Genomic DNA, 576,716 nt, shown 5'->3' with positions numbered 1-576,716 from the left:
GGAATGCCGGCTGAGGAGACAGCTTCCTTTTTTTAGACTGAAGCCTGAGATGGAAAATTGAACGCAGATAATAGAAGGCTCTCAATATATCAATTAAATTTTAGATAGTCTTTCCTCCTCATTTGAAGACTCATGTCTGGGGCCTGAGAGATTAGAATATTAGGAAAGATCTTTCACAGAATGCATCAAGCTGGCTTGTTCTACTGTTAGATATTTATTTGCCAGAAACAGGAAAAAAAAAGTCTCAGCAGGCAAGCAGTCAAAGATAGTGGACATTGCTTTGATCTGAGAAATCTCTGGCTTATTTAGCTTCCTGGATGTAGATAACACAATAGGCTTTGGGGAACACACTCATTTGAGCCCCTCAACCCCACCCTCAGTTGCTGTAGGCGTGAATTACACAATTCTGGATTGATATGTTAAAGTCTCTAGTGATCCCTGACTGTTTTTTGGTGTGTTTTTTTTTCAATATCTGAAACATCATATTTAGGCTTAGGTTGAGATGAGAGTCCCTTGAGAGTCCCTTGGACTGCAAGGAAATCAAACCAGTCAATCCTAAAGGAAATCAGTCCTGAATATTTATTGGAAGGACTGATGCTGAAGCTGAAGCTCCAATACTTGGGCCACCTGATGCAAAGAATTGACTCACTGGAAAAGACCCTGTTGCTGGGAAAGACTGAAGGTAGGATAAGGGGATGACAGGATGAGACAGTTGGATGGCATCACTGACTCGATGGACATGAGTTTGAGCAAGCGCCGGGAGTTGGTGATGGACAGGGAGGCCTGGTGTGCTGCAATCCATGGGGTCGTGGACAGTCAGACATGACTGAGTGACTGAACTGAACTGAGGATGTAAGGAAATATCCTCCTGCTTTTCAATAAAAGCAACAACAACAAAAAAAACTTTTTTAAGTCTGATGAGCATTTGGCCAGGAAAATCATTAGTTGGGTATCTTGAACTGCATATCCTCCACATATAAAATAAGCGCACTAATAGAACATTGTAGTTTTAGTTTCCAAAGTATTTTCATGCCCATTTCCTTATTTGGTCTTTAAGGTAAGGAGGGTAGGAATTATCATTCATTTTTTAATTATGAAACTTATTAGTGTTACATATGGAAAAGAAAACAGAAGTCAAAAAAGCCTAATGGGACTTCTCCATGAGAATTAGCAAAGGAGCAGGAGCAGAAATGGGTGACTTCAGGGACTTCCCTGGTGGTCCAGTGGTTAAGACTCTGAGCTTCCACTGTAGGGGGCGCAGGTTCCATCCCTGGTCATAGAAGATCCCACATGCCGCTGGGCCAAAAATAAATAGAAAACTAAAAGAAAGAAATGAGTGTCTTCAGGTCTCATGCTCTTAACCTGTACAGTTCTTTTCTGAGTGTGAAAGCAGAAATAGAATTCTATTTGTGGCAAAATAAAGGTGTACTAAAGTGAACTTTTCACTTCTTACAAGGCAGTTGTAACTACAAACATTGTTAGCAAGCTTTGGCCCTCATCCCCAGAAATTCAGATTCCGTAAGGCTGGGGTGATGCCCAGGAATCTGCATGTTCGCTCAGCTCCCCCAGGCGGTTCTCAGGCAGGTGTCTCGAATCACATTTGGAGCAAGTTAGATATTAGGCTTATTCTTTCTGGATTATTTCAGGCCAGATCACGAATATTTAGTTTTTCCTTCTATCTCCAGAACAACATGGACACCTCTGAAGCTCAAAGCTTACTCATTCCTGAGACTTTTCCAGCAGTTTGTAGGTAGTGCCTTCCCCCAAGCTCTAGGCAAATCCAGACATTAGCCATGTTGCGTTGTACTGTTGTCCAAGGACAGAGGGAGTAAGAGGCAAAGAGCCAGCCGGGAACATTTACAAACATGCCCTTAAGAATTTCACCCTGAACGACTAAACTTTCAGGCTAGAGGTTGAAATATTGAGACTTTTCACAACCAAATGCCTGCCCTGAATTCTTCTGTACTAGCTACACTGGAAATTCAACTGCCAGATGGCTATTTTCAGCAAGCAATCGTGAACTCTCGAAAGTTTAAGCTGCTGTATGGTATGAGTTACTAATTTACTAGATCAATTACCAAAGGGTTATGGTGGTCAGTCAAGAGAAATATGACAGCTAAATTCCACTCTGACTCAAGCCAGACATTTTTACAGCCATCATTTCTAAAAGCCTGAGAAATTCTGCAGCTCCACTCTCACTGACTCCTAAGTTGTTTCACAATTACCCAGGAAGGATGGTTACTGACCATTAGCCTGCTGTTCCAACTCTGTTTAATAGTTACTTTAAATCATGGTTACTAAATTCTCAGCTGTGGTTTTCATGTACTTAACCGTGGCAGCTACATGCATGAAAATAGGCAGCAATTCACAACCACGGCAAATATTAGAACCACCTATAGAGCTTTTAGAAAAAAACAGATGCTGGAGACCCAACCCAGACCTAGTGACTCAGAATCTCTGGGATGAAGCCTGGGTGTGTTTGTTTATTTGTCCTTACTTTTTTTTTTTAAGCTTCCCAGGAAGTTTTCCCCCACCCCCACCTCCACCCTTAAGAACCTTGATATGTTTTTGTGCTTTTCATAGTAATAAAATCTATCATTTGTGAAGGCCTCTTGTGTGTTGGGAGTTTTGCCTAAAACACATCTAACCATCCCAACAATACTGCAGTCTAGGAATTATTATCTTGCTCTTATAAAAATGAGGCAATCCAGGACAAGCAGAGTTTAAACAAATTATCCTAAGACACTGATGTCTGTTTTTCTCCAAATGCGTGTTCTTTCTACATGAAAATCCATCATGGTTTAAGAGGCTCCGGATTTAGCAAGGCAAACTTCTTTGCCCACTAGAGTAACAGGTACCATTAGTTTTTGTTTTGGATTGTTTCGTTTTCTGAAAAATGTCCCACTTCCCTTCCTCCTTCTTCTTATTCTTTAGGTCTTGGCTAGAACAGCGTTTCCATAGTGGACTTTCTCTTAGTCCCTCTGGCCAGGATTCCCCATCCTGTGTTCTCAATAAGCTCTGCACTGGACCTGACGCTGTGTAGTAATTGTTTATTTCTTTGTTTATATCACTCACAAGACTGTATCCTCCCAGAGGGCAGATGTCTACCCTCACCACTGTATCCTTAGGTCATCACCTAGCTGAATACCTAGCTCATACTCAGAACTCAATAAATAGTTATTGAATAAATGAGTGGATGGACAGATGGATGAACAGAGGGATGGATGGGTAGACAGATGGACGAATAGATGGATGGATGAATGGTTGGATGATGGATGGATGGATGGATGTGCCGATGAATGGATGGATGATTGACCGTGGACAGAATTATTTGGCAATGGCAGCAAGGGAGCAAAAATGAGGACTGACTCATAGGTACAACTAACAAACCTTGGAATTCTTTGAATAGGAGAATCACTTATTTTAAAATCTCTGGAATCCTGTTAGTAAAATGGGTGAAGACTCCGAGCAAACAATTTTTGGTATAAAAATAAATAAGACTTTTCATGTTCCCAAGGGAACATTTAGGTTATAAATGAATGAATGATTTAACTCAAATGCTGTTCTTGGTCAATAGTAACAACAAAACCACCTTGGTTTCCAGACGATCTTTCTTTTCCACCAAAGAGGTTAAATCACTCAGGAAAGGACAGAGTTTGTCACTTCCCATTTCAAAGAACTTCTTCAATGACCTAGTTATTCCAAGTGTCTGAAAAGAAAGGAGGAAGGGAGAATAAAGACCATCTGTATGGCAAAGTAGGAAGCTCCCTCACCCTATTGCTCTATAATGGATCACATAAAGAAAAAGGGTTTTGAAATAATGGCAGGTCTTCAAGAGTAACAAAGAGCATCTTAGAAAGCAAAGCGAAAAACAATAACAGCATAATAGAGCCAGGAAGGCAACATCAATGCAGGGGAAGGAACATAAAGAGCTCTGGATGTTGGAGAAGGAGGCTCCTTGCTCAAGGATTTGGGTAATCTGCATAAAAAAAATCCTCATGATATTGCAGGCAGGTCTTCAAGCACAGTAAGGTAGACTAGGAAGCAAAATTCGAAGCAGTGCATGTATACACACACACGCCCCTACCACAATACAATCTTCATTTCTCTTCCCCTCTTTTTTCTTAATACTGTATAGCAAGGAGTCCGATTTAAGATTAAACCTACTTTGAACATTACAGTCAATGCCAGGCCCCCTCAAGCCAGAACCTTTTTTTCCTCATTATCACCTCATTAAGATGCCCCTAAGGCCCTCACTTTTTATATGACGATATCAGGCGAGGAACAGGTCCCGTATGCCTGCGATGAAGCATGACTGATATTTAAGACCAACAACTCAAGTGCATTTGATCGCTTTTGTGTTTATTCAGAATGGCACTTTTACGCGAGGCCATAAAGTAGTGAATTTCCTATAGAGCTGAGAGTGTGTGAGTTGGGGCAGGTGGTGTGTCGAAGGCTGGGATAGCAAAGGGGCGCCCCGAGACTTCTCTTCCAGTGTGGCCACTGCAGCCAAACAAGAGACTCTGTACAACTTCCCTGTAAATTGCTGTGTTCAGGCTGCCAAACCCCAGAGCCACCTCTGAGAAATGGAGAGAAGGAAGTGATGTCAATGAGGAAAAGCAGATAGATAAAAGCAAATTTTCCTTGACAAATATGAATCATAGACCTTTTAACCAGCTAGTTCTGAGAAAGAGAAACCTTCGTTACTTGCATTTAACCTCTGAGATTCCAAACACCTAGAAGACAGGATTTTACACGGCAGTGGAAAGATTGTCACCCGACATAGATACAGCATTTACATGGTTTCCCCAATTTTGGCCATAACCTCATACTCAGCTGCTATTTTGGCCTTTGGAAGGGAGGACGAACAGTCATGGCTCCAAGTGAGTGTACAACCCAATCTCCATTTGGGGATGTGGGTTGTTGGTATGTAAATGCAGCTTCAACCTTCTATTCGACCAGGTTGTAGATCTTACCTTTTCTTTTTTTAATTTTTATTGAAGACTAGTGGCTTTATGATGTTGTGGTAATTTCTTCTGTACATCAAAGTGACTCAGTTATACCCATATATATTCTTTTTCATATTCTTTTCCATTATGGTTTGTCACAGGATGTTGAATATAGTTCCCTGTGCTGTACAGTAGGACTTTGTTTATCCATCCTTTGTAACAGTTTGCCTCTGCTAATCCCAAACTCTCATTTCTACCCCCCTCCCCTTTTGGCAACCACAAGTCTGTTCTCTATATTTGTGTGTCTGTTTTTGTTTCGTAGATATGTATTATATTTTAGATTATATTTTAGATTCCATATGGCGTTTGTGTCATATGGCATTCGTCTTTCTTTTTCTGACTGACTTCACTTAGTATGATAATCTCTAGATCCATCCATTTCCCTTTTCTTTTTTTGCCCTTTTTAAAATACAACTGTGTTGACATACACAATTCCCTCATTTCAAGTGTACAATTCAATGGTTTTGGGTGCCTTACATTGTTAATTTTTCAAATTGGTCCTTTAGTTTCTTATTAGAAATTTTAGTACTGCCACCGAGGAAGGAAAGAAAATGGAATATGTAGAAGATAGTAGAAATACTGGGCGGAAAGAGAAAATGAGTCAGGGACAGAAAGAAAGGGTACAAGACACTTCCAAAGAAGAGAGGCCAACTGCTTCTGGATTTCCCAGTCTTTAACCAGGATTCAGAATTCAACCCGAGAAGGCAATGGCAACCCACTCCAGTACTCTTACCTGGAAACTCCCATGGATGGAGGAGCCTGGTAGGCTGCGGTCCATGGGGTTGCAAAGAGTCGGACACGACTGAGCGACTTCACTTTTCACTTTCGTGCATTGGAGAAGGAAATGGCAACCCACTCCAGTGTTCTCGCCTGGAGAATCCCAGGGACAGGGAAGCCTGGTGGGCTGCCGTCTATGGGGTCGCACAGAATTAGGCACGACTGAAGCGACTTAGCAGCAGCAGCAGTAGCAGAATTCAACACGGCGGCACAAAGGCAGCGGCAGGAGGTAACAGTGCAGCTGTTAGGTTAACAGTGGAGGCTTATGGAGGAAGCGACCAGAGTGGGCATTGTGGGTTGGAACCCAGAGAGGCAAAGGTCTCTTGGTTGCCACAGGGAATCTCGAACCCTGCCCAGTTACTTCTCTGTCCCTCTCCTGAGCCCTCCCCTGCAAGAGAACCAGGCACACCAGACATCAAGTAACAGCTCAGTGGCTTGAACCAGGTGCCACTTTTCAACTCAGTCCTTTTCTTGATTCTCAAATTGCAGCATTTAATGAGGTAAAACATCAGATTACAGAGAACTTTTGTTTTTTAATGAGGATTCAGGGAAGTTTCTGGGTTAGTTGAGAAGTATGAAAGTATTTAACCTCCGTTCAGTGAACTGCCCTTTATTAACATTTTCTCTTCTACTGTTGCTCGGAAAACTGCTCTTTCTCAAACAAGTTCACCATTTGGTGTTTGGATCTGGCTAGAGCCAGACGATGCATATCACCATTAGAGCATGCAAATCAGCCTGGAGCTTGATTTAAGGACCAGAGGACTCTTCCGGGTAAATGCTATCAGGAAGGAGATGAGCAAAATACTGCTTTCTGAGTGAAAGTGTAACTTCTCAGATGGCAGTGGATGCTGACAGCATGCACCCCTCCTGTTTATAATGATCGCATGGCAGTTGCTTTCATGGAGACACACTCTTTGCAAAGGATGACCCAGAATGTCTTCCATATATCCCACTGCAGTGTGGCTTTTTGACTTTTCACTCTCTGTTTTGCTCTTCTCCCAAGCAGACACATGATGTGATAAAATGGGTGAAATAAGAGGCAAAAAGGAGCCCAAAGAGAACACTGCCCTCTCCTTCACGTACCCTTCTTTGTAAGCTACTGAAGGACAGAAAGCAGAAAAGTTCATTTCCTAAAATCATAGACTTTTAGAACTGGAAGTTCCCTGAGAGTCATCTGGAATATGGGCTTCCCGGGTGACACTAATGGTAAAGAACCCGCCTGACAATACAGAAGATGTAAGAGACACGGGTTTGATTCCTGGGTCTGGAAGATCTCCTGGAGGAGGAAATGGCAACCCACTCCAGTATTCTTGCCTGGAGAATCCCATGGACAGAGGAGCCTGGTGGGCTTTAGAATTGAAAGTCACCTGAGAGCCATCTGGAGGGCACACCTGCTATTCATGCCTCCCCAGAATCCCTGCTCCTTTTGTTTGCTTACAGCACCCTGACTTCCCTTTGGGAAATAACACTCTGGCACCCTTAGACCTTTGGATCTACCCTTGACTCCAAGGGCTGGACATATAATCCAGGTCTGACCAGTGGGCATATTCTAATGATTCCAATTCTAATGATTCATTTAGGATGCACAAGTGACTCACACTAGTTCAATGAGATTTTTTTTTTTTTTTTCACTACTGGGATAAAGAAGTTCTATTTCTGATGGAATTATTGACTGTACGGATAATTTCAGACTGGAGCTCCTGGAGTTACTAGAGTATGCATGACTGAATATGAAACTGTAAGGAAAAAACAAAATCACAGGAGTTTTGTTTGAACCCCTGGATCCAGCTTTACCTGAAGCCAAATTAATCTCTGAACTTTTCAGTTATGTGAATTAATAAATCCAGATTTTGGCTTAAACCTGTTTGAGTTGGTTCTTTTCATCTGCAACCAAAAGAGCCATGGCTAATATACCACCCAGTTCTTTCATTCCACAAACCTAAAATCAAGGAATGGATTACCCAGGTTTTCAGAGCCAGGGCAGAACTCGACTAGCATCTAAGCCCCCTGAGGTCCACTCTTTCTGAAAGCCTTTCACAGTTCATCTTCCTGTTTGAGGCAGCATCGATAGTTATTCTAGACTTGTTGAAATGACAATAACATGAACTAACGATGTTTTATGAGACTTTGGTGGCGAGGACCTCATGATTGGCAGGAACTGGCGCCTGCATATCTGACTGTTCAATTGCAGTAGTTATAATTCCCATACTATTCCAGAGTTTATAGGAGACTCAAACAAACGTGGCTCAAACACACCATCCCCCAGCCCTTCTCTTTTTTTACTGGGTGGAGACAGATTGTTAGGTGAACACCCTGATAAACAGGTCTGAGGTTCACTAACACATATGGATATGACTGTGCTGGCTGTTAAAATATTGAACTCTATCTGTCCTATTTAGCGTACTGCCCTCAGCTCCCCAAAGATCCCCTGCTGCCCCTGTCCCTTACCAAGGACTCCACTCTCCTAGACATCCTGAATATCTTGTCATTTCAGGGTTAGTGCCTAGTTTATGGGAAGGGTGTCTTCAGAACCTGATCCACCACTGGGTCAGGGTCCATTCTGATGGATTGAACCCAACAGATTGCTTCCTATTTTGGATTTTAGCTTCATAAACAGAAGTACACACAGTCCATTCCCAAGAGGGAAATGTGAGACAGAAATATAAAAACCTGGTTCTCCTCACTAAGGGCCAGGGACTCCTACAATAGTTTTTTAAATTTTTTGGATAACTTCTTCTCTGGCCCCATAAAGATATTGGCTCATGGCTTTACAGGGAAATGAGTACTAGACCAGGAAACAGTGCACTGGGGTTCTGATCCCAATCTCTGGGGACCTAACCCAACAACTTTTCTGTGCCTCAGGCATAAGGAATCTGAGGGCAAGGCCTGCCTCGTCTCCCTCCCTGGGGTGCTGTGAGGATTCTGACAGAAGGACCAATGGATGAGTCATCAATATCTTGATCTAAAGGGGCAATTTCAGTTAACACCTACAGAGCACTCACCATGGACGAGCACTGATCGAAGTTCTTGACTTAGTGTAGGAAATTCTCCAACCTCACCTCTCAAGGCAGACACTGCTATGATGACTACTTACAGATGGGGAAACTGAGGCAGAGAGAGGTTCGGTAACTGCAGGCTGGCCTCAGAGAGTTCAGGCTTAGTCAGGACACATCTCTTCATCCAGCACAGTAGGTGTAGTTTGGGCACTGGACTCAGACCTGGTGGCTTAGGTAGTAAATGATATGCCTGCAACGCAGGAGACCTGGGTTTGATCCCTGGGTCCAGAAGACCCCTGGAGAAGGGAATGGCTCCCCTCTCCAGTATTCTTGGTGGAGAATCCTATGAATAGAAGAGCCTGTTGGGCTACAGTCCATGGGGTCGAAAAGAGTCAGACACAATTGAGCAACTAACACACAACATATATTTGCTCTTCCATGCCAACCCTGAGTTGATACCTTGACACTGTTGTTTGTAAGCTTTGTACTCAGCTTCTTCTTCTGTAAAGTGAGACTATTAATTATAGCTATTGAGTACAGTTATTGTGAGGATTAATGGAAATAAGATTAATCAACGAACTCTAGGCTTGCTAGAGTTTGTACACACAAAAAATCAGTATACCAGAGACTTCCCTGGTGGTCCAGTGGTTAAGACTCCCTGCTTCTAATGCAGGGGGCACAGGTTCGATTACTGGTTGGGGAACTGACTCCCACATGGCACACAGCCAAAAAGAAAAAAAAAGTATACCAGTTAAATTTGAATTTCAAACAATGAATGGATTTTTTAAAAAAAGTATAAGTATGTCCCAAACAATATTTGGGACAGACTTATACTGAAAAATGGCTCGTTATTTATGTTCTGGATTTTACCAGGCAGCTACATAGGAAGTGCTTGGCACAGGACCAGGCCCGAAAGGGATGTGGAAATATGAAAGGCGTTCCTGTTCGGAACCGTGTTCTGCATGAAGGGTTGGAGAGGCCAGGGAAGGGAGATGGAAGGAGGATTGGGTTAGATACTCCAAAGGGACCAGGACTGACCATAGACCTCAATGGCCAAGGAGAAGTAGAGTGTAGACAGGCTGGGGGAGAAACAAGAGCCCTTCAGCCTTCATCTTAGTTCTGTTGTATCCCTGGTGCCTTGTCTGTCCCCAGAGCCTCTGGACCTGCCCCAAGGGACTGGGCCAGGCCCACCTGGCATCCCCATCAGCTCCCCTTCATCCTTCGGAGGCCGGTGCTGCCGCCGTGTCAGTGAATGAGACCCGGCTATTGGAGCACGCTGGGGGCTCTCTGACTGCATGTTCCAGGAGCCTCCAACCATAGTCAGATAGTACAGGAGAGAAACAGAAAACAGAAAACCTTAAGACTAGCCCGGACTCATGAAGCTGAACAAGAGGGAAGGAAGAAAGATCAGAAGCAGAGGCCCACTGTGTCACACTGGGTGTAAGAGCCAGGCTAATGGAAAGGACAGAAAGGCCAGCAGCGCCTCGCTAGTGACTGGGGCACACCTGCGTGCCTTGCGGCCGCGATGCCATTCCTCCCGGGCCTCCCTTCCTGCTCCCTGTGGCTCGTCACGGCTCACACTAACGCCCGGGACCTTCCTGGTGGGGACAGGCTGCCTGCCGCTGTGCGGGCAGGCCACCTTCACCTCCTGTGCCCTTGGTTTCTCAGCTCGTTCAGCTGGGAAAACGCCATAGGGCCACCTATCAGGAAACTCACCGCTTTCCCTCCATTTTGTTAAATATTGTGATAGTATGTGCTTGTGAGACAGACAAGTTTGAGCTCTGGCTTTGCCGCTTAACCTGGTGCTTTGGGGCAAGTGTGTTACCCTCCCTACGCCTCCGTTACAAAGGACCTACCTCCACCTCCCTTCTCACGGGGTCCTTGTAGGAACCGGCCAGCAACCTCAAGTCGGCTGCCTTCTGAGTCCCCCGGAGAGGGGCTGCCCCTCTGGAGCTAAGTGTGGTCTCAGCCCTGGCAGGTCTGCACTTGGCAGAGGCTCTTAGGATGTACTGAGCACTCCCAGGGCACCACCGAGCTCCAGAGAAACAGATGCCACTGATGGTGTTTCATGCCCTGGAGGGCTTCACCATTTGATGGGAAGGACAGACTATTAAATCATTAGAGAAAAAGACATGAATAGTTTCCTATCATCAAACTGCAGAGTGTGTGGTTTCAAAGGTAAAGCCCACGGCCCAGGACTCCCATGGAAGGGAAAAGGGTGTATGGACCAACTCGGTGCTGGGGCTCTGGGGGGTGGGGCAAGCCATTGTCTGGGCGACCTTAAAGATGACTGCTTGGCCAGTGACCCAAGGAGAAATTCCCAGTCTATAAAGTAAGTCATTTCTGCTTTGCTCTTTAGACCAGTCTTTGGAGACTCCAAGCAAAGCCACATGCTTCCCCTAATCATTCTTTCTCATCTATCAGAGACATTCCACTTAATCATTCAGAGAGCTGACAGATCTCCCAGCCTCCCCACAGCGGATTGGAAGTACAGAACTTTCTCTGCCCCCGGCCCTGAGCCCAGCTCTTGTGGGTGTCCCCACCCGAAGCCTGGCACTTGCTTCATCTGTTTAGCTGTACTCTGAGGAGTGCTGAGAAGCAGCAGACACTGGTGTGCTGCCAGGCTCCTTCTAGTCCAGCCAGGGGAGATAAAACCTGATTAGAGTTCATCTTGGTTTCCAGTTGATTATCAGGCTGGCCCCGTGTAGGGGTAAATTACCTCTTGTTGAGACTTGAGAGAACAGTCTCACAATCTCCAAATGTGTCTCTGATGATTTGAACAGCCCTGTATAGATGGCAACGCAGCTTCGTTTGTGTGCATCATTTCCTGTGAGTCACTCAACAACCCCGGGAGAAAGGAAAGGAGGTATTACTGGGATCCCCAGTTAGCAGACAGGAAACTGAGGCTGGAGGAGAAGAGTGACCTGGAAACTGAAATTTATCTCTGAAATATAAGTCATCAGGTCTGCTATGTAGCACCTTGAAGGCAGGGCCTGTTTCTAGACAAATCTATCCCCTTCATGTTACTTGCGTTTTATACAATGGTGCCCTGGTAAATATTTAACCACCAGCTCTCTAGGAAAAAGAAAATCCCGGATTTGCAGTATTTGCCAATTTCTGAAGTGTAAATACTCTTCACCACAGCCCATTTCAGGCTACCCATGGGATATCAACGACTCGCAAAATTCCTGAAAATTTAACAATTGTCTCTTACTGCTGCTGTTAAGTCACTTCAGTCATGTCCGACTCTGTGTGACCGCATAAACGGCAGCCCACCAGGCTCCTCTGTCCCTGGGATTCTCCAGGCAAGAACACTGGAGTGGGTTGCCATTTCCTTCTCCAATGTGTGAAAGTGAAAGTGAAGTCGCTCAGTCGTGTCCGACCCTTAGCGACCCCATGGACTGCAGCCTACCAGGCTCCTCCATCCATGGGATTCTCCAGGCAAGAGTACTGGAGTGGCTTGCCATTGCAGCCTCAGCATACCACTGTTTTTACAAAGTACCTTCCATATAAAATGGAACTAAAAGATATTTGATGAATTCAGAGGTAGTAATGCTCCCTCCAAGGCCAAATTTGCCAGTTACTCCAGGTGTTTCTTGACTTCCTACTTTTGCATTCCAGTCCCCTATAATGAAAAGGACATCTTTTTTGGGTGTTAGTTCTAAAAGGTCTTGTAGGTCTTCATAGAACCGATTAACTTCGGCTTCTTCAGCATTACTCGTTGGGGCATAGGCCTGGATTACTGTAATATTGAATGGTTTGCCTTGGAAGCGAACAGAAATCATCCTGTCATTTTTAAGATTGCATCCAAGTACTGCATTTCGGACTCTTTTGTTGACCATGATGGCTACTCCATTTCTTCTAAGGGATTCCTGCCCACAGTAGTAGATATAATGGTCGTCTGAGTTAAATTCACCCATTCCAGTCCATTTTAATTCACTGATTCCAGTTGAGCTATTTCAAGTCTTGAAAGATGATGCTGTGAAAGTGCTACACTCAATATGCCAGCAGATTTGGAAAACTCAGCAGTGGCCACAGGACTGGAAGAGGTCAGTCTTCATTCCAATCCCAAAGAAAGGCAATGCCAAAGAATGCTCAAACTACCGCACAATTGCACTCATCTCACACGCTAGTAAAGTCATGCTCAAAATTCTCCAAGCCAGGCTTCAGCAGTATGTAAACCGTGAACTCCCAGATGTTCAAGCAGGTTTTAGAAAAGGCAGAGGCACCAGAGATCAAATTGCCAACATCCGCTGGATCATGGAGAAAGCAAGAGAGTTTCAGAAAAACATCTATTTCTGCTTTATTGACTATGCCAAAGCCTTTGACTGTGTCGATCACAATAAACTGTGGAACATTCTGAAAGAGATGGGAATCCCAGACCACCTGACCTGCCTCTTGAGAAACCTGTATGCAGGTCAGGAAGCAACTGTTAGAACTGGACATGGAACAACAGACTGGTTCCAAATAGGAAAAGGTGTACGTCAAGGTTGTATATTGTCACCTTGCTTATTTAACTTATATGCAGAGTACATCATGAGGAATGCTGGGCTGGAAGAAGCACAAGCTGGAATCAAGATTGCCGGGAGAAATATCAATAACCTCAGATATGCAGATGACACTACCCTTATGGCAGAAAGTGAAGAGGAACTCAAAAGCCTCTTGATGAAAGTGAAAGAGGAGAGTGAAAAGGTTGGCTTGAAGCTCAACATTCAGAAAACAAAGATCATGGCATCTGGTCCCATCACTTCATGGGAAATAGATGGAAAAACAGTGGAAACAGTGTCAGACTTTGTTTTTTTGGGCTCCAAAATCACTGCAGATGCTGATTGCAGCCATGAAATTAAAAGACGCTTGCTCCTTGGAAGGAAAGTTATGACCAACCTTGATAGTATATTAAAAAGCAGAGACATTACTTTGCCAACCAAGGTCCGTCTAGTCAAGGCAATGGTTTTTCCCGTGGTCATGTATGGATGTGAGAGTTGGACTGTGAAGAAGGCTGACCGCCGAAGAATCGATGCTTTTGAACTGTGGTGTTGGAGAAGACTCTTGAGAGTCCCTTATACTGCAAGGAGATCCAACCAGTCCATTCTAGAGGAGATCAATCCTGGATGTTCATTGGAGGGACTGATGCTAAAGCTGAAACTGCAATACTTTGGCCACCTCATGCGACGAGTTGACTCACTGGAAAAGACTCTGATGCTGGGAAAGGTTGGGGGCGGGAGGAGAAGGGGACGACGGAGAATGAGATGGCTGGATGGCATCACCGACTCTGTGGACATGAGTTTGAGTGAACTTCGGGAGTTGGTGATGGACAGGGAGGCCTGGTGTGCTGTGATTCATGGGGTCGCGGAGAGTCGGACACGACTGAGCGACTGAACTGAACTGAACTGAACTGAATGCTCCCTCATTCATTCAAATTCAAATACCCTTGGGGTGGATAAAGCCTGCCCCCAGCTGACACTGATGGGATCTATAAGGTTTAGGATCTCCTGGATTTGTAATTTCCTGGATGTGTGTGTTAGTTGCTCAGTCATGTCTGACTCTTTGCGACCCCATAGATTGTAGCCCACCAGGCTCCTCTGTCTGTGGGATTCTCCAGGCAAGAATATTGGAGTGGGTTGCCATTTCCTTCTCCAGGGGATCTTCCTGACCCAGGGATCGAACCCGGGTTTCCAGCATTGCAGGCAAACTCTTTACCTTCTGAGCCACCAGAAAAGCCCTGGTTTCCTGGAGGACAAGTGATATTACTGGTTAGAGGCCTCTGATTCTGGCAGGGAAGGCAGATTTAGAGATAAAGGAAAGAAGGAATGTGAGTGAGAAGAAGAGAAAAGGATGGCAAGGACAGAAGCGAGAAAGGAAGGAAGAGGGAAGGGAGGGAGCAAAGGAAGCAAGAGAGGAAGACAGCAGGTTCATAAGCCAAGTGGTGAAGGAGTGGGGCTCTCTTTGCTTTGCTCTAGAGGCTCGGTCTGGTGCCGTGTGCACAGCAGAAGTGCAGTAAACATTGCGTCCCAGGTTCTGGTCCCCCCAGCTCTTCCCCACTTCCTCCCCCCAGCTCTGCTACTCCACTGTCCCATCCCACCTCCCAAAGAAATTCCAAGGTCTTTGACAGCAGACACTCTCTCATTCATTTCTGCATCCGTGATGGACTGGACTCTGGTCTATGGGTGTCCAGATATTATTTATAATCCTCACTATAATTCCACTATGACACTCAGGGAGATCAAGTAAATTGTTCAACTTTTACAGTCACCAAATGAAAGGCCAGGATTCAAACTATCTCTGCTCTTTCATGCTGCTTCTGAAAGGATCGGAAATCTTTCTGACAAATCAATAGTGAATGCCTCTTCTCACCTGAGACCTCCATGTCCCTTCCTTTCTACAGTAGCCAGTTTTCATTTGTCACAGGGCCCCAGTTAGAGTTTCAGGACAAGAGTGTAACATGGATTCTCTAAACTCTAGAGCGTGTACACTGGAAATGAACCCATGATGATGAGGAAAGAGTGAGGCTTCATAAAATACCCACCTTGGTTCTGCAGAGCCTGCAGCAGACTTGCAGGGAGAAAGCCGAAGCTTGTGGATTTTGCCATTGTAAGGATGAAAGTCGCTCAGTCGTGTCTGACTCTTTGCGATCCCATGGACTCTACAGTCCGTGGAATTCTCCAGGCCAGAATACTGGAGTGGATAGCCGTTCCCTTCTCCAGGGGATTTTCCCACACCCAGGTCTCCCGCATTGCAAGCAGTTTCTTTACCAGCTGAGCCACTAGGGAAGTCCAAGAATACTGGAGTGGGTAGCCTATCCCTTCTCCAGCTGATCTTCCTGACCCAGGAATTGAACCAGGGTCTCCTGCCCAGATTCTTTACCAGTTGAGCTACAGGAACCCCCTTCATAAGGATGACAACACATTATTGCTTATTGACAACCCTATAAGGGGACTGTTGCCACCCCATTTAACACTAGGGAAAACGGGCCTCCTGGGGCTTAAATAAGCTGTTGTACTAGTTTGGATCTCACTCTCCAAGGCAGATCCCAAGACAAGGACTTGGGGGCAGCTAGTTTATTTGGGATATGATCCCAGGAAGCATTGGTGAGAAACTGGGGAAGTAAGAGGTATTACAGGCATTGCTATGGACAACTGGGGTTTAATCCTGCTGGGGATTTTGTACCCAGTATCAACCCATCCCCCACAAAGACACAAGGGAACTGAGACGTTTATCTACGAGCCATGGTCCCTCTTTGGGGGGGCGGGTGGTGCTTTCTCTGGAGGGGTTAAATGCAGAGCACTCTGGTTGTCTGGCTCGAGGGCTGGGCAAGCTCCCTTGGTACCAGTGAAAGCCCTCCTGTCACCAAGCAAAGAGAGAGAGCCCTTGAGTGGGGAGATGGTCAGCAGGGGAAGTGGATGGTGAGCCAGGGCAGTGTGGGGCATGCTTGCCCAAGGTCAGAAGGCAAACAGGGATACAAGCTCAGGCCTGTTCCCAAAAGCCCAACTCATTTTCCTTCTGCGACACCAAACACTTAAGACCAGTCAAGGAGACAAGATCTACAGACCTTGGAGGTGGCCTGGCTGAGCTAGTGAGGAAAAATGGGGCTCAAAGATGAGTCCCAGGCTGGTCTGACTTGCTGGATGGGGCTCAGCCATTGGCTGAGAAAGAGGATGAAGTTCCCCAGGGCTCCTGAAACCAGCTGCTTGCAGGTCTAACTTAGCTCTTCAGAGCACCTTCATTCTGGCCTCATTTGTTTCCTTTTACAAATTCAATCTCTTTATTTTACAGCCCATATCTCTCTGTAAGAACAATAAAGCCAACACAAGAAGCAGGGAGGGAGGGGAATGAGCTCAGAATACAGGCCTTCCCAGGGCCACCCAAGTCTCTTTTGAAGCATGCAAAATATCCAAATCCAAAACACAATATCCAAGGATAACACAATATCCAAACAAAGCAAAATGAAACGCAAACACACACACAACTCAAGAAAAGTCAGGGATTGTGTTTCTCAGGGCTCCTTAGCCAGTGATGGTGCTGGCCCCCTCTCAAAGGGTGCTGTTTGTTTAGGGGACGAGCAGGTGCTGTCCTCTGGCTTTCACACCAGAAATAAAGCCCAGTCTTCGCCTAGGCCACCGGAGACGACCCTTAGGAGCACGAGGGTGGAGGGAAAGGAAGGCTGGGCCAACCTTTCAACGTTGAAAGGTTTCATTTTGTTTCCATTTTCTTAAAGTAATTTCTTGTTGGCATAGCCAGAGAAGCAGCTGTGGTGGATCCTGTGACCTGCTTGGCCATCCCAGGAGGCCCGTCTCTCATCTGTGAGGAGAGGCACTTGGCACTTGGAGTTCTGGGCCTGGGGGGCCCATCTTAAAATCTGGAAATGATCTCAGAGATCACCCTACCCAAGGGATCACTCCCCTTGTCTTATTCAAATGAGCACAAAATAGGCCCAAGGAGTCTGGCATTTCCTGAATTCTCAGAAGGAAAGGGACCAGTCAAAAAAACCACTTTGGGCCCCCAGATCCTGATCCCTACCACCAAAGTGGTCTTTTTAGGAGAGCTGGATGAAGGCCTGTCTACATGGTCCTGAAGATGTTATGACTGGCCCTAGACAGAGCCAGCCTGCAATACCTGCTCAGTTCTTTCCTAACTATGTGGCCCGGGGTGAATCGCTTTACCTCTGTGAGTCTGTTTCCTAATCTGTAAACTAGAGATGTTAGTACCTACCTCACAGGATTGTTGAGAGGGATTAAAAAAAAGACAATACTAGTATAGTATCTAGTAGTTGTGGCTCAGTTGCTCCAAGGCCTGTGGAATCTTCCTGAACCTGGGCTCAAACCTGTGTCCTTTGCATTGGCAGGGTCTCAAACCTTGTGATCTCAAGACCCCTTTACACTCTTACAAATTATTTAGATACCCAACAAAGACCTACCTTAGAGCACAGGGAATAATACTCACTATTTTGTAATAACCTAAGGGAAAAGAGAATAAATGGCAACCCACTCCAGTGTTCTTGCCTGGAGAATCCCGGGGACGGGGGAGCCTGGTGGGCTGCCGTCTATGGGGTCACACAGAGTCGGACACGACTAAAGTGACTTAGCAGCAAGGAAAAAGAATCTGAAAAAATATATATACACAAATACATACACAGTATATAAGGACTTCACTGGTGGTCCTGTTGGACACAGGTTTGAGCCCAGGTTCAGGAAGATTACACAGGCCTCGGAGCAACTAAGCCCATGAGCCACAACTACTCAGCCCACGCTCTGGAGTCAACATGCCGCAACAAGGGAAGCCATGGCGATGAGAAAAGACCATACACTACAATTAGAGAGAGCTTACACACAGCAACGAGAGCCAGTACAGCCAAAAAATCAATAATAGATAATTAAAACTTAAGCGAGATTATACATATGTATGAGGAAGGCCTACAAAACCTAGAACTATGAAGACCTACAAGACCTTCTAGAACTAACACCCCAAAGATGTCCTTTTCATTATAGGGGACTGGAATGCAAAAGTAGGAAGTCAAGAAATATCTGGAGTAACAGGCAAATTTGGCCTTGGAGCACGGAATGAAGCAGGGCAAAGGCTAACAGAGCTTTGCCAAGAGAACGTACTGGTCACAGCAAATACTCTCTTCCAACAACACAAGAGAAGACTCTACACATGGACATCACCAGATGGTCAACACCAAAATCAGATTGATTATATTCTTTGCAACCGAAGATGGAGAAGCTCTATACAGTTGGCAAAAACAAGACCGGGAGCCGACTGTGGCTCAAATCATGAACTCCTTATTGCCAAATTCAGACTTAATTTGAAAAAAGAAGGGAAAACCACTAGACCATTCAGGTATGACCTCAATCAAATCCCTTATGATTATACAGTGGAAGTGACAAATAGATTCAAGGGATGAGATCTGAAAGACAGAGTGCCTGAAGAACTATAGACGGAGGTTTGTGACATTGTATAGGAGACAGGGATCAAGACCATCCCCAAGAAAAAGAAATGGAAAAAGACAAAATGGTTGTTTGAGGAGGCCTTACAAATAGCTGTGAAAAGAAGAGAAGCAAAAGGCAAAGGAGAAAAGGAAAGATATACCCATTTGAATGCAGAGTTCCAAAGAATAGCAAGGAGAGATAAGAAAGCCTTCCTCAGTGATCAATGCAAAGAAATAGAGGAAAACAATAGAATAGGAAAGACTAGAGATCACTTCAAGAAAATTATAGATACCACGGGAACATTTCAGGCAAAGATAGGCTTGATAAAGGACAGAAATGGTATGGACCTAAGAGAAGCAGAAGATATTAAGAAGAGGTGGTAAGAATATCTAGAAGAACTGTACAAAAAAGATCTTCATGACCCAGATAATCATGATGGTGTGATCACTCACCTAGAGCCAGACATCCTGGAATGTGAAGTCAAGTGGGCCTTAGGAAGCATCACTATGAACAAAGCTAATGGAGGTGATGGAACTCCAGTTGAGCTATTTCAAATCCTAAAAGATGATTTCATGAAAGTACTGCACTCAATATGCCAGCAAATTTGGAAAACTCAGCAGTGGCCACAGGACTGGAAAAGGTCAGTTTTCATTCCAATCCCAAAGAAAGGCAATGCCAAAGAATGTTCAAATTACCGCACAATTGCACTCATCTCACACGCTAGCAAAGTAATGCTCAAAATTCTCCAAGCCAGGCTTTACCAGTACATGAACCATGAACTTCCAGGTGTTCAAGCTAGATTTAGAAAAGACAGAGGAACCAGAGATCAAATTCCCAGCATCCGCTGGATCATCGAAAAAGCAAGAGAGTTCCAGAAAATCATCTACTTCTGATTTATTGGCTATGCCAAAGCCTTTGACTGTGTGGATCACAACAAACTATGGAAAATTCTTCAAGATATGGGAATGCCAGACTACCTGACCTGCCTCTTGAGAAATCTGTATGCAGGTCAGGAAACCACAGTTAGAACTGGACATGGAACAACAGACTGGTTCCAAATTGGGAAAGGAGTACGTTAAGGCTGCATACTGTCGCCCTGCTTATTTAACTTATAAGCAGAGTACATCATGTGAAATGCCAGGCTAGATGAAGCACAAGCTGGAATCAAGATTGCCGAGGGAAATATCAATAACCTCAGATATGCAGATGACACCACCCTTATGGCAGAAAGCAAAGAACTAAAGAGCCTCTTGATGAAAGTGAAAGAGGAGAGTGAAACTTAACATTCAGAAAACTAAGATCATGGCGTCTGGTCCCATCACTTCATGGCAAATAGATGGGAAGCACTGGAAACAGTGACAAACTTTATATTTTGGGCTCCAAAATCACTGCAGATGGTGACTGCAGCCATGAAATTAAGAGATGCTTGATCCTTGGAAGAAAAGTTATGACCAACCTAGATAATGTGTTAAAAAATAGAGACATTACTTTGCCAACCAAGGTCTGTCTAGTGAAGCTATGGTTTTTCCAGTTGTCATATATGGATGTGAGAGTTGGACTATAAAGAAAGCTGAGCACTGAAGAATTGATGCTTTTGAACTGTGGTGTTGGAGAAGATTCTTGAGAGTCCCCTAGACTGCAAGGAGAGCCAACCAGTCCATCCTAAAGGAAAATAGTCCTGAATATTCTTTGGAAGGACTGATGCTGAAACTGAAACTCAAATACTTTGGCCACCTGATATGAAGGACTGACTCATTTGAAAAGAACCTGATGCTGGGAAAGATTGAAGGTGGGAGAAGGGGACAGCAGAGAATGAGACGGCTGGATGGCATCACGGACTCAATGGACATGAGTTTGAGTAAACTCTGGGAGTTGGTGATGGACAGGAAAGCCTGGAGTGCTGCAGTCCGTGGGGTCAGACAGAGTCTGACAAAATTGAAAGGACTAAGCAGCAGCAGCACATATATATGTATATATATAAATTTAAAATTACAATTAAAAAAAATTATTGACCAGTCCAATGCCTCACTTTAGAAAGTTCTAGAAAACACATCACATTGTCCGACAGATGATGACACCATCACACATCATGGAGCTTCTTGGAAAATTTTGTTGTGTATGTAAGAGAGAATGGGAGTGAAAAAACAAATAATACCTTAGTAATTTTACAAAGATATTGTGAAATAATTTTGACCTTGTAGACATCCTGAAAAGATTTGGGGACTTTGAGAACTGCTGTATTCATGTGTATAAAGTCCTTAACTGGATGCTTGAAACACAGTGGGTGCTTGACACATGGTTCCAAGAACAGTGTTTAGGGTCCATGGATTTGGATCTTGCAGCTAGTATAATTTGGTGGCCATATGGACCATGAAATTAAGACTCTTGGTCCCTGGGAAGAAAGCTTTACCTAGACAGCATATTAAAAAACAGAGAAATCACTTTGCTGACAAAGGTCCTTGTAATCAGAGATATGGTTTTTCCAGTAGTCATGTATGTATGTGAGAATTGGTCCATAAAGAAGGTGGAGCACCAAAGGATTGATGCTTTGGAACTGTGATGCTGGAGAAGGCTCTTGAGAGTGCCTTGGACAGCAAGGAGATCAAACCAGTCAATCCTAAAGGAAATCAACCCTGAATATTCACTGGAAGGACTGATGCTGAAGCTCCAGTACTCTGGCCACCTGATGTGAAGAGCTGACCCACTGGAAAAGAACCTGATGCTGGAAAAATTGAAGGCAGTAGGAGAAGGAGGCAACAGAGGATGAAATGTTTGGATGGCATCATCATGGACTCAATGAACATGAGTTTGAGCAGACTCAAGGAGATGGTGAAGGACAGGGAAGCCTGGAGTGCTGCATGCAGTCCGTGGGGTCACACAGAGTCGGACACGACTCAGCGACCGAACAACAATGGTCCTTTTGAACTTGAAGCGGGTGCGTCAACCCCTGGTGCTCCTGGCAGGAGGCTCTCTCTGGGCTCTTTGCAGTTCTTCCAGGCAGGGCCTGTAGGGCAAGGCCACCAGGAGGTCAAACAGCCCGGGAGCCGCTGGAGGTATTTGTGGGTAGGGCTGGAGAGGCTCCTTTTCAAGTTGCTGGTCTGGGAGAGTGATTCATGCTACCCAGGCCAGTGCACAGACGTCACATAAAGTGAGCTGAGAGGAAGAAAGGCAGCAGACAGGCCTTTGAGGGCTTCCGCCCAGTCCTGTTGCTCAGTCCTGGAGGGCAGAGATTTCATCTCTGCTCACAAGCCTTAGTTTCCTTGGGTGTAAAGTAGAGTCAACGCTGACCAGCAGAGGTGCCTGGAGAATTGAATGAGATGCGTGTTGAGAAGGGCAAATTGTGCCCGGGGAAGGAGGTCTTACCAGCCAAGTGACGCTTGCAGAGAGGGGCTCTGGGTTGGCCAAATTCAACCCTTAGTTGACTGCGTGCGGATGCGCTGAACTCTCACACTGGGTGCTCAGTTCCAGAGGTGGGAGCCAAGTGAACGGCGCTGGCCCTGAAATTGTCCTGCTCCTTCTTTGGGGAGGATCTTCACTGTCCTGCAGTCAAGTTGCTCAGCCTGCTGGGCTCCAGCTGTCGTCTAGAAGAGGGGCTGGGTTCCTTCTGTTCCTCATCCCCAGACAGACACCGGAGTGTTCAGGGTGGAGATCCTGCATCCACTGGTCTGCCTTCTGGACCTCTTCTTCTCTCACCTGCTTCTCTCCTCCCTTTGGAATTTCTTCTTCCTGGGCTCCAGGGTGGCCCTCAGTCAAGTGACTTGATGGCCCCCTCCTGGTCCTCTCAGGGGTGAGGGGTGCTGTCCTTAGCACCTGCTGTGCACCCAGGAACATCAGCAAAGCTCCCCCCCCCATCCCCAGGGTCATCACCAGCACATATCTTGTGTGCAGATATGGGGCTTTGAGTGGGAAATGAGCTCCAGGCTTCCAAAAATGAAAGGCAAAGCCCCAAATGGCTCAGGGTGTCATTAATGAAATTCACCACCACCTCTGGCACTTGTTCAACTTCTATGAAGAACCAGGTACATCCTTTACCTATCCTAGAGGTTGACAACAGTTCTCTGTGAAAGGCTAGAGAGTAAATATTTTAGGCTTTCAGGGCCATACAGTCTCTGCTGCAATTTCTCAGTTCTGCTGTTATAGGACAAAAGCAGCCATTGACAACAAGGAATCATATGGATGTGATAAAACTTTATTTAAAAAACCAAACAGGTGGCAGCTACAGGCTGTAGCTTGCCCACCTCTGACATAACCTGTGTGCAATCCTGGCATTCACTCTATAAAAGCAGTTTGTTGATTCCATTCTATAACTCAGTGAGCTGGCTCAGAGAAGCTCAGTGACTCGTGCAAGGTTACACAGCAGGGAATGACCAACCCAGAATGAAAACCCAGTTTTGGCTCCAAAATGGACGCTTCTGCTGTATTTGAGACCACCCTGATAACACACTTGGCAGTTCTGTGAAGTCCTGTGTAGGGTCAGCACCCAAGATGAGAGGTGTTGGAGTCTTGCCGTCCTGCATCCTGCCTGGGACTTCACCCGCCGTCACCAGCCACCACTGTCTTCCCAGGAGGGATATGGCTGGGGTGACAGCTCATGCATGGCCAGCATGACTCGGCCAAAATCCAGTCTTGGCATCAGCACCCTGGCGCCCAGTTAAACTTTTGACTTTCCAAATTAGAGAACTTGAAAGTTCTGCTGGGCAATTTTTTTTTTTTTTGAGAAAGAGACATTTTTGTTGTTGTTAATAATTTACCAGAATAGGATCTCTCTTTCTTTCTCTCTCTCTTCCTTTCTCCCTCCCTGAACGGTCTTCCCTTCAATCCTGGCCCCCCTCTACTCCACTCCACGATTTAACACTGTGTTAACAGGATTCTGGGTCTCCTCTTCCCAGACAAAGGCAGGGTGAAGTGTGGTGAGGGAGGGAACCAAGGACTCCTGAAAGCCTTTCTCTGGAGAAGTTGCTTCCTATTGGTACAGGCTGGCCACCCCCAACCCTGCATCTGATGTATAATTTAGCAGTCCGTTTCCTCCCACCCAGCCCCATCTGTTATCTACTTGTATTTATCGTTTCTTTCACCCAAGAAACTGCCTGGGATATTGGCAGGGAAGGCTTGCAATCCTATTGTCCGAGAGGTTAAACATTAAAGTTGGGCTCAAAGTTTGCTCCCTACCCCCACCCCCCCCTTAAATTCTGCCCTGAAATTCCCTTTCGGCCACACCTCCTCACCAAGGCAAGAGGTGCTAATGACCTGATTTACATCTGTGTAAATCCAAGCTGCGGACACTAATGAGGCCTGAAATGAATGGAAATGCCGCGGAGGCTGGCTGACCCGGCCAGGGTGTGGAGACACTGTGGAGCGGAAATCCAGCTGTTGCTTGCCCAACACACACCCTGGCAGACACGCAGGACAGAACTCCAGGCCCAAACTCTCGTCACCAGGGAGGAGGCAGCAGGGAAAGGGTTAACCAAAAGGCAAGTGTCCCCCCGGTGCTGCTGCTCCCACTCTCCCATCGCTTTTTCTCTCCTCAATTCCCAGGGCACTGGGCTTAGCACAGCGCCATGCATAATTGATAACATCAGCCAGGCGCCTTCCCCCAAGCTGGCGACGACGGTGAATATTCACCCTGTCACAGGCAAGGGCAGAGCACCTTAGTCTGGGTCACCGAGCATCCAACTTGGTGCAGCATCTGGGGACAAAAGTTAGCACCACAGGAGCTGAGGGTGGAGGAGGTGAAATCATTCCCAGTGCAGAGATGCCCAAGCTGGCTTCAAGGCAAACTGATGGGCACTTGAGTTCACTTGAGGAGTGACCTTGAGAAAGTCACTTTACCTTCCTGAGCTTGATCTGCAAGGTGAAGGTGAGACCACGTCTACCTCTGTCCTAGAGTGCTAGAAAGCTAAGACAGGCAGAGTGCATTTTCGAACAGGAGGTATGTAAGAACTGTATTTATTTATTTCTACGTGGTTGGCTCTGAAGGCAAATAAGGATGGAGGGATGGCAGGGGAAAGACATGGATTTGGAAGAAAAGGGACCCTTCAGGCACATGCCATGCAGAGCTGCCATTGTTAGCTGTTTGATGTGGGGCACACCCTAGGTTTAACCTTGCTGAGCTCAGTTTTCTCATCGGTGAAATGGGAGCATTGGGGTTGCTTGCCCAATGCAAGGTTTGAGGTGAGGTAAAGAGTATGAAAGAGCTTTGGAACCCATAATCTCTTTACAAATGCCAGGAAGTATTAAGGACATCGATCACCATGTGTTCCTGATAATAATGGTGCTGCTTCTGGTAACAGCACAAAGGACAAATTCTCCAAGGTCAAGGGTGACACCTCCTGTGACACCCTCAACCTTTCCCCAGGGCAAGAACGCGTGAGGAGCGCAGGATGGACACATACATTTGGACCAGTTCTGTGGGTGGATCAGCACCACCTATAGGGCTGTTTCATAAGCCACGCAAAGCAGGGGCTGACCTGCACTCCTTTCCCAGGGGCACTCTTCCTTCCTATGACCAGCTGAGGGCCTGGTGGTTTGTGGGTGCTCAGTACATGTTGGATGAATGAGTGGACAAAAGTATATTTGCTGCTACACTCAGTGCCCCCCCAAGAATCCTCTGTTACACATCTTCATGGAATAATGCTCCTTTCCTCTATAGAAGAATTATTCATTCATTTTTGTCATTGCGATGGTTTTTAAAACAACCACCAATACTTTGGTACTCCTTCCATTGGGAGATGGGGCCTTCCTTGTGGATCTGGGCTGAGAAATGACCACTTTGGCCAGAAGCACAGGCTTTACATGGAGGGCACACGCAGTTTCCGGTCCACACAGTCCCAGCTTGCCAGAGCTGTGAGTGACCAAGCTCCAGATGCTTTCTGGCTCTGCCTGTTCTAGCCGTTCCTAAATTGCAGATCTTCAGGCTGAATCTCCAAACACTGTGGAACAGAGACAAACCATCTCCTCCGTGCCTGTCCGAATCCTTGACCACAGACAGACAGCATAATAAAATGGCATGATTTAACGGTACGACTATGGTTGGGGTGATTTGCAATAGTAACTGGGATGTTTTTGGTCACTTGTCTGTCGTCTCTAGGCTGTAAGCTCTCTGAGGACAGAATTCACGTCTAGTTTTGCTCACTACTCTTGTCAGCTCTGGGACTAGGATGAGGGAAAACATTTCCCTGAGACACCGAATTTAAGAAGGAATCAAAATTTCAGGGCCCTGGAATGGCAGGATGAGCACTTTAGAGTGAGTGCTCCTTCATTTCTTTCTGGCTGTGCCCTGAGGCACGCAGGATCTTAGTTTCCCGACTAGGGATTGAACCCCCGACCCCCGCAGTGGAGCCACAAAATTTTAACCACTAGACTGCCAGGGAAATCCCTTTCTTTTTTTTTTTTTAAATTTAGAGCCTTAGGTGCCCTTCTGGGATCACCCAGACCTGGTCTCCTCCGAACCCGAACCCAGGTCTCCTCCTTAGAGACCAGCAGAGAGCCTGGTCCATAGGAAGCACCCAACAAATACCGACTGGATGGATGGATGGATGGGTGGAAGAGTGGATCAAAGAGGCCATGAAATGGTGTCCCCTTAGGGAGGTGGTGGGAAGACAAGCCCTAGACTAGGAATCAGGCGGCCTTAGGTTTGAAGCCCAGCTCTGCCACCTGTTAGCTGTGGAATCTTGAGCAACCAGCTTAGTTTCTCTGAGCCCCTGGGTAACAATGCCTCCCCAGGGGGTTATTGTGAACAGTAAACACTTATGCAAAGTGCCTGGCATACCTGTCCTTGCCCTCTGTGTTTTCCTTTTCCCTCAAGTGTTAGTCTCTCAGTCCTGTCTGACTCTGTGCGACCCCATGGACTCCAGCACACTGCGCTCCTCGGTCCATGGAATTCTCCAGGCAAGAATACTGAAGTGAGTTGCCACTTCCTCCTCCAGGGATCTTTCTTACCCAGGAATCGAACCCAGGTCTCCTACATTGCAGTCAGATTCTTTACTGTCTGAGCCACCAGGGAAGCCCAAATACAAGAAAACTCTATCATTTCACAAAACTACTCCCTGGGTGGATCAGCATCCCAGAGCCAAGAGAGTGGGTATGGTGTTGAAAACACTGATTTTACACCAGCTGGAGGTTTGTTTCCATTTGTTTGTATTACTTAGCCTAGGGACAATATAGCGTATTAGTTAGAATCATAGGGCCTGGTGAGAGCCAGGTTTGAGTTAAAATCCTAGTCCCAATTTTTATGCAACTTGCCTAAAATCACTTAATCTGAACTTCAGTTTCCCAGGTAATAGCTGCAAGTTAGGAACCCTAAAATCTTAATGGTTTAACAGAATAGACATTCATTCAATAATCTATACAATCTAGAATAGGATTATCATTGGCCCTCTGTGTTCCTGGGTTCCACATCTGCAGATTCAGCCAACTGTGGATCAAAAAGATTCCCCCCCTAAAGAATTCCAGAAAGTACCCAAAAGCAAAACTTGAATTTGCCATGCACCAGCAACTATTTACACAGCATTTGCATTGGATTAGGTATGATAGGTAATCCAGGGATGATTTAAAGAGGCTAGGTTACATACAAATACTGTTGTTCAGTCACCAAATCATGTTCGACTCTTTGCAACTCCATTGACTGTATCATGCCAAGTTTTCTGGTCCTTCACTATCTCCTAGAGTTTGCTCAAATTCATGTCCATTGAGTCAGTGATGCCATCCAACCATCTAATCCTCTGTAGCCCCCTTCTCCTTTTGCCTCTAATCTTTCCCAACATCAGGGTCTTTTCCAGAGAGTCGGCCCTTTTTTATTAGGTGGCCAAAGTATTGGAGTTTCAGCTTCAACATCAGTCCTTCCAATGAAGGACTTTCAATCCTTTAGGATTGATTGGTTTGATCTTATAGTCCAAGGAACTCTCAAGAGTCTTCTCCAACATCACAATTCGAAAGTATCAATTCTTTGGCACTCAGCATTCTTTAGGGTCCAGCTCTCACATCTGTACATGGCCATAGCTTTGACTATATGGACCTTTGATGGCAAAGTGATGTCTCTGTTTTTTAACACGCTGTCTAGATTTGTCATAGCTTTCCTTCCAAGGAACAAGCGTCTTTTAATTTCATGGCTGCAGTCACTGTCCGTAGTGATTTTGGAGTTCAAGAAAATATGTTTGAATATACACATAGATATGTATATACAAATACTAGTTTATATACACCATTATGCTACACCATTTTATAAAGGGATTTTGGTCTCCTTGGGGGTCCTGGAACCAAACCAAGGGACAACTGTATTGAGCAGATAGGCTTTAATGTGGAGCAGGGTTTATACACTCAAGCTCTTTTTGTTTTATGCCTCTAGCATCCTTTAGGCTTCAAAGTCATCAGCTGGATTCTCTCTATCTATTGTCAGAAGAGAAGGGGGAGCATTGGAAGGGAGGTTAATACGGGTCTGGCCTGGAAGGACACATGGAATACCACTTCTTGTATTCCCTGTTGTAGAACACAGACATTTGGTTGCACCTGACTGTAAGAGAATCTGGGAAATGCAGCCATACTGGGCACCCAGGAGGAAAGGGAGCATCACGTCTCATGGTTAAACGAGGCCAATGTTAGGGAGGCTGTTAGGAGAGTTTAAGAAGACAATATGTGCAGGGTGCTTGGTGCAGATGCTGCCCTGGGATTAAGTGCTCCATCAGTTCAGTTCAGTCGCTCAGTCGTGTCCGACTCTTCGCGACCCCATGAATCACAGTACGCCAGGCCACCCTGTCCATCACCAACTCCCGGAGTTCACTCAAACTCATGTCCATCGAGTTGGTGATGCCATCCATCCATCTCATTCTCTGTTGTCCCCGTCTCCTCCCGCCCCCAATCCCTCCCAGCATCAGAGTCTTTTCCAGTAAGTCAACTCTTCGCATGAGGTGGCCAAAGTATTGGAGTTTCAGTTTTAGCATCAGTCCTTCCAATGAACACCCTGGATTGATCTCCTCTAGAATGGACTGATCTGATTGGATCTCCTTGCAGTCCAAGGGACTCTCAAGAGTCTTCTCCAGCACCACACAACAGCTATTTGGGTCTTTATTTATGGCTGTGTCACCACCACCCTTTACCAACTGTGGAGTAAAATCGCTCCAGCCTCCTGGAGCTGGGATAAGGTATCTCCTTTCCTTGTCAATAAATATCAGGCATATATGGGCTTCCCTGGTGGCTCAGATGGTAAAGAATCTGCCTGCCATTCAGGAGACCTGAGTTCGATCCCTGGGTTAGAAAGATCTCCTGGAGGAGGAAATGGCAATCCGCTCTAGTATTTTTGCCTGGAGAGTCCCCATGGACAGAGGACCCCAGGCTACAGTCCATGGGGTCACAAAGAGTCCGACACAACTGAGCACACATGCACAAGAGCAAGATAAGACAGGTATCGTATTCACATTTCACAGAAGAAAAAAAAGTGAGACCAAAAACTGTCTAGTCCGATATCACAGTCAGTAAACGATTTCATCTGTAAAGCCAGAAGTGGTATTAGTAAGGTTTTCACTCAGGAGTGCTGCATAACAAATGGCTGTTAAGTCTCGCGGCTTACAACAACAAATGCACGCATTTCTAGCTCATGGTGATATGAGCTGGCCACGGCAGCTCCACTGTAGGCTGTAGGTTGACTGGGTTTGGCTCCAGGTACTGAGTGAGATTTGGGTTTGCCCCATGTGGCCTTTATCCTCCTTGGACCAGTGACTTCATAGGGTAAGTTCTTTTCATGGCATGTGGCAGAAACAAAAGACGGCAAGCCAAAAGCACAAGCACATTTATATCTTACTCATGTCATGTCTGCATTGGCCAAATCAATGACTCAGCCCAATGTTCAGGGGCAGAGAAATAGTATGTTCCCTGTGAAGCTGTAGGGAGGGAATGATAATTCTATAGATAGGAGGGAGGGAAGAACTGGGCATGATAATCTCATTGACCAACACTCCCATTGTTAATGCTCAGTGATTCTAAGTGGGAAGGCCCATCATTCCACCACGCGACTCTGGAGTTGGTGGATATAACAAAGAACGGAGCTGCTCTACATAAGTGGGAGGGTGGGGGCTTTCATTTTTTATCAATGTTCAAATGATAAGGACTGAGCAACACAGAGAGAGCCACTTACATAGTGCCAAGAACTGCGTTTCCCTGGGCGAGCCTGCGCTACCCTGGTCAGAGGCTGCCCGTAGTGTGCGCATCTCACCACACGGACGGTGGGAGCCAGGATTTTGTGCAACATGGCCCTGAAAGCTCAGCTGAAGACACAGCAGCTGTCCCGTCTGGAAGAAGGGAGGAAAAATAGATTGCCCTGGATTTATTGAAATCCAGCACTACCGCGTCCTTTCAGGATGATTTTAAGGATTCTCAGGGTGGTGAAGACCCCTATGGAAGTCTTTCTGGGGTGGTGGGATCTGGGCAGAAGTTGGCAGTTAATCACAAAAAAGGTCTGCTAAAATGGGGAATCTTTACACATGAGAGACTTAAAAAATTAAACCTGATAAATGTACATTTTTTTGCCATTCTTTTGATGTAGAACCAAGGCTTTTCTTGGAGTTTGAGTCTCTGCTTTACAGTCCCAGCTTCTCTTTCTTGGCTAAGCCCACTGCACATCATTGACAGTTTCCAGTTGTGGCTTTCTTAAAATGAAGTGAGGTCCGAAGGGCATTCACAGAACAATCAGAATGAAAGACTCTGAGGATTTTTATGCTTTATGTCTCCCAATTTTTATTTTATTTCACCTGCATCTATTATTTTTCTGATCAATTTTATGGAGGGATAATTTGCATATAACAAATTGAATCTATTACAGTATATAATTTAATAAGTTTTCACAGTTGCATACAGTTCAATACAGCTGTATAAAACCCTGCATTTCCATTACCTTTAAAAGATTTCCTAATTAAAAAAAATTTTTTTGGCTGTGCTGTGAGGTATGCGGGATCTTAGTTCCCTGACCCAGAATCAAAAGAGTGCCCTCTGCATTGGAAGCATGGCGTCTTAACCACTGGACTACAAGGGAAATCCAAGATTTCCTAATTTTAAGGACTTTTTCTTTTTTAGCAATTTGCCTTTATCTTTCCAAAACACTCATTAGCTTTCACAGAAAGCACAGCGCTTTGCTTTTATTTCATCGGTTACCATACTTCTTAATAAAGTCGAATGGTTGCAGTGTAGTGGCGTAAACAAATTTGAGCACAAACCTAGTGGACTCACAAGCATTAAACTCAGCCAGGGGAGCAGGAGTGGGTGGACACCCTGGAGAGGTGCCTCCCTGAGCATTCAAAGGCCCATGGGCACACATGCCCTGGGATGTTGGACAGAAGGCAGGGGGCAGCCGATGGATCAGAGTCAGTTAGGGGACATGGACTGGGGAGTCTTCAGTGGGGAATGCCACACATTCTGCTCAGTTTGTGCATTGCAGTAGGTGTCAGTGAACGGGGCAACTGAGGGTCAAAATCCCACTTAAGCTTCTTGTTCCAAGCCTTGGGCTCTGCTGCAGATTCTTCTGTCCAGTGAAGGCATCCTTTTGTAATGTTTCTACGCAAAGTAGGTGCCCATTTCTAACTTGTTTTAATTTCCCAGTTAAAAGTGAGGCGATGGACACTAGGAGATTCTGTGAGATTTAGTAGCAAAGTTTCCTCATTGCAAAACTGTCGTCCTGAGAAACCTGCTGCACCCCATTGTTTTGTGGTTTATCCTTATTTCCAGCCCCCGAACCCAAATGTCTTCTAACTTTCTCACCTGCATTGTGGAGATGAAAAAAAGAAAAGCCAAACATCTTGCCTTAATCTCTCCTGTTAGCTACAATTTCTGCAGTTAAGTGATAAAAAACCCAACCCATGTTGCCTTAAGCAGAAAAGAGAATTCATGATGGTCTACGGTAATTGGGAGCCCAAGCGTGGTACAGCTGGATCCAGGGGTTCAAGTGATGTCAGCAGGACCCCGTTCTTTGGCTTAATTGTACTGTCCTCTGGACTGCCTATTCTCAGACAGGCTGTTTCTACCTCATGAGAGAGTGACCACCAGCGGTCACAGGCTTGCACCTTTCCTGCTCAAAACCCCAGGGGGAAATTGTGCTATCTTTTCCAATGGCTCTGAAAAATAAATCGTAAGAAGGGCTCTGGTTGGCGAATTTGGGTCATGCGCCTGCCTCTGGGGTAAGGGTAGCATCAGCCCCATCTGAACCCCATGGACGGAATGGATTATAGTGGGGGGGAAGGGTTGTCCCTAAAGGGATGCTGTGTGAGAGAAAAATATAGCCACTGCCCTCAGAATGCATGTGAGTACATTACACACACACACATACACACACACACATACACTCACGCACTCTACTTGATCAAGAGATTTTAAGCTCCTAAACCTGTCCCCATTGTATTTACTGTAACCAAATGTTTCAGCCTGTTCCAGACCTCTGCCCACAGGAAAGACCAGCTCCATCATTTGAAACATCCAACTGTTACGTTTTTTCAGAAATCAAAAGGCGAATTACCTTCTTTTTGTTAATCATCGCTTTTCTTACAAGATTTCACCTTTTGTTTTCCCGCACTTTACAAGGAGAAGGTGTGTTTTTATGCTGTGTGTGGATCTCGGCGGTTAATGGAACCCTTTGATTTTCAAGTAAGAGTGAGTCTTGCGTGTGCAGAGGAGGCTCCAATAGGCTGGGGACGGTACCTTTAGGTTCAGGCCTTCCCCTAGTGCTGGATCCAAAGGGTTGGACTGAAACTTTAAACATTTTGAGCAATACCTAGAATATGTATAATTTATAAGCCACACACCGTTGGCTGTCAAATAGGCGATTGATCTGACTCGGATCTTGTTAATTATCTTCCACATACATTATGCTTTAACAGATCTTCAGTATACTGTGTATCAATATTAATAAGATTATAAAACACTATTGATAATTAGGAACAGAAGAGAGGAGGCCTTTGATTCTAGCTGTTACAAATGCCCCAGCCTCTCTCTTGATTAGAAAGCGGCCACTTTCCATTTCATAATATCAGATCAGAACATTCATGTCCTAAAGTGGGTTATTAAGAGCTCAGAGTTTTGCACCAGGATGCAAGGGACTATCGGAAAATGAGTATGGGAGCATCACTAATGTGTGAGAAATTTATGTCTCTTGTCTACCTAATTGTGGGAGAAGTTTAAGGGGGAGCTGTACCCACTTTGATCAGCCAGATTTTTCATTGTCTTTGTCCAGACAAATCCGATTGATTTGATTGTGCAGGATATTCACCAGAATGCCATTTTTATCTTGATTTCTTCAATTGGATGAAAGAGGCCCAGTTAGGAAGACAGAGAAAAGTGGCTGATGAGATTCAAGGTGGATTTCAAGCCCATCCCATTTTGGATGGTGCTTTATTTTCTATTTTCTCTCCTTGGAAGAGCCTCATCTTTAATGTTTTGGTTGGGCTCACAAACTCATTAACATCAAATAGGCAGACTTGCCACTAACTAGGAGAACACATATAAATAGAAAGTGCTGAAGGTTGGGTGCTAGAGCCAGGGCTCCTTCCCTGGGGGTCTCTCACCTGGCAGAGGAGATGCAGGAGGGGAGGAAGCAAGAGAGACACATGAGGTCTTCCTAATGGCCAGCCTTAGTGTGTATGAGCAGGGATCCGTGATTCCCAGGCTTGGGTGCGGAAGAATCACTGGGGTGTTTATTAAACAGTCTGAACCCCTGGGCATCTGTGTGTTTAATAAACTCCACCAATAATTCTGGAGCTAAATCAGATGTTTAGTCCATCTGGTTTTACCGTTTATGATTCTTTCACTTGCAAATGATAGAAAACTCTACCCAAACTGTTCATTGAAAAAGTGGCAGTTCCCTGGCTCTTGTAACAGTCAGGAAATAATCTGGCTTCTGATGGAGGCAGAGACAGTTCACAGCACATTTCTGTGCCTCGGCTCCAGTTCTCTGGTATAGTCCCCTTCTCAGGAACATGCTTCCCAGGTGGCATCAGTGGTAAAGAACCCGCCTGCCAAGGCAGGAGATGCAAGAGATGTGAGTTCAATCCCTGGGTGGGGAAGATCTCCTGAAGAAGGGAATGGCAACCCACTCCAGTATTCTTGCCTGGAAAATCCTATAGACAGAGGAGCCTAGTGGGCTACAGTCCCTGGGGTCACAAGAGTCAGGCACAAGATTGCAAGATAGCCGCTGTTTCCTGACCTCACACCCTCTCACTCCACCATGGGAGGAAGACAGAGCATCTCTGCCATAAAGTTCCATAGAAGAGAGGGGCTTTTTTCTCTGAGAAGGCTCCAGGAACTGGCTGTCACATCTCCAGCTCTGAGTTTCTTACCTCATATATGAACCTCTCAGTATGACCAGTGGTGGGTTAGGTTCATTGGCTTAAACACCTGAGCTGGGAGTGAATTCAGCTCACCCTAATCACATGGCTGAGTGTGGAGGAGAGAAGCATTTCCAAAGAAACTTTAGATACACTTTCTGCTTTCCACAAGGAGAGAAAATGGATCCTGCAAAGCAATGTGCAGAGGTCTGCCAACCGCATCTTCCAGTCCTGTAATCACCCTTGCATTTTGTCTTCTGGAAGCCTCTGCTTGAACACTTGCAGGGTCAGAGAGCTCACTGCTTGCCCCCCCCCAGCCTCTTTAATCTTCAAGCAGTGCCCTAGAATAAGCCATTTGGATTCTCACCTTAAAGATGCTTGGGGTGTCGGGACTTCCCTGGTGGTCCAGTGGCTGAGACTATGTGCTTCCAATGCAGGAAGCCCAGGTTCAATCCCTGGACAGGGAACTAGATCCCACGTGCCTCAAATAAGAGTTCACTTGCTGCAACTAAGATCCAGAGTAACCAAAATAATAAATAAATATTTTTTAAAAAGATGCATGGGGCATCGCTGAAAATGGCTCCTTCATAAGTTAACTTTGGGCAATTAGCGTTTGTATCTGACTGTCATCGTTTTGTCCTCTGATAACACTATCAGGACACTCTCATTTGTTGTGAGAAGGCGTGTGTTTTGCATATTTGGGGACTTGGTCTACCTGGACAAACCTCAAGGACACTCCCTGGACACTGTTATCAGGAAACACTTCTTTTCAACAAATTGATTTACTTCAAACAAACAAACAAACAAAACCTATCATGTTCTAGTCTCAGAAATGTGTTTATTTATTACTAATTTTCTCCCAAAGGGGGATGTAAGGTGATTTACTAACCAAACTAAAGACCACTCAAAAAGGGTTATCAAAATAAAACACAGATAAAGACGTGGGAGTGAGCCAGAAAGAGCACACTGTAGAAGGGAGGTGGATGTCAGGGGCAGTTTGCACGTTATAAGTGCTGGCAATATTACTAAAGACGGCTTTAAATTTGAATTTCTTCACACCAAGGAAAAAGGTGACTATGCTAAGTTACAAAACTTACCTTGTCAGGAAGAAGAATGTATCAGTTAAGAATTCAGGGAGCCGTAGACTAAATCCTGGTTCTTTTCCATCTTAGTTTTGTGGCTCTGGGTCCCTTATCTAATAGTTCTCAGTCCCACTTTTCTCACCTGAAAAAGAGAAAAGGAAAAATCTTTTATGGTAGAATTCCAGTTCTCAGTGTAGAAGGAAATTGGGAAATAGAGAATCATTATTTGGCAAACATCACAGTAGTAATTGTTTTTAAGCACGCATCATCAAGAGATACTAAAATGAGTGGGCCAAAGTATGGTGAAAACCAGGATATTTATAGAGTCTCAAAGCATTTCCCTACAGGACATTTATTAATTACAAAGGAGAAAATAGTAACTGTAGTGTACCAAGTGACAAAGTTGACAGTCCCAGTAATGAGATATACTGACATCAGGTATCACCTGTTGTGATGCACAGAAAAAGGCATAGCATTGCTTCGGTGGTATTCTTGCCCCAAATGCTGAATCTGATCTTGAGGAAACAACAGATAAATCTAAATGGAGGGATATTCTACAAGTAACAAACTGGCCAACACCCTTGAAAAGGTGTTAAGGCCATAAAAGAAAAAGGAAAAAATGAGGCCCTCTCTCAGATGAAAGGAAATCAGAAACATGGCAACCAAATGCAACCTGAGATCCTGGATTTGGTACTAGAAGAAGTCCAGTAGTGGTATAATTGGTGAAATTTGAAAAAGGTCTGGTTAAAGGTATCGTATCAGTGTTAACTTCCTGGTTTTGACTATTTTATTGTGGTTATGCAAGATGTTAACATTGAGGGGACCGTGTGAAGGATGTAGGAGGATTCTTAATACTAATTTTGCAACTTTTCCTATAAGTGTGAATTTATTTCCAAATGAAAAGTTAAAAGAAAAAATAAGTGTGGGGGGGTAGAAATCAAGGGTCCTGTGTAGTTTTGTAGGGGAGATGACCACAGACAGTGCTTCACTCCATTCTCAGAGCAGGGAGAGCTGAGTCCACATTCGCTCTTATTAATATTATCATCTGTCGGAACTCTGCAGGCACAAGGGTGAATTATTCATGGCTGCACCCTCAAGGAGAGAGTCAGAAAGCCTGGCAGGCATGCAAACAACCAGGGCATAATTATGAGCGCTAACAGAGGTCAGCACAAAACGTTTTAGGTCCCTTTCTTTGGTGCAGGTGGAAAGTGCCCACCATTAGGGCCAAAGCGCTTGCTTCAGGCCAGACGGCAAGAGCTGCCTTCAGATTAGACAACCCTCAGCACTCACCAGTGAGTCCCTGAGACACCCAGCAGCCAGCGCTTTGGGGCAAGTACATTCTTTTATGCCGACAGGTCACCACGATAAGAAAAACTGAAGCGACCAGTAGGGAATATGTTAGCAGCAGGTCACATTTAGGACTCGGATGTGTTCGCCACCACCTGATCGCTGAGTGTGGTTTCCAAGGACTGTGTAGACCAATGGCTGAGAACTGGGACTCCTTGTCCTCAGAATAAAGGCATGAATGAATAACCACATACACCTACCCAATCCTAACCTTTCATCGAAGCCATGACTGGAGATTGGTGTTTGGGGAAGGAGAGCTTGGGAGGGGATCCAGAGAGAAGCAAGGCTAGTGTGAGTGAGTATCCAAAGGGCTAGGAAGCTGTCAGCCCTTTCTTGATCAGTTCCTGAAGTTTGGAAGAGAAAGCTGGGGTTTCCAGAGCTATTGGCAGGAAGAGGGAACTAACTTGATGGGTTGGAAGCCCCTACTTATTGGAACATGATCCCAGTTAAGGAAATACTGATTTATTAGAGCTTGCAAATGATGGCGTGCTTGGGCAGTGTTCCACATAATCTGCAAAGCCAGTTTCATAGGAATCACGAAGCCCTACAAATGCATGCAGAGGGGGGCATTTTTTTTCCTATGGATCCATAGTTTTTAATCTAATTTTTCAAGGCATGTATGACTCCCATCCCAAAAGAGTCAAGGCGAGGTAAACCACCTTAAGGGGAGAAAGCCAAAACCTAACCCAACTGGTCAGCTGTGATGGAAGCTTCTTACACAGTTTACTCTAAATTCTGTTCTTTCTATTGTTAAACCTACAGGATAGCATAGAACTCAAATAGTTAAAAAATTGAGGGTGTGGAATGTTTTGATGGATAGTAGGGGTAACAGTAGGGGCCACAATATCTAAAATATTAGAAATTCAATCTCTCTGTGGTGACAGACAATAGCATTGCCTATGTTCTTCAATGCACAGTCAAAGGTTCATGGCTTCAGGGGATCCTCTGCCCACTCAGAAGCCCAGTAGAAGCCTGCATAGGGTTCTTCCTGCCACTCTGCCCCCCACCACTGAAACTGAACTAGTTCAAAAATGATCTCCATGATGCTAAATCTAGTGGACACTTTTCATTCCTGTCTTGCTTAACATATTAGTACCATCAGGTACTCTCATATTTGTTCCCAACTTTTCAAACTGCTCTTTTGTTGTGTATTGGCTAGAATAACTCCACTGAAAATAACAGAAAGTCCAGCCCAAGCTGACTTTTAAACAATAAAGGGGATTTGGGGGGGCTCATGAATCATTCAAAACACCAGTGGTAAGTGGGCTTCAGGTACAGTTTGATCAGTCCTCTGGCTCTGCAATCCTCTTAGCTCTGCCCTCTATGATGGATTGGCTGTCTCCTCAGTCTGATTTCCCTGATGGTTGTAAGATGGCTTCCAATAATAAATAAAGCTGTTTAGATCATCTCCAAGGAGGAGAAAGAATCTTATCTTCGCTCTAATTGGACCACCTTTAACCAATTACTGTGGGCAGGGGAATGTCATGGGCTATTTGGCTCAAGTCTGGAACATGACAAGGGGCTGAAATTAGCCCAGAAGCTAAGATGAAGGGGATCTCATCCAAAGCACAAGGCTAAGGAGCAGATAGATGCTGGAGACATGGTCATAATACCCCCACATCCTTGACCTTCCTTGTTTTCCTTGATTCTACTCATTGTTAGTCCAACCCTTCCTCTTCTTCGAGAGTGAGTGAGTGAGTGAAGTTGCTCAGTCGTGTCCGACTCTGTGCGACCCCGTGGACCGTAGCCCACCAGGCTCCTCCGTCCATGGGATTCTCCAGGCAAGAACACTGGAGTGGGTTGCCATTTCCTTCTCCAATGCATGAAAGTGAAAAGTGAAAGTGAAGTCGCTCAGTCGTGTCTGACTCTTCGCAACCCCGTGGACTGCAGCCCACCAGGCTCCTCCGTCCATGGGATTCTCCAGGCAAGAATACTGGAGTGGGGTGCCATTTCCTTCTCCAACTCCTAAATGCCTAACCTATGTTGACCCTCCCATTATAAGTTCTTCAGCTCCTCGTACTTCCTCTATCAAATTACTCATCATGTTTTATTATAATTCATTGACTGATAACGCTCTTCCTCATCAGTCTAAAGTCCACGAGGGCATGTGTGGACTGTTCACCCAGTCATGTGTCAGAAGGTCTGCAGCGTCGACCAGGCTCTAAGCGTCTGTGCCAAATAATGACCTGAGTACCTGCTATTCTAAGTGATTTCCTTACTGAAGTTGGTAACATAATCCCCATTTTGTACATGAGGACACTGAGGCTCGAAGGGACCAGAGTGCTTGAGGACTAGAGCTGGAATTTGAACTATCAATCTTGGTCCACAGCTCGCATTCTTTCTGCCACTGCCCTGGCCATAAAGGAGAACAAAGGATCTGTAAAGACTGGGGGTGTGGTATCCCTATTCCTGGTAGAGATTGGCTGCCTTTATGGGAATATGAGGTTTTTATCTACTTGAGATGTCACTTTGTTTTCTTCCAAGCAGCTCTCTCCCAACTCTTACATTGTTCCTGTACCTGTTTGTCACAGCATGGCCTGGCCCCAAAGTCCCTGCCAGGAGAAAGCCAAAGGGCTCAGCTGGAAAGAGAATGTTGGTGTTTTAAGAATTATAACAATAACATTGACTTAGCCCTTTTCATATCTGAGGCATAGCTCATTTAATCACCATGATAATCCAAGAGATAGGAACTATTATTTTTCCCATTTTGCATTTGAAGAAACTGAGGATTAGAAAGACTAAATACCTTTGAATACCTTGTCTAAGGAGGCAGAGTTTGAAGTAGCAAAATGTGGGTTTGAAGCCAGGCCACCTGAGCTCAGAGGACACGGTCTTAATTAAGAAGCCACACCGTCTTAATTCAGAGGAGAAGGAGTAGAGGGTGGGGAAGTAAAATGCAGACTTCTTTCTTGTCCTCTGTATTGCTGGATGAGAGGGGAAAAGTTATTGTGACTTGCTTGGTTTTCATAAAATAAAAATTTCCCCCTTTGAGTTGACTTATTTAGCGTATTTCCCCCTATATTAGCAGTACCCATTTATGAAGCTTTTATTATATACACAAAAAACACTGCACCTGCCATAAGCGGAATAATGAGACATTATTCCTGCCCACAAAGAAATTTACATTTCACATAGCATAAACCAGAATGGCTAAAACAAGGGATGAGTTCAGTTCAGTTCAGTCGCTCAGTCGTGTCCGACTCTTTGCGACCCCATGAATCACAGCACCCAAGACCTCCGTGTCCATCACCAACTCCCGGAGTTCACTCAAACTCGTGTCCATCGAGTCGGTGATGCCATCCAACCATCTCATTCTCTGTCGTCCCCTTCTCCTCCCGCCCCCAATCCCTCCCAGCATCAGAGTCTTTTCCAGTGAGTCAACTCGTCGCATGAGGTGGCCAAAGTATTGGAGTTTCAGCTTTAGCATCAGTCCTTCCAATGAACACCCAGGATTGATCTCCTTTAGAATGGACTGGTTGGATCTCCTTGCAGTCCACGGGACTCTCAAGAGTCTTCTCCAGCACCACAGTTCAAAAGCATCAATTCTTTGGCGATCAGCTTTCTTCACAGTCCAACTCTCACATCCATACATGACCACTGGAAAAACCATAGCCTTGACTAGACGGACCTTTGTTGGCAAAGTAATGTCTCTGCTTTTTTTTTTTTAGGTTGGTCATAACTTTCCTTCCAAGGAGTAAGCGTCTTTTAATTTCATGGCTGCAATCAGCATTGGCAGTGATTTTGGAGCCCCCAAAAATAAAGTCTGACACTGTTTCCACTGTTTCTCCATCTATTTCCCATGAAGTGATGGGACCAGATGCCATGATCTTAGTTTTCTGAATGTTGAGCTTCAAGCCAAACTTTTCACTCTCCTCTTTCACTTTCATAGGCTTAAATACTAGAAAAGTCCAAAGAATAATTCTGACTTCAGGTACAGCCAAATCTACAGGTTCTAACATTGCTATTACTGCTGTTTGGCTCTGTCTTTGACTATCACTCTTTCTTTCCTCTGGACTCCACTCTGAGGAAGACTATTTCCATATGATGGCCTGACAGCTCCAGAATCAAACCTCTGAGTAGGGGAACAGAATATGCTGGTTGGCCTGGGTCATGTATGCTCTTCTGGACTAGAGTGGTACAAGAGAGAATAGAGAGAGGTGTTTCCCTAAAGGAAAATCAGAACATTTATCAGAAGGAGGAGAAGGAGTAGATGCTGGACTTGCAGGAACAATGTATGGCCATCATTGCACTCTAGTTAACAAGAATGTCCATCAACAGATACATGGATAAAGATGATGTAGTATACACACACATTGCAATATTACTTATCCATCAAAAGAGTGAAATAATGCCATTTGTAGCAATCTAGGTGGACCTAAAGATTATTTTGGGCTTCCCTGGTAGCTCAGGGAAAGAATCCTTCTGCCAATGCAGGAATCCTTCCTGGTCCAGGAAGATCCTCTGGAGAAGGAAATGGCAACCCACTCCAGCATTCTTTCCTGGAGAACCCCATGGACAGGAGAACCCCCTGGCAGGCTACAGTCCATTGGGTCATAAAGAGTTAGACATGACTTAGTGACTGAATGACAACAATAGCAAGATTATTTTACCAAAAAAAGTCCATCAGAAAAAGAATGACAAATACATATGATATCACTTATATGTGGAATCTAAAATAATATACAAATCAACATAGCTATGCAACAAAAACAGACTCACAGATATAGAAAATGACTTGTGGTTGCCAAGGGGAAGAGGGGGTAGGGGAGGGAAGGAATGGGAGTTTGGGATCGTACATAGGATGGATAAACTATTACATATAGGATGGATAAACAACAAGGTCATACCCTATAGCACAGGGAATTGTATTCAATATCTTGCAATATCTTGTAATAACCTATAACAGAAAAGAATCTGAGAAAGAATATACATATACGTAAACTGAATCACTTTGCTGTATACCTGAAACTAACACATTGGAAATCAACTATACTCCAGTTTAAAAAAATTAATAAAAAACAAAACAAACAGGAAAAAGCAGGGTAAAAGAAATGTGTCAGGATAAAAAGATGATGTGTCCTCTTCAAAGAGACAGTCCTAAAGAACTTGGGGCTAAGGCAGTTAGAAAGTGCCTTCTAAAGACCACATAGCTGAACTGTATCTTGAAGAGTACTGAATTAGATAAACAGAGAGGAAAGAGGGAGAGGCTTCTAGTTTGGGGGTGAGGTATAATAGAGGTAAAGGATTGGAGGGATTTAGGAAGAGAAAGTGAAAGTGTTAGTCACTAAGTCGTGTCCGACTCTTTGCAACCCCATGGACTGTGTAGCCCACCAGGCTCCTCTGTCCATGGGATTCTCCTGGCAAGAATGTTGGGCTGGTTTGCCATTTCCTTCTCCAGGGGATCTTCTCCACCCAGGGATCGAACCCCGGTCTCCTGCATTGAAGGCAAATTCTTTATCACCTGAGCCACCAGGGAAGCCCTTAGGAACAGAGAGCGGAGCAATGCTGGCTGTGATGAGCGAGAAGACTGGAACAGTGAGGGTGGTTTTCTGGGCCTGAGCTTTTCCAAGAATGAGAGATATGCTGGATCACTTCCAGTTTTGAGGCTGTTTGTAAAATGAAGAAATGCCAAAAGAGTGCTAAAAATTCTTTTCTATTTTAACTCTTTACATTTAACAGCGAAACAGTTTAATACCTCCCCCCCCCCAACATAACCCAGGCAACTGTCCCATTCTCATGACAATTAGAGGATTTATAATGTATATTTTTTTGCATATCACCTGGGCTATGTGGTCCAGCCAAGGCCATAAGGGAAAGATGTAGGATCAGCATCTTCTTTCATCTTGTCACAGAACCACAGTGATTGTATGTGGAGCTGAATTTGAAAAGGACACTGGAGTCTTAGCCGAAAGGTGTTCCTGCTCTACAGTAGCCCTGGTCTAGGCTCATCAGAGGACAGGATGTGGGGGCGGAGGCGGGGGTGGGGGCTGGGCAAGAGGGGGGCGTGACTGGGTGAGCTCGTAGTGCTCTGCACACGATGGGAGACGGGGTTTCCATGTTGCTAGCTCCAAGAAGCACCTCCCATAGCAGAGCCCACGTGGATGCTACCCTTGAGTTGTAAAGACATGGCAAGGTATGTGATTTCTAAAGAACTGGAGGAAAGCCTCCAGTCACAGTAGATATACTTAACCCCCCCACCCCAAGAAAAACATAGCTTACCAGCCACATCTTCGCTAAAATCACAAAACAATAACCCCCTTGGGGGGTTAGTTCTCCTTAGCACCAAGTGTCAGAAAGACGGTTTGGCCAGGATTCTCTGCCAGAGAAAGTCTTCAAGGACATGAAATAATTACTCTAATGGCTAATTCTAGGGTAATTCATCCTCTTCAATGTAGAAAGCATTCTGTCTGTTTAAAAGCATTTCCACAAAGATGGTGTGTACTTTGGAAGGAATTCCTAGAGCCCTTTGGTTTAAGCAAATCCAGTAAGTGAGAAAATTATTTTATACAAAAAGGTTGGTTCAGGGGAATTATTCACTTTACAAAAAATAGTTCCCTGCAGCATTTTCCTCTACACTAAGCCCTTGTTAGCATGTGAATAACATGAGACCATTTTATAAAAATAGTGACGGCTTCATCACTCGTAGGGGACACTCCTGTTGTGGGGATGATGGACATCAGGATTGGGAAATGTTTACAGACCAGGAACAAGACTTCAGCTGTTATAACAAGGACCTCTTCCCTCAATCAGATCTATGCTCCAGCAACTCGAAGTATTACCAGCCGAAACCTCCCGAGGCCCCTGGGAGACAGCTGCTTGGCCAGGATGCCATCTTAGATTTCACAAAAGGGAGGGAAATCCCAGCTCTGAGAGACTGAGGGACTCACCCAAGGTCACCAGCAAGTCAGTGGGCAGGTCTGGGGCCCTCCCCACTTCTGGCAGCCCTGCCCTAGTGTGCTGTGTTTTTAAAGTTCAAATGCTTCTCCCTCCAAAAACTCCATTCTCCTCCCCTTGAGTGCAGGCTCCACTCAAAGGAATAGACAATGGAAAGGGCCATTCAGCAACTTTACAGAGAAGAAACTGCACAAATACCTCATCAAAGTTAACATTGCCAGTAACAAGACAATTGATGTCATGTGTCCCCACACGATGCAATGAGAAAGGCACATTTTCTCTCTAATAGTCTTCCCAAACCCTAGAATCTCAGTTTCATCATGAAAAAACACTAGTCAACCCTAAATTGAGGGATGCTTTACAAAAAAAACACACAAAACATTAAAAACCTGACCATTCTCTTTAAAAGTGTCAAGGTCATGAAAATCAAGGAAACCAAGGAAAAACAGAAATTGTCATAGACGGGAAAGGACTAAGGGGCCACAATGGCTAAATGAATGTGGGGTCCCAGATGGGCTCCTGGAACAGAAGAAAGACATAAGTGGAAAACAGGGGAACTCTGAATGAGTCTGCCGTTTAGTTACTAATGTTTTACTGATTTCAGTGTCTTAGTTTTGATAAAGATACCATGCTTATGCAAGGAGCTGGTGTTGGGGAAGCTGGGGAAATGTGTATGGGAACTCTCTGTATCATCTTTGTAACTTTTTTGTAAATCTAAAATCATTTCCCCTGAAAATTTTTATTTCTCAAACCTGGGGTAATTTAAGTGTGGCTTCCTCTGTGTCTTTCCTCCTGGGGTGATGGGGCAGGACCAGGGCCGGCTGGCACATTTGGCCAGTCTGGGCGGCTTTGGCTTCTTCTGGGGAAAGAGCTGCATCACATTCCCTAAATTCTTCTGGAAGTCAGTCTGCCTGCCCCATCTTCTGAGATGAGCTCAGCTGCCCATCTGAGTGTGAACGTGCTCAGGACATGCCAGGGGGCTCAGTCGGACAGCTGTGCCCGCAGAGCTAGGGAGGGAAATGTACATAGGTTTTACAGACTCAGGGCTCAAGATGCGTTCCACAGTGATTTTCCTTATTTAGGAATCTCATGATTCAAGAATATAAAAGTTCAATAACTGTCTACCAATCAGACCTAACAATATTATGCACACACAATCACCAAAAGGAGAGGAGGAGACCCCAAGAGTTTTGTGGATGTATAGGGGCAAAGATCAGTGTGTCTTGTCCACTCTCATAGTCTCCTAAGATGGTCACCATCAATTTCCTCTCTCCAAGTACATACAGAGAGCTTAGCTCTTAGATGGAATCTCTTTCTCCTGTCTTTGAATCTTTTTGTTGTTGTTGTTTATTTCTTTGGCTGTATCAGGTCTCAGTTGAGTCACGCAGGATCCTTGGCTGCAGCTCAGGGGTTTCTTAGCTGCAGACTCAGTTGTTGAGGCACATGTGCTCGGTTGCCCCATGGCATGTGGGATCTTAGTTCTTCAACCAGGGATCAAACCTACATCCCCTGCACTGCAAGGCAGATTCTTAACTGCTGAAGCACCATGGATGTCCCTGGGTTGGCATTTTGACTTGCTTCAACCAACAAAATGTGGCAGAAGTGATGCTATTCTAATTCTGGATCCAGCCTTTAAGAGACCTGCAACTTCTGCTTTCCTTCTCAGAGCCAGCTTCCAGAAAAGAAGTCCTGGAAACTCTGACACCCTGAGACCACTGTGCTATGAACGGCCCTGAATCTACCATGCACCTGGTCCAGAGGGGAGGAGAATCAGTGAGGTTCCAGGTAGATGAACGACACGGTGGAGCTTCCAGGCCAGTTCAGCTGTATGAGTGACCTCAACTGAAGCCCACAGAAAGCAGAACAGGCCAGCTGATCCCACTCAACCCACAGAATCACGGGAAATAATCATTTCAGTAGAACTTCAGCTCCATGAAAACTGAGATTTTTCTTGTGTTGCTAATACCTGCAATAAATCCAGAACTTAAAACTGTGTGTGGCATGAAGTGGTCATTCATTTAATCTTTACTGAATCAATTCAGTTTAGTTCAATCACTCAGTCGTGTCCGACTCTTTGTGATCCCATGAAGTGCAGCACGCCAGGCCTCCCTGTCTATCACCAACTCCCGGAGTTTACTTAAACTCATGTCCATTGAGTTGGTGATGCCATCCAACCATCTAATCCTCTGTCGTCCCCTTCTCCTCCTGCCCTCAATCTTTCCCAGCATCAGGGTCTTTTCAAATGAGACAGCTCCTCGCATCAGGTGGCCAAAGTATTAGAGTTTCAGCTTCAACACCAGTCCTTCCAATGAACACCCAGGATTGATCTTCAGGATGGACTGATTGGATCTCCTTGCTGTCCAAGGGACTCTCAAGAGTCTTCTTCAACACCACAGTTCAAAAGCATCAATTCTTCGGCACGCAGCTTTCTTTATAGTCCAACTCTCACATCCATATGACTACTGGAAAAACCATAGTCTTGACTAGATGGACCTTTGTTGACAAAGTAATGTCTCTGAATTTTAATAGTCTATCTAGGTTGGTCATAACTTTCCTTCCAAGGAGTAAGCGTCTTTTAATTTCATGGCTGCAATCACCATCTGCAGTCATTTTGTAGCCACCAAAAATAAAGTCAGCTATTGTTTCCACTGTTTCCCCATCTATTTGCCATGAAGTGATGGGACTGGATGCCATGATCTTAGTTTTCTGAATGTTGAGCTTCAAGCCAACTTCTTCACTCTCCTCTTTCACTTTCATCAAGAGTCTCTTTAGTTCTTCTTCGCTTTCTGCCATAAGGGTGCGTCATCTGCATATCTGATTTTATTGAGATTTCTCCTGGCAATCTTGATTCCAGCTTGTGCTTCTTCCATCCAGCGTTTCTCATGATGTACTCTGCATACAAGTTAAATAAGCAGGGTGAGAATATACAGCCTTGACATACTCGTTTTCCTATTTGGAACCAGTCTGTTGTTCCATGTCCAGTTCTAACTGTGGCTTCCTGACCTGCATACAAGTTTCTCAAGAGACAGATCAAATGGTCTGGTATTCCCATCTCTTTCAGAATTTTCCACAGTTTATTGTGATCCACACAGTCAAAGGCTTTGGCATAGTCAATAAAGCAGGAGTAGATGTTTTTCTGGAACTCTCTTGCTCTTTTGATGATCCAGCGGATGCTGGGAATTTGATCTCTGGTTCCTCTGCCTTTTCTAAATCCACTTGAACATCTGGAAGTTCACAGTTCATGTATTGCTGAAGCCTGGCTTGGAGAATTTTGAGCATGACTTTACTAGCGTGTGAGATGAGTGCAATTGTTTGGTACTTTGAGCATTTTTTGGCATTGCCTTTCTTTGGGATTGGAATTAAAAACTGACATTTTCCAGTCCTGTGGCCACTGCTGAGTTTTCCAAATTTGCTGGCATATTGAGTGCAGCACTTTCATGAAATCATCTTTTAGGATTTGAAATAGCTCAACTGGAGTTCCATCACCTCCATTAGCTTTGTTCATAGTGATGCTTCCTAAGGCCCACTTGACTTCACATTCCAGGATGTCTGGCTCTAGGTGAGTGATCACACCATCATGATTATCTGGGTCGTGAAGATCTTTTTTGTACAGTTCTTCTGTGTATTCTTGCCACCTCTTTTTAATATCTTCTGCTTCTGTTAGGTCCATACCATTTCTGTCCTTTATTGAGCCCATCTTTGCCTGAAATGTTCCCTTGGCATCGCTAATTTTCTTGAAGAGATCTCTAGTCTTTCCCATTCTATTGTTTTCCTCTATTTCTTTGCATTGATTGCTGAGGAAGGCTTTCTTATCTCTCCTTGCTATTCTTTGGAACTCTGCATTCAAATGGGTGTATCTTTCTTTTTCTCCTTTGCCTTTTGCTTCTCTTCTTTTCACAGCTATTTGTAAGTCCTCCTCAGACAGCCATTTTGCTTTTTTTGCATTTCTTTTTCTTGGGGATAGTCTTGATCACTTTCTCCTGTACAATGTCATGAACCTCTGTCCATAGTTCTTCAGGTACTCTGTTTATCAGATCTCGTCCCTTAAATCTATTTCTCACTTCCACTGTATAATCATAAAGGGTTTGATTTAGATCATACCTGAATGGCCTAGTGGTTTTCTCCACTTTCTTGAATTTAAGTCTGAATTTGGCAATAAGGAGTTCATGATCTGAGCCACAGTCAGCTCCCAGTCTTGTTTTTGCTGACTGTATAGAGCTTCTCCATCTTTGGCTGCAAAGAATATAATCAATCTGATTTCGATGTTGACCATCTGGTGATGTCCATGTGTAGAGTCTTCTCTTGTGTTGTTGGAAGAGGGTGTTTGCTATGACCAGTGCGTTCTCTTGGCAAAACTCTATTAGCCTTTGCCCTGCTTCATTCTGTACTCCAAGGCCAAATTTGCCGGTTACTCCAGGTATTTCTTAGCTTCCTACTTTTGTATTCCAGTCCCCTATAATGAAAAGGACATCTTTTTTGGGTGTTAGTTCTAAAAGGTCTTGTAGGTCTTCATAGAACCGTTCAACTTCAGCTTCTTCAGCGTTACTAGTCTGGGCATAGACTTGGATTACCGTGATATTGAACGGTTTGCCTTGGAAACAAACAGAGATCATTCTGTCGTTATTGAGATTGCATCCAAGTACTGCATTTCGGACTCTTCTGTTGACCATGATGGCTACTCCATTTCTTCTAAGGGATTCCTGCCCACAGTAGTAGATATAATGGTCATCTGAATTAAATTCACCCATTCCAGTCCATCTTAGTTTGCTGATTCCTAGAATGTCAACATTCACTCTTGCCATCTCCTGTTTGGCCACTTCCAATTTACCTTGATTCATGGACCTAACATTCCAGGTTCCTATGCAATATTGCTCTTTACAGCATCGGACCTTGCTTCTATCACCAGTCAATACATTCTCTAAAACCCAAAACCTCCAATCTGAACGGTTTCAGTCTGGTGTGTGGAGGACAGTGGCCTCTACTGGCAGTGGATGTCATTGCAGTACAGCTCTATTAGACAAGAGTGAATCGTTAAATGGCTGGATGGCATCACTGACTCTGTGGACATGAGTTTGAGTGAACTCCGGGAGTTGGTGATGGACAGGGAGGCCTGGCGTGCTGTGATTCATGGGGTCACAGAGAGTCGGACACGACTGAGCGACTGAACTGAACTGAATCGTTAAAGAGTTGATTGGAGAATCTCAAGCTTACAGACCAGAAATGAATGAACTTTTTCTCTAAAGGGCTGGATAGTAAATATTTTAAGCTGCCTGGGCCATATCATCTCTAATCCAACTACTCAACTCTGTAATTTTAGCATGAAATCAACCATTGGCAATATGTAAGACAACGGATGAGGCTTATGTTCCAAGAGAACTATATTTACAGACTCTGAAATTTGAATTTCATTTAATTGTGCATGCCACAGAATATTATTCTTTTTTGCTTTTTTCCCTAATTATTTAAAGATGTAAAAACCATTGTTGCCTTGCAGATCATATAAAATAAATGTAGTGGACCAGATTTGGCCTCTAGACTGAAGTTTGCTGCCCACTGCTATTAACAATCTCCTAGTGACTCAAAGTATGAGAGAAGAATTCAATTTCCACAGTGAATAGCTGGAAGACGATTCGTTTTTAAAGCAGTATTATTCATAATGACTTCATGAATATTCATAGCGATTTCTGCCTTCTAGGCACTTTTATAGCCAGTATGCCTGGATGAGAAAGCAGCAGACGGTAGCCAAGGGAGAAGAACCAATCCTCAGGCTGGGAATGCCAGATCCACTAACCACTTCCTTCTTCCTCCCTCTGAGAAAGAGCTGGCCCCAAGCAGTGGGGAGCAATGGGAGGTCTTCGCAGACAGGGTGACATAGGAATCAGACTGACAAGGAGTTAGGGAAGGAAAAGCTGTGAGTTTGTTCTTTGCATGGGCCAATTAGCTCTTGGCTGGTGTCTGTACCCTTGGCCCCAGACAGCTAATCTTGTGTAGGCAGAAAAGTAGGCCTTCAGAGGAGGATCATTTCCAACCTAATGCCTTTGTGACTGGAGGATGGACAAGCCATTTTAGTAATCAAAATTTCCGACAGTTGTTAATTTCTCTGGGTGTGATCCTGGCCCATTTTGACCTCTGGAGGTGTATTGTGGGAGGTATGTGCGTGCTAAGTCACTTCAGTTGTGTCTGACTCTTTGCGACCCTATGGACTGTAGCCCACCAGGTTCCTCTGTGCCTAGGGTTCTCCGGGTAAGAATACTGGAGTGGGTTGCCATCCAGGGGATCTTCCCGACCCAAGGATTGAACTCGCATCTCCTGGGGCGCCTGCTTTGCAGTTTGATTCTTTACTGCTGAGTCATGGGGAATAGTGGGAGGGGCAGGGACAAAAGACAATAAGATACTTTGAATGAGAAAGACTATTTAAAAACACACAAAACATTTAGGATGAAAAGGTCCAAACACATACAAAAGCAGAGAACAAAATAGAAAGAACCCTCATGTACCCAGTTATCCAGCTTCAAGGGCTGTCAACTTACAGCCAAAGTTGTTTCATCCACATCCAATCCTAGATGACTTAAGAGTAAATTTCAGATATCAAAGTATTTCATTAGGCAAAAGCTATTTTAACTTCAAAGGAATTAATTATTTAGAATTCCAAAATTACTCAAAATTCGCTTGGCAAAATGAAAAAATAAAGCAAAAGAAGAGCAATAGCAAGGACCTCTATGGGGTCGCACAGAGTCGGACACAACTGAAGTGATTTAGCAGCAGCAGCAGCAGCTTACAACATCTACACATTTTACATGTGGTTGATATGTCTCTTAAGTCTCTCTCTTTTAATCGAAGTGGGAATTCACATAACGTACAATTAACCATTTTAAAGTGTATAATTCTGTAGCATTTAGTGCATTTCCCATGTTGTACAACTGCCACTTCCCTCTAGTTTTAAAACTTTGTCATCACCTCAGAAGAATACCCTGTACTCTTTAAGCAATTACTCCCCATTCCTCCCGAATGCATGGATGTGATGTGTTTTGATTTGATAGAGTTATTATTACTTTTATATTTAATCTCCTTTCCATACCTTTGGCCAGTTCTGGTTGGTCTTATGTCCGTTTGACACAATATAGAAATCTTTGGTGTTTTGCTTTCTGATATAACAAATGTACCACTCTCATTTTGCACCTTAAAAATAGTTAATGTTGATATTGTTATTTTGAAACTATTTCATATATAAGTAATTATGAGCAATCAAGTAAGTAATTATGTTAGTGCTCTTAGGAACGCAGATTTTCACCATGAAAACAATCACTTCAGGGCTGCTTTCTTCCCATGAGATCTGATTAAAACCCACCTGCTAATGCAAAGACATAGAGAGGTAGGTTCAATCCCTGGGTTGGGAAGATCCCCTGGAAGAGGGCATGGCGACCCACTCCAATATTCTTGCCTGGAGAATCCCATGGGCAGAGGAGCTCAGTGGGCTACAGTCCATAGGGTTGCAAAGAGTCGGACGCTACTGAAGTGACTTAGCATTCACACACACACCACACTTGGTCAGAGCTGTGTGACGCACATGGGAGATTGTTTGCCTACTGCTCAGGGAGGACCTCAGAAAAACTCGAGGGCCCTGACCTCATGCAGTGCTCATACTCCGCCATCAGTGGGTCTCTTACTTAGGCTTCTAGACCCAGGCTTCTGGCATCCTAGAGGCAGTAGACACACACTCTCAAGAGCCATTCAGTCACTATCTTAAATAATTCACACTGGCTAGAAGGAGGGTGTTTAATCTGATGGTGGGCTATCTGAGGGATTATAGAATCTGAGGGAGAGGAAGACCAGTGAGTCCAGCCTTTCCTGGATACAGGTAAACCAGACCTGGGGGCTTACCCCAGTGCATACTGCAGAGCCAGGCTAAGGCCCCACATCTCTTGCCTTTGGCTCCAGGCCCACCCATCATCGCTCACAGATTCATTAAGAGATCTGATGGGAGGGTGGGCATTGGCTGCTGGTTAGCAACAAGCTCAGCACGCCTTGAGGACAAGGGAAATGCTGCAATGCATTGGGTAGATGAGTAACAAATCGGTGCATTTTCCAGACCAGAAGAAAACATAAATAGAGAGGCAAGTCCACTCCAAAAGAATCTCCCACATCTTTCATTCAGCCTCAGCCTCACAATCTTGTTCCTACACAGTCACTTCCATGACGGAGATAAGCGGTTGGTATGTGTGTTCAACACTTGGGGACAAAACAGTATGGCAACGAAAGCTAAGGCTCCGAAGTTACACAGACAAGGTTCAAGTTCCAGGGCTGCTGCGTGTTATCTGAGTGATCTGGGACAAGTTCTCAGTTGCCTCATCTGTAAAACAGGGCGTCGTAATAGTGATTCTGCATGCGGCTGGGAATATCACACAGAGGGGCACATGCAGAGAACTGAGCACAAGGCTTGGATATTACATGGGCTCCATAAATGATGGCTTTTGTTATCCATGAACTTCTTCTGAGGACCAGAAAGATGTTATCTACTGAGCAAGTCATGCTGGGGGACAAAGAGATGAGTAACATACAGTCTTACTCTGTGGGAACTCGGTCTGGTAGGGGAGGGATGGGTGATAAAGAAGTGACTCTGCCTAGTTTGACAGAAGTCTCCTCCACCATACAGGAAAACAGGATTCCAACACAGCCATGCTATCCACTACTCTGCAAGCATCCTCAAGGATTAAAGAGACCAAAGGAATAGACAGTGACATTGGCAACATGAGATCTGCAGAGTGCAGACCGACAGAGCCCTTTGAAGCCTCCGTCTCTTGAAGGCCACTTGGGGTCAGGCAAGCTTCCCATGTCACATCCATGTGACTATATTGGCTACTTAGGACACTTCTATTTGGGACCATTCTTGTTTCTTTTCTATCTAGTGGGGCAGTGGGGAGATCCCGTCAATCTTTCATAAGGTTAACCCAAACCATCTCTTCCTCACTGAAAGAAAAGTTGCTCCACGTCATCCCCAAAGTACGAGATCTACCCTCTTCATAAAACGCATTCCTCTTTTTTCTACTTTCAGTTTCAAGATTCTTCTTATTCAAGACGAGACTACCCTTTGCCTGTTGTGCCTATATAGCACATTTAAGTTTAGACTTGGGGAGCTGGTGACTGGCCCTGAGGGTGGTTTTGTGGTCTCCGGGAGATGCTCTCAGGCTCTCAAAGGGGAGACCACAGCCAGGTGTGCCTGGGTGGCCCCCACCCCTCCAGTCCTCACAATGTCACAGATGCCCCTTCAGCACACACAGCTTGGTCTGCCTGCTCTGCGCTTTCTCTGAAAAGCAAGCTCTGGCAGGGACTTTTACCATTGTGCACCCCCATAGGGAAGGCCCAGTTATCTTGTCGACCTCTGTGTGTTAGTCATTCAGGTGTATCCGACTCTTTGTGACCCCATAGTCTGTAGCCCATTAGGCTTCTCATCTGGATTCCCCAGGCAAGAATACTGGAGTGGGTGGCCATTTCCTTCTCCAGGGGATCTTCCCGACCCAGGGATGGAACCCAGATCTCCAGCATTGCAGGCAGACTCTTTAGCATCTGAGCCTTCATAAATCCTTGATAACTTCCCCACTTTCCCACCTTGCTAAGGGTTATCATTACAGGAGTCGCGTTTTTGAAACCCATGATCAAAACTTGAGAGCTGACACCTGGGAAAAGGGAATAATGTGAAACATAGTCATACCTGGGAAAACAGGGACATGTCAGAGCAAATGCCAGAATAAGACAGTGAGCTTTGGGAAAACAGGGAAAGGAGCAATTCTTTCTGAGAAAAGCCAAAAATAGTAAAACAGAAATATGTAATCCCAAAACAGGCTCTCAGGCTCACTTAAAGATAAGTGGGGCAGTCAGGGTTGAAGTTGGGTCCTCAGACTGCCCTGAAGCTCCTGAGGAGCTGCCAAATGTGAGCACTGGTTTTCTAGTAAATTAACCAGATTTTGCACTCCTAACTATATTCACCAGAGAAGGCAATGGCAAGCCACTCCAGTACTCTTGCCTAGAAAATCCCATGGATGGAGGAGCCTGGTGGGCTGCAGTCTGTGGGGTCGCTGGGAGTCGGACACGACTGAGCAACTTCACTTTCACTTTTCACTTTCACACATCGGAGAAGGAAATGGCAACCCACTCCAGTGTTCTTGCCTGGAGAATCCCAGGGACGGGGGAGCCTGGTGGGCTTCCATCTATGGGGTCACACAGAGTCGGACACGACTGAAGTGACTTAGCAGCAGCAACTATATTCACAGTTACAATTATCATGTACTGAGGATTTAGAATGTGTCACATGTTGTGCTAAGTGTTTTATCTTTCCTACGTCATTCAGGTGTTGGTGATGGACAGGGAGGCCTGGTGTGCTGTGATTCATGGGGTCACAAAGAGTCGGACACGACTGAGCGACTGAACTGAACTGAACTGTACATACTAAGGTGTCAAAATGTTTCATCTATCATCAGCCTATCCATCCGCCCATCCATCCATCAGTGTATCCATCCACCCATCCATCCACACCAGTCTATCCATCCACCCACCCATCAGTCTATCTATCTACCCACCCATCAGTCTATCCATCCACCCACTCATCCATCCACCCATCCATCAATCTATCCATCCATCCACCCACCCATCTATCCACTCAGCCATTATCTATCCATCCAGGAAATATTTACTAAGCAAGTACTAGGTCTCCGAGAAGCCACTGATCAGATGCCCACATTCCTGCTCTTACTGCATTGGTGGAAGCCCTCACATAAAGAAATAGCCCAGCACAATGTGACAACATAACACGAGCAGATTTTTCCAAGAAACTTCCGAAGGGCCTTCAGTTCCGGTTCCGGTTCCAGCTGCACCTCCCACCTTGTGAGTTAGAGATTAAAATGCATTCATTAATCCCATCTTAAAGTCCCAAACAGCCCTCTGCTTCAAGTGGTAATAAATATTTCATGCCCAATTGTGCTGAGTTCCTCGCTGTGTTTATTAAATGGTGTTTCTCATAATTCCAGTTATTCATTTTAATAGGTCAGGCCTTGGCTGTGATTTAAACAGACCGCTGAGGAAACAGCCATGGTTAAACATTGTAACAATATGGATTATTAATTTAATTGGCCGGCTATTACTTGTTTGGACTCAGAGCTAACACATTTAGTTCAGTCTCTGGTGGCCCGTAAACCACAAAGGTCGTGACTTTAACATTCAGAAGAATGGGAAAGAGGAAGGAGGTTGAGATTAGGAGGAAAACTTACAAAACAGTGTGGGGAGGACAGTGTGGGGAAGCAGCGGGCTTGCTGAAGGCAGAGCAGGGCAGCGGGGATTCATCTGTCGGCTTCTCATTAGAGCTTCTTCAGCAACCACAGCCTGGGCTGGCGACAGTCAGGAGCATCTTGCTCAGACTCTGAAAGATGTCTTAGCAATGGTGGAGGGAGCACCACAAACCAAATAGGGCTTCACGTCTCTTGTGGGTGCTTGAGCCATTGGGAAAGCTTGTGTGCCATGAGAAAAGCAATTCAGAAGGCGGGGGGTTGGGGGGTAACCAGGATGGTCCATTTCTCAACCTCCTCCAGCTTCCCAAATATCAGAGCTATGAGCTACTGAACTCCTCCTATAGGATAAATCCTGTGAGCTTTCTTGATGCCACCTATGTCTGCAGGGGCCCTGAGATTTAGATGGGATCCTCTTGGACCTGCACTCCAGGACTGATGGAAGGCCACAGTCCTCCCTGAGGGTCCGCACATTTCCCAGGCGAGCCTTATCTCTCTGGACCATGTTCTCACTCCAGCTGAATCTGTTCCATTGATCAATGGATTTGCAATCATCCTGGATTGACCCAAACAGAAGATGCTGCCCCTTGCCTGATTTCCATCGCAAACCACTCAAGGCCTGTATGAGAGTCAGGGAGACTGGGATGAAGATTTTGTTGGCAGCAACCAGGGTCCACATTTCTGCAGGTCAAACAGGACAAGGACTTTCTTGTTCATGAAAGGCCTCCCCCATGCTTCCTGTGATGAGATGATTCTGTGGGCTGCCCTACATTTGGAATTTTCTGATTCTGTGCTGTCTGACTTTTGTCTCTAACTCTCATCTCCTCCCGCTAGAACACTGGTTATTAGTTGGGCGTCCATGAACTTCCAAGGCATTCTGTGGGTCTGTGAACTAGGATGGGAGGAAATGGCATCTGTTTGATAGCCTCCAAATGAATTTTAGTATTTCCTTCTCTTGTGCATGCAGGAGATAAGCCTATAGATATTATAGTACCTGTGACTTTGTCACTGAGAAGTCCAGGTATTTGTATATTGTATTACAGTTACTGAAATATCATTTATGCTCTCCTTTGACACGAGGCCTGCTATTTGCTCCTAGATTTCAGAACATCATGGTGTTTCTCTGTGTAGATCCTTATATGACAAAACTTGTCAGGGCTTCAGTAACACTGGGCTTGGTACTTCAGCCACCAAATGGTGAAGTTGTGTGTTTCCACAACTGGAGTTTAATTCCATAAACTTTAGAGGCTTTGTGTGGTCCTTGTAAAGTCAGTTGTGAAACTTTCAAATACACTTGCAACCCTTTATCTTTGCGAATCAGGATTTTCAACCCTTGGAACTATCAAACTGAAAAACAAAATCGAGTGTCCAACAGGACATGTGCATTCCCCTTTTCAAGCAAACAGGTCATACTGGCCAGGATCAAACCAAGAAACAACAGTCTTCATGTGCCTATATCTTTACAAAATAAAATTCAAGATGAAGTTGCCTGTTTTCAGGGCACTGCCTTATTATTTAAATGTATTTATAAAGTACATGTATTTATAAGTATTTAAATGTGTTTTAAGTATTTGTAAAGTATCAAATGGACATGAACTTGAGCAAACTGCAGGAAACAGTGAAGGACAGGGGAGCCTGGCGTGCTGCAGTCCACGGGATCGCGAAGAGTTGGACATGACTCAGCGACTGAAAACAACATAAAGTAGCCCAAGAATTACTCTACCACAATTTTAAAAAGTTTGATAACATTTTAATATATTTGGCTTCCTTTTCATCCTATATATTTCATTTTATGCATTGTAAATATTAATCTAAGAAGAGGTTTCTAGCTTTCCTGAAGTGGCCAATGGTACAGAAATTGCAAAAGTTTCTCTCACTGTCATGAAGAGCAATTTGGCTTCACTCAGCCCACCTTGACATCACCAAAGTCTGAACCTTTCTCTGGGTAGCTGCCGGTCTGTGGTTGTGGTGGCAACCTCCTCCTCATGCCCGCCCGCCTTCACATGCCCATCTGCTCCCCGAATCCTCACCATCCTCAGTCCCCACGTGCTGCTGAAGAAACCTGAGAAATTGGGAAACTTGGCTTCTCGTATTCAGAAGTGTCAGGCACCAGTCGTGTAGTAAAAGCAAGAAATCATCATGTTCACCAGAATGTGACCAAGATCTAGAAGAGCAGACCTCAAATTTGAAAGCAGTGGTTTGTGGACAAGTAGAATTGTGTCAGCTTCCTAGTTCCCCTCCTGCCTCAAGAGTCGATGGCTTTTATAGTTCCTACATTCATCGTGGGGAGTAAACCTCTGAAGTGTATTGTCCCAAGAGAAGGCTCAGGCTGGAATGTCAGCACACGAGGGAGGGTTTACTTCCCACCTATGAGGTGTGTGGCCAGTACCTGCCACATAGATGCATCCAACGCAGTGTTTGTAGAATTAATGAACCAACAAATGAAGGGAGGATTTATATAAATTACTAAGGGAAGTCAGGGGTAAATCTCTAAGTAGCACTATTCCTAAGAATCCAGGGAGCCAGTCCCATTCCTCAATGTATGTGTGTGTGCACACGCTCGTGCGTGTGTTACAATAAACACAAATATCCTAGAGAGGAAACATCATCAGAGATGTGACGTGCACATTTCTTTTAATCCCAACCGAAACTCTCCAAAGTTCCATGATGCGCTGGCATTTACACCATCTAGCTGTCTGCCCAACAGGAGGCGGCTGGGCACCCTCGCCCCTGCCCCCTCCCTGCTGTCCACACACTCGGCTCAGCTGAAGGGGAGGAGGGGGGCATTTGGGTTCAGGACAGAGACCACCCACCAATGCACTGACTCTCCCTGGGTGGAGGTGGGAGGTAGGGGAGAGAGAGACCTCCTGTCGCAGCAGAGATTGAAGCTGTGGGAAGGGCAGGCAAAATGAAAAGGGGCTTCTATGCATTGGGCTTTCTAGGTGGCTCAGTGGTAAAGAATCCGCCTGCCAATGCAGGAGACAGGGGTTTGATCCCTGGGTCAGGAAGATCCCCTGGAGGAGGAAATGGCTACCCACTCCAGTATTCTTGCCTGGAGAATCCCATGGACAGAGGAGCCTGGAGCACATCACATGCATCTTGGACAGACAAACAAGGTGCAGAGTGGCTTGTCCATGGGCATAGACTCCAAAGCACATTGCATAAAGTTGTGTGAAACATTTTCAGACTCCCTGAAAAAGATGAGGGCCTGCTTTCTTCTCTCTGAGACCCCTACCCCCACCTGGATTAAGGCTCAATGAGACTAGCAGTCTGTGGGAATGCTAAGCTTGGTAGCTGTTTTTCTGGGGCTGAAGGTGAGCACATTTGCCCCTAAGAATCCTCTAGAGTGAAGCTGGAGACAGTGTTTATAGAGGGCAAAGCAGTCCCAAATTCATATGATGGTTCTTCACAATCTTGTTCCAAATTTCTGCAACAGTGTTCACAGGCCTATGTTCACAGAGTCACGGTGGGGATGCCCACAGGCCGAGCCAAGGGTTGCCTAGTTCCTCCGACATGCCAGGCAGAAAGAGAGACACCAACATGCACAAGCAATGCCTTTGCCCTGCACAGGGAGAGCTGAGCACTCAGGACCCAGGCAGTCTCAGCCCCAGTTCTGTCTACAGGTCCTTGAATCGATGTGCCGCCATCTTGTGTGGCCTTGTCATCTGGTGTCTCTAGGAGAGAGACTCCCGTTTCCTGTGGCCTAGACGATCGGCCTGGCCATACCAGTCCCCCAGTCGCAGGCTTCAGAAAGACTGGGTTTGGACATCTCCAGGTGTTTATTTGGTTTTTCCTATTTCTTGGTTTTTAATTGGTTTCAGATGTGAGTACCCAATAGAGGCCCTGAATAAATAAAACAGATCATAAAATATGGCCAAGCAAAATGGGCGTGAGTAATCCCAGAGTGCATGGAAATGCACTTCCAGAAAGGCTCATAAATAATGAGGTGGAAACAGTAGTCTATTTTCCCTTTAATGGAAAGCCAATTAGGAACCCTCTCTGGACTGGAGGGAAAGAGCCAGCTTCCTTTGTTCTGTAATGAGGAGATGGCGGTGGGTGGGTGAGGGGAAGCCGGTCAGCTTGCCAAAACAGGACAGAGAAAATCCTGTGGTCACTGGGTCTGTGGGCAGGGAGAGTGGAGGAAGTTCAAGGCCTGGCCTTCTCATCCCATCTCAAGCTTTTCCAACTCACTTCCAGAGGCTGCAAGAAGATCTCGAAGCCCAAGCGGACTTAAAGAACTGGCAGAACCGTTTGGAGGCCCACTGCACGAAGGCTCTCTGTGATCTCACACAATCCTGTAGTTTCTGATGCGTTTTTGGCCCCTGCTCCTCTCCCAAGGAAGCCTGGAGGAAGCATCCTGCCTGGTGTGGTTGCTGAACATGCCAGCGTGGAGGGGCAGGAGGCAGGAGGGCATGCTGTCTCAGGACCACAGCAGATCTCCAGAGAATCGTTTCCTTCCCGTCTCTTCCTCATCACTGTTCTCCCTTTCCTGCTGCTGTCTCCTTGCTCTCTGCACTTGTCTTCTCCCAGCTGCTAATGCCCATCACGAAGCTGCTGTGCAGAATGTCATAGATAATGCCATTCCACTCGGACAGAGGTGGTACGGTGTCCTCCACCCTACAACGCAGGGGATTGAGAATCTGAGAGGAATTGCGACTTTCCCAAACCACTGAGTCGCCGAGCAGCAGCAGCAGGAAATCAGGTCTATTCACCCTCTGTGGTCTGCAGGTGCTGCTGCTCACCCAGGGACTGTGAATGGGGTCCCAGTGGGCCTCCTCCCAGAAGCACGAGAGATATTGTGTAACACAGCGGTGAAGAGCACAGGCTTTGCGGTCAGGTAGCCCTGGGTGAGGGTCTTCCCCGGTGGCTCAGTGGCAAAGGATGCACTTGCAATGCAGGAGATGTGGGTTTGATCCCTGGGTTGGGAAGATCCCCTCAAGGAGGGAATGGCAACCCACTCCAGTATTCTTTCCTGGAGAATCCCATGGACAGGGGAGCTTGGGGGGCTACAGTCCTTAGGGTCACAAAAAGTCAGACACAACTGAGCAGACACGCATGGAGGCCAGGGTGAGGTTGTTTTTGGCCATGCAGTGTGGTTTGTGGGATCTTAACTCCTTGAGTGAGTGAGTGAAGTCGCTCAGTCGTGTCCGACTCTTTGCGACCCCATGGACTGTAGCCCACCAGGCTCCTCCATCCATGGGATTCTCCAGTCAAGAATACTGGAGTGGGTTGCCATTTCCTTCTCCAGGGGATCTTCGCGACCCAGGGATCGAACCTGGGTCTCCAGCATTGCAGGCAGATACTTTAACCTCTGAGCCACCAGGGAAGCCCCTTAATTCCTTGACCAGGGATCAGACCCGTGCCGCCTGCATTGGGAGTGTGGAGTGGTAACCACTTGGCCACCAGGGAAGTCCCTGGGTAAGATTGTTGACAATCTCTCCATCCCTTAATAGCCCTGTCATCTTGATCAAGTTTCTCAATTGCTTAAGCCTGATACTGCATTTGTAAATTAAAACTAATGAACTTAATTTATACTGATGTGAAGACATAAACAGCAGTGATCCTGCTAGTAGTTATTATTTAAAAAGACTTTGTGGCCAGCCTGTTGGGATAGCCAGTGAGGATTCCCCATGGAGCCCACTGTGGGCTTAGGAACATCACTGTTTAGCATCCACTCTCAGTGAGAATAGGATTTCCCTGGTGGCTCAGACAGTAAAGAATCTGCCTGCAATGCAGGAGACCCAGGTTCAGTCTCTGGGTTGAGAAGATTCCCTGGAGAAGGGAATGGCAACCCATTCCAGTATTCTTGCCGAGAGAATTCCAAGGACAGAGGAGCCTGGCGGGCTACAGTCCATAGAGTTGCAAAGAGTCAGACATGACTGAGCGACTAACACTTCTACTCCTACCTGATGAGAATGGTCCAGTCTGGGGACCAGTTCTGTGGACTCCAGGGACCCAGGAGGCATGTCCAGCCACATTCCCCCATAGGTCCACAGGGCCAAGGGCACTGGGGGATGCTTGCCAAGTCTTCCTGGGGGATTGGAAGACTGTCAGTGCTCAGGAAACGGCAGGCCTCTCAAGGCCGAGTCTGCTCTTGCACAAGCTTCTAAAACAGACCTGGTTGCAGTTTTATGGAGAGAGAAGTCCACCGAACACAGCAGCTCCACCGTGGAGGAGCTCGGGCCAGGGCTTTCGGCAAACGGCCAGAGCTGGAGAATCCGATGCCTTCATTCCTTAGGATGAGGTCTCTAGAAATTTTCCTTCTGCCCCATTGAAATGGGTAAACCACTGCTCACCCTTTGGTGAGATCCCAAGGAGTTCCTTGAAGAGCTGAAAGGTCCTGAAGAGAAACATGTGTTCTCAGGAAACCTGACCATTGACGCTTGCCCCTGGCCAGCTGTGGAACGGGGGCAGGGCCCATCACCTTCTGCAGGTCACTTGTTGAGCAGAGCAGGGAAGGAGGGGTGAAATACTTGTGAAACACTCAGAAAGGGCTAAGTGTATTACCCCTTGCCCCGAGACATGTGTGTTGGCATCTCCATGGAAGAGATGTAGAATCTGGGACCCCAAGAGATTAGGTGACTTGGCCAGGATCAGGCTCTGCATCACTTGGGGGTGATGGCTACAGTAACAGAAACTCATTTTTAAAAATCCAGGGAAAATCTGAGTCTGCAGGCCTTGTAAAGACAAGCATGCAGTCTGCTTTGGGACTTAAGAAATGAGCTCACTGGAGATTGTGGGCAAGATGAATGAGCTCCAACTTGTCACCCTACTCGAAATGGGCCCACTTGAAAGAGAGAATCGTGGGTTTGGCTGGGTCACTTGACCACACCTTGGGCAGGGAGGATGTGGCATTTGAAAGTCAGTCCCATCCAAACTGGATGCATTGGGAGAGGGGTAATCCCCAGAGAAAAGATGGAGTGACCTTACTAACAGCATGGAGAGGAACATTGTGCAGGGGAGCCGGTGGGCGCAAGTGATGTCCATTGGTCACAGCAGGTGAGTGGCAGAGCTGGATTCAAACCAGGTCAGCGACTCAAAGCCTCCAAGGGCCACCATTCATGAGCACTGGCTGGCCCTCCACCTCTGGCAGCCGTCACTTCTCTGTCCAGACTTTCGGCTTCCTCTTTAGTGGGCCCCGTGATGCTGGCACTGCTTGGGAAGGGTTCATGCCCTGCTGCAGAGGAAATCTCTGAAGAGAGCAGTGGAAGAGGAAGTGAAAGAGATACAGTGATAATTTAGGAGTAAGAGAGTGCCATGGAGAAGTGGGAAGGGCCTGTGGCTTTCTTAACGTGGGAAAATGACAAGTCACTAGGAAGTTTTGTGGGGGAAGGGGAACAGACCGGGAGGGAGCAAAAGGGAGGAAGAATCCGAGTGGTATGAACTGTTGGAAGCATCTTAAATGAAAAGGAAACCAAGGTATACTTGATCTGCTATTTCAAAGAATTTGTAGTGTCTTATAAAACATTTAATCAATGAGAGGGTTAAACTAGAAATTGTGGATTTAAAAAAATGTAGGAGGGGAGAGTATATAATTAAAAACTTGCATCTGGGAAGTTTGAATTTAGTTCAGAGCTTCCTGGCAGCTAAGGCCAAAAGGGAAACATGATGGGTTATATAATTTTCATCGTCTAATAAAAGGAAGTGAATCTGCAAGTCAGAAAACACATCTCTCCTAGATTATAAAAAGATACCAACCTGGTGATGCATTACATATCCAAGGGAAAGACTTTTCTCTGTTGTTTCACTGAGCATGGGAAACATTATTTTTAAGGTCATTATCATGTGACTTGTTATGGAAAAGAAAGAATATTCCTAAGAAGTATCTCTCCTGGGGCCGGAAAGTTCCCCAAATATGATCAAGTTCAACTGCCTCTCTCTGCCTGCAATGAAGCATCACTCCTACACCAGCCCTGCATGCAGCCCTGACCTTGCTGGCCCCCAGATCCTACATACTGCTCTATCCCAGAAGGGGCTGGCCCCTGCATCTCTCAGGCTTCCTGCAGGGTGAGGCCATTGGGAAGGACTGGGGTAGAAGGAATGATGGAAGGAGGGACTGCAGAGGACGCCTGCCTGTCCCATTTTGCTGCGGACAGACCCGCTAGCACCTTGTTTCCTCCACAGCTCCACCTCATCTGGACCGATTCTTGTGACAACTCTGCGGGGAGCTCTGGCTCACTCTGGTACATCATACATCCAACCTCCTATCTTTCTGGCCAAGGGTAGCGGTGACCTCCTACACTTTTCATCACTAGGTTGACTCAGCGCCCCCTGTTTGACTTCTCAGCTTTTCCATCTCTGACAAAACAATTCCTCCTCTCAGGCCCCTCTATTTCACTACTTAGGTGGTTTCTATTTCCTGGGTAGACTCTGCCTGGTATGCTCACTAGTCAGTTTTCCAGCCTCAACCCAAACATCCCTGGTCAAGGTGGCCTATGTCACCTTGAGGGCAGGGAACACGTGAGCAAGAGTTTAGCATGTAGATAGGACCTGGATTCAAGAAGGGAAAAGAAGAGCTTTCTGGGTAGGGGGATAATGACAAAGATTTGTCATTTGTAGTGCACAAGGCAAAGTCAGAGAACCATGACTTTGGTTGGAACACAGGCTGCATTTATTCAGTAGACACGTTGTCAGACATACCCCAGCCTTGGATCCCAGGGAACCTAGAAAAGGAGCATATGAAGCCCAGGCCCTCAAGGAGCACCCGAAAATCACTCTGCCCAATCGAGGGTTTGGGGATTGATCCATAGCTTCCCCCAAGTGCCACTCCAGTCCCAGTCCTTGAACATACAATGGATTCTTTGTTCTGTTGTAGTTTGTTTGCATATGGAGTCATTCACCTTAAGGCCATCCTTCTATATGAAAGTGAGAGTGCAATGCATGCACTGTGTTGGAAGCTTTGAAATCTCCTGGGGCTGTGAGCTGGACCGGCTTGACTCACTAGAATGGAAGAAGCTTCTCAGGAAAGGTGGAGATTCATTTGATCCTATTGGCATTTCTCTGGGAAGTTGGAGAAAGGGGCAGATCCAGGTTCTAAAGGCCCTGTAGAAACTAAGACTGTCTTTTGGGTATGCCAGTTGTGCATTCTCAAAGGGCCCCAGGCTTAGAAATGTCCTGGGCTGAGTTTAATGTTCTGTTGCTGCCGTCTTGAAATTCTTAATCATTATGAACAAAGGGCCCAAGTTTTTATTTTGTACTTGGCTGTGCAAATTATGCAGTTGGTTCTACATGAAACATATCTTTGGGGGTCCCTTGTTATCAAAATAGCACAAAATGAAAGAAATAAAATTAGGTACCAAGACTTGGAAGGTATATTGAAGAAACAACATCCGCTAATGTCATAGAATATTTACCTCTGCTTGGGGGATGGGGACACTGTGATTTTCAGAATAGTCTTCCAACCACGAGAAGGAGTGTCAGGTGGACCCATCTTTGTTCCCCTTCACATCGTAGCTTTGGTTTAATCAGAATAGATCCACTTTGTTCTGAATCACAAATTGAGCTTCAGGCTGTTTTCTTTTTTTTTTTTTCAAGGGTCCCATGACTCACACAGTTTGAAAACCACTCGTTAGACAAACCACATCACACCAGGCTTTTTGTTGCAGGGAATTGTCTTATTTCAGAGGGCCCCAGGTGACCCTCTGACCTGGGGTGTCTCCAAAACCAGGTAATAATAGGCCGGGCTCTAATCTAAGGAGACTCTGCTGTATTTGCAGAGAGCTTTGAAATGTTCTGGGAAAAAAAGCTGATCAGATGTGCAAGGTATTATATTCGTGGACAGAAAAACCCTCCCAACTCTTTATAAAATGGATTAAGCCAGTTTCTAAGGGCTGCAGGTTTGTGTGATCTTAATCCGGCTCCTTACTCCTGATCCTCTACCTTCCTCCTTTGTCTCTAGGATGAGCACCTTCCTGGGAGAGAGCCTGGACACCTTCTGGAAGCCCTCCTCCCTCCCCAGCTCCCCCCAGGGAAGAGCTGAGGGATACCCTTGCACCCACCCTACCAGGGTTTTGTTTTTCTGTGGGCACATTTCACATTCACAGGCTCTGATCCGGCGGAGGGAAATCTGAACAAAATATGGTAATTATGCCATTGTTCATTCAGCTACTCAGACAGCAGCAGCAGATGGGAGAATTTGTGGATCACAACCCCATGCAATATTTGACAGAATATCAGTCAAATATAGTTCACCCAGCATCGTGTTTCTGTCGGTCTTTCTCAGCTAAAGTTAATTTAAAGTGACAAGAATGACATCTGCTCTTTTCAAAGGGGGTAATACCTACTTCAGGGCTGCTCCCTCCAACGGATACCCTGACAGAGTACTCTAGAGTCAAGGTGGGTTTTCTAAGGCTGGACCAGTAATAGACCAGAAGACTTGAGTCACCATTCAAGACCACTGTTGGTCAGTGCACTGGAGGATCAATCTGTTTCATTCTGTTGAGTAAGGAATGGGGTGACCACGGGTACCAGCTTTCTACAGAGGACATTTCCACAAATGGGTCTCAGACCTGAGAGCCCTGCCCAAGAGCTCAGGCAGAAAGAGCCAAGGGGTGGGATGAATGCCCACATTGAAGACAATGTAGAAACTTCTCCAGCAGGTGGAGGGGCCCTGAGCCAGCACTGTCACCACTTGGAGTTTCATCGGTCACTGATGAGCAGTTTCAGCCTTCTGTTTTCTATTTGTTCTTCCTTGGTTTCTTCTATGTACAGAAACTTGATGAAAACTACAACCTTCTGACCAGTTGGTGGCACTGGCAGTTGTAACATCTAAGGTTTTTTCATGCCAGGGCCCCAGTGGGTGTTATCTCCAAAGGGGATGATGAACCAGTAGCTTCCTTCCACCCACCATCAAGTCTACATATCTGTTGGAAATAGAATGTGGAACTGGCTTGGTTTCTCTGTCTTTAAGCTAGGTAGACTTGCCCACAAATCACAGGTTGCCAACCATTAAAGATGAATCCCTACCCTTTGCTGTGACAAATAAACTCTTGTTGATCCTTCAAAATCCATATCTCATTGGTCCACCTCCTCCTGGGAGCCCTACTACACACCCCTAGAAATCATCATTCTCTGGGCTCTGTATATACTTCTCTCTTTGCACTAATCACATAGCATCATAATCACATTTTGTTTCCCTGATTTCCCTTCGTAGCTCTGATCAACCAAGCCTTAATAAATGCTGACTAAATTGAATAATTAAATTGCTTATTGAATAAAGGAATAGTCTGGGTGACCTTATTCACAATAAATGTGATTTCCTGTAACTGCCATGAATTACTTCTCCAACTTGTGGTACCAAACATGGTCACGTTTCTTTTGGTTCTCAGTTGGTTCTCATGACACTCCCCACATGCTGAAAGTCTCCCTTGAGGTCTCCTCTTTCTCCAGGGTCTGATCATGATCATTTGCAAAAACTCCCTCTACCTTCACTTTGACTTTTCCAGGGTCCTGGTGACTTTTCCTCTCCTTCCTACCCATGAGTTTACCTGGGACCCTCCAGCCACATAAGAGGGATCCAAGAAACTGTGGCTTTCAAGAGGGAAGAGGTCAGGGTCTAGTTTTTTCTTTTCAAGAGGATCTTTGGTTCTTCTGAAAATTTGCCTACTTCCCCCACTCCCAGAAATCAGCCCTGCATACCAAGAGGTGTGGTATGGGGAGTAGCAGCTTTTGGGGGATATGCAATTTCTGTTTTCCTCCCCGTGGGGCAGTGCTGCCTGCTTGACTTACATAACGTGTCTCAAGAGATTCATCCATGAATAGTCACACCTCAAGAAGGCTGACTGTGTCCATTTATAGTCATACTAGCAGCTGGTGACATTCTTAACTTCCTCCACATCATTCATCCAAAACAAATGAGCTTGATTTCTGCCCTTAAACAGTTGCCACTTTCATGTGGGAGAGATTGGATAAAATGGAAGCATCAGTTCCTTATGCTTTCCCATGCCTCACCCACCCTTTGCAAAGTTGAGGTCTTCTGTTGCTCAGAGTATAAAGGTTATGAAAAGATCCTTTGGCCCATACAGTTCAGAGATGAGTGGCCCTGTCATCATGGCAGCTGTGTCATCAGAGCATCTCCTGTAACTGACAACATGAGGTGGAACTCTGTGTCTGGGATTGCCCTAGAGTCATCCTTGCCCAACCCTTAGTGGTTCCACCACCAAAGTCTCCCCACCAAAGGCACTCCTTGTCTGGGGCTCACAGATGGCTAATTAATTAATTATACCTGGCCACATAAAGAACTGGTTGGGTGGGTGTTCCCAGTACCATTGCCTATTACAACACCATTGGCAGCTGAGAGGTGAAGGATCAGGAGAGCTAGGCCAAAAAGTCAGAAATAGCCAGTTGAAGGAGAAAGACAAGTCCTCCATCTTGTAACGGGGGCTGGATTTGGAAATATTTCAATGCTCTATTGCTATGTAAAAAAACTATTCTAAAACTTAGTTGCCTAAAGCAATAACAGTTTATATTTTTCTTCTGACTCAGCAATTTGGACTGGGCTCATCTGGGTGGTTCTTCTGCTCTACTTTCTATCTGCTGTAACATCCATAATGGTTTCTTTATTCATTCGACCTCAGCTGGGGGATACGTCTCGTCAGCAACTAAGCACAGCATTTGGCACCCAGGAAATTCTAGGGAAATACTCAGTAGTAGAATGAATCAATTAGTACACATAAAAGCCTGGGGTTTATAAGAGAGAATATCTAAGTTATCCCATTTGGAGTTGTGGGTCCCTAGCCAGGTTAGTGGTTGATACTGGACTTGTTGAACAAGATTCCAGGAGAATTAGGAGAGAGAGACCACTGAAGACATTGAGAGAGGACCTGGGACCTGGACCTCTTTCCTGGCAGCAGTGAGGAGCTGCCTGCAGGATGCAGCCTCTGGGGTTTGCTCAGACTATTAGGACAGAAACAGGTGGAGTGTCCAGTGGTTCTTGTTATCACAGGCACCAGAGGAAGACCCTCATTGCTCCTGCTTCCTGATTGAAAATAGGAATTTGATTCTCATTCTTGCTTGAGTTTATGGCTTTCTTATTGAAATTTTGAAGGAGTGGAAGAAAGAGAATGAGAAATTTAGAGATTAAAGGGGTTTTAAGACAAAACCGCTTACTCCTTGGAAGGAAAGTTATGACCAACCTAGATAGCATATTAAAAAGAAGAGACATTACTTTGCCAACCAAAGTCCGTCTAGTCAAGGCTATGGTTTTTCCCGTGGTCATGTATGGATGTGAGAGTTGGATGTAAAGAAAGCTGATTGCTGAAGAATTGATGCTTTTGAACTGTGGTGTTGGAGAAGACCCTTGAGAGTCCCTTGGACTGCAAGGAGATCCAACCAGTCCATTTTAGAGGCGATCAATCCCGGGTGTTCATTGGAAGGACTGATGCTAAAACTGAAACTCCAATACTTTGGCCACCTCATGCGACGAGTTGACTCACTGGAAAAGACTCTGATGCTGGGAGGGATTGCGGGCAGGAGGAGACAGGGACGACAGAGAATGAGATGGCTGGATGGCATCACCAACTCGATGGACATGAGTTTGAGTGAACTCCGGGAGTTGGTGATGGACAGGGAGGCCTGGCGTGCTGTGATTCATGGGGTCGCAAAGAGTCGGACACGACTGAGCAACTGAACTGAACTGAACTGAAGACAAAACCTGGGAAATCTGGTCTGAGAAGCCACCCAAGGCCTCTTGGAAGAAAGCAAAGTGTTTCAGGGGAACTCGCTAGAGTTCCAAGGGAGATAGACAGTGCTCCAGCTACTAAAGGGGGATCCACACAATAGTCAATAACCTACTCCAAGGGAGTAGCGATCCCTCAGCCACAGGAAACAGTAAATCAGAAGAAGCAAAGTAGATCTGAAGGAAATAAATTGTTGCCACCCATTTCTTTCAATTCTGTGCATCCTGGTGACAGCAGCCACCATTCTCTGCAATGGGAAAGGCCTAAGTTTCTGACTTTTGTTATTACAAATTACTACAAACTTAATGGCTTTGTGCAACATAGATTTATTCTCTTATAGTTCTGGAGGTCAGAAGTCTGGAATTAAGGCATCGGCTGTGTTCCCTCTGAAGGTTTCAAGGGAGAATTTGTTTCCTTGCATTGTTTTTCTAGAGCCTGCTAGCATTTCTTGTCAAATGGCCCCTTCCTTGCATCACTCCAACTTCTTGCTTCAATCATCACGTCTCCTACTACCGACCGTGATCCTCCTGTCTCCCTCTTATAAGGACCCTTGTGATGACAATGAGTCCTACCAGGTCAACCAAGATAATTTTTCCATCTCACGATCCTTAACTTACTTATACCTGCAGAATCTCTTTTATCATAAAAGGTTATGTATTCATAGGTTTTGGGGATTTGGAGATAGATATTATTGAAAGGCCATAATTCTGTCCATTCCAGTAACATAAAAGTGGGGTGACTGCTCCAGCCTAGAAAAAGGCAAGAAAGCCACTAGAGAAGATTGTGAGACACCCAGGACCTGTAAAGACTGGGGGTGGGGCTCTAAAATGTAGCCTTAACACTGGTTGGGGACTTAGAACAAGTACCTTTATCATCATCATCTACACATTTCCATGTTCTACTGTGACATGAAGAAACCAGTACTATATTCAGGACCCTGTTATCTAATAGACTCCACTCTTTCTGGTCTGCTAGAATAAGAGTGGGCCATCCCAGAGAAATCAGTGTCACTACGAGACCTTGGACAGTCACTGCCTCTCTCCAGGGGCTCAGCCTGTCATATGAAAGTGTAGGACTATGCTGCAAAGTTTTGTTACCTCTTGCTAAACACAAAACTTTCCTGAAGGTTTGTATTATGCAAAACCAGGGATTTGTTTTTCAAATATAAAATGGTAAGGCAGATGGTTTTGCAAATTATACCTCTCAAGAGAGATCAGTAAGATATATCAGCTGGTAAGAATTTCTAGGGTCTCATTTCAAATTAGATTTTCTGGAACTGCACTGTTCAAAATGGTAGCCACCAGCCAATGTGGTTATTTAAATTTAAGTGAAATATTTGGTTCTCAGTCACACTAGCCACATTTCAAGCTCAATTGCCATACAGTATTACACAGCATGGATTAGTTCTATTTAATATCATCATGGGAAGTTCTTTTGGAGAGTTTTGTTCTAGTATCAATGCTCTGGGCTTGTGCCACCCTCCCTTCCTTCCTGCTTGTGTATATACAGTACTTACCCACTCCCCAGACCAATAAGGTATCTGTTTAAAAGCTACTATAACTCTTCCAAGGAACTGAATTTTAACAGGAGACTCAATTGAACAGGAAAGCTCTGACAATAGGATTCAGTCCCCTGTACTTGGGGAAAGATCCCCCCAACCCAAAGGAAATGGAAAACAAGATGAAAGATTATTTGCTTATGTGAGGGGTAAGTAAGCTCTCCTGCCTTTGAGGTAAATTCCCATCACACTAGACTCTGCCTAGGGCCCTCTTCTCTTGTCCAGAGAAAGGACACCAGGATCCCCACTCCTGTCCTCTGGGGAACAGCTCCACCCTGGGTGAACCTGAGGGAAACAGCTCTGACTTCCCTCCCCCTTGAAAACTGAGGCACCCCCTTATGGTCCCTCCCCCCAGCACGTCCTCGGTGTCCTGAGGATAGCTCTGTCCCCAAAAGTCTCAGAAAGGTGAGGTCATTCCGTGCCCTACGCGGCAGTCATTGTGCCTTCTGGGTTGAGGGGTGCCGAAGCACATCTTAATTCTGACAGCCATTCCCTAGAGCCAGGCATTGGTGATGTTCAGGCACGCTCTCTTCTTCAGTGGGGGAATTTGAGACCCAAAGAACAGGTGAGGCTTTTGCCGACCGGAAGCGCTGCGTTCTCCTGCTACCTTTGCCGAGGAGGACCAGCCAATGGGTGAAAGCCCCACCTCTCAGGCTCCAACCAATCAGCAGACAGGGTGTGCACATGCTCTATCCTGGCGTGGTTGGGCCCTTTTAGTGTAGAGCCAGGACAGAAGGGTCTCAGTGGAGGGTCTGACTTTAGGCTGGTCTTGACCTCACTAGTGCATGGCCTGCCACGTGGCAGGGGCCTCTGCTTGGGTGGGTGTGATTCCAGTCACTTCCTCCTCAAGCCGCACCCCATGGTCCAAGAGGAACCCCGGAGCAAGGGCAGAATGGTGGGCTCTCTGCCCCGCATTCCTCAAACACACCTTTGCCAGCGCGCCCTTCCAATCTGCCCTTTCCCTCCTGCAGGGGATAATGAAAATATTTCCTGAATGGACATATTTTATGGCTGACTCAGACTCTTCTAGAGCTAGTATTAATGGGAACTAAGTGAAACTGCAGCCGGAAGAGGAACAAAAGTGTTCTAATTCCCCAAAATGGAACTCCAAAGTACATTTTGAGCAGAAAAACCTATTTGAATGGTTCCTCCTGCTTTAAAAAAAACACGATGATAAAAACCATACAGTCATTGCGGTATCATTAAAAACAACAACAACTCAAAGCAACATGTTCTCATGTTTGGTAATTTTGCAGTTTTCAGTGAGGTGGGGAAAAGTGAGAGGACTTCTTGACTCCAGGATGTCAAGTTTTAAGTTTTCTATGGTTCAGTGTGTTTTTTAATGATAAAAAGAATTACACCAGATTTTTGGGAAATGGGGGAAATGGCATGTTGATTTTATTGGCCTCTTTTCCTTTGCCTGACCTCACAGCATGTCACAATGACAAGACCCAGCCTTCAAGTTTGGTTCTCAGGTTCAACTCATGTTTGGAAGATAAGAAGGAGACTTGGCGATTCACATCTTTGGAGGAGAGGGGATGGAGAAAGGGGAGAAAGGGAGGAGGAAAGAAAAGAGACTGGTGTTTGCAGAGGTGGGTAAGCCAAGCAGCACTAGGGAATGTTACATCTGAAAGTGTGTGGCTTGTCCAGAGGGTCTCAAGCCTTTAACTTATTTATTTTAAGCAGTAGAATAAGCCCCTCACTTTTCCCCCCAAGTGACATCTTAGTCCAAAGCACAGTATCTAAAATAGATAAAAGTGCTACCTCCCAGAGACCCATGCCTTGGCATTTCTCCAACCCTCCTCTTCCTCTTAAATACCCTACACTCCTCAATCCACCATCAGCAAACCACATATCTAACCCAACTCCTGAATTTGCCCATGAGGGAACCGAGATACAGAGAGAGGAAGTAATTCACTGGAGAAGAGTTGGAAAGTTTCTCCAAGATCATGTGATAAAGGCCTAGCAGAGACAGACCTAGAAACTTGAAGGGGGTAGTGAAGGCGGTGATGAAAGAACTGACCATGAGATGACCTTGAGGAGTGTGATGGTGTGGATTGTGCAGAGCTTGATTCCAGGAGGCTGGAGACCCCACAGGTTCTCCATGTACCTTTCCTCCTCCTTATCAGTTCCAATCTCCCTCTTGAGTTCAAGGCTTCAGTTCAGTTCAGTTCAGTCGCTCAGTCGTGTCCGACTCTTTGCGACCCCATGAATCACAGCACGCCAGGCCTCCCTGTCCATCACCAACTCCCGGAGTTCATTCAAACTCATGTCCATCGAGTCGGTGATGCCATCCAGCCATCTCATTCTCTGTCGTCCCCTTCTCCTTCTGCCCGCAATCCCTCCCAGGATCAGAGTCTTTTCCAGTGAGTCAACTCATCGCGTGAGGTGGCCAAAGTATTGGAGTTCAAGGCTTATGGGGGATGAATTCACATGTGGATGGTTACTAGTTACATACTTGACTTAAGGGAAAAGGTCAGTCACCTTAGGAAGCCTTCCAGTCATTAGTTTAGAGCAAATTTTTGTATCCAATCCCCCACTCTCATTCTATGCCCATCTCAGGCATTGCTAATCCAATGTAGCACCTTTTCCTGGTGACCCTACATACAACCTCAAAGTTGTTTTCAACTCATTACTCCAGGCAGTCATCACCAGTCAATCAATGGCCCTTAGGATGAATTCTCTTTGCTCTTCCTGGTTTGTGGCTGTGAAACCAAACTCATTTTCTTTTGTCCCCTGACATTGTGGCCATGTTCTTTGACACCCTAGACCTCAGAGGAGAAGCCTAGAACTACATTTCCCAGAATCCCTTTCTTTGTAAGCACTGGTTAGTCTTCCAATGAGACACACTCCTGCAAGAACTGGGAGGCGGGGGAGAAGGAAGATGCCATTCTCTGGCAGAAGCTGCAGCTAATGCCTGAGCAAAATTCAGACTCTTGAGAATTGCATGCTCTGTGTGATTCAGGCTGCTGGGGGTGGAGGTGGTGGCCACTGCTGAGATTCCTGGGTCCTTTGCAGCTTCTAGGTGAGCTACTTTTAGGTAGATCATCTGTCTCTGTCAGCTGCTGGCCTGACCTTTCCTCTCAGCCCTTCCAGCAAGTCTCCAGTTCCCTGAATTAGAACCTTTCCAACTTGGCTTCTGTTTTCCTATCCAAGCGCTTCCCTCCCCCTGCCCTCCACTCCCCCAACACCACCCACCCAACACCACCCCCCCGCCCCTCCCCCCCACCCCGCCCCCACCAGCTGCAATAACATTAACACCTTGAAGGCAGGGAACACAACTTGGCATCCTGGACCTGCCCTACCTTGCTAAACATGAAAAATTTGATTCTTGTTGAGTTTAGCCTTCCTGTTTTCTATGCTGTTTCTGTGGGCCACCTACACAGAATGCAGGAGGCAATTGGAATGGTGAGTTCCAAAGAATCAGAATAATGGCATCACAGAATTTGGAGCCTTTGTACAGGAATAAATGGACTTTTTTTTTTTTTTTTCCATGATAGTGATGGGAAAAACTGAGGCCCAGAGAGAGGTTACATCCAGTTCATCCCAGAACTGGGGCTGGAAGCCAAGCCTGCTCACCTGGACTAGTTTTCTTCCTTGGCCCCCGGGGTCTCAAACAAAGGGATTCATATGAACTTGGAAGTAAGGCACAGCCAAGCTGAAATGTCTCCCATAACAGGCTGGCTGCTTTGATGTGAAGTAGTAAACACCTGGCCACAGAGGGAAGCCGAGGTGAGTGCAGTGATGAGATGTGAGTTCCCTTCTCTGCTTAGGGGAGGGGAAAGCAGCGAGGGGCAGGTCTCCTGACAACACAAGAATACGGAAACCATATTACCCTAAAACTCACCCTACCATGGAATCCTTTCCAAGTTTCTGCCCATTCACAGGCAACTCACCTTAAAGAAATCCTGGTTTCTGTATGCAGTTGTTAGAAAACATCAGGGAGTTAAACCTGTGTTAATTGTAATCACCCTTTCGCCTCCACTGACCTTAGGGTTGTGGGCTGCAGCAGGTCAGATTCCTGGTCGCCAGCCACTGATTCAGTAGAAAAAGAATTTTTTGGAGAGCTGTTGGGAAGTGACAGAAACACCAGGAAGGCAGGAGAACTAAGTTTAGAAACTACACCCTAGACAGTGGCTTGGGCTTTGCAGGTGGTGCGAGTGGTAAAGAACCCGCCTGCCAGTACTGGAGATGTAAGAGACACGGGTTTGATCCCTGGGTCGGAAAGATCCCCTGGAGAAGGAAATGGCAACCCACTCCAGTATTCTTGCCTGGAGAATCCCATGGACAGAGGAGCCTCGTGGGCTACAGTCCGTGGGGTCGCAAAGAGTCAGACACGACTGAAGTGACTTAGCACGCACAGACAGCATGCCCCCAGGGATGCTGCCAAGCCCTGGGTGTGTGAGCGCCCTCCGCTGCCTGGTCCACTGAGGTTCCAGCCCCTTTGGGTGGTGACGCCTCTGAAAGTGGTTGTGGTCGCCAGCGTGCTCTCAGGATGAATTCTTCCCCTGGTTGCAGCTGTCAGTTCCAGGGTCATCTCTGCTTGGAGTGTCTGGAGAGGCCAGATGCCCACTCCTCCCTGACCCTTGACAGAGAGAGGGGTCCTCTGATGGGCTCTGATGCTGAGCAGTGATGTGACCAGTGACTGCTGCAGGTTCTCTCTTGGTGATGGGGTGGGGGCTTCAGAGGCCCCTCTTCTCTCAATCTAGCACCCACTTCCTTTAACCCAAATGCCCGAAAGTCCACATTAATGGGGTTTCTCTGGACTTAGGGCTTTGTCACTCAGTTGTGTCTGACTCTTTGTGACCCCAGGAACAGTAGCCCGCCAGGTTCCTCTGTCCATGGGATTCTTCAGGCAAGAATCCTGGAGTGGGTTGCCATTTCCTTCTCCAATTTAGGGCTTTGCCTCCTGTTAAAATACAAAGACCAAATCTTTCCATCATTTTCTCCTGTGAATGAACAGCGGTTGGATTATTTCTGCGGACACCCCAGCCTAGCTCTCTTACATAGGATGCTTCACTAACAATTTTGTGAGCCATGCCTTACGGTGGAATGTCCCACACCCTTGGGAAAACCACCCTTGCTTCCCTTGAGGTGGGGAGAACCTCGTAGGGGTGGGTCCCCGGGTGGGGGCAGGCTGCCTTTGCTTTCCCCAAGAAAGTCCTGGGTGAAGACTGCCCCGCGGAGGAACCACTGAGCTAAGGAGGACGTGCCTACATGCATCCTCCCGCACACAGTTCTCTGAGCCTTTGGCAGCTCAGTCTGGCGGCCGCACATCCTTGTCACCACTCCCACTGGCTGCCAGCTTCTGTTTACATACATTTCGTAGGTGCCAGGCGTTGCGCTAAGCATCTAACCCAAATTAGCTCATTTAATCTTCTCCACTTAACAAAGAAGACAACTGGGGCCTGAGCCGCACAGCCAGCATGGAACTGCGATTTGAACCCAGGCAAAACCCAGTCTTACGCTCTTTCCCTAAAATATAGCTCCCCACTCAACTCCTCCCCGCACTGTACACAGTTCAGCTCAGTTCAGTCGCTCAGTCGTGTCCGACTCTCCGTGACCCCATGAATCACAGCACGCCAGGCCTCCCTGTCCATCACCAACTCCCGGAGTTCACTCAAACTCATGTCCACAGAGTCAGTGATGCCATCCAGCCATCTCATTTTCTGTCGTCCCCTTCTCCTCCCGCCCCCAACCTTTCCCAGCATCAGAGTCTTTTCCAGTGAGTCAACTCGTCGCATGAGGTGGCCAAAGTATTGCAGTTTCAGCTTTAGCATCAGTCCTTCCAATGAACACCCAGGATTGATCTCCCTTAGAATGGACTGGTTGGATCTCCTTGCAGTCCAAGGGACTCTCAAGAGTCTTCTCCAACACCACAGTTTAAAAGCATGAATTCTTCGGCGATCAGCTTTCTTCACAGTCCAACTCTCACATCCATTCCTGACCACGGGAAAAACCATGGCCTTGACTAGACGGACCTTTGTTGGCAAAGTAATGTCTCTGCTTTTTAATATACTATCAAGGTTGGTCATAACTCCTCCCCACATTGTACACAAGAAAATATAAAATCATCTCCTGCTCACTTTCCTCCGGAGGCAGACATACTGAGAACAAGCTAATTCTTAGGGCACCTGGCCTACCTGACCACTCAGGGTTCTGACACTCCTGGTGGACAGGCACTGGGTCAGCTGCCCTGGGTTCTCTCAGAAGATAGGGAGGGATAGACCTCACCGGGTACCCACTGTATGCTAGGGAGGCACTCTGTGCTTGTCTTATGCTGGCCTCCTGGATATAAATGAACCAACCAAGTGAGAAAAGAAAGGTAATTTATTCAGAGCTTGCTATAGCAAGGGAGTCAGCCACCATCACTTGCGTCTTGGCAGAGCCTCAAAGGTGGGCAAGGTTTAGAGTGGAAAGAAAGAAGCTTTGTGTGTGCCCTGGTGGAAAACTGTTGGCCTGGGGAGGCTGGAGGCAGCTAAATAGGAGGGTGGGGGGCAGCCTATCCTATGTGATGGGTGAGGGGTGCATATTTGACTTTTTCCAGTTAATCCTAAATTGGAAGCAGGGACAAAAATTAGGGAAGCCATCAGTTACAAATTGACTTGTGGTCGTCTGGGGTCCATTGTTTCAGAAGTTATTGTTTAGCTTTCTCGATTGTCACTGGAGACAGCAGGCTGGTTTCTGCCAGGCTCACTTACTGCAGGCTGGCTACCAGGTTAGTCAATATGCATAAGGGGTTGCTGTGGGTTATAAGTCAAAGTTCTGCTTGTGTGTGTGGCCCAGCTATTGGCCATGTGTTCTTACAGTCTCTCAGCACTTAATCTCTACAGATGAGGGAACTGAGGCCCAAAGAAATCAAGTAACGTGGCCGAACCCCCCAACTGGGCTGCGTGTGTGAGGCCAGGCCTGCGACATCCCTGATTCCATGTTTGTTGTTGTTCAGACACTCAGTCGTGTCTGACTCTTTGTGACCCCATGGACTGCAGCACATCAGGCTTCCCCATCCTTCACCATCTCCTGGAGTATGCTCAGACTCATGTCCATTGAGTCAATGATGCCGTCCAACCATCTCATCCTCTGTTGTCCCCTTCTCCTCCTGCACTCAATCTTCCCCAGCATCAGGGAAATTTTCTAATGGGTCGGGTCTTCACATCAGGGGGCCAATGTATTGGAGCTTCAGTTTCAGCATCAGCCCTTGCATTGAATATTCAGGGTTGATTTCCTTTAGGAAGGACTGGTTTGATCTCCATGTTTCCATGTTTGTTCCCTTTTTTAATCTATCCCACACACCAGCCAGGGTCCTTAAAGACCTAGCTTAACCCCTCTTCCCCAGTGTTGCTTCGCCTTTCTTTAGAATAAGATCCAGCCTCCATCTGAGACCCACAAGCCTGGAGACTCAGCCCTGCTCACATTTGGGGCCTCAGTTTGGGGGCCCCTGGGCTCCTCGTTTGTCCCAGGACCCAGGGCACCTCCCTGCCAAGCCTCATGAGACTTTGCTTCCTCTCACCAGGGCCTTTCCTCTTGCCCTCCCCTGCCCTGAATGCCTTTCCTGGTCCTCAGCATCTTCAGGGCACACTCAGGTATTACCTCCTCTCACCTAAAGCGGTTACTCCCACAGGCCAGGACCACCGCCTGCTCCTTCCCTCCATGGCATTGCTCACAGCCACACGCTTCTGGCTTTGCATGGTTTATCAATGGTCTGTTTGCCTCCCCTACCAGACCGAGAGCTCCATGAGGACAGGGCTCTTACCTCCCTGGGTCTGCTGTGTTCTCAGTGTCCGGCCCACAGCAGGTGCTCAGTAAATACCTTGTGAGGGAACGAGTGAGTGGGTCTTCGACTCCTTTCTCCATGGCTGCTCTTCATGTTCCTGAGACGGCATGCCAACTTCCTCCCCGGCCCGTGACTGAGGGAGAGGGCGACTCACAGAGCCAGCCTCAGGCTGTGACCCCAGGGGTGCCCGTGGCCCCTCTCTTTGGGGTGAGCTGGGCAGTGACTCAGCAAGCAGCCCTCAGGGGAGAAAGCGGGGTGCTCCCAACAGCAGGTACCCAGAGTAAGCGAGGGCCACAGGCACCATGGACGGGCTTGGTGATTTACTGGATCGTGTCAAATACTGGTGACAACCCTCCAAGTCATCTTTATCATCACCCCCACATCATAGTCATGAAGTGGGGCTCAGGGAGGCCACGGAGGTCATCTGAAGCCCTCAGCTAGTGAGCGGCCAAGTCAGGGTTTAATTCAGATCCGATGGCCTATGGAGCAACGTGCTTCTGTTGGCCAGAGAGCCTCTGCCCTCTGACCCACTGCCCGCACCCCGTGCCCTCATCCTCATCCTTGAAGCCCACCTGGTGGGGTAACAGCAGTTGCTGAGTTCCTCCCCCTCCCGCCACCCCTTTTCCTGTGTGATTATGAGGCGGGGGTCTCTATGTAGTTTCAACAAAACATTGGACACAGATTGGTTGAGGGGAAAAAAAAATCCATGCTATGAGATCATTCCCAGCCCTGATCTCAATAACATACATGACCTGACCTCATTTATAAGCACTTTTTAATTTTTCAGTCACTAAAATGTGCTTCCCTGCAGGTCCCAATGTCCTGGTGTCTGTTGAGCCTGTCTGGGCAGAAGGCTCAGTTCTCTGAGGCCCCCTGGCTCTGGCTCTGACCCCAGGAAGACTCGAGGCCTGTCCCGGGGCCTCCTTGGGGATTGGCTCCCCTCCCGGGGCCTCACTTGGGAGCCCCTGGATGAGCGGGCAGAACGAGCGGGTAAAGGGAGATTCTGGCCTTGGAGGCCTGGTTCCCACTCTCTGGGGTCTGTCCTTGTGCAGGGCAGGGATGGACCAGGCCCCGTGAGCATACCTGAAGGGTTCTGGGCAGGGGGAGAAGCACCCATTGCCCGCGGCTGAGTTGCTTAAGTGCAGGGCTTAGAGTGAGTGACAGGAGGTCAGCCTCTAGCCGTTGGTCCAGGCCTGGAACCAGGCCGAGCACTCCCAGAGCTTCCATCCCCTGGCCCTCTCCCTGTCCTTCCCCACCAGCCGCTCCCAGATGGTTTCCTTTCATGATGACCCTGAGGCAAGCCAAATTCAGATGGTGGATCTAACCCCACTGCTTCAGAGACAAGACCCAAGTCCCCACGAAGTCCCCAAATATATGACTTGAGGAATATCTATGCTGGGAATTATCTACATGTCTCCAGGGACATGGTGACAACAGAGCTGGGTGTTCCGTGACCCCAGGACAATAATTGCTCCGGAGGGACCGTTCTCCTTACAGCCTTCCAGGCCAAGCCCTCCCATTCTGCAGATCAGCAAACTGAGACCCAGGAGGGAAAGTGACTTGCTCAAGGGCACATGGCTGGGGCAGAGCTGGGAGCTGAGCCCAGGGTTCCTGAGGCCTGGGGTGTGCTCACTCCGTGATGACCAGTGGCTCTGGGTTACAAAGAGATGGCAGGGTCCTATTCCCACGCAGTACCTGGAAATCAGGGAGACTATGGGGTTTGTGACCTTCAGGACCCACCTCAGTGAGAAGGGAAATGAGAGAGTGTCTTGTGACATCCTTAACCATTCCTGGCTGAAACTTTCTACCTTCTTCCACCAGTTCTTGATCTCCTTCCATCCCATCTCCTGCAGCCAACTTCTTCTGAGACTGTTTTTTCACTGGGAGGTAGGAATGGCCAATAGCCACCAGAATATGGTGTCTACTCTAATTCGGGGTTAAGAGAGGATGGCGGCATCCCCGGATCAGCCTGAAATCACTGGTCTCCCAGCCTCACTTTGATGTTCCACCCATCCAAAGTTAAGGACATTCTATCTTGTAACTGAAAACTGACTCCCATGTTAGGTCAGCCATGGGAAGAGACATTCAAGTCACGCTACACATGGCCTAATTCCAAACTTGAACTCTTGATGGTTTGTGGTGATGTCACCCAACCCAGCTTTGACATGAAACGACAGAAAGCTGGGGTGGGGGGAGGAACTTGCCATGAGGGTGGAGGACAGGAAAGCTAAAGTTCTGTATTATGATATCTGAGAGGCGAGCACGTGGGGCACGGGACCGGAAATCAGGACATTGTTCTATTCTTGGCTCTGCCATTGGTCTCCTGTGTGCCTTTGGGCAGGCCACTTCCTCTCTCGGAGCCTCAGTTTCCTCATTTTACAAAACCAGGTGGAGGATCTATGAGCGTCCTCCTTTCACTTCTAAAGAGCTCACGGTTCTAGCTCGGTCCCTGGGCACGGGTTGAAGAAATCAGAAGACAGGGTTTCATTTCATAACTTGGGCCCCTGAACACTTCCTAGTTGGGTCTGGGAACAGAAACAGGCGCTCAGTGACCACGCTAATCTGAGTTTCAGGGAAGGCTGCTGGAAACTTCACCCAAGAAGAAGGCAGGGGCGGATGTGGGCTGGACGGGAGCTTAGTCCTGCTGCCCAAGGGTTATGACTGGCGTGGAGGCATCAATGTGGATTCAGACTGGAGCTCAGGTTTTAGAGGCTCAAGTGTCATTAGCGACTGATTTTGATCAATGGGAATCAGTGATAGCAACAAACAATAACATCCATTTGCTGGCAATTTCCATCGTTTGTGGCGTTTAATTAGCATAATTGACCTGGATTGAAACTTTTCCTCCACCTGAATTTCAAAATACATCACTGCTCTCCCACCCTAGTACATCTGAGGAATTTTCTTTTTTTTTTTTATAAATGAGGTTTTAACTAAAGCCCGATATCAAAACACTATATAATACTTTTATCTCATTGAAGACATTTGATGCTTATTAAAATATTATTGCTTTAAGGCTTATTTTGATTTTTTGCCCAAGAGTGTATGCAGAGTCTTGCTACTCAGATAATAGCAAAGAAACCTTAAACATGAAAAAAACACATGAAAGGTAATATGTTCCCCATTAGTCCCAGTATCATTTCCCCAGGATTACTGCTTTCCAAATATAGCATTAGTTTAAAAATAAAAGGCCGTTTACAGTAATGGGACACTTGCTACTACTTTGGAGCATATGGGCCCTCCAAGGGGCTGGCAGAACAGCTTCATGGGGTGGGAACTGCAGAGGAAAAAATCTGGCTTAAACTCCCCTGGTACACCTCCCCCAGGGCCCCCCAAATAGGTCACCTGCTCTGACCCAAGAGCTGTGTCTAATGGGCCTCTTTCAGAACTGCTTTTTTGTGCATTGTTTCTTCCAGAGATGAAAACATTTTGGAAGCTGACAAGTAGTCAGTTGGGCACCACACAGGAAGACAGGTGACATCCTAGATCTCTGCCTTCTGACTTCATGAGTGGAGACATCCATGTGTCTGTCATCCACGGGAAAGGGGTGCTTTTAGATTTGGGGTTGTGGGAGATTCAGGGGTGGCAAACTCTAACTGGGAAGATTGAAATCATTCAGGAAGCCCATGGGTGATATGCAGAAGCTTGGTTTATTTGACTCAAACATGAATTTTATTTTTTTTGCTAAAGAATAGCTGGAGTCCACTTTCAGTTGGATGAGCTAACCTAGTAAAGGGCAGAACAGGGGTGCACACAGCAGGGCGCTCTCCAGTGGCAGCCAGGGCCACTGCAGTTTGCGTCCAGGGGCTGGCCTGTGATGAGCACCCACCGGAAGCCACCAGCCTGCTGAGGGCCCCTCAAGGGACTCATGTTGCACATTTGCTATTTTGGTCCAACAATGCAGGCCCCTTCCGGTTTCAGGAGCCGGTCTCCTGGCACTCATCAAGCGCCCAGCTTCGAGAGGCTTCCGAGAGCCAGGGAGCAAGCTTCCAGCCTGAAGGGAGGGCGATGCGCTCCTGGTTTTAAATCCCCAACTGAATGCCAACCATATCTGGTTGTCAGCAAAGAGGGGAAGATCAAGAGGCAGTGATGGGAGAGAATGGAGAGGTGGTAACAAGAGCTAAAATTTATTGCCCCGAAGCTTGCGTTCTCCTGGGAGGACAGGGCACTGCCCACTGGGCCGAGGGCTCTTCTGTACCTGGCACTGCCTCTGCCATGGGGTGGCGGGGGCGGGGGGTGGTGGCGTCGTTCCTTGCGTGGAGCCAATTACAAGATGGTCTGCGGGTGGGGTGATGTCTTGACTTCCGTTTTGGGACGTATTCCATCTGACGTCAGAATTTGGACCTCACCGTCTGGCCTCCTCTCCTTACTGCTCTGGAGGCTCTAAATTCCTCCTTTAGGCCAAGAATTGCTCATTCCCATTTGCACTCCCAGTCAATTCACTTGAACTGAGATAACAAGCCCGGATGGGTAACAGTCTCAAGAACAGACCAGTGGCCTGGTGGGCGGGGCGGAGCCAATCCTAAAGTCCCGATGGCTGCTTCCCTTCACCAAGCCCTTACTACAGCCTGGGTCCCGAGCCTAGTGCGCCCCAGGGTTCTCTCATTCAATCCGAAGGTCATCTGGCCATGCCTGACTTGCAGGGTGTGGGGAGGTTGATTCACTTGCTTAGGTTCACACAGCTAGTGGATGAGCAACAGCCTGACTCCCGTGTCTGAGCCTGGACCACTGTACTGAATGGAATCGCCTCTGTCTCCCTCACCTCTCATCAGCTTACTGTCATGAGCTCCCAACAGTGTCTCCAAGGCTCCTGGGAGGGTAGAAGATGGAGCCAATCCCCTTGGAACAAGGTTTGACTTGGTGTCACTGCAACTTCCTAGGGACTCTCCTTCCATGGGAGATGACCAGCGTTGCAGGAATTGAACATGCAGCAATAGGTACTGAGTATTTTCCTCCCAGCATTTTGATTCTCCAAGGAGAAATACAGGTGGGCATGAGGGGCTGTTCTTCAGTTGCTAAGCTGTGTCCGACTCTTTGTGACTCCACGGACTGCAGCACGTCAGGCTTCCCTGTCCTTCACTATCTCCCAGAGCTTGCTCAAACCCATGTCCATCGAGTCGGTGATGCCATCCAACCATCTCATCCTCTGTCGTCCCCTTCTCCTCCTGCCTTCAATCTTTCGCAACATCAGGGTCTTTTCTAATGAGTGGGCTCTTCGCATCAGGAGGCCAAAGTATTGGAGCTTTAGCTTCAGCATCAGTCCTTCCAGTGAATATTCAGGATTGATTTCCTTTAGGATTGACTAGTTTGATCTCCTTGCTGTCAAAGGTGTGGGGCGGGGGTGGGGGGGTGGGGAGTTGCAATTCCTGCTATCCAGGAACTCAGATGGGTGGAGAAAGAAAGTAACAAAGGGCTGTACGAAATGGTTCAAAGAGTAAGATGATTGCCAAGGAATTCTGCGTCACAGGATGGAGGAGCTGTGAGCCACCTTCAGATCCTAGGGTCTTAATGATTAATCTACAGATGGGGAAACAGAGGGATAAAGAAGGAAACTGATTTGTCCAGAGTCATTCAGTTATTTTAGAACAAAGCTGGGGCCAGAACTCAGAGGTTTCCACGCACCCAGCCTCTTACTCACTTCTCTGCCTGAGTGTCTAGTGGCCGGCCAAGCAGGCAGTCTGATGGTGGTTGGCAAAACTCTTGGAGGAAAAAGGGACTTGAGTGGGTCCCTGCAGGGGTAGATGCAGGTGGCCAGGGGAAGGCGTGTGGGGATCCCCCAGGGAGAGGAGTGGCATGCACATGATGTGGGCATGGGAATGTGGTGGGCTGGAGGCAAATGGATTGCTTTCACCAAGCTCACCGTCCCTGATGAGTAGAGGCTGCAGGGAATGCCGGGGTCAAGAAGATTCGGAGGATGAAAGACAGCCAGGATCAGTTAGCGCTGTGGGCTGGGAACTTAGGGATGGGGAGGTGGGGTGGGGGACCAGAGGCGCTCGTCATCCCTGGCATCTGCTGTGTTGAAAGACACTAACCTGTGTTAGCTCTTTTGACCCCCGACAGATCCTGATTGAGGGTTGGAGGGAGGGGACTTGCTGCTATTTATTAATTTCTCTTTTGTGGACAGTTTCCTGTTCACTCTGACTCACCTGGCGCTGATGTCAGCAAATTCCCCGCACCTGTGCCATGGGACCAGTCACCTGCCAAAGACGGGCTGCCAGCCTTGCGGGGGAGGCAGTGGGTCCAGCTGTTTTAGGAGGGCCTGGGCAGGGGGAGAAGCAACTACAGCGTTCTACAGGCCCTCGGAAGAGCCAGTTGTGTTCTGCATTTCAAATGGGCTCCAGTGACCACAGATGGGAAATGCCGTATTTCTGCTGAGTCAGAGCCATTCAGACTCCGTTCCCCTGTAATGAGTGAGGTTCTCAGGGAAACATTACCATACTGGATGTGGGGGCTGCCCAGGTAAGGCAAGAGGACAATCTGAAAGCCAGAGGTTGACTTTTGATCCAAGCGTTGGCTATGAAATATTCACAGTTCCCGTGAAACCCACTTGGGTAGGTGCTGTCCTTCATTCTTTTGAGAAAAAGGAAAAGTAAGTTGGAAAAGGAAGTTGGGCCATGCGGGGGCCAGGAGAGTCATGGGGCCCTTTGGCTAAAGGGGACGCAGTGCGGTGAGAGCCTGGACACAGAGGCTAAGGGGGTTCAGGTGGGGTATGAGCCCCCTTGGTCTAAATTCCCCGTGGCCCCTCTTCGGTCAAAGCAAGAGCTCAGGCTGGCCCGCGGGGGAACAAGACTTCCTGGCTTGGTGGTCCTTTTCATGGTTCACGTGTTGTATTTCCCCACCTCGCGAGTGAAATCTGACCTACCAGCGTGGAAGGCTTTGGGGGTTTTGAACTTGCCTTACATCAAATACACCCCCTCCTCAACTTGGGGGGAAACCCAGCCACTCTGCAGCAGACTCTAAGGGCATTTGATTGTCTAGAACACATCAAACAGCCCAAGTCTCCCTTGTAAAAGTTTTACAAGAAAATCATTGAAGACTAGCCGAGCTACGCTTTCCCACTCCTCCTCCTTAAATTCCAAGTCCGAGCCGACGTGCGCGATTCCCACACTTTGGTGTCAGCTGGGCCGGCAGAGCTCGGGGCTGGCGGGCACGCGGTGGTGAGAACCGCAACCCCTGGATCATTACAATTGCAGGCCACGGCTTGTGGGATCTAGTGATTTGGACATATTTTATTTAACCAGCTTAGTAAAAGGTAATATTCAGCAGCTGTGATCTATAGCAGAATTACAATTTTCAGGGTCAAGGAGGGATTTTGATATTAGGAGGTTGGGCAGAATTGCTATGAAATCTCATGAGCTGTCTTTAAAAATAAATGAGAAAATAGGTTATCCAAGAGTCATTGTAAGGGAAAAATCAATAGGCAGTGTCTATTCACTTGGGCTATCAAAATCCTTGAAATTTGAACAAAAGTTTCACGTTTAGTGTACTGTAGGTTTTGAAATATCAGCGCTGGAGGCTCGGTGGGTACAAATTCATTGTGCTGTGCATCCAAACGAGGCAGGTCTTGTCAAGCTGCTCGGCTTCCTCGGAAGACGGGGGAGTGTCTTGGTGACCAGATTAGATGGGGGGAAGGAGGCTCCTCCGAGGCAGGCGGTCCATGCGACCGACACTCAGAAGCACCTGCTGCTCTGGGAGGGGTGTGGCCAGAGGCGCCATGCCCCTTGTCCGCACTACCTCCTGTCCCGGGGGGAGGGTGGATCCACGTGTCTTCCTGCCCACACAATTCACAGTGCCTCTGCTATCGGATAGGAAAAAAATTGATCATTTAATGGGGAACTTCCTGTCGGTGAAATTTTGGCTGAGCAGGTCACCTGGAATGATAGAAGCTGTCTTTCACTCAGTTTGTATCAACAAACATTATTTTTTCTCAGTGTTTCAAACGTGTCTTCAGATTTCCTTCTGAATGCTATACCCTTGGCATTTGAATAGGCTCAAATTAGCCCAACCAAGACTGCCATACCTCTCCAAGGTTTCTCTGTGACTAAATCCTATGGCAGGTAATTGCCAGGAGACTGTCTGGTGGGTCTCCCTCACCAGCCTATGAGCTCTGGGCAAGGCAGAAACTCTCTTCTGCGGTTAGATGCTGTTTTCCAGTCCCTGGTGCCATGCCTGACATTTGGTGTTAAAATATATTTTAAAACGTTTTTTAAAATGAGTATCTTTTAATGAATTTTAAAAATGAATCTCTCTTTTTTTGAATCTAAGGCATGTCTGAAGTATTTTAAGGCCATAATCATAATCTTCATAAGAAATAAAGCAAGTCATTCAAAAGTCCCCCAACCCCAATCGTGTGTCTCTACCGTGATGTCACAGATCAGCTTATTTAATCAAGACGAATGGGGTGGTGATGGTTCATCATACACCTGTGGTGTTTTCCATGGGTTACCTAGTTGAATCTTCATATTGGTCCTTGTGGTGGCTGATCTTTTCCCTACTTTACAGTCAAGGAAATAGGCTCAACAGATCATCCTAATGCACCAACAAGGAAACCAGAACTCACGTCAGGTGATGCCATCTCTTCAAAGCCATCTCTCAGAGCAATTAAAGAAGAAGAACACCTGTGTTCAAAAGCAACCTTGAACTTGGTCCGAGTTTCATCATTAAAAAAAAAATGACAGTGTCTATATTCACAGCCCAGAAATTGTAACAAGAAACTGACTGAAGATTTACAACCTACGTTCAGTTAGAAAGGGAATGGGAGGTAAGATAAATAACCTAAATGCAAAAGATGGGAATAAAAGACTTCGGAAATCAGTGTTTTATTTAACTTATCAAATAATACAAGTTAGTCCAGGAAACAACAATCACTTGTTACTTGTACTAACGGTATGCAGAAGCACATTTCCAAGAAATCTAATGAGAATAAATGCTAGAAATAAATTATTTTGTGGAATACAGCAAATAAATAGATTAAAAAAAATAACCCTGTGAATATTAGAAACAATGTGAGGTTCGGTGGAACAGGAGGATATTGGAACTTGAAACTAATGCCTGCATGAGATGTAAGAAACAGCGACGCATTAATGAAAATTAGAACAGACATTTTAACTCCTTTTCCTCATCTCCTTGGTTTTAGGAGTGATTTCTCCCCAGCCTCGAGACGGGCTTCGAGTATCGCTCCTGACACCCACCGTCTAAGTGATCCAGATAATGTAATCGCAACATCATTAGGAACCATGAAATTGCAATTCCTTAGGGAAGGAGCGCTATCGCTCAGCTACAGAGAAGAGTGATTAATTAGCAGATCTCAGTTTAAAGCAACCATGTACTACACGGGTTCTAATCCCACTCTCGAGCAGCTCACAGGCCTAATGAATTATCTGGAGGAAGCTGAGCTGGAGCCAGAAGACATCACTCAAAATGTGATAATGAGTAAAATAGGACAAAAATCCAAAACTTTAAAATGATAGACATTCTGCTATAGAAGTAAAGCTATAAAAGAAGTCAAAGGAGGGGTGCTTTCTCCTAAAATGATGTTGTTGAGTATGCAATTTAGCTGTTGGACTCCACTGAGGCAAGTGGATCTAAATGGATTCATTCCTTCACTCCATACATATTATTTTTAAGGGACAGGACTTTTGTAGGATATGACAGGCTGCTACTTTGGACCCATTCAACCCTTGGATAGTGAGTCCTCAAGGTAGATTGAACTCTACCTTGTCCACAGGCAAGGTAGATTGAACTCTGGACTTGAACCACCCCCCACACCCATACCCCATGATGGTAGACTTGGAAACAATTCTGAAATGGAGATCTCTTCCCACCCCCACCCCCGCCCCGGCAGTGGAACTGTAATTGAGACTGTTACCATTCTCAAGAAGATGATCCTGAAACCCAAACCTGGTTGGTACCCAGCCTCCCTGGTGCTGATGCTGAGCCTCAAACTAGGCTCTGAAATCCTGGCTCTTGCCAGAAAACAGAATGGATGAGCACAGAGATCGACAGTGGTCTTTGCACACTTTAGGCTCAGCTGTGGGGCCGATTGCCGTCTTTCCACTTCACAACTTGCTTGGATTCCACGTTCAAGCTCTCTGGGCACTTACACCTCCACTCTGTATGTATGGGAGGTGGTTGGTGGTCAGACTGGGCCTTCGGTTCTAGGACACAACACCTGGGGGGAGACTGACTTAATCAACGGTGGTGAAACCCACATGAGTGGGGCTGAACTCCTGCTCTAGAATGAAGGGCTGGCTGTGGCTCCCAGCCTGGGGATTGGCACTACATACCGGTTTCTAAATCTCTTCCAGGGACTTGGTCCAAGTGCACATTCATAATGTGCCTGTGAGCAAGGGCGGGGAAACACACTGCTAATGGTCTGGTTTCCTGATAGGAAAATGGGTGCCTGAGAGGGAAAGTGACTCATCCAGGCGGGACTGGCTCTGTGATTGGTGAGATCCAGAGCAAGGCAAAAATGTGGAGGCCCTGGTTCAAAAAGCAAGAAAAAACGCTGTTTCCTTTCTTCCCTGGTCTCTCTCTCTTTTTCAGTCTCTCATGGTGTTTAAAACTTTCTAATCTTCTACGTTAAATCAAAATTTTAAATTACTAGCACAAATTGTACCATTCACTTTTATATTGTACAGCGCCAGTTTTAAATGCAAATGTTAGCATATTTAACACACGTAGATTCGCCCATTGTACACTGTATTTCGTGGCTCTTAAGAGGGTGCCTAAAACTGGCCAGAAGAGACAAACCAGATTCAGGGAAGCAGGAAGAAGGAGGAGAGGGTTCCCCCAGGCACGGAGCGGGCCAATGGAGATTCTCCCCGGGGAGTGCAGGCCCTCACGGGCCTGAGTCCTGCCTGGTGACTTGGGACCCATACTTGCCCTGGAGCCTGAACATCAGGTTCCTTTCCTCCCCAGTGGCCGGTGGATATGTGTTGCCCCAAGCCTGGGGCAGGAAGTGGGGTCAGGCCTCTCCTTGCACAGGCTCCCTGCCCCAACCTTCAGCAGACGGCAACCCCTAAGATGCACTGGATACGCTAGATTCCGGGAACAGGGGGACCAGATGCTTGTCCCTGCAGAGTACCCCGTGAATGCACCCCGATTCTGCCAGGGTAGGGCAGGGGCTGCAGCCACCATGTCCCACCCCAAGGCAGTGTGGGGTGGGCATACTGACCTCACCCCCTCCGTGCCTGGGCCCAGGTTGGGGGCAGGTGGGCAGTGGTTGCTGAGTGAAGGTGGGGAGGGGGTGGCTGAGTGCAGCTAGGGTTGCAGCGGACAGAAGACGGAGGAGTTGAGAACCAGACCCCAAGAACAGGCAGGTGGTGGGACGCAAGACCACGTGAGTGAAGGCGCAACCCCCCCACTTCCTGGTCCATTGTCCCATAAGACTTCATTTACAAACCACAGCTTTTACCAAGATAAAACTCTTAAGAATCTCAAGACAGTGATACAGAGCTTGAAACCCTAAGCCTGGGGACCCTCTGAGTGCAGACCCCATGACACCAACCCTGCATTCAAGATCTCTCAGAAGCTCAGTAAGCCACATCTCCTGGCCTTCTAGAAGGTTCTACACGCCAAGGCTGCCATCTTAACCCTGGGCCCTTTACCCTCGCTTTGTCAGAAGCATTCCTTTTTCATTGCCATGGATGACCGGAGTCGGCAGAGACTGGCTTTCTGGAGACTTTTCAGCCCGGCTTTCCTGTTTGCTGGGTGAGGAGCCAAAACCAGGAACAGGGTATGACTTGCAAAAGGCACAGCAGGGCCCAGTGCTTGGGACACCAGAGACCCAGCTCACACGGAAGATGCCAGACTTGGGGAGAACACTGGAGCCCTGGGGGGGGTCGCGCTGCCAGGCTGTTCCTGGGTGTGAATACACTGCAGAAAACACTGCAGGAGCATCTCTGGGGCTCCCCCAGATATAGCAGCATCCTCTCAGCACCTGGACCTTCCCTGTGGGCTCAGCATCAGGGTGGGGCTCTAACCATTACTTGTTTCTCACGAAATTCTTTTGTGAATGTGGGCGGCTAGTGATGGTGGAAGGGGGAGGTGAGATTGCAGGAATCTCAACGTTTTCCCCAGGTGATGTTTGTGGCTCAGTTGAGGAGCGAACCAGCGGTGTTCGTTGTTCAGTCACTAAGTCATGTCTGATTCTTTGTGAGCCCATGGGCTGTAGCACGCCAGGCTTCCCTGTCCAGGAAAGAGAACCATGGTGTCCCCTGCCGATCCCTCAGAAGATATGACATTCAGGGGAAAAAAGTGATCATAGCCAACATGGATGGAACTGAGTTTTTCTGTGCACGATGGTTTTAAAAGTTCAACTGAGGAATGTCGGCTCCTGTGGTGTGAAGGTCAACATTATCAAGGAGGCCAATGTCCCCGTGGCCGGGCTGTGGCCTCTAGAACGTGGTGCTCGTTGAAGTTCCTTGTGCAGGAGAGCTTGGCTGGAGGCCGAAGACATGGCCTCCACCCCAGCCGTACCACGGACTTGCTGGGTGATCTTGAACAAGTCTCACTCCCTCTCTGAGCCCCATTTCCCCATCTGAAAACAAGCAGGTAGGGCTAAATGGTCCCGACAGCTCATACAGCTTGAGGGCTCTGTGAATCCAAGCTCATTCATCTGCTTGGCTTTTGCCGCCCAAACTGTTTCAAGGTGGCCAGCCCGGAGTTCAAGGGACACTGATCCACATTTGCTCATTTCAATACCCTGCTCTTGGACTCTGTGTGTTTCATCTGCCCTCACAAAGGAGCTCAGGGAGGCCGGTCCAGAGGCTGGAATGCCCGGGCGTCTCCCAGCCCTGAGTGCCATGCGCCCAGACATCAAAGTGTCTCCAGAGTCTGGGGGTGCTTGCGAGGGAGGGTGAACAGCTCACCCCCATGCCCAAATCTGGATTCTGCTTCTATTTTCCCCTTTCCGTGTGGGGGACAGAGAGGGGAGAAGAAGGGGAAAGAAGCCTTTGAAAAAAAAACGTCTCCTGCTCCATCTGTTCAGCCTGACCCCACTCCCGTGGCGCACCTCTTAGCCGCTCAGCAACTTTTTTCCTTTTATGATATTTTGGGTTTCCGATTGCCTGCTAAGTCAAACCTTTGTCATTTAATAAGCAGGAAAAAAAAATCCTCCAAGTCAATCCTAGTCTAAATGGTCCCTATTCCTGTTCCTGGCCTCTCCGGGGCAGCTCTTGAGGTACACGGGGCCAGTGCTCACGCGGACCTGGCCACTGGCAGCAAAGTGTCTGTCTTAGTACTGTTTAGATAGTGCAACTGCGCAAACGTAGGCGGGGAAATTGCAAGGAGGAACAGATACACAGTGCTGCTGTCTGGAAAGGACTTTGCCAAGTGATTCATGGACGTGCGCCTTAATCTCAGGGTGAGCAGTGGGAGGCGGCAGAGGCGAGGGCATCACCAGGTGATGTCCAGCCCTGAGAGTCACTTGTCTGGGATGAGAGAGCAAGTCAGTTCACTGGGCCTGAAAACAGCTTTCTGACCCCCAGCCCCAGGGCTGGAGAACTATTTTACCTGTTTTCTTATCCATCGTCTTGACCTTGTGTCTTTGGGGCTTGGAACATAGTAGATGCTCAATGAATATTTATTGACTAGATAAACAAATCTGATTATACCCCTCATGTTTCATATGGAGAGACCGGTTATTTAGACAATAATAAGGAGCTCACTGAAGCCACCCAACTCTGCTCTCTCCATGACTTCTTGGGAGGGATGGGCATGGATGAAGAGGAGATGGAAATGAGGCAGAGAGAGGCTCTGAGGGTCACCATGCCCCACTGTGTCAAGACCCCAGGGAGGGGAGGGTGGGGAGGGTCGTCTCAAGGTGTATGTGAGCCGTCTGGGTGCTCCCCCCAAATGTCAAATTGTATATCACAACAGCCTGGGCCTCCCGTCACCCTCAGCAGGACTCGGATGGGAGGCTGGAGCAGTTCTTGGAGGAACGCAGTCTGCTGGACCCCAAGGTCAGCTGTGCTGATGGCACCACATGCTTCCCTGTTCTGTCCTCCTCCACGAGGGCAGTGCTGCGGGAGGTCCTTGACCAGTTACCTCTGCCTGGAAGAGCCCATGTGTTCTCAGAACCCCGTGTCTGTCTGAGCAGCTGTGGGCCCCGGCCAGGTGTGTGTGGACTTTAGGGGCAAGGCTGTGCCCCCAGTAATGCATCTGTTACCAGAAGGGCAGCTGATGCCAAGGGAAACCTTCAGGGAGCTGGTCCCAGGGAACCCAGACCCCCGTCCCTTCTCCTCTTTTTTTCAGAGGCTGCAAACTGCTCCCTCCAGTGGTGGGTCGCTTCTGCCCCATACCCTGTCTCCCTGAGGTCCAACCTTTCAGCCAGGGGGATCGGTGGCCGAGAACGCTGCTTACAGAATCATAAACTGTCCTAGGGTCCAAGGTCAGAACCCAAAGGACTAGAGTTTTCAAAGGTGGGGTTTCAGGTGTCTCCCAGCCCGCAGGCTGTCACCACGAGGGGGCCTGGCTGACCTTACAACTGTACACCCTTCAGAGGGCCCAGGCCTTGCCTTGGCCACTTCCTTTGTCCAGAAGAGAAGCGAACAAGCGAGGGGCGGTGTGGTTGGGGCCTCGGGGAGCGGTCCCACCTCTACCAGCCTCCAGCTGACGCTTCTCCACTGAACTTGGCAACAGCTCCTGTCCTCCAAGGAGGCGATGATTCTGGTCATAGTCTCAGCTCCCCTCCCTCGTAATGGAAGATGGGGAAAATTAAGAGGAGAATGCAGTACAGCCTGCCACCGTGCCGAGCCCTGTGGCGGGCATACAGGAGGCCTGCATGTCAGCAGAGGGCTCCTCTGAGGAGCAGAACTTTCTGGAGAGAAGTTGAAGCCCGAGGTTGTATTTGTTCTCAACTCTGTGGGGTCTTGTCAAGCGAAAAAAAAAAAAAAAAAAAAAAATTCTCTCCAACTCAGGTACTTTCTCTGGCAACATAAGTTAAAAACTAAAAAGTTGAGGCAACAAAGCGCCGCTGAGCTGGAGCAGGGCCTTGGCTCCCCCCGGTCCTGTCCCCTCCTGAGCACACCTCGGGGAGGCCGGGGGAGGCGGGGGTGGGCTGCGCTCAGCGGTGCCCGTCCTGCCCCCAGGAAAAGTCCAGGCAGCTCTCAGCGGAGCAGCGAGCGCGGCCGATCAATACAGGCTTCGGGGCCGCTGAGCTATTATTCACGCCAAAGGGCCTTGTTTGGATGAAGGGGAGGAGGGCTGCACGGGTTCAGACTCACAGGCCGGGCTCTGCTTCTTGGCGCTTCCCCTCTCTCTGTGATGCCTTCGTTATTTATGGAGCGTGAGTAGCAGGTGATTCAGGCTGAGGAAGTGCTTTTTCCACAGCTTGCTGGGAGCCCCGTGAGGAATGGCAACAGGGGTGGTGTGGGATTTGGGTCAGGGTTCTGGGCGATACGCGCCCTGCCTTTCCTCTCCTTTGGCTGTTTGTGAAGGAGGGCGATGATGGGCCCAGGGGGGCAGGAGGTGGGGCCTCCTAGCCTGTGCCCCTCCTTCTTGACTGTTTCCTGGGATGCGCCCCTCTAACCGTCTTCATCCTCAACTTGCACACTGTTCCTTATGTCCTTATACATTCCCCACCTCATACGCTCCCATTCCTGTCCTGCCATCTTGGTTGCTCCGCCATCTTGGTTTGCTCCGCCATCTTGGTTGCTCGGCATCTTGGTTTGCCCCACCAGCTTGGTTTTGTCCTACTTGCCTCTGGTAAGCTGGCTCAGGGACATTTACCTTGTTACTGACCTGAAAGCCTAATGGACATGGGCAGTCTCTCTCAGCACTCAATATGTCTTCTCTCCTCCACAACAGGAGGGGACACTGGCCTTGGCTCCATCACCCATTTCAGGACCCTGTATCCAGCCTTGGCTCCAATCACACACACCATTCTCCTGGGCTATCCTGCCTCTGCCTCGCTGTTCTTGGTTCTCCTTCAAGGTCTCCCTTTTTGGGTGCAGTGCCTATGGCTTGAAGAACTTTCTTCTGTGTACAGAGTCACCTGCCCCATTTAAAAAAGAGCTGTCTAAGAGCCATTCACATTCTAATAGCCATTCTGACTATTCACATAATGTGGGCAGCTTCTAGCAGGTACCATCAGTTTAAGTCTGATGTGCTGCAGGCAGAGAAAAGCCATATAAACAAGAGAGCTTCCTGAGTTTTTGTTTCAGGTTCGTGAGGCAGAGCATAGGGTGAGGCCAAATGTCTGGGCCAGTGTCTCCTCTCAGGTAGTAACTTTGACCAGTGTCTCGGGGAGGCGGACTGGGGATGGCTCACCACAGAGCCTTCCTTCCTTATTTCTGGAAAAAAAACTCTGAGCAAGCCTTTTGCTGTGGTACATGGAGTCCACTCCAAACAAAGATGGCAAGTTGACGTGTGATTAATTTAGAGTGTACTGAAACAGAGGCTTGAAATTCCCCAAACCCTGGGGTGTCTGCCGTTTCTAAGCCCACAGTGATCCATGAGGCTTGAGGCCAGTCCTCACCTGGCTCACACCTGCTGGCCCCTTCTCTGCCATGGCTCCTGGAGGGCCATCTGTCCTTGCATGGGTGATGTTGAGAAGTGCTGGGCAAGAAATGTATACCATCTCTCCCCTTCACATCCATGGAGAAGTTGCCCAAGGGGTCTGGGCTCTCTGGGGCTAGGTAGATGGGAGTAGAAAGAGCCTGGGAGAAAAGTACTCCCCATTCCCTGACATGGACCGGAACACCCTAGCTCTGCCAATGAACCAGGCCTCTGAGAGTGGCCGCATGGTTTTGTGAACTCATTGCATCAAACGGGGTGACCAGATGCAGCCAGCAGTTACAACCTGGAAGATGCCACTGACTTCTGACTTAGGAAAATGATAATGATTTTGGAACATGTTCCCTCAATCTCATAACCCGTGGAAAAGCTGAACACGTCACCAATGGCAAGTTACAGAAAGGAAAAGAGGCGAAAGGTCAGTCCCAGGAAAGCACTGCTTCTGTTGTCTGTGAGAGAACAGAGAGATGGCCCAGACACACCCCATCACACCCCCCCAGCACCAGCTGGCTGGACGAACAAGTGTCCTTCGAGAGGTCCCACTCACTTTCACTCCAGGCCACAGTCCTCCAACCACACACTCAGGTGAAGGCGGGAGACAAGTGGACCAGAGACAGGGGACTCACAGGTTCCTTGGAAACCAGCCCCAGCCACAACCAACCAACAGCCCTTGGCTCTGGATACACCGTTCTCCCAGGAAAGCCGTCTCCAATCCCGAGCACTGGGTGCCCCACTAGGCTAGCAGTTCAGACCAAAGAGATGAGGAAATCATGGCTGGTAGTTAATTCTCATCTACGTAGACAAATGGCTATACATATTTATGATGGGAAATTTCATTATTTAAAAATGCTGCTCTAAATTTCCAGCTAACTCCATGAAGAGTGCCTGCCAAACAGGTTGCAAATTAAGAACAATTATTTTTCTCTTCTGCATTTGAATAGAACTTACAGCTAAAGTCATTTAAAGGGGTTAACATCCACCTTAATTAAATATTAAAGTGTGCCTGTACCTGCTGCTATTGTTGCCCCTTCGAATAAGATATAACCTATTTTTGACAAGTTTTCATCTTTCTCTGTGGAAGACGCTACATGAAACCAAATCAGTGGCAAAGAGGAGAGTAATGAATAATCTATTTCATATTCCACAGTACCCAGAGCTCGGAGTGGAAAAATATTCAGTTGGATGATGGCAAGAGGCTGCTGGGGTACCACATGACACAGCTAATGTTTAAATAATAATAATAAAAAAAAGCGATAAACAAATCATTAGCCCTTAACAGTTGTTTAATGCAATTTGTTAATGAACGTAATGGTGGGGACTAATAATGAAAGAAAATAAAAACGTCTAAACAGGCGCCAAGTTGCTGGCGATGCGCAATTATTTCCTTGTCAAGTTTTTATGATTTAATGAGCCCCTCTGGGACTGACGGCTGTCAGTCAGTCGTGACTTTTTGACACCATTACAACTTCAAATACAGCAGCAGGCAGGCTGTTTTCCTCGGATTTGAAATACTGAAATGATCTGACAGTTTTAAAGAAAAGATGTGCAAAAAAAAAAAAGGTGAGAGAGAGGAAGAGAAAGACAGTTGCTTTCCTTTCTTTCTTTTTTTTTCCCTGCCCCCCTCCCTTCTTCTATGGAGTAGATAATCTCTGGATGCTGTTTGGTAATGAAAATCCAATCACTGAGGTCATTATCTGATGAGGTTTTTGGAACAGGCAGGCTTTTTTCCCCCTCTTTATTTCTTTACTTAATGATAACCCTCAATGGGCTTGCCCCGCATGGGACGGCCAGAGCCGCACAATTTTGTTCACCATTAATTTCAGCCTTTGAAGCTCAGGGCTCAGAAGCAGTAGCAAAGCAAACCCCCCACCAAGCTGGTTCCAAAATAAGACAATCCAGCCTGCCTTAAACAGAATAGCAAATGGCCTCCCAGTCCAGGCCTGGCAGCTGACGTCAGGCCCGCTGCATTTGCCGGCATTCGTCTTCAACATGGAACATTTAAAACTCTTTACAACTTAAGAGACTTTAATTAAATTGCTTTTGATTCTGGAGCAGGGCAGCATCCGCTTTATTTATTCTGTCAGGGAAACTGTTTAGTCTGCATGAATTTTATATGGCAAGGGCTTCCTCCTTCTTCTTCCTCCTCCCCAGCAACCCCCAACCCTTCCGCTGAACACAATTTTTTAACAAAGGCTCCTGACTTTAGAGATATTCATCAGTCAAGGTCTACGTACTAAGTTCCTAGGACCTTTCACAGTTCTATGAATGGCTTTGAATCGGTGGGCTTTCCCCCTTCCCCAGGGAAGCAGGGTGAACAGTGTTCCTCCCCAGGGGCTCCTTTGAGTCTGTCTGCAGCATCTGAGAGGGCCAGCCAGGGATACAGGGGCCTTCGGACCAGCTTCCTACAAAGGGCTCACTATCCTGGTCTAGGAGGTTGTTCTCAAGGTGGACATGATGGGGCTGTTAGGCCAAGGGTTATCTGTTCACCTTCTTCCCACTCTTAAGGTTGAATTGGGGCAAAGTCTCAGGCAAGGGCTGATAAAGAGATAGAACCCCAAAGAAGCTGCCATTGAGAGGTGAGCCGTGGCCTCTTTCTGCACTACCTCTACTTTCAACATGAACATCAGGTGAAATATTCAGAAGCCAGCAAGTTTAGATGATCAGATCGACCTGGCTTGCTAGGTGGCCTCAAGAAGAGTCTAGAGGCGTGAGGTGTGGCTGGGTAACCGATTATACACTTGGCTAAGACCAACTGTTTTGAGGGAAGCCAACAGAAAGGTTGGTAGAATACTTCCCCACCATTAGAGTTTCCAAACGAGAAGGAGATGACTTGTTGCCTTGCTTTTTCATCATTTCTTTGATGTGTTTCACACATACTCATTCCGTTATCAGAATAAAAGATTCTTTCTTGCCAGGATAGAGCCCTGAAGCTGATAGGAAAATTAGTATAGGCTTCCCACTCTTTTGCTGGGCTACTGCACTCTGCCAAAATCCCACACCATCCCCGAGAAGTAAAGGCTGCGGCTTTATTTACACAATACTAAATGATTTATCTGAACACATGCAGGCCCTAGCCTGTTTCAATAAGTGCAATTTCTCGGGTGGATTTTGCCATTGTGAGTTTCCTCTCTAAACCATAATGGTTCTCTTCTGAGTTGGGAGAAGAACAAAAAGAATCAAGTGCTGCATCCAGGTGATCTCAGCCCATGGGCACAGGTGGTTAGCATTTTTTATGAAGGGAACAGGTTTGCTTTTCAAGGATTCAAAGCTCCCAATTATATCCGAAAGATAGAAAGGACCCTGGAAGTGCCTATGAAGTCTTAAGAAAAACACATTTCACGTTATGACTAGGGGGAGAATGACCTCAGCTCAGGCAACTTGGAGCCTGATCATAAATGAACTCATTTTGAACATAATTCCTGGTTCCCTTGGACAGGAAGAAACCAAAGAAAATCACAAAGCATGTTAGAGGTTTGAGTACCTTGTGGATTCAGGAAGGCTGTGCTCACATTTGTTAGTGAAAAACCCCAAGCCATCCTATTGTAACGCACTGCGACCCCTGATTCTTTGAAAGGAGGTTAGCGAACGTTTTCCCATCAAGTTTATTTCCAGTGGATCAGGTATGGAACTATACCATATTGATAATCACATCTGAAATTTCACACTGACGGAATCATGTTCCTGCTCTTCCTGAAATATTCATGTTCTCTTTACATACTGGAATGGATGTGGAGAAAACCTTGACAGACCCTCTGCATGTATGAGGGCTCCTTTTGACAGTACAGATATTAAGATGGAAAGGATACAGAGACGCCTACACAGGTCAGGGGAGAGGAGGTCACCAGGAAGTACCGAGCTGGGGCACTCTCTGCCACCAGATTCTGGGGAGGATGGGATTTTTGGAAGGCAAGGAAATCTTTCTTGCAGCCAGTAATCAAAGTTGTGAAAAGTGGATATTGGGCAGACTCAGCAAAAAATATTCTTGGGTTAAAAAAAAAAAGTACGCATAGAAAACGGGGAAAGTGCTAAGTCAATTTCCTGCACAACTGCTTTTAAATACCCACCTTTACAATGAAAACACTCTGGCAGGTGGACTCTATTCATTACATCTGGGGAGGAACAGGACTGGTTTGCAGGGCCAGTCAGTGGCTCTGGCCCTGGCTGGTCTCTGCATTTTTTATCCTCAGACATCACAGAAGGGCTGATCGGTGACAAGAGGTGTGTGACAGACAGCACAGCCCATCAGAAGCCGCCGTGACCGACTCATCTGTGCTCTGTCCCCAGCCGTGACCCCTGCCACGTCCTCAGGGCGAGCAAGAAGGTCACCCAGGCTATTCTGGTCAGTAGATGAAATTACCAAAAGGCAAATAAACACTCGCCTTCCCCTATAAAGAACCAATCTGGGTGAAGACAAACCTAGAAAAGGAAACCAACCCACATGCAAACAGGAATAGAAAATATTTTTACAGTCTTTGCACTTCAACTGAACAGTGGCGAGAGACAGGGGGAGGGTCATTCAGAGCCTGTCAGCGCAAGAAAATGATTCATGTGACCATTTTGTCTTAATTACTCAGAACGAGCCGTGGTCGCTGTTTATCAAGGAAGAGCAGATACATCAGTGTCCTCTGACAGAAAAAGTGATCGCCGTCAGGATGGTGATAACCAGGACGATGCCCAGGATGACGATAAGGATCCGGTTCTGGATGATTCTAGGAGAGAGCAACGGAGGAAAAACAATTCACACGATAAACAGAGGACAAAGATCATACAAGACCAAGTCGGCTAATCAAAGGGAGGCTTCCTGGGTGGGGGTCGGGAGCCTGGTATGAGGTGTGTAAGTGTGTGTGTGTGTGTGTGTGTGAGAGAGACACCACGCCGCTCTGTGCTGCTACAAACGATCCACCAGCAAATGAACGACTCTACCGCGACTGTCACGCAGCACTGGGAGAAATGCTTACGGCGAAGCTGCAGTGATTCAAATGGCTTTCTGGGTTCCGAGTCCCATGCAGTAATCTTTCAGGGATCAAGGGCCCCATGCGAGCTTCTCTCTTTAATTTAACATGTGAGACAAGCCTCCTTTTTTTTTCCCCCCCTCAGTGTTTCCCGTGAAAGACTAAGGAAACATGTCACAGTAAGGTACTTACCTGTACAGAAATACCCGGGGAAAAGTAAAAGAGAGACTTAGGAAGAAAAGGACAAGATTAAGAAGCAAGTGTCAAGCTTGCAGCTCAGGCTACGAAACCGTCATCTGTCACTGGGGCTCACGCTCTGTGACGCCAGGAGGAAACATTACATGTGCTCCGTGGCAAAAAAAAAAAAGATGGAAATGCGGGTTCATACAAAATATGGCCCAGGTGCCTGGTGTGCTTCGGTTTGGGGGCCTCATCTCTCGAGACTCCCACCCCCTCAGCCCTGGCTCTGCCAAACACAGATGGGGAACTGGGAGCTCGAAGAAGAACTAGAGTGAAGACGTATGCTCCGAGATGCCTGCAGAGGGCTTCTGATGAAGTTGTTTCATAATCTGATACCTCATTCTGAGAAAAGAGGTCAAACATCACAATCCTTGGTTGAGGCTTTCCAAGGGAAGCTGGGTCAAACAGCCTCGCCCACACTCGCTTCCACCAAACCAAGCAGGCAGAAATAAACATGGACTGGTGGGCCCTCCAGGCAGCTGTCTATCCCATCAAGACCTCATAGCAAACCCTATCTGTCCATCCTCCAAATATCAAGAAGAAAAAGGTCTGCTGGGGACTTCCCTGGTAGTCCAGTGGCTAAGACTCCATGCTCTCAATACAGGGGGCCTGGGGTTTAATCCCTGGTCAGGGAGCTTGATTCCACATGCCCCAACTTAAAGAGTTCTCATGTTGCAACTACAGGCCTCCCATGCCACAATTAAAACGGAAGATCCGGCATGTCACCAAAGACACGGCGTAGCCAGATAAATAAATATTAAAAAGAAGAAGAAGTTCTGCTGCCTGTTGAGACACAGAACACTGGATGGGGAGTCCCATAGGAGGAGCTAGGTGGGACCACGCAGACTCCAGTTTAACAGAGACCCCACCCTCCTAACCTCACATCTTTGAGAAGAAATCTTTACAAGGTGTTCACAGTCTTTTCTAGCTCCTGGATGAGTTTCTTTCTCAGAAAGATGACAGCATCCTTGTGGTTTCAGCTGGATTCTCCCTCACCCACCCCCTCCTTCCCCAAGCCTAAATGGATGGACAGAGACAGTCGCATCAGACAAACCCACTCCCTTGTGGCCCCCTTGAAGGACCAGCTCTCTCCTCCTGACAGGTTACAAAATGATCACATTTGCTGACACGTCTTCCGCAAAACTGCTTTAGTGCCTGTGTCCACTTTCCTCGAAGGAGATGAATGATTCGCCCGGTCCTCATTTATCACGTAAGGCTCAGCTAAGATCTGTCTCGTTTGCTTCTTCCCTTCTCCACTAGAAAGGCTGCACCCTGACATTAATTCTTCTGTGATGACAGCTAATTCAGACTTAACAGGCCATATTTACTCAGGAGCCAGGAAGATCCTCTGTCCCCAAAATAAAGAAATAAAAATGGGACTTCACAGCTTGTTAAAAGTGAGGCTAATTATGAACACTGATCAGCCTTGATTTAAAACCTAAATGGACTTTGCCCCCCTTCTTTCGGGAAGGGGCAGAAATCTTCAGAACCGTCCCTACCCATCCCGTTTGCCTGAGTCACTGTTTACCACAGTCACCCGCATCAGACTTGCAAAGGAAATCAGCAAAATTGAAACTCAGCAGTGAAACAGATTAAAAGCATGAAAACTCTTTAAAATTCTGCCTTAAGTAATATACAGTAGTGTGTCTCTTGGTTGACAACCATTTTATTTGTGGGTTGAGGGCCCCAAGGCATCCATGATGCTAATTTATAAAGGATTAACTGTGAGTGTTACTTGTTTAATCTGAGGCATGGTTAGGAAAATGAAGACACAGGGATCCCTAAATCCTCAGCTCTTTCCTGGTCTTCCTAATTGGGTTTCCCTCATCTCTAGGCAAAGAGGAGTGGGTTTCACTCATGATCTTTCCTAATGGGTCGTATCTTCAATTCACTCAGCGCACACACACCTGATCACAAGAAGGGTGCCACAGGCTCACAGAGGTTTAGAAAGACCTTGGTGCATCCTCAGTTCCTGGTGCCATCACCTCTGCACCCAGCACAAGTCATGGCGACTGGCAAGTAGGTCCCCAGGAGATCCATCCAAAGGATGACAATGAAAGAACTGTAATTGTAATCATTCCATTCAAAGGAGAATGGAGAAGAAATCTACGCAAATTTAATTTGCAGGAAAATCTCAGGGAGTCTACACAGAAAAACCTGAAGTTAAAAGCTGAGGTAAATCCTCCAAAGGGCTTCTCTGGTGGCTCAGTGGTAAAGAACCCCCCTGCCAATGCCAAGAGATGTAGGTTTGATCCCTGGGTTGGGAAGACCCCCTGGAGAAGGAAATGGCAACCCTCTCCAGTATTCTTGCCTGGGAAATCCCATGGACAGAGGAGCCTGGCAGGCTACTGTCCATGGGGTCACAAAGAGTTGGACATGACTAAGCAACTAAACGAATAAACAAAAAAGTCCCCCAAAGACGGAACACTGCACACTACTGGGTCCTTTCCCTGAAGCGGGGAGAAGGAATGGTCTTCACGGAACCGGGTGCTGGCAGCAGGAGAGAAGGTTTGCTTTCAACCAAAGGCTGGCAAATATTTGGGATGAATGGTGCAGAGGGGCAAATAAATAAGTAAATAAAGAGAATTGGTGTTCACAGAGTTGGAAGTGAGACTGACCCTGGCCTGGCCACCAACCCAGCTTTGGACCTCAAAGGTGTTGGATGCAGCACCTCTAAGGACCAGAAAAGTGAGCCATTGGGGCCCTTGGGTGAATAAGACCGAGTGGACGGGGAAACATGGGCTGGCATTGGAGGGCCCCATCTGTGAGGAGGCCTGGAGTACAGTCCTGGCCAGGGGCTGCTGGCAGGTATGGCTGCAGGCGAAGCAGAAAGGAATGCAGAGTCCAGAGACAGTCAGAACCACAAGCCAGGAAGCGGGGTTCCCAGCTCGAGAGGCAGAGAAGGAACTTTGGGGGAAGCCCAAAGTAACTACTTTCTAACTTTGGACAGGGTTGGGGATGGGGGGGTGGGGTCTTTATGTTCCACTAGGTCTGCAGCAAGCAGTCTTAATCTCCCTTTTGAAAATGCAAAGTGTGTTTACCCAGTAAATAATTTAAGAAAGAATATACACTTGAAAGAAGACATCCATTGAAACAGCCAGGCTAAATTGCCTCCAGGCAAAAACTTGTGCATTTGCATGCTGCATTCTATTAAGTGAGCACGCTGTGGCTTTAAAAGAATGCAGAGCCAAATTAAAAGGAATGTGGGCCCGAAACATCAAGGATTCTCCAAGTTTACATTATGAATCACAGTGCTGTTGATACAAGATGAATTAACCATTTACTTTGAGGCTGAACTCACAAAGTACTATTGAAAATACTGATCCCTGTGTGGAACCCAGGGAGCGGCTAATCTTTCCATTGCCAGTCTCCTCCCCCTCTGGAAACAAGCTCCAGCGTGTGGCAGCTGGAATCACAGAAGACTGGCTGAAGGGAAGTAGGCAGGCAGGCACCTGGCACAGCTCTCCGCTCTCTCACTGGAGGAACCAAGGAATTCCACCGTCTTAGGCGTCTCCACACTTACCACCATGCACGTCTCTGTTTCTGGGTACAGACACTCACCTGCCCCTTGATGGCAGATGTGACCATGTGACCTATCTTAGTGGAGTGTGAGCAAGAGTCAGGCGTCACTTCTGGGTGGAGGCATTTAACTTCCAGGGTTTGATTCTCCAGCTGGCTCTTCCCTCCTTGTTCTGTTCTAGGAGGGTGTACATTCTGGGAGGGGCTTCCCTACTGGCTCAGATGGTAAAGAATCTGCCTGCAGTGCAGGAGACCTGGGTTTGATCCCTGGGTTGGCAAGATTCCCTGGAAAAGGGAATGGCTACCTACTCCAGTATTCTTGCCTGGAGAAATGGACAGAGGTTACAGTCCATGTGGTTGCAAAGGGACAAACACGATGGAGCGACTGTGGTGCTGGAGAAGACGCTTGAAAGTCCCTTGGACAGCAAGGAGATCAAACCAGTCAATCCTAAAGGAAATTAATCCTGAATATTCACTGGAAGAACTGATGCTGAAGCTCCAATACTTTGACCACCTGATGTGAACAGCCAGGCGACTCATTGGAAAAGACCCGGATGCTGGGAAGATAGAAGGCAGGAAGAAAAGGGGACGACAGAGGACGAGATGGTTGGATGGCATCATTGACTCAATGGACATGAGTTGGAGCAAGCTCTGGGAGATGGTGAAGGACAGGGAAGCCCACCGTGCTGCAGTCCATGGGGTCGCAGAATCAGACATGACTGAGTGACTGAACAACAACAGCATTCCAGGAATGGAGGTTCAGGATGATGGAGACTCACTCCTTCTGCCTGGATTCCTAAGTCACCCCATGGAAGACCACTGCCTTGGGGGCTCAGCATGACCCATGGTGGACCAGTATGAAGCCAGTGAGATTTGGGGGTCACTGAAACTGCAGCATCAGTTATACTGGGTGATGCACGCCTGTCCCAATTCTCCAAGATGGGGTGACTGGCCAAGCCAGATGAGGCTTTGGTTTAAAGCATCACAGATGCCAGGCCATGATGAAGGCTCATATGGGCTTCCCAGGTGGCACTAGTGGTAAACAACCTGCCTGCCAATGTAGGAGATGTAAAAGATGCGGGTTCGATCCCTGGGTCGGGAAGACCCCTGGAAGAGGAAATGGCAACAACCCACCCCAGTATTCTTGCCTGGAAAATCCCGTGGACAGAGGAGGCTGGCAGGCTACAGTCCATGGGGGTCACAAAGAGTCAGACACGACTGAAGTGACGGCATGATACAACTTCTTTCTCTGAAGAACAGGTTTTTTGTCTCTTGGTTTTCAGAAGCTGAGAGCCCCTTTGCTCCCTTCTTGGTTATAAGACTTCATTGAAGACTCAGCTATAACTAGTGCCAGTGTGTGCTGATGAAAGCTTCAGCAAGCTCAGGTGGGCATTCTGCTTCCCATGAGGAGCAGATACATGTTGGCTGCGTTCATTTCTCCAAACATCTGACACTATCCCTAGCTCCAGGGGCAGAGCTGTGACGTACGATAAGAGGTCACTGTGTTCCACGCTCCTGAGCACAGTCACTGCGCCAGAAGCAGGCACGTGAATGAAGCCTGTGCAAATGAGTGAATGGCAGAAGGTTTGCTTAGAATATGAAGTTTCCTGCACCGTGCGGTGTGTGGATGTCAGGTCTGGATCTGCTGCAGCCCTTTTATTTCCATGAGTGAAGCCAGCTTCTAAGAAAGAAGCTGACCCATGGAGGATAGCAGAGTTGAAGGAAAGGCAGAGAAATGGAACCCCAGTCCTGAAGACATGGTGAACCTCTCTATCAAACATCTTTCTTTTGGACTTTCAGTTACAAGAGAAAATAAATTAACTCTATTCCTGAATTCAGTTTAGGCTGCATTTTCTGCTATTTGAAACCAAAAAGTAGTTTTAGGCTGATTCAACCTGATTCCAAAACCAAGTCCTTGATCTCCAGGAGGCATATTTTTCCTCACTTCTTGCAGGAGAATTTCCCAACCACACCCCTTGTTCACTCTCTTGGATTTCCCTGGGCCCCTCTCTCACCACTAACCACACAGTTTTATGAATTTTCTGCTTCTGTTTCCCCGGTTAAAAAAAAGTGACCCTTCAAGGACCTGAATCTCCTTTGTCTCTTGTATTCCCAGTGACCAAAACAGAGCTCGGCACAGACATTCCCAAAAAAAAAAAAAAAAAAAGCTTGCCGAGTGTATGAATGAATGAAGCTCCCCTGGAGGTTGATGTGGTCGTCTTTCTGGTTTTTAAGGGCTGCTTGTCGACACGCACAGCTTTAGGAGTTAGCTCTTAACCACGGCCTCCCCCTCCCCCACAGCCATGAAGCATGCCAGTCCGCGTATAAGCCTCTTTACAAGCCTGAAGTCACTAGCTGGAGACGGCAAGACACGCCACAGGTTTGGGGTCCTGTCCAGCACACGCTGTCCTGCCTGGCCCACCAGGCCTGAATAATGACGCCGCACCTCTGGGGTCTGACAGAAGAGTAACAATTGGCGGGATATTTAGCAACCAGGAGAGCAGTGGGGGAAGGAAGTTTTCAAAAACAAGGGCCAAGGGGAAGTCTCTCCCAGTTCTGCATCCAATTCCACATTTACTTCAGTTCAGTTCAGTTCAGACGCTCAGTCGTGTCCGACTCTCCGCGACCCCATGAATCACAGCACGCCAGGCCTCCCTGTCCATCACCAACTCCCGGAGTTCACTCAAACTCATGTCCATCGAGTCGGTGATGCCATCCAGCCATCTCGTTCTCTGTCATTCCCTTCTTCTCCCGCCCCCAATCCTTCCCAGCACCAGAGTCTTTTCCAGTGAGTCAACTTGTTGCACATTAGTCTCCACCAAAAAGAGATGAAAATAGGAGCAGCAGAAATGGTTCGTTGGGAATCAGCCTCTAACACTAACTTTAACTTTACCTGGCTGCCTCTGAACTAGAGCTGCATGTTTGTTGTGGCCTCTGATAATGTCCACCCAGGGTCTTCCAGGTGCTGTGTCTTCAGGAGGAATCCCCAGCTTTACCCCAGGGATGAGGTGGGACACCCCCCACTCTCTGATTCCACATGTGGACACGTGATCCAGGCAGGCCCAGCTAATTAGTTCTCTGACCCCTGCAGAGCACTTGTTTAGGAATTGGCATACCAACCAATCCAGATGGAGTCCCATGAGGACTTTTCCTATAAAACTCAAGAAAAAGGTACTCTCTTTACTGGGAGTGGCTGGAGAGAGAGGTTGGAGGAAGATACGGGGCGTGGACATGCAGCGCTAGTGGTAAAGACCCACCTGTCAATGCAGGAGACATAAGAGATGCAGGTTCAGTCCCTGGGTTGGGAAGATCCTCTGGGGGAGGAAACGGCAACCCACTGCAGTATTCTTGCCTGGAGAATCTCATGGACAGACTGTCAGGCTACAGTCCAGAGGATCGCAAAGGATTGGACATGACTGTATGGACTGAGCATGCATCAGCATGCATGCATCAACCACACATGGAGGGTGGGAGGTATTCTCATCACCACGCAGGAGGGGAACCTGCCTGAACGATGCCAACACAGAGGAACACAGAGCCAGGAGATGAGAAAAAGATGGATTGTAAGGGCATTATTTGAACCCCTGCTGTGTGCCTGAAGAGTCACGTTTAAACCTCCTAGTTACAGGAGCCTGGAGAAGGCAATGGCACCCCACTCCAGTGCTCTTGCCTGGAAAATCCCATGGACGGAGGAGCCTGATCGGCTGCAGTCCATGGGGTCGCTAAGAGTCGGACACAACTGAGCGACTTCAGTTTCACTTTTCCCTTTCATGCACTGGAGGAGGAAATGGCAACCCACTCCAATGTTCTTGCCTGGAGAATCCCAGGGACAGGGGAGCCTGGTGGGCTGCCGTCTATGGGGTCGCACAGAGTCGGACACAACTGAAGCGACTAAGCATCAGCAGCAGCAGCAGTTATAGGAGCCATATGATTTTCTTGATTAAAGCAAGTTTGGCTGGGGCTTCTCTCACTTTCAACCATACTGTACTGAGTTGAAGAGCCACCCCTGCACCCGTCTCACCCACCCCAAATTCAAGTCCACTTCAGAGACTGATCTCATCTGGAAACAGGGTGTTCTCAGATGTAATCTGTGGAGGATCTTGAGTTCAACTTGGGTGTCGGGTGGGCCCTGATCCAATGACGAGTGTCCTTATGAGAAGAGAGGACACAGACACAGGGCAGAAGGCCTTGTGAAGTCAGGTGCAGACTGGAGAGAGGCTGCCACAAGCCATGGAGTGCGCGTGGCCACTGGAAGCTGCAAGAGGCAGAGAAGAGTTCTTCCCAAGAGATTTCGGAGGGAGCATGGCCCGCATTTCTGTTGTTTTAAGCCACCCAGTTTTTTGTTTTTTTTTTTGGTGCTGTGTTATGGCAGCCCTAAGACATGAATATTCAGAGTTCTCACAGTCACACCAGGATGTGAACCTGACCGTCTGGTCCCAGCCTTCACAATGACCAATCCTTCTCCATTTCTCCACACCCTTGTCCTCCTCTGAGGTCAGGACAGCTCCGGTCTGCTTTGCAGGAAGCTCTGCATACAGCTGTGGGGCTCACAAGCTCCAGGAGCAGTTGGTTCTTTCATCTCAGAATGAGCTTTCCATTCATGAACAGAGTGGGCAGTGGCTCAAAGCCTTGTGAGATGAGGGACCTGAGGGGGCTCCTCCCACAGAGACTCCTGCCTCTGGGATAAGACATTTAAAACAAGAAGAAGGCCAGATGCTATCTCTGGGCCAACTTACTAAGCCATCACCAGTCATTCTGAGTCCGTATTTGCTGACCTGCTTTTAGAAGTGGTCAGCTATCCATGAGTCCTAGGGAAGAGGACACAGGAGGGATAGGTTTTTTAAAAAAATAATTATTTATTTAGGCTGTGATGGGTCTTAGTTGCAGCATGTGGGATCTAGTTCCCCGACCAGGGATCAAAACCATGCCCCCTGCATTGGGAGTTTGGAGTCTTAGCCATTGGACCACCAGGGAAGTCCCAGGAGTGACAGGAACCAGTATGTGGCACACAGAGGCTAGGTCCTGAGTGAGGACGAGTAGCACTCTGTTTTCAAGTTTCTACTTAACAGGGATCCACAAACCTTTTCAGTAAAGGGTCAGATAATAAACATACTAGTTTGCTGGAGCTGCAGTAACAAAGTACCACAGGCTGGGTGGCTGAACTGTGTTGCTTCACTTCCTGGAGACTGGGCATCCTAGATCAAGGTGTTGGCGGGTTGAAGCCTCTTGAGCGCTGGGAGAGTGAATCTGTTCCATGCCTCTCCCCCAGCTCCTGGTGGTTTGCTGGCAATATCTGAAGCTCCTTGGCTTGGAGAAGCATCAGTGAGATCTCCGCTTTCATCTTCACACGGCGTTTTTTCCTGTGTGTATATCTGCATCCAAATTTCCTCTTTCCTAAGGACACCAGTCATATCAGACCAGGGGGCTTACCTTGCTCCAGGAATGTCTCATCTTAAATAATTGTTTTTGCAAAGATCTTATTTCCCAACAGGGTCACATTCTGAGGTATTTCAATATATGGACTTGGGGGAAGGGCATGGGAGGAAGGGGTGAACACAATACAACCCACGACTCTGTGGGTTTCAGGCTCTGTGGGCCATATTGCCTCTGTTGCAACTACTCGACTCTGACTGTGAGGTGCAAAAGAAGACCTCGGCCATGTGTGGACCAGGCAGTATGGTTATGTTCTAATAAAACTTTCTTTACAGACCCTGGGAATTGAATTTCATGTAATTTTCCCATATCGAAAAATATTCTCCTTCTGATTGGTTTCCAGCCATTTCAAAGTGTCAAAACCATTTTTATCCCACGGGCCATCCGAAAGCAGACAGGGGGCTAGGTTTTGCATGCTATCTGTGGTTTGTGCACTCCTGAACTCAAAAAAAAAAAAAGCTATCGAGGGCACGTTCTCCTCCGCTGGAGACTGTGGTCCTTGCACGCTGTGCAGATGGGGACAGCAGGTCTGGCCAAGTCCCTCAGCACAAAAAAGGAAACCCGGAGTCCCTGCCCCGTGGGAGCCGACAGTGTCACAAAGAGCAATCAATTACAGAAGCCTCACAACAAAGGCCGTCATTAGGGGCTGGGGACAATTTGTTGTGCACCCACAATTCTGGGTTGGCCTGAGGTGACCTGGAGCAAGTCACTCCAGTTTCTTCCTGAGCAAAAGCAGCCCGTTCACCAACCACCCCAGGGAGAAGAGGATTAGCTCATTAAAGATTATACAGCACTTTGAAAAGGTAAAGCCTTTATATGCGTGCAGTTCGCAAGTCATTCTCTGAAAGGAAATGTACTTTCAGGAGAGGGGACAGGCAGGAGGAAAGTGGTCAGAAGCTGGAGGAGCTGCCTGTGGAGCCTCCAGGGGCTGGGTGGGGTGGAAGAGGTGGTGCTCACCCCACCCCCACCCCAAGCCCACCAGACTCCTCAATCCCACAGGCTGGTACATCTGGGTCTCACGGTAACACTGTTCCTGGCAGGGCGAGCCTTCCCTCTGAGGTGGCCTCATGAACATCAAAGGCAAAGGGAGGGCATCCCATTGGCTGGCTTGAGGAGACCTTCCCAGCCTGGGAAGGCAGCCAGCAAGTACCTGTCAGAGCCCATTGATAAGTCCGCCAGGGTCTGATCAGTGTTGTGTAGTTACACTGCACTCTGCGGGGCCAAACACACATCACATTTCAGCCCGGGCAGTGCGGCCTGCTGCCATTCTTAAATATGGACTTGATGATGGCAGGGGGCCTGGAGAGCTTTGCTGGCTACCAGGCTTTTAGAGAGGATGAGGGCAGCTTGCTTCAATCAAAGGGCTTGGAAAACAGTTGAAGAAAATGAAATAAGGATGCTGTAGATAGGCAAGTTACACGCAATCTCTCCCAGGTTTGCAGACTACCAGAGCTGGAGAAGGTCTCCACACTCTAGTTTTAGAGTCATGAACCCGGAGGCCTTGAGAGGTGGAGGGACATGCCCAAAGTCAACCCTGTGGGGCACAGCCACGTCTTCAGACCCCCAGGCCCATTCCTGGTTCACTGTGATCCTCATTCTCATGACAGTGGGTGGGGCCACTATGGCAACTGCACATCACGGCGATTCCAAATATGTCTTCTGCCAACAGGGAACATTCAACAAAATCCAGGAACACAGCTCAGAACCTATCAGTCTCTTACTAAGCCCAACCCAGTGCCATGTCTATATATTGGCTTGGCCAAAATGTTCGTTCAGGTTTTCAGTAACATCTTACGGAAAAACTTGAAGCAACTTTATGGACAACCCATTGAAGAGGGGCATGGAAGGATGGATAACAGTGGTTCCCAAACGCCAGGCTGAAGCTGAAGATGAAAAAGAGGAATGACCTAGGAGCCTCCTTTTTTCTTTTTTTTTTTTTTACCACCAGTCTCCTCTGTCCATGGAATTCTCCAGACAAGAATACTAGAATGGGTTGCCAGGGTTCTCTGGGGGATCTTTCTGACCCAGGGCTAGAACCCAGGTCTCCCACTTTGCAGGCAGATTCTTTACCATCTGAGCCACCAGGGAAGCCCTAAAACCTGATTACTTGATTTCAAGGACTGCCCTTTTCTCTGAGATTGTGTCCTTCCTACTGTTTCTGTGTGCAAATGTCCTTTATTTTACGGAGTGACGGTGATAGCAGATTGTACGTTTTTTCCCTCCAATGTCCTTGGTTTGGACATTGGAAATGTGCTCTCTCCTTGGAAACTACTCTCTCTTACTTGGCAAAATCAAAAGTGGACAACCTCCTTCAGTCCTCTGTTTAAAAAGTCCCAAATCCAAGAAATGTCAAAGTTTGCGAACCCCAGAGCTGGAAAATCGCACCCAGCTCTACCCTCTGGAGATTCCTGTTCACACTGTCACAGTGTGGTTGCCACGGTGATGCCAACGGCAACATCAGTGATAGCGACGAGCTGCAGCCATTCCATACCCGCAAGCTCCTCTGAGTGGGATGTGGACTCCTGGCCAGGTGCTGCTCTGGCATTTTCTACACTTTGTTGAATCCTTACCACAATCCCATGAGGTGGAGATTATATCATGCCTCTTTGGACAAAGGAGCTCCCTGAAGCCCCTGCCCAACTCTCCAGTCTTATCTTCCACCCCTGCTGGACACACACATAATAAAGTGGTTATTTACGTAACTGGGGTGTCTCACGTTCTGTCAGACTCGCCTTGGTCGTCTGAGGGCAAGTCTCGGACATCTTCGTCTTTACACTCTTCTCCACACACACAGAAACTGGACACGCGAGTTGACGTTTGCTGCTAGCACAGAACACTAATTACCCGAAGTCAACTCTTCACTTAGTGCTGGCGTAAACGCACTGGGAACTACTAAGCTAATATTCATTTCTATTCAGGAGTATAGATGACCAGCTTTTTTTGGTCACTGGCAGACCGGTTGTGCCCTTTCGGCCCCTCTCTTCTAGGTAAATGCCTGAAGACCCAGTCCCTCAACAGAATCAGGGAAAGAGGAAGGTTTCTCGCGCTCCCGTCTGCATCTCCTGCTGGGTGTCCTAAGGGTTTCCTCACTCTGCTGGGTCCTGCCCTGTACTGTGAAGCAACCTCACTGCCTTCCTGAATGAGCCACGCCCCAACCCCTCCCTGGCAGAGAGTCCCCCGCCTCCCTTACTCTCCAGAAAAGCCGTGAGCTACATTTGGGCAGAAGATAATCAGTCGCTTTCATTTCTGGAGCCAACTGCCTGGATTCGAATCTACCAAACACCAGTAGGGCAAATTACTTCATTACTTCTCCAAGATTATGTCCTTGGCTCTTTTAGTGTGAAATACTCTTTATTTTGTGGAGTGATGGTGATAGTAGATGTCACTGTTTTCTTCCAGGGTCCTGACTTGAACATTGGAAATATACACTCTCTTTGGAAAACTAGTCCCTCTTGGCAAACTAAAAAGTGGAAAATCCTCTATCAGTCCTCTGTTTGAAAAAAAAAAAAAAGATGAAAGTACCAATACAAGGAATCTGAAAGGTCCAAAGAACCAATGCTTCAGCCTCCTCATCAGAAAAATAGGGTTAATAATAGCAGTACCTTGGTCAATTAATTACATGAATAAATAAGTGAGTTAAGTCAACATCAAGTGCTTGGACCAGTGCTTGGCAATAGTAACTACTTAGAACTGAACTATAATAGCTATTATTTTATTGGGGCTTCCCTGGTGGCTCAGATGGTAAAGAATCTGCCCACATTCCCAGGTTGCATCCCTGGGTGGGGAAGATCCCCTGGAGAAGGGAATGGCTACCCATTCTAGTATTCTTGCCTGGAGAATCCCATGGACAGAGGAGCCTGGTGAGCAACAGTCCTTTCACTCCTATTATCTATTGCTCACTCATCTCCCAGCATCAAGTCCTCAAATTCCTCCTTGTTTGGCTGCTCTCTCCCCTCCAGTAGACACGCCCCATCAGGTGCCTTAGCCTGGAAGGCCTTCACATTCCTCTACGGATTCCTGGAGGGCACATCCCATTGCTGGCCTTGATTAGCTCGCCTTGTGGGGTCTAGGCTCAGCCCATCTCCTGGAAGCCTCACCTCCAGCAGCTACTCAGTTACCCAGGAAGTTGGAGGCTGCCCTCTCCAGCTGTCAGTTTCCCTGGAGACGCCCCTTGACAGCCAAGATGCCTCCTCTGGATCAGGGTCAGCTGAGGTCACATGGGTGGAGACATGGCTGCCTTGTCTCTTGTGATGGGCTTTCACAGTATTTCCTGCAAGATCTGACATTAGATACATGTCTCCTAAGAGTCACGATTTACACCTTTTTTTCTTTCCTGATGTTGGGGGAATAAAACATTTTGGCAAAGGTTTATCAGCCACCTGCATCTCTGTCAACTCTCGAGGGATGTGGTTATGTTTTCTAGATCATAACATAAGAACTTCCCTCTTTCGTCCAGATTTGATTCCATGACTGAATGGGATATGTCTTAACTCATATCCCCACTGTGCCAATCCTGGGGCCATGTGTCTTCAGATCCTTTCCTTATCCCTTCACTGCTTTGCTCTATATCATAAAGAGGCTGCCTCCATCACCCCCCCAACCCCTGTGGGCCGGCTGCCCACTGTGTTCAGCCAATGGGAGGCATTGGCAGGACAGTGGGGTGGGAGGGAGCGAGAAGTCGGGTATTTCTGCCTTTCTTTCTCTGCCTTCCCACCAGTTCCATCTCCACAGAGGCTCCTCACAGGCCCTCTCTGCTGCCAGCTCCCATCCGGTGACCTTTGCTCTGGGCTCTGGGCACACCGCTCCTGACCAGGGGGAGGGATTTTCTGCTGACATGAATCCCTGGGCTGCTCTGCGGGAGAGACCCCAGGGTGTGCACTGCCTGCTCAAACCTGTATCTCCTTCACCATCTTTCACTTTAAACTGATTTTTTTTAAAAGTTTTTAAAAAGATTAATTTATTTAAATTGGAAGCTAATTACAATATTGTAGTGGTTTTTGCCGTACATTGACACGAATCAGCCACAGGTGTACATGTGTCCCCCATCCCAAACCCGCCTCCCACCTCCCTCCCCATCCCTCTGGGTTCCCCACAGCAGCATGAATCATTTCTGAGCAGGTGAGCCCCAGGTTAAGAAGACCTCCTCTGAAGGCTTATTTAAGATAAGCACAGTGGCTGACTCACACTCCTCTGGGAGGGAGGAGGCTGGGGCAGGGTGACAACCAGATAGCAGGAGCCCCAGGTTTGCGCAGGCGAAGCCACGTCACCTGCTGGCCTGGGAACATGTGCAATTCTCTTCTCTAACCAAGGAAGGAAGTCTGGCGGGGAGGAGCGGGTATCTCCAGTCTGAGGGCTGCAGGCATCAGGAGAGAGGACCGGAGACCTGGGTGTGCCTGCCCTCTTTCTAAATTGGGGCGCTGCTCCTAGTTGCTCTGGGGATGGAAAGTTGGCTCAGTACAGCTGGATCTTCTTTTCTTGCCAAGAGAAGCCAGAAATTGTGCTCTTTCCGCAAAATCTCTCAAGTTTTAAATATTGGCAACTAAGAAAAAGTTTTCCAAAACACTGGGCAGCCAAACAAAGCACATGTGTCTACGGGTCAGAGTGGTCCTGATCTTTAGTCTGTGACCTCCGGCTAGTTATTAAGGGGTGAGTTAAAAGGAAGAGGGTGGGTCAGGGAGCGTCTCCTTGCCCTACACTGCTGGAGATTCTCACAGAGGCAGGAACAGCCCAGCCTTCCTGACCCTGTAGAAGTCTGAAGTTCAGCCTTGGTGTGAGCATCAATAACCAGGGTCTACACTGAGTGCATCCAACTTGGCCCATAACTGATTCCTAACCGCAGGGTCAAGGGCTAGAAAGAGAGGTCAAAGAAGCCAGAAACCACCTCGTGCGTGCCTTCTGGACCTCTCACGAGGCGATGAAAAGCACAGGCAGAGGTCAGGGCTGGATCACACGTCTGCAGCCCCCTTGATCCTCACAGCCTGGAGAAGGCGCTGGAGAGACTGGCTGGTGACTCTCAAGGAGGAGGGTGTACATCTGATGCGCAACATCTTATAAGCCAGTGCCCTTGACATGGGAAACCAAGTGGCCTCTCTTTGGAGGATAAGTGGCAGAGAGGTTTGCAGGATGGCCCCTACGCTCAATCTGTTGAGTCATCTTGTGAAAAATAATGTGACTCCATTTTCCCTTTCCTAAAATGGTAGTAAATGTATGTGACCCAAGCATCCCTGAGGATGTTCGCTGACAACCACGTCTGTGGACTTGGTAAAAATGAAGGAATTAAACTGCCAAGGAGTAGAGTGGCCTTTGCACTCTTTCTCAGGCTCACTGTTTGGCTGTAATCAATAGAAAAACCAACCAGAAGTCAAGAGTGATCTTTAAAGAAGCTGTGCTAAACAGCAGCCTGAATCTTAGAGAGAAGAAGCCATTCTTTCCTCTGTCGTTCTTTGCAGGTCCTGCCTTCAAGCTCCCTGGCCTTAATCTTCACACGTGGATGGTGAAATCCAGCCCTCTAACTGGCTACTAGACAACAGGAGCACCCTAATTATCAATATAAGGTGGTACCATAGGAGGTTCCTAACGGAACAGGGTACAGCTTCAAACTAGGGACTTCCCTGGTGGTGCAGACGGTAAAGCGTCTGCCTGCAACGTGGGAGACCCAGGTTCAATTCCTGGGTCGGGAAGATCTCTTGGAGAAGGAAACGGCAACCCACTCCAGTATTCTTGCCTGGAAAATCCCATGGACAGAGGAGCCTGGTAGGCTGCAGTCCATGGGGTTGCAGAGTCGGACACGACTGAGCAACTTCACTTTTTTCCAAACTTCAATGCTGAACACTTGTCAGAAGTCCAACTGAGGGAAACAGTGTTGATTGAGGGGCCTAATGAATGGGGTCCACCTCTCCTGGAGGCACAGGAGTCTCCCCTGGAGCAGCGGAGTCCCCGGGAGTCTACCACCTGCTAGGCTTAGGTTTGCGCATGCGCACTTGGCTGTGCTTAGCTCCATACCTCCTGCTTATGCTGAGGGACAGTACAAGACAACCTTGGGATGAAACTTGTATTTCCTGTAGGGATGCTCTTGAACATGTTTACTACTATGTATGGTGTGTGCACCTGCAATGAGGTCCCATGGGAAGGTGTTCTTTCTGGGGCTGTGATTTCATCTCATGGATGTTGACTCATCTAACTGAAGCCATAGGACTTCCCTGGTGGGTCAGTGGTGAAGAATCTGCCGGCAGTGAAGGAGAGATGGGTGCAATCCCTGGTTCGGGAAGATCCCCTGGAGGAAGAAATGGCAACCCACTCCAGTATTCTTGCCTGGGAAATCCCATGGACAGAGAAGTCTGGCAGGCTACAGTCCATGGGGTCATAAAAGAGTCAGACACAACTTAGTGACTAAAAAACAACAGAAACCATCTTCCTCTTCAAGTGGCCTGCCAGATGCCTAGAGATAAATTTGTAGCCCGCTTCTCACAAACTCATGAGCTGTTCCACTGTTTGTGCACTAACCTCCCTCCGGACATCATTTACTATATACAAAATCTACATTTTGGCAAATTGCTATAAATCCTTTTGGGACCAAGACAGGTTTACACACAGGCACTGAAGAACTAAGAAAACAAAAAAAATTCACATTTTTATGGTTGGCTACTTTAATGATTCTGGCTTTGTTTTCTCTCTTATCCCCCAAACAATTCTGTACTATTGTGATACTTGGAAGGCGAGTTTGCACGTTTACTGAAACAATAAGATAATTTCATTTTTTCCCCCTTGAATCTCCTTTCATGGCTAGCATGGGGCGGTTTCCAGAACAAACCCAAACTTGGGACTTGGGGGCCCCTGGGATGCTCTGTAGCCAAATACAGTGGATTGCGGGTTTTCTTTGTTTCGGGGGATTTACTTCAATTGTCTTAATAACACGGACCTCTTTTGTGGAAGCAGAAGGCGTTCCCAGCAAATGTTGGCTGCAGATATATGAGCCAAAATGTTACCGCGGTCACGGCCCTTCCTTGAACAATCTAAAGCATCTTTCTCTCTGTATATATTTGGTTTTTCAGATGCTTTAAAGCCTAGAAAACAATCATAGCTGAGGCCATGTCTGAGATGGCACTAAAAGAACCTACTCAGAGACAGATAAAAATAATGAGAATCTTTCTGTCAGGAAAGATTTAGAAAATATCAGTGGCATTATTAAAATTTAATTTTTTACTCGGCTTTTTGGTTCTCCTTTCCACTGATAATGAGCAGGACTGCACACCTCCGCCTCGCTAGTACTTGTTTTGTGCAATAAATTCAGCCTTCCAGTCTGAAGACATTTCAGACAACAGTTTTGACTGCTATAGGCTTATTTTTCACCCTGTGCTGTGCTTTGAGTCTTCCTATAAAAACCAGTTCATGAGATAATTTTCCACAAGGCCAGTAGAACTAATAAAAATCAATTTTGCCCAACTGGTTCAGAGAAATCTTGGGAATAGCCAAGGCAGAACCATAAAAAAGGAAAAAAGAAAAAAAAGAAGAAGAATCAATGTATTCACTAATGGTTTACTGATAGAGAACTATCAAATTAGCTGACAGGAGATGCTTGGCTGTAGGAATTTTCCTTTCGGCTTGAACAGAATACCTTTTAAGGGCTGGGAGAGGCTTTTCTTCCTAGTGGCTGAAGATATCTAGGTGTAGTAACTCTGAGTTGCCCATGCCCTGGATGATAATGAGGTTCAACTTGGGCATGCCAATGGTGGTGACCTCAGGTGAAGTCCAGTCCCTCTTTCTATGTCAGAGAAGCTGGTTTTGTGAAGGGATAACCTGGGTTTTACACCAGGGGTCCCCAACCCTTGGGTCAGGGACCAGTACTGGTCTGTGGCCTGTTAGGAACCAGGTTGAACAGTAGGAGGTAAGTGGCTGGTGAGCCAGTGAAGCTTCATCCATATTTATAGCCACTCCCCCCACGGCTTGCACTTCCATCTGAGCTGCTTCTACTGTCAGATCAACTGTGGCATTAGATTCTCAGAGAAGCTCGAACCCCACTGCACTCGAATCATCTCCAAACCATCCCCTCTGGCCCTGGTCTGTGGAAAAACTGTCTTCCGCAAAACCTGGTGCCTGATGCCAAAAAGGCTGGGGACCAATATTTTATACAATTTACTCCAAGGCCACAGGACCGCTAGATGAGGGACTCATCAATGCATTTAGAGACCTCATGTTCTGGAAACATCTTCACTGCACTCCTGCTATGACCACCCATCCAACTCCCCATTTTGGTTTTCTGCCAATGGAAGTTGGATTCCAAAGAGACACTTCTGTTTTTTCTCTCTCTTTTGGCTGTCTGAGCTGCATGTCATGTGGGATCTTAGTTTCCCGACTAGGGATCAAACCCATGCCCTCTGCAGTAGAAGCACAGAGTCTTAACCACTGGACCACTAAGGAAGTCCCAGGGATCTCTTTTAAGATCTGGAAGCAAGAACAAGACGTGGGAGCTACAGACCACGGTCTATAAAGCACATACCTTAACTACCACTGATATTCCTTAGTTCAAGACACGAGTTGACATGTCTAAAAATGGCAGGCTTTTGCACAGAAAAAATAAAAAAAGGACGGAAAGGAAATGTAGCCAAGTGGTAACGGTGTTTGTATTTGGGTGGTGAGTACTTTTTGCTTTCTATTTTTATGTATTTCTGCATTTTCTTAAATTGTATATTATTACATAAACATTCAGTTCAGTTCAGTCACTCAGTCGTGTAACATTAATAATTATTAAAGTAATGCTAAGAATTGAGTGAATTGGAAAAGGAAACATAATATTTTATTCACAATGTTATAAGAGAGAATATGGGAGAAAAAAACAGTAAGATTTACTTTTATCTTTTTCGGTCCCTTATACTATCCTGTCTTCCCAGGTGGCGTAGTGGTAAAGAATCTGCCTGCCAATGTAGGAGATGTGGGTTTGATCCCTGGGTGGAGAAGAGCCCCTGGAGAAGGAAATGGCAACCCCCTCCAGTATTCTTGCCTGGAAAATCCCATGGACAGAGGAGCCTGGTGGGCTACAGTCCAGGGGGCCAGAGAGTCGGACACGACTGAGGGACTGAGCACGCACTATCATGCACTTTACACCAATTCTCTTATTTAACCCTTATTAACAAATCCATGACAAAAACATCAATGTTACCACTTTCCAGAGAAGAAAACTGAGGCTTGGAGGGGTGGTGAATTTGCCCAAGATTGCATGGCTAGTCAGTGGCAAAGTTGGTATTGAAAATGAGGTCCAGGGACTTTCCTGGTGGTCCAGTGGCTAAGAGTCTACCCTCCCAATGCACAGGACCTGGGTTCAGTCCCTGGTCAGGGAACTAGATCCCGCATGCCACAACTAAAGATTTCACATGCCGCAATAAAAGACCTAGCACAGCCAAATAAAGTTTTAAAAATTAAAAAAATAAAATGAGTTCCAGTTTCAAAGACCACATGCAGTGCATTGTGGGAAGAATAAGGACTGGCATCATGGTACATCTTACATTGCAGCTCATTTTGCATTTATGAATCAAATCAGGGATAACAACATCTGTTCTTTTTTATGCCTACATTAAAGGTTTTTGTGATAGATTTGATCATGCATGTAAAAACAGAAAAAATGCAAAGTTCTCCTCAAAAACACATAATGATATGATAATATTACCTATAACATTGGTGAGTTGAGAGTTGCTATAAACACTATAATTTTAAAAGAAAAAAATACTGAAATAGGATTAATACTAAAACTACACTGAATAAATTTGTTCTCAATCATTCAGAAGGTTTGAGAGGGTCTTGTTTTATCCTACTTGTCATTAAGATGACAAATTTTCTTGTCCATAATATATTAAGTAAATAGCAAAGATTATACATACTGTGCATATTATGACCCTAATTTTGCAAAAGGGTAAACCTGAGCAAAAGTTTGCCTGTATAAACTTGAAGAAAAATTGGAAAGACATACATTGAAATGAAAGCAATTGTGCCTAGGTATTGAGATCATGGTGATTAAAGAAAAAAAAAACTTCTATGACTCACCGCATTTTCCAAAAATTTCTGTAATGGATATGCACTATGTTTAGCGTCAGAAGAATATGCACTATTTATCAGCTTCCATACAAATATACAGAGCTTCCCTGATGGCTCAGCTGGTAAAGAATCTACCTGCAATGCAGGAGACGCAGGTTGGATTCCTGGGTTGGGAAGATCTCTGGAGGAGGAAAATGGTAACCCACACCAGTATTCTGGCCTGAAAAATCCCATGGACAGAGGAGCCTGGCGGGCTGTAGTCCAAAGGGTCTGACATGACTGAACGACTAAGCACAGACATATACAAAAATGTTACCTTCTTCCTTGGATAAGATTGCAAAATAAATTCTGGGCTTTGCAGTTGTTTGAATTCTGGTGAAATAAAAATTTGTTTGAAATGCATGTCCAATCTTCAAACAAGGGATATAGCTACCCCATTTTCTTTACATAAGTCAGCCTCAGTCTGCAGAGGGCTTCTGCCATGTACAACTTGATGGTAAAACATCAGAGGCTGAGACGCTAGAGACCACACAGGGCACTTGGAGAATGAAAACAGAAGCACACCTGAGACTGCCGTGATGTTGCCAGGATGACAGGTGCCTGGTCTGACTTCTAGAATGACCTGAGCATTTGCCCAGTGGCCTCAGAAGGGGGGACCTGTGCTTCCTGTCAGAGCACACATTCAGTAGCTTAGCAGAAAAGTGCCACCCTGCTTGAAAAAACAGGGTCCAGTTCAGATTTCAAGCAGTGCCACCAAGAAAGCTATTTTTAAGTATCTAATTGCATTTGTAGCATCTGGCATTTTGCACACTCCATTTTTATGACTTCAGCACAATACATGTGCCACAGGACAAACATCCAAAAGAGAGATTAAGAGCGGGATACTGGAGTCATGTCAAATAGTCCCAGTATCGAAATATTATAATATGCCCTAGAGATTATTCCAGGGCCAAAGAAAACATTACCCAATGTATAGAACGTCAGAACGGGGAAGACTTGGCAGCCAGGGAAAACAGGGGTTTATTTCATTTATTAGGCCAGTACACAGCCTCAGATGCTAACATGCCCTGATAGAAAATGCCAACATTTCAACTTAAATGAAGACTCGAGCCCATAATGTCGACACTGTGCCTTTCAGCATAAGATCACAAACAGCACAAATCTGGGTTTCTCGTACTAATTGGGGAGGTTTTCTAATTTGCTTGTGATATCTGCCTCGTGGAGTGCTAATCTTCCTCCGGTTACCTCCTAACGCTGTCTGAAATAATCTGCTTACTCCTGCTCTGTCCACAGCACTTTATATCAAATAACACTCGCTTCCTGAACTCAGCCACAGCAAAAGGCAGCCGCAGCCCCAGTCCTGTGCTTCAGCGTTGCTGGGCGGGCATGCAACAGCTACAGCAGAAGCCAGGCAAGGCACAAGGGTGCAGCCAGGCTTCCAAACGTGTAAGAATGATGAAATGGGTGCTAAACAGCACTAATCAACACTAAGAGCATCATCTGATAACTGTTCTGAAAAGACTGAGACAGATAATTTTGCTTTCTTAGACAGGCAGGCAAAATATTTCAGGGTGATCGCCCAGCCTAGGTAATTATCACTATCAACATCCAAACTCGCTTCATAACTTTTTCTAAAACATCTCCCCCACCAACCTCCCTACCCCCTACCCTCTTGAAAAGGTTTACTTTAACGACACAGCCTGGAGGTTAACTGATATGGGCGGGCAGTGCCATTTCAGTAGCCTTACTGCCGCATCTTGACTCACTTTTAGTGCATTTGATTTTTAAAAAAGAGATTTGGGGAAGGAAATGTTTTAATTTCCATAAAGTAGAAAAGCCTAGAATTCTAACGTTCATAAAACCCACGGCGAGTGCATAGGCCTTAGGGGGTTCCCAGCAAGCAAAAGTGATGTGAGCTGTGTGGCGATGTGGAGGGTAGAGTGTGGTAGTCAGGTGGGAGCCAGGTTCTCCTCCCAGGTGGGCTCGGTTGTGTGACCTTAGGCAGGACACCGTCTTCTTCTGGGCCCCCATTTCCTTGTCTGCAAAGTGCTGGGTGTGTGTGTGGGGGTGGATGCAAGGACTGGAGGATTTCTAAGATTCCTTCTGCCACTAAGAGTCTACAGTCAATTGTTCACTGAAAGGTTCTTTTTAATTTTTTCTTATACATGTGCCTATTCTAAGCAGGCAGACCCAGCATCTCCTTCTCCTTCTAAGCAACACATCATATTTGAAAACATTTTCCTCACATTTTCCGAGGTTACTGAAGGGGAAAAAAGTTATATTGTTTAATCCTACTTTATAGGAGTTTGCTCTTTTATTAAAGAACAGACCCAGAACAGTGATATGTAAGGTATACGTACCCAAAGTGTGGGGGGAGGTAGGAGGGGTAGAGAAAGAGGTTGCCTTCAAGTGCCTTGTGGAAATGTCTAAAACAAGCAGTGAGATAGTCCTTTGCCAAACACTGTCATAAATTTTTTATTTGGCAGCTAACATTCTCACTAGTTTTCTTGGCAGCAATTGGGACCTTTAGCAAGAAAGGTGCAGGAGAAAAATACCTTGTTTAGAGATGTTTTCAACACTTTCTGGGATTTTTCAGAACTTCTGCCTGCAGCACATTTTTACAACTACAGTCTCCAGTCACCTGATGAGTGGGTGGTAGGATTGAACTTTTTTCTTATATATAAAAAAAAAAAGAATATAGGGAGAGAAAGTGAACAAGCAGCGCTACCCCCTCTGGCCTTCCACTGAGCCCATCTCTCTTATTTTTCGTGGTAGGCATTTCTGATATCCAAGTGCTTAGTCTTCTCTGTCTAGACAAAAAACTGAAAATAATATCAGAATGTACCTTTTGTTGAGGCTGATACTATCTATATTGTATTCCCAGATGACAGAGATAAATGAAAGTGAAACAGGCTGATGACGAGGCCATTTTTCTTCAACAGTTCTGCCAGAAACAGGTCCCACCTGTTGCCTTTGGGTCAGTTAATGGGCAAAGAGCTGCCTTGAATTTGAAGCTGATGTAAGCATACGCAGATACAATTTTGACAGTCACATTGCCGATGGGGAAATGAGTGGAGTGAAAGTTTGTGAAGCTGGTCATTACCCGTCTCAGAGAACCTCAGTCTCTGGAAGCTTCTTAAGGAGGAGGGCTGGGAATCCTGGGAAGTCAGGGGCCAAAATCCACAAGGAGTCAAGGATAAGGCCTTTCATTACAACCACATCCTAAATACTTTATACAGACTAGCAAGATTCTTCTGCCAGGGGACTTCCAGCTCTGAGTCAAGAGGTCAACAAATTCACTACCCCCAAAAAACAAGTTTAAAACTGAATGGTCCTTAAAACAATCCTTTCAGGGCTCTGGATAATGACTGAAGGCAAAACACAAACTGAGAAGTGTTTATTCATAGAAAGCTGGCAGAACTTTGGGTAAGAAGATCTCCACCTCACCCCCTAGCTTAGTTGGCTAGAATGGTGGTTTTATCAGGGCGGGGCTGCCGGGGAAGCCTGACTTGATTTGGAGCAGAAGGGAAAACCCAGTAGCATTGCCAATAAAAGTAGCAGGCTGTAGGAAAATGAATGGGGGCAGCGGGGGGTGGTAGGAACAGCACAGTTTTGCCAGCCTGAGGCTGCAGTCCTGGTTGAGATTCAAACCAAAAATGTGATGGGGAGATCTGGAAATGAGAGAGTTATAGATGTGCCAGATAAGCTCTCCATACATCTTGTGTTGATTGGGAAAGTATGGTACATGCTGGGGAGACCTAGAAGACCCCAGGGAAAAGTCAAAGCAGGCCTGAGAACTGCCTGAACTTTGAATGTTCTCTTCAACCCACATACGATTGCTTGGCAGAGGATGGAAGCTTATGGGTTCAAGGTCTTTGAGTACAACCTCTGCTCAATCATTGGCTGGTCACTAAGCTGTGTGCACAAAGGGGCAACTCCTAGGAAGCCAGGTTCATGAAATAAAAATAAGATTAAAAAAACAAAGCGACAACTAAGCGGACTGCAGGGGAGATAGATCCTGTGGACTATTTTTAGGCAAGCTACTTAAAACTATCAGAACCCTGAGCTGTTACAATATATCATCTAAAATATTCAGTTGTCAACAAAAAATTATGACATGACAAAAAAAAATGAAAAAGGATGATCTATATTTAGGGGGAAAAGCAGTCAATACAAACTGCTTCTGAGTGACTCTGATGTTGGATTTAGCAGACAAGGGCCTCAAAGCAGTTAGTGTAACATAGTCAAACAGTTAAAGGAAACTATATTTAAAGAATTAAGAGAAACTATGATGACAGTGCTTCAATAGATACAGAATCTCCATAGAGAAAGAAAATTATAAAAATTTTACAGTTGAAAAGCACAATAAGTTAAATGAACAGGAATCCGTAAACTTGAACATTTGCCAATAGAAATCATCCAATCTGAAGATTAGAAAGACTGAAAACATTGAAGAAAAATGAGCAGAGCCTCAGAGATCTGTGTAACAATAGCAAGCATACTAACACATGTACAAAGAGAGGGAGAGAGAAAGAGAAGGAGAAAGGAGAGGGAAGTCGGCAGAAAAATATATTTGAAGAAGTAATGGCTGCAAGAGAAAATCTTGAAAGCAGCAAGACAAAAGAACTCATTATGTACAAGCAAACAATGTTATGTTTGATAGCTGACTTCTCATCAGACACAATGCAGGGAGAAGACAGATAAACAACATATTCAGAGTGGTAAAAAGGTGAGTGTGGGAGTAAACTGTCTACCAAGAATCTATGTTTATATATATAATTTATATATATAAATCTCTCTATATATTTCTATACCTAGCAATAGCACTAATCATGAATGAAGGCAACATAAAGACATTCCTAGATAAAGAATGCGAGGTTTTTTTAGCCTTATAAGATATACTAAATGAAGTCCTTTAGGCTGAAAGGAAATGACACCAGATGGTAACTCACATCCAGAGAAAGAAATAAAGAACATTGGAAATGGTAAATATGTGGTAAATATAGAAGACTGTATAAATACATACCTTCTCTTTCCTTCCCTTAATTTCTTTAAAGAATGTAAAGATTGCAAAAACAATAATTATACTTACAACAATCAGTATTGTTTGGTTTATAATATATACAGATTTCCCAATCACAGCACAAAGGAAGAGGGGAAAAATGGCCATATTGGAATAAATTTGCTATATTTTATTAGAACTAAGTCAGTAGTAAAATAAAGTAGACAGTGGAAAGGTAGAATATATGTTGTAATTTCTAGGGCAAAGACTAAGGAAATAACAATAAAAATACAGTCAAGAAATCAGCAGATAAATGAAAATGGTATACCAAAAAACATCTATTTTAAAAAAGAAAGCGGAAAAGAGGAGAGAGAGGAACAAAAAAGATATGAGGCATACAGAAAACAAACAACAAAATGGCAGACATAAATCCAACAAGATTAAAAAATCATACAAATATTACTGGACTAAATAATTCAATCAACAGCAGATTGTCAGACTGATAAAAAAGATCCAGCTTTATGCTGTCTATAAGAACATATGCTATCTAAAGAGACACATTTTAGATTCAAAAGCACACACAGGTTGAAAGTTAAAAGAAGGAATGCACCATGTAAATAGGAAAACTAAGAATGTTGGAATGTCTATATTAATATCAGACAAATGGACTTTAGGACAAGAAACATTCCTAGAAACAAAGAGGGATATTTCATAAATATAGTGAGATCAATGCATTAAGAAGATATGGCAATTATAAACGTATGAATACCTAACAACCAAGTCTCAAAATACATGAAGCAAAAGCTGATTGAAGAAAAGAGAAAGAGAGAGTTTAATAATTATACTTGGAGCTTTCAGTACTCTGGTCTAAGAAAACTGGCAGACTAACTAGACAGAAAATCAGTAAAGATACAGAAGACTTCAACAATTTCATGCTAAGTTGACCTAATTAACATTTATAGAACCCCTCACTTTATGACAGTGGAATACACATTCTTTTAAAAATTACATGGAAAATCCCCCAGCAGAGACCACATATATGCCATAAAACAAGCCTCAATGAATTTAAAAGAACTTAAATAATAAAGAGTATGTTATCCAATCACAACAGGACTAAATTAGAAATCCACAAAAAAAGAAAGCAATTTGGGAAATCCCCAAATGTTAGAAAATTAAGTAATACACTTCTAATGAATCCATGAGTCAAACAAGAAATTAAAATGGGAATTATAAAATGCTTCAAAACAAATCAAAATGAAACATTAACAATATTTGTGGGATATAACAAAGCAGAACTTAGTGGAAAATTTATTTGCCTAATTTGGAAAAAAAAGTTTCAAATTAATTATTAATTAAGCTATCACATTAAGAAATTAGGAAAAGAAAAAACAGCCCAATACAAACAGAAAAAAAAGGATCAAGGGTGTGGACAGTGACTGTAGCCATGAAATTAAAAGATGCTTATTCCTTGGAAGGAAAGCTATGACCAATCTATACAACACATTAAAAAGCAGGGACATCACTTTGCTGACAAAGATCTGTACAGTCAAAGCAATGTTTCTTCCAGTAGTCACATATGGATGTAGCAACTCAGCATGCACACAAGTACAGATGTGAGAGTTGGACCATATGAAGGCTGAGTGCCGAAGAATTGATGCTTTTGAATTGTAGTGCTTGAGAGTCCCTTGGACTGCAAGGAGATCAAACCAGTCAATCCTAAAGGAAATCAACCCTGAATGTCCACTGGATGCTAAAGCTGAAGATCCAATACTTTGGCCACCTGATGCGAAGAGCTGACTCACTGGAAAAGACTCTGATGCTGGGAAAGATTGAGGGCAGAAGGAGAAGGGGGTGACGGAGAATGAGATGGCTGGATAGCATCACCGACTCAATGGACATGAGTTTGAGCAAACTCCAGGAGACAGTGAAGGACAGGGAGGCCTGGAGTGCTGCAGTCCATGGGGTCACAAAGAGTAGAACATGACTTAAGGCCTGAACAACAAAAAGCGTTAGAGTAGAAATCAATGAGACAGCAAACAGAAAATAAACGAAACCAAAAGTTGACTCTCTGAAAAGATCAACAAAGTGACAAACTTTTAGCTAGAATGACCAAAAAAAGGAAGAAGACATGATTACCAACATCAAGAATGAAAGAGGAACATCACTACTGATTTAGTAAGAATTAAAAAGTTTATAAGGAAATATTCTGAACAACTTTATGCCAAAAAATTAGACAGTTTAGGTGAAATGGACAAATTCCCAGAAATAAACACATCAGAAAAACTGACTTAAGACACAGAAAATCTGATTAGACCTATGACAAGTAAATAAAGTAGATTAGTAATTTAAAATCTTCTCATGAAGAAAATCCAGTACCACATGACTTAAATAATGAATTCCATCATGTATTTAAAGAAAAAATACTTATCTTACATAAACTCTCTTAAAAAATAAAGGAGTAGAGAACACTTCCCAACTCATCTATGAGGTCAGTGTTAACCTGTTACAAAAGCTATACAAAGAAGAGAAATACCCAGCATGAATATATGACACCAACATCCTTCACAACTACTATCAAAATAAGTCCAGAAACATATTAAAATGATTAAAACCATGACCAAGAGGGATTTATTCCAGTAATGCAAGGTTGGCTTAATGTATGAAAATCAATTAACATAATACACTGCATTAATGGCATAAAGGACAAAAACACGTGATCATCTTATCAGACACAGAAACAAAACTGGGCAAAATCCAATACCTATTCAAGATAGGAACTCTCAATAAACTGGAATAGAAGAGAACTTCAACCTGATAAAGGGCATTCATAACCTATAGCTAACAGCATACTTAATGATGAAAGACTGAATGATTTCCCGTAAGACTGGGAAGGAGGCAAGAAGATCTGTTCTTAATACTCCTATTCAACCTTGTATTGGATGACATGGTTCTATAAGGAGGAAATCCTAAGGGATCTACAAAATAGCTACTGGAACTAACAAATGAGTTTAGCATGTTTGCGACATACAATACGTACATACAAAAATCAACTGTGTTTCTACATACTAACAAGGAACAGTAGGCAAATAAAATTAAGAAAATTTAATTCAAGTAATATCAAAAAGAATACAAAGCTTAAGAGTAACTTTAGTAAGACTGTATACTGAAATCTACCAAAATTGCCGAGAAAAATTAAAGATCTAAATAAATGGAGAGTAAGTCCATGTTCATGAATTGGAAAAATCAATATTGTTTAGATGGCAATAAAGCAATTCATATCAAAATAGTAGTAGGCTTTTTTGGGCAGGAATTGAAAAATGAATCCTTAAATGTATATGTAAATGGGAAGAACTACAGTGGCCAAAACAATTTTGAAAAAGAAAAAATTGGAGGACTTACATTGCCTGATTTCAAACTTACCATAAAGCCACAGTAATCAAGATAGTGCAGTATTTGTAAAAGAATATATAGACCAGTGGGACAAAATACAAATTTCCAAAATTAAACATTTACATTTATGACCAAAGAGCCAAGGTAATTCAATGCTGTTAGGAGAATTATATATCCATATTAAAAAATATAAACTTAGATCATTATCTCGCACTATGTGCAAAAATCCAAAATAGAACATAGACTTGAATATAGAAACTAAAACTATAAAATTTCTGGAAGAAAATCTTTGTGACCTTGGCACAGGCAAAGATTTCTGAGGTAAGACACTAATAGTACAATCCATAAAATAAAAAATGGATAAATTAACTTTACGAAAGTTAAAAGCGTTTACTTTTCAAAAGTCACTATTAAGAAAGTAAAAAGACAAGCCACAACCTGTGGGAAGATATTTGCAAATCATATATCTAATAAGAGGCTATTATTCAAGAGCATAAAAATAAATCTCAAAATTCAACACAGAGAAGACAAATAATCCAATTAAAAAATCATAAAATTAAAAAAGAGCTGAATATACATTTTATCAGACTACACATGACTAATAAGCCTATGAAAAAAATGATCAATCTCATTAGTCATTAGGAAAATGTCAATTAAAATGAGGTAGCACAGCATACCCACTAAATGTCTCTAATCAAAAAGACCAAAAATACCAAGGACATGGAGTCCTCATACATTGCTGGTGGGAATGTAAAATGGTACATCTACTTTGGAAAAAGGTTTGGCAGTTAAAAGGAAAAAAGTCAAACATATACATACCACAGGACTCAACAATTCTATCCCTATGCATCTACTCAAGAGAAATGAAAACATATGCCGATTTAAACTTTTGTGCAAATGTTCACAGCAGCATATTCATAATAGCCCCAAATTAACAATCTAGGGCTTCCCTCTTTGGAGGAGGAAATGGCAACCTACTCCAGTGTTCTTGCCTGGAGAATCCCAGGGACGGGGGAGCCTGGTGGGCTGCCGTCTCTGGGGTCACACAGAGTTGGGCACGACTGAAGCGACAGCAGCAGCAGGGCTTCCCTCATAGCTCAGTCGGTTAAGAAACTGCCTGCAATGCAGGAGACCCGGGTTCGATTCCTGGGTTGGGAAGATCCCCTGGAGGAGGGCATGGCAACCCCCTCCAGTACTCTTGCCTGGAGAATCCCATGGACAGAGGAGCCTGGTGGACTACAGTCCATGGGGTTGCAAGAGTCGGACACGACTTAGCGACTCAACCACCACCACCAGGTGCCCACCAACTGGTGAATGGATAAACAAAACATGGTACAGCCTCACAATGGAATACTTCTCAGTAATAAAAACTAACAATCTACTAGTACATGTGACAGTATGGCTAAACCTCAAAAATATTATGGCAAGGGAAAGAAGCTCAGCGGGAAGAAGTTCAGCTCAGTGCTCTGTGATGACTTAGAGGGGTGGAATGGGGGTGGTGGGAGGGAGACTTGAGAGGGAGAGGCTGTATGTATACACACGGCTGATTCACACTGTTGTACAGCAGAAACTAACACAACACTGTAAAACAATTATATTCCGATTTAAAAACTGAAAAAAATCCCAACCCAGGGATTGAACTAGGTGTCCTGCATCTTCTGTATTACAGGTGGATTCGTTATCACTGAGCCTCCAGGGAAGTCCTACAGGGTTGTAGGAAGGATTAAGTGAGATGAAGCGTCTGAAGTGAATCATATGGCGTATGATTCTAGATGTATGAAATTTCTAGAAATCAGATCAGTGGTTGCTTGGGGCTTGGAAGCAGGAACTGGGATTCAGTTCAGTTCAGTTGCTCAGTTGTGTCCGACTCTTTGTGACCCCATGGACTGCAGCATATTATATACTGGCATATGATAGGTGTCAATAAATATTTGATAAACAGATGAATGATGTAGAGAAAGAAGAGAAATATCTGGGTTTTCATTTAAAAATCAACATATTCCCGTGCCTTGATTATTTGCAAATATCTTTATCATGGACCCTTACTCAGCTCTGTAAATTTTACCTGTCATGTGCCAGGCATCATGTGCTTGATACTAGAGAATGAGATGCAACAGACCTGGTTCATTGTCCTCAAGAAGCTTGCGGTCTAGTGGAAAACAAGACTCAGTATTCTGACATGTAATGAGTATAAGTGGCATGGCGGGGCCTACAAATCTGGAGGAAAGGAACAGAGAACTAAGAGCCTGTGAGTCCAGAAGAACACAGGAGGCAGTGCGGAAAGGTAAGCTGATTTGCAGCCCAGGGTGCCTTCTGCATAAGAACTTGTTCCTCCTTAATTCAGATCAGTGTGCCTTTGTAAACTGTTGTTGTTGTTGCTTAGTTGCTAAGTTGTTATCTGACTCTTTTGCGACCCTATGAATTGCAGCCTGCCAGGCTCCTCTGTCCACGGGATTCTCCAGGCAAGAATACTGGTGTGGGGTTGCTATGACCTCCTCCAGACGACCTTCCCAACCCAGGGATTGAACTAGGTGTCCTGCATCTTCTGTATTACAGGTGGATTCGTTATCACTGAGCCTCCAGGGAAGTCCTACAGGGTTGTAGGAAGGATTAAGTGAGATGAAGCGTCTGAAGTGATAAGCACATAGCCAACAAAAAAGTAAAAGTTCTAAAGTGTCAGTTGCTCTGTCGTGTCGGACTCTTTGCAACCCCATGGGTTGTAGTGCACCCGGCTCCTCTGTCCATGGGATTCTCCAGGCAAGAATACTGGAGTGGGTTGCCATTCCCTTTTCCAGGGGATCTTCTCAACCCAGGGACAGAACTTGGATCTCCGGCACAGAATGTTTTTTTTTTTTTTTTTTACCGACTGAGCCACCAGGGAAGCCCATATAAAAGTAAAGGGCTGGTACTATTATTTTTGTGACCACCCCTTTGTATGGCTAAGCAGGGTCTTAGAAGCTCTGAGGCTGCCTGTGTTGCGGAAGGGCTTCTCCGCCTCGGCCGCCATGGTCATCATGCTGTCAAAGCCCCTCGGGGAAGTGGCAACCCCTTGGGGCACCTGGTGAGCCCTTCATTCCCAGCCCCTGCACTCATGGACCTCTGCCCCCTCTCCCACCACGCCTGGGTCTCGCCTAGCTACATCGCTGGCATCTGTGGGAAAACATTACTGGCCGTGCTTATATTCAGGGGCGCAGAGGTCTTTTTCTGTATAAGTTTACAGTGGAGAACAATGAAAAGACTAAAATCCGAAGCCAACAGGAGCCAAGGGATCTGCCTACATCTTGGGTTTTGCCACGATATGAAAACACATGGCTTCAGAGTGTAACATGAACGGCCCGGTGATCTCTCCAGGGTGGAATCTATGTTTTCAGCTATGCAGAAATACGGACCTTTTAAAAAAAAAACTCAGGGGGCGGGTGTGTTAACTGAAAATCAAGATAGCTTTTCCTAGGCAGACTTTCTCCATGTACTTCAAAATCGTTCCTTTTTGACGAGGGTAAGAGTTGGAAAAATGCCTTGACACAGGGGAAGTGCCTATTTTTCTCCAGCCTCATTGGAGTTGGGCCTGCTAGGGATGAAGCGGAGGTTTGCCATTTGTAGACAAGAATGAAGCCTTTTGTGAACAGGCTAAGTACACCACCGACTTGCTTTAAAAAGTGTCAAAGGCTATTTTTGGAGAACACGTGGATGGCGGTGCCAAATTGAAACACTGACTTATCGCCCGATTTAGCATTAAAACATTAGAACTTACAATTAAGACGACTCTGTTTACTCCAAGTGAGTTTGTCAACATGCTGCAAATATATTTCTGTTATCATAATAAAACCATCAAATGGGCGGGTGCAGTTTCTTGCTTGTTAAAGCCAGGCCGAGGAGCACTTCAGAATGCTGAAATGCGAGCTGCCCTAGCCTATAGGCCAACTTCTTTCCCCCAGAGCGGATGCAGGGTGTAGTTATATTAGTGCATAAGAGGTTTATTCTCATTCACAAAACGGGAATTACTTTTCTGGCTCCAAACTACAACTAGAGTTAAGAAATAAGCTGGAAGATCTTCTACAGATGTGGTCTCTGACACGTACACCCGGGGATTCTGCTATTAATCACATCTTAAGACTTGAACATTATAAAGGACAAGGCAGACGACCATTAGATTCAAGGTCTGAATTGATACAGAGACACAGAAAATGTGCCTGCGTCTGCCGTTGTGTTTAAACTAAGCATGGCTTTAAAGATAGCCAGCATCTTTCTCCGTCTTCACCCCATTTTATGTCAAGGTCGGTCTGCCTTTTGTTTGACTCTTCTCACCCTGACATGGACAACAGTTCTTGGAAAAAGAACTGTCCCGATCATTCGCCGTGTTAGGATAGGAATGTGCTTGTTTGGCATTTGTTCGTGAGATCCTGGACCGCACGAATGCTGGGGACGAGGAGAGTGAGAAGAGCGTGTGGGGACCGGCCCAGTACCTAGGCCCTGTGGGCCTTTGTCACCACCTGCCTCAAGGGTTAAGGTGGCCACGGTAATTATGCCAAGGCCATGCATTACTCTGACAAAGTAATCCATCAAATAATTTCTCACAATTGCAATTCACCCCTCGAATTTTCCTTACCTCCAGAGCCAGCTGGATATTATATTACTGAAGCTGTTGAAAGGGTGGAACACTAGCCATGGAGCCAAAGGCCACAGCAACTATGCAATGCATAAATTTTTATTGTTTGCCTAGTATTGAAATCTCATTAGGGTCCATAATTCATCTGAACACCGTGAACATTTACATCTGTTGATCATGAGAACTTAGAAGGAATGTACACCTTTGGCTAACTTGTTTTTAGAGGCGGCAGAGGGTGTGTGTATGTGTGTGTGTGTGCACGCGCGCACGTTAGCATGCACATATATACTCATATGTTTTTAGCCCTTGAACAGCTGTGCTTTAAATATCCCTTACTCAAACCAATTTCCAACCTGAATTTAAATATCCGAAAGTTGTTTTCATTTGGCAGACAAAGACTCACTTCTCTTCGAGTCCAGCTTAATCAATGTTGGAAAATTCCACTCATTGCCTATTGGCCTTAATGCAGCTCTGCTGTGTTAATTACATCAGAATTATCCCAAAGATTACACGCCTTCCATTCAATGTATACACATTTTTGTCTTCACTTAATTATGGCTTAAAAAAATACTCGAGAGAGAAAACAGAACCATGAGTTTTTCTGGGTCCTAGGGATACCCAGATTTGTTCAGTGTGTGTATATTTAAGCATCTTTCCTACTATGTTCTACCCTTTTGATCCGGCAGTACATCCATTTACAAGGCTCTCAGTAGTTCTGTACACACTATATTTTGAGGGTGACAATCTCTGAACCACAGAATTCGAAATGGAAGGGGACTCCAATAACAATAATAAAAAAACAGTAGGAAAAAAAAAAGAGATGGAAGGGGAAGGGGCCTGAGGGGCCATCTAGCCAGGCCAGTCCCTCTCCCAAACAGGAATCTCACTGACAAAACCCCTTGACAAGTGGTCCTTTAGGAATGCATCCATTTTTGGAATGAACTATGGCAGCAGCTGAAAGGCTCTTAGCAAACACTGCCTAGCAGGTCAGGGCAGAGATGAAGGATATGTGTCTGAGGAGAAGTCCGGAGGGAATTTAGGGAGACCAAATGTAATTACCTGGCCCAGCATCTGGCTAGGGCACCAGCTCTAACAGCCCCACTGTAATTCCTGCTGATGGCAGTGACACCTTCTGATGAGAGTCTTGTCAACTACACGCTGCTCTTTAGCAGGCCTTCACTAACACACTGCGACGGGGAAAATCGGATACAGATGTTTTTACTCAGAAGGCCTTGCAAACACCAAAGTCCTTATCTTCTCCTCAAGGAGAAAGGACACGCACACACTTCCATGAAGGAAGAAAGATGCCAAAGGGCTTTCACACAGAGACTGGCCCAATGCAGGCCGCATCGCTATATCCTTTTCTGGTGAGCTTTCCAAGCCAGCGTCAGGTCTCCCCATCCCAATTCCAGAGCAGCTGTGACAGTCTCAACACTCAGTTGGCTGTGGTCAGTAAAGCCGCCCAGGACACCCAGGGCCCAGCAAGCCCAGAGCAGGGTGATGGAAAGTGATTTGGCTGCAATCCAGAGCACAAGTCTCTCTGGTGGTGGTGGTGGTTTAGTTGCTAAGTCATGTCTGACTTCTTGTGACCCTATGGACTGCAGCCTGCCAGGCTCCTCTGTCCATGGGATTTCTCAGGCAAGAATACAGGAGTGGGTAGCCATTTCCTTCTTCAGGGATCTTCCTAATCCAGGGATCAAACCTGCTTCTCCTGCATCGTCAGGCAGATTCTTTACCACGGAGCTACCAGGGAAGCCCTAAGTCTCTCCACTCTGGGGTAAAAGGCAAGAGACCTGGGGGGTCTAGGGATGCAAAGATGGGCAATCAGACAGGTGCCTCTCCTCATGGAGCTTACAGACGTGAACAATCATGTGCTCACACTATACAGTTTCAAATAGTAAGGACCACAACACTGTGAAGTGCTAGAAAGCAGGCAGGTATGAAAGTAGGAGAGTCTAGAAGAGGGAACTTGTGTAAGTTGGGACTTTCAGGAAAGCAGATGCTAAAACTGAGTTAGGAGTGAAAGAAGTTTAGTGAAGGGTTCCACCTGTGAAAAATACAAAGCGGGGGAGGCAGGACTGGGGAGGGAAAGGCTTCAGGCTGCCACAGGTCTGACATGACAACAAAGTGGGGAGGAGGCAAGAAAGGACAAGGAAAGCCTCAGACCACACTGAAGATGTGACCAAATTGTGGCCAACCTGATAAGTGGCTCTGGGGAGAGAATCATGTATTGGGCAGGAATAGCTTGGCTCTAGGATCCCCACCAGTGAATCCCAAAGGAAATCAATCCTCAATATTCACTGGAAGGACTGATTCTAAAGCTGAAGCTCCAATACTTGGGCCACCTGATGCGAAGAGCTGACTCATTAGAAAAGACCCTGTTGCCGGGAAAGATTGAAGGCAGGAGGAGAAGGGGATGACAGAGGACTAGATGGTTGGATGGCATCACCGACTCAATGGACATGAGTTTGAGCAAGCTCCAGGAGATGGTGCAGGACAAAGAAGCCTGGCACACTGCAGTCCATGGGGTCACAAAGAGTTGGAGATGACTGAGCGACTGAACTGAACTGAACTGAACTGAATCTATAAAATGGTAACAATATATACTTTATATGGTTGACATGAAAATTAACTGAGACTATGTACATGGAGTTCTTCAGCTAATATCTGGGACATGAATGACATGTGGTAAATGTTAGCTATTACAGAAAACCTCAGCTGGGAATAAAGGAGAAATATAGACTTACCTTGACATTGTGTTTCCAAAGGTTTGAATGTTTATTCTGGCATTTGAACAAACTATAGGTGAAATTGCTAAATTCATCTTCCATCAAGATTACGATATTATCCAGATCCTCAATGATTGAAATGCCAGGCATACAAGTAAGTTTCAGTTCAGTTTAGAATCAATTAATATCGGCAATTCAGAGCCAAAAAAGTAATAAATTGCTTGTAACAGAAAAATAGTCCACGAGAAACCTGAAGAACAGAGAAGCCCTTGGCAACATAGTATGCTGTAAGTGGGGAATGTGCCCATAAAAGCCTGACAGCTTCTATATCATAGTCATGTTGAAAATATAGGTATTTTTCTCTTTCCAATCTCACCTGTTAGGTGAGTAACTCTTCAGACACCTATTTTCAGAGTATTCCAAATCATAAAATGCAGGAAACACAAAAACATAAACTGATGCAAAGTGGATGCTGGCTGTAGTTGCTGAAGAAGATTTGATTGTCAAAATATTTTCCTAGATGGTCATTTTTTTAAGTAGGTGAGCACATGTTAACAGACTAAGGGATATTCTTTAAAATCAAGCCCAGCTTATCTGAAATGCCTGAAAATCGGGTCTAACTTGTATGATGGCATATGGGCCAGTCCTATATGATTGGCCTTGTGAGTGTATACGAGTTTGGAATAACCTGCCCCATGAGGCAAAAAGAGAACACTCTCCCTTATGAAGATGTATTCACAATAGGGGCTTCCCTGTGGCTCAGCTGGTAAAGAATCTATCTGCCAATGCAGGAAACTCAAGAAACAAGGGTTCAATCCCTGGGTCAGGAAGATCCCTTTGGAGGAGGAAACGGCAACCCACTCCAGCATTCTTGCCTGGAAAATCCCACGGACAGAGGATATGGTCTGGTGGGCCATAGTCCATGGGATCGCAAAGAGTCGAACACAACTGAGTGAACATACATTTACAACAGACTTGTTTTATTGGTAATAGAAAAATCACTGGTCCTTTCACAAGGGTAGTATTCCTGCCATGCTCGTCTCTGTGTCAAAGTCTGGCCTCCCTTAGAAAGATAAACTCCGCAGCCACAGTTTTATAAGTTGCCACACAACTCCTTTTGACTTCTCAGCATTTAGAAAATATACAAATCTATTACTTTCAGTTGTTTATGAATCTGAGATGATTCTGACTAGCCCTGATACTGAGAAGAGTACATAATACCAAAAATACCAGGCCTCCATCCTTGAAAACCTTGAGATGAGATGTTGGTACAATCATCCAAACCAGCTCAAGTGTGTGTACTCTTCGGTGTGTTCTCTTTTTCCCTTTTCAAGCTGTGATAAGGCAAATGTGCGGTTTCCACAGCCACCCAAACAAAAACATCTTCTTTGAGAATCTGAAACCATTCTAAAAAATAAACTAAGATTGTCATTAGGTTTTTTCCCCTTAGCATATTTCTTTCCTTAGCATATTTGCCAGGGCTCCTCAACTCTTAGGTCATCTTGATTTGTCAAAAAATGCTTGTATCTCAGGACTGAACCTAGGCAGGTTAGACAGAAATTTCTTCATTCGGACCAAAATATGTCCAATGAACAAGTCACTTGGGTCTCCCAGCAAAGAAAGCAAGGGTTCACCTTTGCTCAGAAGTTGTATGTTAATACTGACTAAACTCTCAAAAAATTTTTTTTTCAGAAAGACTGCTACCTGCTGCAATTGCTTCTGCTTCTGAACTTTTTATTAATGTGACTCATCCCTCAGGTAATTTTTAAAGACCCTCCCAAGTTTTAGTTCATGCCGTAGATTTGCCAAGAATTCTTTCAGTAAAATAGGAATGAACAGGAAAACAAACAATCAAACCCTCAGTTCTGTAAAGAACAATGAAATTTGTTAAAAAAAAAACACAAAGATTCTGTGGAAGATCTGTCTTCAGTCTGGATTGGGTCACGCAAGGGTTTGGAGTTATTTGTGGGTCACTGGTTCACACTGGCACATCTGGGCCTCACTCATACCGGATGCCTTCCTCCATCAAACGGATGACTGAGGGTAAGAACTGCTCTTGGCTTCAGCAGAAGAACCTAAACAACTCCTCACAAGTGCCTGTCTTCATGGAGCCCCATGGCTCTTCAATTCAACAACTTGGAAATGATGGCTTTGGTATAGTAGTTAAAAATGAGGTGGTTCTTATCCAAGTACTGGTACTTCCAAGTCATGGATCTCAAAGGTCACTTTCCCAGCATAATGTGAGTAACAAGACTATTATGGGACCAGTTATCATCAATGGGATTCCCTGATAGCTCAGTTGGTAAAGAATCCGCCTGCAATGAAGGAGATCCCAGTTCAATCCCTGGGTCGGGAGATCCCCTAGAGAAGGGATAGGCAACCCACTCCAGTATTTTTGGGCTTCCCTTTTGGCTCAGCTGGTAAAGAATCCGCCTGTAATGTGGGAGACCTGGGTTTGACCCCTGGGTTGGGAAGATACTTCCTATCTGTTTCTATCAGCATTCTTTATGTAAGTTAAATGGCAAAACAGGCAACATCTAACGTAACTTCAGCACTTTCTGGCAAAGGGCCAGAAGACAAATGCCAGAATGTCCAGAAAACTGAGACCTGTGGGGACTGCATGGAAATGCCAGTGTGCTCATGACCTGGGGGCCAGGATGGTCCCTTTCCCCACAGGTGATTTTTGTCTCTAGCGGATGAATATCAGGCATGGAACTGAAATGTGATAGTTCCCAAGGACTACCAGGGAAAGTGTCTGATCATGAAGATTTTCAGAATAAAATCCTTTTGCTGAAATCTTATTTTTTAACCATGTAGCCCCAGAGATGGCCTTTCCCTCCACATTGTTCCATGTCAAAGACTCAAAGGACAGACCTCTGTGTAAGAAAGGGCTGCCCCTCTCATGGGAAGAGAAGGCACTTATTTGTCAGTCATGAATTCAGTGGGATTGTGGGCCAGGGTCCCGGAGCTTTCCCTAGTGGACCTGAGAAATCCACCCCACCTAGTGACTCCCACACCACTGGGACACGGTGGGTCTGGGGGAATGAGAGGCTGGTTAGCACCAGCCACATCTGGGAAGCTGGCTTCTGACTTTCCAGTCCTCTGTGCACAGAAATGGGTTTCTACCATGAGACATGCAAAGGTTTTTCAAAAGGCAGAGGAGAGACCGGTATTGATGTGGATTTTGTTTTCTGTAATTAAAAAAAACCAGTTGTCAGATATGTGAATGTTGGAGTTTTGAACTTCTACCATTGAGGAAAGAAGGGCTTTGAAAGATACGATTGGTCTTAAGCCTTGAGAAAACGGTTCTGAAAATTAAGTCACTGCAACTCAAGATCTGGAAGCGAGAAAATGACAAAAATACAACTTCCTCTGGGGTAATCACAGCTCCTATTTGGATGGTGGATGTTGAACACATTCTGGGTCATGAGAAGCTGGGGCTGGTGCCACTGGCTAGCACCTCATCAGATGGGCGGGCGGCCCGATGGATGGACAGCAGACAGCAGCTGTTTCAGCATCTCTTGGCTCCTAACTATCTTGCTTCTGGGACCCAGCCTAGAACAGAGAGCACTCAGGGCTGAGGCGCTGAGGCCCAGGGCCCGTTCTTGCACTCTCTCGCCCAAGTCCTGCCCCTGGGCTCCCTGAGGTTGCAGCAGATGTTGAAAGCTAAAGTTGAGACCTTTAAGCTGTAATCAAGGCGTTCATGGGGTTCAGAATCCCAGGACCCCACCCTGATTCTCCAGCGATCTCGCTGAAAGCTCTCAAACAGTCCTCGGCTCTAACACGGTGCTCGCGGCGCGTGCTGAACACGCTGATCTGTCCGTGATTACCCTCGGCCGCTGTAAAACAATCTCACTCCTCGAGCGGATGCCGGCTGCAGCAACAATGCTCTTATTGACTTGTTGCTCTGGCTCTATTTAGTTATTACCCTCGGGGCCACAATCAATAGACTTTGCACCAAGTCAGCCTAATAAATCCCAGGCGCTCACTGGAGATTTGCCAGGAACGGCAAGAAAATCTATGGCAGGGAAACACTTAGAGTGCAAAGAAAGAAAAAGCTTCACTGACAGCTGTATAAATTAATTAACAAGGAACTGTTTATTCTTCTGAAAGATCAGATTGCACATTTATCATCGTTGAAGAAGTCACAGATAGACTATCATAAAGTGATCTGGTGATATTAAAAAAAAAACCCCACAAATTTGGATGTACACACAGGAGAGAAACCTACATTCGAGGGTGACTTGCTTCCCTCTTTATTACATTTCCAATTACTTGACTTATAAATTTGCCTTCTAAGCACTGGTTCTGGTCAGTCTATTATTTCCAGCTTATTTGGACTAATGCAGTTGGCCTTGATAATTCTTTAAGCTTGTGGTTGAAACAGTCAACATGGTAAAAATAAAACGTTGATCATTAACATTGTTGTACTCTGGGATTGGTTGAGTTCCCTCCCCCACCCCGGTCCCTGCTGTTAGGAATTTGAATCCTGCTTGTAACGCAACAGTGGAGGGAAGAAATTCTTCAGGTGATAGAAACACTAGGTTGGTCAAAGTGAATGTCAGGTTATTTCAGATCATTGTGAAAGAATTCTAGAGTAGTTCTCTTCACTTGATAAGCAAATAGTGCGAAGGCTCAGTGGAAAAGAATCCTGGATCCTACTGTTCTGAGACACTTTGAACTAAGCTTGGGCCAGCTTAGGGACAAGACAACCTTCTTCCACAGAGTGAAAACAAAGGTAAGAGAGGAACGTGGCTTTTAGAAGCTTATTTGCTACTGTAGTGAGTGATACTTTCTAGCATCCTTATATAGAACCTTCCTTCAATTCTCACTCTGTCCACGCTACATAGAACTTGTAGCTTGATGAGAGAAGAGAGAGGAGAAAAACAACTCTTTCTAAATGTTAAGCAATTTCAGTTTTTAAATTCTAGGATGGGAGTGTTAGAAACCGTCCTTAAACAGAATCACAAGATCCAGCCTCAAATATCACTCAGCAGATTGGCCAACGCTTGGTGAGAGTCTATGAGGCACAAGACACTGAAACAGTCATTGACTGGCTGTGACACAGGCGTCATTGTTCCCAGGCGTGGAAAGCTTATTTCATTGCCCCGGTCTAGCCTGGGATATGTCAGCCCTGCTGCCTGTTAACACACTCCTGTGAACATAAAAGGGCACAGCCATCCCCCCCAACACGTACCCTTTAACTTGACAGGCCCTCAGGAGTGGGGCGCCTACAGGCACACACGTGAAACCCGTTTTATTGTGGGACTGCTAATTGTGTTGTCCCAATAATTTATTGCCTCTTATAAATGGTTTCCAGGTAATAAGAGTTAATTGACTCAAGAGACTTTCATCCATCGCAATTATCTCCTAATATTGTACATTAGGCTGGTGCACTTTCTATTAATCAGGTCAAATGTATCACTTGAATAAGTGCATACAAAAATGGTTGAACTTAAAATCATCACCCCAAACTTATTTCTAAACACGCTCCTGTAAAGTTGTTCATTAATTCACCACCCCGAGCATGACTTGGCCTTAAACATGGAGGTTGTCAGAAGCACAGGCCTCCAGGGTTCACCTACGTTACTCCCATCTCACATGCCATGAGCAGACAGAGGTGCACAGTGGGGAATGGTGGTCCCGGGAAGCACCTCCACCCCCCCGCCATAGTCAGTGGCAGAAGCAGGCCTGGGTCACAGATGTCCCAGCACCTTTTTCTGGCATTTGAAGTTTCAGCTGAAATAGAACACACCTATGGGAAGGACCTTTGTCAAAATGGAGAAGCAGAGAACTTCCAGCTTTTGCACCTCTGCCTCAAAGCCTATTTATGCTTCTGACCCCCTACCACCACTACCATGAAATAGCTCCTGAGCTGCTCCTCTGATGCTCTCAACGCCAGACCTGAACACTAAGCCTTTTTTGAGACACCTCCAACACCCTCCATATCAAAATGTTGGAGTTCCAGGCTCCATGGCTTCAGGATGCAACAGCAGGTACCTAAGTCTGCCACTACAATACACGGCCACACTTCGGTCACGTCACTCTGTGTCTCTGAGGCAGTTGTCCTTTTGAGCCAAGGGAGGGCGTTGGACAGAAGATCTAAGGGCCCTTCCTCTCAGCTCTAACATCCTATGACTTAGGCCAGTGTCTCCTTGTGGGTTACGGCACCTCTTCACGTTGGCATAGCTTTTCTTACTGCTCCCAGAGTCTTCACATCCACTAGCTCTCTGCTGCCCATGCCAGGTAAGATGTGAGATACTGGCCATGATATTGTGCCTTAGCCCAAGGGTAGGGTACCACTAGAAGAAATTTCAGGCCTGGGGAAAAATCTTCAGAATTCACACTCTGAAGATCCCTCTTGGCCCTCTTTTCCAATGCTGCAAGTTTTCTTTCCAATCAGCTGTTTCTTGCTGGGCACCAGGGGTGCTACTCACAACACTAAGATGGGGGTTGAGCCTGAGCACCTTCCAGGTACACCCTCAGCTGACTTGAGGTATGTCCAACTGTCCTCTTTTTCTAAGACTTCCTGGGGTGAGTGTCTTAGAAGAGCATCAGGGGTAGAATGGCATAGTTTGTGGGTAGGTTTGTGCCTCTGGAATTGGCTATTGTATGGGATTCTAGTATTTTGACCTGTATGATCTGGAGTAGCAGACAATGGGCTTCCCTGGTGGCTCAGTGGTAAAGAATATGCCTGCCAACTAGGAGATGTAGGTTCGATCCCTGGTCAGGGAGATCCCCTGGAAAAGGAGATGGCAATCCACGCCAGTATTCTTGCTTGGGAAATCCCATGGACAGAGAAGCCTGGCGGGCTACAGTCATGAGGTCACAAAAGAGTCAGACATGACTTAGTGAATAAAACAGCAATAGCAGACACATAGTTTAACACATGGTAAGATCAATAGTGGAAGAGGGGTTAGACGTATGATGAGAGTGAACACACATGCTTTGTGTGTCACCTGGACAGTAGGTACTATGCTCTTTCCCATATCTGGGAATGTTTTCTTGAACTCATTCAATAACACTGGGAACTTGGTATTAATAGCCCACTGTAGAGATGAGAAAACTAAGGCCAGAGATGTTAATGACTCATCTAAAATCACAAGGGTGACCAAGAATCAGCTTCTAGTCTTTTGACAAAGAGGTCAATTCTGTTTCTATTATACCCTACTTCTGCCCCAAAGGCTCAGAGATGGCAGGTAGGTAAGAGATTAAATCACTGCCCTATCGGTCATTATTTCGTTAACTTAATGGGCACACTTTATGAGCTTTGGAGTTACAGTTCACGGCTTGCAGACTACAGCCTCTAAGTAGCTGAGGTGACTCTCCCATTGTGAAAGTTGATTCTTCCCATCCTGCTCCTATTGGCTAGAGGGCTTCCAAGGTGGACTGGGTTGAGGTATGTCTTAGTGGATGACCACATCACTTCATAGTTCTTTCTCTTCCTCTAAACATGCTTGTATAACTGAATATCCACATGCAAAAAAGGAGAGAGTTGAGTCCTTACCTCACACCGTATATAAGGATTAACTTGAAATGGATCAGAAACCTAAATGCCAGAGCCCAAAGTATAAAATTCTTAGAAGAAAACACAGGAGTTAATCTTTGTGACCTTGGATTTAGAATATGATACTAAAAGCACAAGTAACAAAAGAAAATAGATAAACTGTATATTATCAAAACTAAAAACCTTTGTGCTTCAAAGGACACGATCAAGAAAGTGAAAAGACAATCCACTGAGTGGAAAAAGATGCAAGTTATATAGTTGATAGGAAGCTTGTATCTAGACCTTATAAAGAATCCTTACAACTCTATAAGAAAAAGACAACACAACTGAAAAATGGGCAAAGAATCTGAGCAGACATTTCTCCTAAGACGATATAAGCTAATAAGTACAGAAAAAGACGCTCAACATCATTAGTCATCAGGGAAATGCAAACCAAAACCATAGTGAGATACTGCTTCACACTCATGAGTATGGCTAGAAGCTAAAAGGCAGATAAAAACAAGTGTTGATGAGAATGTGGCGAAATCAAAACCCTTATACACTGCTGGTGGGAACATAACATGGTACAGCTGCTTCGGAAAACAGTCTGACAGTTAAGTTAAACACGGAGTTACCATTTCACTCAATAATTCTGCTCCTAGGTTTATACCCAAGAGAAATGAAAACATATGTCCACACAGAAACTTGAACATGAATGTTCATGGCAGCATGATTCGCTGTAGCTAAAATATGGAAACAACCCAAATGCCCATCAACTGATGCATGGCTAAGTAAAATGTGGTATGCTATTTGTCCATAAAAAGGAATGGAGCTCCGATACGTACTACAAGCTGCATAAACCTCGAGAACATTATGCTAAGTGAAAGAAGCCAGCCACAAAGGCTCACATATTATATGATTCCATTTATACGAAATGTCCAGCATAGGTAAACCTACAGAGAAAGTGGATTAGTGGTGGCCTGGGGCTGAGGGGATGGGAGGATTGGCTACACATTCTGGGGTTTCTTTTTGAGTTGATGATGATGGTCTGAAACCTACTGTGACGATGTTTGCACAAATCTGTGAAGAGTCTAAAAACCATTAAATTACGTACTTTAAATGGGTGAACTGAAGGGCACGTGAATTATATCTATATAAAACTCTACCCAACCCCCCTGAAGCAACCCAAACCACGACTGTTTTAGGAGCTGCTCCGGTGGCGCGGCTGCTTTGCTGTGTGGTGGGCAAACTCTCCCCCACACTCCCATTTCAGCTGCCTCCTTCACAGTCTGCCTCCTCCATCGCAGGAGGAGCAACAGTGATGAGAACTGCGCATGCCCGGCTCCACATTAAGTGCTGGGCAGAATCTCCCCCATTCAGTTCTTTAATGGCTCTCCAAGATAGGGCCCATTCTATATCTTGTCTATATTTAGCCACTAAGTCGTGTCCGACAATTTTGCGACTCCCCCTCCATGAACTGTAGCCCACCAGGCTCCTCTGTCCACAGGGATTCTCCAAGCAAGAATCCTGGAGTAGGTTTCCATTCGCTTCTCCAGGGGATCTTCTCAACCCAGGGATTGAACCTGCATCTCCTGCATCAGCAGGCAGATTCTTTACCACTGAGCCAGCAGGGAAGCCCAGGCACCATTCTTATCTCCAGTGAAACAGGAAGAGGGACTTCCCTGGCGGTCCAAAGGACTCCACCCTACCACTGCAGGGGGCGAGGGTTCCCTCCTTGGTAGGGGAACTAAGATCCCACATGCTGCATAGCACGACCAAAAACAAAGAAACATGAAGAAACAGAAAGTGTTTAGGTAAGTCATCCAAGGCCACACAGCTAGTAAGTGGCAGGTTGTGAATTTCTGAAGTCAAGGTTCTCTGATTCCAGAATCTAGGAACATGTGAGCCTGAGTTATATCAGAATGTGGGACATGGCACTGGAAGATGGGGCCAGTGTGTTCATGGAGGCTCTAGCCCCGACCCCACCCTACCCCACCCCACCCCCTGGGGCCTGGGCAATCTGGAAGGCTTCTCCATTCTCCATTCCAAAGTGTTCCCCGGGAGAGTCAGAAACTATCCTATCCAACCTGCTTATTTCTAAAACAGATAATTTTAAATGGGGTGTGTGTGTGTGCGGGCGTGGGTGGGTAGAGGTTACTTCTTCCCCCCATAGCTGTAGTAGCTGACACTTTGTACCCATCTTTACACCTATTTGTTTCTGAAAACCAGTTTATTTGTGGTTAGGAAGAAACAGTGGATTTTTAAGGAGGTATTTCTATAAACTTGCAACAGAAGTAGGATGTTATGACATTTAACGATGGAATTAATTTTATTAAAAAAAAGTTTGGAATTAATTACTCTTGTTCATGAGGCTGCATCTTTTAGCCAAATTTTTGTTTTTACATCAAACCGGAGCACTTGCTAAACAACTTGAACGCCCTGATGCAATGCTTACCTCTGCCATAAACTGGTGGTGTGACTGCAGGCCCATCACTTGCCCTCTCTGGGTTCAGTACCCTGTTGGCATCCAATAACTGTTTGTGGAATATAATTATTCAATATGTAATAGAGGTGGGCTGGACCAGATCACAGTTGCCAACTGGCAGTCTATGGCCAGATACCACCTGCCAGATGTGTTGGTTTTTTATTTTTCAAAGCAATTTCTTGCCAATATTAATGAACAGGGAGATGTTTAATCCAGAAATCAGGCATTCTGGAAAAGTTGGAAGGGCTGACGTTAGCAGACCCATGCATGCTAAGTTGCTTCAGTCACGTCCGACTCTTTTCAAACCCATGGACTCCTCTATCCATGGAATTCTCTAGGCAAGAATACTGGAGTGGGTTGTGTGCCCTCCTCCAGGGGATCTTCCCGACCCAGAGATCAAACCCACGTCTCTTATGTCTCCTGCATTGGCAGGCAGGTTCTTAACCACCTGAGAAGACCCAGCAGGCCCACACTCCCCCACAAAAGCAATGCAGTGGGTTCTGAGAAGCTTCTGCAATAGGGCGCTCATGCTCCAGTTTTTGCGATCACCACCTGGCTTGTTTTGGGCTTCCCAGGTGGTGCTAGTGGTAAAGAACCCACCTGCCAATGCAGAAGCCATAACGAATATGGGTTTGATCCTGGGGTAGGGAAGATCCCCCGGAGGAGGGCATGGCAACCTACTGCACTATTTTTGCCTGGAGAATCCCATGGACAGAGGAGCCTGGTGGGCTACAGTCCATGAGTTTGCAAAGTCAGACATGACTGAAGTGACTTAGCATGCATTCCGTTCCGTTCAGTCGCTCAGTCGTGTCCGACTCTAGGCGACCCCATGGACTGTAGCCTACCAGGCTTCTCCATCCATGGGATTCTCCAGGCAAGAATACTGGAGTGGGTTACCGTTTCCTTCTCCAGGGGATCTTCCCGACCCAGGGATCGAACCTGGGTCTCCCGCATTGGAGGCAGACGCTTTAACCTCTGAGCCACCAGGGAAGCCCAACATCTGGCTTATTTCACTCAGCTGTGGTATCTACCTGGTCCCATGGGCATCTGAATCTAACACCTTTGAACTGGATTGTTTCCCAGGTTTTCCTACTTGCTCTCACAGGTATGCCCTAAGCTTGGTCATGTTCCAATGGGAAAGTAAAAGAGGGGTGGACCTGGACCTGCCCAGATACCTTTCCAAATGCCATGCAGAGCTACAGGATGGGGAGATGGGTGCCAACGTCACTAGGCAAGAAACCCCCCCCGTGAATACCACCTGGGTTCTCCTACTTGACACCATACCTACACCAGAACCTAAATGAGATACCTGGAGGGCATTTAACCTTTACTACTGCTCTACCTTGCCCAAGATCAACAACTCATGGATGGGGTGTGGGGTACTTCTGGATATAAACTAGGAGGCTATTGTTGGCAAGTCTAGCTTGCTAAAGACTTAAAGATGGAAAAATTCAATGATTTCACCTAACATCCCAAATGAACCTGGACTCCAAGTCAACTGGTTTTCTTCCTTATGAGAATGGGAGACAGACTTTGCAAATTAAATGACAAAGCCTCCCTGACACCATCAGAGGAAGTACAAGTCCTCCCATGCACACGAAGGGTTCACTTCCTGGTTAGTGATCACCTTATAATGAGCACCATCCCCCCCACCAGAGGGCAGCACTTTGTATGGGGCACAGGGAAGGCTTGGGTTCCATGTTCTAAAGTCAGCAGAGCTGCGGTGGTGAGCTGGATTTCTATCTAACCTGTGGATATTAATTGCAAATTTTAGCTCTCCCTAATTCACACAGAAATTTGGACCATGCAATTCTTCTTTTCTTTTCTACTTCTCCCAGTTTTTCTTTTAAGAAATGAGTAATTGTCGGCCCTGACAATTCTGTCGGGCCAGAAATACTTCTTCACGTGACTGGCTTTTTTGTTTTTGACTTATTTGGAAATACTTCCAAACTTAACAGGAGAGTTACAAGAATAATACAGTGAGCCCTTGCAGCCTTTACCTAGATTTACTGGTTGCTATTATTTTGCTCCATGTGTTTTACCATTTTCTTTCTCTCTGCATAAATGCCTATTTCACTGGAAACCATCTGAAAATCAGATGCAAACATGATGCCAGTTTATTACCATAACACATTGACCAAAATCAGAAGTTTAGCAATGATATAACACTAACATCAAATTCACAGTCTGCATGCCAATTCTGCCACTTGTCTTAATAAACTTCTTTACAGAGTCCCCTACCCCACCCCCACCCCGTTCCCAAATTCAGTCAAGGATCACACATGGCATTGTCATCTAGTTGTCTAGTTGTCTTTGGTTTCCTTTAATCTGAAACCCTAAAGGGGCTTCCCTGGTGGCTCAGTAGGTAAAGAATCTGCCTTCAATGCCAGAGACACAGGAGAGACGGGTTCCATCCCTGGGTGAGAAATATCCCCTGCAGGAGGAAATGGAAACCCACCCTGGTATTTTTGCCTTGGACGGAGGAGCCTGGTGAGCTACAGTCCAAAGGTTCACAAAGAGTCAGACACGACTGAGCACAAAAGAAATCTGAAATCCTAATGTGATTTTAAAGATGCTTGCTCGGTGGCACCAGAGAACCTGCAGAGACAGAGGTAGAGGGTGAAAACATGCAAAAAAAAAAAAAAAAAGCAAAAAACCCCCCTCTGAGTGGGTAATATGGGAGCCGGTCAGTGCGTGAATACCAAATGACCCCTCCGGTTTCAGGAGTGGCTCCACGAATTACATCATACGTTTAAAGTTGAGCAGGCAAGACTTGCAAAGTTAAGGGTCTTCTGTTTTGGTCTTTTCTCCCAGAGACAACAACCGCATCCTGCTCTAACCACCCTAAGTCTCTCCAGAAAGAGCTTTGTGGAGCTGTAATTACATTTCCAGGGTGGGAGAACAGATTCCCCCCTTGCCCCGTGTATCACAAAGCATCTAAATCATTCCATTATAGCACAACAATGGAGTCTCACACTCGTCAAGCAATTTGTTTTAATTATGGAAATCACTTCATTCTCTTTTCAAATATCTGCAGGGAGCTGCGAGCCACTGTAGGTCAAAATAGGATGTGGAAGCCCTTAGGTAGGGACAGAGAGATGCTGAGGGAGGCCTGGCTTGTCTTGAAGGTCACCTGTCACATGAGTTTGTGGTGGAGGAGGAGGCTGGGGCACAGAAGTCCCAGGAAAGGGACCAGGATGCAAGGGGGGAAGTGACAGGTGTCATGCTTTTGTGACACAAGGGCCTCAGGGCTCATGGCACAAAGCACAAGCAATTGGGGGGAGCAGCGCACCAAAGATACCACATCCTCATCTACCAGACACTATAGCTGCCCTGTGTGCCACTGCTCTGCTGGATTCAGCCCCAAAGAGAAAGAGCGATCACCGACCGGACACCTCGAGTCACCCTCTCCCCAGGTGCCTGATGACCAGACGGGGCCTGGGAAGGGGCTGGGCACTATCTCACCATGTCTTGTACGGAGTTAGGGTTTAAAACAAGCTGGTTAAATGTCCCATTCATCTTCATTTTTTTTTTTTTTTCATAATTGGGAGGGTACAGAGAAACAGAAAGGAAAGAAGGCAGGAAGAAAGACAGGGAAGCAGGCAGGCCTCCTAAGTTGAATACCCTTAAACAAACTGGGGATTTGAATCCAGATGGTCTGGGCACAGGGTTCCTACTCTTGACCATTGGGCTATCCTGCCTCCCCAAGTCCTAACTTTGACAAACTTTAATTTGAGGGTGGCAAACCCTAACTGCACACTCGATTCCTAAAAGAAAATAAATGCCTCCTCAGTGCTGGTTACAAAGTAAAAGCTGTCAGATTAAAAACACAATAGAGAAACTATTCTAACGTATTGTCCTAGTCCTGAAGACAGAGAGGCATAAACCATAACAGTGTGGATTATGCTGTAACAATGGGAGTGAACACCCTCAAATATTAAATACATTAATGTAATATATACTGGCTTCCCTAGTGGCTCAGTGGCAAAGAATCTGCCTGCCAATGCAGGAGATATAGGTTCAGTCCCTAGGTCAGGAAGATCCCCTGGAGAAAGATGGCAACCCACTCTAGTATTCTTGTCTGCGAATTCCCATGGATGGAAGAGCTACAGTCCATGTGGCTGTAGACGACTTAGCAACTAAACAACAATAACAATACACACGAACGCTGTTAGTAACTGTAATTTCAAAATAATGCAAAAATTCATCAATGGGCACTTGTATCAACCAACTGTAGTACATTCATAATACCAAGTACCATATAACCCATAAAAATGGTGATGCTGATGAATTAACTGATACAGAACAAATCTGCAGGGAAGTTAAAAAAAAATCAATTAAAAATTATCTATATGTGTTTGTAGCAGGAGAAAATCACCAAGGCATATATTTGGCAAAAGGTTACTCATGGTGTGACTTTTAAGCCTCCTATAATTTTCTAACCTTTTCTAATACATTACTCCATATAATGTGAAGAAAGCTGATCGCCGAAGAATTGATGCTTTTGAACTGTGGTGCTGGAGAAGACTCTTGAGAGTCCCTTATACTGCAAGGAGATCCAACCAATCCATTCTAAAGGAGATCAGTCCTGGGTGTTCATTGGAAGGACTGAGGCTAAAGCTGAAACTCCAATACTTTGGCCACCTCATGCGATGAGTTGACTCACTGGAAAAGAGTCTGATGCTGGGAGGGATTGGGGGCGGGAGGAGAAGGGGACGACCGAGAATGAGATGGCTGGATGGCATCACCGACTCGATGGACATGAGTTTGAGTGAACTCCGAGAGTTGGTGATGGACAGGGAGGCCTGGCGTGCTGTGATTCATGGGGTCGCAAAGAGTTGGTCACGACTGAGCGACTGAACTGAACTGACTCCATATAATATAAAAGCTTAGAATATAACATTTTAAACACCAGGTTTAGCTTAAGCAAAGTATAGCTGGGAAGGTAAAGCAGTTTTATTAAAACAAAACCAACGAAAGATAATTCTCGAAACAGGATTCTTTTGCATTGTTCACCGTTTTGGACCAACCATGCCTTAAGTCTTCTCCATTCCCGCAGACGATCAAGAACTGCCTGCAGCTGGCAACGATGACCGACACGTCAAGTTCTACAGTCACTGATTGGGATTAAGTAGCTGGTGACTGATAGCATGCATGCAAACTGCATCCAAGAATTTCTGGCACGGAAGAGAAAAATCTCTAACCTTAACTAAGAATTCCTGTGGGTGCCGTGTGTATTCCCAGTGCTGCAGGTTGGGCACTGGTCTACTGGGAACGAATCAATAACTCCCAGGGATGCTGCAAACATGGTTATTGGTAGGTATAACTGCAGCTTTTAAAAAAAAAACCTTTCCTTCCATCTTTCCCTTCATCTCTCCCTGGAACCGCACACATTCTTAGCATGCTGTTTCCCAGAAAGGGTGCTACGGTGTGTCAGAAGAATAAACCATTGAGGGGAGCGTCAAGACCACTGCACAGGCGTCTGACTGGCATCCAGTTCATGACATGTTCTTGGTGTAATACGGCAGGAGGTATTGAGAGTAAAGGGCTTACCAGGTGGCACCAGTGGTAAAGAACCCATCTGCCAATGCAGGGGATGTGGGAGACGCAGAGGTTCGATTCCTGGGCGGGGAAGATCCCCTGGAGGAAGGCATGGCAACCCACTCCAGTGTTCTTGCCTGGAGAATCCCATGAACAGAAGAGCTTGGAGGACTACAGTCCACAGGGTCACAAAGAGTCGGACGTGACTGAAGCGATTTAGGACGCACAAACGCAGACAGTAAAATTATCAGGCTAGAGGTTAAAAGCAGAAACGTAATGACCTTGTGGCATATTTTCATGAAACAATGCCTGAAAGCTGAAATTGAGATGAGCCTTAAGCCTAAGATAGTTTCTAAACAAAGACAATTTATATCAACATAAGGCACAAAATTCCCAGTCACAGGGCTCTGAAGTTCCATAACTCAGTGAAGCAGTACCCTACCTGCCAGCAGGCCATTCAATTCACTTCTTAGATACAAATCGGGGCAACATGCTCTTAGTATCAATACAAACAGGTGGGAAAGAAGCAAAAACTCAATTCGACCTCATCACTTTGGCACAGGTGGGATGTGTAAAATCATGCTCTGACATGAGGCTTGTAGCAAAGGCCAGTGGTACATTTAAAGTCTACCAGGAGGTCACAAGCTTAGTCATTCACCCTCTAGTAACCAAAGTGGCACCGCTAATGGGTTTTTGAGGCTGGTGCCAAGTGGTAGGGGCTTCTGGGTCTGAGTTTGAGGTGCCCAAGGGTGGGAGGTTACGCAAAATACCTGTGACTCTTTTTAAAAATATTTTTTTAAACTAGGCTTCCCCTTGATTGTTTGGCTGTGATAAGCTGAATCAGTAACATTTAAATATCTTGATCCACTTCATGTGTGTGGCACCTGATTCTGAACTCTAAACGGCCCTGCTCTCCAGGCCCAGCACTCACATCAATCCTGGGAGCAGCCGGGAGAGAAAAGCAGCCACGCTGTCAGTGAAAATGTTCATTTTCAGGCAATGATAGCCTTGTATTCATCAGCTTGATTCCAGGTAGATATTAATGAGAAATTGGTATACTGAGCGCTAATGACTGCATATTCTTTGCATAATTGCAATGACCTGAAGTGCTTTCAAAATGCCAAATTAGCTGATTAAAATTGGTCTGTGGAAGTTATAATATCCCAGTTCAAATCTCCTGCCCAAATACAGTCGCAGAACTATGTTTAAAGATGGATTTAGAGAAGACAAACAGTACTCAATGCCTGATGCAGAGCCAAAGTCATTGCAAACTCACTTTTAAAAGCTTTCACTATGGCTCCTATCCCAATTCGTAGGAATCTTTCTGCTTCCTGTTTCTGGATCGCTATCTGCTGTTTCCGAGAAAAAAAAAAAACAAAACGTTCTCAGCCTAGCTTTGTCTAACTTCATCTCTGGTTTCACTTTTTGGTTTTTTTTTGGCCACCGCCATTACACCTTGCAGCTGGATTGCATCCGGATCACTGACTGTGGCAGGCTAGGCTCTACCGCCCTTGTGTGTGTAACTAGAGAGAACGTGCCTGCGGCCCTTAGAGCCACGTGAAATGAGCCCTGCCGCGTCCACACCAGCAGTGGTGGGCTACCCCTCAGCTGAAATCTCATACCCTGCCCAGCACCCAAACCTTTCCACCCTTTTTCTTTTTAAGAGACTCCAAAGAAAATCTGGTCAGTGAAACTGTGATGCACCGAGGGTAACAACTGTCAAAAGAAAAGCCGTTTAACTTCTTTGGGGAGGAAGACAGGAAAAAGTACAAATACTGTCCAGGCCTGCAGTAAATCAGTTCACTGCAAAACGGTTTATTGAGATCACAGAGTAGATTCCCAGAGAAGGAAGGAAGGTAGTTCCTTGCAGCATGGGTGAAACTGCCACATGTGTAGATACACACTTGCAGAGAACTATATACATGTATATATGGAAGCAGTTTAATCCATATATACATATGGAGAGAGAGCAAGGATGAAGAGGAAGGAGGGAGAAGGGATGAGGCGGGGGAGGAGGAGAGAGAGAGAGAGGGCGGGAGAAGGGAGAGACCGACCAACCATCAGTGGTAATAAATACAGCAACAGAATCAACAGTTTCAAAACTCAACTGTGCAGAATCGAACTTATTTTTCTAGCTTATAGGATTAAAACTGGATTTCAACCTAGAGGTTAACACATTGCACTGACATTAAGAATAATGTCAGGCTGTGTAAATATTTTTCCAAAGAATACGTGGCATTATTAGGGAGAGTAAGACCTAACCGTTATGTTTAAGGAAAGAAAGCCTTTATTTGTTCCCTACACAATCATAACTCAATCAACCAAACAAGGCTGCCCCCCTTCACCCTCGAGCCACCACTATAATGGAAGTTTTGTGTAAGCTCCTTGTTTGTACAAAAGCCTGACAATATAGTCTTGAGGAATAATCCGAAAGCTGTTAGACCAAAATTAAAACAGATCTTACTGGTAGATCTGGGTTTTTAAGACAGCTCTGTTTAAGAGGGCCATGCTGATTGTCCCAGGAGAGAAGCCCCATACCATCAAGGGTGATCACTTCAGCAAACATGGGCATGGCATTATAATTTTCTAGTTCTTACCCACTCCAGTGTTCTTGCCTGGAGAATCCCAGGGACGGGGGAGCCTGATGGGCTGCCGTCTATGGGGTCACACAGAGTCGGACACGACTGAAGTGACTTAGCAGCAGCAGCAGCAGTTCTTACCTAATAGCAGAGCAAAGATCTCACAATCACTTAGTAAAAAAAAGCAGCAGATTCCTCAAGACTTACAGTCCTGGTATACATAAACCTGGGTATGAGGTGGGCTTTATATTTTTTTTAACTTAAAAGTAAGAAAGAAAATTTTACGCTCACAAGTGAAATGGGTTTTTGTTGTTGTTTAGTCACTAAGTCAAGTCCGACTCTTTGTGACCCTGTTAACAGTAGCCCACCTGGCTCTTCTGTTCATTTTACTCTCCAGGCAAGAACACTGGAGTGGGTTGCTCTTTCCTTCTCCAGCGGATTTTCCTGACCCAGGGATCGAACCTGGGTCTCCTTCACTGCAGGTGGACTCTTTACTGCCTGAGCCACCAGGGAAGCCCAATTCAGGATGTGGGTTTACCAGTTATCAAAACAGAGCAGGACTGACAAGGCAGGGTGTTGTGTCCTACTTTTGCATTCTTAAATGGGACCTTAATCAATATCATGGATTGACAAACATCTGGATTGTTCCCAACTGTGTATTTCCTTAAAATCGCATCTCGATCTGTGTCCCAGCACACACTTACTGATAACCAACACGCCACAATCATAATGCATCCTGGTGGTCTTGATATCACGTTTTGAAATTTTAGGATAGAATGATTGAAACTGTCAAATGTCTACGTCTACCTCCTTGAATTCCATGTCTCCCTGAGAACTTCTGTGTATTTTCCTTGTCTATATCTATAGCTTCGTGATTCCCCATTTTTGTTTGTTTCTCTTCAATCCAGGCTTAGAAGACTCCAGTATTCCCTACACTGTTCTCCACGTCCATTTCTCTGTATGGTTAGGTTACAGCACTCACCTTCAATCACCTAGCACCCTGAGAAGAGAGTGCTTCCCTCATAGCTCAGTTGGCAAAGAGTATGCCTGCAATGCAGGAGACCCTGGTTCAATTCCTGGGTCGGGAAGATCTGCTGGAGAAGGGATAGGCTACCCACTCCAGTATTCTTGGGCTTCTCTTGTGGCTCAGCTGGTAAAGAATCCTCCTGCAATGCGGGAGACCTGGGTTCAATCCCTGGGTTGGGAAGATCCTCTGGAGAAGGGAAAGGCTACCCACTCCAGTATTCTGGTCTGGAGAATTCCATCAACTGTATATAGTCCGTGGGGTTGCGAAGAGTCAGACACGACTGAGCAACTTTCACTGAGAAGAGATGGGGTTGCCTGGACCCTGGAAATGCACCCTGACTCTTCCGATCTGGGTGGCCTTGGACTATTGGCACAGTGAGGAAACCTGGGGCCATTCGTGGCAATGAGAATTTAGGGGCAGGGGTGGGAAATGAACAGGTGGTAGCTTCTGTGGGTGTAGAGAAGCATGCAGTTTCTTTGAATCTGCTTCTTGAATCAATAAAACAAAATTCTTTCCTACTTTGTGTAGGTGTTCTGGTTGACTGGGAGGATTCCCTGAATTCAAATGACTCTTTGCAAGCTTGAGACTGGAGAAAAGAAGCCTTTTTGAGACGTGTTTTGCAGCTGAACTGTGTCCGTTGTCTGTTTCCAACAAAAATACTTTCTAACACAGTGTCACTAAGCGTTGGTTCAGCAGTGCATGTGAATGGACTTAATGCACTAGGGGAAATAAGAAATGGATTCTATTAAGTTTATTAGCAGCTAAAAACACGATACTTCAACAGTGGGAGGAAAGTGATCCACCCACACAATTTCAGTGGAATGAACATTTGGCTTTAACTACAGCTAATATGTGAAACCTAAAACCTAGTTTTCCATCTAAAGACCTTTGGGGTCCATTTTTACACTACCTTGATCAAACCAGGAATTAAAGTTCAAGCTGGCTCTCCAGTCCTGAAGGGGGCTGGTGTTTCTCCAGTCACACCTCTCTGCATCAGCATTTCCTTAGGCTTATCTTTCCCTCCCACCTTAGCTTAACTTGGCTTCCAACCAAGGATGCATTTCTACCAATCAGATGCCCCAGCTCCCCTGCCATAGCCAGGAGGCCCAGGGAAGTGGAGTGGGCAACAGCGCTTCCGCGGGAGCCTCTTGCGGGAGGGTCACTGATCTCTGAGGCCACTCTTACAAACAAGGGCTCATTGGTGAGCTCAGCTCCAGCCAAGAAAGACTAAAGGCTAAGCCAGGAGGCCTGTGGACGGCTCAGGTTTTAAAGAGAAAGGATATATATGAAAAATGTGAATGCGTGCGTGATAAGTCACTTCAGTTGTGTCCAATTCTTTGTGACCCCATGGACTCCAGAGCCCACCAGAATCCTCTGTCCATAGGATTCTCCAGGCAAGAATACTGGAATGGGTTGCCATGCCCTCCTCCAGGGGGTCTTCCCGACCCAGGGATTGAACCCATGTCTCTTATGTCTCCTGCATTGGCAGGTGGGTTCTACACCACTAGCGCCACCTGGGAAGCCCACGTATGAAAAATAACAGCTACCAAAAATGTTCATGGGATATTGGCTTTGAGTTGGGGTCTTAAGCACTTCATTTAATCCCCACAACTACTCTTGGAGGGATCTATTACTATCTTCCTTTTACAGAAGAGGGGAAGACTGGCATAGGACACAAAAGTGGTGAAGGCAAGCCCAGGGACTGAGTCCATACATTTCTGACAGGAGCCCTCCCTCTTGACTACTCTGTGGCCAGCATCACGGATGCAGCCAGCACTTCCTCCTGCCTTGTTGGGCCACTAAGCCCCTTGCACTGGAATTATCTTGATGTGCATTTAAAAACTGCAGATTCCCGGACCCCGCTCCACAGGTTTTGATTTGGCAGGTATGGGATGGGGCCCAGGAATTGGTCTTTCCAACCCACACCCTGGGGTGATTCTGAAGCAGAGAAATGTTTGTGGACTCCGGAACTAGGTATGTAGCGGAGACATGGGTGACCAGTCTGCCAGGACTGAGCTGGAGGATAAAAACGGGTGCTCCTTCCAGATGCTCAGAAGAAAGTACAACGGGGGGTTTTGAGACAATCCACAGTATTATAAGACTTTAAAAATGAGACCATCCGGGCTTCAGTGGCTCACTGGGAAAGAATCCGCCTGCCAATGCAAGGGTCACAGGCTCAGTTCCTGGTCTGGGAGGATACCACGTGCTGTGGGACAACTAAGCCCACGCGCCACAGCTATACAACTAGTGCCCTCAAGTCCCAGAGCCACAAGTACTGAGTCCACACGCCACAACTCGGAAGCCCACATGACCTAGAGCCTGTGCTCCGTAACAAGAGAAGCCACTGGGATGAGAAGCCCATGAACAGTAACTGGAGTGTAGTTCCCGCTCACCACAACTAGAAAAAAACCACTGCAGCAACCGAGACGCACACAGCCAAAAATAACTAAATTGATAAAATTGTTAAAAAAAAAAAAGATACCATCCTAGTTCAAGTCACACCTTCTCTATGGGCCTTCCTGCTTGTGCTAATCCCCAGCGAATAACCTGTTTTCCAGATTTACTCAGCTCCAGTGTGGGGCCCACACTCTCTGTTTTGTTTTATACAAGTTTCCTTGATTTTACAGGTGGTTACTGTATAAACACTATTTGAAAATAACTGTTTGGATATGAAATAAATGACAATTGTTATATACAAAGATGCTCAGGGCAGTATTATGTGTAACGGTGAAGAACCGTAGACAAAACATCCAGTAGTATAATATCAGTTAAACTGTGCAGATATTCTAAAACAGTGATTTGAAGCATGGTCAATGATATGGAAAATGCTCACATTATGTCAAGTGAAAAAATAATTCTATTTCTATGATTTTGTAAAAAAGCAAAAATAGAAACAAAAGATTGGAAGAGGATATATCTAAAGGTCAGAAGGGTGTCTCTGGGTGTTCAGATTATGGATAATTTTTAATTTTCTTTTTATACTTCACTGTGTGTGATCTTCATTATAAACCATTTTCATATTAAAAATGCCATTACAAAATGATAGCAGCAAAGAAAGAGAAAAAGTGACTGCAAAAGAGAGACAAACGAGCTCCTCAAGGAGCTTAACATTGGACATGGAAAAAGAGCAAGCTGTGCTCCTACCTGTCCCCCCACTGAACCTTGACCTTCCCCTCCCAGCACTGGTCATGAAGCAATTCTACATCACTGAACTTAGGCCTGACGGACTGACCCTCTGCTGAATGGTGAGGGTGGGGGCTGTGTCCACCTTGGGTCATCCTGGCACCCACAGCACCCAGCGGAGTGCCCACCCAGGGCTGCCTCTCAATATATCTTCTCTGCTTAATGAATGAATGACTTCGGTCTCACCTCTCCAACTAAGCTAGTGGCGCTTGGAGGGCTGGGCTCACATCCTGTATAATATTTCTGAATTTCCCTGACCACCAGTGTTGGGCATACAGCAGGTGCTCATCAAGACTTGCCTGTCTGGTGGGGATCCTATGACAAGGAAGCCTGCTGGCCGAGAGGAGCGGGTCTCATGGATACTTGTCCCGGAGGGCAACCACCACTGCCACGCACATGTACCTGGGGGTGCCTCGGGGAACAGAAGAGCTGATTCTGTTTGCGGAGAGAAGCAGCTAGGTAGTCTGGGATCTTTATCTGCAAAAGCAGTCATGCCTTAACACAGGGCTCCACCTCGCCCCTTTTGGAAAAAGATTGATAAGCATAATGATGATGTTTTAATGAGTTTAATTGCACATTCCTTATGTTTCTGCAGAGTTGCCAACCAGCTACTTCAACATCCAGCAGTTCGCTTGTAATAACTTTTCCCCCTTTCTCTATGCCAGGGAGCATAATTATTCCTGCGGTAACTCCTCTCTCTCTCTCTCCCCCTTCCCTCTTTCTTTTTCTGTTTTTTTCCCCTTTCTTGGAATTACTTTAAATAGATATCTTTGAAAGGAGGGTGGCAGGCTGCTTTTGGTACAGGACTTACCAAGGACCCTTTCATCAAAGAAGCCCTTGTGACCATGCTCTGGACCAGAGCCAATCAGATCGTCTCGCTGTCTGTTTCTGAAAAAACTCTGACCCTGGTATGCAAGTCGAGCCGGAGTCTGCAGACAGGCTGACTGCACTCTTAGGCCAACCTGTCTTAGCTGACTGAAAAAAAACTGCTGAAGGGAAAATTACCTGTTTGGCTCCAGACAGAATTAACAATTTATATATATACACACACACACACACACACACAAGCATGTTTATTACTTTTTGCTTAAAAGCGTTTGCCTATCTAATATATTCATTAATGTTATCTGGTCAGTACTTGAAACATTTTGAAATATGTGCAAATGCAATAAGGCTACAAGGCCTGGAGGCAAAATAAGATGAATTTTCTAATTAAATGACAGAAAACTGTTTTGGGATTAACAAATGGCAGTTCTGTAATCTGTTTACGGGCGCTGCTCTGTGCAGGGACACATGGTCCATGTACAGGCCCTGATGTGTTATGAGACCTGGATACCAACCAGTCTGGCCCCTCCCCTACCCCTCTTCAAACTGCACCTCCTTCGAATCAAATACTGCAGGTGGGTGGGGAGGCCCCAGCCTGGGGAGACCCCCACCCGTCCCTTCTCAAGCAGCCCTAGGCTCAGCTCACCCATTGAGAGTCCACCGCCCCAAGTAGGTATCTTCCTGCCCTGCATGCCAAAGAGATATTACAAAAATTTAAGTAAATGTATCTTCCAAGCGGAGCCCTAGAAACGTCTCACATTCTCATCAACCCTTACACCCCAAATCATTTATGAACACATGTTTGGCATTTCTAAACAATTCCAGAAAAAGGTCATAATTGAGAAATATATTTTATAGTTGCTACTTAAGAAAAAGCACCAACACGTTTCTTTCCTGGACTCATTCTAGAGTCTTCTTACGAAAAATCAGTGTGTCTCCTATATGCTGGGTGCTGGGCCAGTTAGCAGGGCCCTGAGACAGAGAAGATATGACCTTTGCCCTCAAGGGAATGTTCTGGACACCTCCACACCTGCTATCTTCAGGATCACTTTGAATGCTTAAAAAAAAATTTTTTTTTTTTTCAGTGCTGAGGTGTTAACAATGGCACAGTGAACAGATAATAGAATTACTGTGCCTTGTATTTTTATTTTGTACTTCTCAGAATTTCCCAAAATTTCTGTAGTGGGTTTTTACTTTTGTAAGTATAAAATACACTATTAAAAAGAAACTTCTTGGGAGCACTGCACAGGCACATTCCTGAATTACATGGTCAACTGAGGGACAACAGGCCAGGGGACATCCAGTAACGGTGAAAGGGGGTCTGAATTCAAGCGGGGTGGAGGGGGATTTTAATGAGCAGGGCAGCCTGAGAGTCACAGCTGGCTTGGGCTAACTTCCTCAAGTGTTAAATCAAGTAATAACAAAAAATATGACTGTGTTTTACAGATGAGATTTCATAACTTCCTGAGAAGTAAATAGTCCCTCCCCCATTGGTTGCCTCCTAAGGAATGTCTACCTTTTTGCTTTTGGCTCAGCTTTCCCCCTAAGTTTGCTTTATCTACACAGAAGCACAGGGGCCCAAACAGAATGTCAACTGTATTTGCTCTGGTGGTCGGTCCAGTTTGCACATTTATACAGCAACAGGTGTTGGTCATGGTTTAATCATTAAGTGGGGTCCCACTCTTTTTGAACCCATGGACTGTAGCCCACCAGGCTCCTCTGTCTATGAGATTTCCCAGGGAAGAATACCAGAGTGGGTTCCCATTTCCTTCTCCAGGGGATCTTCCCAACCCAGGGATCGAACCCAAATCTCCTGCTTGGCAGGCAGATTCTTGAAGCCCCCATATAATAACAGGGGCTACATCAAGTCCCAGGAAGATGTGCCCCCTCCCCCGGCTCCTAGATTCCTAACTGTGCTGTGTGCAGACTTCTTGTTACAGATTTAGACTAGACCCTAGAAAGGATGGATGAAAATTCTCTGATGATTTAATTCACTCTGACCTACAGGGCTTTTTCCTGGGAGGCTTTTCTCCTACTTTTACAATTCCCATGAGGTCATGGACATAAGCTGAAAATAAGGCGTTCCCATCCATTAAAAAAAAAATCAAATTCTTTTCAAATAATAAATTCACAGAGAACGATCATACTCTGTTCCTGGGTAGGAACATACTTCAACTCTGGGTAGACAGAACACAGATATGGAGGAAAAAGACTGTTTTTGCCTTTGCATAGCCTCTTTTTCCATATCAAGGGAAAAGAGCTTCTTTTCAACACTGAATTGTATTTCTGAATGAGCAATGAAAAAATTCCTTGCAAATAGTGCATGGCATGCTGTAAAACTATTAGATAACAGTAATTACAGGCTACAGTCCATGGGGTCGCATAGAGTCGGACACAACTGAGCGATGGAACGGAACGGAACGGAATTACAGGTTTGGCTTCAACACCACAGTTAATCTGGAAGGAAAATGCTCACATTATAAGCAAAATAAACTCTTTCTAGGATGTGCACACTGTCTACCATTCTGGGAATAGTAACTCTAGGGGAAAAAAAAAAATCTAACCCATTCTCCTTCCACAGTGGAAAAAAGTGGCTTGAAGATGCTAGTTCTTTCTGGTTATAGGACTGAGGGTTGTAATATCAGTATATTTTATATATAATGCTGCCCGGGGTCTTCCCTGCAGTGCATGGGCTTTTCTAATATGTGGTATCTAGGTTTAGTTGTCCCGCGGCATGTGAGGTCTTAGTTTGCTAACAAGCACGTCCTTCACCAAGGATCAAACCTGTGTCCCCTGCATTGGAAGGAAGATTCTTAACCACTGGGCCACCAGGGAAGCCCTATCAATATATTTTGAAAAGTGAAGCTTCTTGGTTATTTCTCTCATAACCTCAGGGAAGGAATAAGCTCAGGGAAGGAATTATTATTATTATTTTTGCAAAAATAAGTTGTAAGGCTAACAGCTGATAATATATTTCACTCGGGTATGTTAGAGGCGACTCTTCACATCTGCATCTTCTTAGGGCAGTGTCTATATTATATAATCTTATAATTTTAAAAGCTGATTTTCCTCCCAATGTATAGCTAATCTGATTTTATTTTAAGAAACTTTCTGTAAAGTATAAATGTACTTTCTGTAAATGTATAAATCAGAAAAAAAAAACTTTTTTTCATGTCACATGTCTTACTGATTTGTAAAATATGGTTTCAGAGTTCACAAACCAGAAATCTGTATCATACCAAAAAAACAAAACAAAACAGTGGAGGTGGGGGGAGAGCAAGTCCACATAAGTGAAATGAAGGACAAACTAAGCCTGTCCTGGACCTGAAGGAGAGACTGCCAAACCACCAGACCCCGCATGACATGAAATTTAAGGAGGTAAATAACAGACATCAACCAGGCACCACAGTTCTTTTTCTCCAATAGACTGATACTGGAGTTGGGTTGGATAGTATGATGCAGAAAACCATCCATGATTTACTGTGTGAAGGAGACATTTAGTCTGAAAGCTGTTCTTCACCTAAAGCAAGGAGGCCTTATAAACCCTGGTTGCCATAGCAGGGAAGGAAATACAGTGTTACTGGGAATTTTCCCAAAGAATATTTCCACTGAGGGAGAGTGATACCTTCAGCATTTTCAGAGATTTCTCAAATGAGCACAAAGGTCAGAAAGTGCTCGAGCAACAGAAATGCAGTGGGTGACATCTGGGCGTGATTCTTTCGGGAACTGAGGCTGGTGAAGTGGAGACTCCTTTGTAATTAGGATATTAACTCTGTCTTAGAGTAATTGACAGTGCAATTCAAAGAGCACAAACCAGGAAGGGATGCAGGGATCAGAGGACAATAGGGAATCAGTGTGACAATGAAAGAGGAGGCTCTGGTTGGAGCCAGACTGGGCTCAGCCCTGGGAGCTTCTGACCACAGGCTTCACCACAGCTCCGTGAGGGGAGGAACTGGTAATTAACACCTGCAAGCTCCTCATCACTGCATGGTTTCTCTATACCTGTTCCCAGTTCTTTATGTGACCTATGCATAGTCATGCCTACACTATAACTGGTTCTCTGCTACCGAAGAGAGACCTGCATTTTCCCTCAATTCTGAGTTAAAGGAATTCTTTAGTTGTAGTTAAGGAGAGTCCCTGGCACCTGATTGGATAAGACCAGGTATATTGTAGCCATTAGAGACCTCTGCCTACTCTACTGTTACTAAAAATCATTGAGCAAAGGAAGCACGAGCTGCCACCTGCAAATACTGAAATACCTCAAAGTGATTGTCTAACCAATGAGGGTAGAGATCAACTCCCTACCTTTGCAGGTACATGGTATCAAATTCGTCCTTTCCGTGGCTTTGTTTTTTGCATCATTCTAAAATACACAGTCTCAGGATTCCCCTGGTGGTTCAGTGGCTAAGACTCTACACCCCCAAAGCAGGGGGTCAGGCTTCAATCCCTGGTCGGGGAATTAGATCAGATACGCTGTGACCAAGAGTTTGCATACTGCAGCGAAAAAGTGAAGAGTCCACGTGCTGCAACTAAGACCCAACACAGCCAAATAAATAAATAAATATAAAATAAAATGCATAGTCTCTAGGAAGCTACTTTGGGGAGTGGGACTCAGACTCGTACTCCAGTTCTTTGTTTAATGGACAGATGGACAATTTTAGTTCTTTCACTGATCCTATTTACAAAAAAGACTACAATTGCCTTTAATGAGACCATACGTTCTAGAAGAAATGAACAACTTGAAATGATGCTTCAAATGCTACGCCATGATGCCTAATGAGTCTGAATCGTTTGTTGTACATCTGTTCCTAGCTATCTCTCAGGATCATGTGAAGACAAGAAAACGCCTCCAACTGCCCCTTCAGTCATTGGGAAGAGACTGCTCTCTACATCCAAAGAATGGTTTGATTTCTATGATTCTCCAAAACATGTATAAGATTCACAGGGATAATTAACATGTGTTTCTCTGCCCCTCACTATATAGCAATATCTCTCTCAAGATGTGCTCAGTATACTCTCGAGGTGCACACCTCACTGCCATGTATGAAACTGCTTAATGCCATTAAAATAGAAAAGAGCTTGGCCCTAATAATTCCAATCACACTATTAAATGCAACTAATGAAATGAATTTAGCCTAGGTGTATCTTGGGCAGAACATCTACAGATACTTAAAGACATGTGTTCCAACGTGAGGGACTTGGGCTAGTAGTTCTTAAAGGAAAAACCTTGTGGCCAAGAGGTTCTGTACTGGAAATATTTATGTACAACCTCAGTCAGTTCAGTTCAGTAGCTCAGTCGTGACCGACTCTTTGTGACCCCATGAATCAGCACGCCAGGCCTCCCTGTCCATCACCAACTCCAGGAGTTCACTCAAACTCATGTCCATCGAGTTGGTGATGCCATCCAGCCATCTCATTCTCTGTCGTCCCCTTCTCCTCCTGCCCCCAATCCTTCCCAGCATCAGAGTCTTTTCCAGTGAGTCAACTCTTCACATGAGGTGGCCAAAGTATTGGAGTTTCAGCTTCAGCACACCAGCCTTTATTGGGAGGTATGATCAATCAGACTCCAGGAGATCACCCCAGGGAGGCAGCAGGCTGGGCAGAAGGCAGTTGTTGACCAGCTGGTGTTTAAAATGATGATTTGAAGGTCACACATGTGCCAGTTTCCCTGGTGACTCAGATGGTAAAGAATCCGCCTGCAAAGAGGGAGACCTGGGTTTGATCCCTGGGTTTGATCCCTGGGTTGGGAAGATCCCCTAGAGAAGGGAATGAAAACCCACTCCAGTATTCTTGCCTGGAGAATTCCATGGACAGAGGAGCCTGGCAAGTTACAGTCCATGTGGTCACAGAGAGTCGGACACAACTGAAGGACTAACACACACACGTGTGTGCTAGCAGACGTGAACACATGGGCTTGTTTCTCTTGCCTTCCATAGACCCTTCCTCTTAAGGTACAGGATATGTTGCTGGGTATTCTCTTTTTCTAAGTTGACCTTGGTGAACATTACAAGTGGATTTCAACCAGATTCCAAAGCAAGAAAAAAGAGAGCATGGTGCTTTCAGAACTGGTCCTGCACAGAGCAGATCTTACAGAGTCTTACTACTGAGGAAAGAGCAATACCCTTGCATAGTTATCTGCTTAATCCTGGCACTTGGTGGAAACTGTTCTTAACCTGTTTGGGACTTGGCTATCTCTCACTGGAAACATCCCTATGCTATTAATAGAATTAGCTTTCCTCAAAGCCTAGGCAGAAATGCAAATTAGGCTGTTTTGTTTGGCTTAGTTGATGTTTGAAAAAACCTGAATGCTTTAAGATCAGCCATGCACACCTTGGTTCACCCCAGGCCTTTCACTTCCTACTGTGTAATGTTCAGCCAGTCCCGCCTGACATTTATATGAGCCACCTGCTCACTCAGGTATCTGACCTCCAGTTTACAAGCGAAAGTGTACCTTGTGGGGGCTTTCCTTAGTAATTATTCAACACTGCTGTCTTCCCTCTGAATGATTAGTTAACCAGGAGGGAGTTAATTATTGAGTACCTACTGTGTGCTTGCAATGCTAGATGCTGGAGTCACAGAAGTTACTCCCTGCCTTCTAGAAGCTTGCTCTGCAGTCCAAGGCCTGGCCTGTCAGCACCCTTTCTGCTAAAACACAGACCACCGTCCCATGAAACCCTTCCTCAATCCACAAAGAAAGTGACCACAATCTTAATTCTTTTCTCCCTTTTCCAAAGATAAGCACTTTACCCTAAACAGCAGCTGAAGCACTGCCATTACTGTATAGGGCTACGAAACCTATAGCATCCGTGTTTACAGTTCAGACCGATCAAGGAGTGGGGGAGAATGACTCACATCTAGGAGACAATAGAAAAAGAAGAGAACAGAACACACATTCATATACTCGCCCTTAAAACCAGGGGAAAACCAATTGGGAAACTTTCATTTTCTTCTTGGATGTCTATTTAAAAAATCCCATGTGATGCGTGTGTATGGAAACCTTCGTTATCTCAAAGATAGTGAGGGACTGAAGGCCGTTGTTGCCATGGAATGAGCAGTATTTGCTTTATATTCTATTGCACAATATCTAATTACAGAGATCTTGATAAAATTATGCATTCCTCAACTCAAATTAAGGCCATTCTACAGGAGCCTTCTTGCACATACATTATTTGTCAAATTTCATTAAAAACAAAGATTAGGAATGACTTTGGGATAAGCAGTCCAACCAGACTCAGCCCCTTCAAGATGGAAATTCTCTTAAACCTGTATTTGGGGCTGCTGGAGTGGCTGAGGTGAAAGGTCACCTCACTTCCTTTGTTCTCCCACAAAAGCCCAAGTTGAAACTCTCGAGCCCCTTTTCCCACTGGACTGATGCACAGGATACATATTTAAAAATCAGTCTATTTCCTCTGGAAATACAATAATCAATTTAAACAGCATGGAAGGCTGAGCTGCTCTTTTGAAAATATAACATGTTACAAAGTTGGTGCACCTTCCCCCGGTTGCTCATGCTTCCGTCCATGTTTTCATTCTATTATTACATATTTATGTATCTATAAACCAGCGTGCTATTTTCTTAACATAATACTCTCTAAGCAGCTATTTGAAAATCATCTTTTGACTCAACATAATAGTTCATAGATGCATAGGTGAGCACATGTGTGTATGATTCATTTATGCAATTTAATTACTGTATTCTGTTGTATTGACTGCCGCCCCCCCACTAATGAATCTGAATTTATGATGCTTCTAAATTTCTGCTATTTCCACGCTGCAATGAACATCCCGATACAAGGCACTTTGTTAGTATCTTTAAAATCTTTAAACTGCAGTATAGGTAAATTTGCGCTTCCCAGGTGGTGCTAGTGGTAAACAAACAGACTGCCAATGCAGGAGACATATGTGATGTGGGTTCGGTCCCTGGGTTGGGAAGATCCCCTGGAGTAGGAAATGGCAACCCATTGCAGTCTTCTTGCCTGGAGAATCCCATGGACAGAGGAGCCTAGCGGGCTACAGTCCGTGGGGCTGCAAAGACTCGTACACGACTGAAGCAACTGATCATGGACTCAGGCAAATTTGAAAGCAGCAAATTCCAGGTCCCCACCTTCCATGTGTCTTATTCGTTGAGGCCAATCTTCTAAGACTATGCCTGCGATCCAACCATCGTTCTAGCATTCTTTCTCCACTGTGTTTCCTCAATTCCTTCTTTCCCCTGTCTCGCCAAGTTCCTTTCAGAGAAGGCAATGGCAAGCCACTCCAGTACTCTTGCCTAGAAAATCCCATGGATGGAGGAGCCTGGTGGGCTGCAGTCCGTGGGGTCGCTAAGGGTCGGACACGACTGAGCGACTTCACTTTCACTTTTCACTTTCACACATTGGAGAAGGCAATGGCAACCCACTCCAGTGTTCTTGCCTGGAGAATCCCAGGACGGGGGAGCCTGGTGGGCTTCTGTCGATGGGGTCACACAGAGTCGGACACGACTGAAGTGACTTAGCAGCAGCAGCCAAGTTCCTTTATCTAGGGTGTAGAAACCTCTACAGTGCTGAGACAAGAGACAGGAAGAGGGACTGCTGTGAGTAGCTGCTCCTTTAATCAAGGACCACTGGTCCAAGCTGGAGCTCTGAATTTCTCCCTGCTTTACATATATATATTCCTGTGAAGGGTGATGACCAGTGCTCAGCGGGTATTAGGATGGTCTGAATTCAGACATATTGTACAGTGGAGTGGTGCGACTTTTGACAGTTTTTGTTCACCGAGAGTGCAGTGACTTCACCTCTTCCATCTCCTAAGTTATATTTCGAGAATCCAGCTTCCCTGAGAGTCCTGTGAGGACAGAGTGTCAGCAGCATCTACTGATGGTGGCAGTGCCTCACGGCCCGCCCTGTGGCAAATTCACGGAGAGGCTTGAAGCTCTCCGCTCTGTACATCCACTTCCCTCCTCAACTTCCCACCTACTTTAGAAGTAAGAGTTCAGAGTGACAGGCTTGTCCCAGGGACGTGTACTAACACATCCGTTTAAATGGAAACAATGAAGTCAGACTTGTTCTATCAGAAAACCAGTCCACTTGGGTTGTTTTGTTGGACAGTGAGACTGGCTTTGCTAACTGGGCTATGCAGGGGACATTTCCATAATTTCAAGGTTTGGAGAAGAATAAAGTGTACAAGGGAGAACTGTTTCCTTCCAAAATGGTCTACTGGCAAAGCTAGATCAATGTGAACAACAGTTTGACTTTCCCCAACTCTTCAAGTATATTTGGTTAAATAAGGCTCCTCAGAAAAGGAAGTGTCATCTGTGTGAAATACTTGTACGTGTGTATAGTCAGGGCCCTTCCTGCTTTTGGAACAAGCAATAATGAACTTGTCGGGCAGTCTCCCTGCACCTCTGCTGAGGAATATGAGTCTGGAGAAAACGTGACTGGCTCAGGTAATATGATAACACATATTACTGTAGACGAGTCACCAACTGTAGGAATAAAAGAGTTTATTTAAATAGCTCTTTTATTGCTATAGACGGAGAATCTAGACATCTGAGAAACAAGGGCATAGCCCCTCTTAGAAGTCGGTCTCCTCAGCATAATAATTCTGAAATGGAACCTCAAAAGGCATCGCTGGATGGCAAAACTGCCACGAAGTACTCAGAACGTCCCTGTGCACGCAGGAGATGCTGCCCTGGGGCAAGTGCCTCAGGAGCCTACGGTGGAAGGCGTGTCTTCAACGGGAGGCCTGGTGTTGGTTCCACCGTGACCAGCAGGGGTCACTTCCTTTCCCTGGGCCTTGGTTTCTCCTGTGAGATGAGCGCCTTGGGAGCACACATTCTCCCGAGGATCCCTCTCATCGTCTTGGCGTTGAATCATCACTTCCTCTCCAGTGTGACCACAAGGCCTGGGCTGGTGCCTCCCCAGGGACCCTTGGTCTGGCACTGAATCAACACTGTACTCTACACTTGGTCCAGGTGGACATGACTGCCCCTCCGGAGAACTTTTCAAAAACTTCCTGGTGGAGTTTTTAGGTACAAATGGGTAAGACACAGGGAACGCAGTTCAGCCCCCAAGGAGAAGCACTGTGACGCTTCACAGGAACCTGAATTTGCCAGAAGGAAGCAGCCACACTCTCCGTAAGCCTTGCTGGGGGCTTCCTTTTACACAGGCTGGGCCTCCAAGCAAGGGTGGAGAAAAACTAAGCATAATATCAAGCCTCTTGCATGTGCAAGCTAAGTCTTTTCAGTCGTGTCTGACTCTGTGCGACCCTACGGACTGTAGCCCACCAGGCTCCTCTGTCCATGGGGATTCTCCAGGCAAGAATAGTGGAGTGGGTTGCCATGCCCTCCTCCAGGGAATCTTCCCGACTCAGGGATCGAACCTGCGTCTCCTATGTCTCCTGGATTGACAGGGGGGTTCTTTACCACTAGCGCCACCTGGGAAGCGCCATCAGGCCTTTCAGTAAATATTTATTTTGCCCTCTTACTAATCTTACATTTTCTTCTAGTCACCGTAAGAGGGGGGAAAAAAAAGCTAATAGGGGTACTTGCAGCAGATAATAAAAATAATCCTTATTTGCTTTATACATGTTTTGAGTAACATTCAGACAGTCCCTCACATTATGGGAACCGTTCAGAGAGGGAGTGTGATCCCAGAGCAGGGGGACAGGAACAGGATATAAAGGGACCCTCCATGTATGACAGAGGATTAAGTGTGCAGGGTCCCAAGACTGGCTGCGTTGGTTCAGCTCTGGCCTCCACTGCCTGCTGGCTGTGTGGCTGAGTTGGGTAAATTATTAAATCTCTCTAAGCCTCATTTTCTTCATCTGTAATTTGAAACAGCCTCAGAGAGTTCTTGTGTGGATCAAATGAAATAAGCAATGTAAACACACTTAGTCCAGGGACTGGGAACATAATAAGGACTCACATATTATTATTATTACTACATTTTTTTGTCATGTCACCCTACAATTCAGACATATTAGAAAGTCACTTCATTGACTTCTTTAGTAGGAAAAAATCTAGCAGATAAGCAGTCAAATCTGTCATTCGTGACAGCAATACGTGCTGACTTTTCTTTCTTCTTTGGGATTTTTTTCCCACTATAAAATGGAAAAGCCAAATCAAATTTGCTCAGCTAATTTTGGCCTGAGAAGTGTACTCAGGACCCCTCAACATTTGCCTTACAGGTCGGGCTTATCAGCTCACACTTGTTAGTGCGAAAAACTCCTTCCCTATCACTGCTTCTGCCACTTCCCTTATCCTGTCTTTCTTCTGAAACAAGTGGACTTGCAAGATACTTCAGTCCCTGATTTGGCAAACACACTTGTTTTGTGAGAGAGAGAGTTCCGCCCAAGTGCACAAACCACGGGTCCAGACATTGGAAGGTTTATCAGGAAAACCTTTTCTTCTGCAGGTGCCAGGCCATTGAGAGCAGGGCCCCTGCTGGCTGTCCCCCTTCTAATGAAGACTGTCCCACCACTTCCGAAACACGGCTCTTAGGGACACCAGAATAAACGTCAGAGGACTGGACTATATTTATCAACCCTTGGGTCAGCCTGAGAAATCTCCCTAAGCTGGACGAACAGCAACATGAATTTTAGAATGTGGGTGGAGGAAGCCAGTGAACTTTAATACAGAGCTATTGGAAATCCTATGTTGTGATAAAATTTGTTTCAAATAGCGGTTGAATTCCAGAATCTTAAAGGAAGTTGGCTCAGGGGCACGCAAGAATATAGCAAACCTGTTTCGAGATTCAAATGTCCATGTTTTGGTGTAGCAGATGTTGACCAATGGTGAAGTGCTGGGTGCTAAGATGGGGTATGAAAGGAAGGCAAAGATTATGTGAACAAAGCGTGAGTTAACATAATTTAGTAGATAAGAGCCTGAACTCCGCAGACTGGGTTCAAATCCTAGCTCTGTCACTTGCTACCCCAGTGATCTCGAGCAACTTTCTAGAAGTGAATGCAACTTCTCGGCTCCCTTCCAGCCTTCAGGGTCAGTCCCTCACCTGTTTGGGCTCCTTCCAAGACCCTGGGAGAGGCCCTAGAAATATGTTCACTTGGTCAAGGACCTTATACAACTCGTAAACATAAGACATATTAACTGCAATCCATTAGGACTTCTGTCTCTTTCTTCTCCGACTTCCCCTTGTGTTGGGCAGCATTTCCTTATTATTCTGTCGCTCAGTCATGTCCAGCTCTTTGTGATCCCACAGACAGCACGCAGCACGCCAGACTTCCTGGTCCTTCACGATCTCCTGGAGTTTGCTCAAATTCATGTCCATTGAGTCAGTGATGCTATCACACCGTCTCATCCTCTGTGGCCCCCTTCTTTTGCCTTCAACCTGTCCCGCACCATTCTTTTACAATGATTTGGTTCTTCGCATCAGGTGGCCAAAGTATTGAAGCTTCAGCTTCAGCGTCACTCCTTCCCAAGCATATTCAGGGTTAATTTCCTTTAAGATTGACCGGTTTGATCTACCATTGGCCATGGGAAAAGTTGAGTTAGGGGTAATTTACTTTGGATGTAGTGGGATATGTTTACATGTTAAACAGTCATTGCCATAGTTGGGTAAGTTATTGCTAGTGCTTTGGGGTGGGAAATAGCCAGCTCATCTCGTACTGGGACATAAAGGGGCAGGGCCAGAGGTCATCCTGTGATACGAATATGCCTTAGAGCACCCAGCACGAGAGGTCTATGGGAGGTTGAGAAAGAATTGTGTGGAGCCAGGAGCAAAGTCTGTTGGAAATATTCCAAATCTCACTGCTTCATATCTGGGGGAAAAAATGACAAGTGTTTCCACTTGATGATGATCTTGGGGCTTCCCTGGTAGGTTAGCTGGTAAAGAATCTGCCTACACTACAGGAGACCTGGGTTCGATCCCTGGGTTGGGAAGATCCCCTGGAGAAGGGAACCCACTTCAGTATTCCTGTCTGGAGAATTCCATGGACAGAGGAACCTGGTAAGCTACAGTTCATGTGATTGCAAAGAGTTGGACGTGACTGAGCAACTAACGCTTTCACTTTCACTTTCTTTGGGTTTCCCTGATGGCTCAGAGGGTAAAGCGTTTGCCTGCAATGTGGGAGACCTGGGTTTGACTCCCCGGTCAGGAAGATTACCCTGGAAATGGCAACCCACTCCAGTACTCTTGCCTGGAAAATGCCACTGACAGAGGAGCCTGGTAAGCTACAGTCCATGGGGTTGTAAAGAGTTGGACACGACTGAGCAACTAATGTTTTCATTTTCACTTTCTTTAAAAACTTAACATATTACTAATATTGAACTATGAAGCAAAAAGAAGTTATAAAAGTACTCTCTATGATTTTTAAAAACAGCTTGCTCAACCATTTTAGAGGAAAGACTGAGCATTTTCTCCATAGAAAATGATATTATGAAAGACGTGTTAGATGAAAGAATATGCAGTCAAAAATGTAGGGGAATAAAGTATTATACATGGATGTCAAGTGGTTAATTAATAAACCTATGTGATTTTTCTGGACTTTGTGGTATCTGAAGTATTTACTTGCCTCTCAAATTGTGTTGCACTTTTTCTTAACCTAAACAGATATTAACTTTCATAACTCATTTTGAATTTAATTTCCTCTCATCAGGGTATCCCAAAACTTGGATCCCACAAAACTTGGGTCAGCCTCTAGAGGTCTCAAAGTTTCCTGTGAGGATAAAATGAGATGAGTAATGTAAAGTGCAGCCTCTGCAAGGTAGCTGGCTTGTAGTAAGAATTCCACTATCTATATAATCAAGACAGTTTTCCTGTCTTGATTCTTAATGTGATTATACATACGCTTGTGGCAAGAGCATGGAAGTTGAATTGGAAGGGGTGGGCTTCCCTGGTGGTTCAGCGGTAAAGAATCCACCTGTAATACAGGAGACACAGGAGATGTGGGTTCGATTCCTGGGTTGGGAAGATCTGGAGGAAGGCATGGCAACCCACTCCACTATTCTTGCCTGGAGAATCCCATGGGCAGAGGAGCCTGGCAGGCTACCGTCCATGGGGTCACAAAGAATCGGACACGGCTGAAGTGACTGAGCATGTACATATGAGAATAAAAGCAAGGAAGCCATTTCTGGGTCCAAGCTAATGATCTAGGCAAGAGAAGATGTGACCTGGATTTTGGTTTCTTCTTGTGATGTACAATGGATATCTGTCTCTCTGCTCTAAGGCTAACCATATAAAACTATCACCTTTGAGGTTTGAAAATAATGGAATATTGGCAATTTCTTATGGTTTAAGTATTTGGAATATAAAAAATTCAAACCAACAAGAGAAGAGTGCATATTTTTTTCCTCCAGAAGCATGTTCTCTCTCTTGCTATCACAGGACAGCTCCCAATATTTCAACTGGGCTTTTCAAGGCACTGCATACTTGGTCTTATAAACTTCTGAGGTGGAACAGGGGCTTCATCTGTATTTGTTAAATATTAATTCTTAAGCTTGTGCTGGCAACAAGGATGCTCATTTATTACAAAGGGTGAGCATTTATTATGTCTTATTTTTCTGTTTATGAAATATTTGAAATAAAATTTGAAATATTTTAAAATGTATTTAACAGAAGCATTTTTCCTTTATCCTTTATTTTTAAAGGATACTCTCTTTTTCTAAGATTTTTTTTGATGTGGAGTATTTCTAAAAGCATTATTGAATTTGTTATAATATTGCTTCTGCTTTTTTTTTTTTCTTAAGTTTTGGCTTTTTGACCAAATTTAAGAAAAAGTTTTGTGGGATTGTAGCTCCCTGACCAGGGATCAAACCTGTACTTCCTGTGTTGGGAGTCAAAGTCCCAACCACTGGATCACCAGGGAAGTCCCTAAAGGATACTCTCTTGAGAGATAAAACTGAGATGCAGCAGAAACTTCTTTGACTCGTCCACTGTGGCGGGAAATTCATGACTCTTGTGTTTGCCATGCAGAGTTGAAAGCCAAACCTCAGGAGATCCTAACTTTCCACAAGCAGAGAGAGCTGAGTGTAGAAAACCTCGTCTTGCCTCATGGGTACATCAACAGGGCACTGGCCAGCTCAGTCGGAAGTGACATGGCTTAGAAACACGCATTGAGGATGCTGTTATTAATAGCTCATGGTTACTGAGTATTGACAGCTTTCAAGGAGAAGCCACGTTGCAGGTTAGACTGGCCCCAGTCCTCTGCACAAGCACACAACCAGCCGGAAGGTGGATGGCAATCCTTTTTACAAATACTTATGGATGACTGGATGAAATAATGAAATAAAAAGATTTCTAAGTTAGTCATCTGTGGCAAGTAGTAAACATTTCAGGCTGGCGAGTTTCATCTTATGTAAGAGTTAATGTGAGGGAAGATGACTTGTAACGGGTCTGCACATTGTTTTAGAGGAACATTCATGGATTTAATGGTGGGATGGTAAATTTAACCTCTGAGTCCTAATAACGTTCTGTTTTCCAGATGAGCTCAAGGCTTGTCATATTCTAGACCTGGAAAGCTTAAATGGTATTATCTTTGTATATTCAAATAAAAATCAATTCATTTTCCAAATGTTTAACTCATTCAGGAAGACACACACACACACACACGCGCGCACACACACACACACAAATAGATTCCAGCTAAATCAACAATGTTAGCAAAGTTCTTTTCCCTTATCAAATCAGGATACATTAAGTTCAATAAAGGTGCTTGACTTATAAATCAACAAATAACCAATTATTTTCCTAAGCAGCAGTTTGATTTCTCATCTGAAGCAACATTTCCTGTTCTCTTATAGTAGCTTTTTCTAACTTTCCCTTTAAGTAGAAAGAAGTAGTATATCTGTAAATAAAAATATCTCAATAAATTATATCCTCTTGACTGTACAAAGACCACATTTTCTTCCTGTGCAAATGACCATAGAACAGAAATGCTGACCAGAAACCTTTTTCTCCATGACATTTTTTGACAAAACACCAGAGGCTGTATTTTCTTACAGACTTGAGATCCTGAAAAGAGACCTGTACAAAACACTAGAGATAAACCTACTGTCATTTACTGCAAACCATTTAGCAGCCTCTGCTCCTGGAATATCTCAAGCCATATGTGGAGTCATCTTATCAAATCCACCAGTCTATTTCAGCATATTAGAAAGAGGAAACTAGTTCTGGGTTTCTCATGCCCTATGAATACAACCATATCTCAAAGCCAAGTTTCAGGCTGCCCCAACTCATGTCCCCTAGCAACTCTGCTAATCTGACCTGGCTATAAAGGCTAGGAAGCTGGGGTTCCCTATCACGGTGTTTACTTAACACATGTCACATCTAAAATAAGGATTGCTTTAGCTGAAAAAGCAAGTCATTTATAAGTGTGCATTTATAAGGGCAAAAGTCAAGGCAACTGCAAACCACTTGTCAACTTATTTAGAGGAAATTGTGTAATCAACTTAACATACCAGTTAGCCTTTACCTGCAAGGTCAAGCTCAGAGTTCCTGTATGTCACCACACTGGCCTATTAATCACTCTGCAGGAAATTCCACATTTTTCTTTAAACTATAGAAAGTGGAGTGCGATCAGAATCTAGAGAGGACTTCCTATTCGTTTCTTTGTCTCCTCACTTGGATGATGTTTCATGATTTAAAAAAAAATTTTGACTTGCTTGCTACAGAATTTAAAATAGGTTCAGAATGATATATTTCAATATGCATTGCTAAAGGGAGTTTTATCTCACAAAGCTAGATCTAGGTATTTGATGGCTGGGTGCCAGCTTACTGCTGTAGATTCCAAGTGCAGATAGAAAGCATTGACACTGCTGAACAAGTAAAAGATCTTTCATTCCAGGGGGGCAAAAAAGGACATAAGCTACTAAATTTAAAACCATTTCCTCTTCTTTTCATACTGCCAAAAAAGTCCAGATATGTGGTTTTTGAAGACATCCTAATTTGAAGCATGATTCACTAAAAAAAAAAAAAAAAAATCCCCTTGAAATACCTTTAAAATTTTTTACTTGAAACTATCTTTACTTTGCCTTCATTTTTAAACAGCATAATTGAGGTATAATTCATATACTGTGCAATTTACCCATTTAAAGCATAAAATTCAATGGTGTTTTAGTATATTTACCACATTGTACAATCATCATCACAATCAATTTTAGAAAATTTTCATCACTCCAAAAAGGAACCCCATACCCATTAGCAGTCACCCTCCATTTCTCTCTAACCTCTCCAGCTCTAGGCAGCCACTAATCTACTTTCTGTCTCTATAGATCTGCCTGTTTTGGACATTTCATACAAATGGATTCATATAATACAGTCTTTTATGTCTGGCTTCTTTCATTGAGCATGTTTTCAATGTTCATCCGGGTTGTATTAGTATTTCATTCCTTTTTATGGCCAAAGACTCTTGAGAGTCCCTTGGACTGCAAGGAGATCCAACCTAAAGGAGTGACAACTTAAAGCAGTGACAACCTAAAGGAGTCCATCCTAAAGGAGATCAGTCCTGGGTGTTCATCGGAAGGACTGATGTTGAAGCTGAAACTCCAATACTTTGGCCCCCTGATGCGAAGAGCTGACTGACTGGAAAAGACCCTGATGCTGGGAAAGACTGAGGGCAGGAGGAGAAGGGGACGACAGAGGATGATATGGTTGGATGGCATCACTGACTCCATGGACACAGGTTCGGGTGGACTCCGGGAGTTGGTGATGGACAGGGAGGCCTGGCGTGCTGCAGTTCATGGGGTTGCAAAGAATCGAACATGACCGAGAGACTGAACTGAATATACTGCATTTTATTTATCCTTTCATCAGTTGATGGACACTGGGTTGTTTCTGCTGTTTGGCTCTTCTGAACAATGCTGCTCTGAACATTTACGTACAGGCTTTTATGTGAACGTGCATTGTCATTCCTGTTGGATACATATACCTAGGAGTGGAAACGTTGGGTGGTATGGCAGCTCCATGTTGAACATTTTAAGGAACTATCCAACTGTTGGACAAAGTGGCTACACTGTTTCACTTTCTCATAAGCAGTGGGTAAGGGTTTTGATGTCTCCACATCTTCAGGGACACTTGCTACTTTCTTTCCTATGTTAGCCTTCCTGTGTGTGAAGTGGTATCTCACTGTGGTTCAGATATTTTAAAGGAAATGTTCACATGGGATTTCTGTCTTGTTTCCCCCTGGCCTGCGGATGCCAGTCTCTTTATGATGTGGTGTCCTCTGCAGCAGACGAGATGGAAGGAAGTGCAGAAACACAGGCAAAGCAGACAAGACATCAGCTCAGAGACTTGGGACAGTCATGGTTTATTTTGAGACTACAACGTTCTGAATTTTGTAGATATGGAGAAACAGAAAATGACTAAACCACTCACAAAGGCTGTTCTAAGCCACAACTTCTTTTGTTGTTGTTTGGCACTTTCTTTGCTGATTTACTTTCGGAGAACAAATTCGGTCTTAACTGCAATGTGTAATTTTAAAAAATGACTAATTTTGCCTCTGAAGAGCCATTTGTCGCTAATGTTCTTTGTGAGTAGCTTCCATGCTTATGTTTCCACTTTCTAGGGGGCTTGGACCCAGCAACCAGAAAGATAATCCTCCTTTGTGGACATTCCCACAGTTAACTCCACACACATCTGGATGGCAGTTCAATAGTCCACTGTTATTCAAACAATTTGTAATCACACATACTGTGTGTCAGCTAACAAGCCAGGGTGTATGGCTTCTCAGTATTCCGTAGAACGCAGCACGCACAATTTACAAATAAAATAAAAATCTACAGCAAAGACAACGGCACATTCTTCATTGAATAACTGAGTAAAAAGAGCGTCTGTTGAAAGACAAGACATCACTTGTTATTCTGACGGTCAATGAAAAGAGGTACAGAAAACCATATTTCATCTTTAGCTCTCTTAACATGGGAAAGTTCCATATCTGTAGCGTGGAAGAATCTGGGGCCATATGTTTCTTTAAGCTAGGCTCGAAGCAGAGATGGCCAGATGACCACTAAGCAGTATGAAATGCAGCTGACAAAATTTCCCGGGCTTATCCCTATAAGTCATGGTAGATGGGGGAGAATGGAAAAGATGGACACCTCACCACGATCAACTGCTTTTCTTATTACTCTCAGCTGGGAGGATGCCAGGAGGGAGAAATTGAGTTCAGCTTCCCAAGTAGCTGAGTAACAGTTTTGGAAACAAGGAGTCTGATAAGGCCAGAGGAAGCGAAGTCGAACTTGTCCTGAGAAAAAAGGACTGGGGACAGGCTCTCCACACTCAGAGCCACTGAGACCCCAGACAAGCCATTGAGATGACAAGGTGGCGGAAACAGCAGACCGATCATTGTGGGATAGGGAGGTGTGGGGAGATGCAACCAGAGGAGTGGCTGTGTGACATTCCACCTGTCCTGCTGGCCTGGCAGCACGGTGACCCCTGACCCTGAAGGGCTGTCTGCACCACTGGGAGTCCAGAGCCTGTTCAGAGCATGTCCAGGTCTTGGGTTACGTTGAGGCCTCACTAGGGGATCACTCAGCTAGGTCACAAGCTCAAGTCCACTAAGTCAAGTCCATAAGACTCAGCGACCGGATTTCTTATCCAGGAGGGTTCCCCACCCCCACTCCCAGGGCTTCCCCACTGGCTTTGTGCCTGTGATACCATAACTTGATTCCCAGGCTCTGCTGAAAGCTTCTTAATAGAGGACAGCCCCAAGTCCAAGGTAAACATAGTCCCATCATCTTGTAAACTCAACAACCTTGTAAGAAAATAGTCAGTGAGGTTCAGGTGACTCAAGAGAGGAAGAAACTGTTGCTGCTTCGTCAGGTGGCGTTGGGGAGGCAAGATGAGTTTCACATTGAACTTCGCAGGTCTTTATTACTCTCCACCCACAAAATATGAATACCTTTAATATTTCAGGTAGCTAGTCATTTCCCCCCCAATATATCAGACATTCATTGAGGATCTATTATGTGCCAGGAAGGGCACTGCACTCTGGATATACAAAAAGAAAAGGAAACACAAAGATCTCGGCCTTAGAGGACAGCCAAGCTGGCACACAATAATTTGTGTCACGAACTGATGAAGGGGAGACGAAGGGCAGTGAGGAGGCCCAGGGGGAAGGACTACTCTGCCTGAGGGCTTGGGAGTGCTCCCCAGAGAAGGTGAGTGAGCCCTACCTTGAGAACATCCTGGATGCTCTGACAGTGACCACTCTGTTTTACACGTGGTCCGACTGAGCCTCCAGTGTAGGACACTGAATCACCCTGGCTATCAACCAAGTGAGAAATCTAAACTCCTCTCCTGTACTCCATTCTCAGTATCCCATGCACCCCAGGAATTGGCAAGGCAAGCAACTGGATGGTGGTGACAAACCCAAACTTCATTAACATTCATAATGTTCAAGAGAACATTCCCCTTGATCTCTGGACATCTGTGGACTTGCAGGAGGGGGCCTCATGGTCCCGCCTAGATCTGCCTACTGAGGCACAGACCTGCATCTTCGGCTCTCTCCCTTACACTCCCTAGAAGGCAACAATGTTACGGATTAGGTATCGAACCAACAATACATAGGACAAGCAAAAGGAACTACAAGAAGAATGACACAGCAACAGAAAATCATCCATTTACGGAAAAAAAAAAAAGTTGTTTTTTTTTTTTTTGTATCTCCAGAAGTATGTTCTGAAAGGTAAGACAGTCACAGCTTTAACTGCCAGATCACTGTAGGTCTCAGTGACCTTGACAGTCATCTTCACATGGATGGAGTGCTCTTGTTCTATTTTGGAGGCACCCCTGCGCTTCACACGTGGAGGCTTTGCCTCAAGATCACAGACCTGGATTAAGACCTTACAGGCCGCCCCTGCCGCCCCCTGAGAATGCAGGCTCCTCGCTCTCAATGTACCGAAAATACTGCATGCCCTGTCCTGGGCAACCCAGGGAACGGAAGATGCTGAGCAGACTTTCAGAATTCAGCCTTATTATTTTGCTAGGAACATTTTCTTTTGGTTCATTTTTAAATCATTTTTAAAGTTATCTCCTTATGAGACAAAATGAAAAATCCAAATCTCACTGGAATTTCTTTTAAAAATTTAATTGTCAACTATTGACCAGGCTTCTCCTTTGATCATTATAGAACCAGAAAGCTTCAGAGTAATAAGAGACCAGACGAGTTGTCCAGAACCACAACACCTCCGATGCCTCTGTGATAAGCTTCCCTACTAACCAGTCAGACACTGTATGTATCAATCCTTTCACCAACATCATCTGACTACTCATTTGCCATTCAGGGCAGCTCTCTCAGTGAGAAAGCTCTCTCATTTTAACCCACAATATACTCCTGGTAGTCTCCACCCACACGTCCTGGATCAAGTTTTTGGGGCCACAATGACAAGTCTAATGATTTTTCTATAGAACGGCCCCTGTGAAAGTTGAAGAGAATCTGTTATGTAGTGTTTCTTACCATCTCTAACCTCTGAATGCACCCCAGTTTGGAAAGAAGTTTCTAAGCCTGGAATTTAGAAGAGGTTTTGATGAAGCTTTTATGTCCTTCCTAGCATTCAGTTTCTGTCGTAACTCTGCTGCTTGTTCCAACCAACATAACTATTCTTTCATTCCCCCTCTGATCTAGCCATCCATCCATCTACCCACCCACCCATGTATCCATTCACCTAAACTCTCTACCCACCCATCCAATACTCATAGTGCGAGGCACTATTCCAGGGACCAAGGTTAGAGCAGTGAACCAGATAAGCAAGGCGTCTGTTTTTGCATAACTTACAATCTAATCGAGACAACTCACAATAATCAAGTAAATAAACGGAGAAAGAGAATAAAGTACAAGATACTAGGTAAGGTGGATAGGGAAAGCCTTTTTGAGGACTGACATTAACCTGAAAAAAAAAAAGAAGGGGCCATCCAAGTGGCTATTTAGAGGAAAAACATTCCGGAACCGCACAGCAAGGGCAGAGATTGCACAAGAGTGAATGTAGGTCAGGTGAGAGAGAAAGAACAGTAGGAGATGGAGTCTGAGGTATGGAAGCATCAGAGAGAGAGAGAGAGAGAGAGAGAGAGAGAGAGAGAGAGTGTGTGTGTGTGTGTGTGTGTGTGTGTGTGTGTGTGTGTGTGTGTGTGTGTGTGTGTGTGTGTGTGTGTGTGTGTGTGTGTATTTAAACCAGGTGAGAGAGAAAGAACAGTAGGAGATGGAGTCTGAGGTATGGAAGCATCAGAGAGTGTGTGTGTGTGTGTGTGTGTGTGTGTGTGTGTGAGGTATGGAAGCATCAGAGAGTGTGTGTGTGTGTGTGTGTGTGTGTGTGTGTGTGTGTGTGTGTGTGTGTGTGTGTGTGTGTGTGTGTGTATTTAAACCAGGTGAGAGAGAAAGAACAGTAGGAGATGGAGTCTGAGGTATGGAAGCATCAGAATGTGTGTGTGTGTGTGTGTGTGTGTGTGTAGAGGGGTGTGTGTGTGTGTGTGTGTGTGTATTTAAACCACCACTCAGAATAGAGTCACTTGTAAATTCAGCTTTACCTGCTTGCAGAAATAGCAATTCAAGTTAGTTGATCCCTGTTTCTCTGTGGCCCATAAATACATTGCTTTTCTCCAGAATGTCAATTAAAAAGGTCTTGTAATGTATCAGTGGAGTGCTATAGGGGACTCAGTGACCAGACTGGCAGAATATTAATTTCAACTGAGTTGCAGGATTCTTGAACAGTCAAGGAAGAACAAGGGTATGTAAACCCAAAGCCAACTCACGTTAACTCAAGAACAGGCTTTGTGTGTTCTAACCAATTATACCTCCTCCGCTAGTTTTTAAAAGCTTTATTTATGAAGCCCATATTGAAAATTAAATGTTTATGACCATTTTTTGAAGGTGAGGTATAGAACTTGGCAACGTATTGATTAATAACTTGTGGATGGCTGGTGTAAGGAAGCCAGTTTTGAACCCAGCTGTAAACAATGCATCAGCAAGGGTTTCAGCTATTTGGGGTTCAGAGCTTGCCAATTTGTAATTAGTTGCAGATTTTCAATTACTTCTCAGCAAACAAAATTGTTTTATTTGCATCATTTACTTGGCATTTAATTTTAAAAGAATCCAATTGATTATTCCTAAAGACAATGAATTTGGAAAGCTGGATAAAAATAAATGGATACATTTTTGAGTAGCCCTACATCTGTATTTTTGTTTTGAGAGATATCAAGGTACAGAACTTGGCCTAAATTCAATCAATTCTATCACACAATCCCAAAATGCATCCTGTGCAATTTGTCAAAAAGAATATTTTTGGCAACTATGTATAAAACTCATGAGATTTGTAATGAAGAACATAATCTGTGGAGGAAAAAAAAAAAGCAAAGTTGCATTTTCTACTAATTGAAACTGGTAAACTACTGTAACTCTGAATTCAATAGAAGATGAAAATAATTTTAAATGTTAGTCCTTGTTAGTTTGCATCAGACTGGTTCTCTCCATGACTCGGGGCTCCTTACAGGCCCATACTTTCTTCTGTGGAGAAGAAAATTCAAATCATTCAATGAAATATTGTTTGCGGACATACACAGTAGTTGGTGCTACTGTTGCTGCTCAGTCGTGTCTGACTCGGAGACCCCCTGGACTGCAGCCTGCCAGGTTCCTCGGTCCGTGGAATTTTCCAGGTAAGAATACTGGAGTGGGCTGTCATTCCCTTCTCCAGGGGATCTTCCCAGCCCAGGGATGGAACCTGGGTCTCCTACATTGCAGGCAGATTCTTTACTGGCTGAACCACAAGGGAAGCCCAGTTGGTTCTACCAAATAAGAGACGACTTCTGCCCTCACAAAGATCAGAGTTTAGTGGAAAAGGACAGAGCTTTAAAAAGAAAGAACCCTTATTAAAGACTGGCTGTGACAAGTATTATGATAAGTAAAAAGCCATGGGATTAGAAAGGAGGAATTCACTCTGGCTCCAAGATCAGGGAAGGTGAGAAGGTAAAATGCAATAAAGCAAGGAGGGATGGATTTCTGCAGTGGGGGTGGGGAGGAAGACATTTTAGGGAGGGAGTCTGGGACACAGAAAGGCGCGGAAGAGGGAGCGTGCACCCTGGTCAGAGACCCGAGGCAGTCTAACGTGGCTGGGTAGATGTGGTGTATCAGGAAGGGGTGGGAATGAGGGCAGAGGGAGTGGAGAACAGATTTCAGACAGCCGGGGACAGACAGCACGGGAAGGAGCTTGAACCCTGTTCTGAGGGTGGGGAGGAGCCCATGAAGAACACTGGGCAGTGACAGGATCAGGAGGATCTGTGCTTGAGAAAGACCAACTGGGGAGTGAATAGTCTGTGAAGAGGGGCAGGAGCAGTGGGAGCATAAAGGACAAGTGATCTGAGGTGTTTCAGAGGTGCGATTGACAGAACCTAAGCAGCATTCCTAAAGACTATGGGAGTGAGAGAAGAGGGTGGGTCCAGGCTGACTCTCAGGTTTCCTTAGAGAAGCCTGAGATCCTCTGATCTCAGATCAGATCTCACCCTCTGATCCAAGACAGAGAACATGTGAAGCATAATTCTGATGGGGTAAGAATGATAAACACACACACTCAGAAAGTGCCACAGTAAAACATGATGGCAAACAAACCTCAAGAACATTATGAGAAATGAAAGAGGTCAGCCATAAAAGGTCACATATTGTATGCTTCTATTTCTATGAGATGTCCAGAGGTGGTAAATCCACAGAGACAGAGGCTAGAGGGAATGGGGAGTGACTACTTAATGGGTACAGGGACTTTGTTTTGATGAAAATGTTCAAGACTAGAAGAGGGAGGGTTGCATAGCGTCCAATGTGCTGAATGACGTTCTTGAAAATGGTTAATTTTATCTTTTGTGAATTCTACTTCAATTGAAAAAAAAAGAAGGAAAAATAAAAACAAAATTCGCCAAACATCATGGCAATCCATGGAACCTTATATTTCAGAGTTGTACATGCCCAGAGCCTCCTCTTAAATCCAAAGAGTAGGAACACAGAGAAGGAGGAAATGCTAGTGCCCATTCATTGAGGGCAATTGTAGCTTTGGTTCCCAGTGGACACCCTCCTTCCCACCTGTGATCATGCACATTTTCTTTTGAGGGCCTGGGCTCCTGACTCTGAGAGTGTTTAATTTGCAAGAACCTTATTCCTTAGGTATATCTTCTACTCGGACCATCTGCCTTTACTATGTCAAACTCTGGCTGACCTGGTAATGTGAGGAGTCAATCTGTCATGTGGGAGACATATTTGGGGGGAGGGGGAGGAAGCAGAGCACACAGAGAGAGGAGCATGTAGGTCAGGAAACAGTAAGGAAAACTTTCTGGCATTCATATTGGTCATCAGTAGCCCCGGGGGAATAAAGGGCTCCCTGGGGCTCAGTGCATCACTGGGAAGATTAATTAACATTTGTAAAGGCCACACACAATGTGAAAGGCCCAGTAATGGATCTCCAAAAGCTGCAGTCCTTGTTTTCCAGAAGGGTCATGAAACCAGGAGTGGAAAATATTCCCTAGAAGACAAGCTGGATGACCTCGGCCATGAAGAACACTGCAAAGAAATGACCGGGCTTGTCTGGGATTCTCTTCATTCTCAAGTTGAATCTGATCTGACAGATGTGGTGAGTAATTAAACCCTTGTCCATTCATCGTCTGAATGCTTGCACTGCTCGGAGAATGGGGCAGGAATAATGAGAGGCACAGCCCCTCTGGGACTATTCAGGAGGGCTCAAATTTGCATGGTCACATGAACCCAAAGGAAGTGGATTATGCTGGCCCCGCCAGGAAGTGGAGACCGCCAGAGCTTTCTGATTTGCATAAATCATAGGGCTGGAAGGCAGAGGGGCTTAAGGGCTCTCAAAGAAAGCCAGGTGTAGCTGCCTTCCCCGAAATTCAGCACATTTTTGTAGCTAGATTCCTGCTCACAAAGGCTGTAGAGGAAATTTCACTTGTGATGTCGTTTGTTCAAAAGTTTCGTCAATACATTCGCTTAAGTTTCCCCCAAACATGATTTTTACAAGCGAAGTTGCTACACAGCCTTTTAATGAATGGGTTCTTTTAATCACCTTGAAAGAAAGGTGATGTGGTAAGGGGTAATGCATTATATTATGATTACCGCTGTCAACCAATTTCTAATTGTGTGACAAGGTGCTTAAGAATTGTTTATGAAAAAAAGTTAATGCCTCTCAAAAAGGATTACATTCTTTTTAAGTTTCAAATGAAGGCTACCAATTAATTAATCCATTTACATAAAAATGTCTTGGATCAGCTACCTGCAAAGATAAAGGATGAAATCTATCCTCTAATTGGAAAAAGAAAAACTGCTATAAATATGTGGTAATAAACATATAGAAGGGCTGTACAAGAAGTAAATAGCAGTCATTAATTAAAAACTGAAATGTTAAAAATTTTATTTTATTCTAAGCAAAATTAAAAGTATTGATGATGTCACATACTTTGTCGTATAACTTCTCTTAAATACAGCTTTCCATCCGTGCCGTTTTACTCAATTTTCTTACTGGAAGCCACACAAAAATTACATAATGGTTTTAGATGGGATGTAAATCTCTCTTCAGTTTTTTCCTCCTAAAGAGCTAACTTCATATTGTCTCTCAGATTCATAGATATCAGTCAACCAAGTTGGGTTAACATTAAAATGTTTGCTCCCATGGGTTCTGAACAAGTCCTGCATTTGATACAAACAGTCATTACAGACCCAGAGTGGAAAAAGAAGGCAGATATTTACTAGTGAAAACCTGAAGTTGCTTAATCACTTTAACATATGTAATCAAATGGAAATTATACATTACCCAGACTAATTACATATAATTTCTTGGCATTTGGTATACATTATTCAGACTGTATCAGGGAAAAAAATTAAAAAAAGATTCTTTTTTATAGCAGAATTTTCATTGTAAAATACATCTCATGTGAAATCCCATCTTCCTAGTATCTCTTCTAAAGTCTTTGATGACTTAAGTTCATTTTCCCTGGTGTTTTCCTAGTTGAGCCGGAGCTGCCATTTTGCAGCTGGAATTGGTCTTTTCATGGTCACTTGCTGGATTTATTGACATAGTGGTTGAGAAAATGCTGAGGCAGAAAGTGGGAAGGGAAAGAAAGAGAAAAGAGGAAAAAGAGGGAAGAGAGAATATGGAGGAAAGAGAGGGAGATGTTTAAGAAAATCCTAAAGGTACAGGGTGTGATCAATGGGAAGGAGAAATGCTTAGCCTAAGAGACTGATAAGAAATGAACTGCCAATGTCAACAGGTCACCTGTCGCAGGGGCTCCACCATGTTGGTGGACTGGCAGGAAGTGACACCCAGGCATGCCGGCTCTGCACCAGCCCTGACTCTAAATGAATTTAAAGGTACCTCTTATAGTTTCTCTTTGGACAGATGGTTCAAGCTGCAAGGTGGCTATCAATTGGCAAGGCCCAATCTCTGTTTTACAAAGGTGTGAGGGAGGAATTCGGAGAAGGCAATGGCAAGCCACTCCAGTACTCTTGCCTAGAAAATTGCATGGACAGAGGAGCCTGGTAGGTTGCAGTCCATGGGGTCGCTACTAGTCGGACACGACTGAGCGACTTCACTTTCACTTTTCACTTTCACACATTGGAGAAGGAAATGTCAACCCACTCCAGTGTTCTTGCCTGGAGAATCCCAGGGACGGCGGAGCCTGGTTGGCTGCCGTCTATGGGGTCGCACAGAGTCGGACACGACTGAAGCGACTTAGCAGCAGCAGCAGCAGCAGAGGGAGGAATTATCAATAAACTCCAAGAGAAGTCTTCTCAGAAGTAGAAATAAAAATCTTAAGTTCTAGTAAAGTCTTTGCAGGGAAACAAGGGTCACAGAATGGGAAAAAAAACCTACGGTTTACCTGCAGCTGTACTCTCTCTCCTGTACCAAGTCCATTTCCACCTGCAAAATAACTGAGCTAGCTCATGGGATCTTTAGAAAAGGAAATGATAACCCGCTCCAGCGTTCTTGCCTGGAGAATTCTATGGACAGAGGACCCTGGTTGGGCTACAATTAATGGGATCACAAAGAGTTGGACATGACTGAGTGCTAACACTTTACTTCTAAGGAGCTCGGTGCCATTTATACAAATGGATAGCGTTATTTTCATGGCCTGTTGCTGAGAACTATGACGATAAGACCCAGGTCCAGAGAAGTTACATAATTCATCCCAGGAAACGCTGCTGGGGAGAGATGTCCAGATGGCAGGGTTCCTGGGTTAGAGGCCGGTGTGCCCAACCTTTGGCCCCTGAAGTTTCTGGGGAATATCAGGTTTGCTACCCACAAATAGGGTTGGAAGAACTCTCCAGAATCATAGCAAGAAATGACCCTTGGCAGAACCTTCACAGCACTGAGAATCTATAAGTCCCCTCTCTAAGTGTTTGAGAGAATACTTTACAGGTTACACCAAGGGTAAGCCCATGATCAGACAATTTTCAAACGGGGTGTGAACTGACTGTGTCTCAACTGCTTAATTGATGGCATCCAAATCAATGACAACCTACCACACCATAGGGGTGCTGTTCCTCGGTTGTATGTGCCTTGTTAGAGGGTATTTTTGTATAGATCCCTTGGAAGTGTGCATCAATTTATGCTGTTTTTCCTGAAATGTCTGTTGCGTATTTTGTGTTTTGTTTGTTTCATTTTGGGCTGTACACTGTAGCTTGCTGGATCTTAGTTCCCCAACCAGGGATCAAACCCTGGACTCTAAGCGATGGGACTCCCAGCAGTGGAAGCTTGGAGTCCTAACCACTGGACTGCCAGGGAATTTCCCTGTTGTGTATTTTGAAAATGCTCCATTTCATGGAGGGAAAGTCTTCCTAAGATTCTATATAGCGATAGAACCTCTTCAGTTGTAAAACTAAGACAATTTCAGTCTTTGAGGATTAAAGATAAGCACATTGCTTGGCATAAAAAAAAAAAGCCCCACAATAAGTGGTAATTATCACAATTATTATCGCAGAAAAAGAAGTGTAAGCAGTTGTTTAAGGCTACGAGAACAGCTTTATTTTCAAATTTTTCTTCCCAGAGATTTAAACTGTGCAGGTCTGTTTGCATTCTTTTTGGTCTGTGCTGATATCAACACATTATTTAAAGACTGTTAGAAAAGTTAATCCAAGAGAAACATACGCTTCAAGTCACTGACCTCTTTAAATGACACCTTTTTCATTAATTATTACCTTTCAGTGATAGTACTGGGGCCAGTTTCTTTTCTCTCTGATGGCTTATGCAAGTTTGAGGATAAAAAGTGGTTTCCAACCCTTCTAGCCAAGGAGCCAAAGAGCCTCTCCTTTTAAACTTTCAAGACAAAAGCAAAAACAAACAAACAAACAAACCTTTAAAGGCCAGTAAAGCTGACAGGTTAGAGCCAGTTCCCAGACTAGCTTGGCCACTTAGGAGAGACATGATCTGAGTAAGCTGCTTCCTTACTCATAAGGTGGCATAATAAAAACACTTATCTCTTAGGGCTATTGTGGAAGGTTTTTAAAAATCCACTAATATAAAGGGCTTAGCCCATGCCTGGTACATAGAAGTGCTCTACAACTGGTTACCATAATCACGCTACTATCAGTAACCATAAAACTCCCACAGAAGAGTCAGGGCATCGGTGCAGGGAATGGTTATTGATAGACACTGATGGAGAACACTAGGGGTAACCAAGGTCCCACTTACCCCTAACTCTCCCTCTCTTTGCACGTACATGACGTGAATCTATTTCTTTTTTTCCATTTCAGGAAATTAATTTGTACTTGAAAATAGTCACTAAGCTGAGCCCTTTGTGAAATATGTGTTTAAAAAATGTGGTGGTGACACCTGGGGTTATCAGTCTTTTTATTTGTGGAGACAAAGGTCACATCAGACTTTAGCAATTGTGTGTTTTCTGGGCCCACATACTATGGAAGGCTCCTTTATCCCTCAGTGCCCCATGCATGGTAAAGAAAGCAATTTATTTTATTTTACTTCAGTCTTTCTTTTCATGAGATGGAACAAACAGCCTGTGTTATTCTGAAAGGATGTTAAAAAGCAAAATTGTTCCCAGAAATTTCTAGTTTACTTAACAGTTGTGGATAAACACAAACTGGGTGTCACCCTGCCACACGGACCCCCTACACCACCTACTGCTGATTTCACCCGCTGTGTGAGGCATGCTCAATATTTCTTCTTCTTTTCCTATTGGTAGATAATATTTCTGATTCTGCTCAATTTAAAACAGACGAAAGAGAGAGGGAGAAAGAAACAAAGAAGGAATGAAGGGAGGGAGGAGAGGGGGGAAGAAAGGCTTAAGCAGGGACTGGCTCCAAGAATCTGAGAAGTTGTCCTGAGTTAAATCCCTTTCTCTGGAAAGTGAGACAACTGGTGACTTGGAGCCACACTGTCCCCTCAGCAGCCCGTTCGCGTTGCAGATGCGCTGCACAGCGTCAGGGCAGCTGCAAGGCATGTTGGGAGTCTGGGGAGGGCTTCACTGGGGCCAGGGGTTGGGGGGTAAGGTGGAAGTAGGGGAGGGCAGGGTCCTATTGAGGTTGGTGGGTCCTCAGGCTTCCAGGAGTCTTGAGAGCTAAAGGTGAGCTTTCAGAAGCCCCCTTTTTAAAACCAAGATTTTGGATTCCTTCAAAAAGTGGACTTTTAATAACCCTGGATGCTCAGGGAAGGTAGAAAGATATGACAGGAGGGTAAAAAAAGATAACACTGTATCATTTTTCCTTTCACTTAATAAAATCTTCTTATGAAGATTAATTTTCTCTCTGCTGTTATTATTATTAAGCTTGAGCCCACTCTACTGCACAGTGGTTTTTCTGCCTTGAGAATGGACAACATCTGCTGCACTGACTTGTTAATTCATACAGTCTATACACTGAAATACAAACCATCCAAAAGCTCATGACTTCCACAATGAGTATCAGCTACGTAAAGCTCCTCTCCTCATCCCATGTTCTAGGAGGTATTCATGAAGAATGGGTGGCTTGCTTCCCTGGTAGCTCAGACGGTAAAGCGTCTGCCTACAATGCAGGAGACCCGGGTTCAATCCCTGGGTCGGGAAGATCCCCTGGAGAAGGAAATGGCAACCCACTCCAGTATTCTTGCCTGAAAAATCCCATGGACTGAGGATCCTGGTAGGCTACAGTCCATGGGGTCGCAAAGAGTCGGACACGACTGAGCGACTTCACTTCACTTCATGAAGCATGACTGCTTATAATTTATTTCCGATCATGTTTTCTTCATGTATACAACTTTGACTCCTTAGGGATCATGAGAATTCTTTTATGCCATTAGAGGAAGAATGCAGCTCTTCTCTTGGAAGAGCAGTTTGGCTCCGCTTTGTCTTCTTTCAGCAACATTTAACGAGGGCCCATTGTGGGCCTTGTTCTACATAAGCTCGATGGAGGCAGACGCTGGAGGAAGATAGGTTCAAACAACACAAGAGAAGGCTGAACAAAGCCATTTTGGGTTTTACTGCTGATGCTTCTCACTATCTTAGATGAAGGACAATTTTTGCTTGGATGTTTCATTTCCAAACTTTTGAGGACAAATAGGTACTTAGTCATTCAGTTGTGTCCGACTCTTTGTGAACCCATGGACTATGGAGCCCACCAGGCTCCTCTGCCCATGGGAATTCTCCAGGCAAGAACACTGGAGTGGGTTGCCGTTTCCTTATGGAGTCCTATTAATATGACAAGCCGCATACAACTTATCTAAAGTGTACTCAACAGCACCCAAAATGGTTTACTCCCTGTTCAATGAGACCAGTTGACCGACCGTGTGTTTGGATGTTGTGGCAAGGGGAAATCACTATATTTTTAAATGCTTAGTCTTAATTTTTACGCTTACAACATCATAGGATAACAGCATACAGTTCATGGACTGGCACCAGGAGTAGCTCTAGACCAAAGAATGAGAAATGTTCAGTGAGGCAACTGAAAGTCTGCACCCTGATTCCTCTTTCGTGCTTCTCTGTCCAGACTCGTGCCCCACCTCCATATCCTGCAGCCTCCAACAAGCCAGTCAAAGCAGGACCGAGTCTGTGAAAATAAATTCAACTCCAAGATAGTCTGAAGTCCTTGAAGATCATGAAACTGTCTATAAAATTTTATGTGTATGTGCATTTTTCTTGCAAGAAGGACTCTAATTTTCATCTTATGTTCGAATGGGTATGTGGACATACACGGTGGTATGCGGAAAAATGCTTCCGATAAACTAACTTCTCAACACTTTTTCATTACCCAGCAACTCTAGTTAAAATTTTCAACATGCACCCACCTGAGATTCCCAGGGAAACACACACACCTGAGGGGTGTTTGTTTTCGTGAAGCCTCCCCTGACCTGAGGACTGGGCTGACCATTTCCACGGTGCTTCAAAGCACTGCTCTCCTGGGTTAAGAAAAAGACTAAATTCGTCTACCAAAGCCTTGGATGGCAACAGGAGGTTAACTTTCTTCACAAATTAAATAAAAATTAGTCTGTGAAAAGGATACAACTATTCTTCGGCAGTAGAAAGGTGTTCTTCACGCTGGCATCTTAGAAGCTCAAAGATGAGTGAAGCATCTGACTTAGAAGGGAAGGATGGGAGGACTGGGAGAGAAGGTCGGGTCTGGGAAGAGGAGAGGAGAACACTGGCTGCTGGAAGTGTGTGGGAGGCAGGGAGTACCCAGATGGAACCAGATGACCACAAGGTGCTGGAGTAAAGAGATATCCAGGAAGATGGGGTTGCCATTCCAACACAAATATAACCATTTGAAGAACAAATCTACCCCTAGTGCCCAGATTGTGGCCTTTACATGCATAGAAAGGCACCAGGATTCCTTGTAGAAACAGTTGATTCCAGATTCAGGCCAGGAGCCTGGGATACCTTATCCTGGCAGAAAATACTAGAGGAATTACATTCAAAGGTGACCTGAGGCAACTAGAAGGGGTTCCCACTGATGAAAGATGGGCTCTTTGAATATCAAAAAGAGTATGACTACAGTGGACTGATGCATACGAAACAGACGAAACCATAAGTGTTTAAATAGTATTCAACAACAAACCTCCCTCCCTCCAAAAGGCCACTTTTGGAGGTTTCTGGAGCAATTCAGTATTCCGAAAACTGATAAACCAATGAAAAGAGGCTTTTATGCCTGCTTCTCTTGTATGAACTGTATTTCAGAGTGAGCCAATAGTTGATAATGGTAAGTTCTAATAATATATAGAATAATGGCTAATACATGCAGAAAGAATGGCAGAATTGAGAATCTCCGTTTGTAACCTCTAATGGATGTTGATAGTGATTATTAAGTAACTAACTGTTAACAGGCAGATAGACAACTTCATAATGGATGAATCAGGCTGGCCATATCTGAACCCACTATCAATCTTGACATCAATAAAAGTTGTTATGTCTCCTGATGTGATACAATTGCACCTGAATTTCATCAAGTCTTCAGAGATAACCACTAATTTACAGGAAGTATAGAGGAGAGAGGAACACATCAAACAGAACAACGAGGATGCAATAGGTCAAATATATAATGTGGACATTTTTACAGTACAACGGTCTGGTTTCTTCAACAAATAAATACTATAAAAACAGGAGCAATATGTGCAATAGATTAAAAGAGGTTTAAGGCTAGGTCGGTCAAATGCAACAGGTGCATTTTGTTTGGATCCTGATTCAAACTGCCCAGTTATTTGTGGACGTTTGTAAAATAATTAGGGAAAACTTAACCTGGCCAGGGCATGCAATCATTAAAGTTGTCAGTTGTGATAAGGGTACTGCAGTGAAGTTTTTGAAAAGTTGTTCTGTGTGTACTAGAGCTGCTGCTGCTGCTAAATCACTTCAGTCGTGTCCGACTCTGTGTGACCCCATAGATGGAAGCCCACCAGGCTCCCCCGTCCCTGGGATTCTCCAGGCAAGAACACTGGAGTGGGTTGCCATTTCCTTCTCCAATGTGTGAAAGTGAAAAGTGAAAGTGAAGTCGCTCAGTCGTGTCTGACCCCTAGCCACCCCATGGACTGCAGCCCACCAGGCTCCTCCATCCATGGGATTTTCCAGGCAAGAGTACTGGAGTGGCTTGCCATTGCCTTGAGCTACATACTATTAATAAAATATGTATAGTTAAAATCAGATTATCTCAAATTTGCTTTAAAATACTCTGGGAAAACAAAAGAAAAAGGGAAGAAAAAGAAAACAAGATTGGCTAAATGTCAGTAATTGTGAAAGATGGTTGTTGGGAGACGGGGGTCTACTACAGTATTCTTTTTTCTGCATGTGTTATATAAATTTCTGTGAGAAAAGGTTGTTTGTTTTTTTTTAAGAGAGAGATGCTCCCAGAAAACAAAGCAAGTTATGACAGGCAAGCTGATGAAAAACACAACCCTTATCTATCGAATCTTTGAATTCATGCCCACCACACTTGCCTGTGCCCTAGGGTCTGAGGAGGCCAAGCACAGGTCACACAAGGGAGTTCAGTCTTCCTGGCCTCTGCAGAACTGGGTAACTAGATGCCTGGGAACTCATGGGGCGGCAGCAATTGCGCTGAGTCCACAATCCCCAAGAGAGGTTGGGGCAGCTGTCTGATTGGTGGGAGGGGATGGAGGCTTTCAGGATCTACTCTGGGAGAAGCAAGGAAGAGAACTCTAGCCATTGCCTAGCATCCTCTTTAACCTCATTCCCAGAGCAAATCCAAAATGAGTACCCACGGAACCGTGCCATCTGGGATTCTATAATGCATCACTGGCAATATGCCATGGCAAGCAACCCTCAGAACTGTAGATGACTGGCATATTTGAGGCCACACACATCTTTTCTCCAGCTCTCTGTCTATCCTCTTGTATGTTATTAATGCATTTAAAGAAGTGTAATAAATTTGGATTTGGAGGGGGTTTAGTTAAAGGTAATAACACCATACTTGATACAAAAACGACCTATTGGGACCTGTAATATCTCCATGCCAGCTTTTTTCAATTAAGTGACCACAACTAGCAAACAACTATTAACATGGGGACTTTGTGGGCTACAAAGATATGCAGTGTCTGCAATGGTGAGCCACAAAATGCTTATAGGAGAAAAGGGAGAAAAAAAACAGTTTCTCACATAAGTTCTCCAGACAAAGATGTTATTCAGCTTTACAATCCTTTGAGCTCCTCCTAGGAATATTCCACCAATCTCCACAATTGCAGCTGGAGGCTGTCTCGATGGAAACTGTGTGCTAGAAAACCTGTAATATCCATGAAATGTCTACACTTGTCCTCAACCCGAGAGAGTCAGGGACTCTTGCTACTTACTGTACCCTCAATGACTAGAGCCACCTTAGTTATTTCTTCAACTGAAAATTAAACAGAAACTAGGCCTAACTGTGCACTTTAATTTTTCTCTGAGGCTGTTCCACACACCCTAATTGTATTTACTTTTTTGCACGATTAGCCACGGATGCTGGAGTTTGGAGCTGCTGCTTCCTACTGAATAGCAACAATGCTTTCTGGACCGTAGGTCCCACGGTTCAGCAGGGTGGCGGTTGGAAACTGGAGATGACCCAGAGGATTCGGGAGGTCAGCCTGCCATACACAGTGCTTTGTGGCCCTCCCAGTTATCCAGCAGGGACCCAGTATCACCCTTCAGCCCAGGCTCCTGGCTGGCAGAGCTCTGGCCTATTCTTCATGCAGAATAAAGAGCTGGAGAGAGCTGTGGGAGGTTGCCTGGCTCAAGCTTCAGCTTCTTGCAAAAAACCTGATACAAAACATTCCACTTCACTGGAAAGTTCTGAATCTGAGGGAGGACACTCTTGCTAGAGTAGCTGAAAAGAGTCTTTAGTTTTCAAGTAAGGTCAGTCCTGTTTGCAGCCTTGTACCGAACAGACTGTTTTCTCAATAGGAGCTTAGCTCCTATGCCAGGAGCATTACTGCTACAGCTACTACTAGTAACAACAGCAAAACAACGATGATGACGACGATTGTAATGTCATAATATGCCAAGCTTTTATTTTCTTTCAGGCCTTTATCTTAGTTTTTATCATATGAGTAGCATTGTAATCTCCACATACAAATTAAGAAACTGAGGTACACAGACATGAAAATAACCTGCCCAAAGTCACAGAACTAGTAAGTGGAAAAAGTCAGGCTTTCTGGCTCTAGAGCAGTGGTGTGAACGACTGTGAGATGCTGCCTCTAGCCACATTAGCCGCGTTGCTGCTGCTGCTGCTGCTGCTGCTGCTAAGTCACTTCAGTCGTGTCCGACTCTGTGTGACCCCATAGACGGAAGCCCACCAGGCTCCCCCGTCCCTGGGATTCTCCAGGCAAGAACACTGGAGTGGGTTGCCATTTCCTTCTCCAATGTGTAAAAGTGGAAAGTGAAAAGTGAAAGTGAAGTCGCTCAGTCGTGTCCGACCCTTAGCGACCCCACGGACTGCAGCCTACCAGGCTCCTCCATCCATGGGATTTTCTAGGCAACAGTACTGGAGTGGCTTGCCATTGCCTTCTCCGATTAGCCGTGTTAGTTTTGACTAATTTAGCCACATTAGCTAAAACTTATGAGCTTTGGTTCTGAATGGATTATCTGAGTTCCAAAGAGGGGCCAAAATGACAAAGAAAATGTCCAGAGTTTGCTGAGTTTATGCTTACAGTGGAGTAGTTCATCTTAACCCTGGTTTCACAGAAGAATCATCTGGACAGCTGTTAAAAAACACTGATGTTGGGAACCCATCCTGAGAGATTTAGATTCATGTGGTCTAGGGTGGAGCCTGGTTATCGGTGTGTTTAAAAAACTCCCCAGGTGATTCTCATGTGCAACCAGGGCTGGGAATCACTGGGTGAGACTGACAAACGTTCTTCTGAACAGCTTTGCCAAAATAAAAAATGCAATAGACACTGCTGCACATGTTCTCTTCCTCTTCGATAGTCAGAAAGGACAATATCATACTAAAGGCTCATATTTAAGCTTATTTGAATACGGGACCTTTGTTGTGCAGAGTGTCTATCAACAGACGGGAAGTGCTGCTTTGTTTGGAAACTAGTAATTCAAGTGATAAATTTGGTTACTCTCTGTTAAACAGAAAACTGCACAGACAGGAGTTTTTGACAGTCTCTTTCTTCAGTAAGGATACAAAGGACTCCTTAAACCCGCTTATTCTCTTAAGTAACAACAAAGACACACAATCTCATAGTTGGAAGGGACCACGAGTGCCTCCTCATTTCTCTTGACAACAATACCACACACACACACACATACACGATGCAGAAATCCCTCTTAGAGCATCCTCCCAGATGGTCAACCAGCTCTAGCTTGAACAGTTCAATGACAAGAGACCTCACTCCTTCACAAGACAACACATTTCATTGTTGGGCAGATCAAGTCTTCTTTATATGGCCTCAAAATTGCCTCCCTATAACTTCTACTTGTTCAGAGCTCTGTTGTTGTCTGGAATAATGGCATAAAGTCTCCTCTTCTTTCAAATGAGTGTCCTTCAGCACATCATTAAGGCGCAGCATGGTACACTGGAGGGAACACAGGCCTACACAGGAGCCAAGAGCCTTGCATCTGATATGCAGCTCTGACGGAGACATTATGACTACAGCAACTAACGCAAATCCTTCAGGCCTTAGTATTATCATAAATATGACAAATCCGTAAAAACAAGGACAGTGAAAAATAAACTACATAAATGTAACATCAAATCAAAAGTATAAGTCAAATGCTTTGTAATTGAATTGTGTGTGTCTGCTCAGTTGCTCAGTTGTGTCTGACTCTTTGTGACCCCATGGACTGTAGCCTGCCAGGTTCCTCTGTCCATGGGATTCCCCAGGCAAGCATGCTGGAGTGGATTTCCTTCTTCAGGGGATCTTCCCATCCTGGAGACTGAACCTGTATCTCCTGCATTGGCAGGTGGATTCTTTACCACCTGGGAGCTCTTTGAAATTGAAAAGAACTCTAGAAATATGTTATTATATTAGTAGATCTTTTAATGTACTATAATATTATATATACATAATATTTTTATATTCAAATAATTCTTCTGTGACTTGAAACTTAGATTTTATTTCCAAAGTTAGGTATATTAGTACTGCTAAATAACTACATTAATGATGGTAAATTATGCTCCATGATGCCACCTATCGGTTACTTGTGTCAGTGATTCAAAATTACTTGTGTCAGTAAAAGGCTTGCAAGATGGCATGGGTAACAATGTGCCAATGCTGTCTTTTTGTAAAGACTGGAGGAAACAAAACTATGAACTCAGAATCTGAAGGTCTGGGTTAGTCTGCCACTTTTTATGTAGGCACCATTCAACAAGTTAGCTAACCTGCTCCTTTACACACAATGGGACAGAAAAATAATATCAATCTTACATGTGCTATGAGGTTAAAATAAAATAGTTTGTGTTAAGTACCCAACCATAAATACTGTGGATTCTAATTGCAGAGCACTTCATCATTTTTTTTAAATTAATCACTGAGAACCCATTTGAAAAATGCATTATTTTCTCTGCATTAAGTAGAGACATTCGGTTCTCTGGATTCCACCTGAATAGAGCTCGTAGTCTATCATGAATTCTGTATGACCCACATATTTCATTTTTTAGGCTCTCAGTTACCTAATTTGTAAAATGAGTTAATTGGACAAACAGATCTTTAAGCCATTTTCTAGGTATGACTCTGGGACCATGAAGATCTGATATATTGCTGCTGCTGCTGCTAAGTCACTTCATTCGTGTCCGACTCTTAGCGACCCCATGGACTGCAGCCTACCAGGCTCCTCTGTCCATGGGATTTTCCAGGCAAGAGTACTGGAGTGGGGTGTCATTGCCTTCTCCAGACATAATGCTAATCAAATTGAAAATAGTTTCAGAAGCAAACTGAAAGCAGTTCAGTTCTTGTATAATCCAAAGATACTACAATTGTAAAAACAATATCTTCAGTTTTAAATGTTTTGAAAATTACTCCCTTTAGAAAGGTGTATTTGTTTCCAACTTATTTCTGCTAGCCACATTCCTAGGGTGAGGTAACAGAATTTTAAAATACTCAATTGAAACAGATATTTCTCCAAAGAATAAATACAAATGGCCAATAAACACATAAAAAAATGTTCAACATCTCAGCCACACCGGGAAATGCAAATCAAAACCACAAAGAGACAGTACCTCACATCCACTGGGATAATTATAATCAAAAAGACAGACAATAACAAGTGTTGGCGAGGATGTGAAGAAATTGGAACCCCGATACATTGCTGGTGGAAATATAAAACAGTCCAGTTACTTTGGAAAACAGTTTGGCGCTTTTTCAAAAGTTAAACATAGAGTTACCATATGACCCAGCAGTTCTACTCCTAAGTATACAGCCAGCAGAAATGAAAACATATGTCCAAACAAAAACTTGATGTGACTGTTTACAGCAGTGTTAGTTATAATAGCCTGAAAAAGTAAAAAAACCTAAATGTTCACCAATTAATAAATGGATAAATAAAATTTGTAATATCCATACAGGAGAATATTAGTAGGCAACAAAAAGATATGAAGTACCAATACAGGCTACAACAGATGAAACTTGAAAACCTTATGCTAAGTGAAAGAAGCCAGGAACAAAAGATCACATATTACATGATTTCATTTATATGAAATGTCCAGAATAGGCAAATTCATAGAGACAGAAAGTTGATTAGTGGTCGTAAGGGGCTAGTGGGAATTGGGGAGTGACTGCTAATGGGTACCAGATTTCGTTTTGGGGTGATGAAAATGTTCTAAAATTGACTGCAGTGATGGCTGCACAATTTGGTAAATATACTAAAAACCATTCAATCGTACACTTTAAATGGGTGAATTGTAGACTATGTAAACTGTATCTTAAAGCTGTTAAAAACTCAATAGAAGCCCATGATCTTTAAATTATAAGGATCAAAGATCAATTCAATTTAAATTAAAGTGCAAAGAACACGTGTGTTTGTATAATAGTATTCCACGTGGATAATTGCTTTATATGTTCAACTGCTTTAAGCCCATTTTTGCATTTGGATCATTTTTCAAGGCAGAGCTGAAATTTAAGGAAGTAAATTGAATAAACAAGGCTCTAGCAGCCTACAAAACGTATTTCTTTTATTTTATGCTACCCAGGACTGACTCAGCGGTGTAAAATGCCATTTAAAAAAAGAATGATGAAATTTGAATGAGAAAATGTATTTCATCGTGGAAGATAAAAGTCTTCCCTTCTCTACAGTGAATACAGGTAATTTCAGAAGCAGCAGCTCCTAATTATTCACTGTTGAAACGCTAAAAAAAGGTTCATATTGAAAACAGTGACCTCCAGTTTGCTCTGTGAATGAAGGCAGACACAAATTCTCATTTTCCTAGAAGCCTGGTTGATAACTGAGTTGGGAAAGCTTGCATTTCTTCATTACAGTGCATTCGACTGTTCATTTAAATAACAATAACCTGCATAAAAGTCACAAAAGCATTATCTAGCAATTCCACTGTGTTGAAATGCATTATTAGTACTAACAATGCCAAACAGAGTAAATAAATGACTGTCTTCTTAATTTTAGCATTATTCCTGATTACTTAGCTTTATGAAAGGCTACCATTATTACTATTGGTGTATTCAACACCTTGGTCAACACTGTTTGCTTGGATAACTCTTTAACTAGAAGGGATTTTAAAATAGAGCTATATTCTTTTCTAGGTTATCCAAGGGTGAAAAATCCCCTCTAACCCAGTGCTCATATATCATATAATTTTTAACAGAAAACATTTGAAGGATTCAACTTCTGTTCACTATGTATGTGTAAAAACTAAAAGTCCTCATTAATATAGGATACTTGAAAAGTACTTATTTAAAAATGTAAAATTTACATCAATAGTTTAAATTTACATCAATAGTTTACATCAGAAGATTTCCTACCAAGAACAGGCTACTGTTACTTCACAAAAAGCTACTGACCAGCCCTGTCATGCGTGCCCTCAGTCCGCCCAGCGAATGGCAAATAAGGAGAGACTGGAAATCACTGACTCCTGAGGCTTTAGTTTGCTATAGTAACATAAAAAGGAGCCTCTCAGAGAAAGATCCGAACAATATTTGGATTTAACTGTCCCTGATTAGAAAGAATGAAATGATGCCATCTGCAGCAACATGGATGGTCCTAGAGATCATCATACTAAGTGAAGTTAAGTCAGAAAGAGAAGACAAATGCCATTTGATATCACTTATATGTGGAATCGGAGAAGGCAATGGCAAGCCACTCCAGTACTCTTGCCTAGAAAATCCCATGGATGGAGGAGCCTGGTAGGCTGCAGTCCGTGGGGTCGCTAAGGGTCAGACACAATTGAGCGACTTCACTTTCACTTTTCACTTTCACACATTGGAGAAGGAGATGGCAACCCACTCCAGTGTTCTTGCCTGGAGAATCCCAGGGACGGGGGAGCCTGGTGGGCTGCCGTCTATGGGGTCACACAGAGTCGGACATGACTGAAGTGACTCAGCAGCAGCAGCAGCATATGTGGAATCTAGAACATGACACAAATGAACTATTTATGAAATAGACACGCAGACACAGAGAACAAACTTGTGGGTGCAAGGTATGTGGGGAGGTGGGGAGGGATGGATTGGGAGTTTGGGATTAGTAGATGCAAACTATTATATATACAGTGGATAAACAACGAGGTCCTACTATATACCACAAGGAACTATATTCAATATCATATAATAAACCACAATGGAAAAGAATATAAAAGATATATATGTATAACTGAATTGCTTCACTGTACCCAAGAAACCAACACAGCACTGTAAATAAACTATATTTCAATAAAAAATAAAAAAAAAAAAAAAAAACAGTGCCCAATTGAAGTATAGTGTCTTTGAAGATGGGGCAACAGGACATATGCTTATAAAGTGTTATCATTTTGAGAGGAATGCCATACACTAGAATGACTGACTCATGTAGGCAATGGAAGTATTTCGGTTCGTGTGTGTGCACTGAAGTCTTCGATCTTGGTGTGGAAAGGGAACAAGAAAGCTTTTGGGCAACAGCATGACAAGCAAATTACTGATAATATTTAAGTAATTTAAAGGATTGCATGAGCAGAGGGAAATGTTTTGAAGGGTGTGTGGCACATTAGATTTTCTAACATTGGCTACAAAACACTTCCATCTCACTGATTTTCCCCAACCACGCCACCCCTGCCTCAAGAGGTGGGGGTCTACGTCCCTTCCCATGGAAACTCGGTGGCCCTTGTGACTGTCTTGGGGAATAAAATGCAGCCGGGGTGACACTGTGTGACTTCCTGAGTGAGTGAATGCCCAATCAGCCAGTCGTGTCCAACTCTTTGAGAACCCATGGACTGTAGCCCGCTAGGCTCCTTTGTCCACGGAATTTTCCAGGCAAAGATACTGGAGTGGGTTGCCATTTCTTCCTCCAGGGGATTTCCCAAACCAGGGATCAAATCCATGTCTCTTGGGTCTCCTGAACTGGCAGGAAGATTCCTTACCATTGAGCCACCTTCCTAGACCAGGGTAATAAAGGTCATGCAGCCTTGCTCTTAAATTCATCTTTGGGGGTCTGAGGTGGCAAGCCTGAGGCTGCCATGCTGTAAAGAAGCCCAGGCGAGCTCACGTAGTCAATCTATGTCGAAAAACCTTCAGATTGATAAAGAGATAACAGGAGAAAGTCCTAGCCAGTCTCTAGCTACTCCTCCATCCTCTGTTTCCAACTATTTCAGCTACAGGCTCCATCTGAAGACAACCTCATGGGAGATGCTGAGCCAGAACAACCAGCCAGGCTGCTCCTCAAATCCTGACCCACAGAAATCTTGAGAGATGATGATTGTTAGTCTAAGCCATTACATTTTGGTTCATTACACAGCAACACAACCAGAAGAGGAGGGCAGGAGACCTGAAAGGAGACTCGTATCACAAACAATACCGAGGGCATAGGGCATTTGGAGCCAAGGATTTCAAATCATAACCTCTTGACAACGCAGATAAAATAATGGAGAAAGATTCCTTCTAACTATAAATCAAGTAATATCCCAATTCACTCATGATTCGGAGCTTAAGCTTCTCCGAAGTAGGTCCGTGAACCCCTTTCATGGAATCTCTGGATTTTCCATACAGAGGTGCTTAGGGCAGCAAGGGGCAGGAGGGAACTTGCTCTGAAGCTGCATTTGTGTGGCAAGGGCTGTCCACTTACTCAGGCAGTGGTGGCAAGTGGCTGGTGAGATGGTAAGAAAGTTCTAGGCCCTTCAAGGTACCCACTGATCCTGCTTTGCCTTTTTCACTATTCAGTAAAACCAGAAAGCTTGTTGTTTCTGAGAACAACGTATCCTTTTGATTCCTCCAAGTCTCGTTTTCTCTTCTTTGGTTAACTTGCACTCACTCTGCAGAATTCAGACAGGGCATCGCCAACTCCAGGAAGCGCAACAGAGCAAAGAACTCCTTGTGTACCTCTACTGTCCTATTTAAATTTATAACTAGATTCCTGTGTAGGTATGCTTTCTTACCATGCTAAGAGACAGATATTAGTAACTTAGGTTTGTGTCTTGTGCTGCCTAAGGCCTGCCTTGTCACAGTAGCTGGTGCTCAATAAATGCTTGTGGAGATGAATGTGTAAAGACAAGTTGGCTTCAAAGAACATTGGTGACAATGTCACCCTGTTTTTGAAACACCCCACACTCTTCCCTAATCTCAACTGGAAATTTCTCTCTGTCCTGTGAACTCCCAGGGAAACACTTCATCCGAATTTCTCTCATGGCCCTTTTCCTCACCTTGGACCTTCAATCTCCCTCATCCTCCTATCTGGCCCCTTACTGTACCTTGGACCACACTTACATGGATTCCTCTAAGATCCCCCACTTCTGGATGGTCTACTCCGTGGAGGCAGGTGCCTGGGCCAATTCCCATCCTGAGTGCTGAGAGCAGCACGTCACATGCTAGAGGCGGGTGGGGTCAAGCAGTGTGTCTTCCCTGTCTCGGGACACTCGCAAAGCCATTATTGACTCTGAAATCTCTTCCCTGGGGTTAGCGACTCTACCTCCAACAAGCCTGCAAACGCACTCGTCTTAGATATGTTCAACAGGTGATATCAAGATGCGCTCAGATGATTTAAGGCCAACCTGCCAAAGTTCTCAGAAGCTTACTGTGCCCTTGAAGCAGGTCATCCTCAGGAGCAGGAGCTTTTCATCTAGCCAGCAGGTGTGTGTCATCAAACAAATATCACAAAGTGTCTTCCAGCCAGGAACAAGTATCTGGCAGGGAAACAGAAGTGCACAGACTCACTGACTACAGGTCTAGGGGTCTAGATGGACAGCATGAGGTATTTTTTTCTTAAAATATGGAAACCAATATTTTTTTATTAATAAGAGGGTTTCAGCCCCACTATCTATGTCCCCCTGTCCAATCACCTACCCCATCCATTAGTCCTAATTTTATAATTTCATTTGCAAAGATTTTCACACAAAAGCTCCCTGAAACCTGGCACCACGAAAACATGGAAAACATTTTCCATAAAATGCTGTGTTTTAAAAAAGAATCATAATGATAGGTAGGCTAATAAATATCTGCCAAGCCCTCCCTGCCCTTTGAGCATTTTAATTAGCCATTAATATATATCGTCTTTCTTTTTGTTGGGAGATTCAAGAGATATTGTGGCTCAGCTGGTAAAAAATCCACCTACAATGTGGGAGACCTGTGTTTGATCCCTGGGTTGGGAAGATCCCCTGGAGAAGGGAAAGGCTACCCACTCTAGTATTCTGGCGCCTGGAGAATTCCATGAACTGTATAGTCCACGGGGTTGCAAAGAGTCGGACAGGACTGGGCGACTTTCACTTTTCACTTTCAAGGGAAATTAAAAATTCAGTAATTTGCAGTTGTTCATTTTTGTAAGATTAGGGAGAACTGCCGACCAAGGTCCGTCTAGTCAAGGCAATGGTTTTTCCCGTGGTCATGTATGGATGTGAGAGTTGGACTGTGAAGAAAGCTGATCGCCGAAGAATCGATGCTTTTGAACTGTGGTGTTGGAGAAGACTCTTGAGAGTCCCCTATACTGCAAGGAGATCCAACCAGTCCATTCTAAAGGAGATCAATCCTGGATGTTCATTGGAGGGACTGATGCTAAAGCTGAAACTCCAATACTTTGGCCACCTCATGAGACGAGTTGACTCACTGGAAAAGACTCTGATGCTGGGAAAGGTTGGGGGCGGGAGGAGAAGGGGACGACGGAGAATGAGATGGCTGGATGGCATCACCGATTCTGTGGACATGAGTTTGAGTGAACTCCGGGAGTTGGTGATGGACAGGGAGGCCTGGCGTGCTGTGATTCATGGGGTCGCGGAGAGTCGGACACGACTGAGCGACTGAACTGAACTGAACTGAACTGAACAATATGGTACAATTTATTCTTGATTATTCTTGATCCTACCCCATCAATACATGCTAAATTACCAGGTATCATTGAACCCAAAAGGTTAAAAAAAATTATTAAAAAAAAATACATGCCTGGGGTTTAATCCTTTAAAATCACAGGTACCTCTTTAAAACTTTAAAGTCATGGGCACATCTTAAAAGAGTAAACATTTAGACTCAAATGTGGATGTGTTTGGGATTTAATTTTATGCACATTACTTATAATTCCCAACATCAAAGATAATTCTAAGAGAATCATGTACACAGTGCACATCATGCGAGGCTGAAAAAGTTCGCTCAAATGAATGGTGTAGATCAATACAATTTTTTACTCACGTGAAGGATATTCACTAATATAATGGTGAATTTTGTTAGATCAGTGTTTCCTGATCTCATAGTGTTTGCCAGACACTCAGATACCATTTTCCTGACTTTACTGCACCTGAGCACCACCTAAGCTAGTATTTACTTAACTGTTTTCTGTATGTCAAGTTGAAATTGGCCTTTTAAAGAAAAAAAATATTATACCTCCTCTCAAGCAATAGTTACAGTAAAATCACAAGTCTGATGGCTACTTAAATTTCTTCTTTTGGACAAAAACTGGGCTAAAAAGTAAAAGCTGCCCTGCTCAGAAGAGGCATGAAAAGTGGCTGATCCTTTCATTTGATAAATATTTATTCAGCAGCTGCTATGTGCCAAACCCTCTTGCAGATGCTAGGGTTACAGCAGCAAGCAAAGCAAAGTTCCTGCTCTCATGGAGCTTACTTTCTACAGATGTAAAGAGATGCTAATAAACCAAGAAGTATATAATGCAATTCCAGAGAGTGATATGTACTATGAAGACATGTGAAGCAGGGGAAAAACATAGAATGACGAGGAATTTGGTCAGAGATCCAACACAGCATGAAAATCAGTGGGCTGTCCGAAGCAGAGGTAAAAGTCCAGAGTAACAGTAATAATATTAACCGTCACTAGTGGTCTAGTGGTTAAAACTCTGTGTTCCCAATGAAGGGGGCATAGGTTTGATCCCTGGTCAGGGATCTGGGAGTCCACATGCCACCCAGTGTGACAAAAAAAAAATTCACAGTATTAACAGTTTCCATTTCTACTCCCATAAAACTTGGTCATGTCCCAAGATGATGTCTTGTGTGATTTCCCTTCCTCAGACTGCTCTTCTAGGAGACTGTCTCTCATGGGCCGTTTTCACTGGGGATTACATTTATGGGACAGACTGAACCAGATGGGGTCACAGTGAGGAGAATCAAACCATCAGAAGTGACCAAAAGTGCTGGGGTGGGAGGAATGGAGGGAAAGAGTTGGGCACCAAGGGACATGGAGAACGCCAAAGACTTTTTCTGCCATTTTGGCCTCTGGTCTTATGGTAGCAACCTCTTGGGAAATCACTTCATATGTCAACTTTGGCATATGAACATGAGTTGTTCAGGACTACTGTAGCATCTTCCCCCCATTTAAGGTGAAAGGAGCTGGTAAATAGGCTTAGATATTTTCTTAAAACTCTTGGCTTATCACTGAAAACATCACTGATAGTCTAAATGAAACATACTAACAGAAGCATAGTCTGATCTGTAAACAGAGGTTTCACTTTGACCACATGTAGTTACTTAGGTCCTTGGAGGCTGACTGCAGGATGAGAACCCAGCTGGTATCAGGTTTCAGACAAGGAGAGCTGAGCTCTTAAGGCTGATGGACGTGACTGGCTACAATCCTGGCTGAGACTTGATAGTTGTATGACTTTGAGCAAGTGACTGAACTTTGCTAAGCCTCAGTTTCTTCATCTGTAAAAGAAAGTAATAATGCCTCCCTTACAGGTTTGTGGTGAGCGTGGAATGAAATGAGATAATGATTACACAGCACCGAACATTTCGGTGCTCTTCACATAAATGGCAATTAGGACGACAGCAGCAGTCATGAAAATAACGAAGAAATCACACGCAAGGTTCCCCAGTTCTGAGGCTGAGGAGGAAAGTCCTGGTTTCTGGATTCCTAAGAGGTGCTGTGATTCATGGGGTTGCGGAGAGTCGGACACGACTGAGCGACTGAACTGAACTGAACTGAAGAGGCTTAAGTAGTGAGTGAGCACTAGTGTTCTACTGGGCTGGCCAGGGCCACTCAGTGGTCAGAGAGAGAAAGGGGCTTGAAAGGAAGGGGTCATCCATGTGGACCAGGAGTCCAGCCTCCAAACCCAGAGGTTCAGAATGGGATGGGCAGTGGGGGCCATTCCAGGTAAAGTCAGGTAGACAGGGAAACATGGAAAGAGGCTCCTGGAGGTAGGACATGGGTCCTGTATCAGGAACAGGAGACAGGCGTTCAATGGGGCTCCTGAGTGGACTCGAAGGTGTATCTCGCAATCTGGGCCTGGTTGTAGAGGCCTCTTCATCTTAGATGCACCTTTTGCTCTACTGAAGTTTACAGGTGCTCAACATCTGTCACTCCAAATTTAAAAACCAAACAGGAGAGCACACCCTGATGGTCTGAATCCATTAAATCTGCATGCAGAACCATGAGATGCTATGTAGTCAGAGTGCTGTGACCCGACACCAGCCTCCGTTAGCAGCAGAAGCAAACTGGTTCATGTTTGGGGTGGCAGAGGGGCAGAAGTGAAATCTGAGTGGAAAACTGGGGTGGGGCAAGTCTGTCCTGATGCCAGGTTTTCTTTACAGGCCAAGTGTTGCCTGAAGCACAGCTTCTTTAGGAGGGGAAGTGCCTCTCTACTCAGTTTCTCCTCTCCCCCCATTTATTCTTTTTCCTTTCTTCCCCTTTGGATTATACCTTTGGTTGGATTTATATAATTTAGTCCACGGATATTGAGTCCTGTTGTGGGTCTAGCAGATAAATTATTAAGAAGAAGAACATTTCCAGGAAGACTTTGATTTTTGTAACTCCACAGTCTGAGAGCTTTTACCAAAGATACATGTTGCTTCAGTATTGGTCCCATCAAAGGAAATATGCAAGAATACATTAAGTTACTGATTGACCAGCTGAATATAACATAACACCCACCACTTTCTGGCTGGTCAAGAACAGAGAAGCAGCTTGAGAACCAGGAGATTTAGGTTTGGTTACTAATTTGGTGACTCATTCAAATGTTGAAGGAGTAGTGAGGGGCTTGTGTTACCTACTCTAGACTTATCTTACTGGGCAACTGGGAGGATTGATTAACCGAGGCTTATAAGTGACTTCTACTTCCATGAAAGTAAGTATCAGAAATATCTTCAGCCAGAGAATGGACATAGAATTGATGAGGATAAAGAGGGACCAGGATTAAAACAGAGAACCACACGGGCGTCTGGATTGTAGGAAGGACTGCAGAGATTGTAGGAGATGACGTCTACCGTGTGGGTTTCTCACAAACTGTAGGCTCGATCTCTACAGAGAATGCATTTTCTGTTGCTGTCCCAGAGGACGGCCTATGAGCCGTGAACAACATGGCAGAGAATAACTGACTTAAACAGTCATCACTTTGCTGGCTTATTCCCCATAGGATATGAGGTGGTTTACACGAACCACACCAGTTACGTGTGGAAGGTCACTGGTCTTGGACTTGGCTTGGCTGTTTACTCACTGTTCACCAAACTGGTGGACAGTGCATGTGGGAGTCATTTACCAAGAAGAATTTGCTCTAGAAATCAGGGGTGATTATTATTTATAGCAGGAAAGATTTTCATTTAATAGGTTAAATAAAACATGGTAAACAAACATAACTATGAGATTAGAAAAGCACAAAGTTTGACCTACACTGACATGGACCCCAAACCTTAACAGTAGGAAGTTTTTCTCACAGTAAGCAAAGCCATAATCTGGTCCTAAAAACAGTACATTTGTTAAACTGAAAATGCTCTAAATTACTCCTTGGTAAGGGCTATTCTGCACAATCTGATGATTTGGGATTTCATCAAATTAATGTCACTAGATATGCCTTATAATTAGGATAAAATATTTGAATAGTTTTAAAAATGAGGTTATTCATTAACTCATTGATTTTTTCCTACAGATTGGGAGCCTGAATTTAAATGATACCCAAAAATATAACAAGGTACACTCAAAGAGAGAAGAACTCGTTGTGAGTCTTTAAATGGAATGCAGTAGTTTAAAATGCTATTACTATTCAGATTCTCTGAGAACATTAAAACTGCCCATTAAATGAAAATCTAATAATTGGCCTTACTGAATTGTGACATTTTGTAACCTGTTCAGGAATGCAGAAAATCGTGGAAGAGTTCTTTTGAGGCAGAATTTGATTTGCAGTGTAATATTATTCCAAAACCAAGGTCCCCGTTTTCATACACACAGAAGAACAACAATGCGGACAGACTAACAAAGCTGAGGAAAGTTCTAGAAACAGAGCTAGGGTGCAGGGCTCAAGACTCTTCAAGGTAAGTTACATTACTGATCTGGAAAAAATAACCAACAGGCAATGGCATGAGCTGAGGGTGAACTTCAACTTGTAACTGACCTCTCTCTTTAGGTATTGCTTAACAACATAACTAAGATAGGTCATTCCATGCTTTTATATAAGCCACCAGTGATTTCCAAACTTACTTCACAATATCACTAAATAAACAAAATTTAAGGATGTTAACTGCGGGAGAATTGGTAGCTTGAAGTCAGGGGTTAAAAATTCTCATAGGCCTATAGTTACCGAGCACTTTCTATGTGTAGGTATCTGTGTCCAGTGTTTTCAAGAGTCATATATGAGATGCATATGGTCTGATCAGGAATGATGGGGGATCCTCTCATCTACCTGCCTGCTCCCCTCCTCCAAGGTTAATTTCAAATAAAACTTACTAGAGAAATTTGAGGGCCAACAAGCCCATGGTTTAGAAACTATGAAAGTGAAAGTGTTACCATTCAGTCATGTCCAACTCTTTGAAACCCCATGGACTATAGCCTGCCAGGCTCCTCTGTCCATGGGATTCTCCAGGCAAGAATACTGGAGTGGGTATTCATTCTGTCCTCCAGGGGATCTTTCTGACCCAGGGATTGAACCTGGGTCTCTTGCATTGCCGGCAGATTTTTTTTTACCATCTGAGCCACCAGGGACACCCTTGGGGACAGCACAAACTTGCTAGCTCTGGATTTCTACCCACAAACTCAGAATTGCTCTTTGCATCTCCATGAGGAACTGTGTAAGAAACATGAAACTGCTAAGTGGGAAAGGCTCCAAAATGAATACATATATACATACACAATTCATACATAATTTTGTATGAATATGAATAGTACTTATTGGTGCATTTGACCATCAAAAACGAGGCCACTGAATAGTGGAAATATTTTAAATATGCCATGTCATGCAAAATTTTCTTTAATTCTTACTTGGAATATTCAGGGACTTCTGGCAAAAGTACTGTGTAATGCTTCAATCAGTATTCAGAATACATCTTTTAGATCTTATCTTATCTCTGGTAAGGAAAATAACCAAAACAAAGAATCCTATCAAAGAGGTAGTTGACATGACATAAAACATTAGAGATGCGTGTTTGCATTTTATCACTTTCAGGAAAATAGTCCTCTCTGTAAGGAATGCACAGGGTCTTACTTGGGAAAAAAATGAGGCATTAACCCAAATACTCTCAAGCTCACATTCACTCTCATAATCAATGTAACTTGTTTACCTAGACCTGTTACTCAACTTATTTAAATACATCCAAGCATAAACTATGGATTTTGCATATCAGAGTATGGCAGAGGCGCAGTCTTTCAAAAAATACAAATGTTTCTTAATTCTTTTGTATGTCGGCAAACCCATAGTAAGACACATACCCTACACACACACTACAAAACTATTTTAATTTGTATGTGAGATTACGTATTTTATAAACCCAGCTTAACACAGTGGAAGGATAGATCTGTTTATACGAGAGAGAACGGCTCTTCATGTTTAACCTCTTGAAGAAAGAATTGTCTTCATTGGCAAGAAAGAAAAAAAAACCAACTTTCTTTGGGGCGAAGAATGTTATCAACCTTTTACCTAAATAAACTTCGCTGGGAACAGAGTAGAAAAATTCCATCATACACTTAATAAAGTGCAGCCAGTACTACAGCAGCTAATTCTGATCTGATGTTTTACAGCTGACAGTAGAAAAAATGAAAAGGCAAAAATGTGAACCAAACACACTTTTATAAGCTAAATCTGAGACAAATAATTCTGGCAGATTTTATATTCTTTATGTTAAAATACAGCATCTACCAAATGAGGATGACAACTTAACATTTTTTATTTGGAGTAACAGTAAACCACAGATGGGTTTCTAAAACTTAAAATGCCAATAATATATTCAATTGTTTGTAGGTAAAATATGTATGAAGGCTTCCCAGGTGGCTCAGTGTAAACAACCTGACTGCTAACGCAAGATACGTGGGTTCGATCCCTGGGTTGGGAAGATTCCCTGGAGAAGGAAATAGCAACCCATTCCAGTATTCCTGCCTGGGAAAATCCCATGGACAGAGGAGCCTGGTGGACTATTGTCCACTGGGTTGCAAAGAGTTGGAAACAACTGAGTGATTAAACAATACCACCAAAAATATGCACGAAAAAGACAGGGAGAATCCATCCTCAAGCGTTAGCAATGGTACAGTAGACAATGAGTTTTATATGTCCTTTCTACCTTTTGGAAGTGTCAGGATATGCAACAATAAATATGAAATTAATATTTTTAATATTTTAAAAATAGGTTCTTCTCTGTTTTTCTATTACAAATATTTCAATAAACTCACCATTTTTTAAATATAAGAAAATATAGGAAAGATAACAAAACCAAAATCTTTTAAAGTCTATTTTAAGCAAGTGGGAACAACAGAGCAAACAGTGCCTTGTGTACAGGATAAAAATTTCTGACACTTTAAAGAAATGCTAGGCAGCTGGTCTACGCTTCTGGGGCAGCAGAGGGGGTTTGGGTATGGATGCTTCATGAAAGCAGAGGTGAACTTAGGCTACTCTGAAAACCCATGAAAGATGGAGGAGCAGTGGCTTGGTATCAAAAGTCCAGGTTTCTTTAGGGCTTATCAGTTGTAAAGGAAACAATTATAGTTCAGAGTGAAAAAAGCTGAATGGATCAGTAGTACGGAGGGGGGGATGTCCTGGAGGGGAAGAGGAGGGAGAAACAATTCCAAGTTTGGGTCTGACATGCACACACTGCTATATTTAAAAGAGATAACCAACAAGAATGTACTGTTAAAAAAAGAAAAAGATGATTTAAAAAATCCCTTCATGAAGGCCAATATATGTGAATAGCTCTGTCTCTCTTCCATTTAAACCAGAGATTGTCTCCCTTCAATTCGAATGACAAAATATTGAAAGTACAGAGACCAAAGTCGGTAAGGCTGACTAAGAGCTCTCTACCGACTAAAACAGGCAGGAATGGCAGAGGATCAACGGTTCTTTAATTAGCACACGTTGATTAATTTAACCCATGGAACCACTGTCTCCTGTTACTGCTAATTTTGTTTTTGAAGTCAATGAGACAAAGTAGCTGAGGAGTAATTAACAGTGTCCAGTCTCTTCATTCCTACGGTTATGCCGACTGAATAGCCCTCCACTGCTGAGGCGTTCTGAGATGTTCTCCGGTGGTGGTGAACTCACATTAAAAACCCTAATATGAATGGGCCTGTGAGCAGCCCTTCTCCTAATGAGACACGGGAGAAAAGAGTATAATTTGTAATTATTTTCAAATATTGTCTAAGAAGGGCTTCCCTGGTGGCTCAGCTGGTAAAGAATCTGCCTGCAATGCGGGAGACCTGGGTTTGATCCCTGGGTTGGGAAGATCCCCTGGAGGAGGGAAAGGCTACCCACTCCAGTATTCTGGCCTGGGGAATTTCATGGACTATATAGACCATGGGGTCACAAAGAGTCGGACACAACTGAGCGGCTTTCAATTTCACTTTCACTGTCTAAGAAAGTGCGGATGGTCTGTTAAATAGAACTGTGATGGAAAGAAATGTTGGCTATATTTGTGACGCCCTGCCTAACAAGAAAAGCAGTCAACAGAAGGCTGAGGCATACAGGCAGACCTCATTTGGGGGCTTCACAGATATTGTCTTTTTTTACAATTTGAAGATTTGTGGCAAAAAAGCCTAGTGGTACCATTTTCCAATAGCACTTACTCACTTCATTCATGTCTTTGTCCCATTTTGGCAATTCCTGTGTTATTTCACACTTTTTCATTATTTTTATATTTGTTAAGGAGAACTGGGATTAGTGATCTTTGTGGTTACTATTATGACTTGCTGAAGGCTCAGATGATGGTTAGCAAGTTTAAGCAATAAAGCATTTTTAAATTAATTATGTACATTTTTTAAAGACATGATACTAGTGTGCACTGAGGAGACTACAGAATAGTGCAAACGTAATTTTTATATGTATTGGGAAACCAAAAAATTCACGCGAGTCTCCTTATTGTGGTGGTCTAGAACCAAACCTACATTATCTCTGAGGTCTGCCTGTATTTGGGGGCAGCAATAGTTTTAAAACTTGGTGGGGGGAAAACTTATTTTTTCAGAGAAAACTTTTTTGAAAGGACTACAGACATCCCCAACAGATGACCAGATTACTGTGGAGCTGCTCCAGATAGGAGTCCTGTCTGGTCTTCTCTTCCTTCTTGGCAACCTTCAGGTACATAAAGTTTTAGGATTCCTTGGAACACAACTGGAGAATCACTATTTCAGAATATGCCTGCGGGGTACTGAGCACTGGCTCATTCCATTCACTTTCGGACCCCTTCTAACAGTTTTCTTTGACTGTGAAGGCTAGAAACCTAAGAACTACATTTTCGAGATTCTCTTGCAATCAGTTTTCAGACATTGCCTAGGTTCTGCAAGGCAGATGCCTGTGCAAGACTTGGCAAGGGGATGTGAGCAATGAGGAACTTGCATGGGAGGTAACAGGCACTTCTCTAAGTGTGCGTGTAGGGGAGGGGCTTGCATTTGGCTTTTCTGGGAAAGTTCTGGAAGGGACTATGGAATCGGGTTCCTGTATGCTGGATGCCACTCAGTGTAAGACTGCAGCAGTGAGCAGTCCCAGGAGAGTCTTATTGGTCTCTTCTGCTGGCCTGTAGCATTCAAAAGAACTTTACCATTTTCCCCAAGGACTCTATACACACTCTAATAAACCTCTTTTCATTTAAATTAGATAGAAGTTCTGTCCTCCTGAATCTAAGAATGATAAACAAGACAGCATCAGAAAAGAGACCTTAATTATCTCATTGACTTATATGAAGTATCTTCCACATCACCCTGGTTTGCATCCCCACTGAACCAGAACTATTTTTATCACACAGATACTGAATAAACATTAGTTAAATTACACCACTATAAGCACAGCATTATGCTGGATTATTTTTAATTATCATTCACCTACTTATTAGATTTCGAGACAAGGTCTAAATAATGTAGGTAGGATACACCTGAATAAGCAAGGAGTTGAACCATTATAATTTTTAACTATGCTCAATTTCTCATCATTTGGAGGGGAACAGAAACAAGTCAAAAGCCGTCTTTTTTAAGATATAACAGAGACAGATAGGAATGTAAAATTATTAAGGTGACTGACAACAAATCTGAATCTGATCACAGTAGAACGACATGCTTAAACTTCTATGTCTTGTCAAAAAACAACAAGAAAAAAGAAAAAGAAAAAATGGGTACTTTAATCTCTAAAAATAACACGTGGTCAGCATGGTATCATACACATACACACACACACATATGTAAGTATTATCTAAGTTTTTGATTACAGAAAGATAGTTTTCTTCATTTTAGAAAAGACTATGTGAAAGGACTTCCCTTTTCTATGTTTTATACACAAACTGTTTCATTTTCTAAAAGTGGTTAGACAAAGGGTCAGATGATAACTTTAAATATTTAAACTGGTCAATGACAGTCAAGTAGTCAAGAACTTGTCTAGTTTATTGTTAAATATGCATTGCCTTAGAGGTAACCTTAAGTACCTGGCACAGCTTCCTAATGAGTTATTAGTTATGAAACTATGAAGTAATTTTGAATTTTAAATAAGACTGGAGAATAAACTTGGGTATAACAAATTAAAACACCATAATTATGCAATATCATGAGATGTTTTAGATAGTCATGCTATGCATATATCAAAAATACATGAATAAACTGAACATATTAATAAAAAGCCAAGTCTGGCCCTTCAAGACCTCAACACTAATTGGAAAGGATTTTGACAGAACATCTTGAATAACATTCATTATATCAGTTTTGGCAAGCTACTTTTCAGTTATCTAAATGATGATTATTTCTACATTCCACAGTGCATCTATCAAAATCCAAGATCTGAAAAATATCATTAGTGAGGATGAGTGAAGTAGTACCTATTCAAATGGTACGACCTGAATTTGCATTTATTAGTGTAAGGCAGGTGATACATGTCGGTGTTTTATTTCTGAAATATTATGTATATACTGTTCACTTAAAATATATCACACATTTACATGTTGTTCATTAATTATATGTGTGTATGTTATGTGCTCAGTTGCTCAGTCGTGTCTGACACTTTGTGACCGCATAGACTGTAGCCTGCCAGGATCCTCTGTCCATGGGATTCTCCAGGTGAGAATACTGGAGTGGGCTGCCATTCTCTCCTCCAGGGGATCTCCCTGACTCAGGAATCGAACCCATGTCTCTTGTGTCTCCTGCACTGGCAGGTGGATTCTCTATCACTAGAGCCACCTGGTAAGTCATATGATTATATAAATTATGCACTATATTCCAAATTCCAGCTCTCTTTTTAAGGTCATGCCTTGGAATCACTCTAAAAATGTTTCTCAAAGCGTGATGATTTAAGTGGATTTAATTATTAAAGAAAACGTTTCATGGCAAGGGCAGATTAACCTCACAATGAAAACACACACACACACACACAAACACACACATCCAGTAGTAGATTCTATTGGTGAAAAGTGCAACAGGTATAATTTTGCCTATAATAATTCACTCCTGTAACCAAGATACAGATTTATCTATCTTTTCTTTGTCATTGGGCTTAAAGTCATTGAAAATACAAAGAACTAGATCACCATCTAGTTTAAAATAAGAAAGGTCGAGCCAATTAGTTAACACCAGATAATGCCAAGTGCCTATTACAGGAATACAGTTTATTAAGATTTAAAAAAAAACACCCAGGCAATTGTGTGATATATGAATGTCTCTATTCTTGATTTTAATACTGAATTTGGTTTCACTAAAGTTCCCCTCTTGAGGTGAACTGTTATATGTTATCTCTTTCATAGATGGCCATTGGTGCCAAGTTTGTTGAAAGATATTATTTTGTAAATAACAAGTCTGGCCACCTGTTGCGAAGAGCTGACTCATTTGAAAAGACCCTGATGCTGGGAAAGATTGAGGGGAGGAGCAAAGGGGACAACAGAGGATGAGATGGTTGGATGGCATCACTGACTCAATGGACATGGGTTTGGGTGGACTCTGGGAGTTGGTGATGGACAGGGAGGCCTGGCGTGCTGTGGTTCATGGGGTCGCAAAGAGTCAGACACGACTGAGTGACTGAACTGAACTGAACTGAGGCTTCTAACTTTCACCCAAATGGAAGCCTTACTCAATAAATAAGCAACCTGATCCAGGTCATGAAGTTAGATATTAATAAAAGGAGGATATTGCAGCCCAAGTTGACTATGGCTCCCCCACCCCCACGCAGATTCCCTTAGACAAGGAGGCCTTTACTTCCTGGTTCTTTTAGCTGGGGTCTTGACTCATGGACTTCCTAGGCTCTCTTCTTTTTCTCACTGAGAAGAAAACTCTCATACAGCATATTCATGATCACGCTGCTATGGTATAAATTAAGCTTATGAATGCTGTCCTTCACTTATTGCCCCTTTCTCTCACACAGTGATATTTGTAACTCACGAGTTGTAGGATTTCCAAAGCTGAGTGATTTGTAATGTAATACTTCTAGAATCTCCAGAGTAATTTCAGCATTAGTTACAAATAAAAGTTGGCTCTCTGCATCTCTTAACCTTGGGAACATGAACCTTTAAGACGAAGAGATCAAATACCAACATTCCCCTAGGACTGCTGTGCACATCTGCATTTCTGGACATACGACTTTTTTTGTTCCTAATCAAGTGTAATCTCACTTCATAACTCCTACTCTTGGCTCAGTGCTACCTAGATTTCCAGGCAAGCAAAGAAAGGAGGATTGAGGATTTTGTGCTTAGAGGTTTGGAAATTTGGCAAATGTTACATTAAAATGCAAGTATTTGATCTTGAACCTCAATAGAATGAGATTCAGTTGAAACACAAAGAAACCAAAGTGAGGCTTTAGATATTCCAAATCTGCACCTGTATTTTGATGTTGCCAGGTATTTGTACTAAGAATTCTATGTACAGGGCAAAAGGGAATGAAGAGTTTCCCATATTTTCCTCTGGGATCTTCCAACCATTCAAAGTAATTACTAATTCTTGCTCACATCTATGAGTCAGGCATCCAAGTGTTATCATTCGTGGCTGGTCTTATTCTGTGTTTAAACAATCTGATCGTTAGTCTCTGCATCTGGGTCCAAACTAGTTTAACATGGAAAGTTAGCTTAAGGATTGACTGCAGTCACCTTTAAGTTATCTTTAAAGTGATACCTTGAGTTTATTAATATATGACTATGAAAACTGCCCTTCCAATTCACCAAACTCAAGGTTGTCAATCCTTATGCCAACACTGACATTCTTTATGCCTAAACACTGACCGTCTAGGATCCATTCACTGGGAGGACTGACACTGAAGCTGAAGCTCCAATTCTTTGGCCCCCTGATGTGAAGAGCTGACTCACTGGAAAAGACCCTGATGCTTGGAAAGATTGAAGGCAAAAGGAGAAGGGGGCGTCAGAGGATAAGATGGTTAGATAGCATCACTGACTCAATGGACATGAATTTGAGCAAACCCTGGGAGATAGTGAAGGACAGGGAAGCCTGGCATGCTGCAGTCCATGGGGCTGGAAACAGTCGGACATGACTTAGCAACTGAACAACAACAAGAATCCAGTCAATGAAGTAGAGTTTATTTTCAAATAATTTACCATCCATTTAAATTCCTTTAGACCTAAAAGCCATAGAATTTAAATGATACTTATGTTCATAAGTATCATAGGTTAGCATAGGTTACCTGTAAAAGGGCTGCCCAGGTTGCACTAGTGGTAAAGAAGCCACCTGCCGATGCGGAAGACATAAAGAGAGGCGGGTTCGATCCCTAGGTCAGGAAAATCCCCTGGAGAAGGAAATGTAACCTATTTCAGTGTTCTTGCCTGGAGAATCCCTTGGACAGAGGAGCCTGGCAGACTACAGTCCATAGGGTCGCAAAGAGCTGGACACAACTAAAGCGAGTTAGCACGCACATATAAAGGAACATTTCCATGAAGATTAGACAGGCAGCCCAACATTTGATAGGCCTGCATTTCATCAAAGTGGGGGGTACAGACTAAATGTGGATTTAATTTACAGATGCTTTCATACAACAGCCATAACTTTTATTTCTTGCTATGTTTATCCATTCTATAATGTTAAAAAAAAGAAACAATCACACAGCAGCGTAATTAGGAATTATTAGGGGAAGAACATACTTCATTCAAAATTGACTTATACTGTAGCTATAATTTGTCTGTGAACTCATTTATTGTTGTTGGTTGAAAGCCAATACGAGTAATGTCTAAAAAGCATTGGTTTTATTTGGAATTAGGCTGTGTTCAAATTCTAGTTCTGTTACTTATTAGTTCTTGACTCTGGGTATGTTCGTTATACTTCTTAGACCTCAGTTTCCTCAGCTGTCATACTGGTTGCTCTAAAGATGAGAGACAATTTACTAAAAAGTACCTAGTACTGGCTGACTCATAACTATTTCTCAATAAATGGAAGTTACTTTTCATTTGTCAGTATCTTTCCTCCTCTGTAAGCTCTGGGATGGGAAGAGATATTTCTGGTAATTCTGTGTACATGTAACGGGATTTGGTTTTGTAACATTGTAGGGAAAACACTGCTTTTAGATGTCAAGGGACTAGCAGTGAACAGCCAAACTTACTACTTGCTGGCTATGCAATTTCTGGCAGAGTTCTTAAGGTATTTGTTCTTAGTTTGCCTCTCTGTGGAATGGGGATATGCTTACATCCATCTCAATAGGGATGTGGAAAGATGCGGATAAAACAGAGTTTATAAGCTGTAGGCAAGGCTTGTTGTTGCTGTTATTGTTTAGTTGCTAAGCTATGTCGGACTTTTTGCAACCCCATTGACTATAGTCTGCCAAGCTCCTCTGTCCACGGAATTTCCAGGCAAGAATACTGCGGTGGTTTGTCATTTCCTTCATCTCAAGGGGATCTTCCTGACCCTGGAATTGAACCCGCTTCTTCTGCATTGGCAGGTGGATTCTTTACCACTGAGCCACCAGGGAAGCTCAGAGCACTGTTTGCTGCTGCTGCTAAGTCACTTCAGTCGTGTCCGACTCTGTGTGACCCCACAGACGGAAGCCCACCAGGCTCCCCCGTCCCTGGGATTCTCCAGGCAAGAACACTGGAGTGGGTTGCCATTTCCTTCTCCAGTGTGTGAAAGTGAAAAGTGAAAGTGAAGTCGCTCAGTCGTGTCTGACCCTTAGCGACCCCACGGACTGCAGCCCACCAGGCTCCTCCATCCATGGGATTTTCTAGGCAAGAGTACTGGAGTGGCTTGCCATTGCCTTCTTCAAGAGCACTGTTTAGACTTAGGTTATTGTTACTTATTTTACTTGAATTAAGAGTAATTAGGAGAAGGGGACGACAGAGAATGAGATGGCTGGATGGCATCACCGACTCTGTGGACATGAGTTTGAGTGAACTCCGGGAGTTAGTGATGGACAGGGAGGCCTGGCGTGCTGTGATTCATGGGATCGCAGAGAGTCGGACACGACTGAACGACTGAACTGAACTGAAATAGTAATTTGGGGGCACTTCCTACATGCTGGACACTGAGTGATTTATAAACACTGTATCATTTAATCCTTACAACAACTCAGTAAAGTAGGTACTGTTATTCCCATTTTTCAGATGTGGAAACAAGCTGATTCGAACTCTAGCAGTCTGGCTTATAAACCCACATTCTAAACAACTGTCAGGCGTAGAATCCTATTCCCTTAGAAGAGTCAACCTTTTGTGAATCCACCAATGGCATCGTCCAGCAGGTCAAAGTGAAGAGGAGGCAGTCACCTTGCCTAAGAGGATGGCAGACGTCACAGAAACAAAAAGAAGAGAGAGGATCCCAGAAATCAGACTCATGTGAGCAAGGTGAGGCCACGCTTCTCCCAATTATATTCAGATTTCTGTAACACAAATACCACACTTCTGTACATATATTTTCAGCTTTGCTGAAGTTGCCAAGTAAGATGTAAAAGAAAACAAAAACAGCTCAATTCTACATTTGGCTCTGAATAAGACTTTAGAGTGTAGTAGTTTGGGAAAAATACAAGTAGACAGGCCAGGGTGGAAACAATACTTTTGAGACATGTCACACACTTGGGTTGAAATACTCGAAAAAGGCCATCACTTGGGGGTGTGGTAGATATGAAGGGCCATAGCCATGGTCTCCTACGGGAGGACTGTCTGCTCCAGACAGACTGAAGGCACACAACAGCAGACGTCATCTTGTAGAAAGAGCTGTGACTTTACTGGACACGCGTCTTTGGCTGAACGCTCCGAACCAATGAAACTTTAGAAAATGCGATCCAAGACAATGCTCCTCCTGTGTTCAGCAGTGAGAGCACAGAGAGTGTCAGAGCGCGCCTTTAAGCATATGCGAACACAGGGCGTAAAGATGTGTGAGACGGGTGTTAAAACACCAGCTCAAACATGTGTCTAACCATGTGTGAGCAAAAGGGTGTTAAGCCATGTGGTGAAGCAAGTGTTAGAGCATATGCGATTACAAATGTTTCTCATTTGGGAGCTTAAATTATTTTCTGCCTAATCCAGTGTTGCTAAGCAATAGTTCTGTGTTGTTCTAACTGAACACAATAAATTATTAAAGTTAAGAAAAAAAAAAACTGAAGTTAGACTTATTTTTTCCCGTCTTGGTTTCATTACGAAGAATCTACTTCTGTAGTTTTCAATAAACTTAGTGGTGTTCTGCTACAGGAAGCAGAAACTGGCCTAACGCTCCCTGTGTAGGAAGGCAACAACCAGACTGGGATGAGACGTGCCTGGTGTGCTGAGACAGTGTTCGGTGTTGGAAGAGTCGCCAGCACATCAGACTAATCTCGAGGCTTGATAAACCACGTGGTCACTGACTTGGGGTGACTACTCCATCTAGGGCACCACGCTATAGCTGGGATTCTGTTTTGATTATTCACTGTTATTAGAGCACAGTCACTTTACAATGCTGTATTAGTTTCTACTGTACAGCAACGTGAGTCAGCTCGGCGTATACGTATATCACCCTTCTCGGGAGTTCCTTCCCATTTAGGGCACCACACAGCGTGCAGTAGGGTTCCCTGTGCTACACAGTAGGTTCGCATTAGTTATCCACTTTACACATAGTATCAGTAGTGGGTCTGTGTCAACTCCAGTTTCCCAGTTCCTCCCACTCACCCTCGCCTTTTGCCCTGGGTTCCACACATTTGTTCTCCACATCTGTGTCTTTACTAGGATTCTGAGTTTTTTTATTTTCAATTTTTAAATATCAAGAACACTGCTCTAGAGGACCGGGACTCAGATACGGACAGTACAATGTGATAGAGACCAGCTTTCAAGTTTCTCTGACATTATTTGCTAAATATATCAGTTTATGTATCTACAGGGCTGCCGGAAGTTTCCTTTCTAAGGTAAATGAATCATCTTATGTTAAAATGGGAATACACAACCCTGAATGTAATTTTAAAAAGAACGAAAGTAGACAAAAATCAGAGTTTGCTATCGATGCTGGCAGGGCAAAGAAAAAGTTTAAAACAGATATATATATATATACTAATACAGAACTGAACTGAATACAGATAAAAAAATTTCAGGTAGCTATTTTATTTTCTTGTTAGGAAACAAAGCGATAAACGAATTAAACCATCAAACCAGTTTAAACTCATTCATTTACCTTTTGGAAGTGGATATATCATCAAATATTCTTCTTTTTTTTTTTTAAGAACAAAAGACAAGCAAAGATCTGCAGGTTTGGGTTTAAATTCCATTTCCTAAGCAGTATTAATTAAAATGACTCTTTCTGATAAACTATAGAATGATTTGTGTGTAAATGCTATTTGATTATGCCTGTGAAAATATTTTTGATCATTCTGAATAAAGAAAAATAGATATAGCCATTAGAATCAAAATACTGCCTTCCCAATCACCTTTTACCTCAAGATCACGGAATGTTTTACTGAAACAAAAACTGGCAAGACAGAAACAAACAATTAAAGCTAGTGTCTTCTGTCAGCCACCCTTGCAGCAGAGGTCAAAGAATTTTTAAATACTTTTCTCTTCCTTTCACTTGTGTCACTTAATGATTTGTTCATGCGGTTCAGTACAAACTCGAGAAAATACAATTCCTCAGCAGAAAAAAGCACTGTCTCTGGGTGCTGTGACCTCTGCTTAAACAAATTCCAGATTGCATACAGACAAAGCAATGATGATTATTTTTCCTTCTTGGAGACTCAGCCCAAATTAAGAAAACTAAGGAAACCGAATCTGACCAAGGAAATAATGGAGGAAGGCTGTACAGAGGCTTTCTTAGTTTATGGTCAATAGTTTTATTTTTATGTTATTTTTAATCTTTTGGCTGTGCCGTGTGGCATGCAAAATCTTAGTTCCCTGACCAGGGATTGAACCCGTACTTCCTGCAGTGGAAGCTCAGACTCTTTAACCACTGGACTGTCAGAGAAGTCCCAATAGTTTTATTTTTGACCAAAACAAATATACTGATGAGCAAATTCATTTCAGCAATCTCACACTTCTTTATTATTATGGTGTCTTATTTTCAATAGTGCAAACTATTTTCTGTCAATACTGAGCATACATTGATATCTGAAGCTATTTCACTGAAGTTAGTCTTCAAATGCTAATAAATCAGGCTCAGGAAAAATGTCTATACTACAGAACTTACAAAACATCCCTAAATCTCATGGGCTGGAGGAAAAGACTATGGAGAGCAGTACTCAGAACCAGCTGGGATTGTTTGGTTTATTTAACTGGAGTTAATTGGAGGCCCCTAGTCTTCAGCCAAATAAGCAAAGAACATACCCCATTTTACAGAAAATAGAAGAAAATAAACAGCCCTGATGGAGATATTGATCCTGAGATCACACTTCTGAATTTCTCTCAATGTGCCCACGTGAACGCACATAATCATTTACCTGAACTTACACTTTTCTCTAGACATGAAATACTCAATAAACAAAACTCATTGGGGGCAAGTAGAAAGAAGAGGCTCTTTCCGAACAAAACAAACAGAGCACTTTGCACAATGTTAGGTGGAGTGACATGGTCCTTAACAAATCTTGCATAACACTTTGTACTTTAATCAAACTTTTTAGAAGGCAGCAAATATGATTAGAAACAGAATTTTGGCCTCTTCTGCTTTCTGAGTGACCATCATTAACCTCAGTGCGATGTGTCACATGTGGAATAAAAGGGCTACTGAAGGAGTAAGTTTCCCCAACTTCACAATCATGGGTGTTCACTTCAGGGCTATGGGTGAGGGGACATGCCTGCCCAGTGGGCCCACAACACACCCTCAACATTCTTTCCCTCTGCTTTGAGCTCTGTGCTTTTCTTGGATAAGCCTGCCAAACACTCTAAACAGTATAGGGAGGAACTGTCCATAACAAATTGGCGCCATACTTGCAAACATCTGTTTAATGTATAGAGAGCATTTGCAGTGTCCCAAATTGAGACTGGGTGATCGAGGCTGCAGCACTTTTCTTTTTTATAAACAAAGCAACCTCACTAGTTGTGGGAAATAAGCAAAACCAATGCAAATAAACCAACAAGATCATTTATTTTTTTCATCTTAAATATTTTAAAAGTATATTTTTAAAGCGCTTAAGAAAATTAGATGCTGTTAATATAAGTACTTATGCCCCTTTTCCTCTACTCAATCTGGATCTAACAAATGTTTAAGGAATTCATCAACCTCCAAATCAGAAATCTTGAACTTTCAAAATACATAATTAAATGCTAATGCTTCAATCTGAAATTATATCAGCAAATACCATGCAGGAAAGTTCAAGGTAGGTACTACGCTAAGATAAATATTTCTCTAAGTCCCAACTTTTCATTTCTGGAAACCAATGGAGAGGCAAACCTCAAAAACATTTCATGTGTTAAATTTCCTATGTAACTGAAATCAGTGGAAGATTAATTTATAACTTATAGTCAACTGATTTATTTTGGAACATTTGTTTTCTGAGATTAAGACTGATTACTTCTTAAGGTTGAATCATCAAACTTTGTTTAAAGGAGGTGAGAAGTAAAAACTTATTCAAAATAATGAGATTAACCCTTATATCTGCAAACATGCTTCCAGACATTAGAAAGTTTTCTCTTAAATGTGTTTCCTTCCAGGTCTTCTGGAGAAGGGAAATGGCAACCCACTCCAGTATTCCTGCCTGGAAAATCCCATGGACAGAGAAGCCTAGTGGGCTACACAGTCCATGGGGTCATAAGGATTCAGACATGACTGAGCAACTAACACTTCCCGATCTTTCTTAAAATGCAAAGAGTTATACGGGCAAAGTTCATTATAAACCAAAATGCTGCAGCTCACCTGTGCTTCGATCGTTTGTTCGTAAATTCATTCGTTCACCCACTCATTCATTCGTTCAAATACTTCTTCAGTGTCCACTCTGTCCAAGGAACTAGTAAGGCACAGGAAGTCTAAAGCAGAAAGAGTCAGTCCTTGCCCTCAAGGAGCATAAATGCTTTAGGGTGCGACAGAATAAAGCGGGCAACTACGACACAGAACTAGTAGGTTGGGACTGGAGAGGCAGGGGATAGCCTACATTAAAATGGATAAAGCATTTTAAGTTTGGAATCAGGGGTTCCCAGTTCCTCAGTGGGGCAGAGACTGCAGAGCACACACGATCCCAAGAGAATGCTGCATGTGTACAGAGCCTTGGCCCACGAGGACCTCCTGCATCTCCAAAGGTGTGACTGAGGAAAGAGCAACAGGGCTTTTGAATTCACTTTTTGTACTTCCTCTGGGAAACTGAGATGATAATTTGATAGATTCTATTTGCTTTTTTCTACTTGGAAACTCTTCAAGTTCTTTTTATTTTCCATGAGCCTCATGTCAGGTAAATTTAAAATCGTTTTATAACCCAACTCCACCCTGTTCCACCTTTAGAATGACATGAAAACAATCATTTTAATAAGTTTTAGGAGGTACAGAAACAGGCATCACTTCACTTCTACATGTTTTGGTGCTTCATTATGTTTTGAGATCACGTCTGAGTGCTTATGGTCTAAGCGGGGAGATTGGAAGGAACCCCACAAATACAGCACAGTGAGGGGTCCCATGGTGCTGTGTGCAGACCACACAGGGAAGGGAGCTGAAGTTAGTCAACACAGAGAGGATCACTTTGAATTTTAAATATTTTTGAACACTCAACATTTTATTTAAAACATTTAATTATGCATTTACTTTAACATGTGAAAAAAATGCATAACTAACACACTTGAACCATTATTCTATGGATAATACTCTGTGGGATAATGTTAAAGAATATATTTAAGTTGAAAAAAGAAGTGTGCCAATTTAAAGAAAAATAGCAGTGGAGATATTAGACAGAAAGACAAAAATAATTGTGATGTACTACTCTGATCACTGAAGTTTGGGAAATAATGCTGTTGAATATAGGTAAGTCAAAAAGGATGATACTTTCTAAAATTTGGAATACTTAATGTATGTTCCCTGGGCTGAAATAAGTTGCCGTGACGCAATTTATGTTCTAGGAGGACACAGGTCAGGGAAGGGCACTAATGGGGCCTGGGGGATTCAGAGGGGTTTCCAGAAAGAGGAGGTTTAAAAATGACAAGTTGTGCTGGAAAGCAGTGTACCTATTAGGACCAATCATTTGCAGAATTATTGAATCTTCTGTTTGGATGGGACATGAAAATTCATGTTATCTGTAATTAACTTTAAGATGTGTTGTTTTAGTCACTAAGTCATGTGCAACTCTGTGCGGCTTCATGGTCTGTAGCCCGCCAGGTTCCTCTGTCCGTAGGATTCTCCCAGGCAAGAATACTGGAGTGGGTTGCCATTTCCTCCTCCAGGTGATCTTTCCAACCAGGGATTGAACCAGCGTTTCCTGCATTAGCAGGCGGATTCCTTGAGCCACCAGGGAAAGCCCAACTTTAAAATATTAAAAGACTTCCATATATGTATAGTGTGACATATATGTGTGCATTGGTTTTAATCCACACTCCGTGGATTTATGACTGAAGTAGCCTAATGGGAATACACTGTTTAGTTCAGCTATGAGACTAATGAAATACCATATTCCAGAAGCAGCTGTTAAAGTGTAGCAGCTATCTTCATCTTATTAATTAGTCACTCTCAATTAGCATAACTAATAATTATTAATGAGGACATTAGAAATGGTATTGAAGTTATGTGGGCTGGTTAGAAACATTGTCATCAGCACGCACAGCCTTAATGGGAAGGGCACCGGCTTCTAGTGACCCCAGTTGCCTATTTCCCTTGGATTGGAGTCCTCCACTCAGGATTCTGACTTAGTCCTGGTCCATCCATTGAAGAGAGCTTCCCAGGTGGCTCAGTGGCAAAGAATCCGCCTGGCAATGCAGGAGACATGGGTTTGATCCCTGGGTTGGAAAGATCCCCTGGAGGAGGAAACGGCCCACTCCAGTATTCTTGCCTGGGAAATCCCACGGACAGAGAAGTTTGGCGGGCTACAGTCCACGGGGTCGCAAAGAGTCGGACATGAGTTAGCGATTAAAAGAAGAACAACATCCACTTAAAGGAGGAGTCTATCACCTGACTTTGACTAGAAGGTTAGCTAACTCCTATTGCTAGAATATTCTCACATCAAACTTGAGGGAACTTTTCCTGCAAGTTGCCGGCTGTCAATGCACCACCCTCCTTATCAGAACAGATGACAGAAGCTTGGTGGACCCACAGGACAGATGGAGGGCCATTTCTGTGCTTGCTTGCTAAAACATGTTTCTAGGTGTGGCAGAGTTCTGTCTGAGATTTGCCTTTGATGTATTACTCCAGAAGCAGGTACAGACCTCCACCACCATCAAACCATCTGTCTCCAACTGCAGCTGTGATCTACCAGGAAGAAACTGTAATTCTTTAAGGCTAAATGTGCTAGTCAGATCTTAGCTAAACTCCTGCAGAGAGGTTCAGTGATTTGCCCAAGATCACACAACTAGTTGGTGGTAGAACAGAGTTTAGAATGCTGTGCTTCTTGTTACTGTCTTCTCAGGCAACCAATGATTGAAGACCAGGTTTACTCAACTTGATTATGTATGGAACTTTTAAACAATGCACAGGCTCAGGTCCAGCCCAGAAGATCGTGATTCTGGAGGAGAGCTGCGGGAGGGACCCAGGTGTCCATGCTTTATAAATTTTGCACAGGAGCCTCTGATACACACACGTACAGTCGAGAATCACTGGACTAGACCATGGTACTAATAAGTATCATCTAGGGACTTGCCTGGTGGTCTAGTGCTTAAGAATTCACCTGCCAATGCAGGGGACATAGGTTCAATCCCTGGTCCGGGAAGATCCCACATGCTTCCAAGCAACTACTGAGCTGGAGCTCTGGAGCCCTCAAGCCACAGCTACTGAGCTGTGAGCCTAGAGCATGTGGTCCACAGCAAGAGAAGCCACTGCAATGAAAAGCCCACATATCGCAAAGAAGAGCAGCCCTGCACAGTGTAACTAGAGAAAGCCCACAGACAGCAATGAAGACACAGTGTAGTAAAAAAAATAAATAACAATTTATTAAAAAAATTAAGTACCATCTACTGAACATTTTCTCTGGTCTTGGCCCTGTACCTGACATGCTCTGTATTATTTCATTTTTACCACAAACCATTAAAAGAGGTATCTGCAACATTTTACAGATGAAGAAACTCATGCAGAGAGAAGTTAAGTAACTTGTTCATAGTTACAAGACAGTTTACAAATGGCCAGACTGAGAATCCAGATTCACCTCCTCTATAGATATGTTCTCAGTCAAGATACCTACCGCATACGATGGGACAGGGTGCTGCTCAGAGTTTCTAAAGCAGGGGTCACAAATCACCAGAGAGAGGTGGATGATGTAAATGATCGAGATGGTCAAACAGGAACCAGAGTGTGCTGGAGACCATGTGTTCCTCTGCTGCTGCTAAGTCACTTCAGTCGTGTCCGACTCTGTGTGACCCCACAGACAGCAGCCCACCAGGCTCCCCCGTCCCTGGGATTCTCCAGGCAAGAACACTTGAGTGGGTTGCCATTTCCTTCTCCAATGTGTGAAAGTGAAAAGTGAAAGTGAAGTCGCTCAGTCATGTGCTCCTCTAAAAGGTTTTAATTGCGGGCAGCTATTTTGAAAGTTTTAAGAGGAACTCGCAGAGCAACTGGAACTCCTATACATTGCCATGGGAATGCAAAAAGGTTCAGCCACTTTGGAACCAGTTTGGCAGGTCCAAATTAAAATCCATTTTAATTTATGAAATTAAAATACATACATAACTTATGAGCTGGCAGTCCCACCCCGAGATATTTACTCAACAAAAATGAAAACTTAGAAAACAATGTGTGCACAAATGTTCAGTTCAGTCGCACAGTCGTGTCCGACTCCTTGAGACCCCATGAATCCAGGGAGGCAGGCATGAATCCAGACAGGCCAGGCCTCCCTGTCCATCACCAACTCCCCGAGTTCACTCAAACTCATGTCCATCGAGTCGGTGATGCCATCCAGCCATCTCATTCTCTGTCGTCCCCTTCTCCTCCCGCCCCCAATCCTTCCCAGCATCAGACTCTCTTCCAGTGAGTCAACTCATCGCATGAGGTGGCCAAAATATTGGAGTTTCAGCTTTAGCATCAGTCCTTCCAATGAACACCCAGGACTGATCTCTTTTAGAATAGACTGGTTGGATCTCCTTGCAGTCCAAGGGGCTCTCAAGAGTCTTCTCCAGCACCACAGTTCAAAAGCATCAATTCTTCGGCGATCAGCTTTCTTCACAGTCCAACTCTCACATCCATACACGATCACGGGAAAAACCATAGCCTTGACTAGACGGACCTTTGTTGGCAAAGTAATGTCTCTGCTTTTTAATATACTATCTAGGTTGGTCATAACTTTCCTTCCAAGGAGTAAGTGTCTTTTAATTTCATGGCTGCAATCAGCATCCGCACAAATGTTCACGGAACTATTATTTATAATAGCTCTGAACTGGAAGCAACCTACAGGTTCATAAACTGGTGAGTAAGAAACATATTGTAGCATATTTCTACCATGGAATATTACTCGGCCATTAAAAGGAATGAAATACTAATACACACAACAATGTGGATTAATTTCTAGATCCCTATGTTGACTGAAAGAAGTCTTACACAAATGATCATGTGCTGTATAATTCCATTTATGTGAAATCTTAGAAAAGGCAAAACTAACAGCAGAGAGCAGACTGGGGTCTGCTTGGGACAGGGATGGAGGAAGTGAACTGAGTGCAAAGGGCCTGAAGGAGACTTTTTAGAGAGAGAACTGGTCTCTGTCCAGATGTACTGTGGTGGTTACCTAACTGCATCCCATGACCAAAATTCATCAAATCTACGCTTAAAATGTGTGAATTTTATTATATGTAGATAATATTTCAATTTTAAAAACAAACCAAAACCGTGCAGAATGGGGAAAAAAAAACAACTCTGCAAGCTGCTTACGGCCCACAGAGTTCCAGTTTTCAACCCCTGGTCTCAGTAGAGAGATTCCGATTTAGCTGCCCCAGCGGAAACACGAAAGATGACAAGTCATCCATCATCCGGGGCTCAGGAAAGATGGGGAAGCTTGTGTTCACCCTCCTTCTTCCATTTCTCCTCCATCAGGTGCAGAATGCTCCCATACTGCCCCCTGGCTGGTCAGCACCTCCTGTCACGGCACCCAGCTCACATCTCATTCTTCTACTAATAAGGTGACTCCAAAACCACCCTTGCTGTCAGCCCTCCTCTCAGCCTCCCGTATTCCAGGCCATCCCTCAGTGCTCTGTGCAAGGCAGAGACAAACTTCACCTGGTTAATACCCCCCTGAGCATGTGCCAGGATCGATGCTGATTAAATTATCAAGCACCAACAGCCGACAAAGACAATGCGTGAGTCCTCAACCCAACTTCAATTCTGCCTTTCAGTCTATAGGGCGGGAAATGGGGCTATTTCTAGAATCCACCATATTTATCTCCTCCACACGGTGACCTGGCTGCTTTGTTTATAGACACGCTTTATCACCAATATTATCACGGAACACCTTAAAATTAATATATGCCAGTGATCTGTGTGGACAGCATAGAACAGCACACACAGATCTCAGCACCCAATTATCAAAGTTCAGGGCTCTTAACCAGTAGGTGGCGGAAGCCTGAGCCACATTAGAGTCAGCCCTTCAATTTTCTGGAAAACTAATGCATGCCAACCATATGCTGCTCGGCTTTCCTGAACCTCTATCAATGCCATAATAACTTGATTAGAAAAGATCAACTACAAAACCAAATTCACTGCGTATAGCAGTGAAAGCTATCATGTTAAGTTAAAGGAAAAGGCAGAACTTAAAATTGTACTAAAGTCACATAAAGAAAAATACCAACGTTTAAATAAAGACAAAAAATAATGAGGAAAAGATCACTGTAGGTGTGTTATGAGTACTTTGTTTTAAAAACTGTTCTCTTTTGCTCTGGCAACAATTTATTTGTGTAATAAATACAAATGGGAAATCGCACAGACAGGGTCCCCAGCCAGGACACTGCGCTTACCTGTCACCCATTGACCAGTTACCATTTGTATTGACTGCTCATACTTCCTTCTCCTTATAGATTTGAAAGGCCATGGGATTTTGCGGTACCCTGCCAGGTACCGGCAAGTATTTCATCAGTGCTTTAGTCATGCTGATGAGGACAGCCACTCCTTCCCAGGCTGTCTGCTAAGCGTTTCCATTTGTAAACGGAAATAGGAAAAGCCAGAGAACTTGATTAACAAGGCAGGTGTGCACCTAGAAAGAACCCCAGTGCTGAGAGGGAACTTTCAATCAAGAAATTTTTAGAAAGTGATGTCTTGACAAGGCACATGGTTAATACACTTTTTTCCCCAAAGCAAAACTGGGTTAAAAATTTCAAGTCCTAATAAAGCAAAATTGTTGCCAGAAAAAAAAAAAAGGGGTGGGGAGTGCTGGTGCTGGAGATGGTAGTAGGCCCAGGCCAGTTTTAGTCAATGTTGTGAAATTTGAATCCAGGCCACCCAGCCTCTCTGATCTGTGGCTTCCTAAAATCCTCCAAGTTCTAGCCCCCCTCTGCCCCCAGACCAACCTATTCTCAGATTATGTCACAGGCAGCAGAGCTGAGACAACAGGTTACAGGAAGCCCGCACAACACTGAAGAGACAGCAAAGCCTAATGATTAAGAGGACAAGCTTAAAGGAACTGTTCTGAGCACTGGCTCTGGATGCTACTTTCGAGGGCACAGTGCCCCAAAAGGAAAATCCCACCTTTTGGTGGAAGTCCATCCTGCCTACACACATAATCACCGACATTTGTAACACCTTTCAGAATGCTTAGAGAAACCCCATGAAACCTGTGATGTTCAAGAGGAAATTAGAACTTGCAGAAATTAAACAGCAATGCGCTACGTAAAAACAATGAAAGAATTTGATCTTTGAAGGCTCCTGCTGCCCAGAGGACACAGTAGGCGCTCAATAAGAGAAGAATAATGAGAACAAGTGGAGTCTGGATTTTCGGGCCTCTTATCAGTCAAGCTGTTATCTCCCAGGGTGTGGTGGGGACAGGGTGGGCTGGGAGGGAGATCTACCAATTGTTAAAACAAGAGCCCCAGAAAATGAAAGGCAAAAATCACAGAATTGACAGCAAAGCTGATCTGCATTGTCTGCCATGTCTGCCTCGCAAGATGCTACTTCTCTCTTTGTTTTCTTAGTCTGGAATCTCTTAACTTTGTGTGGGTAAATCTCACCCCTCCTTCAAGGGCCATTATAAATGCCCTGCCATCCATGAAACTCATCCTAATTCCTCCAAGTTGGCAATGACCTCCACTCAGAACTGCACATGGGGTTTCTGCTCAGCAACCATCTGGAAGTCGTGTATCTTCTACACTCCTCAGCCCTCTCTGGTTAGGATGTGAGTTTTCTGAGGGCAAGAGCCATCCTCCATCCTTACAAACCCAGCAAAGTTCCTTGCAAAGGAATTTGCAAAGTGTGGAGTAAACTGTTGTGTAGTTGCTATGTCATGTCTGACTCTTTGTAACCCCACGGACTGTAGCCCACTGGGCTCCTCTGCTCATGGGATTTCCCAGGCAAGAATACTGGAGTGGGTTGCCATTTCCTTCTCTAGGGGATCTTCCTGATCCAGGGATAGAACCGCTATCTCCTGTATCAGCAAGTGGATCCTTTATTGCTGAGCCAACAGGGAAGCCCATGGAGTGAATTATCATTTTCTTAATAAAAACTTCCAGGATAGGAGCATTAAGAGGGGAAATCAATTCCTAAAAGTAAGTCATTTTTATTGCTGGAGATTAGACTTTTTCCCTGGAGAGAGAGAGAGAAGAGAAACGGGAAGTACAGAATGCTGTAAGGATGCCTGGCCTACAGTAGGTGGGCTTGTATGAGGCTGTCATGATGAAGCACGGGGCAGACATGTCTCTTTTTCCAGATGTATCAGCAGACTCCATCAATGAATACAGATGCCACAGCTGACTCTGCCAGGCAGTATTTGGAATAACCCCCTAAATCCAGCCTCACTATATTACTTAGAGGGACACTTAAACCTCAAAGAAGATTTATCTAAGGAAAATGGCTCATGGGATTTCATTCCCCCTAAGGCTTCCATGCCTTATGTCAGTAAGTCATCAATAATTAAACAGTAACTGTTAAAACAAGACCACCCAAGCATACAGGCCCAAGGGTTGAGCTATAGAAATGGTTTGCATGGTCCTCTTATCTAGGGTGATTTTAAAGATTATCCATGGTTTCTGGTTTAAAATGGCACCTGCTTGATGGCTCTGGATGCTGCACCTATCAAAGTAACCATTAAACTGGAATGAAAAAAAAAAAAGACGATAATTTATGACACCAAAATTGTCACCACAAGTTGCCAGAACCTGCAAGGATTTTCTACTGCTGCAAAAAATGAATTGGGCTGAAAAATGTAAGCAGTAGTCCACCTCCCACGAAGTCTGCTGCTAGATAAAAAATGTGAGTTCTGTTACAACTAGAAACCAAGCATCTGTCTTTCTTATAGTGGATGCTGCCACTTAGGAGACATGTGAACTACTGCAGTCATTCCTCCTTTTCCACACTCCTCACCTTCTTTCTTTTCTACAGCCAATAAGAAACTACAGTTCCTAGGTAAACGATAAATCAACACTGGGTAGTGACAAGCAAGGTATGGTGAACCCTGGGAAGCATGGTCTTCATAAGTGAAGTGTGTTTGCATGCAGTGGTAGAGGGTAAAGATGGGAAGGAGATATAAGGTGTATAGCCAAGGGTTGGACACGTTTCATGCGAGTCAAGGAGTAGGGGAGAGAAGTCCCATTTCATTCCCATGAAGACAGTCTGGAGAAAAAGGGCTCTCTCTCAACAGAGTTGATCACATAACATTGGCATCCATTTGCAGACCCAAGAAGAGGATTTAAAAACTAACGAAACCAAATAAAAATGTGCAACAACAAGAAGACGATGGGAAAAAAGATCCTACAGAACAAGGGAAAGAAAATGACATCTGAAAGTGTCAGAGGGAAAATGTAATTCTGAAAATTGCGTGCTAAAGAAACCTATACATGTTTTTGAAAACTGTTTGGCTTCTTCAATAAAAACAGTAAGAGTATAGCCTTTATAAAATGAAGGGCAGAAAACTGTAAAGTAAAACCTGTGAGGTTTAGTAAAGATAAAAGGGTAAAAGATGAAGCAATGGATGAGGTAAAGAAGAGATTTCATAGAACCAGTAATAGAATTAATATTCACAGAGAAAATTACTGGAATGATCTATGCCAAAACTTTAGTAGTTGATACCTGTCACTATCAACTCAAGAGAGTTCCAGAAAAACATCTATTTCTGCTTCATTGACTATGCCAAAGCCTTTGACTGTGTGGATCACAATAAACTGTGGAACATTCTGAAAAAGATGGGAATACCAGACCACCTGACCTGCCTCTTGAGAAACCTGTATGCAGGTCAGGAAGCAACAGTCAGAACTGGACATGGAACAACAGACTGGTTCCAAATAGGAAAAGGAGTACGTCAAGGCTGTATATTGTCACCCTGCTTATTTAACTTATATGCAGAGTACATCATGAGGAACGCTGGGCTGGAAGAAGCACAAGTTGGAATCAAGATTGCTGGGAGAAATATCAATAACCTCAGATATGCAGATGACACTACCCTTATGGCAGAAAGTGAAGAGGAACTCAAAAGCCTCTTGATGAAAGTGAAAGAGGAGAGTGAAAAGGTTGGTTTGAAGCTCAACATTTAGAAAACAAAGATCATGGCATCTGGTCCCATCACTTCATGGGAAATAGATGGAAAAACAGTGGAAACAGTGTCAGACTTTATTTTTTTGGGCTCCAAAATCACTGCAGATGCTGACTGCTGCCATGAAATTAAAAGACGCTTACTCCTTGGAAGGAAAGTTATGACCAACCTTGATAGTATATTAAAAAGCAGAGACATTACTTTGCCAACCAAGATCCGTCTAGTCAAGGCTATGGTTTTTCCCGTGGTCATGTATGGATGTGAGAGTTGGACTGTGAAGAAAGCTGATCGCCGAAGAATTGATGCTTTTGAACTGTGGTGTTGGAGAAGACTCTTGAGAGTCCCTTGGACTGCAAGGAGATCCAACCAGTCCATTCTAAAGGAGATCAATCCTGGGTGTTCATTGGAAGGACTGATGCTAAAGCTGAAACTCCAATACTGTGGCCACCTCATGCGACGAGTTGACTCACTGGAAAAGACTCTGATGCTGGGAAAGGTTGGGGGCGGGAGGAGAAGGGGATGACAGAGAATGAGATGGCTGGATGGCATCACTGACTCTGTGGACATGAGTTTGAGTGAACTCCGGGAGTTGGTGATAGACAGGGAGGCCTGGCGTGCTGTGATTAATGGGGTCGCGGAGAGTTGGACACGACTGAGCGACTGAACTGAACTGAACTGAACCTGTCACTAGTGTGACTACGGATTACTTTTCCGTGTTTCTTGATACTTATTATTATTAATTTTTTTTATAAAATAAAAGGTTTTTAAACTCTTTCACTAGAAAAAATTTTTAATTAGGAAAAGTGTAATTATGAAGATGTGGTATTTTAGCAACACATTTATGATACAATATTAAGTCAGAGGAGCAATCTAACATCATACATGGATCATGACTGAAAGAAAAAAGGAAACACTTGCATCAACAGAATAGCTTATTTTAAGGAAAAAGGATTAAAACAACTTTTTTTCTTTTAAAACATTTCTTTAATATATCTATTTTATGTTTTATAGTAAAAAATCGACTTAGCATGACCCCTCAAATAAAATGTTAGTCATATCCTCAGTGTGATGGCACTACAGAAAAAGAAATCCTTCTGATGCCAGCACCTACTTTCAGCCCACAGTTTCCCAAAGACTATCAGGTTCACTTTCATGTTCTAACCAATTACTACTACAACAATTTAGGCTAAGTCCCTGGAGGATAGGGCCTTTTGTTTTTGTCTTATAGTCTGCCTAGCACTAAGCTTGGTGTTGAGAAAATCGCAAGAGCTCCTGAAATAATTGGTTAGTGAACAAAGGAATAACAGAAGGAAAGACTATTCCGTCTGAGAGATAGGTACAGCCGTGGGTAAAAAGATTCCTTGCATTCATTCAGTTTTTACAGCATCTCTAATGCTGAAAACTGCAAGGATGCTTTGCTTCTAGAATTCTCATCGTTCATCACAGATTACATGCTCCATGGAAATCCAGTCAGAGCCAAAACCTGGTGCCATATTTTTATTTCTCTTTTTCCATTTCAAAAGAAAAAGCTGTAGTTAATTCTAATTTTCCTGCGGGCAGAGGGAAAGGGAACTTTTCATGTGTGTGAAAGAATGGCACCCTCTCAGCCACCTGAGGACAGTTCCTCCCAGGAACACCTGTTTGCTCCAACTGAAGCTTGTCCAAATTGAGTCCTGGGGATCAGGAGCTTGCTCTTCAAATGTCCCACCATTCTACAATATTTATTCCCCACCTGTCTGATGGCCGTGATAGCTTGGGAACGCTCCAGCCAGGGAAAGCTGTTGCTTGGCCCTGACATGGCAGAGCTAACAGCAGCTAATGTTCACCCAGAATCTGGTCTGAATCCAGTTACTCCGGAGTTCAAAAATACCTCCTTTTCCTTTTCAGTTTATCAGTCTCAGAAAAAATTCTTAAGGAGGGCAGAGGTAAATAATTTTTTATCCTCCTGACCAATATGCTGCAAAAGCAAGTTATACCTTTCACTTTGCCTCTTAAATCTGATTTTTGGGTTTTCCACTCAGAGGCATATTAAATAGCTGCCCATTACTAAAAATGAGGATTGGTAAACTCATTTCTCCAACGTGAGAGCTACTGAAAATCCAGAAGGTAAAAATGCAATAAAACCGATCTTAAACACATAATTTAACATGCAATTCAGGGAAGGAAAAAGATGCCCATGTTAAACTCCAATTATAATGGTGAAATAATGTTTCATTTAAAAAATTCCAGCCATGAGAAAACTATACATTTGAAAAGCTTACATAAAGCCTTATAAAATAAGAGACCTTTTATCTCCTCCAGATCCATGAGCCAGAAAATACTTTATCTATGCAATTTCAAGGCACATAAAAACCCCAGTGAATAAATAAAATGTTCTTGTTTTCTTTATACAGAAGCTTTAAAAATTATCCATATAAATAGCTTGGCCTTGAACAGACAGATTAAAAGACCTAAAGGCTATGGCTTCAGATCACATATACAGAACAGAAAATGAATGCTTTTCTTCATTGGCTGGGCAAGTTTGCTACTAACTAGATTTCTATAAACCCATTTGATGAGAAAGATTTCACGGGAATATATGAAAAAAGTATTCAATGTTTTAAAGTGATATGCTTATCAACTAATTAATGGATCACAATAAAATAATCCATGTACTCTACCAACATTCTTCACATCTATTCATGAATTGCAAGTATAGAAGCTATAGTAAATATGAAGTATAATTCCAAAGACCATAGAATTTTATAAACACATTATTTTAGTCAAGGGTATGAAAGTTCTTAGTATCTTTCTAAAATTGGGATAAATAAAATGTGTGAAAAGATTTTTCATAACTGTTTGCAATTATGAAATTATTTTTTCTATTGAGGTGACTTCAAGCCTTTCTTATTTACTTGAAGAAAATCTTAAACTCTACTGCAATTAAAACAAATTTTCAAGAAGGATTTGGGTCCTATTTATTTTATGAGCAGATGCAGTTACAAGTTGTTAACTTCCTATATACCCTCAACACAACTGTGGACAAATAAGATCTCTCTAACACCATCCTTCCTACCCTTGATGCAATTTCTGCCACTGGAAGTGATTAGTTTGAGGCTGCCATAAAAAGGGAAGCAGTGTACTTAAGAATTAGGCAGCAACTTTTAGGCTGGGTACCTGCCATCTCCCCTATAAAATCTTAACTGACTGTGGGCACCAGGATTTCTTCTTCCTATTGCAGCCTACAGCCTTTATCTCTCACTGACCATGAAGCACAAGTGACTATGCACTGTTGTTTCTTAAAAATATTAAGGTACCTAGGAGTAGAGTTCTGAGTTTGTTGAATCTCTGATGACTACCAGATTCCCTTTGACACAGTAAACACAGTGTAAACATTTGCTGCTGAAGGAGATGCTGCTGTGGCTGTTGTTGCTAAGAACATGGTTTCCGAGGCCTGGTATTGGTCCAACTCTGCCCCATCTTGATGGAATGACTTTGGGCAAGACTCAACTTTTGTAGGGCTCAATTATTTATGACATAAGGATAATAATGATGATGCCAAGTCACAGACCTCCTCTGAAATTTACATTAAATGATAATGTATGCGAATGTGCCTCACAAACTATAAGGCCTTATAGAGATTTTAATTGTTACGATTGTCTTTAAGGACTTAATTTTGATAAATGGTCTGTCTGATTTCCCAAAGGAAGCACCCCTGAAAAGTTTCTTGTTAAACTTTGTGGGAAATTCAAAATAAGTGTTTCTTGTAGACCAGTACGTTTCAAATAAGCCAAAATATCAAAGCCTGTAAGTGTAACAATGTCTCATTTCCCAACTTTTTTGGAGTTGGTGGGGGACTCTTCAGAAAATTTTATGGAAAATTCTCAGCATGATGCACACACACACACACACACACAAATTTTCAGAGTTCCAGTGGTTCAGAGACTCTGTGAAACCCTCCCTAGGATAGGGACCGCTGCTGTACGCCCTGAGATAAAGAGCACGATTTTTCTGAAAGTACTTGGGGACTCTCCTGATTCAGACAATTTTAACTAATTTGAGAATTAAAAAGCTTTTTTTTAAATCATAAAATCATTAAGATATCAGAAGATGGACAATAGAGTGGCTATGAAAGTATAAGAAACTATGCTATTCTTTCATAATTCCAAGCCTGTTTAACCCTCTTTTAAATTTTTTCATAAAATTTACCATTTTTGCATTTTCCCCATTGATTGATAGTCATACTTTAGTTTCAAAGTCCTTCACACAATTTTACAAAAGAAGCCACTAACTTTCTAAGTTAGGCTACTGAGGTTAAAAAAAGAAAATGCCTCCAAAAAATGTTGGAAATAATTTAAAGGAAGAAAAAGGAAACTAACCTCAATTAATACAAGCAAGGTGACCAACTTTTGTAGTTTAAGAAATATTTTAATTACACTTCTGGATATTGAATATCTTTCTTTATAAACAGTGCTTTCTTTCTTTCTTTTTTTCCATGAATGCAAAGAATTCTTTCTTAATACCTAGATGACAAAAAATCTCAAGATGTACACAGTTGTTTCTTATTATGGCTTCCCTGGAAAACATTTCTGGGAAAGCACAATTCCCAGCCACTCACTTTGTTTACAACAGACAAAACTGCTTGTGTGGTATAAATAGGAGTCTGTCCTAAAATGCTGCAGAAAAATAAAATACAACCATGAAAAGGAGCTATTTCCTGCCCCCAAGGTGGCTTAAAAAAAAAATCTTAGCTACTTTAGGAACAGTACCAAAGCATAAATAATAATTACCAATCGCCACACAATAAAAGACTAATTTTACAAAAAGAAAAAAAGGAAAAAGAAAGAAAAAAAAAAAAGAGCTACATATTTTAGAGATGCCCTCGGAATTGTCAGCATTAGAAGATTTTCTTCTCTTACAAGATTCTGAAACCCCTTTTTGTCCTCTTGCATTTGCGATGTATATCTATAACTCATTCTTGTTTGTGCAGATAAGCCTCGCCTTGTCTCCCTAACTGGACTTTCAAAAGAAGATTCACAGTTGTTTGACTTTTGATCTAGGGAGCAGCTAGCTCGACCACCTGCACTGTGCATGGGCTGTTACTGAGCTTGCTTTGTCCCATCTTATAACACAGCGAGCCTTTTAAAATTGATGTGTGAATACACTAATTTACAATGTGAGCGTTCAAACAAAAAAATATGGTGGCGGTGGCAGCGGCAGTGGCGGTGGCAGCAGTGGCAGAAGAGGAAGGGGGAGATGTGTGAAGTGGGAAGCCCGGGCACTCGCTTCAGGAAAGTTCAGATATTGTTCACTGCCTCTGGCGTCTAATGAAACAGATGGCCAAAGGCCTCCCTCAGCTTACAATGGAGCAGACAGTGGTGTAATGTTGTGGGGGCCTGGAATTGGAAAAATGTTGTTTGGTGATGGTATATGTTAATAAATAGCTATTTACAAGGGGGGTGGGGTGCAAGCAGAGGGCTCCATTACTTGTTTACAAGGAAGGCCCAGGGCTCCCTGCTTCCAGTTAACAGCTCAAGGCTGCATTCAAAGAAAGCGCTGATGGTGAAGGTGACATGTGCTCTTCATATTCTACATTGCATTAAAGAATGGCATGCTTCCTGGGGATAAAAGGAAAAAATCATAAAAGAAAGGCAATTCGTGAATTAGGTCAAATTGTGACTCACATCTAAGGAAAATATCAATATAAGATGCTTTTTCACTGTGATTAAATAATGGACAAAAATATTCTGTTATTGTGAAGTTACTTATTTTATCTTTGAAAGAACATGTTTACATGGCAGCCAAAGTGCAATGGATAAAAACCTGTGGGGTTTCAAATAAATGATATCCAAGAACCTAGATGTCAGCTTTGAAACTATTCTTGACCATTCTTCCAAAGACTATTCATTGACCAGGCCTAGGCCACGGGAGCATGGCCCCATGTAAATGCAATGGGGGTCCTGACCACCAGCAGTTTACAGTCTAGACTGAGACCCCTGAAGACAACTGGTCACATAGAAACTCCTCATTCTCCTCCGGGTAGGGATCTGACACAAGAACTGTGGCCCTCCCCTGCCACCCCCCACCTCCCACCGGAAACCAGTCTATCCGGACTTGTCTCAGCAGCCTGGATAGCTATGGTTGATCTCAACCAAAGGCTATTCTCATTTCATCCAACACTGTGGACCCTCTGACTGTTTCTCCTGCTTTGCTTTCAGGTAGGACATTTTCTACCTGTCTGGTATCTATACAGGCATTTGTTGACAGTCCATGCTTTGGGGGTACTAAAGTGATACCTGACTTTGTTTTCTTTTTTTACTTGGATACACTCTGCTATTCATTTCAGCTGGCTGCACAATATCATGGGGAAACGTAAAATCCCTTGGGGGATGAGGGAGGGGATAAAAAAGATCTACAAGAAAATGAAGACATGGTCCTTAATAACTACAACATACACAAAGCAAAGGAGAAGATGTTAGTGCCTTGCTGTTTTTCACTCGCTAAGTTGTGTCTGATTTTGTGACCCCATGAGAGAGGAAAAATACCCTGAAGAGTCAGAGCAGAGATCATTTCTGGCTAGGAGACTGATCAGGGCTTGATGAAGATAGTGGTATTTCACCTGAGATCCAGAGTATAGACAAAAGTTCACCTGAAACATTCTGAAGATGACATCTGTTGTTTCTGCCCATCTAGTATCTGTTATCCTTCTTAGTAAAAGCTCTGGATTTTTCTGAGGGAACTTCTCTCAGTTTGTGTCCCCATCCCCTGCATGAGGTTCCAGGTCTAAAATATCAGATCATAGATTAATGAGATTTTACACAACCAGACCCACCCAGAAACAGTAAGACTCCATGCTGTGACTTTTAGGGGGAACAAAAATAGCTAGATTCAACAGGTGTCACTGAAAGGGCGGCAAAAGCCTTGTCTCCACAAGGAGATGGAACCACATACAAGGGAGCTGAGAGGAGAGACGGAAAGAGCAACACCTGATTGTAATGACCCTTTGATTGCTTGAACCCTTAGATTCCACTGTGTTTGCAGTCACTTCTGCCCTTGAACTATTTAGTTACATGTGACAACTCAGTTCAGTTCAGTCACTCAATTGTGTCCAACTCTTTGCAACCCCATAAACTGCAGCACACCAGGCTTCCCTGTCATCGCCAACTCCCAGAGCCTACTCAAACTCATGTCCATCGAGTCAGTGATGCCATCCAATCATCTCACCCTCTGTGATCCCCTTCTCCTCCTGCCTTCAATCTTTTCCATCATCAGGGTCTTTTCCAATAAGTTAGTTCTTTGCATCAGGTGGCCAAAGTATTGGAGTTTCAGCTTCAGCATCAGTCCCTCCAATGAATATTCAGGACTGATTTCCTTCAGGGTTGAGTGGTTTGATCTCCTTGCATTCCAAGAGACTCTAAAGAGTCTTCTCCAACACTACAGTTCAAAAGCAACAAAATAAAAGCTTTCTTTATGGTCCAACTCTCACATCCATACATGACTACTGGAAAAACCATAGCTTTGACTCAACGGACCTTGGTTGGCAAAGTAATGTCTCTGCTTTTTAATATGCTGTCTAGGCTGGTCATAGCTTTTCTTTCAAGGAGCAAGCATCTTTTAATTTCATGGCTGCAGTCACCATCTGCAGTGATTTTGGAGCCCCCCTCCCCAAATTATGTCCTTCTTTTGTTTATAGGCAGTTAGATCTGGACTTCTCTTGCTTGCATTCAGATCCCTGACTAATACAGGTGACAAAGGGAGAATATGCCAGGTAGAAGTATGAAATGAAATCTAATGAAAATCTAAGGTGGGCTATGGAGATGGGAAATAGTTCATTTTAGTAGGGACAGAAGGTATATCCAGAGGGAGTAGCAGCCAATAAGACTAGAGCACACTCACTGGAAGACCCTGGGGGTAAGCCTGAGGAGGACATGTGTCAGCAGGCAATGGGGAACCTCGGGAGGTTTCTAAGCAGAAAAGAAACAGTACTAGGTTTGCACTTTGGATGAACTGGCCAATACTATCTAGAAGAACATACAAGGGGATGAAGAGTCAGAGACCAACCTGGAGGCTCCCCTCCCTAAACTGTCCAGTGAGAGAGAAGGGTTGAGCTTGAATGGCGCTTCCCCAAGGGCTCAGTGGGTAAAGAATCTGCCTGCAATGCAAGAGACACAGGAGACGTGGGTTCCATCCCTGTGTCAGGAAGATCCCCTGGAGAAGGAAATGGCAACCCACTCGACTGAGCAACTAAGCACACATGTAGGAGCCTGAAGGATCTCTCTGCTCTGGGCAGTACTTGGTTACTGTGGGCAGTTCAAGCAGCACTGCTGAGCAGAGAAGGAGGGTGGTGGTACCAGAACAGGGATATAAGGAGAGTATGAGACTTTATTTTTATTTTTTTGTAGTTAATTTATTTTTTATTGGAGGCAAATTATTTTACAATATTATATTGGTTGGTTTTGCTATACATTGATATGAATTTGCCCCGGGTTTACATAAGAGACTTATGAGACTTTATTTTTATTACTCATTTTAAATTTTCTAAAAATTACTAGGGAAATTTGGGAGTGAAAACAAAAAATGAAAATTTAAAAACATTCATTTAAAATTCATCAACCTCAAGAAATCATTAATTGAAATTTTGATTTTAGTCTTTGCTCCCAGGCTTTAATTTTATTTAAAGCAACAATGATGAACATATTCAGCATTTCAACATTGATGTAAACTTTATTATGTACCAAACACTGTTGTGTGTACTTGGCATGTATGGACTATCGTCATTGCCATTTTACATACAGGGAACCTGAGGTACACAGAGTGAGGTTCTTGCCCAAAATTAACAGTTAGAAAGTGGCAGAGACACTGTTACCGCAGAGCCTACTAAATCATATGCCTATTGAAAAATACATAGAAAGGTCACTGTGAATAATCAAGCAAAACTGTAATTGTTTTCTCCAATGAGAAGGCTCCAGGTGATACAAAATCACACATAAAAATAAAATTTACTAAAACCAAAGGTAAGGAAGATGCTAAGCTCATCCCACACACTTTTGTTGGTTCTGATGAATGTCACACAGTCTAGGCTTAAAAATAGAGTCATTCTAAAGGACTCTGTAAAAATAAGCTCACTGAGGACTTCACTGGTACACAGCAGATTCCGTGTCTACACAGCCCAGACTCAGTACCTTCAGTCTGTACGAAAGAGTGGGATTTAGTAAGGGTTTGTTGATTGTTGTCAAGAACCACCCAGAATGGTTGTCCGGCTCTCTGTGAGGCTACTAATTCTCCATAGAAGGGTTGACAGTCCAGCACGGTAGGAAAAACAGGCTCTGGAGACAGACCACTTCTATAGAGCTGGACAATGTTCAATAAAAGTTCCTTATTTCTTAAAATGGGAGCAATGCCTTACAGAGTTGTCATAAAGATGAAACAAGATAATGTATAGCAAGAGCCTAGAACAGTGACTGCTACCTACAAGCTATCAGTGAGCACATAAGTAGTAGTGGTTTTTGTTATTAAAAGATGCAGTGTGGTGTAGGATATGGGCTCTTAAAATTTTCCAGACCAGTACAGTGTGGGGTGAGAGGGGAAGGTGGGAAAACTGACATATGATTGCTAGGGATTGCCTTTTCCATTTGTTGTACCAATCAACTATTTTAAGGAAATTGTTTACTACCACGGTTATTTTACAGGAGAAATGGAATAATGGCTCAGACAGGAGACAAGAGTAACCACCTGCGTAATGAGAACCAGATTAAGTCTTCATTTCACTTCCCTGGTGGCTCAGACAGTAGAGCGACTGCCTACAATGTGGGAGACCCGGGTTCAATTCCTGGGTCAGGAAGATCTCCTAGAGAAGGAAATGGCAACCCACTCCAGTATTCTTGCCTGGAAAATTCCATAGACTGAGGAGCCTGGTAGGCTACAGTCCATGGGGTCGCAAAGAATCAGACACGACTGAGCGACTTCACTTTCACTTTTCACTTTCACTACTAATTAGTGAAACAACAGACTGGTTCCAAATAGGAAAAGGAGTACGTCAAGGTTGTATATTGTCACCCTGCTCATTTAACTTATATGCAGAGTACATCATGAGGAACACTGGGCTGGAAGAAGCACAAGCTGGAATCAAGACTGCCGGGAGAAATCTCAATAACCTCAGATATGCAGATGACACCACCCTTATGGCAGAAAGTGAAGAGGAACTCAAAAGCCTCTTGATGAAAGTGAAAGAGGAGAGTGAAAAGGTTGGCTTGAAGCTCAACATTCAGAAAACAAAGATCATGGCATCCGGTCCCATCACTTCATGGGAAATGGATGGGGAAACAGTGGAAACAGTGTCAGACTTTATTTTTTTGGGCTCCAAAATCACTGCGGATGTTGATTGCAGCCATGAAATTAAAAGACGCTTACTTCTTGGAAGGAAAGTTATGACCAACCTAGATAGTATATTAAAAAGCAGAGACATTACTTTGCCAACAAATGTCCATCTAGTCAAGGCCATGGTTTTTCCCATGGTCATGTATGGATGTGAGATTTGAACTGTGAAGAAGGCTGATCACTGAAGAATCGATGCTTTTGAACTGTGGTGTTGGAGAAGACTCTTGAGAGTCCCTTGGACTGCAAGGAGATCCAACCAGTCCATTCTAAAGGAGATCAATCCTGGGTGTTCATTGGAAGGACTGATGCTAAAGCTGAAACTCCAATACTTTGGCCACCTCATGCGATGAGTTGACTCACTGGAAAAGACTCTGATGCTGGGAGGGATTGGGGGCAAGAAGAGAAGGGGACGACAGAGGATGAGATGGCTGAATGGCATCACCGACTCGATGGACATGAGTTTGAGTGAACTCCGGGAGTTGGTGATGGACAGGGAGGCCTGGCGTGCTGTGATTCATGGGGTCGCGGAGAGTCGAACACGACTGAGCGACTGAACTGAACTGAAGTGAACTGAACTAATCAGTGAAAACTGGCTCTCAGAACCTTTTGTGTGGTGCATTCAAAGAGACAGAGCTAAGTTCACATTCTCATTCTGTATGCAACTATGGATCGTCTACTTCACTAAGCATTGTTATACTCATCTGTAAAACGGAGATATGATGCTTCCTTCACAGGGTTTTTAAGGATTAAATCTGATTTGTGTAAAGTTTGGTTATGGTCAGACATATACCTAAAGCAGCTGGTACAGTTATCATCGATAGATGCTGTATTCAAATGTCTAACACAGGACCAAAATTCTATGTTTAAAGCTATCGGAGAAGGCAATGGCAAGCCACTCCAGTACTCTTGCCTAGAAAATCCCATGGATGGAGGAGCCTGGTGGGCTGCAGTCTGTGGGGTCGCTAAGGGTCGGACACAACTGAGCAACTTCACTTTCACACATTGGAGAAGGAAATGGCAACCCACTCCAGTGTTCTTGCCTGGAGAATCCCAGGGACAGGGGAGCCTGGTGGGCTTCCATCTATGGGGTCACACAGAGTCAGACACGACTGAAGTGACTTAAAGCTATAAGAATGTTATTAAAGAGAAATACATATATATATATATATACGAAGAAATCTAAAGCTGTTCTTTAGTTTGGTAAAAACACCACCCATGTCAGCCTTGAAGGGGTCAGAGGATGAGAGCAATGAGTTGTGTATGGTAATAAATTTACACACACAAAAAGTGACTAAGATTAAAAAAAAATTTTACCCCTCTTTTGCATCATTATTCTAAGCATGGAACTTAAATCTGTTAAGTTTAAAGAATTTACAGCAATCTGAATCATTTTGTTCTGAAAGAATAAGCACTTGATTAAAAGCTTAAGAATATCTTAGAGGTTAAGATTTTGCTATACTAATTTCAGGTCAGGGCCCACGTTCATCACTACTAAAAATAGGCCAAGAAAGAAATGAAATGACATAAAGAGAGAAAAGCAAAAACCAGAAAAAATGAAAAATACAAATGTAAGGTATTTTTCAATGTATAAAAATTGACAGTAAATTCTCAAGGACATTTTTTTCTCACAAGACTTAAAAACTCTAACTGTTGAATTTTCAGACATTATAATAAGAAAAATTAAAATATAACAAAATGTTTCCTGGGCAAAATGGGGTGTGGGTATGAATTTTTAAAGAAGATTAAAAACATTTTGTCATATTTCTTTAAGAATAAATTTATTTAATAAAAAACTATATTTCTATTGCTTATAGAAACTGTATGGGTGTTTCTGATATATTTACCCTTAGGAATCATTCTGAGAGTACATTTAAGTTTTCCAGATGTTTTTACCTGTCATTCTACCAAAGCAACAAAACCATGTCTAAATGTAAAATGTGGTAACAATGATAGGTGACAATTATTTCCCAGACGGGCTCAGAAGTAGTTCTAACAAAAATACATATATGAAATAATAGGGGATTAAGTTATTCCAGTTATAAAATCAATTAAGTCACATAAATGTAATATATAGCATGGAGAATACAGCCAATAATAAACTAATTTTGTTTGGTAGCAGATGGTAACTATATTTATGGTAATCATTTTATAATGTATAAAATACTGAATCACTATGTAGTACACCTTTAACTAATACAATAAATCAATTATACTGCAATTAAAAATGTATAGTGATAGCTATCTCAACTGCATTTAATCCCATCTGCTTTGTTTAAATAGATTAGTTACAAGATACCTCTCAATACCTACATACTCAAGAAAGTTACTACATACATGATGGAAGGATAAATAGAATTCACTTTTTCAAGGAAGAAAAATTCACTTTTTCTGATGTTGTATATATGTGTGTGTAAATACTAGTAGCAAAGATTGGTAGTGTGCAAGACAGAAAATTATTTGATATTAAGATTTCATACATAAAAAGGTGCTTTACAAAATTTTATATATGTCATTTCCTTTTACAAGCCTTTTACCAGCATATGTGCTTAGTGGCTCAGTCGTGTTCGACTCTTTGTGATGCCACATATATGCAGTCAATGCGCCAACATAAACTTAAAACATATCTTCCTAACTCATGTCAACGATGATCTCAAATTACAACTCTACATTTCTAATGAATCCTGTAGATACTTTCAGAAATAAACATACAATTACTGATAAATTATTCACTATTCAGAGGCAAAAAGAAACAGAATCATGATGTGCTTTGTTTTCTGGCTGAAAATCTGGAAAATGTCTATTTTCATTTTTTCTGACTGCTGGTACTATTTGATCTAATAAGACCTTCCAGTCAAATATATAGGAAAATATATATATATAAAACATGCACACACATGCAAATACATGGAGAACAACATTTAAGCCCCTCAGTGTTCCCTGAAGCACTTTAAGACAGCCAATTATGATAGTCTAATTTTGTGGAAGTCAATGAAAAATTCACTTTTTTTTTGACCCCCGTCACCGCATGAATGGTCATTTGTTTCATGGCCATTTTCACTATTATCTGAACACCACGTTATTTAAAGCTCTGTCTACAGAGTCAGGAAATGAACAGTTTGTCCCCAGGTAGCTCTTCAACTTATGTCAAGACAGAAGAAAAATTACTTTCCAGGAAATCAGTTATATCTGCATTCTGATATCAAGTTTTACTAATACAATTCTGAGTGGACCATTTTTTCCCCTTTGCTTTCTTTCTTTTGGATATAGATAGTTACACAAAGAATATTTATTTAGGTTGAATCAGTTGCTTTTCCACTAGATTTATGTCTCAATGTTTTCTACGTACTTTAGTTTCTTTCAAAATCTATGCTATGATTCCATGAGTCATCTTCTGTTTATTTTTTCAAACTTACTGGTGGTATAGCTATTTAAAACATATTTTCTATTGGTTATTTGTTTTCCTTGCACTCTCTTTAATAACCAGTAAGAATTAATTAAGTTAAAGAATCTTCCATAGCTTCCTTGAGAATCAGTCAATTTTATGAATTCTTACATCTCTTTATATGTACATATTCTCTACTTGACTGAAGTACTCTGAAGGCAAGGATCAAACTGGTTTCATCTGAGGAGCCCCAAGTCCTTGTATTCAGGCATGAAATATTTAGTGAAGAAGTAAATAAAGAGAAAAAAAGAAAGGAAGAGGGAAGGAAGGGAGGGTAGGAGAGAGGGAGGAAATGCATTTTTTTTAAACCTCATTTGAAGTTAATAAAAGATTAAATGGTAGTCGCTGCCACTTACTCATTTTTATTTCCCTATCTACCTTTGTCACTCTTACAGAAAATGAGGTGGATTTATATACAAACTTTGGCATTGATTAAACACTGGTTTCACCTGTCCTCACAAAAGACTAATCAATATTAGCAAAGTGACTCAAATGAGGAACCATGATATGTAATTTCTGTTCATCTGACAAAAAACAAACTTAAAAAAAAATTAAAAACAATCAGCAATCTTTCTTTTAGATAAAAAACTCCTTGGTTTGGTATTTTTGTTGTTCAGTTGCTCAGTCTGTCCGACTCTTCACAACCCCATGGACTGCAGCACGCCAGGCTTCCCTGTCCCTTCAGGATCTCCCAGAGTTTGCTCAGACTTTTGACCATTGAGTTGGCGGTCTGGTATATTGTAGAATGTTACTACATTCTACTGGAAGGTTTTGCCTTCCAGTTTTTAAAATCACTATATATGGTCTGTTTGCAACTTTGATCTTCTATTTTTAAAAAATGTTTGAGAATCACAGCTGTCACAAACTGATTAGATATAAAAGTATACATCAGTTCATTATTTGGGGTGGAAAAATTGCTTAACACTGAGAGTAGAGAGAAGTATTGGCCTTTGGTGATTTGTTTGGAAAAAGTGTTCTGGAAAGTATAAATTGAAAAATAAATATTTTTAAATTATAAAAAAAAAAGAATGTTATATGCAGGGACCTGCCCGGGACAAGGACCTTCATTTCTGGTATACATTTATACATAAGATGAGCACATTGTTCGATATCATAACTTTTCTTAAATCAGAAGCCACTGTTGACACACAATGTAGCTGTGTAGTTTTGGCAAGAGACTGTGACTTCTCTTTCTGAAATAAGACTTCACCAGGGCTGGGAATGAATGCCATGTGAATAGGAGGGATACAACAGAAGAGCAAAATCAGAGAAGCCAACAGAAGATTTCCTATTAGAAACACACAGTCTCATTACACTTCTCTAGAGACTGCTTTTCCAGGGAAATGACAAAAAACAATGAAGTGAAGAAGTTGGTAACCATTTTTGCCCCTTCCCAAGTCCAAAATATATAAGTTGTATATCAAGTGGGATAGTAATTAGAAACTAAACCAAAACTAGTATCTGCATTTAGTTCCTGAGGGCTCAGTTTATGTGTGCGTGCGTAGTCACTCAGTCATGTCCAATTCCTTGCAACCCCGTGGACTGTCGCCCATCAAGCTCCTCTGTGCATGGAATTTTCCAGGCAGGAATACTGGAGCTGGTTGCCATTTCCTACTCCAGGGGATCTTCCTGACCCATGGTTTGAACCCATGTCTCCTACGTCTCCTGCACTGGCAGGCAGTTTCTTTACTATCGAGCCAACTGGGAAGCTCCAGTTAGGCTACAGCGTTGATTAAAAGTATCTGGATGCCTTGGCTGATACTAGGATCCCAGTTGTGCTTAGTGAAAAACACAGTCACCAATGTGCACAGGTGGACTTTAGAGTTTCCTTGGCTCAGACACAGCAAGGTGATGTCCATCTGGGGATTTTTATCTCTGTTCACACTCTAGACAGAGTCCAAAAGGAGAGGAGTCAGTGATTGACTGAGTTTGTGTACAAAGAGAACCCCAAGTAGATTTCAGCAGAGTAATTTTCTTCTGTGGGCTTATGAAGTAACCCTGTTAGTATGATTTTTCTAAAGAAAGCCCAGTCAAAGGTTACAGAAGTTGTTTGTGCTTCACCCTCTCTAAATGACTTGCAAATTTATTCAAACACAATATGAGGAGATGCTTTATTTGTTGAAATAACTGTCTGCAGTGTCCTGCACAAAAGGGTGAGGTACATCAAGCAGAAACGTAGGTAGAAATACATTGGTTTAGAAACCCATAAATCCTGATTTGAATCTGCCAACCTGAAAGCTACGTAGAGCCCGGATAAACTATTTTTCCTAAATGCTACATCTGATTAAGCCACACCATTAAATGACAGCTGAACTTTAACATTAATATGATATTATTTAAATAACCACATGATTTTTTTTTACACTAAAAATGATGAATGATTTCTGGACAGCTCAATTGACATAAAGCGGGAGGACTCTTTAATGAGATTTGACAAAATGGAGACATATGCAGAATATTCGTTACAGCTCACATCGCAGGGGCCCTCCCAGGGAAGCAATAGAGAATTTTTCCCTTTTCTTCCTTTTTTATTGTTTATAGGCATTGAAGCATTCCTTTCAATTGCCACTTCTCTGTGGATTTTGCATTTTTCTAGGTCGTTTACATATCACCTTTAATCAGAGAATTTGGTGGTTTATGGTGAATTAAGACTGTGAGTGGAGGAAAAGGAGGGGTGTATGGAGTTGTGTCAACGGAGGTTAGAAGTGCCCCAGGAACTTAACCGTGTTCCTGATCAGCCTGATAGAGAAACTACATTGACCACACTGGCCAATAGAAGACTAAGCGGACATATCTTTGGTTGATACTTATGCAATTAATCTCTCACTCAGCAAACATACTTTTAGCAGTATGCTTGGACACAACATATTATCTACAGACATGTGATTCGAGAAAACTTTACTTATATTCAAATAGCTGCCACTAAAGGATCAGTGATACACACAAGATTCTCTTCTTTAAAATTCCAAGTGAGCTATTCCAAGGTGATTCTCAACATTCCTCATTTACATCTTTATCCACAGTTCCAAACTGAAGATTATGATAGAAGATACTCTTATTTGGTAGATCCTGAATGTAATAATTTCATGCTGAATACACCTAAGTCAAAAGTGACTCCAATTTTCAGAACAATGAAAACATTTCTCACTCCCTTCCAAAATTATAGAATCTAGACTGCTCCCACATTCATTCACTCATTTTCACATACTCTCCCAAGTATCTTCTATCAGTCAAAGGCTAGTTACACATATAAAATATAAACATTTGTTTGCTTGCACATGAGTAAATTCAGATTATTCTGATATTCTTCAGGCTTCAAAAATCATTTCAAAGTATATATAAAATAGCAATGTTTCCCCAAACAGAGTTGCTTTAAAAAGAAATCTAAATAAGGCAACGGAGGGCAAAGCTAATACTAAGTATGCTCCTGAAACCAAAGGCTATCATTCCATTGACAGCAAGAAGGCTATCAAAATAGAAAATAAAATCAGTCTGTTGCTGCCATGGGGTCTTCCTCAGGTTATGAAAAAATACTTCATGTCCAACCCTAATTTTTTCCATAGCTTGAGGTAACCCCCTGAGCCCAAACCTTCTAATCCAAGTTACTCAGAGTGTGTGTGTCCCTGTCCAAACAAGAGTTAATACCAGTGCTCTGTCATTTCAAAAGGGTCTTGACACAGGTACTAAGAGCAGAAGCTTGAACATCTGGAAAATGCCCAGTTGCAACGAGATGAAAAATATACTGTAAAAAAAGGAAGAGAGAGAAAGGAAGACCCTACCTGACTCTTACCTTCGCAACATCCCTGTCAGAACCCTGGAGCTTTTCCCCAAGTTAGCATCTGTTTCCCGAAGCTAGGAGGAGAAAAGCAGCATTAACACAGAATAAAACGAAACTGAAGGCAATTAGATTATTTTTAAAGTGCACTAGCAAGCAATGGTTTTCCTTCATGATGGAAAATCCAATTCATAAAAAAAAAGGTTAAATACTTTAAAATACATTTTTGATGCCTACACAATCTCAAAAAATTCTTAGATTTAGAAAACTTCATGTAATAGATAATCCCAGGAGCTTTAAACTGGATACCTGAACTGGATATAAAAGCAAATGTCTCACAGGCTGACAAAGTTTAACAGATATCTGGTCATAAATCAGTGTCTCCACCTTAAGAATGCACACTGTCCTAGAGATAAAAACTGAAACAAAATGAACTGAGGCAAGATGAGACTCATGTTTACTTTCACTCTGAAAGACCTGCTGACATACTCCAAAATCTCCATCAACCATCTTAGCTATGTGCACGTGTGCTTAGTTGCTCAGTCATGTCCAACTCTTTGTGACTCTTTGGACTGTAGCCCTAGTCAGGCTCCTCTGCCCATGGGATTTTTCAGGCAAGAAGACTGAAATGGGTTGCCATTTTCTTCCTCCAGGGGATCTTACTGACCTAGGAATTAAACCTGAGTCTCCTGTGTCTTCTGCATTGCAGGAAGATTCTTTACTAGCTGAGCCATCAGGGAGGCCTCTTCTTAGCTATAGCACTAAATAAAATATCCACCGGGGGAATTCCAGTATGGAGGCATACAGTCAGGTTAATCTTTCTGCATCACACACTTCCCCGCCCCCTACCCCAGGCCCTATACCCTCCTTCACCCTAGCCATTTTTTACACATGCCTGAAAGTGAAAGTGGCTCACTGGTATCTACTCTTTGAGACTCCATGGACCGAAGCCAGCTAAGCTCCTCTGTCCATGGAATTCTCCAGGCAAGAATACTGGAGCGGGATGCCAGTACCTTCTCCAGGGGATCTTACATCAATGTAATTGTTATAGTCTATACATCTGCCTTCTCTATATTTTTTTGGCTTATGTTTTTTTCTTTTACTGAATTTGTGAAAAGATTATACCATTTCTACTTACCCTTTCACGTGCTCTCTGTATCTTTTCTCTGTCATGACTGAGGTTTTCCAACATCTCCTGGCCAATTTGTTCTATGGACAAGAAAATCTGAGTTAGGAAAGATGAAAATGAAAAAGGCTGTAAATGGGAAAAACCTTCAGAAGTACCAAAAGGATAACAGGTGCAGAATTTATTGAATGCTCAGGATCAGTTACATACAAAACCAATGACAAGAACCTACTGTCCAGCTCAGGGAACCCTACTGAGTGCTCTGTGGTGACCTAAATGGGAAAGAAATCCAAAAAAGAGGGGCTGTATATATATCTATATATATCTGATTCACTTTGCTATACAGTAGAAACTAACACAACATTGTTAAGCAACTCTACTTCAATAAAAATTAAACACACACACAAAATAAAGCTCAGTGAGTAGTTTCTGTAAAAACAAACAAAAAACAATGAACTATTATGACTCCTGCTGCTGCTGCTGCTAAGTCACTTCAGTCGTGTCCGACTCTGTGCGACCCCATAGACGGCAGCCCACCAGGCTCCCCCGTCCCTGGGATTCTCCAGGCAAGAACACTGGAGTGGGTCGCCATTTCCTTCTCCAATGCGTGAAAGTGAAAAGTGAAAGTGAGGTCGCTCAGTCGTGTCCGACTCTTAGCGACCCCATGGAATGCAGCCTACCAGGCTCCTCCATCCATGGGATTTTCTAGGCAAGAGTACTGGAGTGGCTTGCCATTGCCTTCTCCATTATGACTCCTACATCCTCCTAAAAACTAGGTCTTCCATAATCAACCTGAACTGCAATTTTATTCATTGGGAAAAGTAAATCTGTCCTATTTTTTTCAGAAAATTGTTGTTAAGAGTCAAATGAAATAACCAAAAATCTTTCGAAATTTATATTGTACCACATAAATGTATGTAATTGTATAGTACATGAGAATCAATGCGCTCAATACACTCCGTGCTGGGTACAGATGCTGGGATGTGACCAGTGACCAAGATCAAGCCCTTCAACTCATGAGCTCCTGTGCTAATAGTGATGATTTAGCAGTTAAAGGACAAATGTTACATTAGAGTTCATATTTCAGGGCACATCAAAAAAAGGACTGCATATTCCTTTCATGATAGAAAGCCCAAATAATAAGAATTGCTTAAATATAATAACCTCAATTATATTTTTGACACCTATACAAAACTGAAAATTCTTCACAGGTTACTACATTTCTAGTGTATCGCCTCTCAGATTGATAATAGCTTTTTATTACTGACTTCACACAATGTATCCTTAACCTAAAATTGGATATATGGTCCCAGTGGAGGCATTATAAAAGTGGAAGATGACACCAAAAATGGAGAAGTAGGAAACAACTAGAGTGGCATTTTTCTTTTTTGCAAAATAATTACAATATTCAATTTTGTCATACTATTTGGTATTACTATTGAATTGAATTTTTTTAATCAACATAACAATTTTAATACACTTTTAACTTAAAAATCTCTCATATCTATGAACACCATCAATACTATAATTAGTTCAGCAAAATACTATTTATATAATATTCTCTCATTCAAGAGGATGGTATTGGGACTTCCCTGGCAATCCAGTGGTAAAGAATCTGCACTGCCATTGCAAAGAGCACAAGTTTGGTCTCTGGTGGGGGAACCAAGATCCTGCATGCTGTGTGGTGTGGCAAAAGAAAAAAAAAAAGGTGGGGGGACTTATGGTATATAATCTCAAACAAATATGAAATAATTTATTACTGTTGTGTCTCATCGCCAGGATAATGTTTCCAGCAAAAATTCATGGAAGGAATAAAGCAATGTGAGGATACAATGAAAAACGGATATATGAAAGGTTCGGGGGTTTATTCCTGCTCTCAAAGCACAGCACGTGTGGCACTGGAGAAGGCAACACTGGAACGTAGGTGATAGATCCATGTTTCTATCAGGGTCACTGCAGAAAAGCTCTTCTGAATGGACCTACAGTCTGCTACTGAAGGAATCAATGGAACAAGAGGCGAAGAACGCGTCTTTTGAGATGTTCAAGTCATTCCCTCAGTCTCTTTGCCTCCTGGGAAATATGTCAGTATCCAAAGTACTAACCCCATCTGAGAATAGGTGAGATATTGGCAAAAGTGCATATGTTCTGGTCTTAACAGGCAAATACCATGCATTTGTTAGAAACAGAATTCTTTAATTTCTTACTGGCTAAACCAGTCAATCCTAAAGGAAATCAACCATGAATATTCATTGGAAGGACTGATGCTGAGGCTGAATCTCCAGTACTATGGCAATACAATGGAAAAGGCCCTGATGTTGGGAAAGACTGAAGGCAAGAGGAGAAGGAGGTGGCAGAGAAGAAGATGGTTAGATGGCATCACTGACTCAGTGGACATGAATCTGAGCAAACTTCAGGAGATAGTGAAGGACAGGGGAGTCTGGTGTGCTGCAGTTCGTTGGGTGGCAGAGTCAGATACGACTGAGCGTCTGAACAGCAACAACCTTCCATTTGAATGACCCACTAAAGAAAATTCTAGGCCAAATATATTAGAAATGCTGACACTTATACAATGAAAAAAAAAAGTTCAAGCAAAGTAAGTTATGCATACTTATCTGTTCTCCTAACTCAATCAAAACAAAACAACAAATTAAGAGGGAATTATTTTTAAAATAGACTCTGCTTGCAGAAAATAGACATTGAGGGATTACTTCACTAAAAAAAAATAACATTGTTAGATTTACTTTTCTTGACTAACTTAAAAAAAAGCACTCACATAAAATATCAATAAGAAATACAAGAAAGACTATAAATCAATTCAGATGTGACATACTGAGTCTAGAGCTTTCAGTTCTTTAAACTTTTGCAGTACAGTACCTTTAGAATGGGAATTGCCATACTGCCATTATTGAAAAAATTTGAGAAATCATAAATTTTATACGTACTGTACTTAATGACTGTGAGGATGTTCTGGAGATTAAGAAACAATGGGAAGCATAAAAGAAAATAAAAACTGATGCTATCAATATATGCTGGAACTCTACATGTCAGTATGAACATGATGAATGAATTCCTGGAGAGAAAAGTTTCTTCCTGCACTTCTTCTGTCCTTTTCACAAGAGGGTTGGGAATCATTGTGGGAATATAACATTCAAAATTATAAAGTGAGCTTTTGTTTTCAAAATGACCCAGAATGAATCATCATATCCTTGATCTATGGCCTTTTTTACTGGGTCACAAACTACAAAACAGGTTTTGGCTAACATTTCCTCTCTTTTTCAATACATTTTACAGGGGATGGGGGATAATATCATAGGTATTCAACATTCTGTTGCCCCGTCAAGGAGTGGAGAAGAACCAGAGAACTATAAATCTGGCAAAACATTTCCTGAAGGACTGGACTGGCATCACAAAAGGCAAGACTTATTTTGAGGAGCCTGTACCACTGAATCACTTCCCTCCATTCATAAAATAATAATGTCACCTGAACAATCATGACATGTGAATGAACTTAATTTTTAAAATGCATTGAATTTGTGTTTTGGAGATGAAATATTTTCAATCAGAAGGCAGGACTGATGGAAGTTCACATCACGTTATAATATAAACATGGAATATATTTAATTACATTATTCAGTATAATTCACCAAAAATGTTCTATTTGATAAATATAAAATATTAAAAAAAGATGTTAGCCATTATGCATAAAGTAAATGAAGCAGAAAATAATCATTCCTTTGTACACTTATATATAACTTTCTTTTTGCAAACTTTATTAAGGATATGGTTTCCAACAAAGCTTCCCTCATAGCTCAGTTGGTAAAGAATCCGCCTGCAATGCAGGAGACCCCAGTTCGATCCCTGGGTCGGGAAGATCCCCTGGAGAAGGGATAGGCTACCCACTTCAGTATTCTTGGGCTTTCCTTGTGGCCTGGCTGGTAAAGAATCAGCCTGCAACGCAGGAGACCTGGGTTTGGGCCCTGGGTTGGGAAGATCCCCTGGAGAAGGGAACGGCTGCCCACTCCAGTAATCTGGACCGTATAGTCCACGGGGTTGCAAAGAGTCGGACATGACTGAGAGACTTTCACTTTCACTTTTACTTTCCAACAAAGTATTTAACATTTGAAGACAGCCAGTTAAGTCTTCTTGGAAGAACTCAGAAGGTAAGATGATTTTCTGGCACTCAAAGACTTCATTAGCAATTTTAGCAACAGGTAAAAGGCATTCACAACCATCCAGCTGTTCTTTGTACATGGGGGCTTCTGTGAAGTGTGGAGTGAATAGAAAGACTTAAAAGAGCTATATAAAAAAATTTTTTTTAATGTGGACCATTTTTAAAGTCTTTATTGAGTTTGTTACAACATTGCTTCTGTTTTATGTTTGTTTTTTTGGCCATGAGGCATGTGGGATATTAGCTCTGTAACCAGGGATCAAATCAGCACCCCCTGCACTGGAAGGTGAAGTCCTTAGCCACTGGACCACCAAAGAAGTCCCTAGAAGAGCTATTTCTGAAGCATGTGCTTTCTTATGTATATTGCAGAATGCCAACTGGACAGATGCAAAACACAAAGTAACATTTTCCTAACAATTTGGAGTACTGAATTTTGGACATGGCTCAAGAAATTCTAGCTACTGAGTTTAATAAAACCAAAAACGTATTGCTTTGGGAGAGCAAAGTAGCTGACATACAGCTTTCTCGGGAGGGAGCTCCTCACAGAGTGACTGGATGAACCATCCTTTGGCATTTAGCATATCTGCCTGGACACTGACTCTGGCATCACGCCCTGAATGGGTTATCCTCAGGATCGATGTTACTCAGACATGAAGAGTTTTTTGAATTCTTGATCCCTGGATAGGTGGGGCTGTGGTAAAGGCAGGTCTTTTACCATCTTTCATTATTTCACAATTCAAGGCATATAAAGAACTGCTTCCAATTCAGATGTAGAAAGATAACAAATATTCACTCTCAGAGAAATAAGAAAAATCCAGACAAAATAACTATCATTCTTTCTGGGTGATATCTGGTATATATGAAGTTATGATGAATTCTAGAGAGAAAGAAGTATCTCATTTGTGAGCAAAGGGTTGTGGCAATATTCACACCTACAGTGAGTACCTGGTCTGAGTTCAGGCCTCCCTCTGGGAGGCTTTCAGGAATAAAGGGAAATCAGTCAAACATCCTGTGAAAAATGTAGGCTTACAGAACAGAATGGGATCTGGAAGAGTTCTAAACACAAAAGCAAATTGCTTGGTTTGATAATTCTCACCCAATCTCCAAATCTTGCCATGAAAGAGGCAGTGGAAAAGGGGCTGGTTAGGAAAGCGAAACCTCATATTACCACATATTCTTGTGCTTGCCCTCTGAGAGTCAAGTCCAAACATGCTGGAAAGCATTAAGAAGAAGGAGGATTGAATTTTCATCAGAAACAAAACAAGAGGACAGTGGAACAATATCCCAAAGTGCTAGGGGGATACAAAGTCATCCTGGTACTCCATATCTAGTGAAAAATATCTTAAACATAAAAGTAAAATAATGATAATTTTACATATTGAAAAATGAGAGTATTATCAAGCAAAATTCAGTTACAAGAAATGTAAAGGAAATTCTTCAGGCTGAAGGGAGATGATATTAGATGGAAATTGGCATCCACAAAATTTAGATCCAAGTAAAGCAAAATAATAACAATATATATTGAAATAAAATATAAGAAAACCATAGCACAAAAGATGGAGAGGAAGTAAACAGAAGTATATGGTTGACAGTCTTTTAAATTTTATGAGAAGTAGTAGAATATTTATTCAAGTCAGGGATGAAAATTGCAATTCTAGAGCTTCTCTGTCCAATATGGTACTTGCTGGCCACATAGGACTTTTTAAATTAATTAAAATTATATAAAATTTAAAATTCAGTTTGTTGGTAGAACCAGTCACATTTCAAAGGCTCATTAACCACAAGTGGCTAATGTCACTGCATTACAGAATACAGAAATAACATCTTGGAAGGATCTCAAATTCCCCCGTCTTTAAGATCCACTCAAAAGAAATACAGACATACTTATTTGTAGTTTCACTTAGGTAAAACACTTCCTTCTCTAGGCTTCAGTTTCCTCAAATGTCAAATGACAGTCTTGGAATAGATAATCTTTAGTGCCCTTTCTAGCTTTAAAATATTAGGACCCAATGACTATAAAATCTTAATGCCTCTTTTTCTCTGTGGAGCATTTCAGCAAACTAGAGCACAAGGGACAACTCAGACCCACAAAAGTATTCTACCCATCTGCCCCCTCCCCACAAGACACTGTTGAAAAAATAACAAATAATTCAAATTAAAATGATTTTAAGTGGTGTCATATATTCAGAATGCCCAAGTCTACCACTGTACTGGTTCATGCAGTAGCCTACTTGGCCTCTGAGGACACCTGCATTTACTGTAGTATAAAATATTTACAAGCACTTTGATGATAATATTACTACAGAAATACTTAAATATTTATATAACCTGAAAGTAAACTTATGCATTCTTAGCAGCAAACATAGCAAAAGAATGTGCAGGGCCCCAGCTTTCTTTCATTCGTTTCTTTTTTTCTCTATTTCAGCAATGATGACTTAACTTGGCAGATAAGTATGTATTCTATTTTGTTTTAGGATGATCAAATCTATCATTAAGCAATTTAAAAAATCATCAGCACTACTTTCATCAAAGTCATAGCAGAACCTCCCCTTAGTTACCTGGTTTGCTGCAGATAATTAGCAAATGCTATTCCCAGAGCCCTCAGACATCAGTCAATGAAGCTGTGCCTCCAATAATGATGCTCCGGAATGAGCAGGTACTATGTAAATTGAGGTTGTTAAACAAAAGGAACCATGTTAATTACAGCTCCATTCAGAAATGAGAATGAATCTGTTCTATTCTATGAAATAAGACCAGAGCAGCAGGAAGGACATCCCATTTTCACAATTCAATAAAGAATGTTAAAGCCAGGAGATGAAGCAGCAGAAAATCTGAATGGGCAAAACTGTCAAAACACATTCCAAAGGCTCACTTGTGGAATTTACCAAACATGTATTTACTTAATAGACAAGGGAGCCGGGGTCAGCAGTGTCCAGATCTCTGGGGTGAATGAATGGCTCATTCTTAAAAAAAACAAAAAGGGCTGTAAACTATTGACAAGTGACTAGAAAGTAATTAGAAAGCCTTTCTGAAATCATTATGGGTAGAGTTAATCACTCTCTGTATTCTTCTGTGAGCTATACACATTTCTATCTCTGAATGTATAACATTCTATTGATAATTATCTGCTTATTCAGAAGTCGTTATTGGGAGAACCGCAGGATCTATGTGGCTGGCAAACATGTTTTGCTTTTGTGAAACACTGTTTTAAGCATTTCTGAACTGGTATGCAACAAAAACAACAAAATTTTTTTAAACAAGTGTATTTCATATAAAAATTGGACCTCGAGCTTCTTTTGAAATTTGGAATATAGGGCCAAGCCAATACCAAGTCCCCATTTCCACATGATAAGCACAGGCTCATCATAAGAGCCAGGTCATATGGAGGCTGCCACCTACCTTCCTGACCCTTCCCCCTCATTTATGTTCCTGCTTTGCTGCTATAGGATCTGCTGGTGATTCCTTACTTGTATGTTCTTCCTTCCCTGTAAACTTATTTAGAAGTTTGTAAACTTTTAGTGTTAGTTGCTCAGTTGTGTCCGGCTCTTTGTGATCCCATGGACTGTGGCCTACCAGGCTCCTCTATCCATGGAATTCTCCAGGCAAGAATACTGGAGTGGGTTGCCATGCCCTTCTCCAGGGTATCTTCCCAACCCAGGTATCGAACCTGGGTCTTCCACATTGCAGGCAGATTCTTTACTGTCTAAACCACCAGGAAGCCCAAACTTCTTTTAAGAGGAGGTCATTTGTTATACCTCTCAGTGTATGCAGCATTTTAAGAGGCAATGTATTACATATGCAGGTGCTCAGAAAATTTGTGTTCATAGGAACCACTGAGCTTGAAAACACAGTTGTCTTCTATAAATTTATCATAACAGGAGTCCAGAGTTTTAGAAGAAATTGAGCCTTAAGAGTAATTAATTGCACAGATGAGCAAACAAGGGTGAGGAGTTCGAGGGTGGAGATCATCCAGGTCACACTGCTAATGACTGACAGAACTGCGACCATGAACCAAGTTTCCGAACTCCCGTGTCAGTGATCTTTGCAGTCAAAAAATTTTAATTAAATGAAAGTGTCTTCCAAAATGCATTACAATGTGGGTGATAAAGCACTTTAATACTTTAATATACATTTAAAATGTCAGTGCCCGAAAAAGGCCTTTGTAATTATTTGGGCAAGAGTGGGACAAGAGACGGTCTCCACATTTTCTGGACATTGTTCCCATATAGCAATCCCAGCTGTTAGGAATATGCTGTGATCTCATGGTCTTGACTGGAGTGGCTTTCTGATGTTCACAAATTATGCAAAGAGTAAAAAACGTCCTGGAAGTGTTCTTTTTGGCAAACCTTTGACTTCAGTCTATTTTTGTTCTCAAAAAATAAGAGGCCAATTATCTTGCAGAATGGTAAAATGTCCATCTTACTGACCCTTTTCCCCACTTGCCACAATGGCAAGGAAAGTTGTTACGCTTAACAAATGAATCAGGTGAGGTGGGAAACTTAATATATTTGAATTGACCATTAATGCTGTGAAAAGCAAGTGATGAGGAGCTGACGTTTCATCTTACCCCCATCTCTTCGTCTCTCTTGCATGCACAGAAATGCATGTATGTGGTAAAACCTAATTTCTTGGCTTGAGACCCATGCACAGAGTTTAATAAGATAACACTTTACTCAGAGTTTTGGAATGGAAACCGGGACAGATAAAATCATAAAAATGCAACCGTCACATATAAATACAAGATAATACAGGAATAGTAGGATTATTTTACTTGACATCCCTTTTCTTAGTATTTTTTTTTTTCTTAGTCTTAACTCTATTCTTGGTGTGAATTGAACCTGGAAGGGAAGGATGGCCTGAAGGGTAGAATCACTTCTCTCCTTTTGATGTGGCTATGTGGCAACAGAGTATGTCCATATATAAATGCATGAGGAATAAGACTCACATTGCTTGTAATCTTCAGGTTTAAGTACTAAAACTTACTGAAATCACAGCAAGTTGAAAATATGCACTGGCTTCTTTCACTCAACTCAATGTTTTCAGACTTCACTCATGTTGGGGCAGGTATAGTTCCTTTGTTGTTCAGTTGCTCAGTCGTGTCCGACTCTTTGTGACCCCATGGACTGCAGCACGCCAGGCTTCCCGTCCTTCACTATCTCCCAGAGTTTCCTCAAACTCATGTCCACTGAGTCAATGATGCCATCCAACCATCTCATCCTCTGTCATCCCTTCTCCTCCTGCCCTCAATCTTTCCCAGCATCAGGGTCTTTTCCAATGAGTCGGCTCCTTCACATCAGGTGGTCAAAGTACTGGAGATTTATGGAGTAGAGTTCCCTTATGGAGTATTAAAAATATGTTTTTAATTTAATGCTCCATTATATGGGTACACTACGTTTTGTTTACCCATTCATGCACCGATGGATATTTTGGTTTCTACCCCTTGGCTATTGCAATCAGCGCTTCTATGAACAACCATGTACAAATACTTATTTAAATATCTATTTTCAGTTCTTTTGGGTATGTGCCTAGGAGTGGAATTCCGGGATCATATGGCAATTCTGTGTTTAACCTTTTGAGGAACTGCAAAACTCATTTGACACAGTGGTTATCCATTTTACACTCCCACCAGCAATGCAGGAAGGTTCTCATTTCTCCTCGGCCACCTTGTATTTTCCATTAAAAAAAAAAAAAAATTATAGCCATCCTAGTAGGTGTGAAGTAATATCTTACTGTGGTTTTGATTTACAATTCCCTAATGTCTAATGATGTTGTGCATCTTTCATGTGTCTGTTGGTCATTTGTATATGTTCTTCAGAGAAATGCCTATTCAAGTCTCTTATCCTTTTTAAAATTGGTTTGTCTTTTTGTTGTTGAGTTGTGAGAGTTCTTTATATATTCTGGATGTTAGACCCTTAAGAAGGCATGTTCTGTTCTGTTCTGTTCAGTTGCTCAGTCGTTTCCGACTCTTTGCGACCCCGTGGACTGTAGCCTACCAGGCTTCTCCATCCATGGGATTCTCCAGGCAAGAATACTGGAGTGTACTGTATAAATATATTCTTTCATTTTGCGGGTTGTCTTCTCAGTCTCTTGATAGTGTATTTTGATGTACAAAAGTTTTTAATGTTAATAAGTCCAATATATCTATTTTTTCTTTTGTTGTGTTTTTAAGTGTCACATTTAAAATTCCACTGCCAAATCCAGACCATGAAAATTTATCCTTATTCTTTCTTCTAAGTGTTTTATAGTTTTAGTTCTTACACATAGGTCTTTTTTTTGGCTGTATCCACAGCTTGCAGGATCTTAGTTCCCCAACTAGGGATGGAACCTGTGGTCCCTGTGGGGGAAGTATGGACTTCTAACCACTGGACCACCAGGGAATTTCATATATAGGCCTCTGGCCCATTTTGATTTAATTTTTCTTTATGATGTAAGGAAGGAATATTTTTGACTCACATAAAACATTTAGAATTCCTCTGGAAGGGGTTATCTTCCTATACATCTTATACATGTTAACAACAACAACAACAACAATCTAATTTATACTCTTACTCAAGAGCTTGACCCGTGTTTTCACTGATTTATTAATTAAAATCTTATGTTTTAAGCAGTATTTTTTCATATCTTGACTCTTCTGAGCACACTGAAAGCAGACAGTAGGTTTAAGTAGGAGAAGGAAGCATGGATATATTGAATAAATGGAAAACAGAAAGTTACTGAGTCACTGAGTCTGAAGAAATGCAGGACAATGAGTCTGAGCAGGGAACATTGAATATTAATGCTGCTGAATTTGAGCATTAAGAAACACAAAACTTTGACTTAAAGGGTGATCATCATTTAAGAAATATCAGAGAGCAAAGCACGTTGAAAATTTAGAGGGGAAGATTGAGAAAGTGAGAAGCGGATCCTTAAAGGTAGCTTAGATATTAAAGACATGATAAAAACAAGCTAGTGAATATAACAGAAAAGACAGACTCACAGATATAAACTAGTGATTACCAGTGGGGAGAGGGAAGGGCGAGGGACAAGATAGAGTAAGGGATTAAGAGGTACAAAATAGATATGCTACAAGGATATACTACACAACACAGGGAATATAGTGACTATTTTGTAATAATTACAAATGGAACATAACCTTTAAAAACTATGACTCACGATGTTTTACAATTAAAACTCATATGATTTTGTACATCAACCATATCCCAATAATTTTTAAAAAAGAAATTGTTTAGAAATAAAAATTCAGTGTGATAGAGTAAGTCAGTTTCTTTAATTTTTCAACAAAATGTCACTCTTGCTATTCATATATCTAGTCTGAGAGCAAAGTCAACAAATATATGTGATACTGGCTGCCACTCTTAATCCCAAACACCTGGCAGATGTCATCAATCCATCACATTGCCCTGAACATGCCTTGCAAGTAACCCTCTCCTTGCAACGCTCCAGGCAATTGCTGCAATTGATCAGGCCTGGCACAAGTGAGAAGACCTATCTGCTATTGGGGATCTACAGCAATGGGGTCTTTTTTCAGCTGACAACACAAAACACCCACTTTTCAGCTTTCAGCCAGTGCTCATTCTTGGATTTTCTGCCAACTCTTTCCTTCTAAAGTCCAAGGGAAATGACCAAAATGTGAAGGAGACAGTCAATGGCAAAGGCTCTCATCAGGTGGTGTGCTTCTTTGGTTCTGGACTAGACACATTCATGGCACTTTTAACAAACGGGGTTGTAGAGACCTCATTCTAGGCTGACTAAACTAGAATTCCTGGGAGTGAGGTTTAGGCATGTATGTTCTTAAAATTTTCTAGAAGTCACACTAGAAATTTTTTAGAAATCATAAATAAATTTCTAGTTGGTCTCTTTGTTAAGACCTGGCTTTCATTCTTCAGCACTCTTTAGTACCATATATCTGGCTCTAATACAGAACTTTATGCCTTTAACAGCGGGACTTTGGTACTCAAAAGATTTCTTTAAGAAACTGCAATATAAAGAATATTTCTACACTGTTTCAGTCAAGCTAATTTTAAGAACAGGACTGATCACATTCCTTTGTCTTATTTAAAGACCACCATACACTTCCTCCTCTTCCTGACTAAAAAAAAAAAATTTGTGACAGTTCAGGAAATAATTCATTTTGTACTACTGAACAATGCAAGCTATATAATTCAATGTGTTTTCTTCTTTGAATTGAATCCTAGGAAGCTCTGGGTGAGTTTAATCCTTAGTTATTACAGCATTGCTTCAGGATTTCTTTATACATCAACCCCTACCTCCACCCCCACCCAAATCTTCCTTTTACTTCCTGCTTTCTGGCTTCTGTCCTTGATTAGGTTTTTTACTCATGATATACTTACCTGACCTTTTATTGTAAAGTACTTCTTTTTGTGGAAGTAGATGGGACATAGATCAATCACTGTTGTTTAGTCACTAAGCTGTATCAGACTCTTTTGCAACCCCAGGGACTGTAGTCTCCCCAGACTTTTCTGTCCATGTGATTTTCCAGGGAACAATACTGGAATGGGTTGCCATTTCTTTCTCCATTGGATCTTCCCAACCCAGGGATCAAACCCATGTCTCCTGCTTGGCAGGTGGATTCTTTACCACTGAGACACCTGGGAAGCCCAGATCAATCAATCTGTTGTTCAGTCACTCAGTTGTGTCTGACTCTTTGCAACCTCATGGACTGTAGCAGGCCAGGCTCCCTGTCCTTCACTATCTCCCAGAGTTTGCTCAAACTCATGTCCATTGAGTCAGTGATGCCATCCAACCATTTCATCCTCTGTCACCCCCTTCTCCTCCTGCCCTCAACCTTTTCTAGCATCAATATCTTTTTCAATAAGTTGGCTCTTCACATCAGATGGCTAAAGCGTTCGAGTTTCAACTTCAGCATCAGTCCTTCCAATGAATATTCAGGGTTGATTTCCTTTAGGATTGACTGGTCTGATCTCCTTGTTGTCCAAGGGACTCTCAAGAGTCTTCTTCAGCACCACAGTTCAAAAATATCAATTCTTTGGCACTCAGTTTTATTTACTGTCCAACTCTCACATCCATACATGACTACTGGAAAAACCACAGATTTGACTATATGGATCTTTGTCAGCAAAGTTATTCTCTGCTTTTTAATATGCTATCTAGGTTGGCCACAGCTTTTCTTCCAAAGAGCAAGCATCTTTAATTTCATGGCTACTGTCATTGTCCACAGTGATTTTGGATCAATCAATAAACAAAAATAATTCAGATTGTTTAATACAGATTCCTGGGCCCCACAACCAGAGTTTCTAATTCAGCAGGTCTGGGCTAGGGCCCAAGAAGTTGCATTTCCAACAAGTTCCTGAATGATGCTGTTATTGCTGGTTCCTGGGGACTATGCTTTGAGAACCACTATTCTAGAGTAGGAATGGGCCAACTAGGGCCCTGGTGCCAATACAGCCAGCTTGCGGCTTGTTTCCATAAATAAAGTTTAACTGAAACATACACAAACACACGCAAATTGTACACCAGAGTAATCTATGAAGAACTCTAAAAGCTAAGGGGGAGAATTTATACTATATCATGAAGCAGAGAAAAAGATGGAGACAGTTTACTCCCGAATAAAGCAGAGGGCTCTGTGATTTAGACACTGACATTTTGAGAGGTAGAAATTAATGAAACTCAAACAAGGGAGTTAGTGAACAGGTGGAGAAAAGCATAACAAAAAACGATGGATAGTTTCATTGTATATTCTAGCAGAGTTTTAAGGTGATGTGACCTTAGTATTTTTTTTAACTTGAGATGTACAGGTGACAAAAGATCCAAACTGAGTCCAAATTATTGTTTTCCTAAAATAAATAAATAAAAGGTACGAAGGAGCTAAAGATTTTCTAATATTTAGAAAATGCTGCTCTTCTGACATTAAAGAAAAGGCTAAATAATATGGATTTTGATAATCTAGCTCATCAGATGTCAAGTGCTGGTCAATGTCAGGTGAAGGATAGTAAAGAATTATTCAATTTTGCAAACTGAAATATCAGTCTGATCTTAGAAGGACAGTAGATAATCAAATGTGCACTTAGAGACTTCTTTTAGTAAAACTCTTATAAATGTAGTTTACTACTGTTTGCCTTTCCTAGCAAGCACTATGACATTGGGAGTTTCTAAAATACAGAATAAAACAAAGCTACTATTGTTTCCAATACAACAAAGAATTTACTAGACTTCATCAGTAAGACTGTATATTAAACTTATTAGCATAATTCTAGGAAGAATTTTTAATTACATCTCAATAGGCTCCAATAGGGAACCACTAAAATCGAGTCTTTTACCAAACTTCTGTGTAGAGTATTAACAAGTTGAGATGGGACTTTTTTTGAGGGAAAAGGCATGTAGGCTTAAACCCTTAGCCATTAAAAAAAAAAAAAAAGAAGACTTCATTCATTTAATATATATCCAACAAAAGTTTATTGCTTACAGGCTGTGTATAAAATACTGAAATGAATGTTTCCCTTCAGGAAAGGTTTCTTTTTTATTTTGGGCCATTATTTATTGACTGCTTCATTGTATGCCAGCTACTGTGCTAAGCACTTAACAGATACTGCACTTTATCTTCAAATGAAGCAGACTATTACTAACCCTTCCTAAAGATAATGTGAGGCTCGGAGAAGTTAGGTAATTTGCCCAAGGTTGGCTAGTATTCAAAACCCACATCTGATTGATCCCCAAGCCAACAGTTATGGCCACTGGCATATACTGTGCTTTCACCAGTCCATAAATGGCCAAAATCACAGGCATTCCGGGCAAGCAATTTGGAGCAACACTTTGGATAAACACATAACAAAAAAGGAAGCTACTTTTATGAATTTTCCAACGTCATAAATCAAATACAAGGATGAAGGTATAAGGCAAACTTTAAAAAATTAAAAAATGATTTCTTCCACTTGAAAGAAAAGCAAGATGAGTCTTCTAGGGTCCAAGAGCCTCACATTGTGGGGTCTATTTCCCAGCCATCTGGCCTGTTTGTCCAACTCTTTCTTCTACCCTCAATTCTAGAGTTCCCAGTTCCTCTCCAGGATTTCAGGCATTTTGTTTTTTGTGAGACATGCAGTGACTGCACACTTGCTGAGACAGTGCTGACTGTCAGTGTAAGGACCGCTCATTTCTGAGAACTGAACTATCTCTCTAGTTTGTTTTCACCATCCACCTGTCTAAATTGCCTTGCATCTTTATGGTGTTTCTCACAGGGGTGGCAGGTTTTGATTTCACTGAGGACTTGTCTATTCTGAAGTTCAGGCGTCATTCTAAGTAAACCTTGGCTTGACCACACTACCAATTCCCTTCATATCATCTTTTTTAAAAAAAACTTATTTTAATATTTTCTTGACCATGCCGCACAGCATGTGGGATCCTAGTTTCCTGGCCAGGGTTCAAACCCATGCCCCCTGCATTGGAAGCACAGTCTTAATCACTGGACTGCAGGGGAAGTTCCTTCATATCATCTGTAATTCACAGAACTGGTGGGGTTCTTTCTTACCTGAAGCAAAGAAATTCCCATCACTATAGAATTCTCAATGTTCTACTACACTCCACTGTAAACATCCTATTAGGAAACATGGAATTTCTAAAGGATCAGTAATCAGAGGCCTGTGCTCTTTTTCCATTTCTGGCTGAGGCCAGTGTTGGAAGGAAGCTTCTGGAAATATTCAAAGTAATAGCTCAACTGCTAACAATTTTCATTCGATAGAGTATGAATGGATAGAGTGGGCTTTCCCAACTTTCTATTTCAAACCCTTCCTTCCTCGGAGGGACCATCGTTGGACGTGTGAAGTCCAAAGTCTATTTATTTTCCCCCCTCGATATAACAAAAGCATACTCTCAAACAATTTGAAAAATTACTGTTACTAAATTATTATTTTAATAGGGACATCAGTTTCATCAAAGAGGGACTGGGATCATCAACTAAGAGAGTGGTTATTCCAATAAAAAAATATGATGCCAAGATCTTTTCTACCCAATTTAGACACTGAGATACTACAAGCTATTTTGTCATCATTCTAATCTGCTCTAAAAAACATGCAATAGACCACTTGCATAAAAGAAACTCTGAGGACAGGGTTGGTCCCCGATGGTGACTTCTTAGAGCCAAGGAAGCTATAGTTTCCCAACTACAACTGAACACCACTGATCAGCTGGCTTTGAATGTTACTCCAGCCACAGAGCAGTACTGAAAATTATGTTCCACGTGAAGAAGAAAAACAACCACCTTTTCAAATCACAGAAAAGATTTACAAAGTAAAGACCAGGAAAAAGATTTATTTACTCTATCACGGCAATCAGTCATATGAACAAATGTTTATAGCTGTATTGAATCAACAGAGCCAAGATGTGAAAAGGATCATAAGAAAGCATGCAAAACGTCTTCTAAAAGAGAATGTTTTGTGCATCTATATCCTCCCCTCCATGTCCAGCATGTTGCAGAGCCCACAGTAGGTACTTAATAAATATCACACATGTAATATGATATAATGTAATGAGCCATGTTTCAAATTATAGATATCAGCTCAGTTTTGGGGACTGATAAACCTTGAGAACCCAGATGATGCCAACACATAATGAAACTACTTTTTTCACACAAACAGAAAGCTCGGGAAGCTGGTGAACAGCTCTGCAACCTAGAAACTAGCTGTGCAGAGCACTCTTTGAATACGAATTAGCATTGGGTAATGGCAGCATATTTATGAGGTCTCTTGCCGGGTCCTTTCCTCCTGTGAATGCTGTATAATTCATTGCGTGCGCCCTGACCCCAGTGCGCTCCTGTTCTGACAAATCATACTTGATTAAGACAAATCTTTATTAGTTAGCTAGTCAACTTCCCCATTTATCACTGGCAAATCCCATTCTCCTCTTTAGGTGCAGGAAAAGTGACTGAAACCTTAACAAAAACACGTACCCAAACATCTAAATACAAATAAAAGATGTGTTATACACAGCAAGTAATACCAGAAGCCTCAGAGTTTTAAGAGATGATTAAACAAAGTATTTAATAGGTATACATTATACCCACTGACGAACTCAAACCCACTACACATCTCACCCAGACTGAGGAATGGTTCATTAGGAATTTTTAATCTACTCCTTAACTCCTGTTTGAAAACAAAATGTCATATTTAAAAACTGTATTACTAAGTTGGAGGCTCAAAATACTGAAAGGAAAAAAAGATTGCTGAGTAGAATGTGTAAGGTTCCTACCAAAAGAATAACAACAACAGATCTTCTAAAACGTGAAACAGAATAAGGCAGAATGAATTAAAAATTATTCTTGATTCTTTAGTACCTCAGAAAATGTATCTCTTTTTGGTTGGCAGTATTTTCATGAACTGCAATGTTGTACCTTAAAGATGATTTAATATATTTATAGTGGGTGGTATTCATTGTAGAGTCTGATACACTGAGCCTGGGACCAGAACTGTTCTCAGAAACCTGAAGATGAGGTCGTCAGTAACAAAGAAGCATGCCGTGTCCTGGGTTTGCCACTGACTAGAACAAATAGTATTTTCTGACAATTTAAAAAAATTCTCTAGTTTCATGGAGGTAGAAGTTGGCACGAACTATTAGCTCTCTTTCCTAGTGAGAGTGAGACAGAGAGAGTAAATCAGAATGAGAAAACATGATTTGAGCTGATTTTCATTTCCCACATTTTTACTCTTAAACCTTGATTCCAATGGTGGAGGAAAATCTCTACTTTTTTCATAAGAAGCTAGGACATCAATCTGGTGTATAATTGATAAGTAATTTCCACATAGATTATATCATTGTTCCCTTTAAAAACAAAGCAATGTGTAATATAGGAATTCTGTGACAAAAAGTTTATGTAAGATCCTAAACGTTCTGCACTAATGATAAACAAATCTGTACAGAATGTATGGGGGTGGGGAAATCCACTTTTTGTCTTGACTTTAATGAGATGCCAGTTAACACTACATAGTACACATATCATATTTTACTTTATTGATGTCCTTAAGTGTTAAATGGAAAGTAACATTCAAAAACATTTTGCATGTTGAGGCTGTCTTGTATTTCCCCAAAACTCCCATTTAGAAAATATGGATACATCTTGGGAAATAAGGTCAGAGCTTGGTACAAGAGACTTCAAAAGAACACCTAGTGCAGTGGGAAATAGTGTGTTGATGATTTTATAAGCAGACTGACTCTGATTATATCTATGGATTCAGAAGGGATCACACCTAAACAATTCCTCCCCATGCTACAGGTCTTTCATCATGATCTCAAAGCACTGAACAAATATTCCAAAAGTGAAAATTGCCATCGTCTCTTTGGAGAACCTTTACTTCAGTTGGGGGTGGGATGGAGAGTTAAGTAGTTTACAATAGACCCGCAGAAGTAAAGGAAGTTTTGCAGTCACTTTTACTTGTTCATGGATTTTTCTACCCTTTTTTTTCTTGAAAATCCTGATGAAAATCAACTTTCCCAGAACAATTTGTCCATGAAGACAAATTTTACATCAGAGGTAAAATCAGAATTTAATTCAAGAAACATTATGCAGAGCCAATTATATGGCAGGCACTATAAGAACACAAAGAATAAAGCATGTTCCCTACACATAGCAGCTCATACTGAAATGGGGCAGAATGATGTGAAAATCACCACCACTACAACGAAGCATAACACATTGTACAAGTTCTCAATAGAGAAATGTGCCAAATGTGTTGGATCAACCAGCATACAAACATGATACTCTCCACCGATCTGCTCATCATCTTGCCAGGTCTCCAAGAGTTCACATGCCATGACTTCCACCCCAGGCCTCTGGTCCCCAACTTGATCATCTGCCACACAGTGGGGTGGATACCTTTTGACGTGCTTTAAAAACTGAGTGCCCACTGACAACCTAAGTGTAACAGACACTCTACCGTGCAACTCACATCTCTTTTCAAATCTTAGAAGGTAAATCTGAAGATTTATGGAAACACGATGCTAATTTTATTCATTGTAGCTTTGGAATGGGCAGATTGCTAACCTGAAACTAACTGTAGAGAATAAATATTTAAAACAGTGGGATGATGATCATCAGATAATCTACAAAAAAGGTTTTATTTCTAGCAGTATTTGCAGGTAAAAATGTTGAAAGGTACCTGGTCCAGCTACTCCTTAATGTATTTATAGTGGGTGATATTATAAAGGTATTATCATCCAGTGGCACATAAATCAGACGGGATGATAAGAGGACAGAATTCTCTCCTGTCTAACCAGTCCCCATATCTGGCCTCAGGTAACCAAGAGGCCATCTATTGCATCTTGGTGTTGTTTCTTTCCTTACATAACACCTGGCACATAATAGATCTTTAATAGTAATACTTCCTGGATGGATGGATGGTTGTATAAATGAATGGTGGGAATATCCAGAGGGGGGAAGAAAGAATGTAAAGAAAAGTAAAAGGGAAGAATACGAAAAACAATAAAGACTAAAAGGTAAAAGTGATAAAGAGACTTATTTAGAGAGTTAGACACTGACTGGAAAGGACCCTGATGCTGGGAAGGCAGGAGGAGGAGGCAACAGAGGATGAGATGGTGGGAGAGCATCATCGAATCAATGGATATGAGGTTGAGCAAACTCCCGGAGATGGTGAAGGACAGGAAAGCCTGGCGAGCTGTAGTCCGTGGGGTTGCAGAGTCGGTGTCAACTGAACAAGAAGACCCCGACTGGTAGAACTCTAGAGTTAGCAGAGATGTGGAAGTTATTTATTCCACTCAGGGGCTGGATTAGATCATCTAGAGAAAAGCAATTTTTCTAAAGGGTGCATCACGAAGAGCATGGGTGAGAATCTAGACTTGTTAACTCTTCATTTCATATGCGATGTAACACTAATACACAAGCAGAAAGTTCAAAACCATGAAATCAGTGTAGACTCCTTCTTATTAGAGTCAATGAATGGCCCTAGGGCATGGCTCCTTAAAATAGCCTTATCACTCCTGCAATCCTGGGCGAAATGCTAGGGAGGCAGATTTCCACCAAGGAGAATCCCACACAGCACTGGTCTAACTCATCATTTCAGTGATATTGTCTGAGACTAGTCAGAAATACCAAATATATACCCACCTATACTCTGTAATGAGTAACTGAGTCAAAATGGTGGGCAAACAGGGGAGAGGACTTGCACTTTTCCTTTATACTTGACTTATTCAGACCTTATTTAACTTTGGGAAAATAATTCAAGTAGGTTACACACTCAGCTACTGTAAACTGATCACTCATTCTTCCAACAAATAGTTACTCAGTGCTTACTATATGCACCAGGCATTGGAGTAAAACTCCAAATATGGCATTAGACAATCATAATGAACTATTAGGCAAATAAAGGTTCTTTGAGAGTGGAAGCTAAGAACATTTAATACCATAAAATTCACTTGATGAACAGTTTGAGGTTACTTCCTCATCCACACATTTTAATGGACTACTTTCACATGATGAGTACTTGCAAACACATTCCTAGAAAGCAAAATAAATATCAAGTAATCATACTGCTTTGTTGCTGTGTTTAACTACTACAGAAAGGAAACTCGTCCCCACCCCAGGATAATTTTGCCATTGAGTGTAAGGTTGGTAAGTCAGTATAATCAGATATTCTAATTGCAAACATTTGATGGAGAAACCCAATTCTATAGCAAATTTTCAGAATGTGTTAAAATTGATGTCAATGTCTCAGTAATTTCACAGTTTAAAAAACAGTTAGAAATGTAATGACTACACTACACTTGATTAAAGCATTTACAGCTCTAATCAAAAACTGACAGCAAGATCAAAGATGTTAACTTAAATCTCTCTTCTAATTATGTTTAAAATGCCACACCTCAGGCCTGTCTCTCCTCTTCTTTTTCAAACCAAATTCTGCTTAAGAAAGATCTAACACTTCTTAACAGTTCATTATCCAATAAAACTATTCAAAGCTTAAAAGCAATCTACACAATTAGTCAGGACCTCAGGGAGTCCACCGGTAGTCTTTATTACAGGACTTCATATTAAAACACCTTAATTATATTTGTCAAATGGATTTCATTAAAACCCATCGTCACTTTAATTTTCATATTTTGACAGTGCTGGCATAGGCATTATTACCACCTGCCAGGCTAGGAACTACAACGAAATTGTCAAATTCCTTCAAATCCTAAGCAGTTTCCTTTGTACCTGACTGTTTTCCCTGGATAGGTAATCTATTACACTTAGGAAAATTAAAATACCCCGACTTAAATTCTACTCTGAATATATATGTTTCTTGCAGGTGCAGGAGAAACAAACTACATCCACGCTGGGCTGCCAGGTGCACTTTGCAGAGAGGGTGATGCACATACTTTGCAGTGTATCTGAATAGCAAAGCCGAGACATCAAACAGAATGCACGATGATTCAATCACATCACAACCATCAGGACTTGAAAGCCAGGACTTTTTTCTTTTTTTTTTTACCTCCTATTCATTATGCTGCCATATTTTATAAAATATACGGTGTTTCTGGTCATTCACTTGAGATTCAATTGTATTTTCATTTGCCACTGTGATTTAGATTATTGAAATAGCAAATGGAAAAAAATATATATATATACATGCCTTTCTTTCCAGCTATGCAATGTTCAATGTCAACAGCGATGCGATGTTTATAGCACTTTCCTAATTCAGTTAGTTACGCAACTTCGGGAAAACGGATGCGTGTACACTAATAAGCAAAGCATTTTGGTCTGTTTTTCTCTTGACTTTCTAAGTCTTTGGTAGCATATGCAATAGAGAGACAGAATTCCTCTATGATCCTCCCTTTAGATTGTAACATATAAAATTCTATTTTCCAAGTGTCTAAGATGGAATAGGAATAGCAAAAAGGATAGGTGGTTTTGTTTTTTTTTTTTTCCCTTTTTTAACTTAACAGGCTCATAAGATATAACAAAGGAGAGCAGTTTCTGGCCTATGTCTAACACACTTCAGGGCTTTGTACAATGGTCTCAGGAGTAATAATCACCTTGCTTTATGAATACTTTAAATCACAGTAAATGGTCTTGGATTATTTTGAGTAAAGCTGAACTTTTAAAGAATTACTTACAAAAATCATAAGACATTAAAAAAATTATAAATGATTACTGACTTATATGTCTCAGAATGCAATATAACTAAATAGAAAACATGCTTGGAGAATTACACATAGGGAAAATGCACTTAAATGCAGTTCCCACGTCACTATTGCCTAGAAGCCTTTCATGATCAACTTTGTTGGCAATGTCTCCCCCTCCTCTGACTCAGATCAATTCATTATCTGAACCACAGTGATGGCATGTATCCCAAGGCTGGAGTTTTTGGTCTTCTCTCTATGCCCAGAGTCTGGTAGAGTGCCTGACATGGTGCTCACAATGTATGTCCACTAAGAATAACTGACTATATTCATGCCCATCTCTCCTACCAGATTGCAGGCAACTCCCCTATGGCAGGGAATAAATCTTACTTATTATTCACTTCTCCTCCATACAGGGCCTCATGAATGGCAGTCATCTGGCATATCCATCTCTATGTCTACATATCTATATAGTTATAACAATGACAGAGACAGGCATACAGATAGTATGTTTATGAGTGTGTGTGTATGCTGAATACCAAATTTATAAAAAAGTTCCAAGATTCATATGTCAAAAAATACAAGAATCATCAACTCCTTTTAAGTTTGTACTAAATGTGAATATAATCTTGAACCATGAATCCTTCACATTTGCCCCTCTCTCCCTTGTTGGCCTTCAGTAACTACTTGGACGTGAATTTGAGCAAACTCTGGGAGACAGTGGGGGAAGAGGAGCCTGGCGGCCTACAGTTCATGGGGTTGCAAAGAGTCGGACATGACTTAGTGACTGAACAACAATTCTGCTTGAGAGGCAGATACCTGATGGAACGGAAGAAGTAGAGAGGCCAGAGGAATACAACTTAGACATTTTGCAGTGGGGATCTGAATTCTTTTCCCAAAAGTTCCTCAGTGACTAGAAAATACTTTCCACTGCCACCCGTCAATAATTTATTTAAAGCCATTATTATTAATAATCACAGAACACAAGGATTTTTTTTTTCTCATTAGGAAAAAGAACTGGAACAATCTACTATTTTAGAAATGGTCCTACAGGGACACTTCAAAAATGAGGCCAGATGTGATCTACATTCTGGAGTATTTGAAGTTGATTTGATATAAATAGAGGTCTACAGAAACCCTGCTGACACAAGAATCACAAGGCACATATGAGTTTATGAATACTGCATTTATTATCTTTTAAATGCAACACACATTAACTCGGTACTCAGAGTGCTTTTGCTCACTTGAGAAGTATAGTGTCTCAACACCACACTATCAATTTCCGCTTCTCGGCACCCTATCTCTGTCATTCACAAAGGCCAACATAGTACTTGTCTTTATGTTGTCAGTTTGTGTTCAGAGGGATGCCAGAACAGGAGTTAGCTTACAGACCAACAACTCTATGTGGTTTACACAGTGATTGACATAGGGATGTGTCAAAATGTGGTTTGTAAAAGTGAGCACTTTGGACAGCACACAACATACAGCAGGAAGTCAGGGGAATCAAGGGCTTCCACTGAAAAGGGTCATTAGGAAATGAGGAAGGAACCTCTGGAGGAGACAGGGATACTAGAGGTAACAGATAGAGAAGATCATTTAAGGGAGACCCTCTGCAGGTGCGGTTTTGACACCAAGGTTGGAACCCTTGCCAATTGTAAGGATCAGGAAGTCTGCCTGGGACAGTGTCCACACCACAAGGACTGCCATCTCTACTTCTTGCTAAGGGCATCTCCCCTCTTGAGTCCACATGGTCACGGATATCACTTGCTAGGACCTCTGCAAGTTCTTCCAAATCTCCCAGTTTCTGAGCTCATAAGTCCTGGTGGGAGTCCTCAACCTTTCAGAACTGGCAAGATAAGGAATGTGGCCATTCTGGTTTTTCTCTGATCGACAGCCAGCCAGCCAGCCAGCGTGGTGTGTTGGAGGGATGGGGTAGTAGGGAGGTAACGTGGGACATGGGGGATCACGAGAGACAGCAAGAGGACTAGAAGGAGAGTAGCAAAGACTTTCGAATAGCACTATCAGAGACAGAGCCTGAAGTGCCCAACTGACAGCTCGAAAAGCCTGCTCAGCTACTGCTTTCCGACAGGACAAAATCTGTGATTTTTGCTTCCCACTACCCCCCATCCTTTTAGAATGATTATGTTGAAAACAATGCTTTTTCTGTAATAGTCACAAGACAACAAAGCAATATTTACTATCCTTTTGAAGTTATACAAAAACAGCCAATAAGAATATGCCTGACTATCCACTGTTGGCTAGAAACTGAGACTTGGGTCTTTGTATTGAGGAATTTGGATGCTAAACCACAGCATTCATCAACATCCTTCTGGGGTCCAGATAATAAATGACACCAAGATCTGTTTCCGGACTGAGCCCTGTATTTTGTATTCAGACTACCCTCAGGGCTGCTACTCTCTTACAAACCAAAGAATACTGATTCTCTTTAAAGAAAACAAGGACTGCCTAATTCAACTGTTGCCAAATGATGGGCCAATATTAAAATGCTTTAGCTATATTTTTCTATGGGGACTCAACACTGGAGCCCTTAACACAGCACTCTAATAGAGGCAAACAAATCATTCACGAAATGGAACAATCTGGTCCACTTAAACATTTATCTGTAGAAGCTTCTGTGTGTGTGAGTGTATTCTCAGAGTGCTGAGATCCTCCTTACCCACCTCCAGGCTTTGCAAGGCCTGATCCCCAAAGGAGCTCGTCCACTGGTTCCCCATCAGAGGTGGTAGTGGTGGGGGAGGAGTGGTGTGGCAATAGGAGCAAGCTACAGGCAAAATAAGATTTTAGTCAGACTCAAAGGCTGACTGCTATGATTCCTGATAAACAGGAAAGTTTCTGCTTATTTTTTTTAAACTCCCATGTTTCATTCCTGAAACAGTAGGATTTCATGCTTCATAGGTAGATAATATTTTCATGGCATTGGTAGAAATTGCTTTTTAAAGATATTATAAAATGACATCTTTAGCATCTCCATAATATTTTTACAATATAAACACAAAATAGATTTTTTAATATAATAACTTTTAAATGAGAATTTAAAAATAAAAACTATTTAAAAGATAGTCTCATGTTCCATAAACTTAATTCTTCAGGTAAAAAAGTAATTTCATCTTTCAATTTTAACTGCAAATGGCCCTTTGACTGTTACTCTTCAGAACTGTCAGCTGAAGGTGGAAGGCAATGGTTATTTTTGATTTCCTGGTGGAGAAAATTTGAACCAAGAACTTAAATTACTTTTCTACTGTCCTAAGTGAGGCACACAATCATGAGACGATACTTTGTCTCCTGGTCTATGTTTTAATCTTCAAAGCAGAAAAGAGCATAAACCATTACTGGGAATATGTGCAGATTCTGGAAACTTCTCAGGCTTTGGCCTGAGAGCTGAGAGTCAAAGAGGAGTTCAAATAAACCTTTCTTTTAATAGCAAAAACAAAATATTAAACTAAACTCACCTTTGTTTTTCACAAAAATTCTCATATTTTGTATATCCATTTTCAATGTCAAAAAGTTTCTTATATTCCAATGTCAATTCAGAGGTAAACAGCATTGCCGTCAGGCCTCTGGAGTGTTTTTGGGCTATTCTAGGGATCTCAAGTCTAAAATATCACAGAATGTTAGCTCTTAAACATTTCTCTGAATAAGGCAGTATTTTTTTGCAGTGTATTACTGTTAAACTTCATTAATTAGTTGGTCATGTAGTTTTTAGCTATGACTATGCCAAAATGATGACGTTCATTTATAGAGGGGGCTTCCCTGGTGGCTCAGTAGTAAAGAATCTGCCTGCAATGCAGGAGCGGCAAGAGATGCAGGTTCGATCCCTGGGTTGGGAAGGTCCGTGGAGGAGGCCATGGCAACCCACCCCAGTATTCTTGCCTGAAGAATCCCATGGACAGAGGAACCTAGCAGGCTACATACAGTCCACAGCGTCACAAAGAGTCGGACACGACCAAAATGACTTAGCACGCACAAGTGAGGAGGGAAATACAAACATGTTCAAAGACCTACTCATTTTGAAATTTTAAAAAACATCACTGTTACAGATAACTATCCAATTAGCAATTGTCTATGTGATTCATCAAGAGAATAAGCATCAGAAAATCAAAGTCTCCTATAAGTCCAAAAGCTCAGTACTTAAATAATATTTTGCTTTTTATAATCATGTCAACTTTGATTATGCATTTTTAATTGTCAATGAAATTTAGTAATAAAAAGGGAAAGCCTTAATTGAAATGCTTGTAAAATCCTCTTACTTGGAGAGTTTGTGTGAGTTGATTAATTAAGAGACTTTCACAGTTTTCATATTGATTGCCTTTGTGGTTCTGAACTTCCTGTCTGTTGGTTATGTGCAGGGTAGAAGTAAGAAATCGTGGCTGTAACAAGATGTAGGATTTCTTGACACAGGTTCACACTTTGATAAATTGGGTGGTTCCTCCCTCCTCTTTTGGGGAGTATTTCTCTGTTATCCTATTTTGTAGAAAGAAACAGGATTTTAAACACTGATATTTTCCTTTCCTGTCATAATTCTGCCGAATGTTTTTAGGAGACAAGATCTCCTATATCTAACATAGTTTTTGTTTAACATATTAAACTATTAAAAGCAGAATTGGAGATATACAAATAAGCTAGTTTTGCTAGGACTAAGACAAAAGGAAATGTTTCTATATTTGTTCTAGATCTCTACAGCAGAAAATACTAAAGATATAGGAATTTTCTGCCTACATTTGGGTGTTGGAGTACAACAGCAATAAGATTTTTCAATGGTCCTGAGAAACAGAAAGGTTTAAAATATGGATATCTCAGTCTACTTAACAATATAGTTAAGTATTTCCCTATAGTATCACTGACAGTGACTTGTGGAATTTATGAAAACAGGTTACATTTTGAAATAAAGGAATTAAAATTGTCTTTGGTATACTTGACAAGACAGTTCATCTCCTTCTAAATATTTAGGGAAACTGTTATAAGATAAAATAAATATTTAGGGTGTTGTTATAAGGAAAAATAATTAAATTTTAGGATGTCATTATAAGACAAACTTTAAAATTTTCTAGTTTGTTTGTTTAGGAATTTTCCCTCTATAGCAAGACAAGATACTCCTTTCTTCCTTTGAACATTTCAGCATATTTGTCCAGCATTATTTTTTCATTCTCTTTTATCCCCGGGGCTCTCAATGTTTAAATAGCTCCCTCCCATGTAAAGCTTTGCAACGATATCGATCAGTCTAGGCTGGAAGTTACTATGAGGCATTTTCAATAATCAGCCCAGCTGTTCAGAGAGCTTCTTGAATATAACCCTTAGGTAAACAGCATAATACACTGAGAACTCTCTCTAGCAACCAGTTCTACTTTGCAATCTCAAAGATTGCTATTAATGCTTCACTAAACAAAGAACTTAATTCTGATTTTAACAATGGAGGCTAAAGGGTAATTCAAACAAATCCCATCTTTGATTCAAATATATAGAAACTATAAGGGGTCCCCCCTGCCCACATGCTTGCATATTTGATGAATTCAAAAGCAAGTGTGTTGAGTAAACCATTTTTACAGTGCCAGCCAAAAAGCAACTGTATGCAAGGCAATTTTTTAGTATTACCATTTTACTCCATAATCCTTGCATTCAGATTTAAGTTTATTCACTTAGATCTTTTAGGTTAATTATATTATCTACCTTTATGTAATGTACAGCAAAGCAATAAAAATGCAATTACTTATTTAGAATTTTACATTACTTTTTAATTTCTTCTTTCCTTAAGAGTTAAATGCTAAAGAAAAAGAGACTTTCACACAGCACTCCTAATTATGATTTCCTGCTGACATGCAACAAGGGAACCTTAAAAGAAGCGCCGAAAAAATGGACACTATATATAAAGTATAATGTAAAAATAGCATTAGGTAGCCATTCAGTGAAACCCATAATGTTCACACCCTCCAGTGGGTGAAGAATAAACATCATAAAAGTAAACAGCATTCCAAAATAGATGATACCTATAAACTCTTGATCCCCCAAATTGTTTTGCTTTTAGAAAAAGAAAACAAAACCAAATAAAAGTGAGGTATAAACAATTCTTAATGTTTCTACTGGAACCATTCGAAAGGCTTTCAGGTTGTTATTTAAGTTAAATTAAACGTATTTGTCTGGTTAAAGCTATTCTGAGATGTAGTAAGCAGACAGAGGCTTCTAGGTTCTGGAAGAATAGACCAGTCTTCTGATAAATAAGAAATTTGAAATGTTTCTTTTAGTTTACAACTTACCACAAATACCATATCCATGAAAGTAAATCAGAATGACCTCGGTTTGTTTTTTTTTTATTGTTGTTGTTGTTGATGATCCGTTTAATTTTGTGATGGTTGGTTGTTTTCTCTTTATTTTAAGAGAGAAAAATTGGTCTCCAGCATTTAATTTATACCTACTGTGTCCTGCAGTTATTTGCCAAAGGAAAAAGACATGGTCTCTGCCCGTGATGGAGTTTATAATCTATTGGAAGAGATGGGACTCTCCCCTGACCCCAACACACTGTCCAACGGCAGAAAAAAATTAATGAGTGATTACAATATATACAAATAAGAATATTAAGTAATATTAGGTACAACTGTGTACCCCATACAAAATCCTGATACTGAAAAAGAAATCAAATACACAAATTGGTTAGCTCAAGGTTCTTGGTCTACAAAACACCATCATATAAAGATTTATCATATTTAAAAGTAAGCAAACAGCGAAAGACTCACCTGTGACTTCAACAGTTAACCATCCATGAGTGAGTCTGTGCCATCTGCCTACTGTGAGCTTCTCCTGCCTTCAGGCCTTTCTCCCTTCTAGGGGCTGCTTTCTTATTTTAGCTCATAAGTGTTGGCCGTTCAAGTTCTTATCTCATAAAAGTGAAAGTGAAAGTTGCTCAGTCGTGTCCGACTCTTTGCAACCCCATGGACTATACAGTCCATGGAATTCTCCAGGCCAGAATACTGGAGCGGGTAGCCTTTCCCTTCTCCAAGGGATCTTCCGAACCCAGCGATTGAAACCGGGTCTCCTGCATTGCGGACGGATTCTTCACCAGCTGAGCCACAAGGAAAGCCCAAGAATACTGGAATGGGTAGCCTATCCCTTTTCCAGCAGATATTCCCGACCCAGGAATTGAACTGGGGTCTCCTGAATTGCAGGCAGATTCTTATTTCATATGTCCTCCTTACATTTTCAAATACTCTCCTTTGAGATCCTCATTCATTGCCATAGGATTTTTTATTTTTACCATCCAATTTCTACATTTAATTTGTCTATTAACCTATTTCAACTTTTATTCCCTATTTCCCATTATGCTGCACATTGACCTTGATTGTCTCACCAGCTCCTTAAACTCACTAGGTAGGAAAATCCTAAGTTCTTGCTATGTGGCTCGTCCCATTAGTGAAGGGCAGGCAAATCAAGGCGGCCTCCCAGAACTGACACATAACAATTTATTTGGAATCTTCCTTTACTTGGTTTCTCAATCTGGTCTTTTCAAATCTTCCTTTGAAATATCTCTCATATTTGTTTCTTCTCTTCCTTGTTATCATTATAACCTCTCACACAGACCAGTGCCTCCTCCAAAGTGGTCTCCCTGTCTCCAAGCATCAATGCATCTTGATAGTCTGATCTGCTTAAACCACTAGTCTAGTCAGAAGCCTTTCAGTGCTTACCAAGTAAAAGTCAAGCCTTCAGCTAGCATGCAGAACTTTTCAAAATTGCAGCCTAAATACTCTTTCCTGTTCCCTCTGGCAAAAAAAAAAAAAAAAAGTCTAGGCTCTATTCCAGGGCTTCTCAAACTTGCCATCTACTGACATTTGAACTAGGTAACTCTCTGTTGGACGGGAGGGTTTGTTCTGTGCACTGTGGGATGGTGAGCCACAGGGCTGGTCTCTACTGATGAGATGCCGGGAGCAGCCCTTCTCCCCTTGATGTGATAGTCAAATGTCCCCTGAGGGGCAAAACCAGCCCTGCTCTAGTCAGATAGGACCTAGCACCTGTGAGCTTCCACCCATGTGGGTTCACTGCCTGGGATATGCCCAATCATCTCTAGTGTTTACAGCCCCACACATTGCCCATAGTTGAGCTAACATGCTTTATCTGCCCTGAATCCTTCTGCATTTGCCCCTATAAAAAGAGATCTCTTTCTTCTCAAACTTCTAAGCAGTCTATCTTGCTAAAACTACCCTCTCTACAAGAGTGAGAAAGTAGGATCTGTGTTATCTTTTATTCCCCAAATGATTATCACAGTGCCTGGCTCATACGACGAATGAAGACACCTCCAGCCCCAGCTTTCTAAACCTTGCAGTTAGAAGATAATGACAAGGCAAGAACAACTCTGGTGAATGTCCTTGAGAGCTTCTCTGCTTTCCTATTTCAAAGGGCAAGGAAGACACAGAGAAGATCTGGACCACTCAGTACAGGGTTCACCCCTTTCAGAGAAACAAGCAGTCAGATTGGGAGGGAGGCAATGGGCACGGAGGGCAAGTTGATGGCAAAGATAATGAAAAGCAGACAAAACAGTGGAAGAAGGCTTAAATACCTTTTGGAACATATAGCATATAAAAAAGTCATAAGAGAGTTTACAATAAAGAAAAGAATGTGGAAGATGGAGGGTCAAAAAAGATAATTACATGAAAGGTCTTTAAATAGCTGTCTAATGGAGAAGTTGAGTGATTAATACAATAGCTTGACAAGCTACCTGGTCACAGGAACATAAATCTGAAAAAGCAGGAGATTTTCCAGCTAGGTCAGGCAGATCACATCTAGTTTTTAAAAGACAGAAAACATGAAATTTGTTCATAGTTGTGTGTATGTGTGTGTGTATGTCTGTTTGCGTGTGGAGTTATTGCGAGGGAATGGTACGCTATTGATAAACTTTGGGGAAAGAAAGAAACCATCTGTACTGTCAAGTGACTTAAAACTCGAGGCACAGTCCAGAGCAGGAATTAAACAGCGCAGCGTAGTGTAGTCAACACCATATGAGAGGTGCCTTCAGGGCAACACACACTGCTGCTGGAAACACCGACCAAAAAAATGGACGATCAGGATCTCAAAAGAGATGCGTCACCAGAGGGTCTCTGTAGGACCAGCCTACTTTCTTAGCCTTGAACCAATGTGGTCTTGCCATGGGCAAGGAAAACGTTACACTACTCCAGAAAATCAATTCCGAATGTGTAAGCCACCAAAGAATATTTCTTATAGAATAAAGACTGAGAAGAAAATAAAGGCTGAGTGGTGAAAGTAAAGGTGTAGCTAAAATTTTAATGTAGCCCTTCCTACATATATACTTAGAGTGAAAGGGAAGAAAAACCCACCACTGGCGGGGGGGGGGAGGGGAGGCAAAAAAAGGTATCTGGATATAATACTGATAAAAGGAAGCCTGCAAGAGCGTTTACTTTCTAATTGTGAGCTAATTATGGTTCTTTTTCTCTTTGTTAACTGATGGTATCACTCCCAGGTGGGTCCTGACATTTTAATTTTTATTTTGGCCTAGAACCATCTTGATAATGCTATTCAAACAAATTAGCTGATTGAACTGCTGCTGCTGCTGCTGCTAAGTCGCTTCAGTCGTGTCCGACTCTGTGCGACCCCATAGACGGCAGCCCACCAGGCTCCCCCATCCCTGGGATTCTCCAGGCAAGAACACTGGAGTGGGTTGCCATTTCCTTCTCCAATGTGTGAAAGTGAAAAGTGAAAGTGAAGTCGTTCAGTCGTGTCCGACCCTTAGCGACCCCACGGACTGCAGCCCACCAGGCTCCTCCATCCATGGGATTTTCTAGGCAAGAGTACTGGAGTGGCTTGCCACTGCCTTCTCCGGATTGAACTGCTGCTGCTATGCCCGTGAAATGATAGAAAAAATGGGAGCCACAGAAACGGGGATAAGATAGGAGAGGCATGGGCTAAAGTTTGGCTGAAGAACCAGGGGGACTCTCTCAGTGACACATTTACAGGATCCCGGTCCTCTCTGAAGCGGGGGGATATTACTTTCCGGGGCAACAGCCTTTTTCTTAGGACTGTTTTCCTTCTCTCTGTTCTCTGACTTTCCTCTGGGCCATTCAGGTGTCCTGTTGTGCTGTCCCAACCCTTGTGCTTTGCCTGCTGTCTCTTTACAGTGTTTGAAGAGCAATTACCCTTTCTTAGTAGCTATGTGGGGTCCTACTTTTGACAGGTCACCCACACTGACATGGGGTGAACAGAAAGCCAGGGACCCACAAACTTCCTCATATGCCTAAATGAGGAAAGGAGATCTCGTCTGTAAAAGGAACAACTCAGAGGCACCCTCATAGGCTTCTGGTAGGACTTAAAGCAGGGAATTTACTCACAGCACTTGGCAAAGTTTCTGGCACATAGAGAGAGCACAGTAAATGTTAGCTCACATGCTTCTTAGGGCTTCCCGGGTGGATCAGTGGTAAAGAATCTGCCTGTGATTCAGGAAACATAGGCTTGATTCCCTGAGTTGGGACGATCCCTTGGAGGAGGAAAAGGCAACCCACTCTAGTATTCTTGCCTGGAGAATCCCATGGATAGAGGAGCCTGGCAGGCTACAATCTGTGGGATTGCAAAGAGTCAGACATTACTGAGTGACTGAGCATGACCCCACGAGCATCACATGCGTCTTACTACTATGATGTAAGGCCCTATAATTCTTGACCTACTTTATGCTCTGGATGATCCTGAACACCTAGAAAAGTAGCTCTTATCTCCACCAGACCTCTTTCTCTTTTTTCCCATTTTTTTGCCTGCACCGTGCAGCATGTGAGATCTCAGTTCCCCATCCGGGGATTGAACCTGCTCCCCCTGCACTGAAAGCAGCGAGTTTTAACCACTGGACCACCAGGAGAGTCCCAGACCTCCTTTCCATAACAAATATATTTTCCAACGCCCCTTTCCCATCTTGAAACGAAATTCAGAGCTAATATAATCTATGGACACACATACCAGAAAAAAAAAAAAAGAATATAACACCCTAACTATAATATATAGAAAATGTACAGGAAAGTAACTTATAATAAGATATGTTTCTCCATGTAAATGTGCAGGCATTGCTAAACTAGCAGATGTAGCTAAGTAGGCATATGCTTGTACCTACGTGTAAAATTAACAAAAATGTGACAGCTAGATAGGCAAACCAATACATGAGAATTCTAATGCTGACTCAAAGCTACAAGTGGCATTACCTCGGACACCATATTGCCAAAGTATCCATCGGGTCCTTGTTCCCTAGCCTTCTTGGGTTTAGGGGTGGCTGTGTCCCAGTTCTTGCCACTGTGCTATAATCATAAGGAATGTGCCTCCCTTTTGGGCCATAGCATTGAAGAGCTGGCGTGCAAACCCCATTCACCCCAGCCCGAGGTGGCTGGTGACAACCCCAGTGGTGGAGTCAGATTGGACCTCTGATTAACTGTGAACAGAGCTCCCTGCCAATGCTTGATGGACACTTAGCATAAACAAAAAATAAACCTTTGTTGTATTAAGCCACCAGGACTTCTAGGTTAATTTGTTTCTGTACTATAACTCTACCTGTCCCTCAATGGTGAATGGCTCTTTTAAAATATAGCCAGATTTTACATAACTATTGTATACAGGGAAAAATTAGTGGATGCTAAAACCATGCAAAAAGTATTTTGTGTTTATACAGAAAATTATGTTTAGAGAAATATAGACAGTGTTTGCACCTACATAAATGACCAGCAGGACTTGGAGAGTTTGTGCAGATCAGGATGTTGGTGTTTTGAATGAATGTACAATGCATGGCAGGAGGTTTCTTATCACTGACTCTTATACTGAAACAACCAAATGCCTCAAAAGAGGCTCGAACCTCCCCTGACAGGAAGAATGCCTCTAGGCCAGTAACCTAGAGGCAAGATAAACATGGAATTGACTGGCCAAGTGGCACACTGCAAGGTGGCATCAGTGAGTGGTCCATAGGTTACAGTGTCTCAGAAACTAGATTGGCTTCCACAAGATGTATATATATATAAACAAACACACAGTAAGCAAGATAAAGGGTTCTCTGGTCACAGGTTGGTAACTGCTGGGCTAAAGAGTATAAAGCACGTTCCAGAATCTTTAGGACATGTGCATCATACCCTCCACAAGGAAGAACCAGCATGCACTCTTCCCCACATTTCTTTTGAGCAGGAAGGCCTTTTGTTCCAGAGCTTGTGCAGAACTCATGCTCCATAGGGTATGCCATCTCCATCTTAAGACATGAGCACAATAAGGCTAGAGAAAGGAAGAGGCTTGTGTAAAGTTTTCAGAGAGTTAGTAGCAGAGCAAGACCAGAACCCTCACTCAAACATCGATATTCTCAGCTATAAAACAAAATTGAGAGAGATATATGCTCCAGTGTAGAGGAAACTGAAAAACATACTAAGTGAAAGAAGCCAACCATGAAAGGTTGACATACTATATTCCATTTATATGAAATCTCCAGAAAAAACGAATCCATGAAGAGTGGAAGAAGACGGTTGGTTGCTGGAGGCCAGGTGGAGCACGGGAAGGGAAACGACTGCTTAATAATATGCGGTTTCCTTTTGGGGTGATGAGAACGTTTTGGAACTAGACAGAGGTGGTGGCTGCCTAACACTGTGAATGTACTAAATGCTTCAGATTTCTACACTTTAAAATGGTTAATTACGCTGTGTGAATTTTATCTTTTTAAAAATGAACAACAAGGTGAAAAAACAATGTACTCTTCTCTATATGATGATCTTATGAATTTGAGTTCTCTAATTTACTAGAAAGTAGCACAGCAGTATGATCTTTTCCATATGCTTCCTCACACTGCAGTTACAAACATTTTGATTACTTTTTGTTTTTTGGTTATTGTGTGAGGCAGTGGATGCCATAAACCTACAGTGAATAGAATTTCATAGGGATTGATTATAGGATGAAAAAGATAATTCAGCTACTTTGAATAGGGAGAGTGGTTTTCTATCCATCAGCTACTACAAGCTAGTCTGTGTTCTGCAGAATAGAAATATCAGGGCACTGGAGTCAGAGGAACAGAGGTTCAAATCCTGACTCCATCACTTGATAGCTACACAGTGAGAGCAAGTTATTCAGATTCTCTGAGCTTCAATTTCCTCGTGTGATATGCAGCAGTAATACCTACAATACAGGGTCACTGGGAGAATTAATTGCAATGACGTAGGCAAAATGTCTGGAACAAAACCTGAATCCCTAATAGGAAATCAACCCAACTTCCAGCATCCCCAAGCATACTATTTTCCGAGGCAGCACACCAATGGTGCCTAAAATTTCCCTCAGAGGGCCACAGAGGTGCCTCAATTCATGCTAGGAATTTCCTTTCTGAAGCTGAGGACATATTTGGCTTCAGGAATAAATTTCAGAGTGAAGATGTCCTTTGCTCTCTGACTCCATGGGATGCTCTGGTGTACTGTGTAGATCAGAAAGTGGGAGCACTGGGCAGAATGTACTATGCATATGCATCTGTTTATAAAACAACAAGAGTCTCTAGAAGGGAACCCCTACATAATCAAGGCTGTCAGAAGAAAGACTCTCTGGAACCTTCATCTTTTGATCAATTGGGAGCTCAATGGGCATTTCAAGAAAAAACAAACACCCTTAGGCACAATTAACATGCTCCTTTAATGTGCTGTGGTCCTTTCACCCCACACTCACTTTTAATAGTGTAAGACAGCATTTCAGAAAAAAACATTGACAAAAATTATCTTCATTAAAAAAATTCCAGTGGTCACATAACTGTACATTGTTCTACATAGAAGAACACATGGATTACATATAGTAAGTTTGGGATATTTGGTTCATATGAGGATGGAGCATACTGAATAGCTTTATCTGCATCTAAACCACTAAATTGTTTGGTGAATTAACCAGTTTGATCAAAAAAAAAACACAGCAAAGGTTCTAATTCTAGTCATTTGGAACTCAGCAAGCTTAATTCAATGCTGCTTAAGTCATGCTTGAAAACTAAGGAGCAAACGAAGACATTTTAATCACTAAACTGCTGCTAGAGAGCCTCTAGCAGGGAAAGATTGAAAGCAAAAGAAGAAGAAGGTGGCAGAGGATGAGATGGTTAGATAGCATCACTGACTCAATGGATATGAACTTGAGCAAACTCCAGGAGATAGACGAGGGCAGGGAAGCTTGGCGTGCTGCAGTCCATGGGGTCGCAAAGAGTCAGACATGACTTAAGTGACTGAACAAAAAGACAGCCTCATATTCAGACAACACCTGCATTAAAGAAACATTCATTCCCCTCTTACATTGGTCCATCATGGGCTATAGAGGAGCCCAAAGACAAGATGTTCCTTCTGAAAAGAAGCCTAACTGGTGAGAAGATGAGTTAGCTCTTACTTTTCAGAGATTCTGTTTCTTCTTAATTCCAAGGTGGGGGAGAAAACACATATAAGCCTCCAGTTAAAAGCCAGCTCTCCTCCCCAAAGCTTCAGTTCAGTTCAGTCGCTCAGTTGTGTCCTACTCTTTGCGACCCCATGAACCACAGCACGCCAGGCCTCCCTGTCCATCACCAACTCCCTGAGTTCACTCAAACTCATGTCCATTGAGTCGGTGATGCCATCCAGCCATTTCATTCTCTGTCATCCCCGTCTCCTCCTACCCCCAATCCCTCCCAGCACCAGACTCTTTTCCAGTGAGTCAATTCGTCGCATGAGGTGGCCAAAATATTGGAGTTTCAGTTTTAGCATCAGTCCTTCCAATGAACACCCAGGATTGATCTCCTTTAGAATGGACTGGTTGGATCTCCTTGCAGTCCAAGGGACTCTCAAGAGTCTTCTCCAGCACCACTGTTCAAAAGCATCAATTCTTTGGCGATCAGCTTTCTTCACAGTCCAACTCTCACATCCATGCATGACCACGGGAAAAACCATTGCCTTGACTAGACGGACCTTGGTTGGCAAAGTAATGTCTCTGCTTTTTAATATGCTATCTAGGCTGGTCATAACTTTCCTTCCAAGGAGTAAGCGTCTTTTAATTTCATGGCTGAAATCAGCATCTGCAGTGATTTTGGAGCCCCAAAAAATAAAGTCTGACACTGTTTCCACTGTTTCCCCATCTATTTCCCATGAAGTGATGGGACCAGATGCCATGATCTTCGTTTTCTGAATGTTGAGCTTCAAGCCAACCTTTTCACTCTCCTCTTTCACTTTCATCAAGAGGCCTTTGAGTTCCTCTTCACTTTCTGCCATAAGGGTGGTATCATCTGCATATCTGAGGTTATTGAGATTTCTCCCAGCAATCTTGATTCCAGCTTGTGCTTCTTCCAGCCCAGCATTCCTCATGATGTACTCTGCATATAAGTTAAATAAGCAGGGTGACAATATACAACCTTGACGTACTCCTTTTCCTATTTGGAACCAGTCTGTTGTTCCATGTCCGGTTCTAACTGTTGCTTCCTGACCTGCATACAGGTTTCTCAAGAGGCAGGTCAGGTGGTCTGGGATTCCCATCTCTTTCAGAATTTTCCACAGTTTATTGTGATCCACACAGTCAAAGGCTTTGGCATAGTCAATGAAGCAGAAATAGATGTTTTTCTGGAACTCTCTTGCTTTCTCCATGATCCAGCAGATGTTGGCAATTTGATCTCTGGTGCCTCTGCCTTTTCTAAAACCTGCTTGAACATCTGGAAGTTCACGGTTCACATACTGCTGAAGCCTGGCTTGGAGAATTTTGAGCATGACTTTACTAGCGTGTGAGATGAGTGCAACTGTGCGGTAGTTTGAGCATTCTTTGGCATTGCCTTTCTTTGGGATTGGAATGAAGACTGACGTTTTCCAGGCCTGTGGCCATTGCTGAGTTTTCCAAATTTGCTGGCATATTGAGTGCAGCACTTTCACAGCATCATCTTTCAGGATTTGAAATAGCTCAACTGGAATTCCATCACCTCCACTAGCTTTGTTCGTCGTGATGCTCTCTAAGGCCCACTTGACTTCAGATTCCAAGATGTCTGGTTCCAGGTGAGTGATCACTCCATCGTGATTATCTTCGTTGTGAAGATCTTTTTTGTACAGTTCTTCTGTGTATTCTTGCCACCTCTTCTTAATATCTTCTGCTTCTGTTAGGTCCCTACCATTTCTGTCCTTTATTGTGCCCATCTTTGCATGACATGTTCCCTTGGAATCTCTAATTTTCTTGAAAAGATCTTTTGTTTTCCCTATTCTGTTGTTTTCCTCTATTTCTTTGCATTGATCACTGAGGAAGGCTTTCTTATCTCTCCTTGCTATTCTTTGGAACTCTGCATTCAGATGCTTATATCTTTCCTTTCTGCCTTTCCTTTTCGCTTCTCTTCTCTTCACAGCTATTTGTAAGGCCTCCTCAGACAGCCATTTTGCTTTTTTGCATTTCTTTTCCATGGGGATGGTCTTGGTCCCTGTCTCCTGTACAATGTCACGAACCTCCGTCCAGAGTTCATCAGGCACTCTATCTATCAGATCTAGGCCCTTAAATCTATTTCTTACTTCCACTGTATAATCATAAGGGATTTGATTTAGGTCATATCTGAAAGGTCTAGTGGTTTTCCCTACTTTCTTCAATTTCAGTCTGAATTTGGCAATAAGGAGTTCATGATCTGAGCCACAGTCAATAGGGATGGGAAGAATGAAGGAGATTAAAGAAGTAGTGTGGGAAGAAATCTCTCTCTCTTTTTTTTTTTCCATGAAAATATAAAGCAAGCTCCTTCAGGGCCTGGTAGTGAGAAGGAGGGGCATATGAGAACTTTCTGGCACCCTGTCCTTGAAGAGGGATGTGAATCACGGGTTCCAACGCTCCCACGTCAGGTAGGACTGACATGAAGCTGTGACAACAGTCACCGGGCAAGTATCCAGGGGTTCTGAGTGTTGTGGTGACAACACCTATCAGCCCAGAAGCCATTTACTTCGTAATCAATCTGTGGGGCCTAAGTCTATTCAACTGAAAATGTAGAAAACAATCTTCCTGGTTATTAGCAACAAAGTGGGTAACCAGCATTAGAAAGGTTACAGGAGAGAGTTAATAGGTTTCTTCTCAGTGTGAGTTATGAGATAGTCATGTGTATTAAAGAGAGTTTTGGAATTCAGTAACCCAAAATGAAAATTTGGATCTAAAAAAATATGTGCATTGGGAAAAAAAAAAAAAACCTGAAAGGATATACCTCCAAGTATTAAAGTTATTCCTGGGTGATATAATTTTATCTTTATTTTATAATTAAGAAAAACATTTTAATATGAAAATCTTACATTTAAAAGACAAAATACAGTTTAGACCAAATACAATCAAAAAACAACATAAAGGCAGGAGCACTGAATAATAAATGTATGAACAAGTACTAAGAAAACAGCCACTGTAAAAAGAAACCAATCCAAACGGACCTCAATCCTATGAATGAGAACCAGTTGCCTGGGCAGTTGGCTGAATAACTTTAAAAAATGGCAAGGAGTAAAAAATATGGTCTTTTATGATAAAGACATGATTTAGGATTCTTTGATGGTCCAATTTTAAACTAAAAATGATTAAGTGACTCTTACCTCTACATGTGAAAGGAATATTATGCACTTTTGTATCCCAAGGTCTGGCTCCTTTATCCTAGAATAGTCATTTTGTATTTGACTGATATGATCCGAATACTTAAAATAATCTCACTCTGCAACAGAACTGTAATATTAATCCTTTAATACCTAAATATTAAGATGATGAGCCACAGAATTTCACGCAGTATGGTTTGTAAAGGTAAAATGTAAAGAGAAAATGTCCAACAATACTTGCATGGTTAAAATATGGTACATATGTATTATGGAATAATAAGCAGTCACTAAAAAGAATAATCTAAATTCATAATATAGACACTGGAAATGTGCACATAAATCATTACTGAATGGAAAAAGCAAGGTTCAGGACACTATGAATAATATACTTTGTTAAAAGAAAAAAGTGTGAGTTTATACACACAATCTAGGAAGAACTTCGCCTCCTCTTCTCTAAGGTATGAGCAGAGCTCATTCTTTCACTTCACTCCAGTCTCTGCTTAAAAGTCGTCTCAGAGAGGGTAGTCCTGACCACCAAACTTAAAGAAGAACCACCTGGAATTCTCTATCCCTTTAGCTTACTTTGTTTTTCTTCGTGGCATGCATATTTTATATTACATTTTATATACACTTTTACTGATTTACTGACTGTCTCCCTATTAGAATCTGGGTTCCATTAGAATATGGATTTCACGGGAAAGGGGACTGCATCTGTTGCCTTTTCAGTCTTAGTTCCTAGAACACAACAGATGCTCAAATATCTGTTCAATGCATGAATAAACAAATATAAATGTGTACTGTGCTTAGTTGCTCAGTTGTGTTCGACTCTGAGACCCCGTAGACTGTAGCCTGCCAGGCTCCCCTGTCCATGAGGATTCTTGAGGCAAGAATAATGGAGTAGGTTGCCATGCCCTCCTCCAAGGGATCTTCCTAACCCAGGGATTGAACCTAGGTCTCCCGCATTGCAGGTGTATTCTTTACTGTCTGAGTCACCAGATGAGCTCATGAGTACTGGAGTGGGTAGCCTATCCCTTTGCCAGGATATAAATAAGTATGTATATAGACAGATATGTATTATATGTATATGTATATGTGTGTATATATGTATACACATAAATAAACACTTACATGTAGATAAAACATATACAGTGAAAAAAACTCAAAGAACCTGTACTAACTGTTCGTAATGGTTATTCTTGGGGCGTGGGAGTGGGAAAGATGGATGGCAGGGAGAGAAGGGGGGCCTTTTAAATGTTTACATTATACACTTCGATCTTGCTTGAATAACTTGTAATAATGATGAAATTGCGCTATAATTTAAAAATACCCAAAACAATTGTCTTATAAGGATTAGGGCCTATAGAACTTACATAATCGCTTTAAAAATGTCTGGTGATTACATTCCTACATCTCTAGTTTCTCAATTAGACTGATCAACTTTAGATATTATAACCAATTATGATTTCAATAGCTTAACTTTAGGCAGTGGTTCTCAAACTTCTGTGTGCATAGAATTATCTGCTCAGTTTGTTCAAAATAAAAAATGTCAAGGCCTAACCCCAGAGATTCTGAATAGGGACTAGCTAGCAGGAATTTCTTTAAAAAAAAAAAAAAAAAATCACCCCAGATGACTGACTCAAAGCTTACCATTTGAGAAACTGGCTCAAGATAGAACTGAACAGGAAAGACTGAATCTTTTTAATTGGTCCTCATATATTTAATGAGGACCAATTATCTGCTAGGCAATATTGAGTAATTAACATTGTTGTCAGCCACTTCAGTTATGTCCAACTCTTTGAAACCCAGGGACTGTAGCCCACCTGGCTCCTCTGTCCATGGGATTTTTCAGGCAAGATTACTGGAGTGGATTGTCATGCCCTCCCCTTCAGGGGATCTTCCCGACCCAGGGATGGAGCCCTAATCTCCTGTGTCTCTTACATTTCAGGCAGATTCTTCACTGCTGAGCCACCAGGGAAGCCTGAGTAATTAACATTAGATAATTTTAATTAATTGGTTATTAGTGGATGAGTATTTCAGCTAGCTGCATTTGCAACAATCTGTAAGTGCTTACATACTATCACTTCCCAGGTGGCACTAGTGGTAAAGAACCCACTTGCAAATGCAGAAGAAATAAGAGATGGGGGTTCAATTCCTGAATCGGGAAGACCCCCTGAAGGAAATGGCAACCCACTACAGAATCTCATGGACAGAGGATCCTGGAGGGCTACAGTCCATAGGGTTGCAAAGAATCAAACACAACTGAAACCACTTAGCACTATGCATACACATGCTGTAGCTGTCTGAATAGACAAAATACCTTGGAAAGGAAAAGTTATGATGAAGATTTTATGATTCTACTTGTGTACATTTTCATATATTATTACAGTTAATAATATCATTATTGGGTAGGCCAAAAAACATTATGCCTTCATCTCTTTATATGGGGGTGTTGTTCTTAGTCAGTCAGTCGTGTCTGACTCTTTGCAACTCCATGGACTATAGCCCACCAGGCTCCTCTGTCCATGCGGATTCTCCAGGCAAGAATACTGGAGTGAGTTGCCATATCCCCCTCCAGGGGACCTTCCCAACCCAGGGATGGAACCCAGGTCTCCCACATTGCAGGCGGATTCTTTACTGGTGGCAATGCATGGTACTAAAAACAAAGGCCACAATATATCTCCAAAGTACATTAAAAGTAGTGGACCACCAGCTAGAAAACCTCCTTTTGACTATCACGTGTGTATGTCCCTTCACCAGGACTCAATTTTCTCACTTATATTAATAAGTTGCCAGAGTTGAACCAGATGCCTAGATCTTTTCTGGCTCTATCCATCTATTTTTCTCATACAAACACACACAGGCATTTGTTCTGTATCACACATGATACTTCCACCAATGGAACTTTCCTGTGTAAAGGCAGCTGCTGCTGGCATGCTTTCAACCATCTTTTATATTCACACTTGCACACACACAAATATAGGTGTCTACACCAAAGTTATTCATACACCCAAGTCAAACATATGCATTTAGTCCTTATTTTAGTATAAAATACCCATTACAATAAACAATTTCAAGAGTTTAAGTGAAAAATAACTTTGGGATTATTTGCTGACTCAGAGACTTAAGGCAACAACAGCAAACTGGTGACAAAAGGCTGGGAATGGGGGCTTCCCTGGTGGTCCAGTGGTTAATCGCTTCTGTTACAGAGGGCTAGGGTTCGATCCCTGGTACGGGAACTAAGATCCCACATGCTGCCATGTGCAGTCAAAAAAGCAAAAGCACAAAAGGCTAGAAGACTCTGAGTCACTTTACGTACCCTAAGATTATGTCTGGAATTTTTACCTTTTCTGCTATCATATTCATGCTTCATTACAAAGATTGACCCTAATAAGAACTATTTTATTTCTAAAAATATAAAAAAGAGTAAGTATACTGAAGGAAAAAATAAAAACAAAAAACCCTTCCTAGGAATTGTAACTGTCTCTAGGTAAAACGAATCACCAGCAAATACATCACCACCCATGAAGATTTCAAAATAACATCTTGAGAACAAGGAGACACAATGGCTCATTTCATACATTTTTTTTTTCCCTTCACATTTCATTCTAGACTAATCAGGGGACTCAAACTGCCCTGCTGCCAAAATAATCCATATTCCATTTAGTGTTGCTGATGATGGAGAGGAAGGAAATGAAAGAAATGGGATGCCTCAAGAGGACGACAAAGGAAAAGATCACAAGGACACTGACTGCTAATTAGCAACATATTATAAGTATGGGTAAATGCACTAGTCTTTCAACTCTCGAGCCCCTAAGTTCATATCTGAGATGGAAGTGAAAATGTGTTTGTCAGTACCATGCTGATCTCTTTTCTTGAAAGATGACGGACAGCTGGGAGCCGGGGCTGAAGGCCGGTGCAGAGATCTGGTTGTTGCGATGGGGGCTGCTGCCTGGGAGCAGAGACTGCTTCTGACCAGCGCAGTTCTCTCCTCCCTGAGCAACTTGTTTATAATCGGTTCTTAAAATCTTAAAACAATCTGTTCTTTCAGCAGAAGCAATTTCCCCCCTTTCCCTGAACAGTGCCTAGACTGTTAATCAGAAACAGGGAAACTTCACGAGGCTTCCCCTGAAGCACTGAAGATGCCCCAGTCAGAAGAATCCTGCAGGAGTGGATTATAAGATACCTTTCAGGCTTGGGGACCAATTTCTAGTGCCTTTTGGGAAGCAGGATTCAATGGATAGCTCTGGTGTCTTATTCTAAGACCTACAGGGAAGAACATCCCCTTGGCCACATGGTAGCCAACCCTGTAGCTGTTTCAGATGATGGGATCCAAAGAGAGTTCTTAGCTAGGGGTCTAAGGATAATGCATGGGGCATCAAGCAGTCCAAAGGAAAGAGATGATTCAGGGAGTTCTAGTATAGAAAAAGAATTAGAGAGAGAGAGAGAGAGAGAATGGGAGAGAGAGGGAGGGGGGTAAGAAAAAAGAAAGGGAGGAAGGGAGTTATTTTAAAACTGTTTAGGAGAAAGAAAAATGTATCCACACACACACACACATACACACACACTCTCTCTCTCTCTTTTTCGGACTCCTCTAATAAAATGGGAACATGGTGTTTTTAGACCTCTCTTAAAAGCCTCTAGCCTGTCTCTTTCCTGCTGGATTTACAATGCTAAAAAGCAAAATCCCAGAAACCTATTTCTGTTTACTTAAGAAGGATAAAGTGTTACCCCAAAACAGAGGAGCCTTTTACAGAGATTGGAAAACAAATGGTTTAAGAGCATTAAGATCTACATATCTCTCATGCCAGCACATTTAAAGTCATCAATCAAACATAATCCTGAACATACGAGGTGCAAAAGTGCTAAAAAGGCCCCATTAAAATCCAAGCCTTTTCAGGTGTACCACCCAATCCTAAGAATTATATACAAGGCAGAAATAGCTCTAGTTTATACACACAATACCATTAGGGACAATTTATCATGTCTTTAAAAGTGATATATAGTACATTGTGAAATTGCTTATTAACTCCAGAAATAACAAACCCAGCTTGTGTAAATGCACTTGAATACCCATAATTGGAATTTTGAAAACTTACTTAGAGACTATTCTTATTTATAGTTTAAACTTTCTACTAATCTACCGCCTCACTTGTATTTCAGATTTTTAAATTCATATTTTCCAATTAGCATTAGGAACTAGAGCTATTTTGACCAAAAAATTTTAAGATGATTCAAGTATATTTGCTACACCAAATGCTAAAAAGGACAAAGATTACATGAAGAAATTGACTTTGGATAGAAATCTAAACTATATGAATTTATAATTTTATCATTCAAATCTTATTTGCTTCTAAAATACTGCCAGTCTGCATTTACTTCCTGATTTTCCCTTAATCCATTATAAAGAAATATGTATGTGACTGTGTATAGCCTTGGCTCCTACACCTGACTTCATTATAATTCTTCCTTTTTTTTTAAAAAAAAAAAAAGGTTCTTTTGGTTCTATAAATACAAGATTTCATACATTAAAAACAGCACTCGTCGTCTGCATTAAAATCTACCCAAAGCTAAAAACTGTAGGAGTAAGGAAAAGGCAGAGGAGGCCTGCAGCCAAGGTCAGACCTTGCTTCACTGGGGGTGCTTCATACTTGCTGCTGTTAAAACCTATAGAAACAACTATATTCTGAGGTCCCTTTGGGCAGCACGGGGTCCAGGTTCCAGTTGGGCTTTCAGATAGACTGACTGTGACGACACAGTGTTGGTTCCATTTTGTGCTCACATGTTCACAGGACAACTGTATACTTCTCTACTAGATGACTGACTACCTACATACAGAAAATGCCACCTCGTGTGTTTCTTAGCGAGCTGATGCTGCAGATTGCTGATCTCATCTGACTCATGATCAGAACCACAGTCAGAATGAGCACTGAGGTTCCTCTCTTGACTCCCACACCTGAGAAACGTTCTTCAGGCCCTCAACCAGTTAACAAGCACTGTGCTGTACTACAGGCCAAGCACTGTGCTCAACGCTGGACACACCAAGTGCCCCAAAAACTGAGGAGTGCAGAGTCAGTGATGGAGACAGCAAGCAAAAGAGCATAATGTTGCCAGGAACCCTGGAGTGGTCAGTTCCACCCAGAAGAGTGTGAGTCATGAAAGATTATACACAGTAGATGATTAAGGATTTACGGCTATAAGCCATCACTGAAACAGCCGAGCAGAAAGAAACACATCTTTAACAAAAAGCCCTTAAAGATGGAGCTCAAGCCATTAGGTTAGGGTACACGAATCTAGAGGCTTCACGAGAGGGGATAGTTCCCAGATTAGAAGAATGTAGATTCATATTTTGGCTCTTTTCTTGGTTTGTGAAAATGGAAAAAAAAATACTTAACCTTCAGTTCTCCCTGGAAAAATGGAGACAACAATGGCTATTTCATAAGAATGTTGTGGGGTCTATGAGAAACATAAACACTGTTTATGACAGGTACCTTAACTCAGTATTTCTCCAGTCTTGTTTAGAGAGATGTCAATAAGATGAAGAGGATCTTTGCTATGCAAAGTTAAAAGACATTTTTACTTCTCAGAACCATGCAGATGCTAATGCATAATCTGAATCTTCTATACAGGGGTGGAGAATGCAGCAATGCACACAGACAATTGAGCACAAAACCCTCGTTTAGTGGAATACCTCCTTCCACAGGCAAACACACTTGGAAAATAGTGCCACAAGTCCTCATATATAAGTGTGTATTAAGTGTATGTATCTATTTAGACATTATAAGTGAATTTGGAAGAGATGGCAATTATTGGAAACTGCCAAAACAAGAAGATGGAAAAGAATAGATCATTTTCCAACAAATTTCAGCTTCGTCTAGAAAACAGCAACCAATGGGTCTCTGAATTCTCTGTCCAAAGAATGGGGCAAAACCACAATGCCCTACATGGAATCAAGTTCTGGCCTACAATCAAAGGCTTCTGCCATCGTCCCTGGCCCATTACACTGCACTGCCCGTGTGTGTTGCTAATCTCACTTCCAAGGGACTTCATGTCCAGGACGTGATCTCTTCCTGAGTTAACCTATCAGAATCCTCTTCTTCCTTGAAAGCCTGGTTTAAAACTGACCCCCCACCCAAAAGTTTCCCCCAACTGAATCCATTTCTTTCTCCCCAGAGGCCACCCATCAGTAGTTTGCATCTCTGCTATAGTTGTCAGCCTGGTAAGCAAGCTTTTCCCCGAGCTACTCTTTAAACGGGTCTTCACTAGACTATAAACTCCCCCAGAGCAGGGCTGTGTCTCTCCTCTGTCTGTCTCCACAGCACCTGGTAACAATGTACTGCACATAAGTGAAGAAGAAAATGCTTGTTGGAGCTATGGGCTTCCCAGGTGGTGCTAGTGGCAAAGAATCTGCTTGCCAATGCAAGAGACTCAAGAGATGCAGGTTCAATCCCTGGGTTGGGAAGATCCCCTGGAGTAGTAAATGAAACCCTACTCCAGGATTCTTGACTGAAAAATTCAATAGGTAGAGGAGCCTGGTGGCTGTAGTCCATGGGGCCACAGAAGTTGGACATGACTGAGCACACAGGGCCTGGTACAATGTATTGCACATAAGTGAAAAATAAAATGCTTACTGGATCAAGTGGCTTCAATTCTGAAAGTCATAGTAAGAGCTCAAAGACTAAGATAATATTCCAATAACGAAATACAAATTCTATTCAATTCCAATAATAATAAAGTGAATGGAATAACACACGCTGTTAATATTACATGCAGCTATGTAACAGGCCTAAAAACACAGTGTGCTTGGACTTGTCACAAAGATTTCATACTCTTGCCAGAAATACTTTAGTGGGGAGTCTTAAGAGCCCTGGGAACACTTCCAGGTTGTTGCTGACTGGGTTTAAAACGAACACTACGACCCAGGGTGTCGAGACCTTCCCAAACACCTGGACATCCCTATTCCCGCTGCAGAATGTCCTTTCAACGATGTCCTTCCCCAGGTGGGGTCTCTTCTTTCACTTCTAACTCCCATCCTTCCCACCAGATCCCACCATTCATTAGTTGGCAAACAAACCACTTCTACTGTCAGGAAAAAGGTAAGAATAATTCTTGTACATTTTATCCCAAGTCTTATTCACAAGGAAGGAAGTGAATTAAAATCTCATCTAGCGGACATCCTTCCCCCAGCTGTGTCTAGTCACGAGCAGAATGACGATTATGTGCATCTGAGCAACACATTAAAGAGGAAACCTCTGTAAAAATTAGGTATGGTTTAGAAATAAGACACCAACATGGTCTGCATATTCTAGAGAAACAGCACTAAAACAGCACCAGACTAGCTCTGCAGCTTGGGAACCTCTCAGGTGAAAGCAGAAAATGATTCAAAAAAGAGCTATTGGAGTGTCAGGACAGTTCCTAAAATAAGTCTGTGAGTTCCGTGAGCACAGGGGCCCACGTTTTCTGACACACTGGGAGGCGCCCCCGACTCTCCAAGCTGAAATGTTGAGGTCTCTGGGCTTGTACAGGCACATGGGTTAGAGGAACAACTGTCTTTAGCGTAGCTGCCCTATTTCCACATATTTCCCCTCAGTGAGCCCCCCTCCACTGTTTCTCCCAAAAGAACAATTTTACTCCAGATGCAATGAATTGGCTCAGACTGTGCATAAACGTATCCATCCATTCAATCAGGGGAGTCAGTTAGATTAAAAAAAAACAAAAACAAAATCTGAAATTAGCAACATAACAATTTTCCAAACCCACTGAGCTGTATATATTACTTCTTTAAAAACAAAAAACAAACCCTGATCTTAACTTGCCAGACGTTATTCCAGAGGATGTATTTACCTTTCCTTAGAGATTCTCCCAGACAATTATTTGGTATTTGGCAGCTAATTAATACTGGGGTCAGTATCACAATGGACTGTGCTAACAGAACTCACTTCTGTAATTTTTGCATACTTCCACTAACCTATCTTTCCAGTAAACCTGATCTAGGCCCCATTACCCAAAATGCTTTGCCATCTCTGTGCTGTTCCCCTTGGAGGCCCCAATAATATTCAGTCAAGGCAGACTCAAGAATGTATATATAATGTGCCTTTGGCCCCCATGCCATATCCATGGTAAACATTCTAATTACTCATAATTTTAGGTGCAGCTCAAAAACCATCATCCTCAGAAAGACTCCGAGGACCCAACCTCCTGTCCCTTGGCCAAAACTTATCTCTCTTTCTTAGGAGTTTGTTGATATCACCTTTTGACACTTACAATTTATATATCATATAATGATTATTTGTCTATTACAATAGCATTCTTATTAGACTCTTTGAGTGCTGGGACCATTGCTTCACCATGACTTTTAGCCTGTGAGATGGCTGGATGGCATCACAGCCTCTATGGACATGAGTTTGAGTGAACTCCGGGAGTTGGTGATGGACAGGGAGGCTTGGTGTGCTGTGATTCATTGGGTTGCAAAGAGTCGGACATGACTGAGCGACTGAACTGAACTGAATAATAATGATGGTGATAATGAAAGTGAAAGTCACTCAGTTGTGTCCGACTCTTGTGACCTTATGGACTATACAGCCCATGGAATTCTCCAGGTCAGAATACTTGAGTGGGTAGCCGTTCCCTCCTCCAGGGGACCTTCCCAACCCAGGGATGAAACCCAGGTCTCCTGCATTGCAGGCGGATTCTTTACCAGCTGAGCCACAAGGGATTGTCTAATACTAATTGGGAGTTGCACTGCAAGCTAGGCTCACTGTTAAATGTCAATTTTCATCATTCTACTAAGTAAGTACTGCTGTTACTGTCATATTATAGATAACAAACTGAAGTTCAGAGAAGTTACGTTGCTCAAGATCACAACTAGTATGTAGAAGAGTTAAGTCTTATATATGTTTTGATATATTTATCCTCGGACACATTGTATTTTGTAATTGTAAATGGTATCCTGACTTTTTACTTGTTTTATTCTCTCTCTTTTTTGCTGTTATATAGAAATGCAATTGGTTTTAGTATACTTTTTGGAATCCAGACAATTCTCTTTTGTCTTTCAATGGATATATTTGAAATTTTATCATTTCTATGTAATGAACTCTAAAGGTAATGAGTATTTTTTCATTCCTTTCTTGATAATTACAAGCTCTCAGATAACTTTAATTCTGATCACACCCCTCCTAACTTTCCAAAAGGTAAAATAGCAAGATTTTACTCGTTTTTTTTCTAAATAACCTTTCCCCGTTGATTAAACACTGTTACTATTTTTTAAATTTAAATTATAAGTGTAAATCTTACAAGACTTGTTTAGATTCACACTTAGATTTAATGATTCCTTGTTTTTCCATCTTCAACCTTATATCTTTGTTTTGGAGTCATTTTCCTGCTTTCTGAAAGAACTTTTTTTTATTTTTTTTTAGAAGGATAATCGCTTAACAGAATTTTGTTGTTTTCTGTCAAAACTGAACATGAATCAGCCATAGGTATACATAATATCCCCTCCCTTTTGAACCTCCCTCCCATTCCTTCCCCATCCCACCCCTCTAGGTTGACACAGAGCCCCTGTCTGAGTTTCCTGGCCACACAGCAAATTCGCTTTGGCTATCTATTTTACATATGATAATGTAGGTTTCCATGTTACTCTTCTTATATATCTCACCACTTCCTCCCCTCTCCCCATGTCCATAAGTCTATTCTCTATGTCCCTTTCTCCACTGTTGCCCTGTAAATAAATTCTTTAGCATCATTTTTGTAGATTCCCTATATGTGTGTTAGAATATGATATTTATCTTTCTCCTTCTGATTCACATAAGAGGTTCTAGGTCCATTCACCTCATCAGAACTGACTCAAATGCATTCCTTTTTATGGCTGAGTATTGGAGGGACTGATGCTAAAGCTGAAACTGCAATACTTTGGCCACCTCATGCGACGAGTTGACTCACTGGAAAAGACCCTGATGCTGGGAAAGGTTGGGGGCGGGAGGAGAAGGGGACGACGGAGAATGAGATGGCTGGATGGCATCGCCAACTCTGTGGACATGAGTTTGAGTGTACACCGGGAGTTGGTGATGGACAGGGAGGCCTGGCGTGCTGTAATTCATGGGGTCGCGGAGAGTCGGATACGACTGAGCGACTGATCTGATCTGATCTGATCTGAATATTCCATTGTGTGTATGTACCATGACTTCTTTATCCATTCATCTGTTGATGAACATCTAGGTAGCTTTCATGTTCTAGCTATTGTAAATAGTGCTGCAGTGAACAATGGGATTCATGTGTCTTTTTCAACTTTGTTTCCTCAGGGTATATGCCTAGGAGTGGGATTGCTGGGTCATATGGTGGTTTTATTCCTAGTTTTTTAAGGAATCTCCATACCCTCTTCCATAGTGGCTGTATCAGTTTACATTCCCACTAACAGTGCAAGATCGTTCCCTATTCTCCACATCCTCTCCAGCATTTATCGTGTGTAGACTTTTGGAAGATGGCCATTCTGACCAGTGTGAGGTGATATCCCATTGTGGTTTTGATCTGCATTTTCTCTAATAATGAGTGATGTTGAGCATCTTTTCATGTGGTTGTTAGCCATCTGTATGTCCTCTTTGGAGAAATGTCTGTTTAGGTCTTTTCCCCACTTTTTGATTGGGTTGTTTGTTTTTCTGGCATTGAGTTGTATGAGCTGCTTGTATATTTTGGAAATTAATCCTTTGTCAGTTGTTTCATTTGCTATTATCTTCTCCCATTCTGAGGGTTGTCTTTTCACCTTGCTTATAGTTTCCTTTGCTGACGAAAAGCTTTTAATAATCAGGTTGCACTGTTTCAGTTCAGTTCAGTCACTTAGTCGTGTCCGAATCTTTGTGACCCCATGAACCGCAGCACGCCAAGCCTCCCCGTCCATCACCAACTCCCAGAGTCTACCCAAACCCATGTCCATCGTGTTGGTGATGCCATCCAACCATCTCATCCTCTGTCATCCCCTTCTCCTCCTGCCCTCAATCTTTCCCAGCATCAGGGTCTTTTCAAATGAATCAGCTCTCCACATCAGGTGGCGAAAGTACTGGAGCTTCAGCTTCAACATCAGTCCTTCCAATGAACACTCAGGACTCATTTCCTTTAGGGTGGACTGGTTGGATCTCCTTGCAGTCCAAGGGACTCAAAAGAGTCTTTTCCAACACCACAGTTCAAAAGAATCAATTCTTTGGCACTCAGCCCTCTTTATAGTCCAACTCTCACATCCACACACGACCACTGGAAAAACCATAGCCTTGACTAAATGGACCATGACAAAGTAATGTCTCTGCTTTTTAACATGCTGTCTAGGTTGGTCATAACTTTCCTTCCAAGGAGTAAGTGTCTTTTAATTCATGGCTGCAATCACCATCTGCAGTGATTTTGGAGCCCAGAAAAATAAAGTCAGCCACCGTTTCCCCATCTATTTGCCATGAAGTGATGGGACCACGCTAGTAAAGTCATACTCAAAATTCTCCAAGCCAGGCTTCAGCAATATGTGAACTGTGAACTCCCAGATGTTCAGGCAGGTTTTAGAAAAGGCAGAGGCACCAGAGATCAAATTGCCAACATCCGCTGGATCATGGAGAAAGCAAGAGAGTTCCAGAAAAACATCTATTTCTGCTTCATTGACTATGCCAAAGCCTTTGACTGTGTGGATCACAATAAACTGTGGAAAATTCTGAAAGAGATGGGAATGCCAGACCACCTGACCTGCCTCTTGAGAAACCTGTATGCAGGTCAGGAAGCAACAGTCAGAACTGTACATGGAACAACAGACTGGTTCCAAATAGGAAAAGGAGTGCGTCAAGGCTGTATATTGTCACCTTGCTTATTTAACTTATATGCAGAGTACATCATGAGGAACGCTGGGCTGGAAGAAGCACAGGCTGGAATCAAGATTGCTGGGAGAAATATCAGATATGCAGATGACACTACCCATATGGCAGAAAGTGAAGAGGAACTCAAAAGCTTCTTGATGAAAGTGAAAGAGGAGAGTGAAAAGGTTGGCTTGAAGCTCAACATTCAGAAAACGAAGATCATGGCATCTGGTCCCATCACTTCATGGGAAATAGATGGAAAAACAGTGGAAACAGTGTCAGACTTTGTTTTTTTGGGCTCCAAAATCACTGCAGATGCTGATTGCAGCCATGAAATTAAAAGACGCTTACTCCTTGGAAGGAAAGTTATGATCAACCTTAATAATATATTAAAAAGCAGAGACATTACTTTGCCAACCAAGGTCCATCTAGTCAAGGCAATGGTTTTTCCCGTGGTCATGTATGGATGTGAGAGTTGGAAGAAAGCTGATCACCGAAGAATTGATGCTTTTGAACTGTGGTGTTGGAGAAGACTCTTGGGAGTCCCTCGGACTGCAAGGAGATCCAACCAGTCCATTCTAAGGGAGATCGATCCTGGGTGTTCATTGGAAAGACTGATGCTAAAGCTGAAACTCCAATACTTTGGCCACCTCATGCGACAAGTTGACTCACTGGAAAAGAGTCTGATGCTGGGAAAGGTTGGGGGCGGGAGGAGAAGGGGACAACCGAGAATGAGATGGCTGGATGGCATCACCGACTCAATGGACATGAGTTTGAGTGAACTCCGGAAGTTGGTGATGGACAGGTAGGCCTGGCGTGCTGTAATTCATGGGGTCGTGGAGAGTCAGACACGACTCAGTGACTGAACTGAACTGAACTGAACTGATGGGACCAGATGTCATGATCTTAGTTTTCTGAATGTTAAGCTTTAAGCCAACATCTTCACTCTCCTCTTTCACTTTCATCAAGAGGCTCTTTAGTTCCTCTTCACTTTCTGTCATAAGGGTGGTGTCATCTGCATATCTGAGGTAATTGATATTTCTCCCTGCAATCTTGATTCCAGCTTGTGCTTCCTCCAGCCCAGCATTTCTCATGATGTACTCTGCATATAAGTTAAATAAACAGGGTGACAATATACAGCCTTGACGTACTCCTTTTCCGATTTGGAACCAATCTGTTGTTCCATGTCCAGTTCTAACTTTTGTTTCCTGACCTCCATACAGGTTTCTCAAGAGACAGGTAAGGTGATCTGGTATGCCCATCTCTTTCAGAATTTTCCACAGTTTATTGTGATCCACACAGTCAAAGGCTTTGGCATAGTCAATGAAGCAGAAATAGATGTTTTTCTGGAACTCTCTTGCTTTTTCGATGATCCAGCAGATGTTGGCAATTTGATCTCTGGTTCCTCTGCCTTTTCTAAAACCTGTTTGAACATCTGGAATTTCATGCAACACATATTGCTGAAGCCTGGCTTGGAGAATTTTAAGCATGACTTTACTAGCGAGTGAGATGAGTGCAACTGTGGTAGTTTCAGCATTCTTTGGCACTGCCCTTCTTTGGGATTGGAATGAAAACTGACTTTTTCCAGTCCTGTGGCCACTGCTGAGTTTTCCAAATTTGCTGGCATAATTAGTGTAGCACTTTCACAGCATCATCTTTCAGGCTTTGAAATAGCTCAATTGGAATTCCATCACCTCCATTAGCTTTGTTCGTAGTGATGCTTTCTAAGGTCCACTTGACTTCACATTCCAGGATGTCTGGCTCTAGGTGAGTGATCACACCATTGTGATTATCTGGGTCGTGAAGATCTTTTTTATACAGTTCTTCTGTGTATTCTTGCCACCTCTTCTTAATATCTTCTGCTTCTGTTAGGTCCTTACCATTTCTGTCCTTTATTGAGTCCATCTTTGCATGAAATGTTCCCTTGGTATGTCTAATTCTGAAAAGATCCCTAGTCTTTCCCATTCTATTGTTTTCCTCCACTTCCTTGCATTGCTTGCTGAGGAAGGCCCTCCTACCTCTCCTTGCTATTCTTTGGAACTCTGCATTCAAATGGGTATATCTTTCCTTTTCTCCTTTGCTTTTCGCTTCCCTTCTTTTCACAGCTATTTGTAAGGCCTCTTCAGATAGCCATTTCCCTTCTTTGCATTTCTTTTTCTTGGGGATGATCTTGATTCCTGTCTCCTGTACAATATCACAAACCTCCATCAATAGTTTATCAGGCACTCTATCAGATCTAGTCCCTTAAATCTATTTCTCGCTTCCATTGTATAATCATAAGGGGTTTGATTTAGGTCATACCTGAATGGTCTAGTGGTTTGCCCCACTTTCTTCAATTTCAGTCTGAATTTGGCAGTAAGGAATTCATGATCCAAGCCACAGTCAGCTCCCGGTCTTGTTTTTGCTGACTGTACAGAGCTTCTCCATCTTTGGCTGCAAAGAATACAATCAGTCTGATATCGGTGTCGACCATCTGTTGATGTCCATGTGTATAGTCTTCTCTTGTGTTGTTGGAAAAGGGTGTTTGCTATGACCAGTGCGTTCTCTTGGCAAAACACTATTAGACTTTGCCTTGCTTCATTCTGTACTCCAAGGCCAAATTTGCCTGTTACTCCAAGTATTACTTGACTTCCTACTGTTGCATTCTAGTCCCCTATAATGAAAAGGACATCTTTTTTGGGTGTTAGTTCTAGAAGGTCTTGTAGATCTTCACAGAACTGTTCAACTTCAGCTTCTTCAGCGTTACTGGTTGGGGCAGAGACTTGGATTACCATGATACTGAATGGTTTGCCTTGGAAACAGAGATCATTCCGTCGTTTTTGAGATTGCATCCAAGTACTGCATTTTGGACTCTTGTTGACTATGATGACTACTCCATTTCTTCCTAGGGATTCCTGCCCATAGTAGTAGATATAATGGTCATCTGAGTTAAATTCACCCATTCCAGTCCATCTTAGTTCACTGATTCCCAGAATGTCTATGTTCACTCTGTCATCTCCAGTTTGACTACTCCCAATTTGCCTTGATTCATGGAACCTAACATTCCAGGTTCTTATGCAATATTGCTCTTTACAGCATTGAACCTTGCTTCTATCACCAGTCCCATTCACAAATGGGTGTTGTTTTTGCCTTGGCTCCATCCCTTCATTTTGCCTTGGCTCCATCCCTTCATTCTTTCTGGAGTTATTTCTCCACTGATCTCCAGTAGCATATTGGGCACCTACTCCCATGGGAGTTCATCTTTCAGTGTCCTATCTTTTTGCCTTTTCATACTGTTCATGGGGTTCTCAAGGCAAGAATACCGTTTACTTTTGTTTTTATTTCCATTACTCTAGGAGGTGTGTCATAAAGGATCTTGCTTTGATTTATGTCATCAAGTGTTATACCTATGTTTTCCTCTAAGAGTTTTACAGTTTCTGGTCTTACATTTAGGTCTTTAACCCATTTTGAGTTTATCTTTGTGTATGGTGTTAGGAAGTGTTCTAATTTCATTCTTTTACATGTAGCTGTCCAGTTTTCCCAGCACCATTTATTGACGAGGCTATCTTTGTCCCATGGTATATTCTTGCATCCTTTGTAAAAAATAAGGTATACATAGGTGCATGGGTTTATTTCTGGGCTTTCTACCTTGTTCTATTGGTCTATAGTTCTGTTTTTGTGCCAGTACCATACTGTCTTGATGACTGTAGCTTTGTAATATAATCTGAAGTCAGGAACATTGATTCCTCCAGCTCCATTTTTCTTTCTCAAGACTGCTTTGGCTATTCAGGGTCTTTTGTGTTTCCCTATGAATTGTGAAGTTTTTTGTTCTAGTTCTGTGAAAAATGCCATTGGTAATTTGATAGGGATAGCACTGAATCTGTAGATTGCATTTGGTAGTATAGTCATTTTCACAATATTGATTCTACTTTCAATCTTGTTTATCTTTTGTTTATAGGTGATGTGCCTTTTTATCTATGATGGCTTTTTACTTCTTATTGGCTCTGGTGTTCTGTAGTTTCACTAGAATGTGCCTAAATGTGAAATTCGTCCTATATAATTGGCATATGTTGGGTATTTGTGGATTTAAACCTTTAGGCAGCTTTGAAAATTTTCAGCTATTATCTTTTCAAAGACTGCCCCTCTAATTTCTCCTTCTGGAACTCTGATTCGATGCTTTCTAGATCTCATTAGATCCCACATGTCTCAACATCTCTCCCAATCTCTTTGTCTCATTTTCTTTATGTTAAATTCTCCATAATTTCTTTGGATATTTTTTCCATTTCACTTGTTGTCTCTTTAGCTTTATTTAATCTGCTTTTAAACTCATTTGTCTAGATTTTAATTCCAAAAAGTTCTACATGGTTTTTTAGAGTCATTTTAATAGTTTCATATTCTTTGATCATTCAAATATTCTATTTTTACTTTCTGTAAATACATATATATATACATACACACTCTTATTTTGTATTCTCTGTTGAGAATGTCAATATCTGAAAATGTTGGGAAGTTAAAATGTGCTGTTCGCTTTGACTTTTATTTGTGGAAGTGTCTTTTTTCTTTGTGTGTTTGGTAATTTTGTTTATTATAAGCTCATATTTTGTTAAATTTAATCTGTAGGAACCCAGAGAACCTAATTTAGGGATGCCTTTTTTCCAGGAAAAAAAAATTGTTTACTTTAGTTAGAAGCCAGAAGATATGACTTACTCAGGACTATATTAACCCTTTCAAGTGTCCTGGTTAAACAGAAGAATTTCAGTGTCAGCTCTTCTACTTTGTGTGTTCATGTGTGTGCACACACATGCGTCTGCAAGTGTGTATGGGCACTCCGTTTTAGGTTCCCAATTGTGGTGCTGCTGGCTGCATCTGGCCCCAGACATCTCAGGCTTTCTCATTTACTTTCAGCTCACTGCTCTCTATTCTGGTTTCAACTGTTTCTCTCTTCCCCTCCTTACAGAGATTGCCCTGATTTTCTTTAAAATTCTTCAAATACTATGCTTTAACTAAGCTAATGTCCAGTTTTATCATAGATAGAGAAACTGCCTCTGTCTCAACTAAGGTAGCTTTCATTTTTATGTTGTTTAGCACAGAAGTTCTAAGGTTTGAGCATTCAATAAGACCACTACCATTAGTTTCACTGTTTTCTAGAGGCATGCATTTTACCTTTATTTACAGAATAATAGACTATTACAATTAAAGGCATCCAAGTGACTATTTATCACAATGTTTCTTACTGGAGACACTATGGGTATTTTGGGCAGAATGTTTATTGTGTAAGCCTTTCCCAAATACTCTGGCCACCTGATGTGAACATCCGACTCACTGGAAAAGCCCCTGATGCTGGGAAAGATTGAAGGCAGGAGGAGAAGGGGACAACAGAGGATGAGATGGTTGAATGGCATCATCAACCTAATGGACACGAGTTTGAACAAACTATGGGAGACAGTGAAGGGCAGAGAAGCCTGGCATGTTGCAGCCCATGGGGTCACAAGGAGTCAGACATGACTGAGCGACTGAACAACAACAAGACATTTTACATCCCCAATATCAGGTAGCTGAAGATATGTGACTGGATCTATTAAAAATATGCGTTTCCAATAACCTCCTAGGTTAAGAACTTTGATGTTTAATCCTCTCATTTTACGGATGGAAAGTGTCTTTTTTAAGGTAAAGGGTCAAACTCAGAGATGACCCTGAAGAGGCTAAATGTGATCCAGCTCTCCTCTCTGCCTCCGGGCTCATTTGACCACATTCTACCTCATTCTCTGTGCTTTGGCCAGGTTGTCTCTCAGTTCCTTGGTGTGCTTTATTCCTTCCTGCTAAGGGACCTTTGAGTTTGTTAGTTTCTTCTGTCTCCCACCCTTCTCTACTCCCTCTGCCTTTCCTTACTCATCTTTCAGATTACATTTGAAATGTCACTTATTTAAGAAAATTTTCTCTGACCCTCAGACTAGGATCAATATCTCCAGTTACACGCTTTAACAGTCCTCTGGGTTTCTGTCAACCCATTTAATATGATTTAAAATGGATGTAACAACTATTTCCACCAGTAGGCTGTGGAGTCCATGATGTCTGTTTTGTTCACCACCAGTTCACCTGCTTACCAAATACCTGTCACATGAGAGGGCCTCAAGAATATTTGCTAAATAAAGAAGCAACCTTAAAAGTCACAAATGTGTGACCCATCCAAAGAAGAAGGATGGAAGTTAAAGTGAAGACTCCCTTCACAATATCCATCAGGACCTGGGGTGCAAAAGAATTCCTGAATATTAATTTACAAAGCCTTTCTGCTGCCATCTGTTCTACAAATGGAAATCTCTCAATCTAGAGTATCTCAGAAAAAAAACTTTTCCTTGCTAACCTACTGTGACAGTTGAGTCTTATAAACAATTTTTCATTCAAGATGTTCAATAACTTTGCATTTAATGCTTATATAAATCTTCCAGAAAGCCAATATCATGGGACTGCCACATAGTCTTATTGGAAATTCTTAACCTATTGCCAATATGAATTTTAGATAATTTTAGATGGATTTTTATAAGTTTTTCAGTTAACAATTTTAACAAGGATCCATGTGTCAAATATTTTGGAAATCTGAATTCCACTATCTGTGTACTCCATCTGTTTTCTTGGATTGACCCAGCAACATGATTCCATTTGAAAGCCACTTGCCCATACTGGTCATGTGCCTGTGAAAGAAGAACAACATATTCACATACTTTTTTGGTCTCCATTCCCATCTGAGAAACTGACCTTGCTTTCGACTCACTGTGAACTTCTTCTGATGTCACAGACCACAGGGGATTTTACATTGTTGTGATTTCTTTCACACTGGGCCTCATGACCAACATCTGACAACAACTTCTTGGGTTAACCCTACTTTACAATCTGAACGAGCCCATAAAACCTCCATGAATCCTCACGATGCTCAAGTACCTCAATGTCTATCTGTCCACTAAAGCATACTAAAGCAGCTCTTTTGAGTCCTCTGTAGTTATTCAGAGAAGGAAAAGAAAATTCCCTGCCAAGACTCTTCTTTTATTTTCTGAAAATGTCCTCTTGAAGATAATTTCTCATAAGAGACTAGCTTGGGCAGCCAACTACCCGGCATGATGAAGCCCTGGGTGGTCCTTTGTTTTTCCCATAAACTTATGGTAAACCACAAAATAGTGAACCAAATATAAACTGCTGCTGTCAACATTTTTTTTCCCCTTCAAGTGTAGTAAGGTTTCATTCTACTCTCAAAAAAAGAAAACCACCACCCCCTTAGATGACAAGGACACAAGTAAACGACAGGTTGGAGAAAGAAGAGAAGGACTTTAATATTTGATAAAGCTGCATGCCTAGCGCTCCTGCACTCTTAAAAAATCTAAAGAAAAAACTGCTTCATAGGACTTGAGACCAAGCTTGGCACAGGTACAAAGTGTCAGTATAATTCCCTCCTTTAAACAATATTTTCTTGTTTAAAAAGTTACATGTACTCAGGTATGAACTAAACACATTTCCATGAGTAACATCAACTTACTGGGACCTACAGAGAGGAGTTACTTCTCTAAAAATGATTTCTCTTTGTAAGAAACGGGAAGACTATGAACATACTTTCACCAAATAAAGCATGGGCTTCTAGAGAGAGTTGAAGGGGAATATAAAAGGAAGAAAAAAAATGGAGCAACGTGGGCTTCTAGAGAGAGAGGAAGGCGGTGGAGAAATGAAAGAAGAAAATGAAACAACAACAAAAAAGATGGTTAACAGGAGGCTGTGGCATTTCCCAAGCAAGCAACATGAGCTTAATTGAGGCTGACGCATGACAGACTTGCGTGCACAGTATCGCCCCAGCTCCGACTGAAGCTGCTGACAGAGGGTAAATGGTGCGCGGCAACGGGGCTCGCCCTGGCCTGGTGTGGCATCGTGGTGCACTGAGGCTGTCAGGAGATGGCACGAGGGCTAATGAAGGGCAGCCCTTGTTTTTAAAATTCTTCTCACTTAGTTTTGGATCAGACTCTACACCATGAAGGCTTCTCAACCTTTTAGTGCTCAGTTAAGGATATGTGACACTTATTTAAAAATTAATGCATTCTAATCAATTTCAAGTTAGACAGTGAAGAGTCTGCAAAATAAGGGAGACAAGAAGAGAAAAAGGCAGGAGAAGAGAAAAAAAGAACAAGAGAGAATAAATGCTACCTACAGACACTGAAAAGGTAGGAGGCAGGAGAAATACAGCATAAGAAGTACTTGTGTGTTTTTAGACATCTTTATAAAAAGAATTTTGCAAAGACAGGCACACCAACATAAGAAGTAAGGAGGAAACAGGACACATTCTTTGTGTACTCTCCCAATAAAGTCTAGGAACCAAAGTGTAGAAAAAAACAAAGGCAAAAAGAAACTTAATATTTGTAAAGAAAAAAAGAAAAAAAAAAGGCCAACTTCTTCCCTCAGCCATCACAAGACTACCGTATATCCCACTATTAAAATACTTTCTTCACTGCCCCATTGTGGGAGATCTTCCAAAATGACTGACTGTGTCCTTTAACAGAAAGATACAGTCATGTTTATATGTTCTATTGAATAAATATTAAGAAAAATTATCACCAGTTTTAAATACGACCATTATAGGTAAAACAGAAAAAAGAAAACAAGACATTTCCTATGTCATAGCCACATCTGTGAAATATTCAGGTTAGATGCAAAATAAATGACAAAAAATATGAACTGACTAAGAGCCCAGACATGCAAGCATATGTCTCTATTATCTGTTTTGTTTATCTATTGTTGGTGTAAGAAAATGCTTACTATTTTATTTACATATACTAGGTAACAAAATCACACATATGTAAACCACATTTTATAGGTTATTATCTACAAAATATCTCTCTAAAAAGGCACTTGCTATCTTAGTATAACTAGTGAAAAGGAGGGAAAAACCATTCTGGGTTATAAGATCAAATTTATTTAACGAGGACCACAGTTTAACTTAGACTGAAAACCTATTGTCTCATTTTCTATTAATCCTCGCTAAAATCAAGTGTACCTCTCTAGACTTCTCTAGAAACAAATTTCTATCTAACCAGATCAGGTCCTAGTAACAAAATATGAAAATAGACACATTTAGTGCTCAGTCGCTCAGCTGTCACAAACTCTTTGCAACCCCATAGCCTGTAGCCCTCCAGGCTTCTCTGTCCACGGAATTTTCCAGGCAAGAATACTGGAGTGGGTTGCCATTTCTTGCTCCAGGGGACACATTTAGAATTACATGAAATTCTGATCTCAGTTTTCAAACTTGATAAAATGGCTTTAAACAAAAAAAAAAAAAAAAGGAAATTTGGGAATCCAGAGGTTTGTACTCCTCCTCAAGAAAAACTCTTTAATGATATTTACCTTTTTCTGAAAAGAGACTTAACCAAAGATGACCATTTTGTCAGATTTTAAAATAAGCATAATTCTTTTTTTCTTTGCTTTCTAGATTTGCTTTTTATATTCCAAAGATATCAATTTAGGGTACTGACATTAAAATTCAAATATTTTCTAATGACGTGACCTTGATTGCCTTTAAGTAACTCAAAAATTTTTCCATAGAATCTCACACTCACTTTTTTACAACATGGACTGAGAAAGGTCACATGCATGTAGAATGGATACAAATGACCAAGAAAATTTGCTATTATAATAATTATGAAAAAATATAATTTCCAGGGAATTTACACACTGGAAGCATGGTCAGTCAATCAGAATTGCTAACCCTTTTACAAGTTTGCTTGCTCTATAAGAGCAAACTCAAATAAGTGTTTATTTGCTCTATAAAAGAAAAAGTTAGTCAGTCATGTCTGACTCTTCGTGACCCCAAGGACTGTAACCTACCAGGCTCCTCCGTCCATGGAATTTTCGAGGCAAGAATGCAGGAGTGGGTTGCCATTTCCTCTATAGTATGATAATAAAACAGTGAAGAGCAATGGCAATAGAGAGTGGACTATAAAGCTCAGGTGATACACTTTTTTTTTTCTGTTCTACTTGTGTTGGACAAGAAATTTCTTCTATAAGTCATTCCTTGAACTACTGGACTTTAGCCAAAACAAGTAACACTATTCTAGCATTGTTTCTTATTGAAGGTAAATAGCTGTTAATGTCACCATGCTGGGACAACTTTTATAACAAATGGCTGAGGTTAGAAGCAGTTCTAGATTTCTTTACAGTTGGCATAAGCAAATCTAGGAGGAGGTGAGTCAGTCACATTAAACAGCCAGCCTGACAACACCTCACAGTCTCTTCCAATTCATTTTCCTGATTGGATAGTCCAGACAGCCCACATACATCCTAAACTTTAGAGAGAAAAAATTCTTAAATAGGCATTTTGTATAAGGCTAGGAAAGAAGCTAGCAAAGCAAAGGAAATGTAAACACAAATTTAATGATTCCTTTGAATCAAAATTATTTTGTGCATAGGTTGTAATATTAGAGTCAATTATCTAAGAAATTTGGGTAGAAGATAAAATTGATTGGACAACTGCAAAGATCCTTTCCAAGTCAAAGATGTCAAAGATTCTTTAACTTTGTGTCATGTTTTGCTTGGTGTCTTGGTTGGAAGATGTTTCCAAAAGGAGAATGAGACTGTGAGGATGAAAATATGATTGATTTGGGGCTTTTACCCAGAGCATCAACAGTAATCATTAATCATTGGCCTCTTCGAAGTGCTTAAGGACTCTACTGGGGCTGCCTATGTTTTCCACAGGCTTAGCCACAGAGCAGTCCTAGGAGGATGATCTTGAAAAAACTTGAAAAAAATGTATGCACTTTTTCTGACTCCCCTAGAACACTGGGGATGATTTTTAGCAGAGTAAGACAAGTTAAATGCCCCGCTTTTAAAACTGATGCTACATGTATATAATAAGAATTTGGTCTAGCACCTCCCAAGTCTATATATTTTTATGAATTTAGTATCTGTGTAAAGGGTCTGCTTTTTTCCCCTCCTTTCCTGTGTGTTTAGTATAATTTTTTGGGGGGTGAAAATATTTTATTTAAAAGCTGGAATGGAGTCTTTTAAAATGTCTAGAAATATACTGCCATTATTTTGTGACAATACAGCTAAATTTCTCCATCCTTCATGACTGAGATTCACAGTCCCATTCAGGATGCATTGATTTGCTTAAGAGCTGTCTGGACTTCACAAGCATGCCCCTTTCCATGTGGATCTGGGATCAGTGGTCCGTGAGGCACCACTGAATGTGTCAAACAAAACCAGTACATTTAACTCACCAATGTGATTTTTTTTTCATTGAAAGGTGATGACATGGCAGCAAGGGGTGCACACTAGCTAAACACTTAAAATAATTTTATGATGACAATATACAGAAGGAAGACTTTAAGAATTTGGATATTTCTTAAAATAAGAACATGGCTTCTATGCAGAAATAAAGTCATGTAATTAAATTAGTGGGTCGTGGAGAGTCGGACACGACTGAGCGACTGAACTGAACTGAACTGAACTGAACCATATTATTCCTCTTTCCACCCAATATTTATTGTCTGTCTGCTGCTGCTGCTGCTGCTAAGTCACTTCAGTCGTGTCCGACTCTGTGCGACCCCATAGACGGAAGCCCACCAGGCTCCCCCGTCCCTGGGATTCTCCAGGCAAGAACACTGGAGTGGGTTGCCATTTCTTTCTCCAATGTGTGAAAGAGGAAAGTGAAAAGTGAAAGTGAAGTCACTCAGTCGTGTCCAACCCTTAGCGACCCCACGGACTGCAGCCTACCAGGCTCCTCCATCCTATACACAAAAGTATTAGATTCAAGAAGGGGGCTGTAAAAATTAGTGAGATATGATCCCTGTCCTTACATGTTTATAATCTCAAATTATCTTGGAGTTTTTTTCATCATTACTACAAATGTAATTACTTTTAAAGCTATTTTTAACCACCCCAAAAGATATTTTGTATCTTTCTAATGATTTTACAAAACATAGATCATCTTTATTACTTTAACCATTGAAATGCTTGTTCAATATTACTTGCTTCCTTTTCTTAGAGTAAGTTCTTCCTTTAATGAATCCTCTTTCAAAAAGCAAAATTACACCGATTCACTTAATCCCTCCCCAAATCACGTACCTGGTTTTTCAGTAGCATTAAGAAGCATGGTATAAAAGGAATTTCCTAAAATTTAGACTTATAAACAAAATAAGATCCACTAAATATTTATTGTAATCATATATTCCACCGAATTTTTTTATGAGAATTCTTTCTATAGATTTTTACTTCTAATCCCATTTTTACTCGTTAACCTAGTTAAAATGATTTCAAAAGTCCAAGTATTTGACTGAAGGTATAGTGACTGAAAAATCTGCTAAGTCTCATAATAGCTACACTCACAGAGAAATGCTAATTAAAATGCTAAAGGAGTAAAAATACATCCTGATTACTTAACATCAATTTCGAGCAATATGGAAAGAGTATAATAAGGAACAAGAAGTGTTGAAGACTTTGTTTTTCTGACCAAGAAAGGTCAGATATAGTGCATCAGAATGAGGCATCTTAAGAAAATCATTATTTTAAATGCTGAGATTCCAGTGAATAGAATAGTTTTCAAATATTAAAATCTCTGTGGTCGGCTCTGACCTCAGAATAATAAGAAAATGACAGGCACTTATTTTTCCACATATAAAAATGACACGTATTGTAAGGTCATTATATAAAAGGCCCATTTCCCCTTCATGAAATAAATAATTATACCATTGATTCAATATATTTGCCAGCATGTCTATATGTGGTTTAAGTGGTTATTTCAATGACCTAGATATAGAAAAGAACGAATACCAACAAACTTAAAAACTATGATCCAAGTAGTCCATAGCCGTGTGTATCACTTTTCCTTGGCAAATCATTTACACTGCTTCCTCAAGAACCCTGTAAGTGTTTTATTTATACACATGGTGCTTTACTGATCACATCTGGAGGACTGGGTGTACTTTCTTATAAAAAACTAAACAGTTGGTTAAATAGATATGTAATTGAACAATAAATGATATGAAAGACTTGGCTAATTCTATCGGCAGGATGCCTTTCTTTAAGAAATTCTAACAGGGGTTAAAGTGAAAATGTTCAGAGCATGGTATGGGATGAGTATTTTTGTTACAGAAAGAGTTTACAGTAGAGTGCTGGGGGAGCCAGTCTCCGAGATGGGCCCCAGAGATTTCCCCTCCTTGGCATACACATCCCGCGTAGTCCCTCCCACACTGTATCTGGGTTGCTCAATGAGATCGGCAAACTACTGCAGAAGGGACGATATGTCAATTCCAAGATTAGGTTATAAAAGGCATTAAGGCTTTCGTCTTGGCTGTTCTCACCTTCACTCTCTCTTGGATCACTTGCTCTGGGAAATGCCAGATGCCATGGGGTGAGTACACTTACCAACAGAAAGGCCCAAGGGGTAGAAAAAATTCAGGGGTCTCCAGCCAATAGTCATCTGAGTGAGCTTAGAAGCATATTTTCCAGCACTAGCCAAGTTTTCTGATCACTGAAGCCTCTATGGAGTGGTGCAAGCAGAAAGACTTGGTGAAGGGGGAGAAACTCAAGTTGGTAGGTAAGATTTAGATCAGAGCAGCACACAAGACCTGAAGGCTGTATATGGCCCATGGATAGGTTTTGTTTGACCCACACAGTGTTTTAAAAATTAGGAACTTCCATGAGGACATCTGAATATCTAGCTTTGCTCGAAAAGTTGGAGCATCTAGTAACTTCGGATTCACCCTCCATCCCAGCTACCCCTTTGAGGGACAGGCTATATGCCAGACTCCACCATATGTCCCTTTGTCCTGCGCCTCACTTACTTCACTCCTTTCCCTTACCTGTCAGGCCCTTGTAAGAAAACATTATTGTAGAAGAAAGAATTGGGTGGGACTGCAAACACAGGCTGGACAAAACCAAGTAGGTGTCACTCTCAGTTGCAATGAGATAACCTTGTTTTTACCTCATCTGTCTTTACCCCCTTCTCAATGGCCCCAGATATTTGAGTTAAAGATTCCTAATGTAGAAAGATGGAAGGGCCAGCATCTACTGTCTATAGACTGTCTCTGCGCTCAGATGCTCAGTCATGTCTGATTCTTTGCGACTCCATGGACTGGAGGCCAGGCTCCTCTGTCCATGGGATTTTCCTGGCAAGAACACTGCAGTAAGTTGCCATGTTCTCCTCCAGAGGATCTTCCCAACCCAGGGACTGAAACCATGTCTCTTACATCTCCTGCACTGGCAGGTGGATTCTTTACCACCGAGCCACTGGGGAAGCCCACAGACTGTCTCTGGAGGCAGGCAAATCCTCGCAGCTAAAAGCAGCATGCGTGGCTACTGGCTCAGAAGCAGGTGGTAGTGGAAAAAAGAGTAAGTAAAGCTATGATCTTGTCCTTTTTCTTCTGCCTGGAAAAGTGAAGGAACCAAATCTTCCTTCTTCTTCTACCTCTCAGCTTACTTGTTTACCCTCCTGCATATTTCTTTCCTTTTTCATACAGTTCCTAGTGTACACTATGGCCCAGCCTCCCCTGGATAAATATGTCAGGGGTGAAGGAGGGGAAGGAGACACTGTACAGATTGTTCCATCTCTGTTACCCCCACGAGTGGGGTCTGGGTTTGTCACCCTCCTGGGCAGACTGGGAGGGGTAGAGCAACGACCTTGGAGGGTGGCACCTCAGTGTGGTGGAAAGCCAGCTTGGAAAGGCAGTTGGGCAAATTTGCAGGGGTCAGAAACACAACCGAAATAAAAAATAACCCAGCTCTAGGGGAGAAAAGTTATAACGGACACCAAAAGGAATTTTTGTTGATTTTTGGACCATTATCCTTTGCACAAATTTTCAGAAGAGGCTCATCACAAGGGAGGTATAATATCCAGACAAACTGATGTACACAGTTATATATTTAATAGATTACTTCAACTCCTATATGGTGAACTCACTTTACTTGAGAACAGTGTCCATTTTGACACATTATACTACCCTATTTTAATTGAGAGGAATACCTCATTTACCTAAAAGGGTAAAACTGTACTTGGTGATCACCAATGTATACTAAAAAATGTACCATTAATTAGACAAGGTCATCAGATCATAAATTAAATAGAAAGAATCAGAAATTTGATGTTTTATAATCTCTTTATTCAGTCTAACTTTCAAACAATATTTATTTTCAAGTTCACTCCTTTGTTTTCTAGAAATAGCCTGGCATACAGGAATATGCCCAAATAATTACATAAGAAAGAGGTGACATACAGAACTAGACTGAGTGTAGATGCAAAAATAAACAGCAGTGTCTAGGAGTTTCAAATGATTGGAAAGTTTCAAAGAACTCTCAACAGCATATTCATGGGCTGTGAGCAGGCAAACATACATACACAGCATGCAGCCCTTTTAACCAGAATGTTGAATTTTCTCTCTAATCGAATTTTTCAATTTACCATGTTAATAATCACAAGCAATTCCTACTTGTACAAATACTGCATTTGGTGGAATGCTAGTTTAGCAAGATGCTCTGTAAAGAAAGGACTTGTGAGGAAATAATTCAAGGAATCCTGCCCAAGTCCCATAATTGTTTGAACTTGAGAAACAAATATGAAAGATGATGTTGAAGACGTTGTCCACCACATTCCACAGCATCCCTGCTGTGAGTGCCCATGAGAAGAAAGACATGAAAAACTAGCGGCTAAGGAAACCTGTGTGTTTCCAAACCCATCAGTATGTTTTAATCTTTTGGTTACTTTGACTCTTACAACTGACCAGACTTTCCTCTTTGGTCAATAGGAAGTTCAGAGGTAATTATCAGTTCAGTTCAGTTCAGTTCAGTCGCTCAGTCGTGTCCGACTCTTTGCAACCCCACGAATCACAGCACACCAGTCCTCACTGTCCATCACCAACTCCCGGAGTTCACTCAAACTCATGTCCATCGGAGTCGGTGATGCCATCCAGCCATCTCATTCTCTGTCGTCCCCTTCTCCTCCCGCCCCCAATCCCTCCCAGCATCATAGTCTTTTCCAGTGAGTCAACTCTTCGCATAAGGTGGCCAAGGTATTGGAGTTTCAGCTTTAGCATCAGTCCTTCCAATGAACACCCAGGACTGATCTCCTTTACGATGGACTGGTTGGATCTGCTTGCACTTATAATCATTTCCAATTAGTGAACAGGGCCTACAGTATGCATTTCTGACTAACTTTAAGCTAGTTGTTATTATTTTCTCTGTCCCACTTTTCTTTCATCCTAGTACACCTTAGCGGAGAAGGCAATGGCACCCCACTCCAGTACTCTTGCCTGGAGGATCCCTGGAGGAGCCTGGTGGGCTGCCATCTATGGGGTCGCACAGAGTCGGACATGACTGAAGTGACTTAGCAGCAGCAACAGCAGCAGTACACCTTAGATTCTTTCTAGAAGCATGTTCTATTCTGTTCTGTTCTGTCGCTCAGTCGTGTCCGACTCTTTGCGACCCCGTGGACTGTAGCCTACCAGGCTTCTCCATCCATGGGATTCTCCAGGCAAGAATACTGGAGTGGGTTACCATTTCCTTCTCCAGGGGATCTTCCCGACCCAGGGATCGAACCCGGGTCTCCCGCATTGGAGGCAGACGCGTTAACCTCTGAGCCACCAGGGAAGAGAGAAAGCAAAAATAGAAGGAGAGGAAGATAAAGTAAGGAGAGGGAGAGACAGAATGGGATAGAAAAACAAAGGCTTAATCACAGTTTACTGAAATTGGGTTAGGTGGTGTACTCTTCGCCAGTATTAGTTTTAACCCTTTACATGTACAACTCTTTAGATGTATCTTCTATGAATAAATAACCTATGAAGTTGTTAAGAGCCTCATTTTACAGGTGATGAAAATGAGGCATAAAGAGATTGGATAACTTAGCTAAACAACACAGTTAGTTGGTAGAGGCAATCCTGGAATTCAAACCTAGGCAGTCTGGTCCTAGAGCACCCACTATGCATAAAGAGATGAAAGGGTCTGACCTCCACTCTATACTGGTTTACTCTTATCCTTGAACCCTTGGTTAACTGCCAGACCCCACAAAAAGAGTTTGTTTCTAAAGCATCTTTATCTGGCACCGACAGCCCCCAATCCCAAATGCACAGCACACTGGGGCAACAGGAAATGCTACCAGCAAATGGTGAACCAGAAGGACTTTATTAAATTGTTTATGAAGGAGGATCAGCTCAAGAAGATTTTGCCATTGGTATCGGGTATTGCTAAATGCCAACAATAACTGTTTTTCTCCCTTACAGGTAACTGGAAGCCACAGCTGGGCACGTGGGGGTGGGGTTGGGGGTGGGGGAGGAGGTGGAGGTAGTGTGTGATAGGAAGCTATTCTTCTTTGGTATTTACTGAGCTGGTCTGAACATGTAATGTCCCTTTTGACTGTCTAAGAAATCAGCATTTCATGTAAGAAGAGGGGATTTTGGAAATTCCTAGGATATATTTTGAGATCTAAAGTGTGAAAAAAGTCAGTTCAAGTAAAATAGTATTGAGTTCCTAGGGGGAAAAAATCTGAAAGAGACAAATCTTAAAAGTTAAGAAAAGTACTGTTGCTGTTAAAAAACCAAACCAAACTGAATACAAATCAAAACAAAATAAAATAAGGATTATTTACACTCAGGGGAAAAAAAAGACAATGAATGTTACTGAAAAATTACAGAAGACCCTCCACACCTCTGCTGTACATCAAGGGCAAGAGCAGCCCCATACCGTGAGGATCCCAAGACCTCAGAGAGAAAAGGGTTCCTTCAAAGCCTTTGTGATATTAGGGAAAGGACCCTTAATCTCATTATGTTGTCAACAAGGTCCCAGTTAATCAGTGTCTACATTCATTTGGGTTTAGCCTATTACACTTTTGCTCGCAATTAAATGCCACAAGGTCCAAATCAGCTTAAACAAGTCACTTTTCCCCCTGGTGTGACTGAGTAGCACCACCAGCAAGGGAATGCAACTTGGGCAAAATATATCATAATTAATTACCAGAAGCCTGAAGAGAACCCACTCCATGAGTCTCCACATTTTATTTAACCAATTAAAAATAAAATACTATGAACAATATACACTCCTGACTCATAATAACTATTTGGTTGACATAAAGAATATTTCAGGCATGTAATAGGTTTTTAAAAATTTAAGCAGCATATGTGCTTAGCAGACTATACGGACAATACTGTCAAGCAGATCTATGGGACCAATGATTTTTAAAAATATTGACCCTTGATATAGTTCCATAAAGGTGCTCCTCTAAAGCTTAGTCCATCAGGAAAAAATCACCCAAATAAATGTTTACAAAATTCACATAAACATTGATGTGATCTAGCTTGAACTCTGCGGTTTGACTGTTTGACATCCTGACCACAATATCCAGCACATGTATCCCTCATAAACAGACAGTATAGCTACTTCCTAAAGGCTACCTGATAATAAAGACTCTTAATTTTAAGTCCATCAGAATGTCTTACAAATCCATTAGCCTCAATATTTCTAGATTAAAGATAAAATCAATTAGTTCACATTTATTTCAGGCATTTCAAATTTTGTTATCCAAAGATAGCAAGACTATTTGAGGGTTTAAAAGGTTTCAAAATTAAAGATAAACACTTCCAGATTAAGGATCTATCTGGAAGAAAGCTTTGGTAAGTCTCCATCTTCCTTAATTTTTTTGAACTGCTTTTGAACTGTTATTCTTTAAGTCTTGTGTTACTATAGTGATTCTGCCAAACTTTTGCATATCAGTTGCTCATTTCAGCAGTATTCACGGTATGCCTCTTGCCATTTGTGGACCTGCTTAAAGCAAAAGATTTGAGCAAAAAAAAGTTTCATCCATTCAATGAACATTAAGTCCTGGCACTGGGCAAGGGTGAGGTCGAAGGGTGAATAAGACCTAGTCCCCAATATAATGACTTTTAATTAGGAAAGGAATATGTTAGAGTTAATCATTTAATGTTCACTTTTGACAAGCCATTGCTCATGCTATCTTTATAAATGCTCATATTTAAAAAAATGCAGTCCATGAAGTTGTCTAGTTAGAGTAATTGTCACATGAGAAACTAATGCCTGCATGTTTTAGCTCTTCATGGCCTTTAACTCCAGCAGTCAGAAGAATGTAGTTTAGACCCATCCTTGCGTTTTCTTAAGAATTTATGGAAATGCATTGTTTTTACTTCTATTTCTCTATGTGAATAGATCCAGGCCACCAAAGGGCTCTAGTTATGTTTACTCATGCTCTATCAAAATCTAAATCCAATTTCAAATTTATTTATTTATTCAATTTCCCAAAGCCCTTGAGAAAAATTACTCCTAAGAACACTAAAATGTGGACCATTCTCATTAACTGATAATGATACCTAACAGCACATGCCACTTTTCTCGCCTTTCTGATGATATTTGATACAGAGAATCCTTGTTTCATGATGGAGTAACTGGTGAATTCTACTGCTCATCAGCTGAAAGGTCAAGGGTCACACTAGTCTGTCAAGCTTACGAACACAAACAGGACAGACCTACCTCCTAGGTCAAGGCATGGAACGAGGGCTTCTGCTGCTGCTACTGCTAAGTCACTTCAGTCGTGTCCGACTCTGTGCGACCCCACAGACGGCAGACCACCAGGCTCCCCCGTCTCTGGGATTCTCCAGGCAAGAACACTGGAGTGGGTTGCCATTTCCTTCTCCAGGAACGAGGGCTAAGAATGTTCAAATATCAGAGAAACAAGAAATAAAGAGTGCCAGCAAAGCATGCAGCACCTGATTGGTACCAAATAAATTAGACCAGACACATTTATAAAAGTTTCCCTGTAGAAATAAATATTTAAACATAAAAAACACAGTAAATAGAAACAATCTGCTGTACAGCAGAAATTAACATTTCATTGTAAATCAACTATACTTCAATTTTTTAAAAAAGAAAACTACAGTAAATAATTTTTGACTCAGAATTTTAGTACAGAATGTTCTGAGTATGAGCAAGATTGTTTATGCATAGCAGACATGCCAACTGGTTTTATTGAACATCAATATTTACTGTCATTGGGGTATTATTGACTCTGACTTCTTGTTGGTCAATATTTTCCTTTAGAAAAGCAGCTTGGACTTTTCTGCCTCTGTATCTTTGTTTAAGCAGTTTCCTTCACCCAGAATGCCTTTTTCCAAATAGTACCCACTTCCCAAAAGTGAGGCTAAACTTCACCTCTTCCCCGGGAAGGCTTCCCTGATCCCAGCAACTGGAGATTAATGCTTCCTTCTTTGACACTCCCCAGAACTATCTTTGTGACATGATGAAAGTACTCAGAGTCCTACAAGTTAGACTTGTCAGTCAAATATTTATTGAAATTCATCACCTTTCTTACACTATAAATGCCTTGAGGACAAGTAAAGAACTGCACTTGATTCATGCTTACCTATTCAGAAGACTTAGCCCAAGGAACTGCACACAGCAGCTGTGCATACACATCCCATGCTCTCAAGGAATGACTGCATGTAAGTGTCATAAGGTAATGCACACCCAGTATTCATTTTCAGTTCAGTTCAGTTGCTCAGTCGTGTCCGACTCTTTGCGACCCCATGAATCACAGCATGCCAGGCCTCCCTGTCCATCACCAACTCCCGGAGTTCACTCAAACTCATGTCCATCGAGTCGGTGATGCCATCCAGCCATCTCATTCTCTGTTGTCCCCGTCTCCTCCTGCCCCCATACATAGTAGTAAAGATTCATTCATTCATTCTTGATTGTTTGAACATTCACCTTTGAACCTGATGTAGGAGCTAGGGACACAGCAGAGAACAAAACAGACCTGGTCTCATGAACTTTACCTTCTGATGGCAAAAAAAAAACCCCAAAAAACAAAGAAACACAATAAACAAATAAACACAGTCAGGCAGTGATAAGTGCGAGGGAAGGTGAGAGTGAGAGAGACAGTATTTCGGACAGGGTGATTAGAAAAGAGCTTTCTGGGGATGACACACATGAACAAAGCAAATGTGAGCCACGGGTAAAATCTGGGAGCAGGGCTTCTCGGTAAAAGAAATAGCAAGAACAAAGACTGTGGCAAGAAAATGCTAGACATTTCAGAGGAATGGATAAAGAAGGGTGGTAGGAATTATGGTTGGAGGGATAAGCTGCCAAATAATGGAGGTTGTGTGGACCATATACAACAAAGGGTGGATTTTATGTCAAATGTGCAACAAGTTACTGGATGTTCTGATCAGAGGATGACGTGATCTAAGGTTGCAAAGCATCACTCTGACTGTGAATGATGATAAAGAGATATAGGAAATCATCATTTCTCCCTCTTAATAATACAATTAATTTATCCCCCAACTCCACAATTCCCCAAAGAAAAATTCCCCTCACTTGTTTTCAAGTGAGGCTGTTAATATAATAAGAAAAAAATGAGTGGAAAAATCACCAATTCCAACTGTGACTGGTCAACCCAAAAGATACAATCTGTTTTAAGAAGGAGATAAAAGAGGAAGAAAGGACATGGTCTCAGGTCACCCAGGGGTTGAAGTGCTGCACCAGCCGCCCCACTGGTTTTGTCTTCAATCTGTCTGTTGATTCATTCTGCTATTTCATCGCTCAACGAATCCTCCTTTGGAAGCACTTAGTATTAGCTTCCTATTGCTGCTGTAACAAGTTAGCGCAGACTTAAATGGCTTCCCTGGTAAAGATGGTAAAGAATCTGTCTGCAATGCAGGAGACTCGGGCTTGATCCCTGGGTCAGGAGGATCTCCTGGAGATGAGAATGGATACCTACTCCATTATTCTTGCCTGGAGAATCCAACAGACAGAGGAGCCTGGCAGGCTACAGTCCGTAAGGTCGCAGAGTCAGATATGACTGAGTGACTAACACTGTCTTTTTCACTTTTCAATGGTTTAAAAGGATACAATATTTTTTCTCAGAATTTCGAGGTCAGAAGTCTGAAATGGATCTTACTGTACTGAAATTGGGGTGTTGACAGAGCTGTGCTCCTTCTAGAGCTTCTGGGGGAAAATGTGTTTCCTTGTTTTTTCCAGCTCCTATAGGTGCCAACATTCCTTGGCTTGTGGTCCCTTCCTCCACCCTCAAAGTGAGCAGCATAGTATCTTCAAATCTTTGTTTGACCTTTGCTTCTATCATCACATTTCCTTCTCCAACTCTGACACTCTTGCTCCTCTGAAAAGGACACTAATGATTCCACTGGGACAACCTAGATAATCAAAAATTATCTTCCCATTCAAAATGACTAACCATCATGCCTGCCAAGTTCCTTCTGCCATCACAATAACATATTTGACATCTTGAGAGAGAGAGGGCCATTCATCTCTCTATCACACATTGTTTTCAAAACACTTTCTTTCTCAGAAATGTTCTACAATTGTTGTGGTTAAAAACTAGGGCTCTGAATCAGATAGCCCTGGATTTAAAATCTGCTTCACCATACACCAGCTGTGTGACCTCAGACATGATTCTTAATTTCTCTAAAACTTAATTTTTGATTCTATAAAATGAGGTAATAATAGTATCTACTTCCTGATCATAATGAGATAATGAATGCATAACACACAGCATAATTTATTTTTAAAATACTTATTGAGCTGCCCTCTAGGTACCAGGCCCTGTGCTGGGATGTTACTCTTTTGGAGCATAGACCTAAGTCTCTGATACGGAAAGCCCCCCACAAAGGCTTTCTCCTCCAATGTTTATTGGCTGTCCATTCACTGGCATTCATCATATCCTGCCTTCCCAAATATTTAACTAATATTTATACATATACCCTAGCAGAACTACAAGATCCAAGGGCAGTATCTTCTCTAAGACCCGATTCCATTTTAAGATAAAGCAAGCCAGTCTACTCTGCCACTCCACCCCGTGCCACTGAGACCTACACTCTGGCTGCCTGCTTCTTCTAGCTGAACACGCTCTCAGCCCAGTCAGACCCTTCCTTGGGGTCTGTTTCTCATCTTGCTCCAGCCTCTCTTACCCCTAAAGTCCACCCTACGAGCTGCTTCTTGTTTTAGGCCTTTTCAGGCATTCAAACCTTGGCTTTCCGAAGCGGTCCTAGCCTCTTGCCTTGCTCACTCTGGTTTCTTAAGAAACTTTCTGGAAGAGAGGCTCTTTCCTTAGGTCCAGACCTACAAGTGTCAAAGAGTAACTCATGTGTTTTGAAGAAATGGTAAATGGAGGAGTGAATGAAGGATTGGGCAGAATCTTACTATAATCTGTCTTCTTGTTATGACTAAATCAGATATAATGTAGATTGATTCTCTCCTCTCAAAAATAGTATTTCACAAAAGCAAAGTCTGAGCAAACTGGACGAGCCCAAATCATGTTGGACTATGTAGCGGGTCTTTCTTCACATACCAGCATTATTCAGAGGGTCTATGGTACCTAGAAAGCCAATCATAAGTCCAGATTATTAAAAGAAAGAGATCTTTTCCATCTGACACCTAATGGCAGCAGCAATAATACAAAATAAGTTTTTAGAAATTGTTCTCCATTGTTCTCCATTATTTGGGTCTTTGATGTATCCATCCTTATGAGCTATCAAAGCAAGACAGTACATCCAAGGGAGAGAACACTGCTAATGAAGGAAACGTTAAAAGGTTATGCTTTCCGCCCATTACTTTTGTCTTCTTTGCAGATGGTTTTAAAGGTCATTTTAAAAATAGCCTGCAAGGCTACAGAGGCCTCTAAATATTTAAATAACACAATGCGGTTTATTTTTACATAGTGTTCTAAATGCACATCACAAAATGCTTCACAGAAATGTCAGTCAAAGGCTAAAGAGGATAGAAAGATACATTTGAAGACTAAACAAAAGGAAAACAATGATTAAGAAGAGAAGAGGTCTTCAATAAATAGTACCTACACTAGTTGCACAATGACAATAGGACCATAACACTTTAGATAATTTGAGAAACCTAAGAGAAAGGGGTTAAACTGGAGAGAGTCCCAAATCAAGAGGTCACAACGCACTGGGGGAAAACCGACTGAGTCTTAAATCTTCAAATGCTAGTCTAATGATGTTACCCTGCAGAAAGCAACTAGAGGAAATTGGTGGGGGTTTTTTGTGTGTGTGTTTTTGGTATGTTTTTAGCATTTGCTATGTGCCAAGTGCCAGGCCCTGTGCTTAAAATTTTATATGTCACCTCATTTAGTCCTCATCTGGGTTTTACTTCTAATATTTACAGACAAAGAAACCGACCCACAGAGGTTCAGTCAAATCTCACAGATAACAAACAGTAAGTGGTAGAGTCCAGATCTTCCAAATGACTCATTCTTGAACTTCCAATTCAAGTTAGCTTCAAAGAATGAGAACCAGATAGCAACCCAATAAGTAAAATAAACAAACCATAAAGGAATTATTAACAGAAGGAAAGTATGAGTTTGTTTTTGGTCTTACAGCAGGGAAGGCTTTATTGAACATAAATTCAAACAGAAAAATAAAAAATGATAAATATTACCAAATTTAAAATTTTAGTACTTTAAGAACAGTAGGAAAAAAACCTACTCACAAGCTTGAAAAAAGTGTGCCACAAATAAGACACACACAAAACAGTTACTAGAAGAGCTCTTCTGTAAATCAAGACAAAAAACACAAACATTATCAAGAGAAAAAATTAACTTTCAAAGCAAAACTAAGCAAAAGAATTATAAAGATTAATAAACATAAGAGAAAATGTCGATCATATAATAGTGATAAATAAATGCAACGAAGACCACAAGTGCATTTTTTGTTCAATATAACTGATGGTTTTGGGAAAGGCAAATTATTAACTTATTATGTAGAGTTTATTGGTGAATAATTTGGTATTACATATAAAAAAATCTTGAAAATATTCATGTTCCACTCTTAGGAATTTATCACTAAGAAACAGCCAGAAACTTATGCAAAGAATTATGAACAAGTATACCTATTGAAAATTTTAGAATAGTTAAAAAAATTCAAGACATAGTGTCCAGCAAGAATCTGGATAAATAAATGAATGATATATTCTTAGTATGAAGTAGTAGACAGCCATTAATTTTTTTTCTCAGCAGAGTATTTGATGGTATGGAAAAGTTTTCGTACTGTATTAATTTTTTAAAGGGTTTTATATACATACATACATATATATATATATTTATTTCATGGGCTACAAACTTAATTGCTTACAGAGGATGATAACAATGCATGGTGTGATGTGACCAGGTTTATAAAAGGCTGATCACAGATCCTACATAAACATGTTCACACATATAGTCATTCACCAGACTGTGATTCTTGAATATTTGCCAAAACACATTAGAGTGGCTGGTGGGATTATGAGTTATTTTCATTTTCCTCTGTGTGTTTTTCCATTCTTCTTAAATTTTCTACATGGGTTATCAGTATATACGTATTTGTGTATATGTGTACATGTGTATATGTATCAGTTCAGTTCAGTTCAGTCGCTCAGTCGTGTCCGACTCTCCGCGACCCCATGAATCACAGCACGCCAGGCCTCCCTGTCCATCACCAACTCCCGGAGTACACTCAAACTCATGTCCACAGAGTCGGTGATGCCATCCAGCCATCTCATTCTCCGTCGTCCCCTTCTCCTCCCGCCCCCAACCTTTCCCAGCATCGGAGTCTTTTCCAGTGAGTCAACTCGTCGCATGAGGTGGCCAAAGTATTGCAGTTTCAGCTTTAGCATCAGTCCCTCCAATGAACATCCAGGATTGATCTCCTTCAGAATGGACTGGTTGGATCTCCTTGCAGTATAAGGGACTCTCAAGAGTCTTCTCCAACACCACAGTTCAAAAGCATCGATTCTTCGGCGATCAGCCTTCTTCACAGTCCAACTCTCACAACCATACATGACCACGGGAAAAACCATTGCCTTGACTAGACGGACCTTGGTTGGCAAAGTAATGTCTCTGCTTTTTAATAAAATTTTAATAAGTGTGGATCACAATAAACTGTGGAACATTCTGAAAGAGATGGGCATACCAGACCACCTGACCTGCCTCTTGAGAAACCTGTATGCAGGTCAGGAAGCAACAGTTAGAACTGGACATGGAACAACAGACTGGTTCCAAATAGGAAAAGGTGTACGTCAAGGTTGTATATTGTCACCTTGCTTATTTAACTTATATGCAGAGTACATCATGAGGAACGCTGGGCTGGAAGAAGCACAAGCTGGAGTCAAGATTGCTGGGAGAAATATCAATAACCTCAGGTATGCAGATGACACTACCCTTATGGCAGAAAGTGAAGAGGAACTCAAAAGCCTCTTGATGAAAGTGAAAGAGGAGAGTGAAAAGGTTGGTTTGAAGCTCAACATTCAGAAAACAAAGATCATGGCATCTGGTCCCATCACTTCATGGGAAATAGATGGAAAAACAGTGGAAACAGTGTCAGACTTTGTTTTTTTGGGCTCCAAAATCACTGCAGATGCTGATTGCAGCCATGAAATTAAAAGACGCTTGCTCCTTGGAAGGAAAGTTATGACCAACCTTGATAGTGTATATGTATACATATACACAAATATACACACATAAACACACACATACACACATAGGTATGTGTGTGTATATATACATACATAATATATGTATAAATATATATTGACACCAACCCACCTGGAGGAGGCTTCTCCTATCCTGATTGCAGAACTCTCTCTAAGGAAGGGAATGTCATTGCCTCCACTGCACAACCTATCTTTGACCAGGACATCTGAAAATGCACCAAAAATACTAAACCAGTGATTTTCAGTCCTCACTGGCTTCTGAAGTATCTGAGGAGCTTTAAAAATATTGCTGCTTATCCCCCAGCTTAGAGATTTTGATTCAATTGACCTGGTGGGGGATGGGGGCAAGCATTAGTAATTTTTTATTTTCCCATCAGTAATTTTTAAAGGCTCCTCAGCTGATTGTAATGCTGAACCAGGGTTGAAAACTCCTGGTCTCACCTAAGCTCTTCAGAGGGCAGCTTAATTTCACTTCATATAAGCATCCTTTAAGAACATGAGGAAGGGGATTCCCTGGTGGCTCAGTGGTAAAGAATTCACCTGCCAATGAAGGAGACACAGGTTTGATCTCTGATCTGGGAAGATCTCAACTGCCATGCAACTAAGCCCATGCACCACAACTATCGAGCCTGTGCTCTAGAGCCCAGGAGCTGCAACTACTGAGCCCACGTGCTGCAACGACTGAAGTCCTCAAGCCCTAGAGCCTGTACTCCGCAACAAGAGAAGCCACTGCAATGACAAGCCCATGCACCACAGCTAGAGGGTAGCCCCCGCTCACTGTAACCAGAAAAAGCCCATGCAAAGCCACAAAGACCCAGCACAGCCAAAAATAAATAAATAAATAAAATCTATCTATCTATCAGTTCAGTTCAGTCGCTCAGTCGTGTCCGACTCTTTGCGACCCCATGAACCACAGCACGCCAGGCCTCCCTGTCCGTCACCAACTCCCGGAGTTCACTCAAACTCATGTCCATTGAGTCGGTGATGCCATCCAGCCATCTCATTCTCTGTCGTCCCCGTCTCCTCCTACCCCCAATCCCTCCCAGCATCAGACTCTTTTCCAGTAAGTCAACTCGTCGCATGAGGTGGCCAAAGTATTGGAGTTTCAGCTTTAGCATCAGTCCTTCCAATGAACACCCAGGATTGATCTCCTTTAGAATGGACTGGTTGGATCTCCCTGCAGTCCAAGGGACTCTCAAGAGTCTTCTCTAGCACCACAGTTCAAAAGCATCAATTCTTTGGTGATCAGCTTTCTTCACAGTCCAACTCTCACATCCATACATGACCACTGGAAAAACCATAGCCTTGACTAGACGGACCTTAGTTGGCAAAGTAATGTCTCTGCTTTTTAATATGCTATCTAGGTTGGTCATAACTTTCCTTCCAAGGAGTAAGCGTCTTTTAATTTCCTGGCTACAATCAGCATCTGCAGTGATTTTGGAGCCCCAAAAAATAAAGTCTGACACTGTTTCCACTGTTTCCCCATCTATTTCCCATGAAGTGATGGGACCAGATGCCATGATCTTTGTTTTCTGAATGTTGAGCTTCAAGCCAACCTTTTCACTCTCCTCTTTCACTTTCATCAAGAGGCCTTTGAGTTCCTCTTCACTTTCTGCCATGAGGGTGGTGTCATATGCATATCTGAGGTTATTGATATTTCTCCCGGCAATCTTGATTCCAGCTTGTGCTTCTTCCAGCCCAGCGTTCCTCATGATGTACTCTGCATATAAGTTAAATAAGCAGGGTGACAATATACAACCTTGACATACTCCTTCCCCTATTTGGAACCAATCTGTTGTTCCATGTCCAGTTCTAACTGTTGCTTCCTGATCTGCATACAGTTTTCTCAAGAGGCAGGTCAGGTGGTCTGGGATTCCCATCTCTTTCAGAATTTTCCACAGTTTATTGTGATCCACACAGTCAAAGGCTTTGGCATAGTCAATGAAGCAGAAATAAGATGTTTTTCTGGAACTCTCTTGCTTTCTCCATGATCCGGCGGATGTTGGCAATTTGATCTCTGGTGCCTCTGCCTTTTCTAAAACCTGCTTGAACATCTGGAAGTTCACGGTTCACATATTGCTGAAGCCTGGCTTGGAGAATTTTGAGCATGACTTTACTAGCGTGTGAGATGAGTGCAATTGTGCGGTAGTTTGAGCATTCTTTGTCATTGCCTTTCTTTGGGATTGGAATGAAGACTGACCTTTACAGAAGATGAGAAAGAAGATCATCCTCACTCATAGTATAAGATGCCTGTCTCTATTCTAATCTACATGAAATGACTACGATGGACTTTGTCCTTAAAGCTGAATAGTCTTTCATTTGATAAACACTTGATTATAAAGTCACTGTATCACAGCACTATATCCTTTTACTTCATGGCACTTAACACGAGCTTAATTTTAGCTTTCTTAGAAGGATTGTATCATTAATATCTTCCTTTCCTCCACTGGACTCTAAATTCCATGAAGGTAAGAACAGTGTCTGTTTTTTCCCCCTACATTTTTCTATAATATGCAGATGGAGTACATGAATATGGGCATCATGTATAATCACTTACAGGTTTTCTGAGGATGACATTCAGAATTTATGGAATTGGGTAGCTACTGTGTTTAAAGTATTATGTCAAATAATGAGTGGATATAAACAAAAGCATAGAGAGATTCCAAGGGCTATGATTTAGTAGGAGAGAGATGAATACAAACAGCTCAATGCATCACAAAAGCTTAATGAAGAATTGCCACTGCAAAGGCAGAAACTCAATGGTGGCAACAAATGGAGACGTTTTTCTCACTGAAACTTTCATGGAAGTGTTAATGGAAGAAATGTCATTAGAGTTTAAGCCTTGGAAGATGAGCAGCTGTTGATAATTAGAAAGGATAGAGAAAGTGCATTTGCTGCTGGAACAGATGACCTCAAACTTATGGATTAAAATAACACAAATTATTATGTCACAGTTCTAAAGGTGAGAAGTCCAGGCAGGCATGACTGCTTCCTTGGCTCTGGGTCCTACAAGGTCAAAACCAAGGTGTTGCCAGGGCTGCAGCTATTTCTTTCTGGAGGTTCTGGAGATGGACCCATCTCCAAACTCTTTCAGCCTGTTGACCAAACTCAGTTTCCTGTGGTTGCAGGACTGAGGTCCCTATTATTCTACTGGCTGTCAGACAGAGACCTCTCTGAGCCCCCTTACACCGTCTGTATTCCTCACCACATTGCCCCTTCTGCCTTTAAACCAGTAAAGCTACACTGAGTTCTTACATTGCAAATCTCTCCAACTTCTCCTCTGGCTCAATCTCTTCCGCCTCCAGCCAGAATACATTATTTGCTTAAAAGAGCTCATGTGGTTAGACTGGGCCCACCAAGTTTAGGAAACTCTCCCTATCTTAAGCTCAGTCAGGTCAGTTCAGTTCAGTTGCTCAGTCATGTCTCACTCTTTGCGACCCCATGGACTGCAGCACACCAGGCTTCCCTGTCCATCACCAACTCCCAGAGCTTGCTCAAATTTATGTCCATTGAGTCAGTGATGCCATCCAACCATCTCAACCTCTGTTGTCCCCTTCTCTTCCTGCCTTCAATCTTTCCCAGTATCAGGGTTTTTTTCAATGAGTCAAGTTCTTCACATCAGGTGGCCAAAGTATTTGAGCTTCAGCTTCAGCATCAGTCCTTCCAATGAACATTCAGGATTGATTTCCTTTAGGATTGACTGGTTTGATCTTGCAGTCCAAGTGATCCTCAAGAGTCTTTTCCAACACCACAGTTCCAAAGCATAAATTCTTCAGCACTCTTATATCTTAAGCTATATAACCTCAATTACATCTGCAAAATCTCTTTTACCATGTATTGTAAACTAGTCTCAGGTTCTAGGGATTCAGTCATGGACATCTTTAGGAGTCCATTCTGCCCACCATGCTAAGTAATTTGCAGAATAATCAGATAATCAGTACAATTGGAGCCTAGATGCTGAAAGATATGGCAGAATGAGCTAGAGAGTCTTAAAGACCAGACTGAGATTTCTGGATTTTACCCTGCCAGCAAGAGTTAGTTAAAGCTCCGAGAGGGTACATTTTATATACTAAGAAACATATTGCTTTAGACAATATCTCTTATAACTTAATTCTGAGAACAAACAGGAAGCTGAATGCCTATGCTTTACATGCTCAGCTTCTACCATTATAGCACAGCCCACCAGGCTCCTCCATCCATGGGATTTTCTAGGCAAGAGTACTGGAGTGGCTTGCCATTGCCTTCTCCAAGAGATACCTTGCTGCTGCTGCTGCTGCTAAGTCACCTCAGTCGTGTCCGACTCTTTGTGACCCCATAGACGGAAGCCCACCAGGCTCCCCCGTCCCTGGAATTCTCCAGGCAAGAACACTGGAGTGGGTTGCCATTTCCTTCTCCAATGTGTGAAAGTGAAAAGTGAAAGTGAAGTCGCTCAGTCGTGTCCGACCCTTAGCGACCCCACGGACTGCAGCCTACCAGGCTCCTCCATCCATGGGATTTTCTAGGCAAGAGTACTGGAGTGGCTTGCCATTGCCTTCTCTGGAGAGATACCTTAGATGAAGCTAATTCTTAAAAACAAAACAAAACATTATTTCTTTATATCTGGCTGTGTCAGGTCTTAGTTGTGGCACGTGGGATCTTTAGTCGGGGCATGCAAACTGTTTGTTGTGGCATGTGGGATCTAGTTCCCTGACGAGGGGCTGAATGAGGGCCCCCTGCATTGGGAATGTAGAGTCTGAGTCACTAGGCCACGAGGGAAGTCCTTGAAGATAATTCCTTCTAGAGTTGTGGCTATCTTTCTGCATACTAATTATCCCAGGCATAACTTCTATTCTTATTCCCAATCTAATGAAATAAATAAAAAATAATCTAATGAAATAAATTTTATATACACATATAAAATATGTGTATTTCACATAAACACATACAGAGAGAAATAGATTCCCATTCTATATGTGTGTGTGTGAATGCATGCATCCAATAATCTATTTTCCTCTTTATAACTTTCTCTGACTCACTAAACATACATTTTCATTATCATCCCTGAGTAACAAAGTAAATTACTGATATCAAATCGCCCATGTATAATCTTTTGAGTGGCCACAACTTTCATCTCTTGCTAAATATCAAGAAACAAAGGTAGGACTCAGATACTCCTAATAGAGATTAGGACAAAAACTACTGGGTGGAAAAGTAGGCTATGTTCAGTAACTGAGTTCATATTCTGAGTACAAAAATATTGTGTCATGAAAACTAGAAATCTACACTTAAATAGCACCCTAACATTAAGGTTTGGCCCTTCAATCCCTATACACATTAAATCTATAAAAAGGAAGAAAACTATAAATCAGCATCTTTAAGGAAATAGACATTGCAATTCTCATGAAATAAATTCAGGCTTTCACAACATGCTTTTTTTCCTCTTCTGACTTAATACTTGTGTGTCGTAATAATTTCCTGGTCAAGAATTCAGATTCTTTCCAGATCAAGAATTCTGATGTCAGAATGCTTGTTGAAATCCCCACTCTACTGTTATCCAGCAGCAAACTTTCAGTAGGTTACCTACGTGTGTGCGTGCTCAGTCACGTCTGACTCCTTGAGACCACATGGACTGTAGCCCACCAGGCTCTTCTGTCCATGTGATTTCCCAGGCAAGAATACTGGAGTAGGTTGCCATTTTCTCCTCCAGGGATCTTCCCAACCCAGCAATCAAACTTATGCCTCCTGTAGATCTGGTGGATTCTTTGCTCACTGAGCCACGTGGGAAGCCCAGGTTACCTATAGTCTCTGACTATGCCGTTGCTGCTGCTAAGTCGCTTCAGTCGTGTCCGACGCTGTGCGACCCCATAGACAGCAGCCCACCAGGCTCCACCGTCCCTGGGATTCTCCAGGCAAGAACACTGGAGTGGGTTGCCATTTCCTTCTCCAATGCATGAAAGTAAAAAGTGAAGTTGCCCAGTCGCGTCCAACTCTTCGTGACCCCATGAACTGCAGCCTACCAGGCTCCTCTGTCCATGGGATTTTCCAGGCAAGAGTACTGGAGTGGGCTGCCATTTAACAGGGACAAAAATGAAACCTACTTTAGAGGGTTGTTATGAGGACTTGAGAACATGTAAAGCACTGATACTGGTGTCTACATCTTGTGAGTGCTCGACAAATGTTAGCCAGTCTCTACTATTATTTTCAGATAAGTTGGATGCTATTCTCTGCAATTCATTTCCCCTCCTACCCCGTCCCACTTCTTGAGAAGAAAGAGTTTGTAATTTTATGATGGCAAATCAGTTCTCAGACACAGTTAAGCATATGAAACAGTTTTCTGAGAAGCAGAAATCTTTGACATTTGCCTTTGCAATATAAAACTTTGAAGAAAAGAAAAGATGAGGAAGCAAATAATTGAAATCTACAGGCAAAGTGATTATAGAAAGCTACCTGGATGCTTCTGACTGAAATAAATACCTCCCTCTCTGCCAGAACTGGGTTCTGAGCATGATTGAAGGTGTTAGGGGAGGTAAGAAAGCTGGACAAAGCCCGAAATAAAGGAGCAATGTGATTAAACAAACTCGTTACACAGTGATGACGTGCACGGAAGTTAATGCTGTCAGTTAAGAGGACGTGTTGAATACGTATTACAATGCATTACAGCCCGACACAAATGACAGCCTGTGTGAGGCATACGGACTGGCAGAGCTCATAAAACTTACCATTCGTGCGTTACTACTCACCACTACTTCCTACCTGCAGCTCTAAGACTCAGGAAAGAGCCTGCCTTTAAGATGGATGAAGTTAAGTGAAACGCCACTCCATCCTTCTTTCTGCTTTTAGTTTATAAGAGGGTTTTTTCATTTTTTTCAAAGGAAAACATAAAAGTAGCTCAGAATTTAATAAACAATTATCAAACATGTTACAACATAACATTTTCAGTCTTTCACTGAATGACTTCAAACACTCAACAAGTAGTACTTCCTATGTATACACTAACCTGAAGTGATACTCTGCAGCTTATTACATGTGCTACTTTTAATACAGATTTGCTCAAGAAATTAGTCATTTTTTTTCAAAAGGAAAAAAAAAACTTCATAATGATATAGTCGAAATTACAACTTTTTTAGAGGAGCTGAAGAAACAAGCTATATTTATTGCTTTTTGCTCCAGGCCATATTTCCATATATATATACATATATATGTTTCTGTTGCTTGTCTACTTTTTCTTTACATAAAAATCAGTTCAATGTAGACACACACACACTGAACACACAATCACAGCTTAGTTCACGTTAGAAGATACTGTACAAGCTCCTTTAGAAGTCCCATAACATTTTCTTCACACAATTTTCCTGTCTAAATCCTCCTCATTTTTCTTTCATGACATCAGAGCTACAGTAGTTTTTAATTTAATTTCAGTGGGAAAGACGTGACTTTTAAACCTTATTTTACTAAAACCAACAAAGGGCAATTTAAGGGGAAAAACACACATATACACAACCACCCTGCTAAACAGTGCATTAAGAATGTAAGAAAGCATCAGAGGCACTTAAAACAGTTTAGGAATTTGGAGGGAGGGGAATAAGGCAAATCTGAAAGTCACTTCCCTCCCTGACACTGGGGGAAATATAAGCTTCAAAAAATCCTACTACTTTTTGTAATACACTTTTTAAATTTCAGTTCTACCAGTTGGAATCTAATTCTGAGAATAGCTGTATTTATGTGTTTACTAATTAATCCATCCAAATTATTGGACTAGGCCTAGATAGTGCTCGTTACATTGAGTTCCTTAAGAAGTGTAACTTAATAGTATTAAATTTTCAACATTTTCTGCAGAAGTGTCTTTTGATATCGGATTTCAGAGAATTCCATTTAACATACCACTTGACATGTTCTCCTTCATCAAAGTTTATTAACTTTCTTTCTTCTTCTTCATTAATGTGTAACAAACAGAACTAGGTCCTTTTCCCTTGATACTCTTTCCGATTCCTTTTCCTTAGTCACACTCTTATTCATTCTCTGTGTCAGTCTCCATTTCAGTTTCTAGTCCCACATTGTTTAACCTTTCTCCTATGTTACAGATTCTTGAGAACATATATTATACTCGTCTGAGAAAGTGAAAGAGGAGAGTGGAAAAGTTGGCTTAAAGCTCAACATACAGAAAACTGAGATCATGGCATTCGGTCCCATCAATTCATGGCAAATAGATGGGGAAACAGTGGAAACAGTGGCTGACTTTATTTTTCTGGCCTCCAAAATCACTGCAGATGGTGACTGCAGCCATGAAATTAAAAGATGCTTACTCCTTGGGAGGAAAGCTATGACCAACCTAGACAGCATATTAAAAAGCAGAGACATTACTTTGTCAACAAAGGTCCATCTAGTCAAGGTTATGGTTTTTCCAGTGGTCACGTATGGATGTGAGAGTTGGACTATAAAGAGGGCTGAGGACTGAAGAATTGATGCTTTTGAAATGTGGTGTTAGAGAAGACTCTTGAGAATCCCTTGGACTGCAAGGAGATCCAACCAGTCCATCCTAAAGGAGATCAGTCCTGGGTGTTTATTGGAAGGACCGATGTTGAAGCTGAAGCTCCAGTACTTTGGCGACCTGATGCGAAGAGCTGACCCATTTGAAAAGACCCTGATGCTGGAAAAGATTGAGGGCAGTAGGAGAAGGGGACGAGAGAGGATGAGATGGTTGGATGGCATCAACAACTCGAGGGACATGGGTTTGGGTGAACTCTGGGAGTTGGTGATGGAGAGGGAGGCCTGGCCTGATGCGGTTCATGGGGTCGCAAAGAGTTGGACGCGACTGAGCTACTGAACTGAACTGAGGTTTTCACAAGACTATTGTGATGATAGGTACATGAATTTTTGGGAAAAGAGTATTCACTCAGAACATTTATAGAGCTAAAGTGAAAGTGAAGTTGCTCAGTCGTGTCTGACTCTTTGCAACCCCATGTACTGTAGCCTACCAGGCTCCTCTGTCCACATAATTTTCCAGGCAAGAGTACTGCAGTAGATTGACATTTTCTTCTCCAGAGGATCTGCTCAGGAACTTTGAATATGCTTTTAGAAACACTAGAAACAGAAAAGTAATAATTTCCGACAAATTAGATGTAATTGAAGCATTCTTACAACAATTGATTTTAATATCTATTAAAATGGATATTATCAGTAGGCATAAGGGCCCACTGAAACATATGATATACTATTCAGATCCTAACTCTAATGCTTAAGAAAGTCAGACAAACAAATGGAAATAGGAACCTACATATATAAATGGATGGTGCCAGAACAAGCTAAGTTTATGGATGTGGAATTTCTGAGTTTAAATTTCAAGGTCCATGAAAGAATAAAACATGTTTGCTGCTAAAAACCACTGGCCATTTTTAGACAACTAAATCACCAGTGGTTACCCTAAAACTAAGTGCCATAATAATAGGATGTGCAAAATGGAGATGTTGGAAATGAGAAATTGTGAATTTGTTTACTTTGGTCTTTTTTACCATGGCTATGAGAGTGACTGTTTTGACTTCCGACTCTGCTAACCACAGTTGTTTCTAAGGAGATTGGGAGAGGAGGACTGAGGAGGAGGGATCCAGAGAAAAGAAGCAGAGACAGAGAAAAGAAAAAAAAAAAAATGGAGAAAGGGACAAAGATAAGGAAATGGATGTTAAAAGACTGATAATAAAACTATTACTTGTTTTTGAGATTACAGGTCACAAGCAATCACAAAACTATCTTTTATTTTATGGATGAAGAATTAGTAAGTCTCTGTTGGAAGGAATCTGCTTATCCTGAGCATTGCTAGAAAACCATAAAGAGAAAAGTTATTACTTTTTGCACCTATTATGTTCAATTATTCGTATTCCTTTCTAACTAATCATTTAAAGGCTTCCACTTCCCATCATTGTTAGATGTTTTATCGGCATTATTAACAGGCCTAAGAAAAAAAAGCCAAAGTAGGTGATTTCTCCTTTTAAAATGAAATGGGTTTATGCCGATAACACAAAAGGTCCAGAATAAATAGCAATTTTGGAGGAGTACAGCGCTTCCTTGAATGCTTTTTTGGCTGCGAAAAAGAAGGCTGCCACAAAAATCTGTTTTGCATCATCTAAATGCTTGAAACAAGAACACATAATTTAGAAGGGGAAAAAACAAAACAAAACAAAACAGTGGCGGCCACTTAGCCATAAAGAGCAAAGTCGTGTTAGAAATAGCCTCCCTGTGATATTTTGGTACATTTTTGGGTTTTTTCAGCAATCGACGTAATTATGCGGTTGGAGAGGGCAGTGTTTATCCACATTCCCATTTATACACTGCATACAAACAGAGGACTCGACTCCAATAGTCTGATGAGCACACGGGTTTGCGGCCACATCCTTGACCTCAGCAGCTGAGGAAACCCAGGTGGTTTTATCAGACCTAAGTACAGTCTCCAAACTACAGGATATTGATCTCTGATTCCACTTCTGTCTGTCCAAAACCTTCAAGGCTTTCTCTGCTTGAGATTACAATCGTGGAATACTATTTACATGCACTATGTCAATAAGCTAATACTTTCCATAGTTACTGAATTATGATGCAGAAGCAAGAAAGGTGAGTGACACAGTTCCTCTCCTCCCCAAATCCGTACGTTGTTGCTTCTTTGTGTGACGTGATGCCAGAAATAAGCCTCCTCTATCTTGCCCCCATGGCTCTGCAAACTTGAACGATTTCTAGGAAGTGGAAAAAGGAAACTTCTGTCTTTTAGAATATTCAAGCCTATCAAATCATCGCATATGTTAGGATGACTATAAATGCTAACTTTATTGTACAGGAAGTTCTTTCATGAAAATGACATTCTTTTCCAGCTAAAAATGTTCAGATGTCAAAACTGGTACAAAGAAAAGTAACAAGCTGTAACAGCTGTTCTACGCAGCACAAGTACAAAATCATGTTTTAAATATCATACAACTGCATCTATTCAGTTGGCACCCTCTTCAGTGGCATGCCCGTTTCATCGGGCTGATGGCCAAAGCCCTGCATGAGGCATTCAGAACAGTGGCATACCTCACCCATTCACACATGTCTAGCACTGTCTGCAACACAATTTACACAAGTTAAGAGATGTGACTGGACATTTTGCAGCCTATATTTTCTTCTGTGTGGCCCTTTATTAAAACTGGGCTGGCTCCCAGTAGCATTATATATTCTACAAGTTGATTCACTTTAAATAAAGGACCTAGTTCATATAGCTTGTGCTATTAAAATGATTTGTGAGACAAAACGCTGAAACTTTATTCCTTGATATGATTCTGGAATCTTAGGATTAATTTTTCAAAATTATATTTTCAAAACCCTGTCAAACATCATTACAAATACAACACAGATACTCAGAACTAAGTGTAGTATTTTTCCACATACATCATTCTCCCTCTAGAGAAATATAAAAACACATATAAACGTGGAGACAATGTGAATACATCATCCCAACTCACTGAATAGAAGGAGGTTATGGAACCTGCCGAGGCTCTATTTCCTTATCTGTTGAGTGGGGACAGTAATGCTACCCATACTTCATAGAGCAGTGCAAAGATGAAATGAAGAAATGCTTATAAAGTTTGGTACATTGCCTGACCCATAAAGATAATTCAATATCCAGTCTGAAAAAAAGCTCAGTTTGTTGATAGTCACGATTTGAATATGGACAGTAAACAAGAGACAGGTGGGGAAAATTGCTGTTTCCAAGGCACACTCTTCCTGACATCACGGGTATACCCTCCTGACATCACAGGTATACAAAAATCATCTTTGGTATATTCGGTCCCTTTTATTGTGCTTCCCCTCATTTCTTTCTCAAGTATTTCTCAGTAGAGCCTCAAGAAATGGCTTGACTTCATGAGTTCTTGAGGTAAGGGGAAAAATATGTTTTATAAATTCTTCCTGTTAATTTCTGTAACCCATTCAGATGCCTAAGTTTAGCCTGAATTCACACTGACTGGCAGTATACTAGAATTTACAGATTAGTACCAAAATCACCCATGATATTAAAATAATACTAAGAAGAACAGGAAAATTAACAGAGGAAGAGGATATACAAGTTTGTATCTTTTCTGAATCTGCAGTTATGCACTCTTTTGCAGACTGTAAACAGTTTTCTCAAATATCAGTGCATTTGCCCCGTATGCCAATTTGATCTGAACTTTGACATAGAATGTTTTACACATAAGAGAAGAAAAGGGTATATTACATGTGACTGCCATATGAACAAGGCAACTTGGAGTATTTGGGGAAAAAAAGCTACTTCGGTAGTAGGAGAAAGTGCTGGCAACGTGCACCAACATGACTCGTCTGTCACTTTAAGAGCTGAAATAGGAAAACCTGTACCATTTTTGTACTTTTGTTCATTCTTTACAACTCATTCGAAGTTGCCCCCTGGGAGTTAGCCCTCCACCAAAAGTCTCTTTCAGCACACAACTAGCTCTCTCTATTAAGCGTACCCACCCCTGCTCTGCTATAACACTGCTTCCTTTGTACTTGCCTGGTGAACTGATCAGCCATACAGTACAATGGCCACAATTACTAAATTACACTGCCTGTCACTGCCTTTTGTATCACACCTCTAACAGGTGCCATTACCATGATAGGCAAATTGTAATAATCCATTCACAGCAGCCACCGCCTTAATAATGTATTTTTTTTTTAGTTTACATAATCTGTGTGTGAATACCACAAGGCATTTGAATAGTTAGTAAATACGAGAGGCTGAAAGACCGAACTGCATGGAATGCAGCTACCAACAAAGGCGCTCAGGACAACAGACCTGAATGCAACCACATTCCTGATAAAGCAGACAGACACATAAATACATCCCATACAGAAGTAGCCTCCGGACTCGAGAGTTTTCAAAAAGCAAAATTTAGAGGCCTGAGAGAATGAGTAACAAGACGTAAGCAAACTGAAGTTGTTACCCCTGGTTTAAAACTCCACATGGTGCCCAGGTGAGCATGGCCACATGTATCCTCTCTGTTCTCAGCAGCAACCAGGGTCAAAAAAGCACAAGAGAATCATGAAAGCACCAGCTGAGCCCTGGGAAGCCTGCTCCTGATCATGGCTTACTCTTTTACTGTGCCCCCTTTCCAGCTTTATCTCTATAAGATGCCTACATGTATACAGGACATGAAATGTGACTACTTAAATGATCCGTGAAGTTTACAGAAGTGCTCCAGTGAATACAGGTGTGTATGTCTGAGTACATTCAGCAAAAATGCCTCCCTTCCTGAGTATCATGGTCAGCGATAAAGTTGAGTGAGTCACTGCTGAAGGTTTGAAGACTTTATTTTCCCGGAAGTTCTTACAGATAAGATATACTCACTGATGTCCATCAGTGTCTGGAGCACAATGGTGGCCGCCTGGTGGTTTGCCTCACAGTGGGTTTATATTTCCGAAACAACATCTCCACTTTTGAAAAGTGGCTAAAAACGCTTTCAAATTATGAGGCTCTAATGAACTGAACTGAATCAAGCATGAGCTAGCATTGCTATCATGAATTAATGATTCAGAACACCTAACCAATTCTAAGCACTGCCTGGTTAAGTCCTAATAAGTGAAAGAAGGTAAGAGTTTCAGAGCTGCTCCTCCACCAAAGTCGTTCTGAAACCCAGAGCTTTAAAAACCATTTTTGTGCTACCTAAAAGGCATAGCCATGTATTCAAAAGTTTCAATCAGCCATATAATCAAGAAAACCAAAGAAGGCTCCACCATCAAGAGGACCAGTGATGGCTCCACAATTTCCACACTTAACAGGGATAAGAGGTGTGTCAGTGAGGAAATGGTCAGGGAAATTGCCTTGAAGTTGCACTTGCAGCAAGCACACTATTTTTTACTTAGATTGTATGTTAAAGATATTCCAATTGTAATGGTGAGTATTTTGCCTATTTCTTCTTCCCATCATGTCTGGTTGGTTACAGTCCACAGGATCACAAAAGAGTCCAACGCAACTGGGCTAAACAACAACAACCATCAAATTTAAAATGCCTTTGGGAGGAGGGACTAAGCCACTATTAGATGCCTAGCTTCTCCTTCTCCATCCAATCTGTCTCTTCAATTCTGTCACTGATAGAGATACATCAGAAAATGTGACTTGCTAATATAAACATTCTGTCCCTGATCTATAGATCTCCATAAATCTATACCTGGGTAAATGGAAATTCTAGAGTCTATCCTGCATCATCATCATCATTTATTAAGGGCTTACTATACACCCTGCATTGTGTAAGGATTTTACAGTATCATGTCTAATCCTTCCACTAAACCTATGACGTAGGTTCTATTATTATGTCAATCTTGCAAATTAGAAGAGTGAGGCTGAAAGCCTAAGTAACTTGCCCAAGGTGACTTTATCAGAGCCCCAATAGTAAAACAGACCACATCATCAAATTGGGTAATTTAAGCAATCTTTAATAAAGAGACTATTTAAAAGGTGTGGAAACCCACAAGGCCAGGCACATTAGCCTGGGGCAAGCTAACAGTGAGCAAGTTACCACCGCTAGGCTTGAAGATGGGAGGGCAGGGACTGTGAAAGAAACAGCCTTTCAGACAGATGCAACCAGTTCAGGGTAATCCCACAGGAAGAGAGCTGGGAGAATCCATACTCCAACCTTACTCTCCTCCCTGTGTTCTGTGTCCTGCCAGTGCTTCCCACTGGGTGAACCTAATTGGAACACAGAGGGCAAGGGAGCTCACTGGTGTGGTCCACACAGAGTCTGTCATCCAAGGAACAAAGCAGAGTGGACGTGGGGAAGGAAAATTTATGACTAAGCAGTCACACAGTGAGTGCATAAATGCTAGTTGGGCTTGGATTTAAATAGAAATCTACTGCTATTAAGCACTAGGCTATATACTGCCCTTTAAGAAGACCTATAAATCTATAATTCTGGTGCATAATTATCCCCAAGTCCTGTATTTTTAAAGTCTCTTGAAGTTCTCAAAATCTCCATTCAGCCAACTGGATTCGCACATTCCTCCTCTTGCCTCCTGGTTCTCTGTGTACACTGGGAGTGTCAATCACCCAAGGCCCCCCCTTTCCTTCTGTCCATCACCCTGACTTGGCCTCCCATTGCCTCCCCATCTGGCCTACCTCCCACGGTTAGCCATTTCAACTTTGTACCCGCTACTACCCTACAATCACTACTTTTTGTTCTCCTGTCATTCCTACTCTGCCAGTTCTCAACAGGCATCGACTTTCCACTGTTTGCTTTCTTGGCTCCTACTCCTGGTCTGCCAAGCGATCCTGGGGAGACCTGTGAAACCACACTGGTGAACCTGCTACAAACGCATGCCTCCAGACCTCAGCTGGGTGCTCACAGCAATTCAACTACTTCTGACTCAGCCCGTGGTGAGTCCTCTAGACATTTCCTACAACAACTGTTTAGAGCCTTTTCCACCTCCTTCTAAGCCCTTGACCCTGTCCTTCACCTTCAGGGAGTAATGGGATTCTTGTTTGGAATCATGGCACTCCTTCTGAAGTTCTCTCCTTTCAAAATCAATGTTATTCAAAATCCACTCTACCTCCCTCTTTCTTCATCCCTGCTTCTGAGGAAGCATTGCTGTTTCCTAAGGTTATGTCTTCAATATGTGCTATTGGTTCCATCTCCTTGCACATCTTCCAGGTCCTGAGATAGGCAGTTACTTTGCTTCATGCCGGCATCACTATGACTCTACAAGTTCCTACATCTTGTTCCCAAAACATGCTCAGGGCTCTAGAGAATAACGGGGGGGAAAAATTTAATTCTGATCCTTTACAATCATCACCTTTTTTCCTACTTACTCTTTCTTAAAAAGAGAAGACTAGGATCAACTTTCCACCATTCATGTTCTCTTACTCCTCAAAGCCACCATTTTCTATCTTTTTGAATACTCTCCAGGTTTTCTGAAGCAGTGAATTATTCTAAGTTACTTCTCTTTTGTGAACAACAACAAAAAACTCTCCTCCTCAAGCTTCCATGACACTGCACGGCCTAGAGTCATCCCCTAATCCTCTCTAGTTCCACACCCAGACTCCTCTTTCTCCCATGGAATGCAGACTTTCCTCGGTATTCCAAGGCTCTTTTCTTCTGTAAAAATATTCTCTTGGTGATCTTATGTATCCCCCTGGCTTAAATGTGCTTCTATAAAGCAGTATTTATGAGATGACTTTAAGTGGAACATGAGCTGCCACTTTTTTATTTGGATACTTTGTTTAATCTAACCTTGGACGGCGTCCACTGTAAGATGCGCCATTTAAAATATATGACTTAGAAAATGACCGCCAATGAAATTACAATACAATGCTTTCTTATCCCTTAACATTTTAATCCTAAACTCATCCAAAAGGATCTTTTAGATGTCTCACATGGAGAGATTTTTTTATACATCACTCTTGTGCGCACACTGAGGCAATGGAAGCAGAACAAACAGGTGAAGGTTTTCCCAAAGTTTTCTCACAATCATGTTTAACTCTTCCGAACCACTTTTCAGCTCAGAGGCATGGATGTCCTAGGAGCCATCAGGAGCATGGGGGCTGAGGCATCTCTCATGTGTCTTCAGCAACTTCGACTGGAACTCTCTTCCACAGCGCTGATATCATTCTGCCAGCCTCCACGGTAGTTTGTTATTTGTACCAGAGAGTAAGGTTTTTCAGACAACAGTTAAAACCCATATTCGTTTCTCTAAAGATCTTTAAGTGGTTTGCTGACTGAAATATTGAGGGACTGCAGTTTTCCACTCACGCCACTAGGAATAACCACTGAGCTGATTTATATGCTGACATTGACAAGTATATCCCCACCACTGGCTGGCCAACAGAGATTGTATGATGCCATCAATGGTAAAACGTCCTATTTTCCGAAATGTTAAATTGTGAAAAAATGTGCATCTTATAATCATAAAATATAGTTAATTGTGTGTTTATTTTAATTGGTATTTTAAAAACCTGTATCTATCACATCAAACTCAGAGATTTCATATATTATAAATTAGAATGGACTATGCTTTTAAAAAGTGAGTTAATGATTTTGAGATATTAAGTAAGAGTACAAGTATTGGTCCCAAATAAGGCAAAAAGCTGGACAGGGAGGCCTGGCGTGCTGTGATTCATGGGGTCGCAAAGAGTGAGACACGACTGAGCGACTGAACTGAAAAGGCTAAAAGTTTGAAATACACAGGCTTAAATTATCATCACTTCAAGGGCAATTTATGTCTATATTCTATATATCCAGCTATAACCTCATTATTAAGCTTTAATCTTCAAATTCCAACTGCCTGCTCAACAGTATAAGTGGAGCATCTTGTTGATACCTGACACCCGGGTCTTCCCCCACCTCCCCCCACCAAACCTACTCCTTCTTTCAATGTTGCTTTACTGTGAATGGCACACCTTTTGCTCAGAAGGAAGCCTGGACCCACCCAGGGTCTCTCTCGCCTCCCCTGTCTTCATTCCATGCCCCCCACGGCCTGTCCTTACTGCCCAATGGCTGAGCCTTGGCTGAGTCTTCCTCACTGATGTCTCCTGCATCTGCCCTCTTTTCTTCATTCCTAATTCTACAACTCTAGTTCAAGCTTCATTAAGACTTCGAGGGCCTGCTGCCACAGTGTCCTAAATGCTCTTCCTCACCATTCTTTCTCTTCTGAGTTCTTTGATGTGCCACTGGTCAGACTCATCTCCTAGATCATAATTATTATCAGGTCACCTGTTTGGCTCAAAAAGTTCAAATACAATAAGAAAGCTAATTTACATCTATTTGCATAAGGTTTTCACATGTTTTTCATTTGCCTTTCTCAGCAGGTCTATGAGAAAGGATAGACATTATTCATCCCATTTGAATATAGAAATAGAGAATGAGCAAATGATTTGCTGAAAGTCAAACAGTGAGTGGGTCTGGTGGTGTTTTCTTCCCCGTCTTGTACCCTCCTGCGATTCTTGACTGGCTGGAAGGGTGTTTATTTAATCTAATGAAAGACATAAGATGTATGTCTGATTTAAAAACACAATTTTTTAAATTAAATTATAATTCAAATCAGTCCTTTCTTTTCAGTTTCTTTCCCACACTATTGCTGGGATAATGTTCCCTAAGTATAGGTTTCATTATATTACTCCATTGTTCAAATACCTTTAATAGCTTTTAATTGCCCATGACATTAAGACCCACCTCTTTGGCATTCATGGTCCTATAAGTTCTCACAGCTTTTCCTTCCTTACCTCCTGCAAACCCCCACCTGTGTTCAATGCTTGCAGATAAACTTTCTACTTTGCTGTTCCCCAAACAACTTTTTAGTCACTGTGCATTTGTTCACAGTGCTCTACCACAGCAGATGTTCTCTTCTGTGACCTCTCCCATCTTCAAGGCCCACCCCCAGGTGCCACCCTCTTTGAAAATCCAGACTTAGTTTCCCAAACCCCTGTAACATGCTTTGTTTTTAACTATTTACCAAAGAGTCAGGGTCTGCCGGTGGTACATAAAATCTTTTTTACTTTAGTATTTATACAATTACTTACATATTTAGGTATTAGAAGAAACTGGAGCATCTAACTCATGATTTCACATAAGACAAGGCTATGTAATTAAAAAAATTTCCATCTTAAAGTTGAATGATAGAAAAATGTTAAGTAAATAAAACTGTATGGGGTACACAGATGAGATGAATGTCGTGGCTGCGGTTCATAAATGTTGGATATTCAGGAAATATTATCTTATAGAACTTACATGTTGTATACCTCAATAAGAGTTCTTTGTATACGTGCATTGTTTCTTATTAGAATACACAAGCTGTAAATTAGGACTAAAGAAGATTTATCTGTGTACCCCCATACAAACTGTGGACTGTGACTTTGTAGATGGATTATAAAATCAATTGAAAAATCAAGACTGAAATTTCTATTTTTAAAAAAAATACAAGATTAGAAAATATCAGTGTGCATTGGTGGTGGCTTAGTTGTTACGCTGTGTCCAACTCTTGCCACCCCATAGACTACAGCTCACCAGGCTTCTCTGTCTATACAGAGTGAAAAGCGTACATTCAGTTCAGTTCAGTTCAGTAGCTCAGTCGTGTCTGACTCTTTGCGACCCCATGAATCACATCACGCCAGGCCTCCCTGTCCGTCACCAACTCCTGGAGCTCACTCAAACACATGTCCATCGAGTCGGTGATTCCATCCAGCCATCTCATTCTCTGTCGTCCCCGTCTCCTCCCACCCTCAATCCCTCCCAGCATCAGACTCTTCTCCAGTGAGTCAACTCGTCGCATGAGGTGGCCAAAGTATTGGAGTTTCAGCTTTAGCATCAGTCCTTCCAATGAACACCCAGGATTGATCTCCTTTAGAATGGACTGGTTGGATCTCCTTGCAGACCAAGGGACTCTCAAGAGTCTTCTCCAGCACCACAGTTCAAAAGCATCAATTCTTCAGCAATCAGCTTTCTTCACAGTCAAAAGATAAGCAATTTTTTATGAAATATTCATTTCAGCTATGTATGTGCATAGGTGTGTAATATGCATGGTGATGTGACAAGTATTTCTTACTATGTCATGATCTAAAATATTTGAAAAAAATACCACCCAGATATGTACAGTTTATTCCCTGTACATATTATGCACTAAGATATAGGACAAGAATACACAGAAGAACTATACAAAAAAGATCTTCACAACCCAGATAATCACGATGGTGTGATCACTCACCTAGAGCCAGACATCCTGGAATGTGAAGTCAAGTGGGCCTTAAGAAGCATCACTACGAACAAAGCCAGTAGAGGTGATGGAATTCCAGTTGAGCTATTTCAAATCCTAAAAGATGATGCTGTGAAAGTGCTGCACTCAATATGCCAGCAAATTTGGAAAACTCAGCAGTGGCCACAGGCCACAGGAAAAGGTCACTTTTCATTCCAGTACCAAAGAAAGGCAATGCCAAAGAATGCTCAAACTACCACACAATTGCTTTCATCTCACATGCTAGCCAAGTAATGCTCAACATTCTCCAAGCCAGGCTTCATCACAGCATGAACCGTGAACTTCCAGGTGTTCAAGCTGGATTTAAAAAAGCCAGAAAACCAGAGATCAAATTGTCAACATCTGTTGGATCATTGAAAAGGCAAGAAAGTTCCAGAAAAAATCTACTTCTGCTTTATTGACTATGTCAAAGCCTTTGACTGTGTGGATCACAGCAAACTCTGGAAAATCCTTAAAGAGATGGGAATATCAGACCACCTGACCTGCCTCCTGAGGAATCTGTATGCAGGTCAGGAAGCAGCAGTTAGAACTGCACATGGAACAACAGACTGGTTCCAAATTGGGAAATGACTACATCAAGGCTGTATATTGTTACCCAGCTTATTTAACTTATATGCAGAGTACATCATGATAAACGCTGGGCTGGATGATGCACAAGCTGGAATCAAGATTGCTGGGAGAAACAGCAATAACCTCAGATATGAAGATGACACCACCCTTATGGCAGAAAGTGAAGAAGAACTAAAGAGCCTCTAGATGAAAGTGAAAGAGGAGAGTGAAAAAGTTGGCTTAAAACTCAACATTCAGAAAGTGAAGATGATGACATCTGGTCCCATCACTTCATGGGAAATAGATGGGGAAACAGTGGAAACAACGACTGACTTTATTTTTTTGGGCTCCAAAATGACTGCAGATGGTGACTGCAGCCATGAAATTAAAAGACGCTTGCTCCTTGGAAGAAAAGTTATGACCAACCTCGACAGCATATTAAAAAGCAGAGACGTTACTTTGCCAACAAAGGTCCGTCTAGTCAAGGCTATGGTTTTTCCAGTGGTCATGTATGGATGTGAGAGCTGGACTATAAAGAAAGCTGAGTGCGGAAGAATTGATGCTTTTGAACTGTGGTGTTGCAGAAGACTCCCGAGAGTCCCTTGGACTGCAAGGAGATCCAACCAGTCCATCCTAAAGGAAATCAGTCCTGAATATTCATTGGAAGGAGTGATGTTGAAGCTGAAACTCCAATCCTTTGACCACCTGATGTGAAGAACTTACTCATTTGAAAAGACCCTGATTCTGGAAAAGACTGAAGGCAGGAGGACAAGGTGACAACAGAGGATGAGATGGATGGATGGCATCACCGACTCGATGGAGATGAGTTTGAGTAGCTCAGGGAGTTGGTGATAGACAGGGAGGCCTGGCGTGCTGCAGTCGATGGGGTTGCAAAGAGTCGGACACGACTGACAGACTGAACTGAACTGATAGGACAAGGGATTTCTTGATGCAGTTACCAGGAAATATCTTATTGTTAAGTCTTCTGATTATGAAAGTAATACATTATTAAATTTTTACTATCACAGGTAACAATAATCAACACCCCACCTCAAGATACTCTTGAGAGTTTGATATTTATTCCAAAGTTCCACTTTGAAATAAATTTTATTTTCTTTACATCCCAAAGTTTATATTTGGAAAATGGCACAGTTCTGAACCTATTAAATATGAGTGTCACCTGAATGTCAGCTCAGTGTACCATACCTACTAGCTACTCAGAAATGGTTGGGAAATTAAATGCATGCTAAAATAATATGCATGAATAATACAGGTAGGAAAGAGCTGTTAATAAGTAGAAATGGGACGTTCTGGTCTTTTCAGAGGAAACAGGATGGGAATAGGCAAAAGATAAATGTATACAATGAACAGAGGAAAATCATCATGAATACTCTGAGAGGTTTAAACTTTGCTGTACAATAAACAGGTTAGGTGTAAAAATTCACTTCAAGAAGACATCATCGAAAATTATGCAACAGTATTAATTCAACAGAACAATCTAAGTGGTAAAACTGTGAAGTTTATCAAGCAGAATGGCCTTAAATAGTTCCAGCGCTGCCTCGAAAGTAAACAAGGCAATGAAACGATTTTATGACTGTACTTCATAAATAATCACGAAAATAAGAGTGCCATCCTTCAAGTTATATCTTAAACATTAATTTCATAAAGGGAAAGGTAATTTAGTTCTGTAATTACTTTAAAATTTTCTAATTTAAATGAAGATGGCATTAATTCAACTGAACTATAAAATAAAGCCAGCATGTTTCCCTGGAGGGCACACACATCATGGATAAAGATGAACCAAACAGTCTTGAAAACATGATGGACACAAACAACCATTTATTGCAGGAAGCAGAAAACCACTGTACCTCTGGCTGTTATCAAAATGCACTCTTGTAAAGAGAAGGCAAGTATCAGTGATATTTAAATGCACATGAAGAATGTCTTGATTTGTACATTTATGAAAACATCTACAAAGATTATAATGAAAAGATCCATAAGTTAGATCTATCAGTAAACCAGAAACTGAAAACGAGCTATAGGAACACGACCCAACTTTCATCAGTTTTCTGTGCCAAGGGAAAGACATCATTAGGTGAGGGAAAGCAAAAAGATTTTAGGCTGTGAAATCTCAAGAGAGAAATCAATCATTCATTCTACAGATATTTATTTAGTGCCTACTATTAGCACCAAAGAGAGATACAGTGGTGCGCAAACCACACAAGGTCCCTGTGGTCATGGAAATTGCATGTTAGTGAAGCAAAGTACAACAGTGATAGGGAATCTAGATCTTTCCTCTGCCCCTAACTGGCTGGGTAAACATGGAACAGTCACCTGATGCATCTCTTAAAATGAAATGATTGAGCTAAATCTTTTCAAGGAGGAAATGCAAATATTGGGGTTTAAGACTGGGGAATGCCACACAAATAATTCAGCAAGACAGTCTACTGCCAGTCAAGTTGAATTCATCTGGTGTTTTCCTTTGCTCACCTGGGAATCTCCAAATTAGACCAGGACACTGAAACCTTCCTTCACCCAATGCATCCTTCTACACGTGCTCACCAATTTTATTTTCTGTCTTGCCTGTTAGATTCATGCTCTTTCCAGTGCCTAAAACAGTACTCATCACTTTGAGTTATTTGATTACATTTTTTAAACTCAGATACCTGGGAACCGATGATTCAGAGAATCAGTTCAGTTCAGTTCAGTCGCTCAGTCGTGTCCGACTCTCCGCGACCCCATGAATCACAGCACGCCAGGCCTCCCTGTCCATCACCAACTCCCGGAGTACACTCAAACTCATGTCCACAGAGTCGGTGATGCCATCCAGCCATCTCATTCTCCGTCGTCCCCTTCTCCTCCCACCCCCAACCTTTCCCAGCATCAGAGTCTTTTCCAGTGAGTCAACTCGTCGAATACGAGCACTGTAATTTAAGTAACTCATATAAAGTGGAATTAAAACTTTAATATTAAAAAAAAAAACTCTAGTATTCCCTAGGAACCTGAAGAGATTGATGAAAATAAAAGGTTACACACACAAATTGAACACTTCAATAATTTATCATATCCTGAAGCTTTGGGGGAACATGGTTTAAGCACAAAACCAAAGGTAAGGTAGATGCTGGCATTAGTTCTACTTCATTTAAAATTAAGAGGAAAAAAAGTGAAGGAGTTGTAGAGTTTACTGGAATAAGCATTACTGCTTCACTTGTTCAGGCAATATGACAGGTATGTTCTGAAGGTCATTTCACAACTAGATCTTGGATCTACCTCAACTAACATGCATTTTTAATGCACTTCTTACTGAGCTTGCTAGAAAATACAGAGGTCTCTAGAAGCAGGAGGAAGCAGAGAATGACTAATTATCCTAAAGCTGTCCTAAAGGACAGCACATGATGAAGCTGGAATTAAAATCTGGATCTCTTCGATTCCATGGTCTTTCCACTTATATTGTGCTGCCTCCCAGTTAAGAATAGACAGCAGACAGGAGACACAATCTCCTTTGGGCTCTCTGTTACCTTTTTGTTTCTTGAAAAATTTTCACCGAACATATGAACATCATTGTCTTTTTTATATGTACCAATGAAACAATTTCATGGATGTTGTTTGGTGGAGTTCATGCATAGTAACACCCCACCCCCACCCCCCGCCGTAAACACACCCTGTGTCATTAGCAAGAGTTGTATAACCACCAAATGCAGGTAAAGACAGCGGGACATAAAGAGGTCTAAGGCTTAGTTTTGACTCCTAAGGTACTCAGACTTTTCAGGGAGTGGAGCAGATTCCAAGGTGAAAATGCACACAGCTAGTTGAGTGGCCATGAATGCGATCCGTTCCAGGGGGTCATGAACTTTGAGCTGAATGCCGGCTCCAGGCACATCTCTTTGGCCAGCACATTTTTAAACACCAAATGGTTTTAGGTGGGGACATGCTCCCTCAAGATCAGCTATGATAAGCTCAACTCACTATGTTATGTGGTTTACATGTGTGAACCCTGTAGCATTTTGGGTCTGTCACCCCTAATAAACTTAAAGCACTACAGGCTTTGGGTAACAACTAATTTATCTAGCATTGTAGTGAAACAGGGTATTTGAGGAAAGAAAACTTTCCAGATAATTAAAACTGATTTAATTTCAAGCACAAACATTTATCTGATTAATTAATGAGAAACTTCTAAAATACACCAAATACACTTCATTGTCTCCTTGAACAAAGAATACAGAATATTTCCATTTTTTTAAATTGACTTAAAGTTATTATTACAAGCAACCATTATTTGATTGTTTAAAGACAGTTTTACGACTCTTTTTTTAACAGTAATTCTCTTATTTTATGGTGTCTAGCCTTCTTACTTTAATTTAACCCTTCTGCTGAGGGTTGAGAAATAAAATAAGCAAACAACTAAAGAATTGCAAAAATGAACTTTTTAAACGACTTAAATGTAGGAATAACATCAACAACACCCACCCCTAATACCTTCCACTGAGCGCTAACTAGGTACACAAAATGCTATCGTTATTTTCATCTGACTGATGATGAAACTGAGCCAGAGAGATCAGTTTTCCAAAGTTACACAGCTAGTAAAGCAGGACTTAAACTGAAGCCTGATTCAAACACATGTTCTCGACCATTACCAAATAATGCATTTTTGTTGTGGGTTTTTTTTTTTTAAGGCATCCTAAGATATCCAAGGTTAGTACTGTCTCCTAGAAAAGAGTACATTTCCTTGAGATCGGTCACTGGATACATGAGACATTACTAGCTTTTTTGTTTGGAGTATAAACATGGAAAGAATAAATAAGATGGGAAGATAGTTTACATGTAGCTTAGGACAAACATCAAGTAGAATGAAGAATCAAGAGGCCATGCAAACTCTAATAACTGCCAGTTAATGTCATTTTGAATAAGCTGCTTCATCTTTCAACTTCAGTCTCCTCATGTGTGAAATAAAAATAAATACCCATCTACCACAGACAGAATGTTTTGAAGATTAAGATAACATAGGGAATAGCGCAGGGTAGTACCTAGCACATAGAAAATGCTTGATAAATATTGATATTAGTTGCATTGGTTGTTGATTTTCTCATCTGTAAAGGAAGGATAATACTACTCATAGGGCTGTTTCAGAATCGAAGGAGATAATCTACATAAACTTTTTAACATGGCACCTGGCACATAATAACTGCTCAATAAATGTTTACCAGAAATGTTATTATTAGTCTATTATTTATTAATTCTTATACCTTGGTTCTTTCAGCAGAAACCAGGAAGGAGGAACATGAAAAAATTCTAAGGCAGACAGTAACTTCAAAGAGACAAAATGTGCTGACTTCCTTTATTGACGCCAGAAGTTGGTGAGAAAATAGATAAAAAATTCAGCTGGCATTTTAGCCTCTTCAGAGAAATATCCTGCACAGAGATACCCAGGTTGTTATACAAACAATGCTTCACTTTGAATTTTAAACACTTTATTTAAATATTTTCTTTCATTAAAGGTACCACACTTTTTGCCTTATGTCTCAAAATATGGTCAACGTTCATGGAACTTTCAATTTGAAATATACTGCATGTTAATTTAGCCAACTGAAAATTAGAATATTCCAATATCCAAATGATTAGAAATTCCAGGCTTACTCTTTATTATCCCCTTACTATTGGAGTGCCAATATTGGGTTTTCTTTTCTTTTTTTTCCATTGGAAGTCTTTCCTTGCTTTGCCACAGGGCAAAAATGAAGGAAACAGGGAAACTGACCTTAAATATGCGACCTTCAGGCAGCTATCTGTTTTCAAACTTAAAAAACATTTTTGTACACAGGCAGTTGAGAGTCTGTTGGATTCCCAGATGTATGCCCTGACTTCATTTTTCACAGAAGATAATTTTTATATTTTACTATGATGCTGTTCAGGGCAATATTTCACTTCATATTTGAAGAAGGACCAACAAATAAACAAGCCATATAACAGTATGAGATACTGGGCAGTAAGCTTTTAAAGAAGAATTCCCTTAATTATGTCTTTGAGTGTCTGAGCACCAAAATGCAGGCAATTGGTGGTACTAAACGGACACTTTGCAGAAAAAAGACAATTCTCCAGAGAAAAGCAGACTTTGCAGAGAAGCTCGTGGAGTTTCAAAGCACAGACTCTCTTAGGTTCATGCATGCTTCATACATGAAAGCAATAAGCCTCAGAAGTTAGGATGCTTCAGAAACACCAGAAGTTACTTCTCAGAAGTGAAGATGCCTGGGCCACACCTCCAGAGATTCTGATCCAGTCAATTAACATCGGGGCGCAGAAAGCTGTACTGTTAGTAAGCACCCAGGTAGTAACTGATTTGGTTTTTTACCCACATTCAGAAGTGCGCTCATAGCAACATCACATTGCGACCTTCCGAGGTTTTCCCTGGATACCCTCTTTGCTAGTCAGTGCTCATACTCACCAGGGTACAGATATTAGCCAGCAGCATTATAGATAACACTGCCATGGGGGTTAGCTCCATGGAGAGGGCAAGATGCTAACCTCTGCCTTCAAATCATGAACCCAGGAGATGTTCCAGCCTACCTTTCAATTCTGTTTTCTATACTAGAAGTCAGCTTAGAGAATGAAGCACCATCTTTAGCATAGGAAGATGAAAAAAATGTAAAGGACAGGACTTCAGATGGTCCTTCAGTTAGGCTGGGAGCTTAACTTCTCTGGACCTCAGTTTTCTTGTTTGTAACAAAACCTTCTAAGAGTATTGTGAAGACTGAATGAAGTGTGTGCTCAGGTCAAAGAAGGCATTCAACAAACGGTTGCTTCCCTTCTCATTTCTAGAAGCATCTAATGAACCAATGTGAGTTTCACCTCTTGAGTATGTCTGCTCCATGGAAGAGAAGCACAGAGAAGAGGTGGTCAAAGGGGAGTTATAGGAAGTAGGAGGGAAATCATGAAGCCTTGATAATCCCCAAACTGAATAAACAACACAAGTAAGTAAAATATGACATTTAAAGTGAAGTGAAGTGAAGTCATTCAGTCGTGTCTGACTCTTTGCGACCCCATGGTCTGTAGCCCACCAGGCTCCTCTATCCATGGGATTCTCTAGGCAAGAGTAGTGGAGTGGGTTGCCATTTATGTACCTGGTAATTTTTAGCTGTTGGGTAATGCTATAGGATGGACTTCCCTAGTGGCTCAGATGGTAAAGCAGCTGCCTACAATGCGGGAGACCAGGTTGGGAAGATCCCCTGAAGGAAATGGCAACTCACTCCAGTACCCTTGCCTGGAAAATCCCATGGACAGAGGAGCCTGGTAGGCTACAGCCCATGGGGTCGCAAAGAGTCGGACACGACTTCAGCCACCAAGCACATACAAGGGATCTTATTTAGAAATCTCCAACCTCTCAAAGGAGAATTATCTGCCATTGTTTAGTAAACAACTCTCTTGGCTCCATACCTGGAGCATAGAGCTGCTAATATGAAAATCTCCATCACATCCTGGTCTGTGTAATTCCTTCTGAGACTTGTAAATTTGGTGCTTATATTCGAGACCACATACTTCTCCTCCCCTTCTGCCATATCATCTTAATGTGTATAGCATATTTCTCTTGATACTTCAGTTTCAGCTGCTCTGAAATAGCGATGAAATACCACCTTGGGCCCCATGATGAATTTGGGGTACACAACACATCCTTATTTAAAGTGAGATGGTAACAAACATAACTGCCAGATAGTGAAAGTCAATCTAGACATTTTAAGATGCAGTAATACCTAAATATGGAGAAGGAAATGGCAACCCACTCCAGTGTTCTTGCCTGGAGAATCCCAGGGATGGGGGAGCCTGGTGGGCTTCCGTCTATGGGGTCGCACAGAGTCAGACATGACTGAAGCGACTTAGCAGCAGCAGCAGCAGCAGCAGCAGCAATACCTAAATAAAGATCAATCTAGTTCTGGGGACATAGATGTGTGCCTATCTATCTAAGTGCTAATCCTTAGTACTCATCTTCGTTTATTAATAAAACAGCCCTTTTTTCCAGAAAGACCCAGGTAATCTACAGTCATTAACAGAGAGACATGTTCTATAATACAATACTACACACTTTGGAATAACTGTGTTAGTCTTGGATTTGGACAAACCACCAATGCAGCACTTACTGGGTATCTCAAATCATACCACAGAGGTATTTGACAAGTAACAGATTAACAATATCAATTATCCAACTTGGTGGATTCCCAGAACACAATCTGAGTTACAAGAAGAATCATCTTTCTACAATTAGACTACCTTTGCTTTCGTACCTATTGTTATGGTTTTTGTTTAGTCACTAAGTTGTATCTGACTCTTTGCAACCCCATGGACTGCAGCATGCCAGGCTTCCCTGTCCTTCACTATCTCCCAGAGTTTGCTCAAACTCATGTTCATTGAGTTGGTGATGCCATCCAATCATCTCATCCTCTATCACTCCCTTCTCCTCCTGCCTTCAAATCTTTCCCAGCATCAGGGTATTTTACTTTATTCACCATCAGAAAACAACATTTAACTACACAAAAGAAAATAAGAAATGAAATATATGTTAATCTGATGCTGTAAATTTCAAACCATGCTGTTAATTCTGTGATTAATATCAGACTTACTTTTCTTAATAAAATTAAGATGATACAAATGGAAGCAATAATACATTTTCACATCATATTATTCTTGGTAATGAAAAAAAGAGCTGACATTCATTTATGAGTTCATGAACTGGTAAAAAGTTATACTCCGAAGAAAACCACATTTTATAAAATAAATTATATTATAAGCTATAAATACGGTGTTTTACAAACATATGTTGTACTACTTAGAAAAGATTTTTATTTGATCCAAGTAAGGTGTTTTTTTTTTTTTTATGATAAACTGAGATACTGTGTCCAAATTGGCAGTGAAGTCAGCCTCAGTATAAACAATGGGAAAGAATTCCTGAACATATAACTGGTTGCTGAACATACTTTCTAGAAACTTTCCCCTGAAGATTCACATATGAAGTAATGGGGTGTCTAGGGAAGTGTTTATGAGTAGGACCACGTGAAGCCTTGGGAACTCGGGATGCAAGTAGAAGCTGCATTTGCCAACCACAATGACATTTCCAGAACTTTTGCCATCAATTAATTATAATATTAATTGCTTAAATTTTCAGTCCCAGACTTCTGCACTAACAGAGAACAATATCTTACTTTTCTCAAGGTCATTAAGAAAACAAAGGTTTACACAAAATGAATGAATTTATGCAAAGAAATAGTCCCTGAGCACTCTGCTTTCAGAATGTGAAGATCCACAAAATGCAAAGATCAAAAGATGACATCAGATTTAGTTATACATACGTAAACTATATATAAAAGTTAGTTTTCTCGTATTTGTAACAAAAATATTAGGTTATATTTAAAATTTTATTTTCTAACATATGCAAATTAAGAAACATTGAGGTTGAAACGTAATATAGTTTCAAATACTATTTAAAATCTATTATTTTAATATATTCTGGAATCAAAGAACAAAAATCCATAGATATTACTACAGTTTTTCATATTCCAGTTAGTCTCAATATTAATGAAAATTAAAAGGAAAATGCAGTATTTACTCATAATGCATAACAGTTTGTTAACTGTTCTTACTTAGATTTACTGAACAATTTCTCTTCCATTAGAAGAGAAACACTATTCATATGGACTTCACAAATTTCTTATGTAGACACGAAAGTTAAATAGTTAGAATTCAATGTAAAATTTCCAGGGACATATTTATGTTAATTATTATCTGACACTTCAGAGTTATTTAAAAGTGTTTACCTTTTAAATTACAATAAGTCTGAGATAGTCCTCAGTCAATAAAAAAATACTAAAATGATATCATGCATCTAAATTAAAAATTGTATTTTTTCTAGATTTATGTTTTTCTTATACACTTACTAATATCTGTAGAAAATACTGAGTAATTAACACTTGAAAGAATAACTATTTTTAAAAAGCATTAAATCTAAAATTATTAGAAAATATCTTATATCCAAAAATGTTATATCAAAATATGCCTTTTTCCTATATTAATTATAGTAACAAACATTTAAAATAATAGCTGGTCTTTTTCATTACCATTTGCTCTATGTTGCAAGTCCATGCACTACAGGCAGTTCAAGCAATATTTCTTTGACTAGTGGCTCAATGGCGCAGCCTATGTGTAGAAAAGTATAATACAATGTTAACTGATGTGGGAAAGTACTCAATTTTGTAGTTATAAATAGAGTTAAAAATATAATATGGTTTTAAATATGAGAGGTACACATAAAAGAATTCTGTTTCTATTGCATCATGATGTTCACTGTTATTTGTGAAACTAAAATAAGCTGAAAATAAAACATATACATAAAAAAGTCTTTTTCATTCAACATGAAGCACTACATTTTTTAAAATAAGTTTGAAATTTCTCTATTTGCTCCACTGACAAAAATCTAAAGAAACATGGTGTTTTGTGGCTGAGTTAATATTTCAATAGTTGCTTCCTGTCAGTGTAGCATTATGACCCTGTGTTTGGTAATCTCTTTTAAAATAATCTTTCCCTGAAAAGACACTAAGTACATGCATTACATATTTTAAATCAGAAACATTATTTCAATTTAACAATTGTATTAGGGTAATTAAACAGAGGCCTATTATTTTATGGTACAGGCAATAGGAAGGCTGAATAAACTCTGTTCTGCTACATCATGAATGAACTTGATAAATAACATTGCCATCCATAAATCTTCAATCAACACATCCTATGGATTTCCAGCCAACTATAGAGAAGGTGCTGTTCCCTTCAAGGCAGCACATAACAATCATCTCCCTCGACCTTTTTAACATTAGTGTACAATAAGGAAAATACATATCATATATATATACACACATACATATTCAAAAATGTAAATTAATTCTTCTCAAAAGAAAAAAAAGACAATGAAAGAAAAAAATTTTGACAAAAGACGCACAGTTACTCATAAAGTCTGAGCAAAATCAATGAAACTATTTTTTTAGATGTGACAAAACACAGCATTCCACTGTACCCAAATAAATAATCTCCCTGTTACTTTTTGGGGGTGTCTCCTTTAAAAAACCAAGAGCCATCCTCCAGGAAAGTTCTTTACCTACACTCCCAACTTTTCCCTCCCTTCATGCAGAGCAGGCTGCTAATCCTAGCAGAGAAAAGAACTGTGCTCAAAATTTGCACTCATTCCTTTTCTCTATTATTAAAAAGAAGAAAAAAAAAAAGTGACCCTGTAAATTTACTCAAGCTGTTTAAACATGGAAGAAGTAGAGTAACTCAGCCAGCCTCTGTGGCAAAGTGAGTACAATCAGAAAAAACTGTTTCAGTGACACTACAACTTAACCATTTTAACGCAAAATGTGAGGTTTGTTTTTTGTTTTTTTAAAAATGAACTTCAATCACACAGCAGAGGTCTGATCAATTTGACATTGACTATAGAAAACTAAACTCGCAGTGAAGATAAGCACAATGCGCTGAAAAATTATTTGTTTGGTTCACTATTACTTCATCTTTTATTTCTATTGCTTCTGGTATAAAGAAATCAATAAAGTGCTAAACAAAATTAAAACAAAAGCCACACAAATGTCTATTTTTTTCAGTCACTGCCAAATGATTTAATTCCAAAGCTCTTTCATTCCATAAAAGTTGTGCCTGCACTTGATTTATTTTTTCCTCCCTCAAGGTCAGATATGTCAATTAAAAAAAAACAACATAGTTTCAAGGTGAAATTGAGATCTTTTTTTCACCCACAGTTATTTCACAAACCATAGAGGTTTGACAATTCCCAACATTTCTGTAGACATTTTAATCACTCTTTAAAATAAACTTGATAATGCCTAATGTTTTAAAACCATGTTGTATTAATAAATGTATTGGCAATTTACAAAGCTGAAATATCAGAGAACCAAAGTGTTATCTTATATTTTGCCATGGGAAAATAAATCTTTTTGTCTAAAATTACTCCCAGATATTCTTATGCAGAATAGTCAGTCCATGTCTAAGGGATTATTCTGCTTTGAAATAGAGATATGTATATCCAAAGAACAACGCCCTGGAACAAATTAAAATTATTAAGTTTGCAGGAGTTTCTACTTCAGTAATTTCTGAACGTAACTGTGTAAAAATACATTGGTGCTAATTTGACGTTAATAAATTAAGACCATTAGAGACAGTCTTTCATTGTTGGCCTTCAACAATTGTCAATGACACTATTTTCTGTTTGCACTTCCTCAAGCGTGTTAATGTATCTTTGTTTAGGCTCGCAAGTCGAATGGTCAATGTAAACACAGTCAATGAAACATCAGGACTGGAAAACAAGTCTACTGAGAGGACCTAAGGAAAGACCATTTGGTCGGCTGCCAAGAATGCGGTGAAGCCACAGCACGGAAAGGCCATTTAAAAATTTCTTTATATGATGAATAAATTACTCTGTTAAAAATTCTCCAAATTCTTTGTTTTGCATACAAAGTCCATCCGAGGACGAAGGTGGTCTGTGAGTTGAACCTAGTGCAATGTCGGTTATAGTCTTTGTTTGCAGCCTTAACTGGGGATTGTACCTTAGCTACCGCAGTTCAAGCGTAAAAATACTTTGTCTGTAATAGTATATACTGTTGCCAGTGACCCTCTAAATCCTTGAACCAACTGTGTCTTCTGGTGTCACAGAAGATAATGCCAATTTATTGCAATGTGTGGCTTTTTTAACTGATTAAAATTAAGCCGTAAACACGTGACAATGGAATTAGCACATTTAGAGAGTCTGTTTTCCCACATCCCATTTTGCGCTAGTGCGGCTGGTCCCTGCAACTCTACGCGGGTGCAATTTTAATGACTTTGCTGGGTTTTGATGTTCTTATGAAAAAAGCACTGCTTGGTGTTTGTGGAGAAGGTAGATATGGGGGCTGAAGAGCCGTGATTGGGAACATGGTGACATCGTTTCTGTTTTCCGATAGGATCGGTGTCATTTTCCTCTCAGCGATAAGACACCTCCACTGACAGTGCCCGATTAGGGAAAATTTTATTATAAAATTCACTTTTATCGAATGAGGATAGAGTGATAAACAGTTCAGCCTCAGGGAAGGAATAGGAACAGATTTCCACCCCGCCTCCCTTTCAAATTCTACCTTTTCCCTCTTCTCTCTCTTTCTCTCCCTTAAAAAGATGATTTGCTTTAGTTGTTATTAATGGTACAAAAGAGCTCCCTACAACATGTGATTGCTATGATAAAACTATCTGAATCAAGAGATACTTAGATGTTGCTATAAAAGAAAATCTATTTTATATAGTTATACATACCCATGAACACACATATATACATACACACAAAGATAAAACTACCTTTTAAATCCTTCCATTTCTGGAAATTATCTAGTATTTGTTACTTAACAAAATATAACATGCTAAAAGAAAATCAAACTGAGGTAGTATTTACTGAATTATCCTAAATATACTATATTTCATACTTGTCTTTGGAAATACACACTTGCAAAACAGAACTGAAAGGAAAACATAAATAAACAGAAGATCATGGCTCTCTAATTCTTGAACAAGTATTACTGCCTAAAGGAAGAATACAAAAAAAAAAAAAAGGATAATTTTTCAATAATAAAACATCATTGCGTTTGAATTCTGGTAGTTTAATGGTGATTCTTTAAACCTCCAGTGTCATAAGTTATGTCTGTTTACTTGTGATAAACTAGCTGTAACTCAGGAATATTCTGTATGACAATTACTTGAAAGGTCATTTGAGAAGTAGAAAAATAAGCATCTGACACTGTTTATTTAAAAAATTTTTCTTCCTGAGGAAAAGTTCATCAAGTGACTCAAAATATTCCTTCTACATTGATGAGGTAAAAAAGTAGCGTTTCTGGAGCTAAGGGTGTCTAGTGGCATCGGTAAATTCTGGTATTTCATGAAGAGTTTGATAATAGTTTTTTAATTTGTGAGGAGGTGGAACACTGAAGCAACTCAAAAAATTATTTCTTTATTGGTGGACAATATTTCTGATAGGGGAATAAGAGCCAGCAGTCTCTAGCCTGTACTGATGTAAATATTTCTAAGGGATCCCTAAATTCTCATGTTGAGGACTGTTTTTAGAGGAGGCTTTTTCAAATGCTGATTCTAAGCATGATCTATTTCAGTGTGGAATTACCAGTGTTATTCAAATTAAATTTTTCAGTTATCAGTGATCAGAGAATCATGCCAAAATATCTTATTCTCTGAGTTAAACTTTTAAATTAAAAAAAAAATTAATTTTCTGAAATCATTGCTCTGAACTGAAGAGGCTGACAGCTTAATGTTGGCTAATTTAAATATTTGTTATAGCCTTAAAAGCAGCAAAAGAGAAATGGTTATATGCTTTACTCAGCATATAATTAAGTGGAAAACTGAGGTTTACACAAGTCAAAGCTACTAAAGCAAACGCCCTTAAATTCAACCATTTCTTCCCATGGCCCTTATTTCAGGATTTCAGTGACAGAAACATTATACCCAAATTCATGATAAGGCAACATTATTATACTGCAACCTAATTTCCACCATCAATTTCATAGCCTAAAAACAATTACCAATCATTCTTGGTAAATAGTGGAGAAAAACAAAGCTCAACACTAAAGTATGCAAATAAGTTAAAACCGAATCCATACTCATTATTGGCTTAAAATGCTACCACAAATGTTTATTAATGAGTATACTGCTGCATGGTAGACTAGCTTAAGTAGACTTTTCTTAACTATCACTTTGCTGAGAAAATGTAATATTGTTAAAGAAAAAAAAACCCACAAACACAATGGTATTTTTGGCAGAACTACTTGAATGTATTAAGAATTTCAGCCCAGTGAGAGACAAAGGCAAATCCTTAAATGTCGCATAGCCACAACATATCTCCTTAAGAGTGGCCTGGGAAAAGGCTATAGTTCTTAGTTCTTATAATGCTAAAGGTTAGTGGGAAACTTCCAGAAGTAAGCACTTTCCTTAGTAATGAAAGAATAGAGACGCCCATTTCTTTCAATCATGTAACAAAATGCCCCTCAGGAAGCTTATATTCTTCTAGACAAGACAAGTAAAAAATGAGTTACGGATAATCCTTATAAATTAGGGTCAGTGCTATGAGGGAGGGGCCTCAAACAAAAGGAGGGGAAATCTTTAAATGGAGCGGTCAGGAGAGTCTTCTCTGAAAAAGTAACATTAAGTTACAAAGCTGAGTAATAAGAAAATGCTTAACTAAGTTCCTCATCGGTGAATGTATCCATACGTATTTAAAAAAAAAGATATTTCTGGAAAGTTGCAAGTTAACTTTTTCTTAGGGAAAAAAAAAAACAAAACAGTGAGTATTCCAGAGACTTTATTGCTATTAAGATAAATCTAGTTAATACAATGTCTTCCTGTAAAATATTCTGAGTATATGTATGAATATATACATATGAGTATATGAAAAGCTATATATGTTAAACCACACCTATTTCTAAGCATCACTGACCTTGGTCTAACCAACTGAGAAGATACTTCTCGATCTCAGTCTTTGGAACTGAATCATCACCGCAATTACACTTATAAGGATCAGTAGAGAACCTGTGACAAACCAGTTTTTTCCATCTCACGTCTTAAAAGCTGAACACATATTTCTAAGTACCCATAAGCATGTTCACACTCATGGGTGCGGTACTCACACTTATCACTGAGTGTGCTCTGTCTAATCAGAGCTGTATAGAATGAAATACCTTCTCCATTTCAGATACTATTACTAGCCCTGCCTTTGTCTCCTAAAATCTTTTTCTCATAGGACGCCTAGTAAAGATATTCAAGTCTGGGGAGCACAAATGCCTTTCTGTTCTGTGACAAGCAACATCTAGAATGGCTGTGGGTCTGTGTGTATGGAATTCACATTTTATTGAAATAAGCACTGGTCTTTCATAAGAGGGCTGCCTGATTGGTCAGTGGGAAATGGATGGAGTGATGGGAAGAATAGCTGATGAAGAGATAATCCACGGTGGCAACGTGGCCGTGCTGGAGAGCAGCACTGGGTGAGTGTGTGTGTGCGTGTGTGTGTGCGTGTGTGTGTGGGTAGGGTGAGGGAAGAACAGGAAGGGCTTATTTCTGTTGTTGCATTTGAAGTGCGAAAGGGGCCTGCAGTGAACAAACTTTAGATGTGAAGAACAAAAGGCCAGGTTTTCCCCCTACACCATTGCTCTATCTTTTCCTTAATACTGACTAGATGAGGTCTCTAGCTGAAGCTCTACCAAACTCCATTTTGACAGGCTTATATTTATTAGTCAGATTTATCTTCCAGGTATGTAAAGCAAGGCATTCATTACTGTGTCTAAAACAACTCAATGGAGCAATGCTCCCAATCTGTGCTTGGAGAACATTTAATAGCATTTCTTTCTTTACAACCAAATCAAGGTACGTCACTATAATCATTACAGGTCCTGTGTTCACCCAAAATCTTAAATCCTCTAGAAAAAATAAGTAAAAACTTGGGGTTGATAAACATTAATATCACTTAAGTCAATTTAAACATTTCCTCCTATTCCTCTAAATGAATAATTTGGAGAGGAAGGTAGTTCCTAAGCTGATGGTGGATCTGAGGTTGCCAGTTACAGGAGCACTTAAGCGCCCATTGGCACAGCAAGATTCAAAGCCCTGGTAGGCTTCAAAGAGACACTTTTTTTTTTCTTCTTCTAGAACTCTTTGCTTTCTAGTAAAGCTGCAACCACAATGTTCTCTCTCTTAATGCCACCATAAAAAATCAAAACACTTTAAAACAAATTGATGTACTCTTTAATACAGTCATCACATCATCACAGGACCCTTGCACCCTGCATGGCGACAACCGTAGGGATGCACACCACACATCTTCTCTTTGTTGCCTGCTTCAATGCTTAAAGAAAAACGGAGAGAGTGTGTGTCTCTCAATTGAGATATGGGCACCTTTGATTGACAAGACCTAATCAGCTTATCTCCACACTAATAAAGTTGGGGCCTGCGGAGCTGGTATATGCCCAGCGCTGAGTGAACTTTTTCCTAGCCAAAGTTTCACAGACCAGGTCTCTGGCTCTGCTTCTTGAAACTGGTTCAGATCACTTCTTAATGGGCTGTTTTCATCTTGAGAAACCTCCACAGTCTTCATTCATGATGGCATTAGAGTCAGTTTAGCTGGATGAAATGCCTAAAGTAATGGTTACACGGTAAGTCTATGATAAGTATTTGATAAGCATTTTTGTGTGCCGAATCAGTAAAATTATCTTTTCCAAGCTCCCTGGATGAAGTAAAAAGTAACTTCTTCTGGAAAACTGGGTTTTGTTTTTTTTCCTTTTTAGGCTACTATTTATTAAATGGATTTCTTTCTTTCTTAAGGATGACAGGATTCTCTATACATCACATAATGAACATATCCCTTTAATAATTTCTGATGTATAATACTATTGGATGTTCAATTCCTTGGGATGGAGTCTCAATGCTGACACAACTGTAATCTGTCTCCATCACTCTGGTACCTTGTGACACTAATTTGTTCATATCAGACACCCACCAAACGAGCCCTGATGGATTTGTGGAGAAGAAGAACACAAGGCCAGAATTCTAAAAGATATGAACTGGGGTTCGCAGGGTGGGAGGGGGTACATACGTGTTTATGCATATGCATACACTCATATTTTCTTCTTTAAGTTTACTTGTAGAAGGCCCTTTCAAACCAATTTTCTACATAAGTCAAGAACAATGTTTTTGTTCTTATCTGTCTGTAATTACTATGTAAAGGCCAAACTCAGGAACTGAGGTGTAAATAAAGCTACTAAAGGGCCAGCTATAAAATTATACAATGAAGATCTAGAATAGAAGTCCCTCCTTACATGTGCCAAGGTGAGAGTGAAATACACAAGTGGACACTTTAATCTTAATTTTGGGAAATAATTATCTAAAAAGAGAAATGGTTTCACTGGATAAAGCAAGCTTTAGAGAAGAAACTCCAGTAGCAGAGAGACTTTTTGAAATGATAATTTTCCAAGTATGAGAAAATATGTATTTTTTTATACCTCTCACTGATAATGATCACTAAAACCATTCAGTAATGCTGCTTTCAAACTGCAATACACCTTAAGTATAATATTACCTGCATAAAATGAGACAATTTTAAACATTTCAAAATGAAGTTTTCTACAGATTATAGGAAAGCTTGAGCAAATTTTCATTCAGATTTGTAGCCTTCATGCTGTAATTGCCTTATACAAAATCCACTCCAGTCTTATCACTCTATATTATCTTTGCTGCTGAATATCGGAAGATAATTTTGCAATAAAATTTAATTTACAGAGCTTATTTTCCACTAATCTCCTAGCAAAGAAAAATTAAACACGCCAAGGTACACACTCCATGTTATGACTCTAATGGTGTTTTTTATTCCTAGAATGGTAAAATACCAAACATATCAATTTTATCATATTAAAATACTGGCTTATTTTAATTGTCATAACTTAATATCCTAGGAAAGGAAGTAGATCTGTTAGGAACATGTATGCAAATAAGCCTCTTCAAGTGATAAAGCTCCCCTGGGGAAAGACTTTCTTTCCATTAGAAAGGAAATAATATAAAAATACAGGGGTAGTAAAGGAATTTTACCCCAAATTATTAATATACCAGTGGTAGTCAACAATATTTGAGATGTTTAAATTAAAAAACATTAAACCAAGTAGCAACAGATAGGAACTGGATGTCAAAATACAGTTTTCTGCCTAGAATGACAGAATCAGGTTTGTCATCTAAGGCCCATTTCAGCTCTAAAGTTTACAATTTTAAATGTACAGATGTCATATAAACTTTGGAAGAGTACAGGGTCAATTTCTACAGATCATTTAGTCTTTATCATTTATGACCTGGAAACCTTCATCTCCTGAAAAAATAGAGGTTTTTACTTACTTTTTCATATTGAGGACTCCATGACAATTAACTAATATCACAAATTGGGATAAGATATAAGCCAATCTTTAGTCTAAAACATAAGCTAAAAAATAGCTTCATTTTTGCAACTGTGCAAAATACCGGAAGAATCCTTATTAAAATTCAAATTCTTCACCAAAATGGTTATGTAGTTTTTAAAAAGGACTAATGACCATTAATGGATTGAGAAATTAGTGCTTTAGGCCAGGACTAAATGGGACTAGCACTTTCTAAACCAGATTTAAATTGTTCTACCTGTTTTTAAAGTTGTATCATAACAAGGCCAAAGTGATGTTGAATCATTTATGAGGTTTTTAGAGCCGAAATATCAGAGTCATATATGTGCAGAAGTATTGTTCTGACATTTGAATTTCAGCAGTAGGCAATTCTGAGACATTTCAAGTTATGCAAAACTTGACATTTCCATGTTAATATACAAAACAATGATGATGTGAAAAGCTACTTCTCTACGAATACTTATAACCTAAACACTTAATAAAACTTTAGAAGTTCAGGCCTTTAAAATTCAAATCCACACAAGTCCTTAACTGAAAGCTTTTAATGTTTATCCACATAAAAAGTACATACTGAACATTCGCCTCCACTGATCTTTTACATTTATACATGGGAAAGGTAAAAAACATTATTAATTAATTGCTTTTCAGACCACTTATTTCCAATTTAACTTTCTTTTCATTTCTCATATATACATGTCAGAATATTCTTGCCATGAGCTACAGACTATTTAAACTTGTTCTTCAAGTGTTAAAAACTACATTAAATAAAACACAATCACTTTTCTGAACAGCATGACTCTTAGACAGCTGTAATTTTACAAAACATTAAAACTAAGCATTAAAAAACTAAAAAACAAAAAAAACCCTAAAATGATGACCATATCCAGTGATTATCTCCTTAAACACTAAAACAGAAATGTTTTGACATGATGCTCTCTTGGCAGAAAAAGACCTTTTAAAAAAAACATTAAAAACCTGATATAAGTAGGGTAATAATGAAGAACAAAATGTATAACATTTTCAAGCTAAAAATTAACAAGCAGATATTGACTTTTCTTTGAGGTCAATAACAGCTCTTATTGATCTGAAAAGTTAATACCTACTAAGGTCAATATAAGATCTCAAGGGTCAACGAATCTGGATTCGAACTTCCACTTCCTTTCACATATAAATATTGCTGAAATGGGTACAACTGTGTTTGGAAATCAAAAAATCATTGTTACAACACCAGAATAATCCTAAGAAATAGACCAAGGAGGTTAAAAATACATATGTAGAGATTTAAAAGTCTGTTACTATAGAATTTTCAGAGACTGTGTCCTTCAGATATAAATCCTAGTATTACACAATTTGGGCAGTTAAATAGGAGTAATAAAAATAAGCAAAAACTGTTTTTACAAGTGTTTTGCCTCTTCATGCTATTGATATAAGGAATCTCTCTCTGTAAATGAAAAATATTTGAGAGACTATGATGTGACATAATTTTTCAAGAATACATTTTAGTCACTTTTAAATATATTGTTTTATATTTATGTTTCGTGTATGTTTTATATTTATATATGTTTATAACATACATAATATATATGTTTTAAGTATAAAACATATATATGTTTTATATTTATAAATATATGCTTAATTGTATAATTAAATAGTAACATTCCCGGTGGCCTACAGACCATGGGGTTGCAAAAAGTTGGACATGACTTGGCAACTAAACAACAACATTTCAGAAACTTCAAAGAGGAAAAACTAGGAAGCATTTTCATTATCATGATGCAGCCTGTTGTGTTTTCTTAAGACTACACAATCAAAAAATATATTGACTATTGTTCTAATAAGTAAAATGGTTTCTGCATTCTTATACATCTTGAACATGGCACAAGGAGGGTAAATCACATGGACATTGAGACCATGTCCTCATATATACCTAATATTTCTTAGTCATGAAACTGAGTAATTTATTAGCCTGATCTTTTCAGTAGCCTAAAAGAAGTTCATACTTTCCTTTTCAGACTTACTAGAAACATCAAGGGAGGGAGAGAAAAGAAACATTTCTAAAGCATTTAGTAGTGCCAAAACCTGGGCAAGATGCTTTAATTAGACACAGGTCCTATTATTAACAGTTACTGGAAAGGCCAAATTATTGACAGTAGTAATATAAAAGTTAGGCTGAGGCCAGGTCTGCAACAATGAGATATTACACTATGGGTAGTCAATAAATATGAAGAACACTGTGACTTCAGTATACTTGTTTAAAAAACCCTTTTTTCAGAACAGTTTTAGATTACAGAAAATTTATGATAGAGCTCTCACATACTTAATACTCAGTTCCCCCCATAATTAACATCTTATAACCCTGCTTATTTAACTTATATGCAGAGCACATAATGAGAAACGCTGGGCTGGAGGAAGCACAAGCTGGAATCAAGATTGCCGGGAGAAAGATCAATAACCTCAGATATGCAGATGACACCACCCTTATGGCAGAAAGTGAAGAGGAACTAAAAAGCCTCTTGATGAAAGTGAAAGAGAAGAGTGAAAAAGTTGGCTTAAAGCTAGCTCAACATTCAGAAAACAAAGATCATGGCATCTGGTCCCATCAATTCATGGCAAATAGATGGGGAAACAGTGGAAACAGTGTCAGACTTTGTTTTTTGGGCTCCAAGATCACTGCAGAGGCTGATTGCAGCCATGAAATTAAGACGCTTACTCCTTGGAAGGAAAGTTATGACCAACCTAGACAGCATATTAAAAAGCAGAGACATTACTTTGCCAACCAAGGTCCGCCTCGTCAAGGCTATGGTTTTTCCATTGGTTGTGTATGGATGTGAGAGTTGGACTGTGAAGAAAGCTGAGCGCCGAAGAATTGATGCTTTTGAACTGTGGTGTTGGAGAAGACTCTTGAGAGTCCCTTGGACTGCAAGGAGATCCAACCAGTCCATTTTAAAGGAGATCAGTGCTGGGTGTTCATTGGAAGGACTGATGCTAAAGCTGAAACTGCAATACTTTGGCCACCTCATGCGAAGAGTTGACTCATTGGAAAAGACTCTGATGCTGGGAGGGATTGGGGGCAGGAGAAGGGAACGACAGAGGATGAGATGGCTGGATCACTGACTTGATGGACATGAGTTTCAGTGAACTCTGGGAGTTGGTGATGGAAGGAAGGCCTGGCGTGCTGCGATTCATGGAGTCGCAAAGACCTGGACACGACTGAGCAACTGAACTGAACTGAATTACCGTGGTATGTTTGTCACAGTTAATGAACCAATATTGACAATTACTATTTACTCAAGTCCATACTTGGTTCATATTTCCTGAATTTTTGTCTAACACCCTTAGGCATTTTATCTAATACTTCAGGACCCCATCCAGGATATCACATTATATATAGTTATCCTGTCTCTAGGTTTCCCTGGGTTGCGACAGTTTGCAATGTTCTTTAAGCACATAGTTTAGAAATGGGATAAATAAATTTGCTGACTTGTACCTACTGTCAACACTTAGATGAAAACACACACAGCAGAATTATCTTTTGTTACAGATCTAAGGAATATAAATTTGAGAAGTGAATGAAGATAAATGCCTGGTAGAAAAGAAAGCAAACGATACTGACTCTTTACTGTGTCTACATAAATAAGAAAGTTTCATTTGACACAAATACTAGATTATAATCACTGACCTGACCCAAAAGCCAGCTATTCTTCCATCTCATCCCATTATACTGTTACAAGTCAAGGTTTTAACTGATTGATATGGGGCAGTGAAGTGGGCAAAGAATAAACTGTATGGCAGAGGAGGATACATTACCCATGCATATTTGTTCTTTCTTTACTATAAACCGTGATGACAAAGTGGTTGTCTGGTTGGATTCCCAGGTGGTGCTAGTGGTAAAGAACCCACCTGCCAATGGAGATATGGGATGTGGGTTTGATCATTGGATCAGAAAGATTCCCCTACAGGAGGAAATGGCAACCCACTCCAATATTCTTGATTGGAGAATCCCATGGACAGAGGAGCCTGGCGGGGCTACAGTCCATAGGGTCACAGAGTTGGACATGACTGAAGTGACTTAGCACACTTCTTTATTATATGTTATGATGAGAGAGTGGTTGTCCGGTTGGAAGTCTATTTCTTAGCCCTCTTGTATTTGGTGACATCATTCTACTAGTTCTTGCCAGTGGAATATATGTAGCATTAAAGTATGTTACCTGCCTCCTATGGTGTTTTAAAGTAGACATGCCTTCGCTGTTCTCTCTTTGCCTTGGTCACTGGCAAAATGTAAAGGCCTCTAAGGCTGGGTGCAGGACAGAGCTGCCAAGTGGAAGAGAACTGGAATTCTGGCTCGCCACATGGAAGGTCGTCTGCTCATGAGGAACAACTGCCCCATCTATTCCCAGTGTGGAGATAATCTCCACCACATCAAGTTTCTCCTATGCCTCAGCAGTAAAGAATCCACCGGCAACGTAGGAGCCACAGGAGATGCAGGTTCGATCCCTGGGCCAGCAAGATCCCCTGGAGAAGGAAATGGCAACCCATCCAGTATTCTTGCGTGGAGAATCCCGTGGACAAAGGAGCCTGGTGGGCTACAGTCCATAGGGTCACAAGCAGCTGGACAAGACTGAAGCAACTTAGCATGCATGTACATAAAGCCACTGGGAATTTGAGGTTTATGTGTCATAGCAGCTACTAACCTTTATTGAGCACCTGCCACAGACAACATGTGTAAGTCTTAAAACAACCTCCACAGAGAAGACCTGCAAACACTTTCATATATTAGAAAATCAAGACATGGAGAGGCGAAGGAACTTGCCCAAGGTTTCCCAGTTATTAAGTGGTAGAACCAAGGCTTGAACCTGGGTCTCTCTAGTTACAAAGCTCCACGAACATTTCATTTTGCTTCACCGCAGGTGGAAGACAGGTGATCCAACTTGGTACTTGGATTAAAAATACAATCCCTATGCATTTTATACAGGTAACTTTTTTTTTGAATTCTCAAAGGACAGCAAAATTACACATCTGTTCTTCCTACTCTTTACATGGTAGACGCAAAGTTCCAATTTACAAGGGGTGGGTGTGAGATGATTATTTCATTATTTCAAATTTGTTAGTATCTTCCAGATCAAGACAACGTTACACAAAAATGCCAAAGAGAAAGATCCGCTCCACCTTTGTAACCTGCTGATACTCTTATGGTGTTTAATTTGAGTAGAGTTCAGCAACTCACGGAGGGCATGAAAGAACTTTTGCTCCACAAGGCTGACAGTTAACAAAGGAGAGAACAGAATGACTGACTTGTTTGCACAACTGTGTGAATTTAAAGAACTATATGGGGTGTGCATTCTACACAAAATCCAAGTAGGAAGAAAAATGAAGCACTGTACCCTGCACACAGCAATAAAAATGAGGGGATTCATTACAGTAAGAAAATTCACAGCTGGCAATACCAGAGAGGCAATAAGATATCTGGTCCATCTTCATGCTTACCTTTTAGAGTCATAGTGTTTGAAAAAAAAAGTTTTCTTTTTATATTAACAAAGTCACTCCAGTTAATCTCTTTAACTCAGCTACGTGAAAAATTTGGATGACACTGTAGAAGTCCTACGCGTTTCACCGGTGAGAAAAATTGGTAAATCCTTTAAGTTTGTGTAGCCGGTTATGACAGAGTTTTGTTTGTTTAAATAACATATTCTAATCACCAACAGGTTTGCACAGAGCACTGAACATTATACCTAATTCACAGATGTACTAATGAGGAAGAGGAAAATGTTAAACCAAATAAAATGTAATAGCCATTCTGGTTCAATAAAATTGATGGCATTTAGGGTGGTATTCAGGGGATTGGTCTACCTAATTTAAACAAGCAATCCCATTTTGGATAAGTTAATGCACTGATTGATACAATGATGTAATGGATGTAAAAAGACGTAAAAAAGTTGTTTAAAAATTTCAAAGCAGATTATACAACGTTATTCCTGATATTAGCATTATTATTTTTAGCACATAATGCAAGGGTGGAAATTACCAAAGACTATCATTTAAAGCATTAAAAACCTCTACAATGCGTTATGTAAAATAATTACACATTTAACTATGCAAATGGACAGATGAATTAAGAGAGGTTATTCTGAAATTAAAAAAAATCTGAGGGAAATGTTTTTAAAATAAATGTTATCACTTTCAAGTATACTTAATAACTAAGATGAATGTTAGATATGCCATATGACACACTCTGGAAATTCTCATAAGCCACGTACTCATACCAATGACTTACCCACTTTGCTCATGGCTTTCCCACTTCCGTAGCTCACCCTGTATTTATTCTATATGGCTCATCTATTCTGAGCCTTTCCCTGACACTATGAAATAGACTTATTTCCTTCCCCCACCCTTCTTTGAAAACACTAATTATACTTATTATGGGGATTTATAACTACTCACTGGAAAAGACTCTGATGCTGGGAAAGGTTGGGGGTGGGAGGAGAAGGGGACGACAGAGAATGAGATGGCTGGATGGCATCACCGACTCTGTGGACATGAGTTTGAGTGAACTCCGGGAGTTGGTGATGGACAGGGAGGCCTGGCGTACTGTGATTCATGGGGTCGCGGAGATTCGGACACGACTGAGCGACTGAACTGAACTGACTGATTTTCCAAACAGATATTTTGCCAATATAATACCAGCTTATAAAGGACCTTTATATTCTAAATGTCAAGGATTGGGTCAGGGTCTAAATTCCTTCTTGAATTATACAAAATCTATTTTTCCTTTAAGGTGGGTTGATTACCTTCCCTACCTGACTCCCAAATGCATTTCTTACTAATACTATTAATTTAAGGCAGCATTTTTCTTGCTATTTCAGAGATCGCCTTAGCCCACCAGGTCTAACGAACCCTAACTAATTTCTTAGGGCTTAATAATTGTTTTTGGAATAAATGTGAGGGCTCCACTGTGATCACTTCAAGGGCCATGTGTCACAAATAGCATTGAAAACGGAAATCAAGACAATGACCTCAACTTAAAAGGTGTATTTTATATAGACAAAAATAACCTTTTAATGCGGTACAGGACATTAGACAATTGATTATGATATGATTACCACACAGAGGACAATGTTAGGATTAGCCAACAACAAGCTTATTTTTCCTCCAAAAGGAATAGTCTTCAAAAAGTTTTTTTTTCCTTGTCTGGCTTTAGGGTGGTTTATTTCTATCTCTAAATAAATAGATATTTATTTAACTATGACTTAGAATTTATATCTCAAGATGCAAAAGGGCAACATAGTGCCACACATGAATGATGACCCACCATGACAGTCTCTTTGATAACGACTTTACTTGGAAAAACATATTCTTCAATAAAAAAATTATTTTTTAATGTTGACTTTGTTCTCTTAAGGCAACGTTGGAAAACACTGTAGCCCAACAGGAAATACAGACGAAAGCTTCAAATATAGAGCACACAAAAAAAGCCATTTTTAAAGCTTATGCCCATCAAGTTTTCCACTTGATATAAGTCATATACAAAGTCTTAGTCCAATGTGAACCCATGCTGTGAAATTTCTGTAGCACCCACCTCAGAAAATTCTGTTAAATATATAAACACCGCTGAAAAGAAAACTTCTGGGCACTAGAAGTCAGACTCAAAGGGAAAATAAACCTGATTAAAAAAAAAAAAAATCCCAAGGAAAGTTATATAAGCACAGTGCAACAAGGTCATAAGCTTAACCGTCCTTCACTGTAATATTTGAAAGTAAATTGGCGTTTTAGCGACCTGCTTTGGTCGTCGTTCTTTTCTCAACTCACAGAGATGCAACAGAATAAGAATGGCTTCACGTGTATCTTACAAACCAACTGGAGAAGTGATAGGCTTTATGGGGTAAGAAACCTTTAAAAATGAGTATAATACTTTTTAATGGATTAAAAATGAACCCCATGAATGCCCCTGGACCACCTAAGGAGAAGGTTCTCCAAATAGGGTTTAAATGACATCCTTTTCTTACCACTATGGAGCACACCAGTATCTTAGGGAACCTCACAAAGTAAATTTAAGCACAACTTGAAAATACACTTTAAGAGCTTCACCCCAAATGACAACCTCCTCTGTTCTTTTCAGAGCAGAACCACAGCTTTTTGAGAGGTAAGACTTTAATAGGGTTGTAATTATAAAGTAAGTGATAACTACACATTAAAATGATTCTTTTACCACTGGGTAGAATAAAAATAACCATTGGATGTGGTCAAGTAATTCTTCTCAGCATTAAAAAAAAAAAACCTATTCTAGAAGAGATAGCTTTAAGCTTCTGAAAATACAACCACTTAGTCTATCACTCAAAATGATGAATAGAAAAACATTTTCTAGAGATAACTTTTTCTGTCAGAAAGTTTAATATTTCTAAAGAAAAATCTTTTCTCCAAAATATATATGGCTGTATATAAGAGACGGTTAATATAGACTATTATACAAAGTGAAGTAAGCCAGAAACAAAAACACCAGTACAGTATATTAACACATATATATGGAATATAGCAAGAGGATAACGATAACCCTGTATACGAGACAACAGCAGAGACTTGGATGTGTGGAGCAGTCTTTTGGACTCTGTGGAGAGGGCGAGGGTGGGATAATTTGGGAGAATGGATTGAAACATGTATATTATCATATGTGAAATGAATCTGATGTGGTTGGGGGCTCCCCACCTCAACACTCTGTGGATTTAAGAGGCCATTCCTTCCGGAAGTGTATAAATTAGCCTGGGATAGAACCTGCACGCTGAATTTACTAATTAAGAAATGAGAAAACAGAACTATAAAGGTGGCATAGAAATACAAGAAACTATTCTTAAGTAATCTTTTAAAACTTTGAACAGAGTTACAGATTTTGCCATTTGTTATAAACTGGTATATGTAATTTAACCAGAACCATGAGAAAGTTGGTATTGTGTGAGTTCTGAGGCACTTTCGACATGTTGTAGGAATGATGTGGACTTTCTTGAGTGTTACACATTCATAAGTGAATGGTCTGTATCTCGTGCCTTTGTTGGTTTTCTGTGAGCTGTGGTTTCTGGGAAATGAGCAGCTCTCATTCCTGTAACTCTTGTAACCCAGTCATTCGTGTGCCTCCTTCATGAGGATTCAGCGTGGCTGTGGTGCTGTTATCCCTCTGATAGGAACTCTAACTCAGTGTAAAGCCCCAAAGATCTGTTACTTATTTTTATTTTATATTGTACTATATTTTATTTATAGTGTTGTGTTTGTTTCAGGTGTACAGCAAAGTGATACAGTCATATATATATATACATGAATTAACAAAAGCAGCTCCCGTCTTTTGATGGGGAGCTCATGGTTTATAATACAAATGGCATTATTTTGAGAGAGGGATAACTTAGGTATGGCATTGGGTATTTTTTCTTTTTGCAGCTTGAGACAGTTGTAAAATAACTTAATGTAGCTTTTTGCAACTGTGTATTCTATAGTATTTTTTTCATTTGGTGAAATTTTAACTGTTAATGTTTATGGCATTGTGCTTTGTACCAAATTAAAAAAAAATTTTCTAGAGATAACTTTTTCTGTCAGAAAGTTTAATTTCTAAAGAAAAATGTTTTCTCCAAAATATATATGGCTGTATAAAAGAGATGGTTAATATCAAGCAAATTGTATAATCCCATGTTCTGTAATAATCCCATTTTCTCTTCCTATGTTATAGACCACCACCAAATGTTAACTTGTTATTTCTGCACTGGTTTGGACATTGTAGTGCCTTTCTGAATTCCAATCTGTGTTGAACAAAATTACTTAACATTAGAAATCTGAATTGGTGTTTAAAGACAGAACATTCTCTACTCAGATGAACTAAGATGGGGCTATCTTGTCTTTCTAGCTTGGCATCTCTGAAGTGCCTGACACTCAGTAGAATTCAAGGAAAACTTGTTGAATAAAATGAAATACAACATTTGCCTTCTTTCATATAATATTGCACCACTCTCACTAACAGTACAGAATCAGAAATTTATTTTTGTACTGACTCACAACAGTTCTAAGAGCAAGAAATATACAGTTAACACATTTTGTGTCTATGTCCTGCGGAATCTTATAAATGACTTATCAGCAAATGGAGTGCGGGTGGGAACCAACAACTTTTTTAATGTTTCTTGAGATGTTAGCTCAGTTCCAAGCTGGCTTCTAATTTTGAAAGTAGTTTTAGGCATTATATTTTATTATCTTGCATTGTTTTAACCGTTAATCTTTTCTGAAGATGATAATACATTCAAGGATTGATATTCCTGAATCAAATTATTACACGGCACCTAGCATAGCAAACTGGAGAAGGCAATGGCAACCCACTCCAGTACTCTCGCCTGGAATGGACGGAGGAGCCTAGTAGGCTGCAGTCCATGTGGTCACAACGAGTCGGACACGACTGAGCAACTCCACTTTCGCTTTTCACTTTCACGCATTGGAGAAGGAAATGGCAACCAATTCCAGTGTTCTTGCCTGGAGAATCCCAGGGACGGCGGAGCCTGGTGGGCTGCCATCTATGGGGTCGCATAGAGTTGGACACGACTGAAGCGACTTAGCAGCAGCAGCAGCAGTGGCATGGTAAACACTCAAAATACTTCTTGAAGAAGAAGATGAGGGGGAAACAGGAGAAAAGGGAAGATGAGGAGAAAAAATGATTAATAATAATGAGGAGGAGGTAGAAGAATAAGAAAATGTCAGTAGATATGGAAGAAACTCTTGAAAAAATAAAGAAAATGACTGATTTTTGGTTTGGTAAAAATTTGGTCTCAATATATACCCCTAACCTGACTTAAATTTCTTAAGTAGGTTCCATCAGTTCAGTTCAGTTCACTCACTCCGTCGTGTCCGACTCTTTTGTGACCCCATGAATCGCAGCACGCCAGGCCTCCCTGTCCATCACCAACTCCCAGAGTTCACCCAAACTCATGTGCATCGAGTTGGTGATGCCATCCAGCTATCTCATCCTCTGTCGTCCCCTTCTCCTCCTGCCCCCAATCCCTCCCAGCATCAGGGTTTTTCCAATGAGTCAACTCTTCGCATGAGGTGGCCAAAGTATTGGAGTTTCAGCCTCAGCATCAGTCCTTCCAATGAACACCCAGGATTGATCTCCTTTAGAATGGACTGGTTGGGTTCCCTGCAGTCCAAGGGACTCTCAAGAGTCTTCTCCAGCACCACAGTTCAAAAGCATCAATTCTTCGGCGCTCAGCTTTCTTCACAGTCCAACTCTCACATCCATACATGACCACTGGAAAAACCATAGCCTTGACTAGACAGACCTTTGCTGGCAAATTAATATCTCCGCTTTAGTGAGTTGATTAAAATAAGAATATTTTATCAAGAGCCAAAAGTTAGAACATGATAAAGACACAGTATAATGCTCTATAATCCCCATATAACTACATGAAAGGCTCTGGTAAATTCAGTCAATAGTTCAGCCAAGATTTTGAGACAATTAAAGATATAAAGGAAGGCACTTCATATCTTAAAAGCATTTATTTGTTCAGATTCCCTAAATAAGTACTGAACATGAAACATGTTGTTTGATTTTTTTTTTAATGTAAGTTGATACCACTATTGATTGCTTTTCCTGTATGAACTCCTGAAAAAAGACACAAAGAAAAATAAACAGTGGTGTACATAAATTATCTAACTCTCATAAAAATGCTGTTATTTTAAGATTTGTTTTTCAGAAGAAAAAGTATTCCGTATGTTTCTCTGACTAACTCTATTTGGTCAAATGAATAAAGATTTTGATGAAATAATCATTTAAGGCAAAAATAACCTGGACATATATAAAATAGGCCTGTGAAGTTATATGCCTAAAATGAATAGTATCTGCAGCTTAAAATTGGGTAACTATAACACAGTATTGAAATATTAAAATTGAAGTAAAATCCGTATTTTTTAATCAAAAAAGTACACATCGGGGTAAAAAGTTTGGTAAAAACGCACAAACTTCCAGATGAATAAGGTCTGAGGATCTACTGTAAAACACAAAGACTACAGTTGATAACACTGTATTGTATAATGGAAATTTGCTAACAGAGTAGAACTTAAATGTTTTCACCAAAGGGTGGGGGGGAGATAAATATGTGAGGTGATGAATATATTCCTTAACTAGATGACAGGACTTCTTTTATACACATACACACAATCACACATGAACACACACAATCACACATAAGTGAGAGAGAGAAAATCTTTATAGGAAGGAAATGGGGCTGCTAAGGAAACTCTCAGATAGAAATGGAGGAATTTTCTGTTTTAATCCTATAACATACAAGACTTGGGTAGACATTTCCTTTATGAAACTAACTTATAAATACATAAAATTAGTGAAAATTCACCTTTGCACTTCCCTAGTAAAACAAGATACACAAGAAGTTGTGAAAAATATGCCATTTTCAAAAAAGAATGTTAAGTGGTGTTCAATATAGAGGAAAATGTATTTTGAGAAAAACAAAGTGGTATAATGTAGTCCTTTTAACGTTACTGGATAGGTTACTAGCTATTCTAATTGCCAAGTATTCCCTACTCACATTTTTCTAAATAAGGTAAGATAAATAATTATTCAGTTCAGTTCAGTTCAGTTCAGTCACTCAGTCGTGTCTGACTCTCCGCGACCCCATGAATCACAGCACGCCAGGCCTCCCTGTCCATCACCAACTCCCGGAGTTCACTCAAACTCATGTCCATCGAGTCGGTGATGCCATCCAGCCATCTCATTCTCTGTCATCCCCTTCTCCTCCTGCCCCCAACCTTTCCCAGCATCAGAGTCTTTTCCAGTGAGTCAACTCATCGCATGAGGTGGCCAAAGTATTGCAGTTTCAGCTTTAGCATCAGTCCTTCCAATGAACACCCAGGATTGATCTCCTTTAGAATGGACTGGTTGGATCTCCTTGCAGTACAAGGGATTCTCAAGAGTCTTCTCCAATACCACAGTTCAAAAGCATCACTTCTTCGGCCATCAGCCTTCTTCACAGTCCAACTCTCACATCCATACATGACCACGGGAAAAACCATAGCCTTGACTAGACGGACCTTTGTTGGCAAAGTAATGTCTCTGCTTTTTAACAATTATTACAGCTCCTCTATAAGACAATCAACCTTCACATCTAATATCAACAATATTAACAGATACAATCATATTTATTACCTGTATTTCACGAGTGTAGGTATTAACAATACAAGCTACTTGCCTAAATTTTTGTACATGAGTGTAGTAATACATACATCCACAAGGAAATGAGATTCAGTGAGATGACTTACCCAGTTTAAACAGACACAGACTAAAAACTAACACTGAAAACTGGACTTCTAACTCAACTTTAATGTGTACAGGCATCACTGCTGACTGTTTAAATGCGGATTCTGATCCAGTAGATCTGAGGGGACTCAAGATGCTACATTATCAACTAACAGCCAGAGGATATTGATGCTGCCAGTCCCAAGCCCCTCTTTGGATAGCATGAAATGAACCCATTTCCTCGTTGCTGCTGCTGCTAAGTCACTTCAGTTGTGTCCGACTCTGTGTGACCCCATAGACGGAAGCCCAACAGGCTCCCCCGTCCCTGGGATTCTCCAGGCAAGAACACTGGAGTGGGTTGCCGTTTCCTTCTCCAATGTGTGAAAGTGAAAAGTGAAAGTGAAGTCGCTCAGTCGCGTCCGACCCTTAGCGACCCCACGGACTGCAGCCTACCAGGCTGCTCCATCCATGGGATTTTCTAGGCAAGAGTACTGGAGTGGCTTGCCATTGCCTTCTCCGCATTTCCTCGTTAGACTGACACAAAATGAAGCAAAGTGACTATGTATGTTTATACTCAAAACCCACCTGAACTGAAGATTTCTAGGAAAAAAAAAAAAAGCACACTTTTGTGAGGCAATTCACAAAATCTCTCTACATTATTTTTATTATGCCTCTTACAAACCCTAGAAAATAGGTGCCATCATTTTTATTCCTCAGATAAAATGTTATCATAAACTTGGTTTTAAGCTCAGACTTATAATCACAAGTGTCCATGACCACCAGTCTGATGGACTGGCCATTGTCTGTGTAAAGCCCGACCAGGTACACGGGCTAATAAGTTCCCATTTTTTGGGGGGATATCCTTAAGGAAGAATCTAGAAATAAATGACAAATTCTAAGCTCCTTGCTCCTGAATGCCCTTTAATAAGGCTTATAATTTCTCCTGCATCTTCACCATCTCTCCATTCATTTAAACTAGTATAAGGACCAAATCTTGGATTATCGTAATACGCCTCTGAAATGCCTCCTTGTATCCATTCCCCTGCCACTGCACCCTTACAGTTCTTGTCCTCTCTAATTCAGATCAGGCCATTTGCCCGCGGAGAGCTCTCCAATAGCATCACACTCTATGAGGCAAATTCAGACACTTTCCAGGCCTTGGGGCCCCAAAGAATCTGCACCCTATGTGGCTCTAACTTAATTGTGTACCACACCCAATGCTCACTTTGCTCCAGCCATACTAATCTTCTTTCTGTTGCCTGAATACCTCAAACACCTTCTCATTTCAGAGCCATTGTGCTGACATTGTCTTCTTGGAATCACTGGCTCCAAATCTCCTTGCTGGTGGCATCTTTGTGCAGTCCAAGATTCAGCTAACAAGGCACTTCGCTGGGAGGTCTTTCATGACTAGCTAATCTAAGATAGACTTCACTAGATATTCTTTCACACCCCACTTTTCACTTTGCCACCATCAGAAATGATCTTGTCCATTTATTTATCAATTTTAAAAAATGTCTGTTTCATCCTGCTCCCTGCCCCTTCCTGTCCAGCAACCTGAGAACAGGGACATTGGCAGCCTTACTTACTACTGTATCCTCAGCACATACCACACAGTACTCAATAGTTAGTTTTTGAATGAATTATGTAAAAAGGAATTTAACAGATGTGAGAACATGACATATTCTAACCACAATAGGTCACTTTGAAAATTTAGATCTGTGGGGCCCATTCATTTTTCAGTGTGGTTTACTGGTGAAGACATGGAATCATAGTCTGGTTGTACTATTTCCATAAGTGTGGGCAAATAACTTAATCTCTCTGGATCTTGTTTCCTCATCTGTAAAGTGAGAAAACAGTATTTACTGCATAGAGTTGTGGTAAGGATTAAAGAGCTAATAAATACAGAGTACTGAGAACAGCATGTGGCTTATATTAAGTGTTCAATGAACAACTGTATTATTTCTACATATGCCCAGTCACTAGTCCAGGGTGGGGAACCTGTAGGGCCCTTAGGGAAGCATGGACCACCTTCGTAGCAGGAAGGCTGGCAGAAGAACAGCATCCTGCTGTAGAGAGATGACTGACCAAATGAGACATCAGAGCTGGGTGGCTTGAAGTGTTGACTGAGAGAAAGGGTGCAGACCTTAAGGTTTGGGTACTGGACAGCAGAAGCAAGGCTGGTAAATGGTGCAGATCAGTCTTCAAAGACATGAAGAGTATATCTGGTTCCAGAGATGCACTGCCATTTAGGGTATAGGCTGGGAAAATGCGTTAAACTATGTGTTTACATACTGAAAGAAGAGAATGAACCTTGCATTTCTGCCCTTGCATAATTTCTTTCAGCCTATTTCTTAATTGTACAGTTTCCATTAGTTTTGTGTCTATTGTAATTCTAGGGTATTTAATTAAAAAAATAATCATAATTTCACCATTAATGGCAGGTGACCCATAGTTTTAAATACTAATGCCCTGACTTCAAATATAATAGGTATCTTCATAGCTAAGAGTCATACTTAACTATTAATAGTAGATGAAAAAAGGAAGAGCCACTTTTTATTCAGATTCTGGGACAAGAACTCATAAGAAATGTTAAACTGGATCATGCCAATGGCTCATACAACTATCAGAGTGTTTGGTCTTTGACAGTCACTCCCGAGGAAGTCTTCTAATGAATCTGATAATTGTCCCTGTTGATGTCAGTCTGAGCTTGAGATGTCCAAGCACCCGCTCTTTAGTTCGATGTCAAACATTCTTTCCTCTCTCTCTTCATTTCTAAATGGAGCTGTTCAAATAATTTGTAACCTCACCAATTTTCTCAAGTAGAAAGAAAGCCATGAAAGAAACTTGTTTGGTACTAAACTCAATAAATATCAAGGTGTAAATAGCACTTAGATATAATCATGTACTTTTGCTTAGACCAAGTACATGCAGGACATGAGTCCTCTGTTCAGTAGCTATTATTAAAGCAACAGTAACTGCCAATTTGACAAAATAACTTTAAAAAATGTCACAAATGACTCAAGAATTTTAGCAGATGGATTTTATTATTTACTAGGAAGAAGCTAGAGGTCAAAATAATATGCTTTCTATTCTATTCCACACACACATATATATAATAAAAAAACTTTTAAAATGATATTTGCCAATAAAGGTCTTCAAGAAAAGTTTATAGATTTTTGCTGAAATCTTTTGCCAACAATTTTCAGAGATAACCACTTATGCTGATGATAACATAAAAATGATGACTTTTCCAGAGCCCTATTTGCTTTCTAAGCACTTGAACATATATGACCTCATTTTAACTTTATAATAACCTTATGGAATATAAGATATACATATAGGGTATATCGAATCTGATATCAGGTTTCCATTTGACAAGTAAAAGAACATGTACATAGAAGCTAAGAATTCTTCAAAGTCACACAGCTGATTAACAGTGGGGCCAGAGAATGGGATTGTTGTCACTTTCTCCAATTCAGTACATTAGACAATAATTCCTAGATGTTGTGACTAAGCAGGGCTTCCCTGATAGCTCAGTTGGTAAAGAATCCTCCTGCAATGCAGGAGACCCCAATTTTAAAAAACATTTCAAAGGGCCCAACAGGGTTGCCAGCTTTGTTCATTTTCTAGGTAGAGAAAAAATATATATAGATAGATAGATATGATGTCTACCTACTATTTCTATCACATCATAAAACTATCCTTTATCACCCCAAATAGGAAAAACATGATCTGAGAAAATGTGTAGTTCTTTAATAACATTTGTTTGTAAGAAAATCACGAATTTGTACTTTTCCCCCTTCGTTTTACTGTGGACTGATGAAAACTCTTGTTGTGGTCTAGGACCAATTCTCAGACTAATACTTGCAAATCATTAAGCTCTTTCATACTGTTTCAAAAGTCATCGTAGCTCTTCCATAACTATGCCTTGTTGCATTTCACAGTCTTTTAGAAGAAGAAACCGATAAGTGCTAAAAGTTTTCCCTTTTGAAAGATACTATTCTTCAACTGATACTGTAACAAAATGATCAGTGTAGTAAGTTTACAAAACAATCAAAACACAGAGCTGTTGACTGACTGATGGACATGCCCAGGCTGAGGGACGGCAGTGAAGCAACAAAAGTAGAAGCAACATGGAAACCACCATAATTACTTTCCCCACTTCCCACAGACAGGAAGAAGGGCAGGAAAAATGTTTCGTGCCTCCTTTCTCATTTCTTCATCCACTTTCACATTCATCCAAGGAAATGAATTATCATGATGACTTCCGTCTAGGTGTGTGCCACATCTGTGTTTAACTACACAAAGCCCACCTTTATCCCCTCTCCTAGACTTGATTTTACAGTCTGTAAGAAGTTCCCAAGTTTATATATATATATATATTATATAACATGTAAATGTCTACTTTTATAAAAGTTTGTCGTTAATTTGGGACTTCCCTGGTGGCTCAGACAATAAGGAATCTGCCTGTAATGCAGGGGACCCTCAGACAACAAAGAATCTGGGTCAGGCAGTCCTGGAGAAGGGAACTGGCTACCCACTCCAGTATTCTTGCCTGGAGAATTCTATGGACAGAGGAGCCTGATGGGTTATAGTCCATGGGAGTCACAAAGAGTCGGATACAACTAAGCAACTTTTACACACACACACACAGAGACATAAACAATTTATTTACCACTGTATTCTACTAAAAAAATACAAGGGCACTGAGGTTGGTTTGCAGGACAATCTTAAAGAAGCATTTTCCATGCTGGTTATACTGATAGTTTAATGTTACAGCACTCACCAAAAGGAGTTAACTATCAAATCTCAATCTTATAACCTTGATCAATGCATGACCCTCCAGTATCTGTGACCTTCTTTGATTATATTCTTCAGCTTTGGGAGGGAGCTACATAAAAGGTGTTGTGGGAGAGAAAAGGCAGTCCAATCAGCCAAATCAAGCCCTGTGATCAGTGTCATAGCAAGAACATCCTCAACCCAACCCAGTCCCGTCTGGAAAGAAACTCACCAATAGGATGCTTTGACAAAGAAGATCCTTTAATGTTCAACAGGTATAGTGACACATTCTCCTTTTTAGAAACTCCTTTAATACAAATTTTTATCAAATACCTTTTTTCTATGAAAGGTAAATACCTATATATCTATCAAATGACCACACATTACTAATAATAGTTATATAGTGTTTTATGGTATATAACACATTTTAACTTAAGCCATCATTTCTTAGGAATATTCTGAGACAGGCAATATAATTTCCCTTTTATTGAACAAGAAACAGACTCAGAGAGGTTATGTGATTTGCTTGTGCTTAGTTGCTCAGTCGTGTCTGACCCTTTGCAACCCCATGGACTGTAGTGTGCCAGGCTCCTCTGTCCATGGAATTTTTCAAGCAAGAATACTAGCTGGGGTTGCCATTTCCTCCTCTAGAAGATCTTCCCAACCCAGGAATTGTATTCACATCTCCTGGCTCTCCTGCATTGGCAGGCTGATTCTCTGCCACTGAGCCACCTGGGAAGCCCATGACTTGCTTCAGGTCACACAAACAAGAGCTTGAACCCAAGGCTGGTCCTTTGACCACATGTTCAGGGCACTTCTCATTATTAGCATTCTTTGCAAAGACAGTCGAGTCACTTCTTAAGGTAAGCCCAAGGACTAAAAGAATAAACGAGAACTAGCTTTTATTCCAATCAGGGCAGAGAGCCAATCTATCAGTAACCTCAGAAAGAAGGGCTGCCCATACTATTAAAAAATCTGGGAGGGTTGATGGTTTTCTTCAGTTTTCTCACCATTACTATAATGCCAATGTCATTTGTGTTCATTCTACCTGATTTCTTAGAATTCATCATGTAAGTAAGCCAATATAACATAGCCATGAATTAGGGGCAAGGGAGAACACTGGCCATTCATAAAAGAAATCATTTGGAATCATTTTCACTATACTTGCTCTTACAAAATGAATATTTTTTTTGTAACACTAAACTTTAAAAAAAAAAAAATCAATGGAAATGTTGTCAACCACCTTTTTTGCTGTTCATATACTAGGTAAGAGCTACCCAAAAATACATAAACTAGATCCTATATAATCTAAACTTTGCAAAATAGCTGAATAATGAGAGACTGCTAACTAAAAAGAGGTTAATGGATATTTACTTAGTAGGTAAAAACAAACATTCATTACCTGAAACATTAATAATGCAAAAGCATGTCTGTTTTAAGTAAACTCATCCTAGATTAGGGCTATGTTTTCTGAAATTAATAACTAGTGTTAATTCAAACCAAAAGTTTGGACAGTATTAACTAACACTTACAGTACCATTACCATGACTTTCTTTTTCTCCATGTCTGATTACAGGCTCTGCTCATGATTTGAAAAAACAATAAAAACAAAACGGGACCATTAGGAATCATTTCCTAATGACTTCCTAATCATTTCCACCAGGACAAACAAGTACTGTAAACTCGGGGCTGGTACTTCTTTGCCCTTGTTCACATCATTTAGACTGATTAAAATGTTAATTTTTACATATGTGAATAATCGCAAAGGAGCAAACAACTGGAGACAGCACTGTGTGCTAGCCATCATTGCAGGTGGGTAAACTGACAACATGTAACCACATATTAAGACAAATGTAGAATTTAGACAAAGTATTCCATCTCTTTTCAGATGTATACTTTTAAACCTCAGGAACTGTTTTCAGTAGATGTCATGCCTTTTAACTTGAAAAAAGATAAGCGCAAATAAGCTCCCAATTGTCTCCCCAATATGTAAACCACATCTCGGGCTGCTGTCTCTGCTACTCCTTTGAAGTTTCCCTGAAATGTCATGTGTTGTGAAGACTGCTGTGCATAAGCAAGACAATTTGCTCACTCTCAGAATTCTTACCGGTTTCCACTGCTATTTGGTATCCAGCCTCTAGTCTCCGAGATGACCTTTCCAGCCTCTCTGTGTTATCGAGCAGATGTGCCCTCTGAAAAAGAAAAAGGGAAAAAAAATCAGACGACTGTCTACAATGTTCTTTTTTTGCCTTAAAAAAATAATGCCGTTGTATGCCCTAACATTTCGGGGGGAGGGCGGATCACAATCCATTATAGATAATTTTTAGCAAATCTTCCTTTATACAAACCACTACAATGAACCGATTTTCAATCAATCAATTGTGTAAGGACCATCCATTTTTTGTTTTGTTTTAAAAGGCAGACTCACGTTGTACGTGGCCACAATGAATCTTACGCCAAAACACTGAGAAATGTATGAAGACCAGAACAAACTGGATCTTTCCTGTTGCAGAAGTAGCTTTATGAGTTATTTGCATGGATCGATGATCCCTATTTTGTATTTATTTTTTTATAAAATGCAATCAGGAAAAAAAACAACTCACTAGTTCCTTTGATTCCTAAAGAATTTTTAAACGAAAATTTTATTCTTAAAGAATGCCCCTTAATTTTGAATGTGCAGCAAGATGCCATATAGAACAACATATGCTACTAAAACAGAATACTAAACAGCAATTCTAGTTCTAAGACCACTCAGGGCAACCACTAAGAAACAAGAGACACATGTTCCCTCATGCACACAGATGTACGAAATTATGGATTTATTCCCAAATATATGGCACTATACTGAAAGTGAATTTCCGACAGTGTTTTAGACTAAGAACTAAAATGATAATAATAATAATATACATTATTTTATATTATGTCTGATGGGGGAAATTAGATTTCCCCCAAATCCTCAGCTTCTAAACTTTCTTTTCTACATTGAGCCTGATCTTTTTAAGCATAACAATCATACATTAGATCTTATTCAGACTGACAAATACATTTATAAGCTAATCATGGCTGTGAATGGATAGCAATATGTGCATGCCCTTGGGAGTGTGTGTTTGTGTGTGTGTCCACATGTGTGTACTGATGCATGTATGTCTGGATACTTAAAAATGCCAAAATATGTGTAACTATATATTTCGGTATGTGTACGTGCACGCATGTATTTGTATAAATTAGTACTTTACCCCGTCAAATCAGTTTTGGTATCTGGTCAAAAAGAATGAAAAAAATGCAACCATAACTCCAACTTTGTGTTGTTGACAGATGTCATTTAAAATCGAAGAAATGCTTTCTAATAATAAAAAAAAAAGGAGGTGCCACACATATTATCTGAGTGGCTGTCGAGCGAAACGATCCACCTTGCTCTAATGAGCCCCCATGGATCTTGGAGATGCAAGCTGTATTGACATGCACACTTAAGCTAATACACCTAGACCAGTGCCTCCAAGCTCTAGCAGCCAGGGATGCTGACAGAATATCTCGCTTCCATCTTCAAAGAAAGGAAGTGATTAGTATGTTATCATTACCATTCAAAACGTGATTTCCTTATTCCCTCCCGGCATAGGTGACACATCTGAGATGCGGCCAGACGTTGGAGGCAGCTAAAGCCACATCAAAGCTTTCCTTGAAAAAATTTTTTTTGGGGGGAGTGCTGGGGGGAGTGGGGGGAAGAATCATTAAAACAATGCATTTAGAACAGAGAGATAGGACCTGATGTGAAGGTCACGAAAGCTGCAACAACAGTCTATAGTAATTAATAGAGTCGTCTACTATACAGTGGAGAAATTAAGAGAAAAACTGCCCCTCCCTCTGCCAAAAGAAAAGCACTAAATAAATAAAAGGGAGGAAGGAAAACATATATCATAAAGATGCAAAATCACTGAAGTCTGTAATTGAGAAAAGGAAAAGCAAGGGGAGCTTTATGTGTTTTGCATTAATGACTATTTTTAAAAAAACTTAACACTTTACTCAGCTTGTCAAAAATTAGGAATAAGAAAAGCTTTCTTATTCCTAATTCTCACTACATGAAGGTTTTGGGAGTGGGAATTGCTCTTCCCTTCTTTGAATATTGTTTTCTAATTTAACAAAGGACTTGATTTTTCAAATCGGTGATTCTCTAGAAAGATATCAGCATTGTGGCATCAAGAATAAATGTGAATTTTAAACCAGAATTCAGATCAAAGATTTTGGTTCATTTTCATATTGGGTGAAATCCCTAAACTAAAAGAAAATATTTAGCTACTGCAGATTTAAAGAAATCAAAGTTCAATACTGAAAATGGAGAGTTTAATTATACAATAATGAAAACGTAGGAAACAAAGTATTTAAACGTAGAATGATTTATGAGATTTCATGAATGGGAGCCAAATTAGTTTATCCAGTATATGGCTTTGTGATGGAAAGCAAAACTGCTAACAGAACTTTTTTATTTAAAAAAAAAAAACGAAAAGGATCTATTCCTAAATAATGTCAGTAACTCTTCTGCAGGACAGTTCAATTTTATCAGAGTAAATCTGCACACAAGAGGACTATCAGTTTACCAGCAGCTTTCCAGCAGGACCTCACTTTGTATTTTGGAACCTCTTCACTTAAGTCAAGCTAAAATCAAGTTCTTGTAACAGCTGTGCTATTTACATTGTTCCCTTAGTTGTACATTGCCCTGGTCTCTGAAAATGAAAGGAAATACAGTACAGTAGCAGCTGATGCTTTCAACTTGCCCCCACACTCCATCCCAAACTCATTCTCTCACCCTCTTCTCAGCCCTTTTCAAAGCAGGTAAGTGAAGCTGTGCTGGAGCTTCAGACACAGCTCAACTTGTGTGAGGAGCTGGGCAACGTGGAGAGCTGGAGACGCAGGATTCAAACGGAGAGCTCGGCACAGCCAACACCGGTTCAGCTCCCTGTGCATTATCAGCCCGATTCCAAGCATGCTCTTTTTCCAGAACAGAGCCCAAACAGAGAGCCCCTTGAAAAAAGAGCATCTTGAGGACTGGATGGGGCATACTTTGTTTCCAAATAGTATGAAACATTCTATTTTGAAGCAGAGGAGTGTTTGTCTTCTTAGGATAGATACAAGGAAGAAATCAGTGTTTGATTACTCTGAGCATCCTGCCTGAGAAACAATGACTTCGGAGCAGGTCATATACCAATAGCGTCATCACTGTAACCCATTCTATAAATATCAATGATGCATACATATCAAAGACTGTTAAGAGAATATTTCAGAGTATATAATTCTGTTAGTTGAGTGATCTGATTCTTCCAAGTACAATTCCACTTCGGGTTATAGTGTTGGTAACATTCATTCCAGAAGCATAACTGATAAAACTGTTGCTATAGGCACAGCAAAGGAATTAAAAGCCATAACATGATGATGAAACATATTTTAAAAGAAATGCAGATGTGATGTTTTCAGCTGATAGAATTAAGATTTCTAAGTCCACACCATTCAGCTTAAAACTAAATCTTCTGTCAATGATGCTGATGGTACTAAGGCACAAGGGCTTATTAATTATATTCATTGATAAATTCAAGGCCAAGAGCTTCATGTAGTTTCTTCATAGTCTAGTTGGTTGCATTAATATTTGAAAATTCAAATTTTTCACCTGAGCCTGAGCATATGCAAATACCTACAAGAAGACTGTCTTGCAAAAGAATAATGTTGACATATCACTCACCTCAAGAATAATCTTATACATCAAAACTATGATTTATAATATTCATTTAATACATACATCTGCTTCCATGCAGGGAAGATAAAAAAAACACAAAAAGGTTGGAAGGTGAGGGTTTTGTGTTTTCACCCTTCATTTTATATATCATTATTACTTTTGTAATAATATACCATATTATTATATCAATATATATATATGTATATATAGTACCAATATATATGTATATATATTGTACCAATATATACCATCATATGTCTACTGAAAGACATCATGAATGCATCTTAAATCAGAAGAGTTGTTGAAAACCACTCTCTGCAAACATCTAAATTAGCACTCATATCACCTAGAGAATGATGACATACCAATTAAAAAAAAAAATTCCAGGAAAAATCTCAAACAACACAAACCTAAAGTTGAAAATAATTCATAGTACTCTGCTTACTATAAGCAATTAGACAATTTAAAAATTGTAATATAGGTCATTATTTTATGTCCTAATGTAAAAGCAACTAAATTCAATCTCACTAATTAAAAACTATAACTACTCTATTTCTGAAAAGAGTAGCAGAGCATATTTGATAAGTATGGCCTAATTTAAAAAAATATTTAGAATCATTTGACATCCCTCATGCATACAGGGATAAAATTATCAACATTGTTATAAACATTTGCTGAACTACAAAAAAAAAAGTCTGGAGCTGTATTATGAAGCAGGCTAGCAAACTCAGAAAAATGAGAACTCACTTGGGTGCTATTTCCTACAAAAAAGAGTGTTTAAAAATGAGGAGAGGCTTGGCTATTCTTAGGTATCTGTGTACATAGACTAGTAGAGTATTTATAACATACGTGTGTTTCCCCAAAAGGATAACAGGCTCATGGTATCTAACGTTGAACTAAGAATTTTGGTTGAAGGAAAGGAGTTAGTTTAAAAACAGGTTTCAGTAAATTCAGAATGTCAGGAAAAAAATTAATCCTGTTGACTTCTTTGAGAAACCAAGGCAAACAAAACAAAACTGAAGTCAGTCTACATGAAAACTACATTTGGGTATAGCTTCAAGCTATTCCTTTCTTTTTCCTCCCTTTTTTGGTCTTTAAAATATGAATTTTCTTCCAAAGCTAGAAAACAACAATGATCACTGTGATAAGCATAATTAGGGTGTACTTGGTTTTTTTTTTTTTAAGATAGCAGAGAACATTTCTAGCAATATAATCAATGCTTTTAATATGCGCAGATTTTCCTGGAAAAATGAACCCAACAGTTTTACTTTAGATTTAGATACTCAATTTTATAGGGAAAAGCAGAATTAAAAAAAAAAAAAAGCAAGCTAGGAAGTACTCACCTCTTCACGTAATTTTATCAACTGCAACATGAATGCACCAAAAAAAAAAAAAAAAGATAAAAAGGAAAGAAATGGCAGGAAAGAAAGATCAGTTGTGTGACAGGATACAGAATTAACATTGACAATTTATCTGTTTACATGTTTAGCATTTAAAAATCACAGACAAACACATTAAAAGAACCTAAACATAGACTACATGCAGAGTTTTTTGAACGAATAAAGATCACTTTCTCACACTGTCACATTAAACAAAGAGAATAGTGTGAAATTCTCTTTTAAAGTACATCTAAGACACCATCATGAAATAAAGGGGAACGACTTCATAGAAGTCTATATTATAAAGAAAGAAAACAAGTTTACTATTCCTCTCTTCTAAGAATGTACCACTGAAGAGGTTTTGTATATACAAGTTTTCAGGATGTTTCTCTATTTTGAATCTTGACAACTGCTTTCAGATTTTTACCTCCAAATGAAAATGATTAATAGCGCATGCCTTTGTCTCAGTAAGTATTTTAAAACAACAAACTGGTATCTTAATGTCATACTTATACCCATTCTAATAACAGGATCACCTTTGGAAGTAAGATTATTTTAATTGGGAATAAAGCATGCCAGGAGAGATAATATTTAGGACATAAAATAAGAAAATATTTCACAATCCTTAGCAATACTGTTTATATCAGAGTTGATTTCCAGGGTTTTGTTTTGCTGAAGAGGTTACTGTAATCATAAGGTGTTTTAATTTTAATTTTTGAAGTTTTTTCACTTATCAGTTTTCTTCATCTTGAAAACCAGGTCATTTCAAAGCAATGAACTCTCTAACCTCATTTGTACTGGAATCTTTTTTCACCAAAGTCAAACCTCAAGCCACTCTTTACCTGTTAGTAAACTCTAGCGTGATAATATTTTGATTCTTCTCTGTAGAACAGTTAATTGTCTTTGCAGATAAAACAAGTTGTTTTACTCTTTAGAAACTAGAAAATGGATATAACCATATGTCTGGTTCCCTGTGTGTGTGTGACAGTATTGTATTCTAATCCACAAATATTGGAGAGTTGAGGTGTTTTCCACAGTTTCTACAATGAATAGAAATGATGTTGTATGAGACTATAAACCATATTCTAGGTCTGAAACTTGCATCCTCAGCAATTCAGGTCTACAACTGATAATTTTTAAGCATCCAAATATCTGTAACATCTGTTATAACACTTGACATAAGCAGGCCAATAAATTAAACTATTGCTTTGGGAGACACGTGCCATGAACTGCTTACTATAAGTCTTTCTAAAAGTATCATGTTTACTATAGCCCAGATCTCTCAAAGCTTAAAACTATTTTTGTCTCCAATTCAAGGAAAACCATATGCATTCCAGCTTAGTCTGTTATTTCATTTGTTATTTGAAAAGTATTTCAAGTACAAAAGAATGAGATTTCAAACCAGTTATGAATCTTAGAAAAAGGGTACAGAATCTATTACATAAGGTCTCACACTGCATTTAGTGAAAAAGAAACTTTTTCTACCTTTCAAAAATACATATGAAGTTGTTATTACTTGTAATTAATACAATTATTATCTCAGCAACCACTGAGTGTGTAAGTCAATCATCTCATCATTTCACGGGAAAAGTTACAATTCTTCCATAGAAGAAGTAAAATTCTAAACTAAAATACCTGGCCTATCATATATCGGAATCTTTCTCTTTGCTATGGGAACATCATGGGAGAAAAAGGGCAAACATTAATTCTCAGAAAAAGCTGATCTGGGATTGATCGCACAGCTAGTTTTTTTCTTTTTTCTTTCTGGGGGCACCATTCTTCAGTTGACTATGATACTTAAAGGGCCAAAGTTTAAAATTACTCTTCAGCAATGGAGACCATTTGGGCATGCCACCCTGCCATAATCAATGAGTGTTTAAAAATGCTACCCATTTGTTTTTTCAATAGGTTCCAAACAAAAAACGTTCTATCTTGTTTGTGCTGCATGGCTGCATCCAAGCTTTACACCGGATTTGTAGCTAAGCTAAGTAATGGGAGGGGTTTTAATCTTTATCTTTTTTTTTCTTCTTTTTTTAGTTAGTCTGAGAGTTTTCACTCAAGTAAACAAAAGATGGCCTGTTTTTGAAAATTAACAATGCTTAGACCAGGCTGAAAGTAGTGATTTCGTATTTTTTCGATTCACATTTTATCGAGTTTCTAGCTCCGTCATAGGCGACATGAAACTGTGCCATGCCACCATGTTGAGTTATGATAATCAACATCTTTTTTGAAACAAAGATTCTGCCCCCCACCCCAGCCCCATGCAGAATTTGATACAAGAGGTAATCTGTTTCTTTGTGGGCTGAAAAAATCTGGTTTACGCTGGTTTGAACCAGTGGAATCTCTTGTGGTTAAGCCTTCTGCTGTGACTAAAATCAAAACTGCACTGCAGAGCATGTGAGGGTTTGTGCGCGCGCGCCTCTGTGTGTGAGGGGTGTCACGTGACCCCCAGAACTACCGAATTTTTTTTTTAAAGCTGATAACGCGACTGCCGTCTCTGTCCGCATACAGATAACGAATAAATGCTGAACTCTATTAAACGCCCTTTACACATTATCGTGGGTCGAACACACAATTTTCTGAACTTATGATGACAGTCTATTTATTTTGCTATAAACCCTCAGCACGTAACGAACAGATTTGTGCCTGGTAATGATCTGCTCTGCCAGGGCTATATGAAATGATACCGACCTTCTTTAGATCTTGGGGAATTAAATTGACCGACTTCACCCCCTGGTCTGTAGCTGAAGTTTGACACACTTTATGCACAGCAAGCCCAAACCGGAACTTAAGAGAACATCGCATTAAAAAATTAAGCAAATCATATCTGCTGAATATTGCTTTACCGCAAAAATTTCCTCACGTTTAGACATACCCTACTCTTTATATATTTTTTTGAACCTTCTATTGGGATTTACTCAAATTTCATTTACTCAGGTTTATTCACTGATCAATATAATTTTGCATATGGAAACTGAGACACTATTAGGTTTCAGAAGTAGAGCTTTGAATATTTGTCCCATTATCATACTCTACTGTGAAGGGGATTTAATTCTGTACGAATTTTTTTTTTTCCTTTCCTAAGAATTGTGTTCATGAAACTAAATCGAGTTAACAGTTATTAAAGTTTCCACTCTAAATATAGCATCACTACATTTTAAGAACAAGCTCTTTGAAAATATTAAGATGCTGTCATATGCAATGGAAAATTTGATTTGTCAAAAGAACAGAATGATAATGCCCAAGACAACTAACAGTTCATGGAAAGACCCAACAATATTTGAATGTGCCAAACAGGTAAATTTGCCTCTTCTCTGTAAATCAAGGATGAGCTATACTTGATTGCATGAAATGGAAGTAACAGAAATGAATTTATACCAAGCAATTAATTTGGCGTTAAATAAAAATGTGTACTGCATGGAGAACATTAAAAATGCATTTGAAAATTCTTAATTTTTGAAATTATAACAATTCTAATCATGGCAAAATGTTTACATATATAAGAGTAAATTAATATACTGTATAGTTAATTGGAAGATTATGATTATGTGTATCAACGGCCAAGTTTTAGATGCCTAAAAATGCATTATAAAAACTGGCAGACTGAGAAGTAAGAACTAAGGTATTCATATTTGTCTAAATCTACAAAGAAGTCACTATAGGGAAGATGTGGATATTGCATTGAAAATAACTAATTAGACAGCACTTAGTTCATTTGTCTATTTACAACCTTTGCTGTTAATTATTTATCCTTTTTTTCTGACCTATACTTTAAAAAAACTGAGATATAACCCAATTTTAAACAAATATTGCCACCTTTGGTCTTATTTTTTACCTCTAAGTTTTCCCTGTATTGTTAAAAATTTACCATAAATATGACATGGCCAAGAAGTTCTGAAAAACTAATTTCTCAATAATTAGGTTGAAAATAAACATATCTGTGTGCAGAAAATATTTTCTTCTCTAATTTACTAGGTGAGCTTCTCTAATTTACTGGTGAGGTGATCCTAGTCAGAAAAAGCTATCTTCTCAGCCACTGAGCTGCAAAAATTAAAATGAAAAGCCAAATCTTTCCTTCCTTTAAAGAAAAAGTTTCTGTTTTGATTTCATAGTCTGAATGAATACTGATGCAGAATAGTTATTCTCAAGTGACCATTCCAAGTTAAGGATGTGTTCTATAGTTTTAGGGATTTTAATTCCTATATTATGTCAAAGAGCCTCAAAACAAAACATAAAGGCTTCATTATGATATGGAAACTGTGCTACTTTGGTAACAAAATATTCTAAAAGTTATATGTCGTCTCTCTGAACTTTCAAATCTGATTCAAATTTTAGACTGAAAAGTTCACACAAGTAATAATCTAACAGTTTCACAGTCTCATGACTATAATTCATCACACTCTATTTATTGAAGTGACAGCTCCTTACAACTAAACTTCAGGCTCTCCAAGCACTTTCAGAATTTGTAAGCTTGATTTATACAAGTCCAGGGGAAATCTCTGAGTTATCACTTTAAAGTGACAGGAATATAATTTGAAAAATTCAGAAAATATTAACTCAATCTATTTTTGTGATATATTTTTCTTTAGGCGTTAAAAAAGAAGTGCTCCTCATATGTTCATAAGGCAAATGTTCTAGGCACATAAAATGTCCATTAAGAGAAGAGAACATGCTTTAAAAAAAAAAAAAAGATCCCTGTCACAGTACTACAGCATCCATTACAATAAAGGAGTTTGAGTTAGACAGAAACACCCTCTTCTCTTCTGTTTCCTCTGTATTAGGCAGTAGTTTCAAATGAGGTAAAGATCTATAGCTCTTTAAAGAACTGACATGGAGATTCACTTCTTTAACACATTCACTATTTTTTTTAAAAAAAGACAGTGCTGTTTTTTGCAGTAAAGATAGAAAATAAAACTATGATTAATTCACTCAAGAGGTATGAGCAATCTAAATCTCACTTAAAATAGGAAAAAAATTTTTTTTGCTCTCATCCTCACAGTATTTAATCTATTATGAGTAAAACTCCTTCATCACATCATGCTTTTGTGTTTGATGTGCTCCTTATTTTTTTTTTTTTTTCCCTTAGCTATTCTCACATTTCAATCAGGGAAGCTGAAATCCCAAGTCAAATCTTAACGTGTTTACATGTCTGAACTGAAGCTGATAACATCCAACTAGTGGAGGAGCTGAGATCTTTCCAAAAACAAACACAGGACTGCTCAGTGATTCTTCTTCCTTTCTGGGGGTGGGCAGATGGGGGCCTTTTCATCACATGATCTACAACCCTGTTTACAATATTCACATTTAGAGGATAGTATTATAGTTTCAGCATATATAGAGTTATACTCTATTTGCAAGGGTAAACACTATTATGCAATTTTTATAAATGCATATCAATATATTATGTTTTAGCAGCTTATTAAAATGTTGGTTTATCCAATGAATGATTTATGTTCATTTTTATTTAGAGTAGAGGCTTCTACTAGACTTGCCAAAGTAATGTTAATAAACACGTTCAGGTCTTGCTTCTGAAGTTCCCTATCATTTATTTTCTTTAAAAGTGTCAAAGAGAATCAGTCACTAGGGCTGTTTGAGACATTTTTTAAAAATCATCTCTACTCTGAGGTTCTTGAAACATTTTTTAAAGTCATATATATTATCTACATGAATTAATGAAATCGGCAGTATTAATTCAAAGAAAGAAGTGGGACACTAATTAGACTCATGACACTACTATGTGATCCAATGAGAGCTGACAGCCAAGTTGTAAGGCCTCTTGAAGAAGAAACCGTGTCTTATTTTTTTGCCTATGCAGATCTTAAACTGCAAAAAGACTTTTCCCATTACTACTCCTACAACTATTATCATCATCATTATCATTACCTGACAAGGGCAGAACCTCTATATGAGTATCCAAGTTCCACACTGGTGCTTCCAATTTGCATTTTGGTGAATGTATTTTTAAGAAGGTACACAATAGGAGTCTGAGCTGCCCAGTCGAATTTTGAAAGCTTACTTTCCTTTGTTTTGCTGTGAGTGTTGATTTAATTATACTGCATTATTATCAAAGCTGCATTATGTACTTTTTTTATTCCTTTTACATGTGTTGGAGGTGAGGACCTTGGCTTTGTCCACAAACAGTGTGTTTCAAGTTATTTCTTAAGTACTAAATAATAAAGAAAAGAGAAGAAAAGATTTTTGAAAAAGATAGCAGACAGTGATCACAAGGTAAAGGGTTAAATGTAAGATCTCCAAGAAACATTTTGAAGTTGATTAAGACTCCAGCTTTGCATTAAACAGTATCGCTTCCACATGAGTTGTTGCTAATACTGTTACAGAGCAGCTTGAGAGCCCAGTGTGCCAGTGACCTCCCTCACCCTCCAGCCACCCACCGGGCCTTCCTGATTAGCATTCTACCTGGTTCTCTGAGGAATTCCCATCATCCCCTAGGAGCTCATTCCGTACTTCGTCACTGTAGGCGATCCGTGACCTTTTCTATAAAACAAAACAGAAAGGGAAAGAGCAAGACGAACGTTAGAAAGTAAAGGCTTCCAAGCATTATTGGTATCAAGACTGATCATCTCAAACCTCGAGAGCCCCCTAATGGAAACCTATTTGCTCAAATCTGCAAACCAAAGTTGTGCAAAGTTCTTGAACTTGAGGAGTTTAATGTAAATTATAAGTTTTTTCAAATGCCAGTAATGGATGAAAACTCTGCATTATGTGAGTACTCTATTAATATTGACAAACAGATCAGAACTGATATGTTATTCCATGCAGTCATTCAGATCAGACCACGAAGCAGAAAGAAATACAGCTATTTTGCTGTATATCTGCCACACTCACCAGATGCAGTTAAAACAAGAGTACATAGGGTCTTTAATACTGTGGCAGGAAATGGACTCTACAATATAGGTCTTTTAAAATCTCTAATTCTAGGATAATATCTCCAGCTATATACTGTGATGCCTGGAAAATAGCATATCCCCATTTCCTTCATTATTGTGATGTTACTAATCAGAAAGAGATGGAATTTAAAAGTCCATCCTGTTTCCAAACTATAATTTAAATGACTCCTAGTTCTCTATAAAAATGGCCTAAGGAAACGTAGTGGGAGTGTGTGCGTATATGTATCTGGTAAAACAACTTAAATTTCCCAATCCCAGTAAACAAAGGCAAGTAGGTTATGAGTCAACTTTTCACAATTCCAGTAAATAAAGATAAGTAGGCTATGAATCGATTTTCCACACACTGAAATTTTGTTTTACAAGAAATCTACCTTTACCAGTAAAATCAGAGGGACATGTCTGCAAGCAATTCATGAATTATCTAAACGTGCACACATTTGGAAAAGCTAAAAAGCTCTGAAAATTAGTTGTGAAGCTAGAGTGCCATCCTCAGATTCTACTTCAGCATCACTATTTCAGACCCAAATGTGGATGTACAGGTTAATTTACTGCCTTTTCTGCATCTGAACTAACTGAGCAAAATCAGTCAATTAAAAAATGGCAGCTGGGAAATAGTAATCTTTTCTTATTTGGTGTCTACAGTTTAGGACTTAAAATTTCTTACCTGTTCAACTGTGATATGAAAAATTATTGTAGTTTAAAAGGACTATCCATAATCCAGAAGTCAACAAGATTTTTATATAGATTTTTAAACCAGTGAATGAGTAGCAGAGCTTTGCCAAATAGTATTTTAAACATAAAATCCTACTATATTGGGACTTAAAAGAACTTTCAACAAGGAAAACGAATAGATTTTAAATAATTTTAAAGTTTGCCTTTCTCACTTGGGGCTCCCTATCTGAACCGCCAAACACAGAAAATTATTTGTGACTATTCTCAATTCTCCCAAAGATGGGACATGAGAGAGTTTAGTTCATTACACAGAATAGAAGTCTCAGGGCATTAAGGCTTAACTCTGGCAGAATCCTGTTGAAAAGGGCTGATGGGGTGTAAATAAAAATAAATAAACCTAGACATCCCTTTATTTTTTAAGGAAAACAAAAATCAGTCTTGTAGAATTCTAAAGGTAGCTTTGATTAAATTGAGACTAGAACCCTGTGGTCCTAACTATAGCTCAGTGGTCATTCTACTGCACAAAATTTCCTCATTTTATTACCCTCTGAATACATACACACAGGAAATAAAAATATATAAAAGTTGCAAAATGTTACAAAGGAGATGGTGGTATCCCCTCCTGTTCTAAGTCTCTGCCCCAAGCCCCACTTCCTTGCTACAAACGTGTGTATCATACCTTGGCAAATGTATTAAGTCTGTAAAGTAGATAAATGAAACCAATGATGTTGCAGAAAGGACAAAACAGGAAAGGTAGGTCATCAGCCTGAGGTCAGTAATGACATCTATATCAGCTGTCTTAACTATTCAGGAGTGACCCAACTCATTCCTTTTTGAATATGGCAGGCTTCTCACTGCCACAAACAGCAGATATTAGGCTGGCTTCTCTTACTGTATTTACTGAAGCTACTATTAATTAGCTATTTCTACTGACTCTGTAAAGTATTGAAAAATGCTAAATTACAAGGACAGTGCACTATGTGGCCTTAGCACAACATTTCATTCAAGCCAAACCTTTCTTTTGCCCATTTGGGGTTCCTTGCTACAATAGTTTCAAACTATCTAGCAAAAGTATTTTATAGCATTAAAGGAAATGAAAACCTTTTAACAGACTGTGGTATCAGAGCTGCCTTTTTAATTATTCATTTCATCACTATGGGGGACTAAAACATTCCACAGTATGCAAGAATATCATATAGAGATTGTTTTTGTTTTTCCCTTTTTTACCAAAATACCAACAAATTGGCATAGATTGTTCAATTACACTATATTCTTATTTTGATTTTCTGTAGTTCAAAAGAAGAAAATTACAAACATGGATGCCTAAATAACTGATCTTGTTTTGGTTAGAATCCATTGCTTTTAAAAAACAGCAATTAACAGTGTATAGGCTCAGCAACAGAGGAGAACTGAAGATTTACCCATAGTTGAAGGGTGGGTCCTGTAAATGTCACTCTTTACCATTGGGATAGTAAAAACTGCTCATTGGGATGACTCTCTGGATGTAATTAAGCACATGATATGCTGAGTTTATAAAATGTTCTCTGATAGGACTGACTTCTGTTACAGAATGAAAAGGCAACTTATTTCAAATATCAGAAATAGTTCCTCATGAAAATGACACAGCTGATGCTGAAAACTGAACTCTTTACACTTAAGTATCACTTTGAACAAAACGTTTTTAAATTCACACTTTGCTTTATTAAGAATTATTTTTAAATTCTTGCCATTGGTCTTTTCTCCTAATTTTCTGTGGTTTAAAATTTTAAGTAAGCTGAATTTAATAAACTGTAATTTAGCCTGCAGGATCATCACTAAAATAACTGAACACCCAGAAAGCCCAATTCGTCTGAATGAGAAACTGCTTATTTTATGAAATTTTCCTCCAAAATATCAATAAATTGTTTTACCTTTTGTGGATTTTTTTGTTAGTATTTTACATTACTAAGTACTATGCCATACTTTAAATTGGAAGATTCAAAGTTAATGAAACGGAAACACCTACTGTATCTTGATCAACTAACTAAAATATTTTTTACTTTATTATCAACTGTATAAAATCTGTACTTTAGCCAAATGCAAGCATGAGAATTTGAGCTGGAAATGTCACACACTCAGCTACAGTTTGAAGGAACCCAATTCATAATGCATTTTATAAATAGTTAATGACTTCTATACATAAGCTAACCAGGCAAATCAAGAAATTGTCAACATTTTTAGTCTTAGTTGTCAGTTACTACTGTCTCCTGGTGCTTTATATGTGGCTTCTGGAGAAGACAGAAGCTCTCTGCAGTTTGTAATCTATTGCAATTTCAGGCCTGTACCATAAGGGTAGAAAAGCTTCAACTGACAATGCGTGCCACACACACACACACACACACTCACATACACAGAATGTTAAATACAAGGGCATTCCTCACTTTTAGTTGTGTGTTTGTGTAAAGTTTATTCCTTCTAACTTATATATTTGGGTGGACAGAGAAATCTACAGACCATATATGAACCCTAAAAAATACGACAAATCAACAACTGACTGCTATCCCTAAGACATTAGATGCACAAAATGTCAAAGGGTTATTTTAAACTGATGACAAAAGTGAGTCTTCGGTTAAGAAAGCAAGAATTTCAGATGCCAAGCAGTTTTTTTACTTGATGAACACAACCTTTGCATACTGATTGGCTGATTTTCTTAAAGCCACGTTCAAATAGATACACTTGCTCAGTTCTCTCTGGAAATCTGGCTTGAAACAATCTATCTACTTGACCTTAACATTTCCCAACTGAACTGAATGTGTTCCTGGACAGGCACTGCTAAACTAGAAACAAAATGAATTAACTTAGCTTAAACTAATTAAGAACTGTGATCTGTGGTACCGCCTCCTGGATGAATCTCCACTAGAAACAGGGTATACGTAACCAGAATTAGGATTTCTAGCACTCACCACTAGCATAAGCATAACAATGAAGTTGGTTTATTACTAGAGCGTATATGAGAATTTAATTTCCATGGCGCGCACATGGCAAAGCAATTGCTTAAATTGCCTCACCTGGGAATTTAATACAATGTTATCATCAGACCAGCCACATTGTAAATAGATTTATAATGCTTTCCATGTGCTGCACTCTGTTGCATATGAATTAAGTAATGATCTGGTATTACAATAAAATCAGCTAGTTCCCACACCTGGCAGACAGGATATTTCACTAAATTAATACCCAAACAGCTACATCACAAGGCATGGGAGAGGAAACAATCTCTAAGGCATTGGACGTGAGTTTAACATGGGAGGCAAACACTCCATGGTTATGTAAAATGTTACTGTGTTGAACGGCCGCTCAAGACAATCTGTTTCTAACATCTGTATTACGGAATTAAGACTTTCTCAGTTCCATTCAATTTTGGCCTGATTTCCTTCATTCAGTACTTTAATTACTAATCAGCAATCCACAACATTCACAAACACTAAGAAAGCCCTTTATTCTAATCTATGTGCTGCAGACAGCCAAATAATTGATACAAAGTATACTATGGTTTTGGTAAGTAATGAAAGAACAGCTTGTCCTACTTCCTAATCAAATCGGTCTATAGAAGAAATGGTTAATAGATTTCTCCATAGGTCTAAAACAAATTACCCAGTCTGGCCAGACTTTTCCATTGCTTCTACCATGTCTTTTAGTTTCCCTGTATTTAATAATGCCCCAGGTTACCAGGTGATACACCTATTAAAAACTGTTATGCTTTCATAGCCAAAGAATTTAACTGCTCTAAAGAATTTAACTGCTCCTATTACAATTAACACTTTGGGATAGCTATAGAATACCATGAAATTATATTTATTAGCTAGTCATATAATTGCTGGCACTCATTTCTTACCTAATTTTATCTGGTTCTAATTAAATAATATCATACTTCCATAATGCCCAGATGGCTTTCTAAAATGCATCTATCTTTGGCCCAAGACATTGCATTTTTAACCTCTCTTCTATTTCTCCACTGGCAATTCCAGCCTTTCATCCTCACTCCACTCAGGACTTAAAAAGGCTCATCAATCCAGGGCAGGAAACTTAAATTTTGGAGGAAAAAAATAGATTTGTGAAATTCTGTTTATTACACCATTCCCCATGCTGTACTAATTTTTAGCAACAACAACAAAAAAATTTAAGATGAAAACATATCATACTGGGAATTCTTTTGTCCAGTGGTTAGAACTCCATGCTTTCACTGACAAGTGTGCAGGTTCAAACTCTGATCAGGGAACTAAGATCCCACAAACTACACAGTGTGGCCAAAAATAAAAAATAATGAACATAAATTATAATAATAATGCTTTTAAAAATACCATACTAAATGATACAGATAAAGGTAAAGTCAACTGTTAGGCAAATGTTTCATCCTTGGAAAATTGTTAAGACTTTGACAAAGCACAGTGCACTGAATGAAAAGAACAGAAATGATATTTCAGTATGTGATCTTGGTCAAATGAAGTTTTCTGAGTATCAGTTTCCTCAATCTCTAAAAAACCGGCAACAATATTTATTTCCCACAGCTTTTGTGAGGATTTAAATATTATAGACAAATGGGAACCTACCATAATACCTTGAATGTGATAACAATACAAAGGATGTTTAACTAAATATTTGTTCATAATATTGGAAAGGATGCAATAAAACCAGTACACATACATGACTGAGGGTCTAAATTAGTGCATTCTTCCTCAAAAATGATTTGCCAATATATACCAAAATTTGCTTTAAAAAGTCGTATTATTTAATCCAGTAGTTATAATTCTACTACTACATTATTTTGCCCAACTATCTATTTTATGGTGCCACAATTTTTGGACAACTTCCAGTGATAAAAACTTTATTGCATTTCTTTAATGTTATCAGAGAAACTAACTTCCAATCTGTCTCTTCTAAGGAATCATTCCACTAAACATGGCTTGCTCTTGCTCAAGGGACTGTTTAGAGTTAAAGGTCAAGCTCATTTGCTGGAAAGTGCACATGCCACATGTCACCAATACTATAGTGTTAATAAAGGGAAAGCACACTTTCTATCTATCATAAACTCATGGCCAATGGACCATATGCAAGCCACCAGAGAAAATACTAAAACATCCTGCTTCCAGCAGTTGGAAAAGCAGGTTACTGTGTGAACACTGAAATAACCCATTGTTCTTGAGTATGTAATGCGAGAAAAAAAAAATTTCCAAGATAAAAAAAGTCTTCCTATTATAATCATCCTCATATACTATTTTTGCTTGCACTTTCAAAACATTTTACATATTTGAAATTGATATTTGTATTTTGACTGTAAATAAGATAAATCATATCATATTTTCTCTTATTTTTAAAATTTAGCTTTGTTATCATATGTATTTATTTGCATATGATGAAGTTATATCTATATATATACACTTATAGACTCACACAAACCCATATGCAATCCATATGGAACGACTCTATTTATGTTTCACAGTTCTAGAAGAGACTTTTATTTATACTAGGAACTCTGACCATATTGCTGCTACATCATCTAATGATCTGCAAAACAGAGAGCCCAGAAATCATGTAACTGCACTTCTTCATTTCCTCCTCCAGCATTTCTAAACTTATGTCTGAAATTTAAGTTTAACATTAGTGTTTCAAAATGCAACTTGAGTTAGTTAGAACCATGGCCCCACTTGCTTGCATATGCTTATAGTTTACAACTTTGACACTGCTATTGAACACAGTGTGTCTGTGTCTTATATCATGTTAGTCTGTCAATCAATAATTAAGTTACTTCATTCAGAAAATCCGCTCATGATAGAATGCCCAGATGTTGTTGTCAACATCTGGAATAGTGTAAGCATGGAGTACAGGAAGTCTAGCTCCTTAAAGTCTTTCTGAATATAAAATAACTACACAGACTATACTTGAAATAATCAAATAAATATCCTATATATTCCCACTGGAAAATGATACTCTGATAAATGAATGCTATGTAACAGATGCTTTTATTTGCAGTTTTAAAAGAACTACTGAAATAAAATATGAAGATGTATATAATTAATTTGAATCTAGGCTTCCTATGTAATCTACCAGGTGGCACAATGATAAAGAATCCGCCTGCCAATGCAGGAAATGCAGGTCTGATCCTTGTGTCAAGAAGATCCCTGGAAGGGGAAATGGCAACCCACTTGAGTATTTATGCCTGGAAAATACCATGCATGAGGAACCTGGTGGGAGGAACCTGGTGGGATCACAAAGAGTCAGACACGACGGAGCAACTGAGCGTGTGCACGCACACACATAATCTGCCTAGCATTAGTAAACAAAAGTGATCCATTTGTTGCAGATCCATCCACAGTCATTATTTCAAGTGATCCAGACATGCAGGAGCAAATGATCTTGAGGATTTTGTGTAACTGACACTGAGGTTCCTGCATAAATGACAGTGTGATAGTTGACCAGTGACACGAGGCATCAACTAGACCAGCCTACAAACGTAGAGATGAGGGCTTCTAAGCCGGATGAACTGTACAAAAAAGATCTTCACGACCCAGACAATCACGATGGTGTGATCACCAACCTAGACCAAACACTCCGGAATGCAAAGTCAAGTGGGCCTGAGGAAGCATCACTGCAAACAAAGCGAGTGGAGGTGATGGAATTCCAGTTGAGCTATTTTAAATCCTAAAAGATGATGCTGTGAAAGTGCTGCACCCAATATGCCAGCAAATCTGGAAAACTCAGCAGTGGTCACAGGACTGGAAAAGGGTTTTCATTTCAATCCCAAAGAAAGGCAATGCCAAAGAATGCTCAAACTACTGCACAATTGCACTCATCTCACACGCTAGTAAAATAATGCTCACAATTCTCCAAGCCAGGCTTTGGCAATATGTGAACCGTGAACTTCCAAATGTTCAAGCTGGATTTAGAAAAGGCAGAGGCACCAGAGATCAAATTGCCAACATCTGTTGGATCACTGAAAAAGCAAGAGAGTTCCAGAAAAATATCTACTTCTGCTTTATTGACTATTCCAAAGCTTTTGACTGTGAGAATCACAACAAACTGTGGAAGGTCCTTAAAGAGATGGGCATACCAGACCACCTGACCTGCCTCTTGAGAAATCTGTATGTAGGTCAGGAAGCAGCAGTTAGAACTGAACATGAAACAACAGACTGGTTCCAAATAGGGAAAGGAGTACATCAAGGCTGTATACTGTCACCCTGCTTATTTAACTTATATGCAGAGTACATCATGAGAAATGCTGAGCTGGATGAAGCACAAGCTGGAAACAAGATTGCTGAGGGAAATCTCAATAACCTCAGACATGCAGATGACACCACCCTTATGACAGAAAGCGAAGAAGAAATAAAGAGCCTCTTGATGAAAGTGAAACAGAAGAGTGAAAAAGTTGGCTTAAAATTCAACATTCAGAAAACTAAGATCATAGCATCTGGTCCCATCACTTCACGGGAAATAGATGGGGAAACAATGGAAACAGTGACAGACTTTATTTTTGGGGGCTCCAAAATCACTGCAGATGGTGACTGCAGCCATGAAATTAAAAGATGCTTGCTCCTTGGAAGTAAAGTTATGACCAAACTAGATAGCATATTAAAAAGCAAAGACATTACTTTGCCAACAGTCTGTCTAGTCAAAAATATGGTTTTTCCAATAGTCATGTATGGATGTGAGAGTAGGACTGTGAAGAAAGCTGATCGCCGAAGAATTAATGCTTTTGAACTGTGGTGTTGGAGAAGACTCTTGAGAGTCCCTTGAACTGCAAGGAGATCCAACCAGTCCATCCTGAAGGAAATCAGTCCTGAAAATTCATTGGAAGGAGTGATGCTGAAGCTGAAACTCCAATCCTTTGGCCACCAGGATGCGAAGCACTGACTCATTTGAAAAGACCCTGATGCTGGGAAAGATTAAAGGCAGGAGAAGAAGGGGTTGACAGAGAATAAGATGGTTGGATGGCATCACTGACTCAACGGACATGAGTTTGAGTGAACTCCGGGAGTTGGAGATGGACAGGGGAGGCTTGGTGTGCTGCAGTCCATGGGGTCGCAGAGAGTTGGACACCACTGAGCGACTGAACTGACTGAGTGAAGCCAGATGAGCGATCTACTCAAGGCCACAAACCTGTGAGGAAACAGGCAGAAGAATGATAGAATTCATTTCCCAATGCCCACCCTCTTTTCACTTTACCAGACCACCAAGATAGGCTGTGGGGGCCTTATCACCCATTCCCCAGCGCAAGGTTGGCTGTTCCATTCACCTAGTTCTATGAATGCATCATCAACTACAAAGTTGATTAGTCTGTAGATTTTATTTCTTGTCACGCTCCTCCAAAAGAGACAAGCAAAGCTTTACTTATACTTTGTTGTCAACATCTGGAATATTGACATCAATAAATTCGAAAGTCCAAGGGTGACACATGCTTAATGCGGACTGTTTTATTTGATAGAATAAAGTGTTTGATCTCAGACAGTGAGTCACAACCATACCTATGAGTGTAACTTAGATGTTTCAGGATTAATCTTCAAAGGCTACACCATGAAACAGCAATAATCTACCCATATGGCAGGAGAGGAGCCACACCAGTTATTAAGATGTACTAAGAATCCTCTGATGACACCCAAATGGCAGAAAGTGAAGAGGAACTAAACAGCCTCTTGATGACGGTGAAAAGAGGAGAGTGAAAAAGATGGTTTAAAAACTCAACATCCAAGGAACTAAGATCATGGCATCTGGTCCCATCACTTCATGGCAAACAGATGGGGAAACAGTGGAAACAGTGGTAGATTTTCTCTTCTTGGGTTCCAAAATCACTGCAGATGGTGACTGCAGCCATGAAATCAAAAGATGCTTGCTTTTTAGAAGAAAAGCTATGGCAAACCTAGACAGTGTATTCAATAGCAGAGACATCACTTTGCCGACAAAGGTCAACCTAGTCAAAGCTATGGGTTTTCCAGTAGTCATGTATGGATGTGAGAGTTGGACCATAAAGAAGGCTGAGCGCTGAAGAACTGATGCTTTCAAACTGTGGGGCTGGAGAAGACTCTTGAGAGTCCCTTGGACTGCGAGGAGATAAAACCAACCAATCTTAAAGGAAATCAGTCCTAAATATTCATTGGAAGGACTGACGCTGAAGCTGAAACTCCAATCCTTTGGCCACCTGATGTGAAGAATCTACCAAAGAATCCACCGTGTTACAGTGACATTACAGTGCTCATGATTCAAAGGTGTACGATATATCTTTTACTGCTTTATAAATATAGCCAACATAACTGTGATACTTAGGCAATAAAACTCTCCTAGCCCAAATTCTCCATGGAAATATTTTGAAGATTACTTCTATACCAAGGTAACCCAAAAGTATAAAATAGAATTTCAGTTCAGTTCAGTTCAGTTGCTCAGTCGTGTCTGACTCTTTGCGACCCCATGAATCACAGCACGCCAGGCCTCCCTGTCCATCACCAACTCCCGGAGTTCACTCAAACTCATCTCCATCGAGTCGGTGACGCCATCCAGCCATCTCATTCTGTCGTCCCCTTCTCCTCCCGCCCCCAATCCCTCCCAGCATCAGAGTCTTTTCCAGTGAGTCAACTCGTTGCGTGAGGTGGCCCAAGTATTGGAGTTTCAGCTTTAGCATCAGTCCTTCCAATGATTAAGTAAATACAAATATTCATATCTGATTCATAAACATGTTGTGAATCTAAAAGATTCTCCATTTTCGATCAAAGAGTAATCCTGCACACTGAGGGGCTTTACTTTATCAAGTAATATTCTTTCTCGTCTATCTTCAATGTGTCACTCTTTCCTGGTTCTTCCCTATTCTCGTAATTTTAAGAATGCAAACATTTTTAAGTGTATCCCAACTTTAAATTTTGTTTAAGGTAAGAGTTTGATATTCTGCCTTTTTAAAAAACGTTATTTATTTTAATTGGAGGCTACTTACTTTACAATATTGTGGTGGTTTTTGCCATACATTGACATGAATCAGACAGGTGTCCCACCATCCTGAACCCCCCTTTTACCTCCCTCCCCCACCTCCCTCTGAGTTGTCCCAGAGCACCAGCTTAGGGTGCCCTGCTTCAAGCACTGCATTTGCACTGGTCATCTATTTTACAGACGCTTACTCCTTGGAAGGAAAGTTATGACCAACCTTGATAATATATTAAAAAGCAGAGACATTACTTTGCCAACAAAGGTCCGTCTAGTCAAGGCTATGGTTTTTCCCGTGGTCATGTATGGATGTGAGAGTTGGACTGTGAAGAAGGCTGATCGCCAAAGAATTGATGCTTTTGAACTGTGGTGTTGGAGAAGACTCTTGAGAGTCCCTTGGACTGCAAGGAGATCCAACCAGTCCATTCTAAGGGAGATCGATCCTGGGTGTTCATTGGAGGGACTGATGCTGAAGCTGAAACTGCAATACTTTGGCCACCTCATGCGACGAGTTGACTCACTGGAAAAGTCTCTGATGCTGGGAAAGGTTGGGGGCGGGAGAAGAAGGGGACGACCGAGAATGAGATGGCTGGATGGCATCACCGACTCTGTGGACATGAGTTTGAGTGTACTCCGGGAGTTGGTGATGGACAGGGAGGCCTGGCGTGCTGTGATTCATGGGGTCGCGGAGAGTCGGACACGACTGAGCGACTGAACTGAACTGAACTGAATATACATCCAACTTTAAATATTTTAAAATGTCATTTCACCCTGCACTACTCCCCCCAGCTAATGCCTAACTGCTCTTCATCTTGCCTTTCCTAGCTAAGCTTTTTGAAAGAGTATTCTCTACAAACACTAACTATAGTTATTCATGGTGCTGCTGCTGCTGCTAAGTCACTTCAGTCGTGTCCGACTCTGTGTGACCCCACAGACGGAAGCCCACCAGGCTCCTCTGTCCCTGGGATTCTCCAGGCAAGAACACTGGAGTGGGTTGCCATTCATGGTGCAGCCACTTACTAACTTCCAACAAACTGATGTTTTCCTATCACACCGCAGGAGTCCCTGTGAACACCAATCACTTCCTAGTTGACAAATCCATTTTAAATAACTCTTTTAGAATAGTTACAGATGTCTAGAAAAGTTGCAAAGATACTGCAGAGAGTTCCCATATAACCTAAACCTAGTTCCCCTTACTATTAAGATAACAGCTTCCATTAGTGTGTCACATTTGTCATAATGAATGAATCATCTGTTCATTATTATACATTATTACAAACTGAGGTCTATATTTTTATCAATTTCCTTAGTAGCTAAAGTTCTTTTTCTGTTCCAGGACACCATCTAATATCCTATATTATGTTTAGGTGTCATGTCTCCTTAGGCTCCTCTTGACTATGGAAATTTCTTGGGCTTTCCTAGTTTTTGATGGCCTTGACATTTTTGAAGAGTACTGGTATTTCACAGAATGTCCCTCAAATGGGATTACTCTGAGGTTTTTCTCATGACCAGACTGAGGTTTTAAGTTTCGGGGTGGAAGACCACAGAGGCAAAATGCTCTTTTCATCAACATCATATCAAGGGTAAGATTATCGACATGACATCACTGTTGATGTTCATCTTGATCACCTGGTAAGGAAGTGTTATGTTTCTCCACTGTAAAGCTACTCTTCTACCCCTTCTTGTACCGTATGCACTCTGCACAGTCTATGTTTGAGGAGTGGGGAGCTACGCTCCACCTCCTTGAGGGAGGAGTATCTACATAAGTTATCTGGTATTCTCCTGCATGATCTGTCTATCTAATCATTAGTTGATACCAGTATTCATGGATATTTATTTCATACTTTGGCTTATGAGCCAATACTATACTTCACTTACTTTGTTGCACAAATAAGTGCCTACAGTAAGTTACTTTGTTACCAACTTTGGCTCCAATGGCCACTTTTCAGTTCTTTTTTATGAGACCTCTGGATGGCCTCTGACATGGTTGCCCACTTTCCCATTAGCAGTTACACCACCACCCTCACTTGAAATTCCTCCTGCCCTGGTCTCCCCTTCTCAGCCTCCTTCATCTTAACTACTCTCTCAGTCTGCCCTGAGTTTCCAGCCTTAGCCCTATTCTCACTCATCTGTTCGATCTCATCTATATCCATTGTTCTAATCACAAACTAGAGGCTGGCAGAGACATGTTTTCTGCATAAATTTAATTTCTACTTGGTGCCATAGATAATCAAAAGACTTCTCAGACTTAACACAGACAAAGCGGGGCATATTCTTTCTCCTATATACTTCTCTTCCTCCTGTTTTCCCTAATTTGGTGTATGGGGTTACCATATACATTGTCAACCCAGATAAAAATCCTAAAAAATTTCCTACTCTTTCCATTACTCTCCAAATCCAAACACCAGGCAAGAATCTTTGAATTAAACTCTTATTTTTCAGAATATCCACACTTCCAAGATGTCTTAGCCATATTTCCAAGATGTCTGTTACCTTATGCACTGGTCACAATTCTTTCCCCGAAACCGTCGTTACCACGTATTTCACCATTCTCTTTATATATGAATTATATTTGATAGATACTTGTATGGAAAGACTGACAGGGTTTTGGGCAGAGGTAAGCCAACAGGTACAAATTCTCAGTGCCTCATCCTGGGGAGTAAGAGACCTTTTCAACCCAACCGTATCTATAGCAGAGTATCAAAGCTATAAAAGAATCATTGTCCAGAGATATAACTTATTTCAGAGTAGACATGTTAAAACAGAAAGCTAATTCATTCAACAAAAGCCAATAACTATGGGAAAATGCTAAGCATTAGAACTCTCTCCAACTTTATAAGTCAAGATCACATTTCTCTTTAATTTCAAACGTAGGCACATCTCATATTGGCTATTGTATTGTTCTCCCAAGTGAGGTATTCCCATTTCTCATTATGTAGTAGCTAAAAGACCTCCCTTTCAAATGAGATGATGTGCATGCATATTTCTCCTTTGTCTGATCTGTGGACCTGAGGAATATGGATTATTTCTGCTCTCTGCATGAAGAAGCTCTGCTACAGGCCTGGCATTCAGTTTGCTTTTATCTCTGAGACCCCAAATTGTACCATTAGACAACAGAGGACACTTATCTAGATTGAACTGTCATACAAATAGATTTTTTGTCAGCCATACAACTTGTATTGGGGAACATGCCAACAAAAACAAAATCCGGCAATTTTAAAACAACAAACCTATCCTCTACTGACACAAAAAAATCGCTGTATTTCAAATGAATAAGAATTACTATAGACCACATATCCTGTGTGTGGGTGCTGCACAGAAAGAAAAATATTCTTAGAACTAATTCTATCTAGTTTCTGGAGGTGGTTTAACATAAGGCAAGCACGAAGTATACTTAATACTCATAAACATACAAGAAAAAAATACTAACAGACAGGAATTACAAGTTATCAGAGGAGAACAGGGTTTTCTAACAAAATTCCAAGTCAAAATTCATCGGCTACATGAAAAAGTTGACATTGTGTTGCACTTTTGAGTTTATTCTCTGCTCTGTAATGCTCTCGGGAATGTAGGTGATGCCTCTGCCCACAAAACAGTCAATCTGAGTAGTAAAACCATCATTCTCCCTGAGCCTAAATTGATTCTGGCTCTGTGTCTTCAACATTCATAAAGAATAATTGAAAACTAGAGAACTGACCTCATCACTGTTACACTCAAATCTCTTCCAGATCTCAGACTATTTGGGAAAATATTCAGAGTTGATCTATTCTAAATTGGTTAATCTCAGACATCAAAAATGATAAACTACGTCAGTAAAAGTAAAGTAATAAAATTTTCACAACTTAAAAATGGTATCAGTGTGCCCATCAGTATAGAAATAATTTAACCTCCTCCCTTAATATTTTTGACTTGAATCTCATTTCCTTTTCTATAAGCTGCATCTTCATTCTGGGACTTCTGCTGGAGTCACTCTTTCAGTGAAATTCAGGCTTACACCTGTGGGATCAGACACTGTTGTGAAGCAAGTAAGTAAACACGCAAATTCAACTCTGTGAATCCACATCAAGCTGACAGAGAAAATGAACAAACTTATAGGTCAAAAACTTCAACTGAACCCATGTCATTTTACTAAGCAGAAATCTAAATAATTAGTTCAACTACTCAAATGCAAATATTTATATTTGCAAATGAGTTTTCTTCAACTGAAATTATGTAACAAGAACTTAGCACTTTACAAAATTTTGTACTATGTTACACGACAAAGCTGTAACATTTTATGTTCTATCAACAGGTACTTACGGCAAGACTTCAGATTTTATAAAAGGACAATCTCAAAAAATAGTAGAATCCAGATACAAGACATGAAAAGGACTTCAAGACTGGTAGCCAAAATAGAAAACTGATTAAAAGGTAAAATATAATGTTCCAAGTTGTCGTCACATTTTGGTAAATGACAGAACTATCTGAGAAAAATTATTTTTACTTTGAAGAAAGTTATAATATTACATTAATTTAAAAACATGAACAGATGGAGTCAACTTACTTTCAAAGTGATTGACACAAAATATTAATAGGCAAATCTAGGTAAGGGATGTATATATGTTCTTTGTGTTATTCTTTAAACTTTTCTGAAAGTTTGAAATTAGTTTCAAATAAAAAGCTTAAAGTGATTAAAAAGTATAAAAAGATTAGTGGGCTAAGGAGACAGAGCTAGTTTTCTACAACTAGCTAATGTCTGAGATTATCTAAATGTCCAGAATAAATCCTTGATCAGAGGGATAATAGTTCATGTCAAACAAAAGTATGAGATCATTACTCAAATTTAGACAATTTAAACTGTTAATTTTTATTATATACAATGGTGTTCTCTTTAAGCTTTTTCCCACAATGACACAGGATTACTTTTGGTAGTTTTAAATTAGCAACATAATCTTCTTTTATAGTTCAGCTATGAGAATGGACTTTAAACCATCCCTAGGTAGAGAAACTCAAAGTTATCAGCTCAAAATAATGGAATATTATCTACCATTTAAAACAATTCTTTTTTTCCTTTCATTTTATTCTGAATAAATTTTTGAGGGCAATATTTCTAAATTAAGTTGCTTAACAGACAGTAATCAATGATTTATCATTATTATTTTATAAAAATGTCTAGAGGAATCTAATATAAATCTCATTGGGGTGTTTTGCACTAACTAAAGATCTTTTAACGTGGTCTTAAGTCATGCTCTAATGTTCCTGAAGAGAACACACTCTCACATAGTTAGACATGCCCACTAAACTTTGACTTGATTTGGCAACCAAGATATTGCTGATCTGTCTAATTTTGACTGTGATAGCCATGGACAGGGACAGGATGTAATTCCACCTCTGGAAAGAACACAGCCAATTCTGGCACTCTATAAATATGCAGTAATGATAGGACCTTAGGGCTAAAAGGGACCTTGAGAGATCCTCTAGTACCATGCTCCCTGATGTCATTGCATACTGAATATATCTGATAAAGACCTGGGGAAAGAGGTTTCTTAACCTTCACAAAGGAGGTTTACCGACAGTCAAGGATTACTGTCAGAAAGTAGCTCCCCAAATTAAACTTAAATCTATGGTACTACACTTACACACACTGTAGAGCCCCAAAACAGGGGCAGACCACACTTGGTATAACAGTTGTTCACAGACTGGAAGACACAAAAACTTCACAACTTTCTGTCCAGAGAAAATGATCCCAGGACCTTTTTTCATCTGTCTAGTTTTTCAATCCTTTCATCATCTGAGGGGATTACCAGAGAATTTTTTCCTGAATTTTCTTAAGGCATGGTGCTGGAAAACTTTGAGAGTCCCTTGGACAACAAGGAGATCAAACCAGTCAATCTTAAAGGAAATCAACCCTGAATATTCATTGGAAGGACTGAAACTGAAGCTCCGATACTTTGGCCAAGTAATGCAGAGAGTCAACTCATTGGAAAAGACTGTGATGCTGGGAAAAATTGAGGGCAGGAGGAGAAGCGGACAACAGAGTATGAAATGGTTGAATGGCCTCACCAACTCAATGGACATGAGTTTGAGCAAACTCTGGGAGATAGTGAAGGACAAGGAAGCAGTCCATGGGGTTGCAAAGAGTCGGACATGACTGAGCAACTGAACAATGGTAACCTCAACAATACTCAGAGATGGTCATTAGTAAATTCTCCCAGATTCTACCATGAACCAAAATGTACCCAATCTTACAATCTGTAAAGCCGAGGAGGCCCCTCTTTTTACTGGGCATTCTTACTTCTGCTCTGAATACATTTAACATTATGTATCAGTTCAGTTCAGTCGCTTAGTCGTGTCTGACTCTTTGCGACCCCATGAACCACAGCACACCAGGCTTCCCTGTCCATCAAAACTCCCGGAGTTCACTCAAACTCATGTCCATTGAGTCGGTGATGCCATCCAGCCATCTCATTCTCTGTCGTCCCCGTCTCCTCCTACGCCCAATCCCTCCCAGCATCAGACTCTTTTCCAGTGAGTAAACTCATCGCATGAGGTGGCCAAAGTATTGCAGTTTCAGCTTTAGCATCAGTCCTTCCAATGAACACCCAGGATTTATCTCCTTTAGAATGGACTGGTTGGATCTCCTTGCAGTCCAAGGGACTCTCAAGAGTCTTCTCTAGCACCACAGTTCAAAAGCATCAATTCTTGGGCGATCAGTTTTCTTCCTAGTCCAACTCTCACATCCATACATGACCACGGGAAAAACCATAGCCTTGACTAGACGGACCTTTGTTGGCAAAGTAACGTCTCTGCTTTTTAGTATGCTATCTAGGCTGGTCATAACTTTCCTTCCAAGGAGTAAGCGTCTTTTAATTTCATGACTGCAATCAGCATCTGCAGTGATTTTGGAGCCCCCCAAAATAAAGTCTGACACTGTTTTCACTTTTCCCCATCTATTTCCCATGAAGTGATGGGACCAGATGCCATGATCTTCATTTTCTGAATGCTGAGCTTCAAGCCAACCGTTTCACTCTCCTCTTTCACTTTCATCAAGAGGCCTTTGAGTTCCTCTTCACTTTCTGCCATAAGGGTGGTGTCATCTGCATATCTGAGGTTACTGAGATTTCTCCCAGCAATCTTGATTCCAGCTTGTGCTTCTTCCAGCCCAGCGTTCCTCATGATGTACTCTGCATATAAGTTAAATAAGCAGGGTGACAATATACAACCTTGACGTACTCCTTTCCCTATTTGGAACCAGTCTGTTGTTCCATGTCCGGTTCTAACTGTTGCTTCCTGACCTGCATACAGGTTTCTCAAGAGGCAGGTCAGGTGGTCTGGTATGCCCATCTCTTTCAGAATTTTCCACAGTTTATTGTGATCCACACAGTCAAAGGCTTTGGCATAGTCAATGAAGCAGAAACATGTTTTTCTGGAACTCTCTTGCTTTCTCCATGATCCAGCGGATGTTGGCAATTTGATCTCTGGTGCCTCTGCCTTTTCTAAAACCTGCTTGAACATCTGGAAGTTCAAGGTTCACATATTGCTGAAGCCTGGCTTGGAGAATTTTGAGCATGACTTTACTAGCGTGTGAGATGAGTGCAATTGTGCAGTAGTTTGAGCATTCTTTGGCATTCCCTTTCTTTGGGATTGGAATGAAGACTGACCTTTTCCAGTCCTGTGGCCAATGCTGAGTTTTCCAAATTTGCTGGCATATTGAGTGCAACACTTTCACAGCATCATCTTTCAAGATTTGAAATAGCTCAACTGGAATACCATCACCTCCACTAGCTTTGTTCATAGTGATTCTCTCTAAGGCCCACTTGACTTCACATTCCAAGATGTCTGGTTCCAGGTGAGTGATCACACCATCGTGATTATCTTCGTTGTGAAGATCTTTTTTGTACAGTTCTTCTGTGTATTCTTGCCACCTCTTCTTAATATCTTCTGCTTCTGTTAGGTCCATACCATTTCTGTCCTTTATCGAGCCCATCTTTGCATGAAATGTTCCCTTGATATCTCTAATTTTCTTGAAAATATCTCTTGTTTTTCCTATTCTGTTGTTTTCCTCTACTTCTTTGCATTGATCGCTGAGGAAGGCTTTCTTATCTCTCCTTGCTATTCTTTGGAACTCTGCATTCAGATGCTTATATATTTCCTTTCCTCCTTTGCTTTTCGCTTCTCTTCTTTTCACAGCTCTTTGTAAGGCCTCCTCAGACAGCTATTTTGCTTTTTTGCATTTCTTTTCCATGGTTATGGTCTTGGTCCCTGTCTCCTATATAATGTCACGAACCTCCGTCCAGAGTTCATCAGGCACTCTATCAGATCTAGACCTTTAAATCTATTTCTTACTTCCACTGTATAATCATAAGGGATTTGATTTAGATCATATCTGAAACATTATGTGTGTGTGTATATATATAAAGGGCTTCCTTGGTAGCTCAGACGGTAAAGTGTCTGCCTACAATGCGGGAGACCCGGGTTCGATCCCTGGGTCAGGAAGATCCCCTGGAGAAGAAAATGGCAACCCACTCCAGTACTCTTGCCTGGAAAAATCCCATGGACCGAGGAGTCTGGTAGGCTACAGTCCATAGGGTCACAAAGAGTCGGACACGACTGAACAACTTCACTTCACTTATATATACACACACACACACACACACACACACACACACACACTACTTTTTAAATTTATTTTTAATTGGAAGATAATTGCTTTATAATATTGTGTTGGTTTCTGCCATACAATAACATGAGTCAGCCATAGCTATACATATGTCCTCTCCCTCTTGAACTTCCCTCCTACCTCCCACCCCATCCCACCTCACTAGGCCATCAGAGAGCACCAGTTTGCGTGCCCTGTATCATACACCAAATTCCCACTGGCTATCCATCTGACTGTCTATGGTAGCATACATGCATGACTCCATGCTGCTCTCTCAGTTCATCCCACCCTCTCTTTCCCCAGCTGTGCCCTTAAGTCTGTTTTCTGTATCTGTGTTTCTCCTGCTGCCCTGCAGTTTCATCAGTACCATCTTTCTAGATTCCATATACATGTGTTAATATATGATATTTGCTCTTCTCTGTCTGACTTACTTCACTCTCTACATACACTAATTTTTATTTGAGTTTTAGGACTAATTACTATTACTTTTTTAGATTTGTTTTCTTGTCCTTTGAAGAAACAATATGATAAATTAGAAAGCCCTCCAATTTGGGCATCAGATGAGCCTAAGTTTGAATCCCAGGTTTGTCCTTCTCTAACTAGCAATTTAACTAGCAAGTTTTTGAACCCCTGTGAAGCAGCCAAGGTAAAGTTTACAAAAGGACTAGTATAGTGCTAAACACTTACTGGGAATTAAAGAACAATAACTGCTCTGATCTTAATAATAATTATTATTGAGAAAATATAATAATTATTGAGAATGCCAGCAAGTCTATTCTTTTGGCATATAAAACTCTGGGTTTGTCTACCTCACCTCTTTATTCTATGATGGTCCCACACACGTATGCCCAACATAACCACTTCAGTTCTGTTCCCCGTTATCACCCAAACTTCTGACTATAAAGACCAGATTGCCATTCCATTCCAGTTCTTCTTTGCCCTTGGGACTCAATTTTGACTTTCATTTTTTGATCTTCTTTCCTTTGACTCTTTATACTTACATTTGAACTTGATTTTCTGTGCTTTGACCCTCAGTTTTCTCTGAAGTTTTAGGCTCTCATTCACCCATTTCCTCTGTCTCTAGAAGAGCAAATACTTATATATGTGATCCCAGAGAAAATATTTATAGATGTCATCCCAAACTCTGAGAAGAATCCAGACAGTACTATGACAAAGAAGCTTCAAAGGTAATGTGCTTCATTATCAGCACCTGACAGTATGAGTTAAACTACGATCCAATCCTAGTTTTACTATCTATTTTTTGTGTGACTGAAGAGAAGATATCTAACCTTTCTGAGTCTCTTTCTCTATAGCTGCATAAAAGAAATGACAAACACTTAGTTGGCGTGATTAAATGGGCCTTGTAATAAGGACAGAGCTGCACAAGTGAACGGGTTCCCTCTAAGTTATCACTTCTCTCTCTCCTCCCGCTCTGGGCTTGGGCAGGTGGGTGAATAACAAGAACAAATATACTCTGACGTCTCCATTCTCAGCAAAACTAGAAAACAGATATTATTCATAGATCCCAAAATATGAGGCGAGGTGTCCCAAAGCAGATGAGATCATGCAGAGCCACTTGATGACAAAATGCCTAAAGGATGATATGAGGATGCACCCATTGCTGAGCTCAAAAAGCACCACTAAAATACACTTTATAAAGGTGAGGGACTCACTGTGAAACACAAAATCTATGTCTCATTTGAGACAGTGGCTGTGAGAAGGTGTAAGCTGGCTGCTGGCAGAAAGACTACTAGACACAGTTTGTTCAGAGAAGCAGAGGAGGTGCTGCTACATAAAGACTAACACAGGACTTCTGCTTCCCAAAGAATGCAGAAAATCACAAGAGACCATTGCTTTCACCTTAACAAGCAAAACAAGCTGGAGAAGCTTCAAAAATCACAATTTTTAAAAACCTATCAGAGAGCTGATGAAACAGACATCTAAGTAAAATACAGTCCAGAAAACCATAAGTCTTTTATAGCAGAAAAGAGACCCGTGGATGTTCTCATTATTGGGGGAATAGAGGAAGCCTCCAGGGCGTCCTAGGTGGCACTATTCGTAAAGAACCGGCCTACCGATTCAGGAGATGTAAGAGACAAGGGTTGGGTACCTGGAGGAGGGCATGGCAACCCACTCCAGTATTCTTGCCCAGAGAATCCCATGGACAGAGGAGTTTGGAGGGCTACAGTCCATAGGGTCACAAAGAGTTGGTCACAACTGAAGTGATTTAGCACACAACACAGAGGCTTTGAAGCCTCCACAGATATGGATAAGAAGAAACCAGCCATTCTTCTGACCAGCTGTGGACATTTGATTCCAGGGACTGAAGCCAATGCTAATAAAGACAAGACCATGATGTTCACAAGCAGAAGTTGGGAAGAAAACGAAGAAATATACACAAATATTGTCCTACTTTTAGAAAAATGATTAAAAATGCGTGACCTGATGACAGTCATATTCATAAGAAATTCATCACATGTAAAAATCCTAAGTAGGCATCCTTCTACTGTACCACATTTATCACAAAGGTTAACCATTCAATTCCATTTGATTTACTAAGTGTTCTTTTTTTTTTTAAGTAGGGATTGTTGAGTAGATGGTCACAGATATAACTGCAAATACTAATCTCTGATTTATCTAGGCAAGTAAAAAAAAATAGATTTTTTAAAAAGTAAGAATTTTAGGAAACGTGTACCAATACATATTTTGCCACTTCACAGATGGCTAATCACATTATTCTTATTTGTAAAATGACACTGAAAATTTGGTAGAAATTGGAGGCTATATAGATTACAGAAACTGAAGTAATATCTACCTTAAAGGTCCTCCATATGAATTTCTCAACACTACTTTAAACTCCTGCATTATCCCTTTTAAGAAATACCTACATTTTTGCTTAAGGCATTGTTTCAGAAAATTAGATGCTCATAATTCCCAACCAACAAAACCAATCTTACTATTCAATTTAAAAGTAAACTTTGATGCCAAAGTTTTCAATTTCAGGGGAAATAAAGGATAGCTAGCCAAAAGAAAAGCTAATTTTCCAATTAGTAAGAAATCACACAGTTCCTGAAAAATACAACTATTAATATAGTACTCAAACTATGTCAAAATACTGATCAGAAAAAAAATAATTTGGGAAGTGGTATCTCATTTATTACTTTTTTCATTTTTCTTTGTTTTTTGGTTTTTTTTTTTTTTTTTGGTAAATGCCTTAATCTAGAATTTGTCTTAAAAGAGAATATAAAGATTTTAAGTTATTTAAATGGTTTACCATGAAAGACCAGAAACATTTGAATTAGTTATGCTGCTGCTGCTAAGTCACTTCAGTCATGTCTGACTCTTTGCGACCTCATAGACAGCAGCCCTGAATATATCATGATGACACCAAGTAAGTACTCGTTTTTGGAAGAAATTCTATTAATAAAGTCATAAAGTTTTACTGACCATCTCATACTCAGATCAAACAACAAATCTATAATAAATAATGATGCTTAAAGTAGATATTATTATATTATTATCACTCTATGTATTATTAGTTTATATGTTGGCAACCAATTTCAATTCATCAAAAACTCTGAATAGGAAAAGAAATCTTTTAGTTGGAACTGATTGGCTGACAAACATTTGACTTCCCATAGGTACTGGAAAGTCTCAAAACATTAGTTTAACCTAATGAGATTTACTTTTTTGTTTGTTTAGTGGGAAGTTTCCTCTAGACTCCAAGTGGAAAACAGATGGAAGGAGGACTGGTCAGAAGGCAGAAATCAGGCTTGTTATTAGAAGTTAAGTGAGAAATCAGGTGGTCCTGTTAATAGAGCATGTGAGAATGGAGGGGAGAGATATCCTGGAGGTAGAATCCCTGGAACTCAGTGACAATTAGATGTGAGGTTAAGGCAAAGAAACAAGTCTGAAATGTCTCCCAGGTTTCCCATATGGGTAACTGAGTAGATGGTATATTAACCAGCATAACCAACATATTCAGCCAGTGTAATGAACGCAGGAAAAGGAATCAGTTTTGAATAAAAGATAGTAAGTTTAATGAATTCAGGTTAGAACACTGTATTTGAATATCCTAGGACTGGGATATGTGTAACGGACAACTGAAAAAAGGGTACAGTGTGCAATGTGAAAGTTTGGGCTACAGATATGACTTTGAAGTCATTGGGATATAGGCATTAGTGGAAGCTGTGAGCATTCATAAAATTCAGTTCAGTTCAGTCACTTAGTCATGTCCAACTCTTTGTGACCCCATGGACTGCAGCCCGTCAGGCCTCCCTGTCCATCACCAACTCCCAGAGCTTGCTCAAACTCATGTTTATCAAGTCGGTGATGGCCATCTAATCATCTCATCCTCTGTTGTCCCCTTCTCCTCCTGCCCTCAATCTTTCCCAGCATCAGGGTCTTTTCCATAGCTTTGACTAGACAGACCTTTGTCGGCAAAGTGATGTCTCTGCTTCTAAATATGCTGTTTAAGTTTGTCACAGCTTTTCTTAATATGCTGTCTAGGTTTGTCATAGCTTTCTCTTCTCTCTGGTTAATTCATAAAATTAACCAGAGAGAATACTGGGATGACAAGTCAAAACAACGACCTAAAAACACAGAAATTAAGGCAAGGACAGAAAAAGAGAATTTACTGAAGGAGACAGATCTACTGAAAACTACTGAAAATCTACTGAAAGAGCCAAGAAGAGACAAAGGTGGTATGGTGTCAAGAAAGCTAGTTTCAAGAAGATGGGAATGAATCAAGTACTACAAAGAAGACAAGTAAGGGACTTCCCTGGTGGTCCAGTGGCTAAGACTCATAAGATCCCAATGTAGGGTGCCTGGGTTCGATTCCTGGTCAGGGAACTAGATCCCACATACTTGCAACTTAAAAAAAAAAAAATCCTGCACGCTGCAATGAAGATGGAAGATGGGCAACTAAGACCTGATGCTGTCAAATAAATAAACATTAAAAAAAAAAAAAAAGACAAGAGAAACACGGGAAAGAGCCCTCAGAAACAAAAGCATGTGTGACTTTATAAAGTTAGGTATGCTATCGAGTACTGATTGGGAGCAACATAAAACAGTTAAACACCTGAATTCTTCCTTATATTTTTTTTAAAAATGCATATCCCCCTTTATCAAAATGTTAGAATATTTGTACAGTATAGAGACAAGATAAAGCCACTTTTCCCAAAGCCTGGTTATTTCTTCATTTACTTGAAACCTGTGCTGACCTCTAGCAGATGAATGATTGATTGTACCACCATCCTCACCCCATTCTCTTTGGACAAGACTCTACTAGATAACATTTTAGTCCCTATGGTGAAAATAGAATAATTCACATAGAGACACTTCAGTTCAGTTCAGTTCAGTCGCTCAGTAGTGTCTGACTCTTTGCGACCCCATGAATCACAGCACGCCAGGCCTCCCTGTCCATCACCAACTCCCGGAGTTCACTCAAACTCATGTCCATCGAGTCGGTGACGCCATCCAGCCATCTCATTCTGTCGTCCCCATCTCCTCCCGCCCCCAATCCCTCCCAGCATCAGAGTCTTTTCCAGTGAGTCAACTCGTTGGGTGAGGTGGCCAAAGTATTGGAGTTTCAGCTTTAGCATCAGTCCTTCTAATGAACACCCTGGATTGATCTCCTTTAGAATGGACTGGTTGGATCTCCTTGCAGTCCAAGGGACTCTCAAGAGTCTTCTTCAGCACCACAGTTCAAAAGCATCAATTCTTCGGCGATCAGCTTTCTTCACAGTCTAACTCTCACATCCATACATGACCACTGGAAAAACCATAGCCTTGACTAGATGGACGTTTATTGGCAAAGTGAAACACTTAGGAAAGACATTTATTAAAGTGTCAGGTTACCTGAATAAAACACCTAAGACTTGAAGCAGCAGCATTTCTAAGAAAATTGTTCATCTGAATATATGGTGAGGTAGCCATTGGAAGTCACAGTATATTCCATAATGTTTTCCTAAAAAGAGTTTACAAAAGTATTGCATCTATTCGTAGTTTTTGAAGTTGGTAGGGGGCAGGTTAGTTTATCATGTGCTTGGAGACTGTATAGGTAGATCAAATAAGAGGGAAAGTACCCATTTTGAAGCAAAATAAACCACCTTTAAGGGTTTTGCAGGGTAAAATGTCAACATCATTAATATTTTATAAATTATACAATAATAGCACTTCAGAATTAGAAGGCTCTTCAAGAAAAACTTAACCCAACCTCCTGAGGGAAAGGCAAATTATGGTCTAATAAAATGGAAGAGCAATTCTCTGGTCAGTATAAACCTGACTGTGCTAGTGAAAGACTGGGTATAGCTAAGAACCTGAGTTTACTCTGAATGCTTGGCCAGAAAGCATTTATATATAGTGTATAATCCAGTGGAGGAAAGACATACCACAGAAGAGGAACTATTCTGTATCATAATGGAAATTACTGAGGGATGATCTTTTACGTTATTTCACATCCCTTAAAATAAACAGTAAGATTGAAAATGATAGTATGATTTGTTTTAAGAACCATACATTTTAGGAGAGGCTAATCAACTATCTTTTACCTTTTTTCATATATAAAACTGGCACTAGTTTATATGACATTCCATATTAGAGATAAACTTTAAGCTATTTACATATTCATGTACATCTACTTTCTAGAGCTGGCAAATATAATTCTGCTACACGCTTGTGGATCAATAATTAGATCATGTCACTCATTAGACTTGTGGTTATACAACTGAGAACAGTCTCATGTCAAAGAAATCCTCTTTTGGGGATTTTGGCCTGAATTAAATAATCCTTTACTTTGGATCTGAGCAGAAGTTAGCTAAAAATCAACCTAATTTGTGTTAAAACATAATGGTTAACATATTTTTTGAGCTTACTATGTATCAGGCATTATTCTAAGAGCTCTCTGTGTGTATACATATATATTTTACATTTACATATTTATATTAAACTTACATCTATATATATAAGTAACTTGCCCAAGTTCAAATAGCTAATGAAAATCAGAGTAAGAACTTAAACCAGGCAAAGCTTCTAAAATAAATCATTTTATATAACCAATCCAATTGCATCACTCAAATGTGTCCTTTCTTTTACTAACCCCCTCCTTCTATTGCTGAAGAAAGAATAACCAAAAGTTTATTATTATTATTCTAAGGCAACTTATTTTAAACATTGGTCCAACTGGCAGCTGTATTGGTTGGAAATAAAAGAAATGTAAATACTGAAAAAAATTTGTAAGTGGTCAGGATCACATTTAAGTGTTCTACCCAAATATTCAGAATAAAGTTCTTAGCTGAAATAGTTCTCTGTCATCAGAACAGCCAGGACCTCAGTGACCAAAAAATTGTACTGTTCAATTTACCAGAACACAATCTGCATTATCATTTAAATGACTTAAAAACGGCAGTTAATAAATATCTGCTAAAGTGAAATTAATTTAACACTGAATTAGTTTAATGGAGCAATAATTTTACTTTAATGATGTGGGCTATGTGCTAAGTCACTTCAGTCATGTCTGACTCTTTGGACCCTATGGACTGTAGCCTGCCGGGCTTCCCTGTCCATAGGATTCTCTAGGCAAGAATACTGCGGTGGGTTGCTGTGCCCTTCTCTAGGGGATCTGCCCAATCTTCATATATAAAAAATTAAATAACAATGGTTGTACGTAACCAAGCCAAGATTTAAAGATAACTTGCTGAATCCTAGTTCCTGCCTCTCAACCTATATAGGTTCTAGTCAAGCTGTCATCAGTGTCACAGGGACACTTTTCTATGCCTTCATTTTATGTAACTTCTTAACAGTATTCAATCAACTTTGCTCAAAGACCCTCTTCCTTTAAATAGTCTCTTCTGTAGAAATGATCTGGTTTTGCTTCTACCTCACTAGTAGCTTTCTTTTTCTAAGTCAATTCAAACCATTCTCTACTTGCTATAACTCATGTCAATTTGGTCAAGAACCCTCTGCTGACACTCTCTTTTCTCTCTATGTATTTTCATTAATTTCTAAAGGTTTAAATATATCTGTATGCTAATGTCAAAATAGATCTAACTCACTTTCACCTCAGAACTCAAACTTGATATATCCAACTGGCTATTAATTTCCCCACTGGGATGTTCTTCACTGGGATAGCCATCCCAAATTTTAAACATCCGAGAGTTTATTATTGATCCTACAACCACCATTCTCCCACAAAACAAAGAAACAAAAAGCATGTTCCTCACAAATCTTCCCCAACTCAGTTTTTCCACTGAAAAACTTAGTTTCCTTCAGAAATATACACAAGTTAAATTAAAAGTATGTTTGAAAGAGACAGAGAAGCAGATGAAGGAAAGTATTAACAGTTATTCCTAAATTTAAGTAGAAGTATAGAGGTAATTGGGCTTCCCAGGTGGCACTGGTGGTAAAGAACCTGTCTGCTAACGCAGGAGACTTAAGATGAAGGTTTGATACCTGGATCAGGAAGATCCCCTGGAGAAGGGAATGGCGACCCACTTCAGTATTCTTGCCTGGAGAATCCCATGGCCAGAGGAGCCTGGACAGAGGGCTACAGTCCATAGCGTCACAGAGTCGGATACAACTGAAGTGACAGCACACACACACACACACGTGTACAGGCGACTATTGTACTCTTCTTCCAACTTTTCTGTATGCTTGAAAAATTTCAAAATTAAGAGCTGAAGAAAAAAGACTTTGCTGAATTATTCCCTTCAGTGAAATGGACTATTAGCAGGTGGTCACTATTACTTGGCTAATGTTTTTAAGGCAAAAGCACCGTGGCAGAACAAACAGGCCTCTTCCCTGTACCGAGAAAGAAACCCCTCTACCAGTCTGTGCATTCCATATATCTTGAAAAATTATTGGGCTTTTAAGAGCATTTGACTCAGTATTAGGGGTGAAATGGCTCTCATTATTAGCTTTCCAGGTCTATTTTCAAATTTTATTTTAGTTTACCAATATTAATCTGAAATATAATATAGAAAATATCAAGAGTTTACATTTTTTAAAAAAAGCTGATAGAAGGAAATTTAGAGCTTTAAATATTTACCTTAGAAAGGAATAGGGGCCTAAAATCAATGATCTAACCTGCCACTTAAAGAAACTGGAAATAAAGAAGCAAATGATACCTAAAGTAAAAGAAAGGAAATAATTAAGGTCAGAACAGAAGTCAATGAAACAGAAAACAGAAAAATAATTAAGAAAATCAAAGAAGCCAAAGTTTGTTTTTTAAAAGAAATCCAAAAAATTTGACAAACTTTTAGTTAGACTGGTTAAGAAAAAAGAAGACATAAAATTCCAAAATGAAAGATGAGACACTGTCACAAACCCTACAGAAACTGAAAGGATTATAAGGAAATATTATGAAGAATTTATACTAACAAATTAGAGGATTTCGATGAAACAGGAAAATTGTTAGACATAACTCATAAAAGCTGAATCAAAAAGAAATGGAACTAGAATAGACTGACGACAAGTAAAAGAAATTAAATTAGTAAAACAATCTTTTTACAAGGAAAAGCAGTCCCGTCTGATAAATTCTATCAAACAGTTAGACCAAGACCAAGTGAAGTGGCTGTCGTGTCTGACTCTTTGCGACCCCATAGACTGTAGCCTACCAGGCTCCTCCATCCATGGGATTTTCCAGGCAAGAGTACTAGAGTGGGTTGCCATTTCCTTCAAACACTTAAGGGAGATCTAAAAAAAACAAAATAAACCTAAAACTAGAGCTACCATATGGTCCAGAAATCCCACTCCCAGACATATATCCAAAGAAAACCATAGTTTGAAAGGATGCATGCACCCTGAGTTCACTGCAGCACCATTTACAATAGCCAGGGCATATGTTGTTATTTAGTCGCTAAGCACTCTTTGACTCATTTGTGACTTCATGGACTAAATCCCACCAGGTTCCTCTGTCCATGGGATTTCCCAGGTAAGAATACTGGAGTGGGTTGCCATTTGCTTCTCCAGGGGATCTTCCTGACCCAGGAATCAAAGCCAAATCTCCTACATTGGCAGGCAGATTCTTTACCACCGAGCCACCAGGGAAGCCCAGCGTGGAAGCAACCTAAATGTCCATCAACAATGAAATGGATAAAGAAGATGTGGTCCATCCATACAATGGAATATAACTCACCCATAAAAAAGAATGGAACAGTGCCATCTGCAGAGATGTGGATGGACCTGGAGACTGTCATACAGAGCTAAGTAAGTCAGAAAGAGAAAAACAAATATAATACTGCTTATACGTAGAATCTAGAAAAGTGGTAGAGATGAACTTATTTGCAAAGGAGAAATAGATTCACAGATGTAGAAAGAAAACTTAAGGTTACCAAGGTGGGGAAGAAGGGTGAGATGAACTGGGAGATTGGGACTGATGATATATACACTATTATTTATAAAATTGGTAACTAACAAGAACTGACTATATAGCACAGGGAACTCAACTCAGTGCTCTGTAGTGACCTAAATGGAAAGGAAATGTAAAAAAGAGTGGCTATATGTATAACTGATTCACTTTGCTGTACAGCAAGAAATTAACACAACACTGTAAAGCAATTATATTCCAATAAAAATTAACTTTAAAAACCATTTAAAGGAGAAATAAACAACCTACACTAAGACATTTAGAAAATATAGGAAGAAACAGTTCCCAACTTATTCTATGAGACCAGTACTACTGTGATGTAAACTAGACAAAGATTTGATAAGAAAACAATAGACTAGTATCGTTCATAAATATAAATGTGAAAACCCTTAACACAATATTAGTAAATCAAATCTAGCAACATATACAATAGATTATGTAATATAATAAAATGGGATTTATACTAGGTATATAAGACTGGTTTAATGTCTAAAAATCAATTGAAATAACTGATCACATCAATACAATAAAGGACAAAAATTACACGATCATCTAAATACACACAGAAATCAGGTCAGTTCAGTCACTCAGTCATGTCCGACTCTTTGTGACCCCATGAACTGCAGCATGTCAGGCTTTCCTGTCCATCACCAACTCCCGGAGCTTGCTCAAACTCATGTCTATCACGTCAGTGATGGCATCCAACCATCTCATCCTCTGTCGTTCCCTTCTCCTCCTTTCCCAGCATCAGGGTCTTTTCAAATGAGTCAGTTCTTTGCATCAGGTGGCCAGCCTATTAAGTTTCAGCTTCAGCATCCATCCTTCCAATGAATATTCAGGACTGATTTCCTTTAGGATGGACTGGTTGGATCTCCTTGCAGTCCAACGGATTCTCAAGAGTCTTCTCCAACACCACAGTTCAAAGGCACCAATTCTTTGGTGCTCAGTTTTCTTTATAGTCCAACTCTTGCATCCATACATGACTACTGGAAAAACCAAAGCTTTGACTAGACAGACCTTTTTGGCAAAGTAATGTCTCTGCTTTTTAATATGCTGTCTAGGTTGGTCATAGCTTTTCTTCCAAGGAGTAAGTGTCTTTTAATTTCATGGCTGCAGTCACCATCTGCAGTGATTTTGGAGCCCAAGAAAATAAGGTCTGTCACTGTTTCCATTGTTTCCCATTTATTTGCCATGAAGTGAACTGAGCTGATAGGATGAGATGCCATGATCTTAGTTTTTTAAATGCTGAATTTTAAGTCAGCTTTTTCACTCTCCTCTTTCACTTTAATCAAGAGGCTCTTTAGTTTCTCTTCGTTTCCTGCCATAAGGGTGGTGTGAGACACAGAAATAGCATTTGACAAAATCCATTACCCATCAATATAGACTGAAAACAAACTAGGATCAAAAGGAAAAATCCTCTACCTGATAAAGGACATTTATAAAACATCTCAGCTAACGTCAATCTGTATGCAGGTCAGGAAGCAACAGTTAGAACTAGACAACATATTAAAAAGCAGAGACGTTACTTTGCTAACAAAGGTCTGTCTAGTCAAAGCTATGGTTTTTTCCAGTAGTCATGTATGGACGTGAGAGTTGGACTATAAAGAATGCTGAGTGCCAAAGAACTGATGCTTTTGAACTGTGGTATTGGAGAAGACTCTTGAGAGTCCCTTGGACTGCAAGGAGATCAAACCAGTCCATCCTAAAGGAAATCAGTCCTGAATATTCATTGGAAGTTTGAGTAAACTCTGGGAGTTGGTGATGGACAGGGAGGCCTGACCTGCTACAGTCCATGGGGTCTCAGAGTCGGACACGACTGAGCGACTGAACTGAACTGACTGAACGTCAATCTAATGGTAAAAAATATGAATGTGTCCCCTCAAAAAGTGAACAAGGCAAGGAAATCCATTCTCATTACTTCTAGTCAACACAGTAATGAAGGTTTTAGCCAGCACAAAAAGGAAAATAAATAATTAACATTAAAAGTATACATACTGCAAAGAAGCAAAACTGTCTTTATTCACAGTTGATATGATCTTTTATGTATTAGATTCAAAAGAACTACAAAGAAAACTACTTGAATTAGTAGGCAAGTTTAGCAAGGTTGCACAATATAAGATCGAATGTATTTCTAGGTACTAACAACAAGCAAACCAAAAATAAAATTAAGAAAAATATTCATTCACAACAGCATCATAAATAATAAAAATTTAGAAATAAACTTCATAAAAGAAGTACAAGAACCACACACTAAAAACTATAAAATGCTGCTGAGAGAAATTAAAGGACAAACAAATAAATGGATTGGAAGATTAATATTGTTAAGATGGCAATTTCTCCCATATAGATCCACATTGATTCTATTCAATGAATCCCCATCAAAAATCTCAGCATATTTTTTTCCATAGAAATTGACAAAGCTATTTCTTAAAGTTAAAGGGAAATGCCAAGAACCTAGAATTAAAAAAAAAAAACAAACAAAGTTGGAGAACCTATGCTATGATTTTAAAACTTACAGTGAAAGTGAAAGTCGCTCAGTCCTGTGTGACTCTTTGCGACCCCCATGGACTATACAGTCGATGGAATTCTCCAGGCCAGAATACTGGATTGGGTAGTTTTTCCCCTCTTCAGGGGATCTTCCCAACCCAGGGATCAAACCCAGGTCTCCTGCATTGCATGCAGATTCTTTACCAGCTGAGCCACAAGGGAGCCCAAGAATACTGGAGTGGGTAGCCTATCCCTTCTCCAGCAGATCTTTCTGACCCAGGAATCGAACCTGGGTCTCCTGCATTGCAGGTGGATTCTTTACAAACTGAGCTATCAGGGAAGCCCCAAAGCTTACTGTAAAACTAAAGTAATCAGAACACTGTGCTACCAGCATAAACATAGACATATAAATCACTGCAACAGAATTGGGAGTCTAAAAATAAACTCTAACATTATGGTTATATGATTTCCACAAAAGTGCCAAGGGAATTCAATGGGGGAAAAGATTGGTCTTTTCAACAAATAGTGCTGGAACAATTGGATATCCATATATAAAAATAAATAAATAGATACTTTACTTCACGCCATATGAAAAAAATTAATTTAAAATAATCATAGACCTAGAAAACAACCGAACTCTAAAATTTCTAGAAGAAAAGTTTTGTATCATTGGGCCGTTGGGAAGAAATTTGTGAGATACCTTACAGAAAGCACAATCCATTAAAAAAAATTAATAGATTAAACTCCCAAAATGTAAAACTTTTGTACTTCAAATGACATCATTAAGAAAGTGAAAAGACAAGCCACACACTTGGAGAAAATATTTGCAAACCACATATCTGATAAAGAACTTGCATCCAGAATACATGAGATCTCAATCATAAGAAGACAACCTAATTAAAAAATGGCTTAAAGAACAGACAATTCACCAAAGATAAATGTGTCTAATAAGCATGTAAAGAGATGCTTGACACCAATAGTCATTAGGGAAATGCATACAGAAGTACAATGAGATGTCGTTACATACCCACTAGATGGCTTCATCAAAGATTTGGTCTTTATATGTCAAATGCTACTCTTAAAACTGACATGGTTTTTTTTGCTATTTTTCTGAAAATCCTTCAATGTCCATACTCTTTAATGTATTTTAATGTCAGAAATAAAATTTATAAGTCCCTTAATTTATGGTATATACTGTTGCTATTCAGTTACTCAGTCATGTCTGACTCTTTGTGACACGATGAACTGCAGCACGTCAGGCTTCCCTGTCCTTCACCATCTCCCGGAGCTTGCTCAAACTCATTTCTGTTGAGTCAGTGATGCCATTCAAACATCTCGTCTTGTGTCATCCCCTTCTCCTCCTGTCTTCAATCTTTCCCAGCATCAGGGTCTTTTCCAATGAATCAGGTCTTCTCATCAGGTGGCCAAAGTATTGGAGTTTCAGCCTCAGTATCAGTCCTTCAAATGAATATTCAGGGTTGATTTCCTTTAGGATTGACTGGTTTGATATCTTTGCAGTCCAATGGACTCTCAAGAGTCTTCTCCAACACAACAGTTCAAAAGCATCAATTTTTTGGTGCTCAGTTTTCTTTATGGTCCAACTCACATCCATACATAACTACTGGAAAAACCATAGCTTTGACTAGACTGACCTTTGTTGGCAAAGTAATATCTCTGCTTTCCAGTATGCTGTCTAGGTTTGCATAACTTGTCTTCCAAGGAGCAAGTGTCTTTTAATTTCATGGCTGCAGTCACCATCTGCAGTGATTTTGGAGCCCAAGAAAATAAAGTCTGTCACTGTTTCCATTGTTTCCCCATCTATTTGCCATGAAGTGATGGGACGCTTACTCCTTGGAAGGAAAATTATGACCAACCAACCTAGACAGCATATTAAAAGGCAAAGACACTACTTTGTCAACAAAGGTCCGTCTAGACAAGGCTATGGTTTTTCCAGTAGTCATGTATGGATGTGAGAGTTGGACTATAAAGAAAGCTGAGTGCTAAAGAATTGCTGCTTTTGAACTGTGGTTTGGAGAAGACTCTTGAGAGTCCCTTGGACAGCAAGAAGATCCGACCAGTCCATCCTAAAGGAGATCAGTCCTGGGTGTTCATTGGAAGGACTGATGTTGAAGCTGAAACTCCAATATTTTGGCCACCTGATGCGAAGAGCTGACTCATTTGAAAAGACCCTGATGCTGGGAAAGATTGAAGGCGGGAGGAGAAGGGGATGACAGAGGATGAGATGGTTAGATGGCATCACTGACTCAATGGACATGAGTTTGAGTAAACTCCGGGAGTTGGTGATGGACAGGGAGGCCTGGCGTGCTACAGTTAATGGGGTCGCAAAGAGTCAGACACGACTGAGCGACTGAACTGAACTGAACTGATGGGATGAGAGGGCATGATCTTAGTTTTTTGTATGTTGAGTCTTAAGCCAGCTTTTTCACTCTCCCCTTTCACCTTCATCAAGAGGCTCTTTAGTTTCTCTTCTTTTTCTGCCAAAAGGGTATGTCATCTGCATATCTGAGATAACTGATATTTCTCCCGGCAATCTAGATTTCAGCTTGTGTTTCATTCAGCCTGGCATGGAATACTGAGTGTCAACATTTTGGATCTTATCTAAGGATCCTGTATTCTCCTTATTATCAAGAAAGTGGGGGTAGAGAAGGTGAAGCTGGAGGATACAGAGACTTCCTTGATGGTGGAGAGTCTATGAAATACAACACAGCTGAATTTAAGGGCATTATAGCTAGTGCAGAAGTTCTCAACCTGGACTGAACATTGGAATCATTTGGGAAGCTTTAAAAAAAATCCCCTATGCCCTGGCTGCACCTAGGGCAAGATGATCTATGCAGCAGCTTTCTAAAGCTGATGGATCCAGATGATCCAGCTTTCTAAAGCTCCCTGGGTGGTACAGTCAAAGTTGAGAACCATTGGTTTAGTGGAAGAGGTAGAGGCCTCAGAACCTTTACTTTCATGCCCAACTGTTTCTTGGGAATGTGGTTTAGAATAGTTGGATTGTAGCATCTAGACCTGCTGTCCAATTCGGTAGCAGCCAGCCATATGTGATTACTGAGCATTTGAAATACGGATAGTCAGAGCTGAAATACACTAACGTAAAATACGCACTGGCTTTTGAAGACTTAGAAAGAAAAAAAGAAAGTAAAATAGTCCATTAATAATTTTTAAAACTTATTACACACTGAAATGATAATATTTTGTTTGGATCTACTGGGTTAAATAGAATACATTACTAAAATTAATTTTGCCTCTTTCATTCTGCTTTCTTTAAAAAAAAATGTGGTTACTAGGAAATTTAAAATTACACCTGTGGCTGCCATAATATTTTTATTGGATGGTACTGATATTCAATTTTAAAAAGAATTATAAAACCTCAGAGTTGAAAATGACCTTTGGAATTACCTAACTCAATCTATTCATTTTACAGCTAAGAAAACTGAGGCCCAGAGAAAGTGACTGGCCCTGAATGACACAGCTAGAAAGTGACATAGCTGAGATTAGTCAGGTCCCCTGACTCCTGATGTCTGGGTCTATTTCCATCACTTCCTCAAGGATTGTTAAAAGTGCTCTCTCATCCCCCCTCCAAAATAGATGCTTAATTTAATCAACCAGTACTGAAATATGTGCCTTTTCCCCTCTAGGATGTTCTATGTTAAGTCTCATGCCTACAACTTCTCCTGACTCTGGTGCCATACACCTAATATACTACTCCTGGTGTCATAAAACAAACAAAAAACATATAAAAAGATCAAATCTCACCTTCTACTTTATACTAGGAAAGGTTGTATGTCAAAGGGTCCTCCTAGAAATACCACAAAAATAATCCTGAGGGAAAGAAATTGGTAGGGGAGGGCAGGCAGGGGGGGTTGAAACACAATGAAAATAATACTTGATGTTCCTACTTTAAGTGCCTTTCTCAATGCTATATGCATAGCAGCTAGAGGCAAGCTGGAAAGCCGCCAGGTCCTGGCTGCCAGCAAAAATTTTGTCACCTCCTTTGAACATCTGAAGTATGTTTACCCAATAGATTTCATTAAATTACACTTCCATTAGGAAGCATACAATGTTGATACTCATCTCAAAGATCAAAGGGATCGCTAAGAGGCATGTCATCCTGCTCCCCAGCTGATTGCTATTTCTGGGCCAATCAAGGAAAGGAGCCAGAACAATACTTAGTTAAAAAAAAAATTGTAGCATCTCCCCAAGGACTATAGACTAAGAATCTGCAGCCCCATTATCAAAATGAGCATATCATTAATGACAATACTCATACAGTGAGTTATTTTAATACAACTCCTACACAACAAACAAGCTGGATTTGGGTCATTAGCTGAATCTGTAAAGCAGTATTTCTGAGAGCTGAAAAACTCTTCAGTAAAAATACAAAGTTTAGAAGATGGAGAGAGTCCCAGTTACAAATACAGGAGAAAAATCTAGTCTTTATTAATTTCATTGTAATTTCAAATAAACCAACAGGTGAGCCAAAATAGAGATGGCTAATTTAATTACTGACAGGCCGCAAGGCCTTTTTTCCAACTCGCTAATTTTTTTGATGGATATTTTTAAAAGAAATATCATAAGTACATTTTTTTTTTTAATGCAAAACTGCTCCATCTTAGAATCCACTGGCTTACAGTGAAAATATTGAATTTCCAGGAACAAGAGATACTAACTTCAAAGGAGATAAGACAAGGTCACTATTTTTAGAAAGTAAAAACTATTCATTACAACTAGGGAAAGAAATATTTAAGACAGGTTTAATGGAGTTAAAAAATACACACGGTACTAAAACACAGCTGCTGCTGCTAAGTCGCTTCAGTCGTGTCCGACTCTGTGCGACCCCATAGACGTCAGCGCACCAGGCTCCACCATCCCTGGGATTCTCCAGGCAAGAACACTGGAGTGGGTTGCCATTTCCTTCTCCAATGCGTGAAAGTGAAAATTGAAAGTGAAGTCTCTCAGTCGTGTCCGACTAGTAGCGACCCCATGGACTGCAGCCTACCAGGCTCCTCTGTCCATGGGATTTTCTAGGCAAGAGTACTGGAGTGGCTTGCCATTGCCTTCTCCGAAAACACAGCTACAAATCCAAAATCCTTTATCTGACATTAGAAAAGGTAATTCAGCAACAGCTCAATCATCTAAGCCTGATTTCAGATAATGGGAATTCTTTTCTAGTTATTTTTATTATAAAGAATTTACCCAAAATGGGGAAAAAAGTAAAAGGAAAGGTTTAGGCGACTACTCTTTTTACCTAATCCTTCCTTCAAACTCTGGTGGTAAAGGTTAATCACCCACAGATAGGCACAATGCACAATAGAGTTTAGCTGTTCTCTTTCAACGTGTAGTCAATCTCTAGGTTACCCATATTTGACACATCATATGAACTCTAATTATCTATCTTTTGCAATTAATCATCTGACAATTACATTTCCTGCACTTATAAGCATCCAGCTGGGAACTGAGTTTTAATCTGAGAAGGAAAAAAAAGAGTATTCAGGTTTCTAACAAATTACTTCTAATTAACTAGAACCTTTTTTAGTCATCCCAATGTAAAGATGCCTACAGCTAATCAAAGAATTTATTGTTTGCATTCTTAATGATACTTTAAAATTTCATTTAAATTTCCCCAAAGGGCAGCTCTGGAAATTCTCTGCACTAACATTAGTTAAACAAACATTCTATTTGGCAGTACACAAAGAACAGGGGAGGCAGAAGGAAATAATTTCTAAGGGAAAAGGACCTGCAGTATTACTAGAAAGGGCATCACACACAATTAAATAAAGCAGAGATTCAAGGCGTACATCTTCAAAGTGGAAGATACAGCTATCTTCCAAGAAGTCCAGGAAATTGACGAGCTGAGTCACAAAGTTTAGCGCTGGAAGAGCCTTTATGGATCATCTCCCCCAGTGACTCTCAAAGTGTGGTCCCATGATGGTGCTTCAGCAGCAACCTGGGACTCGGAGAAATGCAAATCCCCAGGACTCTTGCTGGGTCTTCTGAATCAGAAACTCTCAGGTGGGCCCAGCAACCAGCCCTCAAGTGACTCCCATATACTGACCTATTGGTCTACTTGAAGAACTTCTGGTCTAATCTAACCACTTCATTGTACCAAGGAGGAACTGAGAGGTGAGAGAGAGGCAAAAGTTCCATATGCACGGATAAACTTAAAGAATGACCTTGGGGAAGCTGGGCTTCCCTGACAGCTCAGTTGGTCAAGAATCCACCTGCAATGCAGGAGACCCCAGTTCGATTCCTGGGCCGGGAAGATCTGCTGGAGGAGGGCATGCCTGGTGAACCCCTATGGACAGAGGAGCCTGGCGGGCTACATAGGGTTGCAAAGAGTCAGATACGACTGAGCAAGTAAGTACACACACACTGAGCCTTAGGATCCCAATAGCTCTTTCCTTCTACAGTATACTCACATCTTAGGCTCTGAAGAACTAAAACATGCAGGCATTCATAGAGTATTGTTTATAAGGTGCCCTAATACTTCACAAATAATGAACCAACAATAAACGAAGACCAGAGAGATGAGCCAGGTCCTACATGACTTCTAAAAAACTGGACCATGGCAGGAAGTGCCTTTAGAAGACAGTGGTATACTGGAAAAAAACATCGGATACAGAATCAAAGAATCTTGGTTTTCATTCTTGCTCAGTCACTGACCAGCTCAATGACCTTGGGCAAGCCATCTTATATCTAACTGAGGGTGTGTCTCTTCATCCCTGAATCAGCCTTAACATCTAACTTCACACGGTTTCTGAAGAGATAAAAAACAAACTGTCCTTAATACAGTTTTTGGTACATAATGAGCACTCAATAAGCATTAGCCCCTTCTTCCTCTTCCTTTTCCATTTAGAGAGGATGCCACTGGAAAGTCAAAATTCCCAGCTTCCTTTGTGTCCCAGGAGGCACTCTCTAGCTTCGCTCTTGTGTGTGTCTATCTCTCACTCATGTTCCTCTCCTTCTCTACCAGACATCCAGACAGGTATTGAAGGGCTCATTAGCTGCCTTTAATATTTCAGAAATATTAATGGTGATCATATATTTAGCCAGTACAAGACTACACAGCCTGATTAAAACATCAGGAGTTTTGTTTGGTTGTTCCTTTGTTTAAGCTAAAATTATATGAACTCAGTTCCTTCACACTGATTTAACAAACCTAGACTTCAGTCATATATTTAAAATTCTATCTCCCTACCTATGCTAATTTTAAAAATATGGAAATCAATGCTTCTTTAATAAATGTTTTTTATTTGGTTTTCCTGGTGGTGAAGACTGGGAAATACTAGCCTAATGGTTCTTGTTTTAAAGATGTATATTGGAATCACCCGGGACCCAATTCAGGTCTACAGAACCTCAGTCTCCCACGGGTAGTTCTTGACTTGTGGGTTTTGTTTCTGTTTTAAATACCACAGAGAATTCGATTGAGCACTCTTGGTTTTAACTACTGCTAATCTGTAGTTAAAATCTTCAATATTGGAAAGAGTGGAGCCATAATCCTGACTTCTGAATGTGACTGCCAGCAGCCTGAATGGACAAGATGAAGGCAATAGCAGTTGAGGTTGAAAAATGCATGCTGTGGATTTAAAATCATGGGTGCCAATTTTTGAACAGAAAGGTCCTTTTGCACTCAGTAGTGAGAAAGTTATACATTTTCAGAAACAAAGGAAGAACTCAGAAAATGTCCAACAACTTAGAAAGATGGGAAAAACAAAACCCCACAGGGTATTTTAAACAAATACAGCTGCTTAGGTCATAAAACTAAAGTTTGTGTTGTGATTACTTTGCTTCATATTTTAAATGTAGAATATTGTTTACTTGGGGTACTATGCTGTGTTTAGTCTCTTAGTCGTGTCCGACTCTGCAACCCCATGGACTGTAGCCTACCAGGCTCCTCTGTCCATGGGGATTCTCCAGGCAAGAATCCTGGAGTGGGTTGCCATGTCCTCCTCCAGGAAATCTTTCCGACCAAGGGATAGAACCCAGGTCTCCCTCATTGCAGGCGGATTCTTCACAGTATGAGCCACCAGGGAAGCCCAAGAATACTGGAGAGGGTAGCCTATCCCTTCTCTAGGGGATCTTCTCGATCCAGGAATCAAACCAGGGTCTCATACATTGCAGGTGGATTATTTACCAGCTGAGCTACCAGGGAAGCACGTTTGCTTGGGGTATGATATATGAAACATAAAAAAGCACTATTTTAAAGGAAAAAAATTAACCTTTTCTAGAAACCTTTTTTAGGACATGATTAAGACTCAGCCCTATTGGGCTTCCCTGGTGGCTCAGATGGTAAAGATTCTGTCTGCAATGCTCAGAGACCCAGGTTTGATCCCTGGGTCAGGAAGATCCCCTGGAGAAGGGCATGGTAACCCATTCCAGTATTCTTGCCTGGAGAATCCCACGGACAGAGGAACCTGGTGGCCTACAGTCCATGGGGTCGCAAAGAGTCGGACACGACTGAAGTGATGGAGCACGCACTAAGACTACGCTTTCGGACTCCTACTAACGTCTTTGGGTCTGCTTCTGGGTGATACAGGACAGCCAAGTCCTGTGTTTTAAATAAGAAGAATACAGGCATTTTACCCAAACTTAGGAAAGCAATACACTGAAGTGTATGTTTAAGTCCAGCTTGAGTCTCTTCACTTACCACAGAGATCAGCTAACTGGAAAACTATTCTTATTTTCTCTTAGAATATCTGACATGATATGCCTGTTCATCTATTGTTTAGTCACTCAGTGGTGCCTGACTCTTTGCGACCCCATGGACTGTAGCCCACCAAGTTCCTCGGTCCATGGGGATTCTCCAGGCAAGAATACTGGAGTGGGTGGCCATTCATCCATTAATTCACAAAAATTTATTTAAAATTTATAGGTTCTCACGCAGCATAAGAGATCACATTTCCTATTCTAAAATAGTATACAATGCAGCTGGAGGAACAAGACTAATTGCATGTACAAGAAAAGCATACTATAAGGCAGTGTAAGATTTAGGACCTAATAGTACAGATATAAGGACAATAATACAGAGATGGAGGACAGAGCAATCAGAAACAGGTTAGAATTACACTGGAAATATGTGTTTTGACAGTACTCTTTGTTTATTTATTAGAACATGATGAAATGTGACCCAATAAACCAAATTACCATCCAAACAGTTCTTTGAACATTTCTTTGTATATAATTACCACCTTGTCTTCCAAAGCAATCTATATAGGCAGGAAATAAAAGGACTCCACCTATTAGTCACTACCAAAATATTTGTACAGGCTTCAGTTAAATTTTGAGATGAAGACCAACTTTTAAGTTAAACAACCTGGACAAAAGAGAAAAGTCTTTTCTTCTTTTTAGGTAAATTCATTACAAAAAATATGTGGAGTAGAGGAGATGGCATCAAGTCAGAAAGAAGAGCTGAAGTGATTTTCCAATCAGATACTGAAAGGCACAGGTTATTAGCAGGAGAAAAGAATTTCAAACAGAATAGCATGTATAAAGGCAATTAGGTGAGCATAAGTGAAATCAACTGCATATAACAATAGCAGGTTAATTGAACTATGGGAAGCAAACAAAGGCAGTTTAAGCTTATAAAATGATAAGGCTTGGGGACTGGGGGAGAATTAGGAGCAAAATGAATGCTAGGATGTGAAATCTGGATTTGATCCATAAGCAAAGATAAACTTTGCACTAGGCTTATCTCTGTTAATAATACTATCAAACACTTACAGCATTGATTACATACAAAATCTCAATCTTCTCCAATGTTAAAAATTATGATTCTATTATATTAAACCACTAACATGATTATAAAAAATAATATAACTTGACTTAATACCACAACCTATAGCTTCCTGGGCTTCCATGATGGCTCAGGCAGTGAGGAATCTGCCTGCAATGCAGGAGACCTGGGTTCAATCCCTGGGTTGGGAAGATCCCCTGGAGGAGGGCATGGCAACCCACTCCAGGATTCCTGCCTGGAGAATCCCCATGGACAGTGGAGCCTGGTGGGCTATAGTCCATGGGGTGGCAAAGAGTCAGACATGACTGAGCAAGCACATAGCTTACTAATTAGTTTTATCCATCTTTTCCTTTTAAAGCATTTTAATGACAACAACCTAAATTTTTCATTCATTTTCTCTGATTTTTCTATCAGCACTTTCACTAACTCTAACAACAAGACTCTTACCAATAATACTCATAGGCAGCCAATTCTACTTTTCTAAAGAATCTCTAGGGAATTCACTGGCAGTTCAGTGGTTAGGATTCTGTACTTCCAACTCTGGGGCCGTGGGTTCGATCCCTGGTTGGGGAACTAAGATCCCACAAGCTGCAATGCGGCCAAAAAATAAATAAATTACTCTAGCTTTCAATTGGAGAAGGAAATGGCAACCCACTCCAGTGTTCTTGCCTGGAGAATCCCAGGGACGGGGGAGCCTGGTGGGCTTCCGTCTATGGGGTCACACAGAGTCGGACACGACTGAAGTGACTTAGCAGCAGCTTTCAAATACAGATTTAAAAAATAATCACTAGATTGGAAAACTGTATTACTATACTTCTCAAAGAAATAATATTGTAGAAACACCCTCTCTTAAAAATTTTCCTAACTCTATCATAGCGTTTCTCAACCCAGGTGCAGAGCATTTATAAAATATATATGCCTGAACTTCCCTGGGGACCTAGTGATTGAGAATCCGCCTTGCAATGCAAAGGACACTGCTGTGATCCCTGGTCCAGGGAGATCCCACGTGCCACACAGCAACCAGGCCCACGTACCACAACTACTGCGCCCACACACTGCAGCGACTGACGCCAGCACACAGAGTCCGTGCTCCAGCACAAGGGAAGCAGCTGAAATGAGAAGCCCACGCGCCACCACAAAGACCCGCCATAGCCAAAAAATGAAATCAATAAGTCTTTAAAAAGGAAAAGACATACACACCTACACAATTTCCCAAATGCTGAGTTTACTTTACCTCCTAAAAAAAGTGATACTATCTTAACAGTACACTGAATTGTGTTCATTTACCAATGTGTGATAAAAATCAAGGATATGACTGAAAGGCTTGTGTGTAGGTTAAGAAATAATAGATCTGAGTCTTTAATGTGATATGTTAGGGAACATTAAGGATCATTTAGCTGAAGTTGACCAAAGCTATTGAGTCCAGTCGAACTACTGTACAACTGCACTCATTTCACACGGTAGTGAGGTTATGCTCAAAACCCTTCAAGCCAGGCTTCAGAGTATGTAAACTGGGACATTCCAGATGTACAAGCTGGGTTTGCGAAAGGCAGAGGAACCAGAGATCAAACTGCCAACATTCACTGAATCATGAAGAAAGCAAGGGAATTCCAAAAAACATCTACTTCTGCTTCTTTGACTACACTAAAGCTTTTGTGCGGATCACGATAAACTGTGGAAAATTCTTAAAGAGATGGGAATACCAGACCACCTTACCTGTCTTCTGAGAAACCTGTATACAGGTCAAGAACCAACGGTTAGAACTGAACATGGAATAACAGACTGGTTCAAAATTGGGAAAGGAGTACCTCAAAGCTATATATTGTCACCCTGCTTATTTAACTTACATGCAGAGTACATCATGCAAAATGCCGGGCTGAGTGAGTCACAAGCTGGAATCAGGTTGCTGGGATAAATATCAACAATCTCAGATATGCAGATGATACCACTCTAATGGTAGAAAGTGAAGAGGAACTAAAGAGCCTCTTGATGAAGGTGAAAAAGGAGAGTGAAAAAGCCAGCTTAAAACTCAACATTCAGAAAACTAAGATCATGGCATCCGGTCTCATCACTTCATGGCAATAAAAGGGGAAAAAGTGGAAGAAGTGACAGATAACCTTTTCTTGGGCTCCAAAACCACTGCAGATGGTGACTTCAGCCTTGAAATTAAAAGATGCTTGCTCCTTGGAAGGAAAGCTATGACAAACCCAAACAGTGTATTAAAAAGCAGAGATATCACTTTGTCAACAAAGGTCCATATCATCCAAGTGATCGTTTTTCCAGTAGCCATGTACTGATGTAAGAGTTGGACCAGAAAGAAGGCTGAGCACCAAAGAATTGATGCTTTTGAACTGTGGTGCTGGAGAAGACTCTTGAGAGCACAGAAAGGAGATCAAACTAGTCAATCCTAAAGGAAACCAACTCTGAATATTCATTGGAAGGACTGATGCTGAAGCTGAAACTCCAATACTTTGGCCACTTAATATAAAGAGCCAACTCACGGGAAAAGGCTCTGGTGCTGGGAAAGATTAAAATGAAAGGTGAAGAGGGTAGCAGAGGATGAGATGTTAGAATAGCGTCACCAACTCAATGGACATGAATTTGAGCAAATTCCAGGAGAAAGTGAAGGACAGAGGAACCTGGCATGCTGCAATCCATGAGGTTACAAAGAGTTGGACACAACTTAGACATAGAACAACAACAACAAACGATTACTTACTGGGGTGTGTGGGGGGGTGGTACATGTGGACCTGTGATAGTATTTCTAATGGTTTCTGCATTCAGTGACTATACAATCTTGGATTTAAAGGTGTCCACAACTAGTTTTAGATAGCATTTAAGCAGAAGAATATTCTTTCAAAGAGAGAGTAAACAAGAAGAAATCAAGGATGATTTCTTACATAAAAGTCCTTTAATAAGGATTTCATGACATGCCTTTCCCATGTGTTTTCCAAGATACAATTTCCAAAGCATTTTCATGATGTATTCTCGCACACACAGGTAAGAAAGATGGGTATTTTTATTCTCATTTTATAGATGAGGAAGGAATGCCTGCAAATGATAGGTGACCAGCAAAAATTCCCAAAGGAAGTTAATGGCTAAGGCTGGATTTAAATCCAGGTCTCCTAACTAGAATGCCCAATGTTCTTTCCAGCCCAGCCACTGCTGTCCCCATTTGAGCCTTTATAAGCCAAAATTTTTACAAAGTGCTACATGACACTCTAAACTGTTAGATATTAGCACAGGCAAAGTTTTATAAGAAATGCTTTAACAATAAAGTATGTGTTGGGAGCAGGGAGGGGGATTCATAATGTTTTCCTTAGGTTTTATTATTAACCCCAAATATTTTGTAACCATAAATAGAAGGATGCCACAAAAAGATTCTGGAGATAGGAAACAAATGCAGAAAATAACCTGAAGAATTAGAAAAATAAATATGTCCACGCAGTTGCAATTGTTTAAGCAGGAACATGATGGAGAAAAGCTTGCAAGCATAAACCTTCTTGCAATGGCTGCTTTCAGCTGTACATGAAACAGTAGTGATAACAGGCTAAAAAATAATAAAAACTTTGAAATAAAGTTAAAAGATACATGTAACTTAAAACTAACATCTTTCTCTACACAGAAAGGTTAAATTGTGAGGTTGACATTTGCATTTGTTACGTTGTCAAGACTTTCTATCAGCATGTGTACAAACAATATCTAAAGATGTCATCTGCATATTTATACCAAAGAAGCTTATGAACAGGACCTGTCAGGATATTCTAACACCCTTCTAAAACGTCAGCTTTCATCAGATATAAACATAACATGTTTAATTTATTAGTTTGGTCTTAATATAAAAAGTTGACAATCATATGTCACTACCACTATTGATAAGGCAAATAAGAACTACAGGAAAATGTCAGAAAGTTATTGAAATGTTTGCCGAAATACTATATCAAATTGTATTTATCAGCTCTTCTCTGCCAATGAATATGTCATATTTTCCTACAGATGGCTATTTCTGAAAAGATGTACTCAATGGAGCATTTCAGAAACTTCATCCTTAAAGCATCTTAATTCCCAGGTCTGAGAAATTTAAAAGGAATCAGAACAGAGAAAAAACATATTGCAACACATGACATTATTATTTTGCTCCACTAAAGTTAAACAGATATTGTGCTTAAAGAACAATTTACGCTAGATGTCTGGTTGGAATACTTAAATGTTTTGCGGACTCACCATGTATCACAGATGTTTTATCTGAAAAAACTTTGCTTTAAAATGGCAAATTCTTAATTCAGTAGGCACTTACTGAATATGCTCTATGCATATAGCATTTATTAACTACTTCGGAAAACTTAAAAGTGGGAAGACCTAGTCTTTTCTCTTGAAGATCTTATAATTTGGGGAGTAATAAAACATAAGTAAGTGAAAATCAATAAAATATTTCAGCTCTGACATGGAAACAGTGTGTACTTTTATACAGGTGAATAACATAAGTGCCAGGGCAAGTGTGAAGTAAACAAAATGTGTTATGACACAAAGGTAATTAGAAAAGGCTTTCCAAATGCAGTGAATAACCAGCTAGGGATTGCAGAAATGAGAGACATATCAACATGAGACTAATAGATCAAATGAGCCCAAAGTTCCAAAGTAAACCGGTTGTCCTAAACTGCATACAGAATAGTTCTAAAGCAACGTGAAAACCTTTGCTGGTCTTAAAATACCAAGCATTCCCATTTCAATATCGTTAGATGACATAGCTCACAGATCTTAAAGAATGTGGAGGTTGACCCCTGGCTTTCAGAGTTGAAGAAGTTGGGGCATGATGACTTGCCTAATGGCACTAGCTAGTCAGTATCAGAGCTGACACCCAAAGCCAGAACTTTGATGCTTAATTCAGTGAACTCCTACTACATCACCTGCTTCTTTTGGTTTACAGTCTATATGAAATAAATGTAGGTTACTTGTTGACCCAAGTTTTCTTTAAACTGGACACACTGGAACTAACAGAGACTTTAGTGACTCTTTAAAGAGAAATGTATAAAGCTGTATGATTTATCAGCTTTAGGGTGAGATAGACTTGATTTCAATTCCCAGATCCAAATTATAAGACCTTAGGAAAATGTCTTAGGTTTTTTAAATTTCAAATGCTTGAATTATAAACTCTAGTCTATTGAAAGTGTCATGTCCTGAGCGACTCTTTGTGACTCCATGGACTGTAGCCTGCCAGGCTCCTCTGTCCATGGAATATACTGGAGGTTACAGCCAATCCCTTTTCCAGGGGATCTTCCCAACCTGGGGCTCAAACCAGGTCTGCAGCATTGCAGGCAGATTCTTTACAGTCTGAGCCACCAGGGAAGTCCATCTAGCCTATTAGAGGCTCTCAACAGTTAACTTTCTTTCCCTTTCCTTTTAAAATCTCTATCAGTGATCTTTCTAAACTGGGGGCTTCTCAATTAGGGATAATGTTGCTTCAGTGGGGACATTTGGAATATCTGGAGACATTTTTTTGATCATCATGAGTGGGGTGAGCTATTGGCATTTAGTGGGTAAAGGCCAGACATGTTGCTAAACATCCGACAAGGCACAGAAACCTTCTTCACACCTACAACAAAGAATCATCCAGTCCAAAATTTCCATAGCTCTGAGGGTAAGAACCTCTGTTCTAGACCAAAGAGAAAACCTACCATTAAAACTAGCATTCAGTGAGAAAAAAAAAAAAAAGATCTTATATTTTCTGTCCCCCAAAGCAAGCATCCTGACTTTACTAAAATATCAGTATCAAGATAGAAATACAACAGATCCCCAAGTATGTAACATGGAGTTCACAGATATAGTTAACATTCCTGGCTGGGTGGAATGTGCATGTGATGATTTACATGCAAATCTATATTTCCAGACCTATGGAAAGTATTTCCCTAGAATCTACCTGAGGGAGTAATAATTAGAAAAAAAAAAAAACCCAAAAACCATAAATTTGTAAAATACTTATTTTTTTTTTTAAATTGGAGGACTGGAAAAGACTGTAGGCAAATGGGAACCTAATGACTCTGATTTGTCCTTAGAGATTATTTCTTGGTGCCACCCAGATTCCAGAAAGACATGAAAAGTATCAGGACAGAGCGGGAGTAGGCAGATCACTGCATGAGTCTCAGCAAACTGGCACTGAGGCAGCCGCTGCCAGCACCCCCACCCTCTGTACATACCGAGTGCTTTCCCTCCCTCTCTCCCATACTTCTCTTCCCCTACTCCTACCTTCTCTCTTTTCCTTTTCCCTGCTGCCTCTGCCTCCTGTCACTTGCCAATGACAGTTGTTTAGCCCCAGCCATGACAGAATTCAAAAGGCAAGAACCCTTGATTTAGTGGCAAGGTTTCAATAACCCTTTCTGGAGATGAGAATGAGTCATGGGTGTGCTTTAATTGGCATCTCTGGTCACTGCACCTATGTTAAAAGATTTTGCAGAGACAGTATTAAGAGACACCATTTTGGAAAACATTACTGAGGGCTCAAGAAGTACAGCTGCCTGTAATCTATTTACTAATGTTAAAAAATAGAGTTAGCATTTCTAGTTCTGCTGGGTTTAAAATCATTCATCCTCAGACTGAAAAGTAAACTCAATACAAAGGGGCTGTTGCGGCTGAATTTGGTCTTGGAAATTTCTCTCCAAAAGTGCCACAATATGGTATATTTTAAATATCGGTGAGAGTCACAGTGCCATCTATGGCCACCTTCTGTTTGAATTAGAAATTGTAATTTTGCTACTTTGACAATCTCTGAACAGACTAGGAAAATAGAAAGACCTCTCAGCTATAAAATGCACTGACAAAAATCTTACCCAAATCTGTATTTCTAGACACATGGAAATATTAATGCTTTAGAACCTACCTGAGAAAATAGTAGCTAACAAGATGTAAATTTGTGAATATTGTAATGAAAACATCTTGAAATTTCATGAAGATAATCTCTCTGACTGCAGAGTCTATAGTAAAGTAATATAACCATAAACCAGACTCTTCAATCAATTCACAGTGTTTAAAGAAAAAAAAAACCTAAGAGCTACTTTACTTTAACAAAATAGATCTTAAAATACCAATTAAGGCACTGCATAGTATTTTTTTTCTGAGTCCTTTTTGACTGCAATTTAGAAAAAGTATAAAAGTTATTTCATAATTAAAAACTCTAAATACCATTGAGATGATGGTTATAAGATTTAAATTGATATCATAAGCTATGGGTTATATTAAATTAGAAACTCTCCAACCTGGCCACAAAAGGAAGTTCAATTTTCTCCCCTAAACAAGAGAAATCCTCTAGTAATTCTACTATCAAGTTGTAAGTGATTTTCCCTACACCAATGCCCAGCTATCATCATTTGGAACCAAGTAGATGTTCTCTTTCTTTCTGTTCCAAATTCATTCGGCTTACTGCCAACAGAAAATACAGACACAGGGGAGGCAAAGAGCAATTCTGTTAAGATCAATGAAGATGTTGGTCATAACAGAACCCTATTTATCCATTACATCCGTACTTCTTTTTCTCTGATTAGAGATTACTAGCAATTTCTTGACAATTCTTGTACAGAATTAAGTTATAGTCAGTCTTGCAAAATGTCACAGAGGAAGGGAAAAATATATAGTTTTTTCCTACTAAATCCAGAAACTACACACACACACACACATATATATAACTTTTATGAACATAAAACCATTTCTATTCTTATAAAGGACTATACCCATTTCCAAAGCAAAGTTCATACTTACAAACAAAAAATTCACATGAAGATGTTCTACTGGCATTGACCAAAAGTAAAAGGTCAGAGGCACAGTCTATTTAGTAGTATGAAATTAAAGGCTGAGGGTTCTGTTTTGTTCGAGGCTCAAGTGGGAAGTTAAAAGATTTGTTTTACTACTGAGGGAGAAAAATTATTCATGCTATGGCACTTGTTTCCCCCAAATAGTGGCTATCGGGGTACCTAACTTTAAACCAAGAGGAAATTAACTAAAGCCATTTCATGCAAAAGACATGAGAGTAACTGTCACTGTAAGATACTGAATTTTGCCAAGTTTTCTTTATTTTTAAAAAATAGCACTGAAGATTTGAGAGAAAAAGTGAAAGCAAGTTAAATGGCACTGCAACTCCCATAAAAGAAACAGCATCATTGTTTTAAATGCTTCATGAAATATAAAGCAAGCGCATTACCCAGCAAAAGTAATCTTTCAATCGCATCTAATCACAAATGAATAAAGGCCAAGCTCCTCAGCTTAACCTGCAAGGCTTTGCCAAGCATTCAGGCTCATCAAGGGCTAATGCCCAAGTGGGGACCCAGACCAATTAAGCTGCAATTGTCCAGGAGTGGGTGCTAGGTGGCAGGAGTTCTTAAAGACCCCCAGTTGATTTTAGTGTGGAGCAAGGTTGGGAACTAAGGCCCTAGTCCCACATGCTACACCTGAAGGATGTTAAACCCTCAAGGTCTCTGCTTCCTCCCTTCGACCATATTACACTCCCTCCTCCCCACTTTGTTTGTTATTCTTCCAGCCTGAGGAGACCCTGCTTCTCCCAAATTCCTCTTCTCCCTTCAAGTCTCAGTATGGGTATTCCCTCTTACTAGGTGCCTTCCCTCACCAACCCACTTCATTCCTGCACAGACACCTGGGCTGGAAGCCCCTCCCTGGGAGTGTGCTCTCTCACATACTCTACCATCAGAACCTCCAACATTTCACTTACCCAAGTAAGAAAATCATCAACTATGAGCCCCTTGAAGAGTATGTCGTATTCCTTCTTTGTACTCTCTTGAACAATGCTTGATAAGTTCTAAATACATATAAGTTGTTTTTAGCAATCTATACCAAAACAACAGCAAACTGTTGAAAACCACAGTTTTCCACATTAAAACTAATGAAGTGAACAGAAAGAAGTTTGAAAGTTCTCTTCCTCAGATTCCTTGCTTGTTCTTCAGTTTGAAGTTAATTTTAATAGTATGTTTTACTAGGAAAAATTCGATTTAAATAATTTCAATTTCCACCATATTATTTCTAGCTGGGTATTACTATATATTAGGGACATATCATAAATCAAATTCTCAGTGTATGGCAACATTTGAAACTTTTAAATTATAAAGCTATGTGGATTTTTAATTATAAAGCTATGTTGTCCTTAGATATGCTAAAGTCAATTCTTTGTTGATATTAACACAATATTTAACTACTGGGGCTTCCTTGGTGACTCCGATGGTTAAGAATCTGCCTGCAATGCAGGAGACTTGGGTTCACTCCCTGGGGGGCAAAGATCCCCTGGAGAAGGGAATGGCAATCTATTCGTCTTCTTGCCTGAAGAATTCCATGGACAGAGGAGCCTAGTGGCCTACAGTCCATGGGGTTGCAAAGAGTTGGATATGACTGAGCGACTAACACTTGCACTTTAACAAATATTACAGAACCTTCGCCCTTCTCCTTCTCTGTATTGGTATGTAAGGCCAGTGACATAACAATGCAAAAACAGTAACTTCTAACAGTTTCTGGGGAATGTCAGTTGATAGAAATTAAGGAATAAATAGGAAGAAAATTTAAAGTTAATAATTCAACATGTATTTTGAACTCTAGATGAAAAACTCAGTACAAATATAACCCTAACTAGTAATAAGATACATACAATAAAATAGTATAAAATAATATAGAGTATCATAACTCTTCTACTTCTGACTCTTCTTGACCACAAGGTCAAGGAGAAACCTTGCTTGCATAGATTAATTTCTAAAACATCTTTCATGAAACAAAATGTGCTAGAATACAAAAGCAATTCAACATACATGGTCATATCTGAGAATACGAAGGAAGATTTCATGTTTCCATCCTTTGTGTAAGTTCCTGCAGTCCGTCTTGAAGCACTGAGAAGGAAGGTTTAGGATACTGAGAGAATATTCTGACTTGGAGTTACTTTAACCTCTAAACTCTTTAATTCCAGGGTTACTACTGTGCACAGCAAAGCCACTGACTGCAAATCAGTGAAGTTCTCAAAGTATTTGCACGTTTATTATCTTATTTGACCCCCACCCTTCCCCATTAGATAAGCAGACTTGACATGACAACCCAAACTTGCAGATCCAGAAACTGAAGCGCAGAAGGAATATGCCATGTCTGAAGTCTTGGGTCTGCATTCCTTGGGCTTTTCTCACTATTTCACACTTCTTCTCTGTGGTCTGTGACCAAATTTAGCTTCGTACAATATTAGAAAAGTATGAGATGGACCTTTCTAACCAATGTCCTACAATACATGTATGATATTTTTTAAGGGTAAATAAAGCCATCAAATAAGAATCCTGAATCAGACAGGATGGTGCTGAACCATGTCCTTTAAAATAAAAAAAAAGAGTAGAAAGAGAAAAACTTAAATTTCATTGAAGCTAAAAAGAAATCTGCAAGGTTCTAAAAATGGTGATTGCTTCACTATAAAAAACTATTATATATAGCCATATTTATAACAATTCTAGTCATATTATAGACAACTCTAGTTTTATTTCAGTTGAAATGTATTTGTAGACTAGGTTTATATTAAAAAGTCAAAATAAGAAAACAATGAAACAAAAAATATCAGTCATTTAATATGCAAAGATGCTATGCTTCATTATGAAAATTGAGGGGTGTCATAGAAAAAACTCAGACAAAATTAACACAGGGCACCCCTGTTTTTTTTAAGTACAGAATACATTTTTAAGAAATTCATTTCATTTCTATAATTGAACATTTCACACCAAGACCAATGCCAGGCTGTATGACTTTCCAAACCATAAAATCTGACTGTCTCCATTTTAAGAATGCAATTACAGGTCAAATTCTTTACAACCAATAACAGAAATCGCCATTTTCACAGTGATTTTCAAGCCTAAGACAGTGATATCTTGTATTAAACAATATTTAACAGAACCAAATGGAGAAAATTTGTACACCTCCTCCAAATCTTCTGTGATCGTGTTTGTACCTACGGAAGCTTCTGTGAATTTGCAAAGGCACAAGGTGCCTCAAGAACTAATAAAAAGCACTGAGGATAAAATCCCATTTTTTTGATGATGTTTCCCAATCTGACCACACTTCAGCATTTCAGAGGCATTTCTAGCAAAGGCTTTTAATCCATGATCTGATGAACTTCTTAAGACAAACGTCAGAAGACGAATTTGACTCCACATTTGTTCTTGGTTTTTATTCTTAAAAATGAATCTTCCATTTGGGGGAATAAAGGACAGAACGTTAAACAAAACAAGTCAAAAAGAGACTGTCTATGTGCGTGGTCCATGACCTGGTAGATTTCCAAGGGATCTGAAATCAAGAGAAAAAGTCTCTGGCAGAGAAATCTCTTCTAGCTCCCTTTTAAGTTCTTGTTCAGGAAAGCTTAAACTAGGTAACATAGCAAAACTCTTCAACCACTATTACACAGTTGAAAAACCTTCACCCTGGAGACCAGATCTGGTTCCATCTTCATCATAAGCAGCTCAGTGCTCCTAAAAGCTATGAGTTAAGTCAGAAGTGCCTATTCTGTTTTAAGCTTTGTTCTGAACCTCACAAATGTGGAACTGGATAAAAGACAATAAGAACGGCATGAAGAACAGTGGAAGATTCATGCAAAAAGAAACGAGAAAGCATAGCTGGAGTCATGATGTGTCATTTCCAGTTGCTCACTTACTTCAGCGTAGCAAAGCACAAGAGTGACACGCTTCATGTGAGTATGTTTTAACCCCAGGGCCTGAGTATGAAATCTCTAGCTCAGTCAGTCGTATTCAATAGTTACATTTTGAGCTTCAAGATCCCTTAGAACATAAGCTTTAAGAGGGCACTGAATGTGTGTGGGCATCTGTATGGAGCAACAGCCTTGAGGCCTTTGGATGCCCTAGCAACATCACAACATCACTGTCACCCCCTTCAAAGTTTGGCACTTACCGAGACACTGTCTGGCAAGTGCTCTGATAAAAGATATTCTAGTTAAAATTCAATTAGCTACTCTTCTTTCCAAGGAATAGCACGTTGTTGATGTTGTTTTAGTCCATAAGTCGTGTCTGACTCTTTTGCAACCCTATGGACTGTAGCCTGCCAGGCTCTCTTCTGTCCATGGGATTTCCCAGGCAAGACTACTGGAATGGGTTGCCCTTTTCTTCTCCACGGGATCTTCCTGACCCAGGGATGGAATCTGTGTCTTCTGCACTGGCAGGCAGATTCTTTACCACCAGGGAAACCCCAAAGAATATAGTATACCCTGTGTGAAAAAGGAGCATGACCCAAAGGCAAAAAAACAAGCAAAAGACTTATCTTTTAAGCTACATAGTACTTTTCCCAGAGAAATTCAAGAGGGTTTCAACAAATCTTGATAACAGTCTTTGGCCACATATCTGCAGAATATCAGGCTATTTTTGAGCATGGGACAGTTTACCAGCAACCAGTAAAAAGTTTACTATCTAAGAGCAAACAATTTAAGATTAAAACAGAGCTGGCTTTTTGACGATGGCAATTAGTTTCTTCATGTTCCAAACACCAAATAACATTTTCCCATTAATTTTTAAACCAATGTGGCTTTAACTTAAAATAAACTGTACATCAAAAGAATGGAAAATAAACAGCCAGGAACACAATTTGACGAATTGGATTTATTTAGTTTATTTATCTAAACAGGGACCAATGGATCTCTTTAATAGGCTGACAGTTGCACTGGGCTGGTTAATAAAACATTCAACAGTGTCTTCAGCCAATATAGAAATGCAAATCCCATCAGAAATATTTTATTCATGAGGCAGTAATTTCAGTTACTACCAGTTCTTTAAAAAAAAAAAAAAAAAAAAGGCACTCTGCAAATAAACAGTGCCATCTAGTGACTAACAACGAAGCCAAATTTATTACCAGCTTATAGTTCATCTTTCAAAAATCTTACCTATTTTTATCATTCCTCTTTATTTCCTAGATAAGATCAAAGTGGCTAGGCAAAACAAATAAACAACAGAAAAGCCGATAATAATTTGCTAAGTCATTTAAGAAGGATTATAAGCAGAGACAGCTGCATTAAAAACAATAAACTTCATAATTCTTTATCTGTTTTAAAACAATTTAACACCATATCCAGAAAATACACACTTCATCTGCTTAGAAAACTCAAACCACTAGAAATAACATAAAAGTCATAATAGAAACTTGCTCCTCCACCATAAGACAACATTAAAACTTTAATTTCAATGATTAAAAAAATGAGTAGATAGTAAAAGAAATCTTCCAATAAAACTGTAATAGCTTCTCAGGAATCTGACAACAATTTAAAATACATATATACATACACAAGAACGTGTAAGTGCACACACAGAGATATATTCATACCAGGACACACTTCAACTTTGCCAGTGACTACAGTGGTTATGGAAGTGACTTTTGCAGGTCATAAAGCTCTATAGGAGCTAAAGACAATGGTCTGAAGCCCAAAGCAGTCATCCTAAAAACAGTCACTTTGGAAGAAAGTGTCAGGGCTGCCAAAAAGAAGAAAAATCTATTAAGGCCAAGCTCAAATTCAGTACATATGACCAATGATAAAATATTTAAAACATACTACTGTCCCATTAAAGTTTACATGATGGGGAGAAGGGTCAAGAACATGAACCTTTACAGAATCCTGAATTAGGAGACCAAGGTGACAGGCAAGCACAGAGCAGCCCACAGAAGGCAACACCACAGCTGAAAACAGACTTTTGAATCCATTTCCTGTGTCAGTTTTGAAATTATTGGAGACACTGTAAACAGATTTCCAAGGTCAAAGCCTGGAATGAGAATCCTACAAAGAAGGCCAATGGCATGATGATTTTCTAACAATTTCACCTATCAAGGCTTTAGGAATTAGTGTTCTCAGAAAATAACATCAAACAAGAAAAATCATATATGTATACACAAATAAGGGCTTCCTCAGAGGCTCAGCAGTAAAGGATTGGCCTGCAATGCAGGAGACATGGGTTCGATCCCTTGGTTGGGAAGATTCCCTGGAGAAGGAAATGGCAACCCACTCCAGTATTCTTGACTAGGAAATCCCATGGATGGAGGAACCTGGCAGGCTGTATGAAGTCCATGGGGGTCGCAAGAGTCGGACACGACTTAGCAATTAGACAGTAACATGTAAATACAGTATTACTTTTTCTCTTAAAAGGGTCATAGTCATATCCAGAGAACTAAAATATTCTTCAGCTTTAGATCATGAAATCTTGAAAATATAAAATGAGATCAGGTTGAGACCAGATATGGAGAGTCATGGTAAGTTAGCCTTACCAGCATGAATACACCTTCCATGGAAAAGTATCTTGGAAAAAGAAATCTCAGCTATATTTAATACTAGAGTTGTAAAATTCCTGTAATAACAGATCACAATGGTGTATTTTTCATGCAATTGTGGGTTAAATGAGTGGTATACATAAAGTACTTACCTCTGGTCTGCCTATGAGTTTTAGTTCTTTACCTTCAAACACAGAGACAATTACAGCAAGAAAAATGATCTGACAAGTCACAGTAAAATGAATTTCCAAGGAATATTTTAATTAGAGCTATAATATTTTTGTTACCCTTCTACACAGTAATCTGCCTTCTGAGAAATGACCCTGATGAAATAATCCCGTTCTGTTCACTGCAGCACAATAAATTATGGAGGGAATGAATGAAAGCTGTAAGGACTGAACAAAAGACAAACTAATTTCACTGACTGATACATGCGCATGTGCGTGTTAAGTCACTGAGTCGTGCCCGACTCTGCGACCCTGTGGACTGCGGCCCGCCAGGCTCCTCTGTCCATGGGGTTCCCCAGGTAAGAGTCCTGGAGTGGGGTGCCGTGCCCTTCTCCAGGGGATCTTCCCGACCCAGAAACTGAACCCGGGTCTCCCGCACTGCAGGCAGATTCTTTACTGTCTGAGCCACCAGGAAAACTCTGAAATACTATGCACCCATTAAAATGATTAAGAATTTATAGGAATAGAAATTACCACTGTCAGAATCTTGTGTCTTAAAAAAATAGGAAAGAATATGAATTAAATATTAGCATCATCATTATGTAAAATAAAGCAATGAATTATCAAAGGAGAGGGGAAGATAAGAAAGAAACAAATAAAAGTGTAAAATATGAATCTTTTGAGGTAATAGGGCTAAGATTTTTTTTGCTTCTTTCTGCTGCTGCTGCTGCTGCTGCGTCACTTCAGTCGTGTCCGACTCTGTGTGACCCCATAGACAGAAGCCCACCAGGGTCCCCCGTCCCCGGGATTCTCCAGGCAAGAACACTGGAGTGGGTTGCCATTTCCTTCTCCAATGTGTGAAAGTGAAAAGAGAAAGTGAAGTCGCTCAGTCGTGTCCGACCCCTAGCGACCCCACGGACTGCAGCCAACAAGGCTCCTCCATCCATGGGATTTTCTAGGCAAGAGTACTGGAGTGGCTTGCCATTGCCTTCTCCCTTGCTTCTTTCTACTCTCAATTATTTCCAGAATACTTCATAATAAACAGATATTATTTTTATAGAGAATCTAATAAAAAATGTAATTTTTAAATGGAAATCCTATTTATTAAGTACACACAGTAGAGGAAATTTTCTTGAGATCATTCTGTCCAGTTTGGCTTTCTTATGTCTATCCAGAATGCACTTATATTCCTGCAAGAAGGATAGTTAATATCAAAATTATAACATGTTACCACTGATATGAGCTGAATTACTAAAACATTCTTTCATGGCTTTCTACAGCTTTCACAGAAAAAAACCAAAATATCTCAGGAAGTCATAAGAACAGAAAAGATAAACAGAAGCGTCAAGTTTTTGACCTTTCAACTAAAGTCAGAATTTTTAGAAAGTTCATCTCTGTTCTTTATACTTCTTTAGTCTATCTTAGACTTAAAAAAAGAAAAAAAAAGAATACGGCTACTGGCTTCACTCATAAACTCAGATACTCAAGTTGTCCAGTCACCTGTTAAAAGAGTGAGTACAGGCAGTAGCAGTAAAAGCTTCAAGCTGTTCCACCACATCCTTTGAACCCTGACCTAAGGGACCAACTCCGATAGTCTGCAGGTAGTTGGGTTTCCAGGACCATTCAGCCTCACTGCTGAGACTGTCAATAGAAGTGCCATTCTCTGATGTAGACGGCACTGCACCTGGAGCTGGGCTAACAATCACATCACATAGCCTGCCAAACAGGAAAAGGACAGCATCTGGGCACCACTGACCCGGGATAGAAGTGAACTCGATACTGGGGCTGAAAAGCTCTACTTCTAACATTCTTTTACAATCTAATCCTCCACCCCAAATCCTGTAGTCTCTGTGTAACGTCTTAAAGAAAGTTCAGCTTCGTTACAAGAAAAAAGAAACATGCAACTATACACAGCCACCACGAGATGGCGCCAGCATCATAGTACATCATCAGATGCGAAAAGGCCGTCGTCATCATTGGACACACCACTTTCTCATCCTGGTACATCTCTTACTTGCTCCTTTCTCTTTCTATTTACTGAGACTTGGTCAAATATTTTACACAATGTTAGTTTTTTTACTGTTGTTTGTACAAGCTTAGGGATTTTGTTGTTGTTGCTGTTCGCTTGATTTTATTTTCTGAAGAAGCAAACAATAATCTTAAACTTGAAAAAATCCTCAACTATATTATTTTTCCTCCTTTGAGCTGGTTCATTTTCCTGGATATGACCGTGCCCTAGCTAAACTCATACCAAAAATGAAGGGAGAAATTACAAAATGGCTTAAATACATGAATTCTAATTTTTTAAGTTGTTTTCAAATATATATGTGTGTGTGTGTGCTCAGTCACTAAGTTGCAGTAGACTCTCTGTGACCCCGTGGACTGTAGCCCACCAGGCTCCTCTGTCCATGGGATTCCCCAGACAAGAATACTGGAGTGGGGTGCCATGCCCTCCCCCAGGGATCTTCCCGACTCAGGGATCGAATCTGCGTCTCCTGCATCTCCTGCATTGGCAGGCGGGTTCTTTACCACTGAGCCACCCGAGAAGCCCCATAGCATGGCGGATGGAGCCCAGATGGAACACATCATGTCTCTGAGCTTAGGAGGTACACCCTGGAGGTGGGGACTGCTGAGATGGGTGAAATTTAGCAGAGTAGTGGAGAGAAGGAGCTCCAGAAATCTATAAAGGTGTCCTGTTAAGTCTTTGGCTGAAAATGAACTTGCATAAGTAGAGGCAAGAGGACTCACAGAGGACATGTATCAGGGAAACATGGGTAGAGTGGACAGTCTGGAGGTCACGCAAAGCAGGAGATTGAATTCTAAACAACAGAGGGTGGAACATTCACTGAACATTCCAGTTGTTCAAATAGAATCCAAGAAAAGCATACCCCCAAAGTCAGGCAACTCCAGACACGTCCTAACAAAGTTAACGATAAGCCTTGAAAGGGTATATTAGCAAATCATCTGCTTGCCCAAATAAAGGACAACATTCTCTACAACACGCACTGTCAACCGGGGTGATATTATGTCCAGAGGCTAAAACTGGTACTTGGGAAGATATTGTTTAGTTGGTAAGTCTCCTCTGACTCTTTTGAGACCCCATGGACTGTAGCCCCTCCAGGGTCCTCTGTCCATGGAATTTTTCAGGCAAGAATACTGGAATGGGTTGCCATTTCCTTCTCCAGAGGATCTTCCTGACCCTGGAATCAAACCCACGTCTCCAGCATTAGCAAGCGGATTCTTTACCACTGAGGTACTAAGGAAGCCCACTTGGGAAGATGAAGAATTTTAAATATTACAAAGATTCATGACCTTACAAAGGGCCACATTACATGAACAGCTATGCAGATACACAGTATATTCATGGTATTATAATTTCCTGGGGGAAAGAGGAGCAATTAGAAAAAAGTCTTAAAAAGTTCCTTAGTGGGGTGAGAACAACAACAACAAAAAAAGATTGAGAGGCACTACTCCACAGGAAAACAACAAATTGCAAGCTTTTTAACAAAGATCCAAAATATCAAGTACATACTAATAAAATTACTAGACATGCAAAGAAACAATGGAACAGAACAGAAAGCCTAGAAGTTCACCTGAATTTGATTCAGCACGCAATGAGAACTCTGCAGAATTTTGTGGAACAGTGTGACCTATTCAGATCAAGGTGTCAGAAAGATCATTCCAGAGTGGAGAGAAGGATGGTTTAGGTTGGAAGAATAGAAGAAGAAAAGGCTACGTCAATCATCCAGATTGAGAAACAGGAAGGCTTCCAGTGGTGGTGATGAAAGCAGGAAATATTTAAGTGGGAGGATTGTTAACTCTCAGTGACCAACTGGATGTGCAAGAAGATAAAGAGGGAAAAATTGAAGCTCAGGCTGAAATGACTAGCATTGTCAAATTTAAGGGTTAAAGGACCCTGGATTAGAAGTGTCCAGTAAATAGTAAAGAATATGAATTTAGAGCTGGAGGGAGGTCTTAGTGAGAAATGCAAGAGAATATAGCTGTGGGCATTGAAGTCACAGGAGTGATAACACAAAGAGTGAGACAGTGGGGTAAGTGGAAAAGAAGCCTGAAGAATCCAGGCAGCTGAACGATGGGCAGAGGAGGAAGAAGGGCCAGAAAAAAGAAAGTAAGTAGGCAACGAGGTTGAATAAAGTGTTGAGTTGTCCTCTGCCGTTTCCCACTGGCATAGATGTTCCCCCAAGGTCTTGATATTACAAGGGCAACGAGAGAACTTCTTCATTTGCAATAAACATTGCAAATAAAAGATGAAGGACCATCTCTACTACTTTTTCTTGGGATTCAATACTTCTAGACATATCAGGATAACAAAGTAATCCAACATCTTTAAGAAGATAATTTTCATTCCATTAAAAAAAAAGAATTAAATGTAAGAAGAAAGTAAGAGTCAAAGGGAATTATGTAAATATTTTGTACCTTCTATTCAAATACCTCATGTGACAAATATGGTAAAGTGGACGAAACTGTAAAACAGGAGGCAAAGGACCACTTACTTCTCAAAGCCCGAGAGTCGCTTCCAATCAAGACAGAGGAAAAGCCGAGGACTCCACTACTCCTGCAATGCCCTTACTGATCATTCTTCCCTCTCCCTCCACAACCACATGCACCTCTCTCTCTCCCCAACTCAAGCAGAGAACACCCAAGCAAAAACAGTCACAACAGCCCTGCTAGTCACTATCAACTTACTCACCTTATTTATTGAATTTAACACTATCTGAAATTAAGATATATGCATTTACTTGCTTCTCACCATCCCCACTACAATATAAATTCCATAAGAGCAAGAACTTGATCTCTTAATCATGGCTTTTTTCCAGCACCCAGGACACTGCCTGATTACTACAGAGCTCGAGAAAGATCTCTTGAGGACTTCCCTGGTGGTCCAGTGGATTAAGAACTTGCCTGCCAATGCAGGGGATGTGGGTTTGATCCCTGGTCTAAGAAGATTCCACATGCAGTGGGGCAACGAAGCCCGTGTGCCACAGCTACTGAGCTTGTGCTCTCGAGTCTGCAAACCGCAACTACTGAGCCTGCAACTCCAGAACCTGCATATCTAGAGGCTGTGCTCTGCAACAAGAGAAGCCACTGCAATGAGAAGCCCATGCACCACAACTAGAGCGTAGCGCTCACTCGCTGCAACTAGAGAAAGCCAGTGCGCACCAACAAAGACCCAGCACAGCCAAAAATAAAGGGAAGAAAAAAAAAGATTTGTTGAATGGAATCCATAATCAAGTTGAACCTCTTTGTTCTATCGTGTGTAAACTGGGGATAGTAATCCACAACTGTTCTGTCTACCCTTTATACAATGAAATGAATAACACATGGTAAAGCACTTTATAAACTGTGAATCACATACAAGGCAGTGATGGTGGTGGTGGTGGTGAAGGATGTTTCCTGACACAGTAGAAGGGAACTGTGTGGCAAATATACAAATAAACACAAGAATCTTAGTGATCGCCCAGAGAATAAATGTTTAGTTCATAGTTAGTTGCTCATTCCATTTTTCTTTATAACAGAAAATACACCTAAGAAATGTTTACCTATGTGATATCCAAATACCTGAAGGGCTCTACTCAAAATTACAGTCGTTAGGAAAGAAATTCTTAACACTGAGTTAGCTGACTTAAAAGCCATAAAAGCAGCTTAACTTCTGAAAAAAAATTAAGAAGAAAAGATTAAAACTAAATGTAGTGTTGCAGTACAGTGAAGTTGTTCAGTCGTGTCCGACTCTTTGCGACCCCATGGGCTGTAGCCTGCCAGGCTCCTCCATTCATGGGATTTTCCAGGCAGGAATGCTGAAGTGGGTTGCCATTTCCTTCTCCAAATTTAGTGCTATGGGTTGAATCATGTCCCCCCATTTCATGTGTTGAAGTCTAACCCTTAACACTTCAGAATGTGACTGTACGTGGAGATGGGGTCTTTAAAGAGTTAAATGAAATAAAATGAGGTCATTGGGGTGAGCCTTAATCTAATACAACTGGTTTCTGTATGAGAAGAAGAACTTAGAACATAAACACATATGGGCTGTGAAGACACAGGGAGAAGACGGCCACCCACAAGCCACAGAGAGAGGCCTCAGAAGAAACGAACCCTTGCAACCCCTTGGTTTTGGACTTCTAGACTCAAGAACTTCAAGAAGATACATTTTTGTTGTTTAAGCCACCCAGTCTGGGGTACATTGTATGGCAATGCTAGCAGACTAATATGCTTAGTTGTTTTACAAACCAAGAGAAGAAAATATTTAGAGAAGCACTTCATAAAGATGAGGTAAACAAACTAAAATAATCCTTATACATATTTATTTTACTTTAATCATTTATATTAAAACATTAATTTTAATTAGAACTAAGTTCAATTTTAAGTTATCAGATTCTTAAATCAATCCAATTTTCTCATCCTCTCTCGCATTCTTGCTAAGGGAACCTATCTTTTACAAGCAGGGAAAGTTGTATCTAGTACAAAGTGCAGAAGCGAGACAGTTACATTTCTTTCCTGAATTTAGGCCTAGCGTGGATTCTGATTTTTCTTTTTAATTAATAGGCGTGCAACTTAAAAAGTAATTGCATCAGAGTCATTGACATACCCTGACTCAGCTTCTCAGGCAACTACCCATGATAATGTAAAACAAATATGCAAAACAGTAAGTCAGCCTACTTCCAGACTGCAGGTGAGATTCTCATGAGACTCAGTGCCACTGGTCTTGTAGAGAGAGGATACACAATGGTCTAGGAGATGTGGCTTCCAAAAGTGCAACAGCTATGGCAGAAACAGAGGCAGAAGGGTCCTTATAAACTCTCAACTTTCTTTATAAATGTGGACCCCAGGGTCAGAAATACAGTCGGGTAAACGTGTAAAATGCCCACACCTGACTCCTGTCGCTCACAGCATGGTAAGCTCAGATCTTTCTTCATCTACACTTTTTTTTATTTTAATTTTTAATTGTGGTAAAATACATATAATATAAAAGTTACCATCTTCACCAATGTTAAGTGTATAGATCAATGCGGTGAAATATATTCACACGGCTGAGCAACTAATTTCTACAGCTTTTCATGCCGCAAAACTGCTGCCCGGTTCCCCTTCCCTCAGCGCTTGGCAACCACCAAACTACTTTCTACTTTAAGCGCCTCATCTAAGTGGAAACGAAGGATTTGTCTTTTGTGACTGGCTTATTTCGCTTAGCTTAATGTTCTCAGTGTTCATCCATGCCATAACATATGTCAGAACGTCCTGCATTTGTAAGGCTGCCTTAATAGTCCATTGTGTGCACACACCACATTGTGTTCATCCACTCACCTGGTAATGTAAGCTATGGGGCTTCCCTGGTGGCTCAGAGGGTAAAGTGTCTGCCTGCAATGCGGGAGACCGGGGTTCGATTCCTGGGTCAGGAAGATCCCCTGGAGAAGGAAATGGCAACCCACTCCAGTATTCTTGCCTGGAGAATCTCATGGACAGAGGAGCCTGGTAGGCTACAGTTCATGGGGTCAAAAAGAGTTGGACATCGGACACGACTGAGCGACTTCACTTCTTTCTTTCTTTCTGGGTTGTTTCCATTTTTGGGTATTGCCACAATAACACATATCTCTTCAAGATCCTACTTTCAATTTTCTGAAGTATGTACCCAGAAGTGGAATTGCTCGCCTGTATCTTTCTGCTCCTATTACTTTCTAATTATTAATAATTTTAATGTCAATATCTTTAAATTTATATTCTTAAATTTTCTAATGGTGGGTGGAGTTGAAAGTCAGATATATAGGAAGAGAAAGCTAAATATTCTCATAAGACACTCAATACAAAGGACCCGTTATAGAAATTATTAATTGAGCTCCTGGAGGGGAGAAGTGTAATGTACCCTTTTAAAACTCTGGTAATAAAGGCTATGAAGCCTATCTCAGAAAAGCATACATATAGAAACACACATCCAAATATACTGATATAATTTCAGGACATTCACAAGCCCCTGAAGTCCATCCATGAAGAATGCAGCTTAAAACCTGCAAACTCTGAAAGGCCCCAAATTAGATTTCAAAATTCTGATAAATGCTAAATATCAATAAATACCATCCAAACTCAAAAACCAATGACTTGGGTCTATTTTGTGAGTCAGGAATCCAACATACCTTCAAGTCCATCATTAGCCAGCTCTACGAGCAAAACAATGGAAGCTGTTGCATGTGTTTGGCACGAGCTCCTAAAGACGACGCACTTAGTGCTGACTAAGGTGTGTGGGGGAAGCAATTAAAAGGAAAGGTGTGGCGGTCACTGCAAAGACCGGTGAGCGCAACAGAGGGCCAGATCTGACTCACGAGGTCTGTCTCGAGCTTCCCCATTTCTCGCTTGTAGCTTCTCATCCTGTTGCTGAACATTCCTCGACTTTGGGGTGGTATCTCCCGGACCTCCAAATCCATTTGTTCCAGCTGGAAGGGTGAGAGAAAACCATGGTTTAGATCATCCGCTTACTCTTCACGTGCCTAGATGGTGAGAGCTGAAAGGGTTTAATTCCAAGCCCTCGTTTTACAACTTGAGGAACCAGGCCCAGGGAGCAAACTGCCTGTGGTCAAGTGAACACTGGGACCACTTTTGTGCTCCATTTTTGTTAAGATCAAGAAACAGTTACTGAGGGCTTGCCAAGTGACACACGGAGTGCCCAAGTGTTGAGTCTGTCGAGAATTTTTAACACCATGGGCACTAAGCCAAACGCCCTCCATGACAATGATTTTACTGTCTGTGGAGTATCCTGTCATCCAACCCAAACTGGTCTGGTCTTCCGACCCGAAACCACCAGGACTATAAGAAGATACCCCACACCACGATTTCTACAGTTACTCTATGAAATATCAGCCCAGTCTCAGGTATTTGGTGAAAATCCTCCTGGAAAATCTTTTCTGATTAGTAAACAGTTACTCCATGAAATATCAGCCCAGTCTCAGGTATTTGGTGAAAATCCTCCTGGAAAGTCTTTTCTGATTAGGAAATACATATGCCAACCAATATGTGATTGTGACCTCCAACCTCATACTTTATAACCAGGTGGATATGGAGCTAAATGGATATAATAACATATTAAATTGCACAAAGCTCTATGAAATCACAGCAGGGCACTTTATAACAACCTGGATACAACACATGAGCATTTCATGAGAGGCAACATTGAAACAGTTTGATGGTTAAGAACACAGGCTTTCAAGTCAGACGCCTGCATTCACATCACAGGCTCCACTGCTCGCTAGCATGCAAGCTCGGACAGGCTTCTTAACTTCTCGGGTCTCCCTTGTCTCATTTCTAAAAAACAGTATGCCTTTTGTAAGACAACTATAAAGATTAAACAGGGTAATTCCTATAATGTGCTTAGAACAGTATCTTTTACTTGGTAATTACTCAACTAACATGAATAACAGGAGTGGTGATTACTGATGATGAAGTAGAAAGACAGCAAGCATGATGTAAGGTATCAAAGATAGCTTATTTATACTTGGCATTAAAAAAATAAAAGCCAACAACTACAAATTGGCTCAGGCCATGTCTAATAAATTCACATCCAAAAATGTTGTCAGATATTTTGCCTCTTAAAGCAAATAGCCCTAATAAATTATTCCCATAAACACTACACACTTGGCACTAATACAGCTCTTGTCTGGTGTTAAGAGTCTGAGTAAAAATAGTAGAACTCAAGATAAACAAAATAAAAAAAAAGTTTCAATTCACAGTCTTTAATTTTTATAAATGAAAAAAGTTTTAATTAGCCTTGATTTAATCAGTAACCATTTAAATTATTGCCATGTCTCAGCATAAATATGATGCACCAATAAATCAGTTACTCAGCAATGCAATTATTTAGAGCACTTCTCTGAAATCATTAATAAGAACTGAGTTCTAGAAAGGTTAAGCAGGATCATCCAGACAAGTAACTGCAAAAGCACATGTAAGAGAAAATCTGAGTGTTAACTACATTTTTGTTTCAGGCATTTTATAAGGACATTCTAGCTAAAAGTAGGCAAGACAAAGAAAAAGGGAACACATTACAAACACTTGAAATGAAACAAGGGTAATACTACTAGTTTTATATTGTCACAACACACATGGCCAGTGTCAAGTAGAAGACATGGTAATTACGAGACACGCAGTGTCCAAGAGATTAATACAAATTGTTCAACAGAAATACAACTAATCCTAACAAGTAAAATCCTAATGAAGTTCTTTTCCTAGGGTCCTCATCAGAAACACAGTATATAATGATGTTTCCTTAACAAGGATGCCGTCAGAATTAAGTCAGCTGCTTAGACATTTTAAACAAACAGAAACACATATCTAAGATAAAACTCTTCATATTAGTAACAACTGGAGATGACCATAGCTCCACAGGGGTATAAGCACGTTTTACAGTTCTTGGTATAGTGAAACTTTGGTTATTAGGACTGAAGCTTTCTAACGTCATCATGTAAATCAATGTCTCCAAAATGAAGGTAAACCAATGAACTGAAACATAGATTTTGATGGCAAAGACAGACAAATACCCTGCTACTGAGAACTTAACAACAAGCTAAGAAGTTAACCCAAGATCCAAAGAATTGACCAGTTGTACGTCCCTGGTGGCTCAGTGGTAAAGAATTTGCTTGCAATGCAGGAGACCCAGGTTTGATCCCTGGATCAGGAAGATCCCCTGGAGAAGGACATGACGCCCCACTCCAGCATTCTCGCCTGGAGAATCCCATGGGCAGGGGAGACTGGTGGGCTACAGTCCAAGGGATTGCAAGGAGTCGGACACGACTCAGTAACTAAGCATGCACCATGTATGGTCAGCATACCAACCAGAAGGAAGAAGCATCTTGGTTGGCAGCTATGGCATAGAAAAGTTCAGTCTTCGTACATGAAGGCCAGGAAGGAAGAGGAAAACAGCTGATTGTAAAAAAGAGAAAAGAGTTTGGAAAAAAAACAAAAAACAACTTTCAAAACAGAAGCAAACATGAGAGGCTGAGGAGTTAAAATAAAGCTGCTCCTGCAGAGAGTGAGATTAGAAGTAACTCTTACAGAGTGTGGGCTTCCCAGATAGCTCAGTTAGTAAAGAATCCACCTGCAATGCAGGAGACCCCAGTTCGATTCCCGGATCAGGAAGATCCAGTATTCTTCAGCTTCCCTGGTGGCTTAGCTGGTAAAGAATCCGCTTGCAATGCGGGAGACCTGGGTTTGATCCCTGGGTTGTGATGATCCCCTGGAGAAGGGAAAGGCTACCCACTCCAGTATCCTGGCTTGGAGAAGTCCAGGGACTGTATAGTCTGTGGGGTCGCAAAGAGTCGGACACGACTGAGTGACTTTCACTTTCACAGGGTATGGAACGCACAGGCGTTCTGACAGCTAGAAAAGAACCGGAGATGGGCAAGATGGAGGGAGCAGCAGCTCTGCCACTTGCTGCCTGAGCACTCACAGACATGAAAGGAAGTATCTGCAGTGTAATGGGGAGCTACAATCACCTACTCCTCAGAACCCCCCACCCGTCTTGAGCAGCAGGCCTGCCATGGATGGCCCTGCTACTCAGGCAAATTAGCTTGGAGTGCCACCCCTTAGAGTCCTTTGGAGACATTCATCGTGCCTCAAGGCAACTTAAGAGTCTAAGAAAGTTCTATAGAAAAATACCGCTGTTGTCAATGTTTAGTTGCTCAGTCATGTCCAACTCTTTTGAAACCCCATGGACTACAGCCCACCAGGCTCCTCCGTCCATGAGATTTTCCAGGCAAGAATCCTGGAGTGGGTTGCCATTCCCTTCTCCAGGGGATCTTCCCGACCCAGGGATCGAACCCACATCTTGCACTACATTGTCTTCCAGGCTGATTCTTTATTGCTGAGCCACAAGAGAAACTCAGAAAAATACTGGGTTGGCCTAAAACATTCATTCAGGTTTTTCTATAACATCTTATGAAAATACGTGAATGAATTTTTGGCCAAACCAATAATAACCAAAAAAAGACCCATAATCGGAGAATTCTGTTTAAGCTACAGTTTTCCAAACTTGTTTGAACAGGCAACACCAGTTAACAGAAACACACTTTGGGAAACTGTAGTAACTATATCAGTACTGAAGGAACACCAAGTGGTACCCTCCAGTATGGAGAAAAGGAACACCCTCATTTAGGACCACAGTGCAGGAACAAGACGAATCATACTTGCAATACCAGTCTTTGAAACCCCATGTTAGGACACAATATATTTCAACACCTTTTGTTCCTTGATTTGAGAATGTATTAGTATCAAAAAGTAGTGGGTGAGTTAAAGCTCAGGCACTAACTGGGTGTGGGACCACAGACAAGTTAATTAATCTTTCTAAGCCTCAGTTTTCCCATCTACAAAATGGGGGTAATGATGCTCCTCTGTGTATCTCTCACACTTCTACGTGTCTTGCTGCAACACCAAGAATGCCAGGCCCTGATCACTCTTTTCCCAGGCAGAGAACAATCTGGGGGTAGGAAACAATGTGTGCCTTGGGGCAAAGACCAGGCTTGCTTACAGGCTGCTATAAAGCAGTATCCTTCCCAGGCTCCGCGTTTCTCTCCTACAAGATAGTACACTGATGTGTAGGCATTTTTCTACGCAAACGTGCATCAGCCCCTTGGCAACTGGGGCTCAGGGAACTGACACAAGCCTGGTGATTTTGGCAGCAGCTTTTGCTGTGATAATAAAAGCCTTTTGTCTCTGATGTAGGAATCTAATGTCTTCTATCAGCATCCTTGAGATTGTGGCAAGCTCACTTGTGAGCAGACAAGTAGGGAAAAGCTCGATCCTTAATAGTTTTTGACAAACAGCCTATCTCATAGAGATTTTGTGAAAATTAAATAATATAAAGCAAATAACATGCTTAACCCATGTCTGGTACCTGATACACCTTTAACCAGGGTTAGCTATTTATAGCTATTATGAAAGGTATTATGAAGTGATAAAAATTCGAAGTGGGCATTTAATGAATCACCTTTATTAAGAGGAATAAAATCCCAAGAAGCTATTAAATTCTCTCCAATATAGACACTGATGAATTCTTAATCATGAGCTTTTAATCAGGTATGCTTCAGATTTCTACAATGAATAAATGAGGCTTAGAGGAAGGCATAAGATTAAATGGCTCTGGTTGTGTTTTAAATATGTTACTAAGTCTAGTCTGTACATACCAGTTCTTTCGCTTCTTCAAGCTGTTTCTCCACATTTGCAACCATCTGTTTCTTCTCATCTGAAACAAAAAATACATCAAGGAATTGCTAAGGTTACAGATAAACTTAATATTTAAAAACTATTTTTATACATCTTTTTTTCCTTTCTGATCAACCAGAGTAAAGAATGAGCATATCAGGCAAATGGCCATATCTTTCTTTGGTGGGTTAGGAAACACTGTAAGACACTGATTCTAGGCAATCTGGAAATACATAATTTTGTAGAGCACTGAAGAGATGCTGTAACATTTTTAAGAAAAACCAAAAATTATTTTGCTTTTTACAAGAGACTGTGTCAACAACAGATTTAGAGGTGGCATGAGGAATCTGCAAACTCACGAATTTAATAAATTGGGACTAATGTACTCACGAGTACAACTTAAAAACCACATATTAAAAAAAAAAGTCATATATAACAACAAAACAAAAACCCACAAACTAAAAAACCAAACATGACATGTAATAATTCCTAAAACCGAGCAAGATCTTACCATCCTTTAAAAAACTGTGCTCTCATTAAGAGTTGAATGTAATGAAGAAATATTTGAAGTCAGAACTACTGATTCTAAACCCCAAACCATTATCTACTCATGGTTATGGGATCTTGGGTAAGAAAGAGTTTATAGCTGAGACTTGGTATATACTCTCTAAACTTGAAATTAAATACATCCACTGGACTCTTTTTAGCTCAAATAAGTTGATGCAAGAGGAATTACTTCTAATTTGTGAAGTGCTAAATATCTATATGTGATTTCTTCAAACCGTACCACAATCAAGCAATAACCCAACCACAACTCTCCATTCTAGGAGAGACATGGTCTAGCAGATACTTTCGGAAAAATTATCCGTACCCCGCACTCCAAGTCTATCAGCCCACTTATATCTGCCCAGAAATCACCAGCTCTTTGAAGTTTTTTTCTAACCCAACAGAAGAACTAACTACTTGCTCTTATAGAAAATTCCTAGATCTCTTACATAATCCTCATGATTTCTCTCTCACACTCACAGGTCTGATTTATCTTCTACCGTGGAGGCCCTGGGAAGACAGGAACCATGTCCTAGTTCGACAGTCTAGCCCTGAGCCTGATGTATAATCAGTTCTCAAATCATGGTACTAAAATGAATACATAGTGCAGTGAGTACAAGAATTTATGAAAGAAGCTATGCTACCAACCACACTGGTCTCACTTTCACCATTTAATCCCTCTTCCCCCATTTAATCTTCCAGAAACGTGGCTCTGGTTGAATCATTTGAGCCTGCAAGTCAAGCCCCACCACATTCCAGACCCAAGCGACTTTTCCAACTTTATTTCCAACTACTAGCTCTTCAGTACGTGCTCTGCACGCTGTCCATTATATCCAAGCACAGTTCTATTCCCTGGCCTAAGCCTTTGTTCAAGGTCCTATTTAGGTTCTTTGGCTGAATACAACAGAACTGATTCTGGCTAACCTAAGCCAAAAATAGAATTTATTAGAATAAATCAGGGTGGCTCACAGGGTCTCATCACATCATGGCACACAGAGGGGGAAAAAGCGGAAGCAGTGACAGATTTTCTTTTCTTGGGCTCCCAAATCACTGCAGATGGTGGCTGCAGCCATGAAATTAAAAGATGCTTGCTCTTTGGAAGAAAAGCTATGACAAACTTAGCATATTAAAAATCAGAGACATCACTTTGTTGACAAAGGGCCATACGGTTAAAGCTATGGTTTTTCCAGCAGTCATGTACGGATTTGAGAGTTGGACCACAAAGAAGGCAGAGTGCCGAAGAACTGATGTTTTTGAACTGTGGTGCTGGAGAAGACTCTCGAGAGTCCCTTGGACTGCAAGGAGATCAAACCAGTCAATCCTAAAGGAAATCAACTTCATTGGAAAGACTGATGCTAAAGCTGAAGCTCCAACACTTTGGGCACCTGATGCAAACAGCCGACTCATCAGAAAAGACCCTGATGTTGAGAAAGATTGAAGGCAAAAGGAGAAGGGAGCAGCAGAGGATGAGATGGTTAGATAGCATCACCGACCCAATGGACATGCATTTGAGCAAACTCCAGGAGACAGTGGAGGACAGAAGAGCATGACATGTTGCAGTCCACTGGGCTTCAAACAGACACGAAATAGTGACTGAATAAAAAGAACAAAGAATCAATGGAAAAGGTGAGTTCCCAAGCTCAGGGAGGACAGTACCATGGTTGCTCAGGGAACCAAGGGAGCAGGAATTTACTGACAGTCTCTGCAGAAGCAGAGTCCAAATTCCAGTTTCTGGAGAAAATTCACTGACTGTCCTCCCTTGAGTAAGGTATTTTCTTCTTGACCTGGACAGGGCATGGCAGCCTGTCAGTTCCACCAAGATTGAGTTTAGAGAATTTCTCAAAGGAAAATTGAGGAGATGCTCTCAGAAGAGAGAACAGAGGATTCTGGGCCTTCTGAAGCAGCAGATGCCCACTGCATCCACTCACTGCAACTCATTTAGTCTTTCCCCTTTTCCGTCTGCTAAATCCCACTACCCTTCCAGGTGACCTCCCAGGACATGATCTTATCTCTGAATTCCTAGACCTCCGTGCTCTGCCCTAGCATCCCTGATGGCCATTAGTAATCGGTTCCCTTCGGCCTCATTTCCAGCTGCTTGAAGGCAGGGACCACTCTCGACCATCTTTGTCCTAATTCTGTATTTAGAACAGACAGTTGTACATGGCAGGTGTTCACTGTGTGTTTACTGAATGAATCCATGAGTCTTAAGTTCAGCGACATATTTGTTACTCACAGAGAATAAGAAAAATCGCAAAAGGTCATCATACAGTTGTTTTTAAACACGGTTGCTCTATTTCATATTCGGTGCTCCCATTTAATTTAGTTTGCGTTTTCCAACTTCTCCATCTCACTTTTTGTTGTTCTTTCTCAAGCCTTTATCAAATGTAATAGACAAGCTTTTGCATATACGCACATATATATAGTACATATATGTATACTTTAGAAACCTTACAAATGTTTGTCTAGCTAAAAAATTTATAACATTTTGGTTCCACTTGTTTGACCAAGTATGAATAGGACGCTAGATTTCTAATTTATATTCACCCAAAACTTTTATATAATTCCATTTATTTTGGCATCTAGTATTACTGCTAAAAGTCTAGAAAGCTTATTATCTCAGTGATTTTTAAAAAAATTTTGGATGAGGCTTGAAACTTCTAATCCAATTCTGAGAATATAAAGAAATGTTATGTTGTAAAAAAAAATAACAAACAGGAAAATGACATGCAATATAGTATTATTAATTTAAGTACAGATGCTGTTCAAATTTCACACACACACACACACACACACACACACACACACACACAAAATGAAAGAAAAATTGTATCAGTGAGGACTGGGGCAAATCTTCCTACTTAGAATGGCGAGTTTCCGTTTATGAAAGAAATAATTAAGACCAACCCATTCTAGAATGATTTGTGTGAATAAAAGACTGGAGTTGAAGACATTGATATAACTCATGTTTAGCTTACTATAAATGTAGATGGCCTCATACACAAACTTTATCAGTATGTATACAATCACGAGTTAGCAAACACATTTTCTTTGCTGTGTCAGCTAAAAGGGTCCAGAAGTAATAAAACTTCAGTACCGATGTGCGCACCTAGTGTCCAGAGCTTGGTTTCTAACACCATTTTTCAATAAAAGGAAATAGGACTCCTTGGAGAAATAGCTGCTGATTCAAGGACTGGTATTGGAAAATACAGGATGATTCTGGAGTATCTTATAATATCAGGAAGTAAGGAAATGCTAATAAGGGGAAAAAAAAACCCATTGATGGGCATATACCAAAATGACACAAAAGCTAGCCGGAAGGAATTCCAATGGTCAAAGCTGGAATAATCTGAGCAGCAAAATAAAGTGGTATTGGACTGCAACATAAAGTATAAATGAGTCTGCATAGAAATGACTGGATTAACAAGTGGAGGAGAATAGACAAATCTCTCTAGAAGAATCATATAGAAGAATTCCAAATAATTTACATAAATCCTCAGCCTTCAAGGGGATAAAGCGTGACCCCCTACTTCTTAAAGAGTGGGCTATGCATATGATTTCCTTCTAAGAATATGGAAAAGAGGGAAAAGAGTAACTTTACAGTAGAGGAACCTGACAAATACTACCTTAGCCAGGTGGTCAAAGTTAATATCAAGACTGCTAAGTTACCTTACAGTGCGAATTCTTGACATGATGTGATGAAAACGGTGGTTTACCTCTGTGATCTTCCTCTCAAAAACATATAACCCTAGTCTGATGATGGGAAAGTGAAGTGAAGTCGCTCAGTCGTGTCTGACTCTTTGCGACCCCATGGACACCAGGCTCCTCCGTCCATGGGATTTTCTACACAAGAGTACTGGAGTGGGTTGCCATTTCCCTCTCCAACAAATCTTCCCAACCCAGGGATCGAACCCAGGTCTCCCACATGGTAGACAGACACTTTACCATCTGAGCCACCAGGGAAGTTCAATGATGAGAAAAACATCTGGCAAATCCCAACTGAGAAACATTCTACAGAACAGTTGGTCAGTACTCCTCTGAACTGTAAAGTCATCGAGAACAAAGAAAGGGCTGTGAGACTGTCACAAGTAAGAGGACCCCGAGGAGTCACGACTACTACAAACGATTTTAGGTCGCTGGACTGGACTCTAGAACGGTCAAAGAGACACCAGCTTGAAAAACAACTAAGGAAATCTGAATAAATATGGACGTCAGTTAATAATGAGTAGCAACACAGGTTCACTGGCTGCAAGGAATGTACCATATTAATATAAGAAGTTAACAATAGAGGAAACTAGGCATGAACTACACAGGAATTCTCTGTATTATTTTTGTGATTTCTCTGTAAATCTAAACCTGTTCTGAAATTATTTTTCAAAACATCAATGAAGCTATTACTTGCCATGGATGTGTGCATGCATGCTCAGCTGCTTCAGCCATGTTCAGCTCTGTGTGATCCCATGGACTGTAGCCCACCAGGGTCCACTGTCCATGGGATTCTCCTGGCAAGAACACTGGAGTGGGTTGCCATTCGCTCCTCCAAGGGATCTTCCCGACCTAGGGATCGAACCTGCGTCTCCTGTATCTCCTGCATCGCAGGTGGATTCTTTACCCACTGAGCCACCTGGGTAGCCCAAAGCTAATACTCAGGGTAACTAAATTATTTAAGGGATTAGAATGTGGGTATGTGTGAGTGAGCCTAACTCAAGTCCTACCCACCCTACTTCAACTCACTCTGCACCTGAGTTCCTGAATGAGTTCTGGAACCATTTCTTCAACTCTAATTTTATAGAACAAAAATATAACGCATGCAAGTCACATAACAGAATTCTAAATTTTCTAGTAGCCACATTTCAAAAAGTAAAAAAAAAACAACAGGAGAAATTCATTTTAATATTTTTAAATTTTAATAATGTTAAAAACACTGTCATTTCACTACAGGGCAACAGCTACATTTCAAGTGCTCAACAGTTACACATCAACATTACAGCTCCAGAACAACGTTTGTAAAGCAAACCACAGTATTCATAAATAAAAGCAGACTTTTCTGAATTCTCTTATTACAATCACTTTGCAAGACAAGAGAGAATCACGGATGACTGTCACAGCTTCTTCCACACATGGCCATGTCTAGACAGTGTTCAAAAGCCTCCAGGGATGGAGCATAATCAATTAGATAGACTGAAGCATTTCCTTCCAGAAAAGACACCCATCTCACCCCACCACTTCCATTTCTCTCCGACTTCCTCCCTGATATCCTGAGTTCAGAGACCAAATTCAAGTTTGTATCCCAAAGTGCCCATCTCACATCTCCCTTCAAATGCAGGTGCTCATCAAGAGAGATTCACTCTAGTCTAGCACAGAAAGGAAACAAAACTGAGGGCTAATGTTTCTTTAAGAGTTTAACTAATATCACAAAGTCTGAGAAGCCAGGTGCTGACTAACCCTGCAGCTGTTGTCTTCACCACTGCAGTATCACTAGTTGCTAATTTATCATGCACTCTCTTTAGGGAGGAAAAATTGTGCTAGGGTATTATATGCTTTCCCCTTCAAGGATCACAACTAGGTTGTGGCAATGGGGCTTGTGTAACTCAATGAAGTTATGAGCCATGCCATGCAGAGCCACGCAAGATGGATGGCTCATAGCGAAGAGCTGTGACAAAACATAGTCCACTGGAGGAGGAAATGGCAACCCACTCCAGTATTCTTGCCTCAAGAATCCCCTGAACAGTATGAAAAGGCAAAAAGATACGACACTGGAAAACAAGCCCTCCAGGTTGGAAGATTCAACATGCTACAGGGGAAGACGGAAGGGCAACTACTAATAGTTATGAGATGGTTAGACAGAATCACCAACTCAATAAGCAAACTCTGGTTGATAGTGGAGAACAGAGGAGCCTGGTGTGCTGCAGTTCATGGGTTGCAAAGGGTAGCAACTCAGCAAGTGAACAACAACAAAATCATATGCTTTATTTCAACTGACTTTTACAACACTGTAAGGGTGAAACTATTATACACGCACCCTGCCCCCAACACACACACACACACACACACACACGTGAAACTATTATACACGCACCCTGCCCCCAACACACACACACACACACACGTGAAACTATTATACACGCACCCTGCCCCCAACACACACACACACACACACACACACACACACACACACACACACACACACACACACACACACACACACACTCTGAATTCTCCAGGTGGAGGAGGCAGACTCAGACAGGCCAGGCAATATGCCCAAGCTGCACATCTAATAAGCATCACAGCTGGGATTCTAAACAGATCTGATGCCACGTGTGAACTGTAACCAAGTTACCATAAGGCCTTTCTTGGTATTTCTGACTACAGCTACAAAGGCTTCACAACAGACCATTTTTCTCCCTGTACATGGTGAGGTAAGCAACTAACTGCAAAGTAACCTTCTGTTTAAGATCCTTCAGGAAGTCTGCCTGATGTCATGGAATTCCCACCTCTATAAAGTATCTCCCCCACTTACGACTCATCATCAGAGAAAGAGGAACGTCACAATTAGTGATGGTTTCCACTAACCCATTTTCCTGACTTTACTACAGAATACAAATCATTAAAATCAAAGCTCAAATATAGTGCCATAAGAATATTACTCAAAAAGAGACTGATCTATCTTTTGGTCCAATTACTAATACTACTTAAAATCCAAACACTTGAGTTTAAGAAGAAAGGTTTTATTATCATTGTTGTTGTTTAATATGTATCACAGAGTAATCAAATTTCTTTTAGAAGTTTTAAAATATTTAATATTTTCTATTCTCTTGGAAGTAACACTTTAACACATTGTACATGCACAGCAGAGGATGAAGTTAGTTGCAATCAATCCAATTTACTCTAATTCCATTTCAGTAAGTTAATATTTCACGGACTAAACTGCTTTGGCTGAAAATTTTGCTCCAATTTTTAACCTTCTTAACTCAAGTAATTTCTGGGTCAACCACCAATGATGCCAGGAAGAGACTATAATTACTTTTAATCATACTAGTTTTGCATAGTTGCACATAATCAATTTCTGTTGTCCACAGACATACATCTGAAATGCATAACTACAAAGATATATTTTTCATCTTTCTCTATTTATCAACTAGAAACAGATTATAAAATGAGCAAGTACAAATAATTATTAAGAGGGAAACCACAGTATTTTTAAGAATTACCAGCATTTAATTATTCAAGTTAGTAAGCATTTTTCCTTTGCCAGCTGTAGTCTCCTTTCAATTCTTATGAAGCTGCTTCTTTGGACCTTACATTGCATTGTAGCTGTAGAAATTCGAGGCCTTTATTTTTAAGTTACTTAATTCAAAGGTTTCTCTCTATGTGGTAAGAATGGTCACATTAAAATATAAAGGTAAGAAGAAGAAAAAACAACAATTACAACAAATCTGTTTTCTTGGAATTGGCTGTTACAATTTTGCACTCAGGACCGACTTTTACTTTATAGCATAGTTTCTCAATACCAAAGCTATTAGCCCAAACAAAAAATGTTTCCTCAGCTATAATTCTGACGATTAAAAAAGAGCAAAACTCCCATGGAAACCACAAATCCTGATATTCTGAGGTTCTGGGACTGAAGTCAAAGGAAGTAGTCTCCAAGGATAATGACAACAAAAATCAAGATGATCTTGGGCGGTGGAGGAAAGCAGAACTGAAGAGAAGAGGCGAGGTGATGTATCATGAAGTGATGAGGCCATCGGCCACTTTCGGCACAACAATCTCCCAGGCAGCAGAGCTCCGTGGTATATGCTACCTTGGTTCTCTCCTCTTGTTCCCTCACTTGGACTCATACACCTCTTTAAGACATCATCCTCCACCTCCTCCAGAACTAACTGGGACTTCAGGAGATGAGTGGGGTGTGAGTTCAGAGATCCTGGCTTCAAGCAAATATCCCTATTAATAGAAAATAGGTGTGGGGGGGGGAGGAGAAAAATAAAGAAATGAAGGAAGAAAATTATTTATAAACACATAAGTTTGGGAAGAGGTGGGGAAAGGAACAGAGGAATCACAACTTAGGTCTAGGAGAAATTATTGCTGGCATCAAGGACTGACTGACAAGGTGGAACAATGAAGCTGACCACCAGTTCACAGATAAACTTTACACCACAGGGTGAAGGTAGATGGTTCAATTTCCCTACCATAGCCAAGTCCCTGAACAGCAATCTTATTTGCAACTAAATACTCAAATTAAATCTGTATTGAGAGAAAACAAATCCTAAAACAATGTCCTACAGATGAAAATTACATGATATCATATTTATGTATCTGTTCATTTCCTTAAACATCTTCCTGAGCTGCTCCTAAGTAAATGCCAAGGAAATCAAAGATAGCTCCCACCTTCACATAGTTGACAGTCCAGCATTTAAAATAAGATATGCTAAAACACAAAAACTCTTCTGAATGATAGCTGTGGGATTTTAAAAGTAAGAAAAATTATTCTGTACCAATTTTTACACATCGTTTCTCAAGAAGGATGAGAAAAAAATAAATGGGCTTGGTGGTATGAAAAATACTAATGATTATAGCAGCTAACATAAAAAAAAAGGACTTTACATATATTAAGTCATTTAATCTTCACATGAGAGTTGCACAATTCTTTCCATTTTACCAAGAAATAAAAATTGAGAGAGATTAAGAAACTTGCCTAAATACAACTTCTAAGTGGCAGGGCTGGGATTTGAATCCAGGCACCACGGCTCTTAACCCTGTTTTGCCACCTATAGTAATAACATCGTTACTAACAAAACAACGTTGCTCTATGGTGCAGACCCATGACCTTGGTACGTTAATTCACTCTCGTTGAATACTCTCACATCTCTGTATTTCACAAACAAAAGTAACAAACAGAAAACCCAACCAAAACGAAGACTCAGGGAAATGTTCCCAAGGTTATACGAGTAAAAAGGTGGTGGAGTCCAGATAAGAACTCAAAAAAAAAGCTTCAGATTCCAAAAGCTCTGCAACCCACAACCCAGCCTGGATCCGCCCCTTACCCTCAACCCACTCAACCATTCCTCCCGGAGGCCCCGACACTACTTCATCCTCCAGGCTCGCGCCTAAGAGACATTCAGGCAGAGTTCCATCGTCCACACCGGAGCCTCCCCACTCTCCAGGACACCCCTGCCCGGCCTAGAAAACGCTCTTACCAGGTGGGAGTCGGGGGACCCTTGCAATCTTGTTGGTGATGTCTGCCGTGAGCACCGCGAAGTCCTGCTCGTAGCCTTCAAAGTCGGACGACATGGCGGGTTCCGGAGTGGCCGGCCCGGTTCGGAGCCTAGGTCGGAGCTGAGGTCACGCGGGGCAAGAAAATCAGAGTGTAAGGACACGGAAAGTTCCCTAGAGAGCGGGGCAGGGAACCGGGGACAGCTCCCAGGCCGACCGCTTCCTGGTTGTTCGTCGAGATCTTGGTCCTCCGGAAGTTGGGCTGGGTGCGTGTTTCAGTTTCCGTTTAGGCTCCAAGATTAAGAAGTTATGCCACTTCATGCGACGAGTTGACTCACTGGAAAAGACCCTGATGCTGGGAGGGATTGGGGGCAGGAGAAGGGGACGACGGAGAATGAGATGGCTGGATGGCATCACCGACTCGATGGACATGAGTTTGAGTGAACTCTGGGAGTTGGTGATGGACAGGGAGGCCTGGCGTGCTGTGATTCATGGGGTTGCAAAGAGTCGGACACGACTGAGCGACTGAACTGAACTGAAGGACAACCCCTTCAATCAGTGTCCCCAAAAGCCTAAAAAATATATTCGTGTTCTCAGGAATCACTGAAAGGCAGTTTTTTCCTCCCTCGCGTTTTGGAAAGCGGTTCCGTTTCCCCAAGCTAGAAGCCAGAGGGACTTGCTTCCCGACGGAAGGTTGATGCGGCGAACCTCCCGGAAGTGGCTGTCACGGAGACTGCGCACTGAGCCCGAGCGGGAGAGCAGCTGCGAGGGCGCTGGCGGGGAGACGCGGGTCGTGGCTGGTCGTCGCGCACCCCAGCTTGCAGCGCGCAGAATTTACTTTCTACTTGCGTTGGGCGGGGGTACCCAGGACGGAGTTATCCGAGCGGGAGAGAGTCTGCTCCTGGTGAGCCGGAGCCGCCCCAGAAATGCGATGGCCGAGGAGCGGGCACTGAGGACCGGACCGAGGTGTGAGTCCAAGCAGGGGACGTGATTTTGCGGTCATCGCCCCACCCAGATGGGGCCAGCATCTCCAGAAAGTCGAGGCCAGCCACCCTTACCAAGATGTTCGTCCCCTGCGTGAGGATTTCTCAGTGCTCTGCTCCATAACACGGGAGGGAAACTGAGGCACGAGGCAGCGCGGCATGTCTTGCGTGGGAATCGTTGTTACTCTGGCCCTCAGAGCTTCTTCGCTTGACCCACTCCAGTCCAGTCCTAAACAGCCTTCTACAGATCTTCCCGGCGCTCGCCGTCCTGCCTTCCCGGTCCCTCGCCTTCTTTTCTTTTTCTTCCCTGAAATATTCTCATTCGTGCTTTTTCTCATATACGCCTCCGGTCCTGAGTTCACACTCGCTTCTCTCTCCTTACCTCCTGTAGCTTTCATCCCCCGGTTTCTTTACCTCTAACACAGACAGACCTTAAGTTAGCCTTTGAGGGGCAACCGCAGGCAAACGGTGTAGACCTTGTCTGGATCATACTGGATTTAATTCAGGAATGGGTAGGAGGCAGTTTAGAACTCTGTAAAGGAAGTTTGATGATTTGGCTTCTGTGGGATTCAGCTGTCACTCACCCAAGTGCTTTAATCGCTCAGCCTCCCTGAGCCATTTTCCTTTCAATGAAGAAGGAAACTGGATTAGGTCAACCATACATCCCAGCTCTAAATTTTTCTGTTTCCTGCAGCCTTTCACTAAACGGTTGCACAGACATAGTCCTCTGACAAGTTGGGAACAAAGGGAAAAAAACAACCACTTAAGAATCATGGATCCAGTTTACCTGCCATTCAGAATTGACTATAAGTTTGGATAAGATGAAAATGGTTCTTTTTGATATTTGGTGAGATACTCATTTCATAGTAATGTACTTGTGAGCTGCTTCTATTTAGGCGATTATTGAAATTAACAAATACAGTAGATAGGAAAATGTCTTACCGAACCTTCTCATTTTGTTTTCTTTAGATTAAGTTTCAAACCAAGGTACTGGATTCTCCTAGATAAAAAGTGTCTTTAACAGTGAAAATGGCGTAATCTGCATTAACGTCCCACAACGTGAAGACATGACAGTTAAGGAACACACACGGACTTGTGGCACGAGGAAATGTGTGCACAGAGAAAGGAAATCTGTAATTCTTTAAAAACCTTGAAAGACATTCTTTCTCACCAAAATGGGTACATTCTGCTCAGTTGTCAAGTTTGAAAATCTCCAAGAATTAAAGAGACTTTGTCACTGGGGTCCCGTCATAGCCCTTGGTGTTATAGCAATATGTTCTACCATGGCCATGATTGACTCTGTGTTGTGGTACTGGCCCTTACATACCACTGGAGGAAGCGTGAATTTCATCATGTTGATAAACTGGACTGTCATGATTCTTTATAATTACTTCAATGCCATGTTTGTTGGTCCTGGCTTCGTCCCTCTGGGGTGGAAACCGGTAAGAAAAAGGTTCCTTAAAATGGTGAACCCTCATGATAATCCTATATTTAGTTTTTTCCTTACCCGCCAACCAGTAATATCAAACATAGCCTTTGGTGGAGACTAAGCACATTATTCTAATCACTGGTCATTCAGAGCTCAAAGAATTTTTTTCATACCTGCTTGAAAGTATTTCCCAAAGCAATTTCAATGAGAAAAAAAAAAAAACAACGGAGTGGTAGTAATGAGTACTTAGTCATAAGTTTCTAGGAAACACTGTATATCAGGTGCCTCATAATTCCACAGTGTGGTTTGGACTAGGATTTTTTTTTCATGTAACATATTAACATCTCTCATAACTGAGAAAAATGCTTTAGAAGCTCAGTTCAGTTCAGTCGCTCAGTTGTGACTGACTCTTTGCGAAGCTACTAGTTTATAAAGTATTCAGAAACAGTGGACAGCTTATAACAAGCCAAGCCTTATGAATAAATACTGTAGTTTGATTTTCATTTATGGGAGATGGGGAAAAGATGGAATTTGAATTTTAGCTTGCATTTCCAGCCCTTCTTTTAGAGCTAAATTTTTTAAAAATAATGAATTTCTGATAACAGCAATATCACTTTTCCAATTACCCAGAAATTTATATTTTGTTTATATTTCACTGCCAAGGAAAATTCTCAGGATAGCGTGTACCTCCAGTATTGTAAAGTCTGCCAAGCATACAAGGCACCACGGTCACATCATTGCAGAAAGTGTAACAGGTACTGTCTGTCTTTGCTATTTATTGAAGACTGATCAACTTGATTCTCTTTTGTTATTCTTTCTAGCACATCAATCCTGGTTTTATTCCCTGCAAGGTGACTACTTTGTAAACAATGTTGTTAAAATACTTGTGTCCATAATCTTACTTTTAAATTGTCAATTCTGATAATGAAAGTCTCACTCTTTCTTCTTGCCGTGACAGGAACAGAATAAAACATTATACTTTAAGTTGTTTTCGTAAATCAGGGTTAATTGTCGACTGTCATATTAACTAGCCTTAGAATTGTTCTGAGTCTAAATTATAAAGGAGACCTGCTTTTTCCATTATTTAGTTGAGTCACATTTATGCTTATATAAATCTAATAAGTGAATCCAGGTGCCTATTATCATAAGTATTTAATATAAAAGCTTTAATTGGAAGAAAACAGAATCACTGTAAAAAATGTGAATTAAGCTATTGATAGAACCTTTGTAAGTGAACATCTGTATCCACTGATAAGTAAGAAATTTATGATGCTAATTCTGAGGTTTAGGGGGACCATTGGAAGGGCAAATAAAGTTTAGTTTGAGGCAAGAAAATTTTCTTCTAACAATCTTAAGGAAAGGAAACAGAGTAAGTCTTCACTTACTAAACCACATCTTATATTCCAGAGTTAGCTTGCTTAGCTCAGAGACTCCACATGTAAAGGATAAGCACATGAAGGAAGGAAGTTACAAGCGTCCGCCAGGCCGCATCAGCCCCAGTGGAGATTTAGAAGTAGTTTTGTTCGGTCTCTGTTGTTTTCCGCTCCAGTCACTGCATTTCAGAGCAAGAGGAAAATCAGGAACCATGCTTATTTCTTTATAATGAACCTCAGTGGGCCTCCTGACTTCTTTAAACAAACTTACTTGTAGCAGACGTCTTTTTCCTCTGAAGCAATTACAAAGCCTGCCCCTTCTTTGGCTGTTTAAAATTTAAAATAAGTCACTGTTCAAAGTTGTTTAAAAACTCATAAAGATTTTTCTTTCTGTTCTATAAAGTATTATTCCTCTGTGACTCATGCATGGACATGATAGATTCCTGTGTGCTTGATCTTTTGAAGACCAAAGTTATTTCAAGTATAGACAGGATTTTCTGCCTCAGGTTTTCTATAAATTTTTCCTGTTAGATGTGTAATGAAGATGGACCATCACTGCCCTTGGATCAACAACTGCTGCGGCTATCAGAATCATGCTTCCTTCACGCTGTTCCTCCTTTTAGCACCACTGGGTTGTATTCACGCTGCCTTTATTTTTGTTATGACGATGTATACGCAGCTTTATAATCGGGTAAGTGATAACATTTGTTATCAAATCATAAGAGATTAAATAGTAGTTATCAAGATTGTTTAAGAAGTCCCTTTTGGAAATAGGTGTTCTGCAGTTTAGGTGGTGAAGTAAAACTTTGTTTTACCTTTCCAAGGATTCCTTTTTTAAAAAAGCTTTAAAACAGTTTTTAAGATGAGGAAAGATTATTTTGTATATGCTATCTGGAAACTGGCCGTATATTGCTATAGTTGAAGTTTTACTATGTATAACTTATTGGACTTTAATAAGCTATGGTAGAGACTAGTTAGAGGAAAAAGCAGAAGAGTGGGAAGAAAAAGACAGTACAAGTGTGCTCTGTTTCCATTCTATCCTGTGACCGTTTGCAGTTCTTTCTTACGTTTCTAAATCCAGTGCTCTGGAACATGGCTCACACAGCAAGTGCACGTTCTTAAATATCGTACAACTGATTGAGTTGATTTATAAGCATGTGGTTATGAGATAAAGTTTGGTGGTCACAAATTCAGGTCCTTAAGGAGGCCTGGAGGTAAATGAGGGACCCAGGCCTAATGGGCACCTGGAAAACACATGCCCTTCACACAGAGGATAACCCATATTTTACTTCAGCCATTTATTGATGTTTGGAAATCCAGCGTGACAATGCCAGATCATCTGGTGTTTTCAAGAAAAATCTGAAAACCCAGACTTTCTATGTGCAGTCTGATTTCTAAACTACTAGATTTCTAAATGTTGGTACCTAACTCTGAATATTTTAAAACATTTTGCAGGCCAGGCAGTACACATCAGCGGGACATGTTTTGACCTACATGTTCCTAGTTCTTAAACCTCTGGTTGTGGAACAAGAGGGAAGAAATCACTGAATCTTAGGCTCTCTTTGTCACTATGGAAGAGCACTGTAAATATAGGAAAGTGAGGAGAAGCTGGGAGACACAGTTACAACTTAGATTTGTGTCCACTATCATTCATCCCCAGTAATGCGTGTGCAGTCTACCTAATGCTTTCTGAGGAAACAGTGACAAGCAAAAAACATTTGACAATACCAAAGAGGATATGAGTTCAAGCCACAGAATTAATTAGAAAAAAAGTTATGTTTGCTTTGGCCACAGTAGCACATTGTCATTTGCTGATCTTCTTGATCAAGTGGTTTTAAATGGTACAGTAGAGTCTAAGCATTTACAACAACCAAGTATTCCTTGTGGGTGGTGTTGTTGTTCTCAGCTCTCCTTTGGGTGGAACACGGTCAAGATTGATGTGAGTGCAGCCCGGAGAGACCCTCTTCCGATTATTCCTTTCGGATTAGCTGCATTTGCTGCCACCTTGTTTGCCTTGGGATTAGCTTTAGGAACAACCATAGCTGTTGGGATGTTGTTCTTTATCCAGGTAAGCTCCTCCATTACCTCGAGCTAACACTGTCGAGTAATCGGGGCCCCTTGTAATGAGAAGGAGAAAAAAGCTGCATTTAAGTATGCCGTGTGAAATGGAGATTATTGTTACTTTTTCCATCTAGGTGATGAATTTTATCTTCTGCAGGTCAGATAATTTTGAAGTAACTTTGCCATCATTTCTTGATAATGATTTAATTTAAAAAATCCCAAGTTAGAGTTACACAGCATTTTATCCTTGAGAAAGCTCTTCTCACAGTCTCTCTTGATGTTCACATCAACCCCAAAAGAAGTTGAAGAGGAGTATTATTTTCCCTTCCTTGCAGATGAGTAATTGAGTCACAAGAAGGTTAAGTGACATACCCAATATCATCCATTTGTGCATTCAGTAAACATAATTAGTAATGTTATTTTATGATGGCATATATTAATCAAAAGCATAATAACATAGCTAACGTTTATAGAGCGCTATTTTAGGCCTTTTACATATGTTAGCTCATTTAATCTCCATAACAACCCTATGATATTGGTGCTACTTAATGTCTGCTCTGTGATGAATCACTCTGCTAATTTCTGAGTCTAAAATAATGAGAATGAAGAGGTTCCTGCCATTAAATCAGGGTCATGTGTATATCATAGATTTATGTACAAAGTGCTGTGAGAGCCCAGAGAAGGAAGATGTGACTCTGAAGGGATCGAAAAATAGTTCTTATGACCCATTGCATTTGTTTCATTAGTATATTCATCCATTGAAGGCCCACCATGAACCAGATACTGTGCTAGGCCCTTGGAATATGGTAAGGACTCCTAGTGCAGGGTTGTTCTTCCTGTGTCACACTGTCTCCATGAAGGCACAACCAGACATCAGAGAATTGCAGAACTCTCAGAATTAGAAACACTGTGGTAGCAGGCCCTGATGCTTTACCCAACCCTTTTTGAACTCTTAGTTTTAAAATAACCTGGTTTGGGTTATATTTCATATTTTTTACTAGCCTGGAATCAAATTCTTTGAAAAATTTTCCCCAATGCCTGTAATTAAGAATCATATTAGAAATAAACTGAAGTCATGTGGTGTAAAAACCTACATAAATGGAATTGTCATTTCTAGGAAAATAAAAAATAGAATCAAGACTGAATATGCTCAGTTTTTAAGGCAAACAGAATGTCTAAGTTGACTGTAATGAGTCACTGTTACTTGTAATAAATAGGCTAATCGTGCATTTAAGATTTATTAAAAATATTGGTAAAATTTTAATGGCAAAATGTTAATGCTGATTGAATGGATTGTATCATATTTTATTAATACTCCGGAAAACTTATTCAGAAGGTAGTACTTAAAGCATGATTTTTCATTTAAGCCATAGATTCAAATTTGATTGTGGATTGATGTAGTCATGTGAAGATATAGTCCAATGATTTAGAGTCAGATGAACCACGTGGTCTTTTATTTAATCTCTATTGTTCTGATACCTTCATCTATGGAATGGAGCAATAAAAACTGTCTCATAGGTGTAGTGTAAAGATGATAGTCTTTCTTTTTTTAAGATGATAATCTTAAATGAACCAGTAACATTTAAAATTTTATTATTTCCAGATGAAAATAATTCTCAGAAACAAAACATCTATTGAATCATGGATTGAAGAGAAGGTAAATTTTAGAATTAGTTTCTTAATTTTGATAAAGTGCTGATTAACTAATAGATCAGATTAACTAGTAAATGCCCCCAAATGAAAGCTTGACTACCAAATGGCTTCCTTATGTCATTTGCATGCCACGTGAAGGGTGATTATAGGAACCGTTTGATTTATTCCTGGTTCAATAAAACTCCCACAGAACCATCTCACACTGAATTGTTCTAAGTCACACATGAAGCTAATTGGCCATACTCTCTCTGACTGGAGTAGAAGGCAGTCCATTGGGATGGGAGCGTCTGTCCTATCAAGGTGCCGTCACATAGCCTTTACACATCAGATAAAGCTTAGAACATTTAGCTTGTCACAAACTTCACAACCTCCAATACATACTTCACACTGTCCATTGTGATTCTGATGTTAAAATATGCCCTGCTCCCTATTTTAAACTTCTCAGAGCCTTTCCATCCCTGTAGCTTATTGGGGTTGTAAACGCAGTGCACTGGGGCCCAGGCAGATAACCTAGAGGAGTGGAGCCAGCCTGTGCTCCAGAGCTGCCCAGCATGCCAAGCTCATCGTTGCAACAGAGAAATCCTTACCTAATATTGTGAGATCATGTAATTGTTTTTTCCAAGAAAAACCAGAGATCTGGATTTTTATGTTACCTGCTTTGTTTCTAAGCATTGAGAAGCAATTCAAATTAAGAGCAAAATAAACAGAAAACCTTCATGGGCCAAAGAAAACACACCTATATGATATATTTGGCCCCCTAGCAGCCAGTTGGTGAGTTTTAATTTATAGCAGCAGCTCTCAAACTTCGGTCTTGGGACCTTTTGTTGTTTGTTGTTTAGCGACTAATTCGTGCCCAGCTCTTTTGCGCCCTCATGGACTATAGCCCTCTAGGCTTCCGTGTCTGTGGGATTTCTCAGGCAAGAATACTGGAGTGGGTTGCCGTTTCCTTCTCCAGGGGATCTTCCCGGCCCTGGGTTGGAACCCACATCCTCTGCATTGATGGGTGGATTCTCTGCCTCTGAACCATCAGGGAAGCCCCTCAGGACCTTTTACATTTTCAGAAATTGTTAAGTACACTAAACAGCTTTTGTTAATTATACTATTGGGTATTATATCTATTGACATTTGCCATATTTTCTAACTGGGAAAACCTTTGAATATTATTTCATTTGAAAATAGAAATAGTAAATCCATTATATGTTAAATAACATTTCTGGAAAAATAATTAAATTTTCCAAAATAAACAGAATAGGGAGAGTGGCATTGTTTTACGTTTTTACAAATTTCTTTAATATCTGACTCAACAGAAGACAGTTGGATTCTCAGATCTAGTTCTGCGTTCAGTCTGTTGAGATATGTTGCTTTGATTGAAGTATATGAAGAAAATTCAGCCTCAAACAGCTAAGTAGGTAGAAAAGGGTATTTTGACATGCCTTTTAGAAAACAGTGGACATTCTTTGCTAGCAACAATACACTGTGACTTGACAAGTGCTAGTTGTCGAGAGGTTAGTTGCATGTGAGATCTAAACTTACATCAGTCAGTTTTTTGCATTCTTTTGTATTCTTTTGTATTCAAATCCACCTATTTGTCTTGCTCTTTGAATGGATCTTTTACCCATATAAGGCATCAGGCATTGGTCTTTTGGAACATACTGGTTTACAGATAACACAGATTTTTAGACTGTTGATACAGCTCATTATTCAAAATGTAAATCCATTCGTATCACTACCAGTTTTATGGGGAAAATCTTTAAATATTGGAAAGCCGTCAAGCTCATAGTGGTGATGTAAATTTTCAAAATCCTAATTTTCATTTGAAAGCCTTACATTTTTCACTAGCAACAAATAGTTGTTTATATTAAATAATAGCCTGACTTTGTTCATTTTCGAAACAACATCCACTAAATACTGAAGTCTGACTAACTTTGGTTTGTCTGTTACATGACTCATTCTTTCAAACAGAAATATCATTTCATGAAAAAAGCCGGCTGTACAGCTTTAGTTGGCTCACAACTCAGACAGGTGTTTTCCTTGAGATAAGCATTTTTTTATGCTTTATGTGTATTTCCTGTTTTGTCACACAGAATATTAAAAAGACATCTACTTGAGGGCTGAGATTTAATAAAAATAATTTTTATTCATCAAGACATTTTTATGTAAAACTGAGCTTTTTGTTGGTTTGGTTTGGTTTGAATTGAGTGTGTAGAATGAAGAATATAACACCTTGGTGCCACTGTCTTGACGCCAACATAAGGTGTCAGCAATTTCACCCACCGCTGCAAATGTCAACACCATGAAAGAAGGCAAGAATGTCTTAGTATTATTATCAAAGGTGTCTGACTTTGTTCAACCCCAAGAAAAGGTCTTAGGGACTGAAGGAGATGCACAAAGCATACTTTGAGAACCACGGATATAGAAGTTTAAGTCCAAGCTCCTTAGCTTGTGCGTACTAAAACCTTTCATGTCTTCCCCTTACCTGCTTCTCTTCATTGCCACCCCTGCCCATCCCATTCGTACTCCATACCAGCTAATACCAAATGGTTTACACATCTTATGCTTCTGTATTTTTCCACATGTTGCTCCATCTGCCTAGAATATCCTTCCTAGCTCTTTTTTCCTTATTTCTTGCCCCTCGAGACTTGGTTCAGCTGTCACTTCCTCCGAGGAACCTTCCTCGACTCTCCCTAGACCAAGTGAAGTACTTTTCTTCCCTTTTCCCTTGGCACCTGTTGCACATCTCTGTCAATTTTTAACACATACTGTACATGGAGTTCCCTCTTCACCGTGTGCTTCTCTCAGATTCCATGCCTTTGTTGTTTTTGTAAACTGCTCTCATCCTCAGCATTTTGTCTTTTTTAATATTCTAGGTCTCTGTTCTCTGAGGCTCTTAATCCATTTTAAGACGCTGAAGTTTTTGTTTATAAGAAGGGAAAAGAAGTTACTCATTATCGGGTGGGGATGGACTTACATGTTTTCCTGTTACAGCTTGACAGTTCTTGTAATTGAATTATTATCAATATCACTTTATAAGTAACTGCAAGAAACTTTTCTCTAAAATACTATCCAATGATAATAAAATATTTCAAGGTATAATCTCTAGTTAGCATAATATATTGACATTAGATTAACTGTTTTTTTGCTGATGACCAAGGCTATTTGTAAAGTGCCACACTAAATCTGGAAGTTATTTTAAAACTGGCACTATGTTGCTCAATAAAAATCAAGCAAACGATTCTATTAAGTTAAAGAAAATGGGTCAAAATTACCATATTTTATTACACAATAAATATCAACTGGGTTTGTATACTTATTGTAGGAATAGACAATGTATCTTTATACCACTAGGTGTCAGTAGAAATTCAGAAATTCTAAGCCAGTTTATTCCCTTAGGTAAAAGATGACAATTTAGCAGCAGCAGCAGAATATAATTTATGAAACCTGGATATATATATGCATAAAATGTGTATATAAATGCCTATATAAGTATGCAGACATATGTAATGGTATGTAAAACTGAAAGATCTCTTACACTTACCTGCTAACTTAAAAAGAATTTTTCATAAAATGACTCACCTGCTAACTTAAAAAAAATTTTCATAAAATGACTCACCTGTTGCACCTTTCCTGGCTATTCCTACAAGTTCCTTTCAGCCTGAAGAAACCCTTGTTTTCTCTTAAATCTCTTTGTTAACATCTGTTCTTTACACATGGATTCTTTTGTTCTACTGAACAAGTAGGAACATTGAGGATTTTTTATATATGAAATAAAGTTACTAACTTTTAATAAGCCTTTTTGAATGCTTAAATTCAGTCTCATTTAGACTTATTCCTAAAAAAGCCCTGTCACACATTTTGTGGATGATCTTATACAAGGTTGGTGTTTGTGTGACAAGTTCTTCCTGTATTGTGATAAGTGTTTATTACTCCTATGTATTCTAATGTTATAACAAGGAGGAAGTATTTTTAGAAGTGATACAAATTTGAGGAATAACTGTTCTCAATTGTCTATTGCCAAAAGCCATTTAAGGCAGGTGTATCTGCCAACTTACCTCTTTGTTACCCACAGGCTAAAGATCGAATTCAATATTATCAACTAGATGAAGTCTTTGTTTTTCCTTATGATATGGGAAGTAGATGGAAGAACTTCAAACAGGTATTCACATGGTCAGGGGTCCCTGAAGGAGATGGACTGGACTGGCCAATAAGAGAAGGCTGTCACCAGTACAGCTTAACAGTGAGTGTTTTGTTCAGATAGTCTTCCTTTTTACCCGACCTTCTTCCTCTTAACTTCTCCTTAACTCCGATGGCATTTTACAGTAAAAAGGTAATAAGAATTGTTTCAGCATGTCAAAATGAATCTAAGTGCATTCCCAAGCACTCCTTGTATCATGTCCCTCCTTCAATTTAAATCTCTTATCTCGCCATGCCTGTGAGATAAAGTCCTGATTCCTTCCGTTCCGTTCCGTTCGGTCGCTCAGTCGTGTCCGACTCTTTGCGACCCCGTGGACTGTAGCCTACGAGGCTTCTCCGTCCATGGGATTCTCCAGGCAAGAATACTGGAGTGGGTTACCATTTCCTTCTCCAGGGGATCTTCCCGACCCAGGGATCGAACCCGGGTCTCCCACATTGGAGGCAGACGCTTTAACCTCTGAGCCACCAGGGAAGCCCCCCTGATTCCTTACCTTGGATTTATAAAACCCAGCCAAAAGCTACCTTTCACCTACATCCTTTTCATGCTGTTCGTGGGGTTCTCGAGGCAAGAATGCTGAAGTGGTTTGCCTTTCCCTTCACTGGACCACATTTTGTCAGACCACCTACATCCTGAAGGGAATCAGCCTTTCCGATCAGCCTAGTCCACTCAGCAAATCCCTGATACAATTTCTGATACAATTCTCCCCCTGCCCCAGTTTTTTCTACGCCATATAACCTCTTCTTTATCAGAAATTACTCAGATCAGCTCCAATCCCCCCACCCCCATTAGACTCATCTGGATTTGGTACCTAATCATATACTAGTTATATGAGCACGTGCGATCTCAATTTTAATGCTTGTATCTTTAACTTAACTTGGCAAGATTCTAAGCAGAGATTCAGTTCAGTTCAGTCACTCAGTCGTGTCCGACTCTTTACGACCCCATGAATCACAGCACTCCAGGCCTCCCTGTCCATCACCAATATTTCCCCTTATATCTAGTGTAGTGCTGGGCAGTTTTTAACACTGCAACTTCAAATCAGTCTCCACAAGAATAAAGGCCAAGTAGTAGTTACTTGAAATGTAAAATCAGAAAATGAATGTTGAATTTACCGTGGTTTAAAGTAGCTAGTATTTTAACCTTAGAATTGCATATATGGTTGGTCAGTCAGGGAATAACCATTTCTCTAGTGAAAAACTTAGATCCAAAAGTTAGTATTCTGTTTTACAGATGCAGTAAATTTGAGTTTTATCTTAAAAGCAGTGACAGCTATTGAAATATAAGTCTTGTATCCTTTAGTTTGCTGTGAAAATGTGAAATTGTTACATAAAACCTGATGTCATGTAGTCGTTATGCTGAACCAGTAGTACTTTTGATTTTATTCTAATATTTTTGAGGTGGCTAGTCCATGGGGTCGCTACGAGTCTGACATGACTGAACAACTTCACTTTCACACATTGGAGAAGGAAATGGCAACCCACTCCAGTGCTCTTGCCTGGAGAATCCCAGGGACGGGGGAGCCTGGTGGGCTGCCGTCTATGGGGTCACACAGAGTCGGACATGACTGAAGTGACTTAGCAGCAGCAGTAGCAGCAGCAGCAGCTGAATAAGTGGAAAAGAGGAGTTGAAATGAAGACTCATTGTTGATGAACTTTGCAGTTTCTGTAAAGACTCAGTGAGTCTCTGAACTGCTTCATCTTAAGGGACTAGCCTGGAAGCCCCCGGAGGGCAGAGAGCACATCTTCTTGATTGCTGGGCCACAGGGAGTGCTCTGTGATTATACACAGATAAAAGACATTGGCGAGGGGACATTGAGAAGAAAGTCCCACTTCAGCGCCAGTTTTTAGTCACAGAGCCTTCTTTCCATGCTTTAAAAAAAAAAAAAAAGTGTAACCTTTAAATTGTAGCAGTTTGAAATATCGGAAAATTGGGAGTTTGTCATGTCACTCTGATACAGTAAATGAGGAAAGCCTATTTTTCAGTGTTGAGATATGAGATTTCATTTTTTCTTTTTATATCTTCCAAACAGATAGAACAGTTGAAACAAAAAGCAGATAAAAGAGTCAGAAGTGTAAGTAATTCTTTTGCAGTGATACTAATTTCTTTTCCTTTTGTTAGGCTCAGCACTTCTGTGTAGCTTTTAAAATTGCCTGTAAGTAAAAAACCAACTGTTGGCTTTTATTAAATAATATTTCTTAATACATTTATTTAACTTTGATGCATTTTACTTTTGTTTTCATTCAGATAGTTTGGACTACAGGTTTGGAGGGAATTTAGTCAATTTATATTGTCAATAGATAATTATCCTCAATATAGTTCCCTAGTGGGAAACTTGTCCTTAAAGTAATGCTGAACAATTAATTCAGTGGCCACAAGCTACATGTGGTTATTTAAATTTAAATTAATTTTAATAAAATTCAAATTTAAATTCCTTGGTTGCACCAGCCGCATTAAAAGTGTTCAGTATCTACTTGTAGCTAGGGGATACCACACTGTATACCACAAGTATAAACCATCTCCACCATTTCTGAAAGTTCCATTGGGCAGCACTGCTTCTAAAATTTTATTCTTAGCCATGTGCTTGAAATGAAGGGTAAGAAAAGCCTGAGAATTAGAAGCATCAATTAATTACCTTCTGTAAGGGAAGTGGGTAGATAGCGAACCAAAAGGGAAAGACTTGTTGCCTGATATTCTGGGTCTACCTTTAACAGTTTACATTCAAGCTTAAAAAACTTCGTACATGGGTTAATGTTAAATTGTTCTACTCACTGATGACAGGTCCGGTATAAAGTGATAGAAGATTATAGTGGTACCTGCTGTCCTTTGAATAGAGGAATCAAAACATTCTTCACGAGCCCCTGCACTGAAGAGCCTCGGATAAGGCTACAGAAAGGGGAATTCATCTTAGCCACAAGAGGGTTACGGTAAGTAATAGAAAGTACTGAGTTTCTTCTTGAATAATGAAATTGGCATCTAGACTAAAAAGAAAAATTAATTTTAATCTTCTAAATATTTCAGATACTGGTTGTATGGAGACAAAATTCTTGATGATTCCATTTTAGAAGGTATGAACATGAAAGCGAGTGTTTAAAGGATAAGACTGCCCGCAATAACTGCAGATTTTACAAGAATAGCTTTTATAAACAGTCACATGCATTAGGGGAACTATAGGAAGGCACTCATTAAGCCACAAAAAGAAGCTCCGTGTATTACTTCTCCATAGCACCTGTATTTATCGGGTCTTTGCAATGATTAGTGAACATGGGATCCCATACTTAAATATGTAACACACACTTGTGGAAATGCTTCATTTGTGGTATTCAGTCCCCAGCAGCCCTCTGAGATCCATGCTGTCATTGACATTTTGTTGGTGAGGGAACTGAAATGTGGGGAGTCTTAGCAGTATGCCCAAGGCCACACTAAATGCAGGAAGAGCCAAGACTCCAGCCCACGCAGTCTGGCTCAGAGCCTGTGACTAAGCTGCTTTGCTATACATGCACCCACTGAGTGAATCATTCTATTACGATAAAACTAGTGAATTGAAATATTCCGTGTCTTTGATTTTTTAATTTACTTTTAAGAATTATTTCTTTAAAGATTAATTTAGAATGCTCTTTTGAAAACACTGGGTTAATCATAAATTAGCCCATGTGATAGGTTATGCAAGCTTGATATAGAAGTACACATGTTAAAAAAAAATCTAAAAAGCATATCTCCAGGGAGATAGGTCCCTAGAATAGATGAAGTGTTACAGTGTGTCAGACTCCCTCCCAGTCACACACATGTGCTTGGACACCAGGTTCCACCCGACTCCACTGGAGCGCTCCTGAACATACAAGCCCTTTCCCAGATGATGGAACTTGGGAAATACCTATTTTCTAGCTTGTTAGGAATGTATATATTTTGAATTTTTATTTATTTAGTTAGTTAATTTTAGCCTCAAGTTGTGCTTATCAAAATGGGGGAGTAATTAAAAGCTTATGAGTTTGAAGTAATAGGATTTACAAGTCTCACAGATGTCATTTTGATATATCTATTTCATATCAATTTCATTTTCTCCCTCAGGTGTTTCAAGAATAAGAGGATGGTTCCCTAGAAACTGTGTAGAAAAGTGCCCCTGTGACGCTGAAACAGACCAAGCCCCAGAGGGTGAGAAGAAAAATAGATAGCCACTTTTGAAGTAAAATTCCTGTCAGTCCTCTCCATTACTTGAAAACCGTACATATTACTAAAGAATTATGCAATGAGCCTACTCTGGTTAAGGTGTTCTTTTCCTCAAAGGTGCCCTAGTGCCATGATCTAAATATTTTTATTACCACTTTGAAATGGAGAAGCCATTCTGCACATGCCTTTGAATTCCTGCACCTCTCTGCCACCTCTCCCCGTTCCCAAAAGGAAAAACACTTCACCCAAGTGAGTCAATTGCATTTTCTCTAGGATTTTGTGTGCGCTGCACACTGTGGACCTGACTTGCAGATAGAGTTCCCCCTCTACCAGGAGCATCTGCATGCGATGCTTTTATCCTCTGTCCACCTCGGCCGAATTTCTGATATTCTAGATACTATAGAACTTAATTTGTCAGATTCAATGTAAGCTCAGATTTTATTACCCGTCTTTTAATAATGATGATTTTGTCAAATCAAATAAAGATCAATGGCTGTTCTGTATAAATCATAGTTTTTACTCCAGGCATCTTTCTTTTTGCTGACTAAAAAGGAGTCTTAATTCCTTATGGAAAAACTGCTGCTTTACTGCATCTTGGAAAATCGGTATCTTTAATCGTAAGTCTTAAGACATACATATTTGCCTCAAATAAATACTCAATTAATGGCATATTGAGATTCATAGTATTCTAGTAGACATTTTTTAATTGAAGTATAGTTGATTGACAGTGTTACAGGTATATAGCAATGATCCAGGTATACACACACACACACACACATATATTCCTTTTCAGATTCTTTTCCATTGTAGGTTATTACCAGATATTGAACATAGTTCTCTGTGATATACAAACAGTAAGTTCTCACTTATCTGTTTTATATACAGCAGTGTGTATCTGTGCATGCTTGTGTCCAACTCTTTTGTGAACCTATGTACTGTAGCCCGCCAGGCTCCACTGTCTGGGATTCTCCAGGCCAGAATATTGGAGTGGATTGCCATGCCCTTCTCCAGGGGATCTCTCGGACCCAGGAATCCAACCCATGTCTCTTGCATTACAAGTGGATTCTTTACTGCTGAACCAGCAGGGACGCCCTAGTGTATGTCTATAACATCTCCCCTATCTCTCATTTATCCCTCCCTGACTCTCCTCTTTGGTCACCATAAGTTTGTTTTCTATGTCTGTGAGCCTATTTCTGTTTTGTAAATAAGTTCATTTGTATCATTTTTTAGCTTCCACATGTAAGTAATATCATGTGATGTTTATCATTCTCTGTCTGACTGACTTCACTTGGTATGACAATCTCTAGGTCCATCCATGTTGCTGCAGATGGCATTATTTCATTCTTCTTATGGCTGGGTAATATTCCACTATTTATTCCACACCTGTACCCACTCATCTGTTCATGGACATTTAGGTTGCTTCTGTGTTTTGGCTGTTGTAAATAGTGGTGCTGTGAGCATTGGGAAGCATGTATCTTTTCAAATTAGAGTTTTCAACTTTTGCAGGTATATGTTATTTGTAGACTTTGATGGTGGCAATCCTGGATGTTCATTGGAAGGACTGATGCTAAAGCTGAAACTGCAATACTTTGGCCACCTCATGCGACGATTTGACTCACTGGAAAAGACTCTGATGCTGGGAGGGATTGGGGGCGGGAGGAGAAGGGGACGACAGAGAATGAGATGGCTGGACGGCATCACTGACTCAATGGACATGAGTTTGAGTGAACTCTGGGAGTTGATGATGGACAGGGAGGCCTGTCGTGCTGTGATTCATGGGGTCGCAAAGAGTCGGACATGACTGAGCAACTGAACTGAACTGATTCTGATCTGTGTGAGGAAATACCTCATTGTAGTTTTGATTTCCATTTCCCTGATAATTAGCAATGTTGAGCATCTTTTCATGTGCCTGTTGGTCATCTGTATGGAGAAATGTCTGTTCAGGTCTTCTGCCCCTTTTCTGATTGGGTTAATTTTAAGCTCTTTCTATATTTTGGAAATTAATCCCTTGTAGGTTGTATCCTTTGCAAATATTTCCTCCCATTTTTTAGGTTGTCTTTTTGTTTTGTTTATGGTTTCCTTTGCTGTGCAAAAGGTTTTAAGTTTAATAAGATCCCACTTATTTTTGTTCTTCTTTCCATTACTCTAGAAGATGGATTCAAAACAGTATTGCTGTGATTTATATCAATGAGTGTTCTATGTTTTCTTCTAGGAGTTTTATGGTATCCAGTCCTACATTTAGGTCTTTCATCCATTTTGACTTTAATTTTGTATGTGGTATTTGAGAATGTTCTAATTTCATTCTTTCACATGTAAGCTGTTCAGTTTTCCCATCACCACTTACTGAAAAGACTATCTTTTCTCCATTGTATATTCTTGCCTCCTTTGTCATAGATTAATTGACCGTAGGTGTGTATGAGTTTATTTCTGGACTTTGTGTCCTGCTCAGTTAATCTCTGTCTGTCTGCCTGGCAGTACCATACTGTTTTGATTACTGTAGCTTTGTAGTGTATGGGAGTTCCGTTATATATTATTTGTTGCTTTTCTTTTTGCTGCTTTTAGTATTCTCTTTTTATATTGAATTTTTGTCATTTTGATGGCACTGTGTCTTGGCGTGTTCCTCTTTAAGTCCTGTGTGGGCCTCTATGCACTTTCTGGACTTGGCTGTTTCCTTTCTCAGATTAGGGAAGTTTTTAGCTATTATCTCCTCCCTGGTGGGTGGAGATGAACTTTGACCCCATGGTGCACTAGGCTGTGCCTCGGGGCATGTCAGGACATGATTGTGGGCCCTTTAGTCTTTAGGAAGCCTGTCTCCTGATGGGTATGTTTGTTTCTCCCCAGTTAGTTGTTCGGTTGGAGGCATCCCAGCACTGGAGCCTTCAGGTTGTCGGGCGGGGCCAAGTCTTGGTGCAGATGAGCCAATATGGCAACCATCAGGAATGTTCATGTGGTTTAATGTTCCCTATTATGTCTGCCTCCGGTGTCTGTGTCCCCAGGCTGAGCCGCAGCCGCCTTTTGTCCCTCCAGGAGACTCTCCAAGACCAGCAGGTAGCTGTAGCCCAGGCTCCTATCAAATTACTGCTTTTGCCCTGGGTCCCAGCGCACATGAAACTTTGTGTATACTCTTGAAAAGTGAAGTCTGTATTTCCCCCAGTTTTCTGGGGCTTGTCTTTCTGATGCCAGATCTCTGGGCTGGGGAGCCTGACATGGAGTTCAGGCCTGTCTCTCCTGTGGGAGAACCTCTGCTATATAATTATTCTCCAGTTTGAGGATCTCCCAGCCAAGGGGTGTGGGATTTGATTATATCTGCCCTTACAAGTCTGCCCTTACAGTCCGCTCTCACTGTGGTTCCTTCTTTATGTCTTTAGTTGTGGAAGATCTTTTTTGGTAGGTTCCAGTTTTTTTCATCAATGGTTGTTCTGCAGACAGTTGTGATTTTGGTGTGCCCATGTGAACTCAGGGTCTTTCTATATTATACCATCTTGGCTGCCGTCTAGGAGACTTTCAATCGAGTCATGTCTGCTCATGTTCGCTTGAATGTATCCAAGCCTGAGCTGATGTGAGTAGTAGGTTCTAGGCTGGTGGACTTGGAGGCTTAAAGTCAGGCTCTTCTAAACACAAGGGTCGAATTACAGTGGTCACCTGTTCAAAGAGTAATTCTTTCCAAGGCAGAGAACTTGAGACTGGGGGTCTGGCTCGCAACAGTGAACACTACGGGATGGGCACTTGGGGATTCAGCAATGAATGAAAGAGGACGAGGGAGGTAGACGGATAGTAAAGCCTGTGTCAGCTGGAGTCGTGTATTATGAAGAAAGCAGGTGGGACAGTCTGATGGAGGTGACATTTAAAGCATATGAGGGTACAAGTCACGTGTCTCTGGGAGCATCTGCACTCTAGGCAGAGCAACAGGCTGGAATGTGCCTGACATGTCTGAGGACAGGAAGGCAGCTAGTGTGGGTTCAGCTGGAGTGAGTGAGGGGGTAGTGGGAAAGGAGGTCAAGGAGACAGCAGGAGCTGGACATGCAGGGAAGCTCATTCCTGCCTTCCCTTCTGTCTCAATATCCCAGAATAGCTCTTCTGGGCTCAGGGTCTAGAAAGACCAGAAAGGGACACTTTCAAGACTACATGGATGATAAAGGAGAAAGAGCATGAATTGTGCTCAGTTGGAGTCAGGCTTCGACTGGTATTTTTTTATTCACAGCTGTGGGATAGAACGCCTGATCCTCAAGGTCATTTCCTTCAGTAGCTATCAAACATGGTGGCATTCTAGAATCACCTAGGGACCTTTTAAAAATCCCAATGCCCATGCTGTACCCTTGGCCAGGTTAACCAGAATCCATGAACTGTCACGCAGGCATTGGTATCTTTTTAAACTCCCAGGTAATTCTAGTGCGTAGCCAAGTTTGAGAGCCACTAGCTTCTGTCATGGTTAAGGAACCCTTGTCTAAGGCTGACTCTCTTCACGATCCACGATGAAACACACCACAGATTCAGTTCTCTGCAATAGTTTATTCTTAACACCTTATATTTTCAGGCGTTATCAGTACATATTGAAGGCGGGTAAGGTACAGCAGGAAGTAGAGTCGGGAGGAAAGATCAGTCGATTCATTCCCAGGAGATACGGCTGTTGTGCAGGCTTTGTGCCTTCATTCCCAGTTCAGGAGGTTGCCACTCAGTGCTTGCTTCATTTACTGGAAAGGTGCACTTGACATGAGTTTCAGCTCCTGTACCCACAGCTTCCAGCTCAGCAGCAAACTGTTGGGAATAGATTTGGTCACCAGGTATACTGTGGAAAACACTCTCAGAACATTCTTTTTGGACACAGTGTTACAGGCCCAGTTTTACATTCTCCCAAGTCAGAGAAACTAGAGATTTTAGGAAATGCTCAGTGGGATCAAATTCTTCCCTTCTAGACACAGACTTTAGTGAACACAGAAGGACAGATAAGAAATCTGTCTCATAAACATGATTAATATTGTTATAGCTTAAAACTCTACTTAATTTTAGGGGTTTTATGGAATAGTTAGAAAATATGTTCTTAAGTTCCTCAGAACTTAAAGGTCTCTTAATTTGAACATTGGAAACTCAAAATATTGAGACCACCAATGAGTTAGTTAGTTAACTATAAAACAAGGAAAAAGTCCCAAAGGGTCACTTTGGCCCCTGAACTAGTTATCACTTATAAAGGCTGGAGATCACAAGGCAGGAACAAAGATACTATACAGATGGACCTTGAAGGAAGGTTCTTGAAAAACGTAGTCCTAACACCTAAGATGTCATTTAAGCAACATTTAAGATGGGAAAGACGAGTTATTTAGTTCAAGGCTAAGCTTCCACGTGCTAAGTCTCTCACTGAATATTTTTTAAAAGTCCTAAAATTATGGTTTTATAATTTAGTAGGTAAAACAACAGGAGGAAAGACAAAAAAAAAAAAAATGAACGAAAGTCAGACACGACTGAGCGACTGAACTGAACTGAAGATTAGTTTTAAATCCACATTCCTACAAGGCAGGATACTTATGGGCCCCTTGCAAGTGTAAGTACCTTAACCTATTCCGGGGTGTTCTCATACAGACTGCGGATTTGAGTCCCAAAGTATTTGGCAAGGTCTCCCCGCTTTGCTTTCAAAGTTGGTGTCAGGAGTCCATTTTCGATGGAAAATGCCTCTGGATGTAAATGGATGCATTTGACCTGGTAGAGATGCACACGTACACACATTGATTAGTGATCTGGGCTGTTCTGCGGAGCCCTCCTAAACGCTACGTGGGACTTCCCTGGTGATCCAGTGGTTAAGAATCTGCCTGCCAATGCAGGGGACACGGGTTCCATCCCTGGTCTGGGAAGATTCCATACACGGCGGAGCAACTAAGCCTGTTTGCCGCAACTGCTGAGCCCACATGCCGCATCCACTGAAGCCTGTGTGCCCTAAAGCCTGTGCCGCGCAACAAGAGAAGCCCCCTCCGCAATGGAGAAACTATACACCACAACTAGAGAGCAGCCCCCACTCGCTGCAACTAGAGAAAGCCTACACACAGCAACGGAGACCCAGCCCGGTCAAAATTAACTAAATAAATGCTATTTATGTGAGGAAACTTAATCTTTTCTCTTATAGAAGTGGCATGGTGACATGGGAGGGTTAGGAGAACAGTAACATATGCCCATTCTCGCACTAATAATTTGGGAAAGACATGAGTGGAGAAGGAGAACAGCATGGAGGGATTCACAAATAAGTGCAAAGGTCACTGCCATTTGTCGTCAATGGGTTAACAGTACCACCAACATCAGTTCCTGGGAAACTGAACTCCGTAACCGCACTATAAATGCAAACGTTAACACTTTCTAGTGTGACTTGAGAAGGCAGGATAACATGAGTAGTACATACCTGTTCAAAGGATTTAAGGCCACCTTCTGTCCCGATTTTCTGCATGTCTTCTAATATGGCTTTCTTTATACTCTAGGAATACAAAACATAGCTTAGAGACTGGCTGTTGAAAAACAGTCTAAAGAAAAGGCTGAGCAGGAACCAATTCAAAGCACCAACTAAACTCATCAGGATAAAAGCAAGGATGTTGGGGTATGCGCGAGAACATGTGATATCTAAATGTCGCTCAAAGACAATAATGAGAAGAAAAAGCAAACCTAAATGGTAGCAGGGGTTTTCTCTGGATGGCATTATTTAATTCCTCGTTTTCCAATTAATTTTTTCACAATGCACATCTTACTATAAAAAGAATAGGGATTTTGGTAGTTGTTTTTAAACTCCCCATCCCATCTTCCAGTCTAATAAAACCAGCTGGTACAGACACAACAAGAGTCTGTTCTTCCAGCAAGGAGTCTCCAGGAAACCCTGGGTGCCCAAGTTGAAGGGTGGGGAGAACAGGGAATCCCCCTCCCACGATGGGCCCATGGGTGTGCGTAGGCTTTCCGGAGTGAGACTTACTTGATTTTGACACAGTTCTTCAACAGAGCCCTTTACCCCAATCTTGGCTGCAAATGAGGGAAGTACATCTGGGTCAGGAACCACCACTCCCACTAGGAATGACTGGAAAGGAAATAAAAGCATGTGAACTAGCGCAGCACTGCCCCCTGGTGGGACAAAGAAGGCAGCGTTACAGCTTCCTAATACGTGATGGTTCCCAAGCCCGACATTCAGGGACATCCCTTGGATAGCAAGATCAAACCAGTCCATCCTAAAGGAAATCAGTCCTGAATATTCATTGCAAGGACTGATGCTGAAGCTGAAGCTCCCTGATGCAAAGAGCTGACTCCTTGGAAAAGACCCTGATGCTGGGAAAGATTGAAGGTGGGAAGAGAAGGGGACGACAGAGAATGAGATGGTTGGATGGCATCACAGACATGATGGACATGAGTTTGAGCAAGCTCTGGGAGTTGGTGAAGGACAGGGAATCCTGGTGTGCTGCAGTCCATGGGGTCACAAAGAGTCAGACACGACTGAGCAACTGAACTGAACTGAATCCTACTGTTTTCTCATCATATATTTCAAACCCTCATGGAACTCTAATCTCATTTTCCCACTTAACATCTCTACAAAAATGTTCTAATCAAATGTTATTGTTCAAAAAGAAATGGTGCTCAATATTAAGATTAAAGCAACTCTGACCTCTGCATATCAATCCTCCCACACTCCCAAGAAGCCAAGTTTAAGCATAGTGTTTATAAAACTGGCTATTGTTAAGAAATGTATGTTACCTGTAAGCTTTCCCCATGTACAAAAATCTGCGACACCAGACTACTCCTGATATAGATATTTTCTATCTTCTCTGGAGCAATGTATTCTCCTTGGGCCAGCTTGAAAATGTTCTTTTTTCGGTCGATGACCTTCAGAGTTCCATTCTGTAGCAGACAGAAAGACAACAGCATCAATGTTTCTGAGCCTATTGAGTGATGTCAGTGAAGAGCGAGGTGAAATCAGAGGTAATGTTCCTTTTTTTGTTTTTAATCTTCCCTTTTAAACTTGACCTCCCCATTGACTTTGGACAATCTTTCATTTCTCTTTTTGGCTTTGGGGAAAGGGGAGGGATGCAGCCTTCCACAAAACCTGTCTATACTGCCTGTGTCTGTGAAGAGTCAGCGGGCAGCCTCAGAAAAAGTCCCCTGGACTCACTGGGATTATGCACATGGTTGCCTCATCCAATAAAAAAATTTTGCAGCTCTTAATTTCCAGTAACTTAATTTCCAATTACTTCATTCCAGCACTCTTGGGAACAGCGAAGGTGTTATCTTTTATTAAGACTTTAGAATTAGATCTTCCCCTCCTTGTCTTCCTTTTCTCTATCCCTATTAGATCCAGGAGCAGTCTATACAGCTCCACTGTGCCATTGCTAATCAAACAAGTCAGTAATTGCGCTTGTTAGGACAGAAACAGAGCCAGGGCGAGCTCTCTGACCCAGCCACCAGAGGTCATTTGCAGGTTCTATCTCTGGGCTAATTGGTTTGAGGAGCTTAGGTTTTTAGGGATTTGAATTGTAGAACTGGGACAAGTGGCAAATACAGTCCACATGATCACACCCGAAATAGGTCAATAGACTGAACCAATCCTGGAACCATCAACAAGGCCAACTCAAGAAATTAACTAGCAGCTCAGCCCAACGGATATTGTCTGAAAGTGATGGATAAAGCTCAGCCCTTTATAATTTTAGTGTGAGAACGAATCTATTGCCTATATTTTGGGCTTAGAAGACCTGAGAACTCTTACCATACAGACACAGACATGTTACCATAGTACCCAAATACATGAAATACATCATTAGGACCAGTGTTCTTAGAGATTTTGTTGTCAAACATTCCTTGAATATCACTTAAATCTTGAGAATATTGAGCAAGAAGGGGCTTTTAAATCTGGTTATGTTCCCACTCCCCCAGCACATAGTAGACAAAAACCTTCCAGAGAGGAAAGCTCTTGAAAATTCCCTACAGGGGTCCATCATTACTATGCAAGAATTTCCTCTCTTAGGAAAACAGATGGGGTTTACAGAGACTACTTACTGCTGAATTTTTGTCAGCAAGCTATGCTTTAAAGAAAGTCTCAGTGTCTTTCACCAAGAGAGGCTGTGAAGGTCACTGAGAGGCAAAAACTAGTCTCTGCATACACCTGGCTTAGAAATCCTGCATCTTCATTTTGATGTGTCTCCACATATTAAGTGGGGGAAAAAAATGTATCCCTATAAAAGGCAAACACTATAGGCCCATGGAGTTATCTTGAGTTGTTTCTGCCACAAGAAAAGTAAAAACCACCACCACCACAACAAAATACACTACCACACTTCTTTGGAAAAGTCACCAAATTTTCCCCTGTCTTTGAGCAAGTCATTCTTGGTATCCAGGCTTCCCTGGTATCTCAGTTGGTAAAGAATCTGCCTGCAATGCAGGAGACGCCGGTTTGATTCCTGGGTCAGCAAGATCCCCTGGAGAAGGGAAAGGTACCCACTCCAGCATTAACGGGGTTTCCTGGTAGCACAGATGGTGGTAAAGAATCCGCCTGTGATGCAGGAGACCTGGGTTCAATCCCTGGGTGGGGATGATCCCCTGGAGAAAGGAATGGCAATGCACTCCAGTATTCTTGCCTGGAGAATTCCATGGACAGAGGAGCCTGGCAGGCTACAGTCCATGGGGTCTCAAAGAGTCGGACATGACTGAACGACTTTCATTTTGAGCAAGTCTATTGCATTGTTAAGGGACACCCAGAAGTTTTGAAGAAACACCCACCGGGAGCCAGCGACCAATGTCTCCTGTGTGAAGCCAGCCATCCTTGTCCAAGGCTTCCTGTGTCTTCTCGGGGTCCTTCAGATATCCTTTGAACAGGTTGGTGCCCCTGATGCAGATCTGTACAGAAGTTGGGACAGAGTGGTGACAACAACAAAGGCTGCTACAAACACCTTCTCCTGCCTTTCATCTTTTTTCCCACCACCTTGATCCATTTGATGCTTTCCACTATAGTATGAGGAATGCTGGGCCTCCCTAGTGGGTCAGATGGTAAAGAATCTGCCTGCAATGTGGGAAACACGAGTTCAATCCCTGGGTCGGGACTGAAGATCTCCTGGAGCAGGGAATGGCTACCCACTCTAGTATTCTTGCCTGGAGAATGCCATGGGCAGAGGAGACTGGTGGGCTACAGTCCATGAGGTTGCAAAGAGTCTGATAGAACTGATTGACTAATACCAATGACACTAATGAAGAGCACCAGATTTTTAATCCCTGTTGTGGGGGACAAAGTTAGACTCCAAGACATTGAAGTCCTTGCTAAAATTCTTGAAAGACTCAAACACAAACCTGCTCATGACTGTGTGCTTTTTCTGATACACACATCCCCACTACGATTATGTAAAAGTGACTGCTGGCACAGCCTACTCACCTCTCCTTCATTGTTCACAGCAAAGTAGTTCATATCAGGTACATCTTCCAGCTTCACATGATTGCACGGCATGGGGACTCCAACGTGGCCTAGAACACACCACACTGAATCAGCCAGGATACTGGGAAATGGTGATAACTCCAGCCATGGTTGAGAGATATTTATGGATTGACTCTAGAAAAATAAAACTGAAAAGTCATCTGGCACCAGTGCCAGAGAGTTAAGATAGAAAAGCCTGGACCAACCCTTAGATAGTATCTGCCACATTAATCCAGAGTACTGAGGCTATCTAAACACCCAAATCCTAGTTTATCTAGAACTCTTCGCCCAGCCATTGCACCTGCTGTCCGGTAAACAAAGAACCTACCTGATTTCCAATCCCCAGGTGATGTAATTGTACAGCCAGCAGTGCATTCTGTTTGACCATAAGCTTCAAACACCTGTGTGAACCAAAGAAGGGCTTTGAGAGTTACTCAAGATAAAGCAGGAGCTGGCCATCCCCTACGGCCAGACGTGAGGAAAGCAAGGTGTCTGAGAGCTGGAGGACACTTAGTGTCTTAAAACCTGAGCTGCTAGGTCTTTACAACTGTGGATTCACTAAAAAACCAAAAGGGTCCAGAAATTGACCAATGTATGGAAACATACTATACTTTGGGAAATGTGGCATTTCAAGCTGATGGGGAAAAGAGAGTTATTCATTAAGTGACATGCAATCCAAAGGCAATTGGACTTGAACCTAGGCAAGGGCATGCTACTGAAGGAGCTAAAGAAGGTGAGAAGCATCTTTTAAGGGAAATAGCTATGGGATAGAACAGAGGCTGGCAAACTCCTGTATACAGAACCAGAGAGTGAATATTTTTGACTGTATGAGCCATTTGGTTTCTATGTCAATGACTTAACTCTGCCAATATAGCACAAAAGCGGCAGTAGACAATACATAAATAAATGAGTATGGCTGTGTTCCACCAAGCCTTTATTTATAAATAGAGGAAACAGGCCAGATTTGGTCTGTAGCACAGACCAACTGCTGGTTAAGGATAACGTTGACTGGAGAGGGGCTGTGGGGGAAACACATGCGGAGTCTGAAGTGGGGATGGGGTCTGTCCCAGGCAGAGCTGGTGGAAGAGAGGAAGGCATTTCTGGGAGGGATATGACATAGGGCCTTCTGATCTATGGGTTTTAGGAGCTGAGGGAAAGGAAGGTGTTAAGCATGGCCAAGAGGATGCTAGTTTGAAAGACCAGAGGAACTCTGGCCTTGGCATCAGTTCAGAATCTATTGTGAAGGCAGTTATACACATAGGTGGTACTTGATGAGGACAAGGCTGTTTGTTTCATTAATGCTGTGCACGTTGACCAAAAGAATGAACTAGTTAGCCATCTGTGGGGGAAATATGAGACTACCTGTACTCAAGCCCTTTTACTGAATTCCAGATGGAGTAGAGACTTAATTGAAAAAAGGTAAAACCACAAGGTTACCAGAAAATCTGGATGAAAACAGTTTTATGCAATATTGAGAGTTACGTCAGGAAGCCTAAGGTCTAAGCTCTTATAAAACCACATAAAAAAGGTGACTTAGTGCATAAACGTTTAAAACTTTTATCTAGCAATACACAGTGCAAAAGATAAGACTTAGGAAATACACTTCTAACACAACAAAGATTGATTTTATTACTATATGAATTCTCAGAAAGTAAGGTGAAAGAGAACCAAACTCTCCTTTGCTCTTTTTACTATAAGGAAGTAATGTAGTAATTCATGAAAGCAATACAAGTGCCAGTAAACAATAGAAAGGATGTTTAGGGACTTCCCTGGTGATCTAGTGGTTAAGACTCTGCACTTCCAACGCAGGGGTTTTGGGTTCAGTCCCTGGTTGGGAAACTAAGATCCTCCATGCCTCATAGTGAAGCCAAACGAACAAAACCTCACAAATATTATTAAGTAAATCTGTGAATGTTCAGTGTAATGAGGGCAAGGGGAAATAAGACCCCCCAAAAAGATGTTTGGTGTTGAAACAAAGTTGTAATCAGATTTTTCAAGTATCTATTTGGCAAAGATTTAAATGACTGAAAATATCTACCACTAGGAAGAAGGTGGGGTTATTAAGACTTGTGCATTATTTGTGGGAATGTATAAGAAAGACAAGACCCTTCTGAGGAAGCGTGAGCATCAACATTGACATGTAAAAAAACTCATATACTTTGGCCCAATAATTCCCACTTGCAAAGATTTATCCTAAATTGATAGTTTCATAAATATGCACAAACATCGTTATCACCTCATTGATTATAACACCAAAAAAAAAAAAAATGATGTCTATCAGTGGAGACTGGGTTTCCTAGGTAGCACAAGTGTAAAGAATCCACTTGCCAATGCAGGAAATGTAAGAAACGCAGGCTCAATCCCTGGGTTGGGAAGATCCCCTGGAGGAGGGCATGACAACCCAGTCCAGTATTCTTGCCTGAAGAATTCCATGGACAGAGGAGGCTGGTTGGCTACAGTTCACAGGGTCTTTAAGAGTCCAGAGTTGGACACGACTGAAGCAACTTCACACACTTCAACAGGAGACTAGTTATCTGGGTACATTCAATAAACTATTACAAAACCATTAAAATTATGTTTATTTGACTAAGATCAATATGGATGGGGTGAGCACTGCTTAACAAGTGTATTAGTAAAAGATTAACTCATCTTCTGATTGCCCTAAATCTCTGGGTCAAAGAGAAAGAACTCCAAATCTGAGACTACATGTTAGTTTTGGATGGATTTGTCGGCCTGAGATGATAGTCTGCCAGGTGTGAGGGGACCCTGTTTTTACACTGCAAGGCCAAGCTCTCTGCAAATGGGAATGCTTGCACTGGGTGTTGGGGATGTTTGCTACCTCCTGCTGTCTTTGTGGTTTTGGTCCTCCAAAGGCAATGGCAAGCCACTCCAGTACTCTTGCTTAGAAAATCGCATGGAAAGAGGAGCCTGGTGGGCTGCAGTCCATGGGGTCACTACTAGTCGGACACGACTAAGCAACTTCATTTTCACTTTTCACTTTCACGCATTGGAGAAGGAAATGGCAACCCACTCCAGTGTTCTTGCCTGGAGAATCCCAGGGACGGTGGAGCCTGGTCGGCTGCCGTCTATGGGGTCACACAAGAGTCGGACACGACTGAAGCGACTTAGCAGCAGCAGTGTGGTAGGACCCCTGGCCAGCATTGTGGCTTGTCATGTTAGCCCCAATGGCTACCTTGTCATGCTCTGTGAGGTACCACTGCCTTTGCAGTTTTATTTCCTTCAATAAAAGGAGATGAAAAAAAAAAAAACCAAGTGTATTAGAACCCTGATGCCATTTTTTAAAGATTACACCATTTATAGTTATTATAAAATATCAGGTGTATTTCCCATGTAATAATACCCTCGTAAGGTGTACGTCAAGGTTGTATATTGTCACCTTGCTTATTTAACTTATATGCAGAGTACATCATGAGGAACGCTGGGCTGGAAGAAGCACAAGCTGGAATCAAGATTGCTGGGAGAAATATCAATAACCTCAGATATGCAGATGACACTACCCTTATGGCAGAAAGTGAAGAGGAACTCAAAAGCCTCTTGATGAAAGTGAAAGAGGAGAGTGAAAAGGTTGGCTTGAAGCTCAACATTCAGAAAACAAAGATCATGGCATCTGGTCCCATCACTTCATGGGAAATAGATGGAAAAACAGTGGAAACAGTGTCTGACTTTATTTTTTTGGGCTCCAAAATCACTGCAGATGCTGATTGCAGCCATGAAATTAAAAGACGCTTGCTCCTTGGAAGGAAAGTTATGACCAACCTTGATAGTATATTAAAAAGCAGAGACATTACTTTGCCAACCAAGGTCCATCTAGTCAAGGCAATGGTTTTTCCTGTGGTCATGTATGGATGTGAGAGTTGGACTGTGAAGAAAGCTGATCGCCGAAGAATCGATGCTTTTGAACTGTGGTGTTGGAGAAGACTCTTGAGAGTCCCTTATTCTGCAAGGAGATCCAACCAGTCCATTCTAAAGGAGATCAATCCTGGGTGTTCTTTGGAGGGACTGATGCTAAAGCTGAAACTGCAATACTTTGGCCACCTCATGCGACGAGTTGACTCACTGGAAAAGACTCTGATGCTGGGAAAGGTTGGGGGCGGGAGGAGAAGGGGACGACGGAGAATGAGATGGCTGGATGCCATCACCGACTCTGTGGACATGAGTATGAGTGTACTCCGGGAGTTGGTGATGGACAGGGAGGCCTGGCGTGCTGTGATTCATGGGGTCACGGAGAGTCGGACACGACTGAGCGACTGAACTGAACTGAACTGAACCCACCTTGCGCCTGGCCATGTGCGCCTCTCATGCTCCTGCCCCTAAATTGCTTTCTACTGCCCACCAGTAGTTTATTCTCTGTATCTATGAGCCAGATTCGTTTTTATTACATTCATCAGTCTGTTGTATTGTTTAGATTCCACATATAAGTGATGTCACACAGAATCTGTCTTGGTCTGATTTATCTCACTTGGCATAATGCCCTCCAAGTCCATTCACACTGCTGCAAATGGCAAAGTTTTGTTAACACTGATGCTATTTGTGTCACGGTTTCTTTATGCAGATGCACTGAGCAGTGACTGGAAGGATATTTTCTCTTGACTTTGAGTTTCTGGCTGACTTTCTCCTTGGCACTTCTCACTTGTGTTTTCATTTTTATTTAAATAGTGAGTTTTACTTGTGCAAAAGGGAAATTAGCTATCATCCAAAAAAGGTGCCTGTTACCTGAATGGGAAGGAAAGAAGAGGCGATATATGGACACCTAGAACTGATTCACTTTGCTGTACAGTGGAAACTAACACAACATTGTAAAGCAACTACACTCCAATAAAAAATTTTAAAAAAAAAGGTGCTTGGCTTACCAGACATCCCATTGCTGCCCGGAAGAACGTCAAGACGGGAGGTGAGATGGGGGCAGCTCCAGTGACCAGGAACCGAATCTTCCCACCCAGGCTTTCCTGTTTAATAGAAACAAAAGACCTGCTGAAAACTATTCCCTTAGCTTTAGTCCCCTGCTTTGCAAAATGGGCAGAACAGCCTACTTATCCAGTGTTGTCGTAAGGATTAAACTCATTAATTCACAAAGCACTTAGAAAGGGTCCATTATCATAGAAAAGAACTTAAAATGTTGGCTTCCATCCACAGTGGGAAGCAGACCTGCAACTTTTTTTTTTGGACATTTCCTCAGGTAATTTATATTGTTGGACCTTTCAAATTACTTAGGACTCTCAACAGACCACCTAAGAGAATGAAAGAGCTAGAACCTAAGAAAAATCCACTTTCTGCATTTTGACCAAATCCCTTTAGCGACAAAGTTGTCTGAGAGAGATCTCAAAAGGCTGAGTGAACACAGAAAGTGCCAAAGGGTCTCCAGTTAAAGAGATGCTTGACCATCAAAGGAAAAGCAAAGTATGCTGAGGCAAAGGGCAGCCCAGATACGTACCTGGCTCCATCAGGATCTACCCAACATACCTGGATCTTTCCAAAGATGAGCTTGTCCCACAGACTGTCACGTCTGATGATACCCTTTTTCACTTCCCTGAATTTACTGGCAACAGCCAAGTTCAACAAGAACTTCTTCAAGGGTGTCTTGGCTTCATTTTGCACCTGCAGAGTGACAGCTCCTCTTAGTTGGAAACCTATTGGATACTCACCAAAGCCATTCATCAACAAGCAAGAGATAGTGCCTCCTAGCATCAAAAGAAAGTGGCTCTTATACATGTACTGGTATGCTGAATAATGATGAAAGTTCATGCTAACAAAGAAGTGAACTTCATACACACAGACAAAGCTCCAGCTCCTCCAATTCCTTGTCCTTAGCCAACAACCTTAACAATTGATACAGCATGTCCCCAAAAGGTAGCATCTATCGACAAAGTTTCCTGGGCGTACTGATGAAACAGCTGATTATGTACCACTCTTAAGGTTTTTGATTTAGGATCATATGTATGTACGTTATATAGTATCATAATATTACAAAGAAAACTTCTCACTGACCATTTTTGAAGGTCACTGGGATACCAGTTCATTATTTTCAAGACTGATAAATAAAGGGAAAAAAAAAATCAAATATTTGTGCCTTTCTGGAAGACTCTCAGCTAATGAAGGCAAGGGAAATGCTTAGATTAGAAAAAGCACCATTTTCCTAACCTTAATGAAAAACAGAGCAGAGATCAATAATAGCTAAAACTGTCATGAGGCCATGAAATTTTGGCTCATTTCCTTATTAGACCTGACTCTGGACAAGTTATTTAACCTCCAAGGTTCAGTCTCATCATCTGTTAATTAGGGGTAATAAATGTTAAATAAATTAGGTGTGTAAATGTTAAATAAATTAGGTGTGATTTCCTGTGTTTTTGTAGGAATGAAATGATGGAATGTATATGAATGTATATGAAATATTTACCATGGGCTTAGCACCTTAGCAAGAAACACACTAACCAGGAGGTGTTATGAAATCAGAGTAACAATTTCCAAGTCAGTTGAATTTTGAGAGGTTCCTCAAGTCTCTGAATTAATCTGTTTCTCCATATCACATCCAAGTAATCTCATCCAGAGGAAAGGGGGTTTCATTTGTGTGATTTTTTTCATGGCTGCGTTTGTAACTGTGGCTGTAGGTGGATGCTGGTGGGGGGTAAGGCTGGAAATGGAGCACAGTTCTTAGCAACATAGAGTCTCTAGGAGCTGTAGGCAGGCTTAAGCCCCACACAGCTCAGGGCCAGCCCAGCAGAAGCAAGATAAGTACCTTGTCATAGACCTTGTTAAGGAGTCGAGGCACTGCAGGAAACAATGTGGGCTTCAGGGTCCTCAGGTCATCAGGCAGCAGCCGAATGTCTCCTTGGAAGAATCCGACTTTGGCTCCACAAGAGTACAAAATAACCTAAAAGCAAAACCAGAAGGCAGGGCTCAGAGCCAAAGAACCTCTTTGAGTCAGGTCTGTTTTGGACAGAATTAAGGACATCCAATGGGCATTTTGATGGGAAGAGTTGACTCATTGAAAAACACCCTGGTGCTAGAAAGACTGAAGGCAAAAGGAGGAGAAGGTGATAGAGGATGAGATGGCTAGATAGCATCACCGACTCAATGAACTTGATTTTGAGAAAACTCTGGGAGAGAGTGAAGGACAGGGAAGCCTGGCGTGCTGCAGTCCATGGGGTCTCAAAGAGTCAGACACTACTTAGTGACTGAACAAGAACAAAAAAAATGGGCACTTTTCTCTGGACCCCTCACCCCTAACACTTCATGTACCCAGAACTCTGAGATCTTACTCCCTAGACAGGATGACACTCACCTCTGCTGAGGTGCCTGGACAGGTAAGTCAGATTGTGAGGCTGCAGGCCCACCCCTACTCCACCCACAGCTCTGGGTGAGTGTCTAAGGCACTGTTTCTAAGAGCCCATTCTAAGCACTAAGAAAAAAGCACTGCCACTCAAACTAGAACACTCCTACAGTGGTAAGACCATCTCAATTTCAGAAGTGATAAAATGCGAAAACTCTGGAAGTTTTCACGTATATTCACGGAATATACGTCAAGGCTGTATATTGTCACCCTGCTTATTTAACTTATATTCAGAGTACATCATGAGAAATGCCAGCTGGATGGGGCATAGGCTGGAATCAAGATTGCTGGGAGAAATATCAATAACCTCAGATACACAGATGACACCCTTATGGCTGAAAGCAAAGAAGAACTAAAGAGCCTCTTGATGAAGGCAAAAGAGGAGAGTGAAAAAGTTGGCTTAAAACTCAACATTCAGAAAACTAAGATCACGGCATTCAGTCCCATCACTTCATGACGAATAGATGGGGAAACAATGGAAACAGTGAGAGACTTTATTTTGGGGGGCTCCAAAATCACTGCAGATGGTGACTGCAGTCATGAAATTACAAGATGCTTGCTCCTTGGAAGAAAAGCTATGACCAAACTAGACAGCAAATTTAAAAGCAGAGACATCACTTTGCCAACAAAGGTCTGTCTAGTCAAAGCTATGGTTTTTCCAGTAGTCATGTATGGATGTGAGAGTTGGACTATAAAGAAAGCTGAGTGCCAACAAACTGATGCTTTTGAAATATGGTGTTGGAGAAGACTCTTGAGAGTCCCTTGGACTGCAAGGAGATCAAATCAGTCAATCCTAAGGGAAATCAGTCCTGAATATTCATTGGAAGGACTGATGCTGAAACTGAAGCTCCAATACTTTGGCCACCTGATGTAAAGAACTGACTCATTGGAAAAGACCCTGATGCTGGGAAAGATTGAAGACAGGAGGAGAAGGGGACCACAGAGGATGAGATGGTTGGATGGTATCATGAGTCTGATGGACATGGATGGACTCAATGATCATGAGTTTGAGCAAGCTCCAGGAGTTGGTGATGGACAGGGAAGCCTGGAGTGCTGCAGTCCATGGGGTCACAAAGAGTCGGACACAACTGAGCAACTGAACTGACTGCAAATGTGAAAAACACGCTTATTAGAATTAATATTAATCAGATATCAGCACTTTAACCCAAGGAACCGAATCTTCCATTTTAATATTCATGTACCAGCAGACTCCAAAATCACTGCAGATGCTGATTGCAGCCATGAAATTAAAAGACGCTTACTCCTTGGAAGGAAAGTTATGACCAACCTAGATAGTATATTAAAAAGCAGAGACATCACTTTGCCAACAAAGGTCCGTCTAGTCAAAGCTATGGTTTTTCCAGAGGTCATGTATGGATGTGAGAGTTGGACTGTGAAGAAAGCTGATCGCCGAAGAATTGATGCTTTTGAACTGTGGTGCTGGAGAAGACTCTTGAGAGTCCCTTAGACTGCAAGGAGATCCAACCAGTCCATTCTAAAGGAGATCAATCCTGGGTGGAAGGACTGATGCTAAAGCTGAAACTCCAATACTTTGGCCACCTCATGCAACGAGTTGACTCACTGGAAAAGACTCTGATGCTGGGAGGGATTGGGGGCGGGAGGAGATGGGGACGACAGAGAATGAGATGGCTGGATGGCATCACCGACTCGATGGACATGAGTTTGAGTGAACTCCGGGAGTTGGTGATGGACAGGGAGGCCTGGCGTGCTGTGTTTCATGGGGTCGCAAAGAGTCGGACACGACTGAGCGACTGAACTGAACTGAACTGTACCAACAGATAAGCTGGTTGAAGAGGTATTTAAGCAGGGATCAGAGAGGGGATTTTCCATCCCTAATGACACCTGTGTTTTTGCTTTTGGTTCTCAAATCAGCCTCAGAATAGCCTGAAAAGCTTGGTGACCACTCACAGAAGGCCAGCTCTTCCCCAGTGCATGTGCTGTCGTCAGCAGCTCCCCCTGACATACTCTGGACACCTTATCTGGATCAAAGGTTCCTTCTTCGCCCCTCTGTGGGGAACTTCCTTTTCTTTAAGCCTAGATCTTTTCAAAACCTCTAGCCCAAAGAAAAGAAAAAACTGCCTCTTCTCTCTGTGCAGGATAGATAGTAAGCTCCAGGCTATGAGCTTCAGGGATTTGCAGGCACCCTGTATGAAGGCAGGAGCAAGCATTCACCCCGTGGGATACAGACTGACTCGACACAGGAAGACTCTGCAGCAGGTTAGCGGTGATGCCAAGATTAGGACTCAGCCGTGACAACTCCCTGCTGCCCGTGCCCTCACATTAGATAGTAGATTGAAAATGTTGCAGAGCTGCCCTTGGAATAATGTGGGGCTAGCAAGTCACGACCCTCTTTTCACACACCTGCTAGGAATATAGGATCTTACCTGTACAACCCTCTCAAACATATGAGCCAAGGGGAGGTAGGATATAGTCACGTCCTCAGGATTGGGCTCAAAAACACCCTAGAGACCAGGAAATGGAAAGGAGACAACAATGAGTTAATGTCAATTTCCTTTTCCAAAGAGGATTTAAACACTTCTTCTTTCTAGGACTGCCGCATACAGTTGTGCAGATGTGCCCTGTGTAACTCTCAGGGCAGCTTTAACTGCATTGAGTGTGGAGATCTGCAGTGACCCTAACAGAGCATAACTCTGTGGGACTTCCCCAGAGGTCAAGTGGTTAAGACTTCACCTTCCAATGCAGGGGGTGTGAGTTCTATCCCTGGTCAGGGAGCTGAGATCCCATGTACCTTGTAGCCCCCCAAAATCAAAACATAAAACAGAACCAGTACTATAACACATTCGATATAAACTTTAAAAATGGTCCAGATTAAAATATATATATATCTTAATAAATAAATAAAAGAGCAAAACTCCATACAAAGATGTACTTGTATTCATCCACACTCAGACCTTCAATCTGTTTTTTCCCTGTCTGCCTCCTCTCACTTTAAAATCTTACGACAGATTGATATTTTAATGAGGGCCTCATTTTCAATTGACCACTGACCTCCATACATTTGAGAAAAGCAGAAGCATTGGAAACAATATTTTCATGGGTTAATATGGCTCCTTTGGGATCTCCTGTAGGAAACAAGAGGTGGAAACATCCAGTCAGTGAGTAATAGGTTGTCTCTGGCATTGAAATGAGAAGCTACACTTGTTCCATGGAGCTAGGACTCCTGTTCCGTGAGCTGAGAACTTCTTCTGTCCCTGGGTCTTTTTATGAATGGTGTATGACTCTGCTTATGAATGACTGATACCCCAGAAACTCTACTCTGATTGCATTATTAGCCTTGTGCTACCATGCAGGGCACAAACACAGTCTCAGATAGCAACAAAAAGAAGACTCCAAGTGACCCCCACCCTGCCTTGCGCTGTTTTCATGTTGAACACTTCAGATCTAACAATATTACCTGGCCATCACTTTATAAACGGGGCACAGTGGAATGGCTATAACTTCTAGATTATTATGGGTCAAATTAAAATTTATTAAGAGTTCTAATAGCTAAGTAGCTACACAGAGGGGGAGAAAGAGGACACAGAATGATCTGTTTAGATCTACGAGTGGGCTATCTTGATTGAGTGAGGTCATTCCAGTGATGTTAAATTGAGAGAGTGGTAGGCTGGGGGAGAAAGTTGACTTTATGAAGCCATTTTTAAGGCCCTTTCCTTCCATAGCATGTAAACTGCTCCTGGTTGTTCACTGAAATGTGTTTGCTTATGCTTGGGTTTTTCTAAGTGGGCAACCATATTTAGAAGTCTTAGATTATAAGTCCCTCAGGATACGGCTGCTTATAAAGTATATTTACCAGCCCACCAGTGGTCAGTGACTCAAGCCATGTTTTTGGCTAACTAGGGGCATCTGAGGCAACTTCCTGGGCACTGACCTGTGGTCCCACTGGTAAAGCAAATGATGCTCAGATCTTCTGGTGCAGGAGGCTGGAGGGGGAAGCATAAGGGCTTAGTCTACTGTGAGCTTTGAGAGTTGAAGATGGCAAGACTCAAGATGAGGCAGAAGAAAACTTACCACTGGTTTTCTGAAGTTCTCTTTGCCTAGATTCTGAATGAACAGAAAGCAAGCAAGAAAGACATTAGTTGAGATGGACAGTCTTAGGACAAATACAGTCCTCTTTTCCTTTTGCACGTAAACACCTCTGTGGGAATACAACCAAAATTCCAACCCAGGTCAGGCCCAGAAGCCAACATTCAGGCACAATGGAAGCCTCGGGGTAGAGTATAAGTTCTCTCTAGAATACCAACTCATGAGGGCAGATCCCAAATGTCCAAACTTCCCATCAGACTCTCAAGGTTCAGTCTTCCAGGACCATTGCTAAATCATTTTAAATAAAATGAATAATTGACATTTCAAGGCTAACTGCACATTATATTACTGTCCTGACCACTTTATGTTCTCTCATTTAACTCTTTAAATCTCCTCTGTGAAGTAGGGATGGTTTCATCTTCATATTACAGAGGGGGAAAAGATGATGTGGTGCAACTAGCCCCAGGTCACATAACTAATGGATGTGGGGCTAGAAAGTGAACCTAGGAAGCCTGGTTCCAGGATCACCTCCCTAACTACTTCTGTATTTATAAATTCTCTACTTGGAAATCTGTCTGCTGGCCACAGACCTTTGTCCCCCACTGGCAGGCTTTCTGAGTTGTCTTGGGGAAATGATTCCCATAGCTTAATAGCATGAGTGTAATTGACTCCTCCCCTGCCACCTCTGGAGAACATCAACTTGCTTTCTTGTATGGAAGCCCTGCAAGTTGCCCACAGTGTGAGACCAGCCTTCTGGCTGGCAGTTGAGCTTCAGGTCCCTACCTCAGCATCAAACAGGGATAAGATTTCAACTCCACATTTCTCCCCTCTCTTCTTCAGGTCATCCTCAAAGGGATCCATGAGGATGACCAATTTCAGGCCTGGAGTGAGGCCCTTTTCCACATTACTGATCAGGACTAATGCCTTTTGAGGTGTATCACAGATTACCGCGGCAATATCAGCTGAAAGCAGAAAGAGAGCCAGAGGTCAGCCTCCTGTGTTGCCATGCATCCAGTTTTCTTACAAAGAGGAAAAGATTTTTGAAATTGTCAGAACTATTGGATCCCTAAAGGAGATGATGTTTGTAAATCAGATTTATAATGTATAAAATCTGAAACATTCCATTGATAATAAAGTAAACTTAATTGAAACAGAAGCACTTAGTTTGCTTGCACAGTGCCAACTGTTTATAGTTTCTAGAGGAGCCACAAAATTCCTTCAGGTTAAGAATACAGACAGCATGCTTGGTCACATATGTGGTCCTGTCCATTTGTTTTGTTTGGGGGCATGGGGAGGAGGGATTAAAAGGGGAAGGAGGGGGCAAGGATTTTAGCAGGCAAGCATTTTATGATTTTTAATGGTAGCAATTGCTTTGATACTTGTTTACACAAATAGAAATTTTCTGATTAAGTCTATAGTTCCAGTGGATCTACTCACTTAATCTACCAGTTCTGTGATGGCAGGTAACATCTAGTATATCTCTTACTTGCCCATTGAACTTGAACTTGTTTCTCTAGCAATAGTCATTTTGTCTACAGACTCACCATGGACATTGGTACATGCTGGTGAACTATACTCACTTCGATTTACAAGAGTAGGAAATTAAACCAGTACTTTCATAGTGATACAGTCAATTAAGCGATCTATTCACTCACTCTATGGCATCTCTTCCAGGGTGGCCAGTGAAAACAGCTCACTGGCAAACTATATTGTCATATGACACCACCTTGAAGTATTTCATTGAAACTTCTGAGTATAGCCCTGATTCATGGGTTTTTTTGTAACTTCCCTCTCAATTATATCCTAGGTATTACAGGACAAGAGAGACTTGAGCATTTTTCTGATCACAGCATTCTAAGTCTGTTAACAAAAACCAATAATGAGGAACTACTCAGCATCAAGAAAGAACCAAGTTAAAATGTAATAGCAAAGTTTTACCCTTGTTGACGACGTATATGACAGCCTCTGCTCCCAGGGTATCATACAGGGGCACAGCTACCATGGAGTACGTGTAACAAGCGAACTCAGAGATGACCCACTGTGCGGAAAGATGTTCAATTAAGGACTAGCATATGCTTTGACGAGGAAGTGTGTTAAGTCAGTCATTTAGTGAACAAATGCTTATTTGATGGCTCTGTGTTAAAAGAAAGAATCTTTAGTTGTGGCATGTGAAATCTAGTTCCCTGACCAGGGATGGAACCCAGACTCCCAGCATTTGAAGCACAGAGTTTTAACCACAGGACCGTCAGGGAAGTCCCCGCAAATCTCTTCTTTTTTTGTGATGCTTTAGGGACTGCCGGATAAGGCAATGGCACCCCACTCCAGTACTCTTGCCTGGAAAATCCCATGGATGGGGGAGCCTGGTGGGCTGCAGTCCATGGGGTCGTGAAGAGTCGGACACAACTGAGCGCCTTTACTTTTACTTTTCACTTTCACGCATTGGAGAAGGAAATGGCAACCCACTCCAGTGTTCTTGCCTGGAGAATCCCAGGGACGGGGGAGCCTGGTGGGCTTCCGTCTATGGGGTCACACAGAGTTGGACACAACTGAAGCAATTTAGCAGCAGCAGCAGGGACTGCCATTGCTGATGCTATAAAATATAATTAAATAAAGGAGATAAGGTGGGTGCAGAGACAACTATAAAACAAAGGTAGAGGGTTATAAGTTCTATCCATAGAAGTTACAGAAAGCATTAGGGAGTCTTAAGGAAACAGAGTCACTCTCACGGGTGGATTAAGGCTATCTGGAACTACTTTGGGAAAAGTGACGGAAATTGGGCAGGGCTCTGAAGGACAGTGGAGAAGGCAATGGCAAGCCACTCCAGTACTCTTGCCTAGAAAATCCCATGGATGGAGGAGCCTGGTAGGCTGTAGTCTGTGGGGTCGCTATGGGTCAGACATGACTGAGCGACTTCACTTTCACTTTTCACTTTCACACATTGGAGAAGGAAATGGCAACCCACTCCAGTGTTCTTGCCTGGAGAATCCCAGGGATGGGGGAGCCTGGAGGGCTTCCGTCTATGGGGTCACACAGAGTTGGACACGACTGAGGTGACCCAGCAGCAGCAGCAGCAGCAGCAGCTGAAGGACAGGTAGGATTTAGTTAATGGAGATGGAGGCGGAGAAGGATGAAGGAAGTGAATGAACAAAGCAGGATTGCATGACATCACTACATACACATCAGAAAGCATAAAGAGTGACAGGAAGTGAATTGGGCTGATGGGTCAGAACCTGATAATGGTGAGTCTTAAATGTCATTATGAGCTGAATTATATCCCCCTTAAATTCGTGTCGAAGCCCTAATGCCAAGGCAATTGTTTTTGTTGACAGCGCCTTTTAAAAAGAATTAAGGCGAAATGAGATCATAAAGCTCAGCTGGTAAAGAATCCACCTGCAATACGGGAGACCCTGGGTTGGTTGAGATTCCCTGGAGAGCAGATAGGCTACCCACACCAGTATTCTTAGGCTTCCCTGGTGGCTCAGATGGTAAAGAATCCGCTCGCAATGCGGGAGACCTGGGTTTGATCCCTGGGTTGGGAAGATCCCCTGGAGGAAGACATGGCAACCCACTCCAGTATTCTTGCCTGGAGAATTCCATGAACAGAGGAGCCTGGCGGGCTACAGTCCATGGGGTCCCAAAGAGTCAGACATGATTGAGTGACTAAGCACAACACAGAGCTCATAAGGATGGGACCCTGATCCAATATAACTACTGTCCTTACAAGAAGAGGAAGACACACTGAGATGGCAGAGAAAAAGTCAAGTGAGGACACAGCAAGAAGCAGCTGTCTACAAGCCAAGAAGAGAGGCCTCAGGAGAAACCACACCTGCTGACACCTTGATCTTCAGCTGGAGGTCTTGAACAGACTCCAGGACTGTGAGAAAATTAATTTCTGTTGTTTAAGCCACCAGTCTATGATATTATTTTTTTTATGGCAGCTGTAATAGACTAAGATACCAGGTTTGGTGTTAAGTTCTGAACTAGAGTCAAGGATATCTCTGAGGCTGGGTTAAGGGAAGATGAAGTATACAGATGCACCCAGAAGTGCAGCCAGGCCTGCCCCCACCTTAGATTTTCAGTTAAACAACTGGCGTGGGTAAGCATATGTCATGCAACTATTCCAAAACACACAAAGGTTTTTCTCTGAGGATATTGGGTCGAATGACTTCACCTGAACTTGGAACTAAGCTTAATTCCAATCATTGTAATGTCTAAAATCTGCTTTCAACTCACTGTGGAAAGATGGCTACAGCTGGTCTCAAGGAGAAGTGGATGCCTTGGATACTAGTTCAGGGACAATGTGCAAGTTCCAATTCTAATACCAATTCATCCCTTTCCACGTCATTCTCAAGCTCTTATTTGCCAGTCCCCTCACATTTTCCTTATTTTTTTCATATGACAGACTGGCTTAAAATGACACATAACTGGAAACACATGAGAGAAGCCCAGTCACCTGGCAAATAGCACCAGACCTTCAACCAGGATTAAAGAGGCCCTGTACTATAACTCTTTCAACTGGAGCAATATTTAAAGAGTCTGAGGTCTTTAAACAGCTTTCATAAGTCTTCATCAAGCATCAGAGTGCTGGATTTGGGGTAGGGTTTTAAGTCTTTAGACTTGGCCCTGACTCATTTCTTTTCGTTAATTTCAACACAGTTACCTCTGGTCTATTCTGAGCAAAGATGCCAACAAAGCTCTCTTGTGATGGTTTGTATCCTTTATGCAAGAGACAGGAGCCCAGGTACTCTGCTCGATCAGACACCTACAAAAGTGAGAGGGAGAGAGAGAGAGAGAAAAAAAAAAAAAAGCAATCAAGACTCCAGAGAGAACAAATTAGCTCAGGATACCACATAAGCAAAAGAACTTATCCAAAATCATGGACCTGACTTACCTGTTTGTAGGACAGCCATCTGTAGGGCTGGTTTGGTTTTCTATATCCCAAGCAAGGCCCATTGTCTAAAAAACATAATATTAAGAGAAAATCAGCTCCAGTTGCAAATTCTTTGGACCGGAGAAAGTAAAACAAGGTTTGGAAGAGACAAGACACAAACGATAAATCCAGTAAGGATGCAAGCTTCTCTTACGTGCCAAGGAAATGCAAAAGTGTTAAGTACTCAGTTCTCAAAGACAGAGTCTTGGAAACTACATCTGCAACATTTAGGAAATGCTAAAAAACAGGGGTGGTTCCATGTTGGAATATGTGACCTCCATGGTAACAGGCATTTGGGGAAAGCCGTGAATATGGACTAGCCCACATGACGTGAACAAGCAAAAACCTATAAGTGAACACAAATAGCCTGTATTGGGTAATCTTGGACTGAGCTTCCCTACAATAAAAAAGGGGCTTGGCGCCACTCCAGTATTCTTGCCTAGAGAATTCCTTGGACAGAGAAGACTGGCGGGCTATAGTCCACAGGGTCACAAAGAGTCAAACATGATTGAAGCGATTTAGCATACATGCACAGTAGAAAAATGTGCTCATAAAAATTTAGACAAAAAATCAAAATACAAGTCATCAATAATCTCATCACATAAAAACCATTATCAAGACTGATATTAAGTATTTTCTTTGATACTTCCTTTGATAGTTTCAAGGTTATATTCATTCCACATATATATTTTGGTATCCTGCATTCTTGCCCCATTTTATACAAATATTCCCCTGTTATTATTTCTTCTCTATAGCGATTTTAATGGCCTTATTATGGCCAAGTAATGAAGGATTCTAGTGAATAGCTGAATTGATCTCATTTTGGGCATGGAGATTGTTTCCAAAATTGACACCTCAAATAATGCTACGATACATATTTTCAAATTGGTCATTTCAAAGTTAGAACATTTTCTTAGAGTATTTTAAATGAAATAACTGGGTTGGAAAGGGTGGCTGGAGCTGGGGGTGAGGACAGTTGGTTAGAAAGCTCAGGGTTTGTTTTTTTTTAACTTTTTATTTTGTAGTGGGGTACAACCGATTAACAATGTTGTGATGCTTTAGGTGAACAGCGAAGGGACTCGTTTCACATATATACTCCTATCCATCCTCCCCCAAACTCACCTCTCATCCAAGCTGCCACATGACATTGAGCAGAGTTCCACATTAGACAGCTCAGGTTTTTGATACCCAGCACCACATTGCTTGGTGAATCAGTTGGGACAATTTGTCTTTTCTCCCACCAGCAAAGATCAAGTCATAGACACTAAATAGTCACTTTTTAATATGTCTTCTGGTTTAACAGATTTTAAAAGTTATTACTTGAGTCTAAGCTTCTTTCACAGCTATTAAAATGGGACCTTTCCCTTTATCTGTTAAGCTTCATTTACTCATCATGAATCAGTTGGTAATGTACTTTATATGAGAGTGTCTTCTGAGACACTGAAACTCATAAAGAATTATGAGAATACATGAGTATACACAGGAGCACTCGTGTATACACGCATGTACATTAGCCTTGAATATTTTTACAACTGTGTCTCACATTTGACAATAGAAGAATTAAACTTCTGAAAAGCGAAACTATTCTGCCTTATTTAAAATTACAGTAAGTCTGGGAACATCCACTTACTAAATAGTCGTTTCAGCCACAGAAGTCACAGAAGCTATGGTACTTACAAGGCTAAGGAAAACCCCTAACTGGCTGAGAAACCCCCATCTCTAAGCCAGAATAAAACTGAGTTATAAATAGGAGCACAGAAGGGAAGGAAGTTTTACATAGAGGATCTAGCCAAATTGCTGAGGGGAGTTCAGTTCTAGCCAAAAGGAAGCAAAGAGAAGGTTATTAGGAATTCAGAGGCAAATGTGAACTTCCAGACTAAGTGACAGAGGAGAAAGAAAAGAAAGCAGGAAAGAGATAGCCACATTGTCTAAAGAGATTTTTTTTCTTTTTAATGAACATGGAGACTATTCACAGGAAACATTAGAGCTTTTTCCTTCTGCTGAAGCAGCTGCATGAATGCTCAAGAAGTCAAGTCTCAATCTGAGATGTTCCTTGAAGTCAGGCAAGTCCTGCTTTAGGGGGTCACAGCCCCTGCTCCAGCCTAGAGTGCGTGCCATTGGTGCTCTACCGATGGAGACTGGTTTGTACTAACATGAACCCCCAGCAATACGTACCTCTTATGGTCCCTATCTTACTCTGTGCTGCCACATTAACTCATTGGGTCTTCCCAATAACTATCATTATCACCATGGAAACAAGAATCATGAACTTGAACAACTTAAAGCTCACTCAGTAAGTGGCAGAGCTGATAAAGGTGAGAGAAACTCTATTGCATCTCCTTATCACTTCCCTATGGATGAAAATACTAGCAGAGGCCCATGGTCAAGGAATAAGTCAAACAATTGTCCCAAGGGGGCACCAACTGGGGTTTCGTTAAACTCTGTGCCCTAATCAGCTTATGTTTGATTAGCCAAAGCCCTGACTAGGCAATAGCCTAGCCTTTGATAAATTTAATCAACTTAGATCTTCTGTTCTAAGACATGGCCATCTATAAAGAATCCATCCATTAACAACTCAGCAAAATTGGGGCCCTAAGCTAGGTAGAGTTGAAACTTCGGCACACAAAGCCCTTGGAAAGCTGTTTAAAATTCATATTTGGAGGAGAAGGGGGCGACAGAGGATGAGGTGGTTGGATGGTATCACCAACTCAGTGTACATGAATCTGAGCCAACTCTGGGAGATAGTGAAGGACAGAGAAGCCTGAGGTACTGCAGTCCATGGGGTTGTAAAAAGTTGAACAGAACTTAGTGACTGAACAGCAACTATCTGGAACTCTAATTCAGTAAAACACAGTGGAGCCAGAGGATCTATATTTTAAACACTGTCTGCAGGTAATTCTCCGCAGAGGAGGGCATGGCAACCCACTCCAGTATTCTTGCCTGAAGAATCCCTGGAGAGAGGAGCCTGGCGGGCTACATTCCATAGGGTCACACAGAATCAGACACACCTGAAGGAACTCAGCACACATGCATGCAAGTGATTCTCAACACGGACCATCTCCTGGGTAGGGATTAAAGATAGAGGTTGTGTGTGTTTGTGTCAAGTTGCTTCAGTTGTTTCCAATTCTTTCCAACCCTGTGGACCATAGCCTGCCAGGCTTCTCTGTCCATGGAAATTTTCCAGGCAAGAATATTGGAGTGGGTTGCCATGCCCTCCTCCAGGGGATCTTCCCAACCCAGGGATCAAACCCATGTCTCTTAAGTCTCTTGCATTGACGGGTGTGTTCTTGACCACTAGAGCCACCTGGGAACCCTATAAAGATAGAGGCTAGGGCTGATGTATTCCATCCCAGTTGTAAGCAGATGTGTCATTTTTCTATGGAAATAGGCTGGATTTTTCATGCCTACTTACATGAGAAGCCAATTTATCTGTTTAGTTTTAATTTAACACTGAAAAAAATTTCTAAATGATGGTGTCCTATGTGCCACATATTGTGCGCTGAATGACTTGTATCTAGTTCCAATAACAATCCATGCTCAGTGAAGGAAACTTCAAAGTGGAAAGTCCCAAAGGAAAGTCTATTGTATTAGCTATATACTGTCTTAAGTCGCCAAATAAGTAACTGGTTGGTTTGTTTTTGTTTGTTCTGTGGATGGAAATCTAAATCAGTACTGAAGTGGAGCCAGAAATACCAAGTACAGTCCATTCTGGAACCTTCAGATAGAAGCTTTCTTTACAATAAACCTTATCTTGAGGATCAATAACTTTTACAAAACACTTAAGAGTTGACGTAAAATAAAATAATCTAGACAGAGACTTAGATTTCAGTATCAGCATCAACATTTTCCAGTTCTGTCACTTTCAAAATATTCCTGGACCTCTGAGTCTCTATTTCCTCACTTTAAAAAATGCGGTTGGACTTTCCTGTTGGTCCAGTGGTTAAGAATCCACCTGGCAATGCAGGGGACACAGGTTTGATCCCCGGTCCAGGAAGATACCACATGCCTAGTGACAACTAAGCCGAGGCACCACAACTACTCAGCCTGCATGCTGTAAGTCCCTGCTGCACAACGAGAGGAGCCACTGCAACGAGAAGCCTGCACACCACAACAGAAAGTAACCCTCTCTCGCGGCAACTGGAGAAAGCCCATGAGCATCAGTGAAGACCAAGCACAGTCATAAATAAATAAAAAATGTAAATGGGGGTGTATAACAACTAATCCCTGTGGTGTAAGAAAATAAGTAGATGCTATCCATGTAGTCGGAGAAGGCAATGGCAAGCCACTCCAGTACTCTTGCCTAGAAAATCCCATGGATGGAGGAGCCTGATAGGCTGCAGTCCGTGGGGTCGCTAGGGGTCGGACACGACTGAGTGACTTCACTTTCACACATTGGAGAAGGAAATGGCAACCCACTCCAGTGTTCTTGCCTGGAGAATCCCAGGGAAGGGGGAGCCTGGTGGGCTTCCGTCTATGGGGTCACGCAGAGTCGGACACGACTGAAGTGACTTAGCAGCAGCATCCATGTAGTATTATAGTTCGTACTCAAAAACAATTGGCTATTAAATATTGTCATAGTCATAGTTAAAAGGCAGAAGGGAAGTGGAGGAAGAAAAGTCACATAGCAAACCTCTGCCTGGACAGAAGATCACCTTAGAGAAAAAAAGTTATAGGGAGAGTGGGACTTCCCTGGTGGTCCAGTGGCTAAGATACTGAGCTTCCAAAGCAGGGGGCCTGGGTTTGATCCCTGGTCAGAGAATTAGATCCCACATGCCATAACTAAGACCTGATGCAGCCAAATAAATAAATAAACATTTAAAAAAATTATAGGGAGAGTTATAAGCCCGTTGATTTTGAAAGGAAGCTAGTATACCCAGCATTGTGTTCAATGATATCAGATAGAAGTACTGATCCTTGATGTACTTCTTTCATTCATTGGAAATGAACCTACCAAAGGTCATGGGATAATGCTTCTAGGAAAGTCCAAAAGACAGTTACCTTCTGTGATACTAAGAACAGCATCAAGGGCCAGTAGTACGATACTAGGGGCAAGGGCAAGGTAAAAAGTCAGGAGGCCTGAATGCTAATTCTGGCTCAGATTCTACAATGCAGGGAACTACATTTATGAAGCACATCTTCCTAAACAAATGTACTGGTTAATTAACCAAAATATTTTCCTACCGTTAACTCTTTAACAACGACTTGGCCAGGAAGTTCTCCTTGTATTAAATGAGAACCAGATTCAGAGAGGCAAAGTGGTTGTGCAGTCACACAGCTGGCAATAGAAGGATTGGGTTTCAAGCCCAAGTCTGTCCTGCTACACAGCTTCCAGCACCCACCCAGATCCTCTGTTCATGTCCCCACCATACTGTATTTTTAATTCTTCTTGGACCACCACATTTAAACAAAGTTTTAGAAGTGAGACAGGGAAGGAGAGGTAGGGAACAAGAGCCCACCTTGGTCTTACAGGCCAGGGGAAACAGCCAGGCTTACCAGACACAGCAAGTCCTCTTTGGAAGATTTCATATATCGTCTTTGCGTCTGAGAAGAAGTAGCGTATTAGGTCATTGTCCTTCTGGCAAATACCTCTCCGTGCTCCTCCCTAAGACAGAAGACCGAGTTTAGGTCAAGCCTGAGTCTTTCCCCACCCTTTCCAAACCTGTATGGATTGAATTGAAAAGAACATAAATAATGACTACTGAGGTCACACTGATGACCCTTTTAGTATTCAATCAATCAATTTTTTCAAGTCTCAAAATTGTGGTATCTTCATATCAGAGAAACCCAGAGATGTTATGTTTTTGGTAATTTCCCTCCACCTCCCTAGGTATATGCATAGGCACTCACTCACTCACACACACACACACATACCCACACCCACACCCACAGGAGAGACAATATTATAGTTATGTGCTGTGCTGGGCTTGGAGAAGGCAATGGCACCACACTCCAGTACTCTTGCCTGGAGAATCCCATGGACGGAGGAGCCTGGTAGGCTACAGTCCATGGGGTCGCTGAGAGTCGGACACGACTGAGCGACTTCACTTTCACTTTTCACTTTCATACCTTGGAGAAGAAAATGGCAACCCACTCCAGTGTTCTTTCCTGGAAGATCCCAGGGACAGAGGAACCTGTTGGGCTGTTGTCTATGGGGTCACACAGAGTCGGACACGACTAACGTGACTTAGCAGCAGCAGCAGCAGCTGTGCTGGGCTTAATTGCTAAGTTGTGTCCAACTCTTTGTGACCCCATGGACTATAGCCCGCCAGGCTCCTCTGTCCATGGAATTCTCCAGGCAAGAATACTGAAGTGGGTTGCCATGCCCTCCTCTAGGGAATCCTCCCAACCTAGGGATTGAACTCAGGTCTCCTGAACTGCAGGCAGATTCTTTGCTATCTGAGCCACCAGGGAAGCCTTGTTATAAAAAATCATCTTAAGTTTAAACCTCTATCAAACGCATACTATGTTCAAGGCAATGGGCAAATATTGTAGATACAAAGTGAGTTAAGACAAAAGTACTGCCTGTGAAAGTGAAAGCACTCAGACTGGTCTGACTCTGCAACCCCGTGGACTATACAGTTCATGGAATTCTCCAGCCCAGAATACTGGAGTGGATAGACTTTCCCTTCTCCAGGGGATCTGCCCATGAGCGCCACATAAATGAGAGTTTTGGGAGCTGGGGTAGGGCAAGAAGGGGAAAAGGTGCAAATATAACACCGTGATGTACACACTGTAATAACAACATATGTTTTGGGAGATGAATGACCAGTCCTGAATCAAATAGAAAGGCTACAGAGAAGAAATAATATTTCAATAGAGACTCTGAAGACAGTAAGCATTTACCAAGAATATGTGGTTTCATAGAATGGAAGGAGAGGAGAATAATTCAGAGTGAAGGAATAGCCTGAATAAAGATGCAGAGGAAGCAACAAGGGTTTACTGGGTATTACACCCAATATCTTGTAATAACCTATGATAGAATATCATCTGCAAAAAAAAAAAAAAATCACTATGTTGTTCACCTGAAACGAATGCAGTATTGTAAACCAACTATGCTTCAACTTAATAAAAAGAAGGCACAAAAACACATGGCAGATTCTGGTGGGCAGCTCAGGAACAGGGTATTTGAGAATGAGGACATAGCTAGGGATATGTCTAGAAACGTCATCTGGAACTTTAGGATCCAGTCCTGATCTAGATATCCTGGAGTTGCTGTAGGAGCTAGAGGTATGGTTCAACCCTCATGAAAGTTAGAGAAGCCTTACCATCAATTAAATAGGCATTCAAAACTGTAAGTTACTACCAAAATAGTGGCTATAAAAGTCCAAGATAACCCATGAGACTCTAACAAAAGATATGACTTCATCTGGAACATCAGGGAAGATTTCCATCAGATGTCACATTAAGTCAAGACATCAAAAACAAAGTTCTATTTCTAGGAAAGAAAGACGGGGTCTTGCTGTCTACTTACAGAGACAGCATTGAGGAAGAATGAAAGATGATTCAACCTTTGGCAACTAGGTAAGAAGAGATGCATTTAACTGAGATAGAGCAGGAGGGGAAGCAGGAAAGGGTGCAGGTGTGCATGTAAAAGTGTGTGTGTGTGTGTGTGTGTGTGTGTGTGTGTGTGTGTGTGTATACACGTCAGTATGTAAGGGAGAAGACATGCAATAAAGAGATGTGTGGAGCCTGAGGTACTCAAGTGTCACTGAGATGGACTGGAACTAAAAAGAGAGGTCAGATTTGGGTGTCTTTCAGGTACATATTCATATCATATTAGAGGGAGGTTTTCTCAAAAACCGTGAGGATTGAAAGCAGGGATTGGCAGACTATAACTGGGGCCAAACATGGCTAGCCAGTTTTTAAATAAAGTTTTATTGGAACACAGTCCTGCCCTCATTTACATATTTCTTGGTGCTTTCCCACTGTGACAGCAGAGTTGAATAGTTGCAACACAACCCATGCGGTCTGCAAAGCCTAAACTCTTCACCATCTGGCCTTCACAGTACAAGTTTGCCAACCCTTGCATCAGAGGAATCAAAAGATGGTGAGATTGAAACTCTAGGATAAGGAGAGGAAAGAATCTAAGTGACAAAGAAAGGCTATCTTGGAATTAGGAAGAAATCTCACTGAAGGATATGATGAAATGCAAAGGAAAAAGTTTTAAGAAGGAAGTGTCAAGTCAATTGGGAGGAAGAATCATTGAATTTATTTTTTTAATTTATTCTTTACTAAAGTATACTTGGTTTACAATGTAGTGTTAATTTCTGATGCACAGCAAAATGACTCAGTTATACACATATATACATTCTTTTTTATATTCTTTTCCACTATGGTTTATGCCAGAATGTTGAATATAGTTCCCTGTACTGTACAGTAGCACCTTGTTGTGAATCACTAAATTTAGAACTTAGATTACAAGTGATGCAGAGAAGTCTGAGGGGATGGTAGTGATAAAAGTCAGACCTCAGTGGGTTGAAGTTCACGAGGGGAAATCAACAGCCTGCTCTTAAAGACTCAGGGGAAACGGACGATTGAAAAGATATGGCAGCCTGAAGTACCGGGATTATAGGGACAGGAAGATGCTGATGAAAATCTTCCAAATAAAAGAGAGGGTGGTGGAGAATGGAGGCAACTTGAAGTCAGATTCCCAACTAGAAGCACAGAGCTTGTAACAAGATCAGAAAGGGTTAGCTTTAATGCTTTCTTCTCTGAAAAGGGTTGAAGATGGAAAATCATGAGAGAAAATTCGTGGCGCTCTCCCTTAGTTCAGAGATATAGGAAGTGGAATGATTTGCTAAAATGTCAAAGAATTGAGGGGAGAAGCGCCGTTCAATGTCTGTCAGTTTTAAGAGAGACTATTATCTCAAAGCTGGAATTGAATTCAATAACTTTTTTTTGCCATTCTTAGACATGGTATTTCTCAATGAAAATGTTCTTCTGTCTGCAGAGTACTGACTCTATCATCTAGATCGTGGGTCAGCAACGTGTTCCCTCAAAGGTCTAGAGAGTAAATACTTTAGGCTTTGTGGAACACATATGATCTAGCCCTTTCTTTTATTCTTTTTACATATCCTTTGAAAAATATGAAGAATGTTCTTAGCTTGCTCACACAGATAAAGGTGGATTTTGTCTGCAGGCTATAGTTTGCAATCCCACATCTAGATTTTTGGCATCATAAAACCAATAAAATCTGTGATTTCATTACAAACAAAAATGTACCATTACTAGAACTTTCAACCTGTAGATTTTCTGTTGATTTTTGATAATCAAAAAGGCTAACTTTCCCACACTTCTCCTAGTCTCCTTTCCCACCTCTCCTAAGGTCTTGAATTACAGTTTGTGTTCCATGAAGGCTGACAAACTGCGAAGGTAATTGGCATGTTACCTCAATTCCCACCGACTGCTTGTTCAGATCAACATGAGGCAAGGAGGGCTGAGGTCTGTTAACCAACCACAGGAAGATGGCAGCTCCGAAGGTCAGGATGAAGATCAGTGCCGGGGTTGGAAGTGGGGAAAACAAGAAGTTAAAGATAAAAAGCATCTTTATGAATAGCAGCAGGAAATTCAGGCCTGTGGGAAAAAAAAAAAGGAAAGAAAAAGAGGAAATTGCCGTATCTTTTTTTTGCTCAAACAGCTCTCTAAACTTACAGAAGTTACACACACACACACACACACACACACACACAGAGCTTCTAACCCTCCAAATAGCCATGGTTAACCACTCTAGCAGCTGAATTCCTCCCACTGTTTACCCTAGCGATGTCGGAAATACTAGAATACGTTCTCCACCCTGGCTACTTGACTGTCCTCCCACAAGTGGGAAAGGATCAAAGGAAAGAAGTTAATCATTTCCCAGACAATTTTGAGAAATGACTACCATTTTATTTTTTGGTTCACAAAGCCTAGAAGAAGCCCTCTGAATACAACATAAACTGGTAGTCAGAGGAGGGGGCTCCAGAGAGCTTTCCCACCCAGGCAGATGGAGGGTCATGAAGGACTTTTACGACTGCATCTCCCTAGTATCAGCCAAACAGAAGATGAAACCTCTGGAGAGGTGACACCACTCATCTTAGAAATCACGTGTTCTCCTGTGAAGGACATTTCTTGCTGGCCTAGATATGCCTTTCTCATTGCTTTCTTTTCTGAGCCATAAACCTATATGCAGGTCAGGAAGCAACAGTCAGAACTGGACATGGAACATCAGACTGGTTCCAAATAGGAAAAGGAGTACGTCAAGGCTGTATATTGTCACCCTGCTTATTTAACTTCTATGCAGAGTACATCATGAGGAATGTTGGGCTGGAAGAAGCACAAGCTGGAATCAAGATTGCTGGGAGAAATATCAATAACCTCAGATATGCAGATGACACCACCCTTATGGCAGAAAGTGAAGAGGAACTAAAGAGCCTCATGATGAAAGTGAAAGAGGAGAGTGAAAAAAGTTGACTTAAAGCTCAACATTCAGAAAACTAAGATCATGGCATCTGGTCCCATCACTTCATGGCAAATAGATGGGGAAACAGTGGAAACAGTGTCAGACTTTATTTTTTTGGGCTCCAAAATCACTGTAGATGGTGATTGCAACCATGAAATTAAAAGACTCTTACTCCTTGGAAGGAAAGTTATGACCAACCTAGATAGCATATTAAAAAGCAGAGACATTACTTTGCCAACAAAGGTCCATCTAGTCAAGGCTATGGTTTTTCCCATGGTCATGTATGGATGTGAGAGTTGGACTGTGAACAAAGCTGATCACTGAAAAATTGATGCTTTTGAACTGTGGTGCTGGAGAAGACTCTTGAGAGTCCCTTGGACTGCAAGGAGATCCAACCAGTCCATTCTAAAGGAGATCAGGCCTGGGTGTTCATTGGAAGGACTGATGCTAAAGCTGAAACTCCAATCCTTTGGCCACCTCATGTGAAGAGTTGACTCACTGGAAAAGACTCTGATGCTGGGAGGGTTAGGGGCAGGAGGAGACAGGGACAACAGAGAATGAAATGGCTGGATGGCATCACCGACTCAATGGACGTGAGTTTGAGTGAACTCTGGGAGTTGGTGATGGACAGGGAGGCCTGGCGTGCTGTGATTCATGGGGTCGCAGAGAGTCAGACACGATTGAGCGACTGAACTGAACTGAGGAGGGTCTCAGAGATCAAAAGCATGACAACTTGTAGGGTCCAAAGTCCTCTTTGTCCTGGGAACCTGGAGGAATCATTTTTATCAGAGACAACTTTAGCCAGGTCTGCAAAAATGTTGCTGGAGAATGGGCATGACACACGGTAGCTGGCAGGCATTGAAGATTTAAGCCAGGAAGAGATTTCTAGGAACCAAAAGAAACAAAGTCTTCCCTTTACAACTCAACTTTACTTGTAGCTTGCAGACAACTTTAGCGTCAAACTACTCTAAAAGGAGGCATTAACATTTGGGTAGATCCTAGGACCTTACTCTCACTGACATCATCTCTTCCAGGTCTTGCCTAACTTTCAGACTTGATTAGGACAATAATAGAAGCAAACATATGAGCACCAACTGTATGTCAGGCACCAAGCTGGGTGGTTTGCGTGGATTATCTAATTTATTTCAAACAATATCACAAAGTCACATTTTTCAGATAAGAAAATAGAAACTCCTGGAAAAGGAAAGTGACTTGTCCAAGGTCATTCACCATTTCCCACTGCTGCCTCCTCATTAAAATTGACAAAACCACAACTCATTTCCTCCTTACAGAGTCTAGCCATAGAGTTCAAGGAGGCTGAACTCATCCGGCACCTTGTGAGTCACAGCAAAGGCTGTTCAGATGTTGCATGTGTTTCTCCAGTAGTCATGGATGGATGGGTGAGTTGGACCATAAAGAAGGTTGAACACTGAAGAACTGATGTTCTCAAACTGTGGTACTGGAGAAGACTCTTGAGAGTCCCTTGGACAGCAAGATCAAACCAGTCAATCCTAAAGGAAATCAATCCTGAATATTCACTGAAAGGACTGATGTTGAAGCTCTAATACTTTGGCCACCTAATGCGATGAGCCGACTCACTGGAAAAGACCTTGATGTTGGAAAAGATTGAGGGCAGGAGGAGACGAGGGCGACAGAGGATGAGATGGTTGGATGGCATCGCTGGCTCAATGAACATGAGTTTGAGCAAACTCTGGGATATAGGGAAGAACAGGGAAGCCTGGGGTGCTGCAGTCCATGGGGTTGCAAAGAGTTGGACACAACTGAGTGACTGAACAACAAAAATTTACTGTAATGCCCTACAGAACAATATCTCAAGAGACAAGAGCCCACATTCCTACTCAAAATCAAGAGAGTGAATAAAGTCCAACAAGAGCTTTATCAGATTAAACTCAGTCACCATTTGAGCTTTGAGGCAGCTGCCACTAGCAGGCATCTGGAAATTTCTCCATTAAGAAAAACCGTTCAGCCCACTCTCACAAAGGCTTTTATAAAGCCTAGAAATTTTGTGTGGGAGCAGGAACAGTCACAAGAAACCCTGAGTCACTTTTCATCATTTTTTTCTGCCTCTAATTGGTTATTACTTGAATTTGCAGTCGTCCCTTGCCATTGTATGGAGGAAAATTGAACTTCCAGAGCCTGAGATGACTGTCCCAACTCTGGTTTCTTCCACGTTGTGTTTAGGTGGAAAAAAAAAAAATAAAGAAGCTTAAAAATAAAAGCCAGATCCCACAGGTGGTAGGTTATCTAACAACAGGTGCTGTTCTCACAATCTGCCAGGATTCTGAGAGCTGGGGTTTTTGGAATCTGGTATTACCCAGGCTTGTATGATGAAGCGGCAGTCCAAGAGGCAAAACTAATTCAAGAGGCAGCCATGAGGGCCACTGTCTCTTCAAAGGCTGGCCACCCGAGCCAGGCTGAGAAGGGGGGTCGCCCCAGGGAAAACTGCAAAATGCACAGGAAGGTAGCAGTGCCGCAGTGAGGAGAAACCTGGTTTGGTTCACCATCTCTGCCCACCGGCAACCTCTCCCCACCACAGCCTGGGTTCTGCCGCCAGTCTGGTGGTATCTTAGGCTCTGGGGTTCTGCCTTCTGCCCTCATCCCACCCTCAAATAAGGGATTTTTTACCTGCACCCCCTTCTTGGCCTCAAGAACAAGTTGTTGCCCTTTGGACATTTCCTCTCTTCTTACGCAAGGCAGATTTATGTCTTAATGGGAGATTTAAAGGGAGAGTTTGTAAACAAAGTTTTCAAAAGAGGATTAAAGGTGAAATGTGTCCAGGTGGCATGGGGAAGAGGGGGGTGAACTTTGAGAGAAAGAGCCCTTGGCCAGTCTATCGGTGGCACTCACTGTCCACGCAGGCTGATTCTGACCATGTAGTAATGTGAGCCCAGGGTCACCGGAAGGTCAGATTTTTTTTCTCTAGAAAACCTGGAACACTGGATCTTTATGAAAGCTCAATTTTAACTTCTGGTTTAATGAATAAAGGTCTGGCATGGGATAAATGAAAACGTAAGTGGGGACTTCCCTGGTGGTCCAGTGGTTAAGAATCCACCTTCCAACGTAGGGGACGTGGGTTTGACCCCTAGTGGGGGAACTAAGATCCCACCTGCCGCAGGGCAACTACTGAGCCTGAGTGCTCTGAAGCCCATGCGCCAGAACTAGAGAAGCCCACATGACGCAGCCAAGACCCAACACAGCCAAATTAAATATATGAACAAATATTTTAAAAAAGGAGGGGGTGTTGGGGGGAGAATGGACACATGTATATGTATGGAGGGAAAATACATACACATTGGGTTTAATCTGAATCATGATCTACCAATTCTTGAGCCCTCATTTTAGACATCAGTTCAGTTCAATTCAGTTCAGTCGCTCAGTCGTGTCCGACTCTCTGCGACCCCATGAATCACAGCACGCCAGGCCTCCCTGTCCATCACCAATTCCCGGAGTTCACTCAAACTCATGTCCATCGAGTCAGTGATACCATCCAGCCATTTCATTCTCTGTCGTCCCCTTCTCCTCCTGCCCCCAATCCCTCCCAGCATCAGAGTCTTTTCCAGTGAGTCAACTCATCGCATGAGGTGGCCAAAGTATTGGAGTTTCAGCTTTAGCATCAGTCCTTCCAATGAACACCCAGGATTGATCTCCTTTAGAATGGACTGGTTGGATCTCCTTGAAGTTCAAGGGACTCTCAAGAGTCTTCTCCAACACCACAGTTCAAAAGAATCAATTCTTTGGCGCTCAGCTTTCTTCACAGTCCAACTCTCACATCCATACATAACCACTGGAAAAACCATAGCCTTGACTAGACGTACTCCTGTCCTATTGACCATAAATGGGATGAGCTTGACCACTTCACTACCTCGTCTACACTGGCAAGAGGCTTTGTTTGCAGTAAACACTGAAGGATGAATCTATTTCATTAGCTGAAATAGCTTACTCACTTTGTTTGCTATTGCCGCTCAGGTATCCACACAGGCTATACACAGAATTTCAATTCCTTTCTCTCTGGCTCCCATAATTTTTTAAATGGAGGTAAAATTCACATAACATAAAATAAACCAGCTTTAAAATGGACAATTTAGTAGCATTCAATACATTCACAGGATTGTGTAACCACCATCTCTAGTTATTTCCGAAACATTTTCATCACTGCAAACAGCAGAAACCATGCACCCATTAAACTGTCACTCTTGTTCTCTCCTCCCCCCACCCTTGGCAACCACTAATTTACTTTCTGTTTCTGTGAATTGGGTTAGCCAAGAAGTTCCTTTGGGTTTTCCAGCAAGGTGTTATGGAAAAACCCAAACAAACTTTTTGGCCAACTCAATATTTACTGATTTTGAATATTTCATCTAAGTGAAATCAGATAGTATGTGACCCTTTGTGTCTAACTTCTTTCACTTAATATTTTTAAGGTTTACCCATGTTTACGGTTTTGCATGTATTAGTATTATATTTCATTCCTTCTTATGGCTGAATAACATTCCAATGTATGGATAGGCCATATTTTGCTACCTCATTCATCAGCTGATAGATATTTGGGTTGCTTCCACCATTTGGATAAGGTAAATAGTGCTATGACGTGTATATACATTTTGTGTGAATATCTATTTTCAATTCTTTGGGGGTAAATATGTAGTAGTGGAATTGCTGGTTCACATGGTAATTTTATGTTTAACTTTTTGAAGAATCATCAAACTGTTTTCCATAGTAGCTGTATCATTTTTTATATTCTAACCAGCTTTTTACATCCTGACCAACTTTTGCTATTCTCTGTCTTTTTAATAATAGCCATTTTAATGGGTGTGAAATGACATCTCACTTTGGTTTTGATTTGCAGTTCCCTTATGACTAATGATGTTGAGCAACTTTTCATCTGCTTTTTTGTCATTTGCATTTCTTCTGTGAAGATATGTCTATTTCAGCCATTTGCCTATTTTTAAATCGAGCTATTATTTGTCCTTTGGTTGTTGATTTGCAAGCTTTCTTTATATAGCACAGATACTAGATCCTTTTCAGATATATAATTTTCAAATATTTTCTCCCAATGTATAGGTTGTCATTTCACTATCTTGATAGTCTCCTCTTTGGTGTACAACACAGACACATTTTGAAACTGAGGGTACTGGCACTAGGGAGAATTTACAACCATATCATATAACTCTCTCGCTGCTTAAATGGGAGAAACTGAAGAGCTGAAAGAAGGCAAGACCTTCAGGTTACATCAGTACTGGACTGGTTGCCATTCTAAACTTTAGAATCTATTAACACTTCCAGAGGTGCTCAAATAACAAGAGGGAAAGCCATCCTCTCTCTTGTCATATGTCCTGTGTCACTCGAATTACAATTCTGGACCTGTCACTCCACAGAAACCCCTGCAAGCATTTCCTCTTCCCTAACATCACTCCCAGTTGGGAAAGAATGGAATAGGGAGAAGTGCAACAGCAGTGAAAAAAGAGGAAGGAGAGCTGTGTTATGTTGTAGCTAGGAGTTCCTGTTTGAGGTTATCTACAGATGGTCGAACAAGCCACAGGCTTCCCCCAAGTGGAAAGCTTCCTCTGCTTTTTGATGTGGTAACACTGACACGCCTCAGCCCCATCCCCTCTGATGCCCATCTGTCCTCAGCCCTTCCCCTGATTCTCTCCAGGGCCCTCCTTTCCTCTGTGGTTTGGATGGCCAGAGCCAACATTACTCATCTGGCTCCTGGCATACTGACTTTTCAAGCTAGCTGAAAGACACCTTCTGCCTTCATACCTGCTTGCAAGCTCCCAGGACCAGCCTTGGCACTTAAGTTGTGACCACCTCATATTCACCTTGGAGTTTTGCTCCTTTGAAGATTTGGGGCAGCATGTCTTAAGTCTTGTTTTCTTTGGATAAAAGTCTCTAAGTGACCCCTTCTACTCTAAATTCATGTTTTTGGTCAACGATGTTTATTGCTATGAGTCTTTCAGATTATCCCTATAGTCTACAAATAATTTTTCTTTTCATTATTCCTTCCACTTAAAAGATTTTATTTTTCTGCCATATATTCTGTCCTTCAAGCATAAGTCTACTCCAATCCTAGGGTCTCTGCATTTGCTCTTCTTTTTTGCCTGAAACACTATCACGCAGATTTGAAATGGTCATGTATTGCTTCTAGGTAGGATCTCAACGCCAGTGTCATTTCCTCAGAGGCTCTCTAGGATCACCCTATTGGACCTCAAACGCTATAATAGACCCTGCTTTCTCTTTTTCATGTCACTGTCAGCTATCTTAAACAGTCCTGGTCCCTTTTGGTCCATTGTCCCTATTAAGCTGATGCTTTCATTGGAATGGGGATTTTTATTTTCCAATGCCTGCATCATGCTTGGCACAGAAGAAACTTTCAATGAGTGGTTACTGAATAAATGATCAGTTTTTTAGTTCAGAATTATCTGTTCTATATACTCTCAGTTGACTCATTTTTCCCTTAGTAAAACTCCCCCACCCACAAGCTCTTCAATCTTAGATCATCAAAAATCACTCTGGACAATCTTGAGACATGCATTCCCAATCAATATTTTGACAAGGTATTGGTTTTGGGATAACGGATGGTGAAAAGATGTATTTCTAACACATCAAAAGCCGGTCAGGGTCAGTCTATTCCTCCAGGTTTAGAGGAAGCTACAGGATGGATCTTATCAGATGAAGTCATCTACAGTGTTCAGTGGGCAAAAAATCCAGCCTAGAAATATGTAATTCTGTTGCTCTGGATTTCTGGAATTCAAAGTACAATAAGACAAATTATCTTTGCTTTTAAACTTGAAGAACTAATTATTTTTCTATGCAATAATGAGATATATATTGCAATTATAAGCTTTTTTTTTAAAAAAAATAAAAAACGTTGCCTTCTAGAAAGTGGTCCACTCATTTGGGTTTAACTGGTTTTTGTGTTCTCCTACATGATTGCGCTCGTTCTGTGGTGATAGAAAACTCATTAAAAGAGAGTCCAGAGTCCCCAAGTTATTAATTAATCAACATTCTTCCATCCTGAATTACCTACTATCTCCTAGAGACTATGTCACAAGTCTTCACAACTGAAAATGACTCCAGAGGGGCCTGTGTGTTATTTAGGAGGCTGTATATGAAAGTTCTGCTTTCTTGGTTGGGCTTTAAGTTCTAACCCAGCCTTCATTGCTATTTCCCTTAACTTTCTGCCACCTCCAGTTTAGGAGGGCTTCATTTCATTCTTCAAGGGCTTTCCTGCTGTCTCAGCAGTAAAGAATCCCCCTGCCAATGCAGGAGATGTGGGTTTGATTCCTGGGTTGGGAAGATCCCCTGGAGAAGGAAATGGTAACCCACTCCAGTATTCTTGCCTGGGAAAATCTCATGGACAGAAAAGTCTAGTAGGATACAGTCCATAGGGTTGCAAAAGAGTCAGACATGATTTAGCGACTAAACAACATTTCATTCTTTAACTGAATAATTAATACGTATAGACAAATTTCAAAATAATAGCAAAAGATCAATAGGACATTACAAACCAATAGCCTCATGAGTACACTTGGAAGGAACTGATAAACTTTTCTTTAATATGCAATGAATGTGAACCATGTAAGTGTTCTATTGAAAGATCCTTCACCTAGTTTCCTCAAGAACTAAGGAGTTTTCACCTTTCCTTATACCTTTACTCTTCTGTAGCAAATAGAGTTTTCTTCTACTAAAAAATAAAAGATAACATGACTTGAGGCAACAAACCTATTTTGCAAATCTAACCAGAGAAAAAGCTGATAATGAGGACATAGCACAGGGAACTATACTCAGTATCTTATAATCACTTATAATGAAAGAGAATGTAAAAAAGAATATATATATTTATATACATATGAATAACTGAATCACTTTGCTATACACCTGAAACTAACACAACATTGTAAATCAACTATCTTTCAATAATAATTTCAAATAATAATTTTTTAAAAGCAGATACAGAAAAGCATTGGTTCTTAAAGAAGGTAAACCTCAACTAACCATGCCATTATTATTTTTATTTTTTTTACAACAACCAATATTTCTTGCTCATCCTTCATCCAGGATCCAGGTACCTATGCTATTTTATTTTATTTTATTAATTTTTATTTAATAAATGGTACAAAGCACAGTGCCAAAAACATTAACAGTTAAAATTTCAACAAATGAAAAAAATACTATAGAATACACAGTTGTAAAAAGCTACATTAAGTTATTTTACAACTGCCTCAAGCTGCAAAAAGAAAAAAAACCCAATGCCATACCTAAGTTATCCCTCTCTCAAATTAATGCCATTTATATATAAACCACGAGCTCCCCATCAAAAGATGGGAACTGCTTTTGTTAATTCATATATATATATATATATGACTGTATCACCTATCTTATTTTAAAACATTCAAAAATCAAAAGGACCAATATTCAGTTATATCCAAGATAAAATTTGTTGTCATATTTCCCAATTTTAAAAAAAGTAGCTGAGAGGGGAATCCTAAAATTCCTGTAAAGAAATAAGAGGCAATTAGATACCATGAGATATGCCAATAAGGTGTAATCTCATCGCAGTCACTCTTATTCAACTCTTTGGACTGTAGCCCGCCAGGTTCCTCTGTCCATGGGATTTTACAGGCAAGATACAGGAGTGGATTGCTATTTCCTCCTCTAAAGGTTCTTCCCAACCCAGGGATCAAACTCATATCTCCTGCATCTCCTGCATTGCAGGCAGATTTGTTGTATGCTGAGTCATCAGGGAAGCCTTCAGTAAGGTGGCCAGTTACCAAATAAGTAGCCAGAAAATCAATAGCTTTCCTATATTTTGAAAATAATGGAAAAGGTGCCATTCCCAATAGTGTATATAAGAATAAGTATATAAAACCTATATTTAAAAAGTGAAACCTTGAAAAAAATGGAAAGATATACTTGAAATAGTCAAGGGGTCCTATCTTCCTAAATAAATCTATACATTTAATGCAACCCTAATAAAGACCAACAAGATTTTCTTGGGAAACTAAAAAGTTAAAGCTCACCCAGAAAAAGAAAACTTACAAAAAATAGAAAATTTTTGAAAAATAACAGGAATTGGGTGGGTAGCAGTAAAGTAAACCTTGCCAAATTTGCTTACTATGGAAATTTTCTCTTGGTTATCAATAGACAAGTCTACGTAATGAGATAATCCTGAAATACCCTCAGTGGAAGCTATTATCATATACTAAATTGCAGTCCAAATTAAGATAGATTTTTTTTTCACTTCCGATCAATGTGTTGAAACAACCGACTAGCCTTTCAGACAGAATACCCAAAGCTGATTTCTGTCTTATCCCTAAAACAAAAATGTATTGGAAGGACTTCCCTGGTGGCACAGTGGATAAGAATCCGCCTGCAAATGCAGGGGACATGGGTTCGATCCCTGGGCTGGAAGGATTCCACATGCTGCAGAGCAAGTAAGCCCATGTGCTACAGCTCCTGAGCCTGAGGGTGGCAACTGAAGAGCCTGTCTGCTGCAGACCCCAGCCTGCGATCTGGAACGAGAGATGCCACCGCAGTGAGAAGCTTGCGTACCCCAATAAGAACAGCCCTCAGTCTCCACAAGAGAAAGCATGTGAGCCGCAACAGAGACCCAGCACAGCCCAAAATAAGTTAATTATTTTAGAAAATACACTGAAGATGGACCAAAAATGAGACATAAAACATTGAAAGCTGTGAGAGTACTGGGGGATAAAAAATATGAAAGAATTGTTTTTTTTTTTAATCCTTTAACAGTTTATTGAATGGAAGTGGTAAAACTTTTATCTCGACAATACTTATGCAATGACATACTAATATGCATGCCTACTATTAAATTTATTTTTTGAAATTCTACCATCTTTATTAAATTTATAAATTGTAGGATGTAATATTTTAATCAAGCCTCAGAATATTATCAAAATTATTAAGGCAAACTCTTTTCTAAACTAGTCTCCAAGTAGTTTTTGGTTTAAATGACTACTTTCTAATTTATTTTTTATTTTTTTAAAATTTATTTTAATTGGAGGTTAGTTACTTTACAATATTGTGGTGGTTTTTGCCATCCATTCACATGAATCAGCCATGGGTGTACATGTGTTCCCCATCCTGACCCTCCCTCCCACCTCCCTCCCCATCCCATCCCCCGGTCATCCCAGTGCACCAGCCCTGAGCACCCTGTCTCATGCATCAAACCTGGACTGGTGATCTATTTCATATATGATAATATACATGGTTCAATGCTATTTTCTCAAATCATCCCACCCTCGCCCTCTCCCCCAGAGTCCAAAAGTCTGTTCTTTACATCTGTGTCTCTTTTGGTGTCTTGCATATAGGGTAATTGTTACCATCTTTCTAAATTCCATATATATGCGTTAATATACAGTATTGGTGTTTTTCTTTCTAACTTACTTTGCTCTGTATAATAGGCTCCAGTTTCATCCACCTCATTAGAACTGAGTCAAATGCATTCGTTTTAATGGCTGAGTAGTACTCCATTGTGTATATGTACCACAGCTTTCTTATCCATTCGTCTGCTGATGGACATCTAGGTTGCTTCCATGTCCTGGCTATTATAAACAGTGCTGCGACAAACATTGGGATACACGTGTCTCTTTCAATTCTGGTTTCCTCGGTGTGTATGCCCAGACATGCGATTGCTGGGTCATATGGCAGTTCTATTTCCAGTTTTTTAAGGAATCTCCACACTATTCTCCATAGTGGCTGTATTAGTTTGCATTCCCACCAACAGTGTAAGAGGTTTCCCTTTTCTCCACACCCTCTCCAGCATTTATTGCTTGTAGACTTTTGGATAGCTGCCGGAGAATTGTTTTTTATAATCCTGACATGGAGAAGACTCAAGATAGACACAAAACCTAGAAGCTGTATAAGGAAAATATTGGCTTATACAAAACTTTAAAAGATACTTGTCTTGCAGAAAAGATATCAAAGACAAAATCAAAGATAAACTGGGAATAGTATCAAATATTCCAGCTAGGCAAAGAGCTCATTTCCTCAGTAGAAATGCTTAGAAGTCAATGAAGAACAGCATATAACCCAGTAAAACAAAGGGCCGAGGGAATGACCAGAAAGTTCACAGCAAAACAAACAGGTTACTTAAAATGGGGAAAGACATTCAACTTCACTTACTGCTTTTTAAAATGCAAATGTAAGTGAAATCCCATTTCCCCATCCTCCAGATTAGCAGTGATGAAGCAGTATTAAATGCAGGATCAATCATGGAGATGTAAATTTGGGGCCCTCTCCTTAGGGATGTGTCTGTTGTCTGAAACCACAATTTAAATTATGTGCTTTTTAACCTAAGGACACGACTAGTAATTTATCTTGTAGATAGACTTAAGTTCAATAAAGCACATCACTTTAAGTGGCTGTTTGAGTCATGGGTTAGGAATGTGGATTCTGAGTATTGTTGCACCCAATCTTTGTGATCAGCTTTGTGACCTAGGGTAAATAACATCTGTGTACTTCTGTGTCTATAAAATCGCAATACTAATGTCTTCCTCATGAGGCTATCCTCATGATTAAAGAAGTTAATGTACCTGTGTGGTGCCTAGAACAATGCCTGACCCACAGACTCAGGTATTAGCTATTATGTTCATCATCATTAAATTTATAGGAATGTTGATAATGTCAGACACCAGAAAGCCTTCCTTGACAGGAGAATAACCAGATAAATTATACCACTTATATACAACAGAATTCTTGGCAGGTATTAAAGAGAATTCTGGAGGAGGAACTAGCAACCCACTCCAGTATTCTTGTTGGAAAAATCCCATGGACAGAGGAGCCTGGTGGGCTACACTCTGTGAGGTCAGCAAGAATTGGACACGACCGAGCAACTGAGCACATTAAGAAAAATAAAGCAGTCTGTATATATTGATAAGGAAAGGATTATGTGAAATATCAGGCTTCCCAGGGGGCACTAGTGGTAAAGAACTCCTGCCTGCCAATGCAGGAGACATAAGAGACGTGGGTTCTATCCCTGGGTCGGGAAGATCTCCTGAAGGAGGGCATGGCAATCCACTCCAGTATTCTTGCCTGGAGAATTCCATGGACAGAGTATCCTGGTGGGTTATAGTCCATAGATAGGGTCACAAAGAGTTGGTCACAACTGAAGCGACTTCACACACATACACACACACACACAGACATGAAATATCACCAAGTACTGCGAAGAGTCGACTCATTGGAAAAGATCCTGATGCTGGGAAAGATTGAAGGCAGGAGGAGAAGAGGACAACAGAGGATGCGATGGCTGGATGGCATCACTGACGAGATGGACATGAGTTTGAGCAAGCTCAGGGAGATGGTGAAGGACAGGGAAGCCTGGTGTGCTGCAGCCCATGGGGTCGCAAAGAGTCGGATACGACTGAGCAGCTGAAGAACAACGACGAAAGGAAAAACTGCTTGGGCAAAGTAGTGTATGCTTTTGTGTTCCTGAAAGAATAATCCTCACAGGAAAAGACAGACTGAAGAGATTTTAATGAATGGATTTTCTTAGAAACTTTTGAGTGTTCAGTTATCGAGCCTAAGATATTTAAGGGCTTGCCTATATGTCATTGGCTTCCTTTGGTGGCTCAGATATCATTAGCATCATTCCAGGTGCTGGGGAGACAGTTTTTATTCCACAGTATTCTATAATCTAGATCTTGTTCAGGTTTGCTGTTGAGCCCCCCAGTAAAATACAACCCCAGTAGGTCATGGAACTCTGCTCAGTGTTATATGGCAGCCTGGATGGGAGGGGAGTCTGGGGGAAAATGTATGCATGCATATGTATGGCGCAGTCCCTTCGCTGTTCACCTGAAAACTATCACAACACTGTTAATTGGCTCTACCCCAGTACAAAATAAAAAGTTAAAACTACAGTAGGGAAAGAGGATTGAGGGGACAGCAGTGGGGTGAGTTTTAATTGGGGAGGTTAGAGTAGGTCTCACTGGGAACACAGCACTTGAGGACACATATCATTTAATCTGTAACAGTCACGCTTTAAAAAAAAAAAAACAAAACTTAAAAGTGAACTACTCTGTATTATCCCACGTCCAACTTAGGCAGCTGACTTAGAAAGTTCCACCACCTTGGCTGGAGACCTTTTCACATGACTATACCTGAGAATACAGCCTCAGCCTCATTTCTAGAACTAAACCTCCCTCATCACTAAAGCCACATTCCATCAGCAGCCTCTTCCCCATGCTCCCATCACCCGCCAGTCTGGATAGCAGCTCCAAGAGTAACCAGATCAATGCCCTTAGCAGATAAGAAACCAAAGGTGAAGTTTGAGTCACGGGGGCCAAAGGGTACCCGAAATTGCATCTTTCATCATTCTCAGCAGTTGCTGAGAACAGAGGCTGGCGTAACATCCTGACTACAAGACGACAGATAACTTCCCAGCCACTCACCAGCGGCCAGGTGCTCAGACCGCTGCCTGGCTCTAGCCTCTAGCCTTCTCCACCACTCACGGCTGGGTTCTCAAACCTCAGTGGCTCTTCTCACCTGGGGACCTGGCACTCCGTGTGCTCTAAAACACACACTGCCTGGGATGTCCCCAGGCAGACGGGAAAGGGCCTGTTTTTCCCTTCCACAGGATTATTCATGTGGGGCCAAGCAGGAAGACACCATTACCAAATAGGGTCCCTGTTAAATCCCCAAGGACAAATAAGTCATTTCCAGCCATGGAAAGATTCTGTGAGCACTTAAATAATTAAAACAGGACAGATATACCAGTCTCCCAGACCTTGCTTTTCCTAGCCCAGTTCCTAGGACATACCCAACAGTTCCAGTTTGTCGGGCAGCTGGCAGAGAGAAGGGGAGGGCTGGCCTTGGGACAGGTCCCCTGGCCCACTAACTGTAAACAAATACTCAGGGTTGCCATGTATATATACTGGAGATGTCTCTGCTGCCAAATGGCACAAGAAAAGCTATGGTATTGGAGTTGAATCTGCTCTGTCCTTGGGTTTGGGTCTTGTGTGTTTCCTGGGGCTCAGCAGACAACTTGGGCTGCAAGCACCCCTAGACAGAGACTGTCTTAACCCAGAGGGCCAGACAGTCACCCTCCGCTTTTGCTCACCATTGTCACAAGTTCAGAGAAGGGCTGGGTTGCGGGGGGTGGTCTGAAGGAGGAAACAGTTTGCAAAACTCTGCATTGAACATGACGTGCGCCTATGCCCAGTGGTGCAGGGAGTGCAGGTAGGGATGGGGGCAGAGTTGCCTAGCCCTCTGCAGAAATGCCACATCTGGGACTTCCTGCCATAGCAAGGGCAACACTCAACAGCCTGACCCGAGTGAGGTCAAGCTTCATTCATCCTGCAAGTATTTAAATACTGCGTGCCAGGCAGTGGGTTCAGCAATGGGGAAAGTACATTCAGAGTTCCTAGTCCATCAGAGGATAAAGCCACTTCCCTAGACAGGAAACAAATGTTCTGTGAAATGTACCCTGGCCCTGGAAGCATCTGCTGAACTGGACCAACTGTGTGTGTGGCAAGAGATACATTTATCCTCTGTGCTTTAAATTTACTTATTATTTACATGTCATTACATATCATTTCCTTTGAATAAGGCAAACTAAGATCTTGTTTGTATACATTGGTGTATATCCAGCAATGTACCATGTGTATTCAGCATTGTGTTGTGTGCGGAGGGCCAAACACTTAGAAGACACAGCTTCTGCCCTCTGGGGACTTATGGGCCCATCAAACACTAAAAGCACTTATAGAAGGATGCAGTGTGGAAGATGAGCTAATGAATTTGAAGGAGAAGCCAGTGTAGACTGGAGATGGTGGAGGTACTTCCAAAGAGCACTAGCTCCTCAAGGATGTGTGGTCCTTGATCCCCTGGCTTTACTGCCAATAGCCTTTTGTCCAGGGTCAATCAAGGATGACCACCCCACAGAGGAAACCGATGGCTGCTAAGATCCCAACTGTGATCCCAACCAGTGTCACTGTCACCAAATCTTTCTCCACTGCTGTCTGTGTCTCTCCATCCACTCTTCCACGGCGAGTGTGGTCACCACATTAGGGAGGATAAACCTCTGGGGAAGAGAGAAAGAGGAATACCCAGATGTTGGGTGAGAGGTGGGGCATGGTTGGAGACACAAGAGCAGGACAAGCATGAAGGGAAAGGGTGAATGAAGGGAAATGGTGAAGAGGCACTTCTGATGGGGGTAGAGAATCTGCCTTTAGTTGAGAGGGAAAAAGAAAAGGCTTCCAAATGACTGAATAAGACAGTGGGGCCTGGTATAGACACTGCAGCACAGGAGTCATTCAGTTACCGAACGCCAGAGAGACTTGGGGTGCCAATCTTGGCCAGTTGAGTTGGGTAGAATTTACCAGGAAAGCCCTCATTAAGTCAAATGCCAAAATCATCTTACTTCAGTCCATGAGAATAGTTTAAAATAGTTGCTGAGCCACTCATAATCTGGTGACAGGCGGTGACAAATCCCACTGGATCTCAGATCAGCTCAGTCAGCTTTGATCTACTACTGTGCTTCCAACAAGTCACAGTCCAGCAGCCCAACCCCAGGGAAATCCTTGCTTCAGTAAACATTTCCAAAGGCCTCCCAAGCTTATTGCTGACCAAGTGAATTGTGATAGTATGGAGGTCAGCAGAGCCAGTACCGTCCACTGGAGTTGATAAGAGACTGTACAAAGTGCTAGGACTCAGTCACTGCAGGCCAGGAGAAAGACAGGCTGATGCAAGAGGCTGGGAAAGAGGCCTCTTGGCAGAATTAGTTGTTGCTCTACTGGTTGGGCCAATGGGCAGGGCTCACCAGACTCTGTGCAAGTGGCCTCAGGCCATACCACAGGGAAGAAACACAACTCCACCCAGCAGCAGATAGTTGGTTTAAAGACTTACTGTGCATGTCCTTGCCCACCAGAACAAGACCCAGTTTTCCCCCCAGCCAGTCTCTCCCATTAAGAAACTTGCACAAGCCTCTCACCCTCATCTATCAGAGGGCAGACAGAAAGAAAATCACAATCACAGAAAAACTAACCAAACTGATCACATGGACCACAGCCTGGCCTAACTGAATGACATGATGAGCCACGCCATGTAGGGCCACCCAAGACAGATGGGTCATGGTGTAGAGTTCTGACAAAACATGGTCTGCTGGTGAATGGAATGGCAAACCACTTGAGCATTCTTGCCTTGAGAACCCCACGAACAGTATGAAAAGGCAATGTGCAAACAACAAGCTTTATTCCCCTAAGTCTCCGCTCCAGTGGTAAACTTTCAAGGCCCTATCCTTTCCAAGTACCCTGTTTGATTTCTCCTAGTTTGACAGTTACTTAATGTCACTGAGCATCAGTTTCCCTCCACTGTACTCCAGAAGGGGCAGGTTAGTATCCTTGCTTTGGATGAAACTTCCAGTACACTGTCTGGGGCATGGGAAGCCCTCAGTGAAGACAAGCTTCCTTTTCCCTCTTCCTCTTCCCTCGATTTCCAACTCCTTGTCAATAGCAGATGTTCCCAAAGCGAAGAGTTGGTCATGGACTTTGTACTGTAACTGCCCTTCGACTTATATGCAAATATCTTATCATTTCCTCATTCGCTTTCAAACAGAGGATTTCTAATTGGAGACCACAGGGTCTCCCTCAACCTTGTGAAACTCCTGCATCCTCCCACAGCCACTGCAGCCACCTCTTAGAGTAGAATGACCCATGGAGAGACCCAGAGATCTACGTACCATGGCCTGACGACAGCAGACCAAGGGCTGCTTAACCTTCTGAGTTCCAAAGCTCTTCTTTATCTTAATGGCGTGAATTAAGAGCCTGAAATACCAGGCTCTGTGCCAGGGGAGGAATGAGAAGTGCATTTCTGATCTCTGGATGCATAGTTACACGGGGGGAAGAAACAGACCAGGATATGTTTACAGCAGGGTGCGGTGAAGTAAAAGTGAAGGCTGACCTCAGGGCTTCTGGAGACATGTCACCCTGGCAGGATGTTTCCAGACATGGGTCACCTGAGGTCATATCTCAAATGGGAGTCAGTTCATCTGCTGGCCAGGAATATGAGACAGACAGAAACAGAAATCACATTCCTGATTTCTGAGAAATCTCCAAATCCTGGTTTAGGAATTCACCTGCCAAGAAGTGGGAGTTGTTTTTTTTGAGGGTGGGGGTGCAATCATGTAACTTTATAAAATGAACCACTTAAAAGTGAACAATTCAGTGGGCACTTAGTATATTCATAATGTTGTACAACCACCTCTAGCTAGATTCAAAACACTATAGTCATTCCCAAAGGAAATCCTCTCCCCATTAAGCAGTTACTCTTCTTTCCTCCCCATCCCTGGCAACCACCGATTGATCTGCTTTCCATTTCCATGGATGTGAAGTGGGAGGATTTACAAAAAAGAAATTTCTCCTAGTTTGTTACTCTTAGGTCCATGCATTAAACTAGAATCATCTCTTCCAGAAATTGCAGAGGAAGGTAAACTTCCAAACTCATTCTATGAGGCCAGCATAACCCTAATACCAAAACCTGACAAAGATGCCACAAAAAAAGAAAACTACAGGCCAATATCACTGATGAACATAAATGCAAAAATCCTTAACAAAATTCTAACAATCAGAATCCAACAACACATTAAAAAGATCATACATCATGGCCAAGTGGGCTTTATCCCAGGAATGCAAGGATTCTTCAATATCCGAAAATCAATCAATGTAATACACCACATTAACAAAATGAAAAGTAAAAACCATATGATTATCTCAATAGATGCAGAGAAAGCCTTTGACAAAATTCAACATCCATTTATGATAAAAACCCTCCAGAAGGTGGGAATAGAAGGAACATACCTCAACATAATAAAAGCTATATATGACAAATCCATAGCAAACATTATCCTCAATGGTGAAAAACTGAAAGCATTTCCCCTAAAGTCAGGAACAAGACAAGGGTGCCCACTGTCACCACTACTATTCAACATAGTTTTGGAAGTTTTGGCTACAGCAATCAGGGCAGAAAAAGACATAAAATGAATCCAAATTGGAAAAGAAGAAGTAAAACTCTCACTGCAGACGACATGATCCTTTACACAGAAAACCCAGAAGACTCTACCAGAAAATTACTAGAGCTAATCAATGAATATAGTAAAGTTGCAGGATATAAAATCAACACACAGAAATCCCTTGCATTCCTATATACTAATAAAGAGAAAATAGAGAAATTAAGGAAACAATTCCATTCACCATTGCAACGAAACGAATAAAATACTTAGGAATATATCTACCTAAAGAAACAAAAAACCTACATATAGAAAACTATAAAACACTGGTGAAAGAAATCAGAGAGGACACTAATAGATGCAGAAATATACCGTGTTCATGGATTGGAAGAATATTGTGAAAATGAGGATATTACCCAAAGTAATCTATAGATTCAATGCAATCCCTATCAAGCTACTAATGGTATTTTTCACAGAGCTAGAACAAATAATTTCACAATTTGTATGGAAAAACAAAAAACCTCGAATAGCCAAAGCAATCTTGAGAAAGAAAAATGGAACTGGCGGAATCAACCTGCTAGACTTCAGGCTCTACTACAAAGCCACAGTCATCAAGACAGTATGGTACTGGCACAAAGACAGAAATATAGATCAATGGAACAAAATAGAAAGCCCAGAGATAAATCCATGCACCTATGGACACCTTATCTTTGACAAAGGAGGCAAGAATATAAAATGGAGAAAAGAAAATCTCTTTAACAAGTGGTGCTGGGAAAACTGGTCAACCACTTGTAAATCAATGAAACTAAAACACTTTCTAACACCATACACAAAAATAAACTCAAAATGGATTAAAGATCTAAACATAAGACCAGAAACTATAAAACTCCTAGAGGAGAACATAGGCAAAACACTCTCTGACATAAATCACAGCAGGATCCTCCATGACCCACCTCCCAGGATATTGGAAATAAAAGCAAAAATAAATAAAAGGGACCTAATTAAAATTAAAAGCTTCTGCACAACAAAGGAATCTATAAGCAAGGTGAAAAGACAGCCTTCAGAATGGGGGAAAATAATAGCAAATGAAGCAACTGACAAAGAATTAATCTCAAAAATATACAAGCAACTCCTGCAGCTCAATTCCAGAAAAATAAAAGACCCAATCAAAAAATGGGCCAAAGAACTAAACAGACATTTCTCCAAAGAAGACATACAGATGGCTAACAAACACATGAAAAGATGCTCCACATCACTCATAATCCGAGAAATGCATATCAAAACCACAATGAGGTACCATTTCATGCCAGTCAGAATGGTTGCTATGCAAAAGTCTACATGCAATAAATGCTGGAGAGGGTGTGGAGAAAAGGGAACCCTCTTACACTGTTGGTGGGAATGCACACTAGTACAACCACTATGGAGAACAGTGTGGAGATTCCTTAAAAAACTGGAAATAGAACTGCCATACGACCCAGCAATCGCACTCCTGGGCACACACACCGAGGAAACCAGAATTGAAAGAGATACGTGTACCCCAATGTTCATCACAGCACTGTTTATAATAGCCAGGACATGGAAGCAACCTAGATGTCCATCTGCAGACGAATGGATAAGAAAGCTGTGGTACATGTACACAATGGAGTATTACTCAGCCATCAAAAAGAATACATTTGAATCAGTTCTAATGAGGTGGATGAAACTGGAGCCTATTATACAGAGTGAAGTCAGCCAGAAAGAAAAATACCAATACAGTATACTAACGCATATATATGGAATTTAGAAAGATGGAAATGATAACCCTGTATACGAGACAGCAAAAGAGACACAGATGTATAGAACAGTCTTTTGGACTCTGTGGGAGAGGGCGAGGGTGGGATGATTTGGGAGAAAGGCATTGAAACATGTATATTATCATATGTGAAACGAATCGCCAGTCCAGGTTCAATGCATGATACAGGATGCTCAGGGCTGGTGTACTGGGATGAACCAGAGGGATGGGATGGGGAGGGAGGAGGGAGGGGGGTTCAAGATGGGGAACACATGTACACCTGGGGCAGATTCATGTCAATGTATGGCAAAACCACTACAATATTGTAAAGTAATTAGCCTCCAATTAAAATTTAAAAAAAAGAAAGAAATGGAGGCAAAGTTTGCCCTCAGAACTAAATGACCCAGATTCCACTCCAGTCTTTTCATACTATATCCAGTTTGTTTCTCATTCTTGGTTTCCCCATCTACAAAAAAATAGACCTACCTCATAGGACTGTTTTTGAAGATCAGGAGATGAAAGCCCCGTAAAACAGTAAACACAGCTCTGCCCCGACAGTAAATAGTCAATGAATGATAGCTGTATTATTTGCTTTCTAGAAAAATGTCAACCTAAAAAGTTTCTAATAGATACATGAAGTCAATACCTACCTACCTACCTACCACCTAGGTCACCATACATAAGAATCTTTTTACAAAGGAAAATATCTAGGAAATCCAAAGAAAGGCTAACTCTACACAGAGGTGGATGGAACATGTCTTTTAGTATCACACGGACTGTAGCTTCAATTCCAGTTGACAACTGGCTTCACCTCTCTGAGCCTACTCTCTTCACCACCTATCTCCTAATATTGTCTTAGTTAATGTCAGAGTACCCATGATGATCTGGTGCTTAACTGGCTTCCTCTTCCCTCTCCTGCTTCGTTTCCACATACTTTCTCCTTCCCAACCCCCAGCCTACTTCTTTTATCTGGAGCCCCCACTGCATGTTTAGCATTTAGGCATTCAATGATACACTGATATTATTTTAGGTGTCATTGCCCCAAGAGAGTTAGAATATGACTTGGAGAAAAGATTATTTTAGGTCAGGACCCCAACAAATATACTTGACTGAAGCATCCTGTTTGGTCTGGATAATGTTTAGAAAAAAAAAAAAAAAACCAATGTTACATTGAATGAGCGAAGTTGCTCAGCCGTGTCTGACTCTTTGCGACCCCATGAACTGTAGCCTACCAGGCTCCTCTGTCAATGGGATTTTACAGGAAAGAATACTGGAGTGGGTTGCCATTTCCTTCTCCAGGAGATCTTCCTGACCTAGGGACTAAACTGGACTATGTTTATCTGGGGTGTGCCTGCCGTGCATTCTGTCAGACTTCCCCATCCTGACCTGCATCTTATTTCATATAATCTACTTTACTTATCTCTATTGCCTGTCTGTTCCATAATTATTTGTGACTCTTGTTTTATTTCTGGTTTTGTTCCTTTTTTTGTGCCAACTGCATAAATGATACTTACAAGATGTTATACGACGTCTCTTCCAACAGTGTTCAACCTCAAATATGTATCAATTGGAGGGAACAACCATTAAGTAACTCCATGCTGGAATATAGAGGGCAGTATCCCCAAAACCAATGACTCCTTTTTTAAATTTTTTAACTGAATTAATCTTTCATTTGTAAATTAAATTAAATTTAGCTTAATTTTATTACTTCTGAAGACAACCAATTACCTACAAATCAGAGTTTAGATTCAATCCTGCTTTTCAAATCACCAAAAAGACAGATACCCACAGAAAAGAGTAAGCCCCAATCATGAAATCCCTTCCCAACACTCACTCCTTGAAGGCCAACTTGTGGCCCTACCCCTTAAAACAGACCCAGCTTCATCCAGAAAGCATTGATTCCATCCATCACACATCCAGCAGCCCTTCCCCTGGGAAGGTCTCAAAATCCATCAGGAAAATCCAGGGCACTCTCCAGCTAAGATCCCTGTGTCGGGAAGATCCCTTGGAGAAGGAAATGACAGCCACTCCGGCATTCTTACCTGGGAAATTCCATGGACAGAGGGGCCTGGCATGCTATGGGGTCACAACGAGTCAAACATGACTCGGTAGCACCCTTCTCTTCCCTCCCAGTGCAGCCCAGGGGAGTTATAGGCAGAGCCTCAGGCCCTCAAAAAGGGGTCTGGGTTGTAGTTCTCTTCTCCAAGAGAGGGAGGAGAAAAGAAAACCAATTCCTGCTCCACATTCCTCCTCCCCTTTGACCTTCCTGATGAGGAGGGTTCAAAAAGTCCTTCAGAGACCCGGGAGAAAGCGAGTGCCGACACGTGCTTGGGACACAGGAAGTTCCAAGCTCCGCAGAGCTGGGGGTCAGGATGCCCCCCAGGCTTCTGCCCCACACCCACAAGACCCCTTGCCAAATACACCTCCAGCTGCCCCCTTACCCTGTGAGGGGACCACATCTCTTGGTGCTCCCAGCAAATGGAGCCTCCTGGTTCTGAGTGCCTGCGAGTCCTGGCACATGAGTCCCTGTGAGTCCTCACCCCTCTCCCCAGTGCCTCCAGGGTCAGGGGGGCTTCAGAGCATCCCTGCAGGCTGAGGATCTCTGGTTCCAAGCTGTCAGCCCCGAGTCTGAGCTGCCCTGAGTCAGGAGTCTGGCCACTGCGGGCTTCTAACGTGCTCGGGGACTTCACTTCCTGGTTTTTCTTTCACAACAGAAAGTGGAAGTGTTCTGAGCAGAAGGAGAAAAGCCGCCAAAGCTCCTCTGGCTGGGTTTCAGAGCCTTTACAGCAGCCAGCCTGCATTCACAGAACTCACGCTCTGTCTGCCTGAAGACGGAGAGAGAACCAGACGGAGATGATGGAGGTGCCCCTCGCAGACCACCCCTGTCAGAGAGGTGAGGCCCCTGCTGGATTCCCGGGACAATGAGGTCCAACCACAGGGCACCTCGGCCCTCACATCCTTCCCAGGACCGTGGGGACACCTGGAGGTCAGCTCTGCTGGCCCGCCGTACATGCTGTCGCCTCTCCCCAGTCCCCGCTTGCCTGCCTCAGATCCTGGAGTTGTGCTGAAAAAGCACATCAAGAACCACAGGGACAGCAGTGGAGAGTCTGTTTGTTCCTCTGACTCATCCTCTTCAGACCTTCAATGTTTAATTAAAAATGCTTGTTGCTTGTACCCTCGCCTCCCAGATAAAATCTGAGAAACTGTAAAATCAGGAATCCACAAGCACATATGCCATTAGCTTTCAGACTGATCCCGCATCTCACAGGAGCCTCTGAAAAACTTCACTGTATGCTTGTGAGACAACAGTGAAAAGGCAAACTACTTCTTGATATTATTATAAAAGGGGCTTCCCTGGTGGCTCACTGGTAAAGAATCTGCCTGCAGTGCAGGAGACACAGGTTGGATTCCTAGGTTGGGAAGATTCCTAGGTTGGGAAGATCGCTCTAGTGTTCTTGCCTGGGAAATCCCATGGACAGAAGATACTGGTGGGCTACAGTCCATGGGGTTGCAAAAGAGTTGGACATAACTTAGTGACTAAACAATAACAATTATTAAAAAAATTGCTTTGAATGTGAAGACACCTTGAAAGGGTCTTGAGGACTGGTCTTCAGGGCATCAGGACCCATAGTAGTCTCATCGGATTCACCTATGGCTGTGGCTGCAGAGGGCATGGGAGTTTTCTATTCTCAGATTTGAAGGCAGAAAAAATGAATTCTCCTACCCCTTCCCAACCCCACCTCTCCCCACCACCTCTCAGACACCCCAGAATTAAGCAGCACTTTCCCCAGCCTCAGTCCCTTTAAGAAGGCGTAACGTAAATCCAACAAGAGCTCAGGTCTTCACGAGAGATGTATTAGGATTCCTTCTCTACACAGAGAGTTCCTCAAAGCTTCCAACCATAAAAACCAGAGTGAGCTGTGCCCCAATCTCAGGGAACATAAGAGCTGGTCCCTTGACCTCATGGGATCCCACTTTAGACATGGAAGAAAGATGAAGTAGGTTAGGATGAGGGTGCCCCCCCGCCCCCCACCTTTCCATCTTTGGGTTCATCTCTTGGCTGGAGGAACACTTGTCTTTGCTAAGTTTCTAAGCTCATCTCCCCAGGGGCAGCTCCCTCCAGCGAAGAGCAGAGGATGGCAGAGTAGGTGTCGAGTCTCAGCCATTCTAATGCTGCTGGGCTTTTCCCTGGGTGCTGTCTTCTTTTACCAACCAGATGAAGAGCTTAGGGCCAGGAGAAGATGGTTTCCTCCAGGATCAAACGCTCAAGTTTGGAAGAGTCTGGGTGGGTCTAAAGCTCTAGCACCTGGAGGTGCATTCTTGTTCAATCCTACACACACCGGGGACACTGCCAAATTTTGAGGGAACGATGGACAGTTTTCACAGCAGGCAAGAATTCTGCATCAGGCAGCATGCCAATCGGGACTCAGATTTTCACCCCACCTCCTCCTAGCTATGCGGCCCAGGCCATGCTGTTTAAGAGCCCAGAGGCATGTTATTCACCTGTGATATGGGAATGATACCCCCTTACCTTACAGGAGGTAATGAGCCAGTGTATATCACACATCTAGTACAGACCCCAGCATCGGATAGCAAGTCTGCTAAGGGTTCCCTTCTCTGCTTCCTTCCAAATGGGAGGGGTTGCAGCTACCAGATGGCATTTCCAGTCATACAGACATTTCAAAATGGAAGATGAAGGAGACCTACATCTTGGCTTTGGCTATAACCCTTAAAGCTTTTAGGTCTGTTTTATTTGCACTTAGTGAAATCAACCACTCTTTCTTCCAAGTCCATCTCCTGCTAGCAGTTCAGATTCCTTCCATGTCTCCACCCCACTTTTGCGGCTGATTTTTTCTCGCCTCCCATGCAGATCAACTAAGATCACTATGCAAACAAATGCTATTTCACGTTGTAAAAGAGCCTTAGGCTGAGAATAGGCACACGTCCAACTTTCTTCTCCCCAGTCACCCCCATCTCTACTATCCCATATCATATAAGCTATAGAGTGGGTAGCATTATTGCAGTTTACCTTGTAAGAGTCTGCTCACTTCTGGTTTCCAGGAAATGAGCCCCTCACAGCTGTCTGTACTGGTTCAGCACCACATTCAGGAGCCTCTGCCTTTTCCTTAGTGCTGGAGTCGGGACTACACCTGAAGCCAATGTGTATCGTACTGAGCTAACCAGCTCTCCTGGAACCTTTGAGCTTATTGCAATAGAGGTTCAAAGGTAGACGTTACCTATTTAAACACTTGCACAGTAACCTCTGGCAGTGAGAAGTGTAGGATTTGGCAAAAGGTTAAAACAGGAGCTTGTTATGCAATGGGCTTTAGAGGAAGAAAAAAAAGGAGAGAGAGAGAGAGAGAATGGAAGAGAGAGACAGAGTCCTCAGCTCGGAAAGCTAACTTTTAACAAGCGAAACCTTCTTATAAAGCCCATACCTTGGGGAAGGGGAGGAGGTAAACAAGGCTTTGCACCTTCATTTTTGGGCAGAATCCCTGAGATTGTGATAGGAAGAGGAAGGTCTAAGTACCCTTAGAGGGAAAACTTAGTTTCCCCTAAGAGGGGAAAAGTGCTCCTTGATTTTAGGGGGAGAGAAAATTGAGACACCGCTCTAAGTGGCTCCAGTTATAAGTTTAAGATTCGGATAAGCAGAGGTCTGTCTTTTAGAAATAAGCCTTCTGGAATGGGCTGGTGACCCCTCCAAAATTACAATGTTTTCAAGTCACTGTAGAATTTAGACAGAGGGACAGGCATAGCTGGGTCGAATTTAGAACCCAGAATGATGGGTACAGCCTGCACCCCCCACAGCTGAGCAAGCATTGAAGAAGCAGGGTTGCTAAGGCATCACACTTCAGCCTATCCGCCTCTCTCTTTCCATTTTAAAGTCACTAGTCATCAGTCTCCAGTCCAAAATCTTCAAGACTGTAAGGCATCATCACTAAGCAAAAATGCTGGATGGGCACGCAAACTGGAGAGCAACTCTGGAGAGCAATCTCTATTTTATAGGTGAGGCCAAGGAGGCCTGTTCAGGTGAAAAAAATCACCCAGCATCACGCAGTCGGTTAGCAGTCAAGGTCAGACCTGACCCAGAGCCACAGACCACCATCACAGAGCCTTTGCATGGTGCTGCTCTGTTGCTAAATGTTCATCTCACCACTAGCAGACCTCAAATACTTGAATGCTTTCTGAGTCTCAGGCCTGCAGAAATTCGTGGAAATACTGCATTAGGTTTCTTCTCACTGAATTTAGTCAGGCGGCCAATATCTAAATCAGAAGGCAATACCACTTCCTGCTGACTTGGCCTGGAGGAGTCGTCAAGTCATCATTAACAGTAAGAGGTCTTTGGTGGCCAGAATCTCATCTAGGTTGTCGGCACATTAACTCCACAGACTCACTTCTTGCCCCGCAGCCCTAAGCCTGCCCTAGGACCTGAAACAAAAAGTCTTCTAAGAGGTAGCTTAGAGAAAGATACAGTTCAATGGGAACTGGGGGCAGGATTCTCACTTGATTGGGGTAATGTCCACTTGTGTTAAGTAGCAACCCACTGAACGCCTGCTGACACCACGCTTGCCTGAGAGCATGATGCTCTGCTGCTGCTGCTGCTGCTGCGTCGCTTCAGTCGTGTCTGACTCTGTCCGACCCCATAGACGGCAGCCCACCAGGCTCCCCTGTCCCTGGGATTCTCCAAGCAAGAACACTGGAGTGGGTTGCCATTTCCTTCGCCAATGCATGAAAGTGAAAAGTGAAAGTGAAGTCGCTCAGTCGTGTCCGACTCTTAGCGACCCCATGGACTGCAGCCCACCAGGCTCCTCCGTCCATGGGATTTTCTAGGCAAGAGTACTGGAGTGGAGTGCCATTGCCTTCTCCGATGATGCTCTGAGTGATCCCAAACTCCAGGGAGTCATAAAGTTTCCCGGATAGCTTGTTATGCTGACAGCTGGGCCCATACTGGCATTTCTGACTCAGTGGGCCTGGGTCAGGGCCCTAGAATCTGCATTACTAACAATTCCAGGCGGTGTGGAGGCTGCTGATTTAGGGACACACTTGGACCACCACTGCTCCAGGCAGCCACCCCATCTTCCATGGGCCCAACTACTGGACTGTTAAAAAGAACTCTGCATAGGGTCATTTTGGCTCTGGTGACCCTATATTGGAAGGACAACTTGACGCAGAGTGGAACTCATGACGTGCCCTAGAAGAGAGGTGATGCTCAAGACCAGCAAGGGGCCAAGACCTGGAGGGTGCTTTGACACCAGCAGGAAGTATCGCCTCTCACTATTCTTTATGTAAATCAGTGCTGGCATCCTAGCTGGATGACTCATGTGGGTATGAGTGTGGGTGTGGAAGGGGCACCCCCAGATCTAACAACCACAACTTTATTCTCCAGGGCACCTGAGACCCCAAAAGATGAAGCAGCCAGCTAGGGTGAGTCATCAGTTTACTATGAGAGGGGAGTCCCGAACCCAGGCTTCCACTGCCTAGCAGGCCACACTGTCTCCTGATCAACTATGGTTTCCTACAGCCTCTCTCTTCAAAACCCACGTGTTCAACAATGCTTTGCAATACCCTCCACGTCTCCCTCCCTTCACATAGCCATTTGCATTGAGAAGTCAATAAAAACCAAGCCCCTTGCTAGTCCAGGCATCCCATTGCTTCTAAAAAGTGCAAATCTTCATTGTTTTATGTCTTTCATGGGTGAGGTGTCCGAGGTAAGGAGTCTGACCCAATAGCTGTATTTCTGACACACACACTCACTGCTCTGGTCAGCAGAAGGGGAGCGGTGTACACTCTTTCCCCTTTTGTAGGGACAAAGGAACCACACATCTCATTTACAACAGTTGAGAAGACCAGAAGCCAACATTCCAGAGTTTTGTAACACAGTCTGGAAACAGCCAAGATACTTCATGTGATAGGGCTGGCAGGTCGTTGGAAGTAGAAACCAGGTTTCCTATATTTTTTAAGTGGGGAAAGCCAGGCCTTCTCAGTTGGCCAACTTTACACTGCATCACTCTGCATTTATATAGATCCTCTCAATTTATAAAGCACCTGCAGACTAACTCTTAGCAAACCTGTGAAGGATAAGGAGGGACAACAATTTCAGGGGCCACCAGTAGCCAAGCTCCATGACAAGGACTTCATCTGGCCCTCACAGTAAATCTGCCAGGTAGTTATTTGTACGGACGAAAAGAAGAAGGCTCAGAGCAGGTACATTACCTTCCTAAGAAGATGATGATGATGGTGGGGCCAAGCATGTTTTTAAAAAATATTTTCGGGCTATTTTGCAAAGCTGGGTGGTTCACAGCTTGTTTTTGAAAAAGAGACCTTGTTTCGGGAGCAGGTTTGGTGGCAAGGCAGATTTTAGAGCAGGTTGGGAGGCATGAATCAGTCAAGGAACCAAATATTATTTAAAGGTCTCTGGGGTGATTCCAGATTTCAGACATCACTGAATCTTTAAGAAGTCCCTCTAGAGGAAAGTGGAATTTCTCCTTTGACTAAAGCCTCTGCCCTCAGAATATAGATGACTCATCTTGCATCTCTGGCTCCTCTGGTTTAGAACACTTCACTGGGTTCCGGAATAGCTGCTCAACAATGCTCACCGTCGGCATTCCGAGGGAGAGCAAAGAAGGAAGCTGGAGATGAGAAGGGGCAGCACAGGACAGGTGGAGTAGCTGAGGCGTGTGGCGCCTGGCAAACACTTATCAAGGAAGGATCTGAGGCTGTTTTGACTGCTAATCCAAGACTTTAGAAGTCAGGCAATATGACCCAAGAAAAAAGAGAAGCAGAGTCCTAGAGCTATGGTTGTGGTTTAGTTGCTCGGCCATGTTCAACTCTTGTGACCCCATGGACTGTAGCTCGCCATGCTCCTCTGTCCATGGAATTCTCTAGGCAAGAATACTGGAGTGGGAAGAATCCTAGAGTTATAGGCTGGATGTATTCATGTTGACTCAGTAATGATGAATCAGACAGGAAAGAGATGTCATGTCCCTCCCAGGAGTCAGCTGGACAGCAGGGCAGAGGGTGCAATGGTACAAAGTGAGTGAAATATAAGCTGTGATGGATTGACCTTTAGCTTCCCACATGGCAGAGCTGACTTCGCAGTTTTCCCTTCCACTGAGATGTGAAAAGGAAGGGACAAAGTTCCCTCAACTCGACAAAGTTGCTCTAATTGACTATTCTGATTATCAGAATTCCATACCCACCTTTTCCTTGGTTATCTGATGTTTCAAAAGGCTAATGGCACTCAGAGTACACCTTCAGGGGAGCATTCTTAGGTTCCCAGGTCAGCTCCATTCCGAAGGCCTTTGAGATGATTGTGAATATTGTTGAGCACTTCCCGTGGGGCCCTGCTGGGCTGAACTCTCTGCAATACCTCATTTCATCTTACAGCAGTCCGATGAAGAAGTTATTATCATTTTGCAGAAGAGGGAAGGCTAAGGGAGGTCAAGTTAACTCACCCAAGGCACGTGGCTAAGCGTTGGCAGAGTCTTAAAGACAGATTTTGAGTTCAGGTAAAGCTGAAACTCCAATACTTTGGCCACCTCATGCGAAGGGTTGACTCATTGGAAAAGACTGATGCTGGGAGGGATTGGGGGCAGGAGGAGAAGGGGACAACAGAGAATGAGATGGCTGGATGGCATCACTGACTCAATGGGCATGAGTCTGAGTGAACTCCGGGGGTTGGTAATGGGGAGGCCCGGCGTTCTGCAGCCCATGGGGTTAAAGAGTTGCAAAGAGTTGGACGCGACTGAGCGACGGAACTGAACTGAGCTGATTCCATGTGCCCTGTGCAGTCTCGATTGTTTATACATGCATTCCTCTTGGGAACTCTGGTTGGTGTCTCAAAAAGAATCAAGAACCGTTGGCCTAGAGGAAGGACAGCCCAATGGCCACCATCAGGAAGGAGAACCTGATGCCCAGGGTGGAATGGCTCCCTTCCTCCTTCTCTGAAGGGCTTCCCACCTGCCTGGGCATGCTTCCTGAGGCTGAGTTCACTTCCCACACAGAGCCTTGCTTCACTCAGCTGAAGCTGGCGCTGGGTTGGGGTGTGTGGGGGGGTGTCAGCGGGTCATGTCTTTCACCCGTGCAATCCCCAGCTCTTTCTGCTTTGTTGTCTGTTGTGCTGGGAGTGGTCACAGTGCTTTTCTGGGCCCCAGTGTCAACCACATGGGACAAGCTGACCCCAAAGCTCAGTGGCTGGAGGAGCTTTCTTTGCTCAACTCGAGTTGCTGAGAGCAATAGCTTGGGTGCCTGAACGCATGAGGCAACTTGCTCATTCTTTGTGGGAAGGAGGTGTTACTTAAGCCTGAGCACTTGATCGATAAGAACGGTGTTTGCACAGATTGCAATAAAAAACTTGCCTCCCTCCCCCAGACAACCCTCAGGATGCAGATTGCCTTGCAAGTTTGGATCTGAGCGTCCCAACCTGCAAACCATAGCACATGAGTACACACTGTACAGCCCCACTAGAGGATTCAGCGCATCATAAAAATACTATTGCTCTCAGGGGCATGTCATCAAGGTTGGAACACAGTGTCACAGACAGCTTGCTCCTTTATAGGCAAGAGCAATTAAGAGTCAAATGAACAGTGAGAAGGTCCTCAGAGAGGCTCCGGCTCTGAATTCCCAGAACCAACAGCCCCATAGGAAACATCTCTATTTCCCAGCTGATTAGATGTGTAGCTCAGAGTTAAGGTTCCGATGTGGACTGTCCAATACTGTAAGCAGTCTCTACGGGTGGCGAATGAATCCTTGTAACGAAGAAAGTCTGCATTAAGATGTGCTTAAGTACAAAATACACCAAATTTTGGAGACTTAGTATGAATCAAATGACATAAAACCTCAAATTTTAAAATATGGAGTATGTGTTGAATTGATAACATTTTGAATAAGTAATCCATCTTATTTGCTTCTTTTAATTTTTAAATATTTCAGCTGGGAATTTTAACATTACTTAACTGGCTCACGCTCTATTTTTCTTGGACACTAATTTAGATCAAAGATCCTCTGGCTTAATACCTTTAGGATATAAGTGAAAAGAGGTATTACCTGGTGTTAGCAATGAACATGTTATACCTGCTCTGGGAGTTCTTGAAGACAGTGAAGTCTTTTATTTGTGCCTCTGGGTTCCATAGTAGCATCAGTTTGTTTGAGTTTACATAGCATTCATTCAACAGAAGTCATAATCTTCTTGACTGACACAATAGTTCCTTATTATGAAACTGCTCTGTGTAAAATGGATAACCGACAAGGACCTGCTGTATAAAACAGGTGTGTGTGTGTGTGAAAGTCTCTCAGTCATGTCTGACACTTTGTGACCCCATGGACTATACAATCCATGGAATTCTCCAGGCTAGAATACTGGAGTGGGTAGCCTTTTCCTCCTCCAGGGGATCTTCCCAACCCAGGGATCGAACCCAGGTCTCACGCATTGTAGGCAGACTCTTTACCAGCTGAGCCACCAGGGAAGCCCATAGCACAGGTAACTCTACTCAATGTACAACCTAAATGGGGAAAAAAACTTTGAAAAAAGAATAGATACTTGTATATGTCTAACTGAATCACTTTGCTATACACCTGAAACTATTACAACATGGTTAACCAATTGTGCTCTCATATAAAATAAAAAGTTTAAAAAAATCTATTACTTCACCTAATCCTCTCATGAGCTCATCAGGGTAATTAAAAATGAGGAAACTAAGGTTCATATTAAATTAAATTAAACTAAGTTTTATGGTCATGGTGGAGAGGTCTGACAGAATGTGGTCCACTGGAGAAGGAATGGCAAACCACTTCAGTATACTTGCCTTGAGAACCCCATGAACAGTATCAAAAGGCAAAATGATAGGATACTGAGTGAGGAATTCCTCAGGTCGGTAGGTGCCCAGTATGCTATTGGAGATCAGTGGAGAAGTAACTCCAGAGAGAATGAAGGGATGGAGCTAAAGTGAAACAAATACCCAGTTGTGGATGTGACTGGTGATAGAAGCAAGTCCGATGCTGTAAAGAGCAATATTGCATAGGAACCTGGAATGTTAAGTCCATGAATCAAGGCAAATTGGAAGTGGTCAAACAGGAGATGACAAGAGTGAACGTAGACATTCTAGGAATCAGTGAACTAAAATGGATTGGAATGGGTGAATTTAACTCAGATGACCATTATATCTACTACTGTGGGCAGGAATCCCTTAGAAGAAATGGAGTAGCCATCATGGTCAACAAAAGAGTCCAAAATGCAGTACTTGGATGCAATCTTAAAAATGACAGAATGATTTCTGTTCGTTTCCAAGGCAAACCATTCAATATTACAGTAATCCAAGTCTATGCCTCAACCAGTAATGCTGAAGAAGCTGAAGTTGAACGGTTCTATGAAGACCTACAAGATCTTTTAGAACTAACACCCAAAAAAGATGTCCTTTTCATTATAGGGGACTGGAATGCAAAAGTAGGAAGTCAAGAAACACCTGGAGTAACAGGCAAATTTGGCCTTGGCGCACGGAATGAAGCAGGGCAAAGGCTAATAGAGCTTTGCCAAGAGAACGCATTGGTCATAGCAAACACCCTCTTTCAACAACACAAGAGAACACTCTACACATGGACATCACCAGATGGTCAACACTGAAATCAGATTGATTATATTTTGCAGCCAAAGATGGAGAAGCTCTATACAGTTAGCAAAAACAAGACCAGGAGCTGACTGTGGCTCAGATCATGAACTCCTTATTGCCAAATTCAGACTTAAATTGAAGAAAAGTAGGGCAAACCACTAGACAATTCAGATATGACCTAAATCAAATCCCTTATGATTATACAGTGGAAGTAAAAATTGATTTAAGGGACTAGATCTGATAGATAGAGTGCCTGATGAACTCTGGACAGAGGTTCGTGACATTGTACAGGAGACAGGGACCAAGACCATCCCCATGGAAAAGAAATGCAAACAAGCACAATGGCTGTCTGAGGAGGCCTTAGAAAGAGCTGTGAAGAGAAGAGAAGCGAAAAGCAAAGGAGAAAAGGAAAGATATAAGCATCTGAATGCAGAGTTCCAAAGAATAGCAAGGAGAGATAAGAAAGACTTCCTCAGTGATCAATGCAAAGAAATAGAGGAAAACAACAGAATAGGAAAAACAAGAGATCTCTTCAAGAAAATTAGAGATACCAAGGGAACACTTCATGCAAAGATGGGCTAGATAAAGGACAGAAATGGTATGGACCTAACAGAAGCAGAAGATATTAAGAAGAGGTGGCAAGAATACACAGAAGAACTGTACAAAAAAGATCTTCACGACCAAGATAGTCACGATAACGTAATCACTCACCTGGAACCAGACATCTTGGAATGTGAAGTCAAGTGGGCCTTAGAGAGCATCACTACGAACAAAGCTAGTGGAAGTGATGGAATTCCAATTGAGCTATTTCAAATCCTGAAAGATGATGCTGTGAAAGTGCTGCACTCAATATGCCAGCAAATTTGGAAAACAGCATTGGCCACAGGACTGGAAAAGGTCAGTCTTCATTCCAACCCCAAAGAAAGGGAATGCCAAAGAATGCTCAAACTACCGCACAATTGCACTCATCTCACACACTAGTAAAGTCATGCTCAAAATTTCCAAGACAGGCTTCAGCAATATGTGAACCGTGAACTTCCAGATGTTCAAGCAGGTTTTAGAAAAGGCAGAGGCACCAGAGATAAAATTGCCAACATCTGCTGGATCATGGAGAAAGCAAGAGAGTTCCAGAAAAACATCTATTTCTGCTTTATTGACTATGCCAAAGCCTTTGACTGTGTGGATCACAATAAACTGTGGAAAATTCTGAAAGAGATGGGAATCCCAAACCACCTGACCTGTCTCTTGAGAAACCTGCATGCAGGTCAGGAAGCAACAGTTAGAACTGGACATGGAACAACAGACTGGTTCCAAATAGGAAAAGGAGTACGTAAAGGTTGTATATGGTCACCCTGCTTATTTAACTTATATGCAGAGTACATCATGAGGAACGCTGGGCTGGAAGAAGCACAGGCTGGAATCAAGATTGCCGGGAGAAATATTAATAATCTCAGATATGCAGATGACACCACCCTTATGGCAGAAAGTGAAGAGGAACTCAAAAGCCTCTTGATGAAAGTGAAAGAGGAGAGTGAAAAGTTTGGCTTAAAGCTCAAAATGGTATGGACAGAAATGGTATGGACCTAACAGAAGCAGAAGATATTAAGAAGAGGAGGCAAAAATACACAGAAGAACTGTTCAAAAAAGATCTTCATGACCCAGATAATCACGATGATGTGATCACTCACCTAGAGCCAGACATCCTGGAATGTGATGTCAAGTGGGCCTGAGGAAACATCTCTGAACAAAGCTAGTGGAGGTGATGGAATTCCAGTTGAGTTATTTCAAATCCTAAAAGATGATGCCATCTCATCCTCTGTCACCTCCTTCTCCTCCTGCCCTCAATCTTTCCCATCATCAGGATCTTTTCAGATGATTCAGCTCTTCTCATCAGATGGCCAAAGTATTAGAGTTTCAGCTTCAACATCAGTCCTCCAATGAACATATTGAGTGCTGCACTCAATATGTCAACAAATCTGGAAAACTCAGCAGTGGCCACAATACTGGGAAAGGTAAGTTTTCATTCCAATCCCAAAGAAAGGCAATGCCAAAAATGTTCAAACTACAGCACAATTGCACTCATCTCACACACTAGTAAAGTAATGCTCAAAATCCTCCAAGCTAGGCTTCATCAATACGTGAACCATGAACTTCCAGATGTTCAAGCAGGTTTTAGAAAAGGCAGAGGAACCAGAAATCAAATTGCCAACATCCACTGGATATCAAAAGGATCAAAAAAGCAAGAGAGTTCCAGAAAAACATCTACTCCTGCTTTATTGACTATGCCAAAGCCTTTGACTGTGTGGATCACAATAAACAGTTTAAAATTCTTGAAGAGATGGGAATACCAGACCACCTGACCTACATCCTGAGAAACCTGTATGCAAGTCAGGAAGCCACAGTTAGAACTGGGCATGGAACAACAGACTGGTTCCAAATAAGAAAAGGAGTATGTAAAGTCTGTATATTGTCACCCTGCTTATTTAACTTATATGCAGAGTACATCATGAGAAACCCTGGACTGGAGGAAGCACAAGCTGGAATCAAGATTGCCAGGAGAGATATCAATAGCCTCAGATATGCAGATGACACCACCCTTATAGCAGAAAATGAAGAAGAACTAAAGAGCCTCTTGATGAAAGTGAAAGAGGAGATTGGATTAAAGCTGGATTAAAGCTCAACATTCAGAAAACCAAGATCATGGCATCTGGTCCCATCACTTCATGGGAAATATTTGGGGAAACAGTGGAAACAGTGGCTGACTTTATTTTTTTTTAACTCCAAAATGACTGCAGATGGTGATTGCAGCCATGAGATTAAAAGACGCTCATGAGGAACGCTGGGCTGGAAGAAGCACAAGCTGGAATCAAGATTGCTGGGAGAAATATCAATAACCTCAGATATGCAGATGACACCACCCTTATGGCAGAAAGTGAAGAGGAACTCAAAAGCCTCTTGATGAAAGTGAAAGAGGAGAGTGAAAATGTTGGCTTGAAGCTCAACATTCAGAAAACAAAGATCATGGCATCTGGTCCCATCACTTCATGGGAAATAGATGGGGGAACAGTGGAAACAGTGTCAGACTTTATGTTTGGGGGCTCCAAAATCACTGCAGATGCTGATTGCAGCCATGAAATTAAAAGATGCTTACTCCTTGGAAGGAAAGTTATGACCAACCTAGATAGCATATTAAAAAGCAGAGACATTACTTTGCCAACCAAGGTCCGTCTAGTCAAGGCTATGGTTTTTCCCGTGGTCATGTATGGTTGTGAGAGTTGGACTGTGAACAAAGCTGATCACCGAAGAATTGATGCTTTTGAACTGTGGTGCTGGAGAAGACTCTTGAGAGTCCCTTGGACTACAAGGAGATCCAACCAGTCCATTCTGGAGGAGATCAATCCTGGGTGTTCATTGGAAGGACTGATGCTAAAGCTGAAACTCCAATACTTTGGCCACCTCATGCGACGAGTTGACTCACTGGAAAAGACTCTGATGCTGGGAAAGGTTGGGGGCGGGAGGAGAAGGGGATGACAGAGAATGAGATGGCTGGATGGCATCACCGACTCTGTGGACATGGGTTTGAGTGAACTCCGGGAGTTGGTGATGGACAGGGAGGCCTGGCGTGCTGTGATTCATGGGGTTGCAGAGAGTCGGACACGACTGAGCGACTGAACTGAACTGATACCTTGGAAGGAAAGTTATGACCAACCTAGACAGCATATTAAAAAGCAGAGCCATTACTTTTTCCACAAAGGTCCGTCTAGTCAAGGTTATGGTTTTTCCAGTGGTCATGTATGGTTGTGAGGGTCAGACTATAAAGCAAGCTGAGTGACGAAGAATTGATGTTTTTGAACTGTGGTATTGGAGAAGACTCTTGAAAGTCCCTTGGACTGCAAGAAGACCCAACCAGTCCATCCTAGTGATCAGTCCTAGGTGTTCATTGGAGGACTGATGTTGAAGCTGAAACTCTAATACTTTGGCCATCTGATGCGAAGAGCTGAAGCATCTGAAAAGACCCTGATGCTGGGAAAGATTGAGGGCAGGAGGAGAAGGAGGTGACAGAGGATGAGATGGCATCAATGACTCAATGGACATGAGTTTGGGTAAACTCCGGGAGTTGGTGATGGACAGGGAGGCCTGGCATGCTGTGGTCCATGGGGTCACAAAGAGTCGGACATGACTGAGTGAGTGAACTGAACTGAAGGTTCATATAGTACAAAACATCACAACCAGCCTAAGTCTTAGTGGAAAAACTTTTGCTCTCAACATTTCTGTTACACTGCCTCTTACAGGTGGGTGTGGAGAAATCTCAGACAAGAGCATCAGTACTCTGGGTGGGACATCTTACAGTTTCACCTCGCCAAGGCTTTAAGGACAGCGTCCTCTGCAGCCTTGGTTCCTGGGCTCACAGCGTAGGAGGAGAACACTGAGTGCGTGGCTAGGGAGCTGTTTGGGAGCTTTTCACACAAGCAGAGCAGAAACACCAGGAAGTGGGAGGGGTTCTGGTCTCTTCAGACCAGAAGCTAAAGAGGGTGGGGAGCCAGAGGGACATCCTGTTGGGTTTAGATGGCTGCGCACCAGAGAGACGCCGCCCAGATGCTGAGCCGGGTGCTACCCAGGCGCCCGATTGGCTCAGATAGTGGAGCATGTCATTCTTATGAGTCAAAGCGGGTATAATCCCCAGAGAAAGATGAATTAAGGCAAGGATACATTCATTTTTAAAAATTAACGAATTGGAGGATAATTGCTTCACAAAGCTGTGTCCTTATCTGCTGTACACCAACGTGAATCAGCTATGTGTGCCTGCTAAGTTGCTTCAGTCATGTCCAACTCTTTGTGCCCCTATGGACTGTACCCCACTAGGCTCCTCTGTCCATGGGCTTCTCCAGGCAAGAACACTGGAGTGGGTTGCCATGCCCTTCTCCAGGGGATCTTCCTGACCCAGGGATCGAACCTGTGTCTCTTACGTCCCCTGCATTGTCAGGCGGGTTCTTTACCACTAGCACCACTTGGGAAGACCCAAGCCTTTTCAGAAACAAGCAGCATGTTCTCATCAGAAAACCGAGGCCAGTGCCCCATCCTTGGCCTCTGGGGAGTAGAATGTGCAGGATTTCCTAAAGGACAGGCTTTGGGTTCAAGGAACTGCCTTTTGTTGCAACCTAAGAAACACATCTCCCCTTTATGCAAAGTCAACCTTTACTCCACTGTCCTACAGCTCTTCAAATAGTTACTTACCTGGAGATTCTTTTTACAACTATTTACAAGCACTGAGAACACATGAAGTGAAGTGAAGTGAAATTGCTGTCATGTCCGACTCTTTGCGATCCCATGGACTGTAGCCTACCAGGCTCCTCAGTCCATGGAATTTTCCAGGCAAAAGTACTGGAGTGGGTTGCCATTTTGAGAACATAATAGGGAAGTTTAAAGCTCACACCCCCGCAGGTGAGAACAATTTTGACTTACACTGACTTGTAGGATGGTTGGTACTTGGTGGACTAGACCTTCAAGATAGGAACCTCTAAGCAAGACCCAGAAAGAAGCTGTTGCATCACTAGCATGGAGTACTGGGTTAATTATGAATCCATCAGACTCCTAGGCTTCCAGGACAAGAAGCTGGTAAGGTGAGAAGTCTCTGCCTGCCAATGCAGGAGATGCGGGTTCCATCCCTGATCTGGGAAGATCCCACATGCAACAAAGCCCAGGCGCCACAACTATTGAGCCTGTGCTCTAAAGCCTTTACAAGAGAAGATACCGCAGTGAGAAGTCCACGCATCACAACTAGACAGTAGGCCCCCATCCCCGCCCCCCACTTGCCGCAACTAGAGAAAAGCCTGAAGACTCAGCACAGCTTAAAAGAAAAAATAAAACATGCTATAAAGCATGTTTGAAATATGCTATAAAGCCTCTACAAATAAAACATTAAAAAAGAAAAAGAAAACGGAGGCTCAGATCCAGTTTTATTCTCTCTGGAAAGCCTCCTGGGATGCCTGCCTCTCCCTTCTCTTTCCCTCAAGGTGGGAAACTCCAGGCTCACTCTATTGTATTCTGAGTGGGCCAAACACATTTTTCTATTTCTCACCTTCTGGAGAAGTTACAACCCAGCCTTTCATTTTTTTTTTTTTCTAAACAGGATCAGGCCACAGATATATAGACTGAAGGGAAGAAGGGGTGAGTGGGAGGGGAGGAAGGGCAGGTAGAAAAAAGCCAGCCCCATCACCCTGGAAACAGCTAATCATATCTGACCTTGCATGAGAACAGCTGGCCCTGTATCTGGTTTATGGCCCAGCTGGTGAGCAGTGAGGAAACTATATATTAGGAAGAAAGAATCCTCCCTCAGTAACAATCTTTTCAGGAAAGAGTGATAAGATAAAGTATCTGGGAATCAAAGTGCTAATATAGGGACCCAAGCTCTGCACCTCCGGGAGCCAAGCACAGATTACTTCTGTTCCAAAGCATCATGGGATGAAATAATGTGACCGCCCCTATGTACCACCACAGCACTTAGAAGCCTAAGAATTTCCTAGAAAAGGGCAGGGCTGAAGAAGCAAAGTGGACAACAGTGTGCCCTCTCCAGCAGCCACAGTCCCTACAAATCTTCAGCTCATTCACTCAGTCGTGTCCGACTCTTTGCGACCCCATGAATCACAGCACGCCAGGCCCCCATGTCCATCACCAACTTCCGGAGTTCACTCAAACTCATGTCCATCGAGTCGGTGATGTCATCCAGTCATCTCATCCTCTGTCGTCCCCTTCTCCTCCTGCCCCCAGTCCCTCCCAGCATCAGGGTCTTTTCCAATGAGTCAACTCTTCGCATTAAGTGGCCAAAGTATTGGAGTTTCAGCTTCTGCATCAGTCCTTCCAATGAACACCCAGGACTGATCTCCTTTAGGATGGACTGGTTGGATCTCCTTGCAGTCCAAAGGATGGTTTTAACCTCAGGCCTTGCCACTCTTGCCAATCAAGCACTAGGTCCAAACAGGGGAGGGCTGTTACCGTGAGAACGGTTTCCAGATGACGCTTACCAATGCCCTGCCCTCATGTCTCTGTCTCTCTCTCTCCCTCTGAGGGCAATGGAGACACAAAAGGGCCTGAGCTCAGCACAGCATAAGCCAGGTGCAGAGAAGTGTAGACCCAGACCAACATGAAGTTCTGCTGATGCAGAAATTCCAACAGTTTTAATCCACTGTGGTGTCACTCTGCAAATACAAATCTGTAGGCTTATTTTTAATTAAAACTTTCACTTGTCTTCCTTATTGCAAAGACATGAAGATAAAAAAGTTTGAAAATTATGCAAAGAAAAGACACCGCATAATTCCTGTCACCTGGAATTTTTATTGGTTTGATGCATATAATCTTTGTTATGCAACTTTATGTGCTTTTAAAAAAGACAACAAAAGATGGAATACCATTCCTGTTGTTTTAACGTGTGCTTCCTCTTTTAATTGTGACTATCTTTCTGAGTCGATAAACGAACATTTAAAACATCATGTGTAACGACTGCTCTCTCCAGTCATATGGGTTCACTCCATGTTACTCTTGCAGGCTTCTACTGTTGAACATGGAGGATGTATCTAATTTTTGACCGTCAAAAAAACAAAAAGGCAGTATGGGGACCTCCCTGGTGGTCCAGTGGTTAAGACTTCACCTTCCAGTGCAGGGGATGAGAGTTCGATCCCTGGTCTGGGAGATAAGATCCCACATGCCACAGCCAAAACACCAAAACATAAAACAAAGCAATTTTGTAACAAATTCAATAAGGACTTTAAAAACGATCCACATAAAAAAAAATTCTTAAAATCTTTTAAAAAAGTATTGTGGTTATGTCTTAATCATATGCTTTCATATGCTATTGTTTCTGTAGGATAAATCTCCCAAATTGGAATTTCTGAGTCAAAGATGTATATGAGAACTGCTATCAATCAACAGTCCTATGAGGAGTATATGTCTGTTTCTTAAATTCTCACCAACACTGAACGTCATTGGCATTTTCTCCTAGCTTTGATCATGCTTAATACAAAAATACTTATTATGCTTAATAATAATTTGCTTGCTTACTGGTGCAATACTGTACTGGCTCTGAGGATCCAAAGAGGAACACATGCAGTCATCTGCCTGAAGGTTTCTTATGGTAAAGCAATCCCAGAGAATCTCAAATTATCCAGAATGGAAATACCCATTTTAAGAAGTTTGTATGTGATAGTGGGAGAGAGGGGACACAGAGTATATCATATAATATTGTTCCCAGAATCCTGGTCTCGAGACCCTGACATATGCAATGACGTGCCCTTTAGGCAGTGCTTCTTTACAGAGTTCCTACTAAGTGAGGGGCACTGTGCTAAGTAGTTATGTCATCACACAACACCTTTACAACATCCTTCTGAAAGAAATGTTGTTCAGCTCTTTCTGAAGTTGACAAAACTCAGGCACAGATTTAACTGACTTACCCAAGCCTATTTACATCTGGTAAGCATTTGAGCCAAAAAGATTCATGGAACTCTGCCTGTGATTAGAGCAAGGGAGTCCTTAGACTCAGACTTTAAAGAATTTAGACTTTAATCTTTAAGATGTAGCAAGGTGACACCAAGTTGTCCTAGCAGAGGAGAGAGAGAATCTGAAGTTCAGTGCAGAAGCAGCGACGATGAATTTGGTTTGGAGAAAAGCAACTCCCCCATAATCCAGGGGTTTTGAAATGCCCTCTGAAGCAGATCAGTGCTAAAGCTCAGTAATCCCATGCTGGGAATTTGCCACTGAAGGAAATTAAGTCGTGAATAGTTATTGGTGATTCTTTCCTTCTCTCGTTTTAGACTGTCTCAGAGCTTCTCACACTAGTGTATTTAGGAGTATATGAGCATCTGTTGAATGCAGATTCCTAGAGTAAACTCAAGGCATCTGGCTCATAGGGTCTAGAGTGGAGGCCTGGAATCTGTCTTTTTAACCATAAGAGGCTGATATAAGTGGTCCTCAGATCAAGCCTTGAGATCCATAGCGAATCTTCTGTGTTAAAATACATGATCCTGAGATGAGTGAGAGATGCAAGCTCCTACCCTGCCATGGTCCAAAAGAAAATCCATTTTAGTCATATTTGAATGCTTTATAGAAACAATGACAGACTATTTTTCGGGGCTCCAAACTCACTACAGGTGGTGACTGCAGCCATGAAATTAAAAGATGCTTGCTCCTTGGGAGAAAAGCTATGACCAACCTAGACAGCAAATTAAAAAGCAGAGACATTACTTTGCCAACAAAGGTCCATCTAGTCAAAGCTATGATTTTTCCAGTTGTCATGTATGGATGTGAGAGTTGGACTATAAGGAAAGCTGAGTGCCAAAGAATTCATGCTTTTGTACTATAGTGTTGGAGAAGACTCTTAAGAGTCCCTTGGACTGCAAGGAGATCAAATCAGTCCATCCTAAAGGAAATCAGTCCTGAATATTCATTGGAAGGACTGATGCTGAAGCCCCAATACTTTGGCCACCTGATGCAAAGAACTGACTCACTGAAAAAGACCCTGATGCTAGGAAAGATTGAAGGTGGGAGGAGAAGGGGATGACAGAGGATGAGATGGTTGGATGGTGTCACCGACTCAATGGACATGAACTTGAGTAAGCTCCAGGAGTTGGTGATGGACAGGGAAGCCTGGTGTGCTTCAGGCCATGGGGTCTCAAAGAGTCAGACACGACTGAGCAATTGAGCTGAATTCTTCATCCTGATGTGCATTTACCTGGTTGGTGGCTAGGTCATCTTACCTGGGGATAATAATGGCTTCCCAAGAGTCTTGTCATCCCTGTAATATTAATACTTCATATAATATAATTCTTTACAAGCGAAGTGTTCATACTTCATATGTAATTCTTCAATAAAGCACTGTTCCCAGCTCTTTTCCCTGATCTGTGTAGAGGGAGGAATAGTCTTCATTTGCCAGTAACCTTCCCATGGTCTCTAG

At 41.8% G+C, this 576,716-nt stretch overlaps 3 protein-coding genes across 12 annotated transcripts; 1 reads left to right on the top strand and 2 right to left on the bottom strand.

The window, feature by feature from the left end:
* Positions 1 to 94,594: 94,594 nt before the first annotated feature.
* Positions 94,595 to 481,704, bottom strand: VTI1A (vesicle transport through interaction with t-SNAREs 1A). Of its 5 annotated transcripts, XR_008685737.2 has the most exons (10): positions 481,355 to 481,704; positions 471,599 to 471,657; positions 466,751 to 466,861; positions 401,636 to 401,713; positions 395,183 to 395,203; positions 390,225 to 390,309; positions 251,811 to 251,881; positions 250,688 to 250,749; positions 202,162 to 202,269; positions 94,595 to 98,838 (listed from the first exon to the last, which is right to left on the bottom strand). XR_008685737.2 is itself a non-coding variant. In XM_055424649.2 (9 exons), exons 1-8 carry the CDS (start codon positions 481,446 to 481,448, stop codon positions 250,684 to 250,686), a joined length of 585 nt encoding a protein of 194 aa, XP_055280624.1. In that variant the 5' UTR covers positions 481,449 to 481,704; the 3' UTR covers positions 94,595 to 98,838; positions 250,677 to 250,683. The 5 variants fall into 5 exon arrangements, 4 of the variants coding, with proteins under 4 accessions (XP_055280624.1, XP_055280622.1, XP_055280625.1 ...); XM_055424649.2 differs by lacking the exon at positions 202,162 to 202,269 and having other exon boundaries at positions 250,677 to 250,749; XM_055424647.2 differs by lacking the exon at positions 202,162 to 202,269.
* Positions 481,705 to 481,911: 207 nt separating this feature from the next.
* Positions 481,912 to 497,881, top strand: ZDHHC6 (zDHHC palmitoyltransferase 6). Of its 3 annotated transcripts, none has more exons than XM_055424646.2 (11): positions 481,912 to 482,336; positions 483,323 to 483,795; positions 484,446 to 484,537; positions 485,687 to 485,846; positions 487,062 to 487,223; positions 488,820 to 488,873; positions 492,936 to 493,103; positions 495,091 to 495,132; positions 495,840 to 495,985; positions 496,080 to 496,126; positions 497,127 to 497,873. In XM_055424646.2, the coding sequence occupies exons 2-11, from the start codon at positions 483,529 to 483,531 to the stop codon at positions 497,228 to 497,230; spliced, it is 1,242 nt and encodes a 413-aa protein (XP_055280621.1). In that variant the 5' UTR covers positions 481,912 to 482,336; positions 483,323 to 483,528; the 3' UTR covers positions 497,231 to 497,873. The 3 variants fall into 3 exon arrangements, with proteins under 3 accessions (XP_055280621.1, XP_088698454.1, XP_088698455.1); XM_088842328.1 differs by lacking the exon at positions 481,912 to 482,336 and adding an exon at positions 482,357 to 482,495; XM_088842329.1 differs by lacking the exon at positions 481,912 to 482,336 and having other exon boundaries at positions 483,608 to 483,795; positions 485,779 to 485,846; positions 497,127 to 497,881.
* A 3,833-nt stretch (positions 497,882 to 501,714) lies between these two features.
* ACSL5 (acyl-CoA synthetase long chain family member 5) lies at positions 501,715 to 559,368 on the bottom strand. Of its 4 annotated transcripts, none has more exons than XM_055424652.2 (22): positions 559,198 to 559,368; positions 533,368 to 533,552; positions 529,473 to 529,581; positions 523,941 to 524,005; positions 523,710 to 523,811; positions 520,988 to 521,087; positions 519,833 to 520,011; positions 519,035 to 519,067; positions 518,895 to 518,946; positions 518,015 to 518,088; positions 517,390 to 517,467; positions 514,391 to 514,525; positions 513,118 to 513,252; positions 512,508 to 512,603; positions 507,965 to 508,037; positions 507,598 to 507,686; positions 506,952 to 507,068; positions 504,936 to 505,079; positions 504,166 to 504,267; positions 503,608 to 503,679; positions 502,770 to 502,916; positions 501,715 to 501,980 (listed from the first exon to the last, which is right to left on the bottom strand). In XM_055424652.2, the coding sequence occupies exons 2-21, from the start codon at positions 533,521 to 533,523 to the stop codon at positions 502,776 to 502,778; spliced, it is 2,052 nt and encodes a 683-aa protein (XP_055280627.1). In that variant the 5' UTR covers positions 533,524 to 533,552; positions 559,198 to 559,368; the 3' UTR covers positions 501,715 to 501,980; positions 502,770 to 502,775. The 4 variants fall into 4 exon arrangements, with proteins under 4 accessions (XP_055280627.1, XP_055280626.1, XP_055280628.1 ...); XM_055424651.2 differs by lacking the exon at positions 559,198 to 559,368 and adding an exon at positions 556,610 to 556,869; XM_055424653.2 differs by lacking the exon at positions 559,198 to 559,368 and adding an exon at positions 556,211 to 556,334.
* Between the last annotated feature and the right edge of the window lie 17,348 nt (positions 559,369 to 576,716).

The sequence above is a fragment of the Moschus berezovskii genome, chromosome 12 (genome assembly GCF_049115385.1).
Source record: "Moschus berezovskii isolate FMDL1 chromosome 12, NW_MosBer_1.0, whole genome shotgun sequence".
Classification (NCBI taxonomy): Eukaryota; Metazoa; Chordata; class Mammalia; order Artiodactyla; family Moschidae; genus Moschus; species Moschus berezovskii.
Note: the sequence above shows the minus strand (reverse complement) of the source record. Positions and strands in the feature narration are given on the sequence as shown.

Coding starts and splice junctions, on each gene's coding strand:
- VTI1A (XM_055424647.2), bottom strand. CDS start 481,448: ATGTCGTCCGACTTTGAAGGCTACGAGCAGGACTTCGCGGTGCTCACG. Junction 466,862..471,598: donor TTGAAGAAGCGAAAGAACTG/GTATGTACAGAC, acceptor TCACCCTTCCAG/CTGGAACAAATGGATTTGGA. Junction 251,882..390,224: donor CCAAATAGCAGTGGAAACCG/GTAAGAATTCTG, acceptor TCTTGTCCATAG/AACAAATTGGCCAGGAGATG.
- ZDHHC6 (XM_055424646.2), top strand. CDS start 483,529: ATGGGTACATTCTGCTCAGTTGTCAAGTTTGAAAATCTCCAAGAATTA. Junction 484,538..485,686: donor CATTGCAGAAAGTGTAACAG/GTACTGTCTGTC, acceptor TTTTCCTGTTAG/ATGTGTAATGAAGATGGACC. Junction 485,847..487,061: donor ATACGCAGCTTTATAATCGG/GTAAGTGATAAC, acceptor TGTTGTTCTCAG/CTCTCCTTTGGGTGGAACAC.
- ACSL5 (XM_055424651.2), bottom strand. CDS start 556,688: ATGTGCCAGGACTCGCAGGCACTCAGAACCAGGAGGCTCCATTTGCTG. Junction 514,526..517,389: donor TGTTTGAGAGGGTTGTACAG/GTAAGATCCTAT, acceptor TTTTGCTTTTAG/GTTATTTTGTACTCTTGTGG. Junction 505,080..506,951: donor ACATTGGTCGCTGGCTCCCG/GTGGGTGTTTCT, acceptor TGTCTGCTACAG/AATGGAACTCTGAAGGTCAT.